A 489,481-nucleotide genomic window follows, 5' to 3' on the forward strand; every position below is an offset into this window, starting at 1 on the left:
CATTTCTCCAGAGAAAGAATACAAATGGCCAATTTGCTATATTTGTAAGAAAAATACAAAAGACATACACAAATGGCCAATAAGCACATGAAAAGATACTCAACTAGGGAAATGCAAATTAAAACCATAGTGAGATAAGACTTCACACCCACTAGGGTGACTAAAATTAAAAGACGGAAACTGGCAGAGTTCCCGTCGTGGCACAGCAGAAACGAATCCGACTAGGAACCATGAGGTTGTGAGTTCAATCCCTGGCCTGGCTCAGTGGGTTAAGGATCCAGTGTGGCCGTGAGCTGTGGTGTAGTTCGCAGATGCAGCTTGGATCTGGCGTTGCTGTGGCTGTGGTGTAGGCTGGCGGCTGCAGCTCCGACTAAACCCCTAGCCTGGGAACCTCCATATGCTGCAGGTGCAGCCCTAAAAAGACAAAAAAAAAAAAAGATGGAAACGGGCAAATGTTAATCAAATGGAGAAACTGGAACCCTCACCCGTTGCCAGTGGCAACGTAAGATGGTGTGATCACTTTAGAAATAGTTTTGGCAGTTCCTCCAAACGTTACACGAGTTCGCCTACGACTCAGCGGTTTCACACTAAGAGACCTAAAGGCACGTGCCCCCCACAAAAACCCGCACACAGATGTTCACAGCGGCATGATTGATAATATCAGAAAGTGGAAACACCCCCAGGGTCCACTACCTGATGGAGAGACCAAGGGTGGTGTCCATCCCCTGGAAAACTCCTCACCCGTGAAAGGAGTGACGTCGGGATTCAGGCTACAACACGGACGAACCTGGAAAGCATTTAGCTAAGCCAGTCACATAACATGAATCAGTAACATGAAATGCCAAGGCCAGGCAAATCCAGGGGACGGGAGTAAATGAGTGACTGCCCAGGGGTAGAGGAATCGGGAGGTGGGAAAGCGACTATTAACAGGTACGGGGTTTCTTTCTGGAGTGATGCAAACGTCTTGGAATTAGTGGCAATGATCACACAACTTCGTGAACATATATATATACATATATATATACATATTTTTTTTTTTTTTTGCTATTTTAGGGCCACACCTGTGGCATATGGCGGTTCCAGGCTAGGGGTCAAATTGGAGCTGTAGCTGCCAGCCTATGCCACCACCACAGCAACACAGGATCCGAGCCGTGTTTGTGACCCACACCACAGCTCATGGCAACACCGGACCCTTAACCCACTGAGCGAGGCCAGGGATCGAACCCGCATCCTCATGGATTCTATTCGGGTTCGTTGACCGCTGAACCATAAAGGGAACTCCCTTCATGAATACATTTTTGAACTGTTGAATATACACTTTAAAAGGATGATTTTCTTATGTGAATTATTGCGATATTATTTGGGCATAAATGATTAAATGAATAGGGAAGACTAGGCAAATCTCCCATGCAGAGGAATTCCTTCCCCTTCGGAAGGTGGAACGCCATTCCCACTTCTCAGCTGTGGGCTGCCCTCCCTTCCCAAGAGCACAGTGTAAGAGAGGGGGTGGGAGAGCAGCTTTACAGTCGAGAAGCTGAACAAACACAGCCTCCCCCAAGCAATCGAGGTTAACGCCAACAGCCTAAGTCACACGAATATATACCCATGCTATGATTTCCTGGAAACAGCACTGTTTTGTTGTTGTTGTTGTTGGCTTTTAGGGCCTTACCCATGGCATATGGAAGTTCCCAGGCTAGGGCTCGAATGGGAGCTACAGCTGCCAGCCACAGCAACACAGGATCCAAGCCACGTCTGTGACCTACACCACAGCTCACGGCAACGCCGGATCCTTAACCCACTGAGACCAGGGATCAAACCCGAAACCTCCTGTTTCCTAGTCGTATTTGTTTCCACTGCGCCACGACAGGAAATGCTGGAAACGGCACTTTATCCCTGTGGGCATCCTCCTAAAAACACATAGCTCCAGACAAATCATGAGGAAAAATATCAGACAAATGCACTGAGAGACAGTCTACGGAATATCTGACAGGTATGCCTCAAAACTTAAAGGTTATTTTTAAAAAAAGTGAGAAATTGTCACAGCCAAGAAGAGCCTAAGAAAACGTGATTATTGGAGTTCCCATGTGGCTCAGTGGGTTAAGGATCCGGCATTCTCACTGCAGTGGCTTGGGTTGCTGCTGTGGCATGGGATGCATCCCTGGCCCAGGAAATTTCATAAGCTGCCAGTGTGGCAAAAGAAAGAAAGAAAGAAATTATGATTACTAAACACAATGTGTTTTCAGGATGAAATCCTGGAACAGAAAGAGGATATTTGGTAAAAACTGAGGAAATCTAAAAAGCATAGCCTTTAGTTAATAAAAATGTATCAATATTGGTTTATTAACTGTAACAAATATACTATCCTATGTAAGATGTTAATAAGAAAGGAAATTGGGTATCGAGTACATGAGATCTCTCTGTTCTATGGTCCCAATTTTCCCAAAACTGCTCTAAAATAAAGCTTACCAAACTGTCCCCCCAAAAGGCAATAAAATAAATCCATAAGATTAAATGTTTATAACGCAATGGAAATACACTCATCTATTAAAAGAAAAACAACTTTCCCAAGATCACAGCATTGGGGAGTTCCTGTTGAGGCTCCACATGTTAAGAACCTGACATAGCATCCGTGAGGATGCAAGTTCAAGTCCCTGGCCTTGCTCAGTGGGCTAAGGATCCCGCGTTGCTATAGCTGTGGCGTAGGTTGGCAGCTGCAGCTCTGATTCGACCCCAGCCTGGGAACCTCATTATGCCGCAGATGCGGCCAGAAAAAGAAAATAAAAATTTTAAAAAAGATAAAGCATTGATCATAGCAAATGAACATGCTCCAGTAAAACTTGATGAAATACGGTATATCCATATGATGAAATGATATGCATCAATTTAAAAAATACTAGCTCTTCTATATTTGCGGACATCAAAGAGCCTTCGAGGTATACTGATAAGTGAAAGCAGCAAGAGACCCAACCGTGTGAATACCGTGTATATATTAGCGATAGGTATGGAAGGCTCATGGCAAAAAGCAGCATCGTTTCCAAGGAGAGAAGTTCAAAAGTGGCAGGAGGACTTGTCACTGAGCAATATGGGCTGCCTTTGAATTGTGTACTGCGTGGACATATTATCTACTTGAGATGTTTTTAATGAATCAGGTGAAAGAAAAGGAGGAAGGAAAGGAAAGAGAAAGAATAACTGAAAGTTAGAGGCTTATCTTTTATCTCAACACAAACGTAGGGAAGATTCGCAGCCTGAGGTCTGAGCCACTAAGCAAGAACTGAACAAATGAATGGATGAATCAGTACCTGAAAGCCAGAGGAGAGAGAGACTTATTGAAAAGGGGCTTTCTGGAGTGCCCGTCGTGGCGCAGTGGTTAACAAATCCGACTAGGATCCATGAGGTTGAGGGTTCGATCCCTGGCTTTGCTCAGTGGGTTAACGATCCGGCGTTGCCGTGAGCTGCGGTGTAGGTCACAGACGTGGCTCGGATCCTGTGTGGCTGTGATGAAGGCCGGCAGCTGCAGCTCCAATTAGACCCCTAGCCTGGGAACCTCCCAATGCCGCGGGTGTGGCTCAAGAAAAGACAAGGGGCTTTCTTTTCTGCATATACTCTGCAAGAGTGGAACACAAGATGGACCAGTGTTTTCTAAGAGCTTGTGTGCATTCCTCCTATCCCTTCCCATCTTGTCTTTTCTGCAACCATCCAAGGCTTCATTCAAGGGCAGATTCCATGCCTCGTTTCTCCAGCCCACAGGATTTCCTTTAAGAACTGTCTCTCCAGTCTGTGGAGGGTGGCTGAATTCTACACGGGTCCGGACAGAGGAGGGGGTGTTGCCTTCAGGAGGGCATTAGCTGCAGCCCCAGGACCCCTGGTCAAGCACCCACCTCCCGTGCTTCCCTGACAAAGGCAGGATCACCACACACACATAGCGAGGGGCATGTTGCCAGCACAGCCCCCCCCCCCCCAGCAGGGACCGTGGCTGGGGCCTGGGAAGGGACCTACGGAGTGAAGTCAGGAGAAACATCTCCCTTCAACTCCCTCATCCCCAACACCGCTACGCATAATCTGCTTGACGGTGCAGCCCCCTATCTGCAACCCTTATGTGGTTGTCTACTCTTCAGCCCAGAATCTTCTATCCATCCTCCGTACGAGGCAATCAAGATGGGCTTCCCACACGCAACTGAAATCACCTGTCACTTTCTACCCTTAGCCCAGAGCTCCTGTGGAAGCTAAGACCCAGTTGACCTCCTGGCCGCTGTATCCCCAGCACCAAGACCTGGACACCCAGTCCATTTTGATCAGTGAATGAGTAAAAGGAGAGTTCTAACACTCGGCGGGATGAATGTCTGAAAGATCTTTGGAAAGCCTTCCCCTTTCTAGGTCTTTTTTCCCCCATCCTTTTCCCAAGCCCCTCCCAAACGACCCCCACTGCACCCTCTGGAACTCCTGCCCAGAATCTAGGGACTCCACTACCTCCTCCGTCTCTGCCAAGAAGTTCCCTCTTCTGCTTGCCTTCAGATCCCACTACAGCTCTGCCTTATGGAGATCCCTCGTTCTCCCCATTCCACCTACCTCTGGATCTCTCACCACAATGTACTTAAAAATCGCTCTTCTTCCCCATAATGGGGAAGAATCGTGGTTAAAGGATCCGACATTGTCACATTGTCGCTGCTGTGGCTCAGGTCACTGCTGTGGTGCAAGTTCAATCCTTAGATTCCTTAGTTATCCTTCTCCTTGTCACTATTCTCCACTCCCCTCCCTGGTCACTTTCACTCACTCCTAGGATTTGTCACCTGCCTCGAGTACACCCCTCCGCCCAAGGCTTAGCCATAGTCCTCAGCACCACGCAAGGATGACACCCTGAATTCTCAACATTTCCCAAATCTTCACCTCTAGTCTACCCCAGCTGCCTGCTTCTAGGGCCACATCCTGGATGTCATCATCATTCTTCCTTCAAAAATACCTGTTCAACATCTCAGGCTCCACCGCCATTTCTCTTGCCAGCCTCCCTCCACTATTGCTAATCTACTAGTTATCTCACCTCCTAAGAAGCTATGGGTAGCTCTACTGTGTCGGTTCCTCAGCCTCCTCTGGACTTCACATCTCCCTATCCCACCCTGCTTTAGATTCCGGGGTCCCTTGATTCTCCCGCCATTGTCCTAAATGCCTCTGTTCCTTTGTCCTGCTGTGGCACCCACCTGACAAAACCTCAACCCCTGCTGACTCTAACCACCTCTTTCGCAAATACACAAGCCACTCACACCACAGGAGAAAGTCCCAAAACAGGATAGACGGATGCTTCAATAAACTGTCACCAAGCTCAGCCCCTGCCAACCTTGCCCTACAACTGCTGTGTTTCCCCAATCAGCTCACAACCCACTAATGGGTTAACAACCACCCTTTGGAAATGCCTCAAAGAGAAATTTGTCATAAAGGCAAGTGGGACTTTCAGCAGGAATATTCAAAGCAGCCCTGTTCTTAATAACAACAAAAACTGGAAGTGACCCAGTAGGATAGATAAATTGCATATCCAGATAATAGAATACTACACAATGGTGAAAATAAACACACTCCTTCAGCACGCAGGTCCCTGATAAATCTCAAAAGCGTAAGCAAATGGGAGCAAAAATACACATTCAGACTTCGTTACACTGTGATTCCCCTGGAATGTGTTTTAAAGGTGGCGTGCCAGACGCTGGGTTTGCATTCTCACCTTGAACTCCTAGAGAACCAGACAAAAGACGACGCCGTGGTTTTCAGCAAGGGACCATGGATGGCACAAGTCGTTTGCGAAGCCCAAGGCAGCTGGAATTTGTCAGGCAGAGTGGTTGAGAGGATGGTTTTGCAGAGAGACAGAGTGTGTGTGTGTGTGTGTGTGTGTGTGTGTGTGTGTGTGTGCACTTGAGACCCGGACACATGGCTCCCTGTCTTTGAGTGCTGCCCATCCTGAGAAGAAATTACTCAAGACTAAGAAAAAGATCACTGAAAAGTGTAAGCCGGACAATTCCTACAGCACACACAGGGCTGGAAACATTTTGTTTCCAACAGCCAGAATGCAAGGACAGAGCACACAGATAAGGCAGAACCCTCGGGATATTTTGCCAAAGGAGGGGGCAAATTAGTCCTGGGTGGGGGAGGCAGCTCTGAGCCTATCCTAAAAAAACCTTAAAGGTAAAGCCTCATCTAAATAAAAATTCCCTAAGGCTGGTGGCTACAGCTCTGATTCGACCCCTAACCTGGGAACCTCCATAAGTCGAGGGAGCGGCCCAAGAAATGGCAAAAAGACAAAAATAAATAAATAAAATAAATAAATAAAAATTCCCTGGGGTGGGGTGGGGGGAGTAAGCCTCAAAGAAATCCAACTGATTCCAAGTACAATGCATGCTGGAAATAAAAACCAAGAAACACCATTGAAAGGAATAAAACAAAATCCAAAATCCAGGAGTTCCCTTTGTGGCTCAGTGATAACGAACCGACTAGAATCCATGAGGAAAGATGAGGTTTGATCCCTGGCCTTGCTCTGTGGGTCAAGAATCCGGCACTGCTGAGGCTGTGGTGTAGGTTGCACACAAGGCTTGGATCTGGCGTTACTGGGGCTGTGGCGCAGGCCAGCAGCAGCAGCAGCTCCGATTTGACCCCTAGCCTGGGAACTTCCATATGCACAAGAGTGGCCCAATAAAGCAAAAACAAACAAACAAAACCAAAATCCAGCAAGCAACCATGTAAAGTCACAACTGTCTGGCATCCAGTAAAGTTATCAGCCAAAGAAGCAGAAAAATAAGGAAAATTACCATGAGAAAAATAAGGGCAATTACCAGTCTACTGATAGAGACTCAGAAATAACAAACACAATGGAAATTAGCATCTGAGGACATTAAAATAGCTATTATATCTATGCTTCTTATGTTAAAGAAAGTAAAAACATCATCATGCTTGATAAGGAGAGAAATGAAGAGATTCAAAAAGATCCAGATAGAATTTCTAGAAATGAAAAAAAAAAAAAAAAAAAACAGTATCTGAAAAACACAATGTTGGAATTGATAGCAGATGCAAATCACAGAAGATCTCCATGTTAGCTTGAAGACATCTAAGATGAAGCAGAGGGGAAAAAAAACACTGGAAATATTTGTTGGTGATCTGTGGGACAATATCACGTGGGTAAATTGTGTGTCAGAAGAAGGGGTGGGGAAAAAAATTGACAAAACAATGGCCAAATTTTTCCAAATTTTATTAAGACTCTAAAACTTCAGACTGAAGCATTTCAATAAACCCCAAATAAAATAAACACAAAATTCAAAGCCACATAAACCCCATCATTACATTGCTTAAGAATACGATACATATATGGTAAAAACAAAGAAAATCAAAGGCAAGTTTAACCAAAATGCTTGACCGCAGTTACCGCTGCTGAGGACAAGGCATGTGATCAGAGAGGGGAACTCAGTCTTCAAGTGTATTCTTATATTTTCTCAAGTGACATAAAAGGTAAGTGTTTTTATTATTCTTTAAATTGTACATATACAAAAGATGTTTTGCACACGTTAGGTATCACAATAAAAATAAATTTAATGAATGTACTCCAATTCTCCTTCTGTGTTACCTATAAAAAAAGGCAGAAACCTGGGCATCATCCTTGACCACTCCCTAACCAACCAAGTCCAGTTACCACCAGGGTTAATTTTCTCTCCTAAATCTACTACTCTCCACCTCCACGCTCACAGCGTGGTTCAAGCCACCTCCCTCTCTCACCTGGAGCCCCGAAAACCCCTCCCTCTCTCTTAAACCAATCAAAGAAACCATTTCTTTTTCTTTCTTCCTTTTTTTTTTTTCTTCTTTTTTTATTGGTCTTTATAAGTCTGCACTCACAGCATATGGAGGTTTCCAGGCTAGGGGTCCAATCGGAGCTGTAGCTGCTGGCCTACACCACAGCTCATGGCTCATGGCAACGCTGGATCCTTAACCCGCTGAGCGAGGCCAGGGATGGAACCTGCATTCTCAAGGGTGCGAGTCAGATTCGTAAAGAAACCATTTCTGAATACGACTGGTTTTATCTCTCTTGAGCTTGAATCTACTAATCTGGCCCAATTGCTATCTAAAGCAGAGATAACAGGAACTTGAGGTTTCGGGTTCAATCCCTGGCCTCGCTCAGTGGATTAAGGATCTGTCGTTGCTGTGAGCTGTGGTCACAGATGAGGCTCGAATCTGGCGTGGCTGTGGTGTGGGCTGACAGCTACAGCTCCGACTAGACCCCTAGCCTGGGAACCTCCATATACCACAGGTGGGGCCCTAAAAAGACCAAAAATAAATAAATAAATAAATAAATAAATAAATAAATAAAGCAGAGATAACAATTTACCCAAGGCCACACAGCCAGGCTGGATGAAAATTTTCTAGCCTTACTTGAGAGCCCACAAGGTCTTACCTACCCATTATCCTGCCTTGTGTGGGGCAAGACCATACCGGGAAAGGATTAGCCTTGCCGGCCACAGGATAATCAGCAGACAATAAAAGGAGAGGTTGATTTTTTTTCCAATCACCCCCTTACTTTCTTAATCTGCCTAACTCCTAGTTAATCTGTAACCCTGAAGTCAAACTTCACTTCCCAAGGAATGCCTTCCTGACCTGCTGGCCTACTGTGGCACATTCCAGGTAGCTGTCCTCACAACAGGCTGTACCATCCTAAGTCCCTCCTCCACTAGGTTGAGGCCCCGAGGGATGGGGGCCTGTTTTGCCCACCACCGTAGCAAGCATGGCGCGCTCTTGTCACAAAAGGGCACCCTCTGTCGCCAGGTTTTAAATCACATCTACTTCCTTCATTTGGAATTTGGGTGAAGCCACCGGCGTGTCAGGCCCAGGTATGCTGGGGCTACGACACGAAAGAAACAGACCAAGGTGGCCATGCAAGACAGGATTGGGGTGGAGGAGGGAGGGGCAGGCACGGCCAAGGCCAGGGACACCCCCAGATGCCCAGAATAAGTTTCAAGTCCACAGAGCTTTGGCTCTTCTCCTGCTTGGTGATATTGAGCGCTTTCAGCCCCTAGCCTGGAGATGGCCCCTGGGCCACAGGAACCAAACCTGACTCATTTTATTGTGCCATCACCTGGCACCAGCCTGGATGCTGAGACACCTGTAGTAAGACATCATCTCTAAGTTCCAGATCTACCTCTGGAAGTGGACAGACCCCAGCTGGGATCCCAGCTCTGCCACTTGAGAACTTTAGGCAAGTTCCTCTCCATTCCATTTGCGGGTCAGTAAAACAGATGGCTAACAAGTCCAGAAATGAGATGCTGAACTACGTGTCTGGGTCGGGGTAAGGGAGGAAGTTACAGAGGGATTCATCCTTCTCTGCCCCAGTCTGATTCCCTCCACCCTTGAGTCACCTAGAAAAGAGAGCCCAGAACAAGGACTAAGTACTGGATCTTTTTTATTTGGGTGGTGCAAATCCAGGGCATTGAGAATAAGAAGAGATGCGAGGTGAGGAAAAACAGGAGGTAACACAAGGTGATAGCAGGTTAAACCTCGTTCATGACAAACCTAGAAGAGACCCAGAAGGTGTGTCCACTGGCTACTTGGGAGGTCCTCCCACTGGCCGTACTGTTGGGAGAAATGGTGTCTTGCACCAATTCCGGGAAGGGATGGAAGAAGAGGGAGACTTATCTGCGTGGCTTTCTCCCATCTCCCATTAGTCAAATGTAACCCTACGAGCATCAGCTCCTCCACACTCCTGGGTTGCTGGTAGCTAACCGAGATGCCAGGTCTTCTGTTCTACAGGAAGTATCCACCCACGTCTGGAAATGAGGGGAGAGACACACTCTGGACCTGTGGCTGGGGAGCGCCAGAGAGAATCGGATTGGTTTTTGTTTTGGTTTTTAGGGTCACACCCCCAGCATATGGAAGTTCCCAGGCTAGAGGCTGAATCAGAGCTGTGGCTGCCAGCCTACGCCAGAGCCACAGCAACTCGGGATCCAGTTCGAGCTGCGTCTGCGACCTACACCACAGCTCAGGGCAACACTCGACCTCCAACCCATGGAGCGGAGGCCAGGGAGCGAACCCACATCCTCATGGATACTCGTCAGATTCATTTCTGCTGCACCACAACGGGAACTCAGAGAGAATCTGATTTGGGGCATAAAATGTGTTCAAAACAGTCTTTCTTATTATCGGAGGAGGGAACTGGGCATAATGACCTTTCCTGGGGTCACATGGCTGGTGAGTGGTAAATTCAGGATTTGAATATAGCCGGGCTCCGGAAAACTGTCAAAGACCAAGATAAGGCACTTGGATTTTATGTAGTAAGCACAGGAGAGTCACTACAGTGTTTCAAGCTGGGAATCACCTAAGATAAAAGCGCTTCTTCCTATTGCTCCGGATCTCAACGTTGCTCCACCTTCCTACGCGGCTACACTTGACAGACGTAGGGAGCCCAGAGACGGGAGGGCCTCCAAGACAGTTTTGGAGGAGCCCCGCTGGGTCCAGAGCTCACAAGGGCTTCCACCCTGCCTCATAATCTTTCTGTCTTCATCTAAGCCTACACCTATGAGAGACAGGCTGGTCAGAGGCAGGCAGCATCTGGGTGGAGCAGCCAACAGGAGGGGAAGACGAGATTGATCTAAAGATGAGGCGCAGGAAGAGGACCGGCCCTGCGTCCACTGTCTGCCTGCGGGTCCGGGGATCTTGGCATCCGCATGTGAGTCCTCTGGTGTTGCCTGAGATGGTCAGATCTCATGAACTGTCGGCCGCACTGGTCACACTTATGTGGTCGATATCTGGTGTGTATTCGAGTGTGCCTTCCAAGTTCATCGGAACGGAAAAAGGACCAGGTACAGGCTTCCCACGTGCATTTATAGGGTCTCTCACCTGGGGGAGGACAAGCGAGAGAAGGAATTCAGTGGAGGAACAGGCTACCAGATAGGAAGGAAGGAGTCTGACTTTGTGAGCGGAGCAGTTGACGATGAGGAATCAAAAGGGCAAATACAGGAACGCAGGGAGGAGACAGCATCATCAGTAGTCCCCAGCATCTCGGCAGTCATTCTGGACCACGGGGAGGCGAGGCAGTGCGGCCAGCAGAGTTTGATCTCGAGCTTGAAGGATGACGGGCTAAGCGCAAACCATTACAAACCGGGGTCCCCCACAAAGCTAAAGCCCAGAGCTTCCTCCAGCCACCCTACCCGTCTGACCCCCATTTACCTGTGTGTTTGCGTTGGTGACTCACGAGGTGGGAGCGCTTCGTATAAGCTTTGCCACAGTTCTCATACTCACAGTGGTAAGGCCTTGAAACGGGAGAGCTCCTCCCAGAAGCCCTTTCTTGAGCCCTGGAATTCTGCGCCTCTCTCCGTGGCTCACATAAGTGGTGCTTAGGAAAGTCTTCCTGGGAGACTGGCTGGCTCAGAAAAGAGCCCTGGGATTCCAAAGGCAGCAGTGATGGAGATCCAGCGGGGGGCATTGCAAAGTCCTGGGGATCTCTAGAGGGCAACATCTGAGCCAAAGAGGGGAGCACTGCCTGAACCTCAGTGGGAGGCATGGTTGGATCCAAAAACATGTTAGGTGTTAAAGCGTCTCCGTTGAAAGGTACTGTCGGGAGGCCAGAATAAGGCATTGTTGGCATTCCAATGTGCGACATCAACGGGATTCCACTGGGAGGTGAGACCGGCAGCCCACTGGGGGGCATCCTTAGATTCCCACTGAAGGTCACAGCCACACTTGAAATACTGGGCTCGCCTAAGGGCATGGCCTGGGCGCCCTTGAAAGCCCCCATTCCTGGCTGGGAAGGAGACATTCCCTGACTGTAAACCATCTGGGAAGCAGTGAACGTCATCTGAGGGCAGTAGCTCAGGCCATGCTCAGGCGGTGACATACTGAACTGCTGCCCCATTTCACAGGCACTCTGCCTGGGTGCCTGCGCAGAGGCCAAGGACATCCTCTCCAGCTCTGGGCACTGAGGGACACGCCGAATGCCTGATGGGCCACGGTTCCAAGAGGTGTGCACTCCACCGCTTCCTGGAGATGAAGACATGTCCAAAAAGGACAGTGACTTCTCAGTGTCCTTGGAGAAAGAGAGTCAGGTGAAATTCACCATAGCTCAAATTCCTGTTCCGCAAGCCTCTTCTCCCCATTTCCAGACCTCACCCCAATCCAGGCCTCCGTCATTTCCCTGCCTGAATTAGCCTACCTCCAGGCCTTTTCCCAGCTTGGGCTGTCTAAAATGCAAGTCTGGCTGACAGAAGCATGGTGGAAGCCTAGCTGTGACTCATGCCACCATTCCTGCTTGGCATGGTTTTGCTTTTATTTCATAAAAAGCACAAAGAGCAAATGAATATTCGACAATCCATACCTTCAGCAACACTCTGAGCACACCCTCAAACTTCAGGTTATGTTTAAGTGTGAAAGTGAGAGACCATCCCAAACCAGCAGAACAGGTTCAAAAAGCCATAAAGGTAACAAGAATGAATGGAGAGAGTTCAGATAGGTCTTGGCTTTAGCAAAACTTGGAACATTCACAGATATTTACCTACTACAGAAGAGGCTCTCACCTGAGTGGGAACAGTGTGGGCAGGTCTGAGATGAAGCATTAAAGGAGGCATATCTTCACAAGCACTTTTAAAAAAGATGAGGGAGAGTTCCTGCGGTGGCTCGTCAGAAATGAACCTGATTAGTATCCAAGAGGACGCAGGTTCGATCCCTGGCCTTGCTCAGCAGTGGGTTAAGGATCCAGCATTGCAATGAACTGTGGTGCAGACTGACAGCTGCAGCTCCGATGGGACCCCTAGCCTGGGAACTTCCATACGCCGCAGGGGCAGCCATAAAAAATAATAATGAGGCGTTCCCATCGTGGCGCAGTGGTTAACGAATCCGACTAGGAACCATGAGGTTGCGGGTTTGGTCCCTGGCCTTGCTCAGTGGGTTAAGGATCCGGCGTTGCCGTGAGCTGCGGTGTAGGTCGCAGACGCGGCTTGGACCCCCGTTGCTGTGGCTCTGGCGTAGGCCAGTGGCTACAGCTCCGATTCGACCCCTAGCCTGGGAACCTCCATATGCCGCGGGGGCAGCCCAAAGAAATAGCAGAAAGACAAAAACAAACAAACAAACAAAAAATAATAATGAGATGAAAAAGGTGAGGTATTGTCCTGGAAGTTAAGAACAGTATTCCTTGATGACCGACCAGCATAGGCGTGAAGGGAAAAAAGGAGAGATTGGCGATAGAACCTCTTGAAACAAGACAAGATTCAAGAATCATATATATATATATATATGTGTGTATATATATATATATATATAGATATATATATATATATTTTTTTTGTCTTTTGGCCTTTTCTAGGGCCGCTCCCATAGCACATGGAGGTTCCCAGGCTAGGGAGATAATCGGAGCTGTAGCTGCCGGCCTACACCACAGCCACAGCAACGCGGGATCCTAGCCACGTCTGCGACCTACACCACAGCTCATGGCAACGCCAGATCCTTAACTCACCGAGCAAGGCCAGGAATCGAACCCGCAACCTCATGGTTCCTAGTCGGATTCCTTAACCATGATGGGAAGGCCAAGAATCATATTTTTTAAAGTTGTCAGTTACTGTAGCAATAGAGAGCTCTGGAACTGAGAAACTGGAAATGTTATCCCACCGTCTCCCACCTACTCCTCCATTGGAAGGGTCCAGAAAAGACCAGTCCATTCAAATATGAAAACCAAAATATGAGGGGGGGGACCAGACTCCTTTAGAAGATACTAAATCATCAAAACAGAAACTGAAGGTTGTTACTTCTCAAAAGAAAAAGAAAATTCACCAGAAAAGTGCTGTCACAGATCCAGGAAAAATTTACATTCAAATACACACTGGAAAAGGAAAAAGAAAAGAAAAGAAAGAAAGCAAAATTTAAAGCAATTGCAGTTTTCACATCAATTATAGACACACCACAGGGAAGAAATTGAGGATTTCAAAGAAGTTATGACCGGACAGTAGGTTATGAGTAATATTAGATGGAAGAGAGGGGCAATGATAAGGGGAACTGTAGGGGCTTCTGCAGTGCTAACAATGCTTCAAAGGTCATTATTTTCTAATAATCCATTACGCCGTGTACTCATTCACTTTTCTGTTTGAGTGTTATTTTTCGCAATAAAGTAGTTTTAAAATAATACTGTAAGAAATCAAGATTTTCAGCATAAGGGCAATTATAAAAATCAGAAATAAGTATAATGCTGTATTTAAACAAGAACTATTCTATGCAAACACAAAACCCTCATGCTCAGACTCTGGCCTTCAATTCCAGTCCTAACTAAAAGGAAGAGTCATCCTTGGAGAATTTCCTGACTCCAAGTCTGGAACAAGGAAAGAATAAGTGAGCCTGGTGCATCTTATTGTGCTAGAAAATAAGGGAACTTCCAAAGATTATTAGGATTGTGTCAAAAGGACACAGGAAGTGACACCAGGGAAGATAGGGTAGGAAGCCCCAGGAATCCACAGCCCCACCAAGATAACAATTACACAGGCAGAATTTGCTGGATATAATGACTCTGGAACAATGGAGTCCTTTAAATGCTTGTAACTTCCAAGAGAAGTCTTGGGAAGTAAATTGCAGTTAATTTCCGTCAATTTCAGCCCTTAGGTAGGCGGTGCCTATCCCAAAACACCCCTGGGTTCCATGCCAGGAAGCAGAGCTCATGGTTCTGGAGCAGCTTGCCTCAGCTGTGGGACCGGACTGGGCAATAAAAACCTTGTGCTACAAATACTGGGGAATCTGTGTTCTGATCACTAATTGCTGCTTGGGGTAATGAGGTGCAAAGAGGTGGGAGGCCATTGTGGGGACTCAACTACCCTTGTTACCAACCCTCCTCCCCCAACTGAGGGGACTTCCAGGCTATTTAAAAGGATTTGTTTTTTTCACCCTTCATTTTTTCCCTTTTTCACCTGTGGGGAACCAGATATTTAAGAACTATTATCTTAAATTATTATATATAATATTATCAAATATTATATATTGTATTCAAAAGCAACCACATATACCAGGAAATTTGGAAAATTTGGAAAATACCCAAGAAAAGATGCAGGCTCAGAAAAGATCTGAGAAAACCTTAAGTTTACATACATTTCAGACTGATCCTGGCACAGAGACAATACACATCAATGAAGAAATTGACAGAACCCTGTAAACCTGCGATAATGGAAAAAACAAAAATCATTATTTAAAAAAAAAACTATAGGGAAACAAAAAAACAGCAAACTCTGAGGAAGAGGAAGACTCTGATTTCCAGAGTTTGTACATTATACAATTCAAAGGTCCAGTTTTCAACAACAAAAAAACCCAAGTCATAAAATGACACAGGAAGAAAAAACAAAACAAAACAGAAATGTCTCTGGGAAAGACCAGACAGTGAACTTACTACACAAAGAAATTAAAACTGTCTCAAAGATGCTCAAAGAGCTACAAGAAGACGTGGAGAGTCACATAGATGATGTATGAACACGATGGAAATTTCAATAAAGAGATAGAGAACCCAAAGAGAAACTCTACAAAGAAATTCTGGTGCTGGAGTTCCCATCGTGGCTCAGCGGAAATGAATCTGACTAGTATCCACGAGGACACAGGTTCAATCCCTGGCCTCGCTCAGTGGGTTGGGGATCTCACATTGCTGTGGCTGTGGTGTAGGCTGGCAGCTGTAGCTCTGATTCGACCCCTGGCCTGGGAACCTCCATATGCCAAGAGTGTGGTCCTAAAAAGGAAAAAAAAAAAGGCAAAAAAAAAAAAAAGAATAAGAAATTCTGGTGCTGGAAAATATAATAACTAAAATGAAAAACTGACTAGCAGGATTCAATAGCAGATTTGAGCAGGCAGAAGAATCAGCTAATCTGAAAACAGTAATTGAAATTGTTGAGTTGAGGAACAGGAAGAAAGACTGAAGGACACTGAGCAGAGGGTCTAAGTGGCCTGTGGGACATCAAACAGACCAACATATGCTTGTGGGAGTCCTAGAAGAGAGAAAAGGGATAGAGAGATTGCTTGGGGAAAAAAAATAATGGCTGAAAACATCTCAAATTTGATGAAAGACATGAATATAAACATTTAAGGAGCTCAATGAGCTTCAAATAGGATAAACTCAAAGAGATCCACACTGGAAAAAAAAAAAAAATAGATACTGAGACACATGATATAATCAAACTGTCCAAAGATAGAGACTCTTGGGAATAACAAGGGAGAAGTAACTCATTACATAAAGGATCCCAATAAGATTATCAGTAGATTTCTCATCAGAAACATTGGATGCCAAAAGGCCTGGGTTGATATATTCAAAATGCTGGAACTGTCTAACCAAGAATCTTTTTCTTTTTTTCTTTTTCTTTTTTTTTTTAGGGCCACACCTGCAGCCTATGGAGGTTCCCAGCACAGGGGTCCAATCAGAGCTACAGCTGCCAGCCTACACCACAGCCACAGCCACAGCCAGGCCAGATTAGCAACACCAGGTCTTCAACCCACTGAGCGAGGCCAGGGATTGAACCCACAACTTCATGGTTCCTAGTCATATTCATTTCTGCCGTGCCACGGTAGGAACTCCTAACCAAGAATCTTATACCTGGCACACGTGACCTTCAAATACGAAGGAGAAATTAATTTTGTTTACTCACAAATAAACAAAAGCTGGAGGAGTTCATTACCATTAGATCTGAATTGCCCTGCAAGAAATGGTGATAGAGTCCTGCAGGTTGAAATGAAGAACACTGGACATTAACTCAAAGCTATATGAAAAAAAAGATTTCTAGCCAGGACACATACATGGAAACTATAAAAGCTGGTCCTGTTGTGCTTGATGCGTAACTCCAAGACTCATGATAGAATAAGAAATGTGTATATCAGTTTTTGCCTCAGTTCCTGATACAGAGCTCCTAAATCCCTTGGAATTTCCTGAACAAGAGCATCTTTTGTTCCAATGGGGCAACTCTCGGTGGGCAATGATTAGAACCTTGGAATTTTTGGCCCCATCCCTCATTCTCCAGAAAGGGGGGAGGGGCTAAAAGTGAGTTAATAAATTGATTATGTCTACATGATAAAGCCTCCATAAAAATCCCCACAGTAGAGTTCAGAGAGCTTCTGGGTTGTTGAACACATGGAGGTGCTAGGAGGGTGGTGTGCCTGGAAAATGGATGCTCTCTGCCCCTTCCTTCCCCATACCTCACACCCTGTGCACTTTATCTGACTGTTCCAGTGTATTCTTTAAAATATCATTTGTAATAAATCAGCAATAGTGAGTAAACTGTTTCCCTGTAGAAAATCCTAAGGATTACATACATTATATCAGTGCTAGCCAAAGCAATACACAGTTTCAATACAAGTCCTATCAAAATTCATCTTTAACAAAAATAGAAAAATCTACTCTAAAATTCAGATGGAATCCCAAATAGCCAAAACAATCTTGAAACAGAAGAACAAACCTGGAAAATTCACACTTCCTCATTCAAAAGTTATGACAAAGCCACAGTAATCAAAACAGGATAGTGCTGGTGTTAAGGATATAGACCCATTCACCAACAGAAAGGAAGAAAGCCCAGGAATAAACTCTCACACAGATGGAGCAATGATTATCAAAAGACGCCAAGACCATTCAGCAGGGAAAGAACACTCTTTTCAATAAATGGTGCCGGTGTAATTGGATATCCACAAGCAAAAGAATGAAGTTGGACCCTTAACAGCAAATACAAAAATTAACTCAAAATGGATCAAAACCCTACATGTAAGAGCCAAAGTATAAAACTTGGAAGAAAAAATATAGGGGAAAGCTTCACGACATTGGATTTGGTAAAGATTTCTGCAATAGGACACCAAAGGCACAATAACAAGAGAAAAATAGACAAAATCAGACGACACCAAAATTTAAAACTTTTGTGCATCAAGACACTACCATCAGAGTATAAAGGCAACCCACAGAACGGGAAAAAACATTTGCAAATCACAAAGCTGACAAGGGGTTAATATCTAGAATATATAGAGAACCCCTCTAACTTAGCATTAAAACTCAATTCAGAAATGCGGGCAAAGAACGTTTCTCCAAAGACATACAAATAGACAACAAGCACATAAAAAAATGTTGAAAAAAAAAAAGGATGCTCAACATCACTAATCACTAGGGGAACAGTAAATCAAAACCACAATGAAACGCCACTCCACACCCACTAAAATGATTACAATTAAAAAAAAAAGCATTGGCAAGATATGGAGCTATTAGAACCGATACGTCTGGTGGGAATGATACAATGGCACAGCTGTTATGGAAACAGCGTGATGCTTGCTTCCTCATTAGGTTAAAAATAGAATGACTACAGGACCCAGGAAGTCTACTTCTGGGTATACACCTACAAGAATTGAAAGCAGGGACTGGAATGGATATTTGTACACCTGTGTTCAGAGCAGCATTATTCACAAGAGCCAAAATGTGGAAGCAATTCAAGTGCCCATCAACAGCTGAAAAGAGACACAAAATGTGGTCTTTACCTCCAAGAGCATATCATTCAGCCTTAAAATGGAAGGAAATTCTGACACATGCTTCAACATTAGGACATTAAGTGAAATAAGCCAGTCACACACAAAATAATAATAATAATGTATGATTCTATGTATGAAGTACTTAAGGAAATCAAATTCAAAAAAAGCAGAACGATGATGGCCAGGGACTGAGTGGAAGGTGAGGGAAGGAAGAATTGGGAAGTTACTGTTTTAATAGTTAAGGGTTTCACTTTGGGAAAATAAGAAAAATTCTGGAGATGGGTGGTGGCAACAATTGCATAATAATGCAAATATGTTTAATGCCACTGAACTGTACACTTAAACATCATTATAATCATATCCTTATATTATACAGACTTTACTGCAATTTAAATGTTTAAAAAAGGGCCAGAAGGGGTTCCCACTAGCCAAATTTGTGAAAATTTGAGAATCCAAAGGAATGATTGTTGATTTGAATAGACTGAATTTATGAAAATTCATGAGCCACAAGTGACAAAGGATCAGCTTTTATCCCAGCTTTAAACATTGTGAATTGAAGTAAAAGCCTTAAGCATTTATTCTGTCCAGTAGGAAACTGTTACTTCAAACTCACCAAATGATCCCAGTTGTTTAAGAAAAATCCTATTTTACAGAGGAATCGAAGCTAATACATGGAGAAAGCATGATGGAAAATCATTACACAACCTCTAAGGAGATTTTCAATCAAGGAAAATTTAATATAAATCAGGAATCCAATTAGCTTTCGGAGCTAACCTCACTTTAGAGGGAATACAAAAAATAGGTAACCTAAATCGTGCCAACGCAGTATGAGAAATCCACAAGGAGGAACTTTCTCCAAGAGAGACTTCAGGATGATGAAAGCTGGGAAGTCATTCAGGAAAAAGAAAAAAGAAAAAAAAAGCAAAGCAAAAAATGAATCTAATTGCAAAGAGACTCAAGAAATGTAATAACCAGGAACAACCAGATACATGTGTGATCTTAAATTGGATTCTGGTTTGGACACACTAGCTGGAAGAGTCATTTTAGGGATAACTAGGGGAATTTGAATAAGAATTACATCTAAAAGGATATTAAGAAATTATCATTAATTCTGATAGCAGTATAATGTTTTGATCCTGGAAGAAAAGAAATCACCCCATCTCTTTTATCAGAACCCCCATCTATTTTATTCACCACTTGCACCAGGTTGGCACCTAACAGGGGCCAGGTAACTGTCTACTGTTGGGGTATTTCTGGGGTACTCAGCCCCCTTTCCCTCCCTTTTACGTTCCTGATGCTTTACAAGCAAACTTCTTTGGAGACGTCTAAATACATGTGTCCCACTCTCTCACTTTATTGTCATTCCTCCAAGTTCAGTCTGGCCCGCATCTCTCCATAGACTAAACAGCTTTCATAAAGTCACCTGACGATCCTCTCCGAGTTACTAGGTCCAAACACACGTCAGACTCTTCCTTGCTTGACCTTTCCTGAGGCTGAGACTACTGGCCGTCTTCTGGAAATGGTTCCTTCTCTTGGCCTTGGAACACAAGGACACACGTGCCTGGTTTTCCTCCTTCCCTTCCTCTTTCTCAGTCCTCTCTGCATTATGCTACTCTCTGGGCAATCTTTCTCATGCTAATGGGTCCATTTCTGTTTATAGTCAATTATTCTAAAATCGGTAGCTCCAGGGCAGACCTCTTTGGAATCTTCCAGCTGCCATTTAATGCTCAGTCCTTTTGGATAGCCCAAAGGCACATCGTCGGACTTTGTCCCAAAACTCTTGATCAACGTTACCCCCGCACACACACCCCCAACTCACCCCCAGGGGAAGAAACTATTAATTCCGTTCCTTCGCATCCTTTGCTCTTACGTGAGAAATGTCACCACTATTCTTACCCAACTGTGTAAGTCAGAAATCTGCCAAGTTGCCCTGAAAGCCTCCTTCACCACCTGGATGTGAGTAATTACCAACCCTTGCGGTGTCTTCCTCCAAGACATCTCCAGGGTTTATTCTGTTTTCTCCAGCTCCACTCTTACCTCGCTAGTTAGGCCACCAATTCTGACTTTTGATTGGATTTTCAAGATAAGGAGCCTAGAGTTCGGTCCATGCCCCCCCAGGGCACTCTTTTCAAAATACAAATCTAATTACCCTGTTGATCACGTTTAAACTCATCAATGGCTTCCCCACCACTCTTGGAATAACCATCTCAAGCCTGGGATGGCATCCCGGGATGCCCAAGGTCCCCGCCTCCCCTCCCCTCGCCTTGGCCACTCGTCCACCCCTCTCTTAGCCTTGGTCTCAAAGTCCATCTTTCACTGCCTCCGAAGCGGAAGCAATCTGTTTGTGGTCTCAGCATCTGCTAACCCTTCGCCTAACCAGTTCTCTCTGGTCCCAGACCAAATTCTCAGCTGTCTTCTCAACCTCCTAAACCAGATCAAACACCTCTACTACTCATTTCTATGGCCCCTGTAATTCTCCTTTACTATAACTGGTAGACTTCCAATCATTCAGCTACTTATTAATAAAACTGGTGGACTATCTTATGGTAAACTCATCATTGCATTCCTAGAATCTAGCAAAGGCCTGCCCCTCAGTCATTTTTCCCTCCCTGTCTGCTCACCGCTGACTTTCTAACTTTGCCTTCTCTCCAGAGTACTCAAAAGCCTCCATCAAAAGTTACCTGGAACCTCTTCGCCACCCACCCCCACCCAATGCTGATGCTCGGAGAATATTAATTGAATAAGGGATAGGTGATTTCTGTTCTCGTCTCCCCAGATTTCCCTACCCAACGAGTTCCTCGGACGCCTCACCCTCCAGATCGCGGCTTCCCTCCACTCCCCCAGCCCCGAGGCGGGTCCCCGGGACCCCCGGACTCACCTCTGTAAACTGGTGCGGAGCCACAGGCCACTGGCTCAGGCCCTCGGCCCCCTGCTCCATCTCAGCCTGGGATCCGCTGCACATCGGGACTCCGTGAGGGTCCAGATCAGCCAAGCTGAGACCCGCCACGCGTCGCAGGGACGGTGCTCGGCCGCGACGCCACAATCACGGAATCCCTTGCTCAGCGTCTACTTCTCACCGGGCAAGGGGGCGGAGCCAAGGGCCACACCCACGGACCCACCCAGCAGCCCCTGCCCCACCCCGCAGGGCTCCAGCCCCTCGGTGATCCTGCGCAAACGCAGCAGGGTCACTAACAGGAGAAGTCAGGCTTTCATCACGTCTCACGACTTCCCCACCCAACCTACCCCATCCACCCTTCAGTCTGAGCATCTCTATTTCTCCCAAGCAAGGGGGGGGGGGGACACGAGGATGGGGACACAGAGGTTCCAGACGTTGGCCCGGTCTTGTTGAAAGAAGCTGGAGAGAGCAGCAGGCCTCCGTAGGGCCTTTGCAGACAGGAGAGCTTTTAGCACCACCCCACCAGGTCAGGGTTCTTGCCGTAAGTCGGATCTCCTCCTCCCTGGGCCAGGTACCAACGTCCCTTGGGTGCTCCGGGAAACAAAATCTTTTTTCTGTGCTATTTGCGGAGTACCCCTACCGTGTGTTGGGCACTCTTTTTTGGAACTAGGGAGACAATGGCAAACGAGACACCACGAAGTCCTTGCTCTCAAGAAATATTCATCCTCAATGGGCAGACGAGAAATGAATGTAATAAGGTCAACAGTTCATATCGTTTTAGGTGGTGGTGAGTACTGTGGGGAAAACAAAACAGGAAAATGTGAGCTGAGAACCAACGGCCTGAAAGGGACCAGCCGTAGGAAGACGGGTGGACCACGAGGCAAGAAAGAGCTTGTCTGGCAAGAGGGAGGGCCAGTGAGGTGGGTAAAGGAGGAAGCGCGGAATGGCCTGAGGACAGAGATGGCCGAGGTCTCGGAGACCATGGAAAGCAGTCTGGACCATATTCTAAGTGTGACGGGAAGCCATGGAGGATTTTAAGCAGAAAATTGATCCGATCTGAAGTTTTTAAAATAATCATTGGGCTCTTTTGAGGCTTATGGACAAGGTGGAAGCAGGAATATCAGTTAGAAAGCTAAAGCAGGCCCCCGCGAAAGAGAAGTCAGTGTTTGGTGATGGTGATTAGAGAATATTTTAGAATTAAAAAGGTCAGGAGTTCCCTGGTGGCTCAGCGGGTTAAGGATCCAGGATTGTCAGTACTGTGGCTCAGGTCACTGCTGTGGCCTGGGTTTGCTCCCTGGCTCCAGAATTTCCGCATACAAAAAAAAAAAAAAAAAAAGAAAGAAAGAAAAAGAAAAGAAAAAAGAATTCAGAACTCTATATTTTGGAATGGTAAAGGGCTGTGAGGAAAAGAGGAATCAAGATGACCCCTAGTTGCTCAAGGGAGCAACTGAGTGATGACAACTTAATATCTCCAGCTACTAGCAAGGGGTGGGGTTGAGAGCAGACCCTTGAAAAATAGTAGTGATGCTTCTGTGATTAACACCTGCGTAGCTATCAGTTCAGCTGCCACCTCCTCCAGGGTTGTCTCTGACTCCTATTGATGCCTCTTCCAGTCACTATATACCTAATGTCCCTTCCAACATGGCACTTAGAAAACATTTTTGGAACAAATCATCTTTGCCAGAGTAGATCATTTTTTAGTATTTCATTCCCTTATAGGGTAAAATTATTTTCATAAATCAAATTTTGTATTAATTTCATGTAAATTTTGTATCATTCTAGTTTTGAGATTTTGGAATCTGCAACTTAATCTCTCTGATTATTAGCAACCAGCACTTGAGAGGATTAGCTTTGGGATTTAGGAATGATCCACTAAGGACACTTTTCACTGAACTAGAACAAAATATTTTAAAGTTTGTATGGAACCACAAAAGACCCAGAATAGCCAAAGCCATCCTGAGAAAGAAAAATGGAGGTGGAGGAATGAGTCGCCCTAACTTAAGACTATACTACAAAGCTGTAGTCATCAAAACTGTATGGTACTGCCACACAAACAGAAATATAGATCAGTGGAACAGAATAGAGAGACCAGAATTAAAGCCATGCACTACAATCAACTAATCTATGACAAAAGAGGCAAGAATATACAATGGAGAAAAGACAGTCCCTTCAATAAGTGGTGCTGGGAAGGGTTCCCGTCATGGCTTAGTGGAAAAAGATCTGACTGGCATCCATGGGGACTCACGTTTGATCCCTGGCCTTGCTTAGTGGGTTAAGGATCAGGCATTGCTGTGAGCTGTGGTGTAGGTCACATTTGAGGCTTGGATCTGGCATTGCTGTGGCTGTGGTATAGGCCAGTGACTACAGCTCCAATATGACCCCTAGCCTGGGAAACTCCATATGCCGTGGGGGCAGCCCTAAAAAGACAAAAAAAAAAAAAAAAATTGGTGCTGGGAAAACTGGACAGCTACATGTAAAAGAATGAAATCAGAACACTTCCTAATACCTTACACAAAAATAAACTCAAAACAGATTAAAGAGCTAAATATAAGACTGGATACTATGATCTGCTAATGTCTTTATTTCATCAAACCCCCCAGGGAAAGACAGAACCACCCCCAGCCTTCAACCTTTTAATTTAGAGCTTAATTTTCTTTTATTTTTATTTTTTATTTATTTTTTTCTCTTTAGGGCCTCATCCACATCGCATGGAAATTTCCATGCTAAGGCTCAGATGTGAGCTATAGCTGCCAGTCTATGCCACAGCCACAGCCACAGCCATGCAGGATCCGAGCTGCATCTGTGACCTACACCACAGCTCACGGCAACGCCGGCTCCTTAACCCACTGAGCAAGGCCAGGGATCGAACCTGTAACCTCATTGCTCCCAGTTGGATTTGTTAACCACTGAGCCACGATAGGAACTCCGAGAGCCTAGTTTTACTGTAGACATCTGGAACACCAGGAACTAGAGGAAAGAGATTACTCTGGGGTCCTGCCTCCTTCCCAAACCTAAAAAAGCCATGATCTGCTGGCTCTCCTAGAGAAACATGCCTGAGGCCGGGGGATGAGTCAGGGCAAACATGTCCCCCTGCATTCCTTGTCAACCCCCGCCCCCAGAGCCCAGGTCATCCTTGGCTCTAGTCCTGTCCCTCCACCCCCTCGACCCCACCATCCGAGGTAGCTTTGATTCCTGTATCGCTTACATGCAAAAAAAGCAATGGTACCAAGCACCAGGTTCTGTTAAAGGCTTCTCTTCTTTCATCATTTAAAGAGAGGATTGTCGCATCCATTTATGCATGTGGGAACTGATGGCTAAGATTCCGAGAAACACAGTCAGTCCATCCAATCAGGAAAGATGATTCCCCAAGCTACGTAAGGTCTCCAGAATTTGGTTCTATGCTAAAAATATCCTTTCCAGGGTTCCTGTTGTGGCTCAGAAGTTAATGAACCAAACTGGCATCCATGAGGATTCGGGTTTGATCCATGGTCTCACTCAGTGGATTAAGGATCCGGGGTTTCGGTGACCTGTGGTGTAGGTCGCAGATGCGGCTCGGATCCCTCATTGCTGTGGGCTGGGGCATAGGCCGATTAGACCCCTAGCCAGGGAGCCTCCATGTGCTGTGGGCGTGGCCCTGAAAAGACAAAAAAGACCAAAAAAAAAAAAAAAAGAAAGAAAGAAAAAGCCCATCTCACTCATTATTAGAGCATTTCCAGCCTGACTAACTCCTGTCTGTCTTGCACCTCATATAAGGCGAACTTCCCTGGTATCAGGCTGGGTTAGGTGCTTCCTCTGTGCTCCCACCGCCTTAGGTTACCCACGTCTTGGCACAGGTAACTAATTGCTTTTGGTTTTGATGAGGTGCTTATTATTTGTTTGCTTAAGAATCTTCTTTTTCCGCTTTCTCCCTCCCCACTCCGAGACCCACATACACATAGCCTATTCTGTGTTTGCCTCCCTCTCCTCTATGCCACTTAGAGTGTGGTCCACGGATGACCCCAAGTTTGCAAACCTAACCATTCTGCGACCAGATAGGCACAGAAACTGAGAGACACGTTTAGAAATGTTTATAGCAATTTGGCAAGTAATTTTTGTTTCATGAATTTAATAATGAAAGCTTGGAGCTTGTATTTTGTATGTCCTATTTTTCATTTTGTTTTTCTAGTAATTGATTTTCATTGTGTTTTACAAAAGCATCTATCCTTGACTGATGGGGAAAAATAAAAAAGAAATGGCCCTTCACCAAGACAGTTTGAGAAGCATGGGCTTATTTCTGTTTCCCATAACACAACAGGTTCAGGCATAAAAAGATATTGAGTAAATGCAAAAATGAATACAAAGTGAATACAACTGACAAAAGTGTCTGACCCAAGATAATAGAATAGACGCAATTGGTGCTGCATTGGATTGATGCTGGGGAAGAGAAGGGGGGTAAGGGAAGCTCCCAGGTGTTTACCTTGAGTTCTGGGAGGTTGTTGATGCCGTTCCCTAAGATGTAGGGAACCCCAGAAGAGGAACAGAATCAGGGCATGTTACAGATGATAAATTCATTTTTGTTTTGGTTTGGTTTGGGTTTTGGCCCGGCTTGAGACATGCAGAAGTTCCCAAGCCAGGGATCAGATCAAACCCACACCATAGCAGTGACCTGAGCTGCAGCAGTGGCAATGCCTGCTCCTTAACTCACTGAGCCACCAGGGAACTCTTAAGATGATGAATTCATGTTTGAACAGGTTGGCTTTGAGATTACCTATATCTACCTGCTCCCTAGAGATGTCCAGGAAGCAGTTAAATTTATGAGTGCGAAGCATGGGACGCAAAGTCTAGGCTGGAAGTGTAGATTTCAGAGGTGAACCCTTTAGGATGTTTGAGATCACCAGGGTAGGGTAGTCTTCATATTTTCCTGCTCATCAGCCCCACCGTCTGTGAGCTCCCTGCCGAGGAGACCAGGTACTCTAGTGTGATAAGGCTGGTTCCTGCCACAAGTTCCCCTACTTGTCCTTTCCTGGCTGTGTCCTAGTGACATTCAAACACAGCAGTGAAATCCCCTCACTCTTTTTGCTGTGGACCTCACCCTGACCCTCATAAAGGCACGCCCACCATCTTCAGTCTTTCTAGGCTACCCACCTACTGGGTTGAGCCAGCTTCCTTAGTGATCTTCCGTTTAGCCCCCTCTGTGGCATGCCTGACTCTCTCACCTACAGCCTGTGTTCGATAAAGCTCTTTCGCTCTCATACGCCTCTAGGTGGTCTCATTCCATATCCATGCTCATAAATATTCATATCCATGATCATAAAAAGAAAGTTTTACATAACAATTATTTCTGGAGTTCTTGTCGTGGCTCAGTGGAAACGAGTCTGACTAGCATCCATGAGGACGTAGGTTCGATCCCTGACCTCGCTCAGTGGGTTAAAGATCCAGCGTTGCCGTGAGCTGTGGTGTAGGTCACAGACACAGCTTGGATCTCTCGTTGCTGTGGCTGTGGTGCTGTGGTTGTGGTGTAGGTTGCAGATGCAGCTCAGATCCTGTGTTGCTGTGGCTGTGGCATAGGTCAGTGGCTACAGCTCTGATTTGACCCCTAGCCGGGGAACCTTCCTATGCTGTGGGTGGGCCCTAAAATGACAAAAAAAAAAAAAAAAAAAAAAAAACCCACCACCAAAAACAAAACAATTATTTCTTACAATATACTCACTAATCCCATTCTGCTCTTAATCTGCAGGGCATTGTAACAGAGACTGCTGGAACTCCTGGCAGAGTGAGGAAGATAACCAGAGGCAAGTCTGGAAACTAGGAGAGCCCTGGGCAGCATTAGAAAACATTAGAGAGGAGTTCCCATCGTGGCGTGGCGCAGTGGTTAACGAATCTGACTAGGAACCATGAGGTTGAAGGTTCGGTCCCTGCCCTTGCTCAGTGGGTTAATGATCTGGCGTTGCTGTGAGCTGTGGTGTAGGTTGCAGACTCGGCTCAGATCCTGCGTTGCTGTGGCTCTGGCATAGGCTGGTGGCTACGGCTCCGATTCAACCCCTAGCCTGGGAACCTCCATATGCCGCGGGAGTGGCCCAAGAAATGGCAAAAAGACAAGAAAAAAAAAAAAAAAGAAAACATTAGAGGGCTGAAGAAGTCCGTAGTGAGCTTGGAAGATTGGCTGGGAGTGAAGATGAAGCAAAACAGAAAGTCAGAGCCAGGTTCAAAGGTTACAGGCTGAGACGTCATCATAAATGACAGACAGCAGCTCTCTCTTTGCCTCCTGACAGTGTAAAGAAGATAAGGACAGAAATCCCCTGGTGGCCTCGTGGTGAAGGACCGGCATTGTCCCTGCTGTGGCTCAGGTCACTGCTGTGGCGTGGTTTTGACCCCTGGCCTGGAGCCTCTGCGTGAGGACAAAGGTACTAGGATTATGGTTTGTAATAGTAAAGGAAATTTGGAAATAACCTAAATACCTACCAAAAGGAGAATACATACCTTGGTTGCAGTCACACAATGGAATTCCATCTTCAGTCAGAAGGAATAAATAAGAATGCCATGTGGGGTCCCCTGGGGGCACAATGGATTAAGGATCTGGCATTGTCCCTGCAGCAGCTTGGGTCGTTGCTGTGGCCCAGGTTCGATCCCTGGCCTGTGAACTTTCACATGCTGTAGATGTGGCCAACAAACAAAGAATGCCATGTATCTTCATAAATCTCAAAAGTGCAATCTGATAAATATAACTCAGTATCCTGGGTTGAATCCTAGAACAGGAAAAGGACATTAGTGGGAAAATTGGTGAAATCCGAATAAAGTCAATGGTTAAATTTGTAGTTTTGTACCAATATTTGTTTTGTTTTGTTTATGGCCATACATATGGAAGTTTCTGGGCTAGGGGTCAAATTGGAGCCACAGCTGCTGGCCTATACCACAGCAGTGCAGATTCTGAGCCGCATCTGCAACCTACACTGCAGCCTATGGTAACGCCTTAACCCACTGAGTGAGGCCAGGGGTTAAACCCACATCCTCATCGGTGCTAAGTCAGATTCTTAACCTGCTCAGCCACAGCAGAAACTCCCAGTATTTGTTTCTTGGTTTTTCGTTTTTTTGTTTTTTTGGTTTTTATCTTTTTGTTTTTTTGTTTTTGCTAGGGCTGCACCCATGACACATGGAGGGTCCCAGGCCAGGGTTCTAATCAGAGCTGTAGCCGCTGGCCTACACCACAGCTGCAGCAATTCAGGATCCGAGCCGCATCTTCCATCACAGCACAGCTGAGGGCAACGCCGGAACCTTAACCCACGGAGCAAGGCCAGGATGGAACCTGAAACCTCCTGGTTCCTAGTCGGATTCGTTAACCACTGAGCCACAACGGGAACTCCGGTTTCTTGGTTTTGACAAATGTCCCACCTTATGTGTGACGTCGACATTACGAGAAGCTGAGTGAAGGGTACACAGTAACTCTCTGAACTACCTTTGTAACTCTTCTGTAAACCTAAAGTTAGTTCTAAATAGTTTATTTATAAAAATATTACTCGAAGAAAAAAAGGAGCTCATGCAATATAACATTTATAAATAGTTTTTTTTTTTTTTTTTTGGTCATTTGTCCTTTTAGGGCTGCACATGCGGCATATGGAGGTTCCCAGGCTAGGGATGGAATCGGAGTTGTAGCTGCTGGCCTACCCCAGCAGGATCCGAGCCGCGCCTGTGACTTATAGGACAGCTCAGGGAAACGCTGGATCCCTGACCCACTGGGCCGAGGCCAGTATCGAACCCGCAACCTCACAGTTCCTAGTTGGATTCGTTAACCACTGAGCCACGACAGGAACTCCATAACTAGTGCAGATCTTAATTGCTCAGTAATGTCGTCTCAACCCTCAACCCCCAGGTTCACCCTAACTCTGTCAAAGTAGAATTTTTCAAAGCTTAACTCAGAAGGTTGAGAAAACTGATTCAAGGAACATTTAAAGAACAGAAATTTACATAATTACATGAAAAGGCAATGCTTAAATAAGTTTGCCAAATTAAAGGCTTATGGACGAAATGATTGTGTTCCTCAAAATTCCTATCTTGAAATGCGATGTGAGTTTCCACTGTGGTTCAATGGGATCAGTGGTGTCTCTGCAGTGCCAGGACGCAAGTTCGATCCCTGGCCTGGCACCGTGGATTGAAGGATCCAGGTTGCCAGCAGGGCACTCCATATGCCGCAGGACAGCCAAAAAGAATTTTAAAACATATTTACTTAAAAAAAAAAAAAAGAACTACGATGATAGGAGGTGGAATGTTTGGGAGATAATTATACAATAAGGCTGGAACCCTCATACGTGGCCCAGTGCCCTCATGAAAGAGACCCCAGAGAACTCTGTCACTTTCTTTCCGTCGTGTAAGGATATGAGGAGAAGACAGACGCAGAAGAGGGCGCTTTCCAGAGCCTGACCATGCTGGCATCCCGGTCTTGGACTTTCAGCCTCCAGAACTGCGAAAAATAGGTTTCTATTATTTATAAGCCACCCAGTCTGTGGTACTTGGTTATAGCAGCCTGAACCAAGACCAGATGAAACTAGTACCACAGGGCCTGAAACCCGTAATCGTTGGAATTATCTTTTCCACTGGAGAGATATCACTGGTATCTGTACTAGGCAAAATCCACAAGTCAACATGCGACTTCAGAGAATCTAGGCCCTAATTAGTAGTAATAGCATCAAACAAAGGCACATTGCCTGAGAGAATTAAATAATAAAGCCCATTGGACCATCCTCCCCTGTGACACTGAAAGGAGGTGCAGTCAGGAGAGTGACGCCATCACCAGCGCAGAGTAAGAGTGTCCTACCACCTTCCTCCCCGCAGCAGCGACTTAGGCAGCTTGAGAGTGGACAAGTTAAATAACACAAGAGGAACCGTTTCCCTTCTCCTGAATCGCCCCTCCCCTCAGCAGGCACAGCTCGGTGCCAAGACACCATGATGGCCCATGATGTCTCCCATGGGGAGAAGTGAGCTCGCGGTAAATGCCCAGCATCCCCAGTTGTGCCAAAGACTCCCACGGCTCTGTCACCCCACGCAGAATACTGAGATGTCCGGCACAACAAGAAAGTGGGGGCAGAAGGTAGAGCTCAAAGAGGGCATCAAAGGGACGAAGATCCTATTCACTGTGGCACAGACTCCCCCAGGAAGCCTGCCCGTGAGCCACTGGGCATGAGACGTCTCACCTGCAAATCCCCCCAGCTGACCCACAGTACCCCCGCACTCCACATGCCTCACCCGCACACTCCACCTCGTGGCTGGCTCCCCGTGTGTGCTCCCAATGCTGTGGAAGGTACGCCTTTGTAGAGGGTTCGTGGGTACACGGAGAAGGCCAGCCCAACTCTGCAGACCTGGTAGAAAATCACAAACTAGAGCATTCAGTACCGTCACATGGGAAAGCAAAAGGGGGGCTGCCGGCACTTGGTCTAGCTTTGCAGGATCAAGAGAAAACATGCAAAAAGCTGAAGAATTCTGCCACTGGGGCGTTCCTGTAGCGGCTCAGCAGAGACAAATCTGACATCCATGAAGATGCAGGTTCAATCCCTGGCCTTGCTCAGTGGGTTAAAGATCCCGTGTTGCTGTGGCTGTGGCGTAGGCCAGCAGATACAGTTCTGATTTGACCCCTAGCCTGGGAACCTCCATGTGCCGTGAGTGTGGCTCTAAAAAGACGGGGGAAAAAAAAAAAAGAATTCTGCCACAAGAGAGGACAAGAAGTGTGCGTATGGAGCAGCATACCCTTAGGAAAAGTCTGAGAAAGCCTCAGAAGCCCTAGAAAGAGAAGAGGAAGTATTTCTCTCCCCAAGCCAGTCGGTAAGGAACTAAAGAGGTAATTGCTACTTCAAATGGGAAAGTAGCCATGCAAGTCTTCGAAGTACATGACAAGTCAGGGAAACACGGCACCCCCAAGGAAACAAAATAATTTTTCAGTACCCAACCCCAAAGAAGCGGAGATCTGCAATTTGCCCAAAATAAGGAATTCAAAATAACTGTCTTATAGAGGCTCAGTGAGCCACGAGGAAACACAAAGAGACAATTCAATGAAATTGGGAAACAATACATGAACAAAGTGAATTCAACAGAGAGAGAGGAATTTAAAAGCAACAAAAACAAAAAACAGAAATTCTTGGAGCTGAAGACGCAATGGATGAAACGAAAAATGCGGTAGGGAGCATAAACAGCAGACTGCTTCTGCTTAAAGCAGAAGAATCTTGAAGTAGAGGGCAAGTCTTTTGAAATTAATCAATCAGAGGAGAACAAAGAACATTCTCGAACATTGTTACTGAATGAAAAAGTGAAGAAAGTCTACGTGAATTTCATAACACGACCCAGCAAATAATATTTGCATTATGAGAGTTCTAGAAAGAGAAGAGTGAAAAGGGCTGAAAGCTTATTTAAAGAAATAAGGGCTAAAAACTTCCCAAATCTGGGAGGAGATTGGATATCCAAATACATGAAGCTCATAGGTCCCCATACGGATTCAACTCAAAGAAGACTTGACTGAGACATAATATAATAAAACTGTCAAAAAAAACAAAGACAGGCGTTTCTGTCGTGGCTCAGTGGTTAATGAATCCGACTAGGAACCATGAGGTTGCAGGTTCGATCCCTGGCCTTGCTCAGTGGGTTAAGGATCCGGTGTTGCCATGACCTGTGATATAGGTCGCAGACGCAACTCGGATCCTGAGTTGCTGTGCCTCTGGTGTAGGTTGGCGGCTACAGCTCTGATTAGACCCCTAGCCTGGGAACCTCCATGTGCCGTGTGTGTGGTCCTAGAAAAGGCAAAAAGACAAAAACAAACAAACAAACAAAAAACAAAGACAAATTTAAAAGCAGAAAAATGAGAAAATTCATCTCATTCAAAGGAATCCCCATAAGGCTATCAGTGACTTTGTCAGCAGAAACCTTGCAGGCAAGGAGATAGTGGGATGATATATATACAAAGTGCTGCAGGAAAAACTACCCCTCAAGAACACTTCAGCTGGCCAAGTTGTCCTAGAGAAATGAAAGAGAGCTAAGGAATTTCCTAGACAAACAAAAGCTGAGGGAGTTCATCACCACTAGACCTACTTGTTCCAAGGATTAGGAGCTCTTCAAGCTGAAACGAAAGGATGCTAATTAGTCACATGATAAAACTCACTGATAAAGGTACGTGTACAGTCAAATTCAGAATGCTCTAATACTCTAATATGGTGATGTGTTAACTACTTAACTCTCGTATAAGGGCTAAAGGACAAAAGTACTGCATATAGCTATGCCTACAATAATTTTTAATACACGACATAAAAATATGTCCATTATGACATCAAACCATAAAATATGGGAGGGGCAGTAAGAGAGTAGAGGTTTTGTATGCAATCACAGTTATTGGCTTAAATAAAACTATTATAACTGTATGATGTTTTATGTAAGCTCCATGGTAACCACGAAGCAAAAACCTATCATAGATACGCAAAGGAGAAAGAGAAAGAAGTCAAAGCATATGCCACTATGGAAGGTCATCAAAGCCCAAAGGAGACATCAGGAGAGGAAGAGAGGAAGAAGGGAAAGATGAAACGGCTAAGAAGCGGTTAACAACACGGCAATAGTAAGTCCTTACCTGTAAATAATTACTTTAAGTGTAAATGTATTAAATTCTCCAAGCAAAAGACAGAGAGTGGCTGAATAGATTTAAAAAAAAAAAAGCAAGTCCCAACTATATGCTGCCTAAAAGAGACTCACTTCAGCTTTAAGGACACACGTAGGATGAAAGAAAATAATTGAAAAATACATCCCATGGAAATGGAAACCAAAAGAGAGCAAGGTAGCTATGACTTATCAGAAAAATAGACTAAGTCAAAAATTGTTACAAAAGACAAAGGTAATTATATGATGATAAAGGGACCAATTGGTCAAGAGGATATAACAATCATAGGTAAATGCACCGAATAAGAACATCTAAATGTATTAAGCAAATATAGGATCCTTATTAAGCAAATAAGGATCTGGCATTGCCGTGAGCTATGATGTAGGCCAGCAGCTGCTGCTTGGATTCGACCCCTAGCTTGGGGGACTTCCATATGCTGCAGGTGTGGCCCTAAAAAGCAAAAGAAAAAAAGAAAAGAAAATCAATAAGAAAACATTGGACTTGAACTACACTTTAGAGCAAAAAGAACTAATGGACATACACAGAACATTCCGTGCAGCAGAACAGAAAACGCATTCTTCTCAAACACGCACACAGAAACTTCTCCGGAACAGATTGTATGTTAGGTCACAAAACAGAATTAGCAAAGTCAAATAGACTGAAATCATAACAAGTATCTTCTCCAACCACAATGGTATGAAAATAGAAATAAATAAAAGGAGGAAAACGAAATTTCACAAGTATGTGGAAAATAAACGACACCCTTCTGAACAATCAGTAGGTCACCGAGGAGGATACAGAGGGAAAAACTCCTTGACGTTGGTCTAGGTAACATTTTTTTGGATATGACAACGATAGCATAAGCAACAAAAGCAAGAATAAATAAGTGGATTTTTTTTCAAACTGAAAAGCTTCTGCACAGCAAAAGAAACAAATCAACAAGATGAAAAGGCAACCTCTGAAATGGGAGAAAATATTTGCAAACCATCTGTAATTGATAAAGGGCTACTACCTAAAATATATTCAGAACTCATGCAACTCAATAGCAAAAAAATTAAATAATCCAAAAAAAAAAAAATGGTCAGAGGACCTGAGTAGACATTTTTCTAAAGAAGATATACGAATGGCCAACAGATAGATGAAAAGATGCTCAATATGACTAAACATCACAGAAAGGAAAATCAAAACCCCAACGAAATATCACCTCATACCTGTTAGAATGGCACCTGACGAGAGGCAACAGGTGTCGCTGAGCACTGTTGATGGGAATGTAAGTGGGTGCAGCCAGTGGAAAACAGCGTGAAAATTCCTCAAAAATTCAGAATAGAGTAGTTCCTGTTGTGCCCCAATAGTAACAAATCCAACTAGTGGCACAGTGGTTAACGAATCCGACTAGGAACCATGAGGTTGTGGGTTCGGTCCCTGCCCTTGCTCGGTGGGTTAACGATCCAGCATTGCCGTGAGCCGTGGTGTAGGTTGTAGACGCGGCTCAGATCCCACATTGCTGTGGCTTGTGGTGTAGGCCAGTGGTTACAGCTCCGATTGGACCCCTAGCCTGGGAACCTCCATATGTCACGGGAGTGGCCCTAGAAAAGGCAAAAAGGCAAAAAAAAAAAAAAAAAAAAAAAAATTCCAACTAGTATCCATGAGGATGCAGTTTCGATCCCTGCTCTCACTCATTGGGTTAAGAATGCTGCATTGCCATGAGCTGCAATGCAGGTCACAGACAAGGGTGGGATCCGGCATTTCTGTGGCTGTGGGAACTGCAGCTCCAATTGGATCCCTAGCCTGGAAACTTCCATATTCTGCAGGTGCGACCCTAAAAAAAAAGAGGACCAAAAAGAAAGAAGGAAAAAAATTAAAAGTAGAATTACCCTATGGTCAGCAGGTCCATTTCTAGGTGTATATCTGAAGGAAATGAAATCAATCTTAAAGGGTGCACAGCAGAAATTGGCACTACATTGTAAATCAGTTTTAATTTTTCAAAAGTAAAAAAAGAAATCTTAAAGGGATACCTGCAATCCCATGTTCATTGCACCATTATTCACTATGCCAAGACATGGAAGCCACATTATGGAAGCTGTGAAAATAAGGAAACCCTTGAAGTTCCTGGCATGGCTCAGCAGAAACAAATCTGACTAGCATCCATGAGGATGCCGGTTTGATCCTTGGCCTCACTCAGTGGGTTAAGGATCCGGCATAGCCATGAGCTGTGGTGTAGGTCACAGACATGGCTCGGATCTGGTGTTTCTTAGCTGTGGTATAGGCCAGCAGCTACAGCTATGATTCAGCCCCTAGGTTGGGAACATCCTTATGCCACGGGTGTGGCCCTAAAAAGACAAATAAATAATTAAAAATAAAAATGAAGGAAATCCTGCCACTTGCAACAAAATGGATGGAACTAGAGGGTATTTATGCTAAGTGAAAAAAATGAGACAGAGAAAGACGAATACCATATGATCTCGCTTATATGTGAAATCTGAAAAAGCCCAACATGGAGTTCCCCTTGCGGCTCAGCGGCGTAAAAACCTGACTAGTGCCCATGAGGATGTGGGTTCTATCCCTGGCTTCACTCAGTGGGTCAAGGATCTGGTGTTGCTGCAAGCTGCAGTGTAGGTCGAAGATGCAGCTAGGATCCGGCTTTGCTGTGGCCTAGGCTGGCCGCTCAGGCTCTGATTGGACCTCTAGCCTGGGAACTTCATGTGCCTCGGGAATGTCTTTCTCGAGGCAAAGACATTCCCCAAAAAAGACAAAAAAAGAATGAAAAGGCTGAACTCTCAGAAATAGAGAGTAGAAGGGTAGTTGCCAAGGGCTAGGGTGTGAGGAAAAATGGAAGAACTGGTCAAACGGTACAAAGATTCAGCTATAAGATGAAAAATTCCTGGGGCTTTGATGTGAGGCACGGTGACTATCTTTGAAAGTTGCTTCAAGTGTGAACCTTACCGGTTTCACAACGTGCACACAAACACACAGAAAGGTGATGGTGTGAGGTGATGTTAACTAACCTTATCGTGGGAATATTTCATAATATTTCACAATATATAAACATGCGTCAAATCATCGTTTTGTACGGACCTTAAACTCACGCAACGTTATATGTCAATTACATCTTAATAAACCGGGGGGGGGGGGTGGGAAGCGGGGGTGGGGGGGCGGAGAAAGCAGAAAAAAGGAAATGCTGGTACAGGAGAAATAATGACACAGAAAACAAGCATAGAATAAAGAAAAGCCACAAGCCCAAATGGATGTTTTTAAATGATTAATAAAATTGTAAGCCCTTAGAAAAACCCATCAGGAATATGTTACTTTAGATATGCAATTAGAACTTAGGGAAATGTAGGAGTTCCCGTCGTGGCGCAGTGGAAGCGAATCCGACCAGGAACCATGAGGTTGCGGGTTCGATCCCTGGCCTTGCTCAGTGGGTTAAGGATCCGGCGTGGCCGTGAGCTGCAGTGTAGGTTACATACTCGACTTGGATCTGGTGTCGCTGCGGCTGTGGTATAGGCCGGTGGCTGCAGCTCTGATTAGACCCCTAGCCTGGGAACCTCTATATGCCGCAGGTGCAGCGCTAAAAAGACCAAAAAAAAAAAAAGGTGGAAACTGGCAAATGTTAATCAAATGGAGAAAGTGGAACCCTGACACATTGCTACTGGCGACGACGTAAGATGGTGTGATCACTTAAGAAAAAAAAAAAGGCAAAAAGACAAAAAAACCCTTAAGGAAATGTAAAAGAATTATATAAGCCACCTTAAAGTGACATTTTCTGGATATAAAAATAGAATAATATGACATGTTAGAAATGTATGAATTTTTATATGAAAATTTATATTAAATTATACTATTATTTAAAGAATAATATGATCAGCATATGAAATAAAAGCTTAAGGAAGAACTGGGTTTTTACCATTATTGTTTTAATGAATAAAATATTAACTCTGAAAAACTGGGAAAAAAAGTACACACTTATATAAGATGTGAGACGGTGACTGACAGATAATATGGAACACTCTGTACTAGCACTGAAACTCTCCTGAAAACTGAATATTATTTCAAAATAAGTTTTTTCAAAAAAAACTTCAAAAAAAGCATATGTAGTCATCCATTTGCCTTATTACCAATTTTACGTTATTTTTCTAAATAGTCCTCCATTGTGAATTGTGATCATAAATATTCTCCAAAAATTATTCTTCCTTTCTTTTTTTTTTTTTTTTTTTTTTGGCTTTTTAGGGCTGCAGCTGTGGCATGTGGAGGTTCGAAAGTTAGGGGTCCAATCAGAGCTGTAGCTGCCAGCCTACATCACAGCCACAGCAACGAGGGATCCAAGCCAAGTATGCAAACTACACTGCAGCTCATGGCAAGGCTGGATCCTTAACCCCCTAAGCGAGGCCAGGGATCGAACCTGCGTCCTCATGGATACGAGTTGGGTTCGTAATCTGCTGAGCCACAGTGGGGACTCTCTCCAAAGACTACTCTTGGTCATGAAGTCTGGCCTGATTCATTTACACCAAGCAGCAGTAAGTCATCTTCTAGCCTGGTCAGCAGACCTAGAGGGACATGGTGCTGAGCCTCTGCTAAGGCCAGAGAAGTAATCTTTGTCCAGAGATTTCACGAAGACGCTAGGATTAAACTTTCAAAGATTTGATTATTTGCCTTCAGTCCCATGGCTAGGAAACCCCCACAACTGTGTCCTCCATGCTTCCCTACAGTAGCTCTAAAGACGGTTGAGCATTTCTTCTTAAGATTCCCCCAATCTGCTGAGGTCTGGCTTGCCAGGGAGCACCTTCCTTACTACCAGAAGGGCTGCAAGACTATAGACCTTAGTACAGATAAGATGCCATTTCAGGTTCCGGGGGTGGGAGGGCTTTGTGGGGTTTGATTCCACATATGAAATGAAACCCTTGCTCCTTAATCAGTGTTGTTGGACAGAATGAGATGCATGAGATGAGCGATCTCAAATATGATATTTCAGAGATGGGCATGACTGCAGAATAGATTTTTTCCAACTACCTGCTGCTAAAAAAAGAGGATAGCTACTTCTTGAACCCATGCTAACATCACTTCCATACAATGTTTAGGATTAAGAAAAACACGACTGTACGTCAGTGTTCACGGCAGCATCACTGACAATAGCCAAAAGATGGAAACAGTCCAAGTGTCCATCAGCGGAGGAGTGGATAAGCAATGTGATGCATCAAACAATGGAAACTATTCAGCCACGAAAAGGAATGAAGTTCTGATTCCTGCTACAACATGAATGAACTTTAAAAACATTATAAGTAAAAGAAGCCAGGTGCAAAAGGACAAGTATGGTAAGATCCCACTTACATAAATTATCTAGAATAGGCAAATTCATATAGACAAAAATTAGACAAGAGGTTACCTGTGGCTGGAACGAGGGTTGATTGGGGGGTTATTGCTTAGTGATTACAGAGTTTTTGTTTGTGGTAATGAAAAATTTTGGAAATAATTAGTGCTAAAGATTGAATAACACTGTGGATGCAATTAAGGCTACTGAATTGCACACTTTATTGTATTTATTTATTTTTTGGCCACGAAGTGCAGCCGCTTGATGTGGGATCTCAGGTCCCAGACTAGAGATTGAACCCAGAGGCCCCAGCAGTGAAAGTGCTGAATCCTAACCACCAGACCACCCGGTACACTTTAAAAAGGTTAAAATGGCAAGTTTTGCATTACATATATTTTAGTGCAATTTTTTTGATTAGGGAAATTTTTTAACATTTATTTTTTATTCTGGCAGCATTAGTTTATAGCATTATATAAGCTTCGTGTGTACAGCATTACACTTCGGCTTCTATCTGCACTCCCAGGTGCTCACCACCAAACATTTAGTTTTCATCCATCTACACAGAGTTGATCCCTTTACCCATTTCCCCGTCCCCATCACTACCCTCTCTCTCTCCCTCTCCCCCACCGCCCCTGGTAGCTACTGCTCTGTTCTCTGTGTCTACATATTTGCTTTTGCTTGGTTTGCTCATTTATCTTGTTTGTTTGTTTTTTATATTCCACATATGAGCGAAATTGTACAGTATTTTTCTTCCTCTGTCCGACCTATTTCACTGAGCATAACACCCTCAAAGATCCATCCATGTTGTCACAAATGGCAAACAAATTTCATCTTTTTATGGCTAAGTAATATTCCACTGTATACACCGCATCTTTTTTACCCATTCATCTGTGGATGGGCACCTAGATTGTTTCCATATCTTGGCTGTTGTAAATAAAGCTGCAGGGAACATAGGGGTGCCTGCTTCTTTTCAAACTATTGCTTTTGTGTTCTTTTACTTTGCCGCAATTTTAAAAAATTAACACTGCAATATACCAAAACCATTGAATCATGTACCTTAAATGCGTGAGGAGTTGTATGGTATCAACAAAGCCGTTTTGGAAAAAAAAAAAAAGATTAAGAAAAATATAGAATTATGTTTTCAATTAAACAGAAGTGTAATTCTGACAGACTTTTTGAGAGCAAGTAATGATTATGTTCTATAATACGTCAGCTTAAATATAGTTTCCAAGATCTTTAGTTAATGTCAAAATCTAGTATGAATATTAAGTATAATTTTGGATATCTGGGTAATTTGTAATTTTTCTTTCTTTTTTTTTTTTTTTTTTTTTTTTTTTTTTGCTTTTTAAGGCTGCACCTGCAGCATATGGGAGTTCCCGGGCTAGGGGTCAAATCACAGCTGCAGCTGCCAGCCACAGCCACAGCCACAGCAACACTGGATCCTTAACCCACTGAGCAAGGCCAGGGATGGAACCCACATCTTCATGGATACTAGTGGGTTTCGTTACCACTGAGCCACAAAGGGAACTCCTGGGTAATTTCTAAGGAAGGCAGGTATAGTCTCTATCTAGCTTTGTTTCTTATTTTTATATGTTATGAAAGGGTTAGGCCTTAATTCAAATTGCCATTTAAGAGCCTGTAAAAGGGATGTGTATGGCAGTGGGAGTTATCACATATGTTCTTATAAACTATTGGTTTGCGTGATACTGTGATTTATGATGAGAAACATACAGCTTTGCACTTGTTTATGGCAAGAGCTCCCCAAACCCTTGGAGTCTCCTGAGGGCAGAGAGTAATCAAGGTGTCTTTGTTATGCAAATTAGGGGGCTTTTGGAATGCCTTTGATCATCCCAGGACCGGAGCTGGTCCCCCAGAGGAACCAACCAGGTGATTAGAGGGTTAGAACTTCCGGTCTCAGGGCCCTGATTTCTGGGGACCGGGAGAGGAGCTGGAGATGGAATTGATCGGCAATGGCCAATGAGTCAATCATGGCCATTGTAATGAAGCAGCTATAAAAATCTGAACAGATGGGGTTCAGAGCGCCTCCAGGTTCCACAGAGGATCAGGAGAGTGGAGCACCTGGAGAGGAAATGGCAGCTCCGTGCCCTGACCCCAGCCTTGTCCCACCCGCTCTTCCCTCTGGCTGTCCCTGAGCTACGTCCTTTGGATGGTGAACCAGTGATCCAGTAAGCAAAACGCTTCTCTGCGTTCTGGGAGCCACTCTAGCAAATTAACCGATCCCAAAGGAGTGGGTGGTGAAAACCCCCAAATCTGCGCCAGTCGGTCAAAAGCATCAGGTAACAACCCCTAGAGAAGGGCGGGGGGGGGTGTAGTTCTGAGCCCTTCTCTGTGGGTTCTGAATCTGTCACTAGGTAGATAGCGTCAGAACAAAATTGCAGGACACCCTGCTGGTGCCTGAGAATCGCTTGTTGTTGTGGGGAAGTCTACACACACACACACACACAATTGGGTCCAGGAACCTAGAAGTTCGATAAAATATTTGTTCACCTTAAACAGTTCTCAATGTCCTACCTCCCTGTCGTCCCTCTGAAACAGAACCTGGTTACTTTGGTAAAAGTTAAAATGAAGGTGATTGAGGCTGTGCCAGGAACAGCAGGGTCAGAGGAGGACATTGTGTGTTAGGATATTCATAGGGGCTCTTCTCTTCATGAGAAGACAAACTTCAAAAATCAAATAAACTGAAAGGTATATTTGTATGACTCTGCACTGGTAAAACATGGGAAAAGACATGATTCTTCTTTTTCTTTTTTCTTTATTTTATTTTATTTTATTTTTTGGTGTGTCCTTTTAGGGCCGAACCTGTGGCATATGGAAGTTCCCAAGCTAGGGGTTCTGATCGGAGCTGCAGCTGCCACCCTACACCACAGCCGCCACAACGCCAGATCTGAGCCAAGTCTGCGACTACATTGCAGCTTGCAGCAATGCCGGATCCCTAACCAGCATCCTCATGGGTCCTATTTGGGTTCTCGACCTGCTGAGCCACAACAGGAATTCGCTCTTTCTTTCTTCCTTTCGTCCTTCCTCTCTCTCCCTTTCCTTCTTTCTTTTTTCTTTTTCTTTTTCTGACATGATTCTTTCCAAAGCAAAGTTTCAGATCCGTTTGACGTGTCCAAGGATTACTTGCTTTGTCACATGAACTTGGATTTTTAATAAAATTGCCTTTCAGCTAGTAGTTTCTATGCAAAAGTGGTTTTTGTTTTGTGTAACCTATTTAAAGTATTAGAAGTTCAGCTTCTTTGTTTTCTGGACGTTTGGACAATATTGGATTTATGTAAGCGCTTGTTAGTCTCTATAAGCCAATCAGAACAAATCTCCTTTAATTTGAGTCTTTTAAATCTAATTTGCTACACCCTTAAGGAGGTAGGAAAATATTCCACTGCTGGAATAATGAGATTTAAGGATTTTCTCACTTATAGGCCTCCACACTTCCTGCAGTTTGCAGCTTCAGTTTTACAATATTAGTCACTAGTCAGAGGAGACACAGAATCACAAAAACTCGCCAGTCCAGATCTCAAAGGGCCTTTCTCCTTTCCATTGGGCACAGAGTATTTTAAGGGACGTGGTCACACAAGTAAATAATAAGACCCAACCGAAAGAACCGACAAACCAGATTGTCTGTCATCTCTCACTCAACAGAGGGAGCTCATCATTCACTTGGCAGAGCTCTCAGCAAAGGGCAAGTCACAAAACCGGATTCCTGACCACCGCTGTCAGCCGTGGGGAAACTCGTCAGCCTGCACCATTCACGTCTGTGTACACAGATCAGCCTGCAACCAGCTACGGAAAAGGGGCACAGACCAAAAGACAGGTTAGACAAATCGCAGACAAACAGACCCAACCCACAACCAGAAACGAAACCAAAGAATCAAAAGGAAAGAGGAAAAAACAGAGTTAGCAAAAACAGTGTTCCCGCACTCCTTGAGGTTCATTCCAGGAGTCCAGAAAAGACATGACTTAAACAGCCTTGGGGTTCTTCTGGTAATCTTATCAGAAAGTAACCGGATCAACTATAATACATTTTTTTTGTAATTTCTAAAAAGTGAAAGAAAAAAAAAAAAAGAAAGAAAGAAAGAACGTTACTAGGCAGAGCTTCCATTACTGAGTTCCTCACTCTAACACAAGGGAAGAACCCTTCAGAAGGTCTCTAAACAAGGCTTTCTTGGTAGGTTTGTCTACCTTTTGAATCTTCCAAGCTCACTGTCATCAGGTAAGGTCAGAAGAACTCACAGTAAGATTTGGGGAAAGGAAGGGACTCTACACAGCAGGTTACTGGCCCGCTGAAGGGTCTGAAACTCGGATGGGATGCAAACGTGGAGCTGTTGCTATTCTCTAATCCCTGCCTTCCCCTTCCCGCGAGGCTGCACATCTCTGGCGGGCTCCTTAGCCTTCTAGTCACTCAGTACACAGAAAGCTCTCGTCTCGTACTCGCCACTCCTCCACATCACATCAGGTCCTCATTTCGTTTGCTCTCCAGCCCACCTCCGACCTTCTCCATCCTACATTGCATCTTCCCTGCAACCAGTTAAGTCAGAGATACTTGTCCATTTCCCGCTTCCTTCAGAGTCATTTGAATAAGAAAGCAGTGCTGGACAAAGGACTGAAGGCAAAGGCAGACCACACATTTTCCCTTTGATCAATTCCCGTGTCAAAAGCCCGACCTGGGGGAGAGAGCGGGAGGGAATGGAAAGAGGCTCGGATCAAACTGCACTTGAGATCTGTTACTCCATAAATTTCTTTCTCTTTGGCCTCTTCTGGTCTCTGACCTCGAGTTTCTCTCTTTGTGTCTTCAGCTTCGTGTCTCTCTCAGGCTGCCTTACCTCCCTTCTCCCTCCTACTTCCAATGCTGATCCCTGCTCTGCCCTAGACTCGCCAAGAACGGTGGAGAAGTTCTATCTGAAATCTAACTTGAGGAGTTCCCATCATGGCACAGCGGAAATGAAACTGACTGGGAACCATGAGGTTGCGGGTTCGATCCCTGGCCTCGCTCAGTGGATTAAGGATCCGGCGTTGCCATGAGCTGTGGGTTAGGTCAGAGACAGGGCTGGGATCTGGTGTTGCTGTGGCTGTTTCGTAGGCCGGTGGCTACAGCTCTGATTCTGATTTGACCCCTAGCCTGAGAACGTCCATTTGCCGCAGGTGCGGCCCTAAAAAGCAAAAAAAAGAAAGAAAGAAAGAAAAAAGAAATCTAACCTGAGTGATTTCTTTGGAGGCTCCCCAGTTCCTCACTTGGAATCTGGGGAGGAAATTTTGACTGAAGGGACCGACAACCGTCAGAGTCCCCAACATGCCTCCAGACTCAAACTTCTTGATGACTCTGCCTCAATTTTCAGCTTGGAAGGGTTAGGCTAGAAAGGACATGTCTAAGAAGAGGAATGGGGTGCGGAGGCGACAGGATGGAGAAAGCAGTGAAGACTGAGACTCACCAGGGATGGGGATTGGAACAGGGTAGGGATGAACCCTGGAAGAAGCAGGAGCTGATGATAAAGACAGAAGAACTGGAGATAAAGATGAAGATGGAGATGAGGATGGAACAGAGCCCAGGTAGCAGTGGGGGTAGGGATGGTGTAGAAGCTGAGGATGAAAAGAGGAGAGAGGAGGAGCTGGGTGGGAATGAAGATGGGAAGATGGACCTGTAGGGATCGGGGATTGCGGATAAGGAGAAGGTATGGAGATGGGGATAGGAGTGGAGGTGGAGGGGGGTGGAAATGGGAGTAGCAGGGAATCAGGAAGCGTGTGACAGCAGGTTGGAAATGATGATTCGTATGAAGTCAGGATGGGAGCAGGATGGGGAGTCAGGATGGGTGATTACCCCTAATTATTGGGATACTTTATGCTGCTTTGTCCTCAGCTTTGATCCTGACGGACCCTCTGGAATAAACAGGAAAAAGTCCCTTTCAACATCTTTTAGAGTCTTTGAAGGCACGCAAGCAACATCAACATGTTGTCCAAGTTTGTGGTTCTGGGTTACTGGGATATTTGCTGGCTGGCACATGACATCCACGTGCTCCTGGAGTTCCTGGAGACATCCCACGCAGAGAAACAGTGTGCGTGTGGGAGCGGCTGACCGTGGTAAAAGCCAGAGGCTGGATGTGAAATTTAGACCAGACCTGGATTTTTCTAAGCTGCCCCATCCCGTGGACCACAAGAACGAGACTGACTCAGAGTAATGCCATCTCACTCACCCGCAGGCACAACATGTGTGGTGGGACTGAAGAGGAAAAGATTCAAGCGGCCCTGATGGAGAACCAAATGATGCATTCTCACATGCAACTGCTAATAACTCTGCTACAACCTTGACCACGAGAAACAGAAGCCTTGGCCCTTGGAAGAGCTCCCCGGTCATGCTCTTTGTTTCTGGGGAAATACTCACATTTTGCAGGAGGAAAGCTCACCTTGGTGGATTTCCTCATCGATGATGTCCTAGATCAGAACCACTTCTTTGAGCCCAAGAGCCTGGATGGATTTTCAAATCCAAAGGCTTTCATGGGCTGTTTGGAGGCTTTGGAGAAAATAGCAGCCTACGTACGGTTGGACCGCTTCCTCTAGATGCCCCACAAAACCAAAATGACCTGGTGAGGCAACAAAAGAGCACACTGAGTAGGAGACAGACTTATACTCCTTGTTTTGTCCCATCCTGTCCCCTGGGGACCTCTCTTCTCTGCTCTTTTCAATAAATAGCACTTAGTGTACTGAGGGGTTTCTCTTGGGAGTAAAGGCCGAGGAAGATTAAAGATACGTGAATTCAATCACTGCAATGCTGACATCCCCCCAACCCCAATACCTGGATTCAAGGGCTAGAGGTTCTTGCCCAGTCCTCGAGAGTGAGTTCTAGAAATAAAGGTGAGATTGTATAGCTGTCGAGAGCAGGTGTGTTAAATGAGGCTGGAGCCCCTGTAAAGACCTGGTGAAGATATTAAGTAAAATCGCATGGTACCGTGGACTCAGCAGAACCGGAGTTCAGAAACAGACTCTTGTATATGTATAAAGATGATGTTTCCAACTGGTGGACTAACCAGTATGTAGGACTGGGACAGTCACTTAGCAATTAAAAATAATAAGCCCATTCCTCACACCATGCACTGAAATGAATTCATCTGAAGTTTAAGGCCCAATATTAAACACAAAGCTGAAGGAGTGTGAATATAAATGTATGAATTTTTGTGATTGTAGGGTAGGAAAAGTTTCTCTAAATGAGACATTTTAAAACCTGTTTGGGAGGAGGGAAGAATTCAGAGGGTGGGAATAACATATACACACGACTGTATATGCAATAGATGATCAGGAGATCCCTTCGAGGCTCAGTGGAAACGTATCTGACTAGTTTCCCTGAGGACACAGGTTCGATCCCTGGCCTCGCTCCGTGGGTTAAGGATCTGGCGTTGGCGTAAGCAGTGGTGTAGGTCACAGACGCAGCTCGGATCCCCCGTTGCTCTGGCTGTGGCATAGGCCAGCAGCTATATCTCTGGTTTGACCCCTAGCCTGGGAACCTCCATATGCCTTGGGTGTGGCCCTAAAAAGACAGAAAAATAGAAAACAAAAGTTTTGAAAAAATTAAATAAAATAGATGATTAAAGGGAACCTACTGTGTAGCACAGAGAAATCTACTCAAGGGTTTGTAATACTCTATATGGGAAAAAAGAATGGATATATTTATATGTATGACTGATTCACCTGAAACTAATACAACATTGTAAATCAACTCTACGCCAATACAATTAAATTAAAATAAAATGCCATGACAGGAAAGATTTACAAATTGAGCATTATTTCAAATTCTAAAAAATGCTTTATGACAAGGGACAACTAAGCAAAATTAACTGGCAGGTGAGATTAAAGACCGGTATAGAGACTATTTAAAGAACTCTTGTGGAGTTCTCTCGCGGTTCAGCAGGTTAAGAATCTGGTATTGCCATGGCTACGGCTCAGGTGGATGCTGTGGCACAGGTTCAGTCCCTGATCTGGGAATGTCTACATGCCTTGGGTATAACAAAAAAAAGAAAAAAGAAAAGAAAGAATTCTTGTAAATCATTTAAGGCAACTCAAGTTGTTGTTTTTTTTTTTTAATTGAATATAGTTCCTTGTGCTATAGAGCAGGTCCATATTGTTTATCTATTTTATATATAGCAGTGTGTGTCTGCTGGTCCCAAATCCCCACTTTACCCCACCCCCTTTCCCCTTTGGTAACCACACCTGAGAAGTAGGTCTCTCCCCCAGGTACAGACGTGAGTGGTTTTTCCCGGTATGAACTGGGAATTCTCAGAACAAGGTGTATTCTCATGTGTGCGGTCGTGGATGGTAGAGGCTCTAGATTTGCTCTATTTGAACGTGCTCTTCTTATAAATCAAGTTCCAAAATCTCCTAGGAGAATGTCCTCAAATTCTTATAGCCCGAGGCGGTCTCCCTGCTCTCATTATGGGCAATTATTCCAGCCCTGGATATATTTCTGGAAGGAGATTCTGGCTGGAGACCTTAGAGAATAATATTTCCTAGGGCCACGGAGGTGTATGAGGAGGGGCCCATGGCTGGCTAGTCCTCTTGGGCAGTGGGTAGGTAGGGGCGTCCTTTGTCCAAATCCATACTTTTCCATCAGCCAGTTCCTCTACTAACAGCACAGCGTCCTTAAATTTTTTTATTTTTTATACTTTTTTTTGGACAAATCTGCATTTATTAATCCTATTTCCTTTAAGAACAAGTGGCCGCACCTGCAGCATATGGAAGTTCCCGGGCTAGGGGTTGAGCCACAGCCACTGTGGTTATGTTGTGAGCCACACGCGAGTCCTATTTTTACACATTTGTTAGAGGTGACACTGCATTTACAGTTGTTGCAAAATATTGACTCTATTTCCTGTGCCGTATAATCATCCTATCTTGCACCCAATAGTTTGTAACTTCCACTCCCCCACGCCCAAGTGTTGCCCCTCTCCCCTCCCGCTGGTAATCACTCTTTTGTTCTCTGTATCTGTGAGTCTGCTGCTTCTTTGTGGGAGGGGTGTTATTTTTTTGTTTGTTTTCTTTTTAGGGCCACACCTGCTGCACATGGAAGTTCCCAGCCTAGGGGTCCAACTGGAGCTGCAGCTGCTGGCCTACACCACAGCTCCGAGCCAGCTGTGACCTACACTGCAGCTCAAGGCAATGCCGGACCCCAACCCACTGATCAAAGCAAGGGATCAAACCCACATCCTCGTGGATACTAGTCAGGTTCTTAACCGGCTGAGCTACAGCAGAACTCCTGTAGTGTCTTTCATTAGAGTTTCATCATTTTCCATGAAGAGGCCTTGCACATAGATTGGTAGACTTATTCTGAAGACGTCATTTTTTTAACGCTGTGGTGAATTTTTTTTAAATCTCGATTTGCTTTTTACAAAATGCAGACATGAAATTGGTTTTTTAATGTTGATTTTGCATTTAGCAACTATGCTAAACTATAATTATTTAACTTTAGGTTATTGAGGTTTTATAAATTCATATAATCATAAGATCTTCAAATAATGTCCTTCCGATCCTTTATCTTTTGTTTTATATTTTAAGTTTTTACTTTTCATACTTCATAGGCTATGACCTCAAGGACAACATTGAATAGAAGCAATGACTGCAGGCATTCACGTCTTGTTCCAATCTCAAAAGGAAGGCTTTGTTGCTTGCCACGGGGTTTTTATAAACAGCTTTTATCAGATTAAGGAAACGTCATTCTATTCTTAGGAGTTTTCGTAAGAAGGTATTCAATGTTATCGAATACTTTTTCTATGTCTATTGAAACGGTCATATGCTTTTTGTCTTATAATTTGTGGCGAATCAAATTGATTGATATTTTGAATGCTCAAACTTTGAAGGTGTTCTATGAGTTGGAGTTACACATTTGAAATTCTATCTTGATTACTATTGGAAAAGCTTCCACAAGTTTCAGATTAATTTTTTTTAATGTGTAGGCTAGAGGAAGGACTCTCTTACCCTTTACCGAACCTCCAGCCAATCTTCTTCTACAGTTACCTGAACAAAAGGGTGTAGGTCAATGCTCCACTGCTTTAACTAACAACTAAATCCACTTTAGGTGTTTCCTTTAAAAGGAGGCGGTAAAATTGCAAATCAAAAGAGAAAACTGGAAATGTTTAGGGTTTGGTTGGAAATAGAGCTTATTTCACCTTGATTCAATATGTTTAACACCTATTTGGCAGATTAAATCTCAGCGAGTTAATTCCACTTCCTAATATTTCACCGGAAAATCCAGTTTTTGAGCCTAAAGGGCAATCTTTCCTTTTCTGAATTGGTTAGTAGCACTTTTAATTTTCTAAAAGGATAATTATGAATAATGTCTAGCAATAATAGTTTTTTTTCCCCCTCTCATTAAAAAATAAATAAATAAAAAAAACCCTCAAGTGCACATTGTTTCTTTAGCTTAAGTAAACAGACATTTTGAAAGCAGAGATTGCACCATCTGGCTGTTTAGGTGAATTGGCAGATATCCCGACCTCTCCTTTTATCCAGCAACCACACCCAGCAGCTGTTCGAGCGCCACTGAAACAAGTGGTCCCTCTTCAGCTCTTGGGCAACTTTGTGTATTTCAAAAGCTTTGAGTCTGAAGGCAGAGACAAAACGGGGTACCTACATACTGTGGACTATTGTTCAGCCTTCAAAAGAAGGAAGGGCGTGGGGGGATTGAATGAAGGTGGTCAAAGGTACACCCTTCCAATTAGAAGGTCGGTGAGTACTGGGGCTCTAAGGGGATGATAGTTAACACCGCTGTGTGCCATCGTCCAAGGTGGCTAAGAGCATACCTCCTTAAAGTTCTCATCCCAAGGAAACAACATTTTTTTAACTATAGGACGTGGGGGATTTTCGTTTTTGTTTGCCTTTTTTGGAGTTCCCAGGTCAGGGATCATATCCGAGCCAATGTAAACTACACTGCAGCTGTGGCAACGCCAGATCCTTAACCCACTGGGCCAGGCCAGGGATGGAACCGCGTCCCAGCGCTCCCAAAACACCGCCCGATCCTGTTGAGCCACAGCAGGAACTCAAGGTGGTGGCTGTTAACTGGAGCTCTTGTGGTCATCATTTCCCAGGATACGGAGGTCGGTGGTTCCACGGCACACCTCAAACATGTTCAGTGCGCTCTTCCACGGCATCTCAACAAAGCCAAAAACATTAGATGAACTTTTAAGAGGAAGTCTGACACGTGCTAGAACACAGGTGAACCTTGGAGGTGTTATGCTAAGCGCAGTAAACCAGTCACGAAAAGACAAATACGATGTGATTCCACGTCTATGAGGTGTCTAGAGCAGCCAGATTTATAGAGACAGAAAGTAGAATGGTGGTTGCCAGGGCCTGGGTGGGGAGAGGAAATGGGGAGTGGTGGTTCGACGAGACAGAGTCTCAGTTTCGCAAGATGAAAAAGATCTGGAGATTGGTCGTCCGACAGTTGCGAATGCACGAGACACAGCTAAACTGTGCACTTAAAAATAGTTAAGACGGTAAATTTTATGTTATGTATGTTTTATCATAATTAACAATAAAACAAAATAAAACGCTTGGCATCTGTATCTGTATCAACGTGTCAGGCTGTTAAATCAAGGCGCTGTTTGGTTTTTGTTTTGTTTTTTCCTTTGTGGCATCACTCGTATTTTTTAAAGACACTAATCAGTATTTAGACAATGACAGCTTAGCGGTGTAACAGCACAGGAAATTCGTTAGTGGCAGGAGTTTCACTGCTAAAGATGAGTATCTGAACTCTGCTGAGTGCAAGCTCCAGTGGACTCTTTGGGGCAGTTGGAGCTGAGTTTCTTTAAGAGATGAATCAAGCAGTCAAGACCCATTTTCAAACTCCTTTCCTGCTGGTGTCCACATCTCAGCTACCTCAGCCTAGACAGTGCCTCTAATTATTTGTGGGGTGAAATAATTATGCCCTGGAGTGTCCACTAATTAGTAATTTGATTTTCTACTTTATCATCTCAATGTCCACCCTCACTTCCTTTTCCCTGTCTTCGCTGGCGTCATCTGAGACTCTCAGTACGTGAACGAAAATTTGCCAGCCTTTTTAGACGGCTATTCATACTTGTGCGTACTTCTTTTTTGTTTATATTACCCAGAAGAAGCATTACCCACCAGTCACATCTCCACCCAGACCAACAACCACCAGGCTGAGCAGCTGGTGTAGGAGCAGAACTTTCTCTAGTTCTGCAGGAAGAAGCAACACCCGGACCTCAGTGGTTTGGAGCAACAGGGTTTATCTCGTGCTCAGGTTAAATTTGGGCTGCAGTATTCACCTTTTCTTTGTTCTGCAACCCCGACAGGTAGACCAGACCTCGTCTAGGACAATCTGTTCAGGGCACAGAAGCATTAAGGGCAGAGCCACACAATGGTTCCTGAATCCTCCACTTGAAAAGGAGGTGGGTCACTTTTGCTCACATTTTATCGGCTTAAGCAAGTCCTTTAACCACGCCTGATACCCACAGAGAGTGGAAGTATCGTTCTCCCATAGGATGGGGCAACAAATAATTGAGACCGAGGGTATCCTGCACCAAAGCTGTGTGTAAAACTTTTGCATTTATATTTACGTGTGAGATTGGCCTATAATTTTCCCTTCCTTGTGTCCTTGTCAGGTTTTGGCATCGAGGTTAGACGGCCTCATAAAATGACATGGACGGGTTCCTCTTCATTGGTTCTCTGGAAAGTCTCGTCTAAGATTAGGATCGGGTCTTGCTTGGATGTTGGGTGGCACTCAGTGGTGGCAGTCGGTCTGCCATCTTGCTTCTGTTTGGTAAGTGTTCAGGGAGCCTCCCTCCCTCAGCAGCTCTTTCGCATCCTGAGACAACGCTCCTGAAAGCGAAGATAATGTGCATTAGAACACAAAGTCTGCAAAGCAGACGCGACACATCACTTCTTCCAGCCCTTGTCCACTTGCAGCAGCGAGAGACGCTCATGACAGCTCTGCAGCTGTGACCATCTAATGACGTCCTGTGATATAACCCTCCCCCCATGACAGGTCAGTGAGATTTTCAAGACAATTTCCCCGCAGGAAGCCCTGGTTTCAGCAGGAGGTTCCTTCTGCTTTTCAGATACTGTGCACAGAGAAGGAACATACAGCCCTTCCTCCCGCTTATTCCTTTACTGCTCATGGATCTGTTACGATTTATATTTATTCCTTGCTGTACTCAGAGTGATGCATAATAGTAAACCATTGTGGCAAATAGGAATTGTTCACCTCTGAAGGAGTAAATTTTTCTCATGGTCCTTATGCTCTGTATAGGCCTTGTTTTCTGCTGTAGCTGTCCCCCCTGAAAAAAGAAAAAAAAAAATTTATTATTCTTCAAAAATCTTGTATTGACTTTCCACTTGAAATGCTGCTCAGTTTATGAAATCAGCAGCACAGGCATTACCCAGGAGCTTGTTAAAAACGCAGAATCCTGGAGGTCCTATTGTGGTGCAGTGGAAGCAAATCCGGCTAGGAACCACGAGGTTGCAGGTTCAATCCCTGACTTTGCTCAGTGGGTGAAGGATCTGGCGTTGCCATGAGCTGGTGTAGGTCAAAGGCTTGGTTTGGATCCTGCATTGCTTTGGCTGTGGCATAGGCCGGTGGTTATAGCTCCAATTGGACCCCTAGCCTGGGAACCTCCATATGCCACAGGTACAGCCCTAAAAGACCAAAAAAAAAAAAAAAAAAAATGCAGAATCCCAGGCCCCTGCCTGGACTTACAGAATTAAAGCGTGTATTTTAGTAAGATCCCCAGAGGTCTGTGGGCAAACTAGAGTGTAAGTGCTCTAGCTGGTGCCATGGCCATTTGCCTCTGCCAGGTCACACCACTGCTTTTGCCCCCTTTCACCAGTGCATTTCCTTTGGCGATCCTGTCTGCCAAATTCAGGATCTTTCCACCAGAAAACTGCTACTGTGAAAATTTAACACTGTCCTTTGTGTGTGTTTTTTTTTTTTTATTTACAAAAGTGCTATTTATTTATTTATTTATTTTGCTTTTTAGGATCGCACCCACAGCATATGGATGTTCCCAGGCTGGCGGTTTAATTGGAGCTGCAGCTGCCAGTCTATACCACAGCAACACAGGATCTGAGCCGAGTCTGCAACCTACACCGCAGCTCACGGCAACGCCGGATCCCTAACCCACTGAGCGAGGCCAGAGATCGAACCCGCAACCTCATGGTTCCTAGTCGGATTCGTTTCCCCTGCGCCACGACGGGGACTCCATAAAAGTACCATTTATTTTAAATCTTTTATTGTGAAATATAATACACACATAAACTTTCCTAAAATATAAATATCGAGTACAACTAATTCTTTTTTATAATTGAAATGCATGTTCTGTAGTCTTTCAGCATTCTTCTTTTTTTTAATTGAGATACAGTTGACATACAGTACTGTATTTGTCTCAGATGAATGACATAGGGATTTGACATTTTCATACATTAGTTCGTGGTCAGCATGAAAAGTTTAGTTACCGTCTGTCCCCGGGTAAAGTTATTGCAGTGTCATTGACCACACTCCCTGTGCTGTGTGTTACATCCCCAGGGCTTATTTATTTTCTAACTGGAGGTTCGTACTTAATCCCTTTCACCTATTTCCCCTCCACACACACCCCTTCCCTCTGGCAACCACTCATTTGTTCTTTGTATCTGTGAGTCTACATTCACTTCGTTTTGTTTGTTTTTTTTTTTTACATTCCACGTATAAGTAAGATCCTGTGTAATCTGTCCTTCTCAGTTTGACTTCTTTCAAACATTCCACGTATAAGTAAGATCCTGTGTAATCTGTCCTTCTCAGTTTGACTTCTTTCACTGAGCATAACCCTCTCTAGATCCATCCATGTCATAAATGGCAAAATTTTACTTTTTATGACTAATATTCCATTACGCACACACACAATTATGTATATATACACATGGGTGGTGGTTAAATGAATGTTCACAGTAGAATTAGCAATTGTACATCAAAAAGACAACAACTGGGAGTTCCTGTCGTGACGCAGTGGTTAACGAATATGACTAGGAACCATGAGGTTGCGGGTTCAATCCCTGGCCTTGCTCCTTGGGTTAAGGATCCAGCGTTGCCGTGAGCTGTGGTGTAGGTTGCAGACACGGCTCGGATCACAAGTTGCTGTGGCTCTGGCGTAGGCCTGTGGCTACAGATCCAATTCAACCCCTAGCCTGGGAACCCCCATATGCCGCAGGAATGGCCCAAGAAAAGGCAAAAGGACAAAAAAAAAAAAAAAAAAAAAAAAGACAACAACCGTACACGACATCATCTTTTGACAGGTATTTGCGTTGCTCCCATATCTTGGCTGTTGTAAATGATGTTGCGGGAACACCGGTGCACATGTATCTTTTAGAACCCGTGTTTCTGTTTTCTTTGGGTAAAAACACCAGAAGCGGAATTTCTGGAACATATAGTCATCCTCTTTTTCATTTTCTCGGGAACCCCCCAGACCGTTTTCCACAGTGCGGCCACCCGTTTACATTCCCACCAGCGCCTGAGGGTTGCCTTTTCTCCACATCCTCACCGACCCTTGGCTTTTGTTGTCTTTTTGATGTGCAACAGCTAATTCTACTGTCAACATTCATTTAACTACCTAAGGATCCAAAAACAGAACTTGGCTAGCACCCCAAAGGCAGCCTCTCACCCATACAAAACTAACCTCCAGGAGTTCCCATCGTGGCGCAGTGGTTAACGAATCCGACTAGGAACCATGAGGTTGCGGGTTCGGTCCCTGCCCTTGCTCAGTGGGTTAACGATCCGGCGTTGCCGTGAGCTGTGGTGTAGGTTGCAGACGCGGCTCGGATCCCGCGTTGCTGTGGCTCTGGCGTAGGCCGGTGGCTACAGCTCCGATTCAACCCCTAGCCTGGGAACCTCCATATGCCGCGGAAGCGGCCCAAGAATAGCAACAACAACAACAACAACAACAACAAAAAAGACAAAAAAAATAAATAAATAAAAAACAAAACTAACCTCCAGATCACAAGCCACTTTTTTTTTTTCCTTCGCTTTTTAGGGCTGCACATACGGCATATGGAAGTTCCCAGGCTAGGGATCAAATTGGAGCTGTAGCCACCAGCCTATACCACAGCCACAGCAGTGCGGGATCTGGGATCCGAGCTGCATCTGCAACCGACACCACAGCTCACAGCAATGCAGGATCCTTTGCCCACTGAGCAAGGCCAGGGGTCGAACCCACAACCTCATGGTTCCTAGTTGGATTCACTTCCCCTGTGCCACAACAGGAACTCCCAGTGATCTCAATTTTTTTTGCTCACTTAATTCTAAATACTGACAAAGTATGTATTCTCTCACACATTACTTTTAAATACATTTCACATTTTAGAGCAGCGTTAGGTTCGCAGCAAAATTGCACAGAAAGGAGTTCCCGTCGTGGCGCAGTGGTTAACGAATCCGACTAGGAACCATGAGGTTGCGGGTTCGGTCCTGCCCTTGCTCAGTGGGTTAACGATCCAGCGTTGCTGTGGGCTGTGGTGTAGGTTGCAGACACGACTCGGATCCCTCGTTGCTGTGGCTCTGGCGTAGGCCGGTGGCTACAGCTCCGATTCGACCCCTAGCCTGGGAACCTCCATATGCCGCGGGAGCAGCCCAAGAAATAGCAACAACAACAACAACAACAACAAGACAAAAAGACAAAAAAAAAAAAATTGCACAGAAAGTACAGAGTTCCCGTATACCCCTAGACTCGGACGCGTGCACAACCTCTCCCACACCCAACATCCCAAACCACGGAGGTAAATTTTTGGCAACAGATGAATCTACAGTGACGTCATTACCTCCCAAAGTCCACAGTCTACCTTCGGATTCACTCCTGATGTTGCAGCTGTGGGTTTGGACAATGTATTCACCATTGCAGTACACAGAAGAGTTCCACTCGCCTAAAAACTGTTTTCCACATTTAAGTTGACATCTAAAATTTTCTTTGGGGGAGTTGCCATCATGGCTCAGCGGAAAGGAATCTGACTAGTAACCACGAGGATGCAGGTTCAACCCTGGCCTCGCTCAGTGGGTTAAGGATCCGGTGTTGCCATGAGCTGTGGGGCAGGTCACAGATGCGGCTCGGATTTCGCATTGCTGTGACGGTGGTGTAAGCTCCGATTGGACCCCTAGCTTGGGAACCTCCATATGCTGTGGGTGCGGCCCTAATAAGATTTTAAAAATAATAATAAGAGGACAGGGATTTCCCATCCAGCATTGTCACTTCTGTGGCTCTTGTTACAGCTGTGGCACAGGTTTGATCCCTGCCCAGGGAACTTCCACATGCTGCATTGCAGCCAAAAATAATTGAATAAACTAATTAAGCAAAAGGATAGAGGAAGATATACCATGCTAACACTACTCAAAAGAAAGTTGGAATAGCTGTATTAATTTCCGACATAGCAGACTTCAGAGCAAGGAAAATCATCAGGCATAAAGAGGGCATTACATAATGATAAAAGGGACAATTTTCCAGGAAGACTTAGCAGTCCTTTGTGGGTATGCACCTAACACCAGAACATCAAAAGACGTGAGGCAAAAACCGATAGAACCACAATGTGAAATAAATGAATCCACTCTTAGAGTTGGCAACTTCAATACTTCTCTATTAGAAATGGACAGGTCCAGCAGGCAAATCAGTAAGGATAGAGTTGAACTCAGCAGCACCATCAATCAACTGCATGTAATTGACATCTATAGACCAGTTCATCCAACAATAGCACAAAACACATTTTTCTCAAGTTCACGTGGAACAAGATAGACCACATTCTGGGCCATAAAACACACCTTCACAAACATAAGAGACTAGAAATCATACCATGTCTGCTCTCAGACAACGAAGCAATTAAACTGGAAATCAATAACAGAAAGATAGCTGGAAATCCCAAAATACTTGGAGGTTAAAGTTGCTATTTTTCCTTTCACTATCAATCAGTGCGTTGTGGGGAAGAATCTTTGACACTATATTAATGTCACCCATGGGTTTTAGTATTCCTTAAGGATGCCTGCCTGAGTCAATTATAACTGCTATGGTTGCCAGACAGTAATTTCCTGATTCCGTCACCTTCTACACTTCCTAGTTGGCATCCTACTGTGAAGATGAGTCTTCCTTCTTCCTTATTTCTGTGTTTATGTATAACAGTATCGACTCATGGATTTCTATTCTATTCAATGCATTCTAATCCATACTCTTATTTATTTTGGTGCTCAGATTGCCTCAAATTTGGCTGTGAGAACACTTTCATCTTGTGCCTGTATCCTTTTGACACGTCACCGTCATTCTTTGGGTCCTTTTAAAATTTCTGCCACAACAAGATTTTCCAGTTTCATGTGTATTTTCAGCCCCCAGCCTTCAAGCACTGGTTTCTTTTAATGTGGATTTAAAAACCCAGATCTGGACTCTAGATGACCTCACTGCTGCTAAGGTGTTACTGTACCTCTTCACTGGACCAAGCTAGGAAATATGTATATACATAAATAACACACACATGTCCAAACCATGAATCCATTTTAACACTTCCAACTTTAGTCCAACTACCCAAGGTTCATGCTGGCCTTTCCTCTATTTGCATTTGTAGCTTTCTTCTCCATCCGTGAGAAATCTGGCTTAGATATTCCATCCTGGAATACACAGAAAAAGCAATTTCAAAATCTCTACCCCATATCATTGCAACAAACAAACCAGATCTCCATGTTAAACAAAACTCTGTATTTTTATTTTTCTTTGATTGGAAAGTGTGAAAATTCTGTGTCCAAAAGCTATGTGAGTAAGCTCTTCTTTTTTCTTCTTCAGTGTAGTTTTTTTTTTTTTTTTTTTTTTTTTTTTTTTTTTTTGGTCTTTTTGTCTTTTCTAGGGCCGCTCCCTCGGCATATGGAGGTTCCCAGGCTGGGAGTCCAATCAGAGCCATAGCCACCGGCCTACACCACAGCCACAGCAACTCAGGATCCGAGCTGCGTCTGCGACCTACATCACAGCTCACGGCAACGCCGCCGATCCCTAACCCACCAAGCAAGGCCAGGAATCAAACCCGCAACCTCATGGTTCCTAGTCGGATTCATTAACCACTGAGCCACGACAGGAACTCCTTCGGTGTGGTTATGTTCTCATTTGGAATACATATAGTTTCATCTGTTTCTTTGTATTCCATTGTAGGCTTCCCCTACATTTTTCTTATAAAATTAAAATACAAATTTCCAACTTAAATCTATCGAATATTTCATTATTGAAAAACCAGTTTTAAATGGTTGGGGAAAATGGTTGGAAAGGAGTAGCCACTTGGAAAACTCATTCAGTGCAGTGACAAAAGTTCTTCGGCCAAACTCATTATTGCTTCAAATAGTGGCATCTCTTTATAGATATAGATGATAGATAGAGAAATATTAAAAAAAATACACATACATGTACATACACTGCCTTAATAGCAATTTTCAATTTTTCATTTTGATTACAAAATCTTCAAAAAAAAACCTCGTAGACTTTACCCAATCATGTTTGCTTGCTAGTTTGTCTTTACAAACTGACTTGCTAAATTCTCCCAATATTGCGAGTGCCCTCTGGCCCACTTTACTGTCAGTCCTGGGCAGGCGGTAGTTTTTAAGAATTTTGATACTTTAGCAAAGAATAGTTAGTACAAATGACATAATACAAGGGCTTGCTCATGGCTACTGAGGCAATTGGACGTTTTTATAACATGATTTTTGTTCTTTTAAAGAATTATGCTTGAACTTCCCATTGTGGCACAGCAGAAACGAATCCAACTAGAAACCATGAGCTTGTGGGTTCCATCCCTGGCCTTGCTCAGTGGGTTAAGGATCCTGCATTGCCATGAGCTGTGGTGTAGGTCACAGATGCAACTCGGATCTGGCATTGCTGTGGCTGTGGTGTAGGCCCACAGCGGTAGCTCCGATTAGACCCCTAGCCTGGGAACCTCCATATGCCGAGAGTGTGGCACCGCCCTAAAAAAAAAAAAAAAAAGAATTATGCTTGGCACGCGCAGGCTAAAACCATGACTACCTCGATAATCTACTGGAGTTTGTATTAATTTTATCCACATGTGGTATAGCGTACCACTGGGTGCTATAGCATTTCACTTAAAATCCTGGTTTATCTATCACAGCTAAAATTCAGAAATGATTTGCTCCAATACATAAAATACATAAAGTAAAGCTATCTTGTCAGATTCTCAAGCCCAAATTTTGAAATAAGAGGAATGTTACTAGGAAAGACACACGCAAAATAAATAAAAGAATTACATATCTTATTGATTTTAAAAATTGCTTGGGAGTTCCCGTCGTGGTGCAGTAGAAGTGAATCCAACTAGGAATCATAGGTTTCGGGTTCAATCCCCGGCCTTGCTCAGTGGGCTGGGGATCTGACATTGCCGTGAGCTCTGGTGTAGGTCACAGACATGGCTTGGATCTGGCGTTGCTACTGCTCTGGTGTAGGTCAGCAGGTGTAATTCTGATGAGACCCCTAGCCTGGGAACCTCCATATGCCACAGGAGTGGTCCAAGAAATGGCAAAAAGACAAAAAAAAAAAAAAATGGCAAAAGTTAGGGCGTTTCCTTCATGGCTCAGCGGTTAACGAACCCGACTAGGATCCATGAGGATGCAGGTTCAATCCCTGGCCTCCCTCACCATTTTAATTCTTGTTTTCCAGTTGTTTTTGTAGTTCTTTATTCATTTCTTCTTCTTTTTGTTTTTCCTTTTATGGTTTGATAATTTCCTTTTGTAGCATTCTTGAGTTCCTTTCTTTTTGGTTTTTGTGACTCTTTTGCTTGTTTTTGACTTGTGCTTACCATGGAGTTCAAACAGGCACAGAACTATAGCTACATCCTTTAAGCTGATAGTTATTCAAGTTCAAACACATTCTAAAAGATCTGCGTTTTCATACTCCCTTCCCCAAACTTTATAATTTTGATGTCCTGTTTTACATCTTCATGCTTATCATTTTACTGTTTATTGCAGTTATGACCACTTTTTTTTACAAAGTTTTGGTTGTTTTTAAAACTATGTACTGGCTCATTTAACTGATCTTCAATCCTTTTATCAATTTGCCTTTCCTGCTGTGATTTTTCCCTTTCACTATGCTGTACATCTGAAACCGATACAGTATTCTACATCAAGTTTACTTCAATTAAACAACAAAAAAGAACGCCTCCATCGGAACGTCCACTACCGACACTAACAGACTAATTGTAACTGGATAGGGATCTCTTCCCACGAACAACTAGAAAATGTATTTTGCAAAAGTTTTCCGTCATTGACATAGGCAGCATAGATGGCAATCCCTAAGAGAAAGAAAACAAACCCAGCACTGTAACTGTCCCAGTTTTTCCCCTTCAAGCAGCATAAACCCAAGCAAAGCATGATGGTCTTGCTGAGCTGAAAAGAAAAAAAAAAAAATGAAGTAGATGAAATTTATGGAGCAAAGTAATGAAGAGGAGGAAACTGCTCAAAAAGAGCTCTAGAGGAACGTGTTGGAACCACTTTTTACTATCACCCCTCCCCCACCAAAAGAGACTTTTTCCTAATTGTCTTCATGAAATAGACGTTTCTCCTAAATGCCCCCATGACGTTTTAAAAGCACAGGTATACGGTATAGCTGCCATATACTGTATGTATATCTGTGATTTATACATAAAAAAGAGTGAGATTTTTTCACCACCCTCCAAACCAATTCTTGCCCCTTTGGGGGCAATATTATCCCTGTGATGAATGCACACCCTAGAATAAAGTTGCCTCTAGACCTGCCCTAAAATAGCTTAAAATAAGCCTCAGAACCATGACGGTGTCCCACAGATCATTTTTCTACTTGCCAGAACAAAACTCCAGCCTCTTTAAGGGAATATAACAAAATCCAGTTACTCAACCACGCAAAAATCACACTAATCAAATTTAGGCATATGAAGAAACAGGAAAATGTGGTCCATAGCCAGGAGAAAAATCAGTCCATAGAAATAAATCCAGAAATGGCAGCGATGATGGAATTAACACACAAAGACTGTAGAAAGAGTTAGTGTACACATGAAGATGCTCAAGAAAAATATGAAACAATGAGGAAGAAAATCCTTGCTTTGTAATTTATTTCCTTAGGTTTGCCTCTTTGTTTCTAATCAAACTCTATTGGCACGAATGTTAGTTGATCTTTTTGCTTAGAGGCCTTGGAGGTTTTTCATCTTTAAAGCACGATAGTTTTACTAGGATATGCCTTAGAGTTGATCATTCCAAGTCAATTTTCCCTGGTCTATACAGTTTGTAGACTCACACCTTCTTTTCTTCCCCAAAATTTTTCTTAGACTGTAATTTTAAACACTAATTCTGGAGTTCCCGTGGTGGCACAGTGGTTAACAAATCCGACTAGGAACCATGAGGTTGCGGGTTTGATCCCTGGCCTTGCTCAGTGGGTTAATGATCCGGCGTTGCTGTGAGCTGTGGTGTAGGTTGCAGACGCAGCTCGGATCCCGCGTTGCTGTGGCTCTGGCATAGGCCGGTGGCTACAGCTCCGATTGGACCCCTAGCCTGGGAACCTCCATGTGCTGTGGGAGTGGCCAAAGAAATAGCAAAAAGACAAAAAAAAAAAAAAAAAACCCCACTAATTCTTTTCAATTTTTTTAATTTATCCTTTTTCAGGGTTCCAATTATATGTGCATTGTCTCCTCCTTCCCTGTTTTCCTTTTCATCAACTTTCTCTCTGACCCTTTATATTTCTAAAGAGACCAACCGCCCACCAAACTGGTATAGAGATTACCAGCTCAGTGAAAACATTTGAGCTTCAGCAGATGTAGAGATAAATCTTATCTGAGCTCCCCTTATTTGACTAAAGCAGAGCTATAAGAGAGACAGCTACCACACAACCCCCCTACCGGGAGGACTCCAATCAAAAGGGCACTGACCTTGGGCACAGGATATTCCTAAAAAAATCTTGTGTAAATGAGACTTGTTAGAACCTTTCATCCTTTCAAGTCCTTACCCCCTCTCTCACCCCCTTATTAGGCGGGTCTGTAAACCTCCATCCCTAGCTGCTCAGGGAACCAGTCCTTCTACAAGGTGCACATGCAGGCATAGTGACGCTTCCCCTGCTTCTTCCGTCTATTGCCAGCTTGTTTGCATGCCCTTGACGAGTCAGGCACAAGTTGATAGAGGGGAAGTTTTTCCTTTCCATCTTCTCTCTTTATTTTCATCCTTGTGCTTTTTCCTGTTTTTCTTCAATGACGTTATTACATTTCCATTTGAGCTTATTCTGCCTCGGGCCACTTATAATTCCGTCTTCACTTCTGAGGTGATTTTGTCTTTTGCTTTTTCCTTTTTATGGCCACGCCTGCGGCATGTGGAAATTCCCAGGCTAGGGGTTGAATTGAAGCTGCAGCTGCCCGCCTACACCACAGCCACAGCAAGGCAGGATCTGAGCTGCATCTGCGAGCTGCACCACAGATCACGGCCATGTCAGATCCTTAACCCACTGAGCGAGGTTAGGGATCAAACCCATATCCTCATGGACACTATATCAGGTTCTTAACTCAACGAGCCCCAACGGAACTCAATTTGGTCTTTTTCTAATTCCTGTGCTCAGTCATTTTCATGTATATCTTTGGAGAGGTATGCGTCCATTTCTGTTTTTTTTTTTTTTTGTTTATTTGTTTGTCTTTTGTCCTTTTAGGGCCGCACTTGCTGCATATGGAGGTTCCCAGGCTAGGGGTCTAATCGGAGTTGTTGCTGCTGACCTACGCCAGAGCCACAGCAAGGCCAGATCCAAGCCTCGTCTGTGACCTACACCACAGTTCACTGCAATGCAGGATCCTTAACCCACTGAGCCAGGCCAGGGATCGAACCTGCAACCCCATGGTTCCTAGTCGGGTTCATTTCCACTGCACCATGACGGGAACTCCTCCATTTCTGTTTTTAACTTTTATGTTTTGTATTTCAGAGTGATTTTTCATGACCTCAAATGCTTCTTTGAAGACAATTGAGTCCGCTTGGTTTGTGTTACCTTTTTCTTCTGCCTCAGGGTTGTTTTTCTTTGGAGGGTGAGGAGGGAAGGGAATGGAAATCAGCTGAGCTATTTTGATGATTCTTTTTTATTTTTTGATAGATACTTTGATCAATTTAATCTAGCTTCACCTCTTCATTTTTCTGGAGGGAGGGTGGTGTAAGATTCTTAGTTCAAGGGTACCCCCTTCTGTCGGAGCACTGAAATACAATGTTTTTACATGCAGCAGTTCTCAAACTCTGGTTCAGGGATGCCTGAGGGGTCCTCAAAACTTCAGCTACAAAATCAAAACTATTTTCATAATAGTACAAATATGTTATTTGCCCCTTTGATTCTCTCACTAGGCAGAGGTTTCTAGAAGTTACATGATGTGATATTGCAACAGATTGCAAGATTGAAAGCCGATATACAGATAAGAAAATGAGCTACATTTTCTTAAGCCATACATTAAGGAGATATTGTAAAGTGTTAAATAGTTCAGAGTTCCCTTTGTGGCTCAGTGGAAACGAAGCCGACTAGGAACCATGAGGATGCAGGTTCGGTCCCTGGCCTTGCTCAGTGGGTTAAGGAGCTGATGTGGCTGTGAGCTGTGGTGTGGGTTGAAGACAAGGCTTGGATCTGGAGTGGCTGTGGCTGTGGCTAGGCCAACAGCTCTAGCTCCAATTCAACCCCCTAGCCCGGGAACCTCCATATGCCACTGGTGCAGCCCTAAAAAAAAAAAGGTAAAAAGTCCACTATGCTCATGACATTTTTTGTTTTGAAAAATGTAGTTGTTTTTCATAAAAATATTAGTTGTGTTAATACGCATCATACTTATTATTGTTGTTGCTTTTAAATTAATTTCTAAAAGATTTTTTTAAGCGACATCAATGGCTTAGTGGACAGGGGGAGCTTACACTTTTGAAATAACGTCTCGGAGCAACACCCCACCTTTGAGGCAGACGGCAGGCGGGCCATGGCGAATATCTTCGCTCCAAGGGGAAAGGGAGACTGCCAGTTATTGGGGGGAATTCTAAAATGCTTTTTAAAATTCTCAGTGTTAATATCAAATATAGTAAATAGTGGTGGACCTAACCCACAAATACAAAATGTCCTCAGGATATGCAAATTTTAAGAGTATAACAAAATCCTGAGACCAAAAAGTTTGAGAACAACCTTGAATGGACGACTCTGTGTCTGCGTGGTGTGTGTATGACAGAGGCAGAGGCAGAGACAGGCAGAATGAGAGAGATGATGTTTTTTCAGTCTGCAAAATTTTTCTTGTTCTGTGTTGTGTTGCATGGCCTGACGTTTTTCTCTCTTGATGATTTTCCTTTCCACTAGCTAATCTCCAAAGGGTGCCCCTCCCTTCCTTTTCTGCATCCTGCCCCCCCAGAAGCCATCCTTTTCCGAGCTCACCTCCCTAGTCCTGCAGTGCCTTTTTTCATCCCTTCGCTTGGTCAGCGCTCTGATCTACAGGCGTCTTTTTCAGTATGTTTTCCCCTTAATAGTCTTTCCATCCATCTTGGACCTCCCGTTAGCTGCCTCCTCTTCTCTTCAGCCCTTTCTCCTGGGCTGCCCTTGCTCTCCACAAAGCTTTGCAGTGGGATCATGAACCATCTCATCGGGGTAGGGGTTTGGTTTTCTACTTACAGGAAATTTGGAGGTTGGTCCTGCTCTGTCAGTTGGTTATGCTGAGAGTGTAGGGTTTTTTTCCTTATTTTTTTTTTCTGTTCTATCTTAGGAATCAGGACACTTAGTCTTAAAGGTTCAGAAAATAAATATTTTAAGCTTGTAAGCCGTACTGGCTCTGTCACAACGAAACTGTACCATTGTAGCATGACAATAGACCATGTCTAAATGAGTGGCTAGAGCGGTGTTCCGGTAAATCTTTATTTCCAAAGACAGCTGCCCATCTCTTAGGACACTGTGTGTCAGCCCTTCCTCTGTACCATTATTTGGAATGAGAAGAGATTCAGATTTAGGGAACCACTACCCACTACTAATTGTGAACACGCGCGCGTGCACCATTCTTGGCAACTTAGATGCTCATATTGATTTGCATGGTTCTTTACATATGCAAAGTAAAATCTGCATCTCTTTGTGGTTCCCCTCAGAGACCCACTGCCTAGATACCCCTTTAGGCAGAACCTGTTTTCCAGCGCAGGGTGTGCCCGAAGCAGACGGCCTCCAGCTGTCCGCTATGTCAGGATCTGCCACGTCTGCGGAGGAGCCTGGGGCAGGCCACATCTGGTGATCAAGAGGGGCCGTGGGATCGAAAGACCCCGAGAGTTGGGCCTCACACTGAACACCCGGACTGCGCCATTTAGTCCAGAGCTCCCTGCTGGCTTCGGAGCACCTGCATCAGAGGGCACGTTCTTCCTCTGCCCCATCCTGCTTCCTCGCTTTTCCTTTCACAAGTGTTGATCCCTAGTAGACGTCTTGCACCTCAAATTCCAACTCAACATCTCCTCCAGAAAACACCACCTGGGACACCCTTGTTGGTTACATGGGTCACACACCTCTTCCTCTGTGACTCAGGACTGGTGCTGCTACGTTTTCCCCCAATATAGTCCCACGCGACTACCCGCTTCTATTTACCCTAAGTTATTCTCTCCCCTTTCTTAAAGATTATCGTCTGGCTGGCTGGCTCTCTCTGCAGTGCCACTCCTGCGATAATGCCTGTTAATTTCCAAACACACAGAGATGGCCCTTCTCGTGCCCTGGCCTCTCGGCTCCTTCACTCCTCTCCGCCCGTGGTCTTTCCATCTACCTTAGCCATTCACTGCCACGGTCATGCCCTAGCTTTTGCCACTGCAGACAATGGCGACCCCTCTATACACACATCTGGTATAGTAATATATAATACATATATGATATATATAATATATGTGTGTGTGTGCAGCCCCACTTTCATATACCCCACGCTCCAGTCAACTCCTGCCTGCACTTCCAGCTCACACCTTCTTTTTTTTTTTTTTTTTTTGTCTTTTTGTTGTTGTTGTTGCTATTTCTTGGGCCGCTCCTGCGGCATATGGAGGTTCCCAGGCTAGGGGTCTAATTGGAGCTGTAGCCACCAGACTATGCCAGAGCCACAGCAACGCGGGATCCGAGCCGCGTCTGCAACCTACACCACAGCTCACGGCAACGCCGGATCCGTAACCCACTGAGCAAGGGCAGGGACCGAACCCGCGACCTCATGGTTCCTAGTCGGATTCGTTAACCACTGCGCCACGACGGGAACTCCCAAGCTCACACCTTCTAATCCTCCTACTCAAGTGATCCTTTGGTCTCATCATTACCTACAATCCATTAATCCTACCACATTTTCCCTGTCCTAGAGACCCTCACACACCTCCTTCCTTCCTGTTACGGACGAATTGTGTGTCTCCACAACTCATCTGCTGAGACCCAACCTCCAATGTGACTGTATTGGGAGACAGGTCTTTTAAGGAGATAATTAAGATTAAATGAGCTCGTAAGGCCAGCGTCTTTATAAGAAGAGGAAGAGACATGAGATCTCCCTCTCCCCCCTCCCCCCGATCCCTTCCCCACACTCCCCACAAACATAAGAAAAGCCACGTGATGACAGAGCAAGAAGGCAACTGCCTACAAGCCAAGAAGGGAGGCTTCACGGGAAACCAGATCTGCCCACACCTTGATCTTGGCCTTCCAGCCTCTGGAACTGTGAGAAAATAAATTGTTGTTTAAGCCCTGACTCTGCGGTATCTTGTTATGGCAGCCTGAGCTGACTAAGATACTTCCTCATCCCATTTAAATGCCATGATCAGTCAAAATCAACCACTGCACACACCCTCAACTCCCTTGGCCAGATCTCAATTCGTATTCCCTGTTCAGCAAAACCTAAACCTTGGTGAAATCCAGTTCTCCCAGCTACCCCACGTCTGTGCCAACGCTGCCAAACATGGCTAAAGAAAAGCCATTATGTTGACTCACTACTTTCAATTCATGACCACGTATGTCCAGTGGGCACTTAACTTCCTAGCAATTACTCCACATTTTTCTAGTCCATTAACTCTCTCAGTTAATTATTTCACATCCTTTCCTCCCTCTTCATACAGGTTCCATTCTCACTCCCTGCCGATGCTCTTGCTTCTTATTTCACTAATAGAGGCCACCGGGAGAGAATTTCCACAGCTATGAAGTCCACCAGTCTACCAGCGCCTCGCCACAGGCCTCTGCCTTCTCTCCTGGGCCATCTGTGCCCTGACTTTGCCCCTGGACGTTCTCTAACTCGCTGATGGCATGGATAGGCCCTCTCTGGCCGGTAACTGCCACGAGCATTTAAAGATGCTCTTTGATCTCCCAACCCCCCAAAACAGACCACAAAAAGGCAAAGACTTCCCCTTTACCTCTGTGCTTCCGGCTACAGGACTGTTTTCTCTGCTCCCCCTTAAAGCAAAATCCTTCAAAATAATGGTGCATGCTGACCGTCTCCAGTCTCTCTCCACTATTCTCGCTGAAGCCACTTCGGTCAGGGTCTCACCCGTGCTGCTCCTCCGTCCTCTGTTCTCTGCTCACTCAACTGGCGGCAGCATTTGACAGTCTGGGTCACTTTATCCTCCTTAAGTCTTTTCTCCACTGAGTTTCCAGAACACCGTCATCTCCTGTGCACCTTCCTATTTCCATGAAATTTGTGCTGGTTTGTCCTCATGTCCCAGACCTCCAATAGCAGGAAACACCAGACCGTTTCTCTCTTTTCAAGCGGAACTTAGGTGTATAACATTTACTACTTGGAGTCTTGGCGTGCCCACCCCTCAGCTAGCCACAGGGCTTCCTTTCACTTCCTTCTGGCTTTATTCAAACCTTCCCCTCCCCCAGAGAAGCCTTGCCCTGGCCATCCTATCTAAAACTTCAATCCTCCTAGCATAGACACACTGCCATAGATTAAAATAGATAACCAGGAGGTCCCGTTGTGGCTCCGCGATAACGAACTCTTACTAGTATCCATGAGGATGCAGGTTCAGTCCCTGGCCTTGCTCAGTGGGTTGGATCCGGTTTTGCCGTGAGCTGTGATATAGGTCACAGATGTGGTTCAGATTCCGAGTTGCTATGGCTGTAGTGTAGGCTGGCAGGTGCAGCTCTTATGCAACCCCCTAGTCTAGGAACTTCCAGCAGCCTTAAAAAAAAAAAAAAAAAAAAAAAAAAAAAAGAGAGAGAGAGATAACCAACAAAGACCTACTGTATAGCACAGGAACTATACTGTATATTGTGTAATAACCTAGAAGGAAAAAAATCTAAAAAAAAATAGGTAGATAGGTATGTATAACTGAATCACTTTTAGGAGTTCCCTTTGGTGGCATAGTGGGTTAAGGATCCAGTGTTGTCAGTGCAGTGGTGTGGGTTCAATCTCTGGCCCCAGACCTTCTGCATGCCTCGGGTGCAGCCAAAGAAAAAAATGAATGAATGAATCCCTCTGCTGTATATCTGATACTAACACAAATTTAGCTATAATGAACTACACGTCCATTAAAAAATGAACTCTACCTCTGGAGTTCCCTGGTGGCCTCACGGTTAAGGATTTGGTGCTATTGCTGCTTTGACTCGGTTCACTGCTGTGGCAAGGGCTCCATCCCCAGTCTGGTAACTTCCACATGCCGCAGGTGCAGCCAAGACAAACCAAACCCAAAAACCCATGCTTCAATAAAAAAAAAAAAATAAAATAATAAAACCACAATCCTCTCACCACCTACTACAAAGACCTTCTGTCTGCTTTCCTCGCTTTATTTTCTCATTAGCACTAAGTGCTCCCTGACCTAATGTACATTTACATCTGTACCTTGTTCATTTTCTGTCTTGCTCAGTAGAATGTGAGCTCTGTGCGGGAAGGAATCTTTGCCTTCTTTGGTCACTGCTCTATCCCAGCATCTAGAATAATGTCTGGTATATAGCAAGTGCTCAATACATATGAATACACAGTAGCACCAACTTCCCGTAAATATGGGTAGCCCATCCTCTACCACAAAGACATTTGTAAATATTGAGATTTTCCTACTCGGGTGGAAAAAAAAATGTAACTCATTTGATCATGAACTTGGTATTCATGTGTGTTTTTAGAATAGAGAGAAATTTAGCCATGAGCAAAGGCGGACACAGGCACCGTTCATCAAAGAGTTCTAAAGAGCTTCACTCCCTGGTGTCGGCAACTTTATCCCCCAACAGTGATCGGGGCCCTCGGGTTTTGAGTCAATTGTAAAGGAAATGTGTAAAGCTTATCGGCACTACTACTTCCACTGTTGGAATCACCCATAATTAGTGCAGAATGGGAGAAAGCCAAAAGATTTGAAAAAGCAAGTGGCCAAAATATATAGACCAAAAAACGATTAGCTATTTTGCCTGTAATGCTCCAGACGATGAGATCTTTAACCAAGAGAAGGAGTGAGTCGGCTCAGGAAACTTCCTGCGGTCCCTCCAGTGGCCATTCCCGTAAATATTCAAGAGTTAAATGGCATTTTGCTTCTCGATTACGAAATGTTACTGAAGCGTGTGTCAAAACTTCCCCTTCACACTAACATGAGCCAAACAACCACCCTGGTAAACCTGAGCAATAATCTGCAAACTGAAGATTGAGCACATGTTCAGATTCATCAGAGGAAAGAAGCATCCTTTGAACTCCCCTGGAGCTCCACAGGCACAGGAGCAGCAAAAACAAAACAAAACAAAACAAACACTGGCTTCACTTACACCCACGTATCCTGGTCCAGGCTTTCTACCTCAAAAAGATGGGTGCCCCGGGGGCATGGCAGCTTCTTGTACCTATTTCATGGACTTTTAACTCTAAGAATAACTTGGTGGATATTTTATTTTAGCTCCTTAGTTGCTCTGTGGGTGCCAAGTGACACGTATCCCATCAAGGAAGTGGGCCAGTTACTGGAAGTGGGCCAGTTTGTGATCAACGTAAAAGGTTGCAACTTTAAAGGGAATAATTTTGTCACTAACCTCTCTTCTGCAAGAAAAAAAGCTTAAGGAGTTCCCGTCGTGGCTCAGTGGTTAACAAATCCATCTTGGAACCATGAGGTTGCAGGTTCCATCCCTGGCCTTGCTCAGTGGGTGAAGGATCCGGCGTTGCCATGAGCTGTGGTGTAGGTCACAGACTTGGCTCAGATCCCCCATTGCTGTGTCTGTGGTATAGGCCGGCGGCTACAGCTCCGATGCGACCCCTAGCCTGGGAACCTCCATATGCCACGGGAGCAGCCCTAGAAAAGGCAAAAAGACAAAAAAAAACAAAACAAAACAAAAAAAAAACTTAAGCAAATTGGCTATGTTTCCCCATTGCGCCAAGGAAAAAAAGCCTGCCTCACTTCTTACCTCAAAAATTTAAAGACACAGTGTGTGTGCTGGTCCCTTCTCCTCCAGCAAAGAGACCAAAGGATGAGGTGGGCTCCACCAGTCAGTCTCCAAGCAGGGGTCCCACCGTCCCTTCCAATGTTCCAGTTTGGCTGTGGGCCTTGTTCTGAGGTACAGCAAACGTGCCATTCCAAAGTGAAAAGGATCTGCCACTTTTCAGAGACAAAAGGACAAACCGAAAGTCTGCCTGAAAAATCCAGAATAATCGTTGGGCGTTTGTCTGATTGCTGTTGTATAACTTTCGAGGGTCAAAACCCAGGGATAGGTGCTCCCGCCGTGCAGCAATGGGATGGGCAGAGTTTTGGGAGTGCTGGGACCCGGGTTCGATCCCCCGCCGCTGATTAAAGATCCATCTTTGTACAGGCTCAGATGGAAACTGCGGCTCAGATCGGATCCCTGGCCTGGGAGCTCCACATGCCTCAGGGTGGCCAAAAGTGAAAAACAAAACAAAACAAACAAACAAAAAAACAGGGATAGGAGTTCCCACTGTGGCTCAGCGGCTAAGAACCTGACTGGTATCCATGAGGATGCAGGTTCAATCCCTGGCCTTGCTCAGTGCGTTAAGGATCCAGTGTTCCCACAAGCTGTGGCAGCGATCACAGGTGCAGCTTGGATCCCGTGTTGCTGTGGCTGTGGTGTAGGGTGGCAGTTGCAGCTCCGATTCGCCCCCTAGCCTGGGAACTTCCACATGCTGCAGGTGTGGCCCTAAGAAGGCAAAAGAAATCTGGGGATAAAGATATAACTCTTTCCTTAATCTGTTCGCTTCTGTTCATGAAGAAACTTCCTATCTTTGAGCGGTCGCCTCTGTTCTCACGGGACACCCATGATGCAAGTGTTGCTCTCTAGGAAGATTCCTGAAGCCTGGGGATGAAAAAAAAAAAAAAAAAAGTTGTTCTGATTGCTGCTGGAATAAGACCAATAAAACCCTCCAAATGCACCCTGTGCCCAGTGTAATTTCCAACGGAAATGCCATCATCTTTCCACAAACAGCCAGCACCGTTACAGTGTTTTAATGTTTCATCAAAATGGATTGGACCTTGTGGCCAGGAGCCGATGCCATTATAACGAGGGTTCTATTAACCCTTATGGTGTTTCCCTGAATTCAGTACATCTCTGTATCTTAATCTTTAGCTACTCAGCTGCTCAACTGCCTGGTTCAACTATTGGTGATCATTTCTTAGGACTTACTTCATCTCATGGCACACGAGCTCACGTTTGGCACCCAAGGCATCGGTCTGGCTTTGTGACTATGGGGTGTGAACCTGCTCATGCACTTCCGCTACTCTCCTCCCTGAGTGAAATCACAGGATCGCGGAGAAAGCGAAACAGAAAGTTTTCAGACATTCACCTCCCCAACAAGTGGTGTTGCCCGGTCCATTAGGAAAAATCACCTCGCATTTTAGAACTTGTTGGTAGTGTTACATATAAGCACACCCTAGAAGATTCTGTGACGAAAAGATGTCTCCTACCAGCGGGATGGCTCCGAGGGAAAAGCCCTCCTGGAGTTCCCGTTGGGGCTCAGTGGGTTAAGAACAGGACTAGTATCCATGAGGTTGCGGGTTTCGCCCCTGGCCTCGCTCAGTGGGCTAAGGATCCGGTGTTGCCGTGAGCTGTGGCGCAGGTCACAGATGCAGCTCAGGTCTGGCGTAGCTGTGGCTGTGGGGAAGGCCAGCAGCTGCGGCTCCACCTGACCTAGGGTGCAGCCCTAAAAAGCAAAAAAAAAAAGTTGCTACTGGATACAAATACACGAATATACACTTTGCTAGGACTTCAAGACACTAGGGGAAATTTCCAGGGGTCTAAGACAGATAAATATTGCTGGAATTAGTGAAATGCCAACATGGAAACTGGGCTCTCACTAGGGTAAATGCCAATACCAGAAACTGAGAGCTCCGGGGGCAAGGAGACATTGTGGGAAATGGGAGGTGAGTCTTGGGCCTATGAGAAACAGGCAATAACAAGAAAAACCTGCTTGTCTCAGAGGCAACTTCAGTGAAAATAATAATAATAATAGCCTCCCCAGAGAAATTTTCACTATGAACTTGCCCTCTCATGAGCCTGGGGTTCAAATTTGTATAATCTTAATCTTACAGATTGTTTAGCCAAAAATGGGGGGAAAAAGAAAAAAGGAAATCTGTCACATGAGAAAATAAACTACTCTGAGAGGGACAAAAACAAAACAAAATGAAACAAACAAACAGAAACAGATTTAGAGTTTACCATTTAAAAATCAATATGAGGAGTTCCCTTGTGGCACAGTGGGTTAAGGATCTGGTGTTGTCGCTGCAGTGCTTGGGTCGCTGCCGTGGCACTGGTATGATCCCTGGCCTGGGAACTTCCACATGCTGTGGGAGTGGCCAAAAAATTAAAAAATAAAAAATAAATTAAAAGCTATTTATTCATCACCGATTAAAGAAAATAGAAGGTCTATAAGATCATCTCATAAAAAGTAGAAAAAAAAATTGATAAAAATTCAACATAATTTTGAAGACAATGAAAATGGCAAAAGGGTATATGCTTCACTAGATATCAAAACTTATTATAACATATGCTATTTAAGACGTAGAGGCATTAGTGCAGGCGCAGACGAATGGGAAAATGTAGGAAGATAAACATCCAAGAAATAGCTTCAAGCACATGTGGACAGTTGATAATGACAGAGCTGTCACGGAAGAGCAGTGGGGGCAGATGATCTTTTCAGTAAAGGGTGCCCAGACAATCAGCCAGCTGTTTGGAAAAAGGGAAGTCGGACTCCTGTTTCATACACATGCAAATTCCTTTCCAGGGAAACAAAACCCTTCCTACATCAGGTCCAGTCCAGGCAAAAGAAGACACACAAGTCATTGGAACCAGGAACATTTAAGGATGTTGACTCATCATGAGACAGGCTGGGACCTTGGACCCGGGACGCTTTGCTACAGTGCTTGCACCTAGACAAACGTCTCCTCTAGCAAAGAAATACAAGGAAACGATAAGGGACCAAAAATAACTTAGTCCCAGTTGGCACCCTTGGGGCAAGTTATGGGCAGCAAGACAGAAAAAGGCTGAAAAATCAACTACCGCTTCTGAACAGCCAAGAGCAGAAGCAGGGTACTACGTACGTGCCCTGCATACAATACCACTGACGATGTGGGCAAACCACCCAAGCCACCACGCTGGCCCAACACCTGGACCTGCCCCTACCCTCACCCCATATAAGGAACCAGCTCACCCTCCCTCAGGGAGCAAGGGGGCAAGAGGACCTGCAACTTGTTTTCACTTCCCTCTGCTGCAGCATGGGCCCTGAATAAAGCCTTACCTGGATTTCCTGTCTGGCCTCTAATCAATGTCTATTGATTGTTTGTTTGTTTGTTGTTTTTTGTCTTTTGTCCTTTTAGGGCCGCTCCCGCAGCATATGGAGGTTCCCAGGCTAGAGGTCTAACTGGAGCTGTAGCCGCCAGCCCACACCACAGCCACAGCAATGCCAGATCCGAGCCTCGTCTGCGACCTACACCACAGCTCTTGGCAACGCCTGAGCCTTAACCCACTGAGCGAGGCCAGGGATCGAACCCGCAACCTCATGGTTCCTAGTCGGATTCGTTTCCGCTATAGAACTCATCTATGTCTATTGATTAAGGAGATCAAGCCCCCAGGTCAGCAGGGCTTACAAGGGGACTAACTACTTAGAGGAGCAGAGAACTGTAAGTAATACATGTATCACAGGCGCAAGGAGCAGCCACCACCTCTATGGCCAAAGCAGAGGGCCCAGGACAGGAACTAACTCGGGAGAGCCTCTCAGCCTTGGGATGACCTGGTTGGACAGGGTGTAGGTGGGCTCCCCTGGTTGAGACAAAAGATCCCACAGACGTTCTGGGCAGGAAACTGCCCACTGAGGTGCTGGTGAAACTTGCTAGGAAATCACCCATCCTAGAGCGCCAGCAAACCTCTCCAGGGAGCCACTTGATGGCATGGAAGCCTCTTGTTGGCAGTCAAGCCTTGAGAAGGAGAAGCCTCAAACCAGGAAAAGTACCCTCCTCTGGCATGCCCCTCTATCGCCCTCTTATGGCAAGATTTAGCATTGTACCTGCTTATGGGGAGAACAGGTGACATGTCCAGCTTCAGTATTAAAACATGACGAAGGAAGGAGGATTTGGAGCTGAGCGGTAATCAATTGATAACTGAATAAACACGTCAATGTGAACGGCAAAATCATAACGCTTTTGGAAGGTACTACAAAAGAACAGCTTCAGGGTCTGGGTGTTCCTGCGACATCTACAGCGTCACTCATACAGGAAAAGACCGGGGAGTTCCCTGGTGGGCTAGGTGAGAACCCGCTAGGTTAGGATTCTGCACTTTCAACGCTGCAGCCTGGATTTAATGCCAGGTCTGGGAATTTAGATCCAACATCAAGTCGCTGTATGCGAGGCCAAAAAAAAAGGGGGGGGGAGATTGATCGTTTGACTAAGTTGAAATAAACTTCTTTTCAACAAAAGCTGTCATTAAGATAGTTTAAAAAATGAATCCTCAGAGTGGCAGAAGATGTCTGCAGCATACCTCATCAGTTAAGGACTAGCATCCAGAAAATATAAAGAACTCCACTATGTGGCAGATGCATTTTCTGAAGATAACGTTAATATCTCCCATCCTGTGTGTTTCTATACAACCTGACTTTGTACTTGTCCAGTCGTTAACTGGAACATCTCCTCTATCAATGAGAAAAACAAAGAAAGACAGACAATCCAATAGGAAATTGGGTAAAAAAAAAATTTAAGCAGGCAATTTATGACTGAGGAAATCCATTGGCCAATAAATGTATGAAAAGTTGATCCACCTCATGAGTAAATCAGGAAATGCAAATGAAACCCACAATGAGATACACCTTATAGAATGACAAAATAAAGTATAACAATCTCATAAGTTATTGAGGAAGTGGAGTAATGAGCCTTTTCTTTGCCTGCACCCTGTCGAAAGCAGAACTTGAGAGAAGGATGAGGTGCTAATACTTTATTTGGGATATGCCGGCTGAAGCAATAATGTGAGGGAGGAGAGAAGCAGGGCTAGGAAAGCGAGAAGCCAGTGTCATGCCATTGACTGCTATAAATAACGCTGCTATAAACATCTTTGTTCCTGTGCTCTGGGGCACAGATTTCTGATTACTGCTTTGCAACGAGCTTCTAAGAGACGCAGCAGACACTGGTCATTAAACATGGTCATTCTTCATGTGGGAAGGGTTGCCAGAAGGAACTACGTCTCAGAAGAGAGAAAGGAAGCTCCTGGCTCCTTCCCTTCTCCTGTTTCCATTAGTCGAGGTTGGCATCACACTGAAGCTACCCATGGGGCCCTCTGGCAGCTCTCCGTGGTGTAGATTTCATTCAAATCTGGAAGTGGCCGGGTGACCAGGTGTGGATCAGATACTCAGAAAGAGAAAGAGAAAAGGAGGAGGTTGAGGGACTCCAAGAAGGCACCTGAGGTTGATGCCACAGAGAGTTCCCATTGTGGCGCAGTGGAAATGAATCCGACTAGAAACCATGAGGTTGCGGGTTTGATCCCTGGTGTGGCTCAGTGGGTTAAGGATCCGGCATTCCTGTGAGCTGTGGTGTAGGCTGCAGATGCGGCTCAGCTCTGGTGTGGCTGTGGCTGTGGCTGTGGCGTAGGCCAGCAGCTGGAGCTCCAATTGGACCCCTAGCCTGGGAACCTCCATATGCCGTGAGTGCAGCCCTGAAAAAAAAGACACCCACATACACTGCTGATGGAATACTGAATTGGCACCAGCACTTCAGAAGAAAAGCTTGGCAGGATCTGGTGAAGCTGAAGATGTAGATAGCCCACAACCTAGCAATCCTGCTCCTAGGTCCATACCTTTGGAAGTCTGTGCACATGTGAGCCAGATGGCAGGAACAAAAATGTTTGCAGCAGCATTATTTGTAGCAGACAAAAGCTGGCAGTAACCCAAGAGCTCATCAACTGGAAAATGAGCACATAAATTGCTGTTTGTTCTCGCTGTGTTACACCGTACACACTGAAAGTAAACAAAGTGCAATCACACATTTGAATAAACTCAGGAACCAAATATTAACTGAACAAAGCAAATCGCTAAAATATAACATATATTATGATACCCTTGGCATAATACTCAAAGATACACAAAATGGAACCATGTATTTTTAAGGCCATGTACATAATCTATAATAAAATTTAGACTCACAAAATTTAGAGTAGTCATCCTTCTTGCTGAAGAGGGAGACAAATGCGATTGGGAAGGATTTTCCAAAAGGCTTCAAAAATACTGGTGAAGCCACTTCCCAAGCTGGATGGTGGGTACGTGTTGGGTTCGTTTATGCCTATAGTTCTTACACATCATTATTCTCTATAGTATTATTTGTCATATCACTCTTTGGGATGCAAAAGTAATTGGTGTCATAATTTATAAGAAAATAGAAAACAGGAGTTCCCATCGTGGCGCAGTGGTTAACGAATCCGACTAGGAACCATGAGGTTGCGGGTTCGGTCCCTGCCCTTGCTCAGTGGGTTAACGATCCGGCGTTGCCGTGAGCTGTGGTGTAGGTTGCAGACGCGGCTCGGATCCTGCGTTGCTGTGGCTCTGGTGTAGGCCGGTGGCTACAGCTCCGATTCGACCCCTAGCCTGGGAACCTCCATATGCCGAGGGAGCAGCCTAAGAAATAGCTAAAAAGACAAAAAAAAGAAAATAGAAAACAGAGTGCCAGTCTGCAGGATTTTGGTTAGTATGTACCCTGAACAAGACAGGATTCCCAGAAATTCCTGCTGTGGTGCAGCAGGTTAAGAATCTGACTGCAGGGGTTCCCGTTGTGGCTCATTGGTAACAAATCTGACTAGTATCCATGAGGATGCAGGTTCAATCCATGGCCTTGCTCAGTGGGTTAAGGATCTGGCGTTGCCCTTTGGCGTAAGTCAAAGATGTGGCTTGGATCTGGCATAGGCCGGCAGCTACAGCTCCAATTCAACCCCTAGCCTGGGAACTTCCGTATGCTGTGGGTGTAGTCCTGAAAAGACAAAAAAAAAAAACCTCAGAGTTGATGGTTAACTTGGCAAAGCTCACCCAAACATCGTGTAGAAGTCAAAGCGACTTAGGCTAAGTTCTCTGTACGCCTGGTCTCAAGGATAATATATCACTATTTTAGAAACACTTACTAGATCTTGATTCAAATAAACATTCTTACAAGTCAAATTTATGTACCACAATAATGGTAGCAAATTCAACTATGGTTTTTACAAAATCACATGTCCTATGATTTTAGCCCCCTGCAAAAAGAAAAAAGAAAAAAGAAAAAAGAAAAAAAAAGAGTTTGTACCCTTCCTTGGTAAAGAACACTACTATACAATCCAGAAAAATCAGAAGAAAAGGGTCAAACACCAGATAAAGAATTGAGGCCTATGGCAGCCTATGGAAACAAATCTGGCTAGAATCCATGAGGATGCAGGTTCGAGTCCTGGCTTTGCTCAGTGGGTTGGGAATCCAGCATTGCAGTGAGCTGTGGTGTAGGTCACAGATGTGGCTCGGATCCCTTATGGCTGTGGCTGTGATGTAGGCCGGCAGCAGTAGCTCTGATTCAACCCCTAGCCTGGGAACTTCCATATGCCAAGAGTGTAGGCCTAAAAAACAAAAAACCAAAAACAAACAAAAAAAAGAATTGAGGTCTATGATCTTGGGTTAGCCTCTTGCTAAGCTAATTAATAAAATAAAATTACACAAGGAATCAGAGTTATATAGAGAGTAAAAGTATTATTAGTATGTGACAGTAACTATATGTTAAGTATAATAGTAATATAATCATAATAATATGATCATTCATTTATTAGAACATAGACACAGGATCATTCATTCATTAGAACATATACACTTTTTTTTTTTTTTTTTTTTTGTCTTTTGTCTTTTTGCCTTTCCTAGGGCCACTCCTGAGGCATATGGAGGTTCCCAGGCTAGGGGTCAAATCGGAGCCATAGCCACCGGCCTACACTACAGCCACAGCAACGCGGGATCCGAGCCACATCTGCAAATACACCACAGCTCACAGCAACGCCGGATCCTTAACACACTGAGCGAGGCCAGGGACCGAACCCGCAATCTCATGGTTCCTAGTCGCGTTCGTTAACCACTGAGCCATGACAGGAACTCCAGAACATATGCACATTTTTGTCCAACCTTTGCTGGAAGAGAATTCTCAGTCACAAATTTGCTATGGGGGAAAAACTGACACAGAGAAGACAAAAATCTCAGGGGCATGAAAACACTTTATCTATTCAGGTCCTGGGCCGATAATTCCTCTTGAAGATAAAATAAAGAAGGATACAGAGAACTTACAACCTCGTGAGAAACACAAAATCCTTGTTAGCTGACAGTCAGTCTGGGACAAAGACTGGAGTTCCCGAGTGAGATTCCATTTGAAATGGTGTATGTTTTTCTGTCACAACTTACAGATGCTGTCCCATTGTTTCCTCACATTGGAAATTAAGAAGAAAGGACCCTCTGAGAAGGCGGATTTTGTTTTGTCACAAAGATTGTCTTAATCTCGCAAGCTTGAAACCCCCAGTCCCAGGACTTGTGATAATGGCAACATTTGTAAAAGACATTTTAGAAAATTTCAGGAAATCATTTATTATGTCTAATGCAGGGAAGAGTGCTAGTTCATAAAATATGCTTGCTAATATTTACTTAAGTCAGTATTAAAAAAAAATAAGTTCCATCTCCCTTCCTTCCCACAGCCGCATGTATCAACCATGGCCCCGGCAATTTCAAACCAACACACAGAGCAGTTGTTTCCTCTCCAAGGTGATGAGGCGGATAAGGGGTGATGCAGATGGCAGAAGGGAAAGGGGACGCGACGGTGATGGCGATGGGACTGCAGGTTGATGGAAAGAGAATGGAGAGAGCGAGGGGTGGAACCGAGACCGAGTTGGCAGCGGGGGCAGGGGTGACGCTGGTCATGATGGTGCCATCAGGTGCGGAGACAGGGGGTGGGAGGAGAGCGCTGGGACCGAAGTCAGATGGGGAATTTACAGGGGGGTGGAGAAGATAAGACACGGATGAGGATGGATACACGTAGGATAAGGACGGTGTGGGGGAGGGTGGTATGGGATTGGTGGGGATGCCAGTGGAGATGAGACAGAATGTTTTCCTGGGTGAATGGGGAAGGAGAATGGGAAGAGATGTGGGCTACAGAAGAATGGAATAAAAAAAGAGAGAGACATGAGAATCGAGTGTGTGGCCATGGGCATGGAGGAAAGGTTCGCTCCTTCCTTCTTTCCCAAATATTTATTGGGCAGCTACTATGTGAGGCCCTGTGCTGGGTGCTGGCAGTACACCCTGCAGTACAGGGTGAATAAGATCAAGAGTCTCACATGCACCCGCATGTTCATTGCAGCACTAGTCACAAGAGCCAAGACATGGAAACAACCCAAATGGAAACAACCCAAATGTCCATTGACAGATGAATGGATTAGGGAGATGTGGTATGTATACACAATGGAATACTACTCAGCCATAAAAAAGAATGGAATAATGCCATCTGCAGCAACATGGATGGAACTAGAGACTCTCATCCTGAGTGAAGTAAGTCACAAATACCATATGATATCACTTATATCTAGAATCTAATATACAGCACAAATGAAACTTTCCACAGAAAAGAAAATCATGGACTTGGAGAACAGACTTGTGGTTGCCAAGGGGGAGGGGGAGGGAGTGGGATGGACTGGGAATCTGGGGTGAATAGATGCAGACTATTGCCATTGAGTGGATAAGCAATGAGATCCTGCTGTATAGCACTGGAACTATGCACAGTCACTTAGGATGGAGCCTGATGGAGGAGAATGTGAGAAAAAGAATGTGTATATGTATGAGTGACTGGGTCACTTTGCTGTACAGTAGAAAATTGACAGAACACTGTAAACCAGCTATAATGAAAAAAATAAAAATCGTTAAAAAAAAAAAAAGATCGAGTCTCTCCGCATGGAATTTATGTTCTAACGATGAATGCAGATAATACCCATATGTGTCCTGTCATATCACTGTGAGAAGTGCCACACATGAAAGTAAAGCAGGATAAAAGCCTAGGGAGATTTGGGTGGCACCATTCCAGACGGTGGACAGGAAAGAGCAGACACTGGAACAGAATAAAGGGAGAGAGGAAGCCACACAGAGAGCTCAGAGGGATGCTTGTCTAAAGCCAACCTCCCAGCTTGGCGAATAGGTCCTTTCCTCTCTCAACCCCTCACGAATTCTGTTCTTCAAATGTTTCTTCTCTCTTGTTTCATCAATCTTTTCCTCTCTACTGGATCAATCCCATAAGTATACAGAAATAATCTGGTGTTATTTATCTCATTTAAAGAAAAATAACACTTTCAAGACCCTAACTTGCCCTCCAGCTAGCATCCTCTTTACTATACCTTTTTTACAGAAAAAAATCCTTTAAAATTGTCTACTTCTATCAAACTCCAATCCCTTTCTGTCATTTCTCTCTCGGATGTCATCCCACAAGCCTCCGCCTGCACCATTTCCTGAACTGCTCTTGTCAACATCATCGATCTTCCTGTTATTAAATCCAGTGGTCAATTCTCCGACCTCAGTTGGCTGGACCTTTGACAGAGTTGACTGCTTCCTCCTCCAGTGAATCCCTTCTCCACTAGGCTGTCAGGATGCTGCATGTTCCTGTATTTCCTCCTTCCTACTATCTTTCCCTTCTGAGGCTCAGCTCTCCAACCTCTTCATGTTGGAGGCTCTTGGGTCTCCTTTATTTTTTATGACTATACCCTCAGTGCTCTCATCCAGTCTCGTGGCTTTAAATATCACCTTTGCACTGATGATGTACAGCCAGCTCAGATCAGTCCCCTGAATCCAGACTTACGTACCTAACTGGAATTCTAAAAGCCATTTCTGCTAACACATCCCATACCACCCAAATCCACTATTCTCACTATCTTCCAAACTCCGTTAGTGAAACTAACCTTTTTCTAGCTATTCAGGCAAAAAAATAAAAACAAACAAGCAAACCTGAGGAGTTATCCTGGACTTCTTTCTTTTTCCCTTCCCTCGTTTCCAAACCCAGTAAGTCCTAGTGAATCTTCCTTCAGAGTTATGTCCAGGATCTCATCAGTTCTCATGCCATCCGTGTCACCACCCTAGTTCAAGCCTCCAGCATCTCTGGCCTGGCTATTTTTGTCTCCAAAAGGAATAGTCAGAGGAAGAGGGGGAGAGGAGAAAAGGCAACCTCCGCAGGAGAGGGGAGAGTGTGATGGGGCAGAGGGGAAGGTCCAGGTAGTTAAATACTGTTGGAGCAGAGAGCAGGTGGACAATAAACAGCAGGGAGAGCTAACGCTCTCCTCGGCACACACACCTGAGGTCTGGAACCAGAAGGTGGACAGTTTGAAATGCCACCTTATGAAGCTTGGATTTATCCTGAGCCAATGAGGTGTCATCAAAACCTCATCAGTCTGGTTTCAGCGTGGAAAGCACACTGAGGAAACAGAGACGGGGAGATCCGTTCAGAGGCTGCTGCAATAGGGTTAAACCAGAGACAGTGGCAACCTGGACGAGGATGGTAGCCAGAAAATAAAGAGAAATGAGTAAATTTCAGATATTTAGGAGATAGAATCAATAGAACAGGCCTGGCAGATTGTAGCGGGGTGGGGGGTGGAGGATGTGGAAGAGAAAGGCTCTGAGCTGGGGGGCTGAATGGATGATGAGGTTACGCCAGTATCTGAGATGGGGGCTGCTGGGGAAGGAAGGTTTGTGGGGGACGTGAGAACTCAAGTTCAGACGTGGTGAATTCTGGCGCTGCTGTGGGATACACACATCTGCAGGTCGGGAGCCGTGGCAAAGCTGGAGAAAGCTGTTGAGCAGTCATCTGAGTGCTCTAGAAACAGAAATCAGAGAACTGGAGGAGCAACCCCAGGAAAGATGTGTAGAAAGACAGAGGTGATGAAATCCAGCTCTGGACTCCGAGGAACACAGACATTCCAGGGGGAAGAAGAACCGTGAGGACGTCAGGAAGGGAGGGGAGACCAGCCAGGAGGGCTGTTGTCACCGAACCCACAGGGGAGCTTTTCAAAGCTAGAGGTGGCTTGGGCTTGAGAGGGTCACAGCCAAGAAGGAAACGCGTCCATCACATTTGTTGACATGAAGGTCACTGGTGCCCTTGGCAGGAGCAGTTGGTACCTCGATGGTGTCTGAAGACATATGGGGTTGAAATGCAAGAGGTGAGAAAAAGAGAACCAACGCCTTCAAAAGAACAGGGTTGGCAGTGGAGAGGATTAGGGGCGTCTCTGAACACGGGGACTCAGGTTCCAACCCAGTCCAGCACAGCGGGCTAAGGATCCCTTGTCGTGGGTTGTAACCATGGCTCAGATCTGACCCCTGGCCCAGGAAACTCCATTTGCTGCTAGGTGGCCAAAGAAAAAAAAAGGAAGAAGAAAAGGAAAGCTCAAGACTCGCATCCTCCTACGTGCAAATACAAATGACATTTTCAATGTTCAAAATAATGTGAAACTTGCATGTACGCTAAAATTCAAAGAAGACCTTTCTCAATTACCCAAAGTACTACATTAATTTATTGCCACTTTTCACTGAAAATGACTTTCCCTGGTCCTGCTACACTGCTTATTCGTTGTGTGGCCCATCTCGGGTGGTGCCCGAAGTGTGTCCTCGGTTTGTCCATAGAGTAATCCAGCAGGGGCTGATGGAGACGGGGGACCAGGGAGAACACTGGGTGGGATGTTTGGCCTTTTGGGTTTTTTTTAATGAGGGAGGTTTTTGCAAGTTTACAAGCCGTAGATAGAAACTCATAAACTTAGATGCTAAAAATGCAAGCTGATAAGGACTAATCAATAAAACAAGTGGATGGGGAGTTCCTGTGGTGGCTTAGCGGAAGAAAACCCGATTAGTATCCGTGAGGTGTGGGTTCGATCCCTGGCTTTGCTCAGTGGGTTAAGGATCTGGCATTGCCCAGAGCTGTGGTGCAGGTCACAGACCAGGCTCGGATCTGGCATTGCTGTGGCTCTGGTGTAGGCTGGCAGCTGTAACTCCAATTAGACCCCTAGCCTGGGGACCTCCATATGCCACAGGTGTGGTCCTAAAAAGAAAAAAAAAGAAAAAAATATATATAATGAGCTCCTAGGAGTTCACTACTCATTCCCAAGAACTAAAATATTATTTATCAAAAACTTAGGTCTACCTGTGGGCTTCTCTCTTGTGCAATATCCATGCCTCCCTCAAGAGGTCACCGCTACCTGAGGGTTTTATGACATGGGTAGACGCCTAAATTTGCTTTATTTATTTTTGATTTTGATGAAAAGAGCAGTCTTTTGAGACCTGTTTTTCCACTTAAAATTATAATTACTAAGATGTATCCATGTTGTGGAATAATAAAATTTTCACATTGACTGATGCGTCGTATTGCGTGTGTAAAGACACCACAAAATCTGTGGTCAGTGGGCATTTGAATTATTCCTTTTTTTTTTTTTTTTTGGCTCTTACACATATGCGACTGGCAATACTCTTGTCACATGTCTTCTGGTGTGTGAGGCAAAAAGTTTTCTTGGCTGTATACCTAAGGGTTGGGTTTCTAGGTATGTTACTATTCAGTAGCGTAAGCCAATGCCAAAGTGCTTTCTAAAGTAGTTCCTCAGGTTTCACACCCACCAATGATGTGTAAGAGATCTCCTGGGAGTTCCTTTTGTGGCTCAATGGATACGAATCCAAAGATGAGGATTCATGAGGATGCAGGTTTGATCCCTGGCCTTGACGAGTGGGTTAAGGATCCAGCATTGCTGTAAGCTGTGGTGTAGTTTGCAGACTCAGCTTGGATCCTAAGTTGCTGTGGCTGTGGCGACGGCCGGCAGCTGCAACTCAGATTCAACCCCTAGCCTGGGAACTTCCATATGCCTTGGGTGCAGCCCTAAAAGGCAAAAAAAAAAAAAAAAAAAAAAAAAAAGGAAAGAGAGAGAGAGAGTTCATTGATCTATATTCTCTTCGGAAAATACCACCATAAAAAAGAAATTATTGCCATAATGTGATAGGAGGAACCTATGTCTTTTTCGAGATCATTTATTCAAGACTCTTTCCACAGTCACAAATGTCGAGAGTTGGGTCACTTAGCCATAACTGTTATTACTAGCTTTGCTGCTCGACGCTGTGTTCAGCATATTCTGCTTCCTTGTATTTCAGCTAACTTTTCTCACTCACTTTTTTCATCTGGAAATCCTCTAATGGTTACATTGGAGAGGATGCATGGGCAGCTTTTGCCTTTCTGGTCGATTTTCTCTCTCTTTCCACCGTGCTCTGTGCCCCCCAAAGGCTGATCTTTCAGAAGTGCATCAATTGTTCCTGCTTCCGGATAGCCTCCAAAGCAGAACTGCTTCCTTAACCCCTTCTCTGCAAAAGCCCACACCCAAGTCTCCCTGAGATGGTGCCCAGGTTCCCTTGGGGTGTGTTTTTCGCTGCAGCAAGTCGAACACACCAGACTTTGATGAGCTACAGGTGTGTTCCTGGCAGTCTTTTGCTGGCGGATTCTGACAGGCTTCACAAACTCATTCCCCCTGTATCTACATGTCTGAAGAAAACAAAACTGCAGATTAAAAGCAGAGTGTTATTCGAATCTGACTAGCATCCGTGAGGACGCAGGTTCGATCCCTGGCCTTGCTCAGCGGGTTAAGGATCCGGCGTTGCCGTGAGCTGTGGTGTAGGTCGAAGACGTGGCTCGGATCTGGCATTGCTGGGGCTGTGGTGTAGGCCAGTAGCAATAGCTCCAATTAGATCCCTAGCCTGGGAACCTCCATATGCCTAGAGTGAGGCCCTAAAAAAATAAAATAAAATAAAAGCAGAGTATTATTATTCTCAGGCTGTGTCTAAACCTCATAAACATAGAGAGTACACCCAAGTGATTCCTTAAAAAAAAAAAAAAAAGTCAGGTGACAGCTGCCAGATTTTATGATTGATGATTTCTGGAGCAGCCGAAATGAAAAGCACTCCCAACCATTAAGAAGAAGCAGCTTCGTTCTTTCCTTTCTTACAGTATACCTATGAAAAGAGGTATTTTGGAGTTCCCGCTGTGGTGCAAAGGGATTGGTGACATCTCTGGAGCACTGGGACTCAGGTTTGATCCCTGGCCCAGCACAGTGGGTTGAGGATCCAGCATTGCCACGGCTGCCATAGGTTGCAAAAAAAATTTTTTTTAATTTTAAAAACCCAGTGTGTGTGGGTCGGGTACTGGTGGTATTTTGCTGTCACACTGCAATGTCAACTAAATATAGCTCAGGACTTAGGTTGCACCTGGCATAAAGATCTGACCTAGTAACATCACTCTTAATAACAGGCAGCTATATGACTTTTTCTGTTTTATTGGCATACAATTTAGATACAGTAATGTGTATAGATCAATTTTAAATACATATACCCCATGTAACCTCCACCAAAATCAACCTTCCAGAAGGCTCTCTTGAGTCTGCTATAAGTTAGTAACAGGCTCATGGGTGACTTCTACACAGCCTTTACCATTGTCGATTTGTTGTGCCATTTTTTAACATCATAAAACTGTTAACCATGCAAGATGAACTTGTGCATCTGATTTCTTTTAGTCAAAATTACGTGAGCCTCACCCCTGTGGCTATATTATCCTTACGTTGTTCCTTTTTTACTGCTGTATAATATTCCATTGCATGGACACAACACAATGTATTTCTCCTTTTCTACTCCTGATGGACATTGAGGTTGTTTCCAGAGTGAGTAATCATGAAGAAAGCTGCTACAAACTCTCATCCATGCCTTCTGGTGGACAGAAGCCTTTATTCCATGGGGTATATATCCAAGAGTAGAATGGCTGATCAGGGGTGTATGTTTAGTTTTAGTAAATATTGTGGGAATTTTCCAAAGTGGTTGTACCAGTTTACACTCTCTCCATCAATGTACGATTGTCCTGGTTTTTCCTCATCCTTGACATGAAGGTAGATGATGTTGAAAGGACTGAAACACAATGCTTTATAAACTCAAGGGATGTATGTGTGTAGAAAATAAGAGATGTCCAACCGCTTGCATATTTGATCTTTAATAAAACAAAACCAATCTCTCTAAATTCTCTCGGAGTTAAAAATATAGTCAATCAAATTTGTGTTTGTTTTTTTTTAAATAAATTTTTGAACAAAAAAAAGCTTTTTATTATTTCTTTCGGGAAGAGAAAAAGACGGCCAATACCAAATATTGAAAAGCATATGAAGTTTTTGCAAGAATGGGTACTGGCTGGTAGCTAGTGTGCTGGTGAGTCTTTAACAACTGGCTCTCTGAGAAAGAAACCCTGATTTGTTCAAGTTGCCAGTTTCTGTGGGGTAAATAGTTTCACTGTGGCTGAACTCTCACACATAGCTGGTAGGAGCATAAATCGGTATAACCACTTTATAAAACCATTTGATGGTTATCTACTAAAATTGAAGACAGACACGTGCTGGAAGACAGTGATCTCAATTCTAGGTATGTGCCCCAAAATATGCATATTATTTATAATAGTCAAAAACTGAAAAGCTGGAATGGACAAACTGTGTGCTCATGCAATGGAAATGAATGAGCTGCCACCACACATAACAGCATGAATGAAGCTCACAAATACAAAAGCGTGTATACTGCGTAATTCTAACAACACAAAATTCGAAAACGAACAAAACTACTCTGGAGGGTTCGAAGACAGGACAGTGGTTACTTTGGGGAGGACAGAGAAGGCAGTGACTGGGAGGCATCTTTATTGGATGGTTATGGCACAGACTGAGTGTGTCTCCCCAGATTCACATGTCGAAGCCCCAAGTCAAAGCCAGTATGGTGATACTATTGTTACCAAGTCGAGCTCGTACTGCTGACTGCATGACAGGTGTCCCCAAGAAACATCTTACGCGAGGCAGATTCTGGTTTCTTTTATACTAAAAGCTTAGGGGATGTGGCTGGTTGGTCTCTGTGATAATCCTTTGTTCTCGCAACAGTCCAGGTAGGACCGTAAACCTCCTGTAAACCTCCAACAAGACCAATGTTATTCTCTGTTCTGCAACTTTTTATCTCTATATGAATGAAAACTGTTATCCTTTAAAGGTAGGTCAAGCCTGGGAGGCAGAACTTTGAGAAAGGGCTATTATGCATATTTCCGGCTATAGGCAACATTCTTCTCCAAGGTGCGGAGCCAGGATGACTAAGCACAAGTAACAGAGCACAGAGGTTAGAGCCAAAGTAAGAGGTCCAGTATGGAGTCAGGTTTGCTCTTGTCTGTTATATTATGAAGTGGGACTTGGGGCAGGTAATTCGGTTGAATGAGGCCATGAGGGTGGAGCCCCCATAATAATGGGATTAGTGTCTATGAGAAGAAACCAAAAAGCTTAATCTGGCCATCTCGCTCTCACACTTCCTCCCTTCCTCCCTCCCCACCACACGACAAAAAGGGGAGTTTCTGCAAGCTGGGAAGCCAGGAAGAGGGCTTTCACCAAGAACTGAATCTGCCAGCGCCCTGCTCTTGGACTTCCCAGCCTCTAGCAATGTGAGATATTGATGTGTTTGGAGTCTGAACCTCCCGGTGTATAGTATTTTATCATAGCAACCTGAACAGACTAAAACAGTTATGTTTGCACAGATATGCTCAAGTTGTAACGATGCACCAATGAGTGCTTCCAATGGGAATTTTATCAGACTAATGTATTCACGGATTATTTGCGCACCCACAACCAAAAAACCATAAAACAAAAAACTTAACATCATTATCAGAATAAGTCAACTTCTTCAGTGTCTCTAATTCAGAGATAAAACGTACTGTGCTCATAAATTAAACAAATTATACCTTGGCCAGTTAAACACAGAAAGACAATTTTTCCAAGAGCAATTTAGGCTCACAATAAAGTGATTCATTTGCATCCTTAAGAGAAGCCATTCAAGCAAAGAAAATATTTTCTAAATCCCCAGATACTAATTTTGAACCAACTAACTTTAAATCGAATCGTATCAAAGATGGTTTCTGGCTGGAAATACAAAGAATGTGGTACCTTTCCAGAGGAGAAAAAGTTAAATACACGTTTAAAGACAAAACATTCCCCACTAAGAAGAAACCTCTAACTCATCTGCTCTTATCTGCCCTCCGCCCATCCTGACAAAAATGTTCCTTAATTTCACTGTGGGCACGCTATCTCTTGGGAATCATTGGAATCCGAATATTTCTCAGTTTAACTGACATCTAGGATTACCCCAGGCAGGCATCCAGTTCTGCTTGGAAAATTACTGGCTGTGCCTTCTTATTTAAATCACCTTAATCTACATCAAGAGAGGGGAAAAGGTCCTATCTCCACAGCCTTTGGTTTTCTCACATTTTAAATAAAATCCTTGGGTTACTGCCATTCAGCTACTCCTATATCTTGCCTCTCCAACCGTTTCCTGACTTCTGCACGGTGAAGTCAGGAGAAGCCAGACAGCTCTCAAGACATGCACACACACACACACACACACACACACACACACACTCGCACGCATGCACGCACGCCTGCACACACAGTGTCTCTTATGAGTTTGCTTTCCAAACACTCTGGAAGCCAACCCACTGGTAAAAATCTTGCCCTGGAGGATTTAGCCTACCGTCATCTGCCACATCCCAAATCTGATCGGGTATAAATTCATAGTGTCCACTAGAGGGAGCTCCAACCCCACCGCCAACATCAATTTGTTGCAGAAGGGGGGCTGGGAATTCCCAGGGGAAACAACGTTTTCTAATCAACCCATTCACACGTTTCCATCTGATTATTCCTTATACTCAGCACCTAATAAGGAAATAGGTGACATGAATAAGGCCGAAAGTAGCATCCCTATCCCTGCCCCTATTCTCTCAACGCTGGTCCCAGAGCAAGATACTCTCACAATCCAGGCATTCTTTCCCACAAGATGTAGGTGACTGATGGCAGATGTATTATTAGTGAAGTTGATTAGACTGTGCTGGATCCCAGTCAGTCCTCCAGGAAAAGTCAGGACGTTTAGTCCCGTCATCATCTGAGCATAAAGGATTTGTCAACAGGGCAGCCCCGTCTCAGGACCCGCTAGGTCCCATTTGGACCTAGTTCTTCCCCAGCTCACCACCACGGCCCCTTCCTCCCTCCAATTCCACCCTTCGCCGCAGTGACAGCTCTTATTTTTTCTCTCCCCAAAGTTGCTGAAATCACAGCTAATCTCTCATTAGCCCACTCAAAGGAATGGATGGCTTAATGCTATTAGCACAACTGCTTTATCTTAGTTTATTTATTTTTTTAACCTTTTTAAGGCCACTCCCACGTGGCATATGGAGGTTCCCAGGCTAGGGATCTAATTGGAGCTATAGCTGCTGGCCTACACCACAGCCACAGCAACGCCAGATCCGAGCTGCATCTGCGACCTACACCACAGCTCACAGCAATGCCAGATCTTTGACCCACTGAGCGACGCTAGGGATTGAACCTGCGTCCTCATGGATGCTAGTCAGATTCATTTCTGCTGAGCCACAACGGGAACTCCTGCTTTATCTTAAAAAAATTAAAATGAGCAACTTTCTGCAATGAAAACATTTCCACGACTGAGTCTTGCTAACAAATACAACGTTGCGTCTTATTGCACATAAAACCTGACATACCTACACATAAACATTCCGAATGGTGGCTGAAGAGGGTGCATGTGTTTAAGCCAGACTGTCTTGGATCAAATCCTGGGCTCACTATTTACCAGCAGGTTACTCAACATGTGTGCTTCTGTTTCCGTAGCTGTTAAAGGGGGAAAGAAAGGGTATATACTCCAAAGGGCTGTCTGTCAAGATTAGAAGAGTTAATCTATTTATACAGTGCCCTGCAAAGTGTGGGCAATCATGCAACCTGGGCTAAGCCAATCAGAGCCATTATTTGGGATTTATAAATACCTGTCTCTTTTCCTCTGATATCCCTAAGCACGCATGACTGTAAGACTGGAGCTGCTTTAGGACTATTCACAATAGCCAAGATGTGGAAACAACCTAAATGTCCACTGACAGATGAATAAAGGAGATGTGGTATGCAAAGGAATATTACCTGTGCAAAGGAATATTACCTGTGTGCGAAGGAATATTACTCAGCCATAAAAAAGAGTGAAGTCATGCCATTTGCAGCAACATGGAAGGACCTCAAGATGATCATAGTAAGCAAAGTCAGAAAGAGAAAGACAAATACCAGATGATATCACATGTGTGTGGAACCTAAAATATGACACCAATCAACACATCTAGGAGTTCCCTCTGTTGTGCAACGGGATTGGTGGCATCTCTGCAGCACCAGTATGCAGGTTCCATTCCTGGCCCAGCACGGCGGAATCTGGCATTGCTGCAGCTGTGGTGTAGGTCGCAACTGCGACTCAGAGCTGATCCCTGGCCTGGGAACTCCATATGCTGTGAGATGGCCAAAAAACCAAACCAAACAAACAAAAAATCCCACTGCGTATCTACAGAAACAAACTCACAGATACACAGAACAGACTTGTGGTTGCCCTGGGGGTGTGGGCGGAGGGTGGTGGAGGATCGGGAGTTTGGGATTCGCAGAGGCAAATCTTTATATAGGAAGGATAAACGACATGCTCCTACTGTATAGCACAGGAGCTATATTCAATATCCTAAGACAAACCGTAGTGGAACAGAATATAAAAAAGAATATGTATGTATATGTATAACTGAATCACTTTGATGTACAGAAGAAATTAACATTGTAAATCAACTGTACGTCAATAAAAATTAAAAAAAAAAAAAAAAAAACTGGAGCTGCTTTTGGCCATGTGGTTTCCTGAAATGAAAGAAGTCTGTCTGAAGTAGAAGCGGTAGGGAGTTCCCATCATGGCTCAGCGGAAACGAATCTGACTAGTATCCATGAGGACGCAGGTTCGATCCCTGACCTTGCTCGGGTGAGTAAAGGATCTGGTGTTGCCATGAGCTGTGGTGTAGGTCACAGACATGGCTCGGATCCCGCATTGCTGTGGCTGTGGTGTAGGCCGGCAGCTGCGGCTCCGATGCCACAGGTGCAGCCCTAAAAAGCAAAACAAACAAACAAAAAGAATGAAGCAAAAGTTGTGATGAGAAAGGGAGAGAGCATTTGAGTCCCTGAATCTACACCTACTCTTGTTCTCTCCAAGCAGGAGTCAGAAAATCACCTACTATGTGCTGGGGTACTGTTCTAAACACTGGCATGTCCGATCCGCAATCTCAAAAACCTCAGAAGGCTACAGCCTGGGTACTCCCCGTTAGGAGGGAAGGTGCCCAAGGTCGCAGAGGACCAGGGCTGGGGTTTCCAGCAGGGCATGGGCTCCTGGTATCAGTGGGCTGCATGTGGGCCTGACAGGTCTTTGCTGCGGGGCTGCCCTGTGCGCGTGGGGTGTGGAGCGGCATCCCCGGCCTCCCGTGCGACCTGCTAGGAGCACACTTCTCCCCCGTTGTGACAACCAGAAGTGTCTCCAGACATGGCCAAATGTCCTCGGGGGAGGGCAAAACTGCCCCGGGTGAGAGCCACCAGCGCCACACTCCTGCCTCCAAATTCGCTTTGAATCGCTGTTGCCGAGTCACCCAGATCCTGTGTTAGCCACAACTCAACCCCATCTGTGTTTCACGTACAGAGAACCCACATCCCTCAAACCTGGGCCACCCACAATGCATTGCCACCGAGACCTTCTGTTGTCTAAAACCTGTGTCACCTACCAGTCTGTGTCCCCAAGACTTCCTGTCGGCCACAGTCCCGCCACTGAGATCTGCGAGCCCATTACCCAGGGGTGGCCCTGTCCTCTGTCGCCAGCCTCAATTTCATAGAGTCAGGGCCACAGAGCTCTTCACATAGAGAAGGCACAGGACACACGTGGAGACAGGGAGATCAAAACAGAGACACAACACAGGCAGGGGGGGGCAGAGAGACCCACAGAGACAGGGCCGGAGAGAGGCGGACCCCCACAAGGCCACAGCTGCTTATGCGAAATGGGTCACTGGAGACCCACTGAGGCCCCTCCCCAGCTCTGGATTAGACCTGGGGGTGGCAAGGCTGGATTCTGAGGGTAAGGAGCTTAGACCCAGCGTGACAGCTAATCGCCCACACAAGGCCTCCGTCTAGGTCACCAAGCCCTGAGCAGCCCCCACCGCCACGGTCACTGCCCTACGCCTCCCATCAGGTGCTCAGTTGACATGCTCTCAGCCCTAATACACCACAGCCCAGGGGGGCCGAGGCAAGAGGCCTTCCTCCTAGCTCTGCCACCAGAATGCCAGGAGGAGACGTTCACCAACAGTGCCAGTGTGGCTGGGGACCGGGGGCCCCTGGACGGAGAGCTTGAATTTCCCACTTATGTCAAGAGGGATCTGGCGGCGACTACAGAAACATCCTTCCTGAGCTGAGAGACAGGGGCGCGGGGGGAGCAGATGGTCCCTGCGCTTCTGGATCCCCCAGTCCACAGGGCCCCTGACGAAGACAAAGATGAGAGATCAAGCCAAGGTTTTGAGGCCGTAAAAGACTTTAAAGCAGCCCCACCCCACCCCGACTCTGGCCTGGTCGCCATGGTGATGCCCCAGTTGCTCCAGAGGCGGCTGCTGGTCCTTGAAGTTCGGGGGGTCGGGGGGGTGGACAGTGGGTCCTGAGCTGAAGCGGGTTGAGGTGAGAGGTCAGTGCGGTCTGGGAACATTCCTGACCGTGGCTGGAGACCAAGAGCCCACGGTCCCTCTCGGCTCCGGCTTCTCTCGGCTCACATTCCATCCCTACCCACTCCCCTTTCCTCCAGCCTCTGCTTCCCCCCTTGTTCCCTGAATCTGAATCCACCTGTATTTCAACACCAAGGGTGGGTTCTGGCGTGAGGGCTGATCAAAGGGCTCCAGTATGTAGGCTCAGGTGAGGCTCAAGCATGTTGCCCCAGGTAAGGGCTCAGAGAGGTGAGGGTGGGAAGAATGGGGGAGAGAGTGAAGGCTCGGCGGAAAGCTTCTAGAAACAATCCAGGCAAGACCTCAGTACCAGGGCTCAGACATGCCCTCAACATGACTTGGGCTTGGGTGGGGTCCCGTGGAGCCCCAGGGGCTCAGGTGCGGATCTGGGCCAGTGTGTCCCTTGGGTGGTAATCTGTTAACTAGGAATGACTGTTAAAGTCCCAAACGTTAGATGCATAACTTCCGAATGTGTGAATGAAAAGGACTTCAAGGTCAAGTACATCCCTAGAGGCTTCGCCTAACCTTTCTGAAGTTGAGTTTTCTTACCTACGAAGTGAGGAGCCTAGATTCTGGCCTGCAGACTCAGCCTGAGGATGCAATGAGGAAATGAGTATAAAGGTCTTAACCAGAACGTCCTCCACGAATAAGAGCTTTTTTATAAAGTGTGCTCAGAAACGGGAGAGGCAGGATGGAGCAGGGGCTGCTGGAGGCAGTAGCTACTGCAGGATTGATTTTTCTTCTCATTAAGGAAGACCAGGAGTTCCCTCTCAGTGCAGTGGTTTAGGATCTGGCATTGCCACTACTGTCCCTCTGGTCCCTGCCGTGGCGTGGGTTCAATCCCTGGCCCAGGAACTTCCGCATGCTATAGGCGCAGCACCCCACCACCACCAAAAAAAAAAAAAAAAAAAAAAAAGGAAATCCCAGCTGTGTGGGGAGAAGGTGGCAAAATACACTTTCCATAGAGAGAGAAAATGCCACTCACCACACAGGGAATATTCTGGAAATCTGTGACATATGCTTTTTTTTTTTTTTTTTTTTTTTTTTTGTCTATTTGCTATTTCTTGGGCCACTCCTGTGGCATATGGAGGTTCCCAGGCTAGGGGTCGAGAATCGGAGCTGTAGCCTCTGGCCTACGCCAGAGCCACAGCAACGCGGGATCCGAGGTTCGTCTGCAACCTACACCACAGCTCACGGCAACGCCGGATCGTTAACCCACTGAGCAAGGGCAGGGACTGAACCCGAAACCTCATGGTTCCTAGTCGGATTCATTAACCACTGCGCCACGACGGGAACTCCAACATATGCATTTTGATGGAACTAGTAAACTAAGCTTATTCTCTGACAGTTCATTAACAACTAGGTTAAGAAAAGACTTTTTTTTTCATTTTTTTTTTTTAAGGCCAAACCCACACATAAGGAAATTCCCAATCCAAGGATCAAAACCCTCACCAGAGCCACTGCAGTCAGATTCTTAACCCACTGCGCCACAGAAGGAACTTTAAAAAAAATAAAAAATAAAAAAACCAAAGGCTTCTTTTAAAAAATTGAGACATAGGAGTTCCCGTTGTGGCCCAGCAGGTTAAGAACCCAACTGGCATCCGTGAGAATGTGGGTTCGATCCCCAGCCTTGCTCAGTGGGTTAAGGATCCGGTGTTGCTGCAACCTGAAGCATAGATTGCAGATGTGGCTCAGATCCGGCATTGCCATGGCTGTAGCATAGGCTGGCAACTGCAGCTCCGATTTGACCCTAGCCTGGGAAATTTATACCCTAAAGGTGTGGCCCTAAAAGAAAAAGAAAAAAAAAAATTGAGAGACAATCAGCGTACAACATTGCCTAAGTTTGAAGTGAACACATACTAATTTGATACATTGTATATTTCAATAAGATCACCTTTGCAGCATTAGCTACACCTCTACCATGTCACATAATTATCATTTCTTCTAGGGTCAAAGAAGATCTAGTTTTGTAGCAAGTTTTTTTTTGCAATTTTGTCTTTTTTTTTTTTTTAAGTAAAACTGTAATTCAGAGGTTCTCACGCTTTTTGGTTGCAGGACCCTTTACACTTAAAAATAGTTCAAGACCCAAAGAGTTTTGCGTTTTACCTATTAATATTCATTGTATTTCAAGTTGGCACGGAGAGAAATTTAAGGTATAGATTTAATTCAAAATAACAATAATAGGAGTTCCCATTATGGCTCAGCAGGTTAAGAACCTGATACAGTGTCCGTGAGGATGCAAGTTCGATGAAGGTCGAAGATGCAGCTGGAATCCCAGGGTCGCTGTGGCTGTGGAGTAGGCCTGCAGCTGCAGCTCCATTCCATGCCTAGCCTGGGAACTTCCATATGCTGCGGGTGCACTGTTAAAAAAAAAAGCATCACACCAAAAACTCATCAGGTACAGTTTCCTAAAGTATTAGTGTCAGTGTGGAATCTGAAACTGTATCAGTAAATTTTTGTATTCTGTTACATTAAAATCCACTGGTCTGACTTGTATTTTGAATGGTTCGTTGATCCATCATGATTCTGTGACGTCATACACTGGACATTTGGAAAATACTGGCTCACTGAGTTATCAGATCTTCCAAATGTTGACACATTTCATAATATACGACAACCAACCACCCGAACTATATTCAATTCCTGTGATAAACTACAGTGGAAAAGACTATGAAAAAAGAATATGCGTATAAAGAGTGTACATGTGCATAACGGAATCACTTTGCTGTGTACGGTAGAACTGGTCGCATCGTAAATCAACTATACTTCAATCAAATACAGATTTTAAAAGACAGCAACCAACCAGCCAACAAGACAAAAAACAACAACAGACATTTATTGGTGTCATTGCCAATCTCATCAAACTTGGGAAGTTTTCAAACTCACGGTAGCAAATGCAAGTTTTCCAAATTCTAACATTCACTTGAAAGTTCTAATTTTGTCACTGGCAACAAACGCGGATAGTTTTTTTTTTTTTTTTTTTTTCTTTCCTGGAAGTGACAGGCTCACTGTTTGCTTTCAAGAAAATGTAGGCCAAATACCCAAGTTGGAATAACTTTTGGGGGCATGTGCTCCTTTAAGGAAAAGCAGTGGTTCAGTGAGAAAAGGGACTTTCAGCTCACAACTCAATCGTTTAAGTGCTTTTCCGTGAGATGACCATAAGACTTCAGGATGGATGCAGCAAGTGTGATTTATATACAGTCCCCCTTTGCCCCACAAAATATCAAAAAGACATGCACTCAAGAGTTAATACAATTAATCATTTAGTTGCTCTACCAAGGACACTTTAAAGAGAAACTGCTCCCCACCCCCACCCCCCACCCCCTCTGCCTTGTTTTTTGTGCTGTGCATGTATAGCGGCAGAGAAAAACACAGAGACTTCTAGTACAGTTGGAAACCACGCCTTTATTCCTACTTGGATGCCAGCAGTCCTACCCACGGCTGCTCTTGCATCATCAGTACAAATATCAATGAAGCGAGACTGGAAAGTAACAATATAGCAGTGTGATGGTTTTTGCCTGTGGATCCCCTGGAAGCGTCTTGGAGAACCCCCCACACACACACCCGCCAAGGGATCTGTGAACAAGCCCAGGAGATGGATAATGGATGCTCCAATTCAAACAGCCATATTCACTTTTCTTTTTAAATGACTTTTTTTTGAGATATCATTCAAAGGTTTGTAAAACCTTCTCACAAATATCCCATGGGGGAAAAAAAGAAAAAGAAAGAAAACCAACTCCATTTGTGATACTATTTGCTTTACTTCCTCCAAAATAAGGAGGTGGAGGGAGGGTTAAGAACCGGGGGGCCCATGGGAGCGCATCGGGCATATGCAGAGTCATCCATCATGTGTGTCTTGCCGAGGAGACACAGTCCTGGGACGGCAAAGGCAAGTGGGGCTGGGAACTCAGGGCCCTCGGTCACCTTCCCCCACACAATCTCCCTAGCTGGTCACCCAGCCCCTCTACGACACGGTCACACACACACACACACACACACACACAGAGCTGGACTTGGCCATGGCTAATCTCACACAGCACAAATGACCAGCCTAACCACGGTTGCACTCACACAATACAATCATACACCCACACCAAAGCCACACAGAAAGGCTCCATAGTCAAACACCCAACCTCATTGTGCTCCAGGCTCATTCACACAATTTTGTATTCACAGTTGAAGAATTTCACTGAGCACACGCCCCATCCCAGCAGCGCTCAAATTATCAGTATGGCACCCAAAACAGCCACTGGGTTGCGACCATGTGGGCAGATTGTTCACCAGGGAAGAACACGGGTTTTGGCCAACCTGGCTTCACGTTCAGGTTCTACCACTCACTGGTTCTGTCTAGAAAATGGGGCTACCTCCTACCTTGGAAACATGACGTGAAGAAGACATAAAATCACCAGACAAGGGACAGATGCGCCCTGGGGAGAGGGCTGTAACTGCCATGTATGGCTTTTATCACCAGAGGGCACCAGGGCTCCAAGATGTCAGGGGGGGGGGTTGCTGGAAGAAACCCTACCAGAAAGTCCAGGACTCCTGGGGAGTCTGGAGGCGAGCACAGGCTGGGAAGGTGGGGGGATGTCTATGGGGCTGCCCAGACTCTGGAATCCCCAGCAAGGCCCAGGCCAGCTGGGTACCTCCTAGGTAGGATCCGATCTCACCCGGGAATGGGGAGCAGCTCTTCCCAGGTACCAGGCCCTCTTCTGTGTCGACGTCGCCCTTAGCCCATCCTCACAGTGGTATCAGGACTGATGGCCACCACTCATGGTCTTCCCGATGAGGAACATTGAGGAAACAGGTGCGAGTGGACCCGGCTGTTGAGTGGAAGACCTGGGGTAAGAATGCAGACAGGGAGTTCCCGTCGTGGCGCAGTGGTTAACGAATCTGACTAGGAACCATGAGGTCGCGGGTTCGGTCCCTGCCCTTGCTCAGTGGGTTGACGATCCGGCGTTGCCATGAGCTGTGGTGTAGGTTGCAGACGTGGCTCGGATCCCGCGTTGCTGTGGCTCTGGCGTAGGCCGGTGGCTACAGCTCCGATTCAACCCCTAGCCTGGGAATCTCCACATGCCGCAGGAGCGGCCCAAGAAATAGCAACAACAACAACAACAACAAAAGACAAAAAAAAAAAAAAAAAAGAATGCAGACAGCCCGACTTCGGAACCCAGGTTCCTAAGCACGACTCCACCCGCTCTCCCAGGGACCCCTCCCGCCCCCTTCCTGGGATTCTGCCAAGACTCTCTGACCCCGGCTGTCTGCCCTGGAGCTCGGCCAGCCCCAGCTGACCCTTTCCCTCTTCCAGCCTGCTCCCTGAGCTAGCCCCTGGTAAGCGGCTTATCAGGCACGTGGGGGAGACTGATAAGGCAGGGCCCCCCAGCATAGGCTTATCCAGCCTCGCCATCCTCAGCAGCTGGGAGTCGAGGGGTGCTGCCAGCAGATGGAGCCCCACCCACTCAAGCCGCCACAGACCAGCCACGGGGGCGGGGGGGTTGTCCCTCCCCATAATGTCAGGGCTCCCTATGATGTCATCACTTGCAGTCACATCTTGGCTTTGCCCCTTATTCAAGTCTGAAGGGGTTACTCAGACCGGAGTCTTACCCAGGCTGCAGGTCAGCAAGCCGGGTTGGGCTGGGCTGGGAAGAGGGGGTCACAGGATCCTCCCCAGGGTGGATGGCTATTTTTGGTGCTGGCTGCTCCGCTTATAGCCACTCCTCTGAATCCGAAGAGGCTCTGGGTTCAGCGGGGCAGGGGCAGTGGGAGGCATCTCCAGTCCCTCGACGGCTTCAGCCTCCAGCTCTGAACCGGCCCCCTGCTTCCCACAGGGAGGCCTGATCCTGGGGCAGAGCCCTTCCATCCCGCCCCTTAGGAAAGCAGGGAGCCAGGAGGGATGATAAGGGTGGCCAGACGGAGACTCGGGCCGGCCCGCTCTGACGGTCAGGCATGTCCACTTGCAGACAGTCTGTGCTCACGACCCTATCACAGGCCCGCAACCCTTCATTCTCAAGGCTACGCCCTTGGCCACACACTGGCTACAGAGATGGGCTGCCCCACACTGGGGTGTGACACGGTCTCACATTCCACAAAGGAGAGCAGGAATTCCTTTTCTCTCAAGGCTGAGTTCCTCGAAATGGGCTCAATTCCCAGCACAGGGTGGATGCACACTCAGACGGGGTGAGTAAATGGACATTCACTTACATGGGGTCACGTGACTGGGGGGCGGGGCTGGAGGCCGACGGAGCATCCATCGAGGAAGTAATCGCCTCCGCTTCCAGCACCACCCCGTCCCAGCTTCCTCGAGGGCCACTCCGCAGATAATGCCTGCCCTGAAGCGACCGGGTCGCCACCGCTCCCGCCGCTCCAGCTTCCTTTCCGGTGAAGTGGGACATGGGCCCCCTGTGAGCTGGACGTTAGGGACATCAGGTGGTCAAGTTGTCAGGCCCCCTGGGCACTAGGCCCCCTGGGTGGTGGACACGGGGGCTCTGGGTGCGGAGAACTCTGGATTTCAGGTTCTCGGCAGGGTTGGGGGCTCTGGCAATGGGAATTCTGGACTTTGGGATTTCCAAGATATGTAAGAATCGGAACATTGAAATGCTCTGGAAATCAGGGCTGCACCCCAGGCAGGGCCAAAGTCAGTGTTTCTGAGCTGTGTGCCTAATTTTACCTGTAGCTGCTGGGATCCAGTCTGGACCCTGCTCCGATTCCCATAATTGGCTCATGCTGTCCCCGTGGACCAGGGCCAAAGAAAGCACAACAGGATGGCCTGAAGGGCACGTGGTGCCCCAGAGACAGCTCTTGGGTCTGGAACCGATCTATCCCACTCCCTTGCATTGTGACAGGGCGGGGAAGGTGCCAGGCACTGACCACTACAAGTTCAAGGGAGGAAGAATCTGAGAGCAGAGCCCAGCTGCTGAGGCTGGGGCTCCACGCCCTGTCAGGCCAGGCTGCAACTCAAAGCCACATCCAGCCTCCCCCACCATCTCCGCAGGGCCCCTCAGCACTCCTCCACCAAGGTGCCCAGCGCTGCCAGCTGCCACAGTGCCTTCCAGAAGCGGCGCGAGTCTGGTCTTATCCTATCCCACCAGACTTACACCTAAGCATACTCCCCCGGGGCCCAGCAGAGGCCTTGATCTTGCAGGCTGATGATGACAAGTGAAACCAGTCAGCATTAGGGGATCTGACCCCGGGCCCAGCCCTCCCAGGAAATAGCGCTGCAACTGGAGCTCCTGAGACACGCCCTGGCCCGCAGTGGGTGGGGCCCAGCCACCGAGCTGCCCCTCCTCTTGCTGCCCTGCCCCAGGAAGAAGCTCACCAGCCAGCGAAGATGTCTGACCCCATCAGTCCTCCTCTCGGTCCTCTGGCCCAATGCCCCTCCTCTCCCCACAGTGGTCCAGGCTGCCGGTGCCCTTCCCACCCCGTGGGCCAGCTGCCCAGGGCCGGGAGCTCACAGCTGGGGATGGAGGCCATCCCAGCTCTGACCTGGGCTAGGCCCAAACCTACCTCCCTTGGGGCCTCCTTCTGGTTGGAAAAAAACGGCTACTTTAGTCCCTGCCTCGTGGAGACGGCTTTTCAAACCAGAACCTTTTCACATAAGCTTCTCCCAGGGACTCAACTCACTGTGTGGCTGCCTGAAGCCCTTTCTAGATCAAGGTGGGTAACATACACACATCTGTAAATCTCTCCAGATGAACGCAAACATGCTTTGTGTTACATCAGCTGCCTGGCACAACCCACGCGGGCAACGTCTCCAACTTGCCCAGACACCCCAGGGAAAAATCTCTTTTACCCACCGCATGGGTTAAAGCGTGAGGCTGCCTCCCTGTCCCCAGATTAATCCCCAAACTCTTTCTCCCGAATAGAGGCTCAGGGGACTGAATTCTGAGCACCCCCCCCTCTTCTTCCACCCCCACCTCCCCCCGACCCCCAGCCACAGGTCTTGACAGTCTCTGGGAGACTGGCAGTGAGCATCTGGCAGTCTGTCTGTCTCCCTTCATATGGAGTCCGAAGCGTGAGGGGGGACGCCCCACTGTCCCTGGCCATGGCAGTCCCAGAAGCTTCACTGATCTTCAGTGCCCTCTTCGCAGCCCCCAGCCCACCCCCAGTCTACTGGAGGAAAGTTGGCCATTTGCCATCGTCTCAGCCTCTTCCTCACCCCATTCCACTACCTGGGGACTCTTTCAACAGCCTCCCTCCCGCCTTCCCCGTGTGGCAGCCCTTTTTGACAAGCCCCAGGGGGAGGGAGGGAAGGAGGGAGAGACCAGCAATTAAATTTACGTCCTATGCGGTGGGGTGGGGCTTGGATCACCCGTGCCGGCCCCCACCCAGAGCCAGGCACGCACACCCATACATACCACTACACAGAGCTGCTGCAGTGCCCACTGTCACTCCTCCACAAACACAGATCCACCTACACAAATCCACGGGGGCAGGGGGCACAGGCTCCACAGCCTGCTCAGGGAGCGGCGAGTGCGCGCACACAAGACACCTGCAACTCGTTCACAGGAGAATAAAAATCACAAACATGCTATACCTGCCAGGTTTGGGAACAAAGTAACAATGAAAATAATCTTGCTGATGAGAATAATGTCTCCAGACCTCCCCAGATCTGATTACATCCCTAATGTGAACAGGTTATAAGTTCCGAGTTGGCAGAGCCCGGGGGGGATGCCTTGTGCAATGGACGGCATGTGTAGCCTGAGAACTGCCTTGGCAAGAAGTGTCTGTGCCTGACACCTGTTATACTGCCCAGTGCCTCTGACAGTAAATTAATAACGTGGAATCTCACTCTTCAATTGATCTTGTGGGAGTTTCGCATGTGTGAATCAGCTTCTTAGAGGCTGACTATCCCCAGGGAACAAATAAAACTGGTTTCCTGGCCAGATGACAGTGAGGCTAGAATCAGGGTGCAGAGAAGAGACCATCTCTCCAGGTTGGTGCCCTCCCTGAGCAGAGGGCACTCTGCCGGGGGGCAACAGTGGTTCCCTGACAGCCAGTACGAAAGGCCCCTTCTTCTTGAAAGCTGGTGGCTCTTAAGGTAAGCAAATATGGGAGCTCCTTTCCACCAACCGCCAAGTATTGCTGCCCAAAGGCAGCCTGGAGCAATATGTTTTGTGCATTTTACAGGACAGGAAACAGGCTCCGCAAAGCTCCCTCTGCCAAAGTCTCTGCTTTAGCTGGAACTGGAACCCAGGTCTGTCTCCCTGGGGAGGTAAGTGGGGGTCCAGGTTGGTATCTGCAGCCCCTGTAACAATATGGCCAGCATAGAGCTGACCAAACCAATTTAGGGGAGGGTCAGTGGAGAAAGGACCCCCAGGCCTCGCGTCCCAAGGAGTAGGACCCAGGCCTTACCCAGCTGTGCCCACAGTCCCTAGCGGCGCTGCTCCAAAGGGAATGGAATTTGCTCTGACTTCTCTCTAGGGGGAACGCAGGCGCAGAAGGCCGGGGGCCTGGCAGGCTAACTCCAGCCTCAGCCCCCCCCCCCAAGTGCCCCGGCCTTCTGGCTTCATTCCAGCCCTACCCGAAGGGGACGACATCTGCTTCCTCCAAGGGCCCCAGCTGGAGGGCAGCGAGGCAAAGGTGGAGAAGGGGGCTCCTTGGCAGTGCGCACTTCCAGGGGTTCGCGGGGATCAATCATCTGAAAGCTAGAGAGACTGCAATTTTATTCTGTGGGAGGAGGAGCCTGAGAAGTCGGACGGGGGTGGGGATGAGATGGGGGCGGAGGGGGATGGCAGAGCGGCCAGGGGTGCAGTTCAGAGAGGGGAGGGACTTGGCTAGGTCTCCCAAGCCTTCTCCACTCTCCAAACTTTCACCAAACTCTTTGCCCCCGCCTCCCCGAAACCAAAACACAACAAGCTCAGGAGGAGCGGCGAACGGCGCGGCGGGGCGGGCAGACTTGCGGCGGCACTGAGCCTCGGGAGGCTGATGCAACTTTCCCTTTAAGAAAGCCACCTGGGCGCACCGCGGTGCGGACCCGGCACGCCTGGGCCGGGGGCTGCAGCATGGTAAGGGGGCTGAGGGAAGGGGGCGCTGCGGCCCCAGCCTCTGACTGTCCTGCCTTGGGTCTGGATGTTTGGTGGCTCAGCGAGGCTGAGCCCCAGAACCAGCGAGAGAGAGAGAGAGCGAGCGAGCGTGTGTGTGTGTGTGTGTGTGTGTGTGTGTGTGTGTGTGATCGCGCATGCATGCGGGCATCTGTAGGCAAGAGTATGGGTGCACGCACGGGGATGTCTGTCTCGCCAGAGAGGTCGGGGTAGGTGCGCGCGTCTGGGTGTCACCACTGTCACCAAGGAGCTGAAGCGGGAGGGAACGGCGGCGCGGGGCGGGTGGCGGAGGGGGGGTAGGCTCTCGGGTGATGGGGAGCTGCGCGCCGACGCCGGCTCGGTCCCGGGCGGCGGGCGCTGGGATGTGAAGGCAGCGCCGGAACCAGAGCGTCTGTCTAAGGCGCCAGTGGGTCTGCGCGCCGGGGGCCGGCAGGCTGGGTCTGCGCACCGCATGCGGGCTCCTGCTCTCCATCTCCTCGCCCGGCCGGCCGGCCTGGCTGCCTGTCTGGCTCCTCAAGCCGGCCTGCCTCCCTATCTGCCCGCCCACTCGCCGGCCGAGTGCGGGTTCCCGCGCGCCCGCAGATCCGAGGAAGCCGCGCCCGGGAGTTCCGGAGCCCTAGAACTGTCTTTGTCCGCGGCTCCCAGCCCCGGCTTTGGGAAGAGGCTGCGGCCGCCCTGTTCTTTGGGGACTGCTACCCGGGGAGAATCCACGCCCTCCCCACCCCAACCTTCATTCCGGGTGCGCGGAGGGCGGGCCCGGGCGGCCGCAGGTGAGGGCAGGGGCCTAGCCGACCCGGGTGCCCACCCCCAGCCGGCGCCCCGCACCCCACAGTTACGGCCGGCGGGAGCTGCCGCCGGGGCCGGGGCCGGGCGGGAGGGGGGTGCTTCCCCCGAGGGCCGGAGCCGGCCTGGGGGCGGGGCAAATGGGCGGGACCTGGGCACCCCGGTACTTTTCCACGGCGGGGACCAGGGGCGGGGCTCCCGCCCCCACAACCAGCTGAGAGGCCCACACGTGGCGGCTGATGTAACGCCCGCCCCCGCCACCTCGCACCCCGATTAAGGCGGACGCGCCTCGCTTCGAGGAATCGGGGCGCTCCAGGCGGTGCTGCAGCTCGGAAAGCGACCTCGCCTCTTCCTGCGGTTCAGGGCCTCCTCTCGGCCGGCCGGCCTCTTCTTAAAGAAGCCGCGCCCCTTTGGGGCCTGCTCTGCAGGCCACGCCCCCTTGGTGCACTCTTAAAGGAGCCGTGTCCCCGGCTCTCGGACAGCTCCCGCACCAAGCCCGGGTGTTCCTCTGCTGAAACAAGCCTGATGCTTCAGCCACTAGAAGATAAAAACTGGGGGCGAGGAGTGGAGAAGGAGAGAAGGAACCGGAGAGGTTCAAGACTCCCAAAGTGAGGGAGTGTCAGAAGATTGGTAGGTGAGGGGACTGGTTCTAGGAAGGGACTGATGGGTGACACTGAGCATGCCCAAGTGTTTCTGAGGGCCGCAGAGAAGACGCCCCCTTACTCGGCCTGCACTGCGTCTGCGGCTTCATGCCCAGCTCTGGGGACACAGAAGAATCACACCTGTGTCCTGGATGGTCTCTCCAGCTGGTGGGGAAGGCGGATTTGGACACAAGTTGCCGCGCTGCCACGGCTGCGTGGGGGGAGCATGTTAATGAGATGTACACATCGTGTTTTGGGGTAACCGGGGCGTATTGTGGAAAGATTAACTGCACTCAGGAGGACGATAATGGCACTGGGACAGATTTTGAAGAAGGGAAGGGTATATATACGTGGAAATGGGAACAAGGGCGCTCAAGTGAAAGGGAAGCACCTAAGCAGAGGCGAGAAGGCGAGAACCCTCTGGGGAGGCTGGAGAGTCCCATGTGGCCACAGATGGCCACAAGTGTCTGCAGGCAGCAGACCTTGGCTCCAGGCAGAACTAAGGGCCCTCTCCTACTTCCACGGCCCCTCCACTCCCTCCATCTCAGTGAACAGAGATTGTGCTTCCTCCTCTATGTCAGAAACTGTGAGGTCCTTGAAGGCAGAGAAAGAACCTGTCACCTTTCCATCCCCAGGGCTTGGCCCAGAGGGCCCCTTAAAACTGTCTGAACTGACAGTCTTGTTTGGAGGAGAAGACTGAGCAGTGCGACGCTAGAGGTGGCCTGGGTCCTAGGACTGCCCTCTCGCCGTCTGCCCTTGGGTCGCTCACAGGCAACTCAGACTCAGCTCACCCAGCCCATTTCCCTCCTCTCCGGACGCCAAACCTACAGCAAGCCCTGCATTCCTGTCTCTGGGTCTGGCACTGGCTTCTTCCTGTTACACCAAGAGAAGCGAGAGCCCCCTTCTCATGCCTCACACCCCCCCCAGGCCGATTCATCACCAAGTCCTACCAAAGTCACCATCTATATTGCTCTCAAATCTGTGCACCTCTCTGCACCCCATCGTCACCTTCCTGAGCCAAGCCCCCTATCCTTGGTCCGGCCGATTCCTAATTGATTTGCTCGCTCCCACGCTCGCCTCCCTCCTGTCCTTTCTCCCCATTCATCTCAGGGTGATGATTTCAGAATGCACACTCCATCAGTTTCTCCTCCCTGAACTGAGCCCAGCCTCATGGCCTTTCTACCTACTTCATTTGCTTGCATCTCTCTTCCTCTTCTCTTGCTCATTCTTGCCCAATTGAGTCCCTCTGCCTCTTAAACATCACTTCCTCAGGAAAGTCCTCGGTGACTCTTGGTCAAGGCAGGCTCCCCTGGTGTAGACTCTCATAAAGAGGATCTTTCACTTTCACACTCTTTATTGGAGACTTTAGTTATATCTATTTGAGTCACGAGTTTCACTTGGTCTCCCAGCCTGTAAGCTGCAGGAGGAAAGAAACGGGGGAGTTCTCGGTGCCCGGCACAGGTGTGGCCCAGAGAAACCTGAAATAAATATTTGTGGAGTAAACGAGCGCTGAATTGGGGCCAGCCGGGAATGCCTGCTGAATAGTTGAGGCCATATCCTGCTGGCTGTGAAGAACTCTTGGAGGGAGTCCGGGCTTCGGGACTTTGGGGAGATCAGCGGACTGGAGGAGAGGAAAGGTGGAGAACTTGTAGAGTCAGAAAGGAAGCAGGAACTTCAGAACATACAAAGGAAGTAGGAGTAGCCCCATCTTCCAGACTGAGAAAACTGAGGCTCAGAGAGGTTAAGTAACTTGCGTGAAGTCACATACCCGGGGAGGGGCAGAGCCAGGTCCTGGCCTCCTAGGTCCCAGAGCCCAAGCCCTTCATCACATGCCAAGCTGACGCTGATCCACTGCTTGTCAGGGGTGGCCCATGTGTGGGTTGGGGCAGGTGGGTGATGTGGATGCCCCAGCCCTAGAAGAGGGCCTGGCCTGCAGGAGGCATTCAGATGGTACTTTTTGAATGGATGGATGGCCATTTCACAGAAATGGCAGGTGCAGGAGAAGCAGCAAAGCTTTACACCCACCTCATTGTCCTGGAAGCCACCACCAAGCAATCTTTCCTCGACTAAAATCTGTAAGCATCCTGAACACCGGGGCTGAGTTGGCAGTGCTCAGGGTTAATGCCCTGTAGGCTGAGTTCTAGACCGAGTGTCCTCAGATCACTTGATCAGAGGGCATAATTTCCGACCTGTGAGGTGGCTCTTAATGATGCCATCTACTGTCATTACTGTCATCATCGTCATGATTTACGTGTTGGCCGAAGGGGGACACCTTTAGAGTTGGCCGTGTGGCGACAGGGTGGGGAGGTGTGGCGAGCGAGGAGCGCAAGGGGGTGATCGCCCGCGGGAGCACGACCCCCGCTTCTCCTGACGGTCCCCAGAAGGCCAAAGCCATGCGCAGAGACCTCTTCAGGAGACACTTTCAGAGGCAGGAAGGCCAGCCTGGGTGACTAATCAAAAGGAAGTAGTTACTAGTGCCATCCCCGCCTGGCCCTGCCCTGGGGACAAGGCTGTGCGGGACACTTGGTGGCCAGGGCAAAGGCCCGAGGTGGCTAAGGGGTGATTTGCATGGGCAAAGACAGGCCTTTCCTCCTCGTTTCTAGCCTTCCAATGACTTCCTGGGCCTGTGGGTGAGCAGTGGCCTCCGAGGAGGCTGCGGGTGGGGCCCCGTGGCCCAGACCAGCCTTTGGAGCAGAGTCCAGGCCATAGGAGGACCCCGAGAAGGCCCCCATCCTTCCTGGGACCAGGCCCTATGGATCAGGTCTAGTGTCCTCGTGTAGCCGGCCTAGAGTTTTCTTCCTATGAGAGAATTCTTTTTTTTTTAAGATTTGTATTTTTTATTATCATTTATTTACAATGTTCTGTCAATTTCTGCTGTGCAGCGAAGTGACCCAGGCGTACTGATGTGCATACACATTCTTCTCACATTATCCTCCGTCATGTTCCATCACAAGTGACTAGATATAGTTCTGGGTGCTGTACGGAGGATCTTCCAGGAGAGCATCCTCTGAGGCTCCTGAAGGTTGATTCCTCTCCTGTGATTCCCCCGCCTTCCACCTGCGGCCGTCCAGCATTAATCCGCGAACACCAGCATCCTGTCTCTCTGCTGCCCCCTTCCCACTCCCCAGCCCCTCGTCATCTTTCAGAGACTTCTTAACGAGATCTCACGCTGACCTGGCCCCTCATTCCAAGGCCTCAGCCTTACCCGTTTGCCCTTCCACTCAATTCCACCAATACTTCCTTCGTGCTGAGCACCGTGCCAGGTGCTATAGGCACAGAGACGCCTTTGAAACACATGCAGCCCTCAGGGAACATTCAACTCCTGGTCGACAGACCTAAGCCAGTAGGTCTAATGTGAGTGGATTAGGACATTGTCTAGAAGTCTGCACAAAACACGGACTAGGAAGCAATTTGCTCATTCTGGAGTGCAGGGAGGGGAGTGTCGGGAAAAGCTGCGGAGGAGAAGGGACACTTGAGCAGGGTCCAAAAGGATGTGTGGGACTTTACCTGGTGAACAGGAGGGCAGGTGTTGGGCAGGGGCCAGCCTGAGCGCGGGCAGGGAGGCGTGCCCGCACTTGCTGTGTTTGGTGTGCCCAGAGCTTCTGGTCTAGGTTAGTGACAAAACAACAGCCCCAGCTGCCCTGGAGCCCAAGCGGAGTGGCAACCAGGAAAGGGAAAGGCCAGCCTGACTGCTTGGCTGGGGTGAGGCTGGGGAGCCTGGACGGATGGATCCAAGCTGACTCCCTTCAGGGGAGAGGTTGAAGCCATTCACACGGACCATGAAGGAATTGGCCCCTGTCCCAGTTCTGTGTTCATTTTTTATCTTTTATAGAATTGGGCATCTGGAGAGTCAAAAATAGACCCTTGCCCATTGGGACAGGAAGCCTGGAGACCAAGGGATCCAGGGGAAGGACTGGGGGGAGAGAGAGGTAGGGGCTGGATGGAGGGTGCTTCAGACACAGGAGCAGGACGGGGAACTGGCCTGGCAGAGGGGCGGGCCAGGGCGGGAGGGGAGGCAGGGCCTGGCAGCGGGTGGTCTGGGCCCTGCCCTACCTGTCTGGGGGAGCCCTGAGGGCCACACACGCCTGCCCTGTCCTGGGTCCTCGCCTCACTCTCTGCTCTCTCTCCCCAGCTCTTGAGGCCTGTGCTCTAAAGGTGCTAAAAGCAGAGCCTGTGAGTGTGGTCTGGGACTCCAGAGCCCCCAGCCCCCCGCCACCATGGTAGGAAAAGGTGCCAAAGGGATGCTGGTGAGTACAGGGCCCAGACTTCGGGGTGGGGGGAACATGCTCGTCGCCCGCGCTGGGGCCCGCTGTCAGCTGCCGCCTGATGGGAGGGCCTAGGAGGCTCCACAGGAACCCAAGTTTAGCTCTGCCAAGGCTCCTGAGGGCTAGGGCTGTCCCAGGCCCACGCAGGCAGCCCCCACCCAGCAGGTTGGGTGGTGCCACCGCTCCGAACCCGTAGCAGGGCAGACCCTGCCATAGAGCTCGCAGGGCATGTCGGGAGGCAGGAGACACACTCCCCACCGTCATCACAAGATACCCGGGAGAGAAGGCTGCAGTTGGTCCTGCTAGGAGAACAGCCGCTCCCCACCCCCCCGGGGGGGGGCTGTCCCATGGCTGGTGGCTGACACCTGGCCCCTCCACCCTGTGCTCTGCCTGTCGTGGGGAGCATCCAGCAAATGCCTCATCCAGGGGGTCCTCAGACCCTGGCTGATTTTTCTCTTCTTCCACTTTGAAAGGTAGCAAAGAGCATTGCCCTTTGAATCCGCTCCTGAGGCCTCTCAGAAAACCTCCTTCTTGGCGTTCCCATCGTGGCTCAGCAGTCACGAACCCGAGTAGTATCCATGAGGTTGCAGGTTTGATCCCTGGGCTCGTCCCATGGGTTAAGGATCTGGCGTTGCCGTGAGCTGTGGTGTAGGTCGCAGACACAGCTCGGATCTGGCATTGCTGTGGCTGTGGCACAGGCCGATAGCTGCAGCTCTGATTCAGCCCCTAGCCTGGAAATTTCCATATGCCCATCTGCCATGGGTGCGGCCATAAAAAGACAAAAAAAAAGAAGAAAAGAAAAACTCCTTCTGCCCTTCCCCAAGCAACAGCCCTTCCTTGCCAGCTACCTCAGAGCCCAGGAGGGGTGGTGAGAAGCGGCTGGCAAGGGCAGGGCCTGGGTGAGGGCTCGAGGGAGGACTGGGGGTGAGGCCGTGGGGTTGAAGTTGACCCAGTAGGGGCTCCAGGATAGGAGAGGCGCCTGGGTGAGGGGAGGATGGCTCACCCATAGACCAGACAGGCCAGCACTGGAATCGGGAGCCAGGAAGCCACCCTCAGGGCAGGGACTGCATTTCTTCTCTGGGGATCTTGCCTGGGAAGAAGTGAGCCTGGGCAGCTGTCAGAGGAGGAGGCAGTGACTGGGCCTGGCCCCTCCCTCGGCTCCTCCCTTCCCCTCTTCCATTCTTCTATTGATGTTCTCACTTGGTGAAAGATGGATTGGCCAAGCCCTCCCCAAACAATCCCTGTCTCTCACCGAGGCCTTCTGAGATGCAAGAGTCTTTGGTCCTAGGGCATGGTCTGGGGGAGGAAGCTGGCCGCGGTGCTCCAGGACCCTCTCTCCTGCCCTGGTCTGACCTTCTAGCACCCAGCCCCTCAGGCCTGCTCTGGTCTGGCCCCCTCCTGATGAGAACAAGTCTGGGTGAACCAAGCTTCTCAAAGTATTCCTGAGCCACCCTGAACTCTGAGTGCTCAGGTGTGGGCAGAGAGAGGGGTCTCCTGGAGCTGAATGCTTGCTAGGGGGAGAGGCTGTGATGGGCGTCGGAAATGGCCTCGCCCTTCCCGGAAGTGTTGGGATGGCCAAGGGCCCGTTGCCGGAAGTGGGCTATGGCCTTGCCCTCTCCTGCATGGAGATTCTCTGAGTCCCACGGAACTTAAGAAGTCCTCTGAGTACTTGCTGGCTGCTCTACTTTCTCTGGAGTGACCCTGCAAGGACTGGGGCGGGCGGACAGAAGAGATGTGGGCCCCACGTGGCAGCACAGGGAGCATGAATCACAATGTCCCAGAATCCCTGCTGGAGCTGAGCTTCCCGGACCCGGGGCTCTGCCGGCCAGCAGGCCAGCCTGCCTCTGGAAGGGAATGCTGCCTTGGGACGCCTGTTCCCAGCACCAGGATGTGCCTAAAGATAGCTGGGGCTTGGCTTCCTCTGTGCCCTCTGACCTTTGACTTCTGCCCGCCACTGCTGCGTCCGAGGCTTACAGCATGTCCCCTGGGCACCCCCAGTGGTTGCTCGAGATTCTGTTCCAGCCTCTTTCTCAGTTCTGCCAATGACCTTGGGCTACGCTGTTCTCGGGTCCTAGACTGGAACCAAAGCCGCCTCCATTCAGGGCTAGTCGCTAGCATATGCCCCCAGGCAGCTGCCCCCGGCCTTAATCAGATGCTTGTGGTGCCCTCAAGGCAAATGACTGAGGATGCGCTGTCTCCCGACGCCGTGGTGGGGCAGCGCAGAGGGTACTGAGGGCCATGCGTGTAAGCCACTGGCATTTGGACCATCCCAGGTCTGTGGCTTCTGTTGCTGTTGTGCCCTGGGATGCTGGGAATAGGCAGCTGGCCCCTGCCATGGGTTCCTCACTTCCGTCCCCCTTGGCCTCAGGTTTAGGGGTGAGGGCATGGGTCCCCAGGGGTCTTCATTGTCCACCCGTGTCATCATTGGAGCCTCTGCTGGGCTCTTCGTGTGGCAGGTGTCCCGTGGAGGACAGTCCACTTCCCAGCACGTGCCCAGGCCCACATGCCTGCCGCACGTGTCTCTCCCGCACTCCCAGCCCAGATGGTCTCTGCCAGACCAGCTCAGCTGCCTCCCTCACGCCTCAGCAGCTCCTAGGACAGGGTCGTGCAGGAACCCAGCTGGCCAGGGTGCCTCCAAGCTTGGGAGCAGCTGGGATGCTTGGGGGCACCGGAGGTGGGGCACGCGGGGGGGCTCTTTCATGGAGACCTAGTGCCACTATACACATGTCGGGCTGGGCTGCCTGGGGCTCAGCAGAGACAGAGCTGGAGGAGAGGAGCCTAGGACGGGAGAGCCCCACGGGGTCAGCTTCAACCCCACGGCCTCGCACAAAGTCCACAAGCTGGCTGACTCAGTCCCTCCTGTGTGCCCGTTCCCCACTCGCATGGCATCTTGGGCAGAAAGGCCTCGGTGAGCCTCACTGGCCTCGCCCCCCCCCATCTTTGAGGACTTAGTTGCTTCTGCCACTGGGAAGCCTCGTGATGAATAAGAGCAGAGTCACCCGGGCTAGAGGCCTGAGTGCCAGGGCATCTAAATCATGCTAGGAGGCTTTGAAAACACATGGGCCACCTGGGACTGCCCCACCCTGACCTGTTCTATAATGCTTTGACAAGAGGGCTTGGCTGCTTCTTGTTTGCAGCAGCCATCACAGGGCCTGGAGCACAGTGGGTGCTCACCTAGCCCAGGTCCTGGCATGTGGCAGGTGCTCAACTAGTATGGGCTTGACACATTGGAAGCTCATCTAGCACAGGCCTTGGCACATGCTGGGCCCTCCCTTGGTAGAGGGCCTGTCACGTTCCGGGAACTCACCTAGCACGAGTCCTGGCATTGGACAAGTGCTCAACTAGTACAGACGTGGCATACATTGGGCATTCACCTACACAGTGCCAGGTCTACAGTGGGTGATCACCCCGCTCGGGTCTGGGCATATATTGGGTCCTTGGCTGGCACAGAACATGGCATACATGGAGCACCCATCTAGTTCGAGACCTAGAACCCCCAGGGTGCTCTCTTAACACCAAGCCTGGCACACACTGGCAGCTCTCCCAGCACTGGACCTGGCATATATTAGGTGCTTTGCTAGGATGGGTTTGACACACAGTAGGTCCTCTTCAGCTCAGGCACTGGCACACAGTGGGCCCACTCCTTATACGAGGCCTAGTGCAAAGGAGGTGCTCTCCTAGCCAGGACAGCCTGAGTAATGACTTACTTAGTTAATCAGCTCCATGATCCGAGATGATCCTAGCTCAACAGCTACCCCCTCCCCAGCAAAATGGACAATATTTAGATCCAGGGGAAGAGGCCCAACCCTCCTCAGGCTTCCTCTCTGGACCCAGGACCTGCTCTCCACTCCCCTTGGTCTCATTCCGCTCCTCAGCCTCCCCGGGTCCCATCTACCCGGGCCTGAGCCTTCTTCTCCCCTCACACAGCTTCCCTACAGCCCTGCCACCCCCAGCCCTTTTCAGTCCGGGCTCAGCAGGACCTTCCCTCGGAGTCACAGGGCACAACCAACCCCCTAGGCTCCCTGGCCCTCTGGAAGAATGCCCACTCTTATTAAGAAAAGTCAGAGGCGGGCTTGGGGGAGCCGGCCTCCCTGAGTGGGGCTGGAGCAGCTGGATCCCACTAATGAGGCCTCATTACGGCCAGGACCCAGCTGGGCTGCTGCCGCCTCCTGTCCCCCTGGCCAGAGCCAGAGAAAGCTGTCCAGCCAGGGCTGCCTGTTCCGGGCACCCAGCCCAGGCCAGGGCAGCCAAAGCCCGGAGCCCACCCTGGGTGGAAGCGAGCATTTGGGCATCATGGGTGACTGGGCCTTCCTGGAGCCAGTGGGCCAGCCAGGGCCTTGGCCCTCAGTCTGGGCTCTCACAGGAAGTCAGGGGAGCGTGTCTGGAGACCTGCGTGAGTCTGGCCCAGGGAGCGGCTCAGTCAGTGGGGTCTGAGGCCTTTCCTAGCAGACTTGCCTGAGCCAAGGTCAGTCCCCACCCTCTCCCCCCACATGGACATAATAACACATCTCCCTCAAGGAGCTGTTAGGAAGAGTCGATGAATTGAGGTAGATATATGTACACGAAGAGTTTAGCACCGTGTCTGTTTCAGTGGGCACCTCCCGTTACTATCTATGGCCGTTATTAACAAGGCTCAGTAGCTTCAATGCTGGGTGGATGTTATTCCCATTTTAGAGAGGAAGAAACTAAGACCAGATACGTTAAAGTGACTTGCCTAAGGAGATTCATATAGTGAGAACTACCAGAGCTGGGGTTTGAACCCAAGCCTGTCTGAGTCTAAAGCCTTTTCCCCTTAAAAAAAAAAATGATCAGGGGTTCCCTTTGTAGCTCAGCAGGTTAAGAACCCGACATAGTGTCTGCGAGGACGCAGGTTCCATCCCTGGCCCCGCTCGTTGGGGTAAGGATCCAGTGTTGGCTGTGAGCTGTGGTGTAGGTTGTGGATGCGGCTTGGATCCTGCGTTGCTGTGGCTGTGGTGTAGGCCGGCAGCTGCAGCTCTGATTAGACCCCTAGCCTGGGACCTCCATATGCTGTGGATGCGGCCCTAAAAAGAGAAAAAAATATTCTCATGCTGCCCTGCTCCCAGTGGGGTGACCACACGGACCAAACCCCAGGAAAGCTTCCTTTACATCAGAACTCAGCGTGCTTGCCTCTGACGGATGTTTGCCAAGGTCCTACCGCATTCCCTTCTCTCGTGAGGTCACGCCATCCTCTTGGCTGGGTGGGGTCCCCAGCTCCCCGGGGGACTGCTCTAGGGCCCGTCACCCCCCAGCCCACAGCACGCCAAGAAATGCAAGATGCTCTGGTGGTGGCTGGCGGGCCGTGCCTCCTTCCTCCTGCTGCCTCACTGTCTAGTGCCCAGTGGCACCCAACCACCCTACCGGGAGCCCACCAAGTGCCAGGTCTCTGTGCTCCGAAGTATCTGGACGCCAGACCCCGAGCTAGGATGGGAGCGAGCCGTGCACGTTCTCTCTCTCTCTCTCTCCCCTGTGCCTGCTCTGCCTCACCCTGCGTTAGTGAGTGTGTGTATGTGTTTTTTGTTCCAATAACTTGCTGGGAACAAGGGAGAAGCACAACAAACCCCACGCCCCACTCTAGCTGTGGAGCACCCGCACAGGGCTGGCCGGAAAGGGAGGGCCACGGAGGGGGAGGCAGAGCTTCGGGAGGAGATGAGGTGAAAGTAATTGATGCTGCCCAGCCGGCAGTGGAAGAGGCAGGGGATGCGTCAGTGTCGCCCGGAGCTGGCAGAGGTGTGAATGAGCGGAGGAGACACGCGGCGCTCGGCTCCAAGTGCTCACCCTGGGATGGCCGCGGCACAGGGACCTGCGGCCCCCTCCTCCCCAGAACAGGTCGGTCACCTTCCAGAAGGTCGAGCCCCCTCTCTGGTGCCAGGCAGACTGGGAGACAGGGCTGGAAGTGGGGAGAGGGGCTGAGTGGTCTGTGCCAGGGAGGGGCAGGCACAGCCAGCCAGAGAGACAGACACCAGCAAAAGTGACCCAGAAAGTTGCCACTGTGCAAAGGAGCAGCAAGAGTTAGCTGTGTGGCGGGGGGCGCGGGGGAGGAGAATGGGGGTGTGAGGGCTCCCCCCAGCCCAAGGACCTGCTGAGAATCTCCTCTGTGTATCAAAGCTGCATTGTCCCAGCTCCCGGGGAGACGGGCCGGAGGTGCCCAGGAATTGTACTGATCAATACAGCGCCATTGTCTGTGCCACGGCAGTTATTCCTATGGGGAGAGTGGGTGAGGGGGCAGGAGGACTTGGTACATGGACTCCGTGGTGAGGGTGGGGGAGGGGGACGGGGCGAGAGTCTCGACGGGAGGAGAGAGACCCCACGGGATGTGTGCCACTGTCCGGGACAAGTGCCCGGGTGGGGTGGGCACCGGTGTGTCCTCATCCCTGGAGGCTGGGCATGGGCAGGGCTGTCAGGCACAATGGGGCTGATGGCAGTGAGGGAGAGGGAACTAGGGAAGCCACCTTCCTTCCCTGTAGGGATCCTGACTTGACCTTCGGAAGGGAAGAGAGGGAACGTCCCCTGGAAAGGCGCGGGTTGGGTTTGAGAGAAGCATTAGGCAGGGCTGCCCTCCACTCGCAGGACTGCCAGGGTCAGAAACCAAAGCCGCTTCCCAGAATGCCAGCCCGCTGCCAGCCAGTGGGGGCAGGGACTGCTCATGGCTGCCATGGTGCGGGCAGGACTGCTGGGCTTCGAGGCAGAGACAGAGCCCACCCGACAGCCCCATCACTGTTCCCGGGGCCTGGAGTGGAGCCTGGCGTGTCTGGGTGCATCTTCTGTCTGCCACCCACAGGATGGGCAGGTCATACTGTGGCAGTCTGAGGCTCTGGGACAAAAGAGCACAGGGCATGTCCCTGCCTCTCTCACCTCCTCAACAAGGGCCTGGTCTCCTGACAGGTGCACCGAGGTGTTTCTCGAGGCAAGAGGCGTCCTGCATACGGCTGGGGCCTGGGCTAGATTTTCCCATGGTCCGCTCCTCCAGCCCCGGCCCTTAACTCTGTCCCATGTCCAGATAAGCAAGGCCAGATGAAATACGCAAGGCTCTGCCACTGCAGGGCAGGTGCTGCCTGAGGGCCAGCCTGGCCCCTGGACCGACGGGACCGATGGGAGAGAAACTGGGGACGTGCGAGCCAAGGGGTGTGAGGCGGTTCGCCGGGTCTCCTGAGGCAGCCACCGTTGCCTGTCACGGCTGTTCTGCCTGAATTCCCCACGGGGGCTCAGAGAAAGTTGCCAGTGATCTGGATTTGGCGCGGGGTCAGTCTGGGATGTAGGGTCTTGCCCGCTCTCCTCCACAAAGTTTGTCTTGGATGGGCTTCCTCCCTTGAGCAAACCCCGGGGCTGGTGAGTCCCAAACAAGAAGCCTGCTGGATCCCGCCAGGGCCCGCCCAGCCAGCGCTGCTCCGGGAGGGCTCGGGGTCCACCGAGAGCAGAGCAGAGAGCTCACAATTCACAAAAATACCCAGGGAACCCTCCCTCGGAGGCAGGGAGGCGGGAGCCAGAGCACAGCCGTCGGCCAGGGTAGAAACCGGGGCCGTGTCTGAGTCTGAGCATGAAGAAAGGGGGCCACCCCTGCTGTGGTGGTGGCAGTGGCAGCGGTGGTAGCCTCTGGGAGCAGACTCTGCAGCACCGTTTCCTCTTTACGTGTTGCTGTAGTTTCCAGCTTTTTTTAATGATAAGCTTATACTTATCATTACAATCAGAAAGAAAGGAATAACGTTTTAAAAAGTTGTGTCGAAAGCCCATGGGACCTAAAGGGAACTACAGGAAAGAGTGAGAAATGGCAAATCCCAGGCAAGGCAGAGCCACAGACGGTTAGGAGAAGGAGCGGAGTTGTCTGTCTGTCCCTGACTTTATAGGTAAGGAGGCCAAATGCTGAGAGAGGAAGTGGTTGCTCAGGCTGCTGGGGGAGCAGGCTCTAGAATGCTAGGGTTCTAACCCCCAGTGCAGATTCCTCTCCTGCCAAGTTCAAGGTGTAGTGGGAGATCTGGATTCTGCGCTCCGAGCTGAACTGCCGGAATTCCAGGAGGTCACCCAGAGCCACGATTGAGCCTGGCACAGGGCTGTGTAAGGGGCTTATGTAAGTGACTGCTCGGGGTGGCTCACCCCGCTCGGCAGGGACGGGGGTGGCAGGTTGTGAACCCAAGACAGGTCAGGTCACCGATCCTTGGGCAGAGGCAGACGCTGCTGCCTTGGTGACTGCTTCCAAGGGTAAAGGGTCTGTGCGTCTGTGCATGGCGGGCATCGTGGAGGATGAGCAGCCAGCCCACCCACTCAGCTGTGGAAGAAACACCCTGTAGCCTGCATGCTGCCCAGTCTGGGGATGCTCAGGCGCAGGGCAGGGCAGTCCCCATCCCACCCGGCCAGTGGTGGGAGCGTCAGAGGTGGGGGGGGGCTATCCGGGGAGCCCAGGAGGAGGTGCCAACCCAGAGGGGCAGCAGGCCACTGTGGTTCAAGTTATCACCCAGGTGTGAGCACGGGAGGGAGCTTGGGAGCGCAGCGAGGGGCAGACAGTGGGAGATGGGTGATGGGCAGGAGGAGCCTGGGATCCTGGCCAGTCGGGTGAGGCTGAGCTGAGTTAGGCAGACGGGCCACCAGTCTGGGTCAAACCCTGAGCACAAAGAGATTCTTTCGTGGATACCTGAGAGCCAACACCCTCTGCAGGGACAGTTATTATCAGTGACACGCCATCCACCCAGCAGATCAAGAAAATGGGAGGCTAAGAATAGGGAAGATGATGCAAAGGAGAAAAAAAGTCGTGCGGTATATTGAAAAAGGTTTGCCAGCCTCGCTGCCGGGAAAGGAAGTGGAGGGGAGTCCCCAGAGGAGGGCTGGGGGAGGAAGGAACCTGAGTCCCTAGGACCCCCCCCTCCCCCCGCCGAGGGCCCCTCCCCTCCTGTGTGCTTGGAGGAAGGTGGGCTTCCTCCATCCTCCGCTGAGCCCTCGGCCCTCAGCAGCCAGAGGCCTGGCTGTGGACCCGGCTCCTGGGCAGCATCCTAACCACAGCTCCCACTCGGGGCACCCAGGGCACCGCAGGGCCGGGGAGCCATGGACGGTGCTGCTTCTGCTGAGGGCGGCTCACACCACGTGTCGGGTGTCATTTCGGCCTCTTCTCCACAGCCGACCCCCCGTGTTATCAGTCACTTCTCCCCACAGCCCAAGCCCCCACTCCCAGGTCCAGGCCCCTGTCCCGAGGCTCCCCCCTCCCCAGCCAGCAGGGCTGAGCTGGTTAGTGCCAGGCTCAGAGCTAGGCTGCTCATCAACGGAGCCACCCCTGGCTCCCGAGGGCTCCATCAAGCGGCTGCCTGTGGCACGTGGCTGGGGGCGTCACCCTCCTCGCTGTCCCCTCATGCCAGGGAAGGAGCCCATCTCCGCAGTCCAAGTCTGGTCCCACTGCACCTGCTCGGGGAGGCGGGGGGCCAGGAGAGAGGCCTTGGCCTTCCAGCCTTGGGGACCTCAGTCTCTGCGAGAGGCCTGGCCCTTGCCTCGCCCACAAGCCCATCCTGGACCCTCCGTTGCCTCTTTTACAGCTGTAACTGCCGCGGCGCGACCCCACCCATGTCCTCTGCTGCTGCCACAATCCCCCATTGTGCCCCTGAGTAAACAAGCCTCGGCCGGAATAGAACTGTTATTGTAGGCCGAACATATAGGAGGCCTCTTGGGCTGCGCTTTGTTTGGGAGAAACCACCCCAGCAGGCCTCGCGCCCTCCGAAAAAATGCCCCCTCCCCCTGGCACGGGGTTGCGAGGCCTGTCCCAAAAACGGCCCTGGGAGGTGGTGACAGGCGTGGGCAGGATTCCGGAGGGACCTGCCACACGGCCAAGGTGCCTAAGCCTCTTCATCAGGGTGGCCCGTGACCTCACCCTGCCCCCACCCCCACGTCTTGTCCTTCTTGCCTGCACTTGTCACTTGAGAAATTCCCCTTTGTGGTCACGCTGAAGTTGCGTATAAAGACTCTGCATTTGTTTATCTCATTGATGCCTTACTTCCCCAGCAGCCTTCCACCTCTGAGTGGGCAGGGGCGAGTGTTTTTCACTGCCAAATTCCCCGAGCCCGGTGCAGGGCCGGGCACCCAGGAGGTGCTCCTCAAGCTCCGTGGCCGTTGGAATGACCAGTCAGCTCTGCCAGTCAGCTCTGGGTGCTCCTTGATGGGAAAGCCACAGTTCTGGGTACTGTGTCCCCGAACCTCCCAGGAGGGTGCGGGGCTCAGCATCTCCTCTGGGGGCAAGGCTGGATTGGGTGACAGTGCCATAGTGCCCCCGTGGTGGGCAAGCCCAGAGGGGCCCCCCACACGTGGTGCCCACTGGGGGAGCAAGGGGCGCACGGCTGGAGCTCCTGCCGGCGCCAGGCCCTTCCCAAAGGGGCCTTTCCTCCTCTCCGGGTGTGTCCATCAGTGTCAGGGTGTTGATTGGCCAGGGTGCCGTTGTCCTTGAACCTGTCTCTTTCAAGCGGAGGCTCAGCGGCACTGCTGTGCCGTCCCTCAGAGGCCGTGCTGCTCTGTCTCTGATCCTGGGGGTCCTCCAGGGCCACCTGCCCATTTCTGTCAGGAGAACAGCCCACCTCTGGGAGGCGGTCTCAGTCCCTCAAGGACCCTCTGGGCTCCTCTGCTGGTGACTCTTGGGGTCCCTGTCTCCTCGTGAGACCCTGCTGACCCCTCACTGTCTGACTCAAGGTGGCTTGATGTCCGGCTCACCTGGGAGGGGGCGGAAGGGCATGGCATGGGGGAGGGGTGCGCCCCCACTTAGAAAGGGACTTAACTGGGTTCGTTCCGGGTGTCGGCTGGGGTCCTCCGTGGGGCTTCAGGCCGCCCGGTCCAGCCCCACAGCTCCCCCAGGCCAGTCTGGCATCCTTCCCTTAGGGCAGACCCTCTTCTCGGCCCCCCTCTTCTGCAGCCCCCGCCCCCCGCCCCGCTCAGAGACCCTTTTCCGGAGTCACCCCCTCTGTTTCCCCTGGCAGAGTCTGTCCTCCAAGTCTGGCGTGGTGCCTTCAGCTCTGGTCTCCTCCCCCAACTCATGGCCAGCACCCCCCAGCCCAGGTCAGCTTCCCCGGGGGCCCCTCCCCAGGTGTAGGCAGTAGAGATGACTCCCCTGGGCCCTCCCGTCCTGAGTCCCAGAAGGCCCCCCGAAGGTCTGGCCCAGCTCAGCCGCCTCCCCGCTCCCTCACCCTATAGCCCTGCCCAATGTGTGCCCCAGGAGAAAGCCTTCAGCTGGGAGAAGGGTCCGGCATCCCCTCCCCAGCAGCCGCCTGTCGTGGGCAGCGTGCTCAGCCTGGTGATGTGGTGGCGGCGGGTGGAGGGGGCTGTCTGGACACAGGCCCCTTTGTGCCCAGCCCGACTTGGCTGCTTGCTATGAGGCTCAGCTGCTCCCAGATCCTCACCCAGAGGCGAGAGGGGAAGCTTTGCGGGGGGGCAGGGGGGGTGGAGGGTTCTCAGCTCAAGCTCCCTCTCAGGGTCCCACCTCTCAGCTCTTGGCAGCAGCTCCTCAGGTGGGCTGGTGCCCCTGGCATGGGTGCCGGGGGGCTGGTGAGGGAGGCGCTGCTCGGCACCCTTTGGCAGCCACTCCTCCCCCTTCCCCTCCTCTGCCAGGCCGCCTGCAGCTCCTGCCAGCAGAGGGGAAGCCCAGGGTGGGGGGTGTGGGCTTGGAGGGTCCGTGGTGTCCCCACTGGGGGAGGCCCAAAGGGACAGGCACCGCACGCAAATGCCTTGCTGATGGTAGCTTCTCTCCTGTCCCCCACAGAATGGTGCTGTGCCCAGCGAGGCCACCAAGAGGGACCAGAACCTCAAACGGGGCAACTGGGGCAACCAGATCGAGTTTGTACTGACGAGCGTGGGCTATGCCGTGGGCCTGGGCAATGTCTGGCGCTTCCCATACCTCTGCTATCGCAACGGGGGAGGTACCCAGTGGGCACAGGGCAGGGACCTCCCACGTGGATAGAGCCCAGCCACCAGGCCCCGCCACCCCCTCCCTGGTACAAGACCCCACACCAGACAGGCTGGCTTCTGGCCCGGATTTCCTGTGCCCCCTTCCCCAGCTTACCTACCCTTTACCTAAGGCACAGACCACCCCTGCCCCTGGCAGCCTGCTCCCTGGAGGTGAGGAGAGGTGGAGAAAAGCACCCCACCCTCCCCGAGCTCCCCATTTCAGCAGCTCTGCTACATGATTCAGGGATATTCTGGGGTCCCAACCACCAATGTTGTGAAATAGCTTGGTTAAGCCATCAAATCCCACCCAGACATGGCGGCTCTGGGGCATGGGTTCAGCTCAGAGCAGATGTCCTTGGGCGCCTCTGCCAAGTTCAAAGCCAGGCCATGAGCAGTGGGCTGCAGACCTAGGCTCTGGCTTCATGCGAGGCACACCCTCCTGGGGCTCAGCCAGTCGCAAAGGTTTTGCGGTCAGTTCCGTGCAGGAAGAGGGTGGGATCCCCCGGAGCCACCCCTGAGCCCGCCCTCTCCCTCCCGCCAGGCGCCTTCATGTTCCCCTACTTTATCATGCTCATCTTCTGCGGGATCCCCCTCTTCTTCATGGAGCTCTCCTTCGGCCAGTTTGCAAGTCAGGGGTGCCTGGGGGTCTGGAGGATCAGCCCCATGTTCAAAGGTGAGGCCTGGGTGGGGTGCGCACGCACGCGCGCACACACACACATACACACACGCACCCCGCCTCCAGGGACCGTGCTGACTCACCCATCTGTATAAACACCGCCAGCCCCTGTGGAACCGTGGTGCTGACCCTGAGCCCCACATCAATGGCCAAGGCCATGGACACACGCTGGGATCCCTGTTTGCTTGGCCTCCACCCGTTCCTCTGACCGCGTGCTTATACACAAAGCCCTTGCCCCCCCTCCCGCCCTGCCCAGGCCTTGACCTGGGCCCCAGGCCCCTCGGGAGGCCCCATGCCGCCTCCCGCCAGGTGTGTGAGGCTGCCCCCCGCCACTCCTCCCGCAGGTGTGGGCTACGGCATGATGGTGGTGTCCACGTACATTGGTATCTACTACAACGTGGTCATCTGCATCGCCTTCTACTACTTCTTCTCGTCCATGACGCCCGTCCTGCCCTGGGCCTACTGCACCAACCCCTGGAACACGCCCGACTGCGCCGGCGTGCTGGACGCCTCCAACGCCACCAACGGCTCCCGGCCCCCCGGCCCGCCCGGCAACCTCTCCCACGTGCTCAACCACACCCTGCAGAGGACCAGCCCCAGCGAGGAGTACTGGAGGTGAGCCCCCCGCCCTCCCCAGCATAGGACCTGGGCTTCTGGGGAGTTCCCCTGGCACCAACCCTCAGCCCTGCCTCTCCCCAGCAGGCCACGGCTACGGCTACAGTCTGGGGAGGGTGCCAGGAACGGAGCAGGGCGGAAGGGCAGGGAGAGGTGCAAGGAGTCGGCGGCCTGGTTCAGGGATGAGGCGGACCCGCCAGAGAGCGATGGAAGCCGGGGCTGTTGAGCTGGGGCGTCGTTACAGAGGAGCAGGCGTGATCAGAGGAGGGCTGCAGCTGTCAGGCCAGTGTGCAGAGGAGAGTCAGGGAACAGAGGGGTGGCTTTTTGGTGAGAAGAGCCTCATGGGTGAGGCCCTGGCTCCAGGTCCCCTAACCTGCTGAGATGAGAGTAACAGGTGGGGGGGTGGACTCCTGGGCTGTGAGGAGCCTAGGACAGAGCACTGGCCTCTTGTTGGAGCTCTTGCAAGAATGAAGCTTAGACTTAACGCTGCAGAACAAAAGAGGCCATGCAAGGTTCCTGGCCCCAGGGTTGTCATCGAGCTGTGCTTAGGCAAAGACGGCCTGGAACCCCTGTGCCCCGTGGTGGCAGAGAACAGGGTCTCGGGGCTGGCTGAAGGGAAGCTGCTGCTGGAGGTGTCTGGAACATCTCGTCCCAGCGGGGTGGGTGTGAGGGCACAGCGGGACATCGTGGAGGAAATGCCCCGTGTCCTGTTGGGGAACTCATGGGAAGGGGGCTTTGTGGGCTGGCGGGCAGGCCTCGTTCATTCATTCCATCAGCATTTGTGGTGTGTGGGGTGTGAATGGCCCGGAGCCTGAGGAGTTCACAGGCCCCTGGGGAGATGGGTAGCGAACGATCTTCGGGGCAGGTGCCTCGGTGCAGGTCATGTGCAGGGGTGTGGCGGGGGCGAGACCAGGTGATCAAGAGGAGGGAGGGAGGGCGATGTGGAAGGGACGGGGAGAGACGTGATCAGGTGGGCTGAGGCCAGGAGGTGGCAAACTGGAGCTGGGGTCAGGGGCAGGTGGGACACCGAGTAACGGGACAGAAGAGGCCAGAGGCGTCATAAAGTGCCAGCTGCCCCTGCCAGGCTAAGCGCTTAGGCTTCCTCTGCTATATGATGGAGAGCCATATACCCGAGTGGCCAAGGCCCCAGCGACACCCTGAAGTCCCAGCAGGTCCATGTCCTCTCAGCCCAGGCCCAGCGCTCAGACCCTGTTCCCTGTGCCAGCCTCTCTGCTGGGCTGTAGATATTCAGAGACGGTTAAGATGTGGTCACCGCCCATGGGGGTTGTGGTGGAGACGACAGAGCTGTTGCCTCCCAGTGAGGGGCGGGCAGAAGTACCTCTGGGCAGACTCAGCCCCTCGGTCATTGGACAGATCGTTTCTTGGGCACCTGGTTGGTACCAGGCACTGGACTCGGCGTGGGGGCAGAGCAGGGAGTAAGAAAGCAGACTGCCCTCTCGGAGCTCACATCTAATGGGAGAACTAAGCAAATAACTGCCCGGTTAGGTATTACGCTGCATTTGAGGCACGGTGCGGACTGGGCCACCTGGTCTAGACTGGGAGCAAACTTTCTGGAAGCTCCCAGAAGCACAAAGCCCCACCCACACCCCTGGAGTTGCTCTAGAAGCTCTCACCCCAGGGGTTTTCTTCCAGGGATTCCCAGCCCAGTGGGGCCATTGCAGGGCAAAGCTCAGGAGATTTTATCCAGGGCAATTAGAGGGGAATTGCCCTCTAAGAAAACTGGCTTTGGGTTGGGAGACCAGCTGAACTCTGCCCCTCAGCGGAGGCTGGAGCCAGGCCTCCCAACAAGCTGCTGTCCCAGGCAGGACTCCTTCCCTGCTGGATGGCTCCCTGCTGCCCCCTCCTGGGCAGCGTGGGGAAATGAGCCTGGAGAGGGCTGCCTGGGCCAACCAACAAGGTGAGGTGAGCAAGCACCTCCATTTCTTGGGCACCTGTTTTTGTGCCAGGCACATGATCTTATATTACCCCTGTTTTTCAGATTCGGAGACTGATGCTCAGGGTTAAGGCACAGGGAGGCAATGCAGTGTCAGGATGTACGCGCCCCCCTGTGCCTGCAGCCTGGTGTAAAGTAGGCCAGTGGTGGTACCCTGCAGGCGTTCCGGGCCCACACACTCCGAAGCCCCCTTTGGAAAAAGCTGCAGGATCTCATTTGAGCCGCACACAACCCTGCAAGGCTGCAAGGGAGTGTGTGCAGGTTTTACAAATATTCCCACTTTGCAAGTGAGGAAAGCAAGTCACAAGAAAGATTGATAGAGTTCCCACTGTGGCTCGGTGGGTTAAGGACCCACCCTTGTCTCTGTGAGGGGGCAGGTTCGATCCCTGGCCTCACGCAGCAGGTTAGGGAACTGGCATTGCTGCAAGCTGCAGTGTAAGTCACAGCTGTGGCTCAGATCCAGTGTGGCCCCCACTGTGACATAGGCCTCAGCGGCAGCTCTGATTCAACCCCTGGCCCAGAAACTTCTGTATAGTGCAGGTGTGGCTGTAAAAAGAAAAGAAAAAGAAAGAAGGAAGGAAAACCTAAAGTAAAAAAAAGCTCCCAGGGTAGCTTTCTGAGCCCATGTCTGCCCTCTCAATCCTGTTTCACAGTCCTCTGTCTGACTCCTGCTAGATGGGCCCTAAGCTCAGGGCCCACCTCTTACCTCCCCAGCAGAACACCTGCTACTCGATGGGACTTGAATCCCAGCACCCATCTCCTGGTATCATCGTGGTAGTTCTGGAGCCACACAGACCCCGCTCAAACCCTGCTGCTGCCACTTACCAGCTGTGTGGCCTTGGGAGGTCGCCCAAACGCTCTAAGTCTCAGCTGTTCATCCTTTAAATGGAGGTGGTTACGACATCATCCTTGTAGTCAAGATACAGCATAAATCACTAAGAACAGTGACAGGTGCTCGTAAGCACAGTGAGAGCCGCTGCCGTAGATGCAATGACATAGATTAGGGTGTCCTGTCTGCAAGGCGTTCACCTTTGGGGAAATGGAAAAATAATGCAGAATAATTCCAGAGATGTTCCCGGAGAGCCAACGTGTAAATGTGTGGGGCTCCAAAAGCTCTTAGCTCAGTGGTTTGGTCGCAGAAGCTCATGGTCCAAAATCCAAACACCAAATATGGTGCCATAAAAGGAAAGGCAGCAAGTTCATGACTAGTTAGTCCCAGACGAGCCGCCTAAACTCTTTAAGCCCGCGTATTGTAATGCTGGACTCTCGCAATAAAAACGAATATGAAGCACTACCAGTTCCATGAATATGATTAGACAACATTTTTTACACGTCTTTTGAGCAAGAATAAGACTGCTGCGAATTTACCGTGAATGCTGGTGCTTGAAAATGAAGTGGCTCTCAGCTGTAGCAGTAGGACTCGGCGGCATCCTGGAAGGCAGAGCCTCCCAAGGCGGTGTGCCCCAAATCGTATGCCAACCGGGTGGGGCCTGGGCAGCTCAGAATCCCCAGCCCAGCTACCTTCAGCTTTTCGTGACCTTGTCTCTTTGCCCCTAGGAGCCAAAAATAGTTTTTGTCTGTGTGCGGTCAGAAGGGAAAAAGATTAGAAGCCAAGCCCTGCGTCAGGGGTCCAGGAGCCTCTCCTCGGGGTCCTCACAGCTCCTGAACTTCTCTCTCGCTTTATCTTTGGCTCCTCCGTGGACTCAGAGCCTGGAAAAGCTCTAGCCCGGGGCCCGGCCCTGATGCCTGTTGAGGGACTTGAAGCAGTGGCAGGAGTTGAGTAGGAGCGGGATGTGTTGGACCGCGCCCTCTGCAGGTCACCATGTGAAAGGCAGCCTGGGGGACGCCCTGGAGCAGAGGTGACAGCGTGCTTGCAAGTCGAGCCGTCAGACAGGCTGGCCAAGCAAACACCAAAGCCCAGGCCTGGCACCATGGTCCCATGAGGGGTCGGAGAGACAACTCATCACCAGGTATTAAACATGTTATCATGAGGTTCGAGAACTGATTTGAAAAAAAAGGTGAGAATAGCTAAGAATGGTAAAGGACAGTCTGTAAACTCTGCTGAAGGAAGGGAACCTGTATTTGCCCAAAGTTATCTACGAATTGTCCTGGGTTGGTGTTATGATGCCCATTTGACGGATGAGGAAACTGAGCTTGTCTCTTGCTCATCTCTTCCGCCCTGGACAATTCCAGAAACCAAACTAGCCCCCTCCAAGTTCTTCCCTTTAGACTTCCCCGTCGGCTTTCCACAATATTTATTTGTTCGTTCATTCATTCGACAACTCTTGAGCACTGCTCTGTGCCAGGCACTGGGCAACAGTGAGCAAATCAGGCAGAGACCCTGTGGCACCATGGGATCAGCAGCGTCTTGGCAGCCGCTGCGACTCGGGTTCGATCCCTGGCCTGGGACAGTGGGTTAGGGATGCGGAGTTGCCGCAGCTGTGGCTTAGGTTGCAACTGTAGCTCTGATCTGATTCCTGGCCTGGGAACTCTGAATGCTGTGGGACAGCCCAAAATGACAACAAACAAACAAATCCTTCCTTCCTAGAGGACAAATGACAAACTAAATAGTAAAATGTATGGGAAGACAGAGGGAGGCGTGTGCTGTGGAGGAAAATTCAGCAAAGAAGGGGAACGGCATGCCGGGCTGTGGCCGGGGCTGCAGTTTTAATCAGGGTAGCCAGGGGGTCCTGTTATGGCTCAGCAGGTTAAGAACCCCACATAGTGTCTGTGAGGATGCGGGTTCGATCCCTGGGCTCGCTCAGTGGATGAAGGATCTGTCATTGGCGCAAGCTGCGGGGTAGGTCACAGATGCGTCTTGGACCTGGTATTGCTGTGGCTGTGGTATAGGCCTCAGCTGCAGTTCCAATTTGACCCCTAGTCCAGAAACTTCCATATGCCACAGGTGCAGCCCTAGGGGGAAAAAAAAGAGGATAGCCAGAGAAGGCCCCTTTGCCAGAGAAGACCCGAAGGAAGCGAGGAGGGAGGGAGCCCATGTTGACAAGCCAGCTGCGTAACCCACGGGGCCCAGTGCAAAGTGAAAAGATGGGCCCCCTTGTTCAAATGTATTAATTTCAGGAAGGAGTTCCCGTCGTGGTGCAGTGGTTAATGAATCTGACTAGGAACCATGAGGTTGCGGGTTCGATCCCTGGCCTTGCTCAGTGGGTTAAGGATCCGGCGTTGCCGTGAGCTGTGGTGTAGGTCGCAGACGCAGCTCGGATCCTGCGTTGCTGTGGCTCTAGCGTAGGCCAGTGGCTACAGCTCCGATTCGACCCCTAGCCTGGGAACCTCCATATGCCACAGGTGCAACCCTAGAAAAGACAAAAAAAAAAAAAAAAAAAAGAATTTCGAGACGGCAATGGCAGGGCATTAAATCAAGCATGAGGCTCTTCTAAGCGTGGGGCCCTGTGTGTCTGCACAGGTCTCACACCCATGTGGACAGGTAGATATTCAGGGAAAGAGTGCTCCAGACAGGGCCTTGGCACATGCTGTCTGGAGTAGTGAGCAAGTGGGTGGTGGGGGGGAACAGGAGGAGAGAAGATTCGAGAGATGGCAGGTAGGCAGGTAGAGGGTTCATGGATCTCAGAGGGCTTTATAGCCACATTTTGGTTTTTCTATGGCAAGAGATGGGAGTCCCTGCAAGGTTTTGTGCAGAGGAGAGACCCTGAGAGTGCTCTTATAAACACCTTCTAGGAGGTCCTGTTGTAGCTCAACAGGTTACAAACCTGACTAGCATCCATGAGGATTCAGGTTTGATCCCTGGCCTCGCCCAGTGAGTTAGGGAGGGGTCTGGCGTTACCACAAGCTGCAGTGTAGGTTGCAGACATGGCTCAGATCTGGTGTGGCTGTAGCTGTGGCGTAGGCTGGCAGCTGCAGCTCCAATTTGACCCCTAGCCTGGGAGCCTCCATAGGCCATGGGTGCAGCCCTAAAATGACCAAAAAAAAAAAAAAAAAAAAATCCTTCCAGAAGTTTCTCAGGATAAAATGCAAATTTCTCAGCCGTGACATCGCAGCTTCGCAGCTTCGCTTGGTCTGGTCCCTTCCCATCCTCCGCCTCTATTCTCTTCCCCTTCGCCTGCAGTTTTGCAGCTGGGCTTGTCAACAAGGCTCCCTCCCCTTCCTGAGCTACCAACATGCCCAGGCGCCAGGTGTGCTGGTTTCTGACCCCTGTCCTGCTGCCTGCTGTTCCCTCAGCTTGGCATCTGCTTCCACTCCTCTTCACCCACTTCTTGCCCAGGCCTCAAACGTTGGCTCAAGCTGCACATCTTCCAGGAAGGCTTCCGGGGTGTTGATCCCCATGGGGTTGAGACATTCTTCCTGGCAGTGCCCGCGATGCCTGATCCAGGTCTATATGCCCAGCATCTAGCAAAGGCCTGGCGCATAAATGTCCATTGATTGAAATAACACAGCTGGCATGGCAAAGGGCACCAGATAGAGGCCTTCATACGTAGGGGAGGAATTCAGGTTGAAGTCTAGGGCCGTCTGCTCCAGAGGCTCTATCCTTCCTCGGTGCTCCGCTGCCTCCCACTGTGCATTAGAACTGGGGGCCTAGTGCGGGTGAAAAGGTCACAGAAGGCTTCCTGGAGGAGGTGACACCAGACAGGGAGTGTCTCGTCTGCAGGAGAGATACGCACCAGCAAGGGCCTGCGCTGGGTCTGAGCAGCGACAGGGAGACCTCCACCCGCCAGGCGCTGAGGAGGCTGGTCCAGGCCCTGGGTGTGGCCTCCAGGCATCCGCGGCAAGGGGCGGGCTCCCCTGGGGGCAGCTGGGCAGATCCGGGTGGGGGCCTCGGGGTGGCTCCCGCCTCTCACGCTGCTGGCCCCTCGTGAAGAAGGAGGGCGCTCCAGGCTGGGCCCTGGGCCTTGGTAGCCGTTGCCGGGTGGCGGGGCCGGCCCTCCCTGAGGTGTCCCCTTCCCCAGGCTCTATGTGCTGAAGCTGTCCGATGACATCGGGAACTTCGGGGAGGTGCGACTGCCCCTCCTTGGCTGCCTGGCTGTCTCCTGGGTGGTCGTCTTCCTCTGCCTCATTCGAGGGGTCAAGTCTTCAGGGAAAGTAAGTACCCCTCCCCCAGCAGGGTCTCTGCCTACCCAGAAGGGTCCTGCCTGTCCTCCCTGGGTTTCGGGCTGGGGGGGGTGACGAAAGTCCTGGAAGGGGCAGAGGACCAGAGGGCCAGCGGTGGCTGGGGAAGCAGGTGGGCGGCGGGGGGGGGGAGGCGGGGGGCAGGGGGGGAGGCGGGGGGCGGGGCGGGGGGGAGGCGGGGGCGGGGCGGGGGCGGGGCGGGGCGGGACCCGTGGGCGGGGGAGCCCAGAGGATCGCAGCGGGGCCCCTCCCGCACTAGGTGGTGTATTTCACGGCCACGTTTCCCTACGTGGTGCTGACCATCCTGTTCGTCCGCGGGGTGACCCTGGAAGGAGCCTTCACGGGCATCATGTACTACCTGACCCCACAGTGGGACAAGATCTTGGAGGCCAAGGTGGGATGCGGATGGAGGCTGACCCGGGCGGGCCGGGCCGGGCCGGGGCGGGGAGGCGCCGGCCTCTGACCACAGCTCCGGGCCGCCCCATCCCTCCGGCAGGTGTGGGGAGATGCCGCCTCCCAGATCTTTTACTCGCTGGGCTGCGCCTGGGGCGGCCTCATCACCATGGCTTCCTACAACAAGTTCCACAACAACTGTTACCGGTGAGACCCTCTCCGCCCGCCCCCCGGGGCGGTCCCCTGTTCCTGCCCGCCCCCGACCCATCAGGACCCTCCCTCTGCAGCGCTGAGTCTGGATCCAGTCATTGGAGTAACAGAGAGAGACGCTTTGGCAGAAGGGAGACGGGGTGGGGGCAGTGATGGCCCAGGGGTCTGTAGGACTCAAGAGCCTTGGGGCCACTGAAAGAGGCGCAGAGCAGACCAGAAAAGAGACTGGGGTCAGTGCCTGCCGAGGGGCAGCGGGTTAAGGATCTGGCGTCGCTGTAGCTGTAGCTCGGATGCGATCCTTGGCCCAGGAACTTTCTTATGCCATGGGTGCAGCCAAAAAAAAAAGAAAAAGAAAAAAGAGAGTTTGGAGGCACCTGTGTTCCTAGGATTTTCTGCCTCCAAGTCTTTGGGCCCAAATAAGGCAGCGAGAAGGAAGCTGTGTGTCCTGAACGCTGCCTGTCACCTCCCCATCAGGGACAGTGTCATCATTAGCATCACTAACTGCGCCACCAGCGTCTACGCGGGCTTCGTCATCTTCTCCATCCTGGGCTTCATGGCCAATCACCTGGGAGTGGACGTGTCCCGTGTGGCAGACCACGGCCCTGGCCTGGCCTTCGTTGCGTACCCTGAGGCCCTCACGCTGTTGCCCATCTCGCCGCTCTGGTCCCTGCTCTTCTTCTTCATGCTCATCCTGCTGGGGCTGGGCACGCAGGTACGAGGTGCGGGACGGGGGCTGGGGCTGGGGGAGGACGGGGGCAGGGGCCGAGGTCAGGCCCCTGCTCTGATGGCCGTATCCTGCAGTTCTGCCTCCTGGAGACGCTGGTCACGGCCATTGTGGATGAAGTAGGGAATGAGTGGATCCTGCAGAAGAAGACTTACGTGACCTTGGGCGTGGCTGTGGCTGGCTTCCTGCTGGGCATCCCCCTCACAAGCCAGGTAAGGGACAGGATGGGCCAGAGTTGCCAGGATGTGGGGGGATCACAGGTGGGGGAGCGTCGTCTCGGGCGCCCCCACCTCAGCTGCCCGCTGGCCCGTAGGCAGGTATCTACTGGCTGCTGCTGATGGACAACTACGCGGCCAGCTTCTCCTTGGTCGTCATCTCCTGCATCATGTGTGTGTCCATCATGTACATTTACGGTAAGTGCCCAGCGCTTCCGGGGCCGCCTGTGTCCCAGCCCCTGGCCACCCCTGCTGCCCAGCAGGCCTGCTGACCTCCTTCTCCCCAGGGCACCGGAACTACTTCCACGACATCCAGATGATGCTGGGATTCCCACCACCCCTCTTCTTCCAGATCTGCTGGCGCTTCGTCTCTCCAGCCATCATCTTTGTAAGTCGCTTGGCGCTCCCTCCACTCCCCTGCAGCCCCGCAGCAAGGGTCCTTCTCTTGGGAACCAGGGAAGGGAGAGCAGGAGCCCTCTCTGGCCAGAGCGCCCCGTGGGGGCTTCACACCCAAAACCCTGGCCATTGGGGGTCTGAGCAGAGTTACGTAGAGTCAGATAGCTATGTGAGGACTCGGAGCCACCCCGGCACCCTGGCCTCAGGTTAGGAAGGGAGCACGGGCCCCCTGTTTGACTGAAGACAGTGCCCAGCCTCGGAAGGGAACGGCAGTCTGGCAGCAGCTGAGAGCCAGCCTCCCTCCCTGGTGTTCCCGCCCGGCGTCCCCAGAGGAACCTCAGGAACCATCACGAGTGTTGGTGTCCAGCTCTGTCGGCTTCACTGAGCTCCTGTCTCCCTTCCCTCGTAGCCGAGGTGCTTGGAGCGCTCGGGGTATGCGGTGTGAACGCATGTTCCAGAAGCAGGTTGTACAAGTCGGACGATAGCTCAGTATCAGGGGCACCCTGCTCAGCCTTCAGGCACTGGGGTGGGCTGGCTTGGGAGGGGGAAGCTCTGGGTTTCCACCAACATTCCACACCTGGGAGACCCCCATGAGGGAGCTGGATTGGTAGAGGGAACCCCCACCTTGGCCAGGAACCGTGTATTAACCCGCGTCATGGAATGCTCCAAGGTATTGTCATTATCCCCACTTTACAGATGAGGAAACTGAGGCACAGAGGTGTAAAGTAATTGACGCGAGGTTACATGGCTGCTAAGAGGCAGGGCCCTTGTGCAAAGCAGGTAGACTGATCTGGAGCCTGCGTGCTGGGCCTGTGCTACTAGAAACAAGAGCAGGAGGACTGGTCCACGGACTAAAACCTCTCTGATTTTGCCCCTTTTTGCTCAGGGTGAGAATTGGGGTGGGAGGGGTAGGGGGCAAAAGGGGCTCGCTAGTGCAACGGTCCCTCCACAGAGAAGAGACAGGGCCTCTCCAAGTGACAGAGGGGTCAGCCCGTCGCCAGGGCAGTGTCCAGAGTCTTGCCCCCGCCATGCCAGCTCCTCTCTGGCACAGGGAGCTCAGCACCGGATTTCCACTTTGGCTCATGTTTCTGAAAAAAAAGTCCCCTGCGGGCTGAGGCTTCCATCACATGGGGTGTGGGATCTTCCCGAGCCTGGAACGGGCACCAGCTCTGGCCACTGGCCCAGCTTTGAAACAGGAGGAGCGGAAGTCTCCTGTAAGTGGTGGGAGGCGGGGGAGGGCAGGAGCTGTGCCCGCCGAGGGTTGTGGCTCTGGCCCAGGACCCGCCCCACGGGAGCTCATCTTCCGCGGCTCCCAGGAGGCTGCTGCTCTTGAGGGGAAACCCAGGGCACCGCCGAGGCAGGGCAGAAGGCAGGAAGGGGCCTGGGTCCAGTGTCTCCACCAGATTCAGGCAAATCGGGCAGCACCCTCTCTGTGCTCAGAAAGCCAGGCTGGAGTCACCTTCAGGTAAGGATGCCAGGCTCTGTGGACACGTGTTTCTGGGCTGTTCTGTCTTTGTTGGGGGCCTTACTTCTTGATATTTCTGAAAAGGTCTTTTTGATCAACTCCGTCTCTCTATCAGCTCAAATAAGAAATTTGTCCACACCTTAGGTCAGGACCTAGTTCCATTCAGGAAACTTGCTATAAACTCCTCTATGTGCAGCATCCCAGGAGGGCTCCCCTCTCTTCCCGGGGCGGATGTGGGTCTTGCCTTCCAGAATTTGGTCCCTGGGAAGGCTGGAGGGGCCTGAACTCCAGAACGCAGTGAGGGCTCCGGAGGTGGATGCTGAGCCTGCCACTGGCTTCCTCAGGCTCTCCAGGTGGCCCACGAACCACCCGCCCATCTGTTCTTTCTTTTTACGGCCGCATCTATGGCACAGGGATGTTCCCAGGCTAGGGGTCGAATTGGAGCTGCAGGTGAGACCTACGCCACAGCCACAGCAACGCCGGATCCTTAACCCACCGAAAGAAGCCAGGGATCAAACCCACATCCTCACAGAGATAACGTTGGCCCCTTAACCCGCTGAGCCCCAGTGGGAACTCTGCACCTGCCCGTCCTTCTGCTTCCTTTAGTTTTTGTTTTAGTGGTTGCAACCCCAGGCTTTGTTCTCCATCTCCCTGTCTCTTTCCAAATGGTCCTAGAGCGTCTGCAGCCTGACACTCACCATGTCCAGCCTCTGGAGCCTCCACGGCCGGAGGCCCGGCAGGACTCTGCCCTTCCCTCTCCCCCATCCCTCCCCCCACCCCTCCACCCGCGTAGCGTCAGTTCAGATCAGCAAATGAGATTGTGCCAGGATCCGTGCTGCAGACCCAGAGTGGGTGCAGTGCCAGGAGCTCCAGGTCTGTGGGAAACCTTCAAAATATGCTTAGTCGATGGCAAATGCCACTGAAGCCCTTTCAGGAAGAGGAGACAGGACGTCAGGAGAGGCTTCTTGAGGGAGGTGGCCTTGGCATAGGGTTTGACAGAGGGAGGACCCTCCGTAGTAAGGGAACAGGGTGGAAACGCTGAGTGTAGTTGAGGAGTTGAGACAGGGTGACGTGGCCGGAAAGATAAGCGGAGGTCTCGGCGTGAGGCGGAGAAGGCCCCCAAGGCCAGGGGGCCACTTCGGCAGGCAGCGGGCAGCCACTGTGAGTCTTTGAGCAGAACTGACGGTCCCAAGGCCGCAGCCGCCGAAGGCTTTCCCGGCTGGTTCGGGATTGTGCAGAAGACAGACCTGTCCCCTTCCACGGCGCCCCCTGCCCGCCATACCCCGGACTCAGTCCCGTCAGCTGCTTCTGCTCCCCACGCAGAGGGGCTGATGGCTCTTACGTGACCTCTGCCCTCCCCCAGACGCCTCTTCCTAGTTTGGAGAGAAAGGGAGGGGGTGGGGCTGGGCGGGACTCACGCCCTCTCCCGTCCCTCCCGCCCCGCAGTTCATTCTCATCTTCTCGGTGATCCAGTACCGGCCAATCACCTACAACCACTACGAGTATCCAGGCTGGGCCGTGACCATCGGCTTCCTCATGGCCCTGTCCTCTGTCCTCTGCATCCCGCTCTACGCCCTGTTCCAGCTCTGCCGCACAGATGGGGACACCCTCCTCCAGGTGAGGGTGGGGGCGGGGGCTGCCAGGTGGAACAGGAGGGGGCGGGTGGCTGGGGCTTCAGGGCTCCCGTCTCCTGCCCAGCCCCGCCCACCCCCACCCACGCCTCCCTCTCCTGCAGCGTTTGAAAAATGCCACAAAGCCAAGCCGAGACTGGGGCCCCGCCCTCCTGGAGCACCGAATTGGGCGCTATGCCCCCGCCATCCCGCCCTCTCCTGAAGACGGCCTGGAGGTCCAGCCGCTGCACCCGGACAAGGCCCAGATCCCCATGGTGGGCAGTAATGGCTCGAGCCGTCTGCAGGACTCCCGGATATGAGCGCAGCTGCGGGGGGAGTGCCCCACCCCCGCCCCGAGCTCCCACCACAGAGACTGGGGAGCGGCGGACAGGTGTCACCGCCTGCCCCCACCACGCCCTGGCCAGGGCGGCTCCCGTCACCTTGGCCACCACTGCTCGCGCGGTCACTCGTGCTCGTGTCCCTAGTGTTTACAGGTCCTATGGATGCCAAGATGGCAGCTGGGGGGTGTGGGTGATGGAGGGGTCTGCTGCGGGGCCCAAAGCACTTTGGAGGGGGGGGGCGGGCTCAGGCCAGGTCCCCAGAGGCCTGCTGGGCTTTTCATGGCCTCCGATGCCCCCACACTTTGCCCTGAGCTGAGGTTCTGGGAGGGCCCCCTACCTGTCCCCCACCCTGGGCCTGCGGCCACCTGACCAGTGTTCCTGCCCTCGGAACAGACCCCAGCCTCTGCCCAGGCACATTTGGATTTTCCCACCCGGAGGCAGGGTGAGGGGCTAGGGGGCTGTGCAGTGTTACATGTCAGGCTGTGCTGCCAGCCCTGTTTGTCTGTGTAATTATTTTTGTAAAACTTGTATTATCTGTGGTTGCCACCTCCTCGCCCCTGGCCTCGGGCCCAGTCTGTCTTCCAGGCCTGCCTGCACCTCACTCGGCTGCTCTGGGGGTCTCCGTGTCCCCTCCTAGCACTGGCTGGCGGAGGCCTGTGACCCAACAGCCTGCCCAAAGAACTAGTTTCTGGGGGGCGGGGGTGCGGGTAGGGTGATGCTCGGCAGGAGGTTTAAGCCCAGAGCCCTGGGGAAGGGGACACCCTACACGACAACCCCTTGCCCTCCCTCCACCAGGCTGGAGGCCCAGTCTTCCCAAACTGGGCTGCCCTTGTTCACGTGCCAAATGGCCCCGGCCCGCGTGCCCGCCCCCGTCTCTGGAGCCACAGCTCCTTCCCCTGAGCCCTGCCGTGTCCGTTCAGCCATCCTCTGTGCCCCTCCGTGCAGTGACAGCCCCGGAAGAGCCGCCTCTAATCCTCCGTAGCAATAACGGTGCGCTGCCCACCCCTGCCCATCCGTGCACCACTAGGATTTTAAAGTCCATAGATTTTAATGAAATTTCTATTCCTGTCTCCGAGCTGCTGCTGTGCTTTGTCTGGGTCCCCTGTGGGGACAAGAGGCAGGGCAGGGATGAGACCTCTTCCTGCCAGGCCTTTGAGGGGAGCCTGGGAGGCCAGAGGCCAGAGGCTGTGAGGAGCAGGAACCAGACACCAGGAACCGGCGAGGGGCTGGAGTGAGGGCCGGATGGACAGACAGCCATGGAATCCAAGACTAGATCTGATGTAGGCTGGGCCACGGCAGCTGAGAGGTGGCGGCAGCAGCGGGGGTGCGCTCCCACGGAAGCTGTGGCCTACGTCATGACCGGCCCTTCAGGTTGGGGCCTGGGGCGCCCCACTGGACACTGGAGTGGAAGCGGGCCTTTTCCTGGGGCTGCACCGCAGCTTCCGTCCCCAGCGGCAGGTGGCGGCTGGGCCTCGAGGTTTGGGGCAGCGCTCCAGAGGAGGAGCAGGCCAGCAGCCCTGGAGAGGCCTGGCCGAGACTTCAGCAGCCCCATGGAGGCAAGGCAGGGGTCTGAGCCCCTGGCTGGAGGACCCCAAGGGCCACCTCCTGAACAGGAGGGAGGAGCTGTGAGGGGGCTGTGGCCTGACCCTTTGCCGGCCCCGTGCAGCCACCCGTCTGCTCTGGTTTACCTGTGGCTGGGGGAGACCCAGCAAGGCTGCAGAGGTGCCTGCAGCTCCCGTTGCATGGCGGCCTTGTGTTCCTTTAGCTCTGGGGGAGAGGTCTGTCTGAGACCCGGGGCCCAGCTCTTCCAGGATGCGTGTACAGGAGTGGGGCGGGGACAGGAGGCTGGGCGCTCTGGGGTCTGCTCAGGGCCTCACCTGCCAGGGTGGGCTGTAGGGTTGCCTCGGAGGGCTGGGGTGCCCCTGTGTACTCCTCTTCCAGGCAGCGCTGCGGGGAGAGCTGGTTCAGGACCCGGCCTCACCTCAGGGATGGGTGGGGCAGGAGGCCCAGATCAAGATGCTGAGCATGGGGCCCAGAGGCCAGTTCATGCTGCCTCCTCATCCTGACCACGAGAGGGCACCCCTGAGGGGAGCGCCAGCCTTCCCGAAGAGCTGAGCTTGGCAAGGTGGTGGCAGGCCCGAGCCCAGCCTTGGGGAAAGGAGGGAGGCAGAACACCAGGGGCAGGTCCTTGCGGGTGAATCTAAAAGGGCTGACCCCGCCCTCCCGGGTTCAACCGGAATCCTGGGCTTCCGGATTCACACACACAGCAAGTGCGCATCGGTGAGAAAGGGACACAGGGCTCACACGACCTTTGCATGCACACGCGCACACGCACAGACACACGTGTCTGTGGCTCTCACGCACCAGGTGAGAGATGGGTGTGTCTACCTTCAGCAGAAAGGCTGTGGGAGCGGGGAGGCCCGGGGCTGCCACTCACCTGCAGGATGGGAATCTCCCTCTCCAGCGTGCGACACTCCTCCTCCAGGAGGGCCCTGGGACACGGGGGTGTGGCACCCAAAGCAGCGCTGTAGGCCTGGGTCTCAGCGGAGTCCTCCCCAAGTCCCTACCTCCAGCCTCACCAGGAGCCCCCTGCAGGCCCTCCTTTCTCAGTCCACCTCACCCTCTGCTGCCCGAGAGTGGCCCCAGCCCAGCCTGGCACCTGCCAGCCTCCTCTTGGGCAGGATGCGTCCTCTTCTTGCCTCCCTCCCAGCGCCCACCCAGGGTCACCATTCTCTCTTCTGCATGACTGTACCGGACCTGCAGGTCCTCCTGCTCCATTCTCTCTTCATCACGGCCCTTCCCCTGCTTAAAAACTCTTCTGCGGTCCAGCTCTCCCCCACCCCCCAGAACAAAAGTCCTCAGGCCAAGGCCCCAGCTGGCACCCATACTTGGCTACTTCCTGGCAGCAAACCTCCCGAGCCCCGCAGCAACCTGGCCTTTGGGCCTCTCAGCCCTACACACCTGGGTCTCCCCAGCGGGTTTGCTGCCTCCCTTCTCCTCTCACCAGCTCAGGGCCCCCATCCTCAGTCCCACCCTCCCTGTCTCCGCCCCCACCACACACGCTCAGGGCCCTCACCGCAGGTGGCCGGCAACCTCGTCGATGTGGGACACGTCGAGTTGGTCCTTAATGATGCTGAGGTCCCTGTGACAGCTGCCGGCAGGTGAAGTCAACGTCACCCTTCCATATTGCTTCACCTCAGGCTTTTAGGACACAAAGGCCATTTCTCCTAGACAACTGTGCGCCTTTTCTCACAAAAGCAAAAGTAACATTGCACGAGAAGGAGGCATTCTGGAGCCTGGGTTACGAATGGGCTCTGCTCTGCCGCCCTTCACTCCGTGTGAGCTTGGGCAAATCAATCATGCTTTCTGAGTTTTAGTTTCCTCATCTGCAAAATGGGGGCATCACCTCCTTCGTAGAGATGTGTAAGAATAAGAAATAAGTTTCTGCCGTTTACGGATGAACATGCTCCCGCCTGTCTATCTCATTCAATCTCTAGCCCAGCCGCCTGCTTCTATTCTCCAGGCCTGAGAAACAACCCATGACTGGATGCAGGTTTTCTTTCCATCCATATCTGTGTAGAGTGCTCCCTCTTCCTGCAAAGTGCTTCTCTCTGCTCCTCATACTCTGAGACCCAGATCAAACCAAGCTTCCAGGCCTGGCACGTGTCTCCTGGGCTTCTGCAGCCCTCGTTTGCTGATCCCTGCCACAAGTGGCTGTAGAAGTGTCCAGCCCCAGACCAGGAGCCAGGTGCAACCCTCCATGTGGCCAGGGGAGACCCACCCATTAGCTGGGGTCCTCTGCCAGCAGGGACAGGTCCCTCCTTCCCAAGCACCTTACCCGGGTTCGCCAGCTTTCATCTGCAATATCTTCTGTTCTGGCACATCACACCTGGGCTCCTCCAGAGCAAAGCGCAGGACCCTGGGGCTATACCGGACCCAGGCCTGGGTCTGGTCCCTGCAGAAGGTGCACACGAAGTAGAGTCAGGGGCTCCTTCCAGGGAATCGCAGGAAAGGCGACCCCTGCTGGCCCATGTGAGTTTTAGGGACAGGTCCCCGCCCCAGGCCTCAGGCTCCTACCTGCCCTCACAGATGGCCTTCCGGCGGAGACCCTGGAGCAGCTGCCGTAGTTCCTGGCGCACGAGGTCTCTTAGGAGCGGCGGTGGTGCCAGAAGGGAGGAGGGGTCAGAGGTGGGGCAGGAGCCAGGCGCTTGGGAGGACCGAGCCTCTAGGAGCAGTGTTCGTAGCATCACCACCTGCAAGAAGAGCCGGGACACCTTGCAACTGAGGAGGGAAAGGAGGGGAGGCACGGAGCTGGGGAAGTGAGGGGCAGCGCAGCGTTAAACTGGAGAGGGATGGGCGGACGGTGAGATCCGACAAGCTCTCGAGAGTTACCAGGCAGGACCAGGCGCCCAGAGGAGGTGGGGAAGTCATCCCAGTGGTGGAACAGGACTGGAGCGGGGCCCACCTTCCCACGCCCCACCTCTGCCCGCAGCTCCAGGCTCAGGTCCACCGTCGTCTCCCCCAGAATCCTCTTCACTTCGGGCCGCTCCAGGAGCGGAACGTGCTCCTCCACCAGCTCCCAGAGCGACAGGTAGTTCCCAGGCATGGCCCGCCCGCGCCCCGGTGCCCCCCGATGCGGGTCAGCAGGTCGGAGCGCCGGGGGCGGGGGGACCTGGGTCGCCCCGGGTCGGGCACTCCCGCTCACGCCCAGCCCCTTCCGGGTTTCACAGGCCACGCCCCCAGCCTGGCGCCCGGGCCGGCCTCCCTCAAGCCCCACCGCGTTCCGCCGCCCGTCCCCACGGCTAGAACTGGCCAGCCCAGAAGCCACCGGCCTCTGGCTCTGTCTCGTCCCCCCGGCTCTTGGCTGACGCTCAGGGTCCGCAGTTTCTGGTCGCGGCCCGAGGAGCCAGGCGGCCGGACCGGGGCCCTAGCCCCGCCCCTCCCGCGCGGCCGTCACCCGGGAAACGGGGCCCTGCTCCGCCCCCAAGCCCCGCCCCCGCCCATTTCAGGGCGGTGCCGGCTCGTCAAGCCCAACCCACCGCGGTGGTAGGTGGTTTTGGAGTCAACCAGCCGCCCCGCCCTGACCCCCACGTTCCTTCCATCCCTGGGCGCCTTTCGCTTTCAGGACAGGTGAAAGCACTGAGAAATCTGAGCCCACGGGGTGATTACTTCTTTGGCTCTTCTGGCCGCGAGGCAGCGACAGCGTAAACTTTCCCCCTTCCAGCTGGCGGACTAGCGAAGCGCTGTTCTTGGAGGAACAGGACGGCCCGGCCGGGGCCGGACCGCTAGGTTGAGCCAGGCCTCCTCCCACCACACACGCAGGGCCTGGGTTTAGGGCTCCAGATCCCCATCCCCCAAGAGACAAAGGGACTGCTCCATTCACGTTTTTTTACTAAAGCACCCACACAAGTTTCTGTGCAATGTACAAACACGAGCCGGCCCTGGGGCTACTGCCTTCTTTCTGAGGGGCGGGGGGCAGGAACCCACCTGATCCAAGCCCCACCCACCCCCCATGCAAAGCCCATCCCCAAGGTCCCAGGCAGCCACACAGCACCCTCTCTGGTCCCCTCCCGGGGCTGCTCCTCAGCAGGGGGCGCACCAGCGTTTGCCCCCCACAATGTTGAATGTAAAAGGTTTCCCCTCCCCTGGAAGCATGGGGGATCCCCAGGTCTGAGAAGTCCCCCTGGAAGCGACACTGCCCCCTAGTCATACCTCCCGCTCTTCCAGGCCCTAGGGGACTCAAGGAGGGGGGAAACTGAGGCACAGAGAGGTGGAGTGACCTGGCCCAGGCCACTCGGTGAGGCAGTGCAGGGGCTGGCCCAGCCCTGACAGTGAAGGGGGCTGGCCTGGGGAAGGAGGAGCAGGAAGAAGGGGTGACCCCAGGGAGGGCCACACTTGAGGGGCCTGCCCAGGATGGAAGCCCCCCAGAGTAGGTCCTGAAATTTCCAGGTGTAGCTGGGGGGGCCTATTGAAGACCCTCAGAAAACAGAGCCCGCAGTCTCAGTCCTGGGGGATCCGCCACAGAGCAGCCGCCAGCCAGGCTGTAGGTCAGTCCTCTGGCAGGCAATCCTTGGCACTGGGAGCCTTTGTCCACTGGTGTCAGCCCCGAGGGGGCCATGAGGGGGGCCGCCCAATGTCCACTGTGATATTGGTGAAGAGCGGCTGCCGAGACACCTCCAAGACCTGGTACCTCACTGACCTGATGCCGTCCCGCTTCATGGTCAGCTTCGTGTTTTGAATCTTGGTAAACCTAGATAGGATGGAAGTGGGTCCAGGTCAGGGCTCACCCCCAGACCCAGCAGGGATCACGGGAGCCAAGGTTCATGCCATCCTGGCTTCTCCCAGGGGTACCTCCGTTTCCCCTGCCGTCCCCTCCACCCTCCACCCGCCTGGAGCCCCTTGGCTCTTGCGTCTACCCTCAAAACAGAGATCTTACCCCCTTGAGGCCAGAATCATGACACCCTCACAAATCGCTCATCCCAGACCCAGACCCCAAGGGGCACCCCACAGGCACCTCAAATGCAACAGGTCCTACACCGGGAGCATCATCGTCAGTCCCCATGCCCATCACCTCTGTGCCACCTTCTTTGCTCCTCATCCTGTATCACTCCATCATCTATTTATTGAGCAATCCCCATGTGCCAGGCCTGCTCGAAGCACCAGACACAGCCATGAATAGGACAGCAAGGTCCCTCCCCTCCCGGCCAGTCTATTCCTCTAAGGGAGACAAGCAACAGACAAGGACAACGTCAGCCATCAGAGTGCTGAGGGACACCGCCTGCCGAGGCAGGGGTGAGCAGGGGACATCAAAGTGACGGCAGGGGACGAGCATCCCCGGCAGAGGTAACGGCACATGCTGACCCCACACTGGAAATGAGAAGCGGCACGGCTGAGCAGCTAGGGCTCGGGGGGCCAAGGGGCGAACCGAGAGTAAGATGAGCTGGGAGGTGAGAGCATGTGTGGGCAGAGGCCTCTCCAAGTCAGAGGAAGCCGTTTTTTTATTCTGTGAGTGAGAAGACACAGGGATTTTTAGCCCAGTTTGGGGCGAGGCAGGCACCGGGAACACGAACAATGGAAGATGGAAGACGGGGGACCCGCTGGGCAGGAGGACAGAGGCTGCGCTGGGGCAGAAGTAAAGGGAAAACCGGACCGGCTCAGATAGGACTCGGGGTGCCAATGACAGGACCTGCTGATGATCTGGACATGGAGGGTGAGGGAAGAAGACTCCAGAAGTCCTAGACCTGAGGCGAAAGCAACGAGGGGGATGAAACTACTATCCAGAGTTCCTTAAGCCGGAAACATCTGCCCCCCTGCCGTGTCCCCCCCCCAACCCCCACCCCCGCCAAGGCTGACAACACTCCGTGGGGGAGGCATCTAGTCACGTTTTTCCTGAAACAGGACCAGGCCCCTGGCATGTGCTGCCAGAGCTCCGCTCCCACCCTCACCCCAACCATTTTGACCCCCCCAGTCCTTCCGAGCTCAGCTCAGATCCCTGCCCAGGGCCTTCCCGACACTGAGCGCCGCCCCCTCTCGCATGTCCTGAAGCCCCTCTTTGGCCAGCCTGCAGTCCTTCCCCGCGCGCCATGGTTTTGGTTTGATCTGAACTGTGTTTTCGCCAGCTCCCTGGACGCTTGGTGCTCCATGCTTCAGCCAAACATCAACCACATCAGTGCTGCCACCCCTCTCCCAGCTCGGACACCCTGGCTCCCAGGTCCCTACTGTTCTGGTGGGGGCACCTCGGCCTCACACCCAGCACAGCCCCTGGACTCCGTGGATCCCTTCGGGCCTGGTCTGCGTCCTCCCGCTCCACCTGCAGCTCTGCCAGCCCTTCACCTGATTCAGACTCAAAGAGTGATCCTTCCAAACCCACACCTGGTCCTTCCATGACTCCCCAGCGCCTCTGGAACAAAAGGGAAACTTCCAATCTGGGGTCGGCAGATTCCCCCCTTTCCTTCACTCCCAGGTTTCAGACTGTGACCGCGAGGGGTGTCAGACGCTCGGCATGTACAATGGACGTTCGCATTCCAGACTCCCACGCGAACTACTTCTTTCGTCCAGACTGGCCTCCTCCATCAGCCTGGTGAATAGAGCACTGTGCCCAAAGTAGGTGTGCGACACATATCTGTAGCGTGAGTAACCCTTTTCAAACTCCAGTTTGCCATCGCTTCCTCCAGGAAGCCTCCCACCACCACTCCCTCTTCTGCCAGGACAGCACTTTGTCCTGATCCCCCTGTGCTGTCACTACCTGTCTCCCCCCCAGGATGAACGTCCCGAGGGCTATTGGGACAGGACTGCGCTGGGCCCCCTCCCCGCCCTGCCTCTCACACGCCCCCCCCGGCCAGCGCCAGACATCCAGCGCTGCTTCCTCCTCCGAGACCGGCCGCCTACTCCCATCGCAGAGGCTCAGCAATGTCTTCCCACCCCTGCCCCACAGGGCTCAGGCCGCCTTCATTGGGTCTGCAGGCCCCGGAGCTGTGCCCGAGGCCCGCCATCACTCCTCCTAGCTGCTCTGGCACGAGCCAGGTCTGTGAGGGCACCAAGAGGAATGCCAGCTACCCAACGATGATAGGAGCCCTGCCTTTACGTTTCAGCTGCTTCTAGGAATCAGGCCAGGGTGAGAGTCGTCTGGGGTGAGGCTGAGCTGGGGACTGGGGAACAGGGATCGGGGTGCCAGGAGCATCTCTAGGAGTCGAGGGTCGGGGGCCTGGGGGATCCCCTCTGGGGACCTCTACAGAGTAAGGGGCTGGGGTGATTGGGGCCGGGGGCGCTGGGGGGGTCACCTCTGCGGGTTGGGCTCGTTATGCTTGTCCCGGTCGTGCTTGATCATGCGGTAGCGGCCTATGCGGATGTCTGGGCGCGAGATCTTCATCCCAGTCAGGGAGATCCTGGGGACGGGGACAGCGGGGCTGGAGCGGATACCAGGAAGGGCGAGGCGCCCCGTCCAGCGCGTCCCCCTCCCACACCCGGTCCACTCCCCGCCCTGCTCACCGGTTGAAAATGTCGTCATCCTCGCCACCCCAGCCCCAGTATTCGTTGGGGAAGCCGTTAATCCTCAGGAACTGGGCTTTACTCAGGCCCGACACACCTCCAAAGTAGCCGGTATAGGGCAGCCTGGGACGCGGAGGAAGGCAGGCGTCGGGGGGGGGGGCCGGGGTGAGTCCCGAGGGAGGACCAGAGATGGGGAGGGGCCCCCGGGGCGAGTCCCGAGGGAGGACCAGAGATGGGGAGGGAGGCCCCGGGGCTGGGAGCCGGCGCCTGGGTGCGGCTGCGATGGGAGCCCTCACCGGAAGCCGAACTTGTCCATGGCAATGGCGAAGTGGCGGGGCTGGTCGCCACAGCGGTACAGGTTGCGGTCATCCATGGGGACCAGGTCCACGTCACTGAAGATGAAGCAGTTGTAGGTGGCGTCCTCCTTCAGCGCCTCTAGGAAACCCACGTTGAGCAGCTTGGCCCGGTTGAAGGTGTCCTCCCCGTGCTGGGGTTGGTGGAGGCGACAGGTCAGCTCTGGCCTGAGCTGGGAGGCACCTGCTGCTTTGCTGCTGTTCAGAGCGGACCCTGCGGCCCTGGGACTACCCCTGCCCGCCCCGTCGTGGCTCTCCCGGACTCCTGAGGTCAGGTCCAGCGCCTTATCTTGGTCCTAGCCTTCCAAGGCCTTTCGCGATTTGGCTCCCGCCTCCTCTCTGACCACTGCCCCCAGGCCCCAAAGCCCAGCTCTTCTCCATTCCTCCACAAGCCCCAAACAGGCCGCACTCTTTCCTTCTCTTCTTTTTTCTTTTCACAGCCACACCCACAGCATACGGAAGTTCCCAGGTCAGCGGGTGAATCGAGGCTGCAGCTGCCGGCCTACACCCCAGCCACAGCCACACCGGATTCGAGCTGCTTTCACAAACTATGCTGCAGCTCACGGCAACGCCAAATCCTTAACCCACTGAGCGAGGCCAGGGATCAAACCTGTGGCCTCATGGATGCCAGCTGGATTCTTAACCTGCTGAGCCGCAGTGGGAACTCCGCCACCTTCTTTCTTGCCTCCAGGCCTTGGTGTCAGCAGTTCCCCTGCTTGAAATGCTCTCCTTCTCCAGTCAAACTCGTGTCTGGGGAGGCCTCCCTGACCAAGCCTCCCCGTCCAGTTTAATTACTCACCCCCAACCCCCACTCCCACCCTGTGCTTCCCTTATGCCAGGGTCCTTTCAAACTGCTGCCTTCCGAGCTCTCCTTTCATTCACTCATTCGAACATGCCCCGGGGCCCTGTGCTTGGTGCCAGGCATCTTCTTTGTGCCCGTGAGGACCCCAGAGATGAGCAGCCCTGAGCACACCATTTCCCTACTGAGCATGTCACCAAGTGAGGTGAACAAAGAACGCCCCCAAATGGCTAAGGTCTAAGACACAGGGACCACAGGGACCGAGCCTCCGAGCCTCAGTCACCTGCCCCCTCCGGTTCAGACAGATCCACATTCAAGGCTCTGGGCAGCCTCCGGGACTAGGATGGGACCAGGCTCAATTCACCTGTCTCCCCAACAAAATGACGAGCATGGGGAGCCTGTGGTCCCCAGAGAAATGGGGCTGCGGGGCCATGTCTCCTTGAGGCCGGCCTCCTAGCTCCAAGTTCTGGCCAGAGCAAGGAGGCTTCCATGGAAGAAGCTGGCCCCCGAACCCCTGCTGCAACCCACCGTCTCCAGGATGGCGCCAGAGAGGCTTCTAGAGAAGGGGTCGTCTCGTGGGCCCTCTGGAAGGAGAGGAGGAGGAGATGCCCTGCCCTCCACCAGCCAGGCTGCTCCCCTGGACCCTGAATGGCCCGGCCCCATCTGCTCTTTCCTCCTTCTGGAGCCTTCTCTCCCGCCAGGCCTTGCAGCAACGGTCCATTTTCTCCTGGTTCACCGCCCCTCCCTCCTAACCTCTCTCGCCACCGGGGAGCCCTGGGTTCCTCCCACAGGGCTCACACACACACTCGGTTCTCCCCCATCCAAGGCAAACCGGTCCTCTAGCCACCGCCCCACCTTCTGCCTTCCCTCCTCGGCAGAGGTTTTTGGGTTTTTTATAGAGTTATCTCCAAGTGGCTACCTCCATTTTGTCTAATCTGATTCCTTCTGCAAACCCACTGCAATCTGCCTCCGCCCCCACCATGCCCCTGAAACGGCTCTCGCTGGGCCCACCTTGTTGCTAAATCCACTGGACGCTTCTTGGGCCGCATCCCCGCTCCTCCCCCGGCGGTGCCCGCGCAGCGCCGCCTTCCCGACACTCATTCCCGGGCTTCTGGGACACAGCGCTCTCCTGGGGCTCCTCGAACCTTTCTGGCCAATGCTTGCGGCCTCTGGGGCCGTCTCCTTTCTCCGCCTGTCCCTGGCTTGCTGGCTCTTTCCTCTCCGCTCCCAGCCTGCTGGGCAGGCTGGATGAGGCTGGTTTTAGGGACCCTGTCCATACCAGGGCCCTCCAGGCCCCTCTCCCCCTGAGACCTGGCTCCTGGGTCGCATCATCCGTTAACCGCCTGCTCAAGGTTCCTCTGGCATGTCCCCCAGGCACTCAGATCCATCACATGCAGAAAAGAACTCAGAGCGGCACTCCCCAGCCCAGACCTGGCCCGGATCCTGTGTTCCCGTCTCACGCACAGGTGCAGCCATCCCCGCCGCGAACAGTCAAGACAGGAGCCCTCGTGGTGTCCCGGCGTCTCCCTTTGCTTCCTCTCCGCCTCTTGTGTCACATCTCCCCCATCTGCACGACTCCTGCCTGACTCACAGGCACGTTCACCATCTTCCTCCTGAGCTTCGGAGCCTTTTCCCAACCGGTCCCTCTGCCTCCAGGCTCCCCCCGCCCCATCCTCCACGTGCCGTCAAAGCAGTCTTTCTACCAAGCCAACACACACAGTGTTCCCTCCTTGCAACCTCACAAGGGTGCCCCGTCACCCTCAGGCTGGAACTCAACTGCTTCTGCCGCCTCCTGAGATCCTGCTGGATTTGGCCTCCGCCAGCCCCTCCAGCCTCGACTTTGCCACCCTCCCTGCCTGTTGGACCTCGCCCCTCTGCTGACAGCTCCTGGACTCGAGACCAGGTCTCCGGGTCCCTGTGACTACAATGTGTCCCTCCCCTGGTCCCTCCGCCGGCTCGTGCCTGTGCCTCCCTCAAGACCCATCTCGGTCACTGCTTCCCCACCCGGGGCTGGACGAGACCGCCTGGCCATGCCAGAGCCCCCTGCTCCCGCTCCAGTCACACGCCATCGTCCTGGGGGCTAAAGGTATTCCAGCTCAAGTCTGCGAATTCTCTATGGGAAAGAGGGCCTGTATCAGATCCTTTCCAAGCCCCAGCAGCCAGGCCGGGCCCATGGCAGGGCTTGAGGCTAAGCAGGCTGCCTGGACCTCAGCCATGCTCAGCACGCGGCTCTCGGGCAGACGTGATCCCTCGCTCAGGGTCTGACTCTCCCTCTGCTCGGGGCCCCCAGGAGCTCAGAGCCAGCACAGCCTCAGCCGCCGCCACCAACGGGCAGGGCTCGCCAAGGATAGACAGTGTCGCTCATTCCCGTCGAGGCTCTGCACACACGTCGGCACACCAGCGTTCACACACGCACTCCTCTGAACACACACGCAAACGTGTCTAGGCACACGCTGACATACGTGTACGCCGCATGTACACTCACATGGCCACACAACCAGAGGGGGACAAGCACCCACAAATGGCCCAAGCCCATGGGTGCATCAAGACCTCGGGCCCCGCACCCGCAGGTGCTCAGGGGTTCCCTGGCGGCCGCGGGCCACGCACCTGGTTGATGACGTAGATGCCGTAGCGGAGCCGCTGCCGTCTGAGGATGGGGTGCAGGTAGTGGAGCCAGTAGCGCAGGTGGTGCTCCCGGTGTCGAAAGGGGATGATGACGGCCACCGTCTGGGCTGGCGTGCAGTCGGGCGGGGTGTAGCGACCGCCCAGGAGCACGCTTGGGTTCTCCCTCTGCACCCGCTCCAGGGGCATGGGCGAGGTGAACTCGATCAGCAGTCGGCCCACTGCAGGCAGGAATCAGGCCTTTCTCAAACCCGGGGACACCCGCCCTCTCCCTCCACCTGGGGGGGGCAAGCGAACCCCGGGACACACCCAGACCCTCCCCGAGTCCCCAGTCCTCCGCCCACCCCGAGAGGCAAGCCCTCCCACGCCGGCTCACCCAGACCAGGAGGTGAGTCAGGGCAGGGCGGCAGAACAGGAGCCGTGGGGCCAGGCCGGCCGCTGGGAGCCTCGGGGAGCCCGGAGCTGGGGGCAGTGGCGTTGGGCCGAGAATAGTTGGTGCTGCTGCTGGCCGTCGGGTGGAGCGCCCGGGCGGGGCCGCGCGCACTGAAGCGGCTGAAGAAGGCCAAGTGCTGGGCGTAGACGTCAAAGTAGAGGATGACGGCCACGAGGAAGTGCAGCAGGCAGAGAAGGAGCACGGCCTTGCAGACGCGCTCCAGCGTCACCCCCAGCAGCCTGCTCATCACGCAGGCGGCCGCCGGCCCATCCAGTGGGCCCGGGCATCCGGCTGCCGGCCTGCGCAGGGGCAGGAGAGAAAGAGACCAGCAGTCAGGCCCGGGGGCGCAAAGCCACCCACCCCCGTCCTGCCCACTGCTCGTGCTTTTAGACGGGCACCTTCACACTTACCTGCTCACACCTTTGCACACTCACCAAGTTGCATCCGACCTGCAACCAGCCACACAGACACAGCCCTTGGCAACTCACGACTCAAGCATCTCCACACCACTGAGTGCTTACCCACACACATGCTTTCCTCCTCATCCTCATCCACACACACACACACACACACACACACACACACGCACACACAGCCTTACCGCCCTCACGCTCAGGCACATGCCCTTGTTGCACGACTTTACACCCTCCCACCAAGGATTCCCCGGAACTGGACATGTGACCTCTGCTCACCGCGGTTCCTACCTGAACACGGAAACACACTTACATACAGACTCACGTGTATTCTCTCCGCCCCAGAGAACGAAAGCCCCGCAGGGCGGCATCCTCAGCCCGGGATTCACGGACTGGGGGTGGGGGACCATTGACTGAGCACCTACCTCGAGCACTTTCACTCGACACAGAGTACGTTCGTTTAGTCCTCCCAGGACCACGGTGGGCAGGGGTTTGGTTGGGCAGGTCCGGGTGGCAAGCAGGCCGGGCCACCTGGAACCCAGCCGGGAGGGGCCCTCAGCATCTAGGTGGCCCGAATTTGCACAAGACCTTTTCGGATCCTTCCCCTCTGGAGCAAGAGGTCAAAATACAAGGTGGGGCACGGGGGTACCCCTTCCCTAAGACCTCAAGGATTGAGATGAACTTTCTGGGGCCTGCCTAGCACTTCTGGTTCTGATTCCCATAAGGGTGAACGCGTGGACCCTGGAGGCACTATGTTAAGCGGGGGTCTTGCCTGGGCCATGGCTCTAACTGTGGTTCCAACACAGCAGCAACACCTCTGGGGGCACTTCTGGCAGTGCTGCAGGGAGCGGGGTGCATCTCACGCACGGTTCCACAGCAGCACACAACCACAGACACCCTGGGTCCCAGCTAGAGTCACCGGCACTCAGACACACAGAGAACTACATAGAGAGCCACAGACACGCCCGGGTGACAATAACAGTAAGGCACAAACAAAGCCGCCGCTCCTGGCTTTTACAGTCATCCAGACAGGCTCCCAGGCAGCTCTCAACACCACGTGCAAACACTCCCACCCCTCCCTCGGGGGGGGTGGGGGGGGCCCGGGGTTCTGGGTCAGGCTGCCCGCTAGGCTTGGAGGTGCGTCTGGGCGGGGCTGGAAGGCTCAGTGGCCAGAACACGTGGCACCCTGGGACCGGGAGGCAGCAAAGACCCGGTGGGTGTGGAGCCTGGGGTGGGGGGCGTGGATGGGGGAGAGGATGTGTGTGTGGGGGGCGAGGCAAAGGGGCAACGTGAGTGGGGCACCTCCCCATGCCAGGAGGCTGGGGTGAGCGAGGACAACAAGGGAGGCTGGCTGGGGGTGGGCAGAGGAGCCCGGTGGTTGGGGGCGGGGTGGGGGGGGAGGAAGATCCGAGGGATGGGGGGTAGGGTGGGGTGAGGCCAGGCCAGGGTCTGGCCGCCAGCGCCTCCCGCTCGGTCCTGGGCGGGGACCTCGGGGTCGCGGTCCGGGCGCCCCTCGCGGGGCGGGGTCTGGAATCCCGGGGCCCGGGGCCCGGGGCTGGGGGCCGCGCGCGTCCCCTTCTCACCCGGCAATCGGGGCTCAGCAGGGGGCGCCGCTCCGGCTTGGGCTGGGTTCCGGGATCCGGCGGCTGCGGACGGCTCCGTCCCCCATGGCCCGGCCCCGCCGCCTCCCGCCGCCCGGTCAGCGGCCCCCGCGGCCCCGGGGCCGCCTCCCGCCGCCGCCGCCGCCGCGGGCCATGGAGCCGAGCCGCCCCGGGGGGCAGGGCGGGGCCGGGCGGCCGGGCAGACCAACGGACCGGCGGACCGATGGACCACAGCGCCGCCGCCTCCCTCCCGCGCTACGGCGCCTCGGAGGGGCAGGCCCGGCCGGCGCGCCCGCGCGCGCGTCCCCGCGTCCCCCGCCTCCAGCGCGCCCGCACCCGCGGCGCGCCCCCGACGCCTGCCCCTGCCCGCGGCGGAGCGAGGCGGAGCGAAGGCACCGCGGGGACCGGGGACCGGAGAGGGGCGGGAGGAACTGATCGGGCTCATCCAAGGGACTGGATTCGAGCTCCGAAGCGGAGAGGGTGCGGATGGGCCAAACCCATTCGGAGGAATGGGGCGGCGGGTCTGGCCCGGGTTGGAGCGCGAACTCGGCCAAAGAAGGGCAGCTGCAAGTTAGGCAGAGCCGCCTCGCGCAGGGAGGTCGGGGATCTGTCAACTCATGGTAAGGGCACGATGAAAGGTCCGCCCGCGGCGAGGGCGGCTAGTTGGACAAGACACTTCAGTGGTGTGGACCGAGTGTGCGGCAGGGGCTTCCAGGGTAACAGGAGGTCGGGGAAAAGGTTGGACAGGAGCCGGCGGGGCTGGACAGGGCCCTAGGAACAAGGGGTCAAACTCGTCACTGGCGGCTTGGATGTGGCTGGGCTGGGTGGAAGCAAATGACTGTGTTCCAAGCCCCACTGGGCAGAAGTATGGATGCCTGAGGGGCGCCAGCTAAGCAGATGTGGCCAACTGGGGCTGAGCTGACAAGAGCCCTGAGGGCAGGGGGCTCGGAAGACACCTACTTCCCCCGCCCATCACCTGAGCCCACATCCCCAGACTCCCTCCTTCCCTTCAAAAAGATGTTCAGAGGTAGAGTCCTCAGCCCAGCAGCCCTCCCTCCCCGCCCAGGAGCCTGCTCTGTCCTGAGCAGAGACAGTGAGTGTCTCTGAGTTGCTGAGTTAGCAAGAGGCTGGCCTGAAGTTGAGGCCTACAGGCCTGTTTACCCTTCCTCTGTGAGAGGTGGCGAAGGAGGACCACAGACCAGCAGTGACCCAGACAAATGCCACGTTTATTTCACAAACACTGGGAAGACGGGGTGGAGGTGGAGGTGGGACACAGGTACGAAGCTGCACATGGTCATGGGCGGCCCACTCCCCACACTGAGGATCCAGCCAGGCATTGCCTCCAAGTCGACAGGCAGCAAGAAGTGAGGGCAGGGAGGGCCCTGGACCCCAAGCCCCCTGAAAGCCTGGGGGGCACAGCTCCAGCTGTCTCAGGAGAACCACAAATAAATAAGAGTGAGGCACGGCCCCACCCACACAGGCCATCTAATCGCCCATCTTCACTCTGGAGGTCTGCAAAAGAGGAACGGGAAAATCAGGCAGGGACAGAAAAACAGATTAGACAATGACAAGTGACAGAGGGTCAGACAACGCAAACCCATGGCAGGAAAGGACAGGTACTGCAGACGGGTGACTGTCACAAACACAGAGAAACAGGGACACTCAAGCAACGACAGAGTTCGGCTGCAGGACAGACAGACGGAGAGACGGGCACATGGACAGTGCCTGTCACCAAACGTCAACCAGGCAGCGTCCAGAGTCACACTCAGACCCTTCGTCTGATCCTCAGCTGCATCCACACACCGCTGAACAAGTAAGACACACAACAGCTCAGACGCGCTGTCGCACCGACAGCAGAGCCACACACACCAAGACAGAGAGACCCAGACCCAGACCCGATCCCAACCTGGTCTAGACTGCAGGGAGACGGGGAAGACAACAAAACAGGAAAAGAGAGGCTAAGTCTTTCATTTACGGACACAACACAGCAGAGAAAAAAAGCTGTCGGCGACAGCAAGTTGGAGACAGAAACAAAAGGAAAGCTTCAGACAGGGGAAAAGCAGACGCTGGGACTGAGGGGGGAGCAGCTCTTCGAGTGCTGTGGTCACAGATGGAGGAGGGAGCACCGCGGCTCCTTCAGAAGAAGGGTGGGGTTGGGTTGGGGAGGAGGGCAGAGGCTCCCCAGGGGGACTCAGCACCTGAAGGATTGCGACGATGACCCCGAAGAGGCCAATGGCACTGCCAAAGATCTCCACGATGAGAATCTTTACGAAGAGGCTGGGGTTCTGCGCATCCGCCAGGGCAGCTCCACTGCCCACGATGCCCACACAGACGCCACAGAAGAGGTTGGACAGGCCCACTGTGAGGCCAGCCCCAAACATGGAGTATCCTGGAGGCATGAAAAGGGAGCGCTGAGGCCCAGTCAGACACACAAGGAGAGACGGGGGCAAGGGCCCCACATGGACTAATGGGGCCAGCCACCAGCCCAACTCCGCAAAGCAGGCCAGAGTAGGTGAGAGAAGATCAAAGTGAGGCGTCTAAGCTGGGGCGTGTAAGGGAGGAGGAAGCATCTGCGAAGCCCCAGCTTTACGTCTTCACCCACACCCACCTACCTGCGTGGTAGTTTCGATGGCCGATGGCCTTGGGGTCAGTAGCACTGAAAGGCTGAGGAAGGCGGAGAAGAAATCAGAAACCAACCCCGACTCCACTCCTCCTGCCCCACCACCATTTGGCAACACACAGAACACACTGGAACGGACGCTCCCCCCCAAGTGGTCCTCCGTACCTCAGCCATGTTGCTGATGACAATTGCCATGATGATGCCGTAGATGGCCACAGCCTCACAGAAGATGATGCTGGTGGTTGGACCGGGTGGTTCAGGGGGTGTGAAGGAGAAAGAGATGAGAAGGAAACCAAGCTTCCCCCCTGGAGGCTCCAGCCACCTCTCTCCCGCGGACATCCCACCCCATCACGAGGCTGGTCAGGAGCAGTATTCATGCAGGTCAAACACACAGGTCGCTCCCAACGCACTTGGTGCTGACAAAGTTGCGAGGGTCCTGTGCTTACCTGACCAGGTTCTTGGTCTTGATCCTGGGGGCCTTCACCCCTCCCCCAATGATGGAAGAGCCAGTAATATAAATGCCCCTGGCGGATGGATAAGAAACCAATGCGCAAAGCCCGAACGTGTCATTGCCCCCAAGATGACTAAGAACCCAATGACACCACCTGCTATGATTCAGCCCCTCCCCTCATCCCACAGCTCCAACACTCACCACGCTGCCCCAACCACAGACAGGGAGATAGCCAGGCCGATGCCTAGGTTTGACCACATGAAGGGAGAAGTCTCGGTCAAGAACCTGGGGTGCAGACAGAGGGGGAAGGCAATCCAGCGCTGGTGGAAAAGCGGCACAAAATCCACCCCTGCCCCCTCTTCCAACCCCCTCAGTCCTAGAAGTGGAGACAAAACACTTCCTATTTCCCAAAAGTCCACATCCCAGGCAGCTGGGGGGTGGGGTGGGGTGGAGGAGGGGGGTAGGGGCTCAGATCAGAGAAGGGAGGCTGCCAAGAAGCTCCGAGGGGAATCATCTCCCTTACCATGCCACGTCAAAGCGGAAGCCCAAGTCAAAAATGGTGTAGCAGATTCCTGGAGCAGTGAGAAAAAAAGGGGTTAGGGGCTGCTCTCTAGAGAAGATCCCCAACTTAGGCACGAAGTTGCTGCCCGGCTCATGGGCTACCTTCCCCCAGGTCTGCCCACACCAACGTCAAGGGAGAGTCCTCTGGCTGGCCCCACGGGACAGCACACGGTGGTCTCCAAAGCTCCTCTGCTCAGGCTTCCCTTTTCTGCCCCTCCCCTACTAACCTATCTCTGTGACACCACCTCCTAGACCCTTCAAGGGCAGCCACCGGCAGGTCTGAATACCCTAGAGGAGGGGAGGGACCACGAGCTCCGGCCAGGCCCCACCAGATCCAGCCAGCCTAGTCCCAGCCGCCGTTTACCCAACAAGCTGCGGGTGGGGCGGAGGGCAAGACGACCGGAAAAAGAGGAACTGGAGCAGCCGGCTCGTGACCCAAGCCGGCCGGTCAGGAGCAAGAGAAGGACGACCGACGGCAGGGAGCCGGGGAGAGGGGCGGCAGCGACAGAAAGGAACCAGGGCTGTGCTCGCGGTCCCCACCGAGCCCCGCCCGCGCCCCTCCTCAAGCAGCTGGAGATCCGGGCCTCCCCGGCCGGGGTCAGAGGCCCGGACAGGCGCGAGGCAAGTCCCGGAGCCCGGGGTACAGAGCCCGCGCCCGGGCCCAGCATTCCAGGACTCCACCTCTCCACTGGGCTCCAGCCGAGCCCTGCTCGGCCCGAGGCCGGCCCCGCCCGCCGGGACCCGGCCTCACCCACAACGAGCAGGCAGGCCCAGAAGGCCACGAAGACCCCGGAGTAGAGCAGCACCAGCCCCGTCATGGCGGCAACGACGGCGGGGCTCGGCTCGAGGGGGCCGGAGATAGAACGGCGTCCCTGCGTCCACCGTCCGCCCCGCAGTCCGTCGGCCCGCCCCGCACAGTCACCTGACTCGCCCACGTGACGGGCCGGAGCCACGTGACCCCACGCCGGGCCCAGCGCCTTGGTGACGCCGGAAATTCGGGCGCAGAGGATTGTGGTGGTTGTAGTCTCACGGCCCTCAGGGGGTGGACGCCCTGGCTCCTGAGGACCTCGACCTCTGCCTGGCCGTTCCGTCTCGCATGTCCGCACACCTCCTCCTTCTCCGCCCCGACTCTCGCTGGTCTACACCACAGCCACAGCAACGTGGGATCCCAGTCGCGTCTGCGACCTACACCACAGCTCACGGCAACGGCCGGATCCTTGACCCACTGAGCAAGGCCAGGGTTCGAACCCGCAACCTCATCGTTCCTAGTCGGATTCGTTAACCACTGAGCCACGACGGGAACTCCCCCAGTTGTTTTGTTTGTTTTCTTTTCTTTTTTTTTTTTTTTTTTTTTGTCGTCTTTTTGCTATTTCTTGGGCCGCTCCCTTGGCATATGGAGGTTCCCAGGCTAGGGGTCCAATCGGAGCTGTAGCTGCCAGCCTACGCCAGAGCCACAGCAACGCAGGATCCGAGCTGCGTCTGCGACCTACACCACAGCTCACGGCAACGCCGGATCGTTAACCCACTGAGCAAGTGCAGGGACCGAACCCGCAACCTCATGGTTCCTCGTCGGATTTGTTAACCACTGCACCACGACGGGAACTCCTGTTTGTTTTCTTTTTTGGCCGTCCTACGGGCATGTGAAATTCCCAGATCGGGGATCAGATCCTAGCAAGGTCAGACCACTTTAACCCGACTCTGCTGGTCGGGGGGGATAGAACCTGTGTCCTGACACTGCAGAGACGCTGCTGATCCCATTGCACCACAGTGGGAACTCAAGGCCAACACCAGTTGGTCCTCAGATACCATTCTAACAGGAAGCCTTCCCCAGCCAGAGGCAGGGTCCCACGCCTGCTCTGGGTTCCCCCGCCACCCTGGCAAGCCTTATGAAACTTCAGGAAGATCATGTCACTCTCTTTAAAATACCTCCGTGAATCCCATTTCCCTCGGAATAAAAGCCATAGATAGTCCTTAATGATGGCCTTCTAGGCCTCTGCCAATGGGGCTTCTTACCGGTCTTCGTCTCCTAATACTTCCCTACTAATTGTCTCCTCTGGCTGCAGACTGTCTCCAGGCTGTTCTTTGAACCTGCAGTCAGACCCTTGTGGCATTGCACTTGTTCCCCCTGCTTCCCCTAATCATCCGTGTGGCTCACTCTTCGCTTGCCGTCAAAAGGCCTTCTCTGACCATCTCGTTTAACATTGCAGCCCCTTCTCCCTCACACTCCTTCCTAGCTTCCGACTTCTCCATAGCCCTTATCACCATTCTGCACACTAAGTGTTTGTTAATGTCTGTCTCCCGCACCATGAGACTGGAGAACGTAAACACCACAAAAGGATTCCTGAGCTCGCTGCCGGGTTTCCAGTGCTTGGCACACAGTGTGACTCGATACCTATGTGAAGACTCCATGACTGATGCCCACCTTGTCCCAGTTACCGTGGTCAGTGTACAGAACTGCCTCTACTAGCAGGCTGGGCAGTCCCAGCGGCCCAAGATCACATCTCCCAGTTCATCTATAACACCCTGGACAACAGTGACATGCCGGGATTTTCAGCAAATGCCGGGAGTGCGGAGGCGAGTCATTTCACTTCCCACCTCTGAACCCTTGGGGTCCAGCCACTCCACTTTGGTGAATGCCTGTGTGGTTAAGTATGGAGTACCCCTTGCCCAAATATCCTTTTCACTCCATTTTTTCTGATAATTATTTTTTTTCCCCACGAGATCCCGCTTACGTCACAACGCCCTTCCCCCTCCCCCCAAGAAGCCTCTTCTGGGCTCCAGCTGCCCCGGGGGCATCCCTCCTCACAAAGAATACTGCTTCCACGTGTGGTCATTGCCTGTTTAACTGCCTCTCTTCCCAGCTACACAGTGAGGACAAGATCCCAGTCAAATACCATTTAGATCTCAACACACAGGACCTGCAGCATTTGATGAATCAAAAGAAACAAGGAGAAAAACATCGGGTTTAGTCTCGTTTCTGTTGTTTCCCTGAGAAACAAACTGGAGTGGTACAGCCCAGCACCAGCTGACAGCTTTCGGGGTGATGGAAACGTCCTATAGCCGCGCCCTCCTCTCGTGTGGCTGCCCGCGCACTGAAATGAGATTCGCGCGACTAAGAAACTGAGTTTTTAACCTTGATGAATTCAGACGTATGTTTGAACAGCCGCATGTAGCTACTGTGTTGGACAGCATAGGTGTAGACCAGCGCTTCTCGACTGGGGGCAGTTTTGCCCCCATAGGGGACATCTGTCAATATCTGGAGACATTGCTGGTCATCGCAGGCGGGGAGGGGTATACTGCTGGCATCTACTGGGCAGAAACCAGAGATGGTGCTAAACGTCCTGCCTCCACAGGACACCCCCTCACAGTAGGCACCCACGTCACCCGAGGTGTCAACAGCGCAGAGGCAGAGAAGACCTGCTCCAAAGCATCCAGCAGCTGCCTCTGACCAGGACACACCCTCAACTGCACAGCAGGATCCTGGATTGGCCAGAGGTCTTGGGCTGCTCCCAGGGGTGCAAGAAGGATTCTGGGAAGACCCACAGCTCTTCCTCCATCAGTCAAACAAGAGGCATGCCCTAAGCCAGCATGTGCCAGGCCTTGTGCCAGTGCCAGGACGGGAGAGAACAGAGCCGGATCCTATCCGCAGTGAAGGGCCCCCCGGAGGATCCTGGCCGAAGAGTGAGGTTGGTGCAGAGAGAGCACTGAAGCTCTCAGCAGTGATTCCTGAGTCCACCTGGGGCCCTGGCCCCACACGGTATCAGCTGCTTCCCTCATCCTCGTAGGCGATGGCAATCCCTCGTCTTCCACTCACAGCTCCCGTCACTGGCGTCTGACCCAAGCGCGGCTGCAGCCCCTGCCAGCTCCGGGAACTAAGGAATGAGGCTGCAGAGGGAAGGGGTTGAGGCTGAGTGGGCTGAATCTGCGGGAAGAGGTCAGCTGGGAGTGGGGGTGGGCCACACTCACCGGCAGGGCTGCTCTCAACCAGCTCCTGCTGGGGCCTCAGGGTTAGGGCTGAGCATCCAGAATCAGTTGATGGCGTCCAGGCAGGTGGGGGTCGGAGGCCGCCGGTAATGAGTGACACATCGGGGGTGTCCCACAGCTCTGAGTCGGGCGGCGGGAGGGGCACGTGGAAGGGAGAGCCTGTTAGGAGGGAGAGACAGGATGTCTGCTGGCCCCAACCCCATGCCTCAAGTGTCTTCCGCTTAGGGAGTGCCCCTGCCACTCACCAGGCAATAAGTCCGCATAATGCGTGAGGTGGGGAGCCAGGCCTGGAGGCGGCCACGCAGGGTTGCAGGCAGCCTCCAGCTCACATGGTGCCAAGACGGGACGGAAGAAGTTGCCCGAAGACTGGGGGGCTAGGGCACTCAGAGGACAGGCCAACAGCACAAAGACATCCACCTCAGGGAAGTTGGCAAGCTTGGCAGGTGTGGGTCGCCCCAGGGCCAACACATAACTACGCTTGCCAGCAGCCTGCGTCAGGCTCCGCAAGTGTGCCAGTGCCTCACGGTGTCGGGCCACGCCCAGGGTGCCGGCCAGCAGCCCCACTACACGGGCATCTCTGGCCCTCTCGACCAGATAGCGTCTACGTGCCCTTAGTCGCCCAGCCCGGGCACCTTCATCCTGAGTTCGCCCTGTGTCTGGGCAGCAGGAGGAGAAGGGCCGCCCTGGTGCCCAGCCCAAGAGCAGCCGGCTCAGGTCTGGGTCAAGGTCAGGGTCAGAGATGGCCTCAGAGCCCCCCACATAGAAGGCACCATACTCCTCCAGACGCCTCCCTGGAGCCAGGGGGAAGCGGCGTCCGAAACGCTCCAGGGGCTCGGGATCTGGACTGCGGGAGCCCCCTGGCAGGGGAAGAGCCGGGCTGGAGACAAGCAGGTCCAGGTACCGTGGGCGCAGAAGGGTGGCCAAGGCCTCTGAAAGAAGGAGGTGGTGTCGGGGTTGGGGCCTGGTTAAAGCTGGATCCCCCCCCCTCATCCCCAGGACAATGAATAGGACCCAAAAGCAGAAGCGGGGGTCAGACTCACACTGAGAACTCCAGGGGAGCATTATGAAGTGGGGAGATTAAGGCGCAGACCGGGGGGCCCACTCTTCCCGCACTCCCAAGAAAAACCCTCACCCAAGGCGTGGGCACAGGCTGGCTCACTCAGCAGCACCACAGGTGCGGCGGGGTCTGGGTTCTGGGCCTCAAAGGCCTTGGCACAGAGCTCCAGGGCCACAGAACGCTGACCGAGGACGAAGGCCACTGGCAGTGGGCGGGCAGGAGGGCTTAAGCAGGCAGGGCCAAAATGTACAAGGGCCTGAGCTCCCGCTTGTTCAGCACCCAGTACATCCACGCAGCAGCTGCAGAGGAGATACCATCAGTGAGAGGCGGTCTCATCACGAAGACTGGCTGTCATCAATGGAAACATGGCCAGTCGGGACAGTGAGGTTACGAAGAAAAGACACTGTCACTGAGATGAGCTAGTGTCAGGAGAGGGGTCCTCCCCATCCCGGAGAAACGCAGCCACTGGGGACAGACACTGTCGCACGGGGGAAACGCCAGGAGCCCTGATCCCTAGACCTACCCACCCCGCCCCCAATCCTTAAGCAAGTTCCCACCTGCCATAGGCCGTGTCCCCCAGAATGAACATCTTCGACCCCGTGACCTCCTCCAGTCGCGCAGCCACGGCCCCAGCATCTCCCAAGAGCTGGTCTGGGAACTGCAAGGCCACCTGCGACGCATAAACCATGGGGTCAGGAACGGCCGCTCCCGAATCGAGGGCCTCTTCAAGGAAAACCTTCCGGGAGCGCCTACCTAACCTTCGAAGTCCCGACTCCCTGAGGGGCACCTCCCCTCGACCGCCACCCTCATGACAGCACCCCAAGACCCCATCCTCTGGGCGACCCGTCCGTTCCTCAACCGGCCCTCACCCGGTGACACCCGAGGTCGCTGACAAATCCGACGACTCGATCCAGCTCATACACTCGGTCCAGGTCCCCGAGAGGAGTGCGCCGCCCCGCAGCTCCCGCCTCTCGCTGCAGCGCCGCCTCCGCGGGGCTGCTGAACGTGGACTCCATGGGGCAGTCTGGGTGGCAGGAGACAACCGGGAGCTCTCCCAGCCAGCTCCGGGCCCCGCGTCCTCCCAGACAGCCCTCGCAGCGTCAGAGCCGCTGGGTGCGAGCGGGGCTGAGGAGCCAGCCCGCCCGCGGTCCTCGGGCCAGTCCCCCTCCCATCCAAACCCCCGCTTCTCGGCCGCACAGGGGCCTCCGGGGAGATCACTTCCGGGTGTCTGAGGCGGGCTCATGGCAACGTTAAATCAGCAAGGCTCCCACGGAGAACCAATGAGTGCCCTCCGAGCCCGAAGCCGAGCGGAAGTGCCGCGGCGGAAGGCGCGGGGCATTGTGGGTGCTGTAGTTCTCCTGGCCGCAGGCCCTTGCAATGGTCTTCCGGTTCAGCCCGCCACGCACCCTCAGAAACACTGACCCTCCGGAAAATGACTACCCTAGTTTAAGCAGTTCCTGTCCGCCTACAGTGTGAAGCACTGCCTGTGCACTCTATCATCTGGGAGGCGGCATTATGTGGTTTTTAATTTAAGTGTCCAACTGTCCAGGTTCGAATATTGTGCTCTGCCATTTACTACTGAGACTCTTGGGACACTTATCCTACGTCTTTATAGCTGTTTTCTCATCTGCAGAATGGGCATTGTAGCGATAGCACTCCTAAAAGAATTGCTAGGTACAGTTAATTTAGACATAAAATTTCTTAAAAGTAGTCCTTCACACAGCACATATACTAAGCATTCGCTATTATCCTCACAGCAGTCTGTCAACCAGCCAAACCCTGGTTCACCAACTGCTACATACTGAGAGTTTCCGGTCTTTGGAGTAAGAGCTGTCCCATTTACAGATGAGGAAACTGAGGTTCAAAGACGCTAACTGCCAGTCTAACAAGACACAGCAGTCAGCGGCATCACTGATACCAAGCCCAGGTCTGATTTTAGAAGCTGTTCTTCAGACCCCTCATCCTTCCAAGTTATAGATGCTACACTTGTTCCCCGCAGGGCGGAGGAAGACACCTGGGTGCTACGTCATGGGAGAAAAGGACAGAGAGTATGTGAAACATCTCCACATACCTCAGGAGAAGTGAAAAATCAAGAGTAAGGTAAGATGGGTCTGAGGAGGGGTAAACGGGAAAGACGGACCTCAGGATGACATGAAAGAGGGGCTGATGCTGGCTGGTGAGGGAAGAGACTGAATGAGGATGCAGAACGGGGGACAGAGCATGGGTGCAGAAGTTGGGAAAAGAACAGGAAAGGGAGACAAATGTGGGAATAACCAGTTCTCCCATCACCTGCAAGGAGGCTCATGGCTCAAGGCTGGGAGTGAGGAGAACCAGTCCTGCTCTTGAGATCGAACTTAAGAGAAGGCTCGGTGCCTGAGCTGAGAGGCAGCCAGCAAGGAACTATGGCTGCGGGCACAAAGGGAGGGAGCCCTGCTAAGGGAGCAGGGCAGCAGCTGGACAGGAGCTGTCCTTGGTCCTGACCAGGCCCTGCCCATCATGTACTGGTCAGGTATCAGGGGTGGGGAGCTACCGCTTTGCAGACAACGCTTAAGGCCTGCCTTCCTCTTCCTCTGGGGGCTGCCGTGCATCCTCCCCCACAGGCTCAGTCCCACTTTCTCTGTTCCTCCTCAACCAAGGGCAAGTTTGGGTGTTTCCCTAACCCCGCACAAGAAACCCAGCCTGGAATTCAAAGCTACTCCGCATTTCTTCCCTCCCAAGTGGACCTGCCCCATCTCACTTCCAGCCCAAAGCCCCAAGTCCTCCACCTAGGAAACACCTATTCCCTTCAGAAATGAAACTTGCTCCATGCAGCCCTCCTCACGGGTCCCATTCCCCCAGCTCAGCTTGAGACTAGGTCGCCTTTGTTGAGACAGAATGAGAGGCTTGGTACTCAGCATTGTTGATTACATCAATGTGTGCATGCGTGAATAATGGGACGAACTTAACTGGACACCACTGCAGTCCCCACCTGCCGGAAGGGCAGGGCAGTTCTCGGAATGGTTCCCGCCTAGGCAGCTTGACTAGAGCAGTGCCCCTTCCACCCTAGGAGCTACAGGTTGGCCCCAGCACTCCCTACCAAGGCCTGGGTTCCAGCATCCCCCCATCCTTCCCCCAGGTCTTCCAAGGTCACCCCATTAGGGGGTAGTGGCAGTGGAAAGGAAGCGGAGACAGCAGTGCAGTGAGGACTCAGGTTTACTCTTTGGGGGCTGGGAGCGGTAAAGGAGGAAGTGTGGGCGGGACGGGGGCGCCCCTCAGTAGTCAGCTGTGTAATCTGTGCCATGCAGCCCCCGGCACAGAAGTGTGAATTCCTTCACCATCTCCTTCACTCGCCTCTTGTTTACCCGCTCGCTGAAGGAGCAAAGGGAGAGCAAGTTAGCACATCCACCCTGGCCTCCTCTGCCCCCCGCCGGCTCAAGCCCAGGCCCTGCCAGCTCTGCTCACCGAAGAATCTGTTGGCTGAAGGTGTCCTTCTGTTCAGGGCTGAGGCGGGCAGAGGGAAAGCCAGGTGACTGAAGTGCCTCCTTGATCCACACACTCAGGAGGCTGAAGCAGTGTTTGTTCAGAGCAAATAGGATGTCGGCAAAGCAGTCCATGAGGCTTCGGGAGGCCTGGCCCCCGATGGCCTGAGGGAGATGGGCTCTCAGCACACCAGGGCCTTGGCCTTTCTGCAGGAAGGATGCCCAGCCACAGGCACCCACTCCCCTGACAGGTTCTCAGCCCAATGCACCTAACAGTGCGTGCTTTTTAAGAGCCCGCTGATCCTCACAGCAGCCTAACAGCTCTCAGCCATTTGCTTGATGAACCAACAGGACCGGAGAGTTTAGGGAGCCAGAGGCTCAAGCTCCCCAGGAGGGCAGCTGCCTCCGCAGTGAAGGCCGCCCCACCCCGCTCCGTGCCCCGCTTGCTCCCTCTCACCTCCAGCACTGCTATGAGCAGCATGCGGCCGTCCTCCTGTACCACCTTCCCCACAGGTTCTACCTCCCCGCAGCGAGGCAGCAGCTCTGTCTACAGAGGGTGGAGAGGCCCGTCAGCCCCCGCTCTTTCCCCCTGTCTCCCTGGAGACGACACCAGCACACCACACCCTGACCTTCTGGAGTCCTGGGCAGGGCAGGCTGGGTATAGGGGTGGCGGGGGGTTAAGGGTTGGCGTGGGACTCACAAAGAAGCCACAGGAGGCCTTGACAGTAGGTGCTTCGGGGAACTTGAGGGCCAGCACAGCTGCGAGAGAGGCAGAGACACATGAGATGGGGCCCGAGCGTCCTCCCAAGGGGGCCCCAGGCCCCCCTGGCCCCTGGCCCCACTTACCACACTGGAACACAGCTTTGACATCCAGGCGTTCACACAGGAACAAGTCGGGCTTCCGCTTCAGAGCCTGCAGGATGTGGAGCTGGTAAGCCCAGCCCCGGCCAGCTCCAAGGACCATTCCCCCCCACTCACCTGCCACCCAGGCCCCAACTTTACACACCACGAGGAGAGGCTGCCAAAACCAGCCACCCGGCCGTCTCTGGGGGACCAGAGTTCAGCAGGTCCGGAGGGGAGTGGCCGAGGGATGCTACGCACGTGTATGTGTACATGAGTGCACAGGCGAATGGGAGGTTGGGGTCACGATGCAGAAAGTCTGGGTCCCGAGTCACCCCTGAGCAAACACCTCCCCACCCCACCCCCACTATCAGAGCCAGACCTCCTGCAGGCTCCAGGTTGCCAGCAGTAGCTTTGCTTTGATTCACAAGGGCAGTGGAGGCCCCCATGGGTTTGTTAACAGGGCAGCAGGAAGAAGAGGTGGCAGCTGGACCAACAGCCCCACTCCTGTGTCCCACCTGCATTCCTGAGACACCCTTCAGCTCAGGAAGAGGAAAAGCAGGGCAGGACTCTGGAGGCCAGGCCGCCCCTTTTCCTCAAGAGGCCCTGTGCCCAGGCCCTTCTCCACTGGACCCAGCCCGGAAGCCAGGGCTGCCAGGCTGCGGGGAGTGGATGGAGTACAGGGGCAGAGAGCCCACCCCAAGTGGTACCAGGACTGGCACATCCTCAGGCCACAGGAGATGCTCTGCACAGCTCCCACAGTCCTCAAGCACTGCTGTTCTCCAGCAGCCCCCAACGCACGCCACACGGACCCCTAACCCGCCAGCCCTCACACCCCTGCATGTTCACTCCCCCGGGTTCACGCGTGTGCACACAGCCCCCCATGCACCCTCACTTCACACACCCTACTTACCCTCTTCCACACACCTCTGCCACATCCCTTGTACGCACCACTCTCCCAGATGTGCAACACACGCTCGCTATGTATTCACAACCCAGCTCCCCCAACCACGTGTCCCCAAACCACGTCCACACACCTGTACCCTCAACCTCCTCAGGTCTCCAGCAGCTGCACTCTCCCCATACACACTCACAGATACACACGCAGATGCCTTCTCCCAGAGACGGCACCCTCACGGATACCCACACACACACACACGTCCACCCGGACCCAGGACACACTGCCCGTTCCCACTCCTCTCCTCCTCTCCCACTGGACGGTGGGTTCGTTCCAGGAGAGTAAGGGCTGTGCCCGCTTCTGCTCACCATTCTCAGCACCCAGCAGACTATCCAGCATGTGCTTCACACTCAAAAAGCATTTGTGGAGTGAGTAGGCAAAGAAACATCAGGTACCCCAACCCGCAGGAAATTCCTAACTCACAGAAGCCCCCGTCACACCAACCCCTCATCCCCACAGCCCGACACATATATCTTCCCAAACACACAACCCCTGATAGAGACAGCCAGCACCACAGCGTGTCTGCCTGCGCCCCGTAACACGCCCTCCCACAGCCCAACACGCACGCCTCCAACACACATCGACAGTCCAAAGCCATCAGTCTGCTGTAGAGCACAGGGAAGTGCATCTGCCGCTTGGGGTGGAGCGCGATGGAGGATCGCGTGAGCGAAAGAATGTGTGTGTACACACGAACGGCTGGGTCACTCTGCTGTACAGCAGAAACTGACAGGACACCTTAAATCAACTGTGATAGGGAAAATGCAACACACCTCAGAAGACTACCCACCAGGGCCTAACACACACCAACACACGACACACACGCCCACACGCCAACGACACATTTATCCTGACACCCAACGGCAACATGTGACTTCTGCTCCCTTCCCAAGCCGAACTCAAGACATACACATAAAGCCCAACACACGGCAAACGCATCTCACAAAGGAGCCAGCACCCCGCCTCCCAGCAGCAGCACGACCTGTCTGACGGCCCAGCTCTGGGCTCCACCGCAGCGCACTCAGCACCGTCCCTCCCTCGGAGCTCCTGGCGGCCTACCTCTCCAGAGCGGGCGGGGGGCACGGAGGCAGGCAGTTCCCGGCAGGAGCACGGGGACGACGGCCCCCAGGCCCTTCAACTCTGGTCCTGCCCTTGACCTTCTTGGGCACCCCAGCCGCACAGGAGCTGCTGGGCACAGTTACCGCCCCCTCCCTGCCCCACCGCCCCCGAGGCCGGCCCAGCTCCCTCCCTGGGGGATCAGCCTCTCCCTGGTCTGTGGAAGCCTGAGCTAGTTGAGGCAAAGGGACACTAAGGGAGGATGCTGTGTTGTCAACTTCCACGGAAACAGATGAAGAAACTCTATTCAACTGAACAGAAAAAAAAATTTGTCAACAGAAAGCTAAAAATAGGCTTAAATTGAATTTCAACATAAGAGAAAGAGAAAGAGAGAGAACAGAACGTGAATGAATAAAACTAAAACACACCTGTGCCAGGAGTTGCATAAATGAATCAACAATATCAGGATGATCCCTGGGCCCTAAAATATAATAAAGATGGAACTTAAGAAAAAATTATACAAACAGCAACTCAACCTCATATAGTTATGTGGGACTGAGAGCCTGCAGGGAGACAGCGTGGGGGCACATGAGCAGCAGGAAGCAAGATAAAGAAACAAAACATACAAAAACCATGAACTGGGAGAAGCCCAACAGAAAGAGACGGCAAAGTGAAGGACAGTCTGCCCCCGCTCCCTCCCAAGGGGCCCTCCGCCTACTCCCCGCTCCTCAGGCCAGAACCCAAGTGACCCTGTGGTGCTCGAGCAACGCTGGCCACCTTGTAGCTGGACAAACAGCCCCACACCCGTGCTGTGGCCTCTGGCCGCTGGCGTGGCCCTACACTGCTTCCTAGCACCTACCGCCCATCACCAGCCATCGGAGAGGAAGGCAGGGCTGGTCCCTGGTGTCACCCTGGGACCCCGGAAAGGCCAGGGCATCGCGGCCTGAGCAGGTGCCCCAGACCTCCATGGCCTTAGGGCTCTCGGTCCAGCCAAGGAAAGGAATCTGTTGGGTTTTCTTAAACCAGAAGACTCCTTCTTGGGTATGGCAGTGCCCAAAATGCTATGGGGATGGCCGGGCAAGCCCCTGGCAAGGCCCAGGGAAGGGCACTGCATCGTGGGAGGCCAAAAATGAGAGCCCCACCCACCAAGCCCCTCCACGTGGACACGGACTCGGCAGAGAGCCAGGCTCAGGGCTGACGGTCAGCGCCCACCGTCCGTCTGGACACATGAAGAAACGGTCAACGCGTCCCCCATGGTGCGGTGGGGGGGGGGCAGAGCCTGAGGCAGGTACGGCAAGACTGGGACAGCGTAACAGCTAAGGGGCCATCCTGTTCTGTAAGACAACCAACAAGCCCAGCACACAGGATGCTGGACACCATTCTGCCTCCAGCTGGGATGACGCCTGAGGCAGGGACAAGGCGTGCACCTGAGCTCCACTCCCGGGAGGAGGTGCTGCAGGAGCCCCGCCGAGACACCACGAAGGAGCTGTGTGATCTTGCGCAAGCCACAAACGCTCAGTTTCCCCGACTGGCAAGGAGGTAGCAAGCTCTCCCTCGCTTCCTTCTCCAGGGTGGGAGGAGTCACTGATAAAGCCCGTCCCTTTCACGTCTGCACCTCAAGTGACCCGAGTCCTGGCAAGGGAGGCCCAACGTGCCCCAGCCCAGGCCCTCGTGCAGATGGCAGGTCTGACGTTCCGCAGCCACCCTGCTAGCTAGCGGTGGGGCCATACGGTGAGCAAGAAAGGCTCCGAGGGCAACAGCCCTCGCCCTCCTCTCTTCAACAGAGTCTGGTGCCTACTCTATGCTGGCCTTGTTCCGAGGGATGCAGAGGGAAGAGACCCAAGCCTGCCCTCGAGGGGCTCCGTTGAGGAGGAGAGACAGACCCGGACACGGCCTGCTGAGTGTGCTGAATGAGCAGTGCGTGCAGGATGCAGTTTCACCGTGAGGTCTGAAGCACCCGATGCTGCCTCAGAGAAGCTTCTGAGGACTGATGCACAGGTGAGGCACGGAGGCGTGAGCACTCACCCAGGCGCGGGCATGGCACAACCCAGACAGAGGAGCAAGGCACAGGGTCAAATGGGACCCAGGGAGGGAAAAATCAGGGTGGCTGAACTGCTGGAGCCACGGGGCCGCCAGCAGGAACGGACGTTGAGAAGTAGGCGGGAGCCACGTCACACAGGTGGGAGGGGCCGGCCCCCAGGGAGATGGGGGCAGTGGCAGGGCGTTGAGCCAGGGAAGGGGAATGCTCCGATTTGTCTTAAAAAAACACTCTAGCTGCAGGGTGCAGAATGGACTGGAGAAGGGGAGGCGTCAGGGATATGGGTTAGAAGATTGCTGAGGTGATTCAGGTGGCACCCAACACGGGAGCCGTGGCCGTGGAGGGTGAGGAGACGTGGGCCGACTAAAGGACCCCCAGAACGGGTCCCCAGCTGGATAGGAGGAGGGGCGAGGAGGGGCTGAGGATGAGCTCCACGTTGGTCCTGGCTCAGGTTCCTCCCCACTTTGGGAACCACCCGTGGCCCAGCGGAGCAGAGGCCAGCATCACGGGAGCAGACACCGAGGACGGAGGCAGAGAGCACTCTCACTCCGGCAGAGATCCCCGGTGAGCCCCAAACCTGTGGCCAGGAATCTAGCCAAGACTCAGGAGGCTGGCAGAAGGATGCAGTTCCTTTCCCAGGTGAGAAGCCTGGGCTAGCAGGCAGCAGGGGCGGCCTGGAGCCTCCTGCCCCCCGACTCCTCTCAAGGAGAAGGCTGCAGTCAATGGGGGGCTGGGACCACAGCCAAAGGCTTTGAGCCTAGAAAGAAATAAGCCTCAATGCAGGCAAAGGAACCAGCACTTGCTGAGTACATCATATGTAAAAACCCCAAGCCAAGGGCCCCAAAGAGGCTACTTTAACTCCTGTAGCAATTGTGTATAAATCTCCATTTCCCAGATATGGAAACAAAGGCTCTGAAAAAGTCAGTGACTTGCCCAAGGTCACACAACTAGTTGGTGGTGCTGAGCTTCGACTCTAGGTCTCTCTGACTTCCAAGCCCGTGGTCTTTCCACTCCGCCTTCTATCCCAAAGGAAGTGGAGCCAGCCTGGTGCCCCCACGGCCCTCAGAGCTGCCAGCCCCACCTTCCCCCACGTCCAGACTGGCCCTGAGCCCCGCAGGCCAGCAGAAGACACCATTCACTCTCTTGTCCATTTCAACCTCAGGTGTCAGCTCTCTGTAAGGTGACAGCTGTGCTGTGCTCGATCCCGTTCGTTTCCCATCAAGTCCCACGTGCGACTCAGGGGAGAGAGGAGAACAGAGTGGGCAGCTTTGGCTCCCCCGTCGGGGACGCAGAGGCAGGGGCAGTGGCGGCAGCAGCAGAGACGCCGGTCAGGACCTACCTTGTTGGAAGAGGGTGAGTGTAACCGAGGTGACGAGCAGGAAGAGGGCCTCGATCGGGGGGAAGTGAGCAGGCTCGTGAGCAAAGATGTGCACCAGCTACAAGAGAGCAGAGAAGGCCGGTCCGCTGAGGCCCTGGCCCACACTCCCGGGACACAGGCGAGGACCCCTGCCAGAGCGGCCCCCCCCGCCCCACGCCGCCACCTGCTCCATCCCTGGGTCGGATCTCCGACGAGGATGACACCGGAGGCCCACCTGTCGCGTGAGGTCCAGAGCAGAGGCCTGGGGGATGGTGCTGTACATCCGACCCAGCATCTCACACAGCTGCGGCACCATGGGGGCGAAGTCGTCCAGCAGCGTCTTGACGGACTTCTCAAAGATAGCGCACACCGCCTGCGAAGACAGCGGACGGCTCCTGGTCAGCAGGTCGCCGTCGGCTGGGACACACCTGAGGGCCTGCACAGACAAGGCCTAAAAAGGGGGCCCTGACCTATCAGCCTAGCCTGGCTCCGCACACCAAGGCGGGTGGGCCGGCCTGACCCTCACCCTGGAGGGAGGGGGCCCAGAGGCCCTTCTCAGGGGCGCTGAGGATGGAACTTTGTAACCCAACTCTTGCCAGTGGAATCTCCACCCTGCTTCTCGGGAAGCAACAAGCGCGAGAAACGCCTGAACTGTAAAGAGCTACGGCAGGTCTCCGCCACTCAGGAGGACCCCGGCCGTCACTCAGCCCCAGCAGCACAGCCCTTGGCTCCAGCGCTTCCCGCAATACCGCGACATTCTGAATGTCATCCCCAGAGCGTCCTTGCATCTGCGGGGCAGGAGTCCCCCCCTTAGTTTCCTCCACGTCATCACAAGCTGGGGGGGGGGGCAGCGGCACCTTCCTCCTGCTCCACCTCTGAGCAAGGTCGCCATGGGGGCTCACCTCCACCACCTGGGCATCATTCAGCCATTTGCTCAGCACCTTCTGGATCAGCTGGAAGACCTGCTGCAGCACCACCACCACCTGGAGACACGGGAAGAAGTGAGGGGCCCCCACCACCACTCTGACCCACCTGAGCAGGACGACGTGGTAGTTGGAAGTAGGCCAGGGGTGCAAACCTATTCCCCCCGACTGCACGCTGAGCACTCGGTGCAGGGCACCCTGGGGGAAGGAGGGCTTTGCCGACCCCCCAAGAATGGAAAAGGACATCCCAAATTCTAGGGATCATCTTAGATGCAGCCTCAAACTGCAAAGCAGGGGTATTCTGAGGGCTTCAGAAGATTATTAAAACTCTGTCAGCTTTTTCAAAGTGTCGCTCCCTCACTACTTCTGCTCAGTAAAACCGTTTTAGTCCCAAAGGCCTATGGACCAACCCCTGAAGCAGAGATGTTGTCTCACCCAGACAGGCTTAGGGTGGACAGCCCCAAGGACTGCGTGGATACGGGCAGCTCAGGGGGAGCAGAGAGCAGCCTGTGATCCTAGGAGGGGAGGAAAGGCAGGCTGACGACCACCACAGAAGGAGAAGGGGCTCTGAGGCAGGAGAGTGGCCTTGAGGTGGCCAGGAGCCAAAGGGGTAACTGCAGCTGGGGTCGGGAGCCGAGGAGAGGGGCCAGGATCCTGTGGCTTCCTTTTTCCAGGAGAAACCCTGGAGGGGCACTTGGAACAATGAGCGAAGCAGCCCCTCACGTGGGCACAGAGCTAAGAGTACGCCAAGTGCTTTCAACCAGGACCCCCTGCTGTCCTGCACAGGACGAGGAAACGAGCACCAGACATCCTGGAGTCGTGGCGCCGAATGGGAGGCTGAGACTTACCCCAGATCAAACAGCTCGCAAGTGGGCACCCCAGCCTCCTGCGCCCGAGCTCACCCCGGCTCTCATCACACTGCTTTGTGTGTGACACCCTGTTTACGTGCATTCCCTCTAGGCTGGGGACAGCCCAAAGGCACGAACTATGACGGGGCGCATGCGAGCACCCCGTGCCCACAGAGAACATGAGCGCTGAAGCAGACGGCCCGCGGGGCTGGGGGCCAAACAGGAGCCCACCATTACATCACTTGCGGGTGGAAGGACGATGTCACTGCCCCCCACGGGGCGGAGGCAGGACGGCTAACACCCCCCGAGCGGGGCTGGGAACAAAGACGGCCTGTCCACAGGGCTGTGGGACGATGACATCACTCCTCGCAGGGCAGGGGCCACGGAGGCCATGCCCAGGGTCAGAGGGACAAATGCGTCATGCCCCACGGCGCCAGGGAAACGGCGCCAGCATTACCCCGAGAGCTGGGGGGTGGCGGTGACAGTCCTACGGGGCAGCGGGGGCAACGGCAAGGACAACATCACCCACGGGGTTGGGTCCCTGCGGCACGGGCAGCTTCCGGAGCTCAGGGCCTTCGTGATCGTCATCGTGGTGACTGACGTCCAGGGTGGTGAAGAGGTTCGAGAGGAGCCCCAAGATGTGCACGATGGCCAGCTTGTTGGAGGGGTTGGGCTGCGGAGAGAAGGGGCCCCAGCCCTGACGCCAGCTCCAGCCCCAGCCCTCGGCAGCCCCGGCCCGCTCGACGGGAAGCCCCAGCGTCCCGCCGCCGCCGCCGCACCCCGGCCACGCACCCCCGCGCCCGCGAGGCCACACCAGCTCACTCACGATCTCCTCTGCCAGCTTCTCCAGCTGCTGGATATACGGCGAGATGAGGGAGTGCAGGTTTTTAAGGATCTCCTCCACTTGCAGCGCTGACAGCAGGAAGCCCAGGGCCTGCATCAGCCACATGCACTGGCTCGTCTGTGGGACAGAACGGGAGGGTCAAACCCGGACGCATGTGGTTGTGGGTGGAAAGAATGGACCTCCCGGGGCAAGTCCCAAGCATGGAGAATGAGGGACAGAGGAGAGGGAAAGGCAGGAGAGGGGACGTCTACAGATGCCACAGTACCCCGAGGAGCCCGCAGAAACCTCTGAGCTCACCTTATGGATCTGCTTCATCAGAACATCCTGGGAGAAAAAGGAGGAAGGTGCTGTCAGCGCCGTGCAGAGTGTGCCCTGAGGCCCCGCCGCACCCGGGACCCCACACACCTGGGAGACAGCCACGATGTTGGCAGCGTAGGGTGGCAGGTCGTACTTGCATTCCCGGCAGATCTTCTTGAGGGTGGACACGGAAGAGATAGAGAGCTCAGGGTTGCCCAGGGCGTGCAGCACAAGGGGCAGAACGCTGTTGATCATGACGGGGTGGTCAGCCAGCCACTCGGACAGGGCTCCTGGGGGAAGAAGGGAGAAGCGAGGTCATCGGAGGAGGCCAGGCTGGCTCGGTACCACGTCCCTGAGCGGCAGCTAGAGCTCCCGGCAGGGTCGAGCGGCAGCCCCGGCACAGCGCGCTGCTCATTCAGGGGACAGACGGGCGTACACGCGTGGACACGCTCCAACTCGAGCCTTACAGCTGAGGAGGGGTCCAGGGCTGCTGTCCCACCGACAGTGAAGCAGCCTCACTGAGCTGCAGCTCAGTGCGCGGTGACAAGGACCCCTAGATGTGCCAGGCCAGTCCGCTAGCTGCACTGCTGATTCGGGGCGGCGGGCAGGGAGGTCTCCCACCTTGCACAGGGCCCAGGAGGCCAGCTGAGGCTGCGGGGGGGGGTGCCTTGCTCTGGGGAAGTGGGGGTGAGCCAGGTCTCACCAATGGTGAACATGACAGTGTCCGCAAGCTGCACTGCTGATTCGGGGCGGCGGGCAGGGAGGTCTCCCACCTTGCACAGGGCCCAGGAGGCCAGCTGAGGCTGCGGCGGGGGGGGGGTGCCTTGGCTCCGGGAAAGTGGGGGTGAGCCAGGTCTCACCAATGGTGAACATGACAGTGTCCGCCAGCTGCACGTTGCTGATGCTGATCCGTGGGATGAGGCCAATGAGCCCGGGCACCACATCGGAGTAGTTGACATCGATGGTCTCGGCGATGGACTGGAAGCCGTAGAGCAGGGCCTCCGTGTGCTGGAGAAAGAGGGCGCACTGGCTCGGCTGAGGAGGAGGGAGTGACGGGTCTGGGAGGGCTGAGGGGCTCAGGCTTGGGACGTACCTGCCAGGAGTAGGGCTCCTCTGAGCTGGTGAGCAGACGGCCCAGCTTGTCATAGAGGCTGCTGAGGAGCTCGGCCCCCAGCATCTCGTAGACGTACATCAGCGTGTCTGAGATGTCCACCCTGAGCAGCAGACGAAGGCCTTACACACCGCCCGGATGCTGCCCCCAGGGCCCCTGCCACCCTGCCACAGCGCCGAGACGATAAGGAGAGGAGTTCTCGGATTCGGGAGGCCTGGCCTTGGGCCTCTCCCCTCACTGCCTTTATCAGGCCAGGACTCCCTTTAGAGGCGGGACCGGCCTACCACCATCACCTGTAAATCCGGAACTGCTCCTTCTCATCTGAGGACCAGAACCCGTACTCTTCATCAGAAGGGAACTGGGCCTTGTGCAGAAGCACATCCACCAGCTGGAAGTAGACCGGCCGGTACACCTGCTGGTACACAGCCTGCTTCTCCGCCTCGAAGGACAGAATGTCATCCTGAGAGGGAGGGGGCGCGTCAGCCCGGCCCCGCCGCCCCCCGCCCACCCGCCCGGCCCTCCGGAGGCTCCCACGACGCACCTGCAGCGTGTACCAGAAAGTGAGCGTCAGGGAGCTGGTGGTCTCGTTGACGGGGAAGTGGCCGGGGATGCCCGTGCAGAACATGATCATGTTGACCAGGGCCAGGAAGCTCTGCCAGTGCTCCACCTGGTCCAGCAGGGCCCTGGGGGACGGGCACACGGGGAGGTCGCGCCAGCCCCCCCACCCAGGGGCCCTGCTGCCCTGCCCCAGCGGCCCCTCTCCTCACCGGGAGTGGTTCTCGCCCAGGGCCACGGCAATGCGACAGATGCCGTGGGAGGTCTCCATGTCCCCATTCTGCACGGCCTGTCGCAGTTGATCCTGCAGTCCCAGCACCAGCGGGATGAGTTTCAGGAGTGTGTTCACGTACCTGGGGGCATGAGATGAGGAGACCCAGCCCCACCAGCTTGGAGAGAATGGCACAACTGTCTTCTTTTTTTTTTCCCTTAGGGCCACGCCTGAGGCATATGGAAGTTTCCAGGCTCGGGGCTGAATTGGAACTGCAGCTGCTGGCCTACACCACAGCCACAGCAATGCCAGCTCCAAGCCCTGCACCACAGCTCATGGCCACGCTGGATGCTTAACCCACTGAGCGGGGCCAGGGAATGAGCCCACAGCCTCATGGATACTAGTTGGGTTTACTACCACGGAACCACAACGGGAACTCCAAACGGCACAATCTTCCAGCAAAGCCCCCCGTCCCACATCAAATCCAAAGCAAAAAAGAGGTCAGGGCCTACACGGCAGGCGTGATGCTGCCCAGTTTGGGAGGAACCTTAGGTCAGAGACTTCCGGGAGACCTCCGGGAAGACGTATGAGAAGGTCAGGGTTATGGGTTGACTTGTGTCCTTCCACTGGACTCAGTGTTGATGCGGAGATGGGTCAGGACTGTTGGGGGTGGGGGTGAGATAAGGGCAATGTGCTTCGCACACGGGAAGGACATTACTTCGGAGGCCGGAGGGCAGACCGTTAGGGATTGAACTGTGTCCCTCCCAAAAAGTTGCGTTGAAGTCCTAACCTCCCTATCTCAGAGTGTAATTGATGAGGAAAGAGTCACTGCAGATGAGGTCAGAGCCTGATGGGACACAACCCGTATTCTCAACAGGAGCATTCATGTGAAGACAGAGACCAACAGGAAGAATGCCACGCGACGACAAAGGGAGAGGCTGGCATTAGGCAGCCAAAGATTGCCAGCAAGCAAGCAGGAGCCAGGAGACAGCGAGGAAGGAGTCTCCTACCGGTTCCACAGAAAGCTGACCCCTGCTATCAGACCCCAAGCCCCACAACCGTGAGACAGTATACTTCGGTGGTGGGTGCCAGCGTGTGGCACTTTATTCTGGCAGCTCTAGGAAACTAACACAGTCAGGGTTGGGGGAGACTGAGCAAGCATGGGAGACAGAAGAGGCAACGCCGGCTGCGGAGTCCTGTTAGAGCCTCTGGAGCAGCAACCGCCACCTTGCACTCCACCTCCTACCACCGCGTCCCAGCTCCTGAGGGGGCTCTGGTGGCAGAAAGGAGAGAAGCAGGTGACTGACTCACAAGGCGCTGGGAGGCAAAACAGACAGGCCTTGAGGACTGACTGGATGATGAGGATGGGCAGAGCCAAGGACAATTCTCAGGTTACTGGCTAGACAGCTAAGTAGCTGGGGGAGGTGCTGGCCGAGACCTGGAGGGGTGGGTAGAGGGGACAGTCACAAAGTTAACGGGAGGCCAGAAGGTGACAAATTCAGGGTCAGCCGTGTTGAATCAGAGGTACCTGGTGAGAGAGGCAGGTAGACATGTCCAGAAAGCTGGATATAAAACCCTGAAGCCCGGTGGAGAGGTGAGAGCAAGAGAGAGAGATTTTGGAGTCATCAGCAAACAGCTCTGGGCATAGAGGAGAACTGCCCATGAGGAAAGGGTTGAATGAGAGAAAAGACGAGATCCCTGAGGTACAATGACTCCTAAAGCAGGAGCAGAGGAAGCCAAGGATACAAAGAAGACTGTGAGAAGGCTGCCTCCCTCCCACTGGACCCCTCCCCAGCAGCCTGATCTGTGGCGGTGAGACCAAGCAGAGGAAGTGATATTCTTAGCGGGGAGCGAAGGCTTGGGACAACTCTGCTGTCAGTCACAGCAGCACCATAGCAATCTATGCAGAGAGGCGGGTGCTGAGGGTCCAGCAGGAGCTCTACCTGGACTTGCCCCAAGCGGCTGCCAGGCAGGTGGCCTCATAACGTTAGGTGGCGGATAAGTGGAACAGGAGGCAACCCGTCTGGGATGCTGGACGTCTCCACATCCCCATTCCAGTGGGACAAGGCTTCTACACCAGGATGCCCCCCAGCCCAGAGACAGCTCCAGAGGGTGCGGCCTGGAGTCAGCTGGGATAGCTTCAGTCTCATGGCCCTGACACAGGCTGCACCACAAGACAATAGGCACCTTCAGGCCAGACTCTGGCACAAAGAGGAGGGGCAGGGCCAAGGCCATGGCCTGCAAGCTCCCCAGTAGCTGAGATGGGGCAGGAGGTCGTGCCCTACCCCCACAGCATCCCCACTGTAGTCCAAGCCTCCCTTGCATCTTCGAAATTAATGTATACAGTAGGTACTCAACAACCGTTCCACTTTGTCCCATCTGAGCCTCATCATAGGATAAATCAAGGGCAATATACCCCAGTAGAGCTCAGACTATTACTCAAGGTCACAGAGCAAGTCAGAGACAGATTTCAGGCTGTCCCCTTATACGAAACAGTCCCTTCTATGGCTATAGGTCTGCTTCTGCTTCAAGCCCCAACCTGAATTTCCTCAAAGGATCAAGGCAGATCTCAGCCCACAGCTCAGTTTCCAACTGACGGGAGCCCCCAAGAGCCTCTCTAATTCACCTTCTTTCCTTCCCCAGCCCCCCAATGAAAAGCTTTTCCAGGATTAAAAACAAATCTCAGGAAAAAAAAAAATAAAGATTTCAAAGGACAGAGAGAGCCCGGCAAGCAGCAGCAGCTGTGGAGGGTGGGAAACAGAGACTTGAGCACAAGCTCAGCCAAGGAGAGAGCCGATGTCAGGACACAGGCGAGGCAGTGGCACGACGGCCCAGGAGTGAGAGCCACAGAAGGTGATTTTTTCTCACACCAAAGCCAGGAAACAGACTAGACAGAGCAAGGCCCAAACACCGGCCCCGGGCAGGGTACAGACCACCCACAGGAACGCTCTTCCACAGGCTTCCCACCACCTGGGCACCTGTGCCTGAGACCTGTGAGCAGACAGGAGAGCAGGCCTGAGGCCTCGAGGCTTCTAGGTCTGGGGGAGAGAGATGGAGAGGGTGTCTTCAAGGCCTATAGCTGAGAAGAGGTTCAAGAGGCCTGGCTCCTGTGGGTCAGCTCAAGCTGCCAGGGCAGGGCTGCTGGGACTCCTTGGCTGCCACTCACACTGAGCTTAGCCCAGACCTGCAATTAGAGCTCCGGGAGCAGAGCTGAGAAAATGGGGAGAGTTGCTAAGCAACCAAGGGGGCTGCAGCCAATGGGCGCTCAGGAGGCTATAGGTTCCCTCACTGGCTCCTTGCTCGCTCATTCGTTCAGAGGAAGAGAAGCATCAATTACCTGCCAAACCCCCTCGAGACTGGCTGGGTGGGTAAACCTGAGTGTATCCAAGGACACCCCACATCACACACCCACTGGCCCTGCCAGTTCCCCTTAGCCACCAACTGTCCCAGCCCAGAGCCAAGAAAGGCCTTAGCTGGGACTTGGTACCCACCTTAAGTTGGAAACCCTGAGAAGCCATGGGAAAGGGCTCATACTAACTGCCAACACAATGACGATACTAAACATTAGCGACCGCCGTTGATGGCATGTCCAGGAACCAGGCTAAGCCTCTCACAGACATTCTCCTATTTAACCCTCACACCCAAACAGTCTCCACAGAATGCCAAGGGCAGGCCCTGGGCACATTATCCTGCTTAAACTCTGTGATGTGATCACACCCGTTTCACTGATGAGAGAAATTGAGGCTTAAAAGTGGCTTTTACCCAAGGTCTCAGATCTAGCAAGTGGACCATCTGGGATTCGAACTTAAACGTGACTAATGCCAAGGCTAGAGCCGTCAACCACTCCCCCATGCCCCCTCTTTCAGTGGTATGTCCCCCAGGGCTCTGCCAAGCATTCCCAAGACCTTGGCTCTGAAATGTTAAGTGTCAGGCCTCCAGCCTTGCCCTGGTCGATCCAATTTAAACCAAAAAATCTCATCATGCCATTTTCTGTGCTTAAAATCCTCTAATATCTTTACATCACCCTCGGGAAGAAGGCCAAAATCTTAAGCCCGGCCGACAAGGTCTCGCGTGATCTGGACCTGGATCTCCCTCCACTGGCCCTTACACTCTGCTGTCTCATCTCACACACGCACCCTCGAGGCGCTCTCGCATCCATCCCTGCTTGGGCTCTTCCACCTGTCTGGAGCATCCTCCCCACATCCATCGCCTCCTCCCGGCTACAGGGTACACAGCCCTCAAAGCACAGCGCAACTGCCACCTCCTCTAGGAAGCCCCTCGTAACCCGCAGCCCGGGTTAAACGCCTCCTTTGGGTTCTGATAGCTGCCTGCTCCCTCCGTTAGAGCACTCGTCATGTAGACTCTTACTTGCCAAGCCGTGCATCTCTGAGATCATAAGCTCCTGACTTGCAGAAATCAGCCCATCCATCTTTATGCTCCCTGGGCTCAGCCTAGGCCGCCCCCCCCCATAAAGAGCCGCTCAAGAAACACTTGCTGCAGGAGCATCTCATTACGCTCACCTTGTTTCAGGCCCCCGACTGTGTGGTGGCTCTGCCCACAACAGGCCTCTGCACCTGCCGTGGCTCCTGCCGCCTGGCTCACTCCTTCCTCTTCTCCCCTCCCCCACGAGCCCTCCCCACTCAGGCAGCTCCCACTTTTCATCCGTTCAAAAAATAATGCGTGCTACCCAGTGCTGCCAGGCTTGGTGTGACACAATAAAATGACAGCATGCCTGTCCTCACACTGCTGAGAGACTAATGGGGAGAAACACATTAATTTATAATGAAACCGTGTTGCAGGCTAAGAAGGAAGAACACTGGGAGCTCTGAGATGCCATCACAGAGAAGACCGACCTGCGTCTCAAACATCGTTGAGGGCGTCCCCAAGGAAGTGACGCTTCCACTGAGTGGGGGGGGAGGCGTCAAGTGCACGTGATGGTTCAGGGGCTGGAAGGAGCCTGGGAAACGCAAGGAACTGAAAAGACCGGGTGCGAGTGAGGAGAGCAAGGAGCACAGCCCGGAGACGCCCCGCCACGCGGCATCCCTGCGGGTCACATTCGGGATTCTGAACTTTATCCTAAGAGCCGTGAGGAGCCTCCGGAGGGTTCCGAGCAGAACAGTCAGGTCCTCGTTTTTTAAAAGACCATTGCTGGCCGCTGGGTGGACAATGAAAGGTCTAAGGGTGAAAACCAGGGGGCTGGCGGGGAAGCCCCTCAGGCATCCGGGGAGAGAGATGGGGACAGAGGCTGGACGAGGGCGGAGGCGGAGGAAAGGGGAGAAAGAGATACACAGCGTGGTCAGAGCAGAACAGCCAGGACTCGATGACTGACTGACCGGGAGGCAGAGAGGAGAGAGCCGCATGTTTTCATTGAGTGATGTGTGGGATGCTTAGTTGCTTAAAGTCTTTCTCCCTCTCTGAACCCTAAGGACAGGATCCATGTCTCGTCTGGCTCCTTGCTGTCATTCCAGCACAGGACCAGGCACGCAGTAGGCACTCAATTACGGCTTACGGAGCAGACGGATGGACGGATGGGTGGCTGGCCAAGCAGACTGCCTGTCTGGGAAGCGGGGACCGGCTCACCTCTGGGCATCGGGCTGTGAGATGGCATTGACGATGGCCTCCACGCTGCTGTCGAAGAGCTCCGAGTCCTGCAGAGCCGAGAACGCGGCCTGAATGAGCGCCTCGCAGTCCTGCAGCGGCACCTCCAGCTGCACCCAGCTGGAAAAGCACTTGAGCACCTTCTGACGCACACAGCTAGGTGAGCTGGGCTGCTGGAGCAGTTGCTCCAGCAGCGGGAAGACAGCCCCACACTCCACCGCCAGGCTGGCCCGCACCAGGCTTTTGCGGTACTGGGGCAGGCGGCTGGTCTGGAACTCCTCAGGCAGCACTGTCAGCAGCTCTAGCAGGGCCAGGCATCGGCCCTGGCCATCCACCGGCGAGTCTTCAGCCTGGAAGAGCCGTACCATATCTGCCACAGCACATGGCCAAGCGTCAGGCATCATGCTGAGCGCCAGCGAGGCCAGGGCCACGCACAGCCGAGTCAGCACAATCTTGGAGCCGCTGGCAAAGCGGGTGATCTGGGTGAAGAGCTGTGCCTTCAGACTCTCATACTGGTCAGTGGGGATGTCACTCCAATAGCGAGAGATCTTGATGTGCAGGGCACTGGCCCCAAAGTACTGGATCTCAGGCACCTTGTCGGGCTGCAGTAGCTGCCAGCTGAAGTGCCAGGCCTGTGGGGAGACCTGGGCCTGCATCAGCCACTTCTGTGCCAGGTTCTTGTTCTCAATGTTGGGGTCGTAGTAGAGCTGGTGCAGCGCCTGCAGGACGGCATAGGACTGAGCAGGTGCTCGCCACTCTGGATCCTGCCAGAGCCCAGAACACAGGGCACGACTTGGCCCTGCAAGACTGCTCTCTCTCTCTGACTGGGGGCTGAGCAGGAGGGGAGAGCTCACGGCTCTGCAGTGTCTCTCGGACCTGGGGTCCCGCCGATGTCTTGAGAGCCTGAACTTTGCCCATGCTCTCCCACAGCCTCTTCTCCTTACAGCAAAACATTATGGGTTCAGGGAGTGAACTGCCACAGGAGAGCAGTAAAAAGGAGGCCGCGTTCCCCAAAGGGGAAGCCCCTGAGGTCATGGGCAAGGCCCGGGTGGAAGGAAGGGCTCCAGAGGGACGGAGCTGAGCCTGAAAGGAGCGTGGAACAGCCCGAGAGGCCCGGACTCTCCCAGGCACAGCTGCTCCCATCCACTCCACCGGCCCCATTTAGCATCCCCCAGAATCACCCCCAGGTCACTCCAGATGCCGGCACCAAAGCCACTGTGAAATCTGAGCAGGACTAAGACTTTGCTAGGCAGCTCTAGGCAGAGACAAACTGGAGGGAGGGGAGGGTGAGAACACGCCTCAGACAGCACAGGAGAGGGTCCAAGAAGCTGGCCAGAGCAGTCTTGGCCTGCAGCCCTGGCAAATGCCTCGCCTGGAGCTCTCAATTAGACAAACCCCCAGGGTCCCCATTCCACTGGGACTTCACACAGTAAGAAAACAGCCGTTTATCTCCCTGGTAGCACATGGAACAGTGCGCCACCATGCCAACACTGCCCAGCCCCGGGGGGGTGGAAGAGGGAGACCAGACCTCTCCCCCTCAACGCAGGCTCCACTCAAGGAGGCTCAGCCCCGTCTGTACCTCTGACAGTCCGTTATGGCCACTGTCCCTTGTCTGGCTCCCCGGGGATGCTGAGGCAGGCGGAGAACAGAAGCAGAGAGACGCATCCTCACCATTTGGTATGGCGCACAGGGCTCGAGAATGACAAATGAATATCTGCAACCGTTCTCTGCTTTCCAGCAAGGGAGCCCCATCTCCCCATTCATCCCAGGGGACATGCATGTCTGCATGGCAAGCCTCTGGGGGCAGAGCCCAGGAAAAAAGAAGTTCAAAAAAAAAAAAAAAAAAAAAGATGGACTGGGCAGTGGGGAGAGCCTGGGAGTGCCGTGGCAGGAAGCCATGCGGGCAGGTGAGTAGGGAAGGCCCCTGGAGCTGCCAGCAGGACCAGGCCCCTTGGGCAAAATAAAGGGGACCAACCAGGAGTGGTCTGGCTTCGGTCCAATAAACGAAGGCCCCTTCCCCAAGGAAGAGTGAAAGCACCATCCAGATCGTTTTAGCTCCAGGTTATTCTCTGAGCCCTTGGCTCAACAGAACAGGTCCAGGAGGGTTCAGCATCGCCATGGTTTCTGAGGACTGAGCTGCAGGTCTCCTGGGTTCCTGATTTCTTACTGCACTGCTCCTGCAGTTCCCATGGAGCTGGAGGAGAGCCAGTCTGGCTGGAGAGCTACACGGGGAGCACCCTGGGGGGGCCATCCCGAGACCCTAGAGTATCCACAGAGGACCCAGGTCAAAGAAAGGCCAAAAATAGCCTATTGAGAGGCTACTGCTGCCCAGAAAGACAGCAAATGCCAGGTGCTCTGGAGGCACCCTCCCAGCGGGCACCCAGCCCAGGCCTAGGCTCTGGCATTAGTGTCTGTCCCCAGAACTTCTGCTCTGTCACTGGAGTGCCCACCCCAGGGCCCTCATACCTTCTCCACGTTCTCCACAGTGAAGTCCAAGGCTGGTGCCGCTCCAGCCCCTGCAGCCCCCGGCTGCTCCTCCCGCCGCTCCATCTTTGCTCCCTCCCCAGCAGGGAGGTGGACCGTGACCTGTCTCCTGCCCCAGCCTCTTGGCTGCTGGCCCCCCTGCTAGACCCCGGCTTGGGTGCCCAGGGAGAGCTGGGGTGACAGGGGACCCAGGGCGAGCATGGCTGCCGAGGCCTCCCCACCTCGGTGGGGGGCGGGGGGCTTGCCAAAGGCCAAAAGGGGTGCCCTTCGGAGAAGACCCACGGAGGGGCACTCCTAGGAGAAAGCCACCGGTGCGGAGTTCGCAAGCGAGGGGTCCTAGTGGTAGGTCAAGGCTCTGTCCCCGGAATCTATGAGGAGAGAGTCACAGGGGAGGGAGGCCTGGGAGAAACCGAGGCCCCGGCCCGCCAAGGGTCACAGGGTCGATGGCCTGTACCCACAACACCCTCTTCTGAGTGAGCTCTCGGGTCCTAAGAGGAGGTCAAGGGGCTGGGGGGTCACGGGGGAAAGAGCCCTTCGCAGGTTACGCAGGCGTCCAACGAAGCGCGGGGCTGCAGCTTCGCAGGTCTGGGGCGAAGAGTCCGGAGAGTTGAGGGGCTGCGGCAGGTTCCCTCCGCTCGGCCCGGCCCGCGCTCTTCTCACCGCCGAGCTCCGGCCCCGCTGCCGCCGCTGCCTCCGCCCCAGTGACTGACAGGCGAGCCGGCCCGGCCGGGACGGGGCGGGGACCTCAGAGAGGTGAGGGCTGCCCCGAGCGCCTGTCCTCGGCACCGCCGACACAGACGCCGTCCCCCCCGACCCGGCTCGCCTGCCCTGACCCGACCCGGCCCGGCGCAGCCCGGCACGGCCCGGCGGAACTGCGCGGCAACTCATTCCGGGTCTCCGCTCCCGTCCTCGCGCCAACACGCGCGCCCCCGAGCAGGCGACGGAGCGGCGCGCCGCTCTAGGCCCCCGCCGAGCCAAAGGCCCCGCAGCTTTGCACCCTGGGAAATGTAGTCCGTTTTGCGCCCAGCGAGAGGGCGGCGCCTGGTGGCCGCGGCCGGGAGCACGTGGGCTTGGGGCTGGCGGAGCCCAGCCAACCCCAGTTTTACCGCGGCTTCCAGCGCTCCCGGTCGGACCGGCGGGCGGCGCTGCGGGAGGGCTCCCTAGACGGCTGTGACTCAACGGGTTGATGGATGGCGCTGGGAACCCAGGCTGGAGGATAAGGTGTGTGTTGGGGAGAGGAATACAGGGGACCCCGGTCACTCTGGTGCTCCGCCGCGGGCACCACCTGGGGCCCGGAGAGGGGCCGTCTGGGAAGACGGCTTCCGCACCACCCTGAGAAGAAACGAAACTTGGCACGCCTCCGTAGTAAAAAAGGGTGGCTCTCGGGGCCACCCATCGAGCAACTGGGAAACCGCGTACCATGGACAGTGCTCGGAGAATTTCCTAGGGTTCTTGGGAGCAACTTCTGTTTCTGAGTGATTAAAGTAAGAATAGTTCCCATTGAAGTGCTAGCATCAGTGCTTTGCATATCTAAGGTCCACCTCTCTCAGCACCTCCGTGGTGGGTAATTTTCATTCATTGTTTTCCGGGGAGGAAGCCAAAGTTGGAGAGGGTCGCGCTTACCTCGTCCCTGGGCACACAACTCGGGTAGCCGAGACCAGCCCCACATCTGACTGGCTGCAGGCAGACCCAGCAGTCCCTGCCCCTTACCCTCCGCTTGACCTTTTCTTAACGCTTGCCAGGGAAAGGAAGTAATCGAACGGGAAAAGACCTCTCCCTGCGCTTGTGCTCAGTGGAGGAAGCGGGCCATAGGACTGAGGCCTGAGAAGGTGGGTGAAGGCCTCCCTGAGAAAGTCCAGAAACTGGCTCTGAGTTTGAAGAACAGCAAGACTGGGGAGGAGGGAGGCTTGATGAGCTGTTAAGCAGAGTCCGGTGGGGATCTAGTCATTCGACAAACCTTTAACAAGAAAATGCTTGACGTACAGATAGTTTGTGTTCACTTTAAGAGGGAATGGGGGCCGGGAGGAAGGAGGGGGATGAGTAACAGAGATGAGGTTGGAAAGACAAGTTGGGAACAGTAGTCTCTTGAAGGAATTTAGACCTTATCCTCAGTGCAGTATGAAACCACGATGGGGTTTCAAGTGGGCAGTGATGACTGGATTTGCATTTTAGCCTCTCTCTGTCCTACGTAGGATACATTGAAGGAGGAAGGGGTAGAGGCTGGGGTGTTTGGAAGGATGAAGCAGGAAGCCAGCCTAAGGGAGCTGATTCCAGGTCTGTGCACAGGGCTGTGAAATGCCTTGGTCCCGAGCCTGAGATTTCATTGTGGAAGGTGTGGAAGGGGGAAGGATCAAGAGCACAGATTCTGGACTTAGGTCTGTGTTCAAAACCTGTCTCTGCCACTTTCTAGCCATAAGACCTTGACTTTTTTGGAACTCACTTAAAAAAAAAAAAAAAAATGAGGACAGTAATTCCTCCAGGGAAGGACAAACTGAGAGGGTATATGACTAGAGTGCAGTCTAGAGGCTGCATCTTGGTCAGTGTGAATTTTCTTCTTGCTTCCAATCCATGGCTTCTTTCTGGTGCCTGGGGGTCCCCATGGCAGAGAAAGAAGCCAAGTCTCACTAACAATGGCTCCAGAACAGACTTTATAAAACCGCCTGGGACAGACGGATGGAGTGAGCCTGGGGCAGAGTTGGGGGCATTTCTGGGTACCAGTCCAAAGGGGCTTCCAGGAGATGTGGGTGGGAATCCAGGAGAGCTTAGAGCCAATTGGGAAATGAATCTTTTTGAGCTACTTACAGATGGGTTTGTCTCTCCTCTGAAGGATAAGAGTAGGACATATAGGGGCCGGAACCCGTGGCAACACTGGGAGGGGTCCCCAAATTGAAGAGAGAGCCTTTCAGGAGAGGGAGCTTCTCTGTTGGTCACCTGAAACCACAATCCATGACCATGACAAATGAACTTCTCAGTCTGACGTTTTTCAGCCTTCCAAAATAGTGTGCATTTGGCACAAAACAAAACGAGGACCTGCCTATAGTCAAGAATTCTCTGGGGAGGTTTTCTCTGCTTCTACTTAGCGGGCATCTTTGTTTGTAGCCCCCTGGTTTCAGGGAAGAGGTTGGGTAAAGGGAGAGAAGGAATAGTCCCAGTTCACCCCTAGGGGTGAGAATAGTCCTCTGGGGGCCTGGCTTTATGGAGAACGTTCCAAGTAGACTCCCCACCGTAAGTCCAGGGAGTTCTTACAAACCAATGCCCAGCTGCAACAGCTAAGGAAAATGCCCTCGAGATGAGTGCCAGCTACTCAGCTTTGCTTACCTCTGTTGTTTCCTGCGTTTATTTATTTACATATTTATCATTTATTCATTTCCGAATATTTCACAAGTGTTTGCCAGCTCGTGGATGCATTAATTTTTTAAACTATATGTTTCGTCTATTATTTTTAGTTGTTTTCAGCAAGAAGCTTAGCCTGAGCCCTTGGGCCACCACGTTGCCAGAAAACCCAGTGGGCAGTTCCCGTCCTCCTGTGATTTGATTTTTTTCTGCTGCTGTTTGGCCCCACTGACCCCTCCTTCCCTTCATTCTGTTTGCTTTTTTTCCGCCACGGTGGTCACTCCCTCTTGGGCTCCTTCCCGGGCTTGTCCCTCTTCCTCCCCCTGTTCCTTAAATGCTGGCTCTCCAGCTCTTAGCCTCTGCTTCTCCTCTTACTCCTCTGTACCTCACCACTCCCTCGGCTTTGGCTTTGCGTTGCGATTCCTGGATCTCTCTGGCCCAGACTGGCCTGAGTTCCCGACCTTCAGATCCAGCTGCTGTCAGCCTCCTTGCCCCCTGCCCGTGGCACAGGCCCCTCACGTTGAATGTGTACAAACCTGAACTCACAGCTTCCTTCCTCCATGCCTTACCCCCATCATGGGCTGAAAGTACTACCGCCCCCGTGTTCCTTACCAGTCACCCATGCCAGACTCCCGGAAACCCTCCCTTGCAAGCTCTCACAACCTCCAGTCCTCTTGAGTTCATCACCAGGTCCTGTGGGTTGAGCCTTCTACCTCTGTCCTTCCACACTGCCTCTGCCCTAGGTCAGGGTGCCAGCCAGCACTTCTTGCCTGAACAACCCTAACTGCACCAGCTCTAACTGGTGCCCCCTGCCTTCCTCCTTCTAGTCAAAACCAGACACAGCAGCCAGGGCTCCATCTGTAACATTTCTAGATAATCCCACCTAAAACCCCTCAGTGGCTCCTCTGAAGACCAAGTCCAAACTCCTTGGTATAGCCTTCAAGGACTTTTATGACCTCTCTGGACTTTTTTTTTTTTTTTTTTTTTTCTTAAGTATAGTTAGAGTTTCCTTTGTGCTTCAGTGGGTTAAGAACCTGGCATAGTGTCTGTGAGGTTGTGGGTTCAATCCCTGGCTTCACTCAGTGGGTTAAGGATCTGGCGTTGCCACAAGCTGTGGCATAGGTCACAGATGTGTCTCCAATCTGGCATTTCTGTGGCCGTGGTATAGGCCTCAGCTACAACTCTGATTCGACCCCTAGCCTGGGAACTTCCACATGCCAAGGTTTGGCCTTAAAAGAAAAAAAAAGTATTGTTGATTTACCATGTTGCGCCAATTTCTGCTGCACAGCAAAGTGACTCAGTCGTGCACATATTTCCCAGGAGTGATTGGCTGCAGTTGCCTGTGCTGAACAGCAAGACTTTGCTGTTTACCCTTTCTGAATGTACTAGCTGGCATCCTCTAACTCCGAACTCCCAGTGCATCCCCCTCCCTCCCCCTCCCCCTTGGCAACCGCTAGTCTTTTCCAGACTTTTGTCTTGATGAGAACCCTCCCCCCGCTTCTCCATGAACTTGCTGGCTCTCCAGGCTCTTCTCCACTTCCCTGCCTTTGTTCATGTTACTGCCTCTGCTGAGAAGACTCTGAGTCCAGCTAGGGCCCGGGCCCATCAGCGGAAACCACACAGGGACAGTTCAGTATAAAAATTTGAAAGGATAAAGGGGCATTGAAGTAACGAGGGACTGGCTAGTAAGGGGCAGCCAAAAAAAAGAGGAACAAAAAAGAAGTGAAGAGAACGCTAAAGAATATGGGGATATCGGAGCCCTAGGGTGGAGACAGAGAGCCCGAGGAAGAGGCCCTCGCCCCTCGCTCCTGCCCAAGGCTGAGCCCCAGACCTTGCTGGAAAGGGCGTGCTCAGGGCAAAGGGGGAATTTACTTATTTATTTATTTTGCTTTTTAGGGCCGCACCTGCGGCATGTGGAGGTTCCCAGGGTAGGGGTCCAATCGGAGCTACAGCTGCCGGCCTATGCCACAGCCACAGTGACGCAGGATCCGAGCTGTGTCTACAACCTACACCACAGCTCACCGCACTGCTGGTCCTTAACCCGCTGAGCAAGGCCAGGGATCGAACCTGCAACCCCATGGTTCCTAGTCGGATTCGTTTCCACTGTGCCACAATGGGAACTCCTAAGGGGAATTTAGAGCTGAGCAGCAGTGAAGGCAATACAGGGTAACCACCATAAGCCCAATGCCCCTCACCCAGCCTCGTCAAATATTTCATTTGTCAAGGCTCAGTTCAAGTGCCACCTCCTTCACAAAGACTTTCCTGGCTCTTCTTCCCCTTCCATCCAGGCAGAGGTGATGCCTCCCTTTAGTGAGTGTAGGATCCTCCCCGGTCAGATGTTAAAGGGGGGACTTAGCATAGTCTTTGTTGTTTTTTTTTTTTTTTTTTTGTCTTTTTAGGGCTGCCCCCTCCGCATATGGAGGTTCCCAGGCTAGGGGTCCAATTGGAGCTGTAGCCACCGGCCTACACCAGAGCCGCAGTGACGCCAGATCTGAGCCGCATCTGCGACCTACACCACAGCTCACGCAACACCAGATCCTTAACCCACTGAGAGAGGCCAGAGGTTGAAGCTGCGTCCTCATGGATACGAGTCAGATTCGTTTCCGCTGAGCCACGACGGGAACTCCCCAAGGACTTAGGATCGTTGACTCTGCATTTTTTTGTTTCCTCGTTTAACCCACCTAAGATTGCCAGAAAAAATACAGGGACACCCAGTTCAGTTTGATTAACAGATACACAATTTTTTTTTGTATAAGTAGGTCCCAATTATTGCATGAAACATACTTACTAAAAAACAAGTATTGCTTATCTGAAATTCCAGTTTAACTGGATGTCCTATATCTTTGTTTGCTAAACCAGGCAGCCCTTCCCCCAACTCCACTCCAACTCTGGTCTCCTTGATGGCAGCACCCGTTTCTAGCTGACCCCGGACTCCCCATCCTTAGCCCAGGGTACGACTGTTAGTGCTCCGTGGTCGAAGGGCACAGGGCTGAGAATGACTGGAGGGAGCTGAGACTGGAGACAGGGACCAGTTAGGAGGATGAGCAAGAACCCAGTCCACGAAGTCGGACGGCTCCAACCGAATGGCATTGGGAAGAGAGGGCGGGGCATGGACTTGCACGGTCTGAGGATCTGAGGACCCACGGTAAAGGGACGTGACAAAGCTCCAGGAGTCTAGGCTGTTGCCCACGTTTTTGGCCACTAGAAGGAGGGTCATGCCATTCACTCAGGAGGGACCCCAGGAGGAGGTGTGGAGACTGGGGAGCAGGGAAACTCATTGATGTGGGCTCGCGGGGCGGGGCGGGGGGGGTGTCGGGGGTCCAAAGGAACGAACGGAAGATGTCCAGGGCACACGTGTTAAGTCTGAGGTGTCTGAGGCTCTGCAGACAGAAGCACTGGAGACACAGACCTGAGCTTAGGGCTGGAGCTACTACGGGAGCATCATCCGCTTAGAGGTCGTAACTGGAACCATGGGAGTTGATAACATGCTCAGGGAGAGTAAAAGGGGGAGAGAAGGCCTATATTGGAACCTTGATGAAAGCGTAAGGGGCAGGGAGAGGAAAAGGAACCCAAAAGGCGTCTGAGAATGAGCAGCCGGAGGGATGGGAGAAAATCCCGGAGGCTGCCGGATGGAGGCTCAAGGGAAGACAAGTGTTCCAGACGGGGTGACAACGCCGAGGGCCTCGAAGCATCCACAGGGCTCAGGGCGGGAGGTGGCCTCTGGGTCTAGCAATGATGTAGCCCCTGGGGACTGCAGCATGAGCTCTTGTAGTGAAAGAGGAGAGCGGAAACCAATCATATATTTATATATTTGTCATCACAGTGTCATTCTTTTATGCCGTGATATAGTCAAGCAAGGTTAAATGCAGAGAGAAAGGAGCTGTTCAGTAGGAAAGGCTGAAGAATAGGGAACCTTGTAAAGAATGGAGACAGAGAGCCTGCTGGGGCGGGGGGAGCTGACCACTGATGGAGGAATTCATCTAGCCCCAGGAGGTCATGAATAATAGTACCTAGAGCCGAGCAGGATACCTCGAGGGCCAGGGACGCCTACAGGATCTCCGAATGGGAGAGCCTGTGGACTCCCTACAATGGTTCACCTGATTGGTGGTTTTTTCGGCATCGAGGTGGGGTGGGGAGCATCCTTGGCGTTCTTCGGTTTCTCTAAGGACTCTACAGGTCTAAAGCAGGTTAAGAATCCCCCCTGTGAATAAGAAACATGACCTCCCATGGCACAAACTCTCCTGGATCCTTCCGCTGATCCCGCAGCTTTCTCTCCCACCTCCCCTCTTCAAGGCGAGCCCTCGGTTAGGCACCCGGTCCTCAGGCACTTGGTCACAAGGATCCCCAACCCCGGGAAACGAGGCGGCTCCTGGACAAGAGAGGAGGAAGGCCACTGGGCGGCGCGGGGGGAGCGTGCGGGTCCCCACCCCTTGATGCCTGGATGAAACTAATCTACAGGGGTGTTCGGGGTTCCCCCAGAAGCTGGAAGAACTGTCACTGCAAAGCTACCTGTAGTTTTCTGTCTTGCAAGAGGCAGTGACTTGGCACCCCTTGGAGGAGACTGTACCTTAGTTCTGGGACGATCGTTCAAATAGGTAACGTCGTTTTGCAAACGTGAAGCCAGACTGCACTCAAAAATGGAGACACAAGAGCCAGCTGTGGCCCCCTAGGAGCCAAAAGTGCTCTGCCTGGTGAGGTCAGGTGCCAGGAGACCTCTGCTGTTGTCGGCGGAGAGTGGAGCTCTGCAGCTCGTTTCCTTTGGGGAAAATGGCTTCGTGTGTTTCATTTTTTAAGAAAAGCAGCATTAGATGTGCTGTGAGTTGCAAACTGAGACTGGTTCCTCTTGGAGAAGTTGCTGTTTCATCCAAGATTTTGTGAGATGTTGGGCACCATCTCTCTGGGGCCCAGAATACAGCTGTGATTTGCGGGGCGGCGGGGGGGAGCCTACTCCCCCAAGGACTCACCATTTCAGGAGGGTTGAGAGCCAGTGCCTTTGGCTGGGTTCTAACCAGGCTCTCTATCTGAGCATCATCTATCTGAGCCTCCTGTGAGTGGCTCTGAAAGGACACGTCCACAGAGGGGCAGGGCCTGGAGGGTCTGCGGACCAGGCTAGGTGGTCCAGTCTTCCTAGGAGGGGTTCCCTGGTCCCGGTGACCTTGGAATTGACAGGATCTCCCCCTTTACCCACAGCCAGGGGCCAGGGCCAAGGCCTTCAAGAAGTATCTCCAAACTGTACAGCCCTGCAGCTATACAGTGGCCATACAGTGCCACCTCTGTGGTTAGCGGTGGGGGTTGGTGATTGAAGATGCTAAATCAGTTTAGAGGCAGAGAGGGGAGCCAAGGGGGTGTTTGAGGGCAGCATGAGAGCACCAGAGTTTGACCACACCTAGAGCAGGGGCAGTGGAAACAGAATGGACACACAGACTTGATTCTCCTTCGTGACCCGGGATGCACACAGCCCTCGAGCGCTCTTTGCCAGCTCCTCCCTCTAGCCTGGGAGAAGGGGCCACCTGTGCCATAGCAGGCGGGCACTGAGGCAGTTTGGAAGGGATTTTGGTTAACGGTGTCAAGTGCCTGAGGGATCCCAGCCTCAATCTGCCTCGATCTCCTGATGGCTTGTGCACCCCCAGCTGCAGCTACTGCCTCTGTGCTTGCATCTGCCAAGTCAGTGTCCAGCTGGGGGACCAGCATATCTGGCTGCCTCCTGGGAACCCCACCGGATGTCGGCATATGCTTTCCAAACGCAGGTCCTGCTCTTATTTTCAAAGAAAAAAAGTATATAGGATGAATTCTTGGTACCCAGAAGACAAGGTTTCACAGGACATACACAGAAGCTTAGAGGGAGGGAGTGCACTGGCTTTTTAATTTTTATTTATTTATTTTTTGTTTTATTTTTTGTCTGTTTTTTTTTTTTAGGCCCGCACCTGCGGCACATGGAGGTTCCCAAGCTAGGGGTCTAATTGGAGCTGTAGCCGCCGGCCTACGCCACAGCCACAGCAACGAGGGGTCCGAGCCTCATCTGCAACCTACACCACAGCTCACGGCAACGCCGGATCCTTCACCCACTGAGCGAGGCCAGGGATTGAACCCGCAACCTCATGGTTCCTAGTCAGATTCGTTTCCGCTGCACCATGGCGGGAACTCCGCACCGACTTTTTTAGAGATGACTTCCGGACAGGGTGGAAGACCCACCCCAGGGTCAGCATTAACCGCTCCTCCCTTCCAGACGAGCGCGTGTACCTCTTAGCTTCTTGCCCTTTTTCATAGTCTTTACCAAATTGAATTTAAATGATTCCGGAATTATTTATGGTTGTGCCTCCTGGTTTAAGCCTCCGGGCAGAGATCGTGGGTTCACCTCTGTACCCCTGGTGTCTCCCCAGCATCTGACATAAAATAGGTACTTGAGAAATACTGGTGAATGAATAAACGAGTATCCTGGTTCATTACCCAAGATGCAGGGCCCTCGAGGCACCCTCAGGCTTTTCCTGCTTTCTTAGCTCTGGGCTTCATCCCCCCAACCCAGCTTCCCACTGCACCCTCTTCCCCACCCTCAGTCTTTTCAGCTGTTCCCTTGACCTTGGTTGCTTCGCGAGCTCTCTGTGCTGAGCCATCTGCGAGCACAGGCAGTATCTACTGGAGGGGAGGACACCGATCAGGGCCAGTGGGGTGAGGCGACGCGGGGTTCTCTGCATCTCTGCCGTTAAACAAGGCCCCCAGGATGCCTGAGGTCTCAAAGGGAGGGCGTTCGCCACCAGCAACCCCAGGCTCCGACTGCTGGGCACCTGCAGGGGGTTGTGAGCTGGCCTTGGCCGCCCACTCTGCCTGTGGTCCCTGAGCCCTCGTGGCCCAGAACTCCAGGGTGGGGACGAGCAGTCCCAGGCCGGGCTTCCGATTGCTGGGAGTGGTCTCCATCTCCAGTGCTTCTCCCCAGGCGCCGCCCCCGCCCCCAGCCCCAGCCCCAGCCCAATAAAGGATCTGACAAAGCAGAGAGGTAAATAAATAACTTAGAAATAATAAATAGGGGTCCCGCTCCCGCAGATGCGTCCAAGGCCCGCTCCGGCACAGCCACTTCAGCAGGGCGCCTGCCTCGGGTCTCCTCCAAGTCCGTCCCCAGAGGCTGAGACCCGACCCCGCTGGGCTCCTCTCCGGAGGAGTCCCGCGTCCTCGGCCGGCTCAGGGCCAGAGCCTGGGCCAGGTGCGTCCGCGGGCTTCCGCAGCCGAGGCCTCTGGGGCTTGCGGGGCTGAGACGGGCAGGGCGAGGGCCGGGGGGCCGCCGCTCGGCTGGGCCGCGGCCCCGGCCCCGGCGGCCGAGCAGACGCCGCGCGGCCGCGGAGTCCGCCGTCAGCCCAGGCAGCCGCAGGCGGTGGCCGAGAGGCGCTCCACGGTCCTCCAGGTGCTGTTCACGTCCATGAACGAGACGGCCTCGTAGCGCGTGGGGCGGCAGCAGGGCTGGCTGACGGGCCGCGCGCCGGGGGGCGGCCGCAGGGCCCCGGCGCCCAGCAGGCGGGCCAGGCTGAGGTCGTGCGGGGAGCGCGCGCGGCGGCAGGAGCCGCTGCAGAAGCGGAAGCGCACCAGCTCGTCGGAGCGGTGGCCCAGGCCGAGCGCGCGCACCGGCACCAGCTGCGAGCGCAGGCGGCAGCCCCGCGCCCCCGCCGCCCGCGCGCGGCTCCCGCGGCGCCCGCGGCCGCCCTGGGCCCCCGCGCGCGCCGCGCGGGCCCCGCGAGGGGGCGCGGGCGCGGGCGGCGGCGGGGGCGGCGGCGGCGGCGGCCGCCGGGCTCTTCCGCCGCACGGACGGGCCGCGCGGCCCCCTGGAACGAGACGCAGTCACGCGCGGGTCCCGGCCTGCCCGCGCCGCCCCGCGCCCGCGCCCGCGCACCTACCCGGCAGGGGGCCGGCGGGGGGCGCCGGGGCGGGCGCGGGGCCTTCGCGGGGCGGCGCCGGGCTGTGGGGCGCGGGGCCCAGGGGGGCCTCGCCCTCGGCGACGCTGCTGAGGAGGGCCAGGGCGGCCAGGGCGGGCCACAGGGCGGGCTGCGCGGAGAGAGGTGGTCGCGGAGCCTCAGGGGAGAGGGCGCAGCCCGGCGGGCTCCAGGCGGCGCTCGCGGAGGGGCCGGGGCCGCGGGAGGGCTCCGCGCGCTCGAGGAATCCGCCCGCCGCCCTCCTCTTGCTCCCTCCCCGCCCGTTTCCCCGTCCTCCTCTGCCCCCTGCCCGGGGAGCCTGGCTGGCTGTCCCTCCCCGGCCAAGCCACCTCTCCTCGGTGCCAGGTGGGCGTCCCCGTCCCCGGGAGAGCCACTCACCTGCCGCTTAGGCCGGGGCCCGAGGGGCAGCACAGAAGGGCCAGGGCGTCCGGGCTCCATCTCTGTCGACACCAGGAACTCCCGTCAGCCCTCGTGGACCTGTTCCCCTGCCCCTCTCGAGGCAGCGGGGACCACTGACGGGTGAGCTGTCCTTTGAGCAGGTCATCCCTCCACTTCGGCTTCTCCAGAGGAGGAACAAGGGCCTTGGGCAGCCGGACTCAACCCGAGAGGAGAACCTAGCACCTGTCCTCTCTTTCAGACCTCACAGCTCCATGAGGTACCTGGGGTAGTGCCCATTTCCCAGACCGATGAGCAGACAAGGCTCAGAGTAGCTCAGGGATGAGCTCGGGTCATCCGCTAGACCCACACACCGGTGGGGGGAGCAGGGGACCTTTCTGCTCTGTGCTGCCGGGCTGGAGCTGCCAGAACCAGCTGGAGAAAGGAGCAGCTGGACACCCTTGATCGCACAGAGCCTTCTCTCCATGCCGAAGAGGAAGCTGTGGCCTGGAGAAGAATTAAGGTGCTTGCTGGTCTCTCTTTTTTGCTTTGTAGGGCCACATCCGCAGCATACGAAGGTTCCCAGGCTAGGGGTCGAATGCGAGCTGTTGCTGCCGGCCTATGCCGCAACCACAGCAACGCAGGATCCAAGCCGTGTCTGCGACCTTCGCCACAGCTCAGGGCAATGCCGGATCCTTAACCTATTGGGCGAGGCCAGGGAGCGAACCTGCAACCTCATGGTTCCCAGTCGGGTTCGTTAACCACTGCGCCACGATGGGAACTGCAGGATGCTTGCGGATTGATGTAAGTTATCCCACGACGGTGAGGCCCAAGCCTCAGCCTGTGCTGCCCACCCGGCATTGCCGCACCTTGTTCCTCTGTGATCCCTGTCTGGATGCAGAACTGCCTGACCACACAGATGTCCTTTCTTGTGACCACAGATGTCCCTCAAGGGCCGGCAGATGGTGGGGGGTTGATGAGCCCTCTAGGAACCTGGGGGCCCAGAGGCCGTGGCTCCCTATGGCCACCAGGGGGCAGCATCTGCCAAGCCCGTGGACTCAAAGCCGGGTGGGCTTTTCCCTTTACCCTCCGCCAGACTCAGGCCTGAGCAGCTCCCAGGAGGGTCAGCCAGGCTTCTACACCAGCCTGGTCTCTGAGAGCTGAGCCACACCGAGAGCTGATCTGGATTTGTTTCCCTTCCAGCTTCCCCTGGACCTGACAGCCTGGCCCTGCTCCTAGAAGTTTGCCCCATGAACCATCCTTCCTGAGCCCAGCCAGCCTTCCTGAGCCCCAGCAGCTTTTGTGAGCGTGCACCATCTAGCACCCCCAGTCACCTCTCTGGAGCCCTCATGAACCCTCACCAGCGGGCCTGCTCTTGGGTCCTAGTGGGCACTCCACCCCCCACCCCCCAGCACACGGAATGTCTGCATACCCGTGGGCCAGACCACCCTGGCATGGTCCTCCAGGGCCAAGGGTGCTTGGCTAACGGAACACGGGCCTGAGGAGCCAGGTTAGTGACTGTTCTCACTGACGGAGGGAAAGCTTGGCGAGGCCGGCGCAAGGGCCCCTGCGCTAGGGGGCGCCCAGGAGCAGGTCTCTGGAGGGCAGCTCAGGCCCTAGGTCTCCCAACCCAAGATCTGGGGCCACCTGGTCCTCCAGTGCAGGCCTGGCCTCCCCATCCACCAGCCCCACACTCACCCCGGCGGTTGTGTCGTGTTCCTCTAGGCACCTTTTCTGGGACCAGAGCTGGGCTTTCCCCCGCGGCTCCAAAGGCTCACGCCCAGAGCTCTGCACCTGGCAGCGCCTCTTTTAGCCAAAAGCGTGGTCTTGGCAGCCCGTCTGAGCCCTGCAGCGGCAGCCGGGGCCTCACATTACAGCGGGCCGCCCGGGCTGGCGGGCTAGCGCAGTCCAACAAGCGACAAGAGGGACTGGGGGGGCTGGGAGGGCCGGAGAGCCGCGCGGCGGGCCCAGGAGAGGGAGGACGCGAGAAGGGAGTGGAGGGGGACGACCCCGCCCGCTCGCCCCGGCCCCAGGGCTGGGACGAGGGGTGGGCACACAGGTCGGCTTACCGCGCGTGGAGGGCTCTGGGTCCGGGACACAGTGAGGGCTGGGACCCGAGGGACCTGCTGCTGGCAGAGCCCGCGGGCCGTGTCTGGGGGCCGGGCCCAACTCCATCCCTCCGCAGCCTCATGCCTGCTGCCGTCCGGTGTCAAATTCCAGCCCTGGCGTCACCGGATCCTGGGGTGGGGCCCTGAGCGCCCCCGCCCCGCCCCACCTTTCAGGGCTCACCTGGCTGCTCCACCCTCCGGAATCCGGTCCCCCCGGCTCCACTAGGTCCCCCGAGGTGTTGGGGGAGGAGACCCTGGGAAGGGCCCCCGGGAAAGAGCAGGGAACCCAGGCAGCGCAGGGGCGCGGACGCTGGGTGTTCAGAGTTTGCCGACACTTGGAGTCGGGAGTTGGGAGGCTGGACTGAGGGCGGGAGAGGGAGGGGACAGGCCGATCCTGCCTCGGGCCACCGGCCTTGGGGTTCTCCCCGTCTCTGCGGTCCCGGCGGGCCACTCTGCACGAGCTGCTCTCTCTGCTCCCGGCTAGTTTCTTCTCTCAGCAGACCCACGGGGCTCCTTGAGTCTGCGAGGCACTGCGCTGGGGCTTCCAAGGTCGGAGCCGGCTCCAGCCGTCCCGCCGCTCCCCTCCCTGCGGCCCAGGGGCTCCGCGTCCAGACGCACCTGCAAACACCGCCGCTCAGCCAGGGCAGCGTGGTAGGTTGGGGCGCTGGGGGCTGAAGAAGGGGAGGGTCCCGGACGAGGAACTTTTTCGCTGAGGTTTGAGGGATGAGCTGCAGGGCAGTAGTTCAGAAGCCTAACTGTGGCCACTCGGCCGGCGGGATGGAGGTTGGGCGAGTAACGAGCACAGAGGGATGGAAAGGCCAGACACTCTATGTCATGGCAGGGCGTCTGAAGTTTATCCCGGTGACAGTGGGGACAGCTGAAGGGTTTCAGGCAGGAGAACGGTGGCATCCGATGTGCCTTTCAGCGACTGGCCCTGGGTGCAGCGGGGAGGATGCTTTGGAGGCAAGTCTGCTAAAGCTGAAATGCGGGAGAGCGTGGGCTTCCTGGGCTCCTTTTGCAAACCCAGCTGGTGCCTGATCGGATGGGGTGAGGAAGCAGGACAGACAAAGGCATACCTTTGGCCTGGGTGACGAGGCAGAGGGGTTGCCTTCTGGCAGCTGGGGCTCCCAGAGGAGGGGCAGGTTGGGGGCAGGAGCTCGTGAGTTCAGTGTTGGACAGGTCGGGCTGGAGGGCCCGTGGATTAGCCTAGTGGGATCTTTCAGAAAGTGGCCGAATGTGTAGCCTGGAGCGAAGTCAAGAGAGCTGGGCGGGAGACGGCAGTTCGGGAATTGTCGGCCAGTTTGCAATCAGAAGCCGTGGGCGGGGACGAACGTGCTCAGGGAACGTGTGTGTGTGGACCAGCCGTACCCTGGCTCTGCAGCAGAACCCCCCTGTGGGCCTCTTAAAACTAACCCAATGCGGGCCCCGCCCCAGACCTGAATCAGAATGGCGGGGAGGGCGTGAGCCGCTTTCCACACCTGGACAGGTGCTTCTCAGCCAGGCTGAGAACAACGGCTTCGAAGGGAGCAGTTTCTGGGCAGTGGTGGGGACTTGCCAGGAAACCTGTGGGACAGGAGGCCGGGCAGTGAGCCGCTCTGCTCTCTGCTGCCTCCCCCAGAGGTGGTTGTGTGTGCTGGGGGGCTTCTTCCCCGGCTCTTTGTCAGCCAGGGCAGCTGCTTGCAGGCCTGCAGCCTGTGCCCGAGACCACTCGGGGGGCGCCATTCACGTAGGACACAGTATGCCCTGGCGTTTGCATCCTCAAGGCCTGTTTCCAGCAGAATCGAAAGGAGTTTCTGGGCCCGGCTGTCCTTCCGTCAGGGCCCTGTCTTCCCCTCAGATGAGGAGGCCTCTGGCTGAGGACAAAGCGCAGCAGTAAAGGGGCCTATGGGAAATCGGGATGGCACCTGGACTGGGTGGCAGATGAGAGGTGACAGGGCCAGCCAGCCCCACCTGTTGCTGCACAGCAGCTCTGGCAGGAGGCTCCCTCCAAGGCCTGTGGCCTCGGGGCAGGCGTGTGTTGGCTTCTTCTCAGGCCTGCCTGGGGATGCTGGGACAGGGAGAAAGCGGATTCCAGGGCTCCAGGGGGTGAGGTTGGGGGCAGGGACTAATGTTTGCCAGAGGGGGCCTAGAGCTGGGCAGTGCCTTCTTGCTGTGCACGGAAAGAGGGGTGCTGAGAGGGACCGGGTGCCTGTATGCTAAGGGGGAGTCTTTCTGGGGCTCAGACAGGGCTGCCAGGCCTGGGGCAGGTCTGTGGGCCGCTCTGTGTCAGAGGGTCAGCAGTGTGACTTTCTCGTGCTTGCAGGAATCTCTGTCCTGCCGAGCTGGGGACACTGTCCTAGGGCTGTGGGCTTCCATCCCCTGCCCTTCGGGTCCTTCAGGAGGCACCAGGGTCAAGTCGGGGTTATGCCCTGATGCCCCAGTCTGCCTCTCTTAAGGCAAAGCGGGTGGAGGACACTCTGGGATGGGAGAGGCTCCCGAAGGCCCCTAGGTGACTACCCAGGTCCTGCAGCTGACACGAGAAGTGACAGAGACCCAGGAGGGCTGGAGAGATGGCCCTTGGGCTTAGCATAGCTACTGAGGCCCCAGGCTTCTGTGTCTTCCAGGCAAGTCAGAGAAAGCAAGAGGAGCCCAGGTTCAGGGAAAAGCTTTATTGCTTCCACGATGGCTGCCCAGGACGACTGCCACAGCCTGGGAGAGGCCCTCGGGCCTCTTGTCCCCGTGGTCCAGGCAAAAGGCAGACCCCAAGGACCTGGCGGTCTCATTGCTGATATCCAGGAGAGCTGCCAGATGGGTCACTCCAGGCCCGGGACACTGTCCTGGGGTCAGCTGCAGCTGCGGAGGTGAGCCGTTCCCATCAGGCTGGGCCAGGCCTCACCCCCTGAACTCTGACGTGCTGGCTGCTCCGGCCCGGGGGCATCTTGTGGGCTTAAAGGATGGCTCCAGGGTTTCCCTCTGGGACAGCTAGGGGCTGCTGAGTGGGAATATCCCATCTGCTCCCCAAGAAAGGCCAAACAGGGTCATGAGCTGGAGGGGGCTGGCCTGAGAGGCTGCCCACCTCCCGGTGCCCCCCCCGAGCAGGGCACAGGCCAGTCACGGCACTCCCGCTCTACGGGGAGCCCAGGGGACCACTGCCCGAGGGGCCCTTCAGTGGGTCCCTTTCTGCACGGCAAGTGGACCAAACTTGACATCTCCAACCTTCTTCAAAAATAAATTATCCCTCCCTCCCCCCACCCCCAATTCACAAAATGAAAATACACCGAACACTGACTGGAGAAAGGGTGCCGGCAGCCGGCCTGCTGCCCGATGTCCGCCTCGCGCATGCTGGGCCTGCCAGGCACGGCCAGTGGCCTCCTGGCCCTCTGGCTTCAAGGACCCAGGCTGAGAGGGAGGCCGAGGGCTGGTCTCTGGGGCTGGCCGCTGAGCAGACACCGCTCTGACGGCCCTGCCAAGGCCTTGCCACCCCGGGGACACTTGGCACTGTCCTTCCCTGGGCCCGAAGGCTCCCACGCCTCTCAGGCAGAGCCCGACCGGGGCCAATGCCGTGGGCAGGTGGCGGTGTGCTGGGTCCGCCTCAGATGCCGCTGGTCAGGTCAGTGATGACGCGTGCTTTGACCAGCTTCTGCAGAAACTCTTTCTCTCGCTGGATGTTGTGCGTCCAGGACTAGAAGGAAGAGGTGGAGCCGCGGTCAGTCGGGCAGCCCGGGGGCGGCTGGGACGGGGCCCCGCTGGAAGGCGCGCTCCCAGGCCCCCTTCTGACCACTGCCCTCCGACGCTCTTTGAATGTGGGAGGTCTGTTCTCCCACATTCTCACCCTCCGCCCCTCCCGGAACCTGGAGGAAGCACCCTCCAACCCCTCTCCCCAGCCCAGGAAAAACGAGGCCTCTCCCTTCATCCATCCAAGCCTCAGGACACGCAGGCTTCCCACCTTGTCCCCACTCCTCCAGCCCCTCCTCGCCCGGCAGCAGGGCCTAGGCACCCTGAGATCAGGCAAAACGTGAGTCACCGAGGTCCGGCCCAGGCCCAGGCCCTGGGGGGTGGGCCCTGCTGGAAAGGGAACCGCGTGGAGCCGCTTAGTCACTCTCCAGCCTGATGCAATCCACTCTCCAGGCCTGGGGGCAGCGGATGAAATCCTGCCTCTCGGATCAGAGGAGCCAGGGGGCCGGCGGCTCATCTTACTGTTACTTGGAAATTGCAGGGAAGACGCTGCCTTCCAGGGCACCCGGGCTCAGGTTCTTTCCTGCCCCCAGGGCCCTTGCCAGGAAGCTGTGAGGTCTGAGTCTCCCGGAGACTGAAACGGGACTGAAGGAATGAAAGAGCCGTGAAAGCCAGTAGCCTCGCCTCGGTCTGACACAGCCCACCGCCCTGGTGGCCCTGGTGCATCTGAAGCCCTGGGAGGTTTCTGGTGAAGAACTTAGTGGCTCTTGTCCGGGCCTTATCTGATCCAGTCACCCTCGTCCAACGTTCCAAATCTCTGCGGACTGACACTTGGGCAGAGCTCCCTGCATCCGTCTTCTCTGAACACTCCCGTCAACTCCCTGCGCTAACCTGGCTGCCCCCCAGACACCCCCCTTCCCTCTCAGCCGCACTCCTGGGTGCCTGGAGGTGGCAGGTCTTCCTCACCCTTTGTGGCTGCGTCCTCACAACTGTCCCTCCGACGCCCGCGAACCCCTGCTCCTTTGGCCCCCCGCGTTCTCCCCAGCTGTCTGCCACGCGCCCCCTCCTTGCTGCAGCCCCGTGGCCATTCGCCCTCCTTCCCGGGAGATTCAAACATCTGGCTCCCTGTCTGTCTCTGAAGGCAGGGCCTGTCCAGCAGAGATGATGCGCCATACGAATGGGTTGGATGCTGTCAGTTTCCAGGTAAGAAGATGCAGGCGGGGAGGAAGGGCGGGGGCGGGAGCCAGGCACACGCGGCTCCTTGCTCAGCCCCCGCCTCCATCACACCCCGGGAAGAAGGAACCCCGCAGACAGGTGGGCTTCAAAAACACCCACTGGGAGCCACGGAGGGCCGGAAGGCCAGCAGAGGACTGGCGATCTGATTAAGGAGCTGCTGTCCAACGTCCAAGCGTAATAATGGCGTAATTTTGAAAATGATCGTCTTTATCTTTCAGAGAAATTTAATGAAAGGTTCATGGCTGGAATATGATGCCTGAGACTTGTTTCCCAATAACCAGCGGGGACCGGGAGGCACAGGAGGAAGGACAGGCTGAACACCGCTGGCCGTGTGGTGATAACGGGGCGGGGACAGTGTCTGGGAGCCGGATGTTACTCTCTATGCTGTGAACATGTTTGACGAAGTTCGTAATAAAAGAGTAACCAAAACGTCTGCCCGGGCGGCTCTCCCTCCCACTGGGGCCACGCCGCCTCTCTGCACCCTTGCCCCGATTCCTCCTTCGCGCACCCAGCACAGGGCCTCACAGAGCGGCCTGTGCCGAGCTGCCTGCACTGCCCACGGGCCAGGGCAGGGTTCTGCCAGCCTCCCCAGGGGCCCCGACTCTGGACACAGATGTCCGTCCCGCTCACAGCCCCACTGCAGGCGGGCTTTCCTTCTCACAGCGCTCTGCCCATCCTCTCTGTGCCCAGGGCTCTGCTCGGACCTCCGCACTGCATCCTGGCATCTCCCCTGCGCCTGCACCAGCAGCTGGGCTTACAGCTCACAAGTCCACATCTCCAGCCCCGAGGTCCCTGCCACGCCAGGCTCCTGCGGGAACCCACTTCTCCTCCGCCTCCTGCCCAGTCCCTCTCCTCCAGGCGTCCCCCGAGAGCGCCCACTGTGCGCCGCACGCACTGTCCAGCTGCTGCAATCTGGCTCCAAAGTCCCCATTCTCCCTCCTTTATATTTATTTTTTTGGCCGCCCTCAGGGCACACAGAAGTTCCCAGGCCAAGGAGCCAATCCGAGCCGCGGCTGTGACCTACACCACAGCTTCGGCAACACCGGATCCTTGACCCACTGTGGCAGGCTGGGGATGGAACCCGTGCCTCCGGAGCGACCCGAGCGGCTGCAGAGACAATACCAGGTCCTTAACCCACCATGCTACAGGGGGAACCCCATCCCCACTCCTTTGAAACCGCTCAGCACAGCCCCCGGGACCTCCTCAGGCACATCCCACGGCCACTTCTCAGCCAGCGTCTCCCTGCTTCCCTGCGGCACTGGACACTCCCTCCTTTGGTCTCCAGGACCCTGCATCTCCTAACCCTCCTCTCCTCTCTCTCCGCCTTCGGGAAGGCCTCTGACGTCCCCCACACCCCCCGGCATTCAGTCCTGGCCCCACTGTCTTCACATCCCACCGGCTCCCCCTGGGCCCAGAGAATGGGCGGAGCGGTGAGTGGAAGTGAAGCAGTGGCGGGGCCAGGGCGCTGCGTGGTTCACTTGACCGCTGAGGACACCCCTAGGTGACAGCAGGGATCCTACACCCAGGCACCAGCATGTCAGGGACTCCTCCAGGATGCTGAGCGGTAAGAGCAACAAGCAGGGGTAAAAACACCAATGTTAAGAATAACGGCGAGCAAGAACGGGCGCTTACTACGGCCAGGGCTTTTCTTTGTCTTTAGGGCTGCACCCGTGGCATGTGGAGGTTCCCCAGCTAGGGGTCCACAGCCACAGCCACAGCCACGCAGGATCCGAGCTATGTCTGTGACCCACACTGTAGCTCTCAGCAACGCTGGATCCTTAACCTACTGAGTGAGGCCAGGAATTGAACCCACATCCTCATGGATACTAGTTGGGTTCATTTCTGCTGAGCCACGACGGAACTCTTTTTTTGTCTTGGAGGTTCCCAGACTAGGGGTCAAATCAGAGCTGCAGCTGCCGGCCACAGCCACAGCCACAGCCACTTGGGATCCAAGCCGCGTTTGCAACCTACACCACAGCTCACAGCAACACCAGATCCTTAACCCGCTTAGTGTGGCTAGGGATTGAACTCACATCCTCATGGATCCTAGTCGGGTTCATTAACCACTGAGCCTCGAAGGGAACTCCCCCCCCCTTTAAAAGTATAAATGATTTACAACGTTGGGTTAGTTTCAGGTGTACAGCACAGCAATTCAGTTACAAATCAATATTCTTTTTTAGATTCTTTTCTTTTATAGGTTACTATAGAATATTGAGTATAGTTCCCTGTGCCATACGGTAGGTCCCTATAGGCTATTTTACATACAGTACTGTGTATGCTAATCTCACACGCCTCATTTATCCCTCCCCACTTAGTAATCGCAAGTTTCTTTTCTATGTCTGTGGGTCTATTTCTGTCTTAGAAATAAGTTCATTTGTATCTCTGGCCTTTTTCACACGTCATCGCATTGAATCTTCCCCAACCCAAGGGTTGGTGCTGGCATGACCCCTTGTATTGATCAGGAAAGGAAGGTACAGAGCCAGGCTTGGAGCCCAGGCCGTTTGGTTTCACAGGCAGCACTCTGCGGCACCCTGTGTGGAAGTGATGCCACAGATGCCGTGAGCCTCAGAGCCCGAAGGTGCTACAGGATGAGGAAGGGGGCAGGGGTAGCCTGACCACTGAAACAAGGCAGGCGGAAGAAAGGGAAGAGCCTTCACTGCAGGGCTTTGGGGAAGGTGGAGGGTGTCCTTCCACTGCCTTCCTGCAGGGAGGCAATCTCCAGGCTTTGCTGGTTTAAAATCCCAACCATTTCTTGCCTGTGTCTTCCCATCATGACTGAGCAGTTCTGGGGCAGAAGCCTCGCCTCTTGGAGGGACTACTGTGACAGCATCCCAACTAGTTTCTGTCCCTGCCCGTACCCTCTGTTTCATGCTGCAGAACAGTGACCTGACGACATGCTCATCTACAGCCTAAAACTGGTCCATGGCTCCGTGCTGCCCTCAGAGCAAGGTCCAAACTCCTTACTGTGGCAGAGAAAGCCCTTCCTGATCTGGCAACTGCCTGTGTCTACAGCCTCTCACCTTCTGCCTAAAACTGCTGCATAAACGTTACAGAAAAGGAGTATGTAAGAGACCCCACATTTCAGTAAACAGAAGCCAGGAGGCAGGGAAAGTGGGCAGAGCAACTTGGGGGGGGGTGGGTGCTCATAAGGGACAAAGCAGCCCGGAGATACATGAAGAGAAGCAGGGATGGAGAGACACGGGCTCATGGTGAAAACGAGGCAGGGCTGGGACCACTGCTGGGGGCGGGGATGAGCCAGTTCAGGGGCTCCTGGGACCCAGGATGAGCTTCCCATCCTGAACCCCATGCCACGCAACAGGTGTAAGGCTGTTTCTGGTTCCCCCCAAGATTCCCAGTCTCCTACATCCTTGAAATAACTCCCAATTACTTGAGGCAGCCTGAGTGGACCAACAAAACAAAACAAAACAGGAAACAAGCCTAAAATATGGATGGGACCCAAAGCCATGGATGGGGATAGACATCTGGAGGACGTGGAGAGTGAGAAGAAAGAGGAGGAGTTCCCATCGTGGCGCAGCGGAATGAACCCGACTAGGAACCGTGAGGTCGCAGGTTTGATCCCTGGCCTCGCTCAGTGGGTCAAGGATCTGGTGTTGCCGTGAGCGGTGGTGTAGGCCCCAGACGCTGCTCGGATCCCACGTTGCTATGGCTGTGGCGCAGGCTGGCAGCTGTAGCTCTGATCAGACCCCTATAGCCTGGGAACCTCCAAATGCTGTGGGTGCAGCCCTGAAAAAAGAAGCAAAAAACCCCCCAAGCAAACAAACAAAAAAAACCCCGGAGAGAGAAGATTGTCTAGGATGGAGCTCAAGCTAATGCTGACTCTTCAGGGGGGACTGAAATCCAGGACCCTGAAGAAGAGCGTGAGAGCCTGGCCAGCGGAACAGGACAAGCACACTGGAAACGACGGCCTCCCTCTAGGCGGGAGAGCGTTTCAAAGAGGAAGGGCCGGTCAACCCTGAAAGTGTTTCCGAGAGATGAGGAAAGGGAGCGGCTCAAAACACGAGCCCAAGATGCCCGGGCCCAGGCTGGGAGCGGCGGAAGGCAGGTGGTAGACGCAAAGGGTGTCGTGCGAGGCGTTTGGATTTTCCACGTGGGCTCCTGCAGTGACGCGAGAGCTGCCTGGAGGGCTGACCGCCTGCACAGCTCCTCATGCTTCTCGAACCTGAAGGTCCCTGGATGTGTGGGACCAACTGGGAAGCAGCTCTGGGTGATGAGAGAGCTTCAGTGTTTGGCCATGGGGAAGGGAGGAGGCGGTACGGAGCGTCCCAGGACCGACAGGTACTGTCTCGGGGTTGTCCTAGCGGGTGAGGAAGTCCTCCCGGGGAAGAGAACTGCAGTAGAGACGACGGCTCTGAACTCCTGCCAAGATGGCATGTGCCAGCTGGGGAGCAGCGGGGGCCGGCTAGGACCAGGAGAGGGCCAGGGAGAAGGGGGGACAGGGGCGCACAGGATGCTGGGTGGCCCCAGCTCAGTGAGGGTGGGGCAGGGCCCCTCGGAGGTCTGGGCAGCCAGACCCCCTGCTGGCTCGCCCTTTACCATCCATTCAGCACGGGCGGCGGCGGCACAGCCAGAGCTGTCCTTCGTGCTGGCACCGCCCTCCCCCTCGCCCAGCGCGGGGACTGCCCCCTCCCCGCCCAGCCCCGCACCTCTTTGATGGCTGCCATGCGCACGGTCTCGTAGTAGTGCAGGGGTGCATTGGGTGTGCTCATGTCGTAGCCGAAGCCGGCGACGGCCACCTCATCGCAGCCGTGCAGTGCCATGGTCACGGCCACACTGCCGAGGGTCGGGATGTTCTGGAGGGAGGGGCGGGGGAGGGGTGCAGAGCGAGGCTGAGACCCTTCGAGAAGCTCCCCAGGGCTGAGCTCTGCGTCTGAGGTCTGAGCCCTCTGTCCCCCCACTGCCGCCCCGTCCTTCCTTCCCAAGGCACCTCTGGTCCCCGTCCCTTCCTCCCTCTCCCAGGGTCCAGACGTCTCACCCCTCGGCCCATGAGGCCATTGTTGAAAGGCAGTCCGATGAGGGTGAAGGCGGCTTCCTGGATGAAATAGGGATTGAGGATGCGAATCTCTGGGGGTTCCTTGGGCACGCGAGTGGCCACCGATTTCCAGAAGCCGTCCGATGCACTCTGCAGACACAGCACACAGCACAAGTGAGAGTGAGCGAGCGCACAGCGTGTGATGCGTGGCGGACCCACAGTGCGCAGGCAAATGGGTATCAAGGTACGGCGGGGGGAGGAGGTGTGTACGGGGAGCCCGGGGCATGGGGGACAGACACAGATGGGGGAAGAGGACCGGGTATATGGCCGGGTCACGGGTGTGTGGCAGAGACGAGGTGTGTGGTGGGGATCCGTGAGCACACAGTGGGGCCACAGTGCAGATGGAGGAGACACGGTGAGCTGCTGCAGAGGGGGCCCAGCAGGTGGGACTGGGACTGCTCTGGGTGCACTGCTCTGGGCCTGGGGGTGGTTCTTGAGCCATCAGGAAGCCCCAGTGGCCCACCGGTGCCCCTCCCCTTCACCGCTACTGGGGGGCCCGGGAGGAGCCCGCCCTCTCTCTCCTATCTGCTCTGCTGGGCTCGCCTCCTTTCCCTTCTGCTGAATTTCCTCGCTCTCTCAGTCAACTGTTCTAAAGTGAACCTGAAAAATAAAGACAGAACGTGAGCCACCATGGCCCAGCCAGACAACACGCCAATCCCAGTTGTGCCACCGACGGAGCTGGGTGCCTTTGGGCAAGTGACATGCTCCGTAGGCTTCAGTTGCTTTAACTGCAAAACGGGATGATTCTTTCTTTGCTCAGAGATCTCAGGACCAGACGGGAAAGGCGGCAGCTCTGAAGCCTGATACCCCAGTGTCCACTCCAAGGCCAGGTTCCTCTCTCCCCTCTTCTCGTTCCCAGCCCTGCCTTTCTGTTCAGCGCACAAGCCCTTGCGGGTCTGGTCCCTCGAGTACAGCAGCTCAGCCACCTCGGGTGGGCGGCCTCAACCCCTCGCCCTTTGCCCTTCTATCGTCCTGGCCTTGGCTCCACCCAGCCATCCGCCTTTCCCACCCTCACAGCTGGGCTTAAGTACCGCTGGGGAAAGTCACAGGCCAGCCTTGCGACCGGAGGAATGTCCCATAACCTATGAAAGGGATTCTCTGTTGTTGGACATCTCGTCCTCCAGTGTCCCCCAACCTCTGTTCCCCACCGTCTTCCAAACCAAAGCCTGGGGACCGACGTTGCACCCCTCTTCATCTCCCCAGCCCATTCTGTCCTGCTGGTGGTCGGGTTCTTTTGATGCTATTTTCTGTAGAATCCACAGATCCATCCTTTCCTCCCTAACTTACCGCCACCACCTAAAGTCCAGGTCTCATCATCTTTCAAATGGGTATCACAATGCCCAGTCATTTACAATGTCTGTCTTGTTGACTGCTTACCCCCCAACCCCATCAGAACCCAGCCGAGTGACCAGAACATAAATGATACATGATAATTGCTCAATGCCTCATTTACTCAACACACACATAATGAGTGCCCAGAATGGGCCACCTCTGCCTCCCAAACCACTTTCCGCTCTGCCAGGATGATCTATGTACAGACTGGATCACACCACCACTGCCCTCAGGCGTTCTGCCTGCTGCTCCACTTTCCATTCAGCACATCTGAAGTCCCCTGCGGCTCGAGCCTTCCCTCAGCCCTGAACCTATGGACCCCTAGCCTGAGAACTTCCATATGCTGCACCTACGGCCCTAAAGCGAGGCCAGGGATCGAACCATCATTCTCATGGATACTAGTCAGACTCGCTTCTGCTGAGCCACAATGGGAACTCCCTACTCATTTCTTTCTTCTTCTTCTTTTTTTTTTCTTTTTAGAGCTGCACCTGTGGCATATGGAGGTTCCCAGGCTAGGGGTCAAATCGGAGCTGTAGCCGCGTCTGTAACCTACACCACAGCTCACAGCAATGCTGGATCCTTAACTCACTGAGCAAGGCCGGGAATCAAATCTGCGTCCTCATGGATGTTCGTCAGATTTGTTAACCACCGAGCCACAATGGGAACTCCCTTACTCATTTCTTAAGACTCAGCATCTGCTCCTTCCTCCCGAAAGGCTTCATCCCAAGGTAGAAATGACCTCTAAGCTTTGGGAGGTGATAAAACAGGGAGTTAAGGGAGTTCCCATCATGGCGCAGTGGAAACGATTCCGACTAGGAACCATGAGGTTGCGGGTTCGCTCCCTGGCCTCGCTCAGTGGGTTAATTAAGGATCTGGCATTGCCGTGAGCTGTGGTGTAGGTCACAGACACGGCTCAGATCCTGCGCTGCTGTGGCTGTGGTGTGGGCCGGCAGCTGTAGCTCCCTCTGGACCCCTAGCCTGGGAACCTCCATATGCTTCGGGTGTGGCCCTAAAAGAAAAGTCAAAAAAGAAACAAAAAAACAAACAAAAAAAGGGAGTTAAGGTCTGCCCTGGTTTGAAAGTCTCCCTGCCTGCTCCGCCCCATTCATTCACATTGAAGGCATGATTCGAGGCGACAGTACTGGGAGGTGGCCTCTGGGAGGCAATTAGGTCCCAAGGGTGCAGCCCTCGAGAATGGGCGCTCACAGAGAGGGCCCTGGCCCCGTCCGCCAAGCGAGGACGTAGAGATCTATGAACCAGGAACCGTCTGTGACCTGGAAGCCCTCCCCAAGCATCAGGTCTGCCAGCACTGTGGTCCCAGACTTCCAGCCTCCAGAACGGTGAGAAACAAATGTCTGTTGTTGAGGAGCCACCCAGTCTGCGGCGTTTTGTTATAGCAACTAGAGCTGACTAAGACAGAAGACCCAAACGCAGCTCTGGCCACTCCACTCCGTGGAGACCTCGGGCACGAAACGTAACCATTTCCTTATGGATAAACCAGGGATTCTAAGGGTATTTGTCTCGTGCTGTGAGAACTCAATGAGATAATGCAGGCTGAGTGCCCAGCTCCCAGTCGTTGGCCAGCTGTTATCATCCCGAGCATTAGCCCCGGGGCAGCGGCTCACGTCTGATTCAGCTCTGTGGTCCAGCGCAGCACTGCCCGCGAGTGGGAAAGGGGACACGACGTCCATCTGGGCTCCGCCACCGCCCTCAGCACCTCTTCAGGCGCGTCTTCCACCGCCTTCGAAGGACTGTCTGCTCCCACCACCCCTTCCTGTGTCTCCCCACCTCTGTCAACTCCTCTCTCTTGGGCAAATTCTATCTGTGCAAACTTCTTGGGGTCTCAGCCCCAGTAAGACGAGGAACCCAGACAGGCTTCCCTGTGTTTCCCTCTGTGTCCAGGAGAAGTGTGTGTGTGTGTGTGTGTGTGTGTGTGTGTGTGTGTGTGTGTGTGTGTGTGTGTGTGTGTGTGTGTAGGGGGTAAAATTCAGGAGAGAGAGAGGACCCAGTAGGAAAGGGAAGGGTGGAGGGTGGAGAAATGGCCAAGATGCCTGCAGAAGGGGGAGAAGCCCCTCCGGGAGGGCCAGATGTGCATTGAAAGGGCTGGGACATGCCAGCCTGTGCCAAGCAAAGCACAGGCCCTGTCCCCTCTCCGGAGCCCGTCAGGCCCCAACAGCCTGGCCCCTGCCCATGCACCTAGAGGGAGTGCAGGTGCTGCTTGGAATGGCACAGCTGGGGCTATGGAGGCGCCAGGCTGGTTTTCACAGACATTCTATCTCCTCAACTTTCACCCACTTCACAAGACGCAGCAACGTGCTCAGGGTCAGGCAAGCAGCTGTGCCAAGATGCAAACGTGGGTGTCGTGACCCCAGGATGGGTGTTCTCCCCGCTACACTCTTTATTGTCATCACTGCTGTTCCTACCTCAGGAAGTCTGGGGGCCTGGGGTCAGGGACAAACAGGGGCCTCCCGTCCACCCGCCAGGAGCTCTGAGGTGAGTTAGGGGTCACTTGCTCCGGTTGGTGCCCTAATTCCCATGTCACAGAGGGGACTAAAGCCCAGAGAGGTGCGGGGACTGGCCGGAGGCACACCCGGCTGCGGGGAATCTGAGAGGGATTCAACTTCAGGGCCTGGGCCTTTGTGTGACACGAGGGTCCCTCTCTGAAATACCTCACGCGTCGAGGGTCCCACCTGCAACCGCCGTGAAGCGGTAGGGAATTCGCTTACGATCTCAAGCCCCCTTTGAGAATCTGACAAAAGCTCCGGGCTGGAGGGGGCAGCATCTGCCTCTTTCCCCGCCTGAGCTCCTTCCTGGGAGAGGGAAACGACTTGGATTTGGGGACACGTGTGTCGGCTTAACCGGTAGGAGATGAAAAGTCACAGGCAGCCGCACTGTTCTCTCTGGCTCCCCGCTCCCCTGCCGCAGCCACACCCTGGTCCCTGAGCCACAGCCCTGGTCCCCGCTCTGCTCACCTGTGCCGAGAGAACTGATGCTTCCCCTGCCCCAGCAGAGTAAGGCTGGCATCCTGTGCTTGGGTCTCAAGCCTCAGAGAGCCTGCATTAGGGTGGTGGCCACTGGCGCTGCTATTTTATTTTTCCCACCTGTCACTGTCCCGGGGCAGAGCCTCCGCAGGGAGTCCAGGAGGAACAATAAGGACAAGATCTGGCCGGGGCATGGCCGTGTCCCCAGGTGCACGGTCACGCGGACCGACACAACCACAGTCTCTTCAAAGGAAAGCCACGGCTCCTCGTCCAAGAAAAATCACACACATAACATCCCCCTGCACTGCCCAGGGCACGGGGCCCTGAAGGCGAGGGGCTGTGGGAACCTGAGGCTGAGAATCTCCGTGGGGGCAGAGAAGGGGGTGAGCCCTGAGTAGAACCCCCGTGAACACGGACCCCGACGGGGTGGGTGGACGCAGAGCAGCGCGGAGGAGACGGGACACCCGTGGGAAGGGTGACAAGGAGAAGCAGGGAGGGTGTGATGCCCAGGAGGACCCACGGCCATGCCCGGACTCATCATCGCTGTGCCCCAGGGCATGTGATCTTGTCCAGCTCCCTCCCCCATGCGTAACGGGGGCGTCAAGACTACGTCCCGGACAGTTGTGACAGCGAATGAGGAGCCGTGCGTCCGACAGCAGCTGGACACACATGACAAAATTTCCATAGACCTTGTCTATTAAGACTACGCGTGAGCGGCGCAGAAGCCCAGGGAGTGAAGCCGAGGGTGTGGCTGGCGACGTCGGAGGCCGCAGAGGGGCCAGAAGGCAGACCTTCACACCTTCCATTGGGAGCCAGCTTTGCCCTCCGGTTCCCCGCAGGAGAGCAGTGGGCGCTGGAGGCCTTCCTGCTACTGCAGGGCACTGCCCAGCCTGCTGCCAGCACACAGCCCCGAAGGCCTATCCAAACATGGCCCGAGGCCTCTCGCATCTCATGTTCACGGCCCACAGGACACAGCATAGAGGCCTAGGAAGCCAGCCAGTGACGCTGGCCCTGGGATGGTCAGACCTCTCAAGGCCCCTCGTGAGCCGCAGGCCTGGTGGAACCCCTCCCCCAGCAACGTCCCTGCCTCAGTCAAGTCTGGACCCAGCTCATCTGTGTGGACCTGCCAGCTTCCTGCTGATGCAACTCGTTCTGCTCTTATCCGAAGGCGGAAGAGTACGGGGAAGAAAACACCTCCCCACCGGGCTCCGGGGCCTTTCCCGGCGCCCCTTCCCCTCGCCCAGCCCCACCCCACCTCTGCTAGGAGGGAAGCAGGCTGCGGCCAGAGGTAAGCAAGTGGCGAGAATGACCATGGGCTGGCTTTCTGCAGCCGGGAGTAGGGCAGGTGGTTCACTCCGGACCCCTGCTGCTACTGCCTGAGGACAGGTCCCCCGCTGTCACTGGGGTGACTCCAGGAGACACTGCCTGCATTGTGCCTCCCTTCAATTCTGCCCGCTCCTGGCCCTGACACGCAGAGGCTTTCCACTGCCCGCTGCCATAGCTTGGCAGGATAATTAAGGGCACGGGTCTGTTCGGTGTTTGTTCATTTGTTTGTTTTTCTTACTCAAAAGGAGTTTATAAGCCAGTGGGAAAGACAGGGCTGTGTACACATATCTCCATACAGGTATAAGTACGATGTGCGAAAGAGCCCAAAAGAGGTTTAGAACATCTGCTATACTTGTTTAAAATACATACGCCGAAGACATGGCCCTGAAATGTTCAGATGCACAAAGCGGGAGGCGGAGCAAGGTGACATATGCTAAGAAAACTCAGTAAACGGAGGACGAGCTGGAAACGAGGGCTCTTTACAGATGCAACATTTCAGAACTGATGATTAACCTGGGTCAACCAACCAACAAGAGCCTGAGCGTCTGTCATCTATAAGCCTTTCACATTTGTGCAGATACAGTCTCTAAGATTTCAGGCAACAGCCCTCAGAACACTGACGCCCATCACTCAAAAGGACACCGTGAAGAACATCTGGTCTACCTCCCAAAGACACCACAGCCCCCAGAGGCCGGATTCCTGTGCAACAGCTTCCCCCGACGGAGCCCCTCCTCCCCAGCGCTCAGCCCTGCACCCTCAGTCGCCCTTGACCTTCTCCTCCCCAGGAACCAACACCAGCGAGTCGCTGGCTTCTGCGCAGATCCAGCCCACAACTGCCTCCTTCCCGACGGCGTGCTCACACACCTGCTCGCGGACTGGGCTGCCCCAGTAATTCTGCGGGTCTGTTTCCGAACCCCAACGACTAACGCTGGATCCCTAGGAAAGTTCTTTACCCTTTCTAAGTCCCATTATCCTCTACAAAATATAGGAAATAAGATCAGTTCCTTCTTCATGGTGTTTCTGTGCTGTGACAATTAAGAGGCACACACGATACGTTTGGCACACAGTCAGCTCATTAGCTCCTGCTGTTATCCGTCCACAGGACGAAGCCCAAGCTCCTTGCTGTGACTTTGGCTTACAGACCCTTTTGCCGTCTGTCCCTTGTCTGCCCAGCCTCACGTCTACCACATCTGTGAGGGCTCAGCCCTGAAATCTGTGGGGCCAGGGACAAAACTGCAAATGGATGACCACATACTTCGAGTCTGAATTTGAGAGTCTAAATATGGGACAGTTGCTAATCAAGGTATCAAGCTGCTAAATAAAACATATTCTATCTTCCCTTGAAAAATGACCTGGAAGAGGCCAAATCTGAATTGTTAATTCTGATCCCAGGATATCTGTGCTGGACCACGGAGTAGTGAGAGCTACCCCAGGCTGCCTTGCCGTCCCCTTCCCACCCTGGTCCCATCTCACACCACGAGAAGTATTGCACACATGTGTGCAGGCCGCCCAGGCTGCACACCCAAGTTCGGCTCCACAGCCTCTGCAAACAGCCCTCCTTGGGCTCAGAAGTATGCACAGGGAGGTGGGTCCTACCCGAGAGAGGACAGAGGTGGACCGGGCACGGCTAGGTCTCCAGTACCCGGTGATGGGCTGGCAGGGAGGGTGGGCCTGCGGTGGACCTTTCCCTCGGAGCCCGAGGAGAGGCTCAGCACAGCAGTGACCTCCTCAGAAGGGCCTGCCACCTGCTGCCAGCAAGCCGCGTCCGGCCTCGTCCGTGCCCTGTCCCGCTTGCCAGGAGCTGCACCGAGAATCTTCCGCCAGCCGCGTGGTACCGAGAAGGAAAAGGAAGCTCAGAGACAGGCGCTGAGGCAGAGGAAGAGACTGGCTTCCGTTCCTGATGCTGAATCCTGTGCTGCTTCACCGACCTCCGCCACCCACGGGGAGCAAGAGCGACAGCGGCTGTGCGGGCTGGTCCCGGAGCCCGCGGCCCCTGCAGTCACAGGGCTGCTCCTTTATACTCCGCCTGGGAGCTGAACCCCGCTTCTCCTGATAAAGCCCTTGGGTTGCATTTGGGTTTGGCCATGACAAAGAACACTACAGCGAAAATCTCTGCAGGTGGAGTTTTCCTGCCTTTGGCTGACGGTGGCTCCTGGTGCCGCGTGTCACTTCCTTTCCAGAGAGCTTGTCCCCATCTACACCCGACTGGACGCCCTTGAGAGCGCCTGTCCCGGCTCTCTTGCCAGAACCATGCATTATAATTTGAACACAGTCGCGAAAGACGTGATAGGTGATAAGTAGCATCCTGTTGCCTTCACGTGACTTTTCTGCCGGGAAGGTTAGACACAGCTCTCGTGTTTACTAGTTATATTTCCTTCTCTGTGATCTGTTCAGGCTCCTGCCCATTTTCTGCTGGGGTCCTAATGGGTTTCTTGTCAACTTGCATGGGTTTCTTTGTCTTATTTCCGAAATACACTTTAAAAAAACATTAATTTTTCTTTTTTTTTTTAAATCTTTTTAGGGCCACCCCTGCGGCGTATAGAAGTTCCCAGGCTAGCTGTTGAATCAGAGATGCAGCTGCCAGTCTACACCACAGCCACAGCAACACAGGATCCAAGCCGTGTCTGTGACCTACATCACAGCTCATGGCAATGCCAAATCCTTAACCCACTGAGCGAGGCCAGGGATCAAACCTGTGACCTCATAGATACTAGTCAGGTTTGTTACTGCTGGGCCATGATTGGAAGTCCTCTAAATATACTTTTCAAAGTTCCGTGCTATCTAGTCTTTTGGGGTGGTTGTTGTTTAAATTAAATTAAATTTTCATATGTTATCAAATCGGATTTCTCCTGGCACTCTCACCCCTCGAAAGTTCGCTTCCCTCCAGAGATGTGCTTTCCATCTTACTTCCTTCAAAACCCCCTTTGGTTGTATTTTTACATCTTACTTTTTAGTCCATTCGGGATTTGTTTTGATGCGTGCTATGAGGAGAGGGTCAAAAGCCTTTTTGGAAGCTATATTTGGAAAAAGCAATGAACAAAAAGAGGAGTCGGCTTGGGGCCGGCGGCGGTGTGATGCCGCCAGACAAGTGAACGCGGCAGGGGCCAGGGACTGTTTGGTTCTCATTTCTTTATCAAGGAGAACGATCTTGGAACCGCAGCAAGAGGATCAAACGTGGCTAAGAGGAGAGCGAGGCCCAGGAGAGGCGAGAGAAGAGCAAAGGGACTCGAGGGGAGGGTCCGAGTCTAAAGGAATGATCTGGGTGGGGGGCGGCCTACTTGCGAGGAAAGAGCCCCGACTGAGAGTCAGAAGACCTGGGTTGGAATCCTGACTCTGCCGCAAGTCCGTGCCGTCCTCTGGGCCTCGTGTCCACATTCATTTGTGGGTTCATGCCAGCTCTGTTCCAAACACTGCAGGAGGCGATGGGCTTACAGAGATAAACAGGAGAGTTTCTGGCCTCCAGGGGCTTTTATAAGAGCAGACAGCTAAGAAAACCGTTAAGTACAACAGAGTGATGAGTGTTGCTGTTGGGGCTCAAAAGAGGTGCATCTAATACATCCAGGAAAGAGAGAGACAAGACCTGGAGCTCTGACACCAGGCACACCCTCTAGCCCAGATCATGCAGCGCTGGGCGGTGGAGTCGGAGTTTTATCCTGCAGGCAGCGGTTCTCACACTTGAGCCTGTAACCAAATTACCTGGAAGGCTCATTAAAACAGACTGCTGGTGGAGTTCCCGTCGAGGCGCAGTGGATAACGAATCCGACTAGAACCATGAGGTTGCAGGTTCGATCCCTGGCCTCGCTCAGTGGGTCAAGGATCCAGCATTGCTGTGGCTGTGGTGTAGGCTGGTGGCTACAGCTCCGATCAGACCCCTAGCCTGGAAACCTCCATATGCCGTGGGTGTGGTCCTAGAAAAAACAAAAAGACAAAAAAAAAAAAAAAAAAAAAAAAAAACCAAAAAACCCAAACCCAAAAAAACCCAAAAAACAAAACAAAAAAAAAACCCAAACCAAAACAGACTGCCGGGCCCGCTCCCAGAGTTTCTCACTCCGTGTCTACAGTGGGGCCCTAAAATGCATTTCTGAGACCTTTTCCAGGCGGTGCCACCTTTGCCAGGCGATGCCACCTTTTCCAGGCGATGCCACTGAAGCGAGAAGGCCTTCTGAGAACTGCTGCGTGTGAGCAACAGGGACCCATTAAGGGGGAGTGAACCAACCAGATGGGCACTTCCGGATGATTCTCTTGGGTACAGATGTCGAGAATGGATGGGAGGGAGGCCTGACTGGATGCAAGGAGATAGGAAGCTGCTGAAATAATCCAAGGAAGACATTTTTCAAAGGGAGAACCACAGGCTGGAGACTGAATGACAGATACAGAAGGCAGAGGAGGTAGAGGAATCGAGCAGCCTGCCCGAGACCTTGGCCATGAGTTTGTGCGAATCAAAGACTACCCCGAGAATGTACCAGTGTGCCCAGTACACAGCAAATGCTCACTGAAGTTCACCTTGAAGGGAGGGGGGTTGAGCCCACTGGATCTAGCATCAGAAGGTCGCTGCCGCCGCAGAGGGCTAGGTTTGGAGGGCAGACTGGAGAGTTGAGACACAGAAGGGAGAACCTTGGAGATGTATCATGGCCAGGGGATGGCTCGTCCCAGAAACGTGGACAAGAAGGGAGAGCACCAGCCAAAGAGGGGGATTTCAGTTTTGAGGTGCGAGAGACCTGGGTAAATGCACGGATGTGGGAGGAGGAGGTGAGGTAAGAGATGGGAGGAAAAAGACAGCTTCTGATAAAGGTGGCAGGAGGTGGCATCCAGAGCGAGGAGAAAAGTGACCGTGAACAGGAGAGGCGCAGAAGGGCTGGTGGAGGATGGATGGAGGAATGGATGGCGTGCAGGTGGGCTTTCAGGTTGTGGGGGGAAGTTGAGCGTTCTTGACTAGGGGTGACCCCGGTTTTCCCTGCAGAGCTGGATATGAGAGCTCTGGGGACGGAAGGTTCTGAGAACCGTGACCAGGGACAGGACAGGGGAGTGGCACGCGCCACCAAGGTGCCATTAAGGTAACACCACCAGGCGTTGCCATCTCTCCATGTGGGACCCCTGGTACTGGACCGGCTGGATACAGAGGAAGTGAGGGAGAGAAGGGGTTGCCAAGTGAGAGACAGTATTGGAAACAGAGGGCTCCAGTGACTTTGGTGACTGCTTGGGATTTGCTGAATGAATGAATTCACGAGTGAACGGGAGGTGTTACAGTGTGAGGGTTAAGGCGAGACACCTTTGGTCCCAAACGCTGCTCTTCCACTCACTGCCGCTCACAGCGCTGGCCTCCCAGCGGTGTCGAGATGGCTGCCTGAGACGGTGCACGTCAATCGTGCAGCCCAGGGCCTGGCATGGGGACAAACTCGGGGAAAGGGAGCCCTTCTCTTTCCCACAGACCACAGCAGGTGGGGCTGATGGACAGCGACTTCTAAGCGGGAGGCTGATGTGGTCAGATTCATTTCCCAGGGAGATCCCTTGGGCCGTCAGAGCTGGGTCTGAATTCAGCTCTGTCACTGACCCGGTTGTGTGAACCTGAGCAAGTGACTCATCTTCTTTGAGCCTCTGTTTCCGAAACCCCAAGATGGGGGTCAGAACAGTATCTATCGAATAGGGTCATGATGAGACCTGAAGGAAGGAGTCCCAAGAAAGCTAGCGAACACCTGAAATTCACATAATAAATGATAGCTGTGATGAGGACGGAGGAAGCGGGACGAGGAGGAGGAGGAGGAGGAGGAGAAGCAGTGCTCACGATGAGTGGGGGGCAAGTAACCAAGAGGCTGCGGATGACAGGGAGGAAGAGGAGCACAGGCGGTGACGGCGTGAGCTCCAATCCCCGAGCATCTTTTTCGGGGGTGGAGGAGCAGTGGGCAGGATGCGGGGATGGGGACTGTGCAGGGAGTCTCCCTGGTCCTCGCAGGGGATAAGGGATGGGTAAGAAAGAGCTGTGTCCACTGGAAATGGCAGCAAGGGACACGGTACCTGAGGGAGCTTGTCTCAGACTTGGAAACGAGACCGTGGCGTGAGGACCATGGAGCTGGCTCAGCAGAGGCCTCACCAAGCAGTAGGAGACCACAGTGTGTGCCAGCCTCACCATGCTTTTTAGGTGCCTGCACCACCCCAGAAGCAAGGTGGTATCCACACTGAGCTTCTTCTGGACAGAGCCCGACCCAAGGCGCCACAGCCCTCTCAGGCCTGGAACAGAGTGCAGGTTTAGGTGCAGAGGGACCTTCCACCCCCGTCTCAGGCCTGGTCCCATAAGGCCTCAGATGCAGGGAGCTGCTGGCCATTTGCCCTGTGGATTCCCAGACTGTGAGCCCACAGGCGAATGCTTCACTCCCTGCTGCGCCTGGGCTTAATTCCTAACAGCAGCAGCCACCAGCAGTGGTAATAAAATGCTAACTAGTATTAATAATGGCCATAGACAGACCTTACTAAGGGTCAAGTACTATGCCAGGTGCTTCGATGTTTCACCTTGTTTAATTTAAATTTTTATTTATGTTTTATTTCTTGTCTTTTTAGGGCTGCACCTGCGGCACATGAAGGTTCCTAGGCTAGGGGTGGAATCAGAGCCGCAGCTGCCGAAGCCACAGCAACGTGAGATCCGAGCTACATCTGTGACCTACACCACAGCTCACAGCAATGCTGGATCCTTAACCCACTGAGCGAGGCCACGGATCGAACCCGCGTCCTCGTGGATACTAGTCGGGGTCGTTACCCACTGAGCCACGACGGGAACTCCGTGGTGTTTAATTTTTAAACCAACACTGAAAGACGGGTAGTACAACTCGGGTTTTAGAGACGAGACCAAGTCTAAGGGGCCTCGGTGATTTACCTAGGGCAACCCAGCTGACAAGTGACAGAGTCTAAACTAAAAACCAAGACCGCATGACTCCAAGGCCCGAGATGCTTTCTTCGCTTCATCCACAATGTCTCTCAACGCTGGGGGCCTCTTCCCCATGTGCATGGATGCAGGGCCCTGGCCAGCCTCTTAGACTCCCCCCTCCTTCCCCCAGGACTGAACTACAGCTGGAAGGTCAGGCTTGGGTCAAGGCTGTCCAGGGGCCAACCCCCTAGCCCTCTCCCCTCCCTCTGCTGGGCTGGAAACACACCCACACCAGCGCAGCCCAGGCCTCCGGCTTTGGTGACAAGAAGACCAGTCAGAGGCTGCTCAGTAGTGAGGCCAGCTTTCCAGTTTCACAAGTCAGGATGAAAAGCGGGAGGCGGCAGCCAAGGAGATTGGGAAGGCAGCTCCCCGGGGCCTCTGAAGTGCTGGGTCACCAGCATCCTGGGGCGAGGTGGGGGAGGCTGGCAGAGGGTGGGGACACAGCATGCGACTCCGCCTCTCATGCGTCCTATCCTCTCCAGACCCAGGGCTCCTTCCTCGGGACAAGGGATAGAGCGGGACCACGCATAGGGCATCTCCAGCCTTCATCAGGTGCCTGGAGGAGGATGCTCAGGGCATGGCACTGCATTAGGACTCCAGTTTGGGGACCGTCTCTCCCATTCGACTAAGTGACTGTGGATCAGAATTAGTGTTTAATTCATCTTTCTGTTTCCAGGAAGCCGCATAGGGCCAGCACAGAGAACACCCACTGATGCCTGGCAGAGGAGTGTGTGTGTGGAGGGGTGGCACCAGATGTACCTCTGAGAAGAATGTCACATGAGCTGGAGGCTCCCCCTCTCTCCAAGCACCTACACTCCTCTGCGTCTCCCCATCGCCGGTCCCCCTCCCTCCTGACCTCAGCTCCCCAACTTAACATCCACGGGTGCTCTTCTGAGCTGCCCCGCGCACACGAGGCCTGCTGGGAACTGCTCCACCTGCTTGATGGCTTGGTTTCCTGGGACATGAGAGATTGAGGGCCTCGAGAGGTAACTTGTTGGAGTTGCCTGTGCTATTGCCTAGTGAACCAGGAAGTCAAATAGCCACACATGGTGAAGAGGAGAGCAGCCTCATGGCTGACTCTAGCAAGGCTGTTCTGGGGTGGTCAGCCTCCCTTTCCTCTCTCTCTCTCCTTCTCTTACCCTCTCAGGACTCCCGGGTACCCGGAAGTTACACATGCGGTGAGCAACTGCTCACATGGCAAGAGGCGGGCCGCCACCACAACTGAGGCCAAATACCTGTTCCAGTCCTGCCCAGCCAGGCCTTGGCTCCCGCACAGAGCTGCCGCCTGCCAGAATTCTGCAGGTGAGGCTCAGACAGGTGCCGAGCACTCTCCAGGAGCCTGGGGTGGCAGGGTTAGAAACATCCCTGCTGGAGCAGGGCAAGCCTGCAGCTGGGCGCCAGACAGGAGGGCACGGGAGAAGCAGCCTCTCCCGCACTTCCCTGGGTCTCAGATGCCAGAGAGGTGCAGTCCTGTGTGGGAGAGGTCCTGAAGGCACCAGCCCTGGGACAGGGGTGGAGAGGGCACCGGAGGTACTAGGGCACTAGAGGGAACAGAAGGGCCTGGGCGGGCCCACTCTGCGTGCCGGGAGTGGTGAGGCCATGGGCACCACTGGCTCTCCTCTGGCAACTCACTCTAAAGGCCCCAAATAATTTGGGGGGGGCAGGGATCTTTTTAGGGCTGCACCTGGGGCATATGGAAGTTCCCAGGCTAGTGGTTGAATCGGAGCTGCAGCTGCCGGCCGATGCCACAGCCACAGCAATGCGGGATCCGAGCCTCATCTGCGACCTACACCGTGGCTCACGGCAACACCAGATCCTTAGCCCACTGCGCAAGGCCAGGGATCGAATCCTAGTCCTCATGGATTCTAGTCGGGTTCACTACCGCTGAGCCACAACGGGAACTCCTAGGCCCAAATCACCTTTACCCCTGGAGCCGGGATGGAAGTCAGAAGACCCCTTCCAACCCCCTCCCCTTCCCACCCACACCCTGAACCCCAGGAAGGGGACCTCACCAAGGACCACAGGGCTGGTCCCAGATCCCAGGCCTGGCCGGGGCAGGCCACAGACTTGGGCACGGTGAGTGTGTGCCCGAGCCCAGCCCACACCTCCTCATCCCAACCGCCCAGTCGATTCCTCGGGCAGGCCTGCCCCCAAGGCCAAGGCCAGGCAGTGAGCTCCTGGGTCCTGCTGGGAAGAGTGAGGCCCTGCTGCCCGCTCCCCGAGTATCCTGAGTCTTGGGACCCTACCTGGCTTTTCTTCGTTCGTTCTTTACTCCCTCGGATAAATTCTAAGAGTCCTGAATCATCTGACCTTGGCATCCTTGGAAGGAACACGTGGCAACACCCACCTGGCGGACCCTGACCCACCCTTTGGCCTCCTGGTTTGGGCGGCCCGTCCCATCCCCATCTGCCCCGCGGGAAGCGGGAAATGGTGTCTCAGCCAACTGCAGACCGTTCCTGGTGGCGGCTGGGCACTGGGGGGTAGGAAGAGCAAATGAGCTCTGGGCCCTGACCTCTGGGAGCGCCTTTGACAGGTGTCCACGGGCAGAGCAAAGGATATGCCACGAGGAGGTGGGCACGTGGGCAGATGGGCAGAAGGCTGGGCGAGGAAGCAGCCCCCAGGCTCTCTGGGGTTCACCAGCACAGACCCAATTTCCTCCCATTTCTCCCTTAAACGTGCCTACCTGTGACCCCAATTCTATTGCCTTCAAGAAGGGTGCTGAGGACAGTAGTGTCTCAGGAAACAGAGGGGGGCCCCCTCAGCCCCCGTGGTGCCTGCTGCGCGTGGGCAGCGGGCCTGCTTGCAGTCGGGCACGGGCTGAAGCCAAAGTCTCCTCCCCTCTGGGGAGCCCGGCTGCCACATCCGGCCTGGCTCTGAGCTGGGCTCCCCTGTCCCACTGTCCCGCGTACCTGAATTTCTGGACCTGACTTCTGTCTTCTCTCTCGCCTGCTACCTACTTGACACTGCCTGCCCCTGGCCTTGCTTGGGAAAAGGCTGTGGAGTTAAACCAAATTGCACTGAGACTTCCATAGGCAGGAGAAGCTATGCCAGCCCCCCCGGCTCTCTCTAAGCCTCCAGGAAGAACTGGCTTCTTACTGTAGGCGGAGGGCTGTCTGTCATCGGTCCCCTCTGGCAAGAGGCTTGGGAGCTGGAAGATGAATGGCCTGAACTCTGCAGAGCCCCTCCTCTGGGGGGCTGGTGACAGCTGATTGAGGGGAGGCGGGGAAATGAGCCTGGACACGTTGGCCCAGAGCTGAGAGACAGAGGACTCAGAGGAGACTCGGAGAGGCCCGCTGGGAAGCGGTCGGATCCCACCTGACCATGGGCGCTGGCCCTTGTCTGCCTAGCATGGTGAAGATGGAATCGGACTGTTCCCAGAGCGGAACCAGCCTCCCTGGGAGGTTGGGGGCCCAACCGCAAGTCAGCGGTAAGAGCACAATGCGGAGGGAGGCAGGACGTATGGGTTTGGGACCGGGCACCCTCAGGTCAAGGGGCCTGCTGTCCCTGTGGAATGGCCCCAGGGTCCAAACAAGGCTGGGAACGACTGGGGACCCACACGACCAGAGGCAGAGAGACCTCGCAGAGGGTAAGTGGGCTTTCGGGGCAAATGCAACGTGAGGGTGGGAGGTTGTGAAGCTCAGTGGTAACGCTGGCCTAGCCAGGGGAGAGCTTCCCCTACCCAGGAGCTAAGGGACGGTCCCACAGGGGCTGCTGAGGGACTGAGGAAGGACCTGCAGCCTGCGGAACTGAAGGCAGGTAGCAGACACATCAGCTCCCGGCGTCTGGGCCGGTGACCTTCCCGTCTCCCGCTTTCTGGGAATTCTCAATGCTTCCTTTTGTGTGTTTTAATTCTTTTGGCCGCGCCTGCAGCAAGTGGAAGTTCCTGGGCCAGGAACTGAACCGGAGCTGCAGCTGCAACCGACGCCACAGCTGCAGCAACACCGGATCCTCAACCCGTGGCGCCCCAAGGGAACTCCCTCTCAGGGCTTCTTCTGAAAGGCTCCCACTTGTTCTTTGCCCGCTTCGGGGGAAGGGGCTGCCTTGGAAGCCGAGCAGGGCCAGGGCAAGAGGGGACGGGGCGGGTGCACAGGGAGCTCACCACTCGCTCCTTGTAGACGATGTACTTCAGCCACTTGAAGTCCTGCCACTTGAAGCCAGCGAGGACGAAGAGAGAATCGCGTTCGTATTGCTCGGGCCGCTGCATGGCGCCCTCGGGGTAGGTGATGCGTAGTGTGGTTTTGCTGCCCACGTCCTTCTCGAAGCCTTTCACTGGCGCCGAGTTCAGTCTGCGGAGAGCAGACCCCATCAGAGCCCGCCTCGGGGGCACCGCGTGTGGTCTGGAGGCCTCTGTGGCGGGGAGGCGGCAGGACCCCAGGATACGCCAGGTGCAGAGGGTAGGGGAGCCCAGGCCACCTGGTGGCACCTGGCTTTCTGTTCCAAAGGCCTCCAACCCAGGCTTCTTGAAGTTTCTACTGAGCTCCAGCCTGACGGTCCAGATGGAGAGTTCTCAGTGGGCTCAGGGACCAGAGTTTGGGCCCTGCTTGGGGGGGCTCACCTGACCACAATGTCATAGTCATCAATTCGTGACCCCAGAGACTTGTTGGCGAGGACACCTCCGTTGCCCACGATGATGCAGCGGCGGCAGCTGAGGCTGAGGGGACAGAGGCAGAGACGTCTGGCGAGCTGTCCCAGGTCTCCTCTGAGCCCCGCCCTCTGGCCCCTGACCTCACTGCCTCGGCCAGGCACAGGCTGGGCCGAAGGAAGACCAGTGGCCTTCCGGCAGCATATCTGAGCGCCCAGAACCATGCTGCAGAGGGCTGAGCAGCTCGGGCTCTCAGATGCCCCTGCGCCCTGACGCTTCTCTGGGAAAACCTGGGTGTGGAAGGGGCCTGGGCACCAGGTCTCAGGTGGTGAGGAAGGGAGGGAAGCTGGCGTCCTGGGTTAAAGACTCCCCAAGATTTAGGCAGCTTCAGGGGAGAGGGAAAAGTGGGCTGAGCTCGAGGGCTACGCCAGAAAAGTGAGAACAGAACGGGCCTGGAGGCTCCAGGACTCAAGGCTGGACTTGATTTTAACTCAGAAGCCCCCATGCAGCCGGGAGTGATCTGTCTATTCATTTTGCTTCTCCCCCCTCTGAGGCTCGGGCTCCCCCCGTCCAGGATCTGTTGCTTGAGCGCTATGTCACCGCGTCTTGGACTGAAGCCCCTCCAGCTGCCCCAGCCCCAACACTGAGCTCATCCTGGCCCAGGAAGTCCAGTCCGAGGGGAGATGCCCTGCCAACTGCTTCCAGCCCACGGGTGTGGCCGGCCCGGCGCAACGGCCCCACTCATCTGCTCACCCAGGCGGTGTGTGTGCACATGCGTGCGGACGTGTGGGTGCGCTAGACAAGGTGCCCAGGTCCAGGCAAGGCCAGCGGGGCCTCTGCATCTCTGCACATGCCAGGCAGCCGAGCGCCAGGAGGCTGGGCAGCGAGGGGCTCACCTGTCCAAGGCCGGGGTCAGGCGGTACTCTTTGGTGACGGACAGGATGGCTTTGATCAGATTGTCTGTGGACAGAGAAGGGCGGTCACGGTTAGAGGGTCACTTAAGTCCCCATAAGATGTTCGCTGAGGTGCCGATTTCAAGGCACCTGCTTGGGGGGCTAAGCGGGATGGGAAGGTGGAGGAGGGAACTCCGGGCACAGGGCTGGGCCACTTTCTCCCTGAGAAAGGAGACGGAGGCAGCAGAGGCGGGCACGCACACCTGTGCCTGGCCCCGGGCCCGAGCCCCAGCACACAGCTCGCTCCTTAGGCTTCCCTGGCCCTCTCCTGGACCTCCCACCTGGCTTTTGGAGGCTCTGCCGTCAGGCCCCAGGGACGGGCATCCCAGGTGTGGGCCTTGCCTGGAAGCTGGGGCATCTCGGTCTCCCCCAGAGACCCCACGCTCCCTTCTGTGCCCCCGCCGAGCAGATAGCTGGGGGCAAGTGAGGAGACAACCAGTGGAAGAGCCAGCGTGGTCCCCGCCAACTGCCCAGGTCAGGCCACCCCGCCTCCTTTTCTGATACCTTCCTCCCTCCGACCGGCTGATCTCTAATCCTGTCTTGCCAGGCTGTCTCTACCTCCTTACCTCTTCGAGCCCTGGGGCCCGGCATCTGCCCACCTGCTCTCCGCTCTCAGGCTGCCCCCAGCAAGGGCCCCGGGACCTCTGCGCCTCCGACCTTGTGACCATAACCAGACCCCATCCTCCCAGCCTCTGTCTGGCTTTGGCCACGATGACTGCTCTCTTTTCAAACGCTGGTATAATGCGAGCATTATAATAGAACGGATTATGCTATCAGCTTTGGACTCAAAATTCTGGCTCTGTTGCTTATGAGCTCTGGGACCTTCGATCAACCAACCACTCACTTTCTTTGAGATTTAGTTTCCTCATCTTTGTTGTCTTTCGTTCTCTTCCTTTTTGGGGCCGCACCCGTGGCAGAGGGAGGTGCCCAGGCGAGGGGTCACATTGGAGCTAGAGCGGCCGGCCTGTGCCACAGCCGCAGTAACACAGCATCTGGTTGCCTCTGCGACCTACACCACCGCTCCTGGCCATGCCGGATCCTTAGCCCACTGAGTGAGGGGTCAAACCCGTGTCCTCATGGATAACAGTCGGGTTTGTTACCACTGAGCCCCAAGGGGAACGCCTAGCGCCCCCATCTTTCAAACGATCGTAGTTCCTACTGTGCAGAGTTCTTAGGAAGATAAAAGATAAGGTACACAAAGACCTACAGACAAGGTGAGGTGGCACGACCACAGCAGAGAGCGTCTTAACATCCAGGAAAGGCGGAGCTGCGCATGACTCTACTCTTAGCTGGAGCATCAGAAAACTCCCACGCCTGTTTAAGAAGCCTTGGGCATGAATGTTCTCTGCAGAACCGTTTGTTAGAGCAAAGTGTTGGAGGCAAAACCTAAATGTCTCCCCAAGTCAAACAGACGAAATGCGCTCTGTGGATACTACAAAGTGGCTACAAAATCAAGGACCCGGAGTTACATGTACGAATACAGACACATTCGCAAAGCATAAGCCAAAACATCAATTTGAAAAATACACACATGCATATATACAATACTGCTGGTAAAGTTCAAAACCGTGCCCAAACCATGCCCCATTTTTAATGGATCTATAAATATGCTGTAGAAATACATAAACTGGCACAGAGGGATAATAACATTGCTACCAGGATATGGGTCTCCTGGGGAAGCAGGGGAATGGAGGGGGAAGGGGGCCATGGAACTCGGATCGTGTCTCAAGTTTTCTGAAGCTGGGTAGGGAGTACATGGGTGCTCATTAGATTGGTCTTTATGCCTTTTTTATATGCTTGAAATATTTCATGTAATAAACGGATGCCTCCAAAATGAAACAACAACCTCGTGATGGTTTTAAAACACGAGGTGGACAACACGGTCAGGTGCAGCCAAGAGGTCAAGTTCGGACTGGAAAGTGCCCTCTGGATCTCTTGGGGGCACCGCGAAGCGGCACTGAAGGGGTGAGGGGAGGAGAGAGTCCTCAGGAGTAAATGGGGAGGGAGAGGAGACGGAGGCTACAGGCCATCTTCCCAGAGGTCAAATGAGAGAAGGGCAAGGAAACAAGCCTTTAAGGGACAGTCTATACTAAGTGTCTTCAGACACACTTTATGGTGCCTTCGGGGGAAGGCCACTGATCCCCTCCTTTCCCACCTCCAATTCCACCTCTGAGGAAAAGCAGATTGTTACTAACTGGTCAAGGTCAAGGACATGGATTGGGGTTTGTTATCTAGGAGGGAACCCGAGCAGAAGCGCCATAAACCATTGGGGGCTCTTTCTTGCTGGCCAGTGGGCTGTGTATTGGCCCTTCCTGCCCCTTGTAGCTTAGTAGGATCAGAATCTCAAGTGAGGATTTAGGAGAAAAGTTAGGCTGCTTGGCTACCGGCAGCCAGGATAAAGGAGTTCTTTGCAGGGTTCAACCCAATCCGCTAGATGCGTCCTTGGAGGTTTAATGGCAAAGCTCCAGCTCAAGAGCCTCCCTTTGCTGGTCGCTGTCTTTTCAGGGAGGGGTGGGCTGGCTGAGTAGAGGGCTTGAACATTCTTGAGTCTTCTGGTCAAATGCTATCACACGTAACAGTTATCTAATCCTGACCACACCTAAACCAATGGTATTCTTCTTTCAATTTAACTGATGAAAAAAACTAGAGCACAGAGAGACGAGTAACTTATCCACAGCAACAGTTAGCAAAGAGATAATACTGGGATCTGGTCCTCTGTCTGACCCTAAAGCCCAAACTCTACCCTGCCATGAAACAGCACGGGTGAGGTCCCTAAGGCAATGGAAGGGGACATTTCTGAGAGTACAAGGGGAAAGGCCAGCCCGAGGACAGGATGAGAAAGGACTGGAGGGGAGGCAAGGTTAGGGTAAGAAACACCAGGAGGGGATGAGGGAGGGGCCTGGGGGTGGTCGTAGGGCACGGAGGGCCTTTATTTTCTCTGGGACTCCCCCCTCAGACCTAGTTCTCTGGCGCCGATGCCTCTGGCACCCTCTTCTGTGACCTCACAGCACTGTGTCCTTCCCTCATCAGAATCCGTACTGTCCTGCCCTCGAGGCACCTGTGTCTGCATTAGACGGGAGCTTTCTGAGGATGGGGACCACGCTGGCTTACCTCCTTGTTGTGTGCCTGGCCCCTGGCAAAGTGGTGGGCTTTGAACATTCCACTAAAGTTAGCAAAAAGGAAGGGCAGGGAAGAGGGGAGAGGCTGATGAGAGGGGTGGATCCCCAGCAGAGACACTTCTGAGGGTATAGCCCTGGCCTGAGGTGCAGGGGCATGGTCCAGGGCATGCGATGTTCATGCAGAGTGGGGCAGGGGTCCCAACATACCTTGACCTTTGATCCCAAAAGGCGGCACAAATTCCCGGATCCTGGCCCACTTTCGGAAGGAGTCATCCAGGAACATGGGTGCTGGTTTGGAGAACCTGGAATATAATGGGGCTGGTGAGGGGTCCCCAGGTGCACTGGCTGCAGTGCTGGTTGGCTCTTCTGTCCATCCGTCCTGGCTGTGCATCTGCCAGAAGCCACCCTCCACGTTCTGGCACCCCCTTCCCCACCCCGCCTGCTCACTGGGTGGCTGCTGTGTGGGGTCTGCCAGGTCTTGTTCAGCAGAGCCTGGCTTCGGAGCAGCAGGCCTGCCTAGTCCTTATGTGGCCAGTGGGGCGGGGGGGAGAGACAAGATGCACTTAGCAGGGATTACGACGCAGAGCGGGAGGCTCTCTGGCAGGTTATCCAGGCGTGCATCCATCAAACAGTCACTGCTGTCTGCGAACACGGAGAGACCCTGTTCAGCTGAGCAGAAAAACACCCCAAATACAGTCAGGGCAGAGAAGCAGAATTGGGGAGATGGACCACCCAGGGTGAGCAGGAAAGAGAACTCATGGCGAGAGGGCGAAGCAGATGAACAGCCATAGGAGCTAGAGGGTTATTTTTTTTTTTTATGTTTTATTGAAGTATAGTTAATTTATAAGGTTGTGTAATTTCTGCTGTACAACAAAGTGACCCGGTCACTTTGTACAGAGAAAAATCACAGTATCCTGTGGCTGGGAGGAAGGGCCTTGGGGAGGCTTCAGACAAGCAGCAGCCTGAGCACTTTTGCTGGCAGAGAGCGGGGGACAGAGGGGACACTGAGCTCCCCGGGAGGTGGGGGAGGGACATGGGCTTATGGGGAGAGGGAATTTTGGCAGAGAAAGATGGGAGGGAAAGGGGGAGAGGTGGAAGCAAGAGGTGATGCTGAGCTGTGAGGAGAAGAGGCAAGCCTCGCTCTTCCTGGGAAGCTGAGGAGCGGGCAGGGCAGCGGGCACTGCGGGGGATGTGTGCATCGGAGGGATGCCGAAGGAAGCAGGTGCAGAGAGGCAGGAGGAACCGAGCTCTTCAGAGATGCTTGGACAACATGACTTCACTTGGAACCTAGCACCTTGCTTTTGAGGCCTTTTCAGCGCACCCGGCAGCCTGGGCCGAGGCCAGCACCTGGTCACTTACTACAGCAAGTTCGCCTTGCTGTGGGGTCTGCTCAGGGCCTCCCTGACCGAGAATGAATGTGCGGAGGCCCAGACCTGGGTGGCTGTCTCTGTCTCTGTGTCTTTTCTTTTCTTTTTTTCTTTTGGTGGCGGGAGTCAGGGATCGAAGCCGCACCACCTCCGTGACAATGCCAGCTCCTCAACCTGCTGAGCTGCCGGGGAACTCCTGTCTCTGTTTTTACCAGCCTGAATCAGCCCCACGGACAAACTGAAGACTGGAGGAGAGGCCCGTCCAGCCCAGAAGTCAGAACTCAGGCCTCCCGACGAAACTCAGGCCTCAGCATCCGGTTCTCATCCCCATCACCACTGACCAGCACGAGTACCAAACCCGGGGGGTAACATCGGCAACGGCTCAGAGGTCCAGCATAGGAAAGGTTTTGAAGCGAACTTGAAAGAGGCAGGAAACCGTCCGTGCTGCTCCCTCCCCATCCCTTGCTGCTTGGGAAGAAGCTGTCAGCAGCGGAAGCATGGAAGACCATTCCCGAAGGGCGGCTTTTGCTTCCAGGCTCCAGGGTTGGCGCACCTCTCGGCTGTGTACGGGGGTCACGCACATGCCTCACACCTGGGACACGCATACATTTGATGTTTTACCAGAGTCCCCAAGTGTCCTGGCCAGAGTCCACAAGGTCCCCGGATAAGCCTCAGGCAAGAACCCTCCTGTGTCAGGACTGAGTTTATGAAAGTTTTGCAGGTTCTCGGTCAGGCTTGGACAGGATTTCTACCTGCTTCTCAATAGGCCATGGATGTCACGTGCCAGCTAAATCTCCTACAATCTAGCTAAATGGTCCCAACGTATTTTTTTCCTTGTCCTCTCCCTTCCCCCGCAGTTGACTGGAAAGTTCATTATGTTAATTTTTACTTAAAACACTTATTTTTAGTGTTGTTCGTAATATGTGTTAATTTTGGAAAAAAGACAGAGGCACACACACATGCCCGTGCGTACACACACACACACACACACACACACACGCAAATACCCATAATCCTACAACACAGAGACAATTAACCTGTTGGTATATATATCCATGCCAACAGGTTAATTGTCCCACATTATTTTTTAAATATTTTCCTTTTCTCGGAGTTCCCATCATGGCTCAGTGGTTAACGAATCCGACTAGGAACCATGAGGTTGCGGGTTCGATCCCTGGCCTTGCTCAGTGGGTTAAGGATCTGGTGTTGCTGTGAGCTGTGGTGTAGGTTGCAGACGCGGCTCGGATCCCACGTTACTGTGGCTCTGGTGTAGGCCGGTGGCTACAGCTCCGATTCGACTCCTAGCCTGGAAACCTCCATGTGCCACGGGAGCAGCCCAAGAAATGGCAAAAAGACAAAAAAAAAAAAAAATTTTCCTTTTCCCATAGTATTTTTTAAATTGTTCCGTAGGCCATGTTTTTCACCTTATAATACTATGAATACATTGCTGTGCAAAGGGACAGAGGAAAAGCCATAAGCTGCTGGTAACACGACAAAAACTGCCCCCTCAAAATCAAATGTATGAGGACACACAAATGAAAAAATCTGTTGAGACCATTCGATTTTCCATTTACACCCCTGAAGCTGATACCCTTGTTCACAGTGATATTAACATAATCATTTGCTTTACCCCAATGCAGCCTCGCGTAGAGGTACCCATGGAAAACACACAGAAGCGTCTCAGCATGAGGATACCAGTGTCACCACTATAACACAATCGTTACTGAGAACAACTTGAAGCTTCTCTGCTATTCTTTTTTGCCTTGGGGTATATACCCCATCGGAGAAGTACAGACAAGTGACCTTGCTACTGCAAAATTATTTTGAAATAATCCTGCTGAGTTTACCTGATAGTCAGATTCATTTGTTTCATTTTGGTTTTGCTTCTTGGACATTGCTTCTCTCTCATTTTAATTAATTCTGTCTTATGCTGATATAAAACTACAGAATTCCAAAATTAAATCCACAAAGCAAGATATATTCAGAGAAGTCAAACCTTCATTTCTGTTTCTGACTCTTGTTACTTTAATTCCCACGTGGGATGCATCTTCATTAGTTTTTATTTTTCCTTCTTTGTTGTTTTTTTGATAGAAAGAAATATATAATATGTATGTGAATTCCTATTCCCTTCTTCTTTTTTTGCTTTTTAGGGTTGCACCTGCAGAATATGGAGGTTCCCAGGCAAGGGGTTGAATCAGACTTGCAACCGCCGGCCTACACCACAGCCACAGCAACATCAGATCCGAGCCTCATCTGCAACCTACACCACAGCTCACAGCAACGGCCGATCCTTAACCCACTGAGCGAGGCCAGGGATAGAACCTGCAACCTCATGGTTCCTAGTTAGTTTCCTCTGCATCACAACGGGAACTCCCCTATTCCCTTCTATATTCTATAAATGGGTAACATATACACGGTTTCACCTTTTGATTTTTTTCACCCTGTAATATATCCTGGTGAGATCACTGCAAAGCAGTTGATAGAATTAGATCCTTGATAACAGCCCATCACAGCTATGTACATATATTATTCAGTCAGTCCCCTGGGGTAGTTCCAGTCTTTTGTAGAGCAGGTTCCACCAACAGTGGTTACAACGAATAACTCCATGCTTAGGTCTTATCTATTTGCCAATCTTTGGGATAGATTCCTAGAAGTGGGTTTGCTGGATCAAAGGGAAAAATGCATATATAATTTTGCCCCATGATGCCAAACTCCCCTCCAACAGGATCATACGATTTCATAATTCCCACCAGCCTCACAAACATGTCCATTTTGCCAGTGTGGCAGGAGAGACTCTCCGTGGGGCTTTCATGTGTGTCTCTTTTACCAGGAGTGGAATTGAACACTGTCTTATACGCGGAAGGGCCATTTGCAGTTCTTCTTCTGTGAACTTTGTTCAGACCTCTTGCCCATTTTTCCAAAGGGTTGTTGGTCTTTTTCTTCTTCCCTCTCAGCTTTATTAAGATACACTTGACGGTAGCTGACACAAACACAGTGTAAGTTCGAGGTGTCGACACAACTGACCTCATGCACACGTATTGCAACACGACCACCAGCACAGCACTAGCCAACCATCTTCTCTCTCTGTTTTTTTGAAGCTCTTTATATATTAACTATATAAGCCCTCTGTGATACAGTTACAAACATCTCTGTGAGTTTGTTCCCTTGGCTTGTGGTGCTTTCTCCTCACCTCCCTTTTACAAGAAGTGTGTTTTGTTTGTTTGTTTTAAGTGTAGTCAAATGAATCAATCTTTCCACTTACTGCTTGTGGCTTCTGAGTTTTAGTTAGAGTTATAGCTCTTTCCTGGCTAGAATCCCATCCATCTTTTAGGTCTCTCTCACCAGGATGCTGTACCTTCTTGTTCCATGATCTTTTTCTCTCATTCTTAAGGCTCAACCCAATCAGAGATTAATCTAATCCTACATTCATACTTTATATATTCAAAGTGCTGCTAGAACACACTCTCTCTCTCTCTCTCACATGGGCTGGTTCTACTACGAATTCATGGACTCGAGCCTTGGCTGGATCCTCACCTTTGCTCAGGAGCTATTCCAGACTTCTCCACTCTCCATAAGCGCTCTATCCTTTTCCAAGTTTGAGCCGCTATCTCTTCTTTTCTCTCACTTCACAGACAAAACCAAGCCAAAACCAAGCCTCGGCGTCTTGCACCTCCCCCCCCACCCCCCCAACGCGGGTCTCTCCATCATGCCACGCAGCCCACCCCTGTTTCCCCCTAAGCATCCAGCAAGCTCAGGACTCCCCTATATGAAAGCGAACTCCGCAAGCTTCCCTGACCACATACTCATGCTATCAATCTCTCTATCCCTTCATGGCAACACTTTGAGAAAGAGCTGTGGGCATTCTGTCTTGATGTCTGCGTCTCCCCTTCACGTGTCGATCTACTGCAATCTGGATTTTACTCCTCTGAGACGAGCCGTGTCCACCGACCACGCACTGCATGCCGCTCCCTGCACAAGCCAGTCCTCATGCACTCACGCGTGAGGCCCTCGGCCGGAAATGCACCGCCTCGCCCTTCCCTGTATTCCTCAACCCTTTCCCTCTCCACGGCTGGGAAATCCAGCCCCCTCCCCTTTTTATGGCCACGCCCACAGCTCGGAAGTTCCCAGGCGAGGGGTCGAATCCGAGTGCAGCCAAGGCCCATGTCACAGCCACAGCCACACTGGATCGGAGCCCCGTCTGCGACCTATGCTGCAACTTGCAGCAACGCCAGGTCCTGAACCCACTGAGCGAGGTCAGGGATTGACCCTGCATCCTCACAGACACAATGTTGGTTTCTTAACCTGCTGAGCCACAACGGGAACTCCGGAAAATCCCTTCTTAGTCTTTAAGTTCAGATGCTCTTTTCTCAGGACAGCGCTCCTGCCTCCCCCAGGTAGATTTGGGCTCTTCCTCTGGTGTTTCCACTACGCTTGGTTCAGCCCCCCCGGGGTGGGCGGCTCAGTGCCTGCAGAAGCCTCGGAAGCTGAGCCGAGGGCAATACACAACAGGAAATGGGGTGGGGTGACAGTAGAGGTGGTGCATGTGTGTGTTTGTGTTAAGTCTGCAGGCGGTCCAGGCGAACCCCACGCTACACCTGGCAGAGAGTTTGGGGGCTTCTGTCCAGAGACCAGTGTGCCCATTTGGGGGCGTGCCCAGGGCGGAGATGGCCCTTGAGCTGCAGATAACTGGCCAGACCAGCAGGGGTGTGGGATGCCTGACCTGCCTGCCCTGGCCCAGGGGGCAGTGGGGCAGGGTGGGGCAGGCTCCAGCAGACAGGCCCCAACCTGCCGCCAGCTCTGCCGAGAGCCCCAGCACAGAGCCCCAGCACGCGAAGCAGTCTTGGGATCAGGTTTCAGGAGGGTGTGTGTGAGTGCGTGAGAAGGAACTGGGGAAGGAGGAGGCGGAAGTTGCAGCGGATAGAGGAGGGCAGCGTGGGGACTCCGGGCTCTAGGGGGGCACATGCTGAGGGTGGGTCTGACCCCCGTGCCTCTCATAGCAAGGCTGGGGCCCCAGGACCCATGAGGCTGCCCTGCCCACAGACCTAGAAACTAAGAGAGGACGATGACTCGGCATGATGCCAGTCTGCCAGCCAGGATGGGCAATCCAGGACCCCCCTCCCCCGGCCCCAATGGGACCTCCCAGCTCAGTGAATGCCCAGCAGTGTGGCTGAGGTGCAGCGTAGAAGGCGAATGTCCCCAGTTCTGGTTCCTCCACTCAAACCACGTCCTGAGACCCGCCTGGAACATCAAGCCTGCACCCAGAGGCCAGCAAGAAAGCTAACTGGGAGGGGAGCAGGTCTTTGTGGGCACCCACAGACCCCGAGCAGGGTCCTCCTCCCAGCTCCCACCGACCCAGCTGCACAAAGAGCCTCCAGATGTGGGTGTGCGGCACTGGGGCAACACACAGCTTCAGCTCTCCACCTGTGCCTGTTTGGTTGGATGGCCAGCCTTCCAGCCACTTTCTGTAACACGTGCGAAGAGCCAAGCAGCCCCAGAGGCAAAGAGAAGGCAGAGCCCAGTCGTGGATCCAGAGACCGGGGCCAGAGCACACGGCCTGCCAGATTCAGCCAGAGGCTTTGGCCCAGAAAGAGGGACTGTCATTTGATGGGGTGAAAGCCAAATGCCACAGACTTCCTGGAACCAGCTGGGGAGGGGGTGGGGTGGACAAAGCCGAGGGACACCCATTTCCCAGATAATACCCGGTCTTGTCTGGGATCTCGCTGAGGCGGCCCCCCCCATAAATGGCCTTACACAGCAGGGCCTTGCTATACGTCCAAGCAGGCGAGGTAGACGCTTCGTCAGTGCTTTGCCCGGCTTACGTCTTGCTGCCACTTCTCTGGCTGACCCACCTGCATGGCTCCCACGGGAGAGATGCGTCTGAGGAGAAAGGGGGGCCTATGTCCTGAGAGAAGCGGCAAAGGGGACAAACAGCAGGTACCAGCAACAAGTGCGGTTCCAAGCACGGGCACCCAGCGCCTGCCTCCGATCCGGTGCAGGACCCGATGGAGCTGGAGCACGTGGCCTAGCGACGGGCCCACTGGGCGCCAGGTCCCGCGCTGAGTGCTGGCTGGGGACCTGACATAAGCCAGCTGTGGCCCTGTCCTTCAGGAGCTTGTGGGAGACACAGGTAAACAAATAACCGTAAGAAAATAAGTCTTCGCATCTTGTGTTTTGGAATAGCGAGGGGTGTAAAGCTCTCAGGCCGACCGAGGGGTATGGCAAAATCTTGAAGGAGGTGATGACAACACCAAGCTGAGGAGTTCCCATCGTGGCACAGGGGAGATGAACCCAACTAGGAACCATGAGGTTGCAAGTTCGATCCCTGGCCTCGCTCAGCGGGTTACAGATTTGGCGTTGCATTGAGCTGTGGTGTAGGTCACAGACGTGACTCGGATCCTGCGTTGCTGTGGCTCTGGTGTAGGCTGGCAGCTGCAGCTCCGATTCGACCCCTAGCCTGGGAACCTCCATGTGACGCAGGTGTGGCCCTAAAAAAAGCCGAAAAAAAAAAAAAAAGTCAAGGAGAGAGACTGCTGAGGCTGCCAAGGGAAGGGGGCTTCTGCCTGGCCCCTCACCCAGGGACCCACCCTCTAGTCCCACCCAGGCAGGTGCAACAAGGGGCGAGGAGGGGGTGAGAGGGCCAGTGCATTCTGACGGGGTGTAAACGTAAGGCAGCTGAGCTGCGAGCTCTGCTCAGAGGGAAAAGGCCAGGGCAGGGCACGCAGCAGCACCGCCACGGTTGGCCTGGTGCCCTGGGGCTGTGTCATGACGAATTTCAAGCTGGATCATCACCGGTAACTTGGGGCACTCAGTTCATGCTTCTTCTTGTTGGCACCTTGCACTGGATCTCTACATGCCTTTTCCTCTTCTTCTGAAAGGCAGCTCACTTTGCATTCCACATGGTCCTAGCCGAGCTGACCCCGCCACTGCTGCTGGGATGGGCACATGGCCCAGGCTGGCCAGTCCAGATACTTCACTCCTCCGATCCGCCGTAACTGGCTCAACGGTAGGCACCGGACCCAAGTGGGATGAATCAACTTCTTCTTGGGGATTTAATAGGAGGCCCCTGCGGGATACGGGAGTCTGGCTTTTTCCTCTGAGACAGGGAGCTGTAGAGACCACGTAAGCCTTGGAGTTCCCTCACGGTGCAGCAGGTGAAGGGTCCGGCGTTGTCAGAAATGTCCATGTGCCATGGGGCAGCTCCCCTGACCCTCCAAAAAAAGACCAGGTAAGCCTAGAACAGGGCGTGTGCCAACTGTGCCCAGGAGCTTGCTGCCTGTTTTTATAAATCAAGGTTTATTAAAACACAGCCACACGCATTCATTTGCTGAATGTCTGCGGTTGTTGGAATGCGACCACAGAGGACGTATGGCCTGCAAAGCTGAAAATATTTATTATATGGACCTTAAAAAAATAAAATAACATCTGCCGCTTCTGGGCCTGGAACTGCTGGAGCCGAATTCTGTGGTTACGCAGAGAAGCTGTCTTAGAACAAACCCAGAGGGGAACGGAGCCAGGATGCGGGGAGAGAGATGCCGAGTGAGTCCTGGTTCAGGCGGCCCCGAGTGTTCAGCCCTGAAACCACTCCATTTCCTTTCGGCTTCAACTAGTTTGATGGGAGTTTCTACAACTACAACAGCTACCAGAGGCTACATTTAAGCTCTTAATCTGGTTCACGAAGCCCCACGACCTGACGCCCCTGGGCTGCCCTCCCCACCTCAGACCCCTCCAGCATCTCCTCCCTTTCTCTAAGTTCCAGCCCCATCCAGCTACTCACAGATTCTAGAACCTGCCAGGCTCTTTAATGCCTCCACGCCTTTGCACTTGCTGTCCCCTTCGCCTCAAACGCTCTCCCCCTCCTCACTCAGGCTGAATTTCGGCTCCTTCTTCAGCCCGTCTCCAGCGTCTCTGCCTTCCCTGAGCCGCATGGGCTGAGGGAGCCTCTCCAGGCCCCCACTGCTCTTGGTGCACCCTCCTGGCACCGGCTGCCCACTCCTGTGCCTGTTCCACCCCAGCACAAGGCAGGATGCGGTGGGTGCTCAGGGAAGGGCCGCTGGTGGGACGTGGGAGACGCGCGCGGGGTGGCAGCCTTAACGGCGCGGCTCTTCCTGGACCCAGCTGTCCTCACCTGGGGAGGTCCGAGGGCTGCCCTGGGTGGCTCCTCGAGACACTCTGATCTCCCTGCTCCAAAGGCTCCCAGGGACGTCGCCACTGATTCCCAGCAAACCCTCCTGGCCTGAATCACTGCCAGCGGCTGCCCCTCTGCCTGCTGAGGGGCTCTGGCCCCATCTGCGTCCAGACAGGCTGGAGCCACACGCATGACATATATGACAGGCAGGGAGGCCTGCGCTGAAGGAGGCGAGGAGCGGCTGAGCTGGAGGCCCTCAAGGGGGCAGTGCCCGGGCTGCTGCTGACAGGGCTCCCTCGGACTCTGCTGACAGCCTCTACCCGTGTGGACAAAGGAGGAAGGGAAGGGGCCCGACGTCCTGGGACGGGGAGCGAAGGGTGTGGAGGTGAGGACAGGAGCTGCTAGAGAGGCCAGCGCGCCTGCCCCAGGGAGAGCCTGGACGACGACGGCCAGACTGCCTACAGAGGCCACTTGAGCCAGAGCCCAGGGACACCATCCCATCCCCAGGGCCCGCCCGCCCCCTCGCCAATACGTGCTGAGCCCCAGCGTATCCCAGGTACCACACTAGTTACGGGGAATACGACGATAAACAGCTCAGAGTCCTCGGCACGGACGCTGGGTAAGGCGGGTGGGTACACACAGAGGCAACTGGGACACCCATGACAACCCTCTGACAACAGCAGTGAGAGGGCAGTGGACAGTTTCTGAGCTCTTGCCGTCTTCTAGATGCGGCTCTAGGTGCTCTGCGCACGTCATCTTCTTTCACCCTCATCCCCACAAGAGCCTCGTGGATGGGCGCAGTATGGCACTGCCTTCGGGACACGCGGAAGTCCCGGGACCCTGGGGGAAGCGCGGTATCAGCAGGGGAGAGGGGGCAGATCCAGAGGGCAGGGGCTTGCCCTGGGACGGAGGTGAGAAAGGGCTCCAGGGAGAGGAGACCAGTTCTACAGAAACGCGGTCGTGGCGGAGAGGACAAAAGTGGACCGGGAGCCGGGGTGCGAGGCGGGAGGGGAAGAACTGAGCATTTGCTTGCATTCCAGGAAGGAGAAGGCAGAGACGACGGAGGGGGAGCAGTGGAATGAGGCTCCGAGGAGGTGAAGGGGACGACAGGATCGGAGAGCAAGGGCAGGACACCGAGGGCAGGCAGCCTTTTCCCTGGGAAGAGGGGGGGCACGTGAGGACGGCTACTCTTGAGAGGGGTGCTGGGCGCTGGGGGAGCCTGATGGAGAGCTCAACGCAGAGACTCGTTTCTCTGGGGACTCGCTGGGGTTGGGGACTGTGGGTGCCCAGGTGTGGGCTGTGCTGACCGATGAACAGTCAAGGCTGGAACAGTCACGGTGGTGAGCCAGCCGGGGATGGGACTGCTGAGGAGCACAGGGCGCGGGCAGAGGCTGGAGACCAGGACACCGTGGTGGGGCCAACACGTGTGTTCGTGTGTCTCTCTCAACTGTCTAGCAGCCCAGGGGCAGAAGCAGAAGAGGTGGCCGGGGTGATGTCACCACGTGTGGGCACTGCTGTATGAGGCGACGTGGAAGGCCAGGGGCGGGCCAGAACTCAAAGAAAGGGCGGGGATAAGCCTGATGCCTCAGACCACGATGGAGGGTGGCGGTCCTGGCTTGGGTGGGGAGAAAGGCAAGGCCCGGCTAAGGCGGTTGGTCAAGCAAGACTTCAGAGTCCTTCTGCTCCTTCTCAGTCCCGTTTCCCCGGATCCTCACCTTCTACAAAGAGAACACCTGTCCTAGAAACAACCCTCTGTCTTGCCAATTGGACAGAGTCCTTCCTGACTCACTTCTTGTCCTTGGCGCTCTCTCACCCAATTCATCCGCAAATCCTGCTAATCCCTAAATAGACTGTAAATCCCTCCACTTATGTCTGTGTCCACGGCCACCGTCCAGGCCCACGTCACCACCGCTGACGGCTGCCGGGGGCAGGGGCCAGCTCCCGCTCGTGCCCCTCAGTCGGTTCTCTGGCGAGGCCAGCCTGCTTGTCCTAAATCGTCGACCGCGTCGTGATGGTCCACCGCCCTCTGAATAAAACCAAACTGCAGGTCACCAGGACGCATCCTCACCTACCTCGCACCGATTTCGGCCCTCCCCAACACCCCCTGCTGCAGTTCACACTGGCTTTCTGTGCAGTCCCTGAGTAAACACACACCTTTCCGCCCCAGCCCTTTCCCGAACCCCTCTGGACCTTCCCGAGCTGGCTCTTCATGGCCATCTGGACCTCGGTTCATCTGTCACCTCTTCGGAGAGGTTTTCCCTGAGCCCTCTGTTTTAGGTGGGCTTCCTCCTCCTCCTGTGTCTCTCTCTCCCACCTTTGGTTTCTCTTCTTCATAAACATCGAGCACCATTTAAAATTATCTCGTCCTTCTGCTTACTCTGTCTCATGTGGACTCTGTTACCACTGGAGAAGGCAAGCTCTGTGTGACTAGACCGCGACCTATTTTGTTCCCTGTCATTCCCCCAGCACCTGGACTTGTGCCTGGCATAGCAGGTAGGTGCGCAATAAATATTTAGGAGCTGAGATCAGAGATCTGCCTCCCACCCGACCTACAAAACCTCTCCACTTCGTCCTCCCTCCCTCTTGATGAAATGAAGGCTGCGTCCGTCCATCCATTTACTGATGACCAACCTTTGCTCCTGGGCAGGGTCGTCCTACCTCCATCAGAGGGACGTCCTTACAACAGCCTCCAGGGCCACCCATGATCCCAGACACCCCGCCCCACTTCCTACTTTCACCTCCTACAGCCGCCTCCTATGCACGGTACCCCACACACGCCTTTGCTGCCTTGGGGCCTTGACTCGAGCAGTTTCCTCCAGAACATTCTCCCCCAGACACTCGCCTGGCTTCCCCCAACCTCTGTCCAGTCTTTACTCAAATTTCGCCCTTCCCGTGAGGTGAACTCTGACCTCCACCTGCCCCATCACCTTGTCAGACTGACTTTTTCTTTTTTCCCCACGGTATTTATCTTCTTCTAATTTATTAAATGATGCGCGTCTGAGTTGTTCATTGCCGGTGTTTCCCTGTTAGCCTATAAACTTCATTAAGGTAAGAACCCGGCTTGAGGAGATTTTCCTGGATCACCCCGTGGGGCCCTAAACGCAGTCACAAGTGTCCTGAGAAGAGGGAGGCAGAGGGAGATTTCACCGCCTATGAGAGAAAAGGAAGAGTGTGGCCTTAGGGACAGAGACTGAGGCGCCGTGGCCCCAAGCCAGGGAGTGCCAGCAGCCACCAGAAGCTGGAAGAGGCGAGGAAACGGGGAACTCCCCCCAAGGCATCTGGAGGGAGTGCAGCCCTGCTAACCCCCTGATTTCAGCCCAGGGATGCTGCTTTTGGACTTCCGGCTTCCAGAGCCAGGAGAGAATAATTTGTTACAGCAGCCACCGGAAACTAATACAGGTAGAGTATCTTCGGAGCCCCAGGGGAAAATGGACTTTCCAGAAGAAGGGGTCAGCCGTTTTTTTCTCTGCTCAGAAATGAGACAGCAGGACAGTGAGTGAGCAGCAGCTGTCCACTCTGTGAGCCCCTCCTGCCTTCAGAGGAGGGGCCGAGGAGGGCAGCCTGGACGAGGGCCCAAGGGCAGGCCTTGTCGGCCACCATCTGCCCTGCATCCTCCCCACTGCTCACCATCTCAGGAAGGACTGCAAGAAAAGGCTGTTGCAGGAGGGTTCGAGTTCCAAACCTCCAGATGCCTAGGTCCAACTGGGGGCTGCTGGGTCCCGGCCTCACACTCAGACCTACTCCCTGAGCTCAAGACATACCAACTGCTTCTGGGGTCTTGCCCTAGATATGCTGCTGGCACCCAGGCTCCATGTATTTTAAAAAGGAGTCTGTTAGCTTTCCTTAAACCCAGTCCTCCTCTTTCTCTTTCTGTTTTTTCCAGTGAAAAGCACTCAAGGCACAGACTGAGGGGCAACCTATCAGGCTCTCCGCTGCCTCTGAGGCCTGAGCATGACCTAAGTGCTTCCCTCTGCAGGGCAGAGTGAAGAGTGTGCCATCTGTCCTGACCAGGAAAGTCTGGAGCCCCTGAACTCATGTGGCTGGATTTCGTCACCCTTCTCTTCACTGCCCCAGGTGGGCAATGCATTAATGCGGAATGCTCTTAGAATTTTCCATGAAGCCCTCCTTGGTTCTGGCTAGGGGCTCCGTTCCTATAAGGAACAGCCTTGCTACCTTCTCTGGTCCAGAGGCTTCATCATTACTCTGGACTTGGGAGACCTTGGGTGAAACTTCAGGGGCAGAATCCTCTCTCTCCCCAAACACCAGCTCAATTGCCAAATGGAGTGGATCAAGCCAGTGACAGATGGGAACAGTCCCATTGTCAAGATGCACGGGGAGAACTGTCCTACGATCAGAATTCCAGCCCCTGTACAAACACGGATGCTTCTATTCCCACTACTGCTGCCATTTCTCACCTCTTCACAGATGTCTTGGTCCCTGCAAACCCAAGAGGTCCTACCTCTACGCCCATAACAAGCTAAGGGGTACTCTGAGAGAGAAACTGTCTTATTCCTGTGTATTATCTTTACCATTGCGTGCCTGCCACTTAGAACAGCACATGCCACGTTGTAGATAATGAATGAGCAAATGAATAAACAGCCACACAGTGGGCCCTGCACTTGGGACAGAGATTCGTCACAGCCAAAACCCAGCTGCAGCCTTCAATTTCCTCTTTCACATCCATCCATCCTGAGTTCCCCTGCTCCCTGCCGCACTCAGCACCCCAGGGCCATGACGCCAACCATCAGGAAGAGAACCAGACACCTGCTGTGGGTCATTCTAAGGACCTTTCCAATACATGGCCAATGCCTGGTAGAGTAAAGGGTCCTGGAGACAAGCAAGCCCAGCCCACCTTGTCCCCTCCTTGGAAGATCTTCAGAAGCTCTGTGTTATTGATAGGTTCGCTTGGGCTCAAATCCCTAGCCTTTCCTGCCCTCTACCATCTGAGGGCCTCTATGACTTAATCTCTTACATCTGATAACCAAGACCCTCAAATCTGATGCTTGACTGGCCCTCTCCCCCCAGGCTCTGACTTCAGTTGCCTTTCTGGTCCCTGGTAGCCTTGACCATGGACTATGCATAGCTATAGACCGTGCATGACCCTGGAGTTTGGTAAAGTCTAGGACTACCTTCCTTGGCAAGTCCCTTCGCCTTACTGCAGGCTCAGCCAAAGACAAAGCGACAAAGAGAAACTGAAGCAACGACCATCCGTCTCAATACTGACAGTGGATTCCTTCCTCAAAAGGCAGGAAACAGGAGAGGTGAGCTTCCCCCAACCCTAAACTGGTAAAACTCCAAAGCAGACCTGCCTTGGCTCCTCCTGCTCCTCCAGTGGTCTTATTTTCTAGCCCACCTCAGCTGTTTATTTCTAACTTCGATCCTAGGCCAGGCCATTACGAACTAACGTCCTCTCTAATCTCCATCACAGACTCCTACTCTCTGTCTCGACCTGCGCCTATAGCTCACCTGCTCTTGTAGTTAAACTCCAACCCTTCAGCACCCTGGGATCCTTGAGCCATTGGTTCTACCGTCTTTTCACCACCTTTCACCTCCTTACATTCTTACTGCTACTCTCAACCAGCTTAAATTCCAAAACCAATCATCAGAATCATCTCCCTGTATCCCTCCTCAACGTCTTTGCTCCTCTCTCCCTCTCTCAGCTAAAACACAACTCTGCTTAGATTCGACTTCCTACCTACTCTGGGCATGGACCTGCCCAGAAGAGTGCAGCTGGCTGGAGAAAAACACGTGCTGGTTCGTCTCACCTTAAACCCAAGTGAGTGAAAGATATGGAAACAGCCTAAGTGTCCACTGATGGACAGTGGATAAAGAAAATGTGATTACGGAGTTCCCGTCGTGGCGCAGTGGTTAACGAATCCGACTAGGAACCATGAGGTTGCGGGTTCGGTCCCTGCCCTTGCTCAGTGGGTTAACGATCCGGCGTTGCCGTGGGCTGTGGTGTAGGTTGCAGACGCGGCTCGGATCCCGCGTTGCTGTGGCTCTGGCGTAGGCTGGTGGCTACAGCTCCGATTCAACCCCTAGCCTGGGAACCTCCATATGCCGTGGGAGCGGCCCAAGAAACAGCAACAATAACAACAACAACAACCAAAAACACAAAAGACAAAAAAAAAAAAAAAAAAAGAAAATGTGATTATACACACACACACACACACACACACACACACACACACACAGAGGCATGTTATTCAGCCACGAAAGAATTACGTCTTGCCATTTGTGACTGCGTGGACAGACCTTGAGAGCATTGTGCTAAGTAAAATAAGTGAGACAGAGAAAGACAAATACCATAGGATCTCACTTACAGGTGGAATATAAAACAAACATACAAACAAAAAACCCTAAGCTCATGGATTCAGAGAACACACTGGTGTTTGTCAGAGGCGGTGGGGGGTATGGGTGGGATAGAGTTTGAGGGCTTACAAAATGGGTGAAAGGCTCGAAAGGTACAAAAGTCCAGTTATGAAATTGAATGCCCACCATGAGGACTTTAGCTGATAAAACTGTGCTGCGTACCGGAAAGTTGCTAGAGCGTAAACTTTAAAAGTTCTCATTACGAGGAAAAAATCATGTGATTGTATGGCGACGGATGTTAGACTTACTGCAGCAATCATTTTGTAATATATACAAATATGGAATCGCTATGCTCTAAGCTGGACGTAATACAAAGTTGTATATCAGCTGCACCTCAATAAAAAGAATCTCAATACAGTGAGAAAAAATTCTTCAAAAAATTCAAGGGATTGAGGCCCTTGAACTGCCTGCCAACTAGACTATGTGTCACTAGCCCTGTTAGTCTTCCATCACCGTAGGTAACTATTCATGCTTTCTTCTGACGTCACACTTCCAACACCTCCTCTTTCCTTCTCATTCTCCACAGAAGACCTGCTCACCACCGCACTGAAATATTTGAAATAATCAGAACGGAACTTCTGCAGACTCTATGTCACCACTGTCTGCATTTACGCCTACGTTCTCTTTCTTTTCTATCCGAAGCGTCCATACTCATAACTAAGGCCAATTTTGGTTTCCTAGAACTTATCCCTTCCTATTATCGTACGAATGCTATTCATCCGATATTAAAAAATATTCTTAAAAGCTTTAACACTTTTACAGAGTTCCCTTCATGCCGCAGTGGTTAATGAACCCAACTAGGAACCATGAGAATGCAGGTTCCATTCCTGGCCTCGCTCAGTGGGTGAAGGATCCGGTGTTGCTGTGAGTTGTGGCGAAGGTTGCAGACACGGCTTGAATCCCGCGTTGCTGTGGCTGTGGTCTAGGCTGGCAGCTGTGGCTCCGATTCGACCCTGAGCCTGGGAACTTCCATATGCCGTGGGTGCAGCTCTAAAAAAAGCAAAAAAAGCAAAAAAAGCAAAAAAAAAAAAAAAAACAAACCTTTAACGCTATCACTTTTCCAACTGTATATTATGAAAAAATTCAAACATATAGGAGAGTTGAAACACTCCGGTAACGACCACTTGATTCAGTTTCCACGAGTTTGCATTTCTTTCTTTTCACTGAGACACGCCTTGAGAAGGAGCCACTTACACGCGTGACTTCTGACCTCTTGCCTCTCACTTCTCTTGACTCTGCTCTAATGGCTCCTCCACTGCTCTGTCACGGTCACCGGTTGCTTGCACCTTGCTCCTTCTCCTGGTCAGTTCTTAGAGACCTATCCGTAGAGTGATCATACATTCTGATTTGCTCGGGACCGTCTTGGTTTACAGGTCTTATCCTGGAGTAACCACGACGAAGAGCCACTTTCGCCCTCGGAAGTATCCTCCTGTGGACAGTGAGTTACACCAGCTCCCCGCTCACCGGCCGCACGGAACACAGGTGGTGCGCACTTGACTCTGGCTTCCAGAATACCACACTTTCCAGGCTCTCCTACCACCCCACTGGCCGTTCCTCTTTGGCAGTTTCTTCCTCATCTCCAGCAGCGCTACGTGTTGCTGTGACCGGGGGCTCAGTCCTTGCTTCTCTCCTCCACTCATTTATGCGCCAGTCACGTCCCTGGTCACAGCCTGGACCCTCTCCCTTGAGTGCCAGCCTTGTCTACCCCCCTGCTGCCATGATGCCCCGGTTTGGGTGTCCAAGAGGCATCTCAAGCCGGGCGTGTTGAATCTGGAGCTGCTGACACCCGGCCTAAAGCCTGCTCTCCTTACAATGAATGATTTCCCCATCTCGGTAAACGGCACCTTCATTCTCCTGGTTGCTCAGGTGAGACATCTGAAGTCAGCCCAGATGCTTCTTCCTCTCACAGCCACATCTGAGTTGTCCGCACACCTGTCAGCTCTTCCTCCAGAACATACGCTGAACGTGACAGTTCTTCCCACCTCCGCTGCTTCCCCTGTGGTTGGGGTCACCGTTGTCACTCGTGGATCACGACAACAGCCACCTCGTCGGACTCCCTGCCTCCCAACAGTCTCTTCTCACCCAGGCAGCCAGAGTGGCCCTTTAAGACGCGACTTACTCCCTGCTCGGGATCCTCCGTCCTTGTCGTGACCTCCAGGGTCCCCGCGCCGTGGACGGCACATCCCGACTTCGTCTCCTTTTATTCCCCACTCCAGCAACACAGGCCCCTCTCCTGTTTTGGGTCCCTGCTCGGTACTTTCGCACAGGCGGGTTCTTCTGCCGGGAAGGTCCTTCCACAGAGGATCGGCAACGGCCCTCCCTAACGTCTGCCGGGTCTTTACTGAAATGTCCCCTTTCCTGGTCGCCCCCCGCCCCTCCCCGCTGTCTAACATACCACACACTTTATCGCCAGACCTGGGGCTCGGGGCCGCGTCCCCACTGGAACATGAGCTTTGAAAGGCAGGAATATTTGCCGGCTTTGCCCCCTGCTGCATCTCCAGCATTTGGAACAGCCCCTACCCCTCAGCAGCCACCAATAAACATGTGAATGAACGCAAACCGGGGCTGATAATAGTCTGCGTCGCAGACTTTCAGGAAGATGAAATGACATCAGGCCTGCAAAGTTCCCGGCACATCAGTTCTCAGTAACTGGCAGCTTCCTTGGCCTCGTCTCTCCCAGTTTTGGTATCAGCCATGCCCTCCTTCTCCCCAGGGTGTGCCAGGTCAGAGGCAGGGCTGATGGCAGTAGCTGCCCTACCCGTAGCCACCAAGGCCCCCCGCTCCCCCAGGACTTCCTCAGCCCTGGGCCAGGCTTGGCCCTGGTCCCAGATGCCAATGTCTCCGTTGAGCCCTGAGCTGCCCTGCTTGAACTCAGGAAGCGGAAGCCTGCAGCATCCCTGAGAGCGGCGTTCGGAAGCCCTGTGCTCAGAAACACATCTCTGTATCAAGGGCCCGGGGGCTGTTGCACCTCATACTCCAGCCTCTCACATGCCCCCCCAAACACAGACGACAGCCCTCATCCGTAAGCTACTTCCCAGTTGCACGTGGCCTTGGCTGTCTCCCTAGCCGCCTTCTCCAGACTTCCTACCGAACCCTCCCGGGTCCCTCCCCGCTCAGGGTACAACCTGCCAGGAGTCTGGCCATCGTGTCCCAGGAAGGCTGGAGGCTCGGTCCAGCAGGGACACTGCCGTCTCCATAGGCAGCGAGGCGCCCGGGAATGACCTGTGTTCGGCCAGCTGCTCACCTGGCCCAGCCCCTTCTGGCCGTGGCTGCTCCTTGCTGGAGCAGCCGGAAGCCTGTCCCTACCCCAATCCCAGCACCTTTCCTCGCACTTTGGGAACTGAGGCTGCTCTCTACAGATGAGGCCCCGGGGAAGCAATCAGCCCGGGGCCAAGACGTCCGGGCTGGGCTTCCTTCTTTCGGAATCCTTGTCCCTGCACGGGGGCGACTAGGTCTGCTGGGGCCACGACAGAGTCGGGGCCTCCCCGCTGGCCTGCTCTGCTGGGGACAGTTTCCGGGCTCCCCTGGTGAGCCGTCTCTTCCCTTCCGCACAGGGGCCTCCCAACCTGCTGTCCTAGCACCCCGCCCCCCTCGGTCAGGACAGGTCCCGTCCCCGCTTCCCAGAGGAAACAAACGCCCCAGCACCTTGATTCCGCACCTCCCAGCCCTTCTCGGTTTTCCTGCGCTGCCCTCTGAAGAGCAGAGGTCACCCTCTTAGAGCAACGGCCAGTCCCTCCCCTTCACTGTCCTAGGGTCCTTGCTGTATCATTCGCCCCATCCTTCTTCCTCGACTTTCCACGTCTCTTCTTGGCGTGAGGACTCTTCCCATTGGCGGTCCACGCACCCACGTCGCCCTCTCGGCATCACGCGCCCCAGCTTCAAGCCCCGCGCCTCCCTTCTACCGCCCGCACAGGCGACTCCCTCCTAGGAGCAGCCCCCGGGCCGTGGCCACAGATCCTCGTCTCTGAACTCAGCTTGATGTCAGCGGGCTGCCAAGCCAGCCCTCCAGCCACACGGCTCTCCCGGAGGGCTTCTCTGGCTCTCCTTCCCGCCGCTGGGCTCCCCTTCCTGACGCGTCTCCGCAGCTTCAAACGCTTCTCGACGTGTGTCCGGACACTGGACCGACTAGCGAAGGCCGACTGTTCTCAGCCTGATCTCACACCTTCCTGGGAAACCCTTCCTCTGCCTTGTCCTGGGTCCCTGGGCCCTGACTCCCCTGCCCCCCGGGCTCCAGCTCCCTTGGTCCTGGCCTGGCCTGGGTTGCTGGCGGCTGGGGCACCTCGAAAGCAGCGGGGCTTGTGCGATTCCTACTTGTGTCCCTGACGGTGCTTCCACGTCAGCAGGTTTTCAACAAACATTTACGAAATAATTATCATCGCTTTACTCTTACCTACGGTTTCTCATTATACTCCAATTCTTTCGTCTTCACAACAGCCATGTGAAATAGCGGGGGCCACGTTTCCCCTAATTTACAGATGGAAAAACTGAGGTTCAAAGGGTTTAAGTGATTTGTCCAAGAAGAGAAGGTGCCGAGCCAGGTCCTTCTAGGATTCTGCAGTCTTTTTTTTTTTTTCTTTTTCTAGGGCCGCACCCACGGCATGTGGAGGTTCCCAGGCTAGGGGTTGAACTGGAATTTCAGCTGCAGGCCTACACCACAGCCACAGCAACGTGGGATTTGAGCCTCGTCTGCGACCTACACCACAGCTCACGGCCACGCCAGATCCTTAACCCACAGAGCGAGGCCAGGGGTTGAACCCGCAACCTCATGGCTCCTCGTCGGATTCATTAACCACTGAGCCGCGATGGGAAGTCCGGATTCTGCAGACTTAAAGGATGAGTCAGGCACCTGGAGCTCTCAGACACCACAAGCGACTGGGACAAGGTCCCAGAAGAACATGTGACACGTGCCCTCTCTGGTGGATTCAGCAAGTATGAGAGATGGCGAGCCACACGGGTGAGACGGCAGGATGATTTGAGAGGCTGGTAGCTGGTGAACTGTTCTGCTCACACCCACCAGGTCCGTGGAAGATTCTTTTCTGGGCTTGTCTTGGTCACCGTTTTTATGGAGACCGTTTGGACAAGGACAGAGTGCCCTAGTCATCAAGCCTACAGGAGACAGAGAGAGAGGGGAAAGCAAGAGCTTATGCTGGAGCTCCAAGCAGAGCCAAAACACTCCAGAGAGGCAGCTACAGGGCCAAGCCTCGTGGATTCCACCACACAGGCTGAGCAGGAAAGGGGTGGGGACTTGGCGGCAGCATGTCAAGAACAGGCTGAGGGTCAAGGTGACAGGACCCCTCAAGTGGTGTCTCTGGGCTGTCGGTTGCTATGAGGAGCATGAGAAATGGGGAGACGCTTGCCCTGCATCCTTTCTGCCTGGCGGGCCACCTCTGAGCAAGCATGAGCTCCACTCTGGGTGCCTCATGAAGGGAAGAGCAATGAGGTGGAACCGACCCCGAGAAGAGACCCACCGCGGTAGGAGGGGCCTCACCATACCTGGTTAGACAGGCCCCGAAGACACATGACCACCAGCTTCAAATCTCGGCCACGCGACAGAGAAGAGGGAGTGGGCCCGCTCTGCGTGGCTCTGGGACGCAGAACCAGGACCACAGGCAGAAGTGGCCGAAAGGCCAATTTGGGCCATAAAGCTAAAACTCTCCAATTACGGAGTGCCTTGAAGTGGATGGGATGCTTCTCGAGACGAGAGCCTTCGCCTCTACTGGGCATGGAGGGTGGAGGAGGTGGTTTCCATGATTCGGAGACGGGTTCTAGACCCGTCAAGCCTGGAAAAGTGGCAAGACGCAGCTCCCCCTGGGCTCCTCTGGGCTGAGGTAGACCCAAAGGGGCAGCAGGTCCAGCCTCCGGTCCGACAACTCTGTGCCAGCGTCCAGGGACTTTCTTGGTAGGCCGTCTACAGCTTAGACGACTTGTTTTCTCTCTTTAAAAGGCAAAACGCTAGAAACGGGGGAGGTTGTGGGAGACTATTTCCATCTCGCTGTCTCTTCCAAAGTTCTGGGGTTTTGCCAGGACTTAAGCATGGGTATACACAACGCTGTTAAAAATAACCCCCTGATTGAACAGAAGGCGTGGGAGAGAGGGGAGAGCCAGGCAATTCTGCTAGAGGGTGGGGGAGGTGGGGACAGAGAGGGACCTTGTACCCAGGGACCCTGGGAAGGGTTATATTCCAGAGAGTTAAGCAGACTCAAAGGGACAGGGAAATACTGTCCCTCGTGGCTCCTCTTCAGAGAACTGCCCAGTAAGTGCCCCGCCTTGGGCGTGTCTCATACATAAGCAAGCCACCCGTTTCAGAGGGTTCTCCCAGGATGGAGTCTGCCACGTTTCAGTCCCGAGTGCCAGCCTACGGGGCAAAGGTCAGGGAATGACGAGAAGGAGCAGAAGCCAAGAAAGGGGGACCACGCAAAACCCACATAGAAGTCGAAGACGCAGAGGCCAGAGCAAGGCCTGCTAGATTTAGCTACTGGGAGGGCCTCGTGATGTGTGTGAAGGCTCCCAGACACTTCCTCCTCCAGCCAGACATCTGATAGAAATGGAATGATCTTACATGCACGGCGCCATAAATTGCTTTTGAAAAAGTTTAACAATAAGCGGGGGGGGGGGGGTCATGTCAGGAAATAAAGTCTGATATCATTTTTTACGGTAACGATCGCTTCCTCACACGGACACGCTATATTTCCTTAATGATTCTCAACGAAGAGACACGGTGTTTCCCATTTTGAGGTGTCATAAACAGGCTGCAGCAAGCATCACAGCAAAAAAAAAAAAAAACACTTGCATGCATAGATATGGTTATTTCCTTGGGGTGACTCTCGAGAAGCAGACCTGCCGGATGAAATGAAATTCGCATTTTATACTTTATTACACTTTGCGTCTCATAATTTTTGAGAGAACAAAACTTTGTTCCCATGCTTTCCTCTCCTGGCTCTTGGCCACTCTTTCCCGCTGTTTCATGAGTCCTCCTCCTGTCCATCCCTCATGAGTCGGTGTTCCTTAGAATCGTGTCCTTCTGTTTTGCCGCTTCTTCCTCCAAACATGATAAGCCCAGATGCCCACCAGAGCCAAGACGTGACCATGAGTAAGTTAATCGGGCCAGATGTAAGGCAATGAGAAGGGGCAGGGTTACGGCACGTTAGCGTGGACACACTTCCTAAGAGGAGTCCATTACGCGAAAACACGGTGCCAGCCACTCAAAACATGTCTACTTCGGCTTGTCAGCTGCCAGGTAGGGGCCCAGTCCACACACTTGCCCTGCACGCTCTCATCCACTGCCCAAACGCCGTCCGCAGGCTGAGATTCCCGCTGCATCATCTCTGGCTCTGACCTCTCCTCCTGGCCTCCGGACTCACACATGTCAGTGATTACTTTACACTTTTTCTCACGTGTCCTGGAGGCATCTCAGATGCCACACGCCTGCCGCAACCAAACCTGGGATCTCTGCCCTTTTCTCTTCTCCCAGCGAGAGCCAGAATTCTAAAATCAGAGATAAGAGCCCTTCTTCTTGGGTTCCCTATTGCACTGAATGGCACTCCCATTTTTCTTATCTTTGAAGACAGAAACCTGGGAGTTACTCCAGATTCTCCCCTCTCCCCTGCCGGCCATCCTCAGTTAATCATCAGATGAATTCAGCAGGCATAATGGGCACTTCACTGAGCACCTACGCAGTGCCAGGTGCTGTCGGGTGCTAGCGCTGGCTGCCAAGAGGCATGATACACTCCCACCCCAGAAGGGGAGAGAGCCAGCAACGTCACCATCGGATGTGGTGGTGGGAGGAGGGCCACCCAAGACGTGCTGGGAGGAGAGAGGGATCTTCATTCTATTTTCTAAGTGTCCCTCGAATGGCTGCTAATCTCTATCCCCATGGGACTGCCTTCGGCAGCTCCTACGGCAGCCTCCGAACTGATTTTCACACTCCCTAGTTCCCGCCTCTAGTTCATCTTCCATATTGGGTTAGAGCAGCCTTCCTTCCCAAGTAACAAATCTGATCACACAGTCTCTCCATCTTTTTTCCCCCTCAGCCATGGCAGGTGGAAGTTCAGGAGCCAGGGATGGAACCTGAGCCAGAGCAGTGACCACACCGAATCCTCAACTGCTAGGCCACCAGGGAGCTCCTGATCACGCAGTCTCTTATCTTCTGTCTAAAGCATGTTGCTCATTTCCACGTGTCCTTCAGGATGGAATCGAAATCCTTTTCCAGTGATGTGTAAGGTCTCCCTGGGTCTGACCCTGCATGACCTCTAGTTTTCCAGCATCCTAGGATGTAACACGATATCCCAAACATGCCGGAGCCCTTGCAGGTGCCTGAATATCCCTGGGTATCTCACGCTCTAGCTTATGTATTTCCTGTCTACAACACCTGCCCTGCTATTTTTCAATTGCCTGACTCCTATGTAATCTTTAAGACTTGGATAAAACATCACATCCTTCAAAAAGCCTTGGGGACTTCGCCCCCAAAAGATGGCTTCTCTGGGTATTCTTCTAGCCACCCTCTCCGTGCTGCAGGCTTCCAGTGGGGGAGGGAAAGGCACTCCCAAGGCATTTTGCCCAGGCTGCCGAAGGGGACCATGAGATGTCCTTGCCTGATGCCTCTGAGAACAAGCAGCGTTGAAAAAAATATGCGGGTGTAGAGGCAACCGTGAGTGATTACAGAAGAGATCAGGGGACAGGCAAAGGCACAGCTCTTGGGTTCTGGAAGGGCATGGCCTTGAAGGGGCCCGTGAACCTTCCCGTCCACAGGCCACATACTTTCAGGAGCTGCTGACACGATCTCTTCCAACCACTGACCCCTGCCAAATGCAAAACCAAAACCAACCAAAGGAAAGGAAAAAGTTCAGCTGAATGCCGGTGAGTCAACCGTCACCACTGAACCAACGACAGGATCATCGCGGCTTTCAAGCACTAGCAGCAAATCATGAGAATGAAGGTCCAGAGGTGCCGCAAACAAAAACGATGAAGAGGCGTGAACCCCGAAATCCACGTTAGGAAAAAGGAGGCATCCTGCACTTCCATCCACCACGGCATCAACGCTCTCGTGACATTCTGTGTCCACGTCTGACTCCCCATTTAGACTCAGGTTCTGGGGTAGGGATTATACGTTCCTGTGCATCCTTGGTACCCGGCAGAGTATCCAGGAGGTGGAGATGCTTGTAAGATAAATCATGGGGAAAGGCTGGGAAAGGAGGGTAAGCAAATAGTTTTCAGGCTGAGAAATCTGGCGAAGAAGAGGGATAAATAGCAATGAATCAGTGAAATATCAAGAAAAAACTTCTTCCACTGCATCAGAGACATGAGGAAACCATCAAGGAGCAGTATCAAGACTTACTCATAAGAATATCATTCAGGGAGTTCCCGTCGTGGCGCAATGGTTAGCGAATCTGACTAGGAACCATGAGGTTGCAGGTTCGATCCGTGGCCTTGCTCAGTGGGTTGACGATCCGACATTGCTGTGAGCTGTGGTCTAGGCCGGCGGCGACAGCTCCGATGAGACCCCTAGCCTGGGAACCTCCATATGCCGCAGGTGGGGCCCTAGAAAAGGGCAAAAAGACAAAAAAAAAAAAAAAAGAATGTCATTCATAGCAATGTTGTTTATAATAGAAAGAAACAGGGAAAAACGAAAAACGGAAAGGAGATGGGTGTTTCGCCTCCACTCTGGATGCTTCATGGGCCCTTCGAGGGCGGCGTCTCCCCAGATGAACAGCTGCCCCCTTGCCCTTCCCCTGTGTTCTCTGCGTGAGCAAGTGGCGCCGCCATCTCCCCAGCTGATTCCCCGAAACAGGATCTGGGGACCGTTTTCACTCTGTCCTCTCGCACACCCTACCCCAGCCCTCTCGTGTCACGTCTCCTCCCCTGACGCCGGGCCACCCCTCCCGGGGGCTCCCCCCTCAGCGTCACCGCCTCTAAATCCTTTCCCCACAGTGGAGGTCATGACCTTCGAAAGCACAAACCCGATGCTGTTGCTCCCTCGAAACCGTTGCTGGCCTCTGATGAAGGGCCAACGCTTCGGCGTGGCTTTCCAGGCCCTTCCGCTCGGTCTGTGCTCCAGACATGCTCCTGCCTGTGCATCTCCTTCCCTCAGTGTGAGCGCGTCTCCTGATTCTTTGCCCGGTCGGTTTCTAACTGTCCTCCAACAGTCAGCACAGGTGGCACCTCCTCCAGGAAGCCCTACCCGCCTGCTCAGTGCCCTCCTCTGGGTGTGCACGGCTCCTTGGCTAGCTCTGTCTCTCCCATCCACCCAGGTCCTGGGGAGCAGTGACTGCTTCCTACGAACCACTGCCCCCTAAAGTGCTGCACAGGGCTTGGCAGAGAGAGGGTGTCCAGGGACTGGGGAAGGGGCGGTATCTGCCTGGGACCCTGGGGGTCAAGAGCGGGGCAAGCAGTCACCAAGGGGAGGGCCCGGATCTGTAAGGTCCGGTCCCGGCCCCCCAGAGGTGAGGACGTGGGAGGCATGCTCCATGCCCGGGGCGCTCTCTGCCACACTGGAGCCTCCGCAGGGTGGGGGATTAAGACCGCACAGACCACCCAATTCTGGGGCAGGCGCTGGCCGAATGACAGAGCCGCAGCTCCTCCTGGCCAGTCCTCGTTCTTTACGGCCTCTGAACTGCAGGAAGAGAAACTGCTCACCCGCAGTCTGAAGCTTTTCGTGACTTGTGCGGAAGAAACAGCATCAACAGCCTTTTGTTTGGGCTTGTTGACTTGGGTGAACATGCCAAGAAGACTGGCTCAGAAGTCTTTTCAGATGTCATTTCTGTCTCTTTAGAACTCTGCTCCATGAAAGCCATTCACAAGCCAGTTTTTCTGCGGCTACAAAGCTGTCGGTCCCGCCACAGCTCTCAGAGCTACTGTGTGACACATGCCTGGGAGGTGATGCTGTGACCAGACCAGGGCCAGGGCAGGGGCTCTCAGCTGTTGCTCACCTTTCAACCTGGCCTGAATGTCCCCAGAGCCCTACGGCTCTGACGTATGTCCCCCAGATGGTGACCTGGCACCATGCCTGCATTTTTCAAAGCCATTTCCCCAGTGTCCAACATAGGCATTCAGCAAAAATGCATTAAACGAGTTAACAAACAGACATGCAATGACCAATTATTTGAGCTTACTCGGGGAGCCCATCCAAGTCAATGTTTTGATGGAAGAACTATCTAGAATTTAATGTTTTCTTGGAATAAATTTATCAGGCTCTTCCCATTGCGACTGTGGGCGGTGTGGCTGCTGGAAGGAAGCGCAGAGGGCTGGGTTTGGGGGACCGTGCCCTTGGATGTGGCATGAGAAGGTCAGCAGGAGGCCCACGTCCACGTCCTGCTGCAAGCCACAGTCGGCTGGGACAAGTGTGCTGATGGAACAGACAGAGGCGAGGAAAATGGGAGCTGTCCCCAGTTCGTTCCCAGTAGGGAGGACACGGGGTAAATTAAAGGTGAAAGTTAGACAAGGATTAGTGGAGGATGCAGGAGGAAGTGCGGTGCGATGTGTGAAGGGTTTACAGACAGAGATGCACGAGGAGCCTTGGGAGTCCCGGGTTGACCTCGGCCCTGAGACCCAGGGCAAAGCCCGCAGAGGGGTCGCCGTCTGGGCTGGAGTTTGAGAGATGGACAATGAGAGGCGGGACGTCCCAAACAGCGTGCCAGAGACTGCCCTGCTCTGCGGCAGGTGACACAAATTCGAGCTGCTTATTGTCATCAAAGTAGCGGTTTGCAAGCAGAGACGTGCGGGGAGAGTGTGCCAGGCTGTGGAACCAGCGTGTGCAAAGGCCGAGAGGCACACAAGGCAACAGTCTGCAGGGCACGGCCACCAGGGGTTAGGGCACCCTTGGGCACCCGTTCCCTGGTGCTCTGGCTGGCTCTGTCAGGGGATCAGAGACTTTTTTTTCTTAAACTAAATTATCAGTTGCATCCTGTGCGGCTGAAGTTGCCAAAAGCCACACTTCCTGATGTGGGGAGGCATTCCTGTATCAACAAATGCCCATCACCTGGGTCTGTGTGCACAGTCTGTGCAGGTCCTGACGGCTCCCAGCGAGACACATCACCGGAAGGCCCCGATGGGCGCTGCGGCGGTCGGGCGCTGAGGCCAGAAAGGCGGGAGCGATCACCACCGCGCCTGCGCACTCCCTGCGGCCGACACCAGCCCCCCCCCCCCGCCCCCGCAGGGACATCCGCTGGCAGAATCCTCGTAACCGCCCCCGAGGCAGGAACCGTGCAGGTGAGGATGCTGAAGGGGGCCCTGGCGAAGGGACGTGTCCAAGGCCACTCAGCTGGCTCAGCAGCGAAGCTGGGATTCAAAGCCAGGCTCATCCAACTCCCAAACCCAAGCTCTTGTCACCTGTCCAGACATCGGAAGGGGAGCCCCGCCTCATTCAGTCTTTGTGAAGAGAGCAGGACCGAGATGCCGTGAACGTGGCAGGGGTCCCTGCAAGGCTCCAACCTCCAGGATCACTGACCTGGGGGTGACATCAGCGGGCACAGGTGCCCCCTCCCCACTTGCCCTGACCATCCTCAGCCCAGTGCCAAGCAAAGAGAGTCTGAGTGTGATCGGACCGCTTCTGCCTCAGCTACAAAGTTCTCTACTTCCTGAGATCCAGGGCAACCTTCAGAAAAGGGCTGAGAGGGAGGCAGTAATGGGGCCACTGACAGCCCGGGAAGATGAGCAAAAGCTCCAGCTGGGAGGGACCACGGGGCCGCGCCCCGCACTCCCTGCACCCAGCTCCCGAGCCCCGTCTGCAAGGGGCTCCAGACTGGACGAGGATGAGACCTGCTGTCACAGAGGCTGGCCCTGCGGATCCAGAGGCAGGACAGGGCATGGCTCGCCCTTCCCTTCTCCCTTCAGCAAACACGCCTCCAGAGAGTCCCTGAGCCACTACAGGAGCAGAGACGGATAGAGCCAAGCTCACCGCTCAGCCTGCAGCCTGCAGCCTGCAAGGCAGCCGTGCCTGCGCTGACGGCTCCCCTTGGCCAGCCTGCAGCCCCTGAACCCTTTGAGGCCTGCCTACAATTTGCACGGCAGCAAAGGAACGCATCTCCGCCAGGGTCTGTGACTCGGCTGGAGCCTGCTGGAGACGGGGCTGGGTCAAGGGCCCCAGTCTCCCAGAGGAACAGTCATTCCGCCAGCCTCGAACACAGGGTGGAGGGGAGGTGGGGGGGGCTGCCTCTGGCACCACCTCAGGAACACTAGGCTACCAGCAGAACTGGCTACAGGGGCAGCTGCTGACTGTAGTTTACAAAGGCCGTTGCCCCATCACGGAACCTAATTCCCTCAATGACCCCCCTCGGGGGCAGGGGAGGAGCGGAGACAAGCCCACCGTGGGGGAAGGGCCCTGGATGTCAGGGGCACCTGTGCACGCGACAGCCTCTGAGCAGGAAGAGAACCGCGCGCGTGCAGGGCAGCCGCTTAGCGAGGGTGAAAAGGTCCTGAGGGCGCGCACACAGCTGAGCCGAGTCCCGCCTCCATCCTGGTGGCTGGTCCTCGGGCTGTGCAGGCGGGTGAGTGGGGGAGCTGGGGGATGCGCTGGAGACAGCCCTCCACCTGGCCAGAACCCGGCTGGTGACAGCCGCCGCCGCCGGATGCAAGGGTGCAGGCAAGTGGGGATGGCAGGCACCGAGCCAGCCCCAGGCACCAAACCTACAGAGCTGGTTCCTGAGCCCAGGCCTCCCGTACCTGCCTTGCCCAATTAGGGGTACACTTGGGGAGCCTTGCTCCATTTAGGGGTATGCTTCTCAGGGCAGCTGATCTCTGGCCAGACACTCTTTCTTGAGGGATTGAGCAACAGACTACAAGATGCTCTGCTTTCAAACCGAGGGCCCTCCAGTTGTCCTGCTGCAGGGAACGCCCCTGGACTAAGCCCTAGGAACATATGGAGGGAAGCAAGACAAGAGGCACAGAGGTGTCGGGGCCCAGCTGTCAACAGGCCCGCCGTTGGGACGCTGTGAGCAGACAGGCTGGTGTTTCGCCCATGAGGGTCTCCCGAGGGCAGAGACCGCGTAGCCCAGTCCTGTCCACAGCACCCTGGACAACCTCGTCCGCCTTCCCTGTGAGATGCGTACGGGGATTCTCTCCATTCTGCTTTCTCCAGCCCAGACATCCCTCCAGAGTGATTCACTGAACTCAGGCTCCTGGGTGGGGTGGTGGCTTCCCTCTGGCTGCCTCCCTCGCCTCGGCCTGGGCTCCGTGCACAGCACGGGGGCAGAGAGCTCACGTGACAGGAGGCAGGCGTGGCCTGGTGTCCTGCCTCCACCCTGGAGAGGTGAGGCTTCAGCCCTGCTTCTCCCCTCCAGCTCTAGCTATTTACCTGGGGAGGCCAGTCACCCAGGGATGCCCCCGCCCCCATCCCCGGGGTCCAGACAGAGCAGGAACAGCAGGACCAGGTCGTGAAGCCGCCAGCATCCTCCTCTCTGCAGAGCCTCTGCTCTGCCCCCAGACCTGTCTGGGTGGCGCGCTGACCCGGGCCCTCCCTCTGGCTGAGCAGCCGTGGCTGGGCTGCCGTTCCTGGCCTGGAGCCCCGCACGGCACGCAGCTCAGGAGAAAGGCCAGGGTCACGTTCTGTGCTTTCAGCAGCTCTTGCTCCTCACAGGCAGCAGAGCTCCCCACGTGGGGATCTTGTACCTGAACCAAGAAAAGCAAAGCTGCTAAGCTGACAGGATCAATCTCCAAGTACCGCAGGAATGCAGCCCGCCAGCCTGCTCTCACCAGGCGCTGAGCTTCTAAGCGCATCTCGGGTTCCTGCTCTCTGGCAGAGCCTGGAGCTGGGTCCGCGAGCGGAGAAGCTGCTCCCACCAGAGGGTCTGACGCTGCTCCTGAAGCCCCAGGATCCCCTGCCCCAGGAATTCCGCCAGTCAACCTCTCATCGCCCCTCCCCGCTGCGGGGCCTCCAGAGTCCTCTGGCCTCACCCTTCGGGAGCACCCACACCTGGCTATGTGTGTGCCCCTGAGTGCTGCCCCCTCAGCCCCGAGGTCAGTAGGTACAGGTGAGGAAGGGAGGTTTAGAGAGGTTAAGCCGACCGGCCCTTCTCACTTCCAAAGCCCGCGCTCTGATCGCTAGAGTCTATGCCTCTCAAACCACCTGCGAAAGACCAGAATTTGTTTTTTTTTTTTCTTTTTCTTCTTTTTGGAGCAGGGGGCAGGGATTGAACTTGAGCCACAGCAGTGACAACAATCCCTAAGTGGAACGCCACTGGGGAACTCCTGTTTGGCTTTTTAAATTTCAATTCCGTGACAGAGAATGGCTACTTTTTATTTTTTCTTATAATTTTATGATTTCTATTTTTAGAATGATTCTTTTATAAAGTATCATAAAAGTGAAACACTAGAAAAATCAAAACACATACATAAAATATAAGCTTCATTTACAAATGATTAGATTCGACTGACAAAAACGTACTCTACTTGCTACAGACAGTTCTAAAACTTTATTTTCAATTTCTCAAAACTCCTGTTGTAGAGCAGTTCACATCACTTTTGCTTCTGCACGTAACAGGCTCCCAGCTGACTGACGCCTGCCGGGGCATTCTGCCAAGGATTCTCGGTAGAGAAGTTAGAGGCAGGATGCGACATAGCTTCTCCGGTGCTGAACTGGAGCAGGAGAAGAGACACGCTCTGATGGCATCAGGAGCAGCGAGCAGACTGAGATCTAGCACCTCAACTACAGCACAAGAACCCCACCAGGGGCACCTGCAACAGTCCCCTGTGCGAAGAGGTGTGGGTCCCTAGTCACCTAGGCAAGGAGACCTTCCCAAAGAAAACACAACTCTGGCCCTGCACTGTGGGCCCGCCGGGGAAGGCGGGAAGGCAGAGCAGAGAGGAAGGAGAGGGAGAGCGGAACTAGAGGGTCTCGGGGGGCTGGGTTCCTGCCAAGGTTGGGGATGCAGGAGGCGTAGGCTGAGACGAGAAGTGGGAATTAACTTCAAAGCAGACCACGGATTGGTTCCCAGGGGAGGTCAGAACAGCTGCCACTTAGAAACATGTGAAAATTAAAAAAAAAGGATGGCAGAGAAACCAACAGGACACAGATGGCAATTCCTCCAGCTTCAAGCAGGAGTCCAGGTCAGGGACAGGCGTGGGGTCTGCCTGGCCCAGGCGGGGCTGTCAGCCCCTGGGCACTCCGCAGAGGAGCTCTGTTTATTGAGCGCGCCGCCCTTCCCAGGAAGGCCCAGCCCCCGAGGGCTCCACTGAGGGGGGCCTCCTGAAAATACTTGAGACACTCGCCCGTCGAAAGATGCCTGTCATCCCCTATCGGCTCCCGGTTCAGAGCCATGATTCAGGACATAAGGTGGGTGGATTCCTGGCTCTGTGCTACGGTGACCTCGGTAAGCCTCGGCGTTTTCATCTGCAGAGTGGACGTAACACTTACGCACAGGGCTATTCTAAAGACTCCGTGAGGGGCTGAATACGCAGTGTTAGCACAGTGGCTAAACACAGAGAGCGCACAAGGGCTTTGCAAAACGGTGTGACATTTATCCGTACAGGCTGTCTGCATCTGCCAAAGGAGTGCTGGCTGTTGAGGGAGAGACTTTACACATCTCACCCGACGCTAAAGCTTTGTAGAAAACTGTCTGGTACATACAGGCGGCTCCAGAAAGAGTTATAGCACAAAGGATGCGGTAGCTGTCATCACCGGGTCTACGGCAGGATAGCAGCGCTAATAAGGCAGCTTCTGGAGGGTGAAGAAACCAGAGTTTCTGCGTCCAAGGTCTAGAAGAGGTTGGGGAATCAGAGCTCAGGGGGAAGGGACAGGCTTCCCTGGAGAAGGTGGACTCAGGGTCAGGACTCAATGTCTAACTGGATATTTGGTTGAGAAAGGAAGGAGAAAGAATAACACCCAGATTTCTGGTTCAGGTGACAGAGCAAACAGTGGGGTCATTCACGGAAACAGGCAACGTGGACCGATTAGAATTTAGGTGGAAATTAGGTGAGCGGGATACATTGAGTCTGAGATGCTCGAGAGTCATCCACGTGGAGCTGTCCAGCAGGAAGTGGGATATTCGGGTCTGGAGATCAGAGAGATTTGGGTGCCAAACAGATTTGAGAATCATCAACACACATGTGTTAACTGAAGCAGTGGCACGAAGGGAAGGAGAGGGAAGGGAGGGGAGGGGAGGGGGAGGGGGAGGGGGAAGGAAGAGGGAGGGGAGGGGAGGGGGAGGAGGAGGGAGGGGGAGGGGAGGGGGGGAGAAAAGAGAAGAGAAAAGGGGGGCGCCTAACTGAACCTTGGCAGAAATTAACACCTTTTTACCTCACCATTTAAGAGGCTGCTTGTAAAAGAGACTGAGGAGGAATAACAGAGAAAGAGGAGAACCGGAAAGGAAAAGGGTTACAAAACGGTCCAGAGGGAGGAAGAGGTCGATGCTGCCGGATGCTCCAGAGAGGTCAGAAAAAGAGTCCGCCCAACTGGATTTGTCAGGGATCCTTTCGGGGGATCTGGACAAGAGCGTTTCTAGGAGGGAGGCATGTGAGAGGGAGCGAGACTGCAGGGGTTGGGAGTCAGGGGACACGAGGGAGGGGAGAGAGCGATAGTGACAGGTCCCCTGCACACTCCTGGGCAGGGGCAACCGTCAGCCTGCTCCCGTCTCGACAAGGATTCTGCTCTCGACGCCTCTGTCATTTACAGTCAAGTATGCCTCTCATCGCACCACTCCTCCCTGGTGCTGTAGCGATAAAAGTCCCAGAATCCATGGAGGGCAGAGAGGGAGGCGCTTTGGAATGGGGGGATACCAGACACCCAGCTACCCTGGCCAGGAAGCCCATAAACTTTCAAGTCCCCAGGGCAGTGCACTAGGCCTTCTGCACCTTCTCAGGCAAAAGGGTCCCAGGACAGGCCGCAGGGGTTCTGTCAACACTCCAGATTTCCCGCCTCAGAGAGCTCAGCAAGGTTTCAAAGTGCACCCCTCTGCACTCTGGGGAACTCGGCCAGCCTGGACCATGGCAGGGATTCCTAAGCAGTGTGAGAGCCACAGACGCATGCCATGCACCCTAGGCTTCCCAAAGCAAGGAGCGTCTCAAAAGAAGAGAGGTTTTCCTCTCTAGAGCTGGGCCAGAGGGCAGCTTCCACACCCGTGCCTCCTGAGCCCCTACCAGGCATCTGGTAGACCTCTGTGCTCTGGCCCCTCGCCACCCTGTCCGTGAGGCAGCAGCTGTAAGAGGCAGCAGAATGTGGCAGGGAAGCCTGTGGGCTGTGGTCAGAGCGCTCGGTTCGCAATTGGGCTTCATCACTTGGCAGGCGTGTGACCTCAGGCAAACCGCATGACTTCCTTACGCCTCCGTTTCCTCGGAGTTATAGCTGCATTAGTATGAAGGATTGCTGGGAGGATTAAAACAGAAAAAAGTAGGAAAAGGCCCTAGCGGAGGATGTGACATGTCAATACCGAGACCTCAGCGGGTGTTGGCCACCCGTGTCGCTGCTGCCGGTGCTGGTCTGCAGCTTGGGCACGGCCTGGATGTGGGACCTGCTTTCCACTGAAACGGCCCCAGGCTTGGCGGATGGATGCCATGCTCGCTCCCGATGCGGAGGCCTCCGCTGGTCACCACCCAAGAGAAACGATTCTCCGTCTTTCACCAAAGCACACGAAGCCGCGCAAATGCATACAGCAAAGCGTCGCTAGGAAAATGGGGAGCGTCAATTCAGATTTTATGAGTTACTTTTTTTTTCTTTAAACCTACATTTTAAATGTTTACCATGACCCATTCTGGGATCTTTATTTCTTCCTGAAAAAAACTTACCTGCTTTAACGAGTCATTGAGAAAAGAGAATTCACGTAGTGTCTAACATTACATTTTGCTGGAATGGTCGAACATTTATAGCCCAAAACACGCCATCTCGTTTCATTCTCTTGACTAATGAGTGACATAAGGCTCTGACTCTTCCAAGATCACACACAGCCTGTTTAGTGAGAAAGCTGTGAGAGAAGGTTGTGTCTCCAAATCTCTCTCGTTCCAACCTACCATGTATGGGTACATGTCAAGACAATTATTTTTCTTCAGTAACTCTCTCCACTGAAAGAGTGCTTTATTAAGATTCCTCACACGCTCACAATTTCAATCTCCCAAGGGGAGAAATTAATATCCATTCACGAAACAAGCATTAAGTGCCTACTAAGTGCTAAAGCCTCTGCTAAGTTTGGCAGCCGCGAACAAGATTGTGTCTCTATGCTAAGAAGTGCAGCGCCTACCACGGGGAAGGAAGAGCAGCACACGATGACAGTACAGTGACAGAGCCGTGGGTGGGGCACGGCAGGGGTACAGGTCAAGAGCAACTGGGCGTGCGCCGTGGGGCGGAAGTCAGAGAAGATGTTCCATATTCCAGGGGACCAATGGATGAAAAGCCCCAATCCGGTGTTTCTCGCACAGGGCAGATGCTCGACACAGTTGAGTTCCTTTGGATCGCATGCCCCCTCTTCCCCGCCTCTCTCATTAGAGGAAGATGTATCAGGCAGGCAAGTCTTGAGGAAGGAGAGGAGAATTTCCCAACAGTCAGCACAAAAGCGTGAGATGGAGCAGGCTGGCTTCCCAGAGAGGCAGGACCCCGCAGCGTGGACCGGTCGGTCCATCAGTATCCCTCCATCACCATGGCCCGTCCCCAGCCTGTGCCCAGGAGTGGGGGTCCGTGACTGGGCAGGCTCAAGGAGGAGCGAGGCTTAGGAAGTGAGTGAGAATATACTTCACACAGCACTTGGCAATAATACAAAAAATAACAGAGAAAAATGTAATGGTTTGTTTTTATTAGAGGGTGTCAAAACTTCCATGTCAAAAGAGCTGCGTTAAGACCCTTTGTGTCAAAATACTATGGCTATAAAATCAAAATCCTGAATTACTTAGACCTTTTTGATCAAAATACGAAGAAACATCAGCTACCCCCAAGGAAAAAAAATTAAATGAACCTAGATTTCCAACACCAAGGATCATGCCTAACACCAAAACCAAGACTTTATCAGACAGATCAGAGCTGAGAGGATTCTCTGCCATCAGAGCTTCCTCATAAGAAATGTTAAAAGAAGTCCTTCCAGCAGAAGAAAAACAAACCCAACAGGAATACGTATCTACACAAAGGAAGAAAGACCAACCACAAGCTGGAGTTTATAGACTTTATACATAAACTTAGTAAAACTGAGTAGTTTGTGGGTAACTATAAAAGACTGTTTTGTTTCGGTTTTTTGTCTTTTTTGCCTTTTGTAGGGTCACTCCGCGGCATGTGGAGGTTCCCAGGCTAGGGGTCGAATCGGAGCTGTAGCCACCGGCCACAGCCATGCAGGATCCGAGCCGCGTCTGCAACCTACACCACAGCTCAGGCAACGCTGGATCCTTAACCCACTGAGCAAGGCCAGGGATCGAACCCACAACCTCATGGTTCCTAGTCGGATTTGCCAACCACTGAGCCATGAGGGAACTCCTATAAAAGACCTCTTCATCCTAACATGCAAAAACCTCTAAAATTTAAACTGTGGTAAAGTATACATAACATGAAGTGCAGCAGGTTCAGCAGTTTTAAGTGTACAGTTCAGCAGCGCTAAGTACTTTCACATTATCCTGCACTCAGTCTCCAGAACTCTTTATATAATCGTGAAATGGAACCTCTATTAAATATCCATTAGACACCAGCTCCACATAACCCCATCCCAGATTCAGGTAACCCCCATTCTATCTTCTACTACTATGAATCTGACTATTCCAGGTAATTCACATTCGGGGAATAATCCGCCACAGAAAAGAACAAAATAATGCCACTTGCAGCCACGTGGATGCAACCAGACAGTCTCATACTAAATGAAGTAACGCAGAAAGAGAGAGAGAGATACCATGTGCTATCACTGACACGTGGAATCTAAAATACGGCACAGATGAACCTCTCCACAAAACAGAAACAGACTCACAGGCACAGAGAACAGACCTGCTGTTGCCAAGGGGGCGGGGGAGGATAGGTGCAGATATCGCCTGTAGGACAGATAAGCCGTGAGGTCCTGCTGTACAGCACAAGGAACTCTATCCAATCGCTCGGGATGGAGCACAGGAACGTATGGACGAAACCGTGAGAAAAAGGACGTACACACATGGGTGACTGGGTCACTCTGCTGTACCCAGTCCCCAGAAAGGGCCGCAACACTATAAATCAACTACACGCTACCAAAACAAAAACATCGGGGAGCAAAAGCAGCCTGTCTTCCTTTTATTTCACCTAGCATAATGTCCTCAAGTTTCAGCCACATAGCAGCATGTGCCCTAATTTCCTCTCTACTTAAGGCTGAATAATATTCCATATATCCACACACATACACACGCCACAATTTCTCTTTTCATCTGTTGATGGACACTTGGGTTGCTTTGTCTAGTGCAAATAATGCTGCTATGAACATGGGTGCGCGAATATCTCTTTGAGACCCTGCTTTCGTTTCTTCTGGGTACATACCCAACAGTGGAAATGCGGGGTCATAGAGTAATTCAATTTTCAGTTTTTTGAGAAACCACCGCAGTGTTTTCAATCGTGGCTGCATCACTACTTTACCATGCTACCAAGAGTGCACAGAGGTTTCCACTGCTCCACACCCTTGTCAGCACTTGCTATTTTCTGCCCTTTTTTTTTTTTTTTTTTTGATAGCGGCCACCCTCACGCGCGTGAGGCAGTATCTCACTGTGGTTTTGATCTGCGTCTCCCCAGTGACCAAGGATGTTGGTCATCTTCTCATGTGCTTATCAGCCATTTGCATATCTTCTCTGGAGAAACGTCCACTTGAGTCCCTTGCCCATTTCTTGTTGGTGTTGCGTTTTTAGGAGTTCTTTATATATTCTGGACAATAACACCACATCAGATATATGATTTGCAAATATTTTCTCCCATTCCATAGGTTGCCTTTTCCTGGTCATTTTCAATTGGCTTTAAATTATTAACTATCTAAAACAAAAATAAAAAAGACAGTGTTGTGAGTTATAATATAGATGTCAAACACATGACAAAAATAGCACAAAGGCCAGGGAAGTATACTGTTCTGAAGTTCGTAAGCTCTACGTGAAGAGCTACAATGTTATTTGAGAATAGACTATAAATTATAGACGTAAGTTGTGAACTCTAGAATAATCATGAAAAACATAAAACAAAGAGGCATACCTATTAAACCCAGAGGGACAATAAAATGAAACTGTAAAATGCACTCAATTAATCCAAGAGGAGTTAGGAAAAGAAAGAGCAGAAAGAAAGAAAGGGAAAACTAATAGCAGATGGTAGATTTAAACCCAGCTACGATGATGATTCCATTAAATATAAATGTTATAAACACGTGGGTAAAAGGCGGCCACTGTCAGACTGGAGAAAAAAGGAAGTCTCACCTGTATGCTCGTCAAGAAACCCATTCTAAGTATAAAAGGACAGATATGTTAATTGTAAAATGAGGGCAGCTGCCAACCACACGCCTACGGCCCAGCTTCTCTGATGCTCAAGGGTATAAACACACATACTCCTTCCCCACCGAAGAAGGTAAAAGAGTCGATTTCAGAACAAGAAGTATTGCCAGCAAAAAGGGACATTTCGGAACAACGGAGGAATCAGTTCAGCAAGGGGATACGACAGTCCTAAGGGCATATGCACTAAATGGCAGAGCTTCCAAATACATTGAAGCAAAACCTGAGAGAGACTTCAACATCCTTCTGTCAGTAATTGACAGAAAATCAGCAGAGACATAGACTTGAGATACACTCTCAACCAACCCAGTCTAATTACAATTTGAGAATACCCCAAAACCTCAGAGTATTTTCAAGTGCACCTAGAAGACCCACAGAGAGAGACCATATTTTATCCCATAACTCAAGTCTCAACCAATTCAAAAGTATTAAAATCATACAAAGCATACTCTCTGACTGCAACAAAAATAAACCAGAAATCTATAATATGTCTGGAACATCCTCAGATATTTCCAAATAAAGCAAAAAAAAAAAAAAAAAAACTTCAGAAAAATATAGAGGGAAATTAAATGATTACAAAGGAATTAAATCTATGGTCTAACCTTTTATCTTAAGGCACAAACAAAAAAAGAATGAAACCTAAAATAAATGGAAGGAGTTCCCATTGTGGCTCAGAGACAACAAACCTGACTGGTATCCATGAGGACAAAGGTTTGATCCCTGGCCTTGCTCAGTGGGTTAAGGATCCAGTGTTGCCATGGCTTCGGTATAGGTGACAGATGTGGCTTGGATCTGACATTGCTGTGGCTGTGGTGTAGGCCAGCAGCTACAGTTCTGATTTGACCCCTAGCCTGGGAACTTCCATGTGTCACAGTGTGGCCCTAAAAAAAAAAAAAAAAAAAGACAAAAAATAACAATAAAATAAAATAATGGAAGGAAATAATAAAGGTAAGAGCAGAAATCAATAATATAGAGAAAAAAAATACCAATAGGAAAAAAAGTCAAAAGCTAGTTCTTTGAAAAGATTACTAAGGAATTCTCCTTGAGGCTCAGCGGTAATGAACCTGACTAGTACTCATGAGGACAAGGGTCTGCTCCCTGGCCTTGCTCAGTGGGTTAAGAACCAGGCATTGCCCTGAGCCGTGGTGTAGGAGGCAGACAAAGCTCCGATCTGCCGTTGCTGAGCCTGCGGTGTAGGCCAGCAGCTACAGCTCCGATTTGACCCCTAGTCTGGGAACCTCCATGTGCCATGGGTGTGGCCCTAAAGAGACCAAAAAAAAACAAACAAAAAAAAATCAATAAAAATGATAAACCTCTAATCAAGTAGATTAGGAAAAACAGAGAAAAACACAAATTTTAATATCAGGCATGAAAGAGAAGAACTCTCTAGAGATTCTAGCCATTAAAAGAGTAATGAGGGGGCGTTCTCTCGTGGCACAGTGGGTTAAGGATCCAGCATTGCCACTGCAGTGGCTTGGATCGCTGCTATGGCGCGGGTTTGATCCCTGGCCCAGGAACTTCCACATGCAGAACAACAACAAAAAGAGTAATAAGGGACTATTATGAACAATTCTATGCCAATAAATTCAACAACTTAGATGAAATGTGCAAATTCCTTGAAAGCCAAACTATCAAAGAAGAAACAGGAAAACCTGACTGGAAATAAGAAAGCCTTAGATCTATTAAAGAAATTTAATTCTTAATTAAAAATATCTTTCCATAAGGAAAACTTCATGCCTAGATGTCTTTGCTGATGAATCCTATCAAATATTTAAGGAAAACGTATCAATTCTACACAAAACTTTCAGAAAACTGCAGATGAAGGAACAATTTTCCACTTACTCTATCAGGTCAGTTTTACCCTCATGCCAAAACTAAAGATACTACAAGAAAAGAAAACTACAGAACAGTATCTTTCATGAACAGAAAAATAAAAATCCTTATCAAACCCTGAGCAAACTGAATCTATCCATACGTGAAAATAACAATACACCAGGGCCAAAGGAAGTGTATCCTAGAAGTGAAAGATTAGTTTAATATTCAAAAATCAGTGCTCTCAAGCCTTTTGAGATGGACTGCATTCTGCCTATGGAATAGTTATATTTATAAATAAATGCACTTCTTACCTATTCAAAAAATAAATAAATAAAAGTCAATCAATGTGATTCACAGTATCAATAGATGAAAAAAGCTATGCGGTCATCTCAAAAGATGCAGAAAAACCAGTTGGCAAAATTCAACATCTATTCATGATAAAAAAAGAACCTCAACAAGCTAGGAAAAGAAGAGCACTTCCTTTACCTGAAAAAGGTATACATGAAAAACCTTCCACTACCACCGTAATGGTGGAAAACCATGGCAAGTACCTTCCTTCTCACCTCACCTACTCACCCCTGTACTGACGAGTCTAGCCAGTGCAATGAGGTAAGAAAGAGGCATAAGAGACATCCAGGTTGGGAAGGAAGAAGTAAAACTGTCTTCATTAACAGAAGACAGGACTAGCGTCAAAACACACATACTAGTGCCAAAACACACAGAGAGATCAAAGGAACAGAAGAAGGAATTAAAAAAAAAAAAAAAGAACCACACATACATGTTTAACTGATTGTCAACAAACACGCCAAGGTAATTCCCTGGAGAAGGGAGAGTCTTTAACAAATAGTTCTGGAACAACTGCATTTCCATGTGTAAAAAATAAATCTCAGCCCTTACCTCTTTCTCTGTGTAAAAAACAACTTGAAATGGGCCCTTGACCTAAGTGTAAGAGCTAAATCTACAAAAATTCTAGAAGAGAACAATCCTTTTGACCTTGGATAGGGAAAGATTTTTTTTTTTGGCCATGCCTGCATAGAAGGAAGTTCTGGGATTGAACCCTCGCCACAGCCATAACCAGAGCCACAGCAGTGACAATGCTGGATCCTTAATCCACTGAGCCACCAGGGAACTCCAGGGAAAGACTCTTTAGATAAAACACCAACAGCAAAATGCATAAAAGGAAAAAATTAATAAAATGGACATGATCAAGTTACAAACTGCTGCTCTGTGAAAGACATCGCTACGAGAATGAAAGGACAAGCTGCAGACTGGAAGAAAATATTTGCCTATCACCTCCCTGACAAAGGGCTTCTATCCAGAGTATGTAAAGAAATCTTCTTACAATTCAATGGGATAAACAACCCACTGAAAAAAAAGCAAGAGATCTGGACGTTTCCCCAAAGATAAAAGAATGGCAAATAAGTACATGAAAATGATACTCCACATCATTAGTCATTAGTAAAACCCACATTAAAATCACAGCGAGAAAGCTCTCTAAACCTACGAGAACAGCTAAAATGCAAAAGATTGATATCAGGGATATAAAACAACCTAAACTTTCATACTCTGCTGGCAGGAGAGCAAAATAGAATAGTCACTTTGGAAAACAGTTTGGCAAATTCTTATGAAGTGAAGCATACATCCCATACACAAATGTTTACATTGGCCTTATTTGTAAGAGCTAAAAGCTGGAATTAACCCAAACGTCCTCTGACGGTTAAGTAGATAAACAACATACAATGTTATGCCCATATAATGGAATACTATTCACCAATAAAAAGAACAAGCACTGCTATACCATGTATGAGTCTCAAATGCATCATGCTAAACAAAAGAGGCAGACTAGAAAGGCCCCTACGTGATCCATTTATATGACATTCCAGAAAAACCAGAGGGGCAGTGGTTACCAGGGCCTGGGGATCAAGGGAAGGGGTAACTGCAGAGGAGCACGAGGGAACTTCCGGGGTGCTGACGGAAAAATGTTCTCTTGGTTGTTATGGTGGCTGCACAAGGGTGTTACCCAAACTCATACAACTCGGCGTTCCCTTCGTGGCTCCGTGGTTAACAAACCCAACTAGGATCCATGAGGATGCAGGTTCGATCCCTGGCCTTGCTCAGTGGGCTAAGGATTCAGCATTGCCATGGGTTGTGCTGTAGGTCGCAGACACGGCTTGGATCTGACATTTGCTGTGGCTGTGGTGGAGGCCAACAGCTACAGCTCCAACTGGACCCCTAAACTGGGAACCTCCATATGTCTCAGGTGCAGCCCTAAAATAGCAAAAAACAAAACAAAACAAAACAAAAAACCCTCATACAACTGTACTAATAAGTAAATTACTGTTTCCTACTTTAATAAAATTACGATACTTCTAAACAGTCATAATTTTATATTATGCAATCATTTAAAAGAGAAGATGGATCCATTTATGCTGGTAGTAGGATAATCTCTAAGATATATTGTTAGGAGTAAAAAAATGAAGAAAAAAAGAAAAGAAAAAGATATATTGTTAGGAGTAGAAAACAAGATACAGAGTAATAAATACACTATGTTCCTGTTTATGGCAATACCGTGCTGTCTCAGAGACAGCCCTGGAGTGGGAGTATACACCCTTTGGCACCGTTTGAGTTTTTTCCGCCCTGCGTGCTTATATTGCTTTCAATTAGAAAGCCCATTTACCTATAAAATTGGATTGTGATGATCATTGTACAACTATCAATGTAATAAATTCACTGAGAAAAAAAAAAAAAAGAAAAAAGAAAGCCCATTTATACAGGTCAAGGAAAACTCACAAGTGTCTGGCCCAGGGGACTGAGTCATGTAGGTCTGAGAAAGCCATGTAAGAATATAGAGCATAGGGAGTTCCCGTTGTGGCACAGTGGAAACAGTGGAAACGAATCTGACCGGGAACCATGAGGTTGTGGGTTCGATCCCTGGCCTCGCTCAGTGGGTTAAGGATCCGGTGTTGCCGTGAGCTATAGTCTAAGTGGCAGACGAGGCTCGGATCTGGCGTGGCTGTGGCTGTGGTGTAGGCCAGCAGCTGTAGCTCCGATTCGACCCCTAGCCTGGGAACCTCCATATTCGGTGGGTGTGGCCCTAAAAAAAACAAGAATGTGGAACACAGCGCCAGACGCTTAGGTTGAGCTCAGTAAATAGCTGGGGGAAGTGAAGTATTGGAATCAAGTCAGAAGGCAGACCCTTGGATAGAGAGATCTCTATCTGAGCAGCCGATACTCAGGCAGCGGAGCCCCTGCTTGACACGAACAGCTAAGCTTGGACTGCTTACATTAGAAGAAGAAAGGGAGCATAAAATCCAAACACCCTGGGTTTGCTTTGGGGCAAGCTGTTTGTCAGCATTCCTTTGCAAGCACATCGTGTGCCCTAACCTCGGCCTCCTAAGGGATGGGGGTACACCCTTCCCCCCGAACAGCGCCCACCCCAAGAGGCCACCCCTGGGGCTCCTCTGGTGGTCTGAGGGCTATAACCTGATTCCGAGGGTCCCCAGCAGCCCCTCCTACATCCCCTCCACGTCAGACACTCCTCTAACTTTTAGAAGGAACAAAACGACCCCAAGGGTCTCGCTGCAGCTGAACTGCAGACAAGACGACGGTGGCTCGTCAGGCCCTCTTCCACCAAGGCTTCAGGAAATAAGACCCGAAGGAACAGGCAGATAAGCAAGCAAGGCCCCTTAGTGGAATCTGGTGAAAGGAACTCCCAGGGTTTGGCAGACTCTTTCAGCAAGCCTGCCATCAAGGAAATCAGGAGCTGGAGAACGCCAAATGGACAAGGCGGGAAGGTGCCAGAACAGCCAGGCTCAGAAGGTCCTCTTTATTCTCTGCTTTATTTGGATAGGCCGCCCCAGAGCCTGGTAGCTGGTCCCAGCTTCTCATGAGACCAGACCATGAGCTTCTGCGCTGTGCAGCCCCCTCTGGCTGCCGCTGGATACTGGCTTCCAGGGTGCAATCTCGTAGGTTCTACCTCCTCTTTCCCCTCCCCAGAAGCCAGCCACACCGGCAGGTGCAAGCTCCAAGAGCAGGACAGGGGCAAGGTGTAGCAAGGGCCTACGGCAGGACTGAGGCAGGAACCAACCAAGGGCAGAGTCCTTTCCAGGCGCCCACTGACTCAAGGTCACAGGAGAGAAAGTACGGCACAGTCTCCCTCTCGCAGGAGCACACCACTTGCCGCAAGGGGCAGGGCGCCTGAGGCCTGGGCCGGGCACCAGGCTGTCGAGGCGGCGGGCAGAAACAGGAGCACTTACCGGGGGAAGATGGCAGTCATCACGGCTGACGCATAGCCAGGCTTGCAAGCTCCTTCTGAAAAGTTTGCGTACTTGGTGGCCAACTCAGCAGGCCTATGGGAAGAGAAGGAGAGTCACAGCTTGCCAGGCACTGGGCAGTGGGCGACTAGCTCCTGAACTGCTGCGCGTGTTTAAACCTCGAAGAGAACTGCATGGCCTACAATCAGCACTCCGGCCCCTCTTCCACACCAGGGCTCCGGAGGTGGGGGGACGGGGGAGGCGCCAAGAGACCCTAAAGGAACAGGCAGATGCATAGCAAGACCCTGCAATGGCACTCGGTAAAAGGAGCTCGCTGGGTCCCACTCAGATCCTCTGCAGTAAGCCTGGTACCAAGGAAATCTCCGCCCAGGCGCCCAGAACGGGAGAGTGGAGCCTGGAGAACCGAGGAGAGCCGTCGGCACTGCCCTTTCGACCTTCCTGGCTGCTCCTACACGTGCGGCCTCATCTACCTCTATTCGCTCCATCCCCCCTACGGTCCAGCCGGTGGGAACCACTCCCAGGCCCTGGATGTAGATCAGATACGTGTTGGGGCCGTGACTGCAGTCATGAGACGTCTGGATAAAGATGGGCTTGTGCTCGCCCACTCTCTCTGCCTGGAACCCTCTTCCTCGTCCTTCTCCACCTGCCTATGCCTTCTGGTCCCTCACAGCTCAGCTCAGGTGTCACCGTCTCTGGGAGAAAGTTCCTGACCCCCAGATGGGGCCACGTGCCTCGTCTGCGGTCATGGCCCACCCCCCCGCCACCACAGGACATGCGCGCCCCCATTGGCACGCGCCATACTGAGCTGCCACCGTTAGGGGCATGTCTCCCTTATTGGATGGTAAATTCCCCAGGGCAGGGTCCGATTTAACCCTGCACCCCCACTTCCTTGCACGGGGATGGGCACAGAGAAGATGCCTACGATTTTCTGAAGGATCAAAATGGCCCTGACGACCTCACTGCACTTGGACTGGAAACAAGACACTCTGAAGAGCCCGCTAGTCAGAGAGCGCTATTTTTCAGAAGACTGTGTGTTCTAGTCCTGGCTCTGATGCTGTGTGACTGCGGTCAAGTCACCTCACATCTCTGGGCCTCAGTGTCTTTATGTGTTCAATGTGGAGCTGGAGCCACTGCCTTGCCACCAAAACCTCTGCCCAGGGCAGTGGAGAGAAAACCACGGCGGAGGAAAGGACACATTCAGTGCTGGCTGGGGCTGGAGGCCCTGCCTGCTGGGGCACCTGAGGGAGCCCTGGCTGCTGGCCAGGTCCCAGGCCCACCCTCCCCCTCCTCCAGCCTTGGGCCCCCTTGCCAACCCTCTGATGCCCAGCTGCTCTGCTGTGCTGGGGCCCTGGGGCGAGTCTTCCCTCAGGGCTGCCTTCCGAAGGGGCTGGGGGAAGGCTGGCGCCTCTACGGGGCAGCCAGATACCACGATGCCTCTGCCTATGATGTGTCACGTGTGAGTCCCTCGTGGGCCTTGTGGGCCTAGCCCAGGGCCTTGCAGAGTCATCGCTGACTTCACACAAACTCAACTGTATCCTTGTGCAGTTTCTTCGAGACATTGACATGTTTGAAGCCTTCCCCACCAATGACATCTCAAGGCTGAAATGCAAATGCGCATGCGGGTGACAAGCAGGACGGGGCCTTTATTTGGTAGGCAAAAGAAAGTCAAGCGCTTAACAAGCGAATTTACATAACAATATTTTCTTATGTAAACAGCCTTATTTCCGAAATGAAACATTAACTTCGGTGAAATGACTAGAGCCGCCTTCTGGACGATGCACAGTGAATAGACATGATCGGCTTTTTTCAGCGACTCCTCTCGACAGCCCCGTGAGGAGGTGCTGTTCGTTATTAATTTACGTACAAGCTCAGAAAGACGAAGAGACCTTCAAGATCCTACAGCTGGGAAGTGGGGGACACTCTATTTGAACCTATGTCTTCTGAAGGTCAGTGCAGGAGCTCTTACCATGGCACCCCCGCTGGCATGGGCCACAGTGAGTGTCAGCACAAGGGCAGCAGAGTCCAGGGGCAGCGTGAGGGATCCGTGCAGCTGGAGATGGGGCAGAGCAAAGCTCTGGAAGGGTGTTGCCAAGCGGTGGGGGGTCGTGGGCCCCTCATAGCTTTGCCTCCGTCCCCCCATTGTGAGCTCGCCTGCCCCGTGCTACGGTCTGGCTGAATTCCAGAGAGAGTCACAAAGAAAGGGAACGGTGGATGGCAGCCGTCCCTTCAGTGCAGCGCCGTGCAGAAGGGCTGTGCCACAGACAAACCTTCGGCCACCTGTTTCCCCTCTAGTGTTAACTAGACACAGGGTTGACTCTGGCCAGGCGCTTCAAGAATCAGGGCCGCGGATCTGCAGCAACATGGATGGACTCTGGAGGGCGTTTATGCTAAGCGAAATCAGTCAGGCAGAGAAAGACAAGTCCTGTATGATGTTCCTTACCCGTGGAATCTAAAAATTACAACCAACTACAACAAAAAAGAAGCAGACTCACAGATAGAGAAAACAAGCTAGTGGTTACCAGGGGAGGGGAGGCATAAACTATTGGCTGTAAGACAGGCTCAAGGATGTACTGGACAACCCAGGGAATGAGGCCAATATTTTGTAATAACTGTAAATGGAAAGTAACCTCTAAAAATTGTACAAAACTCTTTTTTTTTTTTTATGGCTGTGTCTACAACATATGGTAGTTCCTAGGCTAGGGGTCCGATTGGAGCTACTGCTGCTAGCTTACACCACAGCCACAGTAACGCAGGATCCGAGCTGCGACATACACCACAGCTCACAGCAATGCTGGATCCCCAACCCACTGAGCGAGACCAGGGATCGAACCCGCATCCTCAAGGATACTAGTTAGTCAGATTCGTTTCTGCTGCACCACAACAGAACTCCCTCCAATTTTTTTTTTTTTTTGGTCTTTTTAGGGCCACACTTGTCGCACATGGAGGTTCCCAGGCAAGGGGCTGAATCGGAACTATACCTGCCGGCCTACACCACAGCCACAGCAACGTGGGATCCTTAACCCACTGAGCGAGGCCAGGGATCGAACCTTTGTCCTCATGGATACTAGTCTGGTTTGTTAACATCAGAGCCACGACAGGAACTCCCCCCAAATTTTTAAAAATTAAAAATAAAAGGATTGCCCCCCCCAAAATCTTTAAAAATTAAAAAAAAAAAAAAAAAGGATTCGGCTACGGGATAGTTCAGGGCCTGTGAACTTCAGTAAATCCATGATGGAGACGAGAGGACGGGCAGGAAAGGCGCTTCCTTCCCTGGCAGTACAGGCTCGTCAGACACCAAGGATGAGCAGCTCTAAATCAACCCCCTTTTAGAAAGCAAGAGTAACTTCTAAGACACACAGCTCTGGGCAGAGTGAGCCCCGTCGCGTTATTACCGAATTAAAATGCCTTAGAGATGGCCTCCGGACCATCTCAGTGAGAGATGAATGGGGGGAGTGTTGCGGATTCTGAGTCACACAGCAGGCTGGGACCTCTGGGGCAGTGAGCCGTCAAAACCACCAAGATTAACAGTCTCCAACTCCCTGGGGCCAGAAGAGTGAGTTTCTCCAAGTCGCTCACGCTCCAAATGCCAGGAGGCCCCCACAGACGTCCCATCGGATCAGGCAGCCTTTGTTCTTCTCCCCCTCTGCAGCTGGCCTTTCATTTGGGGGAGATTTAGCATTTCAACCAGTAAGAGCACCCATTGTCCTGCAAACGTGACTACCCAGTGCCTGGGGTGAGGAGTCTGAACCACTGCAGTCTCAAGAGGAACTCCAGATGGGGAGCCGGGAACCCATAGGACGGAACCAGCCGTCCACGCTTGTGCTTCTCTCAGAAGCACCGCTGGAAGGAATCAGGCCACAAGCGACGGCTTGTAAATGGGAGGCGCAGAGGACCTGGACTCAGAAACGTTCGAGAAGCACACTGCAAGCTGTGTGACCTCGGACGAGAGAAGGACAAGCTGTTTCTCAGCTCCTCCATCTGCCAGTGAGAACCCCTCGATTCCCAGGGACACAGGAGGACGCGGCGAGAAAGCACATCTGGAAGGGCTGTCGGTCCTCCAGGGCGCCACACAGATACTACAGGAACGAGGCGAGGTGGCAGAGGCTGGCAGCCAGATGGCGGAGGCTTTGGACACCTGGCTCGCGTTGGGATCCCGTTGGGGGAGCGTTCCTGAATGGTTTCCAGGGGGAGAGTGCCCTGATGGCCACGTGCATTTCAAGGACCAGTGTTTGGGAGGTGAGCAGTAGCCCTGCAGAAGGCTGAAAGGAGCAGTCGGTGCCACTGACAACGAATCAGGAGAGAAAGCGCCATTCCAGGGGCCAAAAGAAGAACGTGTCTCCAGAGGGACGCAGGGACAGAGCGCATCAAGCCCTGCGCTGGGCCTGGAAGGTGTGGCCACAGGCTTGACTGCTGGATGTGCAAACACGGAGGTGACTCTGGACTTTCAGTGGAGCTGTTTCCCCTGGAGTGTGGGAGCGAAATGCTGGTTTCATTGGGTTTAAGCGGAAAACAGAAGAACTGGAGCCAGGCACTACAGACGCCTATATTTAGAAGTTTTGCTATAAAGGGAGACAGAGAGATGGGGCTACAGCTAAAGGGGAGAAGAAGGGAAAGTTTTTTTTTGAGGTCGGGGACATTTCCAGCACGCTGATAAGCTGGTTGGAGTAAGAGGAAAACCCACACATGATGCAGTAGACATGGGACAGTCGGAGAAATATCCTTGAGAAGGTGAGACGGGAAAGCAGCTACCACGGAAATGGAAGGATTGGTCTCGGCTCCGTTCGCCCTGCCCTGGCCAGCGGCCACCTCTTCATCGTGCACCATCCAGCTGAAGCCCCACCTCCTTGCGAAGCTGTCCGTGACCGCTTCACCTGCCAAGTAGAACCAACCTATCCTGCCTGGGGACCCCCCTTGACCTGGAGCTGACATTCACCTGACCTTGCTGGCTTGTCCCCACCCTCTCTCCCCCTCCCACTGCCTTCCCTTTCTGCCTCCAGATTCACTCAATAGCTAGTCACTCAACAGGTGCTCGGAGGCATCAGAGACACTCCTTGGATTTGTACCCCGGCTGTATCGCTTCTTAGCTGGGCACGTGTTACGTCATTGCTCTGTGTCTGAATTACACGAGTACTTATTCGTAAAATCGTTGTGAGGATTTACGCTGAGAAGAAAGTTCTTCATGCCAGGCCTTGCACCCCGCTCTCCCTCGGTACAGGCGAACTGAAACCACCTTGTGGTTATGTGCCAGGTGCTGGGCTGGGATCAGGGACGCAGCCAGGACTAGGACACAGTTATGCCCAGGGTTTGCTGCCCTGAGGAATGACTGTTTAAACGTCTTTCTCTCCCAGGCTCTGAAACCTGAGTATGCGCTTAGCACAAAGTAGCACGCACAGCATGCAGAACACAAGCTCCCTACACAATGTCTGTTGGGCTGAACTCAACGGGTTACCCTGACTTGGAAGGTTAAGTGACAGCAAGTATGGAGGAGGTGGCAATGGCTGGGGGAAAGTGAAGGGACTCTGAGTGCTAGGGCTCTATGAGATGGGCATCTCACGACCAATGGCTAATTTCTAGAACCTCTCAGAAAGGACTGAGCTCAGATCAGCCGCCTACTCTGCCCCTCCCCCCATTCAGTTCAAGGACCTGGTTGGAGAATGACATGAGACCACGCGTGTAACACCTAGCACACTGCCTGACAAACCACGATTAACAAATACTGGCTTCTTTTCGAGCAAATACAGCACCTCAGTCAAGGCAGCCAGCACGACTGTGCCGGGAGGACCCGCGTGATGAGCACACAGGGGAGACTCCTCAGCACAGAGCCCACCGCACCTCAGCTTCTTCAAGTCCGTCCTCGCTAACCTTCCTGGTAAAGAGGCACCTCTCCCGTTACGAGGGGGACGCTTTGGGAACAAGGACGTGACTGGGGACGTGGCCGAAGCCGTTTAGATTCGTTTCGGTGAGATCCTGTTCTGTTCGTAAACACTTTCATGTATTTCTGAAATAGGCTTTTTATGTAAGAAAGGTTATTGAACACTGTCACAGACACTTTCGAGCTCCAAGACGGAAATGTTTCTTTTTAAGGACACCTTCTATCTCCTCCGACTGCCTCTCCCCTCTAGCCCCAAAACTGCAGGTCTGCTGGCTCTTCCTGCGATATCAGCAGTCTCTTGGTTCACCCACATTGGTGGGGCTACCCATCCGTCCTGCCCTGGGTACCGCTGACCCTCTGCTCTTCTGAACTTCTTAACAGACTTGGGCCTCTCTACAGGTTTTGCCCCACTTACAGTGATGCCTGATAAACCCGGCAGCACTGTCTCATGTCTCTTGCATCCCGTTAAGAGAAGAAGGACTGCTTGATCTGCGCCGTCTGGGCCAGGGGGCATTTTCCAGCGCTTCAGCTCTTGCTACTGGGCACTACGGAGCCTTCTCCACAAATCAGGTCGCTCCGCTCTCTGATCAGTGATTCTGGAGCTGATGTTACTGCCGTTTATCTCTGGCTCCAGAGCCTTCTAATTATTATTATTATTTTTTTTTTTGGCCACACCCAGGGCATGCAGAAGTCCCAGGCCAGGGATTGACTCAAGCCACATCACTGACAATGCTGGGTGCTTAGCCTGCTCAGCTACCAGGAAACTCCATCCAGGGCCTTGTAATTTACTTCATTTTGGTTGGGAGGATGCTCTCTAGTGAGTACTTGCAAAGGCTTTAGCCTGAGCTGTACAGGCAATTCTCACAAAGACTTTCCACTTGGAATCTCTTCCAACTGCTCCAATTCAATTTTGTTTCTACATTTCATTAAAAAGTAACAAACCTGACCAGTATCCATGAGAACACAGGTTTGATCCCTGGCCTTGCTCAGGTGGATCCGGCATTACCGTGAGCTGCGGTGTGGCTCACAGAGGCGGCTCGGATCTGGCATTGCTGTGGCTATGATGTAGGCCAGCAGCTATAGCTCCAATTCGACCCCTGGTCCAGGAACTTCCATATGTTGTGGGTGTCGCCCCGCCCCCCAAAAAAGACCGGAAAAAAAAACCCAAAACCAAAAAAAACCCACATCTTCTTTCTGGGTGGTAGTGAAATGAACAGAGAAACTAATATTTATTGAACATAAATTATGTGCCAGACAGACTTAATTATCTAATTTAGCTTTATAATAATCCTCGAAGGCAGTACAGCCTTTAGTCCCAAGCATGAGGGGCTAAAAAAGTCCAAGAGAAGATATGGTTGGAAGATGTGCTATTCCACGTTTAAACCACAAAATTTCAAATGATAAAATTTTGATAGAGATTGCAATGAATCTGTAGGTTGTTTCGGATACTACCGACATTTTTACAATAGCAATTCTTCTAATCAAACGTACAAAATATCATTCCATTTATTTGTGTCTTCTTCAATTTCTTTCATCCGTGTCTTATGGTCTCCAGTGTACAAGTCTTTCATCTTGGTTAAACAGACTCCAAAGTATTTTATTCTTTTTGATAAGTGGGATTGGGATTGTTTTCTTTCTTTTTTTTTTTTTTTTTTTTTTTTTTTGTCTTTTTGCCGTTTCTTGGGCCGCTCCCGAGGCATATGGAGGTTCCCAGGCTAGGGGTCGAATCGGAGCTGTAGCTGCTGGCCTGCACCAGAGCCACAGCAATGCAGGATCTGAGCCGCGTCTATGACCTACACCACAGCTCACGGCAACGCCGGATCCTTAACCCACTGAGCAAGGGCAGGGACTGAACCCGCAACCTCATGGTTCCTAGTCGGATTCTTTAACCACTGTGCCACGACGGGAACTCCAGATTGTTTTCTTAATTTCTCTTTCTCATAGTTCATTATTAGTGTATAGAAACATAACTGATTTTTGTATATTGATTTTTTTTTATCCTGCAACTTTACTGAATTTAATAGTTCTCACAGCTTTTTGGTGGAGTCCTTAGGACTTTCTATACACAATATCATGTTATCTGAAGATAACAGATGGTCTTACTTTCTCCTTTCCAGTTTGGATACCTTTTATTTCCTTTTCTTCTCTAACTGCTTTGGTTAGGACTTCTGGTACCACGGTGAATAAAAGTGGCGAGGATAGGCAGCCTTGTCCTGTTGCTGATCTTGGGGAAACACCTGCAGCTTTTCATCATTGAGTATGATGTTATCTGCGGGCTTATCATACATGGCCTTTATCATGTTGAGGTACATTCCCTTTATACCCACTTTGTCGAGAGTTTTTTCATGAGTGGATGTTGAGTTTTGTCATAGGCTTCCTCTGCACTGATTGAAATGATCATATAATTTTCTCCTCCATGTTTTTTGCCTTTTTGTCTTTTTTGTTGTTGTTGTTTTGTTGTTGTTGTTGCTTTTTCTTGGGCCGCTCCCGCGGCATATGGAGGTTCCCAGGCTAGGGGTCGAATCGGAGCTGTAGCCACCAGCCTACGCCAGAGCCACAGCAACGCGGGATCCGAGCCGCGTCTGCAACCTACACCACAGCTCACGGCAACGCCAGATCATTAACCCACTGAGCAAGGGCAGGGACCGAACCCGAAACCTCATGGTTCCTAGTCGGATTCGTTAACCACTGCGCCACGACGGGAACTCCTCTCCTCCATGTTTTAATGTGGTGTCACACTGTGTCACATTGACGGACCGATGGGAGCTGAGCCCATCCTTGCATTCCTGGAATCAATCCCACTTGATCACAGTGTATTATCCTTCTACTGCATTGCTGAATTTCAGTTTGCTCAGTTTTTCTTGAGGATTTCTGCATCTATATTCACCAGAGATCATTTTCTTTCCTTGCAGCGTCTTGTAATTTTCTTTTCTTGTAGTGTCTTTGTCTTTTAGGAACAGGGTCATGCTGGCCTCATCAAGTGAGTTTAGAAGTGTTCCTTCCTCTTCCATTTTTTGGAAAAGTTTGAAAAGGATTGGTATTAATTCTTCTTTAAACGTTTGGAGGAATTTAGCACTGAAGCAATCTGGTCCCGGACTTTTGCTTGTAGAGGTTTCTGCCTACGAATTCCATCTCCGTACTAGTAAGGAGTCTGTTTGGATTTTCTATTTCTCCATGACTCAGTATGGGCAGTTTCAAATGGTAAATTTAACATGACCATAAAACTAATTACAATTCACATTTCCCCTGCATGAGCTGGGTAAGACTTGCATTTGTGGTCACTGTCAACAAAGCACAGTCATAAGCTTTGTGAGTCACTGGAAGACATAAATTGTGGCCAGCATGACAGATAAGGATAATATGGTGTCATGAGTAATGATGTAAGCAGCACGTATGAAGAGAACCGAAGAGACAAGAAGACCTATACTGTTCCTATAAAACAGGTTCCAGAAAGCCATGGCACTGTAAATAATAATAGCATTGCTACTTTTTTCTTGTGGTGGGAGATGAGAATTTGGCCAGGAATGATGCACCTGACAATAAAAAAAAAAAAATGATGAGATGGTTCCCAAACCTGAATAGAAAGAGAGGGAGTCTGAGAACCTTCTCAAACACTGATTGGATAACAAACACACATATAAGCATCGCTTCCTTCCTTGTTCTAAATCCTCATCAATAAATCATTACACCTCACATGGACCCTTCAACTTATTTATATAGCAGAGGCCTTACAAAAACAGGGCTCTGCACACCCTTGGGGTAGCCCTACTCTAGGGTAAGGATGAGTCTCACGTTCGACAAGAGAAACGGACTCCAAAACTCATCCTTTTTTTTTTTTTTTACCAAAGCCCTTGCTTTCCTTGGTAGAAAGAACAGTGGGCTGAAAGGTAGAAAGACTTGAGTTTAAGTAACTAGCTCTTCCACTTACTAGTTGTGTAAGGCGCGAGGTAATCGGTTCCCTTTAACTCTTAACAAGGCTATAATAAATACAGGACTGACGGGAAGATCAAATGATTTCCTCCACCAAGGTAGGTCAGGAAACCTTTGTAAGGTTATACATGTGGCAGTAACTCTTCCTACCGTTTCCCCCACGCGGGATCTGAGCCTCGTCTGCAACCTACACCACAGCTCATGGCAACGCCGGATCCTTAACCCACTGAGCAAGGGCAGGGACCGAACCCACAACCTCATGGTTCCTAGTCAGATTCGTTAACCACTGCACCACGATGGGAACTCCTCTTCCTACTGTTTTAATGTTTGGCTTCTGCTTTTATTACTTCTAGATCACCTGAATTATTGTCATCATTTTACTAGTTTAATAAGGAAAAACACAGTTCCTTCCATTTTTCTTACTTGGATCAGGATCTCCAACTTACTGGCTGTCTCCAAACTTCTGCCCTACAGGCAGAGAGATCAGGAGACTCCTGGGAGCAGAGAAGGAGGGCCGCTGAAATGAGGCCGACATCTCAGACCCAGGGACTTATCGTCACCTGGCATGCCAGCGCATATCTGAGTTCAGTGGAAGGGCTAAATCTCCTAAGATCCGAAGCATAGTATTTACTGATCTCAACGGTCGCCATAGCTTTTCCTTTGCCAGAATGTCATACAGCCGAAACCATATAGGATGTAGACTTTTCAGACTGGCTTCTTTCACTTATCAATATGCATTTATGGCTCCTCCATGTCTTTTTGTGGCTCGACAGTGCGTTTCTTTTTTTTTCTTTTTTTTTTTTTTTGTCTTTTTGCCATTTCTTGGGCCGCTCCCTCGGCATATGGAAGTTCCCAGGCTAGGGGTCTAATCGGAGCTGAAGCCGCTGGCCTACACCAGGGCCACAGCAACGCGGGATCCGAGCCGCATCTGCAACCTACACCACAGCTCACGGCAACGCCGGATCCTTAACCCACTGAGCAAGGCCAGGGATGGAACCCGCAACCTCATGGTTCCTAGTCGGATTCGTTAACGACGGGAACTCCACGACAGTGCGTTTCTTTTAGCACCAAATGCTATTTTATTGTCTGGATATACTACAGTTTGTTTATCCAGTCATCTAACGAAGGACGTCTTGGTTGCTTCCAGTTGTTAGTGATTTTGTGCGTTTTTTAAAGGTAATAAAACAAAAGGGACTTTGTTACTGTATAAAGGAGAGCAATATACAGCATTTGTGCCATACTGCAATTTTTGTGTGCAGTTTTCATATAGACATAAATTTTTAACTCTGTTGGGAAAATACCTACAAAAGGAATTGCTAAATCATGGTGGACTATGTTTAGCTTTGTAATACGTTTTCAAAGTGGCTGAACCATCTTGTGTTCCTGCCAGCAATAAATAAGACTTTCAGTTGCTCCACATCCTTGCCAGCATTTGATGTCAGTGTTTTGGATTTTAGCTCCTCTGGCAGGTGAGCAGTGATATTTTGTTGTTGTTTTAATGTGTACTTCCCTAATGTCAAATGATAAGAGCATCTTTTCATGTGCTTGTTTGCCATCTGTATATCGTGTCGGGTGAGGTGTCTGTTAAGGTCTTTGGCCCATTTTTAAGTTGATTTGGTTCTTTTCTTTTTGCCACACTCTTAGCGTGCAGAAGTTCCTGGGTCAAGGATTGATCCTGAGCCAAAGCACTGACGACGCCAGATCCTTCACCCATTGGACCACCAGGGAACTCCTGGTTGATTGTTTTCTTATTGTTGAGTTTTAAGAGTCTTTTGTATATTTTGAATAAAAGTCTTTTATCAAATGTGTTTTGCAAGTAATTTTTCCGGTTTGTGGCTTGTTATTTCATTCTTTTATCAGTGTCTTTGACAAAACAAAAATTAATTTTAGTAAGTCATTACTGATTTTTTTTTCTTTCATGAATTTGTACTTTGCTTTTGTATCTAAAACCTCATTGGCAAATCCTAGATCACATAGATTTTCTCCTGTGTTACCTTCTAGAAGTTTTGCGTTTTACCTCAGGTCTCTTAGATTCCACTTTGAGTTAATTTTTGAGAACAGTATGATGTGAAAGATTCAGTTTCTGCATATGGACGTCCGATTGTTCTAGCATCATTTGTTGAAAAGATTATTCTTTTTTTCTACTGAATTGGCTTTGCTCCTTTGTCAAACATCAAGTGACTGTATTTGTGTGTTTCTATTTTTAGACTTTCTATTCTGTTCCTTTGGTCTATTTGACTGTTCCTTTGACAATACGGTGCCATCCTGACTCCTGTAACTTCACTGTCAGTCTAAAGGTATGTGGCATCAGTCTTTCAGCTTTGTTCTTCTTCAGCAGTATCACATGGCTTATTCTCAGCTGTTTGCCTTTCCGTATAAACTGTAAAATAAGTTTGTTGATGTCCAGAAAATAACCTGCTGGGATTTAACTGAGATTGCTTTGGATCTAAAGATCAAGCTAAGAGAAAGTGACATTTAAACAATATTGAATCTTTCTATCCATGAACATGGAATAGCTCTCCATTTATCTAGATTTCTCTGATAAGAGTTTTATGGTTATTCCTATATTTAGATTTATACCTCAGTATTTCTTTTTGTTTGTTATAATATAAATTATATGGTGTTTTTAATTTCAAATTCCGATTGTTCATTGATGGTATATAGGAAAGGAACTGCCTTTTGTATATTAACCTTGTATCTTGCAACTCTGCTATAACTGCTAGTTAGTTCCAGGAGTTTTTTGCCAATTCTCTGAGATTTTCTACATAGTCAACCATGTCATCTGTGAACAAAGACAGTTTTATTTCTTTCTTCCTTTATCTGTGCCTTTAATTTCCTCTACTTTTCTTACTGGATTAGCTAGACCTTTCAGTATAAGGCTGAACTAGAGTAACAAAAAGGGACATTCTTTTCTTTTTCCAAATTTAGGGGGAAGACGTCTAGTTTCTCATCATTAAGCATAAGGTTAGGTAGAGACTTTTGTAGATGTTCTTTATTAAGTTGAGGACATTTCTTTCTCTTCTTAGTACGCTGAGAGTTTTTCCTAAAATCATGGATTGTATCAAATGCTTTTCTGCATCTTAGAGATAGGATCCTATGATTTTTCTTCTTCAGCCTGTTGATGTGATACAATACAGTAATTGGTTTTCTTATGTTGAACCAACCTTCCACACCTGGAATAAATTCCACTTCGTTTAGGTGTGTAGTTGTTTTTATACATTGATGGATTCAATATGCTAATATTTTGTTGAGAATCTTTGCATTATGTTCATGAGAGATACTGGTCTGGAGTTTTCTTATAATGTCTAATCTGGTTGTGGTTTTAGAGTAATGCTAGCTTCACAGAACAAGTTAGGAAGTGTTCCCCCTGCTTCTAGTTTCTAAAAGAGATTATAGAGAATTGGTATCATCTTTTCCTTAAATGGTTGATAGAAGTCGGCAGTGAAACCATCTAAGTGTTCGGAAGGTTATTAATTATTGATTAAGACGATCTATTTCTTCTTGTGTGAGTTTTGGTGGTTTGTGTTTCTTCCAAGGAATTGGTCTTCTGCCTCTAAGTTATCCAATTTGTGAGCACAGAGTTGCTCATAATATTCCTTTATTACCTTTTTAATATCCATTTCTGATATTAGTAATTTGCGACTTCTCTTTTTTCTTGGTTAGTCTGGCTAGAAGTTTATCAATTTTACTAATACTGTCCATGGATCAGCTTTTGGTTTTATTGATTTTTTTCCTACTGGTTTCTGCTCTTTGCTCCTGTGATAGCCTCCCAAGTATTATTTCCCCTTCTGCTTCTGCTCCTCGCCAACCCAGCTACCTTCCCACAGCCCAAATCATCTTCTGTAAGTCAAAACTCCTTTTCAACTGCTTAAAATACTTCAATGGCATCTTTCACCTTCAAGATGAAGTCCAAACTTCCTACTGTTATCTCTAAAGCCCTGCGTGATTTGGTCTGCCCATTCCTACAGATTTATTGAGTCTCATCCTCAGACCTCTTGGAGTTTTGACAGCATAGAAAAAGACAGATATTAAGTCTTTTATTCCAATTATAGATAATGAAGAGCTGGGATTTTTGTTTGTTTGTTTGTTTTTGTCTTTCCTAGGGCTGCACCGCAGCATATGGAGGTTCCCAGGCTAGGGGTCCAATCGGAGCTATACCCGCTGGCCTACGCCAGAGCCACAGCAACATGGGATCCGAGCCACGTCTGCAACCTACACCACAGCTCACAGCAATGCTAGATCCCCAACCCGTTAAGCAAGGCCAGGGATTGAACCCACAACTTCATGGTTCCTAGAAGGATTTGTTAACCACTGAGCCACCACAGGAACTCATGAAGAGCTATTTAAATAGGCCAATAGAATGTGTACAGGGAACTCTTAAATTGATTCAGATTTTAGAAGATTAAGAAGAAAAAAAAATAGAAAAAAGCCTGGTAACCAACATTAGTATAAAATGGATTTTTGAAAATAGTATTTAGAACAAATCAGTTGCTTTCCTGTATACTAACAATGAAACATTAGAAAAGGAATATAAAAATACGGTACCTTTTAAAATTGTGCCCCCCAAAATTAAACACCTAGGAATAAACCTGACCAAGGAGGTAAAAGACTTATATGCTGAGAACTATAAAACATTAATCAAGGAAATTTAAGAGGATTCAAAGAAATGGAAAGCTAGTCTATGCTCCTGGATTGGGAAAATTAATGCCATTAAAACGGCCATACTACCCAAAGCGATCTCAGATTCAATGCAATCCCTGTCAAATTACCCATGACGTTTTTCACAGAACTAGAACAAACAATCCAAAAATTTGTATGGAACCATAAAAGACCCAGAATTGCCAAAGCAACCCTGAGGAACAAAAGACAAGCAGGAGACATTACTGCCCCAGATTTCAGACAAAATTACAAGGAAAAACAACAACAACAACAGCAAAACAAAGCCACAGTCATCAAGACAGCATGGTACTGGTACAAAAACAAACATACAGACCAATGGAACAGAATAGAGAACCCAGAAATAAATCCAGACACCTATGGTCAACTAATCTTTGACAAAGTAGGCAAGAATATAAAATGCAAAAATGTTTCTTTAGCAGATGGTGCTGGGGAAACTGGACAGCTTCATGTAAATCAATGAAACTAGAACACACCCTCACAACATGCACAAAAATAAAACTCAAGTGGCTTAAAGACTTAAGCCTAAGACAAGACTCCATAACATTCCTAGAAGAGAATACAGGCAAAACAGTCTCTGACATCAACTGTACAAATGTTTTCTTAGGTCAGTCTCCTAAAGCAACAGAAATCAAAACAAAAATAAACCAATGGGACCTAATCAAACTTACAAGTTCTGCACAGCAAAGGAAACCATAAAAAAAGAAAAAAAGACAACCCGGAATGGGAGAAAATAGTTTCAAACAATGCAACCGACAAGGGCTTAATCTCTAAAATATACAAACAAGTTAGACAATTCAACAGCAAAAAAAAAAAACCAATAATCCAATTGAAAAATGGGCAGAAGGCCTGAATAGACATTTCTCCAAAGAAGTCATGTGGGTGGCAACAGGCACATGAAAAAATGCTCAACATCACTAATTACTGGAGAAATGGAAATCAAAACTACAATGAGGTAGCACTCACACCAGTCGGAATGCCCATCATTAACAAGTCAACAAATAACAAATGCCAGAGAGGGTGTAGAAAAAAGGTACCTTCCTTTACTGTTGGTGGGAATGTAAATTGGTACAACCACTATGGAAAACAGTATGGAGGCACCTTGAAAACTAAATGTAGAACTACCCTAAGATGCAGCAATCTCACTCCTGGGCATATATCCAGAAAAAGCTTTCACTGAAAAAAATATATGTACCCCTATGTTCACTGCAGGACTGTTCACAAGAGCCAAGACATGGAAACAACCCAAATGTCCACTGACAGATGACTGGATTAAGAAGATGTGGTATAGATACACAATGGAATACTACTCAGCCATAAAAAGAACAAAATTATGCCATTTGCAGCAACATGGATAGAACGAGAAACTCTCATACTAAGTGAAGTAAGTCAGAAAGAGAAAGACACATACCATATATTACTTATATCTAGAATCTAATATACTGCACAAATGAACCATCTACAGAAAAGACACAAACTCATGGACTTGGAGAACAGACTTGTGGTTGCCAAGGCGGAGGGGAAGGGAGTGGGATGGACTGGGAGTTTGGGGTCAGCAGACGCAGACTACCGCACTTGGAGTGGCTAAACGGTGAGATCCGCTGTATAACACGGGGAACTACCTCTCACCAGTTGTGATGGGACATGGGGTCACTGTGCTGCACAGCAGAAATTGACAGAACATTGCAAATCAACTACAATAAAAAATTGTAAAGAAGAAAATAGTATTTAGAGGCCTAGAGATCATAATAAAAGCTTTTTTAATTGCAGAAAAGAAGGTGCATGCAAATATATGTTTTCATGATGAAGGTATATAAGGACAACATAGAAAACGTAAACTCAAAAGGAAGAAAGAACTTAGCATCCAACTGTCTTAACTACCAGTACCTCCTAAAGTAATTACTATGCTACATCCAGATACAGTGATAGGCTTGAAGGCTATGCCCTGGCTCTCACCCTGGCATGTTTGAATCACCTGGTGGAACATCAAACACTGAGGCAACTGAGAGAGTTCCCGTCATGGCTCAGCAGTTCATGAACCCGACTAGGATCCATGAGGATGCGGATTCAATCCCTGGCCTTGCTCAGTGGGTTAAGGATCCATCGTGCCGTGAGCTGTGGTGTAGGTCACAGACGCGGCTCGGATCCTGAGTTGCTGTGGCTGTGGTGTAGGCTGGCAGCTGCAGCTCCCATTCGACCCCTAGCCTGGGAACCTCTATGTGCCGTGGGTGTGGCCTTAAACAGCAAACAAACAAACAAAAAAACCCAAAAAAACATTAAGGTAACTGAGCCTGATTTCTGATCAACTAAATCAAAATGTCTGAGAGTTCCCATGGTGGTGCAGCAGTAACAAATCCAACTAGTATCCATGAAGACGCGGGTTCAATCGCTGGCCTTGCTCAGTGGGTTAAGGATCTGGCATTGCTGTGAGCTATAGTGTAGGTCGCAGATGCAGCTCAGATCCTGCATGGCTGAGGCTGTAGCACAGGCCGGCAGCTGCAGCTCCAATTCCACCCCGAGCCTGGGAACTTCCACATGCTGCAGGCGCAGCCCTCGAAAGACAACATAATAATAATGACAATAATAATAAAGTCAGAATCTCTGGGTGGAGAGATCCTGCGTTGAGAAGCACTGCCTACAGACATGTTCTATGTATAGGCAGGGCCTCACCTCAAAGGCGAGTTGTTTGGGGGATCAGTCAGCTGGGAAAGTGAAGAGTTCCGCAGACAGGAAAAGGAATCTTGGAGAGCAGTGGTTCTCGACGTGGCTGCATATTAGACTCATTCGGGAAGCTTTAAAAATCCCAGTGGCCAGGCTACACCTCAACCCAATGACTTCAGAATCTCTAGGGGGTGGAAGGCAGGCATCAGTCATTGTTTAAGCTCCCGGGTGATTCCGGTTTGGGTCTTGATCACACGGGTATCAAGATGTCTAGGAAAAAGCCTTTGAACAATGAGCTGTGAAACAGGCTGGACGTTAGAAAGCAGAAAACCTAGTCAAATCCCACAGTGCTCTGCTCTCTTGTTATGAACTAAGCATGGCCCTGGTTTTAGCTGTCTACAGAAGCGCAGAACTCCGAATTTTGTAAACCACTACTTCTTTGGGTTTCTTTTACTCTCAGGGTTTATTTCTCTGTTGTTCTCTTTTAATCTTTAGTGAAATATTTTTAGCTTTGCTTAGAGGAACCAAGAGAAAAGTTTTGTTGTTGTTTCTCTCCCTCCCTTTCTCTCTCTCTCTTTTTTTTTTTTTTTTTTTTTTTGGCTGGCATGTGGAAGTTCCCAGGCCAGGGATCAAACCCATACCAAAGTGGGGACCTGAGCTGCTGCAGTGACATCCCTGGATCCTTAAGCTGCTGGGCCACCAGGGAACTCCTTGTCTCTCTCTCTGTTTTTTTAAAGCATTAAAGAGAACCTGTGCTTTCTGGAGCCAACCTGGTGATGACAGCAGCTCCTGAAGGGACAGGCCTTCCAGAAGATGGGGACACTCAGGATCAAAGGCAGGGGGTCCCCATCATTCATCATCCATTCCTAGTCTCCCCACAGCTTCCAACTGTGATACTTGGGGGTCTAGGGTTTGTTCTTTCCCACATCCTCTTCCTCTGTCCTCCATTGACTAAACAAACACGTACTGAATATTTGCTATGCACCACGAACTCTACGCTAGGCGGTGGGAACACATGGGTGAGCAGGACTTTCACAGTTCCTGCCCTTGCAAAGTTCAGAATACACTTGTCAAACTTAGGATCAAACTGATGGTGTGAATGTGGAGAAAAAATAGAAGCCTATGTTGAACAGCAGGACGGGTGGCATCCTTGGAGCTGGGCAGAGAAGGGCGCAAACGTTGGCTTCACCACATACACCCTGTGAACATAGGTAAATTACTCCTGTGGATACTTTCTTATTGGTTAAAATGCATTTAAATACCCCTTACTTCATAACGTGTGCTGCTGACTCATCCTTTCAACCAACGAATATGTATTAAGCCATCCTTAAGTGCAAGGCAGTGATTCAGGTGCCAGGAAATAGTAGTGAATGAATGAGACACCCCTCCCCCACCCTCCCTCAAGGAACGAGGGAGCAGACATCCTCCCGAGATAGACACTCTGTAGTAAGACGACACAGTAAGGGGACCAGGGAATGCCAGTGGGGGACGGGGTTGCAATTGCAAACGGCATGGGCAGAGAAGACCTCACGAAGAAGGGGACGTTCCGGCTCAGGCCTGGAGAGGTGAGGGAGGGTGCAGTTTCTGCAGGTGTCTGCGGATGGGCATCCCAAACAAAGGAACGAGCAAATGCCAGAGTCTGAGGCAGGGACGGACCCAGAGTATTTTAGGCACAGCAAGGAGCCCGGCATGGAACAAGCAAGGAGCGTGGTAAGAAAGCAGGTGTCTAGACCGTGTGGGGCCTTGGCTGAACATGGTAAAAACTCTGGCTTTATTCTAGGGAAATGGGGAGCCACCCGAGAGTTCGGATCATAGGAGTAGCCAGATCCAGCCTGAGTTGGCTTTGGTGCAGAAGGAGACCACCCGTCAGCCAGTGTGAGGGCACGGACGGCGGCCAGGAGGGCGACGATGAGGTGGGAAGGAGGAGGTTGTCTGCACAGGGTGACAGCGGTGGGCGTCGTGACAAGCGGTTGGATCTGGAGATGGTTACGGTAAAGCCGATGGGGTTTGCTGATGATTAGCCTGGGGTCAAAGATATGATGCTACCGTGTTTGACCTGAACCAGCGGAAGGATGAGGGTGCCACGTCCCCTGGGGTGGGGAAGACTCTGGGAAGAGTGTGTGTGTGTGTGTGTGTGTGTGTGTGTGAGAATCGAGTTTGTTCCTGGCCCTGTTAAGTGTGAGATGCCCAATACACACCCAAGCAAAGGTGGCAAGGGGACGCGTGAGTCTGGGGTGTAGGGAAAGGGGACGGGGCTTGAACGCACATGTGGGAGCCATCAGCATGTAGATGACACATGAAAGGTGAGGCTGGATGGGGTCTCGCCCATGCCTTTGTTAGGAGGAACAGGGAACACGGGGAGTGCTTAGGAGGGCACTGGGCATACAGTAGGTGCTCAGTAAACACTTCCCCCTTGCAGCCATGGGGAACCTGGCAGGCTGCTCTTGGTAAGCTGTGCCTCAGGGGTGCCTTTTAGGCTGCCCCACGCTTATAGGGCTTGTTTTCACAAACCTTTGGGGGTACAAGTTGTTGGCTCTGGCTCCCCTGTCTGTGTATCTTCACACGGAATTCCTTATGAAATGACACTGAGCCTTAAAGCCTCCGTGCTCTTGCCCGCACAGCGACCATGAAACAGCCCACTGTGCGAGCAGACAGGAGCTTCCCCAGAGCACGGAGCATCTGCCCACACCCAGCTGAAACAGAGGACACCTCCCTTTAATTAAATCTGCTTCCCGAAGGCTGACATCAGCTCAGGAAAAACACACCTGGCCACCAGGGTCTGGTATTTTAAGGCTCCAGATGGCTCCTCTCTCCGCTGGACTAGTGGGCACATTCCTGGCTCCTGGTGTCACATTCCTCGTAACCAGACAGATCTCCTTGGGTTCTGCCCTGAGTGCTCGACTCCAGACACTGGCAGGGCTACACCCACTCTTTCACTGGATCGTGGCACAAATCTCACCTCTCGGTGAGGCTTGCCCTGACTACCCAGGTAAACTTGCAATCTCTTCTCCAGTGTCCCCTGTCCTGCTCTACTTTCTTTCACAGTGCTCATCACTTGCCAAGATGCTGAAAATGCTGTTTATTGCACTTTTCATTTACAGCCCACTTTGTTCCCTGGTCTATCCTGAGCGCATGCATGGAAGACTGCCTGACACGTAGCGGTTGCTCAAGAAAGAGGCTTAATGAACGAGGACAGGCTCACCTCGATGTTGGGGGAACAGCCTTTCCCTGGGACCCTCCACTCTCAACGGCAGACTCCCCTCCGGGGACCCGAGGCTCCCCAGGGACCAGCCGTGAACCCTCTGGAGGTATCGTTCCATCCCGTCGGACCGCAGCTGAGTGCACGGAGCAGCCTGAGTGCCCACGCCCAGGGGCACACAAGGTCAATGCGTGGGCCACTTCGAGGCCACCAACACCCGACTCCCCAGCCTCATGCCCTGGTCACGCGGCCCCGCGCTGGTGTCCTCGGCAGTGTTCTCACGCTCGGGGCACTGCTCTCTGCTCCTTTTCCATGGAAGACGTTCCACTGTCTTCCGTGAAGCCTTATTTCTTCACGGCTCAGCCTCTTCTGTGACTACTGCTTCCGTCTCCTGTTTCACAGAAGCCCGGGTCCCCCCTGAAACCACCACGTCTCCCACAGCCCCGGATGATGGAGGCTGCTCTTTCTTCACGACCTTATGCTTCTGAACGTCCCCCACATCTCCTCTGCACTCCATTTATGCTTCGGAGTCACCAATATGTCATTCTCACTTTTAAAAAATCCGCAAAACCCCACACCTGGTCCCTGCTCATACTATCCAGAAATTCGATCTCCTACCCTCCTACCCCACTCCTGTGCTGCTCTCATCCGCTTCCTCCCCCCATCCACCAAGATCTCAGCTCACAAGACAGCCTTTCCAATCAAGCTTAGAAACCGGTTTATATGGTTTCAAATTTTCAGTTTTATCCCAATTACAAAGCACATGGTCGGTCCTCAAGAAATATTTGCCAGGAGTTCCTGCTATGTCTCAGCAGAAACAAATGCACTACAATGACTGCAGGGAAGTACGGCTTTAATTTTGAAAGGAGACACAGGTTAAGAGCAGGTTTACAAGAGTCTATAAAGAACGAGAGAGGAGGAGTTCCCGCTGTGACGCAGTGGAAACAAACCTGACTAGTATCCAGGAGGATGCAGGTTTGATCCCTGGCCTCACTCAGTGGGTTAAGGATCCCGTGTTGCCGTGAGCTGTGGTGTACGTGGCAGACGTGGCTCAGATCCCGCATTGCTGTGGCTGTGATGTAGGCTGGTGGCTACAGTTCTAATTCAACCCCTGGCCTGGGAACCTCCATAAGCTGTGAGAAAAAGAAAAAAAAAAAAAGTAGAGAAAAGAAAAAAGAAAAATACTTGCTAAATGAATGAGTGAAGAAATGAAATCTGGGACATGACGCAGCAGGTACGCCGGTACGCCGCCAAGGTTCAGGTCTCATTTGGAGGCGACATCCTTCCCAGTTTATCAGACACCAATAAGAAGACAGGATAGGTTACTAGTACCCCCACTTTACAGTGGGAGACAGGCTTAGCCGATAAATAGCTCACTAAAGATTATAGCTAGTAAGATGTGGAACTAGGATTTAAAAATCTGGGAGTTCCCATTGTGGCTCAGCATGTTAAAAACCTGACTAGTATCCATGAGGATGCAGGTTTGATCGCTGGCCTTGCTCAGTGGGTTAAGGATCCTGCGCTGTTGCAAAGCTACAGCAACGGTTGCAGATGCGGCTCGGATCCGGCGTAGCCGAAGCTGTAGGCCAGCAGGTGCAGTTCCGATTAGACGCCTAGCCCAGGAACTTCCATGTGCTGTGGACACGGCCCCAAAAAGAAAAAAAAAAAATCTATGTCTGACTCCGCAACCCACGTTTCTAACCTCCAAAAAACACTGTCCACCTGCACAACAGAACTTGCAATTAAAAGACAAGACTGCACAGCCCACTGCATGTGAGTAGTCCGAATAATTTTCATAGCACTGACAAGTGATTGTGTCACGTAGATACAAATAGCAGGGAATTCGCAAAGGAAACAGAAAACTACTTCTTCCACAAAGACGTAATTAAAAGAATATAGTGAAGAGAAAAAAATCCAAAACACCTATTTCTAGATGTCTTCAGTATCACTGGATCTAGAGATAGAGTATTTCTAAACACCACGGACCCCTGAACACCAAGGTGGTTCGGGAGCTGACCCTCCATGCAGCTAAATCTGCCCCAAACTTACCGTCAGCCCTCTGTATATACAGTTCCTCCATATCCATGATTCCACATGCCCAGAGGCAACCAATCACAGGTCGTGGGTACCACAGTACTTCTTGTTGAAAAAAAAATGTGTGCATAAGTAAGAGGCGCTGCAGTTCAAACCTGTGTAACTCAAGGGTCAACTGTAATAGGATTTCAAGAAAACGCCTGGGGTGGGGAGGCAATTCTTGTGCAGATAAATCTACGCTGCACTCTCAATAAAGGACCAGCCAAGTGTGATCTGTGGGCGAAAGTGGACCCACTATCCGTTTTTTGCACGGTCTGTGAGTTAAGAATGTCTTCTACATTCTTAATGCTTGGTTAAAAATTAGAAGGATAATAGTTAATGACTAAAACATTACATGAATTATAATTCCAGTATTCATAACTAAAGCTTTATTAGAATACAGCTACAGCCAGACTCATTTGTCCGTGGGTTTACTGTGGCTGCTTTCATGTTACGGCAGCAGAGGTAAGTAGTTGTGACAAAGACAAAAAGGTCCCCCAAGCCCTGACATATTGACCATCTGGCTCTTTACGAAAAAGCTGGCCAACTCCTTTTACAGGTCATTTCCTCGTCTTAGCTTTCAGTTCACTAATTCTGCCTTCAGTTGTATCTAATCTGCTGCTGAATATTTCCACCGGGTTTTAAATTTTGCTCACTGTGGCTGCACTGCAGAAGTGGGCACAACATTATAAATCAACTATGCTTTATTCATCAAAGATACTGGCCTAGAGTTCTCTTTTTGGTGGTACCTCTGTCTGGTTTTGGTAGTAGGGCGATGGTGGCGTCACAGAATGTCTTTGGGAGTGTTCCTTCTTTTTCAACCTTTTGGAAAATTTTAAGGAGGATGGGTCTAAGTTCCTCTTTGTATGTTTGGTAGAATTCACCTGTGAAGCCATCTGGATCTGGACTTTTATTTGTAGGGAGTGTTTTTATTACATGTTCAATTTCGTTTCTAGTGATCTGTCTGTTCAGTTGATCTATTTCTTCTTGATTCAGTTTTGGTGGGCTGTACGTCTCTAGAAAGTCGTCCATTTCTTCTAGGTTATCAAATTTGTTGACAAACAGTTGTTCAAAGTATTCTCTTATTTTTATTTATTTTTTTGTATTTCTGCAGTATCCATTGTAATTTCTCCTTTTTCATTTCTTATTTTGTTATTTGGGTTTCTTCTCTCCTTTTGTTATTGATTCTGGCCAGAGGTTGGTCAATTTTGTTTACCTTTTCAAAGAACCAGCTCTTGGTTTTATTGATTTTTTTCTAAATCAGCTATACTTTAATTTAAAAAAAGATTAATTCTAATTTTGGTCACTATGTTTTTCAGTTCTAGAAGTTTTATTTCCTCAATGTAATATTTTGCTTTTTATAATTCCCTATTACATGCATTTGGTTCAATTGTATCTTTATTCCCTTAAATGCAGTATATCTAATTGCTTTGCAAACTGTGTCTGATAATCCCAAGTTCAGAAGTCTCTGTGGGCCCCCCTTTGTTGCCTATTATTGTTCGTGGTTCCCATTAACAGAATCTTGTTTTCTTCCGCATTTAGTTATTTTTTACAGTGAGCCAGTTATTTGTGCGGAATTCACATCTTCCTCCAGAGAGGGATTGCGTTTGCTTCTGCGGAGCTTGGAGGCACTGACAGTCTGGTACACAGTATGACTGAGCTCACGGCTTGAGGTTCCATGGATCACCTGAGTGACGAGAGCCCTGGCTGTGAATACCAGGTGTTTCTTTTTTGTTGACTTACTGTCCTGAGCCACTCAGAGCTCTGGCAACCTTTCCTGCAGTCCTGGTTTAAGGACTACTTTGCCTCTTTTTTTTTTTTTTTTTTTTTTGGTCTTTTTAGAGCCGCACCCATGGCATATGGAGGTTCCCAGGCTAGGAGGTGAATCGGAGCTACAGCTGCCGGTCTATACCACAGCCACAGAAACTCAGGATCTAAGCTGTGTCTGAGACCTACACCACGGCTCACGGCAATGCAGGATCCTTTAACCCACTGAGTGAGGCCAGGGATGGAACCCACATCCTCACAGATACTAGTCAGGCTCGTTACCGCTGAGCCACAATGGGAACTTCCAGGACTAATTTATTCTTAACAGATTTAATTCAAGTTTGTTCTTATGCTGAGCCCTTTGGGGTTCCAGTTCAGTTCAGAAAAAATCAAAAGATGGGAAATATGGAAATTAGTAGGCCTGGAGGCTAGAATGATAATTCTAACACTTCATCAGAGTTTCAGAAGAGGAGGAGAAAGGGAGAGTGGGGCAAAGGCAAAATTTTAAAAGATGGCTGAAAATTTTCCAGAATATGTCAATTCTTATACTACAGAAGCTAAACAAGTCAATCAAAGTAAATAAAAAGAAATTCCTACATTTGTATATTTATTTATACTTTATAGAACTCCTTTTCCTCTTTATAAAAACCTTAGGAAGTGTGGACTGTGACCCGCATTTTTCATAAGGAAAATTGTGATTCAGAGAACTACAAGGAATGATCCAAGATCAGGCACTTCTAAGCAGCAGGGACAGGATTTAAACCCCCTTCGGATCCAAGTTCAAGTCCTCTCCTATGCATCAGAATAGCACACAGCACAGCAGAGGAAGAGCTGGTAAGGGGATAGCCAAGCATTGCTAAGGAATTCCTTCCCCAAACCAGAAACCTTCACTTGAAAACTTCTCCCTGGAAGCAGGTAAAAACCTTTCCCACACATCTGTGCTTTGTTCTTAAGATAGGACTGGGTCGGAAAAGCTTCTGCAGCGAGAGCAGGAAAGTTCTAGCTTGTACCCTAACTTGTGAGTTTAATCTAATGAGGTCAAACCAGTTCCCTGGGCTAAAGACCAAGTTGACTCAAAAGGTTTATAGAACCGGCCTGGTACACAAAAGAAAGCTATACAACAGCCTACTGTGTACACCAACTGTCAGGGCAGCAGGCGGAGCGCCCGCCTCATTCCCCTCGTTACACTGCTGAAGACAGTTTAAATACCATAGTTAACCTGTCCTGGATAAGATGTCTTTTTTTCATCAGTGTGACTCGACTTGCTAAATTACCGCATCTCCTCCGTTCTGGCAGCACTGCACTTGCTTACAGCTTATGCTTGATTGGCTTTTTGCCCAGAGCACTAAATTGAGAGTTTTCTAAGGGCGAAGCCTATGGATTTCTAGCATAATCGAGCCCCACGCCCTACACATTAACGTATGGCTAATATCTCTCGTTAGCTTGGTACAAAGAACTGACCATTCTTCTCTTGTGGCTGCCTCCTTGATGGATAAAAGCTGGGAGAATTGCAACACCTGAAATCACAGACTGAGGCACCAAAAGAAAGAAGCCAGGCGCCAGGGAAGGTGGCTAGATGCCAGACATTTCGGTGGAAACATGAAACAACCCAGGGTCTGATTTCTTGTACGCAGGGGTCGCCGTCACCATCAGAAGCGGCTGTGGTCAAGGCCACGGGCAAGAGAGGAAAGAGAGGGGACACAATTCTCATCTGTCTGCACGACGGTGACTAATCGCAGACAAGAGCCACAGGCAGTTCTGTAACCATTTACCGCACGTCCACCAGGTGAAGGGGTCTGTGTGGGGCACAGACACAGAGTGGACAGAGCCCAGTGTTGAGGCAGCCCCGTCTAATGGATGTGCACAGGTATCCACCTGGCATCTGTGCAGCCGTGCAGCCATGCAACCGTGCACGCAGCCACGTGTTTCAGTGTTTACGGAGCACCTATCAAACACATGCCGGCACTGGCCAAGTGCTAGGGAGACCAAGAGGGCCAGCCGGGGAAGGGTTCGGAAAGGATTAGACACCTATAGGAAAGCCCTTGTGAATTCATCACTCCAATTCAATTCTTACAACGACTTTAGGTTGAGGTCTTCGTGTTACAGGTGAAACCAAGGCTCAGAGAGGTTAAGGGGCCCGCCCCACATCACAAAGAAAGTAAACGGCCATCTGGCCACGGAACCAAGCTGGCCCCAAGCCTGTGCTCTTAATACATTAATAACTATTAAACCATTAATTATAGTATAATGAGATAAGGAGTGTCAGATGTGGAAAAGTCCCAGGAAGCAGAGCAAGAGAAAATTTTGTGTGGGAAGGAGGTGGTCTTTGAGTTTTCCTGGAGGACAAGCAAGGAAAAGGGACTTCAGACACAGATAAGCATGCACAGGGACAGTGACAGGGGTGAAAGCATGGAGGAAGCCTGATCGCGGAAGGCTCTGCATGCTGGCAGCCGAGCATCTTTGAAAGGCTTTCCGTGGCCTCCTGCTGTGACGCGGTCACCCCTCCTCTGCAGCAGGGGCCTTTCCTCCCTGTCCCTCAGACTCCCAGTGGTGGCTCCTGCTGCAGAGGAGGGTGACCGCGTCACAGCAGGAGGCCACGGAAAGCCTTTCAAAGATGCTCGGCTGCCTGGGCCAGCCAAATGTTTGCACTCCCAATCCCAGCCTCCCCGGGCCTCGCAGACTGTAATGTGCTCCAAGATTCTGCTGACAGACTGCAGACAGAGGCCTCAGGGATTCCCCCCCACAAGCACAGGGGTGATGAGAGCTGACCCTTCAAGGTGGGCCCCAGCTCGCCAAGGCCTCTCTACAACAGTCAAGGAACCCTCTCAATTTACTCACAGTTTAGAGTCCAGCTTCAGGAGAAAGCCCAACCGGTCATACTCTGAAAAAGCCAAGAAAAGCAGAGCATGTCACTGATGTCAGGCCACGGGTGACACTAGCAGATTGCATTCCCCAGACCCAGACCCAGACCCAGACCCTGGCGGCAGACAACTGCTTCAACGAGCAGATCCGAACGCATAAGCCACAGTCGATTTAAGTCGCCAAACTCTTGCCGAACACCTGTCTTGGGAAGAACCAGGTTCAGGGCCAGGTATCTCCCAGGCCTTGTAGGCCAACTCGTCCAGTGCTGGCACATAACTGCCTTCTTGTTTTAGATGTGGTCCTTGAAACTGAAATTCAGGAAGCTGCAAAACTGGACCCCTGGGGAAGTAGGAGGGTCAGATGCAACCTCTGCTTCGTCTAAGCAATACGATTCATGCCGAATCCGCCATGTTAACGACGGGGTGAAGGTATGACAGCCAGGGGGGTCCTCAAATCCACGCCAGGGATGCTCTTCAGGATGATCGCAAAGAAGTGACGGATCTGATGTCATAAAGGCGAGGAACTTTCAAGTGAAATCTAAACACACTGGTAAGATGTGTGCAACAAACGATAAACCGTTAATATTTTACTTCATTGCTTTATATCCTGCCTCATCTAAAAGTCGGAGCAGTTTTACAAAACTGCACAAAGTACAAGATTTTCAAAAAGAAGAAATCGGGGCCAAAGGGGAAATAAGCATAGGAAAAATAATAAAAAGCGACCAGGATAAGAATACCCAAAGTGGATATCCTAAGGTTTTATGTGCTTGCTGGGAGAGGATTACAAATCCATCCCCAAGATTTTTCACAAACTAAACACAGAGCACTGTTATAATGGTTTACAGTGTCCATAAAATAAACCAGGAGAACCCCAGCTCTTCCTGATACTAAGACTTTAGGGAAGTTTGCTCTGTGTCCTCAAAAATATTTGTTTAAATAAATGATAGGGGAGTTCCCACTGTGGCTCAGTGGTTAACGAATCCGACTAGGAACCATGAGGTCGCGGGTTCCATCCCTGGCCTTGCTCAGTGGGTTAAGGATCTGGTGTTGCCGTGAGCTGTGGTGCAGGTCACAGAGGCAACTCGGATCTGGCATGGCTGTGGCTGTGGTGTAGGCCAGTGACTACAGCTCTGATTCGACCCCTGGCCTGGGAACCTCCATATGCTGAGGGAGCAGCCCAAGAAATGGCAAAAAGACAAAAATAAATAAATAAATTAATTTAATTTAATTAAATAAATGATAGGAAGTGTCAGAAAATTTTTTCACATAGCTTTGCTTAATGATTGCAAGATTGTGAGAGTGTGTGTGTGTGTGTGTGTGTGTGTGTGTGTGTGTGTGTAGTGGCTACATCAGAATAAGGTGGTCTAGGTACACAGTTCTCAGCTGCTCTGGCTTAATCTGAGGATAAAACAGAACACTGAGACCGAACAGCTGTTTGGAGAAGGCCACACAGCACAGCTTCAAGGAACTCAGTCTTTAATGAGCAATGAATGGCCGAAAGAGGGAAGTTACACACCTTGACAAGAACCTCCCAGGAGCCACTCTGCAAGGCCAATGAAAGCCAGACCGTTGCTTTCAGAAGCAGCTGAGCTGCAGGGAGAGGATGATTCCTTTTCTTGAAACTGAAGACGAGGACTTCCTGCTGTGGGGCAGTGGGTTAAGAACCTGATGGTAGCAGCTTGAGCCTCTGCAGAGGTGAGGGTTCGATCCCCAGCCCAGCACAGTGGGTTAAGGGATCCAGTGTTTAGGTCACAGCTGTGGCTCAGATTCAAATTTCCACTTGCTGTGGGTGTGGACAAAAAAAAAAAAAATACTGAAGAAGAAAACAAGGACACACAACTCAACAGCAAGGCTTGCGTCCCAAGAGAAGATGCTTGGGCAAATGAAAACCTTTCCTCAGAATAATCTGCTTTTGCTCTAATTCAAATAAATGGATAAGACACTTTGCTTAATATATCAGGAACTTATAACAATCAATAAGGTTTTAATGTAAAATATAAACTGAAAATAAAATTTGCCAAAGGAGTCAGTTCCAAGTGGATACTCTCTCAACAATCCTGTTTTACCCCCTCTTTTTTTTGGCCACGCCCATGGCATATGGAAGTTCCCAGGCCAGGGACTGAACCCACACCACAGCAGTGGCCTGATCCACAGTCATGGCAACACCAGATCCTTAACCCCCTAGGCCACCAGGGAACTCCCCTATTTTATTACTTTATGAAAAAGAAAACCTCGTTAACACGCCAACACCTGTTGCCTTTTCCCCATGTAGCCATAACTTTGGGAAAAACTATCCCGCTACTCCTTCTCAGACCCCACTAAGACTCCTTTGGACACCCAATGAATGCCAGCTTTGACTGATTGCCTCTAGAAAGGCCCAGGAATGCTTTCCCCTGTGACAAACGTCAGGGGCCAAGTAAGAACACAACAGAAACCAGGCAAGTGGGAGAACGCAATGCCCTCTCCCAGCAGCTCACATCACTTATTTTAGTGGCACTTAAAACAAACCCTGTTGAAATGTCTTTCTTTCACTATATATATATATAAACCACACACACACACACACACACACACACACACACACACGCACGCACGCACACACCATGGCCATAATTATATGTATGGGTGCTAGACTAAGATGCAAGATTTGTTTTACACACACAAACACTAATTGAACATCAAACAGGTAAGACCACTTGTATTTCTTTCTCTTTTTTTCTTTTTGTGTTTTTAGGGCCGCACCTGCCGCATATGGAGGTTCCCAGGCTAAGGGTCTAATCGGAGCTACAGCTGCCAGCCTGCGCCACAGCCACAGCAACTCGGGATCCAAGCCGCGTCTGCCACCTATACCACAGCTCACGGCAACATCAGATCCTTAACCCCCCTGAGTGAGGTCAGGGATCGAACCCGAAACCTCAAGGTTCCTAGTCGGATTCGTTTCCTGTATTTCTTTCTTTTTTTGGCTGCCCCATAGCAAATGGAGTTCCCAGGCCAGGGATCAGATCCGAGCCAGCGTCTTGACCTAAGTGCCAGACAGGGGATCGAACGTGCATCCCAGCGCTTCCAAGACGCCATCAATCCCACAGTGGCACAGCGGGAACGCCACACTTCGTATTTCTAAATAAATTATGTCCCTTCCTTCCACGGCTCTCCCGGATGGTTGTTTTCTCTCATTAAGAACCCAGGAGGACCGGAACTATTTGACTCCTCCATGTAAGAAAAGGTAACTACGGGAGACGAGTGATGATAAATGGCATCTGACCTTGACTTCAGGTCTCAGAGCCAAGAGAGAATGGGGTCCCGCTGGAGACTCCACGTCCCGTTGAACAGCAGCAGCCTCCACCACCTCCAGCTAACTAGGCCAGGCAGCAGCACAGACCGGGTGTTGCCACAGCTTCTGATTTTTTTAAAGCCAAGAATCTGGACCTTTTAAGGCAAATTTCTCCATTTGTAAATACTGGAAATAGATTCAAGACAAGATTAAAGATGATGAGAAGCAACCAAAGCTTGTCCTTGGCAGAAGTCAGCCAGCAGGCTGACAGTTCATAAGCTCTGTCCTGGACCGGCAGCTCAGGAGGGCTGGAAGCACTTCTCTTTTGTGGCTGCACATAATACATGAGTAATAAATATTTGTCGACTGTTCTTATCAGCATTATTTGCTTACGATGGGCATAAATCCAAGTCATAATCTAACAGGATGCTAAGACAGTTTCAGCCACATCTCCAGGATGACAAATTTCAGACACTGAAGTGAGATGCTAGAGACGGTGATAAAATTGTCAAGGGAAAGATCTGGAAACGTGTTACATAATATCCTAAAGTTCCCCGACACCAAATATAAAGGTAACTGGCGGTGACTGTATGCAACAGCCAAGACATGGAAACAGCCTAAATGTCCATCGACAGAGGAGTAGATAAAGAAGATGTGGTACCTATACACAATGGAATATTACTCAGCCATTAGAAAGAATGAAATACCAGCGTTTTTAGCAACATGGATGGACCTAGAAATTATTGTGCTGAGTGAAGTCAGTCAGACAATGAGACACCAACATCAAATGCTATCACTGACACGTGGAATCTGAAAAAAGGACACAATGAACTTCTTTGCAGAACAGATACTGACTCACAGACTTTGAAAACCTTATGGTTTCCAAATGAGACAGGTTGGGCGGGTGGGGGATGCACTGAGGGTTTGGGATGGAAATGCTATAAAATTTGGTTGTGATGATTGTTGTACAACTATGAAAGTAATACAATTCATTGAGTAATTTTTAAAAAAGTAACTGGTGGTAAGAGATTAAGGAAGAAAGGACTTAAAGAATTTCTTCGGGGACAGCAGTGCTACGAACTCAACTTCTCTTAAGGGGCAGAATGGGTGGTCCTTTGTCTCCTACTCAAGCCTGGTGAGGGAAGCTCAACAGAGGACCCCTAAAGAATAGGGAGCTTAGTGGACGGCCAGGTGCCTGAGTTCTACCTGGGAGGCACACAGGACAAGGGGTGGGCTGGCTGTGAAGGGTAGAGCTGCGTGGGAACCTGCCTGTACTCCCAGAATTTGTTGCAGAAAAGGATGCATAAATAAGCCTAGTTATTCTAGGCTTTTTCCTAAAAATCTGCCCAGCAGGCTGGTGGGTCCTCAGCAGATTGAAGTAAGAGCAGACACTGGGTGTCCCAGGAGCTACAGAAGGAGTGACAAGGCTTTGGCAAGTGCATTACCCACATCGGGGGACCTGCAGAGGGGAGGTCTCCAAAACAGCTACAAGAGCACCCCCCAAGAGAGCTTAACACACTTGCCAGCTTGGAGAGTGCTGACTCTCCTGGCTTCTCTGCTCACTCTCTTTCTCTCTCCCCACCAATTCCTGAAAAGTCAGAAGCTGCAGCCAGCAACCCAGAGATGAGTGGAAGGAGCAAGATAAGCAGGGCACATCCCCTCTCCTGGGTCAGCACCACTGGTTCTAAGCCCTGGTGCAGGGAAGGGAAGTCACCACAGCTCTGAATGGACTGAAAGCTATGACGGGACACTCTGGCTTTGTAGCCGAGGACTCAGTGTGACCAAGGTTCTAAGCCCTGGTGTGACCAAGGTTCTAAGCCACTGGCTCTAAGCCCTGGTTCAGGGAAGGGAAGTCACCACAGCTCTGAATGGACTGAAAGCTATGACTCTTTTAGAAGGCGGGACACTCTGGCTTTGTAACTGATGACTCAGTGTGACCAAGGTTTTTTTTTTTTTTTTTTTTTTTTAATTATTATTACCTCAGAGGTACCAAAAAATTCTCCAGACCTCCCACACTGGAGAAACATCTTAAAAGGACAGAGAAAGCCCAGTGAACATGGCTGTGCTTATCCCCGATGTTTCCCGCACATGCAACATACTCGTCGCACAAACTTAGGCAAATAGGGTGATTGAGCAGTTCACATAACCCAAGCATGGGAAGGGCCAGGTCGCGGAGGGCTTCAGGGATGGCTGAAAGGGACTGGGGTGCCAGCAGGCCTCCCGTGGAAAGCTGTACTCTCCCTGACTAGTTTTCTCCCTAAGTCAGGACTCACAGCTGGCAGCAACTTACAGGGAAGGAGAGCCAGTCTCTCGGCTCCTCATGGCACAACTCCTGGGGGAGGGCTACAAGCAGTCAGCTTGCCTCAGCACCTCACCCCCTGTCCTATTCACAGCGGTGACGGATATGGGGTTTGTAACAAGTTATGATGCTGACGTGACACACCTGGCTAGAAGCAGAATTTACCGGAGGTCCCACTGTGGCGCAGTGGAAACAAATCTGACCTGTATCCATGAGGACGCAGGTTTGATCCCCGGCCTCGCTCAGTGGATTAAGCATCTGGCGTGGCCATGGCTGTGGTGTAGGCCGGCAGCTACAGCTCCGATTGGACCCCTAGCCTGGGAACCTCCATATGCCGTGGGTGGGGCCCTAAAAAAAGACAAAAAAAAAAAAAAAGCAGCATTTACCAGAAGGAGGACTGTAATGTCCAGAACAAATAAAAGCTCCCAGGAACAGCAAGAAGTCCTTAGAAAACTTAGAGTTAGCCCAATCTCCCAGGTGTAATAGGTATAACCTGTGTTAAATTTTTAAATTATTTGTTCTAATTCTGTGAAAAATGCCATTTTGACAGGAATTGCATTGAACCTGTAGATTGCCTGGGACGTACGGTCATTTTGACAATATTAATTCTTCCAATCCAGCAACACATTGTATCTTTCCATCCGTCTATGTTGTCTGCAGTTTCTTTCATCAGCGTCTTAGAGTTTTCTGGGTACAGGTCTTTTATTTCCTTAAGTAGCTCTGTTCCTGGGTATTTTATTCTTTTTTCTTAGGTATTTACTTCTCTTGATGTGATGGTAAATAGGATTGTTTCCTTAATTTCTCTCTTGCTTTCTCTATTTTTTTTTTTCGCTTTTTTTTTAGGGCCACACTCATGGCACATGGAGGTTTCCAGGCTAGGGGTTGAATTGGAGCTGTAGCTGCTGGCCTACACCACAGCTCCAGGCAACGCTGGATCCTTAACCCACTGAGCAAGGTCAGGGATTGGACCTGTGTCGTCATGGATGCTAGTCAGATTTTGTTAACCACTGAGCCACAATGGGAACTCCCTTAATTTCTCTTTCTGATAGTTCATTGTTAGTGTATAGAAATGCAGCCTGATCATTCTTTTTTTTTTTTTTTTCCTTTGCTTTTTAGGGCCGCACCCCCAGCATATGGAGGTTCCCAGGCTAGGAGTCAAATTGGAGCTGTAGTCACCAGCCTATGCCACAGGCGCAGCCACATGGGTTCCGAGCCACAGCTTCGACCTACACCACAGCTCACGGCAATGTCGGATTCTTGACCCACGGAACGAGGCCAGGGATCGAATCTGAGTCATTTGTTAACTGCTGAGCCACGACGGGAACTCCAACCCTCTCTCTCGAACTAGGGACCTGTGTATCCAGCTGCCTTGCAGACAGCTCCACTTGGCTGTCCCGGGAAACTTGGACATGACCTGAAACGAAGGCTGCCTCCCACAGCGTTCATCTTCAGCACCTCACACACACACGACCTCCTTCTGTGTCCCGGCCTCAGTGAACGGCACCACTTCTCACTCAGCCGCCCAAGCTGGAACCCTGAGAAGGTTCCTTCATTACTGCTCTCTCCTATTTGAATTAACAACCATGTCCTTTTAATCTCACCTTCTAAATGGATCTCAAACCCACTTACTTTTCTCCACTTCTACCCTCCTTGACTGAGTCAGCATCGTTTCTCACCTGGATTTACTATCAACAGCCTCTGACCGGCTTTCCCCGTGTCCTGTCGTGTCCCTTTGTCATGGATTCTCCACAAGGTAACCAGAGCCATTCTTTCTATAAGATAAATACTATTATGTCATAACTTTGCTTAAAACATCTGAATAGCCTCCATTCAGATAAAGCTGTCTCAGAATAAACCTCTATCTCAGAATAAACCTCGGTCTCTTCGTGTACAAGGATATTCATGATCTGGCCTAGAGCGTCCATCCCAAGTTCACTTTGGACTCCCTGCACTGCCCCAACCTTCCCCTGCTGCTTTCTGAGGTCCAGCCAGGCTGAACTGGTTTATATTCCTCCAAAGTGTCTTCACCACCTTCAGCCCTTTGTGCCTGCTTTTCCCTTTCACAAAAATATCCTTCCTGGACTTCCCTCTGTGGCTCAGTGGTTAACGAACCCAACTAGGAACCCTGAGGATGCGGCCTTGATCACTGGGTTAAGGAGCCGGTGTTGCCCTGAGCTGTGGTGTAGGTCACAGACGAGGCTCGGATCCCGAGTCACTGTGCCTGTGGTGTAGGCTGGCAGCTGCAGCTCTGATTAGACCGTAGCCTGGGAACTTCCATATATTGCAGGTGTGGCCCTAGAAAAAGCCCAAAGAAAACAAAAAACCCTCCCAACACTTTTGCGCCTTGGTTATTTCCTACACACTTCCCACAGTCGCTTCAAACTCAAAATGCTGCAAATCGGGCTTATCTTCCCCCGTGCCCCCCAGCCCCGTTCTGTTTCCTTGGTAATGGTATCACCACTCAGTCCTCCAAGAATGAAATTTTTGGTGTGCCCTATTTCTCTCATTTCTAAATACAGATCCTCCTCCCTAAACGATGGCTGCTGCTTTCGCTGGCATCTTCACCGTTGCTTAGGCCATGCGCAACCACGTGACCTGCCTCTACCTGTCTTGGCGGCCTTGTCTCCTGCCACCCCCTTCAGGCAGCCTTCACGCCCGGGACCTACTGCAGCTGCTGTTGCCTCAACCTGTCAGGCCCCCAGTCACCTGGCTGACTTAGTAAACTGCCCTCATCCTTCAACTTTCGGCTGCCACCAAAGCTAAAGCTAATAGGCTTTTTTTGTAGCACCACAGAGACCTTCATGATTTGGCCTTTAACTAGTTTTCCGGCCCTGTCTTGTTCTGTCTTCGCCCCTGTGCACTGTGCTTTGGCCATTTGGGCCTTCTTTCAGTTCTTTGAAATGAGCCATGAGTTCTCTTAACATAGGCCTTTTTCTTTTTTCTTAAAAAAAAAAAAAAAATATATATATATATTGTCTTTTGTCTTTTTAGGGCCGCACCCGCAGCATATGGAGGTTCCCAGACTAGGGGTCCAATCGGAGCTGTAGCTGCCAGCCTACCCCTCAGCCACAGCAACACCAGATCTGAGCCACATCTGCAACCCCTACCACAGCTCATGGCAACGCTGGATCCTTAACCCACTGAGCTAGGCCGGGGATCGAACCTGCATCCTCATGGATACTATCAGATTCATTTCTGCTGAGCCACAATGGGAACTTCCAGGCCTTTTTCCTGGAAGCACTTTTTTTCCACCTGAAATATGTCCTCATCTCTTTATTTGGTTAATTCCTGCTCGTCTTTTAGACCCTAGTTCAAATGCACTTCTAGAAAAGCATCCCTTGATCTCCCTGTCTGAGCTGTACCCCTCCTGCACGCTCCTTTCACACAGTGTAATTGCTCACCCTCACAGCAGTTATATAAATGTAATTATACGTGATGAGACTAGTGGACCAGTGGGCTCTCCTCCGCTAGACCGGATGCTCTGCTAAGGCTTCACCACCTAACGCTGTGCTTGGCATGTTAAAAGAGTGATGAATGATGCCTCCGGGTCTGATGCCCGAGTGCCCCCTTATCTGTACTCTCCACCACACTGACCGGACTTAGTGCAGTGCTGCCAATTTGCCCCTGAGTCTGCACGGCACGTCTGGTGCCTTTGTCCTCTTTGAGGAACAAGCCCCTTGGTTTCCCTTCAGGGAACTGCCGTCCTCCTGTTGCAAGCGAAGCAGGAGGACTCCCAGCGGAATGTAAAAAGCTAGGTGGGTTGGACTTGCTCTCTTGCAAGCTGAGTGACACCGGGGAGAAAGACACTATGCTGAAAAGATGCACCACTTGCTCTCATCTAAAGTCCCATCACTGCCCTTCACGTTCTTTCTGAGGGCCGGCCGTTTGGTTTTTGATTCTGTGGGTACCAATATCCTTCTGGTAAATTCCTTTTTCTTTCAAGTTAGCCAGGGTCAGTTTCTGTTGCTTACAATAAACAATCCTAACTGCAGGTATCTGGATTTCTAGCCCCTAATATAGGGTCTGGCATGGTCAGGGCTCCATATATACGCTGAAAGAGTGAAAGAATGAATGGGGTGACCAAGAAATTCTAGTGCACAGCCCCCACTGGATGCTTTGTCTTCCTCCACCTCTTGCAGCCTCTCGCAGCCCATCCAGCTGATTACATCAAAGCCACCAGCCTGTGGAGAGCCTGCCCTGGCTCCTCTTAGACACTCTTCCCTAATTTCAGTTTCTGGCTTTTACTTTGGGGTTCCCTTTTGATAACTCCAAAGTGGCCAGGGTAATTCCCTCCTGTCATACATAAAAGTCTAACACTTAACCTTCTCATCTAAAACATATATGGCACAAAAGAACCTATCTACAAGACAGAAACAAACTCACAGACACAGAGAACAGACCGTGGGAGCAGGGAGGGAGGGGATGGACTGGGAGTTTGCGGCTAGAAGATGCAAACTATTACATTTAGAATGGATAAGCAATGGGGTCCTACTGTACAGCACAGGGAACTCGATCCAGTCTCTTGATGGAAGATAATACAAAAAAGGAAATGTGTATATATATATATATATATATATATATATGTCTATATGACTGGGTCACTCTGCTGTACTGCAGAAATGGGTACAACATTGCAAATCAACTATAATTTAATACATATATATATTTTTTTTTAAGTAAATAAAATAAAAATAAAATTTAACCTTCTCCACAAAGACTTCTTGAAGCTCCTGAGTAACCGGCTACTGCCCCATCCCTAACCCAGCCAGGGATCTTATCGGACAAGCACTTTATTCTCATATTCATAAGCTGGTACTGGGAGTTTCTGTCATGGCGCAGTGGAAACGAATCCGACCAGTAAGCATGGGGTTGCGGGTTCCATCCCTGGCCTCCCTCGGTGGGTTAAGGATCGGGCGTTGCCGTGGGCTGTGGTGTAGGCCAGCAGCTGTAGTTCCAACTCCTAGCCCGGGAACCTTCATGTGCCATGAGTGCGGCCCTAAAAAGCAAAAAAATAAAAAGAACAAGCTGGTACTGAATATGTCACACATTCCCAAGCTGTTACTGATGGTCTAATCTGTGCAGAGTCCCTCACAGACTTCCCTGACTAGCAGGAAAACTTAAGAATACTCTTTAGGGAATATAAACTAGCATAGAAAGTGGTCGGGAAGCCACAGGCAAAATGCCCTGGGAATAATACAGCAACAGAGCTTCTTACTGTTGGGATGGGACATGGCTGCAGATGGTAGAGCATCTCACGGTACACAAATGCCTTCCTGAAACTGCATGGGAATCCAGCTTAGACAATGGAAATGCTATTTCGAGTGTCCCAACTCTTCAGGGACAAGTTCCCTCTGGGGAAACAGGCAGTAAGACCCTGGTCTCACTGGCAGTCCACTGATCCCACATCTGTACGAAGAATGGAAGGGCCTGGTGCTCCCAGGTGGCCGGACACAGCGTGGCTGATGTGCATGAACAGCTGTCTTGGCATCTGGAGGTACTTTCCTCTCAGGTGTCAAAGCAACAAGACCACGGCTGCTCAGTGAGGGAGGGAGAGATGTTTAGTCTGGTGGCTGAGGCGTCCTACCTCAGCCAGGCGGGAAAGCCCAGCATTATTAAAACCCCTGACCAAGGAGCACAGGTGCTCCAGGTGGGAGGCGGCATGGCTGATGCAAATCCCTGCTCGTCTCCTCCTGCACCTGCGCCAAGTGAGACCTGGGAACGCGTCACGTGCGTGTTCAGATGCTTCACGTCTTCGAAGTTAACCATTACCTCTTCCGTTGCCATTTCAAAGGGCTATGTCGGTGTTCTGGACTCATAGAAACGCGCAGAAGGTTCCAAAACCGGACATAAACAAAAGGAGGCCACGCACTAAAGGGTGTATGTTTACTGCAACCTCTCTCTGCATCAGCAAAGTTCACAGAACCACAAGGAGAAACACACAGTGGGTCTCCTGTCATCCTAACAGGGTGATGGATGATCCCATTTGAGGATCTCACCCCATTTCATGTGCCTGGTCCCCAAAGTGAGCTCATAAAATCAAAGAGAAATCTGAAAAATGGAACAGAACAAGAATAAATGGAACTAGGTGACATGCGGACTGTCTGTCTGTCTCTGACAAGTGGAGAACACGCACTCTTCTCAAGTGTACAGGGAACCTTTATGAACAGTGACCACCTGAGAGGCGCGAACCCTGAGATAAAAATGAATGAACATTGAGACAAGCTCCAGTGTTTAACTTGAGAACTACAGCAATCCAACATTGACTATATTCTGTAATACTCTGTATGTCATTCTATTCATCATAATTCTACAATATAAAGGAACGCATAAATGTTTTCACAGTGGGGTTCCCTTCACGGCTCAGTGGTTCATGAGCCTGACTAGGATCCATGAGGATGTGGGTTTGATCCCTGGCCTTGCCCAGTGGGTTAAGGATCCAGCGTTGCTGTGAGCTGTGTGGTGTAGGTCGCAGATGAGGCTGGGATGCCGCGGTGCAGTGGCTGTGGTGTAGGCCAGCAGCTGGAGCTCTGATTCAACCCCTAGCCTGGGAACCTCCATATGCCGTGGGTGCGGCCCTAAAAAGCAAAAGCAAAAAAAAAAATAAATAAATAAATAAGAAAAGTTGTCACAATGCCCTGCTTAGCTAACCCCAAGTCCCCTCCTATTTATCTCAGCAGGTGTACAAACATTACCACTCTCTTCTCATGCTCGCATGTACAAACACTCGGGGGCACGGACTACTCGGTAGGACCCTATTCCAGGATGAAGGGCGCCCTCCTTGAAAGAAAGTGTCCTACTCGAGCCCCTCTCTCAGGCCACTGAGCCCCGAAATGAACTTTCGGGGAATATAGGTGGACCTCGTGAGTCACCTGTGCCACTGGTCTTTCAGTTTCCGGGGATCGACGTCCTTTGGTCACTCAAAAGAGCTGCCCCAAATTCCCATGGGCTGTCACTGTGCTTTGCACAAAGCAGATGCTTATAAAATAACTGCTGCCTGTGACAATGAATACCTCTCAGGAAGCCCAGTCTGGGGAACGATACTGAAGCAGATAAAGTCGAGCATGGGGAATAAAAACATGGACTTCACTTTATCGGGAAACTTGGGTGCTTCACGTTAGAATGCACAAAAGCCAGAAAAGCAGGACAGGCCATCAGGCCAGAAACCCCAACCACATCTTTAGAGAGGCTCTGCCGCCAGATCCTCCTTCGAGGGTCTTTCACTCCAACTTCTGAGCGGTGATGAATTGCTAAGTGCAAAGGGCCCAGGGGTAAATGGAATGAGGACCTATTCTGGCCAAAGCAGATTCCTCGTTTCTGAAGAAAAGGCACTGTACAGCTTCCAATAAAAGTCATGGGCTGTATGAAACATAAGTCACATATGTTATGGCTTGGGTGGAGGAGGAAGTTGGCAACGGTTGCAAATGGACTGTCAGACATGCCAGACAGAGGGGAAAACGCAAGGGAACTCTTTATTGAGCATCTATGTGAATTGGTGCTGCTCTGAGTACTTTCACCTACACTCTCCGGGTAGCCCGTACAACCCCTAGGAGGTGGGTATTCTCTCCATTACACAGGGGAGCAAACCGTTTTAGAGAGGAGATAACACGTTCAAGACCCCCGAGCAGGGAGCTCCTGCTGTGGCTCAGTGGGTTAAGACCACAACTTAGTATCTACCCATGAGGATGCGGGTTGGATCCCTGGCCTTCCTCAGTGGGTTAAGGATCTGGCACTGCCGCAAGCTGCAGCGTAGGTCACAGGTACGGCTCAGAACCTGTTCTGCTGTGACTATGGTGCAGACTGGCAGCTGCAGCTCCAATACCACCCCGGCCTAGGAACGTCCATAAGCCAGTACATGGACGAGCTGGGGTGTTACTGAACCAGGCCAGGTTTGACTCCCCAGCTTCTTTTCTTTACTGTAGGCCGCACTGACTCTCAGAGGAAACAAGAGCAGACGCTCATGTTAGGAGAGCTGCCATGAGAGCAATTATCTGCTGTTACCTCCCACCGCCTGCCCCAGCGTGATGTCAAAAGGCCTGGCCATGCCCACACATGCACATGGGAGTCCACAGAGGCCCAGAAGGGGCTGGCCAGAGTGCAAACAGCTCCCACAGCATCTCGAGTCAGGAAGATAAATCACAGCATAGGATCAATTAATCAAAGACAAACTAAAATAGGAAAAGCAGTTTTATAAAATAAACACAGAAGATTTCACTGACCTGGACTAAATTAACTGACCCAGTAAAACAAGTTAGATGTTCACAAACTGAAGTCCAGTCTCAAATGGGTGTAGACGGGTGTGGGGAGGAGAAAGGCCTAGCAAGGAGCTCCTGACGAGACGTGGTCCCCTGTGACCATGAGCCCGCCAACCTCAGCACAGCTGGGACGGCACCGGGAGCCAGCGGAGCGTGGAACCTCCGGTGGTAGATGAAGCCCCCTCCCGACGCAGGCAAAGAGGCCATGCGCCGTCTCCCCTCTGTCCTGGGAAAAAAGCGGCTGTCTGGAGCTGGACGTGTAGTAAATTCAGTTCTAGTCATGACAGCAAGTGGGTCCAGACCATGCCAGTGCATCTCCTGCTAAACTGCAGGAGGGTTATCAGGGAAGGCATGTCGGAAAGGCAGCGGGGCCAGGAAGCAGAAAAAACGGCTCACTCTGCAGCTGGCATCTGAAACTTCGTGGAGCTTAGATCAGTACACAATCACCACGCAAAGACAGAGTCCTTCTCTCCAAACAAAAAATAAGTTTATTTTTCCCAGGTGTAGAAGTAACTAACACAAGCTTACTGCAAAAATTTGAATGTAAAAAGCTTGAAAAGAATGAAGTAAGAATCATTCAAAACTCCCATCACCTAAAGTTAGTTGCTGCAGGAGTTCCTGGTGGGTTAAGGATCTGACTGCAGTGGCTCGGGTCACCACGGAGGGGTGGGTTTGATCCCCAGACCGGCACAGTGGGTTAAAGGATCCAGTGTTGCCACAGCTGCGGCTCAGACTCAATTCCTGGCCCAGAAACTTCCATATACCGCAGGGGGCAGCCATTAAAAAAAAAAAAAAGTTAATTGCTGCAAACATTTTGGTGACTATCTTCCCAGAAATCTCTTTCCACAAATATATGTGTGAATGTGCGGCCTCAACATACATGCGGTATGTTCCTATTTTGTTCACTTAACGATACCCTTGACGTCTTCTGTGTCAATAAAAATCAAATTATTAGGAGTTCCCGTTGTGACTCAGTGGTTAACGAATCCCACTAGGAACCATGAGGTTGCGGGTTCAATCCCTGGCCTTGCTCAGTGGGTTGAGGATCCGGCGTTGCCGTGAGCTGTGGGGTAGGTCATAGATGCGGCTCGGATTCGGAGTTGCTGTGGCTGTGGTGTAGGCCAGCAGCTACAGCTCTGATTGGACCCCTAGCCTGGGAACCTTCATATACCGTGGGTGCGGCCCTAAAAAGACAAAAAGACAAAAAATAAAAAATAAAACAATTATCATTGGCTCTTTAGGGCCACACCTACAGCATATGGCAGTTCCCAGGCTAGGGGTCCAATCAGTGCTGCAGCTGCCGGCCTACACCACAGCCACAGCTACACAGGGTCCGAGCCATGACTTTGACCTACACCACAGCTCATGGCAACACCGGATGCTTAACCCACTGAGTGAGGTCAGGGATCAAACCTGCATCCTCATGGATATGAGTCAGGTTCATAACTCTCTGAGCCACAACGGGAACTCCTGTAGCATCGTTTTTAAAGGCTGCACAGTATGCCACCACGTGGGTGTGCCGTTATTTACGTAATCCTCAACATACCTTAAGTGAGGGACACTATTGCTTCTGTTTCTCTACCCTTCACGCAGTACATACTTACTGAGCACCTACTATGTGCCAGGTACTGCTCTGCATGATGACTGTGACCAGGGGCACAGAGAGGAACGAGGTAGGCAAGGTCCTCGGTCAGACGACGCCTATATTCTAGTTGCGGGGGGCAGGGGGCTGGGGGGGGACCGACAGTCTGCAGGTAAATAAGCAGATATTTGAAGGAAAGATGAGCGCCGAGAAGAAGGACGCCGGCGGTCAGGAGAGTAGACTACCTTAGATACAGTGTCTGGGAAGACCCTCCTGCAGAGGTGACATCTGAACAGAGACCTGAGACAGCCATGCAGGGCAAAGGGTACGAGCAGTCAAGGTAGAAGAAAAGGCGAGTACAAAGGCCCTGGGGCAGGAAAGGACCTGGGATATTCATGGAATGTCAGCGATGCCCAGGTGGCTTGAGGAAAAGCAACAGTTAGGGATCCCCCATCTGTCTGAGCCTGAGAGCCCCGTTCCCACTCAGAGCCATAGCTAGAGGTCTTCTGAAATTCTCTCCATGTGTGCCCTAGTGTCCGTTCTGCTTGTGCCTGGGGTCCAGAATGTGGGACACCAGGGGAAAACTGAGAAACTCACTTGCCAGTGTGGTAGTACTTTCAATTCTAGTCCCCCCCCCCCCGATCTGTGTGCTACTATTTATATTTCAGAATCCTCAGCATGCATTCTGCCCAGGCCTTTAGCTATATTCAGTGACAGAGACAGATTCTTATACGTGTATCTTGTACAGATATCATGGCATATATAGTATCTATTTCTGCAGGGAATATACCTAGGGGAGGATATGCAGGTCATGAATATGCATATATTCAAATGTAGCTAGGCACTACCGTAGTTTTTCCCAAAGTGGCTGTAACCAACTTACCCACTGACCAACAGAGACTCAGAGTTTCCTCTGTGCCGCCTCCTCGCCAACCCTGGAATGTCAAGCTTTTCAAGTTTTCCTGTGTCCCTCGATGTGCAGTGATGTCTCACTGAAATGCGAATTTGCATCTCCCCAGGTACTAACGCAATCGAACACCTTTTCATAGAGTTACTGGCCATTTGGACTCCGCTTTTGTGAAGTGTCTGTTTGGGCCTTTTGTTTGTTTCTTTATTCATATTGATTTTTGGAGTGCTTTATTCTGGAAACAAGCCCTTTGGTGGTTATTTGTGTTATAGACAGCTTTTTTTAACTCTGAATTGTCTTTGCAGTCTATTAATGACTATCTTTTGATGAAAAGACGTTCTTAACGCGAATGTAATAGAACTGACCCATCTTTTCCTATATAAACAGACATAACCTTGTGTCTATGTCAAAACTCTTTCAGAATGTGTCTCCATTCTGTCCTGGAGTGACCTCTCCTGTCTCAGCATTTCAGTGGGGGCACTTCGAGCTTCAAGGAACAAGAAAGTAAGATGCCAAGGCACGGGGTGCAGGCAGGCTCTGGGGCTGGACAGACACGAGGGGCCCTGGACAGGTTACTTCGTCTCTTTGAGTATTAGCTTCTTTAGCTATAATTAAAGATGAACCGCCCACCTTGAAAGAGTGTATAAAGCACTTAGCAGAGTGCCGACACATAGTAGGCCCTCAGGAAACAGTGGCAGCTGTGATCCTATTCTCTGAACCTCCTTCCCCTTGTCCATCTTGCTACAACCACCTCGACCTCACGGCTGCTTTGCGAAACATCATTCTACTACATCCAAGGACAGTAAAATGGGTTAACTGCCCACAATAGGCCAGCAAGGCTCCCTGTTATTCACAGAGAGGTGTGTACTGGAGCATGTGGGGTGTGCGGGTGAATATGCGACAGGGTGTGTGTCCTCAGGAAGCAGGGATGCTCTCTCGAGCCTGACATGCTGCTGGAAAGCCCTGCCGGTTCACTGCTCCAACGTGCCCAGACCCTGGGGTCTCTCAATGCCTTCCGGCTCCCTCTCCGAGACAGGATATGGGCACAGGAAACAGACACCTTTTCCATGAGCCTGGACCACGCTGAATAAGGAAGAAGCATCTACGGCAACCCCCTGGCTGTACACTTATAAAGCAACTGGCAAAGTCTTCTGAATGTTGCACCCCACTGGTGCTTCCCAGACTTGGGTGCCTCGAAAAGCTTCTTGAGATTTTCTTACCATACTGAGATGTTCCCACTGTCCTCCCAGACACCCCCTCCCCAACCTCATTAGGCGCCACTTCAAATGTGGCCAGTGCTGAGTGCTGGAAGGGTGATAAAACGGGAGGGACTGGTACCTGAGCCTAGCGTTTGTCCAGCGGAGTCAAAGGAAAGAACCACTGAATCTGCAACACAAGAGGATAAGTTCATTTCTTTTTCCTTTTTACAGTTTTTAAAACAACCACACCAGCTCCCACCGGCTGTGCCCAAACCCTCCCCCAAGGAAGTCAACTGGAATGGGACTCAGCTGCACAGACAGCCTCCCACAGGTCCGTGCCACCCACCCCCTGGGCCGCGGAGGCCCTGCTGAGCCCAGCCCCAAGGCTCAGGCCCCTGCGAGGAACACCCCAGGGCAGAGACATGCCCCAAATTCTTCAGAGGCATTTCCTGCCAAATGAGGGGACACAGTTACTTCTTTTTTCTTCTCTTAGTGAAAATAAAATTCAAACAAAGCAAAAGAAAATTTCTCTCCTACAGCTGGTTAAAGGCCCTGGCATTTCCCTTTGGCGTCTCCCTTTCTTTTCCTATTCATATACCCAATTGTCTATTACTTCTTCCCTCCGAAAATATGAAGTGACCTATTAGAATTTACAGGACACACTGGAACTTTTTTTTTTTTTTTTGTCTTTTGTTGTTGTTGTTGTTGTTGTTATTGTTGCTATTTCTTGGGCCGCTCCCGCGGCATATGGAGGTTCCCAGGCTAGGGGTCGAATCGGAGCTGCAGCCACCAGCCTACGCCAGAGCCGCAGAAACGCGGGATCCGAGCCGCGTCTGCAACCTACACCACAGCTCACGGCAACGCCGGATCGTTAACCCACTGAGCAAGGGCAGGGACCGAACCCGCAACCTCATGGTTCCTAGTCGGATTCGTTAACCACTGCGCCACGACGGGAACTCCTGGAACTTTTAAAATGAAGACGTCAAAGGTAGAAAAATCGTCCAGAGTCAGGAGAATGCTGTGCACAAAGCGCATGCCGTGAGGACCTGGGCACATGCTGAAGGGAGAATCAAAGCGGCCCGAGTCCAAAACAGCGAAAGAAAAGGAGCAAATGAACAAGGTTTAGTGCCCACAATGCACGCATTCATTCCTTTGTTCACCGTTGAGTAAATATTTACTGGGCATCTATTGTGTATAAGATACCACACTCTGACTTGGAGATACAGGAATAGACAAAAAAGTCCTGGTCTCTGCCCTCATGGATCCATCATCAGCCTGAGAGAGACAAACGTCACCTAACAACACGTTATTCAACTAAAAGCCGCTTAGTTAAGAAAGACAAGAGCGCTGAGAGTTTCCCTCGGGAGCGGGAGCGACTCGGGACAGGGGGTGGGCGTGGGCGAGGGACACCCCCTCGCTAAAGTGACGCCTCAACTAGGAGCTGATGGCCAAGTGAGGGTTAAACCCGATGAGAAGGGAAGAGAATGTGTGCAGACCTGAGGCCGAGAGGAGACGGGGTGTCTCAGGGCCCCCCGAAGAGCAACGGACAAAAGCAAACGGCACACGGGGATCAGCAAGAAATCTCTCCTGGGGTCTTAATGAAGGGGTGCCGCGTGATGCTGCCGACGGCAACGTCACAGCATTTCGGTAGGGAGTCACTGCAAATCCTGTGCGGCTGCTTAGGAGCTGGTACGGATGATGGCATGGAGCCAACGCACAGCCCAATAAGGGCAATGATAAGGGACCCCAAGATTATTTACTATTTATTTGGTCTTCTTGCCTTTTTTTTCCTGGGGCTGCTCCCGCGGCATATGGCGGTTCCCAGGCTAGGGGTTTAATCTGAGCTGCAGCCGCCAGCCTACACCACAGCCACAGCAACGCCAGATCCGAGCCGCGTCTGCGACCTACACCACCGCTCATGGCGACGCCAGAGCGAAGCCAAGGATCGAACCTGCAACATCATGGTTCCTAGTCGGATTCGTTAACCACTGAGCCCCAACGGGAACTCCGACACCAAGATAATTTAAGGCCCCGGGTAATCCCAGATACCCCAGACTCAAAAGGGATCCCATTCAAAAGGCTCACTCACTACAAAGGGACGCGGGTTGGCTGCAGGGAGGACCCAGCGTGAGCCTTCAGATCTCAGGTGTGTGTCATTTTCTCGTGTTACGCATGGAAATCTGACACAAGAGTTACCATAACTGTAAGTAACATCTCTCCCCACTGCTAGACGATACGCTCCACAAAGGCAGACACTATATCTGCTTTACTCACTGCGATGCTACGAGCATAACACCTGGCAGGCAGTAACTATTTGCTGGACAACAGTGCCTAGAAAAATGTTCGGGCCTCAACTCCTTCAGGCAATCCTTCATAAACTTTTTCTCACAACCAAGTATTTGCTCAGAACTGGGGAGCAGAAAGCTGAAGGATATGGTTTTTGATAAGGATCCAGTGGTAGCTATTCCAGCCCACCATTTAAGGGCAGATCAATATGCTTTGAAACCTACCAACTAAAAGGTAAGGTTGACACTTTTTTTTTTTACAAAAATGTAGAGGCACAATTAGGACACTTGGCTAATCAGGTAAGGTGAGATGAGATATGATTAATGTCTCATAAATTCTACTTCTTTTTTTTTTTTTTTTGTCTTTTTTAGGGCTGCACCTGCAGCGTATGGAAGTTCCTAGGCTAGGGTCGAATCAGAGCTACAGCTGCCCCCCCCCAAAAAAAAAGACAACAAAAAAAAACAGTATTTACCAGAAGGACTGTACTGTCCTGAATAAATAAAAGCTCCCAGGAACAGCAGGAAGTCCTTCGAAAGCTTAGAGCCAGCCCAATCTCCCAGGTGTAACAGTATACGTATAACCACTGTTAAATTTTAAAAGTATTTGCTCTAGTCCTCCTTCTGGTAAATGCTGCTTTTTTTTTTTTTTTTTTTTTCCTTTAGGGCCGTACCTGCGGCATACAAAGGTTCCCAGGCTAGGGATCCAGTCGGGGCTATAGATGCCAGCCTACACCACAGCCACAGCCACACGGGATCTGAGCTGCGTCTGCAACCTACACCACAGCTCATGGCAACACTGGATCCTTAACCCATGGAGCGAGGCCAGGGATCGAACCTGTCTCCTTCCAATGCTACTGTGCCCTTTCAGAAGAGAAGCCCCGATCTCTTTCTCTCTCTTTTTAAAACACCTTTACTGAGGTACGACTTACGTGCTATAACACACACTCACTTTAAGTGTACAGGTCAGTGATTTTAGAAAGTTGACAGAGACGTGCGACCATCGGCACGTGCAGTCGTGGAAATCTCCAGCTCCCTCAGTGGCTCCCTTGTGCTCACGTACCGTCACGTCCTACGCCCACCTCCAGCCCCAGGTAACCACCACTTGACTTTCTGTCTCTGCAGACCACCCTTTTCTGGACATCTGCCTGTTCTTTTTTTTGGCTGAGGCTGTTCTCACAGCCCCTTCACCATGCCCCTACCTCCAACTTAGTCCGCTTCCACCATCCTAATACTGCTGCATGACTTCTCTAACAAAGCATACCTGACCATGGCTTTGCTCCTGGTTAAAATGCTTCCGTGGCTGCCGGTAGCCTATGAGATCAAGTCCAAGCTCTGCTATTCAAGCTCTTTACCGTTTGGGCTCAGGCATGACTTCCAACACATGCCTCATACTCCAGATGTGCTAAACTACTTTCATTTCTGCACAGAGACGTGCGCCTTTGTGTCTTCAGACACCAGACACACTGTTTTCTCTGCCTGTTTGCATTAAAAAAAACCAAAACCCTCCCACCCAATGTAATCACCCCTCTTCCTGCAGGCTTCTCGGATCAATTCGGCCCCTTCTCTTTAGGCCACCACTGCACTGCTAAAATGGCATTTATTCTACTGCAGTACAGTGATTTTTTACTCCTCTTCTCTCATTAAACCGCAAGTTCTCTGAGGACAAGGGCTCATTTTGAAGCTTCGACGCCGAGCGCAGCACGGGACACTCAGAAAGTGGACAATATGTTCATTAAACAAAGGAATAACCTACGAAGGGTTTTGCTTTCTTTCAAAGGTGACGTTATTGGAGTGATATTTCACAAATCGGGACGGGGAGAGAGCATTCTGCATACAGATTCTCATTCAATTCAAGTCAACCTTGAAATGTCCTTGAACCATGAAGCTTCCTTGGAAGATAAAAGCATTTCCACAAAGCAGTGCCGGGGGAACAAGAAAAGGGCCCCCGGCGCTTTCTAGGTGAGAGATCAGTCACCTGGAGAAGATTAGGAGTCTTTCTAAGGAGCTGACTGCCCAGATCGGCAACAATAAAAACAGCATCTCAAATTTTTATTGCGCTTGACAAGTATTTTTCCAAATGTAATTTACCTTCTTTATACTCACAAGCAGTCCTGAAATAATCTTTTTTAAACTTTTCAATCTAAATGTAAAGAAAGAGGGCTAGATGTTAACTAAAAGACTAAAACATAACTAAGCATCAAAGAAAAAAAAAAACAACCTAAATACTAACAATGATTAATAATCTCTGGGTGAAAGAATTATATAGGCGATGTTTAAGTCACAGAAGCAAAGCTTCTATAGTTAACATGTGTTACTTACATGGTCAGAAAAAGAAAAGTTAAACAAGAACTCTCATACAGTGTTAGGATTTTCATCGCCAACTCACTGGTACAGGACAAAAGGGTGGAAGGTGGTCCATCACCATCGTTATTCACTGTACGTGCTGAAAAGTGATTCGGCTTTTCCCCTTAGCTCCCGAGGTCATCCTTATATTTCATGACAGTTAAATACACCTCAGCAACATCAATTCCTAAATAGATAGGCTCTTTTCTTAAAACTACATTCCCCCCCCCTTTTTTTTCAATTTCAAGTTCTTTCATTTGCAGCACTAAAAGACAGACTGGCTTTTAAAAAATTTTTTTTCTTCTTTCTTCCTTCCCACAAATATTATCAAGTGCCTATTATGTGCCAGATACTAGAGATATGGAGGCTGAATGGGAGACAAGCTTTGCCTTCCAGGCAAGGAAGCAGAGAGGCTAACAGGCACTTAAAGTGAAAATAAAGTGTGATAAGGGTGTGCAAGGGGTAAGCACCAAACAGATGACAGTCTTACTGGAAAGAAAAAGTCAGAGTTTTTGCAAATATTATTTCCAGTGGTAGTGGAATGCTCCTAAGAACATGTGTCTTTAAACTGCGGAGGATACAAGTGAAAGAGTAGAAACTTCAGGAAGAAGTTAGAGACATAGATCAGGTTTTGTGTAAGTCTGGATGGATGCTGCTTTGAGCCTTTAAGGCAGAGATTTGAGCATCAGTTTGGTCATTCATTTTTTTGTGTTTATGCTAAAGGATGGGAGATCATTTTCGTTATAAACCACTTTGACAGCTAAAGGGAAAAGTCAGTATTCAACAAATTGAAAAGTTTGTTTTGCAAGAAATGGAGCAAGAATATCCAGACTTCTCCCTCTCGGGCTAACAAATATGTCATTTTTAGTTCAAACGGCCCTGGCTCCAGCTGTTCCTGGCTCCCAGGCCAGGGGCGGCCATGTGGTGTGTTATACAAGTGACCAAACAGAATTCCAGACCAAAGCACAACAGAGCCTTGCTGCACGTGACTCTGTTCAGTGAGGAAACCTAGAATTTACTGGAAATCTTTTATTACAGTCAGATGTTTCCTGTGTCTGGTTTCTGAAGTGATAAAAAAGAATATAAAGGAAGGATGAAGAATGGGGCTCAGTCTTTCCAGCCATTGGAAAGGCTTCCAAAATTCAAATTATGCAATAAACGAGCTACACTTTGGGGGCTACCCATCGTGGTACATGGTCAGCACATACATCCTGCAGCCACCACGTGTAAGGCCCAGCAGTGTCAGCATGAATGGGAGAAAACTGTTCCTTCAAATAGCTTGCGACCTAACAAGAAAAGTAAAAACACACACACAGCTAAGCATCCGAGAGTGACCAACGCTGCTGTGTACTCCGAAGTCGCTAAGAAAGGGGATCTTAAATGCTCTCGCCACACACACACACACACACAAAGGTAACTCTGTGAGTGCCAGAAATCATTTCACAACATAGGAGTTGTTCAAGTGATCGTGTTGCACACTTGAAACATACACAATGTTCCCTGCCTATCATGTCTCAATAAAGTGGACGGAGCAAAACCAAGTGCAAGGTACCTGTATGGACATCGGCGTGACGAGGGAGAGAGTTCATTGTTCATTCACTTAGCATGTTTCTTAAGCAACCACCAGACATGGGATTTGGGGAGACTGTTCAAGAAGGAAAAGAAAGTTCTGTTCTCAAGGAATTTATACATTCGCCAGGGGATTAAAAAAAACCCAAGTAAACAAATACCTGAACAAAACCATTTCTGACAGTGATAAGGGGTCCAATGAATATCTAACGATGTCTAGTGCCCAAGGGTGGGAGTACAGCAATGCCACAGAAGGCTCCTCCTCCAAGGGGACACATGGCTGAGACCCGAAGGTGGGAGCCCACCAAGGAATGACGCCAGGGAAAAGTTCCAGGGGGAAGGAAAGTAAGTCAGTGATGTTGGTACATTTAAGACAAGAAAGAGGGAGTTCCCGTCATGGCGCAGCGGAAACGCATCCAACTGGGAACCATGAGGTTGTGGGTTCGATCCCTGGCCTTGCCCTGTGAGTTGGGGATGTGGCGTTGCCGTGAGCTGTGGTGTAGGTCGCAGACGTGGCTCAGATCTCACATTGCTGTGGCTCTGGTGTGGGCCGGCAGCTGTAGTTCCAATTAGACCCCTTGCCTGGGAACCTCCATATGCTGCAGGTGTGGCCCTAGAAAGACAAAAGACAAAAAAAAAAAGGGAAAAAAAAGACAAGAAAGAAGGCCTGTGGTGCTGTAACACACAGCACGAAACAGGAGGCAGGTGGGAGATGAGGTCAGGGAGGAAGACAGAAGCCAGATCTGTAAGAAGCCATAGAAAGACATCCGTATTGTATTTCAATAGCAGGGAGAAGCCCCTGCTTAAGACCAAGGCAGTAACATGATCTGATTCATACTCTTTTTTTTTTTTTTTTTTTTGTCTTTTCTTGGGCCGCTCCCACGGCATATGGAAGTTCCCAGGCTAGGGGTCAAATCAGAGCTGTACCTGGAGGCCTACACCACAGCCACAGCAACACGGGATCTGAGCCACATCTGCAACTTACATCACAGCTCACGGGCAACGCTGGATCTTCAACCCACTAAGTGAGGCCAGGGATTGAACCCACAACCTCAGGGCTCCCAGTCGGATTCGTTAAACACTGAGTCACGACGGGAACTCCTATATTCTTTTTTTTTCTTTCTATTTTTTAATGGCTGCATCTGTGCATATCGTAGTTCCTGCGCCAGGGATTGAATCCGATTCACAGCTGCAGCAACGCTAGATCCTTTAACCCACTGCGCTGGGCTGGGGATCGAACTCACACCTCCAAAGCAACCTGAGTTACTGCAGTTGGATTCGGAACCCACTGCACCTTGGTGGGAACTCCCTGGTTTATATTATCTATTTTTTCTTTGTTGGCCGCCCTGCAGTATATGGAGTTCCTGGGCTGGGGATCAGATCCAAGCCGCAGCTGTGACCTCCACCACAGCCGCAGCAACACCAGATCCTTAACCAACCGTGCTGGGCCAGGGATCGAACCTACATCCCAGTGCTCCAGAGACGCCACGATCCCACTGGGCCACAGCGGGAACTCCTATATTCTTAAATATAAACTTTCACTGCCATGTGGGAACGAAGCTGACTGTTCTAGCATCAGAGTAAAAGGCAAATTAGTTGAGAGAGACCGAAGGCCAGGAGACTGGTAGAAGAGAATGGAACATTCCAGATGAAAAGCGATGGTGGCCCGGACCAAGGCAATGGCAACGGGAATCAAGAAAGAGAAGAAGGGGGAGGGGGGAAGGACGCCAAAAATGTTTAAAAGGGAACATTTCAGGACTAGTGACTCGTGGGACATGAGTAAGAGACAAGGAAGAGGGAGGATTCTATCTACACGTTCAGCCTGGCTGTACATGTAGATGCTGACTGTGGCCTGACCTAGGGTGGCCTTCATCTGAACGTCATGGCCCTGCCTGTCTTCTGGTCTGACACCTGGGCCACGGATGAGCACCTGACCCAAGAGAAGGCAGTCCACAGACTGGTCATCCATCTAAAAGGCAGACAAGTTCTACCCTTTGGAGACCTGCCCTGGAAAGCACAGAGAGATGGGGCTGTTGGTGGGAGATACAAGCCGACAAGCAAAGAAGAGTAGAAGCTGGAGGCCCTGGGCTGGACTCGACACGGGGCCTTGAGGCCCATGTGAGTGGCAGAGCATCAGAGTGAAGAGACAAAACCCTGCCCTTGAGGGCAACACGATACCTTACAGGGCTGCCCCAGATCCCGAAGGTTCTTGCACTTCTTCTCTGCAGCAGTCAGCTAACCCACGGACCATCTTTCCACGAGACCTTAGGGTTTAGCTCTTCCTCAGTTCCCTTGAGGCCTGGCCGACAACTAAGATTCAGCTTTTCCAGTCTCCTGCTAACGTAGAGCTGCGTATGGTGTGAGCGCCTCTACCTTCCAGGCTTCGTGCTTTAACACCCTGGAGCACTTTCTGCCTCCCTGATGACCTGCTCCAAGCACCACTCACCCTGTAGGGTCTAAATTTCAGGAGAAGTAGAAGGCCCTGCTTGGACCTTGGGTATAAACTGTGTTCTCCAATCTAGTTTCAGGAAAGAGCTCTCAACTTTAGGGACTTACTGGTCCATGAGCAAAACTGGTATTTGAATGGCCACATGGCTACCTGTGTCTTGTTCTACTTTTTCCACTGCTCAGATCCGGGGGGCAATCTAACCTCTAGTCTGAGGACATCTGTTTCTTCTCTATCAACCCTAATTCCAAACACGCAAAATGAGAGTAAACAAGATTCCTGAAGACAGAGGGAAGAAAAAGCCTGAGGACAGAAAATAAAACACACCTACTGACTGATGCAGGAGAATAGAGTTGGTATATGCAAGAGACATCAGTGAAATAATCAAAGATGGGCACAGCAGGACAGAGAAAGTCAGAAGAGGCAAGAACTGTTTGTAAAAAGGAGTATCCGGAGTTCCCATCGTGGCTCAGTGGTTAACGAATCTGACTAGGAACCATGGGGTTGCGGGTTCAATCCCTGGCCTTGCTCAATGGTTTAAGGATCCGGTGTTGCCGTGAGCTGTGGTGTAGGCTGTTGGCTACAGCTCTGATTCCACCTTTAGCCTGGGAACCTCCATGTGCCCTGGGAGCGGCCCAAGAAAAGACCAAAAAAAAAAAAAGGAGTATCCAAATGTGGCAAAGAGGTGGAAGAAGCTGATGGATGAAGAGATACTGCAGGATCACTGACTCGGAGGGCACGTGTCACTCTAGTGGGGCCAATTTCTGTACAATGATCTGACTGCAGGGACTCAGCCGTGAATGAGTTACATGGATGCCACTGATTTAGCAGACTTGTTTCAAGGAGTCTCTCCTTAGATTGATGCCATTCGTTTAACCTACCAAACATGTAGAGAGTTTTCACTAAGCTCAAGAGACTGTATGAAAAGATCAGACATGGTCCCAGCCACGAAAGAGTTTATGAACCATCAGGAGGAGAACAGAGAGATACACAGAGCCCTATTTCCTGCCTCTAGAGAAGGTGCTACTGGAGTTCAGAGGCAAGAGGGAGAGTGTTTCTGGGCGAAGCTGGGAAGATACGCTGGAGATGGTATTTGAGCTGGTATGACATAACCTGACGGGACAGACTGGGCTGGCACGGTGGGAACGTGGAACCAGAGGCACCGAAGCGTGGAAAGTGAGGGTGTGGGGTTTCAGGAAGGTAAAATCATACCTAATTAATATATTAGGGTTTCTTTCAGGAGGTAAGAATGCAGGTGACTAAAAGAGAACTAGTCAATACAACCTGTTTAGACTTTCAGAAAAGGCTCTGACACATCAAAGACTATTTTTAAAAAGTGAGTCACCATGAAATTGAGGAAGAAATTGCTATGTCATCCAGGACACAAAAGGCACCTGGCTGAGGCTCAGGGGCACGACACCCCCTGGGGCACCAGCACCTACAGGAAAACCAGAAGTCTGGAAATAGCTGGATTTCTACTACCAGCTGCCCTTTGGGAGAGTGGGGGAAGGGGAAAGGGTGGCACTGCTTACAAACACCTGCTGTGCAACAGAAAAGGCTGGAGTGAACATGGTACAGGCCCTCGCTGAAACGGAGCGGGAGATGGCAGGATGAAGTTTAGAACGTCAGGGGCCTGGGAAAGGTTTAGTGCCCTAGAAACAGGGAAGGGCTGGGTTTGGTGCAAGAACCATAGTTTGCTCAAGCCTGATTTAGATTACACACATGTATCGCTCCCTTTCAAACTCCTCAAAATGACAGAAAAGACCGTTTGCTTGTTTGTTTGTAAATCAGAAGTGCACAGGAATTTAAAAAAAAAAAAAAAAAAGGAGAAAAGATACCAGCAACAAAAGTTTTGGAAAGTCGATGAACAAGTGGAACTTAGCAAAACCAAGAAAGGTGAATGCTACACTAGTAGCGGGGAAAGCTGAAACATGACCTGAAATATGTCGACGGAACTCCTCGAAGGCTCCATCTCTGGCAGCCCCAGGTACCACGAGAAGTAGGAGAGAAGACAATACTGAAAACAAGACACCACACTCTTAAGCATGGGCTGCCGGCCAAGATCACAAGGCACTGGGGGAAAGTATCGAATACAAAGACGGAGAACAAAACTAATGAAAAATAAATGCAAAGTGGAAAAACAGGAAATACTTATGAAGGTGAGAACTTAGAAAAAAATCATTAAAATCCTCAGAGAGAAGATATTTTATTCACGAAACGTCATTTTTTTGGCCACACCCATGGCACACAGAAGTTCCCAGGCCCGGGGTGGAACCACCCCACAACCATGCCAACACCAGATCCTTAACCTGATAAGCCACCAGGGAACTCCCCAGATGTCATTTTTTTAAAGGTACATTTAGTGAATACAAACAAAAAATAGGAGCTCCTGCTGTGGCTCAGTGGGTTAAGAACTCGACATTGTCTCTGCGAGGATGCACGTTCACCCCCTGGCCTCGTTCAGTGGGTTAAGGATCTGGCATTGCCATAAGCTGCTGCACAGGTTGCAGATGTGGCTCAGACCTGTTTTTGCTGTGGCTGTGACCCCAGCTGCAGCTCTGATTCTACCCCTGGCCCGGAAACTTCCATGTGCTGCAGGTGCCGTCAAAACATGAAAAAAAAAAACAAAAACAAAACAAAAAAAAACCTCTTAAAAATTAAAAATGTAATAGCAGAAATAAAAAGGATTTAAAATAAGTTGAGGAAATCTCAGAATGTAGCCACAAATGACAAAGACAGTAAGTAGGAGACAAGAGATTATTTTTTTAATTAGAGGACCAGTCTAGGAAACATGACAATTGAATTATGGAAGTTCCAGGAAAGAGAAAAAAAAAAATTGTTTAAGGAAGAGAGAAAATACTCACGGAAATAATTAAATTACATTTCCCCATAACTAAAGAATTTGAGTTTTTTGGTTCATTTGTTTGGCTGTGCCAGTGATGGATTCTTAACTCACTGCACCACACAAGAACTCCCAAGAACTTGAGTTTGTTTTGTTTGTTTGTTTGTTTTTGTCTTTTTGCCTTTTCTAGGGCCAATTCCGTGGCACATGAAGGTTCCCAGGCTAGGGGTCTAATCGGGACCGCAGCTACTGGCCTACACCACAGCCACTGCAATGCTGGATCCAAGTCACGTCTGCGACCTACATCGTAGCTCATGGCAATGCCAGATCCTTAACACACTGAGCGAGGCCAGAGATCAAACCTGAAACCTCATCGTTCCTAGTCAGATTTGCCAACCACTGAGCCACAACGGGAACTCCAGAACTCCAGTTTTTAAGCCTGAAAGCATTCTCTGAGTGTACATGAAAATAGCCCTCCAGCAAGGTATGGCATCATGAAATTTCAGAACACTCAAATTTCCAGAGAGAACATTGACACAGACGTTTCATACAAATAACTAAAAAATCAGAGTCGTGTTAAGACCTCTCAACGGGAACACTGGGGAGTTCCTGTCGTGGCTCAGTGGAAACAAATCTGACTAGCATCCATGAGGACGCAGGTTCCATCCTTGGCCTCACTCAGTGCGTTAAGGATCTGGCATTGCCATGAGCTGTGGTGTAGATCACAGATGCGGCTTGGATCTGGTGTTGCTATGGCTGTAGCATAGGCTGGTGGCTACAGTTCTGAGAACCCTAGCCTGAGAACCTCCATATGCTGCAGGTGTGGCACTAAAAAGACAAAAAAAAAAAAAAAAAGCAGGTACACTGAAAGCCTAAAATACAGTGTGTGCGTGTGTGTGTGTGTGTTGGGGGGGGGTATCTTCAATATTCGAAGGGAAAATAATTTCCAACCAAGAATTCTATACCCAGCCAGACTATCAATTAAATATGAGATTAGAATGAAGACACTTTTGTGCAGGCAAGGTCTCAAAAATGTATCTCTCATGCATCCTTTCTCAGGAAATTATTAGAGGATGTGTACCAGTAAATGAAGAAAAAGAAAAAACTATAGGATCCAGGAAATGAGATATACGAAAAGAAGAGAATGGAGAAGGGAAACTCCAAGGCCAGGCAGCAGGGATAGAGAGCAAATAAATAGTTCAGAGCAGCACATTCAAAAGGCTCCTAGAGACAGTTCAAGAAAATGAAACTGATAGACTACCTAATGTGTTTGAACATATGAAGAACAGATTTATACCACTGAGGAAGAGTGCAGGGTTGAATAAGTGACCAATACATAAAAAACCTAAGCAAAATATTGTATTAACTTCAGGAAAAATAAAATGTGCAGTGAAAAAAAAACAGGAATCACAGTACCTATGAATAGCATTTTCATGGTCATAATATATGGACTGAATGCTATTCCAACTGTATTAGCAGAATGGGAAGATGAACTTGGTATCTGTGCTGGAGGAACAGTGAGTGTGACGGAATACTGAATCTTCATCTTCCGTGACAGAAAGTCAATAGACAGATAATACTCAAAGCGGAAATTCCCTGGTGCCACAGTGGGTTAAGAACCTGGCATTGTCAATGTTGTGGCTCAGGTCACATGGAACTTACCCATGCCACAGGCATGACCAAAGAAAAACCACCCATAAGTAGCAAAAATGGCAATATCAAGAACGGCGGTGTAAGTGTGTTATTTGGAGATTTGAAGGTAAATACCAAACAAATGAGTTGAAAGAGTTGAAAACAAATGCCTCGTAGAGGTAGGAGATCAGGTAGCAGTGGTAACAGTAGAGCGCGTTTCTTCATTTTTGTTGGTAACAAATCTTGCAGAATTGTCTTTTGAACTATGCACATGTATAACTTTAAAAAGAACAAGCACTAAACTGACTTGCACAAGATTACACAACCTACAGCGGTGGGGCTGGAGCTTCAAATTTAGTTGATCTGGTTCTCTAACCTATATATCGTGTATCTACCAATAGGGCCCATGAAGATTGTGTTAGAAATCTAGATGCCTCATATTTGATCATATTCTACCTAATGCCTTACTAAATACTGTCTTACATTATTTTGTGATTATTTTACTTATCTAAATATGGTCTATCAAAAATAGTCTAGGAAGTGCCATGGTGGTGCAGAGGGTTGAGGATCTGTGCTGCCACGACTGTGGCTCTGGCTGCTCTAGTGGTAGGTTTGATCCCTCCCCAGGAACTTCTGCATGCTGTAGGCACAGATGAAAAAAAATTAGTCTAGAATAAAAGATAATTAAAAGATAAAACAACCAAATGTGTGGACCTTGTTTGGACCCCAGATTAAAAAACAAAACAAAACAAAACAAAAACCAACTGTGGAAATATATAGTTAAGATAATTAGGGACATTTAAATATAGATTGGGTATTAGAAAATAGTAAGGAATTATAGTTAACATGAGATAATAACATAATGGCTATTTTTTTTAAAGTTAGCTGTTAAAGATGCACACTGAAATATTTATAGATAAAGTGATAGGATGTCTGGGATTTGCTTTCAAATCCAGCATAATTTTTTAAATCCAAATAATAAAAAAAGATATGACTCTCCGTGAGAACAGGGCCCGCCATGTTCACATGTGCCAGAGACCTCTGGCTAGGATGAGACTCTTAGGTCATTTGCCATGTGACATTCTCTCCTTCATCTGGAAAAAGACGGAGAAGACGAGCTGTCATCAGGAGTTTGGTACCGCTGCCCTCTCAAGAGATGACTTAGTTAAGACAAAGGGAAGGAATAAGATGAAAGGCTGCTCAATAAAGCTTTCACATTGTGTCATGAAAAAATGTGCATACCTACTTCTTGGTATTATTTATATTTAAAAAGAAAGGATATGTACCTCTCAGTACCACAACTGAGCAATGAAAAGCTGCCACTGGTTGACATCACTGGCATTCATCTTTAAGTCCTAAGAAGGGGGGACACGGGGAGAAACAGGATGCGAAACGGGAAAGCGACTTTAGAAAACGGCCTGGGAGCCCCTCGGTAGGTCAAACGCAGAGTCACCACATGACTCAGCAATTCTGCCACTAGCTATACATATACTCGAGAGAAATGAAAATTTCATGTACCCACAAAAACTCGAACATGAATGCATGACTGTTTACCGCAGCATTATTCACAGTAGCCCCAAAGTGGAAGCAACGTAAATGTCCCTCAACTCATGAACGGATGGTGGAGTTCCCATCATGACTCAGCAGAAGCAAACCCGACCCGTATCCAAGAGGACAACACGGGTTCCATCCCGGGCCTCGCTCCATGGGTTAAGGATCTGGCATTGCTGTGAGCTGTGGTGTAGGTCACGGATGTGGCTCAGATCTGACGTTGCTGTGGCTGTGGCTGTGGTGGAGGCCAGCGGCTGCAGCTCGCATTCAACCCCTAGCCTGGGAACCTCCACATGCCAAGGGCGTGGCCCTCAAAAGACAAAAGTAAATAAATTAATTAATTGAATAAATCTCAGCTAAAACTGGAGTCAAGACAGGCCTGTAGGGAGCGCTCCCACCCCCTGCCATCCTGTTATTACAAATGAGTGCAGACTACCCCATCTCCAACAGAAAGGTCCAGATGGAAGAGAGAACTTCTCTCCACCCCTTGACAGCCCAGCTCATCAGAGGCTGTAGCAGCCCAAGCAGTGAGCCGCCTCTATCTCAGCTTCCCTCCGTGGACTCTGGTTATCACAGCCCCTCCCGTCAACTCCCCCATTTCCTATAAAAGCAACTTCTCCGTCCAGGTTCTCTGGATGTGCCTACAGTTGGCCATAGCTCACATCTGTGAAATAGCAATTTCTCTGGTACTTACAAATAAATTCACTTTTGCTGGTAAAATAATCGGCTATTATATCAAAGTTGACATATTTGGTGTCACAAGGAGAGTCCAAAGGAAACCAACCCTGAGAGATCCTAGGAGGCTCCTGGAATCAAGCGGGGTACCTGCACTGGGCCCCTGGGCTCCTCGCTTCTGTGAGTTGCTGCCTCCTTTCAATTTGAGAGGGTTCCTCTCCAATTCTGAGCTCTGCTCTTTTGTGTTTTCAGTTCTCCAACTTTATTCGGGATCTGGCAAGTCTTGGTCCTCTCAGGGGAACGTTTTCATTCTCTCTGGTCCAAGGCCCTGTCCTTGGTAGGCTGTTTTCTGGGAGACGCACGAGGAAGGGAAAGCTCTTTTCTGGAGACGGAACTAACTGGGAACTAAGAGTCTGTTTTCTCGCTTTGGGAGTCTGGGCTCAGACTCGGATCTCTGGAAGAACTTAGGGAAATGGGATCCCAGTCATCTAAATTCTCTGAGGGCAGCCCTCTTTTGCACACTCTGGCCTATTCTTGTTTAAAAACTGTGGGAGGAGTTCCCGTAGTGGCTCAGCGGTAATGAACCTGACCAGGATCCTTGAGGATGCGGGTTCGATCCCTGGCCGAGCTCAGTGGGTTAAGGGTTAAGGATCTGGCGTTGCTGTGAGCTGTGGTGCAGGTTGCAGATGCAGCTCGGATCCCGAGGTGCTGTGGCTGTGGTGTAGGCCAGCAGCCGTAGCTCTGATTTGACCCCTAGCCCGGGAACTTCCCTGTGCCTCGGGTGCGGTCCTAAAGACAAATATAATACTTATATAAATGAATAAATAAATGAAAACTGTGGACCCCCTGAATGTGCATGTTTAACAAAGTGGGACAGACAAACAAAAAGGAGTCAGAAATTAGAGGGGCCATGACGGGGAACTTTCAATCTCCCCAAGTTCACTTTTCTTAAGATAAAATCAGAGGAGCACATTTCTAAAACTAAACAAATGATATATTTATTTTCACTAGTACCTGGAAGCTTCCAAACACGCACAAAACTCTAACATTGTCTCTTTTCAAGATTCTGTTTCTCTAAATTGACCGAAACAACAACAAAACTTGGCTTCCAAAGTCTCAAGCTCCCCGTGTCCCCCTCCCCCAGCTTCTCTGTCCTGGGCACCGCCTGGGGTGTCTTCTCCGCCCCCTTCGCCTCAGACTCCACCCTGGCCTTGATCTTGTGCTCAGGCCCTGCCCCTGATGTCAGTGTCCTCTCTCCTCTGCAAAACCTGCCCCTTTAAAGTCAGACCCTCTGAGGATTCAAATACCAAACCCTCACTGCTGCCTCCAAGTCAACTGGAGCAAATAAACCACGGAAAGGAAAGATTTAAACAGCAACTGCCCTGGTTTGGTTTTGTTTTTTCTTTTTACAGCCCCACCTGTGGCCTATGGAAGTTTCCAGGCTGGCGGTCAAATTGGAGCTGCAACTAAGGCCTGCCCCAAAGCCGCAGCAACACGGGATCCAGCATGCATCTGCTATCTATGCTGCAGCTGGCAGGTTGGCCCCTTAAGCCAGTGAGCAAGGCCAGGGATCAAACCCACATCCTCACAGAAACATCAGGTCCCTAACCTGCTGAGCCGCAATGGGAACTCCCTGCCCTAGAGTTCTGATAATAGACAGACAGACTCCAAAACTCCAAGGAGAAAATTTGCTTTCTGTTTCTGTCTGTTTGGTGAAGCGTTTTGGTCAGTCATCCATCCTGTTCGAAAAGTCCATCTTAGGAGTTCCCATTGTGGCTCAGTGGTTAACAAACCCAATTAGCATCCATGAGGACGGAGGTTCGATCCCCGGCCTTGCTCAGTGGTTTAAGGATCCAGCATTGCTGTGAGCTGTGTTGTTGCAGACGCAGCTTGGATTCGATCCCTTGCCTGGAAATCTCCACAGGCCGCCCGCGGGAGTAGCCCTAAAAGGCAAAAAAAAAAAAAAAAAAAAAAAATTCCATCTTAAGAGGCATCCTTAAAAGAGAGAATTCTAGGGAGAAAACACTGAATTATTCTACTGATATGCAGAAGTTTCTAAAAGACAATTTTATTCTGGAAACAGCTCTAAAAGGACTTAACAGTTTGCCAGAAACACAACTGGATCAAACTATTCTTTTGAGTTTTGTATTATTGTACCTGAGACATGGCTAACATTTTAAGTAAAACTATACAGTCTCTATACACATCCATCTATGTGTTCATTTGCATCTATATATGCATACAGTATTTTTTTTCTTTTCTTCCTCTGGGTGGAATTGCTAAAATTAATTTATAAAAAAAGCTTTATTTAATTGGTTTAAAGACAAACAAGCACTTACATGCATTGAAACATAATGGACCCTTGGCCCACGTGACCTAGTGTTGAAAGCTAGCTTGGAGGTATTGGTTGGATTAAAATAGGCATGTTTTTGGATTTATCAGTGCTGAAAACAATGCCGGTATACAATTTTTATTCTACCTGGGTTTATTGGTCAGATATGTTCATGTGATGTTTGTCACAAAATTTGTCATCAAGAAAAATACTTGGTATGATAAAATTTTTCATGAGCGATCGAAACACAACTGTGGAAAATAAGTGAATTGAAAGGATGTAGAGATATAAGTTTCTAGGTAAACTTTCTAGATACTTGTCCAGATCTTTTTGGTATCATGAAACCTTACAGTTTTTTTAAGATTTAATTAAATTTAATTTAAAGTTAAATTAAATAATAGGTAACTATTAAATATTCAGATCAAATAAGATAAAGAACATTACTCAAAATAGGTTCATTTACTTTGGGTTTCCTTTACAAGGGAACTAAAGATATTTGGGTCTATTGATAAACATGCTGCACTGGAAAATTTCCTATGAGGAAAATACGCTTTTTCAGAAACTGTGAAATGTATTAACAAATTTGTAACAGGCCACTCACAATCATTTAAAGCAAGCAGAAATAATAAGGGGAAACAGCTACATATGCAAGAAAAGTAAGATATACGTTTTTGGTAAAGAAAGGTAGACTGAAGCAAATGCATTTTATTGAGGAAAAGAAAGTAATTTTGTCCTGAAGTAAGGCTGACTGTTTCAGAATAGGAAAGAGGAAAAACAGGACAAAAGCTGAATGGAAATAGTAAGCTGGAGAAGATTCATGGAAAAGGAATTTTTTTGGGGAAAAAAAAGGAACTTTATGTGTAGTCAAGCTGGCTAAAGTTAAAATGAATTTATTTAAGAATGAGTTTAATGTCAAAAATACACTGGTCCACATTGAGAACTATGTCTAGATACTCATGTTGCAACAGAACAAAGGGTGGGGGAAAAATGTAATTGCAATGTATACATGTAAGGATAACCTGACCCCCTTGCTGTACAGTGGGAAAATTAAAAAAAAAAAAAAATACACTGGTCCAAAACAAATCTGGCTTTTACTCTCTTAAAAGGGCAAAGTTTTATTGGACTATTGGCCTGTACCTAATAAGAGATAATGATACACTTAGAAAACAAAGATTTTCTTTTCTTTCTTTTTTTTTTTTTTGTCTTTTTGCCATTTCTTGGGCCGCTCCCTTGGCATATGGAGGTTCCCAGGCTAGGGGTCTAATTGGAGCTGTAGCCACCAGCCTACACCACAGCTCACAGCAACGCCGGATCCTTAACCCACTGAGCAAGGCCAGGGATCGAACCCACAACCTCAGGGCTCCCAGTCGGATTCATTAACCACTGCGCCACGACGGGAACTCCAAAAGATTTGTGTTTTAACGAAATATTTTCTTGTGCTTCATATTGTCTTAATCTGGTCTCTGATTACTTAAGAAAATAAAATCTTCTCAATGTTCAAAGAGTTAAGTTTTGCTTACAACTATCTGACTTTTTGTATTTGCCTTTGAAATACATGACTTGTTACTTTAACCAAATAAAGATGATTAAATATCATTTCATAATAGTCTATGATCCTATTTGATCAAATGTCCAAAACCTTTGGATATTTTCTACAAACTTTCCCAAAATCAAGTTCTAAATGAAGCCTTTGTGACCTTGCACCAACCTGGGATTTTCCACAGGGCCCCTGGAAAATCTCAAAGAATTTGTCTCTCACTGTGAAAAACTTTAAACTAATCAAGCTTATTTGTTAAATTACATCAGACACTTGTCGAGTAAGGAGTACTAAACCTTTTTACCTTATATTTGCTATAGGTATATGTTAATAAAAATGTTCTGAAAAACATTTTAAAAAGTGTATGAAATTCCTGAAATGCTAAGATGTCCTGATTATAATGTCATCAGTCATAATTTTAAGATGCGTGGCATAGGAGTCAACAGAACCCCTTGTCAATTCCATTATAATGAACTCTCACTGGATTTTTAATAACAGGCATTTTCAAATCTTTTTGTCACTTATAGGCAGTTATTGCTTTACACTGATGCTTCAATGACGCTTCATTTTTAAAGAGATTCATGTAAAAAGCTCTGACAGGTACTCTGGAGTACAGGTTTTTGATAATTTTAAGATTTCTAAAACTAATGGAACTGGGTAAGGATTTCTAAAACTAATGGAAAACCAATTTCTTTAATGTTTTCTTTTCCAGGGGTAAAGGAACCCTCTTCCCCCTCTCCTTTAATCTATCTAAAACTCACAGCAATTTGGTAAGGTGTACATTTGCAACAGAGATTGAAGCACTTATCTTTTTCCCCCCACTTGGTTCTCCCAGAGCTCTGAAACCCTTATTAAACACGCTGTTTTCCCAGACAATGTCTATATTTGCAAAGGTTCGATGGGAGTCCGCTCCTGGAAGAGGATGCCCTTGGCTCCTGCTCCTTTCAACCCACAACTGATACAAAAGGGAGACACAACCCTGCATTGCAAAGGCTTACCTGTATCTACTAAAAATTACCAGGCTCTAGTAGAGCCCCTGTCGCAGCATGTTTCCAGGAGACAAAGACCGCAAACATTACACTCTACAACCTGGAGCTGTTGTGTCCTAACTGGAAGAGGCATTTCAAAAGAACTCTCCTCAGCCTCACTGGAAGGGCCCCTCTTAGGTACTGTTAACTAATCCTTGTGCCACCAAACTCCAAAGAGCCGACTCCTGAATCCTCACGCCGGGCTTAAAGAAGCCACCGAACCCCAACTGGCCTCTGTGGGGACCCAGAGACAAAGCTCACCAGCTCTGAGGCAGACAGCATCTGAGGCTGACAGCTTTCCCAAGACGTGTGGACCAAGCCTGGGTACCTTTCTTTCAATACTGTTCTCACCCGGTCCCCCCCGCCCCCGCCTTCCATGGAAGGACAATGCCTTTGTCTTTATTTCCCAATCCCTTGTGAAAGGGGAAAGCTCTCCAATAGCAGGACTTACCAGCAGAAATATCAGTCTGTCCAAGACAGCAATGACCCTTCGGTTCACCCCCATATGTAATTTCATTCCAAACACTGCTGACGTCCAAACGGTTTCATGGGCCCATTTGATGGAGGCGGTGTGCGAAGCCTGCGTAAACTTACTCCCTGCTTCAATTTGACCCAAACTGTGGGATGGGAAAACAAGATCTTTCGAATATTTCTATGAAAGGATCAGTGGAGCCAGCAGTGGCAGTCACACCATTTGTAAAAGTGCTGACATATGTTTACATGATGACGTAAACCTTCAGTGTGTAACATCCTAACGTGTGAGCCTTGGTTAAGTAATGCCAATGCCTCAATGCCAATGAATGACTCCACGGACTGCTATGTATGCGAGGGCCTCACTGCACCCCTCATACCTTCCTAGATGAAAGTTTGGGGACTGCCTTTATGCTCGATAGCTAGAGAAGGGAAGGACGGTGCACCCTTGCCGCACTCCCTGCCTCGTTCTCCATAAACGACCAAGCAAGAGCCTCTCAAAGGTCCATCTCATTGAACCTTTACAACCGCCTTCAGCAAGAACTTCCAGGAAGCATACAAGATTCTGGTTTTGACTCTTTAGGGAGAGCTTTCTTCCCATGGATCAGAGTGAGAGCCAATGAACAAATAATCAGGAATCTCTCCTGACATTAGGAGTTAGCGGATTCCATCGCCAATGCAGTTTCAGCTCAGCAATGTTCACCTCTCTCACTGGCCAAGGTCGTTTGGGATGCCCTCAGAGTCCTTGCTTACTTACTCTCTGAACAAATCAGCATCTGTGCAACAGCAAACACATCTTGCTGCATGTGGATAAATGCCTCTGGGGAAGGAGAGACCCAAATGCATAAAATTAAAGAGCAAGCACACGAGTTACAGCAAATTGCACCTGACAATCTACTGTCTTTTATTTATCCACTGGCTGCCTTCAGGTCTGGACTCCTGGTTAAAAACCATCCTGCAAAGTGGATTTCTTATGCTGTTTTTCACTTTGTTCTGCATACCTGTTAAGCTCTGCACCTATTGCTTGTCAAACCTTTATCAAAATGACATTCCTAATAAGATGGTGCTGGCCCAGTGCTTCAAGATGATTTATAAGCACTTATGACCTTGACTAAATATGGACTTTTAGCAAGAAACTCCTGAGAGTTCTCTATAGCACCTTTCTTTGTTACTCAAATGTGACCTCGTGAGGTTTCAAATTTGTGTATTTTCCCTCTGGCAAGGAACATGACAACCAAGGAAGGGCTGAGGGACAAACTGCTACATGGAGACATCCTGATGTGATCACAAAGCTTTCACTGCTGGAACAGCTGAAGCAAAAGGTGGAAATGTGGAATTAACTGAAGACACCTCAGCTACAACTGGAGTCAAGACAGGCCTGTAGGAAGTGCTCTTACACCCTGCCATGAATCCTCAACTTCTCTAAACAGGAAGGGATGTGCCAGATCCCCAATAAAAGGTGCCTCTGAAACTGACACATTGCAAATCAACTATAATTTTAAAAACCCTTTTTTTTTTTTAAAGACAGTTACATTATCTATGTTAAAAAAAAGAAGAAGAAAAAAAGGTGCCTCGATTATACTACCCAGATGGAAGAAGAAAACCGTTCACCCCGTGATGGCCCAGCCAATCACAGGCTGCAGCAGTCCCAGCAGTGAAGAGCCTCTATGCTCTGGACTCGGCTTCCTTCAAAGGACTCTCTTGTTATCACAGCTCCTCCCAATTCCCCTCATTCTTCCTATAAGAACAAGTTCTCCTTCCCTTCTTCCGGATTTGCCTGTGGTTTGCCACAGCTTATATTTTCTGAATTGCCATCCCTCCATTATTTCCAAGTAAACTCGCTTTTGCTAGTAAAATAACTGGCTGTTAAGGTTGACAAGATACATAAAGTGTGATGTATCCACAAGGTTATTTCATCATAAAAATGAAGTCTAGACCATGGGTGACCTTGAAACGTGACGTGAAAGAAGCCGGTAACCAAAGACCACAGAATGTACGATTCCATTTACATGAAATGCACAGGACACGCAAATCTACGGGGGTAGATCTCTGGGGCTAGAGGTGGTTGGAGGATGGAGTCTGCCTACAAATGGGTACAGGCTTTCTCTCTGGGGTAATACACATTTCTAAAATTGATTGTGATGTCTGCATGCTCTGTGAATATGCCAAGAACCACAGAACGGCAACGTTCAGTGGGAGAATTATACGGTATATAAGTTTTATTTTAAGAAAGCTCTTATCATGGGGGTTTGGGATAGAAATGCTGTAAAATTGGGTTGTGATGACGGTTGTATAACTACAAATATAATAAAACTCACTGAGTTAAAAAAAAGAAAGCTGTTATCTTTTTAAATTTTTTCTTTCTTTCTTTCTTTTTTTTCACATCCATAGCATATAGAAGTTCCTGGGCCAGGGAATCAAATTCAAGCCACAGCTGTGACCTATGCCACAGTTGTGACCTATGCCACAGTTGCAGCAGCACTAGATCCTTAACCCATGGTGCCAGGACGGGGATTGAACCTGTGCCTTAGCAGCGACCCAAGCTGCTTCAGAGACAATGCCAGATCTTTAACCCACTGTACCACAGCGGGAACACCTCTTAAAAAAAAGGAGGAGTTCCCCTTGTGGCTCAGTGGTTAATGAATCCGACTAGGAACAAAGAGGTTGCGGGTTCGATCCCTGGCCTTGCTCAGTGGGTTAAGGATCCAGTGTTGCCACGAGCTGTGGTGTAGGTCACAGACGCAGCTCGGATCTAGCTCTAGCGTTGCTGTGGCTCTGGCGTAGGCCAGGGGCTACAGCTCCAATCCGACCCCTAGCCTGGCAACCTCCATATGCCACGGAAGCGGCCCTAGAAATGGCAAAAAAAAAAACAAAAAAAAGGAGTAGAAGGCAGGTCCCTTCATCTCTAGGGAACCACAGATCCCTGTGGTCCCTGAGGCCGACCGAGAACAACTTTCCTTTCTCTGCCCCTCATGAAACAAAGAGAACTTTACTGTATGGATTTTTCTCTTTTTTAATGAAAGCAAGGAAGAAACTTCACCACCAGCCAAGGGCTAAGAAATCAGTGAAAGTAATAATTACTCAGCACTTCATATTTTATTGAGGAGAAAACAAAAAGGACTTTTTAAAAAACAAACAAAATAAACCTCTTCTAGTTTCTGTTTAGAGTTCTGAGTCTTCAGTAACTTTTTATTTGTTTTAATTTAGAGCTGGACAAGAAGGGAGTGCTGCCTAACCTTCAACTTCGAATTCTCCTATACTGAGGCTTCGGTGTCCCCTCAGGCAGATGGTGCAAACTGGAGGCTCGCAGATGGGTTGTGTTTAGTCCAGAGAGTGAATAAAAAGTTTTGAATTTTTCTAACCTTCATAAATAAGGAGATTTTACAAACAAATATAGCTTTCCAGTTTCTCTTGAGAAACAGGTAGGTTCTGGCACCAGAAAAGAGTGCTTCTTTAATCCAGCAAGGGTAACGAATTATCTTGAACCCTTCATATCCAAAGTGCTCAAGGCATAGGTCAGCTGGTCCTCACTCTGAAACCAGGGGAGAAAATGTACAAGAACCAGGCGGACAGGGACTGAGCGCATCAGAGGCAGAGGGTGGAGACACGGGCCTAAGCGTCTTCGGAGCTTACACTTCAGGTAACTTCTCCGTCTCCCTATTATTCCGTCCAACAGCACTTTCAACTACAGATTTTTAGGAGTTTATTTTAGAATATCTACAGGATGCTTGGCTCCAACTCCCTCAAAGAGATGAGTCATGTATTCCTTCATTTAGAGCTTATCCCATATTTATCCTTGACTGCTCTTGTCCATTCTCTGACCCCATCCTAAAAACAAACAAACAAACAAACAGTTCCTGATCAGCAACGCCAAGGTCCTGAATCTGACAGAAAGAGGAGTCCACTCAGTGGCCAACACAACACCTGCGCGCTCGTGTGTGTGTGTGTGTGTGTGTGTGTGTGTGTGTGTGTGTGTGTGTGTAGGGGGGGCAGGTCTGGGCCTTCCGGAACATGTACTATAAAACTCCCCACAAGGGAGTGGGACAAAAAAACAGCTTTTTAAAAAATTAAAACATATTATAGGGTCCACAATCCCATGTGCTCAGTGAAACAAGAATAAAAATATCAAAAGAAAGAAACAACTTAGAATCAGAACCACCACAACTTGTTCTATAAGAATAAAATAAAAAGGATTCAATATTATCATATACAGTACATATTAAAGTTGACCCAACTGGAGTTCCTGTTGTGTGGCACAGTGGAAACGAATCCAACTAGGAACCACGAAGTTGCGGGTTCGATCCCCGGCCTCGCTCAGTGGGTTAAGGATCCAGTGTTGCCGTGAGCTGTGGTGTGGGTCACAGATGGCACTGCTGTGGTGTAGGCTGGCAGCTGTAGCTCTGATTCAACTCCTAGCCTGGGAACCTCCATATGCTGCACAGGGGAGGCCCCAAAAAGCAAATAAACAAATAAATAAAATAAAGTAAAATTGACCCAACTGTCTCCCAAATGTTTTTATGGCTTTTCTCCCTCATATCTGGGTTCCAGACAAAGTGTGCCCTTGGCATTTGGCTATTCAGCCTCTTTTAATCAGGAAGAGCCCACCTCCTCTTTGTTTACTCATATAACTGACTTTTTTTGTTTTAAGAGTCCAGGTCAGCTGTACAGCAAAAATTTACAGAACACTGTAAATCAACTATAACAAAAATAAATAAATTTACAAGAAAGTGTCCGGGTCAGCTGGCCTGTAGAATGTCCTACATGTTGTATTTGTCTGATTATTTCCTTACAATTAGATTCAGGTTAAACATTTTGGGTACAAACAATTTGAAGGTGATGTGTATTTCTTATTGCATCATATTAGAAGGCATATAATGTCAGACTATCATATCGGTAATGTCACATTTGATCATTTGGTTAAAGTGTTGACTCAGAATGTTTTCTTCTCTTGTGACTAGTAAGTTACTTATTAAGTAATTAATATGAGAATTAATATGTCCATTTTCTTAGAAAGTGTGATAATGGAACCGTGGCTACACAAGAGAATATCCTTGTTTTTAGGAGATGTAAGCTGAAGTATTCAAGAGAAAGTATCAAAAACTCTGCAGCTTAACTTTCAAATAAAGGAATATACTATAAATAACTCTATGCCCACAAATATGAAAACCCAGATGAGGTGAATAAATTCCTTGAAGACACATACTACCAAAACTCACACAAGAATAAACTGACAGTCTGAACAGACCAATATCTACTAAATAAATTGAATCAATAATCGATACCCTCCAAAACAGAAAGCTCTAGGCCCAGATGGGTTCACTGGTAAATTCTAACAACTTTTACAAAAGGCATCCGGCCCATTCTCTACCATCTCCTTCAGAGGACAGAAGCAGAGGGAATATTTCCTAACTCATTCTATGATGCCAGAATTATCCTAGTACCAAAACCCGGTGAAGACATTACAAGAAAGAAAAACTATAGAGTAATATCTCTCATGAACATAGATGCAGAAATCCTCAACCGAATATGAGCAAATCAAATCCAGCAATCTATAAAAAAGAATTACACACCATTGTTGTGGGATTAATCTCAGGTATGCAAGGCTGGTTTGACATTCGAAAGCAATTAATGGAATACATCACATCAACAGGCTAAAAAAAAAAAAATCACATGATCATATCAGTAAGTGTAGAAAAGATATTTGACAAAAATCCAACACCAAGTCATGATAAAAAAATACTCAGAAAACTAGGAACAGAGGAAAATTTCCTCTGCTTGATAAAGTGTATCCATAAAAACCTACAGCTAACATCACAGCATCAGGAACTAGGTGAGGACGTCCCCTCTCACCACTTCTTTTCAACATTGTACTGGAAGTCTTAGCTAAAGCAGGAAAACAGGAAAGGAAATAAAAGCTATACGGGCACGGAAGGAAGAAATGAAACTGTCTTTGTTCACATGTGACACAACTGTCTGTGCAGAAAATCCAAAAAAATTAACAAAAAAAATCTCCTGGAACTAGTAAGTGATTATAGGAAGGTTGCAGAATACAAGGTAAATATATATACAAAAGTCAATCACTTTCCTACAAACCAGCAATGAAAAAGTAGAATTTGAAATTAAAAACACAATACCACTTACAGTCACACCTCCAATAGGAAATACTTAGGTATAAATCTAACAAAATGCATACAAGATCCATATGAGGAAAGGTACGAAACTCGGACGAATGAAATTCAAGAACTAAATAAATGGAGAGATACCCCAGGTTCCACAGAAAGACTCAATTTTGTCAAGGTACTAGTTCTTCTCAATGTGATGGACAGATTCAAGGCAATTCCAACTGAAATCCCAGCAAGCTATATTGTGCATATCAACCAACTGACCCTAATGTTTGGATGGAGAGGAAAAGACCCGGAACAACCAACACGGCAAAGCGGGAAGACCGGCAAAGCGGGAAGACTGGCATTACTGGACATCAAGATTTACAGTAAAAACTATAGTCATCAAGACAATGTGGTACTGGCAAAAGACTAGAAAAACAGACCAATGGGACTGAATAGAGGGCCCAGAAACAGACTGACAAAAACGCAGTCAACAGATCTTTGACTTGGGAACAAAGGCAATACAATGAGCAAAGACAAGTCTTTTCAACAGGCGGGCTAGAACAACTGGACATCCACAGGCAAAAAACAAAAAACAAACAAAAAAAAAAAAACAGAAACAATCAAGGCACAGACCTTACACCTCCGGGATACATTCAGTCTCAAGTCAGCACACTTCCAATATTCCCCCTTTGCTTAACTTTTCTTTTAACTTCTGTGCTCCTAGAGGAAAGAAAAATGATGGCCCAAATCCAGGAACACACACCCCCTCTTTGAAAGAAACAATTTTCTCTAAGACAAGGAGAAGTGCCCATTTGTCTAAGAAATTTGCTTTCCTGAATTTCGGAATTTAATAGAATTTCATAGTATAAGCATCACGACTCTAACCCCCATAGCCTGAATGGTACAACCGCTGCTACACATACACAAAACACACTTCCATGAAAAATGACCTAAAAAGGTACACATCAAACCTTTAAGAATGGGCTTGTGTGATGGATAACTCATTCTTTACTCTGTATACTTGTTTACTGAAGGTATTTAAATGAGCATGTATTCATTTTTAACATGTGTGACCGTAACCGAATTACATAATGCTCTGTCATAGCTTCAGACTATCAACGCTCTACCATTACACAATTAAAAACTTTAAAAAAATATATGATATCAACCCACTGAAGTAATTACTTGCATACAACAAAGAAAAAGCTAGGAAAACATTCAGAAGAAAATAAAAATTACTTCAGATTGCCTCTGAATGACAGAATTGTTGATGTTTATTCTATAAAAACCTGATTTTATAATGGTGCAAACACATATAAAATGTTATCAGAAACTACAATTTCTGAGTGCTGGTCTGATTTTTATTTTGTTAAATTTATTTTTCTTTGCTCTTTTGCACCTGCAGCATATGAAGGGTCCCAGGCTACGCGTCTAATCAGAGCTACAGCTGCCAGCCTACACCACAACTACAGCAACATGGGATCTGAGCTGAGTCTGCGACCTACACCACAGCTCACGCCGACACCAGTTCCTTAACCCACTGAGCGAGGCCAGGGAGCGAACCTGAAACCTCAGGTTCCTAGTCGGATTCGTTAACCACTGCGCCACGATGGGAACTTCTGGTTTGATTTTTATTTTTATTTAAAAAAAATTTTTTTTGTCTTTTCTTTTTTTTTTTTTTTTGCCTTTTCTAGGGCCACTTCCCGCAGCATATGGAGGTTCCCAGGCTAGGGGTTTAATCGGAGCTATAGCTGCCAAGCCTACACCAGAGCTACAGCAATGAGGGATCCGAGCTGCGTCTGTGACCTACACCGCAGCTCACAGCAGCGCTGGATCCTTAACCCACTGAGCAAGGGCAGGGACCAAACCTGCAACCTCATGGTTCCTAGTCGGATTCGTTAACCACTGCGCCAAGACGGGAACTCCTGGTCTGATTTTTGGATCAAAAGTGGTTTCCCCAAAAGATGTCAACCAACAGTCTCACCTATGTACATACAAATAATAATGTCTAAGAACCTATTTTATAGCACATGGAAAAGAGACCCCTAATTCATATGAATTCCTGTCAATTTATTAGACAGACTCAAGCACGTGTTTTGCATATAAAATATAGGCACGATTTTTATGTACGTGTAAGAGCAAATTGTTGCCCAAAGGGAAAGAGCCAGGAAAACGTGAAAGAGGGACGTGTCCGCGAGCGGAAGATAACGGATGGTCGAGACAACTGATGAGGGACCAAAGGATCCCACTGGGTTTGGCAACTGGAAGTAGCTGGAAGAGTGGAGAGCTGATTAAGGCTGATCCGGACGTGCAGCCCTGAAGCGCCACAGACGCTGACTCACGCTGTCCCCGGCAGACGGGGCTGCGGGGACGGCTGGAGATGGAAACACGCAGGGCTCTGTGTGCCACGAGGGAAGTTTTGGACACATTCTGCCAGAGATCAGGGCTCAGAGCTTCCTTCCAGCTCAGAGATCAAACCTGGGTAAGCATCCTAGGCACCTGCCAACTATCTGGCAGGCAGCAGGAAGTCAGGAATGTTGGCTAAACGGAGTCACTCCTCCTTCTTCCTAAGCAACGTGAAGCAAGATTCTATCATACGCTTTGAGTGCTACCAGTCAATCCATAAACGATCCCAGTCATTTTCATCTCTTGTCTCCCTTCTAGGATGGCTTCTTTCTGTCCAATACATGTGGTCTTTCAACAGGATGTTTCCTTCCGCTGTGCTGTGTCACCGGCATGACCTCAGCAAATCACAATAAGGTTACACCTCCCTTCTGTGTCAATACTTTTAAAACATGCTCTGTTTGTGTTGGTTAATCTTTGCATAAAGCTGTGGACTTGAGGCCTGTCGCTGGCATGGAGGAGGTCTCTCTCTCTCTCTCTCACCCCGCTCACTCCTCCATCCACTTCCTACCTGGCACCTGTCTTGCACAGTCTTATGCAGACTCTAACTAGAGACATTCTGTGTGACGGCCCAAACCATGCTTCCAGGACCCCCCACATGTTTCCACTTCAAAAACTTTGTTTTTTTTTTCTTTTTAGGGCCACACCTGCAGCATATGGAGGTTCCCAGGCCTGGGGTCAAATCAGAACTGTAACTGCTGGCCTACGCCACAGCCACAGCAACGCAATATCCAAGCTGCATCTGTGACCTACACCACAGCTCACGGCACTGCAGGATCCTTAACCCACAGAGCGAGGCCAGGGATTGAACCCGAAACCTCATGGTTACGAGTTGTCTTCATTTCTGCTGCGCCACAATGGGAACTCCTCCGTTTCAAAAACTTCTGAGTATGTGTGTTCGAGTTGTGGTTTACGTGCTCTCTGGAGTGAGAGATTAACGTCTTGGTCCCATATTGACACTGAGCTCATCAGTATAATTTTATATTTGCTTCTTCATCTATAACGTTAGGGAAAGGCTGTTTGACATGCTTCATTCTGCCTCAAACATACTCTCGACTCCTCGGTGTGAGCTTGAACTAGTATTGAACAACGGGGGTGAATTTATCCAAATACATTTCCTTTTTCTCACGGAGCTTCCCTAATCACCAACTGCGTGAGTTTGCAAGATAGTAAAGAGAATTTATGCATTAAATAAATATATGAAAGTATCTTTTCTAGAATTTTCACAGAGTAAGAACTGATATTAGACCCCTTTCCTTTGCTTCAACTTCTTCCTATTTTTCCATTTCTGTAACAGAAAGAACAAACCTGACTCCATATTAGAGCTATTTCTTTAGCTCTAATCTTTGTGCTCTGTTGCCTGTGCTTAGTCAAGCTGGCTTTGCACCTTTTGTAAAAGAATGTTGCCTATAGCCTGAAATATACAGGACAGCTCACTCTCAAGGCTCTCACCTTTAAAAGTATAACACTTTTCCATTCGCATGGAGATAAAAAGTTGCAGAAGAGAAAATAAATCTGTCATGTTAGCGGGTCATAGGAACACTGTAACCAGACCTTCCTGGACACGACAGGAACCAAGTATCCTCCTGCGGAGAAGTTGGCCACACCCAGCCAAGTGCCCTCCCCTTTCAGCATAAAAGAAGCCTGCATTCTAACTCAAGCAAGACGACTCTTCCCAACACTAGTCCACTGTCTTCTCGGCCTGCTGGTTTTCTGAATAAAGTCCCCATTCCTTTGCCCTGACAACTCATCTCTTCATTTATTGGCTTGTTGTGAAGCAAGCAGTAAGAGCTTGCACTCGGTAGCATTACCAGGCAATATATTTAATCAACGACAAAATAGGAATCCATGAATCAAGTCAGGCAAGGCTTCCCAAATTTCTCTCAAACCCAGGCCCTCACCCCCATCCTACTACTTGCTCAGATGAGCTTCCATCATTTTTTCCCCTTGCCTCAGGGCATTAGGAACCCAGCTCAATGCGCAGAGTCATGTGTGGTCCTTGCCTTCTTTTCTGATCTTGAAAGCAAAACCTTCAAAATTTCACTATTAAACATGATGTTTTATGTAGAGCTTTCGTGGGGAGATACTCTTTTTATTTTTTTTTAATTTTTTAAATTTTTGTTACTATTATTTTTTTAATCGTTATTTCCCCAATACAATTTTTTTTCTACTGTACAGCATAGTCACCCAGTTACACACACGTACACATTCTATTTTCTCACACTATCAGGCTCCATCATAAGTTGACTAGACATATTTCCCAGTGCTACACAGCAGGATCTCATTGCTAATCCATTCCAAAGGCAACGGTCTGTACCTATTAACCCCAAGCTCCCAAACCACCCCACTCCCTCCCTCTCTCCCGTGGCAACCACAAATCTATTCTCCAAGTCCATGATTTTCTTTTCTGTGGAAAAGCTCATTTGTTCCGTGTATTAGATTCCAGATATAAGTGCTATCATATGGTATTTGCCTTTCTCTTTCTGACTTACTTCACCCAGTATGAGAGTCTGACTTACTTCACCCAGTATGAGAGTCTCTCATTCCATCCACGTTGGTGCAAATGGCATTATTTCATTCTTTTTTATGGCCGAGTAGTATTCCATTGTGTATATATACCACATCTTCCTAATCCAATCATCTATCAATGGACATTTGGGTTGTTTCCATGTCTTGGCTATTGTGAATAGAGCTGCAAGAAACATGCGGGTGCATGTGTCTTTTTTAGGGAAAGTTTTGTCCAGATATATGCCCGAGAGTGGGAGTGCTGGCTCACAAGGTAGTTTTATGTATAGATTTCTAAGAGATGCCCTTTTTAGGTTAAAGTTCTCTGCTACCTAGTTTGCTAAGCAGTTCTAGCATGAGCAAATGCTGAATTTTATTAAATGTTTTTTCTATGTCTACTGAAATAAATCTTCCTTTTTAGCCTATTTAAAGATATTTAACCTACTAAAATCTATTTAACTAACATGATTAGTTACATTGATGGATTTCTCTAAAGTTAAATCATGTATATTTTTAGGATAAATCCACCCAGATTATGACGTTGTGTTTTTTGTTTTTTTGTTCTTTTAATGTTGTGGGATTTGCTAAAATTTTGTTCAGAATTTTTACGTCCATATTGCTAAGGAGTTTGGCCTGTCATTTTCCTGTCTTGATTGGTCTTTATTGCATTTTGGTATCAAGGATGTGCTAGTTTCAGAAAAAGGATGTCCCTTTTTTCTGTTATCTGGAAGAGTTTGTACGAGACTGGAATTACTTATTTCCTCCTTTCAATCTCTTGAAGAAATCTCGGGTAAAGCCATCTGAGCTTGAGGTTTTCTTCATGGATAGACTTTTGATTATTGATTTCACTGGTTTAATGTTTATACGGTTTTAAGTTCCATTACGTCTTGAGTTAGCTTTGAGTCAGTGATATTCTAGAAATTGATCCATTTTCACAAAATCCTCAAAACTTTTGATATCCAATTGCTCACAATACCCTCTTTTTATCTTGTGAAGGTTTGTAGCGTCTCCAGTGTGGTCCTTCTTCCTATTCCTGGACTTGCTCATCTGGCACTGCTGCTTCCCCACTCTGCCCAGACTCCTTGGCCATCAGTCTTGCCAGAAGTTTGTCAATATTATTAACCTTTTGAAAGAACAAGCTGTGGGCTTTGTTAATCCCTTAAATTGTAATTGTTTTCATCAAACTCTGCCCTTTATTATTTTGCTTTCCTCCTTCGGGATTAATTTGCTGTAGTATATATTCTAATTTCTTAAAATAGATGTTTAGCGTTCCAGCCTTTGGCTTTTTCCCCTAACATGTGCCTGTAAGTCTATAAATTTCCCTCCAGGCTTGAGTTCAGAAGCATTATACAGGTTCTGACATGCAGGGTTTTCAATACCACTCAGCTCACACTCTTTTCCAACTTCCATTCTGATTGTTTTCTTTGACCCAGTGATTATTCATAAGTTCATGTCTTAATTTCTAAACATACAAGCACCTTCTAGCTACCTTTCTGTGACCGGTTTCTAGCTTGATTCCACTGTGGCCAGAGACTTTGTTCTGTATGCTTTTGACCCTGGAAACCTTGTTGGGACTTGCTTCATGGGTGGTCGAGGGCTGCTTCTTCACTCACCTGGAGACGTCTAACTTCTTTAATGTCGCCTGAATCATCACCTACCCACCAGTGAGCATCATCCCGTTTATACCCTAACATACCAGCCACACGAGACCTCCCAGTTTTTCAAACATGCCGTGCTCGTCCGTGCTTTGTGCCTTCACCCGCAATCTTCTCTTCGCCACTCTCTGTGCCTCCTTTTCCTCCTCTGTTCAGCTCAGGCAACCCCTCCACCACGCAGCCTTTCCAGACACTGTCCCCATCCCTGAACCTCCCCACTTGGTGAAGAGCTCTGGCAGCTGGTATCCCAAGCTCTCGCCTTTCTGTCTCAATCTATCCTCCATGCTGCTGCCAGAATTATCCTCCTAAAATGCAAATCCCAGATTTCTTTCCTGCTAAAATCTCTACATCAGCGGCTTCCCTGTAACAGAGTCTAAAATCAGCGTTCTTTTTTTTTTTTTTTTTTGGTCTTTTTAGGACTGCACCTGCAGCTTATGGAGGTTCCCAGGCTAGGGGTCGATCGGAGCTACAGCTGCCAGCCTACACCACAGCTCATGGCAATGCTGGATCCTTAACACACTGAGTGAGGCCAGGGATGGAACCCGAATCCCCATGGATACTAGTTGGGTTCGTTTTCATTGCACCACAGTGGGAACTTAATATAAGACTTTCAAATAAGGAGGTTTTTGTGAGAAAAAAATTACTTCTAATGCTTTCTTCGATTTCTTACAGTAATACCAAGTAAAAGATTTCAGAACCAAATGAAATTATGTTTTAGAGAGGTATTTACAACTACTGCATTAGCTACCAGTCTTTCTAATTCACTTCCATGACCTAGATTTTACATGACAGATCATTCTTTTTTTTTTTTTTTGTCTTTTGTCTTTTTAGGGCTGCACCTGCAGCATATGGAGGTTCCCAGGCTAGGGGTCGACTGGAGCTACAGCAGCCGGCCTACACCACAGCCACAGCAACGCCAGATCCTTAACCCACTGAGTGAGGCCAGGGATCGAACCCGCAACCACATGGTTCCTCAGCAGATTCGTTTCCGCTGCGCCACAAGAGAAACTCCAAACTCAGCGTTCTTTACGAGACACTCTCCTAGCCCTTTTCCAGGTCCCTACCCCTTTACTCATGCCTTTCTCACCGCCTAAGACGCACGTCTAACCTTATTCATCTTTCGAGTCCAGGCTCGAAAGTCACTTCCTCTTTGAAGGCTTTCCTGCCCCCATCCCCTAGCACCGCACTTCCTTCCCAGTCTAACGGTAAATCATCAGGAGAATCTCCCAGAACTGATTTTAATTATGAGATTTATTTTATTGTTCAATCTCAATTAAGAGAGGCTGCGAGTTCCGTGTTTTCACAGGTGGATGTGGGCTTTGAAAAAGGCTGGCAAGAACTGCAAAGCACAGCTATACGTTCTTCCGTCTTCACATATGTAACACCGAGGGAACCTAAGTTTTAAAAAGTCTATCTTAACCTAACCAGACTATAATTCCCTCCAAAGTAGAGACCTGGGCTTAATTTTGATCTTTAGAGACTCTGGTACAGTAACGAGCTTGATAAGTGCAATTCAATGGCTGTGGAAGGAACTGTGCTAAGGGAACAAAGGAAGACAATTACACATTCCAGATGCCCCAACAGAAGTTCTGCAAGAAACCTCTTCTCCGCCCCACAAAGTCCAGAACGCCGCACTTCCAGACCCTTGTATTAAGTGTAAGAACCTTTCGTGGCCCTGCTGCATCAAGCCTAAGTCGCGCGCCTGATACCAAAGCCCCCTGTGATCTAACTGCCCTGCCTCTCCGGTCTGACTTCGGAGGTCCGGCTAATGTTCCACTCACCTCGAGCATTTTCCCAGGTCCCCAGACGTCCTTCGCCACCCGTCAGGGTCCCTGCCTCAGGGGCCATCTCCTCCTCAAAGCCCTTGTCAACTTCACGTCTTCCCTCTCATCTCTGAAACACTTAATCTGGCCCTGTCCTGTCCTTGGTTCCTTTCCGTGGCCTCAGTTTTCAGTCTGCAAACTTCTCAGCCCCAGCTGCCTCTCTTCCTGCGCGCCCACTGCCCACAACAAAGCCGGACAAGTAGCCAACTGTATCTCAGCAGTCACCCTTCTGTTGACAGAAAGAAAGAGTCGCTGATATCTCCACTTTGGCTTCACCCCTTCCCACTCAGGGGCTGCTTGGGTGGCATTTACAAGAAACTCTGCAAGAGCTATCGTGCAATTTGCATGAATATTTCCTTGCAATCCTGTATCTCCCAACTATCTCCACGTTACCTCGCTGAAGACATTCCTGCTTTAGCTAAGGCAAAGAGAAGGGCTTGTGTTCATAGCTATATGTCAGGATCAAAGACTTTTCAGGTCTCTTCCGTACCACTGAGTGTACACACACACACACACACACCCCTGAAGTTATTCTATGTCTTTCAGAGCAAGGAATCCGCACATTCTCAACACTCTGTGCTACTCTGTTCTATCTTCTCTCCCTGGTGAAATTTTGTCTCCCTGGGTCTTTTAAAATACCCCCAGGTAAATAAGACCAGAATATTATGATAATGGCAAATTAAATACGTAACTCTGGGGAAATTGAAAACGAATTTTGGACGTGTCTTTTTTTTCACTCACCAATTGTAACTACATCCAGCCACCACAAGGATGTGAGCAAGACAACCCTGCAGCAGTGAGGGTTATACATCCATCCGGTTCCTCCTGTGTGCCCCACTACCCGAGCTTCCAGCAACCCCCAGGAGGTGGGACCACGTGACTGGGGTCTGTCTGGTCCGCGGAGCGGGGGTCGTAGAAACGTGTCACTGCCAGGCCTGGCCCTTCGAGATCTTGGCACACTCTCCGTATTCCTGCCTGTTTCTGCCCTGTGAGCTGGACCAGAGGGTCCAGGGGAAAACTCCACAGCCCTTGGGGGCTGGCGGGGACACTGGACGGAAGACGCCCAGTGTCCCTGAAGCATTAAGAACAGAATTCCTCCCCCGGCCCTCACAGATCTGCAGGAGAGCGTCTCTGAGGGAGACGTCAACTTTCACTGCTAAGCCTCGGAACTTTGGGATCAGCTATAATAGCAAAGGGTCCACCTTGACTAAAATGATATTATCTTGAATTCTTTTTTTTTCCCCCTTTTTAGGGCCACACCTGTGATATATGGAGGTTCCCAGGCTAGGGATCTAATTGGAGCTACAGCTGCCAGCCTACACCACAGCCACAGCAATGCCAGATCTGAGCCGCATCTGCGACCCACACCACAGCTAATGCCAGATCCTTAACCCACTGAGCAAGATCAGGAATCGAACCCACAACCTCATGGTTCCCAGTTGGATACATTTCCACTGCACCACGAGAACCCCCCATCCTGAATTCCTAAAGTTATAAGTAACTATTATTCTTGAGTATTACTTAACAAGCAAATCCGTCTCAAGCCATCTTTGGTTAAACTTCACGAGCCGCATTACTGCTTTTCCTTTTGGGGTGACTTCGGCCTTGATGAAAGCTACAGTATGTGCTCCTCAAATGCCCCCAAAGTAATGAAAGATCAGTCCAACTGCTGGGATCCCCGTGGGCGGGAAGCCCCCAGCTCTCAGCCCTCTTCAGGAACTGCCTTGGCAGAAGAGGGCTGTCCTGCCCACCATCGTGGCCCTCCCAGGGTGACCTCGTCCAATGACCAGGGGCATCCCACTAGCCAAGGATAAACTACACAGGCATGGCGCCCCCTGCCCCCTCGCCCAACTCAGAAGGACCATCCCAACTCCACAGACCCCGTGGGGTCGCCTGAGGCCTTTCTTGGGACTCATCTCAGCCCAGCTTTTCCCTCTGGACAATCCTGCTCTTTCCTCTTTTTCATGTCCTCTCCTTCCAGGGGTGTTGCTCCCGAAAGCACACCCCAGTAAGCTTTCCGCACACTGATCTTTATCTCGGAGACGCTTCCCAGTGATCCCAACCCAGGACAGGCCCTGCATCCTTGATGCAACACTGTGTACCCGACCCTGCCTCTGGACATCTGTATAGGGCACAAATATCACATTTGCTTTTCTTCTTCTTCTTCTTTTTTTTTTTGGCTGCCCTATGACCTATGGAATTCCCAGGCCAGGGATTAGAGCCAAGCCACAGCTGCGACCTAAACTGCAGCTGTGGCAACGGCAGATCCCCAGCCCAGGATCTGGGCCAGGGACTGAACCTGTGTCCCAGCGCTCCCACGATGCCGCCAATCCCACTGTGTCACAGCAGGAACTCCGACAGACACCATCTTTTCTAATCAAAAATAAAAACACAGGAGTTTCCATCTTGGTTCAGCAGAAATAAACCTGACTAGCAACCACGAGGATGCAGGTTCCATCCCTGGCCTTGCCCAGTGGGTTAAGGATCCGGTGCTGCCGTGAGCTGTGGTGTAGGTCCCAGATGCCGCTCGGATCCCGCGTTGCTGTGGCCGTGGCGGAGGCCAGTGGCTGTAGCTCCGATGTGACCCCTAGCCTGGGAACCTCCATATGCCTCAGGTGTGGCCCTAAAAAGACCAAAAATAAATAAATAAATACGCAAAATCACAATGGGATGGAAGTTCTAAAATTAAGACTCTACAAAAACTCAGGATGTGCTATAGTATTAAAAGACTAACTCTCTGCAAGAAAGTAAGAGACCACAACCACCCTGAGAGCCCCTCTAAGAAAAGGATCTCTGAAGTCATCTTAAAGGAAATAGCACCACCTTGCTTGTAATCAAGTGAAAAATTAGTCAATATATAACAAAGCGCCACCGAACAAAAATTATGGAGGGCCCAGCATCCCTGTGTACTGTTATCTGGTCATCAGAGCCGTCACTTCCGTGCCTGTCACGACACCGTGCCAAGAGCTTTAAATGAACCATCTCACTGCATCTCCCTAACTAGTACTGCAGGTGACAAGATGAACCGCCTCACTGCATCTCCCTAACTAGTACTGCAGGTGACAAGATGAACCGCCTCACTGCATCTCCCTAACTAGTACTGCAGGTGACAAGATGAACCGCCTCACTGCATCTCCCTAACTAGTACTGCAGGTGACAAGATGAACCGTCTCACTGCATCTCCCTAACTAGTACTGCAGGTGACAAGATGAACCGCCTCACTGCATCTCCCTAACTAGTACTGCAGGTGATAAGATGAACCGTCTCACTGCATCTCCTTAACTAGTACTGCAGGTGATAAGACTCAGGGTCACTCAGGGTAAATAAATTAGCCAAGGTCACAGAGCTGGAGTCAAAGTGAGGTCCTGTTTACTCTGAAGCCTCTCGGCCCTCTAGGAAGTCTAGCATATTCTGGCCTACTGCATATACATCTAGTGCATTGAAGCTCTGAGGCGGGTTAAGCAGACAACCAGTTCAGTAAATAATTTGGGGGGGGTGGAGCAAGAGGCCAGGTATTTATGATTCCAAAATCCCTTTCTCTTTTCTCATCCCTCTACTGCCTCCACTGGTGACAGGCACAAGCCCTGCCTTTAGGTGTACACAGCCTAGCGACCGAATTAGTGGAAGACCAATGCCAGGCACAATTATGCCAGAAAGATCGAAGCACAAAGCCTGCAGAGGCAACCAAAAGGTTCTTCTGCCCTCTTGTGGCTCAGGGAGACGGCTACATACAAAGGTCCTTTAAAAAGCTAAAACGCCATATAAAGGCACTTGGCAGTCAGACAGAACAGCAGGAGGCAACGGTGATTGGCTCAAAATGGAGAGATTTAATATCTCACAAATTTGATTATGCCAATTACAGCTTGCAATAAGAAAGAACACTAGAGTTCAGAGAAAACCAACACAGAGTACTCTGCCGTGAGAACACAGTAGGCAGCCACATCCTTTGGGAAGGCTGATAAAAGTTGAAGGCATTCTAAAGCTCCTGATCCTTGCTTTTCACACTTAACAATGTATTTTCGAGCTCCTTTCGTATCAGCACATTCAGAGCCTCCTCACATTATTCAGATGCAAAGCACCCCACTGGACGGCTCAACTGGCCCCTGCTGCTGTCCGAAGCTGCTTCCAAACTCCTGCTATTAAAAACAATGCTGCAGAGTTCCTGGGGTGGCTCAACGATAACAAACCTGACTCGTACCCATGAGGACTCGGGCTTAATCCCTGGCCCCGCTCGGAGGGTTGAGGATCCGGCCTTGCTGTGAGCTGTGGTGTAGATCGTGGACGCGGCTTGGATCTGGCATGGCTGTGGCTGTGGTGTAGACCAGCAGCTGCAGCTCCCATTCGACCCCTATCCTGGGAACCTCCATATGCCGCAGATGTGGCCCTAAAAATAAAACCGAACAATCAAATAAATAAAAACAGTGATGCAAAAAGCGAACCAACAGTGCTCATGTGGATAATCCGACACACGGATCATTTTGCCAACGTGCCAGTGTACTTCATACCTGCGGGGGAATCTCTGGAAGTGGAAAGGCCGGGTCAAAGGGCACGTGCAAGCCTGGGCACCACTTCCTTTTTGAAACTCCTTCCTCTGACTTTCCCTCCTGTCTCTCTGGCTGTCCCTTCTTAGGCGTCTTCCATGCTTTCTTTTTTTTTTTTTTTTTTTTTTTTTTTTTTGCTTTTTTTTCAGGGCTGCTCCTGTGGCATATGGAGGTTCCCAGGATAGGGGTCGAATCAGAACTACAGCTGCTGGCCTACACCACAGCCACAGCAACGCAGCATCCAAGTCGCGTCTGTGACCTACACCACAGCTCATGACACTGAGTGAGGCCAGGGATCGAACCCGCAACCTCATGCTACCTAGTTGGATTCGTTCCTGCTGCGCCATGACAGGAACTCCCCATGATTTCTTAAAAGTGTAAGAAACACCGTTTATTCCGGGTGACTTTCTAAGAGGTGACCACCTGTCACTCACCCTTTAGATGCTGCTGCCCCCGGGATTTGGTCCTTTGTCTCTTTTATCCTACATGCTCTCCTAGCTACCACTTCTCCTCCCCCAAGGCAGCCAAAGTTATCGTCATCAGGTTTTATGCTTTGTTATTTTACACATATTTATGCAAATCTATATGTACTATGTGCCTGTGTATGTAGAAACATGAATATACATGCACAAGACTCCCCCCCTTGCTATGTAAATACATATTATATTGGTATATAAATGGTACTAACCCAAATCGAAACAATTTTAAGGGGATGCTGCCAAGCAGCAATTTTCACAGGAGAAAACTGTGGCCCGCAAACCTTCTTCAACCTATAATTACCTGCCAGACAACTGGAGTGAACCCACAGGGGAGGACCAGAGCAGAGCAGTATGGTCTTGCACCCTAGCCTCCTGCTTCAAATGGTCTCACAAAGTAGCCACACACTAATTCAAGGGCTAGAGAAAGGACAGAGCAGAGGCCAGCAAATAAAAGATCAGAGTCTTCGGCAGCTGTGGCTACTTACCAATGAAAGGTTTTTGTTTGATTTTTTTTTTTTTCAACGCAAGTTGTCTAACCACACAGAAGTGGAAAGAATATAATGAGCCCCACCCCACAGATTAAACAACTAAACACCTGGTTTCCCGGTGTGGTTCTCCTTCCCTACCCTCCCGCACCCTCTTTATTTCTCCTTCTCCCTTTTTGGGCCGCATTATTTCAAAACACGCCCCTGACATCACGCTACTTCATCCCTGAATACTTTGTGCAGACAGGATTCTAACACACAGAGACATTTCCCACCTGACCACAGTATCATCGCATCCAACAAAGTTAATAGCTTCTCAATGCCATCCAGAGCTCAGTACACATTCATCTTTCCTAAGCCATCTCCAAGAAAATCTTTTTATACTTGGCTCCTTAGGTTTTGAGGGAACTGTGCCGCTAAAGAAATTCCAAGCCCAGCCTGCAACAGCCTGTGGTTATTAAGTCTTAAAAGAATTCCCAGGCTCCCAAATGCCCACCAACAGGAAATGAACTGCCAGAGCTATACAGCTCCCAGGAGGGGCCTTCGTCCCACTGCCCATCCCGATGTGGCCTTGACAGATGATGGCCAAGGAAGAACCATTCTATACCCTTCAGCTATCATCCGCCTTTCCCTCAGTCCTAAGCAAGCACTAACCTACTTTCTACAAGTTTGCCTCTTTACGATATTTCATACAATACGTGCTCCTTGGCAACTGGTTTCTTTCACTTAGCATAATGTTTCAAAGTTCACTCATATTGTAGGATACATCAGAACCTCATTCCCTCTTAAAACTGGTGAATAGGAGTTCCCATCATGGCGCAGCCAATGACGAACCCAACTGAGAACCATGAGGGTGCGGGTTCAATCCCTGACCCCACTCAGTGGGTTAAGGATCGGTGTTGCCGTGAGCTGTGGTGTAGGTCAAAGAGGCAGCTCAGATCCTGCGCTGCTGTGGCTGTGGTGCAGGCCGGCAGCTGTAGCTCTGATTAGACCCCTAGCCTGGCAACCTCCATGTGCAGCAGGTGCAGGCCTAAAAAAAATAAGCGAACAAACAAAACCTGGTGAATAATATTGCACTGTATGGATAAGACATATTTTATCTATATGTGCACCAGTTAGTGGATATTTAGGTTGTTTCTGCTGCGGGGCTCTTGTGACTAATGATCCCGTGGATGTTGGTGTGCAAGTTTTAACCAGGACACACGTTTTCACTTCTCTTGAGTTTGCGCCTAGAAGTCCAACTGCTGGGTCAAACGGTAACTGTAACCTTTCAAAGAACTGCAGCCTCTTTTGCAAAGTGGCTCTATCATTTTATACTCCCGCCAGCAGTGAGGGAGGGTTTCAGCTGTCCACGTCATCGCCAACACTGTCATTGTGATTACAGCCCTCCTCGTGGGTGTTAGGCAGTATCTTGTGATTGTGATTTACACTGCCCTAGTGACTAACGACACACACGCATCATTCGTCATTTATATATTACCATCCCTGGAAAAATACCTATTCAGATATGTTGTCCATTTTTACGGTGGAATTCTTTTTATATTTTTATTGAGCTATGAGCGTTGGGTTTCTATCTCCCCCCATCTTTTCCACCGAGAATAAAAGGTTCCTACTGCCTAAAAGAGTATTGATTATTCTTTTTCCATAGCAGGAGCCAACCGCCAGAAGTAGTTTCAAACCCATCCAAATGAATCAATGATAACTTCACACCATTCATTACACAAGCTTTTGAAAGCCAGACAACAACAGCAGTTTCACTTCAATGCCTGTGCTTCCGAAACTCAACGAGCCTCACTCAGAAAACTGGGAACCCAGAGCTAAAGGCCAACCGGTCCCTAAATGCGCTTCCTCCTGGAAGCCCACCACTCCCCGAGCGCCCGTTCTCAAGACTGCCATTGGCAGCAGCACGGACCGATGGACGGACCTGAGATCAGCACACTAAGTGAGGAGGATCAGACAACCGCAAATGTCACACGCCATCTCTGACACGTGGAAGCGAATTTCACAAGGACACAAGGGAACTTATTTACAAAACAGGAACGACCTCACAGATCTCAAGATCAAATTTATGGTCAGCAAAGGGGAAACCTGGAGGGGGGGGGCGATAAATTACTTGAGGATTGACGTAGACTCACTACTGTGTGTCAAACAGATAAGTAACAAGGACCTACTGTACGGAGCAGGGATCTACGCAACATTCTGTAATAACCTATATGGGAAAAAGAATGGAGATACAGAGGTAGATACAGCTTTAGAACTGATTCACTCTGCTGTACACTTGAAACTATTACCACAATAATTTTTTTTTTTTTTTGTCTTTTTGTCTTTTCTAGGGCCGCTCCCACGGCACATGGAGGTTCCCAGGCTAGGGGTCGAATCGGAGCTGTAGCCACCGGCCTACGCCAGAGCCACAGCAACGCCGGATCCTCAACCCACGGAGCAAGGCCAGGGATCGAACCCGCAACCTCATGGTTCCTAGTGGGATTCGTTAACCACAGAGCCACGACGGGAACTCCAAGAGTGGCATCCTTTTACATTCTGCAAATCTCTTTAATTTACGACTTAATTAGAGAAAATTGGATTCCTACCACTTTCTACTTTCAGTCTGTTGTGAAACATTTTCAATGAAATATATATGTAAAAAAAAAAATCTGGCCCCTCACAAAATATGGCTAAAAGAAGGAGTATTATAATAACCTTTTCAGAGGATTATAGGTATTCCTCACTGATATGACACCAAAACTCAAAAAGTGGTTAAGTTTCTTAAAAGTTGATGGCAACGTTGAAACTGAAGTGACATGAATGAACATTTTCACACTTTGTCACATTAAAATCCACTGGTCTATCCTACACTTGAAAGAATCTTTCACCCATGCATGATTTGGTAACATCCCAACAGTGGTCATTTGGGCATTACCGGTTTGCTGAGTTATGTCGAGCTTCCAGTGTTTTCACATTCATTAAACCATATTTTAAAAAATCACATCGGGCAACGTCACCGCAATCTCACCAGAAAAGCATTTGAAAACCGAGAGAGCCGGTTTCATGGCAGCAGAGACAACTTTTTCAGAATTCTAATTTTCACTTGAAAGCTCAAATTTTGTTTTTTGATTTTTTTGGGGGGAGGGGTGCTGCTGTGCCTACAGTCTGCAGAAATTCCTGAGGCAGGGGTCAAACTTGCACCACAGCAGCGACCCAAGCCACAGCAGTGACAACACAGATCCTAAATGGAAGTGCTAGAACTATAAATCTCATAGAACAAAATATGAGAGTTTGGGTAAAGATTTCTTTTTTTTTTTTTTTTATAGTTTATTGAACTTGAGCTCCATGTATAAGTGAGCATCTTATACCTGCTCCCTAGTGTACAAGGGTTGGCTTTTTTTTTTTTTTTTTTTTTTTTTGCTATTTCTTTGGGCTGCTCCCGTGGCATATGGAGGTTCCCAGGCTAGGGGTTGAATCGGAGCTGTAGCCACCAGCCTACGCCAGAGCCACAGCAACGCGGGATCCGAGCCGAGTCTGCAACCTACACCACAGCTCACGGCAACGCCAGATCCTTAACCCACTGAGCAAGACCAGGGATGGAACCCACAACCTCATGGTTCCTTGTCAGATTCGTTAACCACTGCGCCACAACAGGAACTCCTGGGTAAAGATTTCTTAAGGAGGGCAACGAACACTAAAAAAATTAATAGATTGTACTTCATCAAGAGTAAAAATTTTTGCTCTTTGAAAAAACATCACAAAAATTTAAAGGCACGCCACAGACTAGGGGACAACTTTGCAAAACATGTAAATGGCAAGGAACTTATATTTTGAATTTATAAAGAATTCGTACAACTTAGCAGTAAGATAAAGAACCGGTTAAAAGTGAGCAGAGGGAGGAGTTCCCGCTGTGGTACAGTGGGTTAAGAATCTAGCTGCAGCGGCAGGGGTTGCTGCCGAGGTGTGGGTTCAATCCCTTGCCCGGTGCAGGGGGTTAAAGATCTGGCATTGCTGCAGCTGTTGTGTAGGTCACAGCTGTGGCTTGGATTCAGTCGCTAGCCTGGGAACATCCATGTGCTGTAGGTGCGACCATAAAATTAAAAAAAAAAAAAAAAAAAGTGGGCATGGGCAGAGATATGAATAGACACTTCACCAAAGGATATATGTAGATGGCAAGTAAGCACATGAATAGATTCTCAACATTATTAATCATTATGAGAAAACAGAAAATGAAACCACAATAAGATATTACTCTAAACTCTTTAGAAGGGCTAAAGTTAAAAAAGGTGAACGGTAGCAGGTGTTGTCCAGGATGCAGAACAACTGTAATACTTAAACATGGCTGGTTTTTGAATGCAAAATAGTACAGCTACTTTGGAAAACAGTTTGGCAGTTTTTAAAAAAATTAAACATTCGCCTTACCTTACCTCCAGCATTCTACTCCCAGGGAGTAAAGACTTGTACAGGAATGGTCACTGCAGCTTTATTTGTAATGGCCAAAAGATGGGTAAATGGATAAACAAGATGTGGTATATCCATACAACGGAAAGCTACGCTGTATTAAAATGGAGTGAATTACTTTTTTCCAGTTTTATTGAGATATAATTGACATACGGCATTGCACTGGTTTCAAGGGTACAGTCTGAAGATTTGACAAATGTATATAGTGCAAAATGATTACCGTAATAAGTTTAGTCAGCATTCATCACCTCCCATAGTTAGAAAAAAAGGAATTGCTACTGGTATGCAAATAGTATAGATGAATCTCAAAATAATTGTGCTGAGTGAAAGAAGCCAGACACAAATGAGTATATAAAATATGATTCCAGGAGTTCCCGTCGTGGCTCAGTGGTTAACGAATCCGACAAGGAACCATGAGGTTGCGGGTTCCATCCCTGATCTTGCTCAGTGGGTTAAGGATCCGGCGTTGCTGTGAGCTGTGGTGTAGGTTGCAGACACAGCTCGGATCCCGCGTTGCTGTGGCTGTGGTGTAGGCCGGTGGCTACAGCTCCTATTAGACCCCTGGCAGGGAACTTCCATATGCCGTGGGAGCGGCGCAAGAAAAGACAAAAAGACAAAAAAAAAAAAAAAAAAAAATTCCATTTATAAAACACAAACTTACAGTGACAAAAAGCAGATCAGGGTAGCACGAAATGGGGAGAATGATGGTGGATTTAAAGGGGCAGGAGGTTGGAATTCCTGTTGTGGTGCAGTGGTTAATGAATCTGACTAGGAACCATGAGGTTGCGGTTTGATCTCTGGCCTTGCTCAGTGGGTCAGTATCTGGCATTGCCCTGAGCTGTGGGATATTAGTTGGGCTCAGTTACCACTGAGCCACAACGGGAAGTCCGTGGTTATATATTTTTAATGGCAATGTGGTCTGATATTTGACATTCTAAAAACAAGGGGATAGAATCATACTAAGAGTCAATAATAGCATACAAATTGAAAGATGTTAAAGTATTTTTCTTGCATTGTTTGGTGAGAGGGTTAAATATTTTGATACATTTAGATTTTAAATTAAATATTCAGGTAAGATTTATGGGTTGAACACTACACAAACAGAAAGAGCGCATAACTGAAAAACTAACAAAGGAAAAAATATAGTGAGGTAAAAAATAAGGCAGGAAAGTCAAACAAAAAAGTAATTTGAAGAAAGAGGCCAACACCTAACATCTGAAACAAAAAGCGAATGGTTGATAGTTTAAGCAGGAACGGTTGTTCTTGTAAGACAGTCTCTCGGAAGAAAAGCAGAGAGCTGTCCTTTGTAGCAGTGGTTTTCAAAGTCTGCTCAAGAGTGTTTTTATAGGTGTAATGAGATACGGATTGCCCACTGCAGTGTGTTGACATCTGCACTGACACTGCCAAGCAGTGGTGGGTAAAACTGCTCGCACCTCTGCGCACATCAGAACAGCCCTGGCAGGCGTTGTGTTTTTCACTGCGACACACAGTTCAACAACAAACCCAACCAGTTCCCCTCAATGTTCTTGGCGAAGCATTTACTTTCATTACACCTTGACTTTGGAGTATGTATCATTTTACTAAAAAACGGATGTGAAGATGAAATGGGAAATATACCTATAAGGATGCAGAAATCACTGCTCCTGCATCCTGAAGTTCTATCATCTCGAAGAAAAGCACTAGTGTGATTGAATTACAAGCTGACCAGCTGCTCCTTCGGTGAAACGCCATTTTACCGATGGAAAAATGACTGACAGGCAAACTGTGGTTATCCAGGCTTGAGCATTTGGCAGTCCTTTTCCCAAAAATGAATGAAGTATAAGCCTGTCACTTGAAGGGAAACCACTTTTTTTTTTTTTTTTTTTTTTTTTTTTTTTTGCTATGGTAAAACTTGAGCTTTCGGGAATTCCCTGGTAGCTCATTGGGTTGAGGATCTGGTGGTGTCCCTGCTGTGGCTTGACAGACACATTTCAAGTTAATTTTGTATATGGTAAGAAATGAGAATTGAGATTTGTTTGCTACTACTTTTTGAAAAGCTTATACTTTTCCACTGAGGTGCCTGAGCCCTTTTATCAAAAATCAGTTGGCTAGCCACGTGTCGTCTGTTTCTGGACTGTTTTCTGTTTCACTGATCTAATGTCCATCTCAACGCCAGTACCGCTCTGTCTTGATTATTGCAGCTTTAGAGTAAGCTTTGAAAGCAGGTAATATAAACCCTTCAACTTTATTTACTTTTTTACGTTTTTAAGGAAAAACAAGATTCATTACATTTGTATTGTTTCTGTAAAAATTACCATAAACTTAGCGGCTGAAAGCAACAAAAATTTATTTCTCTTACAATTCTGGAGGCCAGAAGTCTGGAGTCAGTTTCACTAGGATAAAGACAAGGTGTCTGCAAGCTGGAGCCTTCTGAGTCAACTTTATTATTTTTTAAACTGTTTCGATTATTCTAAATTCTCTGTGTTTCCACATAAATTTTTAGAATCAGTTGTCAATTTCTATCCTCCCCTCCCTCCAGAAAAATCACCAAACTTTCTGGGATTTTAACTGGGAATTCATTGACTCTTCTTCTTCTTCTTTTTTTTTTTTTGGTCATGCCCATAGCATGTGGAAGCTCCTGGACCAGGGATCAAACCTGCACCACAGCAGTGACAATACCAGATCCTTCACCCCCTGAGCCACGAGGGAACCCCAGGAATTCACTGACTGTTAAATTGGGAATAACCATGTCTTCTTTTTTTTTTTTTTTTTTTGTCTTTTGTCTTTTTGGTGGTTGTTGTTGTTATTGTTGCTATTTCTTGGGCCGCTCCCGCGGCATATGGAGGTTCCCAGGCTAGGGGTCTAATCGGAGCTGTAGCCACCGGCCTACGCCAGAGCCACAGCAACTCGGGATCCGAGCCGCGTCTGCAACCTACACCACAGCTCACGGCAACGCCGGATCGTTAACCCACTGAGCAAGGGCAGGGACCGAACCCGCAACCTCATGGTTCCTAGTCGGATTCGTTAACCACTGCGCCACGACGGGAACTCCCGGAATAACCATGTCTTCTGATCAATGAACACAGTGTGTCTGCATTTCAATTTTCTTCCATTTCTCACAGCAATATTTTGCAGTTTTCAAGGTACAAAATGGCCATTCTGCTCCCTAGAGAGCCTTCTGCTTTATGCTCAGATAGACCATCCTATCATGAAACACGCAGGCATGCAGAAAATTACCTAACCACACCAAGCCAACTGCAAGGAACCCTATGGACAATAATGTAACTCGAGTCATACTTTTTAATTTCCCCCTTTTCCCATTTCCTTTCACTTACAAAGACAACCTTATGCTCTTTTAATATAACTTTCATGTGCATTTACTTTTTCTTATCAACTTTGTCCGGGAGTAAGTTACATAAAACAAATTTCTTCAATTTAAAGTGTACAGTTTGAACAGCTTTAACAGTTACACGCATTCAAGAAACCACCCCAAGCAAGACACAGCATTTCTAGCAATCTCAAGAAATTCCTTGAACCCTTTTGCAAACCCATCACTCTCTTTTCACCCCAGTAGAGTATTAACCTTTCAGTTACTCAAGAGTGGTTTGCATTTTATATAAATGGAACCATACAACATGTGCTCTTTTGTGTCTGGTTTCTTTTGCTCAAAGTGACGAGGTTAACATTCATCCGTGATGCTGGGTGAACCAAGCTTGATCCTTTTCACAGATGATAGAGCACATTTTGTTTATCTATCCACCTGTGGACAGACATTTGGGTTGTTTCCAGTTTGGGAATCCTGGGAATAAAGCTGCTGTGAACATTTATGTACAAGTGTTCAAGTGGTCATACGTTTTTATTTTTCTTGGGTAAATACATCAGAGTGGCATGACTGTGTGTGTCTGTATAACTTAAGAGACTGCCAAAATGGCTGCACAATTTTACAATCACAGCAGCAACCTAAGATGATTCCATTTGCTTCATTATTCTTGCCAATGCTTTGTTGCCATTTTTTAAAAACGTGAGTCCTTCTAATTGGTATGTAATCAGTATGTACTGTTATTTCACTGTGCTTGTAATTTGTATCTCCATGATGAATAACACTGGTGAGAATCTTTTCAGGTGCTTATTGGCCATTCATAGCTTTTCTTTTGTAAAGTGTCTCTTCAAATCTTTTGCCCGTTTTTTGTTTTTGTCTTTTTAGGGCTGCCATAAGGAAGTTCCTAGGCTGGGGTTGAACTGGAGCTGTAGCTACTGGCCTACGCCACAGCCACAGCAGTGCTCAGATCTGAGCTGAGTCTGTGACCTGCACCACAGCTCACAGCAACACCAGATCCTTGACCCACTGAGCAAGGCCAGGGATTGAACTCGAGTCTTCATGGATACCAGTCGGGTTTGTTACTGCCGAGCCACAGTGGGAACTCCTACCCATTTTCAATTAGGCTATTTACGCTCTTATCATTAATGTATACAAATTGCTTATGTATTTTTTTCTGTCTTCTTTTTTGGCTGCCCTGTGGCATATGGAGTTCCCGGGCCAAGGATCAGATCCCAGCTGCAGTCTTGAGCAAATAGTTTTAATTTTGGTAAAGTTTATCAAATTTTAATTTTATAGCTCATCCTTTTTATATCTTAAGAAATCTTTGCATACCTATATTTTTAATTTACATAAATGACATTGTTATTTTTTTTCTTTCTTTCTTTTTTGGTTTTTTTAGGGCCTTACCCACAGCACATGGAGGTTCCCAGGCTAGGGGTCGGTCGAATCGGAGCTGGAGCTGCCAGCCTACACCACAGCCAGAGCAATGTGGGATCCAAGCCGTGTCTGCGACCTACACCACAGCTCAACGCTGGATCCTTAACTCACTAAGCAAGGCCAGGGATCGAACCTGCATCCTCATGGATACCAGTCAGATTCATTTCACTGAGCCATGACGGGAGCTCCTATTTTTTTTCATTTCTGACTCAAACTATGTTTTCTAAGTTCCATCCATGTTGTTTTGTTTATATATGATCTCCTTCTAACAACTGCGTATCATTTCATGTATAAATAACCTACTTTTTACCTAGGCATCCCCACGCACTCCTCCTCCAACACCCGGAGCCCACAAACGACGACTGCCTCGGCTAAGTTCCATGGAAAAAGCACAAAGGAGCAAACTTGCTGAGCATGTGCATATGCTTCCGCTGATTAACTATGGCTAGATTGTTCCAGGACGGTTTTACCAGCTTACTTGGCCACCAGCAAAAAATACTGTTTACCATATTCTCACATTCCTGCCAATATTTGACATGATCCAGCTTCTCAGAGATATAAAGTGATATCTTGTTTTAATTTTAACACTTCTCAAAGCCCCTCAGTTTGAATATCATTTCCTATGCTCAGACTTGTGAATTTCTTAGTCTATAAATTCCTTCTTCCAATTCTTTGCCCATTTTCTACTGGATTTGCTACATTTTTCTTTCCTTCCTGAATGTCAGGAGTTTCTTGCATAGTCTAGACATCAATCCCTGCACATTTTAAATCCTGAAAAGTTCTTCTCATACATCATCTGTTTGTTCACTTTGTCTACCGTGTCCTTAACAGCACAGAAGTCCTTAAATTTTATTTAGAGAAATTCATTTTCTTTGCTGTTTTAGGAGCTGTGCTTTTAAGGTTTTTGTTCAGTCCTTCCCCTCGACAGCTAAGTCACAAAGAAAATCTTTCATCGTCTCTTATAACTTTCTAATCTTATCATTCGCATTTCAACCTGCTTAGTTTATCTAAAGTCTACGGATGGAGTGAGGTACGGATTCCGCTTTCTTCAGCGCCATCTAGTGGGCCAGTACGTCCTTTCTGCTTTGATTTGCGGCGCCACTGTTCTGCTCGTATTTGCATGGGTTTTGCACCTGAGCTCTTTCTTCAACCGGTCACCTGTCTGTTCTGCAGCAACATGACCATGTCTAACAGTACGGCTTTCAGAAGGTCTTCATATCTGGGTTGGCAGGTCCCTCCTGCTCTTTACAGAGATAAATAAAGCTAGCTCATAGTTTGGGTTTTAAGTAGGTACAGACTTCTGTAACGAACTGTGGTTCTCTGAAGGTGACTGAACAGACACATATGCACACAGAGCATGGGTGTGAGCAGTGCTGGAAGCACAGCACAGGCTGAGGCTGTGCCTGAGCATCCTCCAAACTGCTGCGGCCCTCCTAACGCTGGGGCCCTTGTGAATTCTAAGAAGACTATGCACAGGAAAGAACTGGGTTATCAGGGCCCCAACGGGGGGAAATCCCTTCAGAAAGAGCAGCTCATCAAAAGCAGGAAGAGCCGTCATCAAGCCCAAGAAGCAGAAAGACACTGACCACGGTCAGCAGTCTAGAAGAGCGGCTGCAACACGACTCGAACATGAAATCAGCAAGGACGGCAAACGCGAGGACAGCAGGAGAGCCTCCCACCGTCACATACACGCCTAGCGCAAGGCGTGATGCCCAAACTGTGATCTGTGGTTTACTAACAGGTTCCTCTGATGGTTCACAAACTGATCCAAATATACCCCCCTCTCTCTGCGATACGTGGAAGTTCACAGACTTTCATTTTTATTCACAGTTGGGCTTTACCTGAGAAACTCACAAAGAACTGAGTTTTAAAAGAGAGGTATGGGGTTCCCGTCATGGCTCAGCGGTTAACAACCCCGACTAGCATCCATGAGGACGCGGGTTCCATCCTTGGCTTCGCTCAGTGGCTTAAGGATCCGGCAGGGCTGTGATCTGCGATGTGGGTCACAGACGAGTCTCGGATCTGGCGTTGCTGTGACTCTGGTGTAGGCCGGCGGCTACAGCTCTGATTCGACCCCTAGCCTGGGAACCTCCATGTGCCCTGGGTGTGGCCCTGAAAAAAAAAAAAGACAAAAAATAATTAAAAAGAATAAAAGAGCAGTACAAGTAAAACCGAAATTAGCATTACACTAAAGTTTACAGTGAACTCTATAACAGTATTCCATTAAAAATGTGGACACGCTGCAATATTCACCTCTGCTGCACAGCTATTACCACCCATGCTCCTATGAAGACAGAATTCCTATAATTATCTGAAATACACTCTATCACAGGCATACTTCATTTCATCGTTGAATTTCACAGACACGGCATTTTTTACACACTGAAGGTTTGCGGCAAATCTGCATCATCAAGCAAGTCTATCAGGACTATTTTTCCAACTGCTCCACTTGCTCACTTCATGTCTCTGTGTCACATTTCGGTGATTCTCACGCCATTTCACACTTGTCTTCACTTGGATTACATTTGTTACGGTGATTTGCGATGAGGGATTTTCGGTGTCACTACTGTGACTGTTTTAGGGTGTCACAAACCACACACGCATAAGATGGTGGACTTGACGGATAAACATGGGTGTGTCCTGACTGCCCCACCGGTGGGCTGGTCTTTGGGCTCCTCCGAGACACGACTCTATTAAAATCAGGCCAGTTAATAACCCTGCAAGGGCCTCTGAATGTTCAAGTGAAAGGAAAAATTACACATTTGTCAGTTTAAATCAAAAATCCAGAACTGATTAGTGAGGAAGGCGTGTCAAAAGCCAAGACACAGGGTTCCCACTGTGGCCCGACAGGATCGGTGGCATCTCTGGAGCACTGGGACACAGGTTCGAGCCCTGGCCCGGACCATGGGTTAAGGATCTGGTGTTCCCGCAGCTGCAGGGTAGGTCTCAATGCAGCCCAGGTCTGATCCCTGGCTTGGGAACTCTGTATACCACGGGGTGGCCAAACAACACCACCACCAAAGCCAAGAAGGCCAAAGGCGAGGCCTCTTGCCCGGTTTAGCCAAGTTGTGGATGCAGAGAAAGAGCTGTTGAAGGAAATTAAAAGCACTACTCCAGTGAACACACAGAAGGATCCAAAGGCAAAAGAGCCTTACTGCTGATATGGAGAAAGTTTCAGGGGTCTCGATAGAAGATCAAAGAGCGACACACATTATCTTAAACAAAAATCGAATCCCTAACGCTCTTCGATTCTATGAGGGCTGAGAGGGGTGGGGAAGCTGCCGAAGAAAGGGTTGCAGCCAGCGGAGACTGGTTCATGAGGTTTAAGGAAAGAAGCCTCTTCATAAATAAAAGTGCAAAGTGAAGCAGGAAGTGCTGAAGTAGCAGCAGGCAAACGTTATCCAGGAGCTCTGGATAAGATCATTCAGGAAGGCGGCTGTACTAAGCAACAGTGGCTCAGTGTACCTGCACCTGCTTTGTATCGGAAGATGCCATGCCGGACGTCCATAGCTGGAGAGGAGAAGTCAATGCCTGCTTTCAAAGCTTCAGAGGACAGGCTGGCTCTCTTGTTAGGGGCTGATGCACCTGGCCACTTTAAGTCAAAGTCACTGCCCTTTTCTCGTTCTGAAAACCCAGGGCTCTTACGAACCACACTCAGTCTACTGCCTGTGCTCCGTCAATGCAGCAACAAAGCCTTGCTGACAGCACATCTGTTCACAACATGCTCGACTGACTATCTTGTGCCCACTATTGAGAACTACTGCTCAGAGAGAGAGAGAAAACAAAGAGTCCTTTCAAAATGCTATGGCTCGTTGACAAGGCACTTGGGTCACCCAAGAGCTCTGATGGAAATGTCCAACGAGGGCGTTCCCGTCATGGGTCAGCGGTAAAGAACCCGACTAACATCCATGAGGACGTGAGTTCGACCCCTGGCCTCACTCACTCGCTCAGTGGGTCAAGAATCTGGCATTGCCGTGAGCTGTGGTTTTGGTGGCAGACGTGGCTTGGATCCCGAGTTGCGGTGGACGTGGTGTGGGCCAGCAGCCACAGCTCCAATTCAACCCCTAGCCTGGGAACATCCATATGCCACAGGTGCAGCCCTAAAAAGACAAATAATAATAATAATAATAAAGGAAATGTACAATGAGATTAATGTTGTTTTCATGCCTGCTAACACAACACCCATTCCACGGCCCATGAGCAGAGAGTAATTTCGATTTTCAAGTTTTATTACTTATTTATTTTATTTTTGCTTTTTTTCTTATTATTTAAGAAATAGGAGTTCCCGTCGTGGCGCAGTGGTTAACGAATCCGACTAGGAACCATGAGGTTGCGGGTTCGGTCCCTGCCCTTGCTCAGTGGGTTAACGATCCGGCGTTGCCGTGAGCTGTGGTGTAGGTTGCAGACGCGGCTCGGATCCTGCGTTGCTGTGCCTCTGCTGTAGGCCGGTGGCTACAGCTCCGATTCGACCCCTAGCCTGGGAACCTCCATATGTCGCGGGAGCGGCCCAAGAAATAGCAACAACAACAACAACAACAACAACAAAAGACAAAAAGACAAAAGACAAAAAAAAAAAAAAAAGAAAGAAAAGAAATACATTTCGTAAGACTATATAGCTGCCACAGACAGTGATTCCTCTGATGGGTTTGGGCAAAATAAATTGAGAAGCTGCTGGAAAGGACTCACTATTCTAGATGCCATTAAGAGCATTTACGGGCAGAGGTCAAAATATCCATATACACAGGAGTCTGGGAGGAGCTGACTTCAGCTGTCGTGGATGACTTTAAGGGGTCCCAGGCTTCAGCGGAGGAAGTAACTGCAGGTGGGGAGTAGGAAGAACGAAAGAACTAGAATGAGAAGCGGAGTCTCAGGATGTGACTGGATCGCCCCAACCTCTTGATGAAGCTGGTGAGTGAAGAGTTGACTCTTACGGATGAGCAAAGACAGTGGTTTCCTGGGAGGGAATCGACTCCTGATGGAGCAGAAATGACAACAAAGGACTCAGAGTATTAAACTCGGTTGATGAAGCAGCAGCAGGTTCGAGAGGACCGACTCCAACTTTGAAAGGAGTTCTACTGTGGGTAAAAGGCCATCGAACAGCATGTTACAGAGAAACTGCAAACTTCATCGCTGTCTTGTTTTAAGACATTGCCACAGCCGCCCCACCCCTCAGCAGCCACTACCCAGATGAGTCAGCAACCACCGACACGGAGGCAAGACCCTCTCCCAGCGAGCAGAGAACCACCTGATGAAAGCTCAGAGGCTGGTTAGCACTTTTCAGCAACAGAGCATTTTTTAATCAAGGTATATACATTGTTTTTTAGACATAATGCGAGTGTACACCCTACATAGACTAGAGTATAAATATAACTTTTATACATACCAGGAAACCAAAAAATGTATGTGACTTGCTATCGCAGTGGTCAGGCGTGTCCGGCTAAGAGCACAGACTTTGAAGACAGGAAGTCTTTAGTTCAACCTGTCTCCACTGGTGACCAACTCCCTAGAAACTTTGTGTTCCCATCTGTAAAATGGGACAACAATAGCCCAGACTCCACCCTTCCATCTCTGTGATCTCAAGGCATTGTCTTACTGAGCCTTAATAATCTAACCTGTCCATTGTGCAAGTCCCACCAAATATCCCCGGGAGGGGATTCAATCAGATGATGCACACAAAGCCCTTTAGAAAGTGCAGCTCCAAGTACACAGCAGAGTGTTCCGAAGATGCTACCTATCACCACCTCACAGCGTTGCCAGATGACACGAATCCTGAGAGCAGGACAGCGCCACAGTCATCCCTCCCGCCAAAGACCTGGCACAGTGCCGCAGTGCCAGGCATCGTCTAACTGCCCATACGTGTTTACGTGTGGATGATTTTGAGCTTCCTGCAAATGAGGCCTAAGACTGACCTGTATGTTTGTGCGCCTTTGAGTGTGTGTGTGTGTGTGTGTGTGTGTGTGTGTGTGTGTGTGTCAGTGAAAAAGATCATCTTCTCACGTCAGGGCATAACGGTTTTCCCAGCCATCTCAAGACCTACACGGTGTCATCGGAATGCACACGCCAGATGTTACGGACCCGTCCTCAATGAGCTGTTCAGGTTGTCTCCTTTTTTTTCCCTAATAAAAATGTGGCAATGTCGTGTGCACACACACACACACACACATCTGCGTGCTTGTTCTGTATCGCATAGGGAGTAAAAACTACAAGTACGCATGTTTGAACTTTTGCATACACATCGTTATATTGCCATCCAGAAACCCACTTGCCGGGCGTAAGAATAATGGCTTACTCACACCTGTACAGGGCATAATCCGTCTAAAAATCTGCCAATACGGAAGGTAAAAATAATACAACTGTCATTTTACACTCTGCATTTCTTTAAAAATTAGTGAGAGTAACGATTTTAAAATATAATCACTAGCATTTTCAAATTTGCCTTCTGTACAACTATCTAGTCACGAATTTGTCATTTTTCCATTAAAGCATTCCTTTTTTTCAAACAACTTACATGAGCGCTTTACATATATTAAGAATATCATCTCTATCCTATATACTAAAAATATTTTTCTTGGCTTGTTATCTATCACGTAGCTTTGCTTAAAGTTTCTTTCCCTAGAGTTCCCACGTAGCCTAGCAGCAAAGAATCTGCCGTCGTCACTGCCGTGGCCTGGGTTACTGCTGCGGTGCGGAGCCGGTTCCCTGGCCTGGGAACTTCTGCCTGCCACAGTGCAGGCCCCCCCCGCCAAATGTCTCTCTCCATAAAAGAAGTTTTATATTAAAAAAATAAAACTTCTCATTTTTTACTGTGTTGTCTCTGACCTTGGTGTCATGCTGATAAAACCTGCCTCAACCCCAATGCTATACTCTTTACTCTCTTCTGTGATTTCAGTTTTTCACAATTAAATCTTTAATCTACCCAGAGTCTATTTTTGTATAAGATGTACAAAAGTGACCTCACTTGAATTCTTCTAAATGAAATGGGTAATAGTCTCACGACCAAACAAAGCCCCATCCTTCCCCTTAGACGGGGAAGACCACATACAGCACGTACTAAACTTCCACACACTCACAGGCTTGAGTTCGCGCATCCATCCATCCATACGGGTCGGTCCGTTTCTGCCCGGGGCCAGTATGGCAGTGTGTGCACTGCTACAGCTTTGTAACAGATTCTGATTCTGGTCAAGTATTTTTTCTGCAACCACTAAGACATGGTTTTCCCTCATTCTGTTGATGTGGTCATTACATTATTTTTAAATGGCGAACCAACCTGGAAGTCCGTGGTCTTTCTGTCCTATCCTTGTTATACACCGACGGACCTCTTCTGCAAACGTTTTACTGAGGATTTTTGTATCTATGTCGATGAAGGATACTGATCCATGCCCCTGGTTTTTTCTGTGAAGTGTTTGTCACGTTTTGGTCAAGATTATGCGGGCCTCATAAAGTGGATTTGTAAGTATTTCTTCCTATGTTTTCAGAGCGTTTATGTAAAACTAGTATTAAATCCTTCCTTGAATGTTTATAGAATTTATCAGGGAAACTAGCTGCGACTGAAGCCTTCTGATTATGAATTCAAGTTTTTAAGAGATACAAAGCCATTCAAATTTTCTATTTCTTCTTGAGTCAGTTTTGGGAAGCTACGTTTATGAAGGAATTTGCCCATTTCACCTAAAACTGTCAGTTTTATTAGCATAAAACTGGCCATAATATTTCCTTATTACTTTTTTTTTGGTTTTTTTGTTTTTTTTGTTTTTTTTTTTTGTTTTTTCAGGGCCGCACCCATGGCATATAGAAGTTCCCAGGCTAGGGCTTGAACTGGAGCTGGAGCTGCCAGCTTATATCACAGCCATAGCAACACCAGATCCAGTCGTGTCTGCAACCTACACTGCAGCTCATGGCAATGCTGGATCCTTAACCCACTGAGCAAGGCCAGGGATCAAACCCGCATCCTCATGGATACCAGTCAGGTTCATTACCACTGAGCCACCTTGAGAACTCCCTTATTACCCTTTTACTGTGTGTAGGAGTATAATAATATGCCATGTCTCTTCCTGCATTACATTTCTGTGGTGGGGGGGGGCACACCCATTACATATGGAAGTTCCCAGGCCAGGGATCAAATCTGAGCTGCAGCTGCAACCTATGCCACTACAGGCAGCAGGCTGGATTTGGCATAACTGGATCCTTAACTATGCCACAGTGGGAATTTCTGATTTTTAAAAATTTATTTATTGCCATAAAACACACATAAAACTTACGACTTCAACCACTTTTAAGTGTGCAGTTCTGTGATGAGAAGTACATTCACACTGCTGTGCCTCTGTCACTACCATCCATCTCGAGAACTTTCTCCTCTTTCCCCAGGGAAGCTCTGTACCGATTAAAAGCTAACTCCCTTCCCCGGCTCCCCCCCAAAACTCTAGCAACCACCACTCTACTTTCTGTCTCTAGGAATTTGACTCCTTTAGGAAGACCATGTAATGGAATCATACAATATTGGTCCTTCAGTGGTTGGCTTATTTACTTTAGCACAATGAATTCAAAGCTCATCCACACAGCATGTGTCAAAACCTTCTTTCCTTTTTAAGGCAAAATTATGGCCCATTGTATGTATATACCACATTTTGTTTATCCACTGAGGGGCACCTGCGTTCTTTCTACCTTTTAGTGAATATGAATAATGCTGTCATGAACAAATATCTGTTCAAATTCCTGCTTTCACTTCTTCGGGGTACGTATCCAGAAATAGAATTGCTGGACTATACAGTAATTTTATTTTTAATTTTTTCAGAAACCATCATACCATTTTCCACTGCAAGAAATGCACGTAAGAACGCACTTTACATTCCCACCAGCAAGGGTTCCAGTTTCTCCACATCCATGTCAATACTGGTGCTTTTCTGCTTTTAAGAGTAACCATCCTGGAGTTCCTGCTGTGGCTCAACAGGATTGATGCCACCCGGGAACCCTGGGTCGTGGGTGCAAGCCCTGCCCAGCAGTGGGTTAAGGATCCAGGGTTGCCTTAGCTGCAGCTTATGTTGTGATGGCAGCTCGGATCTGATCTCTGGCCTGGGAACTCCATATGCCGTGGGGCAGCCAAAAATGAAAAAATATAACTATCCTAACGAGTGCGAGTTTCACTGTGGCTTGGGTTTGCACTTCCCTAATGATTAGTGATGTTTTCATGCACTTACTGACCATTTATAGATCTCCCTTGGAGAAGTGTTTATGCAACCTCTTTGGCCGTTTTTGAATCAGGTTGTTGCTGAGTTGTAGGAGTTCTTTATATATTCTGAATAGCAACACTTTATCAGATACATGATTTGTAAACACTTTCTCCTGAGTGTCCTTTGATGTAAAAGTTTCAATTTGATGAAGTCAAATTTGGTTTTTTTGTCTTTTTTTTTTTTTTTTTTTTGATGTTTGTGCTTTTGGTGTCATCCATGATTTTTCCTGTTAGGAGTTCATCAATTTATTTTAAAAAAATTTTTTTATTTTTAGGGTCACATGTGCAGCATATTTAAGTTCCTGGGCTGGGGACTGAACCCACGCCACTGTAGCAACCTGAGCGGTGCAGTGACAACACTGGATCCTTAACCCACTGAGCCACAAGAGAACTCCCCTGAGACTTTCTTTTTTTTTCTTCATACAGTCTCACCTGCGGCATATGGAAGTTCCCAGGCTAGGGGTCAAATGGGAGCTGCACCTGCATAGCAACACTGGGTCCCAGCCACATCTGTGACCTACGTCACGGCTTGTGGCAACACCAGATCCTTAACCCACTGAGCAAGGCCAGGGATCAAACCCACATTCTCACGGATACTATGTCAGGATCTTAACCCACAACAGGAACTCCAAGACTTTTTTATTTTCTAGTGTAGTCATTTAAAGCTATAAATTTCCTTCTAAGAATTGTTCTTGCTGTAACCAACAGATTTTAATATACTGTATTTTCGTAATCATTCAGTTTGAAATATTTTCTATTCTCTCTTAAGGTTTTTTCCTTAATCTGTAAGTTACTTAAGAGCTTGTGTAAAAGGTAAATATTGGAAGAGTCATCAACCTTTTCCTGTAAAGGCCAGATAATAAATACTTCAGGCTTTGCAGGTCAGATACTCTCTTTCACAACCATTCAGTGTTGCCACTGTTGCCATTCAGTGTTGCACAAAAGCAGCAACAGACCATATGTAACTGAACTGACATATCTGTGGTCTGATAGACCCTTATTTATAAAAAACAGGCAGCAGGTAGATTTAGCCTGCAAGCTTTAGTTTACCTATACCTGTAATTACCATCCTACTGCTAACTGATTTCTAATTTAATTCCATCATAGTCACAAAATGTATTCTGTAAGGTTTTAACCTTCTCAAATGTACTGAGACTTCTTTTACGGGTTAGGATTGAGCTCAACGAACATTCTGTTTACGCTTGAAAAGAATGTATATTCTTCCATCACTAAGTAAAGGGTTCTGTAAATGTCAATTAGACGACCTTCCAATTCCTTATAGATTTTTTGACTTGCTTTATTAATTACTTAGAGAGAGGGGTATTAATATACTTGAAAATGATTCATGGATTTGTTCTTTGCTCCCTTTAGTCTTATTAGTTTCTTCTTAATGAAGTGCACTACTCTCCTACCAGCACATGCCCATTTACATGTGTCTTAATGGTGAATTGCTCCTTCTGTCATTGTGTAATGACCCTCTCTGGTCTCTTGCAAACTCTGTCTTGAAGTATAATTTGCGGAAATTAATAAAGCTGTGCCAACTCTCTTATGCTTATTGTTCATATATTTTCCATCCTTTACTTTGGACCTATGTCTTTTTTTTTTTTTTGGAACCTATGTCTTTAAATTTAAAATATATGTCTCGTATCAGGACACAGATTATGCTTCGTTAACTATTCTGACAGTTTCTTCTAACCTTAACTGGGATTTTGTGTGTGTGTGTGTGTCTTTTTGTCCTTTTAGGGCTGCACTGGTGGCATATGGAGGTTCCCAGGCTAGGGGTCAAATCGGAGCTGTAGCTGCCAGCCTACACCACAGCCACAACAACGTGGGATCCGAGCCGCGTCTGCGACCTACACCACAGTTCACAGCAACACTGGATCCTGAACCCTGAGCGAGGCCAGGGATCGAACCCACAACGTCATGGCTCCTAGTCGGATTCGTTTCCACTGCACCACAACAGGAACTCCTTAACTGGGGTTTTAATTCATTCACATTTAAATGTAATTATTTACACAGGAAGGATGAAGCCAACCATCTTACCATTTGTCTTCCTTTTTTCCTTCTGTTTTTTCTTCTTGTATTGCTGTTTTGGGGGGTTAACTGAATATTTTTTTTAGTGCTCCATTTCATGTCCTCTATTGATTTCTTAGATAATACCTCGTTTTATTATGTTCTTAGTATTCATCATTATTTTGTTCTACTAAGGAGCAGTATAAAGGAACGCATGCCCTTCACTGATGAGCGTCTACACAGCGTCAGTATACCGCCTCTTCACGTCTGACGATTCATACTTTATCCTCTACTCACTTTATACACAACATTCCTACTTCCCACTTACTTCCTTTTCACAAACATAATAATCTTACAACAGCAAAATTCCATTTACTCACCCCCCCGTCCTTGTGCAAATGTTGTCATATTTTTAATTTTACGCATGTTCCAAATCTCACCTTACAGGGTTGTTATTTTCCCTTTAAGCAATTAGCTACCTTTTAAACAAGTTACAAGAAGAAAGGAAAGCGTCCCTTCTATTTCCCTGTCATTTATCATGTCCAGTGATCTTCATTTTTTCCTATAGATCCAAGTTTCCATCTGGCATCACTTCCCATTGGCCCGAGGGATATCCCTTAGCAAATTCTCTTGTGATACAGTTCTGCGAGCAACAAAGCCTCTTAACTTTTCTTTATTTGAAAATGTCTTTATTTCATCCTCAGTTTTGAAGGCTATCTTCCCTAGATAAAGAATTCTGGAATGACAGATTTAGGTATTCTTCTTTCAACACTTTAAAGATCTCTCATTGTGTAATAATCTTTACTGTTTATGGGGAAGAGTCAGTGGGATTTCTTACTCCCATGTGTAATGCTTCCTTTTCTCTGTCTGCTTTCAAGATTTTCGCTTTATGTTTAGATTTCAGAAGTTGGACTGTGATATACCCAGGTTTCCCCTATCCCCCAATATTTATCCTTCTTAGAGCGTGCTGAGCGTCTTAGATCTGGAAGTCAATTTGTCTCCACCAAATTTAACACGTTTTCAGCCATTATATCTTCAAAGGTGTTTCTGCCCAATTATCACCCATATTAGAAAATGTTCTATTCTCCCACAGGTCCCTGAGGATCAGTTTACGTTTCTTCCACATTCTTTCTGTGGTTCAGATTGGATCATTCCTACTGCACTCTCTTCAAGTTCATCGACCTGTGTTTTATTCAGCCCACTGTGGACTGAAATGTTCTTTTCTGTTCCTATGCTCTTCAGTTCTAGAACCTGCATTTGGTTCTTTTTTACGGTTTCTATTTATCAGCTAAGACTACTTATGCTTCACTGTACGGATGTTAATTCTTTACATGATCCGTAACAGGCACTTGGTCTGCCGAGTCTAGCATCTGGGCCATTTTACCAGGGGACTTGGGGTTCCTCCTTGAGGATGGATCACATTTTCCTGTTCGTTTGTGCAGCTGGTGACTTCTTGTTGAACAGGGGACACCATGGCTCTTACACACCGAAACTCGGAGTACCTTTATCTTCTTCTGAAGAGTACTGATTTGTATGTTAAGAGGCAGTCCGACTGCCGCCGGACCACTTCATGCTGTTTAGTGTGGATGTGAGGAAAATCCCTGGTATTTCAGAGTTGTCTAAGGTGAGAGGACCCCATCTTTAAACTCTGCTCTGCTGAGGCTTGGTGTGGGGCTCGTTCGGGCGAGTCTTGAGTAGATCCTACTCGAGGGTGAGGTCTTTATTCCTAAGGCACGGCCTTACTGGCATCTTAGCTGCATGCCAGGGGTGCTAATGAGATCTCGCCACTTTGGCCGGGCTGCGACTTCAAAGTCCCTGGCGCATCACTACCCCCGACACAGCCAGGCCTTTACTCCTACAGCTGCGGCCGTTTCCATGCTGAAGGCGCCGGTGGTTGCGCCCTGTGCACACACACCCCCAAGTCTACAGACGCTGAGATCCGCTCTCCGAACAACTCCCTACTCAGTGAGGGCCCATCCCACAGATTTCAGCCACGTCAGCTGCCCAGATCACTGCCTCCTCAGCTTAGTGGAATCACCACAGACTGTTTAGATTCCAGCTCAAGAAACAGGGTTGGGAAACTGTCCCCCAAAAGAGCACCAGGCAACAGCGGGACTCACCGCACACGCTTTCTTTCTCCCAGGAACTGAAATTTCACCCTGCCTGTTATCCACGGCCTGACAGGAGCTGCTCTGCTCACTTTGTCCCGTTTTACAGCCGTTTAAAGAGGGGGGACCAGTCTTACAGCTACCGCCGCTATCATCAGAAGGAGTGTGCCACCATAAGCCACCGTAAGGACAGAAATGCCAGCCTCCATGTCATTTTTGAGATGAAAAATGAGGAGTTAATGCAATGTTTATATTTATTAAGCTAAGTTCAGAGTGTCCTTGTCCCAACACCAGATTCAGATCCCTACTTGCCAGATGGTCTTCTCCGTCCCATCAGATCACTAAGGCACAGTTCGCCGTCGCTCTGCGAATGTGGGCAAGAACAGAACCGGAGTGCCGTGCTGATAAATGCGGACGTGCAGATGTTTAAAGTATTAAATGGAAATAAAAATGAATGTACTAAATGGAAATAAATAAAAATTAAAATAATTAATTAAACTATGCTACGCATCCATGAAATGGACCAGAGGAATCAAGTCGATTGATAAGAGGCAACGACCCAACACTTATATAAGGCACTGCCCTGAATAAAAGCATCAGAGCCAAGAGATACGACATATAAGGACGGTAGCTCCATTTTGGAGAGGAAGAAAGAGAAGCACATTCAAGTCCTTCCAGCCCCAAGACTGGGTTGACTTGTTTGTTAATTTAAATACATGTACATATTTCATTTGTGCGTGTGTACGCGCACGCATGCGCGTGCTCGCGATGATTCTAAAATGCTGATTTTATGAGGACCTTGTTTTTCCGCAGCAGTATTAAGTTCACAGCAAATCGAGGGGAGGGCAGAGACGTCCCATAAACCACCTGCCTCACACGTGTATCCTCCCCATCATCCGTATCCCACATCGGAGTGGGACACGTACGAAACCGACGAACCTACACGGACACATCGTCACCATCCGAGGTCCACAGTTTACGGTTTATGCTTTGTGTTGTCCACACTATGTGTGTGGACAAAAGCACAATGGCTATGCCCACCCTTATGATGTGCAGATTGACTACCCCCCAAATTTTCTGTGCCCGGACCATCTGTTCCCCTCGCCCTCAACCCTGGGCGACTGTTCACCTTTTCACTACCGCTACAGTTTCACCTTTTCCAGAATGTCGTGCCGTTGGGATTGGTAGCACACTGCCCATAGCCTTTGCACAGCCTTTCCAATTAGCTTCTTTCACTAATCATACGCATTTAAGGCTATGCCAAGTCTTCTCATGCTTTGATAACGCCTTCGTTTCTTGTTAGCACTACATAATAGTCCGCTGTCTGGATGCACTACGATTTAGTTATGCACTCAACTGCTGAAAGACATCTTGGGTGCTTTCAAATTTGGCAACAATGAGTAAAACATCATAAACAGGGGTATAGGCTTGGGCACAGTTTTCGGTTCACGTGCATAAACACCAAAGACAGTGACTGCTGGAGGAACCACACTGCTAGAGAAAGAGCGTTAAGCTTTGTAAGAAACTGGCCAAAACTGACTTCCGAGGTAGGTGTACCATGTGCATGCCCACCGGCAATGAATGAGAGTTGCTGTTGCTCTAAGAATTCCAATGTTGGCCATTCTCACAGGCATGTAGTGATGGCGCCTTGTTATTTTATTTTGTGCTTCCCTGATAACATATAATGCAGAGCACCTTTTAATTTGCTTATTTTATATCTGCATAATTTCTTGGGTGAGGTCTTTGGCCTATTTTTATTTATTTATTTATTTATTTATTGGTCTTTTTGGCATTTCTTGGGCCGCTCCCGCGGCATATGGAGGTTCCAAGGCTAGGGGTTGAATCGGAGCTGTAGCCGCCAGCCTACGTCAGAGCCACAGCAACGCAGGATCTGAGCCGTGTCTGCAACCTACACCACAGCTCACGGCAACGCCAGATCGTTAACCCACTGAGCAAGGGCAGGGACCAAACCCGCAACCTCATGGTTCCTAGTCGGATTCGTTAACCACTGCGCCACGACGGGAACTCCATTTTTTTTTTTTTTTTGGCCTATTTTTAAATTGAATAACCTACGCTCTCACTGCTGTGTTAGTTCTTCATATATTTTGAATAACAATCCTTTATCAGATGCGTCTTTTACACTTTTTCTTCTCTCAAACTGTGGCTTGTTTCTTCATACTCTTCACAGAGCAGGTTCTAATTTTAATGAAGTCCAGTTTTTCAGTTCTTCCTTTCATGAACTGTATCTTTGGTGTTGTATCACCAAATCCAAAGTCTTCTAGATTTTCTCCTCTATCTTCTAAAAATTTTATAGTTTTAAGTTTTACATTTAGGTCTGTGACCCATTTAGTGTTAACATTTGGGAAAGGTGTAAGGCCTGTCTGGATTTTTTCTTTTCTTTCTTTCCTTTTTTTTGGGGGGGGGGACATGGATGTCCAGTTGTCCCAGCATCACTATGTCAAAAAGACTCTCTTTTTGGAGTCCCCACTGTGGCGCAACGGGATTGGCTGTGTCTTGGGAGTGCTAGGATACAGATTCGATACCAGGTCTGGCACAGTGGAGCCACAGCTGCAGCCTCGGTCAAAACTGTGGCTCAGATCTGATCACTGGCCGTGGGGACCCCCATCCCGTGGGGTGGCCAAAAAAGAGTATCTTTTCTCCACTGCCTTACTTTGGCCCCTTCGCCAGCGACCGTTGACTTTATTTGTGTGGGTCTATTTCTGGACTCTCTGTCAATGTTCCATTGATCTGTGTGTCTATTCATTGCCAACACCACACTGTCTTGATGACTGCGGCTTTATGGTAAGTCAGGTGACGCCAGTCCTCCAACGCTGCTGTTCTGGCACAGTGCTGTGGCGGCTATTCTGGCTCTCTGCGTCTCCATATAAACTTCAGGGTCCGTCTGTTGGTATCCACCAAATAACTCGCTGGGATTTTAACTGGAATTGCCTTACATCTATAAATCAAGTTGGGAAAAACTGATACCCACAGCATATGGAGGTTCCCAGGCTAGGGATCGAATTGGAGCTGCAGCCTCTGGCCTACATCGCAGCCACAGCAATGCCAGATCCGAACCGTGTCAGCAACCTACACCACAGCTCATGGCAACCTCAGATCCTTAGCCTACTGATGGAGGCCAGGGATCGAAGCTGCGTCCTTATGGATACTAGTCAGACTCGTTTCCACTGAGCTTTGATGGGAACTCTGAGAAGAACTGACATCTTAAAGGTATTTAGTCTCCCTACCCATGAAAATGATATACCTCTCCATTTATTTAGTATTTCTGTTATTTTATTCATCAAAGTTTTGTAGTTTTCCTCATACAGATCTTGTACACATTTTGTTAGGTTTATGCCCAAGCATTTTACTGGAGGGGGGGGGGATGCTGCTGTAAGTGGTACTGGGTGGTGTTGTTCTATTGTGTTTTTAATTTCAAATTCTACTGGTTCTTTGCTCATTTATAGGAAAGTGATTAACTTCTGCACACTCACCTTGTTTCCCTCAACCCTCCTACGGTCACTTACTAGTTCCAGGAGGTTTCTGACCATTCTTTTAGACTTTCTGCATGGACAACTGTGTCACATGGGAACAAAGACCGTTTTATTTCTTGCTTCTCTATCTGTATAGCTTTTACTTCCTTTTCTTGTCTTATTGCATTAGCTAAGCCTTCCAGCACAATGTTGAAAAGAAATGGCGAGAGGGCACACCCTCGTCTTGTTCCTGATCTTAGAGGAAGGACTTCCATTTCACCCCATTAGGTACGGTGTTAGCTATAGGTTTGGTAAATAGGCTTTATCGAGTTGAGGAAATTTCCTTTTATTCCTAGTTTACTGAAAGTTTTTATCATGACTTGGTGTTGGGTTTTGTCAAATACCGTTTCTACATCCGACGACAGGATCATGCGATTTCTCCTCTTTAGTCTGTGGATGTGATGTATTACATTACTTGATTTTGAATGCTGAACCAGCCTTGCATACCGGGGGTTAATCTCACAACCGTGATGTGTAATTCTTTCTACGGACTGCTGGTTTTTGATTTGTTACTATTTGGTTGAGGACTTCTGCATCTATGTTCATGAGAGATATTAGTTCATAGATTTCTTTTCTTGTAATGTCTTCATCCGGTTTTGGTATTAGAGTAATTCTGGCCTTCACAGACTTAGAAAGTATTCCCTCTGCTTCTGAAAGAGGTGGTAGAGATATGGCTAAATTTCTTTCTTAAAATTTGGTAGAATTTTGCAGTTCTCATCATGGCTCAGAGGAAACGAATCCGACTAGTATTCATGAGGAAACGGGTTTGATCCCTGGCCTCACGCAGTGGGTCAGGATTCTGGCGTTGCTGTGAGTTGTGGTGTAAGTTGTCACAAACACAGCTCAGACCTGGCATTGCTACGGCTGTGGTATAGGCTGGCAGCTGCAGCTCTGATTTGACCCCCAGCCTGGGAACTTCCACATAAAAAGAATCTTTATATCTTAGAGAATCGACTTATCATTATATAATGCCTTCTAATTTTCTTTCCTTTGAACCTTGCTTTGCCTAAAATTAATACAGTGGAGTTCCCATCACAGCGCAGTGGAAACGAATCCAACTAGAAACCATGAGGTTGCGGGTTCGATCCCAGGCCTTGCTCAGTGGGCTAAGGATTGCCATGGGCTGTGGTGTAGGTTGCAGATGCGGCTCAGATCTGGCATTGCTGTGGCTGTGGCATAGGCCAGCAGCTACAGCTCCGATTAGACCCCTAACCTGGGAATGTCCATATGTCGTGGGTACAGCCCTAAGAAAAGGACAAAGACAAAAAAATAAATAAATAAAATAAATACAGCCAGCCTTAGTTTCTTTTGACTAGTGTTAGCATTGTATATTTTTCTCCATTTACTTTTTTCTTATAATGTTTTATTTTTTAACCATTTTTAAAAATTGAAATATAGCTATTTTACAATGTATTAGTTTCAACTGTAAAGCAAGGTGATTCAGATATATATGTATATATTATATATATTATATATTATGTGTGTATATAATATATATAACATATATCTTCTTTTTCAGGTTATTTTCCATTACAGGTTGTTACAAAATAGTGAATATAGTTCCCTGTAGGTTCTTATTGTTTGTCTATTTTTATTTAGTAGTGTGCATATGTTAATTCCAAGCTCCTAATTTATCTCCCCATCCCTACTATCCCCTTTGGTAACTATCGGTTAGTGGGCTATGTCTGTGAGTCTGTTTCTGTTTTGCAAATAATTTGTTCATTTGTATCATTTTTTTCAGATTCCACATATAAGTGATACCATACACTATTTGTCTTTGTCTGACTTACTACATTTAATATGATTCTCTCTAGATCCACCCGTGTATTGCTGTAAACGGCATTATTTCATTCTTTTTATTTTTGCGTAATATTCCATTTTATATATCTGTGTGTGTGTGTGCATGTATACTGCTGTGATTTATGTCAAAAAGTGTCCTGCCTATGTTTTCCCCTGGATTTTTATAGTATCTGGTGTTACATTTAGGTCTTTAATCCATTTTGAGTTTATTTTTGTTTATGGAGTTAGGAGGTATTCTAATTTCATCCTTTTACAATGTAGTTGTCCAGTACTCCCGGTACACTTGTTGAAGAGACTGTCTTGTCTCCCTTGTGTATCCTTGCCTTCTTTGTTGTGTATTAATTGACAATAAGTGTGTGGGCTGACTTCGGGGCTTTCTATCCTGTTCTGTTGATCTACATTTCTGTTTTTATGCCAATACCATACTATTTTGATTACTGTAGCTTTATAACATAGTCTGAGGCCAGGGAGCCTGATCCCTCCAGCTCTGTCCTTTCTCAAGATTCCTTTGGCTATCCTGGGTCTTTTGTTTCCCTACAAATTTTTAACTTTTTGTTCTAGTTCTGTGAAACCTGCCCTTGGTAATTTGATAGGGATTGCACTGAGTCTGTAGACTGCCTTGAGTAGCACAGTCATTTTGACAGTACTGATTCTCTCAATCCAAGAACACAGTATATCTTTCCATCTGTTTCTGTCATCTGTAATTTCTTTAATCAGCATCTTATAGCTTTTGGAGTATAGGTCTTTTGCCACTTAAGTATGTTTATTTCTAGGTATTTTATTCTTTTTGATGCAATGGCAAATGGGGTTGGTTTTTAAATTTTTCTCATATTTCGCTGTTAGTATATAGAAATGCAACAGACGTCTGTACACTAGTTTTGTATCCAGCAACTTTACCAAATTCATTCATGAGACCTAGGAGTTTTCCGGTAGGTAGCATCTTCAGGATTTTCCATGTATAGCATCATGTCAGCTGGAAACAGTGACATGTTTTTTTTTTTCCCTTTTTTGGCCACCCCATAGCATATGGAGCTCTCAGGCCAGAGATCAGATCCAAACCACAGTTGCAACCTACTGCTGCAGCTGTGGCACAGCTGGATCCTTAATCCACTGTTCTGGGCTGGAAATCAAACCTGGATCCCAGTGCTGCAGAGACACTGGTGATGCCAACAATGAAAGTTTTAATTCTTCTTTTCCAATCTGGATTCCTTTTATTTCCTTTCCTTCTCTGATTGCTGTGGCTGGAATCCAAAATTATGTTGAGTAAAAGTGGCGAGAAAGAACATCCTTGTCTTGTTCTTGATCTTAGAGGAAATGTGTTCAGTTTTCACTGCTGAACTTGAAGTTAGCTGTGAGTTTGTCATCGATGGCCTTTAATATGTGGAGGTAGGTTCCCTCTGTGCCCACTTCCTGAAGAATTTTGATCATAAATGGATGCTGAATTTTATAAAAAGGTTTTTATGCATTTATTGAGATGATCATGTGGTCTTTAATCTTCAGTTTGTAATGCAATGTATCACAACTGATTTGTGGATATTGAAAAATCCTTGCATCTGTGAAAGAAATCTCACTTGATCATGGTGTATGATCCTTTTAATGTATTGTTGGAGTCACTGTGCTAGTATTTTGTTGAGAATCTTTGCATTTATGCTCATCAGTGATATTGACCAATGATTTTCCTTCTGTGTGATATCTTTGGTTTGGGGAGCAAGGGGATGGTGGCCTCACAGAATGAGTTTGAAAGTGTTCCTTCCTCTGCAATTTTCTGGAATAGTTTCAGAAGGATAGGTGTTATTCTCCATAAATGTTTGGTAAACTTCACCTGTGAAACTATCTGGTCCTGGACTTATGTTTGTTGGGAGTTTTTAAATTACTGATTCAATTTATGTACTGGTAACTGGTCTGTTTGTATTTTCTATTTTTTCCTAGTTCAGTCTTGGGAAATAGTACCTTTCTAAGAATTAGTCCATTTCTTCTAGGTTGTCCATTTTATTGACATATAGTTGCTTATAGTAGTCTCTTACGGTCCTTTGTATTTCTGTGGTGTCAGATGTAACTTCTTTTCATTGCTAATTGTATTGATTTGGGGCCTCTCCATTTTTTTTTTTTTTCTTGATGAGTCTGGCTGAAAGTTTATCAATTTTGTTTATCTTTTCAAAGAACCAACTTTTAGTGTTATTCATCTTTTCTATTTTTTAAAGTTTCTATTTCATTTATTTCTGCTCTGGTCTTTATGATTTCTTTCTACTAACTTTGTTCTTCTTTTTCTAGTTGCTCTAGGCATAAGGTTAGGTTGTTTGAGATTTTTCTTGTTTCTTGCTACAAACTTTCCTCTTAGAACTGCTTTTGCTGCATCCCACAGATTTTGGATTGTAACATTTTCATATTTGTCTCTAGGTATTTTTTAATTTCCCCTTTTTTAAATCTAATCTTTTTAATGGCTGCACCCATGGCATATGGAAGTCCCCAGGCCAAGGACTGAATCTAAGCCACAGGAGTTAGATTCTTAATCCACTGCACCACTGCAGGAACTTCCTTATTTATTCTTTGATTTCTTCAGTGATCCATTGGTTAGCATACTGTTTAGCCTCCACTATATTTTTTGCAGTTTCTTCCTAGTAGTTGATTTCTAGACTCATAGCATTGTGGTCAGAAAAAAATGCTTGGTATAATTTCAGTTTTCTTAAATTTTCCAAGGTTTGCTTTGTGGCCCAGCATGTGATCTATCCTGGAGAATTTACTTTTAATCTGTATGTGTCTTTATAATTAAAATGGGGTTCTTGTAGACAACAGATAGTTAGGTCTTGGTTTTTTCGGAGTTTTTTTTTTTGTTTTTTTTTTTGTTTGTTTGTTTGTTTGTTTTTTTTGTCTTCTTTAGGGCTGCAGGTGCAGCATATGGAAGTTCCTAGGCTAGGGATTTAATTGGAGCTGTAGCTGCTGGCCTTCTCCACAGCCACAGCAATGCCAGATCCAAGCTACATCTGTGACCTACACCACAGCTCATAGCAATGCCAGATCCTTAACCCACTGAGTGAGGCCAGAGATTGAACCCACGTTCTCATGAATACCACTTACTGCTGAGTCACGACAGGAACTCTAGTTGATCTTGTCTTTTGATCTACTCTGACAATCTGTCTTTTAGTTGGTGCATTTAGGCCATTAATATTCAAGTGATTATTGATGTATCTGGAGTAATATTTACCATATTCATTACTGTTTTCTATTTGCTATCCTTATTCTTTGTTCCTATTTTTATCTTCCACACTTTTTATGCCTTGTGTGGTTTTAAGTGAGCATTTTATGATTCCATTTTCTTTCCTTTTTAGCATACTGATTATACTTTTTTAAAAACTTTTTAAAGTGGTTGCCCTAAAGTTTGCAATACACATTTTCAACCAATCTAAGTCCACTTTCAAATAACACTATACCTCTTCACAGGCAGCGTGAGTACTTTACAATAATGAAATAATCCTAATTCCTACCTCTCATGCCTTGCATCATTGCTATCTAAATGCACATAACACATACACATGATATATACATAAGCACACAAAATCAAATACATTATTGGTATTATTATTTTGAGCAAACTGTTATCTATTAGATTAATTTTTCATTTTTTAAAAATGAAAGTGGGAGTTCCCAATGTGGTATAGGTCACAGACACAGCTCAGATCTAGTGTTGCTGTGGCTGTGGCGTAGGCCGGCAGGTATGGTTCTGATTTGACTCCTAGCCTGGGAACTTCTGTGTGCTATTATTGTGGCCCTAAAAAGCAGATAGATAGATAGATAGATAGATAGATAGATAGATAGAAGATAGATATTTTATTTATTTATTTATTTTTGTCTTTTTGCCATTTTTTGGGCAGCTCCTGTGGCATATGGAGGTTCCCAGGCTAGGGGTCTAATCAGAGCTGTAGCTGCCAGCCTACGCCAGAGCCACAGCAACGTGGGATTTGAGCCGCATCTGTGACCCATACCACAGCTCACGGCAACGCCGGATAGTTAACCCACTGAGCAAGGGCAGGGATCGAACCCGCAACCTCATGGTTCCTAGTCAGATTCATTAACCACTGAGCCATGACGGGAACTCCGATAAATAGATTTTAAAAATTAAAAAATTAAAAAGGAAAGTTTCTAATTTACCCTCACTTATTCTTTCTCCAATGCTCTTCTTTATTTAGAAGTGAGTTTCTGATCTACATTATTTTCCTTTTATCTAAAGAATTTTTCACATTTTTTGCAAGGTAGATCTACTGCAACAAATTCCCTCCATTTTTGTTTGTCTGAGGAAGTCTGTATTTCTCCTTCACTTTTGAATAATAATCTCACAGAGTACAGAATTCTAGGTTGGTGGGGTTTTCCTCTCAACACGCTAAATATTTCACTTCAGTCTGGTCTTGCTTGCCTGGTTTCTGAGGTAAGTCAGACGTAATTCTTATCTGAGTTCCTCTATGGGTAAAGTATTTTTTCTTCTGGCTTCTTTTAGGATTTTCTCTTTATCTAGATTTTCTGTAGTTTGAAGATGGTATGCCTCAGTATAGTTTTAGGCATTTTCCTGCCTGGCATTCTCTGGGCTTCCTGAATCTGTGGCTTGGTGTCCGACATTTACTTTGGGAAAGTTCTCGGTTGTTATTGTTTCAAATATCTCTTGTTCTTTTCCTCTTTTCCTTCTGATACGTCCATTTCACATACGTCATACTTTCTGTCGTTGTCCCACAGCCCTTGAATATCCTGTTTTTTGGTTGGTTGGTTGGTTTTTTCAGTCCTTGTTCTCTTTGCTTTTCAGTTTTTTGAGGATTCTATTGATATACCCTCCAGTTCAGAGATTCTTTCCTCAGCCAGGTCCAGTCTACTAATAAGCCCATCAAAGGCATTTCTGTTACAGTATTTTTTTTTTTATCTCTAGCATTTATTTTTGGTTCTTTCATAGGATTTCCATCTCTCTGCTTACATTGGCCATCTGTCCATGTATGCTATCTACTTTATCCACTAAATCCCTTAGCCTATTAATCTTAGCTGTTTAAATTCATGGCCTGATCATTCCAATATTCCTGTCACATCTGGTTCTGATGCTCGCTCTGTCTCTGCAAACTGCATTCCTGCCTTTTGTTATACGCCTTGTACATTTTTTCTTGATAGCCATGCATGATGTACCAAGTAAAAGGAACTGCTATAAATAGGCCTTTAGTAATGTGGGGTGAGATTAGGGGGAGAGGAAACTTCCCACAGCCCTATGACTAGGTCTCAGCCTTTTAGTGAGCCTGTGCCTCTGGACTGAGAACTGCGCAAGTATTTCTCAGGTTTTCTCTCCCGCCTTAGGTGGGACCAAATGGCGAGAGTGGGTTGCAGTTGAGTATCTCCTTTCTCCCACACAGAAGGCTCGAGATGGCTAGAGCTGGCTACTTCCCTTCCCCCAAGTCACTTAGGCTCTGGTAATACTCCAACAGGTTAGGCTCTAATTAACTAGTCTCCCTTGAGGGCAGGCCTTGTTAAGAAAAACAAAGTATTTAGGTATATTTCACAGTGGCTCCTTTCCTTCTTCTGCTGCCAGATGTAGCACTTACTGTGGGACTCTGGTCGAACTCCTGCAGGTAAATGTCACAACACTCCTGGGGGGTCCTCCTGGAGTTTTTACCTCTTGGACTTGTCTCCACTGAGCCTCCAGCAATTTGTCAATTATACCTCAGGTTTTTCCACTCTGGTGCTGGTTTCTCTGACAGTTTCCACATGAGACTCTCCTCTAGGCCCCATTTCTCCAGTCTTGCGGCAGCGGATTGCCCCATGTCCTCGCCGCTGTCACAGCGCCAGCAAGAGTCGAATTTTCAGTCCATTCACTTTTCCCCTTGTTATTAGGTCAGAGTGGCAACCACCAAGCCCCTTAACATGCAGAACAGGAAACCTCAAGCTACAGAACTCTTAAAAACCAACTAGACTGGTCTCGGACAGGAAGCCTTCAGCTTAAGCGTTTGACCCCAGTGCTGGCACTCTGACCAAGCCAAGGCCACGTGTCGCTCTAAACCGCTCAAAAGAGAACAGTGTGCATCCTTCTACGTATGCCCTGGGATTACCTACATCTTAAAACTTTCTAGCTAGAAAGTTTCACGTAGACTTCTTTTAGAACATGACACGTGATAATGGTTTTTTTATTTCTTTCTCATGTCACACGCTGAGAGCATAAAGTCTACATTCATCTTACGTCCAGTTTACAATGAACATACTGCTTTTGCTAAATGAACAATACAAACTCTGGACTCCTCTCCTTCCCCCTTCCATGAAGGAATTCCAGTGCATCATCTTGATTAAGTCATAAACAGGATAGAAAAGTAAGGAAAAACAATGCTTTAGACATCTATTTTTCAAACTTGGAAATGCCCTTTGAGTTCCACAGGTAAAGACACACAAACTCTTTCTCACTGAGCCTCTCTGAAGCCTCCACTTCTACATCTGTAAAAGACGATGATAATAATAACCAGTATAAACTACGAGGAGCAAAAGAGGTTATGAATCTACAGCTCCCATTACGGTACAGAGGTAGCGTAGACACTCAATAAATTATGACGTTCATCTCAGCAGCAGCAGCAGCAGCAGCAACATCACTAAACCACCGCCCAAATCTCAGCGCACAGCAGGCATCTACTTTGAGGAGCTCCTTTGCTGTGACCTTGTTTACGGAATGAAGGGCCCTTCTCTGCCTTGGTGAGCTATTGGGATGGGTCGTACTAGTCTCTTCTCTGATATTATAGCGCAGAAATAATATGCTATAGTAAGAAGCTCTAAACAACCTACTCAAAGTCAAATATCTGAAAGGCTTGAGAGTAAGAATAACAGAAAACGTGTAGCTAGTGGCTACAGCTAACAGCCAACGCAAAGGTCAGCAGTAAATAAATATTAACAAACTACGGAAGCCTCTGACCTCATAAACCCCTGTGTCACCAGGAGGACTTTCTCTCTTCACCTAATTTTCCTTTCCTTTTCTTTCTCCACCTCCGTCCTGACACTACCTACTAGCTCTGTTCTGAGCCCCCTTCCTCTCTCTTCTCACCAGTGAGAATACAGAATTAAATCCTGTTCTTAGTATTTATCATACGTTTTGGTAAAATAATGAACACAGGTCTTAAAGAAAGAAAATCAGAATTCAACTCCAGTCCTCACAGTTATGTAACGTGGGTAAATTAATTAAACGAAATACTTCCGTTTGCTCAAGTGCAAAATAGGGATAATAATAGCATCTTCACATGGTTACAGTGAGAGGCCAATTAAACTTGTGAATTATCTAGCTTGAAACCTGACCCACGATAGCTCCTCCACAAAGTCAACGTGCTTCTCAGTGTCTCCAGGAAAAAAATTATCTAAGCTGTGGTTGTGTCTTCCACAGGTCAGTGGCTCTTCACAGAAACGGAGCCCTCCCTCCAGTCCTTTGCACAAACTTCCATCGCTGGATGGATCCAGAGGAATCTCTCCGTTATGGATCCTGTCAACGTCTCTAACGACAGAATGCTGCGCTGCACTGATACAAACACCCCTTACTCCGGCCCGTCTCCTTGATTTTAAAAATACGTCGGAACAGACAAATGTAAATGAAATCTGGAAACACAAAGCAATTACTGATAACTGTAAGCTACACACTTAAAAGGCACTTAAACATTTCATATAAAACAATAAATGAAAGATACAGTATGATACTTTTAAAATTGGCTTGAAGCGTCTTTGGTAGTTTGGGCCACGTGAAAGAATAAGGATCCAGGAGTTCCTGCTGTGCTGCAACAGGACTGGCAGCATCTCTGCAGTGCCAGGAGGCAGGTGTGATCCCTGGTCCAGCACAGTGGGTTAAAAGCATCTGGCCCTGCCACAGCTGTGGCATAGGTCACAACTGTGGCGCGGATCTGATCCTTGACCTGGGAACTCCATATGCCGCAGGGTGGCCAAAAAAAAAAACAAAACAAGAAAAAGAAAGAAGGAAAATAATCAACTACTTCAGAGGAACAGTTCCTGTGTTAAGGAGTCAATACAGTAGTGGACTGGAGTTCCCATTGTGGCTCAGTGGAAACGAATCTGACTAGTATCCACGAGGATGCAGGTTCAATCCCTGGCTTCGCTCAGTGGGTTAAGGATCCAGTGTTGCTGTGCGCTGTGGTGTAGGTCACAGATACGGCTTGGATCTGGCATTGCTGTGCCTGTGATATAGGCCAGCAGCTACAGCTCCAATTCAACCCCTAGCCTAGGAACCTCCATATGCTGCAGGTGTGGCCCAAAAAAAAGACCAAAAAATAATAACAATACTACAGTAGTAGACCAAATGCCAGATGCCTCTTCCAACTCATTCTATTTCATTTTAACCTCCTGTGTAGAGACTGACTCTATTCTCAGGTGAATTCCACACTGGTATCCAGTAGGTGTTTGCAGACATAAAAACTATTTTGGAAAAGAGACATTCACTAGGAATCAGCACAGACTACCCAGACTTTTTCGTAGCCAGCTCAGACAGCCGTCAGACAAAGGAACCAGAAGAAGAGCTGTGTGTGGCCACCATGGGACACTGGAAGCTACAGCCAAGGAAACAGTGTGCAAAGCTCGTTGCGGCACAGTGCAAGCCCTTCCACTGCAAAGCCCAGACCACAGCACAGTCAAGGCTGGGTGAGCCGGAAAAGGTGGGAGAGGGGGCGAGGGGGGTTGGTGGGGAGGGGGTGTTTCAGGCAGCCTCACAGAAAACAGTGTGACACATGAGAATGGCTGCACAGGGAAGAAAGGGATCAGACGTTACTCAGCAGGGGCAGAATGAAGACATTATTCTACTCAGGTCCAAGTTCAGCACCAGTAAGAGCTCCAAGGATTCAGTAGACACAATTTCTTCGGGGAAAGTAAAAGACAGGATTAAATTAAAAACGGAAAATCCAAGGACGAGATAAAGATGAATGTCCTAAGAGCGCTGGAAAACCAACTTCGACAGCAAGCCCAAGGCAGTGACTGGCAAAGGGGAGCAGCAATAAACTCTCATAATTAAAAAAGGACATTCGAGAACCCGAAGCCCCGGCACGGTTTGCGTTTTTATTGCAGCACAGCACGCTTCCCCTGAGTGCACAAAAGGATGTGCCATGGCATGCAGCTGTTTTCAAAACCAGCAAAGTTCTCCAACAAGAGCAACAACAGTGGTGGGCGGTTTCTAAGCCCAAGTCCCGGAAATGCTCGGTGCCCCTCTCTGAAGAATTTGAGATGACTGCGGCCACAGGAAAACCCGATAACTAATCAGCAGAGGCTGTTCCCGGGGGCGGGGGTAGGCTAGAGTCACCATACTTACTGGAGTCCTCCCACTGGAGTAAATGTAGCTTCCACGCAGAATAATACAAAAATCCCAACACCAGAAAAAGGCAGAGGGCTAGCAGCAGATTGCGTACAAATACCAAGAGTCCCATCTTCACATGATTTACAGTTTCCTACATGACCTAAAGAAAAAAAAACAAAAAAAAACCAAAAGAACAATTTAGGTCTTCAATAATAAGCAATCCTCGTACGGATACACTCAACCTTAACCTAAGTATTTATGCGAGAATTTCCAAATGAAGAACAGCCTAGAATTACCCCTTAGTTGGGCATCCTCCAACCTGCTCAAGCCCGTCTCAGCTTCACCATCATTCAGCATCCAAGCCGGAAATCAGCCGTGATCCTCAGGTCCCTCCCCCTCATTCCCGACAATCGCTGATCCAACTCTGGCAGTTGCATCCTCCTGGATAAATCTCAAATCACATCCCCTTCCCGCCATCACGCCCCTCGTCCGCGCCAGCACTGTATGCCCACTGCACAAGTTGCCCTGCCTCCAAACCCACGCTCGCTGGATCTACTTGCCACCCAGCACGAGGAGGCACAAACGGGGCATTCCTCCCCTGCCTGAACCCCTTTCTATTAGTATCTCACTGCCGCTCTGACAAAGCACCACAACCCCAGCAGCCTGAAACCACACACGGTTACTGCCTCGCAGTTCTGAAGGCCAAATGTCAAGGTACAGTGTGGCTCAGCAGGGTCCCCTGCACGAGGCAGCACAAGGCCAAACCCAGGCGCCTGGCAAGCTGCCTTCCTTTCTGGAGACTCTGGAGATGAACCTACTTCCAAGCTGCTTCAGGCTGTAGGCTGACTTCAGCTCCTGCAGCTGCAGGGCCCAAGGGCCCGATGCCTTGCTGGTTATCAGCCAGTCTTTGCTCCTGTGCTCCTGCTTTCCATGCAGTCCCCCTGCAGCCACAGCAGGGTCAGCCCCTCTCACGCTGATCTTTCCAACTTTCCTTCTACCTCATCTTGCCTCCGTTGCCAGCCAGAGAAACTGCCTCGCTTTTCAGGCTCATGTGATTAGACTGGGCCCGCTTGAATAGCCTAGGGTCACTTCCCTATTTTAAGGTCTGAAGCCTTAATTTCGTGTGCAAAGTCCCTTTTGCCATGTAAAGCAACATATTCGGAGTCCAGCGATTAGGGTGTGGGCATCTTTGAGGGGCCACTCGGCCTAACACATCTTTCCTTCAAGCTTCCGTTCCTTCAGAAGAAAGGAATGGCTCCTTAGGATCCAGCAGCTTCTCGTCACACCCCATCTGACTCCTAAACCACCTCTTGTTTCTCCCACTCTCATCTGTGTGCTGTGCTCCAGCCCCCCTTCTTTCTATGCACTGGACATTTCTTGCTGCTTCTCGCCTCAAGGTCTGTCTGTGGTATTTTCTCCACTACCTGGCGGCACATGCTCTGATACTCACTTAAATCAGCATCAGCCATGAAGAGCTCTCCTTCTCCCTTTTTTTTTTTTTTGTCTTTTTAAGGCTGTACCCTCAGCAGCATAAGAAGGTTCCTAGGCCAGGGAATCAGAGCTACAGCTGCTGGCCCCTCCAGAGCCACAGCAACGTCAGATTCGAGCCACGTCTGCGACCTACACCACAGCTCACAGCAACACGGGACTCCCAACCTCTGAGCGAGGCCAGGGACAGACCCACAACCTCATGAACACTACCCAGGTTTGTTTATCGCTGAGCCACAACGGGAACTCCCCAAGAAGACTGCTTAAGATCACCCTTCCCCACCCCACTCAGGTATCTTAGTCATGAAATAACATTTGAGAAGTTATGTATAAATATTGTAAGTGAAGTGAGAAAAATTTATCACTTGCAGATTATATAACTGTCCACCTCGAAAAGCCAGGAGAATTAACTGAAAAACCATTAGAACTAATGGAAAATTCAATAAAGTAGGTGATTATATGATTCGCTTACAAAAATCAATAGCTTTTTAAAACCTATACCAGCGATAATCAATTAGAAAATGTAAGGGGGAAAAAATTCCATTCATGATGACAACGAAATCTATAAAATACCTAAAAATAAACTTTGGAAGAAATGAACAAGATTTTCACCAAAGGACATAAAAGATCCAAATAAATAAACAGACATAACAACCTCCTAAGTGAGAAGATTCAATATTGGAAACACGTCAGTTCTCCTGAAATGTCAGTTCTCTATAAACGTAGCCTCACTCCCGTCAAAATCCATGATTTTTTTTGAACTTGGATCTAATCTTAATCTGAAGAGTTCATACCCAGAATGAGTGAAGAACTTTTTTGATGAAAAATAATGAAGCGAGAATTTGCTTTATCATATTAAAACCAATTCCAAGCTATAATTATTAAGCTGGATGGGTACTGGCACAGGAAAAGACAAACAGACGACTGCAACAGAATAGAGTCTAAAAATGAGATCTCTCAATAACAGATACAGATATGGATATATACACGTACACACACACACACATAAATGAATTTACTTCCTCTACATTTTTGAATACACGATAAGCATGTAAGTTTTTTTTTTTTTTTAAAGACACAGCTAACTGCTGCTGATATGGTTACCTCTAAGAAATAAGATAGGACAATGAGAAGCACTTTTCCCTTTATACATTTTGGATTAAATTTGCTCTAAGTCACAGGTATTGCCTCTATAATTTTGAATATTTAAAAAATCACACATAAACAAATGGGACCTAATCAAACTTATAGGCTTTTGCACAGCCAACGAAACCATAAATAAAATAAGACAACTTACTAAATGAGAGAAAATATTTGCAAACAATGTGACTGATAAGGGATTAATTTTCAAAACACGCAAACAGCTCAGACATCTCAATAGCGAAACAAATAAACCAGCCCGTCAAAAACGGGCAGAAGAACTAAACAGACCTTTCTCCAAAGAAGACCTACAGTCGGCACAGGCACCTGAAAAGATGCTCATCATTGCTGATGGTGATGAAATGCAAATTCCGACAACAACGAGGCATCGCCTCACACCCGCCAGAATGGCCATCATTTAAAATCTGACAAATCATAAACGCTGGCGAGGGTGCGGAGGAAAGGGAGCCCCCCCACGCTGCTGGTGGGAATGTCAACTGCGCAGCCCCTCTGGAGCACAGCATGGAGGTTCCTCAAAACACTCCAAATAAAGTTGCTGCATGATCCAGCCGTCTCACGCCTGGGTACGCGCCGGAGAAGATGAAACCTCTGATTCCGACAGAGACGTGCACCTAGTGTTCAAAGACACGGAAGCGACCTGAACGTCCAATGACAGGTGAAGGCATAAAGACAGCGTCAAACACACACACACACACACACAGATACACGCAGCCATAAAACGCGAAAGAAAGTCGTCTGTGGCAACCCGGACGGACCTGGAGACGATCACGTTGCGTGAGGTGAAGGCGTATAAAACACCGAATAATATCACCTCTGTGGAATCTAAGATACAACAGACGCAAATGAACTTATGCACAAAGCAGAAACATTCACAAAACAGAGAAAACAAACCTACGGTGGGGGCTGGGGGGAAGTGCTTGGGCTGTGGGATGGAAATCCTGTGAAACTGAATGGTTATGATCATTATATAACTACAGATATGATAAATTCATTTGAGTTATTAAAAAAAAAAACCACCTCTGGTTACCCAGGGGGAAAGACGGGGCGTTGGGGGGGGAGGACTGGGGGTTTGGGACAAGCACCTGTGAACTGTTGTGTATAAAACAGATCAACAACAAAGTCCTACTGCGCAGAACTGCAGTCAACGCCCTTTAACAAACCCCAATGGAAAAGAAAACGCAAAAAATATCTATGGCTAAAGAATCCCTTTGCTGCACATCGGAAACGCACAGAAACGTCAAATCAGAAACTTTAAATCAACGACCTTTCAATGTGACCTCGCAAACAAATCGCACATTGTAGAAACAGAAATTGGCAGACTTTGGGGAGCAATTTGGAAGTACGGTACGCCCTGCTTTTTGAACGTTCGCTTTCCGCCCCTTTGCTTCTATGAAAGACCTAGGCGAGAACCTGTTTTCACTAAGTGGAAGAAATCCAAAGAAGATTTTCACTTTGATGGAAAGAGACGAAAAGAGCCTTTAGCATCTCTTCTGCGCCAGCCGTTACTGGCAGTGGGCACCCAGAGCAGTGAGAGGAGCACCGCCAGCCTCCCTTCCCAGCAACCACACTCACCCTCTCTGCACCAAGCCCCCAGGGCTCTGAATTCCGCCTGTGAGCATCTGCACTTAATCTTGATTTATTCTGTGTATCTGTTAGCAGAGGTACCCCCAGGTATCAGAAAAGCCCAAGAGAACTTGGAAGAGGGTGACCACGCTTGGCGCAAGGATGGAGGTAATGAAGCACTTAGGTCTTGGCGAACAAGACGGAGATGGGCTGAAGCTGCCTGCACCCACCACTATTTACAACAGTGCACGCACACTATGCACACTCAGAGAGAAAGAATACGGGCAGCTGCCAAAGCACTGCTGGCTCTGCTGGTAGCAAAGTGATCTCTTTCCACTGGCATCTAGTAACAGAGACACTGGAAAGTCTACTTCTTGAGTAGATTGATGGGTGTACACAGCATGGTGTTTCTATTAAGGTATCTTACACATGTAAGCCCAAATCAGTCCTTTAAAAGCTGACACAGAAAGCACTGAATGATGAAAATGTAGAGGCAGTCATGGGTAGTTTGATCAGTTTTTGAGGGGAGGGCAGCTTGACAGCTTAAAGGTTACTGGACAGAGTGCTCGACTGATGCTGAAGCTGCTGAAACGTTCCCTGAAGAACTGAAGAAAGTAGTTACAGAGGGTGGCTATTCATATACGCAAGTGTTTAACTATGATAAAAATTGCAATTTATTGGGGAAAAACTGCTGAGCAAAACACTTATCTTGATAGAAGACAAGCAAGCTAAGGGTACAAGATATCAAAGGCCAGGTTTGCCAGGCCAGGCCTGCTGTCAACACCACCGGTCATGCTATCCTAAGACCTCTACTAGTGTACCATTCAGAAAACCCAAGGGTACTGAGAGGCACTGATACAAACACACTGCCTATTATGCTTTTTTCACATCCATGCGGTTGGAATAATCAAGTGATATTTTTTCTGAGTACATGACTGAATCTGTTGAAAAACACTGTGAGAATGAATGGATTAAGAAGATGCGGGGAGTTCCCGTCCTGGCGCAGTAGTTAATGAATCTGACCAGGAACCATGAAGCTGTAGGTTCGATCCCTGGCCTCGCTCAGTGGGTTAAGGATCTGGTGTTGTCGTGAGCTGTGGTGTACGTTCTAGACGAGGCTTGGATCCCACATTGCTGTGGCTGTGGTGTAGGCCAGCAGCTACAGCTCCGATTAGACCCCTAGCCTGGGAACCTCCATATGCTACCGGAGCGGCCCCAGAAAAGACAAAAAAAAAAGAAGAAGATGTGGTATATATACACAATAGAATACTACTCAGCCATTAAAAAGAACAAAATAATGCCATTTGTAGCAACATGGATGGAACTAGAGAAACTCATACAAAGTGAAGTAATTCAGAAAGAGAAAGCCAAATACCATATGATATCACTTTTATCTGGAATCTAATATAAGGGACAAATGAACCTTTCCACAGAAAAGAAACACACAGACTTGGAAAATAGTCCTGTTGCCAAGGGGGAGGGGGAGGGAATGGGCGTCTGGGGTTAGTAGATGCAAACTATTGCATCTGGAGTGGATAAGCCATGAGATCCTGCTGTACAGCACAGGGAACTTTATCTAGTCACTTGTAATGGAACATGATGGAGGATAATGCGAGAAAAATATGTGTATACATGTGTGTTTGAGTGTGTGGGTGAGAGAGAGAGAGAGAGAGACTGGGTCACTTTGCTGTACAGCAGAAAATTTACAGAACACTGTAAACTAACTATAATGGAAAAAATTTCAATCATTAAAATAAAAAAATCTAAAATTACAAATAAAAATTAAAAGTGAATGCAAAAAGAAAAGAAAAACACCGTGAGAAAACAAGCTACGTAAAAACTGTCCTGTGACTGTCAACGACTGCACTGCCCACCTGCCGGGCATCACCAAGTACAGCAGCAATATCTGTGCTGTGTTCTTACCACCAAATAGGACGTTGATGCTGCAACTGCGCCTAAAGGCCACAAGCAAGGCCTGTTACACACAAAAATGCAATGCATTTTAAGTGCCACTGACAGAGAGGGTAACTGTAACGCATCTTTATGAGAGATCTCGAAAGACTGCAACATAGGATGGAACTAGAGAAACCCCTTATGGCAAAGTGGGATAAGGATCCGGTGTTGCTGCAGAAGGGGTGCAGGCTACAACCGTGGCATGGGTTCAATCCCTGGCTCCGGAACCTCCACAGATGAGATAAAGTTGGCAACTGCTAGACTCACAGACATAGAGAATAAACCGGGGGCTCCAGTGGGGAGAGGGGGAGGGGCAACATAGGGGTTGTGGGATTATGTGAAATCATGTGCGCGAAACCTCTGAAAATTGTAAAGCGCTATAGAATTTAAAGAAGCATTCAATAAAAAATAAGTAAAAACATACAAAAACTAAATAAATAAAATCGGCAATGGCTAACCCTGGAGATGCCCTCAAGAGGCCAAAAGCCTTGGTAAGAAATGGCATTTGGAAGAAACAGCGTCTTGAAGTAGTGAGCAATTTTAAAGGCTTCCAATCAACCATAAATATGGCACTAGTGACTGTGGCTAAGGAGCCTAGGTTTGTGGGAGCTGATGAAGAAGACGAGGAGGTACTGAAAGAGTAAAGGATACAGACGGAAATGGGATGCAGGGGAGTTCCCGTTGTGGCCACAGGGGAAGCGAATCTGACTCGCATCCATGAGGATGCAGGTTCAATCCTGGCCTCGCTCAGTGGGTCGGGGATCTGGCATTGCCGTGAGCGTGGCTGTGGCATAGGCCAACACCTGCAGCTCCGATTCGCCCCTTCGCCTGGTAACTTCCATATGCTGTGAGTGCAACCCAAAAAGGCACACACACAAAAAAACGGAGGAAAGAAGAAACTGGATGCAGTAGCAAACAGCCCCCAAGTGAAGTCGTCCAGGAACTGAAAGTAAAGCATTTGACATGAGATTTTCACTATGACTGACCGCCCTACAATGACTGCAGAGAAGGATGACTTTAATTTTGAAAAGACACACAGGTTCAAGGGCAGGTTTGCAAGATGTTCCGAGGGTCTGTAAAGAATGAAGGAGGAGTTCCCTTGCGGGGCAGTGGGTTAAGGATCCAGCATTGTCACTGTCGTGGCTCGGATAGCTGCTGTGGCTCCGGTTGGATCCCTGGCCTGGAAACTTTCACATGTTGCAGGCACGGCCAAAAAACAAAAAGAAAAAGAAGAACAAAACAAACCCAAAAAAAGATGGTAGGCTAAGCAGTCAAGCCTTCCATCCTTTTCGAGCCTGTCAGAAAAAGAACCGCAATCTTTGACGTCAAGGCAGACAGACACAGAGTGCAGACTAATATTAGCGCCCTGCCTGATCTGATGGAATCAGACGAGGATGGATGTTGATAAATAACCCTCTTCCCTGTAATGACTACAGTTTAATTTAAAAAAAAAGTTTAAGGCGTTCCCATTGTGGCTCAGCGGGTTAAGAACCTGACATGGTGTCTCTGAGGATGCAGGTTCAATCCTTGGCCTTTCTCAGTGGGTTAAGGATCCAGTGTTGCTGCAAGCTGTGTAGGTCACAGATCCAGCCCGGATCTGGTGTTGCTGTGGCTGCAGTGTAGGCTTGCAGCTGCAGCTCCGATTCACCCCCCTAGCCTGGGAACTTCTATATGCCGCATGTGTGGCTGTAAAAAGGAAAAAAATGTTTTAAAAAATGACCCTCTCGGAGTTCCCATGGTGGCTCAGCAGTTAACAAATCTGGCTAGTATCCTTGGCCTCGCTCAGTGGGTTAAAGATCCGCTGCGGCTTGGATCCTGCATTGCTATGGCTGTGGCATAGGCCGGCGGCTACAGCTCCGATTCGACCCCGAGCCTGGGAACCTCCATATGCTGCAGGTGTGGCCCTAGAAATGGCAAAAAAAATAAAAATAAATTAAAAAATAAAAATGACCCTCTCTCCTACATCCTAGCCTCCTCTACCTCTCACCACCCCAACCTCTGGCGACTCAGGCTCACACACGACCACCACCACCACTTAGCCAGTGCCCTTGCTGTCTTCCCAATTCCCGTGTGCGAATACTGTACCTACATTCTTCCTATTGTATTCAAGCTGCGTATTCATCATATCATGCCTACTCTTACCTATGCTACTTTAGGTTTTAAGTGCTATTTTCTATGATTTGCTAGGTTATTTTGGGGGCCTGGGAACGCTCAGAAAGTTTTCCACGTAAACTGCTGGTAACTGCTTCGTCGCGTTCCACCACTCTGGCTTAGGAAAGGTTTCATGGAATGGCTCTGTTTTCAGATGGCACGGGGAACCTGTATCTACCGAAATTTACAACATTCATGTACCTTGACTCAGCATTTCTATTGCTATGACTTTTGCCCTAAAATCACACTCCAAAATATGTGTGTGTGTGTGTTTAGGGCATGTGGAAGTTCCCAGGCTAGGGGTCAAACCGGAGCTGCAGCCAGCCTACGCCACAGCCACAGCAACATGGGATCTGAGCTACATCTGCGACCTACACCACAGCTCATGGCAATCAATGCCGGATCCTTAACCCACTGAGCAAGGCCAGGGTACGAACCTGCATCCTCACGGATACCAGTGGGGTTTGTTACCGCTGAGCCACAACGGGAAGTCCCCAATAAATATTTTTAAAGATATGTATATGGGTGTTTATTAGCAACATGTATTATAAGAATGAAATATAGAAACAACTCAAACGTCCATCAAGAGGGAACCAAATACATCAGGGTGCAGGAACACAATGATGTCTACACCAGCTGAGGTCTTGCAGGAAACAGCACACAGAGGAGTGAACCAACGAAGAAATGACAGGATTTTTTGCAGCTGTGTGAGCAGGATGAGAGGAGCCACCCAGGGTTAGGGAAGCATCCAGGAAGTGGGAACAACAGGAAGCTATCTCTGCCTGGGAGCTGAAAAGCAAAGAGAAAGAAGGGGGTTACTGGAGCCCAGCCAGAGCGGGCTGGGGAGGGGAGGCCAGCCAACAGGAGCAGCGGCCACAGAGGAGCACAGCGGCTCCTACGGCCAGAGCAAGGGCCAGGAGGGGACAGTGAACACTGTGACTTCTCTCACCACTTGTCCTCTGATCCCTGTCAGTGCCTTTCATCAGCTGATCCGGATGGAAGCCGGAAGGCAAGGAACCCCAGAGGGTGGCAGAGGTCCGCTGCCCGCACGCAGAGGAAAGAAGGTGGACGATGGACAGCGGAGGGCAGGAGAGTGACAGGTACGGAGTACGCTGTAGGGGTAACAGAACGAGGCGCACGTGCCTGTCCCGACATAGAAAAATAGCTGGAAAACATCGCTACGTGAAAAAAGTCTTGTAGCAGAGCAGGTACACGAATGCACGTACGGCTCCCACCCTGGTGGTGACAAGCAAGAGCGACAGAATATTTTAAATTAGGGTTAAGTGGTAAGGACAGAGACACAAGGACATACGCCAAGCTGCGGACAACAATTATCTCTGTAAAGTGGGCCCGGGGAGGGCATTTTTCACAATATATTCATGCATTTGAATTTCGCATTCATGCAAGTAATACATGTACGAAGTTTTCAAAGTGAAATAAAAACTTGGAGACTTGCACTTCCAGCAGCATAAAGGACATGTACTCTGTCCAATCCTCCCCCCAACACACACACACAAACCAATGAAAAATTTAAAGTATAAGCAGCCTGCCTACAAAAGGCAGGAAGTTCTTGGAAAGATTTTTTTTTCCTTTTATTTTATTTTATTTTATTTTGCTTTTTAGTGCCACACCTGTGGCATATGGAAGTTTCCAGGCAGGCTAGGGATCGGAGCTACAGCTGCCGGCCTACACCACAGCCACAGCAACTCAGGATCCAAGCCATGTCTGCAACCTACACCACAGCTCATGGCAATGCCAGATCCTTAACCCACGGAGCAAGGCCAGGGATCAAACCCATGTCTTCATGGATACTAGTCGGATTCCTTTTCACTGCACCACAACGGGAACTCCTTCCCTTTTAAAAGGGGACTCAAGTGGCTGGTACTAGCCCTTCCCCTTCTTTCTGTCCTGAATGCAGAGGTTATTTCTAAGCTGTGACAGCCATACAGTGACTTCAGCCGAGGGCTCTGGCAGACGCACAACTGCCAGTCAGTCAAAAGATTCACCCATCTGTCCAACAGATACGGCACTGAGAATGGTGAACTAATCACCTATTTTATTTCTGTCTTTTTCATTAAGAAAAAGGATCTTCAAATACAGAGGTAGAACAAACAAGCTAAAGAAAGAGAAACGTGATTTCCAGAAGTAGCTGACATACAAAGAAGCAAGGAAGAGCTTAAAATAAGCCAAAGCCTCCAAGGTGTGGAGAACACAACATCTCAAGATCCTGCAAGAGAGGACATTTCAAACTTGCTGCCTCAGCACAGACGGTTTACAGCACGTCCCATCGGTGGGGCTGCGGGGAGACCCTCATACACTGCTGGTGGCGGGAAGAACTGAGCACCATCGAACGGAACCACACGTGCTTCCACCCCTGCAACCCAGTTATCTCACTTCGAAGAAACCATCCCAAAGACACACCGACACAAACACCAGACAACTTACTCGCATGGCTCTTTAGTGCAGCACTATTCATAAACGTCCTTCAGTAGGGGTGGAATTAACTATGGTGTATCCACAAAACGGAGGATTCTGCAGCCATAAAAAGGAATGAGCACTCTCACTCTCTTCCTTTCTGAATAATTTAACCTAGAAGCCGTCAGGCTTTAGGAGCCAGGCAAGGTAGACGGATACACCTGGACGGAAGAGGGGAAGGGCATCAGGGCCTCGAGAGACGTCTGCGGGAATAGCAACAGGTCATACGAGATCTGATCAAGAAAGTAAACAGGGAGTTCCCGTCGTGGCGCAGTGGTTAACGAATCCGACTAGGAACTATGAGGTTGCAGGTTCGGTCCCTGCCCTTGCTCAGTGGGTTAAGGATCCGGCGTTGCCGTGAGCTGTGGTGTAGGTTGCAGACGCGGCTCGGATCCCGCGTTGCTGTGGCTCTGGCGTAGGCCGGTGGCTACGGCTCCGATTCAACCCCTAGCCTGGGAACCTCCATATGCCGTGGGAGCGGCCCAAGAAATAGCAACAACAACAAAAGACAAAAAGACCAAAAAAAAAAAAAAAAAAAAGTAAACATATTGAGGCAACAGGAGTTAATTTCTCAATGACGGAGAAGTGAATTGCAAATACGGAAAAGGAAAAGCTGGAATAAATCATTTAGGCTGTGTTGGAACTGAAGCTATCAGTGTGAACTGATGGTTTTCAGGACGTACACATAAAAAAACATAAAAATAACTACCGATGTGGATTGTGTGTGGGTGCTCTTGCGTGTGTGACACGCAGGCGAGCCTGGCTCGGAGCACTGAAAGGGCCCAGCAGCAGGGCTAATAACAATGAGCACATCTAGCACCTGGATCTTGGATTTCAAATACCATCCTCCACCACGTAACGGGAACCAGGGGTCCTTGAAAGAACGGCTGATGCCAGGGCGAGGCACAGAAGGCACAAGATAAGCCTGAAAGTAGGAAAATGCTCAGGGACAAGGCAAAAGGAAAAAACAGCTCCTAATGGCCAGATCCAGAGCAATTCAGACTGATCATAACAGATGACGACCCACTAAACGAATTCAACAAATGAGGAGAGGACAAAGCTCTCCCTTAGAGTGGAATAATGTAATTAGAAGATTAAGGGCGTTCCTGTTGTGGCTCATGGGTAAGGAACTGGATTAGCATCGGTGAGGACGAGGGTTCGCTCCCTGGCCTCCCTCAGTGGGTTAAAGGCTCCTGCACTGCCATGAACTGTGGTGTAGGTGGCAGACGTGGCTCAGATTCTGTGTTGCTGTGGCTGTGGCGGAGGCCGGTGGCTACAGCGCCAATTCAGCCCCTAGCCTGAGAACTCCTATATGCCATGTGTGCAGCCCTAAAGAGACCAAAAAAAGAAAAAAAGATTTAGCATTTAGCAACCACTTTAGTAATAATTCAGCTAAGAAACATCAAAGGATGCTAAAACTAATGAACAAAAATCTTGAGAAATGGGATATTACATAATCTTAAAGTATCTCCCCACAAGATGCTTATTAATTACAGATAGGAAAAGAGTAATTTGACAATGCAGACACCACCACAAACTTCCTGAAGAATATAGGAGAGTTTGTTTGTTTTGTTTTGTTTTTGTCTTTTTGCCTTTTCTTGAGCCACTCCTGCGGCATGTGGAGGTTCCCAGGCTAGGGGTCAAATGGGAGCTGTAGCTACCAGCCTACGCCACAGCCAGAGCAATGCGGGATCCAAGCCACATCTGCGACCTACACCACAGCTCACGGCAACACCGGATCCTTAACCCACTGAGCGAGGCCAGGGATTGAACTCGAAACCTCATGGTTCCTAGTCGGATTCATAAACCACTGCGCCACAACGGGAACTCCTAGGAGAGTTTTCTGAAATATTTTTGCAACATACTTGTAAGTCTAAAATTATTTCAAAATTAAGTTAAAAAAGAAAAATTAAACTAAATGTGCAGATAAATGTTCAAGTAAACATCAAATGAGGGATTATGCAGCCAATTAAAATGTTATTTGTGAAAAAATTTTGAATGACATGGGGAAATGTTTATGATATAGTACAGAGTAAAAGAAGTTAAGATACAAGTAGCAGGGATTCAACCATAAAAAAAGAAGAGAGTTCCCACTGTGGCTTGGTGTGTTAAGAACCTGACAGAGTCTCCGTGCAGACGTGGGTTTGATCCCTGGCCTCACTCGGGTTAAGGATCTGGCATTGCCACGAGGTGCAGCTCAGGTCACAGATGTGGCTCAAATCCAGCATTGCTGGGGCAACTTCCATATGTGACAAAGGCGTGGCCTTAAAAAAGAAAAAAAAGAAAAAAGACCAGAACAAAACCTAAGAACACAGAGTCCCTGCTGCGGTGCAGCGGGATTAGCAGTGTCTCTCAGCACCAGGACACAGGTCTGATCCCCAGCCCAGCACAGTCGGTTAGAGGATCTGGCACAGGTCACGGCTGTGGCTCAGACCTGATCCCTGGCCCAGGACCTCCAAGTGCCTGGGGGCGGCCAGAAAGAAAAGAAGAAGAACAGTAGCAGATGAATGCTGAGAATCCTTCTGGCCGCGGGAGTGCGCCTGGCCTCCCTGTACCGCCATTCGAAAAGCACGCAGGTAAAGAGCTGCAGGTGTTCCCCGCAGACTCGCTTCAGCAGGTAGAGGAGAGGCAGCAAGCTGGGCTCATCCCCTCCTCCTGCATTCGTCTGATCTCAGAGGAGGTGTCTGTCTTCTGTTCAAAACCAGTGCAACAAACACCAAGTGCCAGGGATCATGCAAGGCACAGAGGACACTTAAGAATTTAGACTCGGGAGGTCCCACCCCTCGCTGGAGGAGAACTCCGAGACCCGTGCAAACGGGATTCTGCGAATGTTGACATTAAAGGAATACGCAAATTCAGAAAAAAAAAAAAAAAAAAAAAGAATTTAGATTCTGCCCTAGAGGAGCTTGTCGGACTGCCCATCCCCCCCAGTCATTATACCCCCCACCCCCCACCCCCACAACGTGATCGGGCTTCCCATCCTACCTATCCCCCAGTAAGTTTACCACTGACCCCTTTTTGTTTTTTTCAGGGCTGCACCCATTGCACATGGGGTTGAATCAGAGCCAGCCTACACCACAGCCACAGCAGCGCCAGATCCGAGCCACATCTGCGACCAACAGCACAGCTCCCAGCAATGCCAGATCCTTTCCCCACCAAGCAAGGCCAGGGATCAAACCTGCGTCCTCATGGATACTAGTCAGGTTCTTTCCCACCCAGCCACAATGGGAACGCCTACCACTAACCTCTTTAATTGCCAAAGCCACTGGGCACCACGGTCCTCCCGTGACTTGATTTTTCGATAGCACCTGAAACGAAGAGGCAGTGCCGTGTGGTAGGAAGCTTTTTCTCCTCCTGCACCTAGCAATGCCAACGAATCTTCTAGGACTCTGTCCAAGTCTGACTTCCTTCAGAAAGCCTTCCTTAAACACTGCCCTACACTACAGGAATCTGTGCTCCCTCACAGCCCACGCTCACCTCTATCACTTGTAAAATATCTTGCCCATTTGTCTGTCTAAGGAATTAGCACCAACTCGAGAGCATAATCTATAACTTGCTCAGTGAATTACCTACATTTAATAGCAGAGCACCTAGTATACAGCACATTCAAGAAGTGTTTAAATCAAATTAATATACTTCTTGTAAACCAACTCTAACGGAAAAAATTAAAATCCTTAATAAAAAGAAAATCAGAAAAGATACAAAATAGGAGTTCCCGTCATGGCACAGTGGTTAACGAATCTGGCTAGGAACCATGAGGTTGCGGGTCCGGTCCCTGCCCTTGCTCAGTGGGTTAAGGACCCGGCGTTGCCGTGAGCTGTGGTGTAGGTTGCAGACACGGCTCGGATCCCGCGTTGCTGTGGCTCTGGCGTAGGCTGGCAGCTACAGCTCTGATTCGACCCTTAGCCTGGGAACCTCCATATGCCGCGGGTGCGGCCCCAAAAAAAGACAAAAGACAAAAAAGAAAACCTCAGACCACAGATATTCCCATGGCAATCTCATTCTACTTCTGTGACTCCATTTACCGTCCTTATACTGTCTACCCCGAACTTTATATATTCCATCCAGTTATCTCTGCCAAGGAGCACGTCCATTTATTTAATTTCTGCATCATGAGCTGGGTGTTTCACAGATGTCCCTCCTCTTTCTCGGGGTTCATTATCTCAGGGAAAGGCAACACCTTCACAGGTGCTGCCGTCAGAAACCTGGAATGGATCCTTGTCACCACCTCCTTCTCACTGTCACCCTCCCATGCAATCAATCACCAAGTCCTATGAATTTTTTCCCTCTTTTATGGCTGCACCTGCCACATATGCAAGTTCGGGGCTAGGGGCTGAGTCAAGTCTCAAGCCCTGGCAACACCAGATCTGAGCCATATCTGTGACTCACACCACAGCTTCAGGCAACACCGGAGCCTTAACCCACGGATCGAGGCCAGGGATGAAATCCGCATCCTCACAGAGATAACGTCAGGTCCTTAACCCACTGAGCCACAACGGGAACGCCAAGTCCTATGAATGTTTACCTCTTAAACAGTTCTTGAATCTACCCATCCCTCTGTCTTCACTGCCACCATCACAGTGTTTTTAACTTGGACTACTACCACAGCCTCCCAACAAACCTCCCATATCCAGTCTTTCGTATGTCTGTGTGTGTGATAAATGTGACACGTTCCTTACATTTTGTAAGGGATAAAATAATTAATATTCTTAATATTCATACAGTATTGACAGTGGACTAACCATAGCTCTAAAAGTTTTGTATGATTTAACTCACAGAATCTTCTCAACAATCCTATGAAGTTATCATTCTCATTATCCAGAGAAGAAACTGGGGCACAGAGAGGTAAAATTATCTTGTCTAAGATCACAGAGCTAGGATTCAAATGATCTGACTTCAGTCGTATAACTCTGATTTGAAGAGGCTATACGATACATCGGAACAAAAATAAAACAAAGCCCAGTACAGAATCTAAACAAACAGGAGTTCCCGTCCTGCTGCAGTGGAATCGAATCCGGCTAGGAACCATGAGGTTGCAGGTTCGACCCCTGGCCTCGCTCAGTGGGTTAAGGATCCGGCGTGGCTGTGGCTGCGGCGTAGGCCGGCAGCTACAGCTCCGATTCGACCTCTAGCCTGGAAACTTCCACACGCCGCCGGCGTGGCCCTAAAAAAGCAAGCAAACAAACAAACAAAAAGTGGAAGAAAGGAAGGGCGGAGGGTCGCGGGAAGCCTGGTACGTGAAGACCGCAGGACAGAAAACTGCTCACAGAACTGAGAAAGAACACTGACAAAAGGGTTCTTCCAGGCCTGCCCACTCCCCCAAGGCTCTGTGAAGCGAAAGCTACGAGCAGAGATTGAAGGGAACGCTCAGGGAAAATACAGTGAAGCATTTTGTAAATAAAATAAAATGAGCTCTCAGGAAAAGGGAAGAAAGAAAAAGAACACCACCACAAAAACAAAAGCCTCAATGAAACAGAACAAAGCAGGATTGCTGAAAACACAGTAAGACTCCTGAAGGCTGTGGTAGATTAAAAATGAGTAAGATGGAGTTCCCGTCGTGGCTCAGTGGTGAACGAATCCGGCTAGGAACCATGAGGTTGCAGGTTTGATCCCTGGCCTTGCTCAGTGGGTTAAGGATCCGGCACTGCCGTGAGCTGTGGTGTAGGTTGCAGATGCGGCTCGGATCCCGCGTTGCCGTGGCTCTGGTGTAGGCCGGTGGCTACAGCTCCGATTCGACCCCTAGCCTGGGAACCTCCATGTGCCGTGGGAGCGGCCCTAAAAAGACAAAAGACAAAAAAATAAAAAAAAAAAGTAAAAGTCAGTAAGATAAGGAGTTCCTGTTATGGCCCAGAGGAAACAAATCTGACCAGTATCCATTAGGATGTGGGTTGGATCCCTGGCCTCGATCAATGGGTCAGGGATCCAGCACTGCCGTGAGCTGTGGTGTAGGTCACAGACGCGGCTCCGATCCCATGTTGCCGTGGCTGTGGTGTAGGACAGCAGCTGCAGCTCTGATTCTACCCCTAGCCTGGGAATTTCCACATGCCACAGGTGTGGCCCTACAAAGCAAAAAAAAAAAAAAGTAAGATAAAATGAAAATGAATAAAAAGTTTAAAGGGACTACTGAAACAACCCCCCCACCACCACCCCAGAAAAATAACAACAAAAACAGAGTTCCTGCTGTAGGGCAGTGGGTTAATGATACAGCTCATCTCCGGGGCCTCTGCCACTTTGATCCCTGGCTCAGGGGATCCAGTGTTTCCACAGCCATGCCATAGATCACAGACGCAAAATGAATTCGATTCCTGGCCCGAGAATTTCCCTATGCCTTGGGTGCAGCTGAAAAAGGAAAAAACCAAACACACAATAGCAGCCATAGGAGATCCAGCCTAAGCATGATTGGTGTGTGAAAGAGAACCATGCCAATGGAAATAGCAAACAAACCTGGGTCACTGGAGCTGCTGGGCTGAGGGCAAGTCGGCCCAAAGAGACAGTGCCCTGGCTTCTCCAAACCACAACAGCCCAGGCGGCAAGGATAACCTGAGGCTCTCCACAGGGGACTAAAAAGCTAAGGGTAAGCTGCGGTGCCAACTCCCCACCACGGGACCTACAGACCTCGTGCCCTTCAGCAATGAGCTCGTCCCTTTCGCTTGCTCTGTGAAAATGGATCTGGGCCCTTAAACTACTTTTTTTTTTTTTTTGGCCAGTTGGCATGGCGTCAGGCTTTGTCACTAGAGGGTACTGGAAAGCCATGGCTGCTGTGTTCCAGTGTGTTCCTCTTGGTAGGCTCCCGTAGCACACGTGGCTTTCCAGGGCACGGCAGTCAGCAGTGAGCAGCAGCCAACAGCTTCCCTCAGCACTTCTCTGGGGCAGTTTGGCGGCAGAGGGGCTCTGGTGAGACACCCCTCTGTAATCAGCCTTCCCCAGTGCCCTAGACGAAGATTTCTGGCAAGCTCCACCATGTGCTACATACACTACATGCTATTAACCCACTGAGCTACGGGCAGCACCAGTGTGGCTCATCTGCAACCCAGGGAGCCAAGGTCATGTCCACGACACCAAGGTCTGGATCTCAGCCTGCCGTGGCTGTGTGCCAGGTTGGGGCGCTCCCTGCTGAGCTCTCCAGCTCAGCCCTGGGGTGGTGGCTGCTCCTGAGATTGCTTCTGTGGTCTTCAGAGTTCTAACTCTTTTTGACAGCGTTATTGACGTATCATTCACATGCCATACAATCCACCCATTCGAAGGCTTTTAGTATTTGCCAAGTTGTGCAAACATGACCACAATCAATTTTAGAATACTTCCTACTCCAAAATGATACCCTGGCACCCTTTCATCCTCTACAAACCTCCAGCAATAAGCAACCACTAAACTACTTTCTATTCTTTTTTTTTTTTTTTTTGTCTCAAGCTGCACTCGCGGCATGTGGAGGTTCCCAAGCTAGGGGTCGAACTGGAGCTACAGCGGCCAACCTATGCCACAGCCACAGCCACACGGAGATCTGAGCCACATCTGTGACCCACACCACAGCTCCCGGCAAGGCTGGATCCTTAACCCACGGAGCAAGGCCTGGGATCGAACCCGACTCCTCATGGATCCTAGTGAGGTTCGTTAACTGCTGAGCCACGAAGGGAACTCCAAACCTACTTTCTGTCCTATAGACTGGGCCAGTCCGTAGGATAGGAATTAAAATTGAAATGTCTTTAAACTTTTAAAGGTATTTCATATAAATGGAATCACAATGCGTGGTCCTCTGTGACAGGCTTCTTCCACTTCGCACGTTGTCAAGGTTCGCTTATGTTGCGGTTAAGTCAGCATCTCTTTTCATTGCCAAATACATTCCATCATATGGATGGAATTCCTTATCCTTTGTCAGCTGACAAACATGTGGGTCGTTTCCATCTTTTGGCTGAATAATGCTGCAGTGCATATGCATGTACATATTTTTACACGGACTTAAGTTCTAATTTCTCTCGGGTATATATGCAAGCGTGAAATATACCCAGGTTAAATGGTAACTCTATGTTTAACTGCTTGCGGGAATGGCAGATGGTTTTCCAAAGCTGCTGTACCATTTTATACGCCCATCAGCTGTGGATGAGAGATCTGACTTCTCAGCACCAATACCAACGTTCCGCATTATCTGCCTTTTTTTTTTTTTTTTTTTTTTTTGGCACATGGAGGTTCCCAGGCTAGGGGTCCAATTGGAGCCATAGCCACCGTACTATAACCACAGCAACACCAGATCCTGTGGTGTAGGTCACAGATCCTCGTCTGTGACCTACACCACAGCTGATGGCAATGCTGGATCCTTAACCCACTGAGCAAGGCCAGGGATCGAACCTGTGTCCCCACGGATATCAGATTTGTTTCCACTGAGCCACGACGACAGGAACTCCTGTCTGTCTTTTTGATTACTGCCATCCTGGTGGGTGTGAAGTGGTGTCTCACTGTGGTTTTGACTTGCATTTCCCTGATGGCTAGAGGTGTTGAGCATCTTTTTATGTGTTCATTTCTTTACTTCTCACTAGCTAACTCATGCTACTCCAACTCACTGTTAAAACGAATCATTCTTACATTAAACTTTACGTGCTCAAAGCACCATCTCCTTACTGGACCCAGACTCACCTAACGTGGGCAGTCACTGACTTTCTGAGTAGAAATTAGATATCTACACCAAGGCTTACAAACAGAAGACTGAGAGTAAAGCTGAAAACTAGCTTGTCCATGGTCAGATGGTCCCTTTACAAGCAGCTGAGAAAAAAGGAGGGGATGGGGTAGAAATCCAAGGAAGCTCAACTTTCAGTTTTGCATGTTTTAGCTCATTTTTGTTTTGACAAACAAAAAAAGTCTTTCTGAATGGGAGCTGTTAGTGTTTGGTTTTATTTGGCCTTTGCTTATTCAAGAGTGTTCAAAGAACAAGGTTCTATACTTTTTTTTTTTTTTGCTTTTTAGGGCCACACCCGAGGCATATGGAGGTTTCCAGGTTAGGGGTCGAATCAGAGCCGCAGCAACGCCAGATCCAAGCCGCGTCTGCAACCTACACCACAGCTCAAGGCAACGCCGGATCCTTAACCCAGAGAGCGAGGCCAGCGATCAAACCCGCAACCACACGGTTCCTAGTGGGATTCATTTCTGCTGCGCCATGACAGGAACTCCAAACACAGTTCTTGTTTTTTTTTTTAAATTGACTCCAATCAGTCTTAAGAAAATTCAACTGGAATATTTGAAAAGATAACCATGCTTTGCCTGGGCCACCTGAGATAAAAGGGTGGGGGCTGGTGTTGAAGGGGTTGGGAGACAGCGACATGTCCAGAAAAACGGAAAGAGAAGACTGCAGCAGGAGAGCAGTCGATTACAACTCTTAAACGAGGGCATGGCTGTGTTCCAATAAAGCCTGCAGGCCTGTTCACTGACCCCTGCTGTGTACCCTATATGGACGGCCATACAGCATATAGCAAAAGCATAACAGCATAAAAACATGCACGGGCATTTTAAAACTTTAAATGCAAAGTAGTGTTTTCTCTGATGATGGAGGGAGGAGATAGGGAAAAATACACAGGAGGCGTTTACTAGAATTGTAATGCTCTGCTTCTTTAAAAAAAAAAATCTAAAGTATATTAAGACCCAGTGATGGTATCATTATACTGCTCTGTCTTGTTTTGTTTTGTTTTATGGCTGCGCCTGAGGCAGTGGACGTTTCCAGGCCAGAGATGGAACCTGCAAGATAGCGGTGAACAGAGCCACGGTAGTGACAATGCCAAATCCTTAACCCGCTGCGCCACAAGAGAACTCCACTGTTCTGCTCCTGTATGTGAAAGCGCATCATCAGAAAATACGAGGTAAATGCTCTCTTCCACTGCGATCATGCCTCTGGAACTGTGGCTGTCGTAACCCACCCAGTAGTTCCATACTGTTTACCTGCTCACGTCTCTCTCCAAAAAAGGCAAGGAAAGAAATACAACGGTACAGAATAATTGTGCTGGAGCCATGCTGGGAGCCATGGCATCTCACCGGTCCAGGCAGAAGCCATGATGACACACAGAGGACAGCAGCAGGAAAACGGTGTGGTACCCGCCCTCAAGAACAGTGTGATGCAGGGAGTTTAAACAGACGCAAACTTCACGAGGTGGTGGAAATTAACAGCTGTCTGGGGAGTTTCAGAAAAGCGTCAGAGAAGAAGCTGAAGCGGTAAAAACAGAGAGGCCTTAGATGTCACGTTACGGAGTCTGAAATTTATCCCGCTGGCGGTGAAGACCCACTGAAGGGATTAAGTAGAGAAACGACGTAGTCAAATCTTTACTTTATTTTTTGTCTTTTTGCCTTTTCTAGGGCCGCTCCTGCGGCACATGGAGGTTCCCAGGCTAGGGGTCGAATCAGAGCTGTAGCCGCTGGCCTACGCCACAGCCACAGCCACGCCAGATCTGAGCCTCGTCTGCGACCCACACCACAACTCACAGCAACGCTGGATCCTTAACCCACTGAGCAAGGCCAGGGGTCTCACCTGCAAGTTCATGGCTCCTAGTCGGATTTGTTAACCACTGTGCCACGACGGGAACTCCTCAAATCTATCTTTTAGAGCGCGTACTCGAGCAGCAGCACGGAGGACAACCTAGAGATGCTGGAGCCGTGCCAGATATGCAGGTGCACAGGCCACAGAGACTCGAAGAAACGAGACGGCGCTTGAAGAATGACGCTACTCTAGGCTTGCAAAATAGAGAAGACTTTCCCAGACCCCTGGGGGAAAGGGAACCAGACGGGAAATGTACGCCCTACGAGGGGCTGCTTGAAAGCCCGTGGCCAAATACTCCACAAGTCGTCCATGCAAAGCCATCGACATTCTTGGTCTCATGACCAGAACCCCAAGGGAGTTGGAGGAAAGGGCATAACAGCCTCAAGCATAAACAATATAATCTGGAGTTCCCGTTGTGGCACAGTGGTTAGCAAATCCAACTAGGAGCCATGAGGTTGCGGGTTCGATCTCTGGCCTTGCTCAGTGGGTTAAGGATCCGGCGTTGCCGTGAGCTGTGCTGTAGGTCGCAGACGAGGCTCAGATCCCACATTGCTGTGGCTGTGGGGTAGGCCGCAGCTACTGCTCCAATGAGACCCCTAGCCTGGGAACCTCCATGTGCCGCAGGAGCGGCCCTAGAAAAGGCAAAAAGACAAAAAACAAAACAAAACAAACAAAAAAACCATATAATCGTTCTCTGGAGGGTTAATCATTTATACATCTAGGAACACAAAGGGTCTGCGCCTTGCCTATCTGTAGCCTTGATCAGTAACACTGTAAATGACATATGTGATTCCGAACGTACAAGGAAGTAGAAAAGAGCAAATAAAAATCATACCTTGGCTCAGAGGGGGGCTATTGCCTCTCAAAGGCGGTGGCCCCCTGATCCCCACTCTATTTCTTTGTCTCTTCTTTCTTAAACCTGTGGCACCGCTGACTTTGGGACCTGAGTTGACGAGCAGGTCGCGTCAAGTGGCGCCTGAACAGGGACCTGAAGCAGCTCAGAGTCTAGGAGACTAATGGACAGGTGCTGACAGACGCGGGGGATCCCGGCTGAAAAAGCGACAGACCGGAACGTACCAAGAGGTGGGTACACCCCGTGGATTTGAAAATCAGGGTAACGATGGGGCGATGTTCTTCTAAACATGCTGATTACAGCCTTTTGTTGAAAACTTCACTCCGAAGCTCAGGCGTAAAAGTGAAAGACGAAAGTTTTCGAGAATTACTTGATGTCATGTACATAAACAGCGTTACTGGTTCGACCCTGAGAAAGGCACACTGCGTTCAGAGGAATGGAAGGAGGTCCTGCGTTGCTTGCGCCGCGCTTATCATCGTGGGGAGGCGATACCTCTGAGTGTTTGGTCTCTATGTAATTTCATTTATACTACCTTGGCTCCTTTACAGTCCGAAAATTCTGATTCTTTGGACTCAGAAAAGGAGGATGTGCAGGAACATTTGTTAGCACATCAAGAGCAGGGTGAAGGTTTTAAACCTCCACATATTTGTGAAAACTTGGATAAGGGAATTTAAGGAAGAGCCCCCTTTTGCTCCCAGGCTCCAATCTGCGTGTGGCACTCACGCCTCTCCAGCTCAGCCTCTTCCTTTTTCTCCAGTATCTCAGCCGTCTGCTCATGGCCTGATCCTGCTGATTTACAATCGGAACCTCCTCCTGCAGACCCTGAGGTGCCGTGGGACGATGGAGCTTTTGGAGCTGTTAAGCCAGTCACTCAACATACAGCTCTGGCTGCTAGGTCTAGCTTTCGAAAGGCAGTATGACAAGCTAGACAGGAAGGTGACCAAGATGCCTTAGTTCTCCCAGCACAGGCGCAGAGAGTACAACCCAGTGCACAGCTCCCTCAAGGGGGCATTCGGTGTGATTATAAACCTTTATCATTTAAAGTCATAAAAGAAATTAAACAAGCTTGTCCTCAACATGCAAGTAATTCGCCTTATACCGTGGGATCAGCGCACGCTCTGGCACAGTCAGAAGGCTTGATTCCCTGTGACTGGGACACGACTGCTACAACCAGCTTGACGACTTCTGAGTCCCTCCAATTTAAAACCTGGTGGCAAGATGAGGCATCTCAGATGGCTCGGTGCAATGCTGCCAGTAACCCTCCTGCCAATACAGTTTGTGAACAATTAATGGGAACAGGCGGATATACTGGAATTCAAAATCAGTTACAGTTTGGTGGTAATGTGATAGCCCCAGTTCATTATGGGTGTCAAAGAGCTTGGGAAAGGTTAGCCCACCAGGACAAGGAACTCCTTCTGTTATTAATATCAAACAATCAAATGGAGAACCTTACACTGATTTCATTGCCAGGTTGACTAATAATTTACCAAAAAAAGTGGCTAATCCAAAATTACATGAGCTATTAATGAGGATACTTGCTTTTAACAATACAAAATATACAAAGAAGCGCTCAAATTCTATCATGTGTGGGACCAGAGGAACAAACTGCAACTCTGCAACCCCTAACCTCTGATATACCAGCAAATTTATGGAGAAGAGATCTCTTGATGCAATGGAGAGCTTATTACCATTCCCACACTGTCTTCTCAAGCTAAGAATATCATGGCTAATACGGGATATAATCCTTGCAAGTTACAAACACATTTGGGTTTTTTGTAGGGGCCACTGTTCCAATGACAGCCTTACCTTTAAAATGGAAATCTGATGAGCCAATATGGGTAGAACAGTGGCCCCTTCCAAAGGTTAAACTAGAGGCTCTTACTGAATTGATACAAGAACAACCACAGTTAGGACATCTTGAAAAAACGACTAGCCCTTGGAATTCTCCTGTTTTTGTAAGAAAAAAGAAATCTGGAAAATGGAGAATGTTAACAGATTTAAGGAAAGTTAATAGTAGCATGGAACCTACGGGGGCCTACAGCCAGGACTCCCGTCACCTGCTGTGATACGTGAACAATGGCCAATTCTTATTATTGATCTTAAAGATTGTTTTTATACTGTACCATTACATGAAAAGGAGAGTCCTAGATTTGCATTTACAGTTCCATCCCTAAATAATAAAAAAAACCTGTTAAAAGATACACCTGGAAAGTTCTACCTCAAGGGATGATAAACAGCCCTACTTTATGCCAAACTTTTGTAGCAACGCCTTTACAGAATATTCGACGACAATTTCCAGATGCATATGTCACTCATTACACGGATGATATTTTGCTGGCTCATAAAGATCCTTTAAAGAAAATATATTTACAAACAGAGGTTGAATTTACTAAATTTGGATTAAAGATAGCACCTGATAAAACACAAGATGCTGAGCCTTTCACTCACTTAGGATATCTTATGGCCAAAGGGAGTTTTAAACCACAAAAGGTACAAATTCGTACAGAACATCTTAAAACCTGAAACGACTTTCAGAAATTATTGGGAGATATTAATTGGCGAAAACCTACTTAGGGAATACCAAATTATCAATCAACTGAATTATTTCAAGTATTAAATGGGAATCCTGATCTCAACAGTCCTAGACAATTGTCTGAGTCAGCTAAAGAGCAGTTATAGGTTGCAAACAACGCTATACAAGAAAAACAGCTTATTCGCATTGACCCTGACACGCCAATGCCGTTAATTACATTACCTACAAAAAACGCCCCCACATCCGCTTTACGGCAAAATCAAAAGGGCCTCTAGAATGGATGCATCTGTCTCCCACTCCCACAAAGATGAGACTACTTACGCTGACTTCTCAGATCATTGCCAAGGCCAGGATTAGAAGTAAACAACTGAGTGGATCTGATCCCACAGAAACCATAGTTCCTCTTACAGAAAATCAGACCATCGCAGCTGTTTGTAGCAGATACGAACTGGCAATAGGCCTTGACAGATTTTGTAGGGAATATACATCCTCAGTTCCCTCAACGTCCTGTTTTACGGTTTTTCACTAAACACTCTTGGGTTAAGCCTGAAGTTACAAAAGCAGAGCCCATTTCTTCGGCAGACACATATTTTACAGATGCTAATAAAGACTTAATGGCAGGATATACGGGACCCTCTACCAAAATGTGGAGACCCAAAACTCATTCTGTACAACAAGCTAAACTAGATGCTGTTATTCAACTTCTAGAAGATGTTCCTGTTCCTTCAAATACTGTCTCTGATTCACAATACGCTGTTCGGGTGACTTCTATAATTGAAACAATTTCACTGTCGGGGCACAGAAGCTCTCCTGTGGAGCAACTGTTTATTACTTTACAAGCTATCGTAAGGGCCAGGGACAACCCATTTTTTATTGGTCATCTTAGATCTCATTCCCAACTGCCTGGTCCTATATCTGAAGGAAATACAAAAGTTGATCAATTGATTATGTTTGCAAGCCCATTCCAATGTCATCAATTGGCACATGTTGCCACCAAAGGACTTATGCATAAATGTCATATATCACGACAAGCATGCCCTGAGTGTGTTTAACACACCCGCCGTCTGTTCCAGACTCTGCTCCTAGTCGGGCACTCAACCTCAGGGTCTCTGGCAAACGGATGTCGCTCACACCCTTCCTTTGGTCTCCCGGGTGTGTACACGCAGCTGTGGACACTTACTCAGGAATGGTGTACACACATCCTCATACTGGAGAGACAGCTAAGGATGCTAAATCGCATTTACACAAGCGTTTTCTTACACAGATACACCTAAAACCATTAAAACGGACAATGGCCCTGCATGTATTAGTTTTACGTTAAAAATGTTTTTCAGGGATTGAAACGTTAAACATCTTACAAGGATTCCTCATAACCCCCAAGGTCAGACTATTATTGAGAGAACATATTTTACGTTAAACAAATACTATTTTCAAACAAAAAAGGGGGAGTATAGGGTTATCGCCAAGAGGCACAATAGCTCAAGCTTTATTTACCCTAAATTTTTTGGACGTTAGGGGGTTTAATACTCCACCTGCAGCTTTTATTCATTTCAATAAGAAAGAAAGGAATGAAAAACCATGTTATCCCCCAAAAGAAATGTTGGATGATTATACGCCAATATCACGGAGGGATAATTATAGGAATTGGCATCAGGGATTTAGGGTTAAAAAGGGACGAGGTTTTGCTCTTATCGTTATAGAAAATGGACAATATCACTGGGTTACCCAAAGAAATATCCGAGAATACAAGAAAGAAACCATGGATCAGTTTGGCCCCCCTGGGAGAGCGCCCAGTCCAGGCGACGAAGAGAATGGTGATCCAGGACCCACCGGAAAAGAAAACTAAACCAACCAATAAAACACCTAACAAAAGGCATCCATATAGGAAGAGAAGAGATCAAACTGTCACTGTATGCAGATGACATGATTCTATACATAGAAAACCCTAAGGACTCAACCCCAAAACTCCTTGAACTGATTAATAAATTCAGCAAAGTGGCAGGATATAAGATTAACATTCAGAAGTCAGTTGCATTTCTGTATACCAGCAATGAAACATTAGAAAAGGAATACAAAAATACGATACCCTTTAAAATTGTACCTCACAAAATCAAATACCTCGGAATACACCTGACCAAAGAGGTAAAGGACCTATATGCCAAGAACTATAAAACTTTAATCAAAGAAATCAAAGAAGATGTAAAGAAATGGAAAGATATTCCATGTTCCTGGATTGGAAAAATCAATATTGTGAAAATGGCCATACTACCCAAAGCAATCTACAGAGTCAATGCAATCCCTATCAAATTACCCATGACATTTTTCACAGAACTAGAACAAACAATCCAAATATTTATATGGAACCACAAAAGACCCAGAATCGCCAAAGCAATCCTGAGAAACAAAAACCAAGCAGGAGGCATCACTCTCCCAGACTTCAAGAAATACTACAAAGCCACAGTCATCAAAACAGTGTGGTACTGGTATCAAAACAGACAGACAGACCAATGGAACAGAATAGAGAATCCGCAAATAAACCCTGACACCTATGGTCAATTAATCTTTGACAAGGGAGGCAAGAACATAAAATGGGAAAAGGAAAGTCTATTCAGCAAGCATTGCTGGGAAACCTGGACAGCTGCATGCAAAGCAATGAAACTAGAACATACCCTCACACCATGCACAAAAATAAACTCCAAATGGCTGAAAGACTTAAATATACGACAGGACACCATCAAACTCCTAGAAGACAACATAGGCAAAACACTCTCTGACATCAACATCATGAATATTTTCTCAGGGCAGTCTCCCAAAGCAATAGAAATTAGAGCAAAAATAAACCCATGGGACCTCATCAAACTGAAAAGCTTTTGCACAGCAAAGGAAACCCAAAAGAAAACAAAAAGACAACTTACAGAATGGGAGAAAACAGTTTCAAATGATGCAACTGACAAGGGCTTAATCTCTAGAATATATAAACAACTTATACAACCCAACAGCAAAAAAGCCAATCAATCAATGGAAAAATGGGCAAAAGACCTGAATAGACATTTCTCCAAAGAAGATATACAGATGGCCAACAAACACATGAAAAAATGCTCAACATCGCTGGTTATAAGAGAAATGCAAATCAAAACTACCATGAGATACCACCTCACACCAGTCAGAATAGCCATCATTAATAAATCCAAAAATAACAAGTGCTGGAGGGGCTGTGGAGAAAAGGGAACCCTCCTGCACTGCTGGTGGGAATGTAAACTGGTACAGCCACTATGGAGAACAGTTTGGAGATATCTTAGAAATCTATACATAGAACTTCCATATGACCCTGCAATCCCACTCTTGGGCATCTACCCGGACAAAACTCTGCTTAAAAGAGACACATGCACCCGCATGTTCATTGCAGCACTATTCACAATAGCCAGGACGTGGAAACAACCCAAATGTCCATCGACAGATGACTGGATTCGGAAGAGGTGGTATATATACACAATGGAATACTACTCAGCCATAAAAAAGGATGACATCATGCCATTTGCAGTAACATGGATGGAACTAGAGAATCTCATCCTGAGTGAAATGAGCCAGAAAGACAAAGACAAATACCATATGATGTCACTTATAACTGGAATCTAATATCCAGCACAAATGAACATCTCCTCAGAAAAGAAAATCATGGACTTGGAGAAGAGACGTGTGGCTGCCTGATGGGAAGGGGAGGGAGTGGGAGGGATCGGGAGCTTGGGCTTATCAGACACAACCTAGAATAGATTTACAAGGAGATCCTGCTGAATAGCATTGAGAACTATGTCTAGATACTCATGTCGCAACAGAAGAAAGGGTGGGGGAAAAAACTGTAACTGCAATGTATACATCTAAGGATAACCTGACCCCCTTGCTGTACAGTGGGAAAATAATAAAATAAAAAAAAAAAAAAAAAAAAAAAAACACCTAACAGTAAAATACGAACATGGGGTCAAATTAAGAGGTTGAGTGGGGAAGGGGAAAAACTGGTGCGAGGCCAACATTATCCTGTTACTCCTACTACTCTTTCTGTTGCTATGATGGCACTACCTACAGGAACGGTGCCTGCTAATGATACATGCTGGGCCTGTGCGCCTAATCCTCCGTCACCACGTCCCATAACTTGGGAGGACTACTCAGTTCCTACACTTGCTAAGGATTCATCACGGACTCCAGGACCACATGATCCGTCTCTGCCCTTGAGAAAACAGGAAGAAGGAAGACAACTGAGTAATTCTTCTTTGAATCATACTGCGGGTGCTGATCTAACTCCTATGTGTATGGACAGGAGGCCCATTGCCTGAAAAGAGGAATACAGCCTTGGCTGTCTAAAGTACGGGATCCCTCCAGTACGGGCGAGCAAACATTTCTTTTACTTCAGGCATTTTCTTTTGCCCATACAGAGAATAATGTTACCATTAATTCACCTCCTTTACCCAACTGTGTTCAAATACTAAGTCAGGAATTGAAAACTGGATACAATGGAAATGAGGCAAAGGTAACGCGGGCTGTATTACGCCTAACGCTGCGGGTGGAGCCGTTATCGACCGGAGTCCTAAACACACAATTTAAATAATGATGCGGATTTGGGATTACCAAAAGCCTGCAATGATACATTAAAAGATTTCAAAACCTTAGTTAATCATTCTGCATCAAGGAATACAGAGCACTCATTGTGTTCACGAGTGGCACAAAGATGCTGAGGTGCTACGATCTACGCAACCACAAGGAGATGGAAAACTGGCCGCCCAAGTGGCAGATTTACAACGCGCCGTTCTTCTACTAGGAGGTCAAGCGAATCGTCTGCAAAAACAAACTCGTTTAAAATGTGATTGGCACAGAACTGCATTTCGGGTCGCCCACATCCTCATGATGGGACTGCCTTTGAAGGGGATGAGGCCAGGCGGCATCTACTTAAGCACGGGCTTATCTGCGGGCAGTAATAACCCACAAAGGGAATACACTAGACACCTCTTCGCAAAAAGCGCACGTCCTTCAAGGACCGGATTGGCTTGAGGCTGCTGCAGAGAGCCTATCTCCATTAAATCCTATTCCTCATCTCAAACTACAGGAGGCACCAGGGGAGGCACATCGGTAGTACCTGTGGGTTTGTTTCTGTGTTTCTATGCAGTCTGGAAACGAAGTACATCAAGAGCCACCGAACAACCACCACCACAACAACAACGAGCCACAACTGCCCTCGCCACAGTGATTAACAGAAATACTTCTGAAAGTAACTGAAAAGGGGGAGATGCTGGAGCCGTGCCAGATATGCAGGTGCACAGGCCACAGAGGCGCGAAGAAACGAGACGGCGCTTGAAGAATGACGCTACTCTAGGCTTGCAAAATAGAGAAGACTTTCCCAGACCCCTGGGGGAAAGGGAACCAGACGGGAAATGTACGCCCTACGAGGCGCTGCTTGAAAGCCCGTGGCCAAATACTCCACAAGTCGTCCATGCAAAGCCATCGACATTCTTGGTCTCATGACCAGAACCCCAAGGGAGTTGGAGGAAAGGGCGTAACAGCCTCAAGCATAAACAATATAATCTGGAGTTCCCGTCGTGGCACAGTGGTTAGCAAATCCAACTAGGAACCATGAGGTTGCGGGTTCGATCCCTGGCCTCGCTCAGTGGGTTAAGGATCCGGCGTTGCCGTGAGCTGTGGTGTAGGTCGCAGACGAGGCTCAGATCCCACATTGCTGTGGCTGTGGGGTAGGCCGGCAGCTATTGCTCCGATGAGACCCTTAGCCTGGGAAACTCCATGTGCCGCAGAAGTGGCCCTAGAAAAGGCAAAAAGACAAACAAACAAACAAAAAAACCATATAATCTTTCTCTGGAGGGTTAATCATTTATACATCTAGGAACACAAAGGGTCTGCGCCTTGCCTATCTGTAGCCTTGATCAGTAACACTGTAAATGACATATGTGATTCCGAATGTACAAGGAAGTAGAAAATAGCAAATAAAAATCATGCCTTGGCTCAGAGGGTGGCTACTGCCTCTCAAAGGCGGTGGCCCCCTGATTCCCACTCTATTTCTTTCTCTTCTTTTTTAAATCTGCGGCACCGCTGACTTTGGGACCTGAGTTGACGAGCAGGTCGCGTCAGGAGAAGGCCAGGCAAGAGCAGGACGAGACTGTTGTAACGGCCCAGGCCATTCACCATCAGAGAGAACGGGCATCTCAGGGGTACTCAGAATGATTCACCAAGGCATCAAAAGAAAATACGTGAATTCCTGTTTATCGGCCTTTCTGATATTTAATTTCAGTGGACCTTCTCACACAATCCCTATGTCAGATACGTTGTGGCACAAGAGCTTCAGAAAAAAATCCCCCAAACGAGAGAGCTCCACAGCCTGGGAGGACGGGGTGGGGGGGTGATGGTCCCATCACTTACCACTGGCTTCAGGATGCAATGCAGTTTAAGCACTACAAAATGACACCAATGAAGTTAATTTCATAAAAATCAGATCTTATTTTTTTGTCTTTTTAGGGCTGCACATGTGGCATATGGAAGTTCCCAGGCTAGGTGTCAAATTGGAGCTGCAGCTGCCGGCCTACACCACAGCCACAGCAACACCAGATCCAAGCCATGTCTACAACCTACACTACAGCTCATGGCAACGCCAGATCCTTAACCTACTGAGTGAGGCCAAGGATCAAACCCAAGTCCTCATGGATGCTAGTTGGGTTCATTACCACTGAACCACAACAGGAGCTCCTGGATCTTATTTTAAATAGGGTCATAATTAAACTTGACAATGTGGAGTTCCCGTCATTGCGCAGCAGAAACGAATCTGACTAGGAACCATGAGGTTGCGGGTTCGATCCCTGGCCACACTCAGCGGGTCAAGGACCTGGCATTGCCGTAAGCTGTGGTGTAGGTCGCAGACTTGGCTCGGATCTGTGGTGACACTGCTGTGACTGTGGTGTAGGCCGACGGCTACAGCTCGGATTAAACCCCTAGTCTGCGAACCTCCATATGCCGCAGGTGCGGCCCTAAAAAGACAAAAATAAATAAATAAATAAATAATACACTTGACAATGAGCTAAAGAGAAACCATGAAACTCTTGTGCCTCAAGGGAGTTCTCTGGTTATCATCTGGCCAAGTATGTATAAGATTTCTAGAACTTAAAGAGCAGTTGTATATATATATATATATATATATATTTTTTTTTTTTTAACAAAAATACTGGTGTTACAAGTTTGCTGACCTTTTCTGGGATGGCAAACGTCTGTTAACAGTATGGCACCTAGAAGATTTTCCAAAAATACACACATTTGTCCTTTCAAAGTGAAGAACACATCTTAACAAAAGCTAGAAACTTGTTTACTAAAAAAAAAAAGAACAGAACAGAACTACGTTGAGTGCATTTTGAAAACAGATGTTTGGCAAGGCTTCCATCCCTAGGTTATTTATTTATTTATTTTTAGGGCCACACCAGAATCGCATGGCAGTCCCCAGGCTAGGGGTCCAATCTGAGCTGCAGCTCCAGCCTACACCCCAGCCACAACAATGTGGGATCGGAGCCATGTTTGCAACCGCAGCTCTGGGCAATGCCGGATGCCAGACCCGCTGAGCAAGGCCAGGGGATCGAACCTGCAACCTCATGGATACTAGTCAAATTCGTTTTCACTATGCCACAACAGGAACTCCCAAAAAACTATTATTCTGATTATAAGAGGTCCCTTGCGTATCTAATAATAACAGGATCACAATTTTTACATCTATGTGCTCAAATTCTTGGAACAACCTTTCAAGGTAGCGATTTTTATCTGCATTTTACAAATGTGAAAACCAAGGTAGGAAAATCTAGGGGAATCCTTCTACCTCCCTCCCTGGGATCTCCTTACCTGATTTCTAAAGTTTCTTCAAATCCTGCTGCTGTTGCTGCTGCTGCTGATCAGGAGGGATTACTCTGAACCAGGTACTGTGCAAAGCACTTCACATAAAGTGAACTCAGAACCACCCCACGCATTTCACTGATGAGGAAACGTGGACTCAAGAATAACACACTTGCCGATGTCAGATAATCAGTGGCAGAAGCAATTTTTAACCCATTCTTTCACTTCCTTTGCTGAAAGTGCAATCTCCTCCTCAAATATCAAAATTTGAGAGACTCATTTAAACTCAATTAAACCAATGAGGTTGAAGTAGGAGCCTTTTTATTTTAACCATTCAAGCAAAAATATAATCTGTGTAACTACACACTTCCTGGCTTCTTAAATTGAGTATCTTGGATATGCTTTAGCTTTTTGTGGACACCTAGCACACCGCCTGTGTTCGCCACTGAGGGCGCTGGAAAACAGTGAGGCCCTCGGGGACGACTGTGCTAGGACCGGAAAATCATTGACTATCTTTTTAATTTTATTTGTTTTAGGGCTGCACCTGCGGCATACGAAAGTTCCCAGGCTAAGGGTCGAATCGGAGCTGCAGCTGCCAGCCACAGCCATGCCAGATCCAAGCCGTGTCTATAACCCACACCACAGCCCACGGCAACGCCAGATCCCCGACCCACTGAGTGAGGCCAGGGATCACACCCACATCCTCATGGATACCAGTCGGATTCGTTTCTGCTTCGGCACAACAGGAACTCCCTAAATGTCCTTGTATCAACAGACCTGGTCTGTTACACCGCGAGCATTACAGTGCCTGTAGTGGAATTCCCAACCCACACTCATTTCATGACTAGTTAGAGCCATTGTTTTTTGTTACTGGCAATATGCTTTTCTCTAGTAGCCAATCTGATTTTGCTATCTCATCTTCCACAGGCGATGAGACTCAGAGAAGATGCAGCCGTCATTAGAGCTGTCCAACAGTTACTCCCGCCCCTATGCTTTCCAGGCACATGCTAAAACTGCAATTCCCTGCCCGTCTTTAAAATTAGGCATGGCCATGTGACTCACGTTAGCCAATGATGTGCTAATGAAAGTGGTATGTGCCACTTCCGGACAAAAACTTTAAAATCCAGGGTCCTTTGATCACCATCTTCCACTTAGCCAAAATGATCACAGAGGGAGTTCTCTGGTGGCCTAGCAGTTAAGGATGTGGCCTTGCCACTGCTGTGGCTTGGTTTCAATCCCTGGCCCAGGAATTTCTGCATTGCCTTGGGTGCAGCCAAAAAAAAAAAAAAAAAAAAAAAGTGATCACAGAAACACCACGTCTACATGGAGTTTCCGGAGTTCCCACCATGGCTCAGCAGAACCAAACCCAACGAGTATCCATGAGGATGCAGGTTCAATCCTGTCCCTGCTCAGTGGGTTAAGGATCTGGTGTTGCTGTGAGCTGTGCTGTAGGTTAAAGATGTGGCTCAGATCTGGCATTGCTGGCAGGTGCAGCAGGTGCAGCTCCAGTTCAACCCCTAGCTGAGAACTTCCATATGCCGAGGGTGCACCCCTAAGAAGAAAAAAAAAAGATGGAGTTTCCATCAGCCTGGATCCCTGAGTGGTGGTTACCTGTGCAGTCATGCTGGAAATGTGACATGAATGAGAAGTCAACTTTTGTTCTGTTGAGGCACAGAAGTCTTGAGAGTTTTGTTGACGCAGGCTAATCCAAGCTATCCAGACCAATGTACCAGCTCTCTCGATAAGGAATTCTCTCACATAAGTAACTCTATTTACGGATTTTTAAGACAAATGTTTTGTTGAACAAAGAATTTTCTTTGTACCCATCCTGTTCAAAGTCATGTTCAATATAAAATATATTCACCAAGTACCCACCACGTACAAGACACTGTGCGAGATAATGAAGAAGAGAGTCCGTGGCCTGAAAACGCTTTGATCTTATGCTGGCAATTGCAGCAAAAAGCCAGACTCTAGTATTCAAGGGAGAGACAAGCCCCATCTAGACCAGGAGAAAAGCACAGAAAAGCTTCACAAAGAAAGTTCCCCACGAAATGGCCCCCAAAACACATGTAAGAAGCAACAATTATAGACTCACAGGGTCATTTACAACAGAAAAAGCAACATGAGCAAAGACAGGGAGCACAAACATCAACACACAAAGAGCAAATAGTTCCACAGACTTGAAAATATAATAAAGTCGAGAGGAATAGCAAGGAATGAGCTGCCCCATACTGCCCAGGCCAGGCCTTCTGTGCTTAATTCAACAGACGGTGGGAAGCCATTAAACGTCTAGGCTGGGAAGTGAGTTACCTGGAAGTGATGACACTACAAACGAGAGACGGGAAGGGAAGGGGAAAAAAAAAGCTAGGCAGTTTCTGCAGTAATTCAAGGGAATGGTATCAATGGCCCCAAATCAGCGTGATGACAGTAGGAACAGAAAGAAGCAAAGGCTAGAAAGAGTGTAGAAGCAGTAGCATCAAGACCTGGCAACCAACTTAATACAGGGAGAAACAAAAAAAAAGCCAAAAATGATTTTTTTTTTTTTTTTTGGTCTGTTTTAGGGCCGCATCTGAGGCATATGGAAGTTCCCAGGCTAGAGATGGAATTGGAGCTGTAGCCGCTTGGCCTGTGCCACAGCCACGCCAGATCTGAGCCTCATCTGTGACCTACACCACAGCCTACAGCAACGCCGGATCCTTAACTCACTGAGCAAGGCCAGGGACTGAACCTGCAACCTCATGGATGCTCGTCAGATTCGTTTCTGCTGAGCCACAACAGAAACTCCCCAAGAGTAAATCTTGAGGTGTAGATCCTGGGTGGCAGAAAGAACCCCTATTCTAAGTAGCCGAGGTTACCAGAAAAAAGTGACGGGGGCAAATAAAGTGCTGCTGTCTGTTTCCTAACGGCTCTCGATCCAGCTTCATCTGCAGCATCCCTTGCTCCACCCAAGGTGATGCATCGACCTGCCTTTTTTGTACGATGTTATCTCCTGCTTTTCAATGCGAAGCCCCTGGAACCGTTCATGAGCCTTTGGAAGTTTCTCCCTGCCGCTTCTCCCAGCCTCGCTCTCTCGTTTCCTCACTTATCCTCATCGCCCAGGATGCTCCTCGAGCTTCAGCTCCCCTGTGAAACTCTCCTCAAACACATGCATTTCTCCTGTCCCCAAGTTCTCACGGCACCTACCACCCAGGAATTCTACAGACCACATTATTAGTGATCACTTTTCCAGGGTGTACTTTATCCCCACAACTATCTCCTCAGCCCATCAGAACAAGTCTCACACATCACAGAGCCCCCCCCCCGTTACACTGCCTTGCACACAAGATGTACTCAGTAGACACTTTACTGATGATCCAAAATCGACTGTCTCGAAGAATACACACACCTCTTTTCTCCATCAATAATTTACTTTTATTAAACCATGGTTATAAATTTAGACATGTGAAATAGGGAGATTCATCACTTAATACTTCAAAATAGCCTTGAGTTAAGAATCTTTAATCGTAGAAGCCACTATTGCTTTAAGAGGCTCTTTGAAAATACCATTTCGGTCAGGAATTTTTGTGCCAGCCTTCTTTCAATCCTTTTGACTTGAAGCCATACCCAGCAGTTCAACGGTCATCATTCCAAGGTGATCCTGACTTAGAAATACACGAATTTTCCAGGAGGACTATTTGCTTTCAGGAATCAAATAAGTGCTTTTTGTCTACTTTCCTGCTCAACTAGCTATAGTATAGATAACTCAAAATGTATTCGCAGAAAAGTTTGTATGTCTTTTCTTAAAAAAACAAAACACCAAATAACATCTGCCTTCATTGGTCCCTCTCTCAATTAATTACCATGTTTACTTGACAGCCTCACTCCTTCCTCCCATGTTCGGGAAACACAAACATGAATAAGGTCTATTGAGGAATCGCAGGAACGGGCACTGCTGTAAAAAGGAATTCAAAATATTTATGGGACGATATCCTAATCAAACCTGCTCTCATCACCGAGGCATCTCCTGCGCAAGGAAAATCACAGAGGAAACAATGGGAAGAAGCGCCAGAGGAAAGGAAGCAAGGGGCGCACTTAGACGACCCGGGTCCCCGGAACCTTTGGAAGAGCAATGACAACCGCTGCCCGGACGCGGCGGACTCCCACTCAGGCGTTCCACTTTCCCCCCCTCTCCCCACGACCGAGGCCCGCCGGACCCCGTCCCCGCTCTGCGCCAAGGTGCGCAGCGCTGCGAGGTCTCCGTGCGGATGACCTCAGACCGCTCGGCCCGGGTCCGGCCGTCCTCTCCCCCGAGGCCTGGCGGCCCCTGGCCAAGCGAGGTCTTCCAGCGAGCGGACTCCCCCAGTCCGAGCCGGACTGCCTCCCGCGGAGACCGCGGGCCCGCGCCCGAGCCCTCCTCCGCCAGCGCCGGCGCGCGTGGGCTCCGCGCCCCCTCCGACCCGGGGCCTGCGGACGGCGGGGGAGGGGAGGGGCGGGGCGGCGGCGACCGTTAGCTCCGGGGACCGTCCCCCCGGCGCGCGCAGGACCGGCCCTTACCGCAGCGCAGAGGGACGCAGGGGGGAGGCGGCGCCCGGCCTGACACGGGCGACGAGGCGGGGGCGACGGCGTAGGCGGCTGCGGCAGCCGCGGGGGACCCCGGCGGGCGCCCACGACGCGGCGGGCCGCCTGGGCGCCGCCATAGTGGGGACGCAGCGGCGGGCGGAGCGCGTGGCCGCGACCGCGGACGGCGGGACCACCAATCCCGCGCTCCGCCTCGGCGCCCTCGCCGGGGGTCGGGCACCTGCGGCCAATCGGCGCGCGGGAGCCGGGCGGGGCGCCGGACTGGCCAATGCGGGCTTGCGCTGCAAGCAGCGGGCGGGCCCTGGCTCAGAGCGGCCCAGTAGGCACCCGGGCCCCGAGGTTTCCAACCCGCCCACCCGTGCGCCCCCGCGGCCCTCCCCGCAGCCCCCGGGACTGGGGCGGCTGGCGGTCCGGATGCTGGGTTGAGGGCCAGGCAATCCCGCCGCCTTGAGGAATCCCCCTTCGCCTGGCTTCACGACCCCGAGGGCGCGCGTTCGGGTGCGGACCTCAGACGGCCGTGGGGCTCGCTCTCCGCCGGGACTATCCCTCGAGAGCCTGTTTCCTCGCCCTCGCGGTGGGGGCGTCATTTTACGCCGAGGAACGCAGGCACCCAGCTCAGCCAGGCTGAGGACCGAGGCCGTGAGCCTCCGTGGCCTGGGCGACCCAGTCCAATCCCGTGGAGTAAGGGGGCACGGCAGCGGTCACCGACTGCCCTTCCTTAGTACTGGAGAACCTCGCAGCAATCTTGTAATCTGAGCCCAGGACCACCCCGCCCGATCTCGACCTCCACCCTCTGCATCTCTCCCACCTACTGGGCACAATTTTAAACGTAATCCTTCCGAGGGGATTTAGGGGAGAGAAGAGCCACACTGTCAGGCGGCTATCCCTGGTAGTCAACCCAAAGACGCTACCTTACCAGAGAGCAGTTTGCCCAGGAAAAAGGCTTCTGAGAGGGGGGCCTGCCCAGGACAGGCTGGCGCGAGCTTCCTGAGGCCTGGGCCTGACTTCAGGCAGGAGGGCCTGTTCTGTGCGACCTGGGAGTCTCATCACCTCTTTAAACCTCAAGTTTCCCGGGGGGTTATTACAGCTGACCAAAGATAAAGTGCGTTTCTAGAAAAACAGCAGTTGAGCAAGAACTCTGCTGGGATTACAACAGGCCCTCCCCTGCCTGTCCTTCAGCAGGGCTGGGGATGGTGGGTCAGACGTGGGCCCCTGCCAAGCCTGGGGAAATGTTGCTTCCTTCCAAAAATGTGTGCTCAGAGGACCTGTCAACCCATTAAGGGTTGGCTGTCTACTGTCCCTTAGGAATCCTTGGATGCTGGGAAAAGAAAAGAGTCAACCCCCTTTCTGGCATAAAGAGTAACTTTGGGGAGTTCCCTGGTGGCTCACTGGGTTAAAGATCTGGTTTTGTCCCTGCTGTGCCTTGGGTTCAACCCCTGGTCCAGGAACTTCCCATGCCACAGGCATAGCCGAAAATATATGTTTATCTTTAGGATCTCCTGCTCCTCCCTTTCTACACAATCAGACACCAGAGATGGCAGCCACCTCCCAGCCCGAGGACACAAAGCAGCATTGAGTGGCTGAGCTGACCTACTCTCCCGCACCCGGCCAGAGGCAAGAAACAGGACCTAGTGCCTGACTGTCCAAGACCAATTGGAAAGCTCTGCTGTGCCCAAGCCACTGGCCCCTCCCTGCCCTGCTACTGCTCCATCCTTGTCCACCTGGACCTTAGGAACTCACTGGGGGGGGGGGGGGGGCAAAGAGACTGGGTCTTCCTCCAGGAAGGCATCTCACCAACTACAAGCAGCTCAGCACAGCTCAGGACCCAATAGGTGGTTGATCCCTCGTTCTTCAAGCCTTCTTTCGAGCTGGTTCCACAATGTTTGTGGAACAGACACCGGCACACACATCTGCTCAATTAAGTTAGGTGGGACCGAGATGAGAGTGATCAAGTTGTTCTAAAGATGGTGCAAATGGTCTGGTCCTTCCTCTGTTACCTCGTCCACCTCTAGGGGCAAGAGAAGCAAAAGGGGGAACTCACAGCCAGAGGTGCCTCTGCTCCCTGGGTCCCACTACACACGGCCTTCTGACAAGGACCTCCCTGACCAGGAGTCATCGCCTTAGGAGAACTTCCTAGATCCTGCCTCACTGAGTCTTCTTAAAACGCATGGCCCTGCTCCAGAGCCTATGACTAGACACACTCCCGGCCTGACCCTGGGCCGCTCAGGCTCCTTGGGGCAGACACAACCAGTTCTCTGCTCAACACATTTTATTGCTAAGGACAAGGTGATGCACCAGTTTTCAAAATAATTTGGTTTATAGCGTTCATACGTAACAAAAAAAACAAGGAAGTATTATAAATCTGATTCTTGTATACACAGGGTACAAGTGTGAAGCCCTCCAATCCTGGGCCCAGGCAAACAAATTCATGAGGAGCAAAAGCCTGTTTAACCCCTTCAGTGTTGCCCTCCAGTCCCCCCACCCCCCACCCCGAATCAGCCCCTCCCACTCCCAGACCAGGGGGCGTATCTAAACCTGTCCCTGGCCTCCAGTGGCCCCAGTTCATCCTAACCCTCCCAGCCCTGCATGATTGCAATTTTCTGTTGAGAGAATCACCCACCAGGCTCTGCCTGCTTCCATCATTAGATGCCCCTTCAGGGGTCTTCCCCACCCATACCCTCCACCACACCCTCTAATACTGTCCACAAGGCTTCTGTGCCTAGAGCTGTATGGGCACACGCCCACGTCACCCCATCTTCTCCTTCAAGAGAGGGCAGAGAGGTGGCGTCAACTCACGAGCATCTCATCACTGCAGCTTTGCCAGCACTCCCTTGAGGAGGGGCCATGGACAGACAGATGCCACAGCCATCTCCAGCCAGCCCCAGGGGCCCTTACTCAGCTTAGCTGAGGGCAGAATTTCACATTTTTGTTGCCCTGGATAGGCAAGGAAGAAAGTAAAGGCCAGGGGCTGGGAGGAGCTGGTCCAGACCAAACATACATTCGTGTGTACACACACGCACGCACGCACGCACGCACACATAAATACAAAAAGGGGGAGGGGGCAAGCACCAGCACCTCTGCCTCGTTGGTGCAGGTGATCATTGGGAAGCTAAGTCCTAGGCCAGAAGCAGAGCATCTGGCCCAGCTGGCACAGTCGACCCCGTTACAGACTGGGGCCAGTGCAGCCACAGAGTTCCAGTGCTCAGCCCGTCGGCTGGGAGATCAGCGGCTGCTGCCAACATGTCCAAGAATGGCTTGTCCTTTCACTATAGCGGAATGCGATGAGGGTGGGGTGAGAAGATGACAGGTTGGTTGGTTCATTCCTTTTCACTTCACAATCCACGTCTAGGGACGTCAGAGTTCCAAGTGTCTGCTGTGCTGTGGAACCTGCGTGCTGGCGCCCGGACGGCTGGGGTGGCGTGGCCGCTGGAAGCACCTACTCCATGATGGCCCGGTACAGCGCAGGCTCGATGTAATCCTCCCGGTATCTTGAGTTGATGACTCGTTGCCGTTTCTTTTCCTGCTTAACCTCCTTCTCCGTGAAAATCTCATTGAAGCGCATGTCTGAGGCTACCGACTACAGAAGAAGAGGCAGAGCCACATGAGCGCTTTGTGGCCAATCCCCCCAAAGGGAGAAAAAAAAGGCCGCATCCTTGCTTTGTTCCATCCCTCCCAGTCGGGAACCGAGGGCACATGCGGAGCGCACTCACCAGTCTAGACTTGACTCTCTTGGGAAGCTCTTCGTCCAGTGTGTACACATCATCTCTTTTAACCACAAGCTGTGAGCCATCCTCAAACTCCACCTACCAAGGAAGCGAAGGCCTCTGGCTAAGACATCCCTGCCTCTCCCCCTGGTCCACCACCGACCATGGCCCTTGCCCGCGGTCGCAGCAACTGAGCTAAGGCTACCACGTGTGAAGCCAGACCTGGCAGACGGAGCACAGGGGAGCCTCTAGCTCTGAAAAGGGTGGTTACGGACCCTGCAGCTCCCCCGAGGGCAAACAGGGAATTAATCAAGCACCACCACCCCTTCCCACCCCCAGCGAAAACCCTGGGGTACCTGGTACATCTGGATGGGGTGGGAGGCCACAAACTTGGCTCCGTAGACTCGGCCGTCTGTCCATCTCACCTGGACTACTTCTCCTTCAGCAGGAGGCCCCAACTGGAGACAGTCCTGACTCTGAGGGAACAGGAAGGGCGAAGAGTGAAAGGAAGGTCCCCCCGAGAGGCCTGTTAGGTCCAAGTGAGCCACGCATCTCGCCAGCTGCTGCTTGGAGGTGACAATGAAAAGCAAGAGTCCTTCTCCTGCTCCTTCAGCTGTCTCCCTGAGAGACGGCGGGCAGGGCTGTACCCGGAAGAAATACTCAAACTGTACTCAATTGTTTTAGGCAAGTGGTTTACTGGAAAAGGTAAAAACAAGGAAAGACCACGTGCCATACGACTTGGCAAAGAAAAACGTTAGGACTTTGCCTGCCTGCTGAAGCGGGTACCGCAAAGGCAGGCGCAGTCTCGGCTGCATTCCTGGCAGAGGGCTTGGGGATCTAGTGGGAAGAAGCCAGCCTGCGAGCGTATTCGTGGCCCCTGAGTCAAAGGGCTGAGGGGCAGACCTGGGAGAAGGTCCCTGGGGACACACAGAGAGGGGAGCAGGACAGCGAGTCTAAACTGATGGGGTGCCCCCGCTGCTCTCACCATGCCGCTGCATGACAAGAATTCAGAAGGTTCTACACTCCAGTTCATTCACTGAGTAGAAATGGCTCCATGCTGTACTGCCGACTCACTACTGACGAGGTGATTCAGTAATTACACTGGGCACCAACTCAACAGTTAAGAAGAGAGTTCTGCCTCCCCCGAGCCCAAAAGAATCTGAGGTGGGAGTTTTTAACTAGTCAAATATGTGATCTTTGATGAATCACTTAAATTCTCAAGAGACTCGGTTTCACCTCCCATAAGAGCAGTTCTCAAGCTGTGGTCTGCAGACCTCAGGAGGGTTCCTGAGATGCTCACAGGAAGCCTGTCAGGGCATGATGGTTCCTACAGTAATATGAAAACATTTTTAGCTTTTCACTGTGTTGACATTTGCAGTGATGGGGTGTAAGATCTATCACGGGTACAACTGCTGGCACCTCAGCACAAACCAAGGCGACGGCCCTAAGCTCTCCTGCTTGTTGCTGCATTCTCAACTACTCATTTATTGAACTTTATTTTTTTCCCTTTTTATGGCCACACCTGCGACATGCGAAGTTCCCAGGCTGCGGGGGTCGAATCAGAGCTGCAGTTGTTAGTCTATGCCACAGTCACAGCAACACCAGATCCGAGCAGCATCTGCCACCTATACCACAGCTTACGCCCACGCCAGATCTATAATCCAGTAAGCGAGGCCAAGGATTGAACCTGCACCCTCAGAGAGACATTGTGGGGTCCTTAACCTTGCTGAGCCCCAACGGGAACTCCAGGGTGTACTCATAATTTAGGAAAAAAAGAAAAAAGCCTGGTTTCACATAAGGGTGAAGCTCCCTAAAATGGAAAGATTCTCATGAGATTAGTGCTACAAATGAAAGTGATTTTTTTGACACTGTAGCATAAAATGCCACATTTGGCAGAGCTGCGCCGGCACGGATGACAGTGAAAAGTCAAGCGGTGGTGAGAGAGCCCCTCTCAGGGCCAGACCAGCGGACGTGGTGTCAGTGTTTGCCCGGCTGCCCTCAGAGTCCACGCGGCAACGAACTGCGACAGACCCACCACGCACTGGGTTTCGGCATCATGCGAAAGCAGAAGAGCCAAAACCGTCCGAAAGGCTATTTCAATACTCGTACTTTTCCAATTACCCATCAGATACTCTAACCAAAACAGTATATTGCAACAAAACTGAAGATATGACATTAGATTTGCAAAGCTATAGCAAAATGGTACTTTTAGTATTTTTGCTTTATTTAAAATGAAGTTATTTTTCATTAAAGAGTGGATTATTTCAAATCAATGTCCCTTTTATTTATTTATTTATTTTTTTTTTGTCTTTTGTTGTTGCTATTTCTTGGGCTGCTCCCGCGGCATATGGAGGTTCCCAGGCTAGGGGTCCAATCGGAGCTGTAGCCACCGGCCTACGCCAGAGCCACAGCAACGCGGGATCCGAGCCGCGTCTGCAACCTACACCACAGCTCACGGCAACGCCGGATCGTCAACCCACTGAGCAAGGGCAGGGACCGAACCCGCAACCTCATGGTTCCTAGTCGGATTCGTTAATCACTGCGCCACGACGGGAACTCCTCAATGTCCCTTTTAATTTCTAATGAGTAAATATTGACAGGCATAACCCACAGAAAACACAGCTCTCTAGAGTCCTCAGTAACTTTTTTTTGCTTTGGAAGGCTGCACCCGTGGCACATGGACATTCCCAGGCCAGGGGCTGAATTAGAGCTACAGCTGTTGACCTATGCCATAGCCATGCAGGATCTGAGCCGAGTCTGTGACCTACACCACAGGTCACGACAACGCCAGATCCTTAACCCACTGAGTGAGGCCAGGGATTGAACCCACAACCTCATGGTTACCAGTCGGATTCGTTTCTGCTGAGCCACGACGGGACCTCCCCTCAATAACTTCTTGAAGAGTCCTGAGGTCAGTGTTTTCTAAGTTAGAGATACCATCTACTTCTCAGAGTTGCATGACAAGTGACAGGAGGAATTCCTATCATGGCTCAGTGGAAATGAATGACTAGCATCCATGAGGATGCGGGTTCCATCCCTGGCCTCGCTCAGTGGGTGGCGGATCCGGCGTTGCTGTGAGCTGTGGTGGAGTGGAGGCTGCAGATGCGGCTTGGTTCCTGCATTGCTGTGGCTGTGGCATTGACCGGCAGCTATAGCTCCGATTTGATCCCTAGCCTGGGAACGTCCGTCCATATGCTGCTGGTGAGGCCTAAGAGGAAAAAAAAAAAAGTGGCAGAGACGTAAAGGACTTAGCACAGTGCCTGGCAACTGGGAGAGCTTAATAAAGCACAGCTACTCTGCTGCCACAGACGCTGCTGCGGTATCGTCTTTACTAAACGGAGGTCTGCCTTACAAGTGATGAACGTGCTTTTAGCAGCTAAGGTGCCAAAGTGGCATAAACGTGCGAAACACCTGTCCTTAAAAGGCTTCACTCCCCTAAACGGTGCTCTGTCCAAGGTGAAAAGGCGGGGCCGTGGGGGATGCGGAGAGGGGGAAACGTGAACGGAGTCCTGAGTCCTGAGCCAGGAAACCCAGGACTGAGTCCAGGCAGGGCCCCAGGGTCTCAGGGGTGGATACCTGGACAGGCCGGGGGTATCAGCGAGCAGTTTCAATTCCGCCCCAAAGCCTTCGACTGTAAAGAACCAAAAGCAAGTCCCACGCGTCTGCTCCGAGTGCACGCGGCACAAGAGCCCCCATCGCCGGCTACTAAGCAAAGGAGCTGGTGCGGGCGACTGGTGTGATCTAAAGCCTGCGCCCCGACTGCAGCAGCGAGTCCTCGAGGGTGGTCTAAACCACAAGCTTGTCTCAGAGACCTACAGAGACACTGACGCCTGCGAGCTTCTAGAGCAAACAGGGTACCCTAGCGGCTCGCGACCTTCTCTGCAGGGCAAGAGTAGGACAAACTCTGTTTAGGGACCGACGGAGGGACCACGGGCCTGGCTAGAAAAGGTCAGTCTGCCCGCCAGCCCTAGACACACCCCCGTCCCCAAATGCCTGCGAAGCCCTTGCAGACATACCACTATGTCCTCGGGATAGAGATTGTCACTGAAGGAGCCGTCGTCGAAGTTGACCTCGTAGAAGGTCTCGGTGGTGAGCCGGACCACCTCGCACTGGTAGAAGCGCCCGTTCTTGTGCTTGCTGATGACCTTCTGGCCCGCGGTGATGCTCTGCAAGGCCCCCTTGGCGCGCTGGGCGGGGAGAGAGGCTTGGGTTACGGCCACGGTGGGTGGACGGGCTGGCAGAGGGGGAACGCGGCCCGTCGGGGCGGCCCCCCTCTTCGCCAGGAAAAGATCCGTGGGCGCAGAAAAGTGAGAAAGAGGAAGGAAACACGCCCTTCCTTCTGACACCCACGGCCCAGCGGGAAGGGGAAGAGCCTCGGGTCGTCCTTTCCCCGTAGCTGTGGCCCCTTCCTCATTCCTAGTCCACAACTGGGCCTTCGCACATACGGTCTCACCCCAAACTCCCCAAACAGACCCTAGTGACTCCCCCACTGTTGTGAGGAACGGACCAAACAGCCCCTGCTAACGCACATGGCTTAGACACACACCAAAGTGGACACGCAACAGGCGCTCTGAGGCCTGGGGCCCCACAGAGCGCCCCACACCGATGCCAGCACCAGCCCACCCCCAGGACCAGCGGGTGAAGACTGAGCTTCCCTGGAAGTCCTCAGCTGCCCCTGGCAAACACGTGCCCATGACAAGAGCCCTGCCATCTCCGGCGCCATCACATCGCCCCCTTCTCATTCCGATCTTGCCCTGCGAATGCCATCCCAGAGGCTCTGGCGGCCTCCAACCGCCCTGCCTCAAGCTGACCAAGCACTGTGCTCCCGCCGTGCTGGCCCCCCTGCTGCTCCGAGCACGTGTGTTCACACACAGGGCCTTTGCCCTGCTGGCCCCTCTGCCTCAAAGGCTAGCCCCCAGCCAGGTGCCCACTGGCCCCCGCCATCCAGTCACCCCCTCCTCCTCTCCTGTACCCAGCTTTCCTTGTGCACCCGTGCTTCTCGCCGTCTAAGACGCTACTGACTTATTTCTGTAAATCTATATACTTGATTTTATATACTTGTAAGTAAATAAGTACATTTACTTATTTCTCTAAATCAACTTATTCTACGAACTATACCAAATGCAGCAGGAGAGCAGGGGCTGTTTTGTCTTACTGGTGTGTCCTCAGCCTTTAAAACTGCGCCTGACACGTCGCTGATGCCCAGTAAACACGTGAACAGTGAAACAATTCTCAAGACCCGCTCCCCGCATCTCCTCACAGCACCAGCAGCCCGCGGCTGCCAATGGGAGGGTGCGGGGGACCAACGGCAACCACCACCTCGCTACCCGGGCGCCACAAAACTCCCTTCCTCCCCGGAGCTGGGACACGGTGGTACCTCCAGCTTTTGCGCCTCAAATTCTCGTAGCGACTATTTTTCCCTCTGCCTACCGAGCTCCTCCGCCACCTGGCCACCTCTTTTGCTCAGTAGAACATCTTTATGAAAGAGAAGGACCTAGCCTTTTCCATGATCCAAGTGGCGGGTCTAGAGTTTGTCCTCTGGCCTGCGGCCCTCCCCTACTGCGTCCGTCCTTTTGCGACTGATTTTAGTGCACTCCTGACAAGTCCTTATCCGCACCTCTTCTGCTAGACTGTGACTCACCGACGGCAGGCTGGCTTCTGACCAGACTACCCCAAGGGACCGCCCCGGTTTGGGGCAGAGGGACCATCTCACCAGCCCTGCCTTCCCAAGGGCACATGGCCCTCTGGAGCCCCCTGCTGGCCCCCTGGCTGCAGTGCTCCACTTCCCTCCACATCTGCCTTGTGCCCTGCCATTTGCTCCTTATATGAAGAATCTCCAGAGTTCAGTTTTGTTTTTTTTTTTTTGCTGCTTAGGGCTGTACCTGCAGCATATGGAGGTCCCCAGGCTAGGGGTCAAATCAGAGCCACAGCAACATGGGATCCGAGCTGCATCTGCAACCTTCACAACAGCTCATGGCAACACTGGATCCTTAACCCACTGAGCAAAGCCAGGGACGGAACCCGCATCTTCAAGGATGCTGGTTGGATGCGTTAACTGCTGAGCCATGACGAGAACCCCGAGAGTTCAGTTTCTAATGGCAATCAGATTTAACCATCCTGTTAAACGCTGACAATGTCCAAATCTTGGTCCAGTTAATCCAGCCGCCTCCTGGTGGCTCGGTCAGAGTGTTGTAGCCCCTCAAATCCACAGGTCCTTGCTCACTTTCCCCCCACTCTCCCCCGCACACAGCCCCCATCTCAGTCCCGGTCACAGTTGTAACAGCAGCACGTGAGCTTCCCTCCCATCCTGCCACCTGCCCAGGGAGCAGCCCGAGTCGTCGTAAACTCACCGGTCCTCACTCCAGCCTCTTCCTCTTCCTGCGTCCTCTCCCCATGGCAGCCAACGAGCCCTATCAGTTCCACCCTCTGTAGGATCCCAGTGTCGGCTGTGACCCGAAGGCTCTGCCTGTGTCCCCACTGCAGACCCCACCTCTCTTCTCACCAGGCGGACTGCCCTCCCTGCCCCCAGCTCTCACTCCTTCAACCCGTTCTTCAAACAGCTCTCCGCGTAACTGTTCCAAAGGACAGCTCAAAATCACCAGAGTGGAGACGTTCTCCCCACCGAATGGAAGAGGGGTCCGACGCCCAAGGATGGCAGCCCAGAGCCTCCACCCCCTGGCACCGCTTGCCTTTCTGGTACCATCCCCCGATAGGCTCCCAAACCAGTCTCACAGTTCCTTCTTCTGAAACCTACTCACTTTCTGCAGACTTGGCTGCCCTCGCACTCACCACTCCTACTTAGTGTCTAAGACCCACTTAGGAGGCCGCCTTCGACCCCAACTCTTCCCCTGAGCCTGACTGTCTAGAGAAGTGCAAAAATGTCCACGCAGGTTCAGGGTTAAGTGCCCTTCCACCAGTGCTTCTGCTGTGTCCCTGCCACTGTGTCCCACGCCCAGGTTAACGAGACCTGCTCCCTCCACGAGGAGAGGCAAACAAGCAACAGATCATGAAAAGGCATCGCCCGCAAGCGGCTGGCACCACTGGATTAGGAGGAAAGAGGCAGGAAGGAGCGATGGAGCCCAGGCTCACGAGCACTTTCCATGAAGCACAGCGCCGGAGGAAACACTGCCGACACAATGTATGGACAGCCTGCAGAGAAGATGACCCCGGAAACCGTCAGGAGGGGTCCAGAACGGCCCCTCTCTCACCTCCAAATTAGGAATCTTGTGCCGAAAACAGGTAATGAAGACCACAAAAGGCCAGTCATCGGGCTGCATCATCACGCCTGCAGCCTGGGCGCAGCTCACGTGGAAGGCGGTCGGGCAGCGGCCGTGCGAACACTGCACACAGCAGCCAGCGGCTCTTTTCCTCCGCTTCTTACAGAAGACACATTTCTGCAACACAGGGGAAGCAGGCCACTGAGTCCAGGAACGAACGGTGGTCTTCTCTCTTGCTGCCCTGCCTGAACGCAGAGTCCGTGCAAAAGCCCACCCCCTGACCAAAACACAAGGGCACGCCCACCTTTTTTTTTTTTTTTTGGGTAATTTTTACTTTCTGGCTGCACCCACAGCATGCAGAAGTTCCTGGACCAGGGATGGATCCAGCATCACAGCAGTGACCTGAGCCACAGCAGTGAAAATGCAGATCCCTAACCTGCCAGGCCACCAGGGAACTCCACACAAACACTTTTCTAATCCGCTGTCTGATCACAGGCACCCGAATTAAGCAGTTTTAACCAGAGGGTGAGAAATGGAAACCATGACGGAAACCAAGGGGCAAAAGACGGCCTCGGGGCCAACCAGGGATGCTTCCCTCTACCCTCGAGCCCTCGGAAGGCACGAGCCCATCTCCTTACCAGTTTGAAGCGGGGCAGGGGGATTTTGCTCACATCCACGGGACTTCTTTCTGCGATGTTGACAAATCTTGCTTCCAGAATCGCTACTGCACAGGAGACGTGGACCCACCTGCCGAAAGGCAAAGGCCTCCTCAGTTCCCCTCTGGCCCCAGGCCCGGTGGCCTTCCAACGGGGGCCTGCCTCGGGTACTTCCCTCCCCCCACCCAAGCAGACCACTGGACTTCCGGGTGAGTGCAGACCCAGAAGAGCCTCCACACAGAGCAGGTGTTAACAGGTCCCCACCACACTGCCCCAGGTCAGCACAGAGTCACCCTTCTCACACCACCCACTCACACTCTGTCGCACAGGAGCAAAGCCACAGCTAGTTGGGAGTGGCAGGTTTCAGGGAGTGAGAATAAATCAGACCTCTTTCAGAGTTCCCATTGTTGCTCAGGGGATTAAGAACCTGACCAGTACCCATGAGGACATGGGTTTGGTCCCTGGCTTTGCTCAGTGGGTTAAGGATCCAGCGTTGCCGTTGCCGTGAGCCGTGGTGTAGGTCGCAGACACGGCTTGGATCCCGCGTTGCTGTGGCTGTGGTGTAGGCCGGCGGCTGCAGCTCTGATTCGACCCCAAGCCTAGGAATTCTCATATGCTGTGAGTGGGGCCCTAAAAAGAAAAAAAAAAAAAAACCAAAAACCACTAGACCCCTCTCACTAGAGGACCTGGGTGCTTCCTCGAAGTATCTCCAGCTGCGCCCCAGGCTGCCCAGCCCCGTCTCCAGGCCTTTGCCCAAACTTTCTCGGGGCTGAAATGTTCTTTCCTTTCCTCTCCCTTCATCCACCTCAGGCTCATTCTTTCAGGTCTGGCCGAGCCCCAACTTCGAAGGTCTGTTTAGTAGACATCCTTAGAGAATTAAAGTAAGATCTGGGCTGGAGTTCCCGTTGTGGCACAGCGGAAACAAATCACGCTAGGAACCGTGAGATGGCAGGTTCGATTCCTGGCCTTGGGCAGTGGGTTAAGGATCCGGCATTGCCGTGAGCTGTGGTGTAGGTCGCAGACGTGGCTTGGATCCCGCGTTGCTCTGGCTGTGGTGTAGGCCGGCGGCTACAGCTCCAATTCGACCCCTAGCCTGGGAATCTCCATGTGCCCTAAAAAGCAAAATAAAATAAAATAAAAGCCCTGGGCATTTGGAAAAACAAATATGCACCAAGATGAGCTCAATGAACAGGGTTGAGAACTCCTAGAATCAGGTCAGGTGGAAACGCCAGAGTTGGGGCCGCGTGGAGGCCACCTGCAGGGCTGGCGGGGCGGTCACGTGGCAGTGGGAACAGATTTGCTGTGCGGAGCCCTGGAGGGTAGACCAAGGATTACAAGGTGCAAGCAGAGCCCTTTCCACTCCCAGTAGAGGAGCACTTCAACCGCGCCATCCTGCAATCATGAGGAACACCGTGGCCTCGAGCCATGGCAGCTGGTGCCTTTCAAGGAGCGGAAGCTGGAGTTCCCGTCATGGCGCAGTGGTTAACGAATCCGACTAGGAACCATGAGGTTGCAGGTTCGATCCCTGGCCTTGCTCAGTGGGTTAAGGATCCGGCGTTGCCGTGAGCTGTGGTGTAAGTCGCGGACGTGGCTTGGATCCCACGTTGCTGTGGCTGTGGTGTAGGCTGTTGGCTACAGCTCCAATTCAACCCCCCTAGCCTGGGACCCTCCATATGCCACCGGAGCAGCTTCCTAAGAAAGGCAAAAAGACAAAAAAAAAGAGTGGAAGCAGCAAAAGCACAATAGCCATCTATCTGGAACAGTACAAAGGGGATTCCTGTGATTCGGGAGGCCAGGCATAGGTGGGCTCCAAATTCCCACAGGTTTTTAGCTGGAAGCAGAGTCTTCAGGTCTGGGTGCCCGTCGACCCGTGCGTACCAGCCCCTCGGCAGCCTGAGCAAAACTGCATTCATCTGACATTCCTCTCGGAACCACAAAGTCATGACCAAGCACAGAAATTCAGCCTGGTGAGTCAGAGCGAGCTGCCTGACAGCAGAGAAGCCCATGGGCTAAGTGGCACCCAGACGCTTCTGCAGATTTTTTTTTGCTTTTTGTGGCGGCATCTGTGGCATGTGGAAGTTCCTAGGCTAGGGGTCAAATCGGAGTTGTAGCTGCCAGCCTACACCACAGACACAGCCATGCCAGACCTGAGCCATGTCTGAGACCTACACCACAGCTCAAGGTGATGCCAGATCCCCAACCCACTGAGCGAGGCCAAGAATCGAACCCGCATCCACAACAGGAACGCCCCCTCTGCAGATCTGACTCAGGAGCTGGTAGGCATGGCTGGGCGCTCCTCCCTGCCCCACTGTCCTCACTCAAACAGCCAGGGCGCCTGCCTGCAGAAGAGCGCTCACGAGCCCCCAGCCACGGCCCCCTGTGCACCAAGCCCAGCTCAACAAGGTAACTGTCCTCGCTTCCGGCCTCGAAGCCTCTTCGGCCCCTCGCGAGCCCATCTGAACTCCTCCTAAGGGGGAGGGACAGGTCTGGCTCAGAGGGGAAGCGCGAGCTGGAAAGCTCTGCCCGCGAGGCTCCCCACCTTTCAGGCCAGCTTTGGAGATGCTATTTCAGCCCCAAACAACATGCTTCCCACGTCCTCATCAGCCACGTGGATAAAGAGCCACCGCCCTTGCGGTGCCCCTGCACATGGGTTCAGAGCTCCGAAAACTCACCTGTCGTCGTTGGCTCTCTGCAGGGCTCCTCCTCGTAAGGAGCATAAACAGCAGTCCTGCCAAGGATGCGGAGAGAAGCATGGTCACCATCGAGTCACCAGCAGCGCACCTGCCCTCCCCGTGACTCCTTTTGGAAGCCGCAGCCTCCACGTGAGAACGCAGCCCTCAGCGTGTGGGGCCTCGCCTGTGTGGCCCCTGTAACCAGGCGCCCCGAAGGAAGACAGGGAGGCCACTGAGGGCTGCAGGCCCCACTTACTCGCCAGACAGAACACACTCCTCTTTGCTGGTGTGTTAACAACAACTACAGATAAGCTGCTCGAGCCGGAGGCATGGCACAGCTCCGACCGCCTCTTCGGTCGGTAGCACCAGGTTCCAGAGAAAGGGGAGAAATAAAGAGAAAGCTACAAAATGAACCTTCTGAGCCCCACTGCAATGCTCCGACCAGATGGCTCAGTTCTGTCCAAGGCGGGCATTCTGGTCCATCCACAGGAGGACCGCCCCTGGCACAGCAGAGCAAGGGCAGCTTCCAGGCTCCGCGGTGCCCTGCCACAGGTAGGCAGCCAACACCCTCACTGCCGTGAGCGTGGATCGGACATCACTGTGTGCCAGGCCCCCGACGGACGGCTGGGACATAACGCCCACGTCAAAGGGCCTGGCCCTGAGCGAACTCCGGTCTCACAGGGAGACGGCCGGAGTGTGGGGACGCTCACCTCTTCCAGGGCACTGGCCGCACACCGAGAACACATCCAGTCTTCCGAAGCCTTTGCAGGGGGGACGCCGTAGCAACCTAACAGGGACACCGAGGTGAGCAGGTTGAACCCAGAGGCCGGAGTCAGAGTGGACACCTGCAACTCTTTTCCGAAGACTTCCTCCCAAAGCCACAAGTTAAACTCACAGAAACTCCTGAGTTTTAGCATCAGGGTCCCACAACTCAGCCGTACAGTATGGCCCAAAGTCTCAAAAAGTCGGAAACTAGATTCACTGCTACAGACACCTAGTGGGCAGCAGGGACTCATGACCTCCTGGTATCTGCATGGACCCCAGAGCCACGTGACACTCAGACTCCATCAGCACCCCAAGAACACATAAGCAATCTCTGCACTGGGGGACTGCCTGGGGAGGCCAAGAGGTGGCAGGAGCTCCAGGAAGACGCCCGTGCCCGCTGGGACAGGACCCGGAGACGAGGAGAGGTGCGAGGCACTCACTGGCGTGGACGCGGACGCTGCACTTCTTGCAGGAAACCAGCATGCTGGTGCCGTCCTCCTCCAGGTAAGGAGTGGACAGGTTGATGTCGGTGCTGCAGCCCGTCGAGGTGAAGCACATCTCTGGAATCAACGGCTTGGTCCTCTGCTTCTGGGGGGCTAAATCCGGAGCGCCTCCACAGCTCTGACTGAGGCCTCCAAACTCAACCTGAAGACGGAGCAGGTGCACACCTCGGTGGGCAGGCCCGCGCCCTCAGCTCTCCACCTGCTCCATCAGCAGAAAGCCGCGCTCTCCCTGACAGGGCGCCGGCTATGGCTCCCGGGTGCACAGCCATTATCCCGGAGCTGCTAATTGAAGTTCCCTCTAATGACTCAAATTCAATTTCTCACAGCAGCATCAAACAAAGGCCCCCGGGGAAGAACAGAGAAAAGGGAGCGAGGTAAGAGGCCTTTGGGGTTTCACTCTTCCCAAGTGGAGTGGCAATAAGACGCACTCGGAGGCTGGCTGGGCTGCTCTCGGCGGCTCCCCTATGCACTGCGCAGGGGGGTGTGCCGGCCCCACCCGGAGGGCGCTCCCTCGAGCCAGCACCGATTTCCTCTCGGGGGCTGTGTCAGCAGTCACCTGAGCTGGAGCCCTGTCACATGGCTGGAGCCCCACGTGCTGCTTCTGGCTTGGGGCCCCTGCAGGAAGAACATTATGTCCCTGCACTTCCCTCGGCAGATGCCTGACGGCAAGAATCTGCTGGCTCTGCCGCTGGATGGCACCACCATCCCTGTTCCAAAGACACATGTCAACCCCCGAGCCTACGCCATTCGTGAAACTCTGAGGCCCGCTCAGTCGATCTGCAGACAGCACAGCCCGGCCATCTGCTGCTTTCCTCACCAGCAAGGGCACAGAGACACCTGCTGGTTTTGCTTTGGGTCAATGGAAAGAAGTAGCGAGTTACTAACTCCAAGTGCGATGGGCTGGTTTCCTTCTTTGGCAAACATGAACGCCCTGGCATGGCCAGGGGCGGCCACGCCACTTTAAGCACCATCAGGGGACTGGTTATCTCCATGCCACCCTGTGCGGGTCCCAGCTGAGACTAAGCTGGTCAGCTGGCAAGTGCTGCTACGGTGCCTTCCTGGCTTCCCAGAGCTGGACCCAGAGAGACCCGTGATGCCAGAGCCATCAGATGCCCCAGGAGCGGGAGCGGCACGGCTGAGCTCAGCCAGGGCGCTTTCCCATCCTGCTCCCCGCTGCCAGCCCTCTGCTCCTGCCCCCACCCCGACCCAAGCTCCTTTCCACAGCCGCCCTTGGCCCACATCCACGGTGGCAACGGGAAAGGAAAGAAGACACCACGCTGGTGGGGGAGGGGGCAGTCTGGCTTTTCATCTGATGTTCAGACTGAAACCCTCAGTTCTCCAGCCTCATCATCCAGGACTGCAAACCACCCAGAGGGAGTCATCACTGTCCAGAGCAACAAAAGGGCAGATGCCTCAGCAAAGGGTGCGTGTGCCAAGGGGAGCCGGGACTCCCCCAGAGCCCGAGCCACACCCGCGGCTCTTCCCCAAAGCATCCCCAAGTGAAAACCTGCAGTGCCGCATGGTCATCTGCCATGGATGGGACAGAAGACACTGGAAACACGCCTCTCCCGAGCTATGACCCCACCATGAAACCCCGCTTCCCTCTGACTGCCGGTCCTGGGTAAACAGAGGGGACAGAGAGGGCTTACCTGATGGTAAGTCTGAAAGATCATACAGACGGCACAATGCGGGGCCTGCTGGGCCATGGCCTCATTGAATTCCTTTTCCGCCTCAAAGTTGGCAGGTCGGTTCTGCCACAGCTGGCTCAGGGGCTTGGCCCAGGCCTCTGTCTCCTCGGCCTCCTCCTCGGGGGTCAGCTGTTCCGACATCTCTAGAAGGGGAAGCAGAGGCGTGAGTCGGTCACCGCCTGCCCTGCACACCTGCGGCTCTGCCTGGAGAGCAGATGAGCTCCGCCAAGGCTTCTGGTCCCAGCTGTGGCCCAACCCGAGGTCTTCTACATTTAGCATGTGAACAAGCAGTGAGGTCCTGCTGCAGAGCACAGGGAACTGTGTCCAGCCACTTGCGACAGAACACGATGGAAGAACACATGAGGAAAAGAAGGCACACACACGTGTGACTGGGTCTCTCTGCTACACGGCAGAGACTGACGCACTGTCAATCAACTATACTTCGACTTAAAAAGAAATTAAGGGAGGCGTTCCCGCGGTGGCACAGTGGACATGAACCCAACTGGTATCCACGAGAATGTGGGTTTGATCCCTGGCCTCCATCAGTGGATTAAGGATCCAGCGCTGCCGTGAGCTATGGTGTAGGTCACAGATGTGGCTTGGATCCCGCGTTGCTGTGGCTGTGGAGCAGGCCAGTGGCCATAGCCCCAATTCAACCCCTAGCCTGGGAACCTCCATATGCCATGGGTGCGGCCCTAAAACAAACAAACAAAAACAAAACAAAACAAAAAATTAAGGGAGCTCCCCTAGTGGCTCAGCAGGAATGTACTTGACTAGTATCCACGAGGACTCGGGTTCAGTCCCTGGCCTCACTCAGTGTTGCCGTGAGCTGTGGTGTAGGTCACACATGCGGCTCAGGTCTGGCATTGCTGTGGCTCTGGCGCAGGCTGGCAGCTACAGCTCTGATTCAACCCATAGCCTGCGAATTCTCATACGCTGCAGGTGCAGCCCTAAAAAAACAAAAATAAAAATTTTTAAAACTTAAAAAAAGAAGGAGTTCCTGTCATGGTGCAGTGGAAACAAATCCAACTAGGAACCATGAGGTTGTGGGCTCAATCCCTGGCCTCACTTAGTGGGTTGAGGATCTGGCATTGCTGTGAGCTGTGGTGTAGGTTGTAGACGCGGCTCGGATCCCGCGTTGCTGTGGCTGTGGTGTAGGCTGGCAGCTACAGCTCCAATTCGACCCCTAGCCTGGGAACCTCCATATGCCGCAGGAGCGGCCCTAAAAAAGGCAAAAAGACAAAAAAATAAAAAAATAAAAAATAAATTTACAGATTTTTTTAAAAAAAGATCCTGTGCACGACAGAGGCAAAGGGCAGAGGAAATTTTCAAGAGGCCTTCAGGACCTGGATGAAGTTGTAGGGAGTCCTGCAATCCACAGCTACGCCCACTCCAACCACCTTCTCACTCCCTACCAGACAGGAACGCTCTCCAAGCGACCCCAGAGCCCTATGCAGAACAGCCCAAGGAAAGCTCTGGAACCTCCTTACAGAGGTAGCTATCTATGCATTTACTTCTTACAACCTAAGCACAGTGCCCAGGATCAGTTATCGCCTCCACCTTCAGTCGCGTGGAATCCAAAGGGATCCGGCGGCCGCCCCCGTGACCTCAGAGGAAGGCGCTGGGGCAGGTTCAGGCCAGTGCAGACAACTGGCATCAATCCCCGCGAGCCCCATCGACCAGGCCCAGCTGGGAGACGTGGTGCCCACACGCACACGAGATGTTTTCCGCATCCCGGCAGACACGAGAGTGCGCGGGACAGGAGGGGAGACGCAGAAACAGACCGCTCGCGGGTGCAAGAAGAAAACTAACACGCCGACATCTGCTCGGCTTACACCACCCAAAGTGGCCAAAAATCACGCTGCTGGTGAGTGTGGAACGAGCGGCGCGGGGAACGTTCACACGCGCAGTGAAAACTGCCGGAACCGCACCTTCTCAGGCCCAGCGGGAAAGACCCAGGATGAGGGGATGGTATGGACGTACTGCCCGCTCCCCCAGGCTCGGGGCAGAGGAGAGGCTGATGAGACCGGCGCCCGCCACCCAGCCCTGGGCATGAGCAAGGACCGCACAGCGAGGGCAGGGGCCGGGCAGGACATGCTCGCTGGGCGGATCTTCCTGGTCTGCAGGCTCCGGGCATCAGCGGAGCCCACGCTGAGCCCCTGGTGACCACTCCCCAAGCTCCGGCGACACGTGCCCCGGTTCCCTCCCCAGCCGGCAACCCCCGTCTCGTCTCCCGCACAGGCTCTCCTTCCTTAGGCCTCCTAAGCCCGGCCTCCTCGCCCTCCCCGAGGGGCAGACCGCCTCTGCAGCCCAAGTCGACGACCTCTGAATACGGGCTCCTAAAACCCAACAGGGAGCCTCTCCACTGAGGCTTCCCGGCTCCCACCACCCTCAGCGCTCCGTGCCCCTTGGCCCATCCCCACACCCGGCAGATGGGACCCACCCCCCCACACACACCCCCCCACACACACCCCCCCACACACACCCCCCAGTTCAGACCCTCATGTCTCAGCAGCTAGGACAAAAGCCCCACTCCCTCTCAAGATGCAACACTAGGAACATGCTAAAGCTTTTTTTTTTTGGTCTTTTTAGAGCCGCACCAGGGGCACACCGAGGTTCCCAGACTTCCACATGGGGTCGCATCAGAGCTGCAGCTGCCAGCCTACACCACAGTCACAGCAACGTGGGATCTGAGCCACACCTGAGACCTGCACCACAGCTCACAGCGAAGCCGGATCCTTAACCCACTGAGCGAGGCCAGGGATGGAGCCCACGTCTTCGTGGGTGCTCGTCGGGTTCACTACCGCTGAGCCACGACGGGAACTCCTCTCCTGTCGATCCGACCGGGTCGCTCCTCTGCTCCTAGAACACTTGGCCAGAGGCTGGAGCGCCCACGCGCAGGCAGAGGCCGCACTCCCTGGCTCACAGCCACCTCTCCTCTCCCTCTCATCCTCACTCCCTGGCCTGGCCCTGTAACTCCGGCCGCACCAGCGGGTTCCGCGGAATACACCTCCCTGCTTGTCTTCTTCACCCCTGGGGCCTTTCTGCCTGGGCTACCATCTCCTCTCCAGGCAGCTCTTCCCCTGGCGGTCTGCCCTGCTGTCCTGGGAGCGTCTTGAGGCCACCGACATATCTTCGTCATCTTTGTAGCCACATATTCAGCACAGGGCTTGGCATTTGCTGTCCTAAAATAAATCAGCCTTCTACCTCCTGAGAGAAGAGGAAGGAAGCTGCAGGCAATTATCGCCTATGAAGTACCTTCCAGGACATTCCAGACCCATCATGACATCTGACGATGAAAGAACTATCCTGAAATCCTGCCCTCTGTGGAGTACCTGGGAGAAGAGCTAAGCCCCAGGCCCGCCCCTGGCCCCGAGCTTGGTCTCCTGAGCACTTTTCAGAGGAGGCCCTAACGCCGCGAGACCTGGTTCCTCTGGTGAAGAGTGAAACCACGGCTTACCGTCGTCACTGACGCAATCCTGCAACACGAGTGGGTGATGGCGGGGGAGCTTGCTTAAGGGCTGACGGCGGCCCCTGGACTTCTTACTCTCCTCCAAGGAGAACATGTCGTCATCCGCAACCTGGGCAAACCACAAGAAGGAGTCAGATCGGTCTCGCCGCCACTTGGGGACATGGCAGACGTCCGTCTTCCAAGGAAAATCGAAGGAAAGAACGAGGCAGACACACAAAGACACACGAAACCAGGGAGTTCCCTCCTGGCTCGGCGGCTTAACGATCTGGCACTGTCACTGCTGTGGCTCTGGTTACAGCTGTGGTGCGGGTGTCAACCTCTCTAACCTGGGAACTTCCATGTGCTGTGAGTGTGGCCAAAAAAAAAAGGGGGGGGGGGAGAAAGAAATACAAAACCAAACACAGGAGTTCCCGCTGTGGCTCAATGGGTTAAGAACCAAACAGTCTTCTTGAGGATGTTGGTTCAATCCCTGGCCTTGCTCAGTGGGGTAAGGATCCTGCTTCGCTGCAAGCTGCAGCACAAGTGACAGATGCGGCTCGGATCCAGTGATGCTGTGGCTGTGAGGCAGACCCCGGCGACATCCATATGCCACAGGTGAGCCTGTAAAAGGAAACACTAACACACACACAGAAAAGCCCTGTCTCAGAAAAAGCCAAAACGACAGTGCCCCGCAAAGCAGTCTAAACTAGGATCACACAAACATTTTAGAGCAAACCCTGCTCCTCATAAGCAGGTCCTGACCTTCTCAGCAGCAGGCTGAGACAAATGTAGCAAAAATAAACCCACTGAAGCCCTGACGAGCCATGCCTCCTCCCTTAAGCACATGGTCAGGAGCCTACGCCTGAGAGCCCCAGAGAAGCACCAGAGGCCAGCAGCACCTGTTACAAAGTGCCAGGCAGCTGGGCCATCCAGGTTGGAAAGGCTAGAGAACATTCAAAGGAGTCTGGAGTGGCTGACCCACTAAAAAGAAAATAGGCCAACTTCTCCTCCACTGTGGAGACCTCAGCTCTAGCTGATGCTATTCATGCCTCTGCTCCAGGGGAGAACACCAGCCAGGATGGAGCGTCTACACCCCGGTCTAGCTGCAGCAAGAGAGGCTGAGCCAACGCCACATTTACAAATGTCAGAGCAAGGGCACCTGGGTTTAAGGTGTACAGCACCGGAGCAGATACACCACATCAGAGTTTCTTTCCTTCTTTTTAGGGCCACACCTACAGCACACACAAGTGCCCAAGCGAGGGGTCGAACAGAACTGCAGCTGCCAGCCACAGCCACAGCCACAGCCACGCAGGACCCAAGCCACATCTGCCGCCTACATCACAGCTCACAGCAATGCCAGATCCTTAACCCACTGAGGGAGGCCAAGGCTTGAACCCGCATCCTCGTGGGTACTAGTCAGGCTCGTTACCACTGTGCCACAACGGGAACTGTCAACTTCTTTCTAATCGACATATTTAAAACTTGGTTATACTGACATTAGGGTTAGAGCAAAACTCATCAAGAGAGGAAATGAGGCCTGGAAGACAGCCACTTTTTGACTGTGACAAAAGCCAACGCCTTAGAGCACTGCAGAGAAGTGGCAGCACTGCAGTGCCACCACGGTGAAGGGACACCGGGCCTGCAGGCTCCACGTGCAACGACACAGAAGCCCAGGGCTGAAAGCCCACACTTGGAATGTCCGAAAAACCCAAACGCTGAGCAGACCACGTCCAGGGAGAACAGAGCCTGATCCTCCAAACACAAATCAAGTGTCTATTTGCCCATTCATTCAACAAACATTTACCCAGATGCTACTGAGGCCAAAGGGCTGCCCGGGGAAGGGAGGTGTGAAGAAATGGGACCGTGGGATGTGAGCCTGGCTGGCCGAGTGAGGACGCCCGCAGCAGTGCAGGGAGCTTCACTCCTGAGATTCGGGGAGACTAAAAAGACCACAGACTTTCAACCAGGTCCGAACGACACCGACCGTCTAAAGCAGTGGTCTCCCACATGCTCATCAAGAGGGCCCCTCAAAAGCCTCCGCGGGGATGAACAGGTGGGGCTCTAAGCCCACTTCCATTCCAACCACGAAAGCCTTGCTTTTGATTGACAGTTTTCAAATGAGTAAGATGTCACCTAAAGAAGGGGTTCCTGGGAAGTTCCCGTTGTGGCTCAGTGGGTTACGAACCTGACTATCCATGAGGATGCATGTTCGATCCCTGGCCTCCCTCAGTGGGTTAAGTAGCTGGCGTTGCTGTGAGCTGTGGTGCAGGTTGCACACGAGGCTCGGATCTGGCGTGGCTGTGGCTGTGGCTGTGGCCAGCAGCTGCAGGTCTGATTTGACTCCTCGTTTAGGAACTTCCTGTGCCCCAAGTGCGGCCCTTAAAAAAGGGGGTGGGGGGTTCCTTGCCTAAAACAAACTGGAAATAACAAATTTATCTGTTTGTTTTTTGTCTTTTTGCCTTTTCTAGAGCCGCTTCCGTGGCATATGGAGATTCCCAGGCTAGGGGTCAAATCGGAGCTATGACCACCGGCCTACGCCAGAGCCAAAGCAACGCAGGATCCGAGCCGTGTCTGTTACCTACACCATAGCTCACGGCAATGCCAGATCCTTAACCCACTGAGCAAGGCCAGGGATCGAACCCGCAACCTCATGGTTCCTAGTCGGATTCATTAACCACTGCGCCACGACGGGAACTCCCAAATTTATTTGTGTTACCATGGAAATTAAAAACGTAGGGACATGCACCCCAACACATGTATACTTACTGATGAATTTTATACACTAATGTACTTATCCACACTTTAAAAACAAAAACAGACTGTAAAAGGATTAAAATAAAAATAAGGTTCCATTACTTGATTCCTGCACCCCTATCATCTTGCCTCCCCTACTTGGAAGACTGACTAGACAACAGGTGTGAGATGAGGCCACCTCAACGTGAGACGTGGCAGAGACCAGGAAGCATAAAAGCCTGTGAAGAAAGGAAGCCGAGAGGGTGGAGACTTCGAGCCTGGGTCTCCAAGGTGAGAGAGACGAAGAGGACTGGGGGAGCAGCAACGAGCCAAGTTAGGCACATGCTGCGTATGGGCCACCGGAGCCCATCTTGGGTCCTTCATCTGGAAACACCCAAGGGGCAGGAAGAAACTGGGACTGGGAGTTCAGAAAGGAGTCAGGGCGAGAGCGCTGAGACACTGAGAGCTGGGAATCCTCAGTGTCAAGCTCAGACTTCAAACTGTAGAACAGAGAGGGTCAATGGAGGGTAAGCTGACCGGAGACCACGCCTTCCAGCGCAGGAGGGAGAGGAAGGAAGGAGATTCGCAAGAAACCCTAAAAGCAAGACGGAGGGCCTTGGACGGGAAAATTCAGTCTAAAGAGCACACAAGAGGAGCTCCCATCGTGGCGCAGCGGAAACGATTCCGACTTGGAACCATGAGGTTGCGGGTTCGATCCCTGGCCTCGTTCAGTGGGTTAAGGATTCGGCGTTGCCGTGAGCTGTGGTGAAGGTCACAGACACAGCTCAGATCTGGAGTGGCTGTGGCTGTGGTGTAGGCCGGCAGTCACAGCTCAGATTGGACCCCTGGCCTGGGAACCTCACATGCCACGAGTGCGGCCCTAAAAAAGACAAAAAGACCAAAAAAAAAAAAAAAAAAGACTACGCACGAGCTGAGCAGACAGTGACCACAGGACTCAGCAACTGAAAGGTGCTGGGTTTTGGGAGCTAAGTTCTAGGAGACGCACAGAAAGAACCCAGGGAGTGAATGCATCACGCCGACCACTTCTGAGAAGATTGCGGGAGGGAGCGGATAACCTGAGAAGGAAACTTCCTCCCGCTGTATTTTAGGATTCGGGCTTTGTGAGTATGGTTTTGCGGGTGGGGAAGAAGCAGCCTGTGAAAGGAGAGATGCCAGGGAGATAAGACTGCAGTGAAATAATGGTCCCTCAAAGAGGTGCTCGCCTAATCCCTGTGAATAGGGTCGGATTAACAGGACAAAGAACGGAAAACACCACCATCCTGGTGCTCAGCAAAGGGGAAGGAAGAGGAGTCAGGGTCCAAGTGATGTGACCGGGGGACCCGGCCAGGTGCTACTGCTGCCAGCGAAGGCGGGAAGAAAAGGCAGAGACGTGGACTCCCTTCCAACCCGCCCCTGGGCCCCCGGGAAGGAACACAGCCCTGCCCTTGGCACCAGGCTTCAGCCTTCTGAAGAGCCAGAAGACAGCCAATCTGTGCTGTTTTAAAGTTTGTGCAACTTGTCTTTAGCAACGGAAAATGAATGTGGGGGGAAGAGGTGAGAACAAACCAGTGTGTAGGCAGATACTGGAAGAGGCGGGGGGCCAGGATCACGGCACCAGAACTCCGCTTCGGGAAAGGAAGGGGCCCCCTCTGTCCACATCTGTTTAAGCCAAATGCCAGCGTGCCCTGACTGGCGCTGCGGCAGCAGAGATGGAGGGGACACGACCTCAGACCTCGAGGAGCTTACAACCCAGCCAGGAGTCTGTCTGCCCTTCCTGCGACCACCACGCTGCCTCTGACCAAATCTATTCAAACATCTGGACATCCTCCGGCTAAACACTCCCCCTGCCATTCCTCACGGTGCTACCGTTCCCCGCAATGTACTCCCCTTTCTAAATTCCCGTGGGATTTCACAGAAAGAGTTGGGTTCAAACCCTGATTCAACCAATTAGCCACGAGCGCCTGGGCAAGAAGCAACCCAGCAGTGAACCGAGATAAACGGAGGGCACTTGCAGCACATCGGGAAGGATCTAGCATCGTCACCGAAGCAGTTCTTGTGGCTGTTGTGGTGCAGATTCGATCCCTGGCCCGCACCTTTCACATGCTGTGGATACAGCCCAAAAAGCAGAAACAAACGAAACAGAGTCTGCTCCCCAGACTGGTTCGTTCTCCCCCTGGAGATTCTCCCAGGCCCCTGCCGGCAAGTGAGCTGGCGCCCAAAGCTCCGAGCTCTTTGCTGCCCCTCTAACAGCGCAGCCAGGTCAAGGCCAATGTTCCTGGTAGCGTTTGTTCCGCACAGAGAGGAACCAAGTGTCCTCTCTCCTTTGGGGACCTCACTTTTGCAAAGGCGCCTAAACTACCAAGAACTTCTGCAGCAGACACATTCAGGAGTCAGCCACCCAGGCCCCTTTAGCAGGGCCCTTGACACAAGGCGGTGGCACACAAACTGAACGGCGAGAAGCCAAAAGTACACCTTGGGGGACGCTTAAAGTTGGGGGGGAGCCACGAAGGTGCTCTTCAAAACCCGCTGTTTCCAAATACGGACACGGTGCTGTCACACCTCTCCAGGGACCAGCAGGGCGTCTCAGCTTCTGCAGAAGCCTCGACTGTCAGTCTGCCATCCCCCCGGCCCCGTCAATCCTGATGCCAGCGTCCTACCGAAGCCAACCTTCCATTCACTCCACCCACGTTTCCTGAGCCTCGCCCTGGGGACCCTGCCGGTGCCCCAAGAAGCACGGCTGAACGCGGCCCAGGACCTGACTCCCAAAAGTGCGTCTTCACCAGCGTGTGACAACCACACTGAGACCAAGACTGTCCCAGAAAAGGAGCCAAGTGCAGTGGGGCCTGGAAGGAGAAAGGAAGTAGCAGGGAAGCAATGAAGGGCCTCCAGGAGTGGTGGCTTTGAGACGGGCTGGGCCCCAACAAGCTGAGGACTCTTCCCCAAGAGACAACTGTCTCTTCCCACCTCAAAACCGTCGCGGCCTGGTGACAGCCGCACCAGACCCCCGAGCTGTACACTAAAAAACTGGTGCAAGTATGAGCTTCTGTCCTGTCTATGTGACCACATTAAAGGACCGCCCCCCCCAGCCCAGAGCCCCAAGATCGGGCACTGCCTGCGCCCCACTACCTCCCCCTCCCCCTTCCCTTTCTGACACAGGCCCAGGGGGCTGCGGCTGCCTTCCAGCCCTCCTCCCCTGGCTCTGGACACACCACCCTCTCCTGGGGCCCCAGACCTCGGGCTGCCCCTCTCCCACTGCCCTTCTCCTTCCCGGGCGCTCCACCTCCACGCGCCCCACAGGCCAGCCCGGCTGCACCGCCGATTCCCCCAGGCGAACGTGACTCCCAAGCCTACAGACCCTTCTGGGCGTCAGGTTGAACACGGTCTTCACAGCCTGCCTCACGAGCAGGCCACACTCCGCACACCCCAAAGTGAACTCCCGTCCTGAGCCACACCCGACACCTTCACCTCTCCTGCCACCTCCAGTCTCCACTGATACACCTCTGTCCTCCGGGAAGGAACTCGAGCCTGGATCCCAAGCCACCCCGACACTGCCACCCACTCACCCCACACGAGCCCCCAGCCCGCAGCTCCTACCTTCCAAGCAGCACCCCCGCCACCACCACCCAGCTCTGGCCCTCGCGCCTCTCAGACTAAAGGAGCAGAGTCTGAAACCATTCCCCTAGGGCGAATCTTTTGTTCCTCCTTTCCTGAAGTATTTGATTATAAAAATAACACGCTATTCATAAAAAGCATTCAAACAACTTATAAATGTAGGAAGTAAAAAGTCATCCCTAATTCCACCCTCCAGGGAAACTTTGCTATTTCTAATTTTGCCCTGCTTTCAAAATAATCTTCCAAAACACCAATGCAGAGCTTAAAACACTCTTCACTAGGCAATCTAAAGAACTGACATGGTTCTTTTGTTTTGTTTTGTCTTTTTCAGGGCCGCACCTGCGGCATATGGAGGTTCCCAGGATAGGGGTCGAATCGGAGCTACAGGTGTCGGCCTACACCACAGCCACAGAGCGCCTGATCCTTAACCCACTGAGTGAGGCCAGGGATCAAACCCGCAACCTCATGGTTCCTAGTCGGGTTCGTTAACCCCTGAGCCATGACGGCAACTCCAACAACTGACACGGTTTCTTCAGTGAGTCTGTGGAGGGTGGACAGAGGGGCGCTGCCCTAGGTTAAGGCTGATTTAAGACACATAATAAACATTAAGGTGGAGAATGGACTAAATCTTGACTCAGACAAACCTGCTCTGAAACAAATTGTGCTTGGACTAGTGGAGAAATGGGACAGTGGACTGGGTCATTAGCAGAGGCAGAGAATTCCCGGGATTTGTCAGGCCTGACACTGACACTGGCGCAGGTGGAACACGGATGAACCTGGCCGTCACCACACTCCGGGAAATAAGTCAGAGAGAGAGACACACACCGCGTATGTTACCACTCGAAGGTGGAATCCGGAAGAACGATGGCAATGAAATATTTACCAACAGGAGCAGACTGGGACACAAAACCCTAACTTAGGGTCCCCAAAGGGCAAAAGACAGGAGGGATGAATGAAGAGTCTGAGGTGCACACACACACACATTATGACACACACACCAGACAAATCGCACAGGGAAATACATTCAGTATCTTGCAATCAACTAAAAGTGGTTTTTAAATAATGGCACATGGTGATTAAGAAAACACCCATCACTTTTCAGAGATGCACAACGAGAAAGGAAAATCCACTGACACCTGGATCGGTCATCAAATACTTCGGTAAACTCCCAAAGAAGGGCAGGGGGGGATGGGCGTTCCCTGGTGGCCTAGGGGACCCGGCACTTTCACTGCAGTGGCCCGGACTTGATCCTTGGCCCAGGACCTTCCCCACGCCATGGTTACAGCTCCCCACCACACCCCCCAAAAAGCAAATGTGACAAAATATCGACAGCTATTAAATCCTGGTGATGAGTATTTGTGGTTCATTGTACTATTCTGTATGCATCTTTGTGTATTAAAAAAAAAAGTGTCATGGAAATCTTCAATTTCCAAAAACACACAGCAGGGAACCGTCCACTGTCTGTTCTCCAGGTCATGACCCTCAAGTCAAAGGGCCTCAGAGCACAGGCAGAGCTCCGGACCCGGCTCCCGACACCCCCACCTTCACCTCCCAAGGTGCTCGCGTCCCATCTGCCTGAGACCGACAGAACCACCGCAGCCGTCCGTGTGCTCGGACCTTGACATCAGCCGTCATCGCCAAGGAGAACCCTTCCTCCCCAGACTCCCTCCCCAACGTCCCGCCTGCTAAGCCCCTTCCCCCGCAGTCTCTCTGAACTCCTCAGCCCAGCGCCAGGCCAAGCTACCGCTTCCACCTCTGCGGCGGCGCCTACCATTAAGCACGAGAATCCCCTGCTCACACCGGTCTACTCGCCTGGACTATGACCTCCCTGGAGGCACAGTCCTAGCCCAGAGGGGACACAGGAACCACTGCAGAGCAAGTCGCAGGGGCCAAGCAGCCAGGATGTCAGTGAACCTCAGGGACTTCAGAGCTGCCGGCACATCAAGGGGAGGTAGGAGATGGCCCGTGGCAGAGCCGAGAGGACAGAGCCGCGACGTCACTGTGACGTGTCTTGTGCAGTCAGTGCGTCCTGGTTTGGGCACAGCTCGCAGAGGTGAGCGTGAGAGGGGCCTGCCCGGCAGGCCACCTGTGCAACTGGGGGAAAATGAGCAGCAGGGCCATCTGGTCACAGGTTAGAAGCCACTTTCTAAAGTGATAATTAAGTGACCTTCTGAACTCTGTTTGCGTGCCTCTTGTATCCATTACTTAACTGGTTCCTGATTTGGAAGGAAAAAAGACGTCTGCTACCAAAACCCCACAAAAACTTGACTTTGTGGTAAGATGAACTGAGCAGTTACAGCTGAACAACACGTATAAAGTGCTTAGTCTACAGCAAGTGCTTGCTATTGTTAGCTGCTTTTGTGGTTGTGCCTGCAACTGGAAGCAAAAAAGTCAGAAGGGGGGATTCCTGATGGCCTAGCAGCGAAGGATTGGTGCTGTCCCTGCTGCGGCTCAGGTCTGATCCCTGGCCTGGTGCTGTCCCTGCTGCGGCTCAGGTCTCATCCCTGGCCTGGGACTTCTGCGCGCTGCAGGCATGGCCAAAAAAAAAAGAGGTCCATCAGGAGGACGCGGTCAAAGAAGGCCAGCGTGGCCTGCAGGGCGACGGCAGGATGAACAAGAGGGCACAGAGCTTTGTGAAGGAGAGCTGGCATGTGGCCACGGGGCACATCAGGGGATCTGCCATGGTGCCCGTCCCGCGGAGAAGAGGACTCTACAGAAATTGAGCCCTGAGATTCAGAGGAGGCGCAAAGAAAATTACACGGGTGTTGATGACAGGGGACAAACCCACCACGGAAAGGCCCTGCGAAAACCTAGAGGACCTGTAACCTGGACAAAGCGCCAGTGCTCCGACCAGACACAAAGCCAACAGGCCAGAGGTTAACATGTAAAGACAACGAGTACACACGGGGGCTGCGAAGAGTATTCTGCTCACAGACACTTTCAAAACGCTTCCTAATAAAAAACTTTCAGAAGATAAACTTTTCCAGGAAAAAGAAAGAATGTGGAATAAAGGAGACCTTCTCAAGTTCCCCTCGTGGCGCAGCGGAAACAAATCCAACTAGGAACTACGAGGTGGCGGGTTCGATCCCCGGCCTTGCTCGGTGGGGTGAGGATCTGGCGTTGCCGTGAGCTGCGGTGCAGGTCGCAGACAGCTTGGATCTGGCATGGCTATGGCTGTGGTGTGGGCTGGCAGCTACAGCTCCGATTCGACCCCTAACCTGGGAACCTCCACATGCCACAAGTGTGGCTCTAAAAAGACCAAAAAAAAAAAAAAAAAAAAAAAGACCTTCTGCTCTGACTTCTACCATCCGCCAGGGACCCCAGCCCATCCCCGACCTCGGCTACAACCTCTCCCACGCACTGTGAGGCTGGGGAGAGGGGTCACCTGGGTTCGCCTGAGTCACCTGCACCCCTGGCGGCCCTGTGCCTTTCTACACAGAACAAACAGAAAACACAGCTTTTGGTGAAGTGTGTCCTAGGAGGAAGCCTGAACAAACACACCCACATCGAGGGCTCTGGAACTCAACCTCGCCTCCAAAGGGACACGCCAGCAGGGTTACGCGGCGGCAAGATGACCCCACGAGGGCCTAGCGTTGAGAAAGGCCACCTCGCTCCCAACCCTCAACCACCTGGGCTGCAACCACAGCCACTCCAACCCTTGTGCCGCAAAGGCAAGGAGGGTCAGAGGAGGCGCCCAACGCGGCTGAAGATCTGCTGAGGCCGCTGAGGCTTAAAACAATTCTTGGGAACAACAGTCACATGGGGACACATGGGGAACGGAGCCAATGCCTCCTGGCTTTTGTGCGACACGGCTGCAGACTGGAGGTCCACCCCGAGGGTCTCTCCTGCCACCTGAGACCCTGCAGCAGCCCAGCCCCAGAACCAGCTCCCGCCAGGACAGCCCCTCCCCGTCCCCGTCCCCTGAGCCCAGACCTCGGCCAGCTCCCGCTCGCTGATGCCCCTGCTGGCGCTGCCTTTCTTCCTCGTGCACGGCTCTCCCACGGTGACCCTGCCGTCCCCTCTGGCGTAGCTGTGCACGGTGAGAACTCCTGTTTGCCCCTGGCCTTGGCAGGACAGAGGCTCACTGGCTTCTGAATCGGAAGAAACAGAATCCCGTGAGGAACCGGAGCCCAGGCTGGAAGACGACTTCTTGGAGCCTGAGAAGACGAGGCGTCCCCCGAGAGAAGCTGGATTCACAGAAAGATCCAGGGCGGCCGCTTCCTGCTCCTCCTCCTCCTCCTCCTCCTCCTCCTCCAGCTTGACATTTTTAAGCTCCTCAAATTTGACTTCGGTGGAGTCGGAATAATCTGAAACACACAGACTCGTTGGACAGAGCCCACTTCCTCCTCCTGCGCATCCCAACTCCGAGGAAGGCGGAGGGACACAGCGCCAGAGAGCGGGCGGCGCGCGGGGCCTGGCTGCGGAACTCTGCTTCGCCACCCACGGGCCACGGGGTGATCTGGGCAGAGCTGCTCAGCTTCTCTGGGCCTCCAGTCTCGTCCCCTCTTAACGCAAGGATACCGCCCCCTATCTCCCGGGCTCGTCGATAAGACTGCGGAGCACACACGGGAGCACAGCCTGGCACACGGCAGACAGTAAGCGCCAGCTGCCACCTGCTCAGAGGTCTCCTGCAGCTCAGCAGCTCAGAAGAGACCTGGCGAACCCAGGCTAGAAAGTCTGCTCAACAGAAGGCCGCCGGGCCTGGGTCCGAGTCCACAGTGCCGACTGCTCTCAGCAGACACACCGAGATGCTGACAACGCAGAAATTCACCCTGAGGCCGAGACTGACACGAGCCCTCTCCTGACACGTCCAGGCTCAGTAACCATCCGTCTCCTGACACGTCCAGGCTCAGTAACCATCCGTCTCCTGACACGTCCAGGCTCAGTAACCATCCGAGGGACGCTTTGCGACACTGTGTGGACCCGCCGTCCCTTCCTAAGACGCGTGCCTTCCTAAACACAAGCCCTCAAGCGTCTCCAAGCAACCCCGGGCGGCCGGCGGTCCCCAGCCTCAGTCCACTTCTTAGGCTGCCCCCCCACCTCCGTAACGCACCTGTCCGGACCCTCCTCGACCCTGTGCTCAAATCACCGGCAATCACGACCGGCTCCTCGGGGCCTGTGCCCACCGCCACTCCCCTCGGGGACCCCCTCCCGTGTCCCCCAAGTCTGTCGGGGAGGATCTGGGTCATGGTCACTCCACCAGGCGAAGGGAGAGGAGCCCGGGGGCCATTCCCCCTGTTCCCTGGCCATCTGGGAACCTCCATGCGGCCCGTGCTCCCACCAGGCCCCCGTCTCCCCGTCTCCTCGTCTGGGACCCTGCGCTCTCGCAGAACAGAACGGTTAGGGCTGCGCGAACACCACCGTAGCCACTGACCTGGGCCGCTGAGACCGTCCTCCACGGGGCGCACGGAGCTGTGGGTGGGCCTCACGGGAGCCAGGGCGGCCTGGCACGCCACCAAGTCGTACTGTCCGGAGCCCAGCTCCTCCTTGGGGAAGAGCTCACTCTGACTCACCTCCTGCGGTATCTCGAGGCAGACTCGGTGCCTCTTTGTCCCGATTCGGTGCTTGGCCAGGCTGAAAGGAGCAGGCCTTGTGAGGAGCCCCGCACACACCGCTGATAAACGCAGCCGCCCCCCTCCACCCGAAGCAAACGGCCCAGGCCTGATGGGCCTGCTTCGCCCCTGGTGCTGCCCGAGACGAGGGGCTCCACCCCCCAGGCCTGTTCCATCAAGGCAGGGAGGGATGTCACCACCCACCTCCAAGGTGTGTTGTGAGGCTTAAGAAAAGGTGCCCTGAGCACCTGGCATGAGGCAGGTACCCCGTAAACGTCCCTCCTTTCGTCCCCACGTGGCCCAGGGTAAACTCTGCTCAGAGGACAGGTCCTCTAGCTCAGACCCCAACGACACCAACCTCTGCCTACCCCTGCCCTGTGAGGCTCATTCTCTACCACTCTCTTTTTTTGCTTTTTTTTAATTTTCAGGGCTGCACCTGTGCCATACGAAGATTCCAGGCTGGGGGTTGAATCGGAGCTGCAGCTGCCAGCCTACGCCACAGCCACAGCAATGCCAGATCCAAGCTGTGTCTGCGACCTACACCACAGCTCGCAGCAACGCTGGATCCTTAACCTACTGAGCGAGGCCAGGGATCGAACCTGCAACCTCACGGATGCTAGTGGGATTCATCTCTGCTGAGCCACAACAGGAACTCCCACCCTCTCCTTCTCAAAGAGGCTCTCACATGACAATGAAAAACTGGCTCTGATAGCTGAGGGAGCCAGGCTCTCGCATGACGTCACCCTCACCTCACGTGACCCTCATGCCCAGACTAAGGCCCACACAGAGAGGCCCCATCACTGCCGGATGGCAGCCACACGGAGACCCTGGGGGCTCTACCAAGAAAACCCTCAGCTGTGCCCCAACACCCTCCTCAGGAGGAGCCTCCCCGCAGGTTACAAAAACCACCCGGACGCCCTCCCTCAGGCAGCGGGGTTACCTTCTCCTCAGGTCGCCCTCCTCTCCGTCCTCCACCCCCTCCAGGTCGGCCTCCTCCAGGCAGTCCTCCTCGCTCTGGGCTCTCGGGGGCAGCTCACTCTCCTTGAGAAACTCGGCCGCTTCTGGCGTGGGCAGAGTGTGGTCGATAACCGCGCTGTCCTTGCCCGCTTTCCAGAGCTTGTACCTCTCGGGCTGGAACTTCCTCACGAACACGTCCATGGAGATCTTCACCATGTCTTTCCTGCAGGAGCACTGCGCAGGCGCCAGAGAGCTGCGGGTGAGGCCCGCCCGCCCCCGCCCCCGCCCCGCCCCGCCCCCGCCCCGCCCCGACCGGCCCCGCCCCCGCCCCGTCCCGTCCCGACCCCGCCCCACCCCACCGCCCCCGCCCCGCCCTCCAGGCGGCGAAGACCCAAACCACGCGGCTTCACAGGCCGAGGGCCTAAGGTCCCTGCAGAGCCGTCAAACATGGAGGGGAGCAAAAAAAGAAAAAAAAGGGGGGGGGGGGACGCGTGGCATCGGGGCAAGTCCACCCAGACACCAACTAGGGCACCTGGAGAACAGTTAGCTCTGAGGCCGGGCATCAGACCCTGGACAATCACCACCCACCTTCCCTGTGACGCCCAGCCAAGCCGGGACCACGTGTGCATGCCCACTCCCGGCCAAGCCTCCGTCCTGCTGCCTCCTCCAAGTAAAAGGGAGCCCCCGGCAGAGAAACCCCGGTGGCTACAGCAAGAAAGAGCACTGTGTGTGCGTGCGGTTGGAAGGGTCAATGGACTCAAGCAGGGAAACCTCTCTTTCTCCAACCCCAATGTGAACGACTTTCTTAAAAGCCTCCACGACACAAGACGCTGGCACTGCTGCACATCCCCTGCCGCTCTGCTTCCCAAGTCCAGCAGCCCAGAGCTGGGTTCCAGACACCGGGCAGCGAGCTGAGAAGAGCGGCTGGCCCAGTCATTTTCAGACAGGGGGACTGCAGCAAGAAACCCAGCCGACTTACCAGCACAGCCTGTTTGCCATACTCGATCCAGCGGCGGGTCGCAAAATTGGTGGACTCGGCACAGTTGAAGCCGTGGTTGAAGCCGGCGTGGTAGCCGTAAGGGAACGTGATCATGAATTCGCCTGCTTCCTGAGTCACCTGTTAGGAGAGAGGACGCGAAGCAGCTGCAACAAAGGGCAGATGTCCACGGACCTGGGACTCTGGGCTCCAGCTCGGCCACAGCCTCTTTCGGACAGGTCACAAACCACGGGGGGACCTGGCGTCTTCCGTGACACGCGAAGCCCTCCTCCCACATCAGACGGTACGGAATGACTCCTTCAAATGAACACTGCTGAAAGGGGCTGGCCCTCCTCGGGCACCAGGAAGGCGGCAGCCCACCTTTAAGGCACTGAGATGGGTGTTTAAAGACGGGCTCTGGCCCCCCCTGGCACAGAGGCGCAACAGAGAACACAAAGGGTGGTTTCCGTGTGCGGCTAAAGCCCGCGGTGTGCAGACCCACTCACCTTGTCAAAGGGAATCCCGTACTTCTTCAGCATCAGAGGGGAAATCAAGGTCATCTTATGGCGGAGAAAGGCCTCGCAGCTTTGAGCACTGCCTGGGAAAAAGCCTGTTTAATCGGAAAGGGGCGCCGTTAGCACATGGCTCCACACTGGCTCCGTCAGTGCATCTCATCAGAATGGCCAGGAGGTCGGGTCGCCCGCATGAGCCCCCTGGCTCCCCGTCGCTTCAGGCCAATCCTGAGATTCGACAACGAGCCTCTGGGCCGTCTCCCGGGGCGGCTGCTACAGGGTAACCACGTTGTTTGGGAGATGGCCCGGCTGCCTCTGCTCTTCTCCCGAGCTCTGCGTCCTCAAGCCTCTGTTAGGACAGAGCTACAGCACACACGACCCGCGGGGCAGCTTCTCTAGAGCCACACATGTACGGCTAAAGTCCACGTCAGCGAAGAAACAAAGCATAATTCTGACTTGACCATTCGGGTTTTAGACTAAAGAACGAGACGCACCACCACTGGGCCACGACCCCGCGTCGAAGGCGCTCACGCGCGACGAAACGAGGCAAAGGCCGGCTAAGAATTACCAAGTCCCTTCCCCGGACGTCACAAGTGGATGTGAGTGGCTCCGATGTTTAACCTGGCAGCCTAGCTCCCCCCCAACCCCCGAGCGGGCCTGAGGAAGGAGCACGCCCGCACGTACCTTTGGCCAGGCGCTCCAGTCGCTTTCCGTGCTCGGGCGGGACGGAGTACCTGCAAGCACACAAAAGCATGGGCCGCTGAGCAGAGGACGGCCCAGGGAGCAGCCAAGGGGCTCGTTCCCGCACTCGGAACAGCTCTGAAGAGCAGAGCTGGACACTTCCCAACCGTAAGGACGAGAAAGGAATCTGGAGAAAGGAAATAGTAGACGTTTAGGCTGAGGAGTGGCGAGCCCGGAGACGCATGACTCTGCCTCTTCGCCATGAACAGGACTTAGGGCACACATTCAATCTTGCTCTCCTTTACAACGCTGTCCATGCAATAAACTCCAAAAAAAAAGAGAAAAATGAAGACTGGCATTAAAGTTCCTGGCAGAGCCGAAGAGGCCTAACTGGGATGGCGGAGGAAGAGTGGAAAATGGAAAACAAGGTGAAAATGCACTGGACACCCGAGACCTGGCCCCCCGTCTGCCGAGCAGCCTGCTTCCCTTCCTCTCCACAACACCTGTATGGGTCCCCCTCTAACTACCCACCCTGCCACCCCCTTGGGTATCTAGACACCACAGGAATTGCCCCTCATTAAAAAGAAGGAAGGAGGAGTTCCCATGGTGGCTCAGTGGTTAACGAATCCGACTAGGCACCATGAGGTTGTGGGTTCGATCCCTGGGTGGGTTAAGGATCCAGCGTTGCCGTGAGCTGAGGTGTAGGTTGCAGACGCGGCTCGGATCCCGCATTGCTGTGGCTGTGGTGTAGGCCGACGGCTATGGCTCCGATTTGACCCCTAGCCTGAGAACCTCCATATGCCAAGAAAGCGGCCCAAGAAAAAGCAAAAAGACAAAAATAAATAAATAAACAAACAAAAGAAGGAAGGCGTTCCTGTTGTGGCTCAGTGATAATAAGCCCGATGAGCATCCATGAGGACGCAGGTTTGATCCCCGGCCTCACTCAGTGGGTTAAGGATCTGGCATTGCCGTGAGCTGTGGTGAAGGTCACAGATGCAGCTTGGATCTGGCATTGCTGTGGCTGTGGTGTAGACCGGCAGCTACAGCTCTGATTCAACCCCTAGCCTGGGCACCTCCGTAGGCTGTGGGTGTGGCCCTGAAAAAAGACAAGACAGGGAAGGGAAAAAAATGCCACCCCAAGTTTGCAGACCCAAACTTCTCGAAAATTGTTACACTTTACATTCTAGACTTCACAGTAAGTCTATTTTACCTTTAAAATCCATTCTAAACAGAACTCCATGACAACAAAGCCTTCCCACCCCAAACAGCTTTATCACGCAGGAGCTGAGGAAAACGTTTGTCACCTAAAGGACTCTGGGATCTATCGGGCAACCTTGCACAGAAGTCTCTGGAGGAACCACTTCGGGCGACCTAAAAAGTATACACAGTAACTAGAAAACCTCTCCCACCAGCAAGAGACAATCCAATTCAGATCAGAGCTCGCTGGAGTCAACACGGCGACCAACAAGAGCTAGAGTCCAGAGGTCCAGCCATCTAAGGAAGGAACTAACCGGACAGTGGTTCGGGGGTGAACAGGCTCAAAAGGGCCCCCCCACCGAGATGGGAAACTGGAAAGCATTTGACAGGAGAAAAGAAAACCCGTGGGGAAGGATGCGGCTGAAGATGCTAGAATGGAAATGGATGCAGTTTCCTCGACTCCCCCCGACTCGGCCATGGCGGCCCCTCCGGCCTCCTGGCTCCTCCATCCTTACACTCGGCACCCAAACCACAAGGGGCCTCCTTCCTCTAGGAACTCACGACACCGTGCGCTCTCGATGCAGTCTTCGCACACGCTGTTGCCACCACCCAGATGCACTTCCCTCCGTCTCCGTGACCCCCCCACTCCCCCCACCCAGCACGTCCCCAGCTGCCAGGTCTCAGCTCAGCAGTCACCTCCTCCACCCCACGCTCACGCATCTTCCTGTGTGGCCCCATCACACCCACGGTTCCCCATCAGGGCGGCCGTGCCACTCCACCCCCTGGCCAGCCTCCTATCTGTGAGGGTGGCACCTCCCGCCTCATGCTCGCTGCTGAAGGCGGCGCCTTGGCTAACACGCTGAGACAGACGGGTGGGCCCAGGCAGGGCGGGAGAACATGTCTGTCTCCCCAGCCAGACTGCGGCCACGGTGGAGAGCAAGGCGTGGCTGCCCAGTGGCCTTGCGTCCCCTCTTGGGTTAAGCACACACTGCTGCTCACCAAGTATTTTTTCCATGAGGAAAAGAAAGCTTTCTATCAGCTGAAGGAGCGACTCCAGTCTTGGAAGTCTGCCTCTAAGAAATGCCTCAGGCCTGTTCAGAAAGAGAAATCAGAAAACAGTGGGAGAGCCTGGCGGAGCCTCGGTGGCTCTCCGGAACTCTGCCACCTTCCAATGCCAGGCGGTGGTGTGAAGTGCCCTGGCCTCTAACGCCTGCCACGCGAAGGGCAGCAAGAATACTGGAGCTCCGACGGCACCAAAATGCCGAACGCCAGTCCCGCCCCAAGCCGGCCGGAACCAGAACCTGCTCTCGTCTGCGACCCCAAGGTGTGTCCCGTGCCCGAGGAAGCGGAGCAGCCCCAGCGCCCAGCGCAGGCCCACTTTACCAGGACTTGGGCTCCCCGAAGTGGAGGTAGTTGATGCTGTACAGGTCCATGTCCTCGGTGTGCCAGGCGAAGGACGTCTTCCACATGCCGAAGTACAGGTAGGGCGTGTTCACGCCCTCGATGGTGATGCCGCTCTCCTTCTCCACCAGGTCCAGGATGGTCCTGAGCCGGCCAATGTTCCACTCGTCCACGTGCTGCAAGGAAAGCACAGGCCGGGGCGCGTGAGACTCCCCACAAACGGCGGCTCGGAACCGTCCATCAAGGAGCCCCCGTGCAGCTCCGATGAGACCCCCAGCCCCGGAACTTCCATGTGCCACAGGGGCGGCTCTAAAAACATCAAAAGGTTTTAAAAATGCTGCTCACCAATGAAACCGGACCCTAAAATAAATAAATGAATTAATTACATAAAAGCCTTCTTTCCGTTAATTACCAAAACACTACATTAACCCAAGTGATAATCTCTGACACGCTTTGGTTTTTTGGCCACGCCCACAGCACGTGGACATTATCAGGACAGGAATCAAACCCGTGCCACAGCAGCACCCCGAGCCACTGCAGACACCACCAGATCCTTAACCCACTGTACCACAAGGGAACGCCTACCCTACAGCTTTTTCCTTCTTTTTTTTTTTTTCCTTTTTTGGCTACACCATGGCATATGGAGTTTCCAGGCCAGGGATCAGACCTGAGCCACAGGTGCAACCTAAGCCAGATCCCTAACCCACTGTGCCCGGCCAGGGAACAAACCTGCGTCCCAGTACTCCCATGATGCGGGAACACAGAGTTCTTTCTTTCTTTCTTTGGCCTTTTTTAGGGCCACACCCATGCCTAGGAGTTGAATCGAAGCTGTAGCTGCTGGCCTACGCCACAGCCACAGCCAGGCCAGATCCGAGCCACATCTGCACCTACACTGCAGCTCACAGCAATGCTGGATCCTTAACCCACTGAGTGAGGCCTGGGATCAAACTCATGTCCTTATGGACACTGGCCAAGTTTATTACCGCTAGGCCGCAATGGGAGCGCTGAGATTTTTGAATAAAAAAACAGCTCCTTCCTGGTACCATATCTAAGACTGTTCTTTATGCCAACAGCACCATATCCTAAGCCAACGCAATTCGTTAAAACAGCTTTTGCTAAAGAATCTTGTTTGAGGATTTGGAAAATTTAAGTAAGTTTCTCTTCTTAAACACACACCCCTTTCATTGTATTAGTCAGCTGATCTATTTTTTGCAGAAACCACACCGCCCCCCACTGACATCTCATTCACTGAGATCCCACCCTGCCCTTCCTAGAACTCGTTAGCTACCACCCACGGCCTATTCCAAAGGCCCTCGCAAAGAGCACACATCATCCAATTCACACGTAGAGCGGGAGAAAGAAAACTCAGTCACAGGCAAAAATATCCACAATTAAGCAAGCGCAGCCCATCGGCTGATGGTGGATCCTTCCTCTGTCCAAACACCCGTTCAGCAAACCGGCTTTCAGGTGCCCAGCACAGGTGGGCCGAGGAAAGTGGCAGGACATTAGAAAATGGCGACAACGCCGCGTGGCGTCTGCAGGGAGTCTCACCTGTTCATAGAGAGTGCCGTTCACATCCGCACCGTAGATTGGGGGATTAAATGTGAGATTTTTCCAGTACTTCCGTTCAAGTTCTTCAAACTCACTATAGCGTGGGGTACAGTACCTTTCAGAAGAACAACAGCAAAAAGTTAGCTACTTATAAGGGACTAGACTCATTAGGCATTAAACAGCACCGCGTGTTCCTGGGATAGTAAGACATTTCGGATGAATAAGACCCAACCTTGGCCTTCAAGTTACCCAGTAACTCTCTTAAAATCCCTCCCGAGAGTTCTGGGCCCGAGGAAGGTAATGTACGCAAAGATGTTAGCCCATCTTCCTTAAGATGTGTATCCCTGGGAGTTCCCGTCGTGGCACAGCGGAAACAAATCCGACTAGGAACCATGAGGTTGCAGGTTCGATCCCTGGCCTTGCTCCGTGGGTTAAGGATCCAGCGCTGCCGTGAGCTGTGGTGTAGGTTGCAGACGGGGTTCGGATCCCGCGTTGCTGTGGCTCTGGCGTAGGCCGGTGGCTACAGCTCCGATTTGACCCCTAGCCTGGGAACCTCCATATGCCGTGCGTGTGGCCCTAAAAAGCAAAAAAGAATGATATCCTCAACCCTTTCAGGAAACTCTACTAAAACGACACCCTCCTCAAGCCAGGAGTGGCCACGCCACCCAGGGAGAAAATAGGCTTATAAACCTGTGCAAACCAAGAAGTGCAAATCCCTATGTACACACAGACAACCATGAGCCCGTGACACGTGGCGAGTGGAGGCCCTGGAGCTGTGTTTACCTCCCTGCACTCAAAGGAAGGGGCTCCGAGAGAGTTCACTCGTGTTGTCTCTGACACTGCCCCAGCATCCTAAGCAGTGGCTAACATTGGGCAAACAATTGTGCCTGCAATCAAAATGTTTTAATAAAAATATAAAATAGAACTAAAAACATAAAAACAGGCTTTGGTTCATCAGATGTTCATTTAATGAAATTCACATGTGTATACATACACACACACAAACGCACATAAAGCCATTAGAAATATCTACTCTCGGAGTTCCCGTCGTGGCGCAGTGGTTAACGAATCCGACTAGGAACCATGAGGTTGCGGGTTCGGTCCCTGCCCTTGCTCAGTGGGTTAACAATACGGCGTTGCCGTGAGCTGTGGTGTAGGTTGCAGACGCGGCTCGGATCCCGCGTTGCTGTGGCTCTGGTGTAGGCCGGGGGCTACAGCTCCGATTGGACCCCTAGCCTGGGAACCTCCATATGCCGCGGGAGCGGCCCAAGAAATAGCAACAACAACAAAAGGCAAAAAAATAAAAAAATTAAAAAAAAAAAAAAAAAGAAAAGAAATATCTACTCTCTTTTGTTGTGCTTTGTCTTTTAGGGCCACACCCCATGGCATAAGGAAGTTTCCAAGGGTAGGGATCCATGTGGAGCCAACCTATTTGACCCCTAGCTTAGGAACTTCTATATGCCACAGGATTTAAAAAAAAAAGAAAAAAAAGAAAAAAAAAAAAAGAGGCGCCCAGAGTTCTCTGGGGGCTCAGCAGGTTCAGGATCCGGCGCTGTACTACTGTGGCTCTGGTTGCGGCTGTGGCAGCATTCGTCCCCCAGCCTGAGAACATATGTGTGCCACGGGTGTGGCCAAAAAAATAAACAGAGGTATCCTGAAAGAAGGTAAGACCCACGGCACAGCGATGAAAAGGGAAGACGGCCACGAGGGCTGAGCAGGGCCTCTGATGGAAAGAACCCAGGCAAAACAGAGCAGTGCAGAGAGCGGAGAAGGAGAGCCCAGCCTCTCACCCGCAGAGCCCGGCACTCTCCTTCGCCAGCCTTTTACAGACTCTCTCCTTAGAGAGCAGGTTGGCCGGCACTAGAGACGCTGTAAGAATGAAGCTGCCAATAAAGCTGGAGGCCCACATTTAGAACCGCGATGCGTCAAAGGCAAACAAGGGGGAGCACAGATGTAGGAAGAGCGAGATCTGATGGGAGATGATAAAGCACACCAAGTGTGAAGCCTGGCAAGCGGAAACTCTACCTCGGGGCTCCTCGGAGGCGGAGCTGCAAAACCTGACGGCTGAAAGCAAGACAAGCAGGGACCAAAAAGGTTGGGAGAGAAGGCAAGAGGAAGGGAGAAATCCCCTGTGGAGGCTCAAAATGAAGAAGTAACGTGGGAAGGGAGAAGACCTGAGAGAGAGGATTAGGAAGCACTAAGTCAGGAGTTCCCCGGTGGCCCAGTGGGTCTAGGATCTGGCACTGTCACTGCTGTGACGCGGATCTGATTTCTGGCCCAGGAACTTCCACAAGCTGCAGGCGCATGGATTCCCCCCCCAACAAAAAAAAAGGCCAGTAAGAGCCAAATGAGGGGAACACACAGTTCCTTCTCTGTAAATCTGAAGTTAAATGAGAGTGAAATACTAAAAAGTACGGAGAGCGAGTTCTCGTTGTGGCTCAGCAGTAACAACCCCAACTAGTATGCATGAGGTTGCGGGTTCAATCCCTGGCCTCGCTCAGTGGGTTAAGGATCCAGTGTTGCCATGACCTGTGGTGTAGGTTGCAGACAAGGCTCAGATTTGGTATTGCTGTGGCTGGCAGCTGCAGCTCCAATTCAACCCCTGGCCTGGGAACCTCCGTAGGCTGAGGGTGAGGCCCTAAAAAAGACAAAAAAAGAAGTTGGTCCTAGGAGTTCTCAATGTGGTGCAACGGTTTGGGAATCCAACTGCAGCAGCTCAGGTCACTGTGGAGGTAAGCCTTCAATCCTTAGCCTAGCTCCATGGGTTAAAGAATCCGGCGTTGCCACAGCCGTGACTCGGATTTAACCCCGGCCCAGGAACTTCTGTATGCCCAAGTGCAGCCGTAAAATTAAAAACGATAAAAATTTTTAAAAAGAACAAGAAAATTGGCACATTGTAAATCAGCTATGCTTTAATAATAAATGAAAACAGAAGATGATCCCACTTTTGAGAGAAAAACATGGAATTACTTTATGTAAAAACACAGATGGGTTTAGGCAGTTCCCATGGTGGTTCAGTGGGTTATGAACCCAACTAGAATCCATGAAGTGTGGTTTCAATCCCTGGCCCCACCCAGTGGGTTAAGGACCTGGTGTTGCCGTGAGCTACGTGTCGGGTACAGCAGCAGCCTGGATCTGGCAACGCTGTGGCTGTGGTGTAGGCCGGCAGCTGCAGCTCCAATTTGACCCCTAGCCTGGCAACTTCCACAGGCCGCAGGTGTGGCCCCAAGAAGCAAACGAAAAAATAAAAACACAGATGAGATTGCAACAGGGCACTGAAAGAGGAATGCTTCCGTGTAAAGAGAAGAAAAGGAGACAGAAGCTAGAGCTCCGCAAACGGTGCTTCCGTGAGATGGCAGCCGTCTCGGGGACAGTGCGTTTACTCACTTATCGCTATTGGCTATCTTGCGGAACTCTCGGACGGTCATGGCTTTCTTCTGTATGTTGTACTGAGTGAAGAGGCCAGACTGCCCAGTCACCAGCTGCTGGATGGGGGCAGGAATAACCAGATCATCGATATCGTCATAGGATGCCCGTGGCTTCCACTCCTTTGGAGGAACAACCTGGATGAAACACAAGAGGCGAAGAGGTCAAAAAAACCCGGCACGCTGGTCAGAGTGCAGGAGGCGTGCCGGCTGCTTTCCAAACCCAACAGCCGATTTTACCACAGCATCACCTGGCTGTATTTAACCACGCTCACCCGAACACGGCAAGTCACTCTGCCACGCTAGCCCTGATCCAGTTCTGCCGCCAACTAGCTGGGTAAGGAATGCCTAAGGTGAGGGATATTCACTCTCAGCCTCAAACTCTGAGATTTGAGAGACGAGGTTGAAGACCCTCTTTCAACTTAAAACAAAAGTCCACTTGGAACCCAAATTACCATGGAAAAGAAGGAAAGGTGAACAAGAGAATCTGGACGGCATAAGCCCTCAGGGACAAGCCCTCAGGGACGGATGACACCACCAAAGCACCCCGTGGGCTGGACCCAGGGCCCTGGCTCCCTACCTCCCTCTCAAAGACTCCAAGCAGCTCTCTCCCACCTTAAGAGATGCTTCAGATGTTAATGAAAGGAATTAACTTGCAAATGGAACCGCATACAATCAACTACCACCCCGCCCTGCCTTTCAGTAAAAGGCAGTTCTTCCACCTTCCTTTAGGGAGAACCAGGGCTCGGCTAGATCACAGAAGCCCCGCCCTTCACCTTGGCCAGCCCAGCGCGATGGGCTCCTTGGGACTCGATGTATGCAATGTAGCGACTGAAGTTCCGGAACTCCTCCACAGTCGGGTAGAAGGTCATTATCCGGGCACTGGGGTTCAAGGTTTCAGATTCAGAAGCCATTTCCCTCCTTTCTGAGGCCACTTTGGCAAGGCAGGAATCTGAAGAAATACGTTAAAACCGTAAAATTACATAAAATGCAGTTAAAATTAAATGCTGGGAGTGTCCGTGCTTAAAACAGGAAAAGATGTAGAAATTCTGAGGAAGCATGAAGACTTCACACCTGGAATTCGCCCCTAGGCAAATTATTTAAATGAGTAAGAAATACTCAGAGATAGAAAAAGTTCTGTTTAAAACAAATCTAATGTATCCAAATCAGGTATTTAAATCCCACTTAAATGGAAACGTTGTTTCAGCTAAAAAGAGCAACTGTTAATTATTTGGTTGCTGGTCCAATTTAACAATCCAGCTGCCCCGCCCACATTTTACCCTTACCTTTTCCTGCTGCTCCCCTTTTCACACCTTGCTAACTGCCTCTCTAAATACTAAACTTATATTTAATGTTATACTACAGCCTGATTTTTTTTAAAATAAATATCAATCTATGGGCTCCCTACTAGGGCACAGCTTTCAAACAGAAATTCTAGATTCCTAAGAAAAGTGACTTGACTACAGGTTTACAAAGTTTAAGGGTTAAAACGTACCCTGATATGAACAGCCTGAACTACGATTTTTTAAAACTCTCAAGTGAAAATGTTATCCAAAATGTGGTTTCAACACCGATATGTGCAGTCAAGCTGGAGACTAGCTCAACTGCACTGTACCCAGAACTCAGAGGACAAAATTTAAACAGGCAATAATCCGGCAACACAAGGGCAAACTTCCTAACTGACTGGAGGTGAAATAAATACTTAATAAATACTTTGTTTTTAGATGAGGACTTCAGCTAAGTGGGTGCATCCCCACTGCCTGATAACACAATAGACTATTTCAACTGAGTGAGAGCCAGGCATACCAGCTATGAGGAGCAAGCTTAGATGCGAAACCCTTACGTCCTCTTCTCTCCTTGATCTCCCCCAAATCTGGGCCCCAAAGCCACGGCAGTTCAGCTCCAAGAGTCCCCTTGAGAGCTGAAGAGGTCAGAAGGGAGAAAACTGCCTCCAACCTACCAAGCACCCAGTAAAAGACCGGGTAGATGGCATGGAGCAAAACTGACTGAGGCTGAAGGAGAGAAGACCAGCCCTGGAGCCCGCATCTCTCTGGCTTCCAACTAACCAAAAATAAAGTGTGCTCCTGGCCAGGCACTTTCATGCACCTCACCAAAACTTTGCATGGTAGGTATGCTGTAAGCCCTGTTTTACATACCAGGAAATTTGCCCACAGTCATGTAATATGCTCCCAGTACTCCTTCCATTACTCTATGCTGCCTACATCATAATCTCCACTTAGTCTAAACCCTTTGCAAGGGCAAATTCAAGTGTAGAGCAACCTGAAGTCTTACTCCATTTTGAAGACCCTCTTTTTTAAAAAACACAAGTTATCTTCCTTTTGCAAATTTTACAAAAACATATAATCATGTGAACACAGTGACGGGGCCCTGCCCCAAGCCTTGGAAGCCCCTAATGGGGCTTCAACTGCCCCCCACGGCCTTACATATCTTTATAAGCCTACAACTCTAGAACAATGCAGGGTACAGAGTAGGCATTCAGTAACTGCTGAATAACTGATTTCTTCGGCCGTACCTCAATTGCTCATTCCCTTTCTTTTACCCTAGGATTCCCTTCCCCCAATCTTCTCCCTGGGGAAAGCTCCTGTTCCCTGACACCCTCCTTCCCCCATCCAGCAACAAAGCCTAGTGGCTGAAGAGAGCACTGGCCCCGGAGTTAAAACTCTGAATACAGATCTTGTCTCTGCCAGTTATTAGCTGTGTGACCTCGGCTGTGTAAGCTGCCCGAGTCTCAGTTTCCCCTCCAGTAAATGGGGATCCCAACCTCCTTGCCCTGCAGGGTTGCCGTGATTAACTCAGATGATGCAAGCGAAACGTTTAGCACCAGGCCTGGCACTTATCAACTCAATAAAGGGAGCTGTTGCTAACAACCACCTCAAGCTCCCGCCCCCTCCCTTCGCAGCGGCTCCCGCGAGTATCGCTCCCAATGCAGTCCCCCGCTCCGAAGGTCCCCAAAGCTCACCTCGCAGACGCCCAGCCCCTCCCGGCCCCGCCGCCTAGGCGAGTGAGGCCCGGCCGCAGGAAGAAGAAAATAAGGCCCAGTAGACCCGCCCACCCTTCCCGAAGTCCATTGGCCGTGAGAGATTGGAAAGAGCCAATCTCAGGACCCATTTCAGAAGCTCCTGCTCCCAATGGCCGAGAACCATGCCTATCACTCGCCGCTGAAGGCCACCCTCCGCCCCTCCCCCACCGAAGCTCACGGTCACGGCTACAGCAGCAACAGACCGAAAGAATTCAAAAACCCTGTGGTTCTTACTTAAAGCCCGCCGCCCCGGCAGGGCTAAGGCCCGGCCTCTGCTGTCGCCACTAGCCGATCCCACTGCTTTTCCAGCCGGCGAACGACGAAGCTCCGCCTTCTCTAAAGTCGGCCTCTGCGCAGCCGCATAGCGCTCCACAGAGTCAACCAATCCGAGGGCTTCTATAAGCCTTCAAACAGCCAATGAGCGCGCGCCGTAGCCGCCCCAAAGTCCGGGCAAATCAATCTGCTCAGCCTATGAGCGCTGGCTAGCGCTGTTGCCAGGAGGAAACGCTGTACCACTCGGGACCGCGGCCACTGAGCATCTCGGCTGAATTGGCGAGCTGGCCAATCGTAGACAGGCTTCTGGCCGCCCGTAGCTAATCTCGATTGCAAGAGGCGAGTGCCTAGAAATGAGATGGTCGCCCAGGGTAAAGGCGATGATGAAGCTATTGTAGGCAAGGGTGGGGACAGTCTTTTGGGGGTGAGTAGAACCCTTGTCTGAGGGGAACGTGCACTGAGGACCCAGAGGGGCAGCTTCCGAGGTCAAGGAGTTTCTGATACAGTGACCGACCTGCCCCGGTTTGCCTGGTACTCAGTTTTAAAACGCAAAGTCCCGTGTCTTGGGAACCCCCTCGTTTGCCCACAAACCGGGACATTCGTTGAAAAGAGCAGTCAGTTCCTAAAGGGAAAGGAACTCTGAGGGTCATTAGGACGAGTCCTGAGGGGGGATGTCCTTAGGGTCATTAAAAAGCAGCTCCTCGGGGAGCAGGGATTTGGGGTCATTAGGAGCAGCTCTTGGGGTGGGAGAAGATCCTGGGAGTCATTAGACACACTTCTGGAGGGTGAGGGGGTTCTTGGAAGTCATTAGCAACTGTTCCTGAGGGGTAGTGAGTCACTCTAAGGAGCCCCCAGATTGTCATGGGTGATGGAAGGAGGCATAACTCTGAAAAGTAGAAGACCCACAACCAGAGTCATAAAAGATGTACAAAATTACTTTCTAGTGCTGTAGTGCACTAGAAAGAGCTGTGGAGTCAGATCTTGGAGTTCTCTTGCGGCACAGTGGATTAAGGATCCAGCATTATCACTGCAGTGGCTTGAGCTGCGGCTGATATGGCAGGGGTTCAATCCCTGGCCCAGGAAATTCTGCATGCCATGGGCGTGGCCAAAAAAATTAAATTAAAATTGTTTTAGGAGTTCCCGTCGTGGCGCAGTGGTTAACGAATCCGACCAGGAACCATGAGGTTGCGGGTTCGGTCCCTGCCCTTGCTCAGTGGGTTAACGATCCGGCGTTGCCGTGAGCTGTGGTGTAGGTTGCAGACGCGGCTCGGATCCCGCGTTGCTGTGGCTCTGGTGTAGGCCGGGGGCTACAGCTCCGATTGGACCCCTAGCCTGGGAACCTCCATATGCCGCGGGAGCGGCCCAAGAAATAGCAACAACAACAAAAGACAAAAAAAAAAAAAAAAAAAGAAAATTGTTTTAAAAAGAGCTATGGAGTCAGATTTGTGTTCAAAATCAGTCACTCCCTGGAGTTCCTGTCATGATTCAGGGGTAATGAACTAGTATCCATGAGGACGTGGGTTCCATCCCTGGCCTTGCTCCGTGGGTTAAAGATCCAGGGTTGCTGTGAGCTGTGGTGTAAGTCACAGACAGGGCTCAGATGTGGTGTTGCTGTGCCTGTGGCCGGCAGCTGCAGCTCCAATTTGACCCCTGGCCTGGGAACTTCCATATGCCTTGGGTGTGGCCCTAAAAAGACAAAACAAAAACAAACACAAAACAAAAATCAATCATTCCTCGGAGCGTGGGTTTCCCATCAGTAAAAAGAAAAAGATAATAATACTTGGCAGGATTGTTGTGAAGGACGAGAGTTAATATGTGTTGGCAAAAAGTGCGGTATTATATAGAACAAAATGGATGAGATGGACATCAATGAATTGCGATTTTTTTAATTGGATACCCTGATCATTTTGATTTAGACCTTGGGGCTGGGCACACGCGCTCCTTAAAAAAAACAAACTTGTTCTGTTTCAAGAAAGAAAAGGGAGAGGTTCCCTGATGGCTCAGCGGGCTAAGGATCCGTCATGGCCATTGCTGTGGCTCAGGTTTGACCCCTGGCCCCCGGACATGCACATGCTGTGGGGCAGCCAAAGACCACCTAGTAAGGTAATATATTTGATAAAAGATTATATTGGGTAGCTCAGAAAATTGGGAAGAGTCTGAAGAATCCAACCTGGCGTATATGGAACCAGGAAAACCACCCCAAGTCATACCATAGAATTCATCCACTACTCTCCCCAAACATGAGAGGCTGTAGCTTGCCTCTCAAGACTCCACTGTCCTGTGCATGGACACAGCTGCTGGCACTGCTGTGGCTACCAACTGCTTCCTGAATTTGATCATGTTACATTTCTCACCTCTGCCAAAAAGAGTTTTCCAGGATCACTGTTACTTTGTATCAGTAGCTTCCAGTTGGCGTGTGCACATGATAGGTGGAACTAGATCGAGTTCTCCTGACATCCTCCCAGGTCTCTGACCAGTTTATCTCAGCCACCCTTTTAAGCTCATCTCTCGTTTCCCACCCCTTAAATGTTCATATTTGAAGCAAAGTTAATCTATGGTGAAAGAAGTCCAAGTTGGGGTTATCTTTGGTGGGGTCAGGGTGGCATAAAGAATACTTTCGGGGTGTTATCGACATTCTATTTATTGATCTAGACAGTGGTTATTACACTGGTATTTCACATTTTTTGTTGAGTTGTATACTTTTTTTTTTTTTTTTTTGTCTTTTTAGGACCATACCTGTGGCATATGGAGGTTCCCAGGCTAGTCGAATCGGAGCTGTCGCTGCTGGCCTATGCCACAGCCATAGCAATGCCAGATCCGAGCTTCGTCTGTGACCTACAGCAATGCCAGATCCTTAACCCACAGAGCCAGGCCAGGGATCAAACCTGCATCCTCATGGAGCCTGGTCAGATTCATTTCCGCTGAGCCATGATGGGAACCCCGGGAGCTGTATACTTTTAAGTTGTGCATCACATTCTATGTATATGACACCTTAATTTTCAAAATGGCATTACACAATTCATTTTAAAAAGCAAATTATTTGGAGGACTTCCCTCACGTCTCAGCAGGTTAGGGATCCGGCATGGTCACTGCTGCGGCTCTAGTTACAGCTGTGGCATGGGTTCAGTGCCTGGCCTGGGAACTTCCACAAGTCTCCGGCATGGGGAAAAAAAAGCAAATTATTTTGGAGTTCCTGTCATGGCGCAGTGGTTAACGAATCCGACTAGGAGCGATGAGATTGCGGGTTCGATCCCTGGCCTCACTCAGTGGGTTAAGGATCTGGCGTGGCCGTGAGCTGTGGTGTAGGCCGGTGGCTGCAGCTCCGATTCGACCCCTAGCCTGGGAACCTCCATATGCCATGGGAGCGGCCCAAGAAAAGGACAAAAAAAAAAAAAAAAAAAAAAAAAAAGCAAATTATTTTTTATTTGTCTTTTTTTTTTTTTTTTTTTTTTTTTTTGCCATTTCTTGGGCCGCTCCCTCGGCATATGGAGGTTCCCAGCTAGGGGTCGAATCGGAGCTGCAGCCACCGGCCTACGCCAGAGCCACAGCAACGCAGAATCCGAGCCGCGTCTGCAACCTATACCACAGCTCACGGCAACACCGGATTGTTAACCCACTGAGCAAGGGCAGGGACCGAACCCACAACCTCATGGTTCCTAGTCGGATTCGTTAACCACTGCGCCACGACGGGAACTCCCAAATTATTTTTTAAAAGGAAAAAAAACCCCATGTTGATATCTTCATGGCTCTCTGCCCTTTGTCCTCTCATTCTACAAATTCTCATACATGTTTCACAACTCGAGCCATGTGACCTGGGCAAGTTACTTAATTTCTGTAATCCTCAGCTATAGCTAAAACTGGAATAGCACTTCCCTTTCTTGGTAGTGGGACGTGAATGAGATAATGCAGGTAAAGCACTTAGACGTCAAGGCGGCAGGTAGGAAGTGCTCCGTAAATGCTGGCTGTGAGACGGATGACAAAGTGCTCAGCATAGAGCCTGACAGAAGAGCGCAACACACTTGCCATCTCAGGCTTCAGCCGTGTGTGCACACAGATGACGCCCGTTCTGTGCTCCAGGAAAACGTTCTCCCCCGAGTTCAGATCCATCCCTTCTCCTACCTCTGGACCACTCGCTCTCCATCCTCATGTGCGCACACAGTCTGGGCGTCCCACATGTACCTAAACCCCACATGCCCAATGAAGAACTAATCTCGGAGTTCCCGTCGTGGCGCAGTGGTTAACGAATCCGACTAGGAACCATGAGGTTGCGGGTTCGATCCCTGCCCTTGCTCAGTGGGTTAACGATCCGGCGTTGCCGTGAGCTGTGGTGTGGGTCGCAGACTCGGCTCGGATCCCGCGTTGCTGTGGCTCTGGCGTAGGCCGGTGGCTACAGCTCCGATTAGACCCCTAGCCTGGGAACCTCCATATGCCGCGGGAGCGGCCCAAGAAATAGCAACACCAACAACAACAAAAAGACAAAAAAAAAAAAAAAAAAAGAACTCATCTCTTCACTCCACACGTGAGCTCCACCTCCTAGGGCTCTTATCTCAGGGGATCAGCCATCTACCCAACTGAAAACAGCAAAAGCCAGAAACCAGTATGCAACTAGGGATTCCTTGGGGTGCTCCATCGCCTCACCCAAACAGAATGCCACAAAGCAAGGGCTTTACAAATGCCCGGATTTGCGTGCATGCCCATCTTTCTCCATGAGTCAAAAGTCAAGAGTATCTCTTCCGTCTTATGGTTAGTATCATTTTGGAATGTGTTCCATTGCCAGAAATAGAAAACCCTGGAATTCCCTTGTGGTGCAGTGGGTTAAGAATCCAGCATTGGCGTTCCCATTGTGGCACAGCAGAAACAAATCCGACTAGGAACCATGAGGTTGCAGGTTTGATCCCTGGCCTCGCTCAATGGTTTAAGGATCTGGCGTTGCCGTGAGCTGTGGTGTAGGTCGCAGATGCGGCTCGGACCTGGCATGGCTTTGGCTGTGGTGTAGACTGGCAGCTGTAGCTCCAATTAGACCCCTAGCCTGGGAACCTCATATGCCAGGAGTGTGGCCCTGAAAGGACAAAAAAGACAAAAAAAAAAAAAAAAAAAAAATCCAGCGTTGTTGCTGCAGCAGCCCCGGTCACTGCTGGGGGGCAGATTGAATCCCTGCCCCCAGGAACTTCCACATGCTGCAGGCACAGCCAAAGGGGGAGGTGGTGCGGGAGGAAACCCTAGCAACAGTGGCTTAAACAAATACAAAGTTATTTTTCCCAAGTGTAATAAAAAAATCTGAAGTGGGCGTTTATTGGCATTGGCCCAACGTTCCACAGAGTCACGGAAGATATAGGCTTCTTCCGTCTTTCTCTACTGTGCTTCACAGCCTGGCTTTGGCCCTCATGTGTGCACCTCATGGTCATAAAGTGACTGCTGCAGCTCCAAACATCCGATCCACACTCATGGGGGATATGGAGGAAAGGGACAGTATCAGAGCACCTATTACTCCTACCAGCACCCCCAGCAAAAAGTCTCCCCGAATCCGTCCATCTACCAATCATGAGTAAAACAGATCTTTCCCTGCTTTCATGGTGTCTACAATTCAGTAATGGAGACAGACATAAAACAAGTGTTCACATAAATAAATAAAACCACAGGAGTTGTGCCTGCTTCACAAAAGAGAGGGGCGAGCAACTCCTCGAGTGACTTGCTGGCAATGGCAGTGGGATCCGGACATTCTGCTGCCATGATGGCATAGAGTTCATGGCCCACTCCTAGCTCAAGGGTTCTTTCCTGCATTACCCCACACCCAGCACAATTCCTAGGACACAGTAAGCATGACATCAGCAATAATAGTGGCAATAGCTTAGCTTTAAAAGTTGACTACAGGAGTTCCCATCATGGCGCAGTGGTTAACGAATCCGACTGGGAACCATGAGGTTGCGGGTTCGGTCCCTGGCCTTGCTCAGTGGGTTAATGATCCGGCGTTGCCATGAGCTGTGGTGTAGGTTGCAGACATGGCTCGGATCCCACGTTGCTGTGGCTCTGGCATAGGCTGGTGGCTACAGCTCCGATTGGACCCCTAGCCTGGGAACCTCCATATGCCGCGGGAGCGGCCCAAAGAAATAGCAAAGACAAAAAAAAAAAAAAAAAGTTCACTACATTTATTGAGCAGTTATTATGTTGCAAATACTATGCTGAACGCTTTATATTCACAAACGTCGCTTAGAGTGTCCTTAACATTTTTTTTTTTTCCTTTTGCCGTTTGTCTTTTAAGGGCCACACCCGCAGCATACGGAGGTTCGTTCCCAGGCTAGGGGTCGAATTGGAGCTGTAGCCCCACTGTAGGATCCACGCTGCGTCTGCGACCTACACCGCAGCTCACGGCAAGGCCAAATCCTTAACCCACTGAGCAAGGCCAGGGATCGAACCTGTGTCCTCATGGATACTAGTCAGATTTGTTAACCACCGAGCCACAATGGGAACTCCAAACATTTTTCTTTATATATATATATATATATATATATATATTTTTTTTTTTTTTTGGTCTTTTTGCCATTTCTTGGGCCGCTCCCGTGGCATATGGAAGTTCCCAGGCTAGAGGTTGAATCGGAGCTGCAGCTGCCAGCCTACGCCAGAGCCACAGCAACGTGGGATCCGAGCCGAGTCTGCAACCTACACCACAGCTCACGGCAACGCCGGAACCCTGACCCACTGAGCAAGGGCAGGGATCGAACCCTCAACCTCATGGTTCCCAGTCGGATTCGTTAACCACTGTGCCACGACGGGAACTCCCATTTTTCTTTTTATAAAAACAACTTTTTAAAATTTTTTGATATCCAGAAAATTTTTTAATTAAAGCTTTCAAAAGTATATTTATTGATTATATCTAGTATTTCTATATACATATTTGGGGAGAGGGAGGACTTCTTATATTTGTTTAGTTATCTTGTCCAGAAATTTAATTTTTTTATTTTTTGAAGTTTTATTGAGGTACAGTTGATTTCCAAGGTTGTGATAATTAATTTCTGCTGTACAACAAAGTGATTCAGTTATACACATACACACACCCATTCTCTTTCAGATTCTTTCCTAAAAACAAGTCTTTTTTTTTTTTTTTTTTTGGTTGGTTTTAGGCCACAGCTGCAGCATATGGAGGTTCCCAGGCTAGGGGGCAAATCGGACCTGCAGTTGCTGGCCTACACCACAGCCACAGCAACACCAGATCTAAGTCACATCCATGACCCATGCTGCAGCTTGCAGCAGTGCTGGATCTTTCCCACTGAGCGAGGCCAGGGATCGAACCCGCAACCTCATGGTTCCTAGTCGGATTCGTTAACCACTGAGCCACGATAGGAACTCCCAAAACAAGTTTTTATTGATGTTTAATTTACTCACCATAAAATATGCCCACTTTCAGCGTACGATTTAAGGGCTTTTAATAGATTTACCAAATCATGCAACCATCAACCCATCCAGTTTTAGAATAGTTCCGTCACCTCAATAAAATTGATCACCTCAATAAGATCCCTGGCATCCAGCTCTGGTCCCCCTCTGTCCCCATTCCCAGTCCTAGGCAACCGTCCATCTCTCTCTGTGTATAGATCTGCCTTTTCTGGACATTCCCTATAAATAGAACCATACCGTAGATGGTATTTTGTAAATAGAACCATACAGTAGGTGGTGTTTTGCGTCTGGCTTTTTTCACCCAGTGTAATTTTTTTGAGATTTGTCCATGCTGTGGCATGTATCAGCCATTTCATTCCTTTTTAACGTTGAATAGTATCCTCTTGTAGTATTGATTGACATTTGGGTTATTTCCCATTTTTGGCTGCTATAAATAAAGAGTCTGTCACATTTATGTGTGAGCCTGCGTGTGAACGTATGCTTTCATTTCTCTTGGCTAGATAATTAGCAGTGGAATTTCTGTGCCTTAGAGTAAATGTATGGTTATCTTTTTAAGAAACTGCCAAACCATTTTCCAAAGTGGTTGTAACTAGAGTTCCCTGGTGGCTCAGTAGGTTAAGGATCCAGCAAGGTAACTGCTATGGGGTAGGTTCAATCCCTGGCCTGGGAACTTGCTCAGGCACGGCCAAAACAAAAACAAAAACAGAAACAAAACACCCCACAAAGTAGCGATACCATTTTGCATTCCGATTATGCTTTTCTCCACATCCTTGCCAACATTTGCTACCATTTTTCTGAGTGTAGCGGGTATGAAGTGGTATCTCATTGGGATTTTATTTACTTATTTCTTGTCTTTTTAGAGCCACATCCATAGGATATGGAAATTCCCAGGCTAGGGGTCGAATTCAGCTACAGCTGCGGGCCTACGCCGCAACCACAGCAACGCCACATCTGAGCCATGCCTGTGACCTACACCACAACGCACGGTAACGCTGGATCCCTAACCCACTGAGCAAGGCCAGGGATCGAACCTGTGTCCTCATGGACACCAGTTGGGTTCATTACCGCTGAGCGGGAACTCCTTGTCTTTTCATTTTGGCAGGGTCTTCTGAAGCATGAGAATTTTTCCTTTTGATAAAGTCTAGTTTATCCACTTTTTTTTCTTATAGGAACTGTGCTCTTGGTACTCTGACATTTGCAGTTACACAGTTCTGTCCTGCCTCCAAAATTTATCCAGAACCCAGCCCTTCCCTCCTCCTCCACTGCTACCACCCTGGTCCAAACCACCCTCTTCAATAACCTGATCAGGATAATTCTTCCCGCTTTTGCCAGGCCCCCTGCAGTCTGCTCAACGCAGTAGACAGAGTGATTCTTTAATACTAGAAGCCATCTCCTCTTAAACCATCAAATGAGTTCCCGACTCAGTCTGCAGAGAAGCCAAGTTCTCATAAAGGCCTCCAGTCTTCCCCCCACCCCGGCCTCGTAGAGCTCCTCCCCTGCTCACTGCTCCAATTCCCTACTCCCCCTCGTCTGCATGGTTTGCGCCCTCACCTCCTTCAGGGCGTTGCTGACATGTCACCTCCTCAGTGAAGCCTTCCGGGACCACCACTACGTGCTTTATTTATTTTTCTATTGTTTCTCTCTCCCCATTAGCATATTTGCTCCATGGGAGTTCCCGCTGTGGTGCAGCAGAAACAGATCCAGCTAGTAACCATGAGGTTGCGGGTTTGGTTCCTGGCCTTGCTCAGTGGGTCCAGGATCAGGTGTTGCCGTGAGCGGTGGTGTAGGCCGGCGGCTGTAGCTCCAATTGGACCCCTATCCTGGAAGCTCTATATGCCGTGGGTGTGGCCCTAAAAACCAAAAAAAAAAAAGAAAAAAAGAAAAAAGAGAAAGAGTATCTGCCCCATGGGGGCAGGGATCTGTGTTTTGATCACCAAGACTCTCAGCACTTAGGGAGCCCCGGCTCTTTGCACATGCTTACTGAATGTTTGTTGAGTGAACAAACGACAGTTCTGGATTTTACCCTCAGAATGAACTTTTGAAGAAGGTATTATTACTGGCCCATTTTACAGCTGAGGAAACTGGGATGGATGCAGGGAGGTTAAATAACCTGAAAAGAATAGTCAGCCTGAGGGTATTTGTTCTTTGTTTGTTTGGTTTTTTTTTTTTTTTTTTTTGTCTTTTTGCCATTTCTTTGGGCCGCTCCCTCGGCATATGGATGTTCCCAGGCTAGGGGTCGAATCGGAGCTGTAGCCACCAGCCTACACCAGAGCCACAGCAACGCAGGATCCGAGCCGCGTCTGCAACCTACACCACAGCTCGCGGCAACGCGGGATCGTTAACCCACTGAGCAAGGGCAGGGACCGAACCCGCAACCTCATGGTTCCCAGTCGGATTCGTTAACCACTGCGCCACGATGGGAACTCCCTGAGGGTATTTGTTGAACAAATGAATGAATGATCAACAGGAAGGACTATGTTTGTGTATTAATGATGCCTTTGCCCTTTACCCCTGGATCAGTCACATCCCAATTCTTGCCTATGCATACTGGCTGCGGAAGGTAAACATTTTTCTCTGGAGCTTTGGGAGGCTCTGGGCAAAGGGCTGACACTAGTTGCTCGGGAAAGAAGCCATGATCTGTAAGCACCAGAAATATGTGGACACAGCCTCACCCGCTCAGCTTGGATCACTGGCGGGGCTTCTGCAGCCAGGTCAGTCCATGTAAATAGGGAATTCTGGGAGTTCCCGTTGTCGCTCCGCAGAAGCGAACCTGACTAGTATCTATGAGGACGCAGGTTCCACCCCTGGCCTCGCTCAGTGGGTTAAGGATCAGGTATTGCTGTGAGCTGTGGTGTAGGTTGCAGACACAGCTCAGATCCTGTGTTGCTGTGGCTGTGGTGTAGGCTGGTGGCTGCAGCTCCAATTCAACCCCTAGCCTGGGAACCTCCATGTGCTGCAAATGTAGCCCTAAAAAAGAAAAAGCAGGGAGTTCCCGTCATGGCACAGTGGTTAACGAATCTGACTAGGAACCATGAGGTTGCGGGTTCGGTCCCTGCCCTTGCTCAGTGGGTCAACGATCCGGCGTTGCCGTGAGCTGTGGTGTAGGTTGCAGACGCGGCTCGGATCCTGCGTTGCCGTGGCTCTGGCGTAGGCTGGTGGCTACAGCTCCGATTCGACCCCTAGCCTGGGAACCTCCATATGCTGTGGGAGCGGCCCAAGAAATGGCAAAAAGACAAAAAAAAAAAAAAAAAAAGCAAAAAGAATAAAAATGAAGATTCTAAGGAGTTCTTTTGCGGTGCAGCAGGTTAAGGGTCTGACGTTGTCACTACAGCGGCTCAGGTCCCTTCTGTGGCAGGGGTTTAGTCCCTGGCCTGGAAATTTCCACATGCCATGGGCATGGCCAAAAAGGGGGGGGGGGTTAAATAAGCACCTATTTTGCACCAACGCTGGACACAAAGACGAGGGCTCTCACCCTCTCCCTGGACAACTGCGGGCCCCTCAAGCCCAGCAACTCAAACTCTCGCTTGTCCCCTAGGCCTGCTCCTTGCCTGGTGGTCCCCATCTCACAAAGGCACGAGGTTTACCAGGTGTCCAGAGTCTGGGTGGAGGGTTCTCTCTTGCAGCCCACGTCCAATCCTATTAACCTACTTCCAAAACTCTCTCCTGAAACCTACTCTTCTCACCTCCCCGGCACTGCCCGGACCCCACAACCACTGCCACGTCCAGCCTCTCAACAGCAGCCCGGGTGACCCTTCTAAAACGCCAATCTGAATTCATAATGCTCTACAGAAAACGCTTTACTTTTATTTATTTATTTTTTGCCTTTTTGTCTTTTTAGGGCCCACGGCACATGGAGGTTCCCAGGCTAGGGGTCGAATCAGTGCTGTAGCCACTGGCCTACACCACAGCCACAGCTACGCCAGATCTGAGCCACATCTGCAACCTACACCACAGCTCACGGCAACACTGGATCCTTAACCCACCAAGCAAGGCCAGGGATCGAACCCGCAACCTCATGGTTCCTAGTTGGATTGTTTCTGCTGCACCATGACGGGAACTCCCAGAAAACCCTTTAAAAGCTTCACCATGAACTCCAAGCCCCCTTTCCTGGCCTATCAGGCCCTGAGCAATTTGCCATCTGGGTAGGCCAGTCTCCACCCCATCCTGCCCCCCAGCCCTTGCTCTCTTGGGCTTCAGCCTTGCTGACCTTTGTTCTGGTTTTCTAAAAAGCTCTGTAGGAGTTCCCTCGTGCCTCAGTGGGTTACAGACCCAGCATTGTCACTGATGTGGTTCTGGTCACTGTTTCGGCAGGGGTTTGATCCCTGGCCCTGGAACTTCTGCATTCCATGGGTGTGGCCAAAAAACAAAACAAACAAGCAAAAAGCTCCTTAAAGGAGCTCGGCTCCCTCCTGCCTCAGGGCTTTTACCAAAGACCACTTCCTTGGAGTTCCAGGCGTGGCTCAGCTGTAAGGAACCCTACTCACATCCATGAAGACGCCTCGATCGGTGGTTATGGGTCCGGCGTTGCTGTGAGCTGTAGTGTAGGTCTCAGACGTGGCTCCGATCCTGAGTTGCTGTGGCTGTGGAGCAGGCTGGCAGCTGTAGCTCCAATTTGACTCCTCGCCTGGGAACTTCCACATGCCGCGGGTGCAGCCCTAAAAATAAAAAGAAAAAAAAAGGAGTTCCCTTCATGGCTCAGTGGTTAATGAACCTGACCAGGATCCATGAGGATTCGGGTTCAATCCCTGGCCTTGTTCAGTGGCTTAAGGATCCGGCGTTGCCATGAGCTGTGGTGTAGTTCACAGACACAGCTCGGCTCTGGTGTTGCTGTGGCTGTGGCGTAGGCCAAGGGCTACAGCTCTGATTGGACCCCTATCCTGGGAACTTCCATATGCCACAAGTGCGGCCCCAAAAAGACAAAACCAAAAAACCAAAAAACCCACCACTTCCTTACAGAAGCCTCTCTGACTCCCACACCCGTTCTGTGCTGTTCTCCTTCCTGGAGGCATTTTTTTTCCATAGAGAAGTGTTTGTAATTAGCTCTGCCTCGAAGATTTTTGTGTCTGATGTCTGTTCCCACCAGACCAAGCCTCTAAGGGAAGGGCTTGGTTTGTCCACTATCACATGTCAAGGTCTCGTACAATGCCTGGTTCAGAGTAAGGGCTCAGTAAACCCTCTTGGAACATTCTTTGGGGAGAGTACAGATGCAGGAAGCCACACAGATTGCAGTGTTTATAATAGTTAAGCCCTCAGGCTCTGGAGCCACACAGATCCAGGTTCAAGTCTAGACGCTGCTTTCTCTCTAGCTGTGTGAGTTGCTTGATCTGAGGCTTAGTCCTCAGCTGCAAAAGGACACGCTGATGCAAGCGACTATGCAGGGCTGTTGGGGAATTAGGTGGGAACAATGCAAGTCAAGGGCTTGGCACACTTAAGCGGTCAGTCTGCTCGCAGGCATTATCACAGCGTGTCTTAGGTGTAGGCCGCGTGTTCGCTGGATTTAAATCTGAGCCACAGCTGCAGCCATGCTGGATCCTTAACCCACTGCACTGGGCCGGGGACCACACACCTCCATAGAGACAAACCAGATCCTTAACTCACTGTGCCAGAGTGGGCACTCTTGTTTCTTTTCTAGAAAAGTATTGTTGCTCGAGTTCGCGTCGTAGCGCAGCGGAAACGAATCTGACTGGGAACCATGAAGTTGTGGGTTTGGTCCCTGACCTCGCTCAGTGGGTTAAGGATCCAGCATTGCCGTGAGCTGTAGGATAGGTCCCAGAGGTGGCTCGGATCCCGTGTTGCTGTGGCTGTGGTGTCGGCCAGCAGCTGTAGCTCTGATTTGACCCTTAGCCTGGGAACTTTCATTTACCTCGGGTGCGGCCCTAAAAAGCAAAAAAGCAAAAAAAAAAAAAAAAAAAAAAAAAAGGCAAAGAAAGAAAAGAAAGAAAACTACGGTGGCCTGGTAAATCTCCAATGAGCCCTTGGTGTAGTGGGGGGGGCTCCTGAGGGCGTGGGTGGAGCTTGGTGTGCGGGATGCAGACCCCTCCCTAGAGGAGGGGGTGGGGGTGGGAGCTGATTAGGGTGTGTTCTCGGGGTGAGGGGTTGAGGAGGGCCTCAGAGGAGCTGGGAGTGGAGATTCTGAGGACGGAGTATTATTCTGGCAACACCAACCGATCCCACCTGACCGCTGATTAACTTCCTGCCTCAGGGCCAGATCTAATGCTGCCCTTTTTATTTTATTTATTTATTTATTTATTTGGGTCTTTTTAGGGCCACACCCAAGGCGAATGGAAGTTCCTAGGCTAGGGGTCGAATCAGAGCTACAGCTAGAAGCCACAGCAACACCAGATCAGAGCTGCGTCTGCGACCTGCACCACGGCTCACAGCAATGACGGATCCTTAACCCACTGAGCAAGTCCAGGGATCGAACCCGCAACCTCATGGATCCTAGTTGGGTTCATTCCTGCTGAGCCACCACGGGAACTCCCTGCCCCTTTTATCCTCCTAGCAAGCATTTATTGAGTCCCGACTTTTGGCTGGGAAGGCAACTTCTTCAAGAAGTTCACAGCCCCCTGGAGGCGACAGATGAATCAAACAATAATTATAACGTCAACTTGCATTTCATTTCTGCACTGTGGCCTACATAATTTCTTCAGTATTTTCTTTCCCATCTTCCTGTGTGAACAGCTGAAGGAGCAAGAGGAATACTTCCAGCACTGTGCCCTGGTTACTGACCCACAACACAGCCGGACAAGACTGAGCCAGAGCACT

The 489,481-nt window shown here is 50.7% G+C and overlaps 10 protein-coding genes, 3 long non-coding RNA genes and 1 pseudogene across 50 annotated transcripts; 4 read left to right on the top strand and 10 right to left on the bottom strand.

Moving 5' to 3' along the window:
• Positions 9,893-21,477, bottom strand: KLF17 (Kruppel like factor 17). Its single transcript, NM_001164010.1, is given in 3 exon segments — positions 9,893-10,851; positions 11,182-12,037; positions 21,338-21,477. Coding segments are annotated over 3 exon segments (1,164 nt in total). The 5' UTR covers positions 21,398-21,477; the 3' UTR covers positions 9,893-10,603.
• LOC100624249 lies at positions 43,543-45,599 on the top strand (annotated as a pseudogene).
• Positions 49,754-67,326, bottom strand: LOC102163655. The gene is made up of 3 exons (XR_298719.3): positions 66,596-67,326; positions 51,479-51,551; positions 49,754-51,093 (listed from the first exon to the last, which is right to left on the bottom strand). It is a non-coding gene; the product is annotated as an uncharacterized LOC102163655 (long non-coding RNA).
• SLC6A9 (solute carrier family 6 member 9) lies at positions 100,252-134,657 on the top strand. 13 transcript variants are annotated; one of them, XM_021096814.1, is made up of 16 exons: positions 100,252-101,297; positions 101,387-101,471; positions 102,116-102,264; positions 107,857-107,971; positions 119,727-119,883; positions 120,453-120,584; positions 120,932-121,202; positions 128,076-128,208; positions 128,495-128,629; positions 128,732-128,835; positions 129,313-129,550; positions 129,640-129,774; positions 129,876-129,975; positions 130,065-130,165; positions 133,085-133,255; positions 133,374-134,656. In XM_021096814.1, exons 4-16 carry the CDS (start codon positions 107,942-107,944, stop codon positions 133,566-133,568), a joined length of 1,902 nt encoding a protein of 633 aa, XP_020952473.1. In that variant the 5' UTR covers positions 100,252-101,297; positions 101,387-101,471; positions 102,116-102,264; positions 107,857-107,941; the 3' UTR covers positions 133,569-134,656. The 13 variants fall into 13 exon arrangements, with proteins under 13 accessions (XP_020952473.1, XP_020952476.1, XP_020952477.1 ...); XM_021096817.1 differs by lacking the exon at positions 102,116-102,264; XM_021096818.1 differs by lacking the exons at positions 100,252-101,297; positions 101,387-101,471 and adding an exon at positions 118,948-119,026 and having other exon boundaries at positions 101,983-102,264.
• On the bottom strand, positions 134,619-138,530 carry CCDC24 (coiled-coil domain containing 24). 3 transcript variants are annotated; one of them, XM_021096826.1, is made up of 8 exons: positions 138,055-138,530; positions 137,667-137,842; positions 137,428-137,544; positions 136,666-136,740; positions 136,027-136,081; positions 135,467-135,536; positions 135,278-135,356; positions 134,619-135,194 (listed from the first exon to the last, which is right to left on the bottom strand). In XM_021096826.1, exons 1-8 carry the CDS (start codon positions 138,193-138,195, stop codon positions 134,957-134,959), a joined length of 951 nt encoding a protein of 316 aa, XP_020952485.1. In that variant the 5' UTR covers positions 138,196-138,530; the 3' UTR covers positions 134,619-134,956. The 3 variants fall into 3 exon arrangements, with proteins under 3 accessions (XP_020952485.1, XP_020952486.1, XP_020952487.1); XM_021096827.1 differs by having other exon boundaries at positions 138,070-138,525; XM_021096828.1 differs by having other exon boundaries at positions 137,982-138,114.
• B4GALT2 (beta-1,4-galactosyltransferase 2) lies at positions 138,962-149,068 on the bottom strand. 6 transcript variants are annotated; one of them, XR_002345230.1, is made up of 8 exons: positions 148,781-149,063; positions 146,728-147,083; positions 146,337-146,572; positions 142,874-143,064; positions 142,578-142,700; positions 142,370-142,474; positions 141,462-141,711; positions 139,703-139,839 (listed from the first exon to the last, which is right to left on the bottom strand). XR_002345230.1 is itself a non-coding variant. In XM_021096829.1 (7 exons), exons 2-7 carry the CDS (start codon positions 147,029-147,031, stop codon positions 139,689-139,691), a joined length of 1,110 nt encoding a protein of 369 aa, XP_020952488.1. In that variant the 5' UTR covers positions 147,032-147,083; positions 148,781-149,062; the 3' UTR covers positions 138,962-139,688. The 6 variants fall into 6 exon arrangements, 2 of the variants coding, with proteins under 2 accessions (XP_020952488.1, XP_020952489.1); XR_002345228.1 differs by lacking the exon at positions 141,462-141,711 and adding an exon at positions 140,104-140,830 and having other exon boundaries at positions 139,718-139,839; positions 148,781-149,068; XR_002345231.1 differs by lacking the exon at positions 139,703-139,839 and adding an exon at positions 140,570-140,830 and having other exon boundaries at positions 141,462-141,681.
• Positions 150,004-153,414, bottom strand: ATP6V0B (ATPase H+ transporting V0 subunit b). The gene is made up of 8 exons (XM_021096834.1): positions 153,182-153,414; positions 152,393-152,441; positions 152,071-152,154; positions 151,865-151,942; positions 151,584-151,653; positions 151,411-151,462; positions 150,997-151,187; positions 150,004-150,310 (listed from the first exon to the last, which is right to left on the bottom strand). The coding sequence occupies exons 1-8, from the start codon at positions 153,246-153,248 to the stop codon at positions 150,284-150,286; spliced, it is 618 nt and encodes a 205-aa protein (XP_020952493.1). The 5' UTR covers positions 153,249-153,414; the 3' UTR covers positions 150,004-150,283.
• DPH2 (DPH2 homolog) lies at positions 155,256-160,819 on the bottom strand. Of its 2 annotated transcripts, XM_021096833.1 has the most exons (6): positions 158,341-160,819; positions 158,029-158,141; positions 157,547-157,770; positions 156,660-157,343; positions 156,397-156,573; positions 155,256-156,315 (listed from the first exon to the last, which is right to left on the bottom strand). In XM_021096833.1, the coding sequence occupies exons 1-6, from the start codon at positions 158,485-158,487 to the stop codon at positions 156,191-156,193; spliced, it is 1,470 nt and encodes a 489-aa protein (XP_020952492.1). In that variant the 5' UTR covers positions 158,488-160,819; the 3' UTR covers positions 155,256-156,190. The 2 variants fall into 2 exon arrangements, with proteins under 2 accessions (XP_020952492.1, XP_020952491.1); XM_021096832.1 differs by lacking the exon at positions 157,547-157,770 and having other exon boundaries at positions 155,378-156,315; positions 158,341-158,464.
• On the bottom strand, positions 160,646-180,864 carry IPO13 (importin 13). 2 transcript variants are annotated; one of them, XM_003356487.4, is made up of 20 exons: positions 180,029-180,862; positions 177,545-178,281; positions 171,966-172,106; positions 171,740-171,881; positions 171,492-171,658; positions 171,181-171,301; positions 170,948-171,095; positions 170,196-170,377; positions 170,088-170,114; positions 169,773-169,907; positions 169,476-169,619; positions 168,078-168,158; positions 167,411-167,548; positions 167,158-167,254; positions 164,209-164,261; positions 161,776-161,842; positions 161,630-161,688; positions 161,387-161,476; positions 160,913-161,094; positions 160,646-160,819 (listed from the first exon to the last, which is right to left on the bottom strand). In XM_003356487.4, exons 1-20 carry the CDS (start codon positions 180,110-180,112, stop codon positions 160,723-160,725), a joined length of 2,892 nt encoding a protein of 963 aa, XP_003356535.1. In that variant the 5' UTR covers positions 180,113-180,862; the 3' UTR covers positions 160,646-160,722. The 2 variants fall into 2 exon arrangements, 1 of the variants encoding a protein (XP_003356535.1); XR_298727.3 differs by lacking the exon at positions 164,209-164,261 and having other exon boundaries at positions 180,029-180,864.
• On the bottom strand, positions 189,422-194,429 carry ARTN (artemin). The gene is made up of 5 exons (XM_021096838.1): positions 193,740-194,429; positions 193,369-193,516; positions 191,674-191,735; positions 191,260-191,407; positions 189,422-191,187 (listed from the first exon to the last, which is right to left on the bottom strand). The coding sequence occupies exons 3-5, from the start codon at positions 191,731-191,733 to the stop codon at positions 190,721-190,723; spliced, it is 675 nt and encodes a 224-aa protein (XP_020952497.1). The 5' UTR covers positions 191,734-191,735; positions 193,369-193,516; positions 193,740-194,429; the 3' UTR covers positions 189,422-190,720.
• Positions 196,407-429,951, bottom strand: ST3GAL3 (ST3 beta-galactoside alpha-2,3-sialyltransferase 3). 14 transcript variants are annotated; one of them, XM_021093466.1, is made up of 13 exons: positions 429,678-429,951; positions 391,667-391,811; positions 313,947-313,994; positions 303,544-303,639; positions 296,275-296,317; positions 269,240-269,332; positions 225,135-225,229; positions 221,752-221,815; positions 220,829-220,924; positions 220,373-220,559; positions 203,662-203,808; positions 203,333-203,479; positions 196,407-197,439 (listed from the first exon to the last, which is right to left on the bottom strand). In XM_021093466.1, exons 2-13 carry the CDS (start codon positions 391,779-391,781, stop codon positions 197,350-197,352), a joined length of 1,221 nt encoding a protein of 406 aa, XP_020949125.1. In that variant the 5' UTR covers positions 391,782-391,811; positions 429,678-429,951; the 3' UTR covers positions 196,407-197,349.
• Positions 197,446-199,101, top strand: LOC100736638. 2 transcript variants are annotated; one of them, XR_002345233.1, is made up of 2 exons: positions 197,446-198,635; positions 198,702-199,101. It is a non-coding gene; the product is annotated as an uncharacterized LOC100736638 (long non-coding RNA). The 2 variants fall into 2 exon arrangements; XR_002345232.1 differs by having other exon boundaries at positions 198,887-199,101.
• LOC102162566 lies at positions 387,346-390,048 on the top strand. Its single transcript, XR_300059.3, has 2 exons — positions 387,346-389,067; positions 389,747-390,048. It is a non-coding gene; the product is annotated as an uncharacterized LOC102162566 (long non-coding RNA).
• KDM4A (lysine demethylase 4A) lies at positions 431,013-475,440 on the bottom strand. Of its 3 annotated transcripts, none has more exons than XM_021096835.1 (22): positions 475,289-475,440; positions 472,791-472,966; positions 471,977-472,152; positions 468,590-468,704; positions 467,021-467,214; positions 464,444-464,493; positions 463,754-463,857; positions 463,251-463,388; positions 462,255-462,505; positions 461,137-461,336; positions 459,696-460,069; positions 449,427-449,547; positions 445,928-446,109; positions 444,216-444,420; positions 443,721-443,797; positions 443,011-443,066; positions 440,321-440,429; positions 439,674-439,859; positions 436,482-436,652; positions 432,822-432,941; positions 432,472-432,564; positions 431,013-432,338 (listed from the first exon to the last, which is right to left on the bottom strand). In XM_021096835.1, the coding sequence occupies exons 2-22, from the start codon at positions 472,926-472,928 to the stop codon at positions 432,198-432,200; spliced, it is 3,201 nt and encodes a 1,066-aa protein (XP_020952494.1). In that variant the 5' UTR covers positions 472,929-472,966; positions 475,289-475,440; the 3' UTR covers positions 431,013-432,197. The 3 variants fall into 3 exon arrangements, with proteins under 3 accessions (XP_020952494.1, XP_020952495.1, XP_020952496.1); XM_021096836.1 differs by lacking the exon at positions 475,289-475,440 and adding an exon at positions 474,995-475,088; XM_021096837.1 differs by lacking the exons at positions 431,013-432,338; positions 432,472-432,564; positions 432,822-432,941; ... (12 more) ...; positions 463,754-463,857; positions 464,444-464,493 and adding an exon at positions 466,335-466,728 and having other exon boundaries at positions 475,289-475,437.

The sequence above is a fragment of the Sus scrofa genome, chromosome 6 (assembly GCF_000003025.6).
Source record: "Sus scrofa isolate TJ Tabasco breed Duroc chromosome 6, Sscrofa11.1, whole genome shotgun sequence".
Classification (NCBI taxonomy): Eukaryota; Metazoa; Chordata; class Mammalia; order Artiodactyla; family Suidae; genus Sus; species Sus scrofa.

Excerpts from the sequence above, each read along its gene's own strand:
- SLC6A9 (XM_021096811.1), top strand. The coding sequence starts at position 113,744 with ATGAGCGGAGGAGACACGCGGCGCTCGGCTCCAAGTGCTCACCCTGGG. Across the intron at positions 128,630-128,731 it reads ACAAGATCTTGGAGGCCAAG|GTGTGGGGAGATGCCGCCTC; the intron begins GTGGGATGCGGA and ends TCCCTCCGGCAG. Across the intron at positions 128,836-129,312 it reads TTCCACAACAACTGTTACCG|GGACAGTGTCATCATTAGCA; the intron begins GTGAGACCCTCT and ends CCTCCCCATCAG.
- CCDC24 (XM_021096826.1), bottom strand. The coding sequence starts at position 138,195 with ATGCCTGGGAACTACCTGTCGCTCTGGGAGCTGGTGGAGGAGCACGTT. Across the intron at positions 136,741-137,427 it reads ATGAAAGCTGGCGAACCCGG|CTGTCACAGGGACCTCAGCA; the intron begins GTAAGGTGCTTG and ends ACCTGCCGGCAG. Across the intron at positions 135,357-135,466 it reads CCTACAGCCCACCCTGGCAG|AGCTAAAGGAACACAAGGCC; the intron begins GTGAGGCCCTGA and ends CCTCTCCCCCAG.
- B4GALT2 (XM_021096829.1), bottom strand. The coding sequence starts at position 147,031 with ATGAGCAGGCTGCTGGGGGTGACGCTGGAGCGCGTCTGCAAGGCCGTG. Across the intron at positions 146,573-146,727 it reads TGACTCACCTCCTGGTCTGG|TGGGCCGACTGCTGATCGAG; the intron begins GTGAGCCGGCGT and ends TCCTGCCTGCAG. Across the intron at positions 139,840-142,369 it reads AACGAGCCCAACCCGCAGAG|GTTTACCAAGATTCAAAACA; the intron begins GTGACCCCCCCA and ends CATCCTATCTAG.
- ATP6V0B (XM_021096834.1), bottom strand. The coding sequence starts at position 153,248 with ATGACGGGGCTGGTGCTGCTCTACTCCGGGGTCTTCGTGGCCTTCTGG. Across the intron at positions 151,188-151,410 it reads CCATCGAAACTACCACGCAG|GATACTCCATGTTTGGGGCT; the intron begins GTAGGTGGGTGT and ends TCATGCCTCCAG. Across the intron at positions 150,311-150,996 it reads TCATCGTCGCAATCCTTCAG|ACCTCCAGAGTGAAGATGGG; the intron begins GTGCTGAGTCCC and ends CCTCTTTTGCAG.
- DPH2 (XM_021096833.1), bottom strand. The coding sequence starts at position 158,487 with ATGGAGTCCACGTTCAGCAGCCCCGCGGAGGCGGCGCTGCAGCGAGAG. Across the intron at positions 157,771-158,028 it reads GGGGACACGGCCTATGGCAG|CTGCTGCGTGGATGTACTGG; the intron begins GTGGGAACTTGC and ends TCTCCTCTGCAG. Across the intron at positions 156,574-156,659 it reads TTATGCGGACTTATTGCCTG|GCTCTCCCTTCCACGTGCCC; the intron begins GTGAGTGGCAGG and ends CCCTCCTAACAG.
- IPO13 (XM_003356487.4), bottom strand. The coding sequence starts at position 180,112 with ATGGAGCGGCGGGAGGAGCAGCCGGGGGCTGCAGGGGCTGGAGCGGCA. Across the intron at positions 169,908-170,087 it reads TGATGAAGCAGATCCATAAG|ACGAGCCAGTGCATGTGGCT; the intron begins GTGAGCTCAGAG and ends TCTGTCCCACAG. Across the intron at positions 161,095-161,386 it reads TGCTCATAGCAGTGCTGGAG|GCCATCGGGGGCCAGGCCTC; the intron begins GTGAGAGGGAGC and ends CATCTCCCTCAG.
- ARTN (XM_021096838.1), bottom strand. The coding sequence starts at position 191,733 with ATGGAGCCCGGACGCCCTGGCCCTTCTGTGCTGCCCCTCGGGCCCCGG. Across the intron at positions 191,408-191,673 it reads GGCCCCGGCCTAAGCGGCAG|CCCGCCCTGTGGCCCGCCCT; the intron begins GTGAGTGGCTCT and ends CTCTCCGCGCAG. Across the intron at positions 191,188-191,259 it reads CCCCGCCGGCCCCCTGCCGG|GGGGCCGCGCGGCCCGTCCG; the intron begins GTAGGTGCGCGG and ends GTCTCGTTCCAG.
- ST3GAL3 (XM_021093466.1), bottom strand. The coding sequence starts at position 391,781 with ATGGGACTCTTGGTATTTGTACGCAATCTGCTGCTAGCCCTCTGCCTT. Across the intron at positions 203,809-220,372 it reads TCGTCTACAAGGAGCGAGTG|AGTGCATCGGACGGCTTCTG; the intron begins GTGAGCTCCCTG and ends CTGTGTCTGCAG. Across the intron at positions 197,440-203,332 it reads GCATGGCAGCCATCAAAGAG|TCCTGGACGCACAACATCCA; the intron begins GTGCGGGGCTGG and ends TCTTCCTTCTAG.
- KDM4A (XM_021096835.1), bottom strand. The coding sequence starts at position 472,928 with ATGGCTTCTGAATCTGAAACCTTGAACCCCAGTGCCCGGATAATGACC. Across the intron at positions 462,506-463,250 it reads ATGGCAAACAGGCTGTGCTG|TGCTCCTGCAGGAAAGACAT; the intron begins GTAAGTCGGCTG and ends GCGCCTGCGCAG. Across the intron at positions 449,548-459,695 it reads GCGAGCGGGAGCTGGCCGAG|GTTGCGGATGACGACATGTT; the intron begins GTCTGGGCTCAG and ends TGGTTTGCCCAG.